At 39.9% G+C, this 552,155-nt stretch overlaps 8 protein-coding genes, 1 long non-coding RNA gene and 1 pseudogene across 34 annotated transcripts; 5 read left to right on the forward strand and 5 right to left on the reverse strand.

The window, feature by feature from the left end:
• Positions 1-18,102: 18,102 nt before the first annotated feature.
• Positions 18,103-109,949, forward strand: KPNA3 (karyopherin subunit alpha 3). 2 transcript variants are annotated; one of them, XM_079903263.1, is made up of 18 exons: positions 18,103-18,252; positions 18,610-18,714; positions 69,041-69,085; positions 80,108-80,197; positions 80,391-80,420; positions 80,507-80,559; positions 80,699-80,794; positions 84,043-84,128; positions 86,140-86,226; positions 86,592-86,761; positions 88,155-88,199; positions 100,894-101,025; positions 101,954-102,082; positions 104,302-104,406; positions 104,501-104,572; positions 104,732-104,894; positions 106,928-107,022; positions 107,427-109,949. In XM_079903263.1, the coding sequence occupies exons 2-18, from the start codon at positions 18,646-18,648 to the stop codon at positions 107,523-107,525; spliced, it is 1,566 nt and encodes a 521-aa protein (XP_079759389.1). In that variant the 5' UTR covers positions 18,103-18,252; positions 18,610-18,645; the 3' UTR covers positions 107,526-109,949. The 2 variants fall into 2 exon arrangements, with proteins under 2 accessions (XP_079759389.1, XP_079759390.1); XM_079903264.1 differs by lacking the exons at positions 18,103-18,252; positions 18,610-18,714 and adding an exon at positions 60,902-61,277.
• Positions 109,950-116,845: 6,896 nt separating this feature from the next.
• EBPL (EBP like) lies at positions 116,846-159,799 on the forward strand. Its single transcript, XM_079903190.1, has 4 exons — positions 116,846-117,222; positions 150,197-150,266; positions 157,868-158,006; positions 159,294-159,799. The coding sequence occupies exons 1-4, from the start codon at positions 117,052-117,054 to the stop codon at positions 159,532-159,534; spliced, it is 621 nt and encodes a 206-aa protein (XP_079759316.1). The 5' UTR covers positions 116,846-117,051; the 3' UTR covers positions 159,535-159,799.
• On the forward strand, positions 117,119-266,218 carry RCBTB1 (RCC1 and BTB domain containing protein 1). 15 transcript variants are annotated; one of them, XM_079903181.1, is made up of 20 exons: positions 117,119-117,222; positions 157,868-158,006; positions 168,058-168,201; positions 168,350-168,493; positions 186,700-186,800; positions 193,567-196,661; positions 197,176-197,328; positions 198,340-198,467; positions 229,820-229,895; positions 230,011-230,180; positions 230,936-231,086; positions 239,995-240,161; positions 242,832-242,990; positions 245,941-246,048; positions 246,541-246,683; positions 247,701-247,891; positions 251,495-251,621; positions 253,731-253,882; positions 254,665-254,795; positions 262,115-266,218. In XM_079903181.1, exons 10-20 carry the CDS (start codon positions 230,055-230,057, stop codon positions 262,253-262,255), a joined length of 1,596 nt encoding a protein of 531 aa, XP_079759307.1. In that variant the 5' UTR covers positions 117,119-117,222; positions 157,868-158,006; positions 168,058-168,201; positions 168,350-168,493; positions 186,700-186,800; positions 193,567-196,661; positions 197,176-197,328; positions 198,340-198,467; positions 229,820-229,895; positions 230,011-230,054; the 3' UTR covers positions 262,256-266,218. The 15 variants fall into 15 exon arrangements, with proteins under 15 accessions (XP_079759307.1, XP_079759305.1, XP_079759310.1 ...); XM_079903179.1 differs by having other exon boundaries at positions 193,567-197,328; XM_079903184.1 differs by having other exon boundaries at positions 193,567-197,328; positions 230,034-230,180.
• On the reverse strand, positions 184,627-187,691 carry ARL11 (ARF like GTPase 11). The gene is made up of 2 exons (XM_079903189.1): positions 187,014-187,691; positions 184,627-186,225 (listed from the first exon to the last, which is right to left on the reverse strand). The coding sequence occupies exons 1-2, from the start codon at positions 187,299-187,301 to the stop codon at positions 185,620-185,622; spliced, it is 894 nt and encodes a 297-aa protein (XP_079759315.1). The 5' UTR covers positions 187,302-187,691; the 3' UTR covers positions 184,627-185,619.
• Positions 266,219-271,020: 4,802 nt separating the features above from the next.
• Positions 271,021-352,072, reverse strand: LOC307176897 (histone-lysine N-methyltransferase SETDB2-like). 5 transcript variants are annotated; one of them, XM_079903415.1, is made up of 23 exons: positions 351,421-352,072; positions 349,292-349,434; positions 345,458-345,823; positions 339,372-339,497; positions 338,285-338,350; positions 335,178-335,274; positions 323,958-324,521; positions 319,580-319,696; positions 318,661-318,830; positions 316,923-317,142; positions 316,280-316,379; positions 314,821-314,914; positions 295,756-295,877; positions 286,728-286,835; positions 282,503-282,636; positions 279,323-279,357; positions 279,058-279,129; positions 277,675-277,730; positions 276,729-276,911; positions 276,237-276,288; positions 275,383-275,514; positions 273,767-273,838; positions 271,021-271,844 (listed from the first exon to the last, which is right to left on the reverse strand). In XM_079903415.1, exons 3-23 carry the CDS (start codon positions 345,471-345,473, stop codon positions 271,705-271,707), a joined length of 2,676 nt encoding a protein of 891 aa, XP_079759541.1. In that variant the 5' UTR covers positions 345,474-345,823; positions 349,292-349,434; positions 351,421-352,072; the 3' UTR covers positions 271,021-271,704. The 5 variants fall into 5 exon arrangements, with proteins under 5 accessions (XP_079759541.1, XP_079759540.1, XP_079759537.1 ...); XM_079903414.1 differs by lacking the exons at positions 271,021-271,844; positions 273,767-273,838; positions 275,383-275,514; ... (6 more) ...; positions 286,728-286,835; positions 295,756-295,877 and adding exons at positions 304,025-304,247; positions 307,551-307,633; positions 308,223-308,311; positions 312,004-312,329; XM_079903411.1 differs by lacking the exons at positions 271,021-271,844; positions 273,767-273,838; positions 275,383-275,514; ... (6 more) ...; positions 286,728-286,835; positions 295,756-295,877 and adding exons at positions 304,025-307,633; positions 308,223-308,311; positions 312,004-312,329.
• Positions 352,073-352,187: 115 nt separating this feature from the next.
• Positions 352,188-453,233, forward strand: CAB39L (calcium binding protein 39 like). Of its 5 annotated transcripts, none has more exons than XM_079903196.1 (12): positions 352,188-352,230; positions 366,261-366,408; positions 367,026-367,101; positions 402,062-402,168; positions 403,855-403,996; positions 408,645-408,809; positions 414,312-414,430; positions 427,716-427,884; positions 431,829-431,888; positions 435,467-435,532; positions 442,367-442,510; positions 450,996-453,233. In XM_079903196.1, exons 5-12 carry the CDS (start codon positions 403,886-403,888, stop codon positions 451,173-451,175), a joined length of 1,014 nt encoding a protein of 337 aa, XP_079759322.1. In that variant the 5' UTR covers positions 352,188-352,230; positions 366,261-366,408; positions 367,026-367,101; positions 402,062-402,168; positions 403,855-403,885; the 3' UTR covers positions 451,176-453,233. The 5 variants fall into 5 exon arrangements, with proteins under 5 accessions (XP_079759322.1, XP_079759323.1, XP_079759321.1 ...); XM_079903197.1 differs by having other exon boundaries at positions 367,029-367,101; XM_079903195.1 differs by lacking the exon at positions 402,062-402,168.
• Positions 374,547-375,287, reverse strand: LOC307176803 (protein ILRUN-like; annotated as a pseudogene). The gene has a single exon. The product of its transcript is annotated as a protein ILRUN-like (transcript).
• A 16,177-nt stretch (positions 453,234-469,410) lies between the features above and the next one.
• On the reverse strand, positions 469,411-514,861 carry CDADC1 (cytidine and dCMP deaminase domain containing 1). Of its 2 annotated transcripts, XM_079902887.1 has the most exons (10): positions 514,161-514,861; positions 513,330-513,427; positions 506,903-506,977; positions 503,088-503,265; positions 497,169-497,738; positions 491,216-491,265; positions 487,828-487,997; positions 485,944-486,133; positions 481,706-481,766; positions 469,411-475,612 (listed from the first exon to the last, which is right to left on the reverse strand). In XM_079902887.1, exons 1-10 carry the CDS (start codon positions 514,240-514,242, stop codon positions 475,539-475,541), a joined length of 1,548 nt encoding a protein of 515 aa, XP_079759013.1. In that variant the 5' UTR covers positions 514,243-514,861; the 3' UTR covers positions 469,411-475,538. The 2 variants fall into 2 exon arrangements, with proteins under 2 accessions (XP_079759013.1, XP_079759014.1); XM_079902888.1 differs by lacking the exon at positions 506,903-506,977.
• Positions 514,862-532,431: 17,570 nt separating this feature from the next.
• LOC307176579 lies at positions 532,432-536,624 on the forward strand. The gene is made up of 3 exons (XR_013824839.1): positions 532,432-532,786; positions 533,043-533,135; positions 536,285-536,624. It is a non-coding gene; the product is annotated as an uncharacterized lncRNA (long non-coding RNA).
• A 6,908-nt stretch (positions 536,625-543,532) lies between these two features.
• On the reverse strand, positions 543,533-545,778 carry MLNR (motilin receptor). The gene is given in 5 exon segments (XM_079902982.1): positions 543,533-543,797; positions 543,799-543,910; positions 544,703-545,017; positions 545,020-545,239; positions 545,244-545,778. Coding segments are annotated over 5 exon segments (1,248 nt in total). The 5' UTR covers positions 545,589-545,778; the 3' UTR covers positions 543,533-543,541.
• Between the last annotated feature and the right edge of the window lie 6,377 nt (positions 545,779-552,155).

Here is a 552,155-nt window from a genome sequence, read left to right on the forward strand (position 1 = left end):
TTTTGTTGATTTTCTACTGAAGTGTAAGCACGGGATACCTATTCTCTATTTGGATACAGTTTACTAACCTAAAACTAACTTTCCCACGAAATAATGTGTTTTTTGAGAATGAATTTCCTAGATGGCATCTTGGTCGTGTGACAGGAAAGGTCAGAATCTGGCTCTGCCAATTAGGAACTGAGAGACTTTGGACAAATTGCTTAACCTCTCTGATCCTTAGTTTCTGCACCTAAAAGAATAAGTGAGGAGGGGAATTAAAAAATTAAAAAGAACATTTTTTAAGTGGGAAAATGGGACTATCTACCTCACAGGATTATTGTAAGCTTTAAAACAAGATAATATACTCAAATTACTTACTACATTACATGAAGTAAGTACATAAGCCACGTGAAGTGTTCCATAAACTGAGCTTCAAAACAAACAAAACCCTGAAATTTACATTTAGAATTGCTAAAATGTTTTCTTGTAAACCATTTTGGAAGGAAATCTTTCCAAAACATTTCTCACCCCCTACCTTGTGTACAGTGTATTCTGAATCTAATATAGCTCTTTCCTCATGACTCAGGGTCCTTGTTGTGGACATGAGTGACTGCACTGTCCTGGAACACAGGCATGACCTCAGTCAGGGCGATGATGATCTTGGTCTTTCTAACATCCACCCTCCTGCCCCTTCCCCGACTAGCACTCCCTCAGCCCTCTGTTCATACTTCCACAATAACTCTTACCACACAGAGGCCAAAATTATGTTTACCCAGTTTTTTGGCCTCAGACCCCCTTTCTTGGGGCAGAGGCCAGGTCCTCAGTAAATGCTATTGAATGAAGATCTCCCCAGTCTCCACTTAAAGGGTTGGGTGTCAGGAACTCAGAAGCACGGCTTGTGTTCATTCATTCAGACACTTTAAAACGCCTCCATGTTCTCAGCAAAGTGCTAAAAGCACTGCTCTATTTTATCTTTTAAAGATAGCCAAAGACAGAAATTACATTCCTCCTTAGAATCTTGTAATGGTTTTTAATTATTGCAGGGCCAAGAAGTTATTTATCCTTCTGGTAAATTTTAAACCCATTCTTTTTTTGTTCTTTGTTCTTCTTTCACTGGCAGTAAGGTCATTGAAGCCAGGCAGCCCTGCATTCAAACATGGATCTACAATGTGATAGTTGTTTGACTCTGGGCAAGTCACTTCAAGACTCTGCTGCTCAGTTTCTAAATCTGTACAACGGGGTAATAACAGTCTGCAGAATTGCTGTGTATATGGAGATGGTAGTAAAGGTATTTCCAGAAGTCCTCTTGGGGAGGCATTTTAACATCCTCTGCTTTGATAATCCCACTAGGGTTAAGGGTAGGGGTGGGTCTCTAAAGGTCCTCCCTGAGTAATACTAGATGGCTATGAACTAGACTTCCAGGGAGCATGGCCTGTTAACAGTCAGGCATTTTACTTTGCAGAGCACAGAAGTGAGCAGGATACCAAGCTGCTTTGTATGGCCAAGACTAGTGGATCACTTCTCAACAACCATTCTCTCCCCATACTTTGTCCTTGTTGCCAGAACCCACTTTCCAACTCTGGAGGCTAAAAGCACCAATTAGTTACTACAAGCCTGTAACCCCACCCTAGTGGATGAGTTTAAAGATAAATCTTCTGAGATATTTCTGGGAAACACTTTCCTTTCTGATTTAGGGTGGGAGGTAGGGGACACGAAGAGAAATGCTCCTCTTTCTATCTTTAGATGTAGTTATCTGCAGATATAATTCCTGGAGCTATGGCAGCCATCTTGTGACCATGAGGGACAACTCAGAGGATTAAAAATCTACCTGCTGTGGATGGCAAAGGGAAAAGGCAGAAAGCACCTGGGTTGGGTGGTTGATGACATTGTTGTGCCTCTGAATTAACCAAACCTGGAAATGATACCTCCAGCAATAATGAACCTTATTGTTTAAGTGATATTTAAGCTATATTTATATTACATATTCTGTTACCTGTTACTTTATTAATATATTACTATATATATTATATTACTTTATTATACTTTACTATATATATTATATTACTTTAATATACTTTACTATATATAATATTACTTTAATATACTTTATTATACTTTATTATATTTATTATTTTTATTATATATTATATTATATTATATTTTTTATTTTATATTTTTTATATTTTATTTATTTTTTATTTTATTATATTTATATACTTTATTATATTTATTTATTATACTTTACTATATATATATTACTTTATTATACTTTATTAATATATTACTATATATATTATATTACTTTATTAATATATATTTTATATATATTAAATTGAGGCGGCTGAGCCTTAGAAGTGGGAGAAAAAGGAGACCTGCTGGTAGCACAGCAGAAGAGGTGGTCAGAGAAAAGCCAGTTCTGTTGAGGATTTTGACTTCTATTGGATGTGCAGTGTAGAACTCTGTTCCACTCCTTTAGGGACACATCAGTAAATTTCACATTGCTTGCGAATACTTTTGGTGCTAATGGATTGTATGAGGGACTTGAAGAAGGGTTGAAATCTACATCAAGAATGGTGCTTGATGGGGAATTCCCTGACAGTCCAGGGGTTAAGACTTGGCACTTTCATTGCCGGGGCACTGGGTTTGAGGGAACTAGGATCCTGCAGGCCCAGCGGCACAGCCAAAAAAAAAAAAAATGTGCCTGATGAAAACAGAGACACACCTGGAAATAGCAATACTTCTAGGTTATGTAAGGATTAGAGATCCTATCTGTCAGACATCTAGAATGATGCCTAGAATTTAGGACATATGCAATAAGTTATAGATGCTATTATTACCTTGTATTACCAGTAATTTTTATTTTTTTGGTCTCGCCTTGCGGCTTGTGGGATCTTAGTTCCCTGACCAGGGATTGAACCCAGGCCCTTGACAGTGAAAGCGGGAGTCCTAACCACTGGACCACCAGGGAATTCCCACCAGTATTATTATCTCAGCTCCTGATTTGCATCCAGAAAGGAGGAAGAAATTAGATGCTCATGGGTGGGGCTGTACTTGGGGGCAGACCCAGCAGTAGGCTTTGAGAAGAAGCTCTGTGACAAAGACTGCATGAAGACAAAAAGGAGCCAAGCATGGCTGGCAGGAGCCCTGGCAGGTGAGCAGGGAAGTCCAGCTGAGCTACTGTGACCCTACAGATGGGGCAAAAGGCTGGATCCAGAGGCTGGAGGGAGAGGGAAATGGGGAGTTATTGCTCAAAGGGTATAAAGTTTCAGTTATGCAAGATGAAGAAGTTTGGGAGACCTGTTCACAGCAAGGGCATATAACACTACCGTACTGTAAACTTAAAAATGGTTAAGATGATAAATTTCGTGTTTCTTACTACAGTTAAAAAAATAGGGAGGATCCCAGTTACTAGAACTAAGGCCTACAGTCAGAACAGCCTCAACAGAAGCCTGAGAATTGTTTGGACAGAGGCTTCCTGAATTTCCCCTGATTAGAAAATTACTGGAGATAGCCTCATCCACCAGAGGGCAGACAGCAGAAGGAAGAAGAACTACAATTCTGCGGCCTGTGGAAGGAAAACCACATTCACAAAAAGAGAGACAAAATGAAAAGGCAGAGAACTTTGTACCAGATGAAGGAACAAGATAAAACACCAGAAAAAACAACTAAATGAAGTGGAGATAGGCAACCTTCCAGAAAAAGGATTCAGAATAATGATAGTGAAGATGATCCAGGACCTCAGAAAAAGAATGGAGGTAAAGATCGAGAAGATGCAAGAAATGTTTAACAGAGACCTAGAAGAATAAAAGAACAAACAGAGATGAACAATACAATAACTGAAATGAAAAATATGCTAGAAGGAATCAATAGCAGAATAACTGAGGCAGAAGAATGGGTAAGTGACCTGGAAGACAGAATGGTGGAATTCACTGCCATGGAACAGAATTTTAAAAAAATGAAAAGAAATGAAGACAGCCTAAGAGACCTCTGGGACAACATTAAACACACCAACATTCACATTATAGGGGTCCCAGAAGGAGAAGAGAGAGAGAAAGGACCCAAGAAAATATTTGAAGAGCTTATAGTCAAAAACTTCCCTAACATGGGGAAGGAAATATCCACCCAAGTCCAGGAAGTGCAGAGAGTCCCAGGCAGGATAAACCCAAGGAGAAACATGCCAAGACAAATGGTAATCAAATTGACAAAAGTTAAAGACAAAGAAAAATTATTGAAAGCAGCAAGGGAAAAAAGACAAATAACATACAAGGGAACTCCCATAAGGTTAACAGCTGACTTCTCAGCAGAAACTCTACAAGCCAGAAGGGAGTGGCATGATATATTTAAAGTGATGAAAGAGAAGAACCTACAACCAAGATTACTCTACCTGGCAAGGATCTCATTCAGATTTGACGGAGAAATCAAAAGCTTTACAGACAAGCAAAAACTAAGAGAATTCAGCACCACCAAACCAGCTCTACAACAAATGCTAAAGGAACTTCTCTAAGTGAGAAACACAAAAGAAGAAAAGGGCCTACAAAAACAAACCCATAACAATTAAGAAAATGGTAATACGAACATGCATATCAATAATTACCTTAAACGTGAATGGATTAAATGCTCCAACCAAAAGACACAGGCTCGCTGAATGGATACAAAAACAAGATCCATCTCTATGCTATCTACAAGAGACGCACTTCAGACCTAGGGACACATACAGACTGAAAGTGAGGGGATGGAAAAAGATATTCCATGCAAATAGAAATCAAAAGAAAGCTGGAGTAGCAATACTCATATCAGATAAAATAGACTTTAAAATAAAGAATGTTACAAGAGACAAGGAAGGACACTACATAATGTTCAAGGGATCAATCCAAGAAGAAGATATAACAATTATAAATATATATGCACCCAACATAGGAGCACCTCAATACATAAGGCAACTGCTAACAATTGTAAAAGAGGAAATCGACAGTAACACAATAATAGTGGGGGACTTTAACACCTCACTTACACCAATGGACAGATCATCCAGACATAAAATTAATAAGGCAACACAAGCTTTAAATGACAGCACAGACCAGATAGATTTAATTGATATTTATAGGACATTCCATCCAAAAACAGCAGATTACACTTTCCTCTCAAGTGCACATGGAACATTCTCCAGGATAGATCACATCTTGGGTCACAAATCAAGCCTCAGTAAATTTAAGAAAATTGAAAGCATATCAAGGATCTTTTCCGACCACAATGCTGTGAGATTAGATATCAATTACAGGGGAAAAAATGTAAAAAACACAAACACATGGAGGCTAAACAATATGTTACTAAATAACCAAGAGATCACTGAAGAAATCAAAGTGGAAATAAAAACATACCTAGAGACAAATTACAATGAAAACACGATGATCCGAAAGCTATGGGATGCAGCAAAAGCAGTTCTAAGAGGGAGTTTATAGCAATACAAGCCTACCTCAAGAAACAAGAAAAATCTCAAACAATCTAAACTTACACCTAAAAGAACTAGAGAAAGAAGAACAAACAAAACCCAAAGTTAGTAGAAGGAAGAAGTCATAAAGATCAGAGCAGAAATAAATGAAATAGAAACAAAGAAAACAGTAGCAAAGATCAATAAAACTAAAAGCTAGTTCTTTGAGAAGATGAACAAAATTGATAAACCATTAGCCAGACTCATCAAGAAAAAGAGGGAGAGGACTCAAATTAATAAAATTAGAAATGAAAAAGGAGAAGTTACAACGGACACCACAGAAATACAAAGCATCATTAGAGACTACTACAAGCAACTCTATGCCAATAAAATGGACAACCTGGAAGAAATGGACAAATTCTTAGAAAAGTATAACCTTCCAAGACTGAACCAGGAAGAAATAGAAAATATGAACAGACCAATCACAAGTAATGAAATCGAAACGGTGATTAAAAATCTTCCAACAAACAAAAGTTCAGGACCAGATGGCTTCACAGGTGAATTCTATCAAACATTTAAAGAAGAGCTAACACCTATCCTTCTCAAACTCTTCCAAAAAATTGCAGAGGAAGGAGCGCTCCCAAACTCATTCTATGAGGCCACCATCACCCTGATACCAAAACCAGACAAAGATACTACAAAAATAGAAAATTACAGACCAGTATCACTGATGAATATAGATGCAAAAATTCTCAACAAAATACTATCAAACAGAATCCAGCAACACATTAAAAGGATCATACACCATGATCAAGTGGGATTTATCCCAGGGATGTAAGGATTCTTCAGTATATGCAAATCAATCAATGTGATGTACCATATAAACAAACTGAAGAATAAAAACCATATGATCATCTCAATAGATGCAGAAAAAGCTTTTGACAAAATTCAACACCCATTTAGGATAAAAACTCTCCAGAAAGTGGGCATAGAGGGAACCTACCTCAACACAGTAAAGGCCGTATATGACAAACCCACAGCAAACATCATTCTCAATGGTGAAAAACTGAAAGCATTTCCTCTAAGATCAGGGACAAGACAAGGATGTCCACTCTCGCCACTATTATTCAACATAGTATTGGAAGTCCTAGCCACGGCAATCAGAGAAGAAAATGAAACAAAAGGAATACAAATAGGAAAAGAAGAAGTAAAACTGTCACTGTTTGCAGATGACATGATACTATACACAGAGAATCCTAAAGATGTCACCAGAAAACTACTAGAGCTAATCAATGAATGTGGTAAAATTTCAGGATACAAAATTAACGCACAGAAATCTCTTGCATTTCTATACACTAACAATGAAAGGTCAGAAAGAGAAATTAAGGAAACAAACCCATTCACCATTGCAACAAAAAGAATAAAATACCTAGCAATAAACCTTCCTAAGGAGGTAAAAGACCTGTATGCAGAAAACTATAAGACACTGATGAAAGAAATCAAAGATGACAAAAACAGATGGAGAGATATACAGTGTTTGTGGATTGGAAGGATCAATACTGTGAAAATGACTATACTACCCAAAGCAATCTACAGATTCAGTGCAATCCCTATCAAATTACCAGTGGCATTTTTTACAGAACTAGAACAAAAAAATCTTACAATTTGTGTGGAGACAGAAAAGACTCCGAATAGCCAAAGCAGTCCTGAGGGAAAAAAAAAGGAGCTGGAGGAATCAGACTCCCTGACTTCAGATTATGCTACAAAGCTACAGTAATCAAGATAGTATGGTACTGGCACAAAAGGAGAAATATAGATCAATGGAACAGTATAGAAATCCCAGAAATAAACCCACACATCTATGGTCAGTTAATCTATGACAAAGGAGGCAAGGATATACAATGGAGAAAACACAGTCTCTTCAATAAGTGGTGCTGGGAAAACTGGACAGCTACATGTAAAAGAATGAAATTAGAAGACTCCCTAACACCACACACAAAAATAAACTCAAGAAGGATTAGAGACCTAAATGTAAGACTGGACACTATAAAACTCTTAGAGGAAAACATAGGAAGAACACTCTTTGACATAAATCACAGCAAGATCTTTTTTGATCCACCTCCTAGAGTAATGGAAATAAAAACAAAAATAAACAAATGGGACCTAATGAAAATTAAAAGCTTTTGCACAGCAAAGGAAACTACAAACAAGACAAAAAGACAACCCTCAAATGGGAGAAAATATTTGCAGACGAATCAGTGGACAAAGGATTAATCTCCAAAATATATAAACAACTCATCCAGCTCAATATTAAAAAAACAAACAACCCAATCCAAAAATGGGTAGAAGACATAAATAGACATTTCTCCAAAGAAGACATATGGATGGCCAGGAAGCACATGAAAAGCTGCTCAACGTCACTAATTATTAGAAATATGCAAATCAAAACTACAGTGAGGTATCACCTCACACTGGTTAGAATGGGCATCATCAGAAAATCTACAAATAACAAATGCTGGAGAGGGTGTGGAGTAAAGGGAACCCTCTTGCACTGTTGGTGGGAATGTCAATTGATACAGCCACTATGGAGAACAGTATGGAGGTTCCTTAAAAAACTAAAAATAGAATTACCATATGACCCAGCAATCCCACTATTGGGCATATACCCAGAGAAAACCATAATTCAGAAAGACATATGCACCCCAATGTTCATTGCAGCACTATTTACAATAGCCACGTCATGGAAGCATCCTAAATGCCCGTTGACATATGAATGGATAAAGATGTGCTACATACATACAGTGGAATATTACTCAGCCATAAAAAGGAACAAAATTGGGTCATTTGTAGAGATGTGGATGGACCTAGAGACCGTCATAGAGTGTGAAGTAAGTCAGAAAGAGAAAAACAAATGTCATATATTAACACATATATGTGGAACCTAGAAAAATGGTATAGATGAACCAGTTTGCAGGGCAGAAATAGAGACACAGATGTAGAGAACAAACGTATGGACACCAAGGGGGGAAAGTGGTGGGGCAGGGGTGGTGGTGGTGTGATGAATTGGGAGATTGGGATTGACATATATACACGGATATGTATAAAATAGATAACTAATAAGAACCTGATGTATAAAAAATAAATAAAATTCAAAAATTCAAAAAAAAATAAAGAAAATTACTGGTTCCAGAGCTCAAGTTGAGGCTTACCCTCAACCTGCCATGTAGAAGTCAAGTTGCTTCAAGAGTGGTATAATACTTTAAGATTCCGTGCTTCCACTGTAGGGGATGTGGGTTCCATTGCTGGTCGAGGAGCTAAGTTCCCACGTGCTGCGTGATGAGGCCAAAAAAATAAAAAAGAAAGAGTGGTATAATACTATGTGTGTGTGTGTGTGTGTGTGTGTGTGTGTATACATATAAAATTTCCTCCTCTCTGTGCTTGTATGTGTGCAAGTATGTATCTCCTTACCTTACTTAACCTCTCAGAAGGGCCTTGGGTGTCAACCTAATTTATCCTGACGGCTATGAGGAGCCTTCAAAGCAAGGCACTTGCTTTGGTCAATGGGGTGTGAAAGGACATAGCACAGACACCATTTGAACTGAGGCTTTAAAGGCTATTGTGTATGTTTCCACCTATTTTCTTGCTCTTTGCTGTTCTGGCACAGGAATGGCATGTCTCAAATAAGAGCTACTCCTGCAGCTTTGGTCCCAGAATGTGAAAACACACGGAGCAGAAGCACAGCCTTCACCAATATGGCGGCAGACATGATAGCAGAATAAGGAGCACTGGTTGTTGCGAGCCCCTGGGAGTCAGGGAGTCATTTGTTAGTTTGCTAAAGCTAATACATCTGGAGAATCAGCTATTGCCAACACACAGAAGCAGGAAAAATAATAAATCGTTTTCAGCCACTGCATTTTAGGATCCTTGTAAGGCAAAAATAGATAACTGAAGCATCCTGTAAAGAAGTGATGCCAGCTTAATCCCAGGCAGGGTAGAAAGAGAGAAGATAAATTTGAGAAATATTAAAAGGGTGTATTTGAACTCTTTCAATCACTAATGATAGAATTCAAGCAAAAAATGGAATCTATTGGCTAAAGGCATTGAAAATGATTGAGGACTCAAATGATGTCCTTGTTGTTTCTCTCCATCTCTTGACTCTACCTTCCCTTGGTTGGGTTGGTACCCTGGACTCAGAACAGTGGATTCCAGCAACCTTGAGTACAGCATCTCCAGGCTCATGTCTTTCAAGGTTCAAGTTCAGTTTTCTACTGAGCTTCTTTTCTGGTCCTGCCCACAAAAGCCTGAGATCCACTCTGAATAGACTGGCTGAGGTCATAGCCCACCCCTGAGACAACCCCTACGGCGAGGGGGAGATGGCAGTGGCTGCAGAAGAGGATATGTATTGGTTATTGGATCTTTCTTTTTTTTCTTCTTTTGGCCGCATTGCAAGGCTTGTGGGATCTTAGTTTCCTGACCAGGGATTGAACCCGGGCTCTCAGCAGTGAGAGCACAGAGTCCTAACCACTGGACCACCAGGGAATTCCCAGTTATGGGTCTTTCTGTTGAAACTCAACCAGGTTTTTTGAAAGGAAAATTTATTCAGTTATATAACTTTAAAAAAAATAGAAATTTTCATGAACTATTCCAACTTCAGGTGTAGTTTGATTTAGAACCAAAACAATGTGACTAGGATTCACCTCTTGACTTTTAAAAATTACTGCCAGCTGACATACTCTTCCTACTGAGGATTTTGAAAACCAAGGAGAATTGCGTTTGGTGAATAGACTACAATCAAGCGTTTGGGGTTTGGGGCTTCCCTGGTGGCACAGTGGTTAAGAATCTGCCTGCCAGTGCAGGGGGCACAGGTTCGAGCCCTGGTCTGGGAAGATCCCACATGCTGTGGAATAACTAAGCCCAGTGCACCACAACTACCGAGCCTGTGCTCTAGAGCCCGCAAGCCACAACTACTGAGCCCACGTGCCACAACTACTGAAGTCCGTGTGCTCTAGGGCCCGTGCTCCGCAACAAGAGAAGCCACGGCAATGAGAAGCCCACACACTGCAATGAAGAGTAGCCCCTGCTCGCCGCAACTAGAGAAAGCCCATGTGCAGCAACAAAGACCCAACGCAGCCAAAAAAAAAAAAATGTTTTGGGTTCTTCTTTTTAACTGGTTTCTGCAAACATCCATAGCTATAAGATATCAGTTTTTTGTTTGTTTGTTTGTTTTTGCAGTACACGGGCCTCTCACTGTTGTGGCCTCTCCCATTGCGGAGCACAGGCTCTGGACGCGCAGGCTCAGCGGACATGGCTCATGGGCCTAGCCGCTCCGCGGCATGTGGGATCTTCCTGGACGGGGACACGAACCCGTGTCCTCTGCGTCGGCAGGCGGACTCTCAACCACTGCGCCACCAGGGAAGCCCCAAGATATCAGTCTTGATGTATGATCATAGGTTTGTGAGTAGTAAGGAATTGTTCTTTGTTTAAGTTCATTATTGTTCCAGCTGCCCACAGAGGTAAGAGTGTGAAATGAATCCAGATCACCCAAGCTTAGATCCTGGCTCTCACACTGATTAACTGTGTGACCTAGGGCAAGTCATTTTAACTACTCTGTGCCTCAGTGGATCCATCTGTAAAATAGGAAATGGTATTATCTACCTACCTTGTAGGGTTGTTGTTAATAAGTGTGAATCACTTAGAACAGTGCTTAGAACATGTTAAGTAATTAATTATTCTCATTTCTACAGTAAACAAATGGCTACTAATGAAGACAGGTTTTCAGAATTATGGCTATTTCAAATGGCAGGGCGTGGCTTGGTTCAGATTTTGCTTTGGCAGTTAGTGACTGGAACTGTATTTGCTCATACTGTGGGTCAGAAAACATTCTTATGGTATTTTTCTATGTATTTTCAATGTATTCATTTGTCCCAGCCATGTTCCCATCAGTCACTGGGCTATAATCTTCTAAGAGAGATGACTCCCTTTATTGGGCTTCTTTGATATGAAAGAAAACCTGAGCAAAGCTCAACTAAATTCTAAGGAGAAACAAACTAAAGTTTTCTTTAATTAGAATATTTTGCAATCCAGCTTTGAATAGTAAGGACAGAGTATTGTCCTCTATCTTTTTATCATCTCATTGCATAATCTTGCTTCTCATTTTATTTTTCTTTGAGAAGCTTAGAAAAACCAAAATTTCCAAATGAGTGTGACGTTAGCAGTTCATATCATGATGAGTTGTAAGTTACCCATAGCTTCTCCTGGTTATTTTTGTTTGGGTTGTTTTGTGATTCATTGAACAATTGTCCTATGAGTCTGGAATCTGGCTGATTGCATTCCTAACTGTAATGTGTCCCTCTGTGAGAGTGGCAGGGATTAAGCTCTGTGGGCACATTATCCACAGCTCACTCTTTCAGTTTGGGATGCTGTTATACAAGGCTCCAGATTGATCTGAAAGTGGGGAGAGTGGGAGGGGCTGGAGAGATGCTTAGATAAGTTGAAGTACTTTCAAAAGTACTGAAGTGGGGCTTCCCTGGTGGCCCAGTGGTTGAGAGTCCGCCTGCCGATGCAGGGAACACGGGTTCGTGCCCTGGTCTGGGAAGATCCCACATGCCGCGGAGCGGCTGGGCACATGAGACATGGCCGCTGAGCCTGCGCGTCCGGAGCCTGTGCTCCGCAACGGGAGAGGCCACAACAGTGAGAGGCCCATGTATCACACACACACACACACAAAAAGTCCTGGAGTGTGCAACTAGCATGGGTTTTATCTCCAAGCTAAAGGGTGGTGGGGAGGGAGGAGTGTGAATTTTGCCTCACTGCTCTGCAAGCCAGACTTAGATCACCAACAGACATCCTGTTCAAATGCAGACATTTGCTGGACATGTTCCTGAATTAAATTTTAGGGATGGTTTGGGAATCAGAAATCTCCTGGGTCAATTTATGGGTTTAAACAGCTACCCACACCTTAGGTTTCTCCAGGGCAATTCAACTTGTTGTTTTCCTATAGAAGTTTGATGTCATAAATGAAGAAACAAACATATGTGTATCCGGGGACTTCCATGGCAGTCCAGTGGTTAAGACTCCACGCTTCCAGTGTAGGGGACGCCGCAGGTTCCATTCCTGGTCTGGGAACTAAGATCTGGCATGCCGTGTGGCACAGCCAAAAATTTAAAAAAAAAACAGACAAATAAACAAAAGTATCCTATGATGTTTTTAATTTTTTAAATCTTTTTGAGTGTCCAGCAAGATTTATTGAGTACTCATGGTATGAAGAAAATATTGGTGTCGAATATTTGAGTCTCAAAAGCTTGAATTTTTGATACCTAAGCATTAATAATAATAATAGCTTTATTAAGCAATTAAAATGTGCTGGGCATTAACTGACTACTTTACAGGTGTAGGTATTTCTAGCTGTACTTCATAATGTAAATAACTGAAGCTTTGAAAGTTTAAGAACTTCCTGTGGTCACAAATCTAGTAAAAGATGGGAATTAAACACAGGCCTGTCAGTTGCTAAATCTGTGTTCTTTCTAAGGCAGTGCTGTCTCATGGAACTTTCTGTGATAATGTTCTATATCTCTGTGGTCCAATATGGTAGACGCAGTATTGGTGGCTAATGAACACTTGAAATGACACTGTGTGACTGAGGAAATCAGTTTTAAATTTTATTTAATTTTAATTAAATTTAATAGCCGCATGTGGCTAATGGTTGCACAGCTGTAGGACATCACATTGCCTAGTCTATAAACACTCAGGCTACCGTGATTTCATGCATGGTGGATCTGGATATCGAAGAGAGCAAATGTGAACAAGTAGTTGGAGAAAAAGATAACCTTTTATCCGAATCAAAGTCATTTAAATTACAGATTTTAAAGGAAGGTAGACCTCAAAAGGCTCACAAAATTTAGGTAGGGAGAACTTCTTTTGGCAAGCTTCTATTGTATATTTTACTTAGGGATTATTAATATATCGACAATGTTGATTATAAGGGACATAGCAACTTGAAAACAGGAAAAAAGTTGTGCCTAGAACTGTAGTCTTACTGCAAGATTCAGTTCTTTAGGCGTTTTCCAATCTAGGAAATCACGAATAACCCAAATAGTAAGGACAGAGGAGTGTGTTTACAATCAAACTAATTAACCAAGCTTTTTTGATTTCTATTTTCAGGAGTCTCCTGCCTCCAGTTATCCTGTTTTCCGTGAATGGTTTAGAGCTGAATATTTACAAACTGGAGCCTTTACTGCTCAATATTAATAAACAGACTAGGTCTCCTACGAAGGGTGATATGCAAATGAAACATAGGTGCCTACTTAATAGAAGTCTACATGATAGCCCCTTTTTTGTCTGACCTCTGGATTTACGGTTTGTCTGGATAGGTTCCAGCTCTGCTGACTTGATTGTAAAATCTCTTTTCACTAGAGACTAACTTTTCACACTTCTTTAATTCTTTCCTTGGTAACCAGTCTACCTAGACTTTTTTTTTTTTTCTAACAATTGACTATAACTTCTGTGTCCTGTGGAAACCCTTTCATTTATACTCGATGAAGGCAGTGTCTCCATGTGTTGTGGGCCAGAACAAGGCACATGGCTCTCAGAGGCAAGGGTCCTGCAGGAGACGGGTAAGCTGGCCAGACCCTGCAGATGCCCCAGCTCCAGGCTGTGGAACTACTCCTGTCCCCATCTCTCTGTGCATCTACACTCAGAAAAACAAATTACCAATATGGGCCCTGGAATCAAATTGCCTAGACCCTGTTTCCTCGTGACCATGAAAGAGTTACTTGACATTTTTTGATCTGACCATGGGGAAGGAGTCCATTCATTCACTTGTTAATTCATTTATTCATTCAGAAAATGCATGAGATCCAGTTATTCTCGGCTGGGGAACACAAATATGTACAAGCCATTTTAAGGGTTTCCAGGTGAGTGAGAGAGACAAGACTCAACACAAGTTGCAGCAATATGGAACAGTAGGTAAGCTCTTCTGAGGATCAGAGAAAGATATGGGTCCTGGCTGGAAAGAGAAATAACTAGGATGAACATAGCAATTTCAAAGCACTTCTGCATGCATTTGAGAACTTCTTAGGAAAACCGACGATTCAGAATCCTCATTTGTAGATGAGAAGATGATTCAGGGAAGGTAAAGTGACTTGCCTGGCTTGCTCTGGTAGGTAGTCCGCCCTACGGTCTGATTTTTCAGATTCTGAAGTTCTCTCCACTGTACCATGCTGGGAAAGCTTCAGGGAGAAGTGACCTCTTAGGCTGAGTCTTTAAAGAGGGACCAAATTTGACACGCAGAGATAGGCCAGGGCCTTCTAGGTAAGTGAAAAAGCAAAAATGTGAAAGCTTGAAAGATTAAGACATACTTGGGAAAGGGTGAGTAGAACATGTTAGCTGAAGCATAAGCTATGTGTACGGGAGTCAGAAGAGAGAAAAGTATACTGCAGTATGACTGCATCACACGTGGTCTTAACCACTAGACTGAGGAGTTGAGCAATGATTTGACAGTCACAGAGGGAGTGGACTGTACTGAATACTGGGAGAAGAGGTAAAATCAGGAAGATCCGGGAAGTGAGTCAGACTGTTGTGGAGAGGATGGGGGAGGCAGGGGAACCTGTTAGGAGGTATTGGGGGAGGAAGAGCTGGATTCAAGAAGTATTGAATGGTGAACTGACATGGTGACTAGGTGAGGGAGTTGAAAAAGGCAGGGAGTAAAGACGGTTAGCTTTGAGTGGAGTCCCTGAAAGAATGTTTATGCCATGAGCAGAGTTGGTGGATTTGCAGAAGGAGTTGCCTTAGGGGGAGAATCTTGAGCTCCTTCTTGGATCTGTTGTGTTTGTGTTGCCTTCTGTGGATTGTCACCTGACTGTCCACTGGGAAGGTGGGTAGTGAGTCAGAGGAAGAAGAAAAGTTTGACTGACTACCCAGGCAGAGGGGCCTTCCTTCCTGTCTCTGCTCTGCTCCCCACCCCCCTGCTCTTTAATGTAAGTGCCTGATGAATACAATGTTTGGTAGATGGTGGACACTCAAAGTATGTTTGGAAAAGAAATCCATTTGAAAGAAGAGTTGTCAGAAGTTTTGGGACAAAGGCAAAGACTAGAGTGAGGGAAAAGAGGAGACGGTGGCTAACGGTGACAAGCCCCAAATTTGAGTCACTGGAGACAGTCATTTCCAAGAGATGAAGGACTTCGGAAGGCCTGGTGGGGTTTCAAGTGGTAGAAACCTGGTCTAGTTAAGAATGTGGAGGGACTCTGGGGTCAGGGTACTAAATGTGTGGATGTTGAAGTCACCAGGAATAATGGCAAAGAGTAAAACTGACTAAGTTAGACTTGGGCAAGAAGGGACCCTGCTCTGGACCCTGCCCTTTCTTTTTTTTTCCTGTGCTGCACAGCTTGTGGGATCTAGTTCCCCAACCAGGGATTGAACGCAGGCCCTTGGCAATGAAAGCTTGGAGTCCTAACCATTGGACCGCCAAGGAATTCACGACCCTGCCCTTTAGAGGACCTGACTCTGGCTCTCTTCTGCTGCACTCCTCCCCATGGGAAGTCCATGGAGCCAAGGGGTCATGCTCACTGGAACCTGTGCTCCTAGGCCCAGCTCTGGGTACCAGGGCTCTGGGATTCCCTGTTCAAATGGCCAAGCCTGCTTCCAGGGCTTCTTCCCAGGCTTCTTTTCTGGGTCTGTTTTCCTGGGGGCACATGACGCCACAGTTTTGCACACTTTAGGCCTGAGCAATGGCCAAAGGGCATCTCTTGCGGAGGGTAGGGGGATGTGAATAGAGCTTTGGAGGTGAGTGGGTTGGTGCCAGGACAGGGAAGAGAAGGGGAACAAAAAGTGGGCTGGGGGCTGGCTTCAATCCTTCTTTGCACGGTCACATTCTGAAGCAGAAGTCCAAGAAGTCAAGAAATTTAAATTCAAACCCAGACTTCCAGGTTGTAAAGGAAGCGCATTTGTCAATATCAAAGGTTAGAAGATATTTTGAGTTTGTAAGCTTGATTTATAACTTTTAAATTTTAGATATGTGACATGTAGAACTCTATTTGGAATCTTGCCCTCACACATTAGGAATCAGCAGGTTATAAGGATCTTCATGCTGTGAGCCTTGACACCCATAACACATTTGGGGTGATAACTTGTTTTATTGTCTGTCTACTCTGATAGATATGAAGTTGTGTGGAGGCAGGATACCAGGCTGCCTTGTTTACAAATATATCCCAGTGTTAGTACGACTAGCCCATGGTTAAGTGCTCACTAAATATGTCTAAAATTCTAAAATGGTAACTTACATGATTGGTGATAGCAAGTGGGTGAAGAGAAGAGGTACAAAGGGGTAAAATAATCTGAAAAGAGAAGTTCTTGTTAAATTGTAATGGAGATTGAGCAACAGTCTGGAAGTTTCTCTTCAGTCAATCAGGAGGAGTGGCAAACATGCAACTTCTATCGCCTTAAGAACTAGAGTTGAAGTAATCTATTTATTCATTCTAACCTTTAGGTGTTTTTTCTCCCCATCAACTGAGTGTTTGGACCAGGATCACACAATGTGAGGGCCTGGAGTTCTTAAGTGACTGATTCCCTAAAGTCCACTAAAAAATATAAATCGACATTTTTAAATGAAGAAAAAAGAACCCAGCTTTTTGGTTTCCCTTGAAAAATGGGACCTTTGTCAAGACCGGCCCACGGTCCAATATGGCAACAATGGTCTGAAGCCTTTAAATGAGCCTGTGTTTATCAACAAGCCACCACCCATCACTCACAAAAGTGGCCCAGACATAGCCAGGCCAGCAAAGGCCTCTTAATTCATGACCCCTGGACCTCGGGCTCTCTAAGTCCCCTTTGCTTTGAAAGAATATCTTCTTCAATCTCTTCATGGTTATATTTCTCCCAACCTTTGAATGACCTCAGTGTCATTTGAACTGTACTATAAGATCACTTGTATCTGCCAGAGATTCTGAAACTAAATTATTTCACATACATTCAGAGAAGCCCACCTGCTCCAGAAAGCAACTATTAGCGTTATGGATCCAAATTTCCAGTGATCATTCCTACGATGACCCTAAAAGGAGATGCTAGACTGGAGAGTCTGCGGATCAGGGCTTGACTACTTCCTGAAGGCTGAGAAGATTATGTGTGGTGGCAGAACGGAGGTATTGAGGGTACATAAATGCAGGAACTGCCAGAGTGGAGGCTGCAGAACGGGGCTTGGGAGGATGATGAAGAAACAGACCCTAGAGCGCTAATCTGTTCAGGTAGTTATTGATTATTCACGATGTGCCAGGCACTGTATTAACAGAGGGTTTCAGCAATAGACCTACCAATGTCCCTACTTTGAGCTAATTCCGATGCAGTAAGCCAGGTAACACACACACATAAACACATATATCACATACATGCATATGTACATGTCAGGTGGAAATAAATGCTAATTATAAAACCAAAGCAGAGCAAGGGAACAGCGAATGAGGGTGGATGCTATTTCAGGAGACTCCCCCCACCCCACCACCCCCACCCCCACCTCGACCCAAAGAAGCAAGGGAACAAAGCACGAACCATGGATTCGTTTCTAATTTTCTAGGCTACGGGGAGAGAGGTGCGCCTCCCAGGAAGCCCCGCCCCCTCCCTGTCAATGGGGCGCAAAGTACCAACTCCGGGGAAGCCCCTCCCACCCCACCCCGCCCAGAGGCGGCCTTGGGGGCGGAGTCTCGCGCCCAGGCGCTCAAAGCGCAGCGCGCAGAAAGCCGCGCGCTTAGGGTTCCCGACATTCTCCTGGTTCGGGAGAGTTATCCCCGCCGAAGAATGGCATGCTGGGAACTGTAGTTTCCTGCCGCAGCTCCGCGTCTCGGGGGCAGTAAAAGCGGGTAAGTCTGGCTCCATTGCTGGCACATGACTTGCAGCTCCGAGGGGTTGTGGGGAGTCCTTGCTGGGGGGGGCGGGCGTTGGCGGGGGTCATCCCGAGAACCATCGGGCACATCCAGCCGGCTAGCATCCAGGCCGGAGGCCGCCTGCGTCACGTGACTCAAGGCTCTGCAGGCGCCCGCGGTTCCTCAGCGCTGTTCCCGCCCCGCCCCTCCCGTCTGTCCGCCTGAGCCTCCCCCTGCGCTGCTGCCACCTCGCGCTCGGAGGCGTCACGGAACGTGCTCTCCTCTCCCCCTCCCCCTCCCTTCCCTCCGGCCCTCCCCCACCTCCCCCTCCCGCGCCGAGACTCGCCGCCGCAGCCGCCGGAGTAGCCGCCGCCGGAGCAGCGCGCAGCCATGGCCGAGAACCCCGGCTTAGAGAACCACCGCATCAAGAGCTTTAAGAATAAGGGCCGAGATGTAGAGGTGAGTGTGCTTCCGCGGCTGGGGCCCGCCCGGCTCGCCCGCCTGGCCGCGCCGGCCCCGAGGCGGCAGGGAGGGGCGGGGGGCCGGCGCCGGGCTGGTTCTTGCCGGCTCGCGGTGGGTCGGAGTTGGCCGCCGCCTCTCGTCATCGCGGCTAGGGGCTGGGCGGAGCGGGCGGCGGGACGCGGGCCGGGCTGCAGCCGCCCCCCGGAGCTGCCGGCGCAGAGACCTGGAAATACCGGGGTTTTCGGCCCCGTCACGCGGGCGCGGCCTGCTGTCGGCGAGGAAGAGGTGTGGAGCTGAGGCGGGGTCCGCGGGCCGGGGCCTCGCGGGCCGGGGATGCTGCCGCCCGGATCTGTCGACCGCCCCACCGAGGGGGCGGCCGCGGCTCACGCCCGCTCCCCATGCAGCCTTCCGCCCGGCGCAGCCCCCTCAGTGCCTCCCGCGCTGCCGCACATGGAGCCTCGACTCTGCCGGTCCCCGCGCCTACCTTCTGCGAGCCGGGCCCAGGCGGGCGGTGGCGGCCCGCAGAGGGGGGTGGGGACCAGCCGGGTAACTGACTTGTCGGAGGGTGGTGGATGGGGGAGGGTAGGATGCGCCAGGACCGTTTTCTAATATTCCGGTGCGGTTCTCTGGAGCAGTCGTGCTGAGCTTTTCCAGCTCATACTCTCCTTACTGCTGGCATTTGGAGCAAGCTGAAGGTGGACAATAGTTTACCATCTATTGTGTGGAGGCTTTGGAAGAGACGTTGTTCCGACCTCCGCGCACAGGACCTGTTTTCTGAGCCTTTTCTTGTAGTGGGGGTGTGCATAGGGTGATCATTTCTTTGACACGTTTTACTGAAATAAAATTGGATACGTACGTTCATACGGCCTTGTATATATTTCTTGCTCCAAACTGGTAGAATTTCCAAATGATTGCAAAACTGTAAACATTCATCGTGGTCACTCTGTTGCTACTCAGCATGTTGCCATTGTCTCATTAAGGTGACATTAGCAGGTACTATTTGCAAACTCGGCTTATCCAGGCAGCGCTAGAGGTCTCTGCAGCTACCAAAAGCAGTGTAGTTTAATGCACAAACTTCACTGGGACTCTCACCTCTGGATATGTTAGGGGGAAAGTGTTTCAAGTCCACAGCCTCCTTTTCTAATACTAGGTGACATGATTTGCAGTTTTGTCATTCTTGCTAAGGGGCCATTGTGACTAAGAAGTGTGCATTTTATCCTGTCCTAAAGAGAGAAGGTGGTGAGGGAAAATAATGCCAGTCAGCGTTCTGTTTTGTAGAAAAATAGAGAAAACACAGGCCATTTTTTGGAGCTATAAAATTACATACCAATTAGGAAATACTATGGAATTCCCATTTGATTGAGACAAATAAAGTTCATCTATCTCTGTCCTGGTCATGGCTAAATTTCTTTTGTGAGAAATATTGATACTTACAAGCAAAAGTGAAACCTAGGAATAGCAACAAGAAATTTTGTAACTGCCTCTTGTTTTTGGTCCACTTGATGATAGGAGTTAAGTTTGAATTTTGCCCATCAGTATTTGTTCTTGAAGCTAACTCCTATTATAAAACAAAAGTTAATGTAGTTTGAAAAAATACGTGTATTGTTTGTACAGAAAAACTAATTAACAGTCTTTCCTCTCTTGGATACTGGTACAAGTTTTTGTCTTATTTTTTCCCCCTATTGTTTCTGGCAGCTCAGTGATACATAGTAAGGACTTCTGCACATAATAGGCACACAGTAAATATCTGCTGATAATCAGAATGTAACCAGTGACTTCTGGATGCATGCTTGCTAAGCCTTTCAGCCTGAAAATATTGGTGACATTACAATTCCCAGGATTCAGGAGGGTAACTAAGGCATGAAATAGCAGACATTCAAATGGTAGTTCCATGTGTCAGACACTATACTAAGAGCTTCATGATACCTTTTTTAATCCTGTGACAACTTTATGAGCTAGGTGTAGCATTATCCACACTTTACAGGAGGAAAGTACTTTAGATGAGGAAACTCAAGACTGTGTGTACAGCGTGCACAAGGTCATGGAGTGGGTATGAGCATTCATTCATTAATTGTCTATTGGGTATCTAACATTGTTCAGTCTGTACCTCAAGGAGTTTACCTTTACAGTTCTGTAGGAGTGTAGGAGAGTAAACTGATAATTACAATGCAATACATCAGTAAGTGTATTCTGAGAATGTGTGAGAAAATCCTGACTTGGAGCTGAGCAGTCAGGGGAGATGTTCTGGTTGATTCCTAGTGGATGAATGGGAGTGAGCTGATCCTGGATGAAAGAAAGTTGGCCTGGGAGAGGGAGAGAGCAAGGAAGGGGCATTCCAGACATCAGGGAGTGGTAATTGAAGAGTCCTGAGAATGTAGGACTCTTCAGTTACTGCTGTAGTAGGACTGCTGAGAGAGAGGGATGCTAGAAATGTGACTAAAGGATGAACTGGGGTCAAATCTGATCAAGTGACTTTATTGTAGAATTTGGTATAACTGAGACTAGACACCATATCTAGTTTAGTCTTAGCCATTTTAGAAACTATATTACACTAGAAACTTATGTTGCAGCTTAGCTCTGTGACTAAATAGCAGTGATTATCAGGCTATTTCAAAAACAGTGAGATGTACTTTGATGAGATAGCATTCCTACTTTTTCACACATAGGATAGATAAAAGATATAAATTATACAGCCAGCTGATACACAAATAAGATGCTAGGCGCAAGAATAAAATACATATTTTCTAAAAATAAAAGTGTGGGGTTATGCTAGGGAATTGTGAGTAGGGAGAGGGTTCAGGAAGAAAGTAGTTTCATAGTCATTCAGTTGGGAATAGCTTCATAGGAGAAAGGTTGGTGAATTTTATAGAAAGTATGGACTAAACTTGAACAGGGCACCTGAGAAATTAGTGAATAAAGATCCAGGTGAAAAAGAAGAGATTAGATTAAGGAGTGAAGAGATGAGACTTCCAGGTGGCTTGTGGTGGTCTGAGAATATTTTTGTGGCAAAGAGTTGCTTGGAAACTTCTTGATATAGAGATCTGAAGGAATTTATTCTAGAGTAGAGTTAGGAGGTATAGCATGATTACAGGAATGGAAAAAAGGTGACTGGCAGTAATATGTAGAATTAATTCTGGAGGAATGGTACTGTTATCCCATATGTAGGAGGAATTTTCCCAAAAATTGAGATCGGGGATGGTCCTAACATGGAATGAGGATTTGAACCTCCTCCTCTTCCCTTGTTCTCTTCCTCTTCTGTGTGAAGCTCACAGGAGAGAAAAGGGATAACGCTTATCCTGAGGTTTATAGATGGAGGTAGGGGAGGGAGTAATTATCATGGACAGCAGTTCAAGGCTTGGGTAGGGTGAATGGATTTTGTAGCTACAACTAGGAAATACATAGTTCCATTTAGTAAATACTTAAAAATCAAACATGCAGGTAACTGCCATCCAGGTCAAGTTTTTCTTGCTCCTGTACACTTCAAAGATATGACATTTTCATCAGTGACAACTAATAATTATTTGAAAATTCTTAACACTTACTGAATGTTTACAGTCAACCTGTACCAAGTACTTTATATGGATTATTTATCTAGTCTTCACAGTCCTATAAAGTATGTATGTATTATTATCCACATTTACTTCCAAGGAAACTTGAAGCCTGCGGTTCTGAACTTACTAGCCCCAAGTCCTAGGTGGTTTAAGTGGCAGAGGCGAGACTTAAAGTGCAGCAGCATGACACTGAAGCCAGAACTCGTGCTCACTGTGCTTTACTGTCTCTTCACTGAGTGGAGCCTAAGACTTGGCTTGTATGGATGCACATCTGAAGGTTAATTAATGGGGAAAATATTTAATAAATCTTGACTATATCAGGGAAATTCCTATTTTGATATTTTAAAACCTTGCAAATAAAAACTTTTGTCATCCTATTTATCATTTGATTTATTTACCTTCTACTTTTTCACTTTTGCAAAGTTTCCTTATTAGTAAGAAGCCAGTTCATTGGTTTCACTGAAAAATAAGAACCCATATCTTTGGCCTTAACACTTAAACTTTAGGCTTCAATTTCTAATACTAGGGATAAATAAATATCTTCTCATTTGTAAATTCATCTAGCACTACCAAACTTGCTTCTCTCTTTGGAACCTTTGTTGGTAAGAAATACTACCTAACTGTTCAAGCTTCAAACCTTATCCTTGACTTTGACTCCCTTCCTCCCTTCGTTCACTTTTCTGTGTTAGTCATCTGATGAGCCCTCATATTTTTACCTTTGTTACCAACCTTACCACCCTGCCCTAGTTTAGGCCCCTATCACTGTCTCCTATACAGGTGTGATAGTGCACCTGGTTTCCCTGTATCTTCCCTCCCCAGTGAACTTATGGATTGATCTTTCTGAAACCTTTTTGTGTTACTTCCCTGGCAAATCATCCCATTGCATTCAGGATAAAATTAAAGGTCCTTAGCATGCCTCACATAATTTCATAAAAAAGTCTGCCTTGGGCTTCCCTTGTGGCGCAGTGGTTGAGAGTCCGCCTGCTGATGCAGGAGACATGGGTTCGTGCCCCGGTCCAGGAGGATCCCACATGTCTTGGAGCGGGTGGACCCGTGCGTCATGGCCGCTGAGCCTGCATGTCCGGAGCCTGTGCTCCGCAACGGGAGAGGCCACAACAGTGAGAGGCCCACGTACAGCCAAAAAAAAAAGAAAAAGAAAAAAAAAGGTCTGCCTTTTCTACCTCACCTACTGCTTTTCTTATATTTCCTATATATTTTGTATTGCTATCCATGATAAAGTACTTGAGATGGGGCTGTAACCAATACGTTTCCTTCCCATGCCTTTATATATGCTGTTCTCCTGAATGCCTTCTTTTGCTATCTGTTTGGTGGGGCTCACTCTGGCAAACTCTTTCTTCACTCATACTCCTTCATATATCTCTGGAACACCAAGATTGCAGTTCTGCCATACCATGTCATTATAGTTCCAAAAAACCTTCAGAGGCTTACCTGGTGGCGCAGTGGTTGAGAGTCCGCCTGCCGATGCAGGGGACACGGGTTCGTGCCCCGGTCTGGGAAGATCCCACATGCCGCGGAGCGGCTGTGCCCGTGAGCCATGGCCGCTGAGCCTGTGCACCCGGAGCCTGTGCTCTGCAACGGGAGGGGCCACAGCAGTGAGAGGCCCGCGTACCGCAAAAAAAAAAAAAAAAACCTTCAGAAATTCTCCACAGGGCCTTTCCTGACGAATAACATACTACAATCAGTCCCTATTTTTTCCCTTCTCTCTGTTTTTTTCTAAGTGAGTTTTCCTTTACCTCTTTGGGATAGGTTGCTGTGATGTACAACAAATTCTGTGTGTGTATTGCAGCTGTTAAAGTATGTGGTCTGTCAAGAAGCCCACTCATGGTAGGGACGTTGGGTCATTTAGACCAGTATATAAAATTTAATAAATACTCTTTAAAAGAGACTAGATAATGTACTTGGAGTGAAAGGTACAGTATTATTCTAAAATATTAATAATTTCTTTTGTTATTGACTTTATGGCATTGATACCGTTGCCTACAACCCTCCTTTGACAATCTCTTCTGCTATAATGTATTTATGTAACATAAACTAATTCTTGTTTGAATGATAAAGAGGAATGATGTTAGTTCATGCAGAATTCATGTTGGTTGATGTTTGATTTTTACCAGCACATTAACTATTTAGCCCTCCCAACTAGCAGTAGTTGAACACAAGTAGTTGAAGTACAGAAACAGTTGAAAATAGCAAGCCCAGGAGTATGCCTCTTGGCTCCAATTAACCATATGTTCTGTCTTAAAGGTGCTGATTGCTCCAACCGTCTTGATATGTTTCCCTCTTTCTTCCTAATTTTGCAGAACATGAAGTTTTTCAGGAATCTATACGTCATATAGCAGGTACACTTATAATTATCTTTTCTCAAATTCACTATCTGGACATATAATCTTTCCTGGTCCTTCTGCCTCATTGATTACTCTTCTTTGGTTGGCTTTGCTGGTTCTTCTTTCTTCCCATTGATGATAGGCATGCCTTGGGATTCTGTCCACAACTCACTTCTCTATTGGCTTTTTCTTACCCACATTAGCAGTTCCCTTAGTTTTAACGGTCACTTCAGTGTGGGGAACATAAATCTGTTTTAATCATCTGCTGGAAATTAATCACATGAGCATCACATCAGCTTCTCAAGCTCAAAGTGTTTAAAGCCTTTGTTTTTTCTTTTTTCTGTTTATGGCATCATCACTCTCACTGTGACCTGAACTTGAAATTTGAGAGGTTTCTTGGACTCCTTCCTCATCTTCCGCATTCAGTCAGATGCCAGTCATGTAGCTTGAATCTCTGTGCTGTCTCTGGATTTGGGCCCTGCCTCTCTATTCCACTGCCTCCAGCCTACTTTCAGCCTTATTACTTATCATCTGGCAGTTTAAAAGTTGCCTCCAAAGTGGTGTTCTTCCTCCAGTTCATGAGATGTTTTAGTGAGCCTGATACCTGGTTATTTTTCAAGGTTCTGTGTCCGTCCCCCAGCCCCCATCCCCACACCTTTAAGCTCTAGCAACACTGAACTTCTTATATGCTTATACATAATCTGGAATCCGGCCCTCCCCTGCTTGCCAATTCTGTTTCTATTCTCAGGGTTATCCTGCTGACTGGAATATCCTTCCCTCCCTCCTGTTGCCTGGTTAATTCCTACCCCTCTTAAATACTCACCTCTGGATTTAGCTCTTCTGAGAAATCTTTCTGAATCTCCCTGCACCCCCCCAGGTTGTTAGGAAACTTTCTTCCCTCACTGTGGTTAGATAATATATTTTTATTATGTTTTATCTGTTTCTCCTATATGTACCTCCATTACCTAGTTCTTAGTACAGTGGCAGAGCAAAATAAGCACTAAAATATTTCTTAAATAAGTACCTTCATTGTAAGTACCACCAGCACAATAATTTTCCTAAAATATGCTTTTTAACTGAAACTTCTACTCTTTCAGTGCCTTTTTTTTTTTTACTGCTTCCCAAATGAAGTCCAAACTTTTTATTATGATAGGTAAAATATTGGGAGATTAAGACACATTTATAGAGAAATAATTTTTAAAATTTTCTTATATGTCAGTCATGACAATTTACTCCTGAAGACTTACATACTTCTCTAAAAAATAAGAGTGCATTCTTAAATAAATACCACATCACCCTGACACAATTAATCATTTCCTAATAACAGCTAATGTAATCTACATTTAAATTTCCCCAGTTGTCCTTTAACTTTTTTTTTTTTTAACTTTTGGTTGTTAGAACCATGATTACACAAGATCTGATCACATTTGGTTATGTTTCTTAAATCTCCTTTAAGAGACTCCTCCCACCATGGTTTTTTTTTTAACATCTTTATTGGAGAATAATTGCTTTACATTGTTGTGTTAGTTTCTGCTGTATAACAAAGTGAATCAGCTGTATGTATACATATATCCCCATATCCCCTCCCTCTTGCGTCTCCCTCCCACCCTCTCTATCACACCCCTCCAGGTGGTCACAAAGCACCGAGCTGATCTCTGTGTGCTATGCAGCTGCTTCCCACTAGCTATCTATTTTACCTTTGGTAGTATTTATAAGTCCATGCCACTCTCTCACTTCGTCCCAGCTTACACTTGCCCCTCCCTGTGTCCTCAAGTCCATTTTCTACGTCGGTGTCTTTATTCCTGTCCTGCCCCTAGGTTCATGAGAACCTTTTTTTTTTTTTTTTTTTTTTTAGATTCCATATGTATGTGTTAGCATACAGTATTTTTCTCTTTTCTGACTTTCTTCACTCTGTATGACAGACTCTAGGTCCATCCACCTCACTACAAGTAACTCAATTTCGTTTCTTTTTAAGGCTGAGTAATATTCCATTGTATATATGTGCCACATCTTCTTTATCCATTCATCTGTCGATGGGCACCTAGGTTGCTTCCATGTCCTAGCTATTGTAAATAGTGCTGCAGTGAACATTGTGGTACATGACTCTTTTTGAATTATGGTTTTCTCAGGATACATGCCCAGTAGTGGGATTGCTGGGTCATATGGTAGTTGTTTTTAGTTTTTTAAGGAACCTCCCTACTGTTCTCCATAGTGGCTGTATCAGTTTACATTCCCACCAAAAGTGCAACAGGGTTCCCTTTTTTCCACATCCTCTTCAGCATTTATTGTTTGTAGATTTTTTTTTGAATTTTATTTTATTTATTTTTTTATACAGCAGGTTTTTATTAGTTATCTGTTTTATACATATTAGTGCATACATGGCAATCCCAATCTCCCAGTTCATCCCACCACCACCACCACCCCAATCCCTGCCACTTTCCCCCCTTGGTGTCCATACGTTTGTTCTCTACATCTTTGTCTCTATTTCTGCCCTGCAAACTGGTTCATCTGTACCATTTTCTAGGTGGTTTGTAGATTTTTTGATGATCGCCATTCTGACCGGTGTGGGGTGATTGTAGTTTTGATTTGCATTTCTCTGATGATAAGTGATGTTGAGCATCCTTTCATGTGTTTGTTGGCCATCTGTATATCTTCTTTGGAGAAATGTCTATTTAGATTTTCTGCCCATTTTTGTATTGGGTTGTTTGTTTTTTTGATATTGAGCTGCATGAGCTGCTTGTATGTTTTGCAGATTAATCCTTTGTCGGTTGCTTTGTTTGCAAATATTTTCTCCCATTCTGAGGGTTGTCTTTTCATCTTGTTTATGGTTTCCTTTGCTGTACAAAAGCTTTTAAGTTTCATTAGGTTCCATTTGTTTATTTTTGTTTTTATCTCCATTTCTCTAGGACCACCATGTTTTTTATTGTGGTAAAGTATACATAATATAAAATGTACCATTTTAACCTTTTAAGTGTACCATTCTGTGGCATTAAATACATGCACATCACTGTGTAACCATTCCCACTATCTGTCTCCAGAACTTTTTCATCTTCCCCAACTGAAACTCTGTCCCCATTAAACTAACTACATTTCCACTCTCCCCAGCCCCTGGCAACCTCTTTTCTTTCTGTCCTTATGAATTTGACTCTTCTAGGAACATCACGTAAGTAGAATCATACAGTGTTTCTCCTTTTGTGACTGACTTATTTCACTTAGCATAATATCTTCAAGGTTCATCCATGTTGCAGTGTGTGTCAAATTTTCCTTCCTTTTTATGACTGAATAATATTCCATTGTATGGATATACCACATTTTGCTTATCCATTTATCCACTGATGGATCCTTGGGTTGCTTCCACCTTTCTGCTGTTTTTTCCCCACCATTTAAAAAATGCTGTTAATTTGGCGAAGAAGAAATCAGGTCAGTTTCGTGTGTGTGTGTGTGTGTGTGTGTGTGTGTGTGTGTGTGTATTTATTTATTTATTTATTTATTTATTTTTCTGCACGCTGGCCTCTCACTGTTGTGGCCTCTCCCTTTGCGGAGCAGAGGCTCCGGACACGCAGGCTCAGCGGCCATGGTTCACGGGCCCAGCTGCTCCGCGGCATGTGGGGTCTTCCCGGACCGGGGCACGAACCCATGTCCCCTGCATTGGCAGGTGGACTCTCAACCACTGCGCCACCAGGGAAGCCCCAGTTTCCTTATATTAAGTCAAGCCACATGAAATTGCCATTTTTGAGGTTCAAAACAGCCAAATATCAGCAGTTTCATATGGTTCAACCTATCAGACTGTCCTAATTACTGGATATGTCTTTCTCTTTGTGGTGTTGCTTAACTTGTTCCTCCTATTTCTTACGACTCTCTGAATTTTCTGTAAACTGGAGGTTAGTTTGAAAGGCTTAATTATCTTTAGTTTAAGTATTTTTGATTTAAATAAACCTTCAATTGGTGATGCTGTGTGCTTCAGAATATATCCCAATATTGATGTTTGACTGATCAGGCGGTTCAGATGATAAAGAGTAGTTTAATGTCATGATGTCAGAGTTACCATGTTTGGTGAAATGAATTTTAGTTGTTTGGGTGAAATATGATAAAGACTTGAATAACATTTGAAGTGAAAAAGTCACCTGACTTCTTGGGATCCAGTAAAGGAGTTAGAAAGTGTATCTAGAAAATCTTTAACTTCAAAGTCAGTGATATTCTCTTTCCATGACTGATAGCATTCCTAAGTTGACTTTGTTTTCTTAGCATAAGGTTTGGCTATATTCTCATTTCCAAGTCTCTATTCCTTTACCTTCAAAGTAGAGCAGTATTAAATATGTAAGGAGGATGTAGCTATACTTCGTCATTTTGCCATTAAGAAAAAATTTGCCACAGCTTAGGATACGAACATTAACAATTAAAACATGGTAAAATGAATCATGACTATATTAACTTGGAATTAATCATTCTGAACTGTTGAGTTTTCTGGGTTATAAGTTTATTTGTTTACATACCAAGTTTTATTTTGAAATGCCAGTGTTTCTAAAAATGTCCTATGCATGTCTCTGCCTTCTTAAGTAGAATATAATTTAGTTATTTTCTTGGTTCTTGAGAATCATCGTTATGCATATGGCTATTACTTTTTGCTTTTATGTAAGTGATGCCTTCGAGTTCTTAGATTTGTCAGAATTTTGGCCTTGATTTCTGTGCTTATGGAGTTTTTGCTCTTCATAATTTTTTTTGCCTGTCATTCCCTTGCTCTTAGTCTGTCAGCTTTTTCTTTGATATTGTCAGCATGTTTACCTGTAGTAGCTTCTTTCTTTCCTTTTAATTTGTTGCTTCATATAGTTTTTATCCTAGTGACTTAGATAACAGATTTATTAAACACTTATGTGTTTGTGCCAGGGAGGCATTGTTAATTCCGAAGACTGTAAATACGAATAATGCTGTCCTTGCTCTAGGGAAGTTCAGTTTGGTGGGAGAGACCGATATCTAAACATATGCTTAATGTGCAGTATGATCGTTCTGTGATATAGGTACATAATTTGCAAAGTACTATGAGAGCATGTAGAAAGGGAGTGACTATATCTGGGGGAATTGAGTAAGGTTACGCAGAAGATCACCCTTGAGCTAGGTCTTGAAGGAGGAGTTTGCCAAGACAGAAAGAAAAATAACATGAATAACGGTGACCAAGTCATGGAGTGTTGAAAGCATAGCATGTTCAAGCAACAGTTGATATGGTGATCTTTAATCTGTTCCCCTTTCTTTTGGAAACAGCATTCTCATTTCGCCTTTGGAAGCTACTCTTCTTCCATTGGATACCTCTTGGTGGAATTTTTCATCCAAATGCTCCTGCTTTTTTTGGTTAATTAAAGTGCTTCACTTTTTCTGGATAGTACAAAATAGGCCCATCAGATGCTGTCCTCTGGCATTTAAATCTTGAGTGAGCTGATACTGGGACCTAAGTGATTCATCCTGGCAGAAGTACTGTGAAGAAATCTTCCATTAATTTCTGCCACCTAGATCTTTGGAGTTGCTTTCATCCTGATTTTTTCATAGATCTGATTCTTTAGCTTTTCCTTTGGTTCTTTGAATTGTGCTGTATTTTTCCAGTAATTCTCCTGTCTCCCTGCTTCCCCTTGTATCTTAAATTAACTCAAATCTGTTTTTTATTGTTTGCAACATCTCTCTAATTTAAGGTGAAGACTGTCCTGGTTTGGTTAGGACTGAGGGAATTCTCAGGACACAGGACTTTTCAGTGTTCAGACCAGGAAAGTCCTGGGCAAACCTTAACAGATTGGGTACTCTAACTGAAACAGTTCGGAGTAAGGATAACAAGTTTTGGGAGCCAAACGTTGTTCAAATGGAAATATTCAGTATGCAGCTGAAAATAATGTGTGCAGAAATAGCTTGCTCCAGTTATTTTACTCAGAAGTTATCTGAATTCTGAACTAAGTGTGGGGGATAAAACAATGAAAATAATGATAATCAATGATTATCGATATCAATAATCAATGACTGTTGAGCACTTACTATGTACAAGGTACTGTGCTTATAAGAATAATCTTAAATAATCCTTACAAAATTGTCATTACACAGATGAAGAAAATGAGTTAAGTAATTTGCTTAACAATTTATTGACTGGAGATGTATTAACACGTCTTTTGTTATCCTAACTTTATCAACTGGAGATATACCAATACCTTTTTAGAGAGTGATACAATTAACATCACCATGCAAAGTTTTTAGAACTTAAAATTGATCAAGGCGTTCATTATACAACTTAATGATTGTTGTTATTCACATTTTGCTCCGTTAGGTTTTTGTTCCAACCTTGTGTATGTTATAAATGCAATTTTCAAAAATGATGCATCGCGAAATTTTGAGTGAAGAAGAATTTTTCAGGTGAATTTTATGCAGGTACTTTCTCTGATTGTCTGAGCAACATATATACTGGTGTCTCAGAAGATGATAGTTCTTCAGAATATAGTTCTGATTCAGACAATGTGAATATTAGATGAAAAAAAGACAAAAAAACCTTAGTGATTGATTCTGATACGGAAAGTGAAAATGAAACTCATGGTGCTGGAGAATGCTCCTTTGTTTCTACAGAAGAGTGGATTGAAGATGACATTTCACAAAAATTAGAAGACTTTAATAGGTGTGTCAGGTATAGCTTTTTTTTTTTTTTTTTGCGGTACGTGGGCCTCTCACTGTTGTGGCCTCTCCCGTTGCGGAGCACAGGCTCCGGACACGCAGGCTCAGTGGCCATGGCTCACGGGCCCAGGCGCTCCGCGGCATGTGGGATCTTCCCGGACCGGGGCACGAACCTGTGTCCCCTGCATCGGCAGGCGGACTCTCAACCACTGCGCCACCTGGGAAGCCCCTAGGTATAGCTATTGAATGTGATAACCCTCAAAGTGTTAGTCAAATAGCAGAATTAATTTTTGGTAATGACTTCGTTGAGTTGGTCACTTCCCAAACAAATGTGTATCACCAACAGAATGAAAAATCATATAAAAAGTATGATAAGGCTTTACAATGAACTGATGTAACCAATAGTGAAATGAAGAAGTTTCTTGGATTAATAATTTTGATGGGACAGATAAAGTCACACTGGAAAGAATATCCCGACTGATCCCTTACTTGAAACACCTATCTTTCCAAAGATTATGACAAGAAGAAGGTTCAAACAAATAATGACATTTCTTCACTTTAATGATAACTCGGAAACTCCACTTCTGCAGGCAGAATTTCAAAAGTTAAGCCTCTTCTGGATTATTTTCTACCAAAATTTCAATCGATTTATATACCCAAACAAGAGCTATCACTTGAGGAGGCAATGATAAAGTGGAGAGGATGACTCAGATTCAAAGCCTGTGATATGGGATAACTTACAAAATGTGGAATTTTGGTCAGGATGGTTAGCAAAAGTGAAACTGGATATATATGCAACCTTGAGATTTACACAATTGAAGGAAAGAAACTGCAAGAAACAGTATTATCGGTCCTACAATCTTATCTTGGTTCGTGGCACCATATTTACCAAGACAGTTATTACAATAGTATGTCCACATCTGAAATATTGTTGAAAAATAAAATCAGTGTTTGTAGACTATAAAAGAGAATTGTGGTCTACTAAACCAGTTAAAGGAGAAGTCTAAAAATCTACAGAGGGGAGAGATGACATTCTTACGGAAGGGAGAAGTGATTCTTCTTATATGGAAAGATGAGGCTAGTCCGCATGGTGACAACTATTCCTGAAGCCTCCGTAGCCTCTACAGGAAAGGAAAACAGGAGGACTGGCCATCAGATAACTAAGCCCACTTCTGTATTAGGGTATAATAAATGTATGAAAGGAGTTGATCAATCTGATCAATATCTGGCAAACTTCAATATCCTCCAGAAAACTCGAAAATGGTATAAGAAAGTGGGTTTCTATCTGAGCAATTGTGGTTTATTCAATGCGTTTAAAATTTATTGTAGCCTTAATGCACAGAATAAAGTGACTTACAAGCAATTTTTGTTAGCAATAGCTAGAGAATGGGTAACTGACTGTTCTGGTGAATGTAGTGGTAGTCCCGCACCTGGTCCTTCTTGTGGCATTTCTAAAAGAACCCCCCACTGGGACTTCCCTGATGGTGCAGTGGATGGGACTCCTGCTCCCAATGCAGGGGACCTGGGTTCGATCTCTGGTCAGAGAACTAGATCCCACATGCATGGTGCAACTAAGTTCGCATGCCGCAACTAAGGAGCCCTGGAGCCACAACTAAGGAGCCCACGTGCTGCGACTAAGGAGCCAGCGCAACCAAATAAATACATAAGTAAATATTTAAAAATAAATAAAGAAATAAATACAAAAGAGCCCCCTACAAAGATCCACCTTGTCGACTATCAGGTAAAATAAAAGAACATATTTTAGAGGAAATAATATCCACAGGACTAAAAAAAAAGTGCTGTCAGAAAGTGTAGAGTCTGTTATTCCAGGGGAAAGTGCAGTGAAACATGGTATGTTGTAATAGATGTTCTGTTCCCCTGCACAGAGGTGCCTGCTATCACACTCTAACGAAGTATTAGAATGCTTTAGTAAGACATGGACAAAGTTGTTGCAAAAAGTTGTTTGCAGAGTTGCAGAAAAAGTTGTTGATATTTACACAAACATGGGTGTTTCAGTATTCACTTACAGAACAAATCGCTGGGCGCAGGAGTTAGTTTCTGCAAAAATACCCTGGTCAATAATTTGTTAAGAACGTATAGGCGAAACTGGCATTCAGTCCTAGATTTCGTACTTTAAAATCCTGTGCCCTGAATAACCATTCTCCTACTTTGCCTCAGGGTCCCTGCTCAAGGAAGACTAGTCTGGAAATGATGTAAAAGCAAACAAATAATTACTATAATGGAATTACGTAGAGAGTACAGTGGGCACATAGGGAAAGAGCGTGGGTGAGTCAGAAAAGGCTTCATGGAGATGATTGTGCCTAAGCTGAAGCTAGAAAAATGTGTAGTTATTTCTTTGGTAGTAAACCTTGGGTGGGCCTGGAAGTAAGAGACAGCATCATATGCTCTGGGGAACTAAATTCATTCAGTATTTCTTACAGGTGGAGTGATTAGAAAGTTGGAAAAGATAGGCTGGGGCCAGATTGTGAACAAGCTTTACTGTGGGGAAAATTTTAAATTGGTAAGTGGGTTTTGTGCATTGAGAACTATTGCTTTGGTTGTACTGTAGGAGATAGACTGGTGAGGGTGGGAAGAGAGCTTGGGAGGAACAGTTAGAAAACTCTCAGGGGCCTTAGAGATGGATGGTCTGACTAATAGCACTGGCATTGGGAGCCAAAGGCAGGAAGTTATCAGAACTATTTACTTGGTATGTTTTACCTTTTAGAACAGAGGTTAGCAAACTTCCTCTGTAAAGAGACATAATATTTTAGGCCTTGAGGACTGTACAGTTTATGTTACAACTGTTCAACTCTGCTGTGAGCATGAAAGCAGCAAACACAATAGGGAAACAAAGCTTATTTAAAAAATCAGGTGGAGGGCTGGATTTGGCTCACAGGCCCTATTTTGCCTACCCCTGTTCTAGGATGATGTGACCAATGGTGAAGGTTTGGAAAATAGTTTAAACAGAGATTAGAGCGTTTAAGAGAATATAGATAAGGGCTCGTAGGGGTAAGAAGAAAAGAGGACTAGGAGGAAAGAACCCCAGGAACCACATCATTTTAGAGGACTAGTGAGTGCCACTGAAGAATGAGTCTGTAGGAAGCTTACAGCAAAGAGTCGCATCAGAACTTTAGGGGAGGAACTTCCCTGGTGGTGCCGTGGTTGGGAGTCCGCCTGCCAATGCAGTGGACACGGGTTCGATCCCTGGTCCGGGAAGATCCCACATGCTGTGGAGCATCTAAGCCCGGCACCACGACGACTGAGCCAGCGCGCCTAGAGCCTGTGCTCCGCAACAAGAGAAGCCATCACAGTGAGAAGCCTCCGCACCACAACGAAGAGTAGCCCCCCACTCGCGGCAACTAGAGAAAGCCCGTGTGCAGCAATGAAGACCCAATGCAGCCAAAAAATAATAATAATAATTAAATTAAATTAAAAAAAGAACTTTAGGGGAGAAGAGTTTCCTGAAAAAGGGTTAACAGTTGCAGCATTAAATGCTGCAGGGGAGAGGTGAGAGGTATGATGAGGACCTGAAATAAGCCGTTCATTGTGGTTGGGGGCTGGTGATTAAATGGAAAACTCAGAGAGTGGTGGAGGCTGGGAGCTAGGTTATAATAGGGTGAGGAGTGAGTCAGAGTTGAGGTAGTAGATGGAACCAGTCAGTAGAAACTCAGTTTAAAAATTTGGTACTCATGGGAAGGAGGGACCACAGGTTAGCTTGAGGAGGAAGTATGCTTAAAAGAATTATTTTTGTTGTTTCTCGGTCGTTGAGAAGTATGGGATTGACTGCTGTTTGTGAAGAAACTGGAGCAAAACAGACTTACGGACCTGGCTAGAAAAGGAATAAATAATTGAGCCTGGAATACTGGGGAGCTGTTACAGATGTGAAGTAAGAGATATATGTTGTGGTTAGGTTTTGAAGGGGCCTCAGTTGGAAAGGACTTGGAAGAAATAGAGATAGAAGTAAGGATGGGCTGCAGTAGGGTATGGAAACTGGAACAGATTATGCCTGATGGCTTCTGTTTTCTCTGACAAAGTTATCTCCAGAGAATAAAGAGTCTAAGAGAGGTAATACTTGAAGAAAAGGTGTTTGGGGGAATGCAAAATATCTAGGAATGAAGGCCAAGCTGAGATAAGTACAGTCATCCCTTGGTATTGGTTGGGAATTGGTTCCAGGAGCCCCCTTGGATACCAAAATCTGTGGATGCTGAAGTCCCTTTAAAAATGGTGTACGGGGCTTCCCTGGTGGCGCAGTGGTTGAGAGTCCGCCTGCCGATGCAGGGGACACGGGTTCGTGCCCCGGTCCGGGAAGATCCCACGTGCCGCGGAGCGGCTGGGCCCGTGAGCCATGGCCACTGAGCCTGTGTGTCTGGAGCCTGTGCTCCGCAATGGGAAAGGCCACAACAGTGAGAGGCCCACGTACCGCAAAAAAAAAAAAAAAAAGGTGTATGTAATACAGTGAATACAGTTGGCCCTTAGAATCCAAGCAGACTGACAGTACTATAGTGTTATTTTGGTAATGGCTTTGAACAGTTTTCAGTTCATTGCATCAAATTTAGCTATGAAAGCATCATGGATTATAGTTAGAATTGTTAAGCCAAATATAAAGTGTAGAAATCATACTCACTTGAATCATTAAAAGATTGAGCTAGCAAGATGCAGAACTTTAGTCCAAACCCTTTTTCTCACAGATGGTGGAAACTGAAGGCGTAGAGAAATAATGAATATTGTCCACTCACCTAGTTGATAACCAGGTTTTCTGATTCTAGTACTTGGGTAACACAGCACACTTAAAAAGAAAAGCAATATTTTAGAAAACTTTGAAACATACAGTGGTAGAATAATACATGGAACTTCTGTATACCATTTTAAAATAGTTATAATTTTTGGCCAGTCTTGTTTCATTTCTTTTCCTACCCACTATTACCCTTCCCTGGAATATTTGAAGCAAATTCCAGATATCCTGTTTTATATATCAATATTTTAACATGTATGTCTAAAAGGTAAGTCTGATTCTGACAACAACTCCAGTGTGTGGATTTTTTCCCCCATACCAAGCAGTTCTCCGACACCAGCTGGGTTTCCTACAGTTCAGCTAAATTCTGATGCCACCTACCTGGAGATAGCGTCAGATTCCATGGGTTAAGGGTTCAGTCCTACAAGACTGCTCCCCACCCCCACCCCTGCTTGCCTTTGATCAACTGGCCATAAACCTCCTTGTGTTGGGTTACTTTGGCTCACAGACCCCGGGGAAACATTTTGCTTACTAGATTATCAGTTTATTATGAAAAGATACAACTCAGAAACAGCCAAATGGAAGAGGTGCATAGGGCAAGGTATGGGGGAAAGGAGCAGACCTTTCATGTTCTCTCAGAGTGCACCAGTCTCCAGCATCTCAGCGTGTTCACCAACCTGGAAGCTGTCCAGACCCTCACCTTCCGAGTTTTTATGGAGGCATGATTGATTAAATCGTGGGCCATTGGTGGTGGAACTCAATCTCTAGCCTCTCTACCCTCCCCCGAGTTTGGGGGGTGGGGCTAAAAGTTCCAACCCTCTCATCACAGGTCTGGCATCCACCCCCAACCTTAGGTTACCCGAGGTGATCCCAAAGTTGCCTCATTAACATAACAAAAGACACCTTCACTGTGCTCTACACTTAGGAAATCCCAAGAGTTTTAGGAGCTCTGTACCGGGAACAGTGGACAAACACCAACTGTATATTTCATATTATAAATCACAATATTGAGGTCAGACATATGATATTATTATACTTAAACAAAAACTGAGACCAGTAATTGTCATGTCATTAAATACCCAGTTAAAAACACACTTTTGATATGAAATTTCAAAGTAAAAATACCCACTATTATACTGCACATTTATAGACCAAAAGGAACCTTCTCGGTCAGTTGTTTGGGGTTGGGATGTGACATAGGAAATTAATATTTTAAATAATTTTTTCCTCTCCCCAACTAAGAAGAGAAGTAAAAGAATAATCCTGTCTCTCTCAAAATAGTTGATGATAACAGGTAGTTAATTTGTAACTTCCAAAGATGGTATACAAATTATTATAGAATGAGGAGACTTTATGAAACTAAAGCCTTTTTGAAATGAAGATGACTCTAATAAATGCTATACTTTGTAAGAAAGATGTTAAAACACTTTGTGTCTCTGAAACAGCTTGATGTATTCCAGTTTATTATACCTTGACTAAAAAAACACACAACAAAAAGTTTTCTTATTAAATGTAGAAGCGTTAAATTACAGAGAGACAAAGTGGGACACCAGTGAATTTGTGTTATAGACGCTTCCTTTGTTGAAATAGTGTATACTCTTTCTTTGCATTCCCTATCTTAGAATTGCGAAGGTAAATATCCAGTTTTCCAAACATCTTTGTGATGTTTTCAGAGGGTATTCAGGTAGACACTGTAGTCATTTTTCTTTATTTAAGATAACAGTAGAGAGACAGAGGTAGAAAGCTGAACAGAGAGAGTATGGAGGAAGGTAGCTGGACAGACATGGAAATAATTACATTGTGTAGTACATCTACATGTTCCTCTCAAAATTCAAATGTGCAAGAAAAAAGTAGGTAGCATGAAAAGGATGATCATGTTAACTAAGTATTGGGCTATATATATAGACGATAGAGATGCATACATAGATGATAAACAACCTAGCAGCTAGATGTTACACGATATTAATCTGTGTAGCAGAGTATCTTTGTAAATTTGAACTAATTTTGTTAATTTGAATCTAGTTCCATGAATATCATATATATGTATCTTGGTTTTGGAATAATGTATAATTAGGGACATTTATTGAGGCTTTTTTTCTTTTTAAACTTTGTGAAAATTTTTCATAACTTTAGCAACTGGTGTTTTAAACAAAAACATAGGCAGTAGATAGAATATTTGGGGAATGGTGCTGCATGACATTAATTTGTATACTAATTCATATTAGTTAATTATTCACTTCTTAGTTACACTTCTATTTATTCTACTTACTATTAAAAATTAAATATTTTAAGGGGGAAGAGAAGATGAAAATACAAATCATGATTCTAAATAAGAAAATTTTAACATTCAGATATATTCACAAATTTGGGGGAGAAAGATTATAAACTGGTAATTCCAGTTAAGGCCCTCATACTGTTTAATGATAAAATGCAGATTTATTCTTGTATGAGAATAAATTCTCGTTGCCTAAAATCCTTCGGTAGGGGTGACAGTGATTTAAAATGCTTCCTTAATCCCCTTGGACAATTTAAAGTTACTGTTATGGACTGTGGCTGGTAGCAGCAGTGTTTTCAGTTTTGTGCTGAATTCTGGGAACATTGTTTTTGATTGGAATAAAGGAATTGATACTTGGATGTTAGAGTTCTATAATGGCTGGACATTTTCTTTTGTTTTCTAAGTTTTGTGAACGTGGGGCTAATGCAAACTAACATTTTTGTGTATCCTTTGAAACATTGGGAAAGTGGAATATTTGAGAGTGTTGAGCTAAATCAAATTTTGGAATAGAGAGGGAGAAAGTACATGGTCTGTACAATGATTATGGTAAAGTTCAAACAGCATTGTCGGTGAACATGACAACGCAACTTTAAATTTAACATTAGCTGTTCAAACTACCATTTTTTTGTTATTGTGGAGTAGAGGGAAATAAAAATGAATGAAACAAGATCTCTGCCTTCAAGGGGTATTTAATCTAACAAATAAATACAGCTATAGGTAACTATAAGAGAGATTGTGATTGTTTAATAAAAGTAAAGGTGGTTTGGGAACATAGAGGAGGGACTGGCCTTAAAGATTTGACAGAGCTTTATAGTGGAGATTACATGAACTGGGAATGTTTCATGGTTTGAACAAGAATTGTAGGTTTGATATATGTATAGCTGAAACAATTTTTTTATTAAGCTCATTTCTTGATGACAGTGTATCGATGACCTTCCCTCTGGTTTGCTGCAGTGACCCAGAGCATTAGCACGAGGGTCTGTTAGATCAGTGTTTCTCATCTCATGTGTTGCCCTAGGGGTGGCCAGCCAGGGATCTGAGTGGTGGAGCCCTTGCGGTCTTGTCCCTTAATCTCAGTCTGCTGTACAAATATTTGTGTGTGTGTGTGTTTGTGTGTGTGTGTGTGTGTGTGTGTGTGTGTATGTGCATGCGCTATGATGTGAAAGAGGCTGGGAAGCGCTATTTCAGATTACTTCACACTTCTCTTCTGGTAATAAGTTCTTTAGTATATTGTTTAGCTTTTGTGAAAAACAGCTAGAATATTTTCATAATAAGAACACATTCTGGATAAATTGTATTAGGTACCAGTGCAGACAGAATCTTCTAGTAAACTAGACATTAGCTCCATGCAGTGATTAGGGGGCCCTACCAGGTTTTTTAATTCTCAGATTTGTATTTGTGAACATGATGGCATTAAGTGAGGATATGATGTTTGTGGTCATGACTACACTTTAAATATAATGTGACCAAAATATTCCTCTGTATGCTTTTCTTCTGGTAAACATAGTAGGTACTGGACCTATTTCTGAGAAAACTATACTCCTCTCAGCAGAACAGGTACTTGGGAGGAAGGGAAGTTGGGCAAATTTGCTTACAGTAGGAACAGCCTTGAAAGGAAGTCCAAAGGCCCCTCCCAGCAAGAGGCAGAAAAGGGAGAAGCAGAAGACAAACTTAGTTTATAAGTTCTGAGTTTATAACGCAGAAGAAACCAGGCATCTGGACACCCAGGCCTAGGTGTTACAGGAGTGCCCTAGTTGTGAATGCTGCCAACTGTTGAATTCAGGATATAGCTGTAGATTTGGGGGGCTAGTATGGCTTGAAATACCCTCCTCCCACCTCCCCCCCACCCCCGTTGTACTGAAGAGGAGAAATAGGAATCCCAGCTTTCTTCTTAGTGAAGGGGACTAAGATGGTGGTAGCAAAGGGATAGTTTTGGTGCTACAGACTTTCGGAATATGGTTACTTTTTGTTTGTTTGTTGTGGTTTTTGTTAGTGAAGTAGAAGATATCTGGTGTCTTGGTATTATAGGATCTGAAGAAGGACTCAGCACCTTCCTACACTTCTTTTTCAGTTCCTCTGCCTAGTAAACTTCAATAATGTCATTTTGGCTATATAACAGTACTGTAAATAAAATCACTTTATATAAAATAAATAAGCATAGCATTAAGTGTCATATAAACATTAGTGTATGTTTTATTTATTTATAACACTGTTGTGGGTTAGTTATTGACGGCTTATAAATTTTTTGAATTACAGGTAATATTTATCAACTGCTACAGTGGTGATAAGAAACAGATCCAGTGCACAATATAGTATTACTAGGAGAAAAAAATTAGACTGTTATTGGTAATTATATATTATAGAAAAGTAAATCTTTGAGGCAATTTAATTTAGGAAGGGTTTTAAATAATTTGAGTACTTCTCAGTAATGAACTGATTTTAAATTACAGGGGTAATACACATATTGATAATATAAATTAAAAGGAGAAAATGACACATGTCACCCACACCTGCCACCTCTCTTCCTGCAAGTAACAACTGCTTTTAATAAACTTTGCTTAGGTATATTTATCCATTTTAAGTGTTTAGCTTGATGAGTTTTGACAAATAATTACTCCCTTGTAAGCACCATCACAATCAAGATGCAGAATATTTCTGTCCCCCTCAAAAGTTCCCCCATGTCCCTTTTTTAAAAAAAATCAGTTAATTAATTTTTGGCTGTTTTGGGTCTTCATTGCTGCACGCCGGCTTTCTCTAGTTGCGTCGAGCAGGGGCCATCCTTCGTTCTGGTGCTCAGGCTTCTCATCGCGGTAGCTTGTTGCAGAGCATGGGCTGTAGGCGTGCGGGCTTCAGTAGTTGTGGCGCACGAGCTCAGTTGCCCTGCGGCATGTGGGATCTTCCCAGACCAGGGCTTGAACCCGTGTCTCCTGCATTGGCAGGTGGATTCCTAAACCACTGTGCCACCAGGGAAGCCCCCCACCATGTCCCTTTGCAGTCAGTCCTCCTTTTCCCCCAGCTGCAGGCAAATACTAGTGTGCTTTCTGACATTATAGACTAGTTTGCCTTTGCAACAGTTTCATATAATGTAATCACAATACATACTCCTTTGTGTCTGGCTTTTTTGTTTGTTTAATATAACATTAATATCATTTTGTAAATCAAACTTCTTCTCAAGTGTGACTTAATACTGAGATATTGGGCTGGCCAAAAAGTTCGTTCGTTTTTTCCTGTCCACTGTTACAGAAAAACCTGAACGAACTTTTTGGCCAACCCAACATATTTATATTCCAAAATGCTAAAGGATGGTTTTCCTTCATTTCACACAACACTCCCCAATTCTTCTCTTAACGTCTCTGCCAGATGATCATCAAGTTTCTCCCATTAATGAGGGTCTCACAACCACAAGAGGCACTCATTTTGACAGTTCCAAATGATTTATAGTCCCTTTATGGATAAAACTGATACACAGTCTATTTGACATAAAATTCCTTCCCCACAACTTCCTCCTGGCATTTCCAAATACTGTACTCTGGATTTTCACATCATGAATCGGTTTTAATATCTACAAGGCAATTCCAAAAGCACCTTTAAAAAATAAAAATAAATCAAGCGGTTAATTTAAAAAAAACAAAAAAACCCCAGAACTAACAAACAAACAAAAAAATATTGGTTTGTTTACTTGGAGTTAATTCTTTTAAATTGCCGACCCATATTCCATTGTATGAATATATCACAATTTGTTTATCCATTCACTTGTTATTGGATATTTGGGTTCTTTCCAGTTTTGCACACGTATGAGTAAAACTGCTATGATATTTGTTTACAAGCCTGTGTGTGTGTGTTTTCTTTGGATAAAGACCTGGGAGTAAAATGGCTTGGTTATATGGTAAGTATGTCTTTAAATTTATAGGAAACTTTGAAACTCATTTCCAAAGTGGTTGTAGTATTTTACATTCATATCAGCAGTATATGAGTTCCAGTTGCTCCACATCCTCACCAGTATTGGCAGTCCTTTAAATTGTTGTCATTTTAGTGAGTGTATAGTGGTGTCTTGTTATGGTTTTAATTTACATTTTTCTCCTGTGTTTCCTTCTGAAATTTGTTAGTTTCACCTGTTACATTTAGGTTTATAATTCATTTTGAATTAATATTTGATATACTCTTAGATAGGGGTTGATGTTTTTCCAGCACTCATTGAATAACTTTGGTACTTTTGTTGAAAATCAGTTGATCGTATAGGTATGGATCTATTTCTGAACTCCATTCAGTTTTATTGATCTGTGTGTCTATCCTTATGCCATTACCTCACTGTCTATTACTGGAACTTTATAGTAAGTCTTGAAATCAGCTGATGTAAATCTTCAAACTTTGTTCCTCCTTTCAGGATTGTTTTGGCTACATAACAGACATCTGTATATCATTCATGCAACAGCAGCAGAATACACATTCTTCTCAAGTTCACATGGAATATTCTACAGGATAGATCATGTTACATTAGGCCATAAAAGAAGTCTCAATAAATTAAAAAAATATATTAAAATCATACTAAATATGTTCTCTGACCACAGTGGAATACAATTAGAAATCAATAACAAAGAAACTTGGAAAGTTCACAAATAATGTGGAAATTGAATAACACATTCTGAGTAACCAGTGGGTCAAATAAATCTCAAGGGAATTAGAAAACACTTTGAGATGAATGAAAATGAAAACACAACATATCAAAATTTACTGGATGAAGCTAAAACAGTACTCAGGAAAATTTATAGCTGTAAATACTTACATTAAAATAAAAAGTATAGGGACTTTCCTCGTGGCACAGTGGTTAAGAATCTGCCTGCCAATGCAGGGGACCACGGGTTCGATCCCTGGTTTGGGAAGATCCCATACATGCCGCGGAGCAACTAAACCCGTGTGCCACAACTACTGAGCCTGTGCGCCTAGAGCCTGTGCTCCACAACAAGCCACTGCAATGAGAAGCCCACACACAGCAGCGAAGAGTAGCCCCCACTCGCCGCAACTAGAGAAAGCCCGTGCACAGAGACGCAGACCCAACGCAGCCAAACATAAATAATAAATGAATAAATAAAAATAATAAATAAAAAAGTATAACTGAAATGAAATAGAAGAGAAAAACAATAGAGAAAATCAATGAAACCAAAAGTTGTTTCTTTGAAAGTATCAACAAAATTCACAAACCTTTAGCTAGACTGATGAAAAAATTACCTTACAGAAATAAAACAGATACTAAGAGAATACTGTGAACAATTATAAGCCAGCAAATTACATAACCTAGATGAAATGGAAAAATATCTAGAAAGACACGTACTACCAAACTGACTCGAGGAAATAGAAAATCGGAATAGACTTTGTAGCAAGTAAAGAGATTCCATTCATAATCATAAAACTTCCCACAAAGAAAAGCCCAAGACCAGAAGGCTTCACTGGTGAATTCTACTAAATGTGGTATAGCCATTCAATGGAATATTATTCAGCAGCAAAAACAAGTACTGACATATGCTACAACATGGATGAATCTCAAAATCATTATGCTAAGTAAAGAAGCCAAACCAACAGAAGGCCCACATATTATGATTCCATTTATATGAAATGGCCAGGCAGTCAGATTCATAGATACAGAAAGTAGATTTGTGATTGCCAAGGGATATAGAGTAGGTGTATGGGGAATGAATGATAAAGGGTATGTGGGTTTTTTTGTGGGAGGAAAATGTTGATGGTTGCACAACTCTAAATATATTGAAACCCACTGAACTTACATTTCAAAGGTGAATTTTATGATATGTGAATTATATCTGAATAAAGCTATTACTAAAGAAAAAGGCAAATTATGCCTAATACTAGCACAAATTACCTTGCTTAATGAAGGCATTCAGAATGGAAAACTGCATGTAATAAGAGTAACATGGCGTTCTGTCTTCCAGTAATGCTGCAGTACCTTAGAGTTATTGAACAACTATAAACTCTGGACAAAATATATATATATATATATATATATATATATATATATATATATATATATATATATATATATATATATTTTTTTTTTTTTTTTTTTGCGGTACACAGTTCTCTCACTGTTGTGGCCTCTCCCATTGCGGAGCACAGGCTCTGGATGCACAGGCTCAGCGGCCATGGCTCACGGGCCCAGCCGCTCCGCGGCATGTGGGATCTTTCCGGACTGGGGTACGAACCCACGTCCCCTGCATTGGCAGGCGGACTCTCAACCACTGTGCCACCAGGGAAGCCCCCGGACAAAATATATTAAAATTTTCACTTAAAGGTACTGGAGAGTGATCAAAAGCAGGCAGAAACTGGAGGCGAGCCGATTCTTAAAACATAACCATCTGATGAAATTTGTGAGTTTGTGGGTTTTAGTAAGAGGGTCACTCTATAATCGTCCCACTTCTTGGTGCAGAATACTACAGCCTTATTGGCTCAAAGTATAAGAGTACAGAGTTCCAGGCTGACAAAACAGCCAGAAATCCTGGAAGATCAGGAGCTATAAAGAGAGTGAGTCCTAAAATTTGATTGTAAGATCTGCCCAAATGCTTGGCAATCTGCTGTATTATGCATGCACGTGTGGTGTGCACACGTGCACGCACGCACACACACATGCACAAATGCTGGGCCATTTAGTTTAAGTTGAGTAGTAGAACATTAATTCTATATAGATTGTTTAAAGTTAAAGATTCAAATTGTAATCCCTAGTGAGAAAACTAATAAAAAAATAAAAAGGCAAACCTAAAAGGCTAGTAGAGCAATCAAACAGAATACTAAAAAAAATTGATTAACCTAAAAGAAGGCAGGCAAGTGGGAATAGAGAAACAGACAAAAAATAGATGAGACAATAGAAAACAAAAATAGGACAACAAATGCCTAATTTCAGCCCCATCAATAATTACATTAAATATAAATGAACTAAAGTACTCTAATTAAAAGGCAGAAATTGTCAGACTGGATTAAGAAGCAAGACCCAACTATATACTGCCCACAATAGCTGCATTTTATTTTTATTTATTTTTTGGCTGTGTTAAGTCTTCGTTGCTGTGTGTGGGCTTTCTTTAGTTGCAGTGAGCGAGGGCTACTATTTGTTGCGTGCACAGGCTTCTCATTGTGGTGGCTTCTCTTGTTGTGGAGCAGGGCTCTAGGCGCGCGGGCTTCAGTAGTTGTGGCTTGTGGGCTCTAGAGCACAGGTTCAGTAATTGTGGCTTGCGGGCTTAGTTGCTCTGTGGCGTGTGGGATCTTCCCGGACCAGGGCTCGACCTCATGTCCCCTGCATTGGCAGGTGGATTCTTAACCACTGTGCCACCAGGGAAGTCCCAATAGCTGCATTTTAAATATAAAGATACAAGTAGCTTGAAAGTAGAAAGATGAAAAATGATAATAGCGGTATGTACATTTTGGACTTTGATTTAGGTTATATATAAGGTAAATATGTTTGCTTTTAGTACTCACATTGATATTTGATGAGTTACTAAAGCATAAGTTTGAATGAATGGCTTATATATGTACACCTACTTTGTAGAGTACATAACAAATCGTATTTCGTAGACATCATGAAGGACCATTTACTGCAAATACTTTCACTGTACTGTCCCAGGGAGATAGGTCATGGTATCTTCATTTCTTAAATAAGGAATCTGGAGTTCAGAGAGGTTAAGTAATGTGCTCAAGATCACATAACTAGTGGCATAACCATTCAGGTACTCTTTCCATTGCATCACTCTTGTAGCTTTAATACCTTAAATAGGTACATAGAAATATGGTTTTTTAATAGTTTGAGTCATATTCACTAAGGCTTATTTTTTTAAAAGCAGCTCTTTGAGGTATAATTAACATACAATAAACCGCACATATTTAAAGTACACGTTTGATAAGCTTTGACATGTATATTCTCATGAACCCATCACCACAGTTAAGATATTGAATATATTCATAATGTGTAACAATTCTCCTTTCTCTGTTTTGGGTAGCATTCTTGCATTAAATTATTTCCTGGTATTGCTCTAAAATATAAAACTCTTTGAAACATAAAGACCTATTGTCTAGTCCTATCTTTCCAGCCCTCTTGTGTTAATCAGGAGAACTTACGTTTTAAAGGAATCCCATTGCAAAGTTATCTGTAAAGTGAAAAATTTGCTCAGTTTTTTAAAATGCTAACTGAGTACTGGCACAAAAACAGAAATGTAGATCAGTGGAACAAGATAGAAAGTCCAGAGATAAACCCACGCATATATGGTCACCTTATACTTTGATAAAGGAGGCAAGAATATACAATGGAGAAAAGACAGCCTCTTCAATAAGTGGTGCACAGCTACATGTAAAAGAATGAAATTAGAACACTCCCTAACACCATACACAAAAATAAACTCAAAATGGATTAAAGACCTAAATGTAAAGATAGACACTATAAAACTCTTAGAGATAAACATAGAATACTCTATGACATAAATCACAGCAAGATCCTTTTTGACCCACCTCCTAGAGAAATGGAAATAAAAACAAAAATAAACAAATGGGACCTAATGAAAATTAAAAGCTTTTGCACAGCAAAGGAAGCCATAAACAAGACAGAAAGACAACACTCAGAATGGGAGAAAATATTTTCAAACAAAGCAACTGACAAAGGATTAATCTCCAAAATTTACAAGCAGCTCATGCAGCTCAATATCAAAAAAACAAACAACCCAATCCGAAAATGGGCAGAAGACCTAAATAGACATTTCTCCAAAGAAGATATACAGACTGCCAACAAACACATGAAAGGATGCTCAACATCACTAATCATTAGAGAAATGCAAATCAAAACTACAATGAGGTATCACCTCACAGTGGTCAGAATGGCCGTCATCAAAAAATCTACAAACAGGGGCTTCCCTGGTGGCGCAGTGGTTGAGAGTCCGCCTGCTGATGCAGGGGACACGGGTTTGTGCCCCAGTCCGGGAAGATCCCACACGCCACGGAGCGGCTGGGCCCGTGAGCCATGGCCGCTGAACCTGCGTGTCCGGAGCCTGTGCTCTGCAACGGGAAAGGCCCCAACAGTGAGAGGCCCGCGTACCACAAAAAAACAAAACAAAACAAAAAACCCAAAAACTCTATTATAGGTAATGTGCAGATACCAAAAATATAGTCTTAAGTCTCCTAAGAAATTCAGTAATAGAGATATCAGAGAGTGACTATAAAATAAATACTTAATTTAATTTAATTTATTTAAAAAAATAAATTTGTTTTATTTATTTTTGGCTGTGTTGGATCTTTGTTGTGCACAGGCTTTCTCTAGTTGCGGCAAGCAGGGGCTACTCTTCGCTGCACGGGCTTCTTATTGTGGTGGCTTCTCTCGTTGTGGAGCGCGGGCTCTAGGCACGTGGGCTTCAGTAGTTGCAGCACACGGGCTCAGTAGTTGTGGCTCATGGACTCTAGAGCCCAGGCTCAGTAGTTGTGGCGCCCAGGCTTAGTTGCTCCGCGGATATGGGATCTTCCCGGACCAGGGATTGAACCTGTGTCCCCTGCATTGGCAGGCAGATTCTCAACCACTGTGCCACCAGGGAAGCCCTAAAATAAATATTGTAAAATGATTGAATCATTGAAGGAGGAATCAGAAGCATTAAGGAAAAAACAAGATACTACCAAAGTAGATTAGGAGTATTTGAAAAGGAATTTCAGCTAGAAATGAGAAATAAATCATTGACATTAAATACTCAGTGGACAGGAGAAGTGGTAGGATTAAAATTGGAAATGCTGATTACAACCTGTAGAAAAGGGAAATGAACATAGATGACTATACTTTGTGATACAAACTGTGCCAAGTTCTTTTGTAAGTATTCATTTTATCTAATTCTCAGAACCACTTTTTGAGTTTGTTTAATATCCCACTTTAAAAGAGTACTTTTGTCTACAGGTAGGGTAAAAACAGTAGGTGAAGCAAGATCAGTGAGGAAAATGATGAACTCAGTTTTGAATATGTTAAGGAACTTGTGGGATGTTTTGGGAAGTGATCCAGAAGACACTGCAGCTCAGGAGAGAGCTGGGCTTAAAGTTTTAAGGTGCTTAAATTCTGAAAGTTGTTGGACTAGCAGAATATACCAAAATTTGTGTATTTACAAATACAGTGGTTTATTTAAAGGATGCTGGCTAAAGGGAACTACAGTTGAAGGGATGATTCAAGCCTGACATCTGGAATTTACTGTCCATGTTGGCTGCCTTTTCATCTCAGAAATTAAGCCTCCTTACAGATAGTCCCTCCCTGTCCTCATCACACATTTTATTCATTTCTCATGAGTAGTGGCTTAAAAAAAATTTAGTTTTAATATAAACTATCATAAACTGGTAGGGATAATTCCTTTAACTTCATTTTAAACTAATTTGATATTTTCTTGGGGGATTATCCTTGAATGAGGTCTTCACATATGATTAGTAGTACTGTTTTAACAGTTTATCAGTCAAAAGTAATGGTTCGTTAATCAAGACTGTGTGGCACTGGTGTAAGGAAAGGCGTATAAATCAATGGAATATAATTAAGAATCCAACAATGAACTTACATTTACAGTAAATTGATTTTTCAACAAGGGTGCCAGAGCAGTTCACCAGGGGGAAAAAAATAGTCTTTTCAACAAAAGGTGTTGGGACAACTGAGCTGGACATCCTCATGTAAAGGAATGAAGTTAGGCCTCTACCTCACACTGTTAACTCAAATGGATCAAAGACCTAAATGTAAGATCTAACATATTAAAAACTGTAGAAGAAAAAAAGTAGGTGTAAATCTTTGTGACCTTGGACCAGGCATTAGTTTCTTAGGGACAACATCAAAAGCACAGGCAATCACATAAAAAATAGATAAACTGTATTTCATTAAAGTAAATATTTGTGCTTCAAGGGAAGTCATCAAGAAAGGGAAAGAGATCATCAAGAAAAGAAACCCACAGGGCTTCCCTGGTGGCGCGGTGGTTGAGAGTCCGCCTGCCGATTCAGGGGACACGGGTTTGTGCCCCGGTCCAGGAAGATCCCACATGCTGCGGAGCGGCTGGGCCCGTGAGCCATAGCCGCTGAGCCTGCGCGTCTGGAGCCTGTGCTCCGCAACAAGAGAGGCCACAGCGTGAGAGGCCCGCGTACCGCAAAAAAAAGAAAAGAAAAGAAAAGAAACCCACAGAACGCAGGAAAGTATTTGCAAATTATGTCTGATAAGGGATTTGTATCTAAAGTATATAAAGGACTCTTAAAACTCAATAGTAAAAGGCCAACCCAATTCAGAAATGGGCAATAGACTTGGATAGACATTTCTCCAAAAAAAATATACAGATGGCCAATAAGCTCATGAAAAGATGGTAAATATCATTGGTCACAATGAGATGCCACTTCACGAAACCCACTAGGATGGCTAGAATAATAACAGATAATTACAGATGTTGGTGAGAATGTGGCAAAACGAAAACCCTCATCATTGTTGGTGGGATTGTAAAAATGGTATAACCTCTTTGGAAAACAGTTTGGCAGCTTCAGAAGGTTAAACATTGAGTTACAATATGATGCAGCAATTCCATTCCCAGTTGTGTACCCCAAAGAAATAAAAACATTTCTCCACAAAACTTATTCATAATAGTAAAAAAGTAGAAATAATCCAGATGTCTGTCAGCTAACGAGTGGATAAATGTGGTATATGCTTACAATGGAGTATTATTCAGCAACAAAAGGAATGTAGTACTGATAAAAGGTAACAACATGAATGAACCTTGAAAACGTTATGCTAAGTGGAGAAACCAGTTACAAAAAATATATAATGTATGATTCTATTTATATGACTGTCCAGAAGAGGCAAATCTTTAGAGACAAAAAGTAGATAAATGTTGCATAGGACTGAGGTGGGAGTTGGGTAGAATGGGGAAGTGACTGCTAAAGGAAATGAGGTTTCTTTTTGTAGTGATGAAAATACTCTAGGGACTTGCCTGGTGGTCCAGTGGTTAAGACTCCCCGCTTCCATTGCAGGGGGCAGGTGTTCGATCCCTGGCCTGGGAACTAAGATCTCGCGTGCCGTGCAGAGTGGCCAAAAATTTTTTTTAAAAAAGAAAAGAAAAAGGAAAAATACTCAAATTGATTTTGGTGGTGGTTGCACACTCTGTGAGTATACTAAAAACCATTGAATTTGTCCACTTTAAATGGCGCAGTTGTGTGGTTTGTGAATTTATATCTCAAAGCTGTTGTAACAACAGCAAGCAAAAGGAGCAATGGTTCCACTGTGATGTATTGACTAATTGCAACCTAGACTCTACATAGGTAGGCAGAACACTATACTGTTTTAAACACCAGATAAAAATATTTCCCTATATTTAAAGATTAACTAAATGTTTCCTAATACATATGTTTATAACCTTACTGAAAAGTTGCACATCATTACGTTTCAGAATTCATCAGTAAACAAACCCAGATGATTCAATTATTAGTATGTAGTTGATAAGTGAAGCCATGGAAATATAATATTCTAGACAGAGTTTGTAGAGTGAGTAGATGAATGGCCTACAGGGTTATAGACAGAACATAAGGGAAGAACATCACGCATGGATGAAGAAGAAGGCCAAAGAGGATGGTATTATGGAAGTCAAGGAGGTAAGAATGAATGGTTAACAGTGTTCTAGATGCCACATAAGGACTGTGTTTCATGAATAGAAGATTGCTGATGATGTTAGCAAAAGCAGTGTAAATGGAATTTTATGGGAGCTGGCTAAGTGAATGGAAGCGAAGAAGTGGAAAACAGTGTAGACTATTCTTTAAAGAATTTTGGTTAAGGAAGACAGTAGTCAGAAGAAAATGTAGGTTGAGGAAGAGGTTTTTTTTTTCTTTCTTTTTTAAAAAATATGAAAGAGACTTGAGTTGACTCATGATGATGAGAAATAGAGGTTGAAAAATGGGAGAAGGGATATTTGATGAAGAAAGACCCTGTCGGGCTTCCCTGGTGGCGCAGTGGTTGAGAGTCCGCCTGCTGATGCAGGGGACACGGGTTCGCGCCCCGGTCCGGGAAGATCCCACATGCTGCGGAGCGCCTGGGCCCGTGAGCCATGGCCACTGAGCCTGCGCGTCCGGAGCCTGTACTCCGCAACGGGAGAGGCCACAACAGTGAGAGGCCCCGTGTACCGCAAAAAAAAAAAAAGAAAGATAGACCCTGTCACTGTGTTAGAATGAAAGGAAAGAAGGATGTTTGAAGATGCAGTTCATTGGGGATGGGATTGAGGAGGAAATGTGGAGGTGCAGTGCATGAAATGAAGTTGAGGGAATTGCTACTATCTAATGGTTTCTTTTTTCTTAATAAATAGAAGGCCTGACAAAAACAGAAATATTGATTAATAGAATAGGATGGAAAGCCCAGAGATAAACCCACACACCTTTGGTCAACTAGGAGGCAAGGATATACAATGGAGAAAAGACAGTCTGTTCAATAAGTGGTGCTGGGAAAACTGGACAGCTACACGTAAAAGAATGAAATCAGAACAGTCCCTAACACCATACATGAAAATAAACTCAAAATGGATTAAAGACCTAAATGTAAGACCAGACACTATAAAACTCTTAGAGGAAAACAGGAAGAACGCACTTCCACATAAATCACAGCAAGATCTTTTTTGACCAACCTCCTAGAGTAATGGAAATAAATAAAATAATAAGTAAACAACTGGGACCTAATGAAACTTAAAAGCTTTTGCACAGCAAAGGAAACTATAAACAAAGCCAAAAGACAACTGTCAGAATGGGAGAAAATATTTGCAAACGAATCAATGGACAAAGGATTAATATCCGAAATATATAAACAGCTCATACAGCTCAATATTAAAAAAACAAACAATCCAATCAAAAAATAGGCAGAAGACCTAAATGGACATTTCTCCAAAGAGGACATACAGATGGCCAAGAGGCACATGAAAAGCTGCTCAACATCACTAATTATCGGAGAAATGCAAATGAAAACTACAGTGAGGTATCACCTCACACCGGTCAGAATGGCCATCATCATAAAATCTACAAACAATAAATTCTGGAGAAGGTGTGGAGAAAAGGGAACCCTCTTACACTGTTGGTGGGAATGTAGACTGATACAGCCACTATAGAGAACAGTATGGAGGTTCCTTAACAAACTAATAGAACTACTGTGTATGACCCAGCAATCCCACCACTGGGCATATACCCTGAGAAAACTATAGTTCAAAATGGCACATGTACCCCAGTGTTCATTTGCAGCACTATTTACAATAGCCAGGACATGGAAACAACCTAAATGTCCAACAACAGGTGAATGGATAAAGATGTGGTACATATATACAGTGGAATATCACTCAGCCATAAAAAGGAACGAAATTGGGGAATATCACTCAGCCATAAAAAGGAACAAAAATGGGTCATTTGTAGAGCTGTGGATAGACCTAGAGTCTGTTATACAGAGTGAAGTAAGTCAGAAAGAGAAAAACAAATATCGTATATTAACGCATATATATGTGGAATCTAGAAAAATGGTACAGATGAACCTATTTCTAGGGCAGGAATAGAGACGCAGACATAGAAAACAGACATGTGGATGCCAGGGGTGGTGGGGGAGGGAACGAATTGGGAGATTAGGATTGACATATATACACTGCCAAGTGTAAAATAGCTAGTTAGAACCTGCTGTATAGTATCGGGAGCTCAGCTTGGTGCTCTGTGATGACCTAGATGGGTGGGATTGGGGGGTGGGTGGGAGGGAGGGGGGTATGTGTGTACATATAGCTGATTCACTTAATTGTACAGCAGAAACTAACACAACATTGTAAAGCAGTTATACTCCAATAAAAATAAATAAACAGAAGGCCTGGTTTTCTGCAGAGAGGAAGGAGGGTATGGAAAAGGGGGCTTGAGAGCAGTAGCTTTTTGTAGAAAACCTACCTAGGGAAGGCTGGAAAGATTTCCAAACAGCAAGCATTGACAGTTTAATAGAGATTGGAGACCTATAGTTGATAATACCCATATTGGAGGTTGAGGTTTGTTTTTGTTTTCTCTTGCAACATTTAGCAGCCCAGCTTTTGCAGTGAGACTTGAAGTGACCCAAGGTTAGCTTTTTGCCAGGGCAACAAGATTGAAATACAAGGGGCAAAGGTGTTGAAGTATGAGGACTATGTGAGAATGAAGCAAAAACAGGAAGGGGTTAATAAATTGGGAGAAAGTCAAGGAGCTAAGAGACTAAAGTAATCTTTGTGGATCTAGATCAGTCTGTCAAATGGCTAATTAATGGGAAATTGTTTAATGCCTTAATTGGATGTAGGGAGAGTTTTGCCACTAGGGTCAGAGATTCTTCAAATTAGAGAACATTGTACATAGTGTTTAAGGGAAAGTCTACCCATTTCATATTAAAATGTTGACCGTTCCAGAGTTTTTGAATGAAATGTAAAACATCCAAAATTTATCCTGATTGGCCTGGCAGATCTCTGGCTGGTTCTTGATGAAAGGATTGCTGGAAACTTAGAAAAAAAGAACCTGTACCTGGCCAGCCTGTTGAACTGGGCTGTTTGAAGTGTTGTTGAAGACACCAGGGATGTGGTCAGAACTTGGTTTGGAGAGGAAAACTAAGCCAGCTGCTAGTCGTTAGTGATTATAAGGGCACTGGTGACAGAAATGAGAATGGGCACAAGGTGATATGGTTAAATGGTATAAACCTTTTCCACAGCTGGGTAGAAGCAGTGGTCTTGAAGTGGTATGGAGATAGATGCAACATTGATGCTGACACATGAGGAATATGGAAGCATCATTAATGATGATGAAGATAGCTAATATTCTTTGAGGCTTTCTATGCCACGCACTGTTCCCATTATAAACATTTAACATGAATTTGACTCATTTGTTGCAATAATCCTATGAGGCACTGTTATTATTTCATAGAGAAAGAAGCTGAGGTAGAGAGACCAGTAACATTCCCAGAGTGTCATCAGCTTTGCGTGTGGGAGAGCCAGAATTTAACCCTAGACCGCTGACTCCAGAGCAAACGTTTCTAACCACTGTATTGTGCCATTGTAGGATAGTGCACTCATGTAATTTGTACAATATGTATTCAGTGTGTGTTGAAAAATTTACATTAAACCTTAGAGGAAAATTGTTCAGTATAATTTTGGGTACTTTCTAATTTAATGATAATTTTGTTGGATATTTTATGGAAGAAAATAAAACCTAGAGCAGTGATTAAGAGTGTGGTTCCTTGGACCAGCAGCATCAACATCAGCATCGTCTGGGATCATTTTTATTTATTGATTGATTGATTGATTTTTGGCTGCGTTGGGTCTTCATTGCTATGCGCGGGCTTTCTCTAGTTGAGGCGAGCGGGGGCTACTCTTCGTTGCGGTACGCGGGCTTCTCATTGTGGTGGCTTCTCTTGTTGCGAAACACAGGCTCTAGTCACGTGGGCTTCAGTAGTTGTGGCACACGGGCTCAGTAGTTGTGGTGCACGAGCTTAGTTGCTCCACAGCATGTGGGATCTTCCCAGACAAGGGCTCGAGCCCGAATCCCCTGCATTGGCAGGTGGATTCTTAACCACTGCACCACCAGGGAAGTCCTCATCTGGGATCTTGTTTGAAACAAATTCTGAACCCTTACCCCAGACCTGTTGCTGAGAAATCTGGGAATGGAGCCCAGCAGTGTGTGTTTTAACAAAGCCAGTTTATTCTGATGCAGGCTAAAAATTTGAGAAGTACTAACCCAGAGCAAAGTGTAGTATGAGAAGGTGAATGAGAGTTTGAATTAGACTGGAGTGATACTGAGATTGTCAGTGTTTTCTGGATCACATTCTTAGGACTGAAATCTGATGGGGAATTATTAGTATTAGTTTACACTCTGCATGACTCCAGTTTGGTGTGTTGATGCTACTGGTCACAAGTGAGATGGGAGGCAAAATGTCAATGGATCACAACTATTGACAACTCAAACGCATGGTTGTATATCAGTAGTGCTATTTTCTTTCCTTTAAACATTAAAAAAATTTTGTAACATTTGATATACAAAAATAGATAATGTAGATATAAGTTTTGAAGCAATAATAAAAGAGATATCCATGAATCCAGTACTCAATTTAAGAACTAGAACAAAAGCTATTTCTCTGATTCCCATCCCTAGCTTCCTACCAGAAGTAATCCACGCCTAAGTAGTGACATTCTTGTTCAATTCTCCTGTCGCTGTACTGGCCATGGCAGGGCTGGGGGACTTGTACCCTGGGGGTTGGGCCTCTGTGTTGTAGTGAAATTGCATGTGTGACTCCAGAGCCAGAGCATGTGTGATTTAATTCCACATATAAAAGAAAAAAAAAAAAGTAAGCCACTGTCATAAATATGTGTAAATCATTACTTTGCTTTTCCAGATTTACCATATATGTCTGTATCCTGAAATAACATAGCATTTAATTTTGCTTGCTTGTTTTTTTATATGAAATATTCATACTGTATTTGTAACAGGAAAAGATAAAAAAATTTTTTTAACATTTCTGGATTCATTTGTGTAGCTGTAGTTCATTCATCCTCATTGCTGAGTAATTATTGTCTCACAATTCCATTTGTTTTCTTTTTAATGAACATTTGAGTTGTTTTCAAAATTTTTTGCCATTACAAACCAATGATGCCAGAAACCACTTATATATATCACATGATGGGTATATGTAAGAATTTCTGTAGGATTTATATACCTTGGAGTAGAATTGTTGTGTACTTGGGTATTTTTCATCTTTACTATATTTTGCCAAATTTTCTCCCCAAAATGGTTGTACCAACTGACATCTCACCAGTTGCTCTACATCTTCATGAACACTCGGTGATGTTATACCTACTAATGTTTTGGCGATCTTGAGTGCAAAATGGTGTCTCACTGTGGTCTTAATTTGTATCTTCCTGAGTAATGAGGTTGACCACCTTTTCATGTTGGCATTATTGTTTTATCTTCTTTGAAATGCCTTTTCTTGTCTTTCTCCTGTCTTCCCAGTGATGTATGAGTACTTTGTATATTCTGGATATTTATTAATTATTGTTCATGCTTCAAGTATTCTTCTGGTTTGGTTTCTTTTTTCACTTTCTGTGTGGCATCTTTCAAAGAACAGAAATTCTAAATTTTAATGAAGTTATTCTTCTGGTTTTAGCATTTTTGTATTCTGCTTTTAAGAAATCTTTCTCCACTTAGGGATCGTAAAGATATTTTTCTTCAAAAACTCACTGTTGCTTTTATAAATTTTCAAACCATCTGGAGTTGACTTTTCTGTATGGTGGTATAGTAGGTATCTAGTTTCTTTTTTTCCCCCACATGGATAATTATTTGGCTCAGGACCATTTATTGAATGGCCTGTCTTTTTCCCAGTTGTCTGCAATGCCATCTCTATCATATCGAGTGTCCATGTATGTTTGGGTTTATTTGAGGGATATCTTCTATTGGTGAATTTATTTTCTACTCTAATCTGTATATACTTTATAATATATCTTTAAAAGTTAGTAATTTTTAAAATTACAGCTAAACATAATTAATAGTAGTAACTTAGTATTAAATATCCAGTGTTCAGATTTCCCCAGCTGTCTTTTATATATAACACACATGAACACGTGCTAATGTATGTATAAATCACATTATAGTTTGTTTGGATCAGTATCCAGATAAGGTCCATGTATTGTGATTGGTTGATATGTCTTTTAAATCTCTGTCAATCTATAGGTTCCTACTCCATTTCCCAAGCCACTCCCCCTTCCCCTTTTGCCTTGTTGCTTGTTGTTGTTAGAGAAATGGGGTTGTTTATCCTGAATTTTGCTGATTGCAACCTCTTGATGTTTAGTATGTCCTGTTCTTTTTATTTCCGGTAAATTGGTTGTTAAATTTAAAGGCTTTGTACCCTTCCTTCCTTCTTTCTTTCTTTCTTTTTCTTTCCTTCCTTCCTCCCTCCCTCCCTCCTTCCCTCCCTTCCTTCCTTCCTTCCTTTCTTCCTCGCTCCCTCCCTTCCCCAAGTCTGATTTGTATGTGGTATTATATACTATAAAAAAAACAAACATTTTGAGATATAATTCACATACATTTTCATATCTGCTCAGTATGCTTATTTTTAGCATATTCATACTAAATATGAGTTGTGCAACCATCACCATATCCAATTTTAGAATATTTTCATTACCACAAAAAGGAATGTTGCGTCCTTTAGGATTCATTCCCCATTCCCTCTTCCCCCCCCAACTAATCTTCCTCCCTTCCTTCCTCACTCCCTTCCTTTCCGTGCAACTAGGCATGTGGAATCAGGGATCAATACCTGTGCCCCCTGCAGTGGAAGCGTGGAGCCCTAACCACTGGACCACCAGGGAATTCCTTAATCTACTTTCTATCTCTATAGATTTGTCTATTCAGGACATTTTATATAAATGGAATCATATAATATGTAGCCTTTTGTGACTGACTTCTTTCATTTAGCATAATGTTTTCAAGGTTCTTGCATGTTATTAGTATACGTTAGTACTTCATTCCTTTGTATTGCCGAATGAGTTTCCATTGTATGGATATACCACATTATATGTATGTATTCATTAGTTGATGGACATTTATTTCCACTTTTTGGCTATTGTGGATAGAGTTGCTATGAGCATTCATGTACAAGTTTTTGTACAGGCATGTTTTCATGTCTCTTGGGTATATACTAGGAGTAGAGTTGCTAAATCATGTCATGACTCAATGTTTTTAACCTTTTGAGGAACACCCAGACTGTTTTTCAGTGGCTACACCATTTTGCAATCCCACCAGCAGTGTATGAGAGTTTCCAGTTTCTCCACATTCTCACCAGTACTTAGCTGTCTTCTTTATTTTATCCATTTTAATGTGTGTCTCGTGATTTTGATTTCTGTTTCTCTGATTGCTAATTATGTTGAACATCTTTTCATGTGCTTATTGACCATTTGTTTATCTTCTTTGGAGAACTGTCTATTCAGATCCTTTGTTCATTTTAAAATTGTATTGTCTTATTATTGAATGGTAAGGGTCCATTTATGTCGTCTAGATACAAGTCCCTTATCAGATATATGATTTGCAAATCTTTTCTCATTCCATGGGTTGGCTTTTCACTTTCATGGGTAACATATAATTTTTATTAGGTGGTACATAATGTTGGGTTCTTTCTTTTTGTGGTATTAGCAACCATTGATGAACATTGCCTAGATCCATTAATTTGTTAACTGTTGTAAAGTGGTGGTATTTAAATTCTACAACTCCTTCTTTATAAGAATTCTGAGTTTAAAGTTAATGTTCCTTCAGCACATTGAAGACTATCATTTCACTGCCCTGGGGCTTCCATTGCTTTTCAGAAGTCAGCTTTGGCATGAATACCTTGAAACATGAATGAACCAGTTGGTGGCAAATTTAGTTTTTATTGTCCCAGAGCTATTGTTTTCTAACAGTATCACCACTTGACAGGCCAATTTTATATCCTTATATAGCCTTCTACCTCCTTCTCCGCAAGTAAAATTTTTACATTTGCTTCAATTAGTGTATTTAGAAAAACAGACTGGGTAGCCCAAGGAACAAGTATATAAATATCTGTATTGTAGAGAATTTTAAAAACAGGGTTATTTAGGTATAGTTTATATATAGTATAATTTGCTCATTGTTAGTATAAAGTTTGAATTTTAGTAAATTTTTCAGTTGTGCAACCATCACCAAAATCCAGTTTTAGAATACTTACATCACCCCAAAAAGTTCCTTCCTGTCCTTTTGTGAAATTATTTATTTATTTTTGTTATAGAGAGTCTTAACCTGGAGTTGATAGAGGCTTTCTGATGGCTCTAAAACCACATGAAATTATATGTAAACAATATGTTCTATAGGGCCTGTGTTTTTTGTTTTTTGTTGTGTTTTTTTTTTGCGGTACGCGGGCCTCTCACTGTTGTGGCCTCTCCCGTTGCGGAGCACAGGCTCCGGACGCGCAGGCTCAGCAGCCATGGCTCATGGGCCCAGCCGCTCCGTGGCATGTGGGATCTTCCTGGACCGGGGCACGAACCCACTTCCCCTGCATCGGCAGGCGGACTCTCAACCACTGCGCCACCAGGGAAACCCAGGGCCTGTGTTTTGAAAAGGGCAAAATTTTAATAAAGTGTCAATTATACAAATGCAGGCTTCTCTGGTCTTTAGGGTTGACTGGGGATATACAGATTACTGTGTTGAAAAGTTACATAGGATAGTATGACTATGCTACCAACTGGATGCACATTTAGGTTCATAAATTTTTAAAAATTTTTATGGATTGCTTTTTCTTAAAGTTTAATTTTGTCATACACATATATAATTCATTTTCGTACAGTTCTAAAGTCAAATGTAGCCTAGTTTCCTTGAGCTCTCTACCTTATTTCCTCCCTATTCCCATATATTTATGTGTAAAATAGTTCTATGCAATCTATTTTATGTATTTCTTTCAGGTTTTTTTTTTTTTTTTTTAGAGACGGCTTTGAGTCTTTTTTTTTTCCCCTTAATTTATTTTTGGCTGCATTGGGTCTTTGTTGCCCCACGCGGGCTTTCTCTAGTTGTGGCAAGTGGAGGCTACTCTTCGTTGTGGCACATGGCCTTCTCATTGCGGTGGCTTCTCTTGTTGTGGAGCATGCGCTCTAGGTGCGTGGGCTTCAGTACTTGTGGCACGTGGGCTCAGTAGTTGTGGCTCGTGGGCTCTAGAGCACAGGCTCAGTAGTTGTGGCACATGGGCTTAGTTGCTCTACCACATGTGGAATCTTCCCAGGCTAGGGCTTGAACCCGTGTCCCCTGCATTGGCAGGCGGATTCTAAACCTCTCCGCCACCAGGGAAGCCCTTTCAGTATGTTTTTTGATATTTTAGAAGGTTTATATTTTTGTTATGGTGGTTAGTTAGCTTTATTTAGTCCCTTCTCTTTTAGTTATTATCTACTGCTTCCCTATTTTGTGCATTTTGGAAATTGGTAGTGACCTCTTCTTCCCCTCCTCAGCATCTGATGTAAAATATACCCTTTTTTTAGAAAGGTATTTTTTAAAAAAAGGTTTGCTTGTTTATTTATTTATTTTTGTGGCTGTGCTGTGCAGCTTGTGGGACCAGGGATTGAACCGTGCCCTCGGCAGTGAAAGCACTGAGTCCTAAACCACTGGACCAGCAGGGAGTTCCCTTTAAAAGTTTCTAAAAATTGACCTTTATTTTGAGATAATTGAAGAATCACCTGCAATTGTAGAACACAATACAGAGAGACCCTTTACTTAGTTCCCCCAATGGTAACGTCTTGCAGCTTTATAGTAAAATATTGATATTTACACAGTCAAGATATAAAACATTTCCATCACCACAGGGATCTCTCATGTTGCCATTTTGTAGCCATGCTCACTTCCTCCCATCCTGCCCCCTCCTCAGCCCCTGGCAACCACTAATCTCTTCTTCATTTCTATAATTTTGTTACTCGAAGAATGTTATATAAATGTAATCATATGGTATATAACCTTTTGGCATTGGTTTGTTTTCTCTTAGCATAATTCCCTGGAGATTCATCCAAGCTGTCGCTTGTATCAATAGTTTATTCCTTTTTATTGTTGGATAGCATTCCGTGGTATGGATGTACCAAAGTTTCTTTAAACTGCGAAGAATGTCTGGGTTCCAGGTTTGGGTTATTATGAATAAAGCTTCTATAAACACTTGTGTACAGGTTTCTTGTGAACCTAAGTTTTCATTTCTCTGGAATAAATGTTCAGTAGTTGCTAAGTCCAATGTATTTGCATGTTTAGTTTTTTTTTTTTCTTTTTTTTGCATGTTTAGTTTTTTAAGAAATGATTTTCCGGGGGCTTCCCTGGTGGTGCAGTGGTTGGGAGTCCGCCTGCCGATGCAGGGGACACGGGTTCGTGCCCCAGTCTGGGAGGATCCCACATGCCGCGGAGCAGCTGGGCCCGTGAGCCATGGCCGCTGAGCCTGCGCGTCTGGAGCCTGTGCTCCGCAACGGGAGAGGCCACAGCTGTGAGAGACCCGCGTACCGCAAAAAAAAAAAATGATTTTCCAGGTATCGTTTTACATTCCCACCAGCAATGTAGGAGTTTCTCCACATCTTTCCCAGCATTTGTGTTGTCTCAGTTATTTAATTTAGCTGTTCTGATAGGTGTGTAGTAATAACTCATTTTGGTTTTAATTTGCATTTCCCTAATGGCTAATAACATTGAACATCTTTTCATATACTTATTTGCCATCTGTATATCCTCTGATGAAATGTCTCTTCATTTCTTTGGCCTGTTTTCTAATTTAATTGATTGTGTATTCTAATTTTGAGTAAGAGTTCTCTGTATATTCCAGATACCAGTCCTTTATCATATATATGTGGTTTGCAGATTTTTTTTTCTGTCTCTAGCTTGTGTTTTCATCCTCGCCACATGGAAGCTTTCTCAGAGCAAAATGTTAACATTTTGATGAGGTCCAGTTTACCAGTTATTCCTTTTGTGGATCATGCTTTTAGGGTCAAGTCTGAGAACTCTTTGCCTAGTTGTAGATCCTAAAGTTCCTTTCTTAATTTTCTTCTAAAAAATTAGTTTATAGTTTTACTTTTAAGCATGATTCATTTTGTTTTATTTTCTGTGTAAGGTATGAGTCTTAAGTTGAGGTTCATATATTTGTCTATCAATATCTACCTGAACAGCATCATTTGTTGAAGAGTCTAACTTTCCTCCATTGAATTGCTTTCATACCTTTGTCAAAAGTCAGCTGAGCATACTTATGTAGGTCTGTTTTGTGTTCTCTGTTCTATTCCATTGATCAGTGTATGTATGTCTTCACCAATATCACACAAGTGTTTATTACTACAGCTATATAATAAATCTTGAAGTTAGATAGACTGATTCCTCCCACTTTTTTTTTCCTCAAAATTATTTTAGCTATTCTAATTACTTTGGCTTTCTGTATAAACTTTAGTATTACTGGGATTTGAAAGCAGTTATGCTAAGTCTATATATCATTGTGAGGAGAATTGACATCAAATTGAGTCTACCAGTCCATGAACACAGTGAGTCTCTCTATTTTTTTTTAGATTCTTGAATTCCTTCATCAGTGTTGTATCATTTTCAACATCTATATCTTGTACATGTATTGTTAGGTTCGTACCTAAGTATTTATTTTTTTGAGAGATTATTAATGATATTGTTTGTATTTTTAATTTTGATGCCCATGTGTTCATTGCTAGTATATTGCTGGAGGAATCAGACTCTCTGCCTTCAGACTATACTACAAAGCTAAAGTAATCAAAATGGTATGGTACTGGCACAAAAATAGAAATATAGATCAATGAACAGGATAGAAAGCCCAGAAATGAACCCACACACCTATGGTCAATTAATCTATGACAAAGGAGGCAAAAATATACAATGGAGTAAAGACAGTCTCTTCAATAAGTGATGCTAGGACTTCCCTGGTGGTCCTGTGGGTAAGTCTCCGCTCTCCCAATGCAGAGGGCCCGGTTTTGATCCCTGGTCAGGAACTAGATCCCTCATGCATGCCGCAACTAAGAGTCTGCATGCCGCAACTAAGAAGTCCGCATGCCACAACTAAAGATTCTGCACGCCACAACGAAGATGCTGTGTGCTGCAGCTAAGACTCAGCACAGCCAAAATAAATAAATAAATATTAAAAAAAAAAGTGGTGCTGGGAAAACTGGACAGCTACATATAAAAGAATGAAATTAGAATATTCTCTGTATTTTTAATTTTGATGCCCATGTGTTCATTGCTAGTATATAGACATACAAATAGATTTTTATATTTTTATCTTGTATCCTGTGACCTTGTTGGACTCACTTATCAGATCTGCCATATGTGTGTGTGTATACATATCTGACATCCAGAGGCATCTGTCTTGTCTTTTCTCTTCTCTTTTCTTTCTTTTTTTCTTTTTCTTTTTTTTGAAATCCATTAGTTTTTCTAATATATTATGGTATTGGTTTTTCTGGGTTGATTTCCCAGGTACATTGTGTGCTTTTTCAGCATTTTATTTCAAGTCTTTTAGTTTCAGGATATTTTTCCCTTTAATTATTATCTTTATTGTCACTTTAATTCTAATAATTTTCACCTTCATTTCTTTTTTATTAAAATTTTAGTTCTTTGCACATTCTATATCTCTTAAGCATTACCTGTTGTGTTATTGTTCTTGGTTAGGTTTCCTTTCTGAAATATTTTTTTCTTTTATTTCAGATTCTTTCCTGATTTCTAGTACCTCATTACTGAGTGTTTCTAATTCTGATTATAATGTTCTTTCACATCTTCTATCATTCTCTAGGATATAATTTTTACATGTTTTGTTGGTACAGCTTTTTGGTAGTCTTTTATTGCATCATTCTGCTCCTTGTGTCTTATGGCATAGAATTTGACCCCAACCCTTTTATATTGTATACTTTATAATAGGTTTTCCTGAACTCTTTGGAGTGAGTGGGGGGTCAGAATAGCTTTTCTAGCTTTACCGCTCTAGACCCCCTTCTGTTTTTTTTAAGTGATTAAATAAAATATATATATATTTATTTATTTATATATCTTCCTATTTTCTGAGAACTGGCTCTTGTTTCACTAACCCACTTTGATCTGGATCCTCTCTTTACTTTGCCCCAATTGAGCATGTCTTGATCACTTGGAATTCTTTTTTTGTTTGTTTGTTTATAAATTTATTTATTCATTTATTTAATTTTTGGCTGCATTGGGTCTTCGCTGCTGCACGCGGGTTTTCTCTAGTTGCTGAGAGCGGGGGCTACTCTTTGTTGCGGTGAGCGGGCTTTTCTTTGCGGCGGCTTCTCTTGTTGCGGAGCACGGGCTCTAGGTGCGCAGGCTTCAGTAGTTGTGGCTCGTGGGTGCTACAGCGCAGGCTCAGTAGTTGTGGCGCACGGGCTTACTTGCTCCGCGGCATGTGGGATCTTCCAGGACCAGGGCTCGAACCCATGTGCCCTGCATTGGCAGGCAGATTCTTAACCCCTGCACCACCAGGGAAGCCCAGATCACTTGGAATTCTTTTCCCGGAAATTTATTTTCAGTTATAGGGCTTTTTCCAGGTAGGGGGACTTCAGCCCCTTGTTTTTGAGTCTACTCTCGTCATATTTTACAACGTTAGCATGTGCAGAAGATCCCTTCCATTTGCAGCTATTCTCAAATTGCCTTTCTAAACTCTAACGATTCATGATTTGGGGTTCGCCTCCCCTCAAGTCCTTCAGTTACCCAGTAACTTCTGCTCTTGTGTTTCCTTCTGCAGATATGCTGAGCCCATGTGAGTCCTATAGTTGGTGATTTAACCAGATCTTTCTTGTATTTGAGAATTCGTGGGGTTACCTTGTCACCAATCTTGTAGATTTTATCCATGGGGTTTTGGTTTGGCTGTCTTGGTAACTTTTTTCGGCCGTGTGGCATGTGGGATCTTATTTCCCCTACCAGGGATTGAACCTGCACTCCCTGCATTGGAAGCACAGAGTCTTAACCGCTAGACCGCCAGGGAAGTCCCATCGAGAGGTTTTATTCAAGAGAATGGCAACACAGGTTTGCATTAAAAAAAAGAATGATCTGGCTGCATTGTGGAAAACTGATTCAGTGCGTAGAAGGAGACTAGGAGACTAGTAGTGATCCGGGTGACATGTGACATGATGGTGGCTTAGTCTAGGATAGTGGCAATAAAGCTAGAAGGTTTGAATCCTATTTTGGTGACTCCATTGGATGTCAGAGAATGAGAGAGTGAGTAGACATGGATGATCTCCCAGGATGGGGGTTCGTGCAACGGTTTGGATGATTGCACTGTTTCCTAATATTGGGAATATTCATGGAATCGTAGGGGGTGTTTTTTTGGGAGGGGAAGATGGGGGAGCAGGTGTGATATTTAAGCAGCTGAGTTTGAGGCCTTAAAATTATCTGTCCTCTAATCCTAAACATACACACATGCACACATATTTTAATTCTTCAGCGAGCCTTTTCCTGACCCTCTGATCATGTCTCCTTCTGGTATAGAACTTTATTATTTACTTTCCTATCTTAACATTTAACAGACTCGTGTTACTGCTTATTACTACCATCTTTTTCCCTAGAACAGCTGCTGGCAAACTTTTTCTTAAAAGGAGAGATAGTAAATATTGTAGGCTTTGTGGGCCAAGAGACAAAAATTAAGTTAATGTAGACACAATATCATTTATAATGTAACCACTTAAAAATATACGAACTATTCCTGTGGGATCCTGCAAAAATAGACAGCTTGCCAGAATTGGCCCATAGGCTGCAGTTTGCTCACCACTGTACTAGACTGTAATTGCTATACTTGCCTCCTAGTTGCAGGCATATTGCCCTGGAGCATTTTGGTTGAATTTAGTAAATTTTTATCAAATGAGTGAATATTATACTTACAGATTTGAAGCCCAGGCAAGAGAGCTGAATAAAGGTAGATATTTGGGAGTGGTCTTCAAACAGTAATCGAAGACTTAAGAGTAGATGAGCTCACTTGGGAAGAATGTAAGGGAGGAGAGGCCCTAAGAAGAAGCCTTTTTCTGTAACTTAAACAGAGAGGAGAATGAGTGATGACTAACTCAAAGGTACTTGTATCATAGATAGTAGTCAGTACCTGTTGTTAACTGACCTAAGCCATTTGGCCATTTACACTCATAGGTTCTGTTAGATGAATAGGAGGCCTTTATATAGATAGGTGAGGGCAATAGGTGGTTTTCCTTAGAAATTTTACTATCAGTGAGTTACGTTATTTTTCTTCTTTTTTCTTTTTTTTCTTTCTTTTTGGCCGCTCTGTGCGGCTTGTGGGATCTCAATTCCCCAACCAGGGATTGAATCCAGGCCCTTGGTAGTGAAAGTGCTGAGTCCTAACCACTGGACCGCCAGGGAATTCCCAGTGAGTTATATATAATAAAATAATAAAACAAGCCTTAGACAGAATTTGCTACCCATACAAACATGCATTAGCAAGCAGTCACAAAAAGTCATATAGCTTGTTTTATGGGTTTAGCTCTTTTAGACTCTACTACCTTGTAATAAAACTTCAACCCTCAGCAGATACCAGAAAGATCTGACTAGGATTAGCAGACAGAATCCTCGAAGATGGGGTGGGACACAGGATCAAAAGGAAACTTAGACTCAGAAACTTCTCTGAAGACAGATTGCAGGGCTTGTCAGATTCTTAAACCGCAAACAGGTAAGAATCAAGACACTTGTACAGTGTTTCTAGTTAATCCGTATATCTTGAAGAATTCCAGTTCAGCAATATAAAATTATTTCCAACATCTTTTATGCTAATTAACAAACACATGTCTAAATTCAGATGTTGATATTCAAAACACTTACTAATTGGGAGCTAACCTCTGATTTGGGCACTTCACATGCTAACTAACCCCCTGTGAAGTGTGGATTCCTAATTTAGAGTACTTCAGAAGTTAACTCATCACTTCTATCCAAGCTGAAGTAGCACTTTAATGGAAATTACAGTGTAGCAGTAACTTGATCATATTTTGGAGGAGATAGGCTGCCTGGGTCTTTTTGTTGTGTACTATCTTATAACAATTTGTAAACAATTAAATGTAATAGTTATTGCAGTGAAAATACTTTTTCTTCTCAGCTCTAGTAACAATTGGATTAGATGTTTATACAGGCAAATTTTGACAATTGGTGCAATTCTAATCTTCAAGTGAATAAAGACAGCTTTCTTTACAGAATGATCAAATAACACTTCATTAATATTGGTATTTGATTGCTCAGTATTTATTACAGTTTGTATGATTGATTTATACATAAAGCATTCTCTGTATTGATAGTGTTGAAGCCTAAATGCAGAAACATATTAAATATAGAATTAGATTCAGGGCTCTTTCTTTGTACTTTTGAACCCTATTAGTGATAATAGTTTTATCAGTGCATCATTCCATCACATTAAATAAATGTTACTAATTTGAATTTTGTTTGGTAGTTTTGTTTATATTTAATATATATCTATATTTAAGCACGAGTTTATATCTAGGTTAATATTTCAATATATTTAACAAAGTTTGTAATTTGGGTTCCATGGGATATTTTTTCCCTGCAAAGAGATTAATTTATCACTGCAGTTTAAGAAAACTTGACAGAGGTACCATAACAAAAGAATCATTAAATAAAATAATAACATACTGAATCTAGCAGTATATTAAAATAATAATATACCATAACATGTAGCCTTTATTCTGAAAATGTAACCATTTATCATATTTGTATGTGTAATAAAGTAATGCATTATATCACTATGTCAAGGGGAGAAGGGATATCTAGTCATTTCACTAATTCCTGTTAAGACATTCCTGATAGAGCCTCTTAGTAAATTGTAGAAGGATACTTCTTTATCTTTTGATACAAAATATCTATCCCAAATTTATTTTCATTTTTATGTGATTTTAAGGCCATGACAATGAGGCATTTACTTTTTTTAAACATGAATCGTTTGCAATAGAATACATTAGTTGCAAGCATCAAAAATCAGCTCTGGCTGCCTTAAGAGCAAAACCATAATTTATTAGAAGAATATGAGGTGGGGGTTCCGGGCAGACCCTGCCGACTCAGAGAAAGAAGAAGCCTCTAGAGACGGTGCACCTGCAGATGGAGCAAGGTGGTGCCTGCCCACAGGGCCCTGGGGCTCCATCCCCAGGAGAGGCCAGGAGCCGCTCCTTAAAGTCGGGGGACCACTACAGGCTTTCTTACCTGAGGACCAGGGACGATGAGGACGACCCAGCAGGGCTGCTGTGAGAAGGGCCTGCCATGATGCTTGAGAAGTGCTCAAAAGGTGTCCTGGACTGCTGTGCCCCCGAGGACCCTGCTTCCTCACCAGTGTGGACTCTGAGGTTCCCAAACTGCTGGTCTGCAGCAAGACTCCTTGAAATCAAGGATTGCCAGTACTCAGCGTCTCTGTTACCTTTGCTGGGTGCTTTTTAGAAACTATGGCGGCCTTCCCACCAGGGTTCCACCCAAGCACTTGTCAGGGTTTCTGGAGGCTTCCTTGTGGCTCGTCCGCCCGTCGCCACCTGGCCTCTGGGACACGCCTTCTTCGGGTCTCCTGTGCTCCACCCCCAGCCCGGCTGCCTCTTCCACCTCCTCTGGCTCTGTCCTGGGGCCCTGCCCCTGTGCACTCACCACTTGGGGTCCCATTGTTTGAATTACTCTCTGGGTGTTCTCTGTGCCCACTACTCTTCAACTTTTCTATTTCCATAATAAAAAGATGAAAAAAGTAGAAAAGTAAAATAAAAGAATATGAGGTGGTTCAAAGAATGAGTTACGGAAACCAGGTAACTAGGAACACAGCAAGTTCAGGATATAGGCATGGTTCACTACCTTGTCCAAATGCTTCCTTTGGAAATTAATGTGCTTTTTTTTTTCTTTCCATTTTGCTCTAGGTTTAGAGTTATAGGGGAGAGTTCTGCTGGCTGAGTTTAAGCTCATGCCCTGTTTTTGCTAGGAGAAAGTGAGATGCTTTAATAGATGGTTCCATCAAGACTGTACACAACGGAGAGTATATAATTCCCCATAGAAACCTGGGTGCAGTTAGGAAACGGGGATGGCTCCTAGGCAGCCAAGCTCTACCTCCCACTCCCCACAAAACTAACCAACAGACATCCAGTAAAATAGACAGGAGTTTTGGCTTTTTAACCTCCTGTAGTTCATCATTTAAAGTCTAAACTGATTAATCCTTAAAAATAGAATCTTAAACAAATTTAAATCTTAAATGCCAGAGACCTTAATTTATGTACTAGCAGTATCAATATTTAGATACTTATGAAATTTTTGTTTTTCTTTTTAGACAATGCGAAGACACAGAAATGAAGTGACAGTTGAACTGCGAAAGGTAAGAGTGATTTGTGTTTAATAAAAAATAATTAGACTTTTTCTGATGTTAAAATTTTTTATAACTTGAATAATGAAAATACTATGGCAAATTAGTAGGCATCCCTAAAACTACACAGCATAAAAATATATCATTAAATAATTTATAATGGTATACATTTATAGAAACTTCCATTTATTGAGTTACCAGGCACTGTGTGAAGTACTTTACCACTGTCATTGAAATTCTCACAACATCTGATGAAGTTACCATTGTTTTTTCTTAATAACCTCTTTCTATGTGGGCTATGTGCTAGACAGAATTCCTCCACCTTCCTCATGTAAAAGTTAAATGTGGGAAAAAAAAAAAAAGTTAAATGTGCTTGTTAAAGACACTTTAGAAAAATAAAGTAGAATAATCTTATATCTTACCAATTGAATGCAACTACTGTTAAAATTTCTTTTCTTCCATTATTTTTGAATTACCTTCATTAGATTGTATTTTCATGCAATCAGATTTTATTTTAAGCAAATTTTAATTACCAGTTAACAAAGTACACATAATAAATTCTGTCTATATACATGTACATTTAAAAAAATAGATTTGAAACTTATTTCTAAATCTTTGTGTTTGTCTTAGATTAGATTTTCTTGATCTAATTCACTCCTAAAACTCATATATTAAATTATCATCTTGAAACTTTTCAGTTTTAGAGAGAAAGAAGGTCTTGATTCTGAGAGTACACACTCTCTCAGTGAGTCACTAGAATCAAATGGACCTGTGCATTTATTTACTCAATAAGTATTATCATACCCACTTTGTGTTATTAATTTTTACTCAGCATCGATGTTATGCTCCTTGGTATAGTATATAGTTCCTGAGATCCATTCTCCTGTACCCCCTCTGCTCCATTTTTTATTAAATTCGAAAAATACTTGCTAATCCCATGTTCTTTCAACTCCTTAACTTCATGGATACTTACAGATTAACATCAGTGCAAATTTTTTCAGCTCCCTGGGTCATTTGGACCACAGAAGTGAACTAAACCTTAGCTTAATAAAGTAAGGTGAGCTCCTTGCCAGTCGTAACACTTTGGACTTACCTTCTTTTTCTTTTCTTTTTAACTTTTTATTAACATATAACACACCTACAGAAAAGTCAACACAACTTAAGTGTACAGCTTGATGAATTTTCAAAAAGTGAACACATTTGTGTAACCAGCTCCTAGATCAAGAAAGAAACACTACCTGTATCCCAAGGCCCCTTCACAGTTTCTGCTTTCCCCCAAAGGCAACCATTATCCTGATTTCTAATGTTATAGATTATTTTACATATTTTGCATATTTTGAACTTTATATAAATAGAATGGTGTGTATCCTTTTGTATCTGGTTTTTCATTCATCATGTAAAGATCATTCTCTGTAATAGAGCTGATAGGAATAAAATTGGAATTAAGTAATTATTCATTTGTTGTTATCTCTTCACATTACACCAGCTCTCCCCAGATGTGAACCTTCACTTTCCCTTAACTTTCCATGCTTGGAATACAATTCTGAAACTTCTGTATTGGTCTTAGTATTACTCAGAATCCTCTCCTGTTTTAAGCTTTTTTGCCCTTCTGATATGCTTATAAATCTAAGCTATTCACTTATATTTATATTTGGTGATTTGTTCCTTTTATACTTGTGCTGCCCTCTGTATTTAATTTATAGAATTAAAATTTCTTGCTTATCAGAGTACATCTCTTTTTTTTTTTTTTTTTTTTTTTGCGGTACGCGGGCCTCTCACCGTTGTGGCCTCTCCCACTGTGGAGCACAGGCTCCGGATGTGCAGACTCAGCGGCTACGGCTCACGGGCCCAGCCGCTCTGCGGCATGTGGGATCTTCCCGGACCGGGGCACGAACCCGTGTCACCTGCATCGGCAGGCGGACTCTCAACCACTGTGCCACCAGGGAAGCCCCCAGAGTACATCTTTTTAAATATTCACCCTGGTTTCTTTAGAGACCGCTTTCTTATCTCTTTTTTTTCCTTCTGGATAACATTATTTCCTTTCCAATTACTATGATTAATTCCTGAAAAATCCTTGTAGGAGGATCAAAATAAAATTAACTGAAGAAATCTCAAGCAGTTCCTTATTTCACATTTCAGAATTCCCTAAGTAAGCAGCAGAAAGTGACCCTTTCCTGAAACAAAGCCTATACTTCAAAGCTTAATTGATTTTGATATAATTCTCCAGAGGTGTGTAGAGCCCTTCAAAAGAAGATTCCTCCACTCTTTATGGTCAGAGTGTCTGCCTCTGATTTCAGCCTTGCTGTCTCTATTGCTCCATTGAGGAGACAGTCACAGCATTGTTATCACTGACATTGAGATTCTTGAAAATACAAGAAAGAGAGCTAGTTCCCAGTTTCTTAGATGAGCTCTACACACTTCTGTTAGATGGTAAGCTTCTAAAGTGAAGGTAGTAACCACACTCCCTGACCCAGCCCCGACCCCCAACCCCAGTACTCCCAGGTCTCTCTCTTGGCCCATCCCAAAATGCCCAGTCAAATTCTGGACATGTAGTTGGTACTCATTACATGCTCATGTTCAAGAATTTAATTGAATTATGATATCTTAAATTTTTACTTAAATTTAAATCATTTATTGAAGCTTTAAGAAAAACACTTTAGATATAGAACAGTGCTCAGAAGCACTGATCTGTGACAAGTCAGGGAGCTTGTGTCAAAATGTTAAACAAGACACTGCTTCCTTTACCACCAAAGTCTTCTGCCTAAATAAATGAATAATGGAACTAAATGGTGTGTTTATTTTCACAGTTGATTACTAACACAAGTTCCTTATCTTGTAGCAAACCTACAACAAATAATTTGTTCAAGGACATTTAGCCAGTGACCATACTTTGAATAACACTGATACTGATCTATAAAAATTGAGGGTGAAATCTAGTTATTAATATGTAGTGCTTTACTGGCCTCAGACTCTTTTTGTTTGAACTCTTTTCTTTTGTCTCCTTGATCTCTTGCTTTCTTATTTAATTAGGCCCTTATGCATCAACATATACACAGAAGTCTGTATTTCTGTTTTATATCATTTTGAAAACAGAATTACATAGGAATTAAATAACTTGCATAAAGTCACACAGCTGAAAAATGGCAGAGCTGAGCTTTTAACCGTTATGCTATAATGCCTCTCAGTGTAAATGTTTAATATTCACTTAAATGTTTAAGTGAATAATGCCTTATAAATTGAAAATTGATCCAAAACCTGTCACTGGCATTTATAACTTTGGCACATTGTATTAAACTTGATATAATCTTCTCTTGGTGATGGATCAGTCAGATATGCCATAGTACTTTACTGTCATTAGATCTGGGATTGGGGCAGGTTGAGTTCTTACATAAAGAAAAACACCACCAAAATGCCCATTGGACTGATCAGATCCAGTACTTGTTTTAGCTGTCTGACTTAAGTAAAATATCTCTTTTTAAAAATAGCCTAAAAACAAAAAAAGCCTAAATTCCCCATATTAACAAGCTAAAGAAGCATCATCATATGATCATATCAATTGATGCTGAAAAAGCACTTGACACCCCATTCCTGATAAAACTCAACAAATTAGACAAATTAGACAACAAAATAGAAGGGGATTACCTGGACTTGATAAACAGCATCTACAAAAAACCTCATAGCTAACATCATACTTAATGGTGAAAGACTAAATGCTTTCCCCCTAAGATCTGGGAACAAGACATGGATGTCCATTCTCACCACTCTTATTTATTGTAGTGCTGGAAGTTCTAGCCAGTGCTGTAAGTCAAGAAAAAGAAATAAAAGACGTAATTTGGAACAGAAGAAATAAAACTCTCCCTATTTCTAGATGACATGATTATCTATGTAAAAAATGCTGAAGAAGCTCGGTGCTTTGTGACCGCCTGGAGGGGTGGGATAGGGAGGGTGGGAGGGAAGGAGACGCAAGAGGGAAGAGATATGGGAACATAAGAATATGTATAACTGATTCACTTTGTTATAGAGCAGAAACTAACACACCATTGTAAAGCAATTATACCCCAATAAAGATGTTAAAAAAAATGCTGAAGAATCTAGAAAAAAGTTTCTAGAACTAATAAGTGAGTTTTGCAAGGTCACAGAAAACAAGATCACACATAAAAGTTAATCACTTATATATGCTAACAGTGAGCTTGCAGAAACCAAAATTAAAAGCACAGCGCCATTTATAAGCACTCCAAAGAACATAAAATACCTTGATATACATTAAGAAAACATGTATAGGATCTGTATGCTGAATATTATAAAATGCTGAGGAAAGAAATCAGATAAGACTTAAGTAAATGGAGAGGCATATACTGTGGTCATTGACTTAGTAAAGATGCCTGTTCTCAAGTTTATCTGTTTTCAGACTCTCTCCAGGGTTTTTTTGTAGACATAGACAAGCTTATCCTAAAACGTACATGGAAAGGCACAAGCTCTAGAAGAGCTAAAATAATCCTGATAAAGAGTAAAATAGGAGCAGTTGCTCTACGCAATATTAAGGCTGCTAGAATAGCTACAGTGATGAACACTGTGTGGTACTGGCAGAAGGATAGACAGCAGTGGAACAGAGATAGAACCCAGAGATCAGCCCATACAAAAACACCCAACTAATTTAATGGACGAAGGATAGCGTTTTAAACAAATGGTGCAGTACTAGAACAATTGGACATCCATAGGCAAAAAGAAAAGAAAAAGAACCTCAACCTAAATCTCACACCTTATACAAAAACACAAAATGGATCCTAGATGTAAAAGTAAAGCATAAGGCTTTTAGAAACAAAAAATTGGAGGAAAATCATCAGGATCTAGAACCAGGCAAAGAGTTCTTATACTTCACCACAAAATCATAATCCATAAAAGGAAAATCGGATGTTAACAAATTTAAAAATTTTGCTCTGTGAAAGCCCATGTGAATAGGATGAAAATACAAGCTAGAGACTGGAAGAAAACCACATATCCATTACAGGACTGGTATCTAGCATATGTAAGGAACTCTTAAAGCTCAGTAGTAAAAAAAAAAAAACCCAAACAATCCAATTAGAAAATGGGTAAAAGATATGAAGAGACATTTCATTAAAGGAGATATACCAACAGCAGTCATGCTGCTGCTGCTGCTGCTGATTAATGCATCATTAGCCATCAGGGAAATACGGACTAAGACAAGCTAAAAGCATGTATCAGAGTGGCCAAAGCAAAAAAACAGTGGTAATACCAGATGCTGGTGGGGATACAGAGAAACTGGATCACTCATACATTGCTGGTGGGAATGTAAAATGGTACAGACACTCTGGAAAACACGCAAACTACTGATAGAAGCAGCAGCTTGCATGAATTTCCAGAGAATTATGCTGGGCAAAAAAAGCCCATCACAAAAAGATTATATACTGTACGATTACATTCATAGAATATTTTTCAAATGATAAAATTTTGGAAATGGAGGACAGATTAGTGGTTACTGGGGGTTGGTAGGGGCTGGGAGGTGAGAGGGCATTTTCTGGTTTTGGAACTGTTCAGTATCTTGACTATAATGGTGGATACAAGAACATATACAGGTGATAAAATTGTATAGAACTAAATACACATAAACACACATACAGTGAATGCAAGTAAGACAGAAAATCTGAATAAAATCAGTGGATTGTATCAATGTCAGTGTCCTGGTTGTGACGTTTTACTATAGTTTTGCAAAGTGTTACTATTGGGGAAACCTGGGCAAAGTGTACGAGGGATTTCTGCATTATTTCTTACAACTGCATGCAGATTTACAATTATCTCAATAGAAGTTTTAATTAAAAAACCCTGAATTAGTAAATTAGACTCCATTTGAAAAGAAGAAAAGCAGCCATTTGTTAAGATCAGTTAAGTGATTCTTCAGGAACAATAATCTGTGTTAGGTTGTCAGATTTTTACCTGATTGATGAACAAGTAATGTTTTTTTCCCTCCAATTTTCAGTTGAGGTATAACACATTGAGCAGAGTGCCCAAAATGTAAAGATAATATATAAAACTCCTGGGTGAATATTCATGTAACCACCCAGCAGTAGTATCACTTCATAAATGTTTATATTGAGGGGAAAATCTGTCTTGTGAGCATTTTTTTTCTACCTCTTTAGAAGCATTTAGATGCAACCAGAGTTGGACTACATCTTAAAGAAAGCAAGCAGTAGAATATATTTAAGAAACAGTCTCTGTAGCCACCATAGTCTCAGCTCTGCAGTCTCTGGGTTCAAATCTTAACTGATATTTCCCAGGTATATAATTTAGTTTAGCCAGGTTCTCTGTGTCCCCATTTATTCATCTGTAAAATAAAGATTTAAGTTTTACAGGACTAGCACTAGATAAAGATTTAAAGCAATGAGGGTATTGCTGGATAAAAACAAATTTAATTACTTATTTAAGTTTGAAGTGTGGCTGGTAAATAATTATCTGTCCTTCATCACATATGTAAGAAGTGACTGCTGACTTGTTCCACATATTTAGGTATGGGATTGCAAGCCACTTTTTCAAGATGGAATGAAAAAGAAGAACTTTATATAGAGATTAATAACAGAATTTGTTAAGTCAAAAAATATTAGGTCAAGTCATAAGAAATTGCCTGTAATTAAGCTTTTTGATCTACGAAGTGGCAATTCCATGTGGTTCAACCAAATGTCAGAAAACAGAAGATCTAAAAAGTATTAAATACATACATGGGATAATAGATTAATAATGGATTTCTAAAAGAACTTTAAAATGGATGTAATGTGTGTGTATGTGTTTGGAGATAAGGTAGGTGTTGAAACTAAGCCAGTTTCCATATCCTCTGAGCTCCCCTCCCACTTGACAAAAGAAAAAGATACCTATTATAGGTGCTGAATTTATAGTACAATCTCAAAGAGGGTAAAAATCTCTAGGTGACAAGCAGAAGGACAGTTTAAGTTCCTGGTTTTGGTGACGCCTCCGTTAATGGTTAATCACATCACCAGAAACTTGCCCAGAGACTGATTATCTTAACTTGGGTTGTACATATTTTTTTGCTGAGAGTGAAGTATGATTTTCGTGCCCTAGGGTGCCCCAAATGGACTATGTTAGGATGTTTTCAGTTCAAATATGAAGGTTGTTACTTAATTTTTGATAAAAGAAACAACTTACTAAGAAGGTATAATAATACTAAACTTGTGTATGCCCAAATATATGTAAGCCAAAATCGACAAAATTACAAGGAGAAATTTGTCAAAGACATAATCATTGTGGGAGAACTTTTGTCAACAATAAACACACTAGTTAACAGGAGATAGAAAGGTGTAAATAGCTTAATATGTGAATATTATCTAATAAACCCCATGCATATTTGAAAATTGGTTTTGTGATAGTATAAAGCCATAGTTGCTACCCTGTACAGTGAGGTACCATGGGGCTCCATAGTGAATCAAAGGAATACCTTGGGATATTCTAAATTTTTGTGAGAAACACAGTGACACTTAACATTTCAGATACCACAGAATCATTAGATCTTGAAATAGTTCACAATTTAAACATTAGATTGCACTTTTTTTCAATCACATATTTTGTCTGAGTGAAATAAAATTATTTTCTTTTAACTTCTGTGTTTTTCCCCCCAAATTACTATTAAGTTGTTTAGACCTAACCACCTGATAAAGGAAACTGTGGGGTACTTCCTTTGGCCTACACTTAGGCCTATAGACTGAGGAACTTCGGGAAACTCTGGTATAAAGTAAATGTCAGCTAATTTCAGTGTTGTTCAGACTTCGTTCTCTGATCACAAAACAATTAAATGAGAAGTCAGTGAATGAGATAGTTACAAAAACCTCATAATTGTGGGGAAAAAGTAAGCACTTCTAAATACCTTGGGCATCAAGAAATCCTAATGGAAATTAGTTAATACCAAGATATGAACAATAGGAAGATGCTACATGTCAGAACCTGTGCAATACATTTGAAGTGTTAACTTTACAAGAGAAGTTTATAGCAAGTAGAGAATAAAAAAATAGGAATTTAAGGGACTTCCCTGGTGGTGCAGTGGTTAAGAATCTGCCTGCCAGTGCAGGGGATACGGGTTCGAGCCCTGGTCTGGGAAGATCCCACGTGCCACGGAGCAACTAAGCCCGTGCACCACAGCTATTGAGCCTGTGTGCTACAGCTGCTGAAGCCCGTGCGCCTAGAGCCTGTGCTCCACAACAAGAGAAGCCACTGCAATGAGAAGCCCACCCACTGCAATGAAGAGTAGCCTCCGCTTGACACAACTAGAGAAAGCCCGCACACAGCAACAAAGACCCAACGCAGCCAAAAATAAATAAATAATTTTTTTAAAAAAGTACACCTGTCACTCAGCACCCAGCTTCCTTGATTCTTAGCATTTTCCGATATTTGCCTTATTCTCACTTTCTCTCTGATCTGTGTGTGTGTGTGTGTATGTGTATATATATGTATTTATATGTATATATGTATATATAGTGGTGTGGTGCCCCCTTACACCCTTAATACATCATTAATACATCAGTTCATACACCTTTCAACGTAACCACAGTGTGTTTGTCAAGTTCACATAGATAAATTTCTACTATCCAGTCCTTAGGCCCCCACTCATAGTTTGCTAGTTTTTCCCAATAATGTCCTTTATAAAAAGATCCAGTCCAGGATTAGACATTGCAGTTAGTTGTCATGTTTCTTAAGTCTCGTTCGATCCAGTTCTTCAGTCTTTATCTTTTTTTTTTTTTTTTTTGCGGTATGCGGGCCTCTCACTGTTGTGGCTGCTCCCGTTGCGGAGCGCAGGCTCAACGGCCATGGCTCACAGGCCCAGCTGCTCCGCGGCATGTGGGATCTTCCCAGACTGGGGCATGAACCCGTGTCCCCTGCATCAGCACGCGGACTCTCAACCACTGCGCCACCAGGGAAGCCCCAGTCTTCATCTTTTATGACTGTGTATTTGAAGAGTACAGACTGGCTTTTTAATAGAATGGCAGATTTGGGTTTGTTCGACTTTTCTCAGGTGGTCGTTATTACTGCTACTACCACAACTATTATTGTCATTATTTTGGTCAGGAGTACCACCAAGATGATATTGTTTTCTTGGTATATCAGACCAGAACGCATACCATGTTGATTTTTCCTTTACTCTTTTTTTTTAATGTATTTGAAAATTTTTTTCTTTTTAATTTTTATTGGACTGTAGTTGATTTACAATGTTGTGTTAGTTTCAGGTGTACAGCAAAGTGAATCAGCTATACATATACATACACATATATCCACTCTTTTAGATTCTTTCCCATATAGGCCATTACAGGGTATTGAGTAGAGTTCCCTGTGTTATACAGATTCTTCCTTTACTCTTTTATTTTGTCACCTTTAAAAAATATATTTATTTATTTATTTATTGTTTGGCTGCATTGGGTCTTTGTTGCGGTGCGCGGGCTTCTCGTTGCAGTGGCTTCTCTTGTTGTGGAACACGGGCTTTAGGTGCATGGGCTTCAGTAGTTGTAGAACGCGGGCTTAGCAGTTGTAGCTCACAGGCTCTAGAGTGCAGGCTCGGTAGTTGTGGCACATGGGCTTAGTTGCTCCGCGGCATGTGGGATCTTCCCGGACCAGGGCTTGAACCCATGTCCCCTGCATTGGCAGGCGGATTCTTAACCACTGCGCCACCAGGGAAGACCTCTTCCTTTTCTCTTGATGATAACCTTTGCCACTTGGTCAAGATGCTGTCTGCCAAGTTTTTCCTCTATAAATTAATAAGTATTTTGTGGGGAGCCACTTGGGACTATAAAATGTGAGTTCATGGATTTTCATATTTGAGTTGCATTAATTTTTAAATAATGTAGAATTAATTATTTGAGTAGTTACTAAATAAGTATGCTGTGATATAATTTGAAGTTGGTAATCTCTTAAGGATTAACATATACATAAGCATCTGTTTAAACATGCTTACTTGTACATAGCACACAAGTAGATGTCATGCAGATAAGCCAGTAAGCTTCAGATGTCTATTTCTAGTTTTAATTTTCCTATTTGATCTGAATTTTAACCTCAATATCTCATCAGTATCTTTCTATTGTAATCAAACACTTCTGTAAATATTGTTTTGAAGACTAGAAGGTCTTGAAATTTTAAATTGAAAAGAATCTTAGATATCATTTAGTCTTTTATCTGATTTATTTTGACTTAATCCTGTAGACAAACTAAAATCTTAGAGGAAATTTTGGTTTAATCTATATATTATGTAACATGGCACAGGTTGCCATTACAAACAGTTGAAATCCCATAAAATGTAGAAGTATCATGCTGTTGCAAAAGCCAGATAGGGGACTTCCCTGGCGGTCCAATGGTTAACACTGCGCTTCCACGGCAGGGGGCACAGGTTCAATCCCTGACTGGGGAACTAAGATCCCACATGCTGTGCTGTGCAGCCCGAAAAAAAAAAAGAAAAAGAAAAGGTTAAGATGATTAAAAAAACAAAAAAGAAAAGCCAGATAACAAGAGTTAAAATCTGATATTATAGCAAATAGATAGCATTTATGCTAATGAATTCCCATTCCCCCCACTCCCAACAAACATACAAACCTTAACATTTGAGAAGTAAACTCTTTTTCATTAAGCTGACTTCTGAATAAATTGCTTCAGGCAACCATTAGCAGGAAGTTGAAGAAAGCTTGCATACTTAGTTGAAATATATTTGCTAGACTTTTATAATAATAATTTAAATTAAAAAATTTAAATCTTCATTACAGATTAGGAGGCACAGTATTGGTCAAAAGAGTTGGTGCTTAATAAATTTGGTGTCTGTGTATGAATGCTGGCCTTTAAAGCAGTTAATTTTGTTATCAAATCCAGAATGTGGCCTGTCATGGGTTTGCAGTATACACATTTAATTCATATTATCCTTATGTAGAGATTTTGTGTTTGTTTCATAGTTGCCTGATAAAGTTGAAATAATTTTAGTGGATTTTTCATTAACAGCAGCCTTCACGACTTCTTAGCTATTTATTGGTTGTCTTTCAGAACAAAAGAGATGAACACTTACTGAAAAAAAGAAATGTTCCCCAAGAAGAAAGTTTAGAAGATTCAGATGTTGATGCTGATTTTAAAGCAGTAAGTTACCTTGTTCTTATAAGGTGTTTTAAAAATAATTTTTATAATAACCAGAGAACTTCATTCTCAATCTAAGACCAGTTTTACAATGATAATTAAGGTATATTAACTCTTATCTTTAGTAAGTAGATTATTCAATAAATGTAATTTTGCTATTAAACTCTTTGCTGAACTATCTTTTTTTCTTTTTAAGCAAAATGTAACACTAGAAGCTATATTGCAGGTATGTTATTAATTTAATATCTTCATTTTGAAGTATTTTGAAATTGATTTTTTTTTAATTTCTGAAATTTACATTTGGTGTTGTAGAATGCCACAAGTGATAACCCAGTGGTCCAGTTGAGTGCTGTCCAGGCTGCAAGGTAAGTACTGATTTGTCCAGAGAGAGAATTAGGTGTCATGCCTAGGGTGTCTTAGCTCATAGTCTAGAAGTAGTAGATTGTTATTTCTGTTCATAGTTTGAAAATTATAGCAGTTAATTTCTTATATTTCTTTTTCTAGAAAACTATTATCCAGTGACAGAAATCCACCAATTGATGACCTAATAAAATCTGGAATTTTACCAATTCTAGTGAAATGTCTAGAAAGGGATGATAAGTAAGTATGGATTTAACTCCCTATTCACTTTTTTCAGCTAACTGAAAATTTGTGATTATTATTTAACCAGTGGTTCCATTTGGTTTTGCATTTATCATATTTGTCATTTGTCATGTATTTTAATGTAATTTTCTTATTCTGTGATCATACTCAGTAGACCTAAAGTTCTTCTCTTTTTAGTTCATGAAGTGTGTGTATATTTTCTAGGAAAATTTTAGCATCTGTTTATTGTCTATTCTAACTTATCTCAAATATTTAGTCTTTATTTGTTAGTTGGTTTTTTTTAAGTAATATTTTAAAACAACCCAAATAGTGTTTGAGTCACTCTTTCCTTATGAGTCTATATATAGATTAACCTCATGACTTGAGTCAACATGAATGGCTTCCAGAACTGAGTAGCTCTTTCTTACCCTGGGAATATTCCAGCTGATCTGCTGATACTCTGAGAAGTCTTTAACAGAACTCCAACCATGAATAGTTGTCTATCATCATGGTTTTTATTTGTGGTAAATTAAAAATAAAAGGGCAGATTATAATTTTCCAGAATAGAAAGGGAAAAACACCACTTGGTATCTTTTGAGGTACTGGTCCCATTTCTGTTAGTGTTTAGAGAGATCTCGGTGTGCTATATCTTAAACTTCATCAGTTTGAGGTAAGTGGGGAGAATGTAAGTTTCAACTCCAAAATACATTAAAACAAAGGCTAATTTTGCATTTAAGGGGCGTTTAGACTTGAGATATTTTGTTAAGTGTTGTCTGTGAGATTTTCAGGTGACTAGATAAAATGGTGATATATAAATGTTTCTACTAAGGGTTTGCATTATTTAAAAATACTTCCTTCTGCTTTGATTATGTGCCACAACCATCCTTCCAAAAGCCCTTAACACTTTTTTAATACTATCATGTATATTTTCTATAACAAGATTTATTTAAGTAAAAATAAGTTTTATTTCAATTGTTAAACAAAAATTGTATTTACCTCTACTTTTAAGGCCCTCTTTTTGATCTTGATTTGCTTTTCTTTCTTCTTCTTCTTCTCCTTCTCCTTCCTTTCCTTTTTTTTTATTTTTCGGTCTTTGGCATGGGCTCATTTGTGTGGGTGTATCTGTGAAATACAGCATATATACAGAAGAATATGCTAAAATGTATGCAGACCTGTGTAACTACCACCCAAAGTAAAAATAGAAAACTACCACTAGTCGGTGGTCTCGATCTGACTTGATGAATTTGTCATGGGAAATTGTGTCATAATCTAAAAGCCCCATAGACTTTGGAGCCAAACAGACCTTGGTTTAAATCCAGAGTTTGTTGCTGACCAAAACCCAAGTAGCATTTGAGCCTCAGATACCTCATCAATAAAATTTAGGTGGTTGTAAGGAATGAAAATAATATAAACAAAACACTATACAATATCAAGCATATAATACGTTTTCATTTATTATTTACTTATTGCACTCATTATTTATTTTTTCTGTCTTCTCTTTTTTTCAAATGACATCTTAGAAGACTTTCTCTAGCTTTGTATTTTTTACGTCTTTATGTTTTCTCATTTAAGGCCCTCATTGTCAGTATTTTGCCAAACCACCTAGCCTAGTTTAATAACCCTTTCTTCTTCTAGTCTGAGACAACATAAACTGTCTCATCATCTTTGATCTTATCATCCCTTTATTTCTCCTCAGCCTCGATACCGTCTTATTTCTTGCCTTTTGCCAAAGTTCGTCATGTAGTTCTTGTCTGCTCCTTCATTTTCTCATCTGTTCCATCTTTTTAACCTCACCACTTTCTATATCGCTGACATTTATTCTCCTTAAAACCTTTTCCTTCTTGGATCTCTCTATCCTTTTGATATTAACAACCTCACTCTCTTTCTTTGATATTTACAGAGTTTCTCCTAAGTCCCTAACCTTTGGCTCCCCTTGGTTTTTGCTCACTACCACCCCCTCCTACCTTGGTATTCTATTTAAAAGAATGTGTGTTTTTCAGCTATCTATCCTAACTTAATGTAGATAATTTCTTACCAGATTTTTCCTACATTGGCCTTGAACCTTTTTTATCTATTCTGCATGGACTCCAACAGTGTTTTTTTTACTTCACTTTTCAGTAACACTCTATACTTAGTATGTCTGTAGAATAAATTTCAAGTTCTGAAGCCTGAGATTTGAGTCCTACTCCCCATACCACACACACAAACTTAGGTAACCTACCCTTCCAGTTTCATCCCATGTTATATTTTTTCATACCTTCTTGGCTTTAGCTCTCTTGATCCCTTCATAGTTATCTGTACACATCATGATCATCCCACCCATGATACTTTTATTTGTATTTCCAGCTGTCATTGCCTTTCTTTCTTTATCCCTCTTTGAAAATCTAGTTCAGTTTTCCCTTTCTTTGTGAGGTCTTCATCACCATTCCAAATTATAATGATCTCATCCTTTCAGCAAAATTATGTAGCCTTGTAATATCTCTGGTATGTAAAGCAGATGGTGTAGTGGAATAAGAGCTTTAAGACCTGTCTAGAGGTTGTGGCAGTGATTCAACTGAGATGATGAGGGCTTCAGCTAACACAGTGATATTAGGGATGGTGCTATAAATATAAGAAATATTTAAGAGGTAAAATTGACATGACCCTATTGATTAGATGTCTGTGGGAGAGGAAGGAGTCAAGGAAAATAATGACTGGCTAAAAGTTGCAACTATCGGACTTCCCTGGTGGTGCAGTGGTTAAGAATCCGCCTGCCAATGCAGGGGACACGGGTTCGAGCCCTGGAAGATCCCACATGCTGCGGAGCAACTAAGCCCATGCACCACAACTACTGAGCCTGCGCTCTAGAGCCTGCGAGCCACAACTACTGAGCCTGAGTGCCACAACAGCTGAAGCCCAAGCACCTAGAGCCTTTGCTCCATAACAAGAGAAGCCACAACAATGAGAAGCCTCTGCACCACAGCAAAGAGCAGCCCCCGCTCACTGCAACTAGAGAGAGCCCATGCACTTCACAACAACGAAGACCCAACACAGCCAAAAATAAATAAATTAAAAAAAAAATGTTGCAACTACCAATGGACGTAAAGAAGTAAGTTTATATTGACTGACTTTGAGAGCAAATGAGACATTCAGGTGGAGATAGCCAACAGGCAGTTGGACATAATAAGACAAAATTCAAGGACAAGGTAAAGGATAACCATATAATCTGCAGGTCATAAATGTAAATAGTAGTTATGTGTCTAAAGATTTTTTATTGTTTTTTACAGTCCTTCATTACAGTTTGAAGCTGCGTGGGCATTAACCAATATAGCATCAGGAACTTCTGCACAGACTCAAGCTGTTGTACAGTCTAGTAAGTAAATTAGTTAATTTAATTCCTTACTTGCTGGACCCTTTTTTTTTTTTTAAAGGGAAGGAAGTGGTGTTTTATTGTAAAGACAGTTTTATTTAAAAATTGTGAATATTATAAGTTACTTATGATAGTTGATATCTTTACTATAGCTGTCATTAATCTATCATTGAATAATTTTAATTGTGGTTACTAAAAAGTGAATAAGAGTTTTATCTTTTTGGGTCAAGACCATCTCCTAATAATAGGGTTTAAATTTTCTATTCCTAATGTCTCCAAGGTGCTGAGTAACTTATGTCTTTTAGCTTGTAACATATATTTTTTAAATTTTGCTTACCTCAAGATGGGCTAACTGTTATTAGCATGTTGACCCAAACTGTCAAAAGCTCTTTGAAAAAAACTGGATGTCACCAGGTAGTCTTAAAGTGTGGCACACTTAACTGACTTCAGGTGGTACTTAAGGTGATTCTAAGTAGTAAATGATACAGCAATAAGTTACATTGAATCAAGTAGTGAGAATACTATTTTCTTTCACTTTTGTCTTAGATATTTCAGTAATGTCAAAGAGAAGATTTCTAGGTAGATGTTAGATGTAACAAAAAGAGAACAGCAGATTTTAGACTAGGGCTTTCAATAGAGACTAGTAGGTACAATTAAATAACAGTGTTTTGTTTTCATTTTTAATTTTTTGGTTATCTTCTATGTGTGGTGATTGATACTGGTATTCTATTTACAGAAGTGATGAATAAAATTAGTTAAAATACAAATGTGAGTCAGTTCAAACCCTCATACATTGCTGATGAGAATGTAAAATAGTGCAGCCTCTTTGGAAAGCAGTTTATTAAAAGGTTAATCATAGAGTTACCATATGGCCCAGCAGTTCCCCCTACTACATGGAACCAAGAGATATGAAACCATGTGCATAGAAAGACTTGTACAGAAATGTTTGCAGCAGCATTACTCATATTATTCATAATAGCCCCCAAATGGAAATAACCCCAGTATCCATTAGCTGATGAGTAGATAAACAAAATGTGGTATACCATTGAATACTATTCAGCAATAAGAAAAAATGAAGTACTTATACATGCTATAACATGGACAAACCTCAAAAACATTATTCTAAATGAAAGAATCCAAACAAAAAAACTACATATTATACAAGTTCATTTATGTGACATGTCCAGAAAAGGAAAGTCTGTAGAGACAGAAAACAGTAAATGGTTGCTTAGGGCTTGGGGAGAGGGTAGTAGGACTTCTCTGGGTATGGGATTTGGGGGTGATAGAAATGTTGTAAAATTAGATTGTGGTGATGACAACACAACTCTGTATAAATACTAAAACCATTGAATTGTACACTTAAACAGATAAATTATATTGCATATAAATTATATCTCAATAAAGCTATTAAAAGTGTGAGTCAGTTTTAATTTAAATGTTAAATAAATAATACAGGTAGTACAGAGATACAGCTAAAAATCCTAGAGGTAGTGCACAATTGACTGAAATTTAAGAAAAAGTGATCTAGCTTATGCTTAGTTTCTACAGGTAATGAATATGATACCAGTGTTTTGGAATTTGAGTTAACACATAAGTTATGTAAAGAGTAAGGATTATAATGATAAATTATCTTGAAATATAGGGTAGGCCTGATATGGGGATAATCATTTCTTTAGTTAATCCCATGTCAGCAATTGGATCATATTGACTAAAGTATTATATTCTAAGGTTACATGTTCAGGGTAGAAATTTTTTTAATGAATTATAGGAAAAATTTTATGCTGTTGTTTTTTTTTAATTAATAATATAATAGCAACTTCAATAGGTCTGTCACTTGAATACTACTAGGGGAAAACACTAAAATTTATTATATTTAGGGTAAAGGTATTTGCCATATTTATTCATTCAGTGAATTATCACTGGGCAACTATAGTGTGCTAAACTCTGTATACAGGCTGAAATCTATGACTCTTCAACATTTTGCAGTGTAAATATTAGTTTTTCTTTATTATAGATGCCGTACCTCTTTTTCTAAGACTTCTCCATTCACCACATCAGAATGTTTGTGAACAAGCAGTATGGGCTTTGGGAAACATTATAGGTAAGTTGAATTTAGGTTTGAAAAGGCTCCAATTAAGTATCTTAATTAACTTTTCTCCTACATTGGCATAGCCATTACACACTATGTTTCCTCTAATTTTAATGTGGGTTGACTACCTTCTTGTTTTGTAAATACCAACTTAAGATTGTACCTCTTTGAAATGGATATGCAATTTGCTATGAGGATTGGTAGGTTAAATTTGTGTTCCCCAATCAAAATCTGGAGAGATAGCAACACTTGATGCCCTTGACTAATGGTGAGGAAACATAGAACATCAGTGTCCCAACATAAGCCATTGCATACATTTCAGACTTTCTCATCCTGAATGTAATTTTTTTTTTTAAATACAATTTTCATTTCTGTAGGTGATGGTCCTCAATGTAGAGATTATGTCATATCACTGGGAGTTGTCAAACCTCTTCTGTCCTTCATCAATCCCTCCATTCCCATCACCTTCCTTCGGAACGTCACATGGGTCATTGTCAATCTCTGCAGGAATAAGGATCCCCCACCGCCTATGGAGACAGTTCAGGAGGTAAATGAAGAAATGCAAAGGCCAGATGGTATATTTTCCCTATGTTTATGCCTTAGATTTTCATGCACAGGGAATGAAATAATGTATATACTGATTTCATTGCAGGTATGAGATATTTAAGTAACGTATCATACTTAATTTTGACTCCTGTGAAATAAAAGTTGAGACTCTATGGCAGCTGAGTGAATGTCAGTCCTCCCTAATTCAAGCAGAAAAATACAAAAGAAGAAAAAATCTCAGTTTTATTACTACATTGCATTGTTGGTTAACACTAAAAAAATAAGGGATTGCTACAGATAAAACTGGTCTACTTATATGCAGATGTTCTTGAGTGAATTTGCATTAAGTCCAATTGAAATTACCCTTGATTCCTGACAAAATAATACTCTTAATATGTGGCATGCTTTGTGTTAAATCTGCTAATTAAAGCAAAGTAAAATCTTTGCTATTTACATATAATTTGTAAATGGATCTGAGTATTTTAAGTTTTAAAAAATCCTATGTAACCTTTAATCACTTGACTGTGCAGAGAAATGTTGACTGTGAATCTTTAATCTTCATAATTGATATCCTTCACAATCTTCTGCCACCTCTTGCCCTTATGGAAGGGGTACTTAGTGATTCTCCCTGCTACTGCCCCCTCCCTCTCAGGTTTAAAAGAAGATCTATAATGCCTGAATTCAACAAACTTTATACTTTATACTGGTCATAATTTTCTTGACTAAATCTGAGGTTGAAAACTTTAATTTGACTCAAGTAGCTAAATAAAATCTTATTTTTACTTTAAGCAGGTAAGTGAGACAATGACAGCAGTTTTAAGAATAGCTTTTTAATTTTTTTAAATAATGCACTAGTTTTTCTTTTTAATATTTTATTTATTTATGGCTGTGTCAGGTCTCAGTTGTGGCATGCGGGCTCTTCGTTGCAGCACATGGGCTCTGTAGTTGTGGCACACGGGCTCAGTAGTTGCAGCGTGCGGGCTTAGTTGCCCTGTGGCATGTGGGATCTTAGTTCCTTGACCAAGGATCGAACCCACGTCCCCTGCATTGGAAGGTGGATTCTTAAAATAGCTATACTACATACTTGCATCTCCATTCTTTCCAGTTGACATATGTCATGAAGAAGGTTATTGAAAACAAATGTTTTTCCTTTAAGGTACATTAATCTCTGCCAGACTTAATTGAATATTTCAGTTAGACATCTGAAATATTTTTTTGGTTTTTCAGATTGAATTTATCATTTTTATTTTCCTAATAGAGATTCAAACAAACTTAATGTTGTTTTTCTTGCCCTGCAAATAGTATTTACTGCTTTTTTTAATCACAGTTATTCATTTTTACAAAGACGTCTTCATCAAGTCTAGTATTATTTATTGTTTGTCTTCTTTCCTCAGATTTTGCCAGCATTATGTGTCCTCATATACCATACGGACATAAACGTAAGTAAAGCAGAAGCTTAGATTTGGGATTTTGCTCTGGATGGGACTGAAAGCGTTTTTATTATTATTCTTTAAAGGGTTATTTATTCTTATGCTTTTAATAAGTGTCAGCATATATCTTATTAACTTGTCAAGCTTTCACAATGTATGTGGTTTTCAGAAACAGGATTAAAGTTAAATTAAGTTTGTATCTTATATCATTCAGATAGCAAAAATGCTAACTTTAGAGAAATGATCACATATGTAGTTAATTTAGTTATTTGTATCATAATAGTGTTTTAAAGTATTAATATTTATAAAGTGGTAAAAGCTTTATAAAGCTTCTTCATATTTTTTTAAAATCTCATTTGATTCTTAAAATAGGTAGGCTAGATGCTGTTGTCCCCATTTTACAGAGTAAGAAACTGGGCCTCAGGGAAACATTAAATGACTTATCCAAAGTTGCAGAGCTTGTAAGGGTCACAGTCGGTATTTAAAACTGAGATCTTCTGATGACAGATCGTGTTTACTTTCTATGAAACCACACGAACGCCCATGCTACAACCTTTTGAGATACAGTATTGAAGGATATCAAGTATACTTTTATTTTTATTTTTATTTTTTTAACATCTTTATTGGAGTATAATTGCTTTACAGTGGTGTGTTAATTTCTGCTTTGTAACAAAGTGAATCAGCTGTACATATGTCCCCATATCTCCTCCCTCTTGCGTCTCCCTCCCACCATCCCTATCCCACCCCTCTAGGTGGTCACAAAGCACCAAGCTGATCTCCCTGTGCTATGTGGCTGCTTCCCACTCGCTATCTGTTTTACATTTGGTATTGTATATATGTCTATGCCACTCTCTCACTTCGTAAAAATATGGAATGCTTCACGAATTTGCATGTCACCCTTGTGCAGGGGCCATGCTAATCTTCTCTGTATCGTTCCAATTTTAGTATATGTGCTGCTGAAGCGAGCACTCAAGTATAGTTTTAAATGCAAAGGCATCTTTACATGATTTGTCCATTACATGAGATTTAGTTAAGCAATTACTATATATATGCTGGCAAATTTTTTATCAGGCAGTCTGAAAATTCTCCTGAATGTAGCAAGGCTAAAAGTTAAATTCTTCCACAGAGTAAAACAATGGATAGGGCTTCCCTGGTGGCGCAGTGGTTGAGGGTCCGCCTGCCAATGCAGGGGACACGAGTTCGTGCCCCGGTCCGGGAAGATTCCACATGCCGCGGAGCCGCTGGGCCCGTGAGCCATGACCGCTGAGCCTGTGCGTCCGGAGCCTGTGCTCCGCAACGGGAGAGGCCACAACAGTGTGAGGCCCGCGTACCGCCAAAAAAAAAAAAATAAATAAATTTCAGTGAATTTAGAACTGATTCTAGCATTGATCTAGCATTAATTTGGCTTCTGATGTTCCAACTAAGATCTCTTTCTGATTTGTTGTATGTTTGTTTTTATAATCCTATCTTTGTTTATACACACACACATAATATGTATGTATGTGGGTGTCAGAATTATGTGTGATTTATCATTGGGATGAAGAAAATGCATCTTTGCTAACATTTCTCAAGAGGCAATGTATAATTCCTGTATAAATATTGAACTACACGTTTTGCTAGTTAATTTTAGGACTTTAAGTTCTTAGGAGGGTATCTTTTAAAGGCAACTAAAGTAACTTTTTATTTGTGAAGTGTTAGCCTGAACTGTCATAAAAATTAAGTGAAAACTGTTTAGTTATATACTGTCCTGTTTTCCAAATGGATGTAAAAGTGACTTAGCAACAGACATAAGATAATAAATATCTTAAAAGAAAGGGGGAGGAGGTAAAATTCTTTTTATAAATGTATTTGTTGTTATTGAATGCTAAATTTAGTCCTAAGCTTTCTGAAAGCCAAAATTAAAAGGCAAATAAGCAAAATATCTGATATTTCCATCAAGTCATTTCCCCTAGGACATTATGGAATTGATTATAGACAAATAAAAGCTTCCATCACCTATTGGTCTTGTTTATTTGAAAGCTAGAGGTATTAAAGTGATGAAGTACTGTAGTTATAAGTATATTTATTGAGTTTAACAAACACAGGTTGTTCCACTTAAGCCAGAATTGCACAGAGAATTATAGGCACAGAGATGAAGAAGACATAGAGGCCCTGCTCTCTAAGACCTCAACATTAGTAGCAGGTAAAAAGAGTGAATGGAATGAACTTTTGTCAGTTACTTGCTATACTAAATCTGTTTCTATAATCTCCTTTTATCTTACCAGCACCCTTATGAGATAAGTTTTGTTCTCTTATTTTACAAGTAAGGAGACTGAAACTTAGTCAAGTAAAATAACCTAACTAAGATCATACAGTGAATAAAAGCCATGGCTGAGAATTGAAGCCAAGTCCAAAGCCTATGCTCTTTCATACCATGATCACATAAGCACACAATATGTGTGCAAACAAACAAGAAAAGTAAAACAGAGGCATGACCAAAATGCTAGAATTATGAAAGCACATATTCTCTCTGGCAACCAGAAAGCTTCATTGAGGAAGTAACATTTGAAATAAGCATTATAAGGAGATGGTGGTGGAAGTGGTGATAGAAGTGAAGAAGATGATTATGTTAATAGTTGGCATTTATTAAGGGTTTTAAAGTGTGCCAGGCACTGTTTTAAGTACTTTTCATGTTAACTCATTTATTCCTTATAAAAAATCCTATGTGATTGGTTACTGTAATTATCTCCATCTTACAAACAAGGTAAAAAGAAAACAGATAGTTAAGTAATTTGTCTAAAGTCATACAACTAGGATAAGAAGGATTTTGTCAAGTTGAAAAGGTCATTTCAGGTACATGAGGAGCAATAATAAGGAATCAAGAGAACACATGGAGGGTGTGGAGAATACAGGTGGTTAATAAACCAACACGTTTGCTGGGGAGTTAAGTTTCAGGGTTTTGAATGCTGTTTTAAGGAATTTGGGCTTATCTTGTAATCAGTGCAGAGTCATTGAAGATTTTCAAATAGAGGAGTGATATGCTCATGTCCGTTATAGTCAGATAACTTGGAAAAGGCAAGGAGGGTCTGGAGTGGGGAAAGTTTGAGTGTAGCCTGGCCTATTTTACTATCATAATAGGTTTAAGGAAGTTGATGAAGGTATGAGCCCGAAGCTAATGGTTAGGAGAGAGAAAGTGAGTTAGAACTTCAACAGGAAAGGATCAAAGAGAAGGAGAAGTAAAAATTACTTTGGTTTCTAATTTGGCAATCTAAATGGATAATAATGCCATGGACCATCAGGAGTCAAGCAAACGGATGAGACTGGTAGAGGGAGATGATGGGTTTATTGTAGGACAGACACATTCATTCTGATTTATTTGTTGTTCCTCTGTAGTAATGTTTCCAGGAAGGAAAAGGCCATACATCTTTGAGATTTATCAGTACTTAAGAAATTCATGAAAATATGGACATGGAGTAAGATTCAGAAAAAGGGCTAAAAATTGAATTCTGAGGAATTCTCTGCATTTGAGCAGTGGTAGCAAGGGAAAAGGAACCAGCCAAGGAGTTTTTTAAAGTAGAGAGACGGAAATATAAATTGTGAAGCAAAGAGTGGGGAAAAAAATAAGGCAGAGATTCAGCAGGTTCTAGATCATACAGAGTCTTGTGTACCACCTTAGGATTCATGTATCCTCTTTATGTAGCTGAGAGGGAGCTACATTATGGATTGATAATTTATACCAATTATGAGTGGAGTGTAGATTTTAGAGGAAAGTGGAGTTGAGAAGACAGATCGGTGTTGATTTTGTGGTGTGAATGAGAGAAAATGAGGACCAGAACCAGAGCTTAGACATTAGCAATAAAAAGACAAGGGAGGACTGTAGAAATGTTTAGGTGATAAATTTGCTGGTTTTGCTATGGGTGGTGAGAGAAGAGAGGAGTCAGGGATAGTACCTAAATTTCTAACTTGGGTCTTAGGGTAGGACACAACAGAAAAGAAGTATAGCAGCAAGGAGAGGTATAAAACAGCAGGACATGGGCTTCCCTGGTGGTGCAGTGGTTGAGAGTCCGCCTGTCGATGCAGGGGACATGGATTCGTGGCCCGGTTCGGGAAGATCCCACATGCCACGGAGCGGCTGGGCCCGTGAGCCATGGCCGCTGAGCCTGTGCGTCCGGAGCCTGTGCTCCGCAACGGAAGAGGCCACGGCAGTGAGAGGCCTGTGTACCGCAAAAAAAAAAAAAAAACAGGACAGACTTCATTTATGAGACAGTCACTAGTGAGACTGCTGGAGAAGCTGCGTTAGGGTGTGGAGAGAATTAGGTGGTTTATGGACATTCGTATGCCTTTGTGACATTAGAAGAATCACTAAATATTGACCCCCGAGGACTAGAGAAGAAATCTGGACTGATTCAGGTCAGTCTGTGTTCATTTGCTTTCTAGTTATTGTGCTTAGAAAAGTTAAGGTGCAATTGCAGTGATTCTGTAGCATTTGGTTTTCCTGTCCTTTTTGAAGTTGTTCATCCATGGCTTGACATGCACAGATAATTTTGAGTATTATCTAACTTTTGATACAAATCTACTGCTGTTACAAATGAAGTTAATCAGTTGTAGCAGATTGGTTACGTGCTGAGACTTGATGGTTAGTGACACTTGATGATATGTCAGGGGTCCCCGAGACCACCTTCAGGTTCAGTAATTGGCTAGAAGGAATCACTGAGAAGCTTTTACACTCATGCTTGTAATTTATAGCAAAAGGATACTGATTTGTCTAGGGAAAACTCAGTCTTTTCCTTCCTGTATAGGGAAAAACCCAGTTCTTCCCTACGGTGCATATCTCTCCTATGTGTCTCCTTCACTACTTGTACAGAACACTTCACTGCTCATACTTCTTGTCACCAAATGTGTTGAGCAGGGCTGGGCGGGAGGGTTCCCCACAACAACAAGCAAGTCTCTGTGACCCACTAGGTGTCCTACAATTTAATTCAGTTCCAACACTACCCAGAAATAGTGTCAGATCCCACAGGTTAAGGACTCAGTCCCATGTGATGGCCACCTCTTCCCCCAGCCCACAGGCACACTTCAGATGCCAGTCACAAAGTCACAAGCCCTGTGCTTCTGACCACCCAGCTATAGATTAGAGGTTTCAAAGACCCCCTCCTTGGGTTCTATTAATTTGCTAGAGCAGCTCAAAGAACTCAGAGAAATAGTTACATTTACTAGTTCGTTAAAGGATATGATAAAAGATACAGATGAACAGCCAGATGAAGAGATACATAGGGCGGGATCTGGGAGGGTCCTATCCCCGTGAAGTTGGGGTATGTCAGCCTCCTGGTGTGGGTGTGTTCGCCAGCCAGGAAGCTTTTCAAACCCCCTACTGTTGGGATTTTATGGAGGTTTCCAAAGGTAGGCATGATCAGTTGTTAACTCTGCTTCTAGCCCCTCTCCACTCTCTGGAGAGTGAGGAGCAGGGCTGAAATTTCCAGGCTTCTAGTCATGACTCGGTCTTTCCGGTGACCAGCCTTCATCCAGGAGCCCTCCAGGAGGCCGTCCAGAGTTACCTCATTAGAGCAAGAGATGCTCCTAGTGCTCATATTGCTTAGGACATTACAGGGGTGTCAAGGATGGGGTCAAAGACCAGATATTGGAACAAGAGATGCTCTTAATGTTCTTATCACTTAGGAATTTATAAGGTTTTAGAGCCCTGTGCTAGAAACTGGGGGCAGAGACTAGTACATTTCTTACCATTTCACAAGATTAAAATCAACAAAGGCTAAAGGTACATAGGGCAGAGTTTAGGAGGACCCAGGTGCAAGTTTCCAGTTGTCCTTTCCCAGTAGATTGGTAAGGACAATGCTTTATTCTCCCATCAACCATGTGTGGCGACACATATCAAGTATTACCAACCAGGAAGCTCCTGAACTTTGATGTGTCCAGGGTTTTTTCTGGGGAGTCAGTCACATAGGCTGACTGACCTTAACTACTCAGTCTCTATCCCCTCCCAGGAGTCAGACTGATACAGTGTGGCCCAGGGTCTCAGGAATGCAATGTTATTAAGCAGGATAATCCCAGGGTTCAGAGGTTATCTTGAAGGAGCTGATCAAGGACCAGTCCTTTCTTCGGAATGTATAGGATTTGAGTACCCTGAGCTTTACTCAGTTACCCTTTACTGCATATAAGGATAAGTATACAGTTTTAACTTGGTTCAGCTCTAGTTGTCTCTAAAGCATGTGTGATGTTAACATTCCATAGACATTCTACAGACACCTACTAGGAAATGGTGTACATGTTAATAGCAGTTTTTGGTAAGGGTGCCTGCCTAACAGGACATTATTTGTTAGCATATTTACTGGAGGTGGTAAAAATTGGTAAAGCTCTTTGAGCTGAGTATATTATTCTTTGGAGACTTCGGATTGCTAGAGATTTTCCTTTGGTTCATAAGATACCAGTTTTCAAGAAGTTTGTTCAATACATTGACCCTTTGAGTTGCCTATCTTTTCCGTGTATATATGTGTCTCATACTGTGTGTCTAGAGATCAGCTTTCTAGCAGTCTTCAAGTACATGAAATATTGCTGAAGTAAAAAATTTTAAATGTTTCCAGCCCAGAAAAACAGACATAGTGAAAAATAAAGTAGCTCAGGATTGCCAAAGACTTCATTGGCACATGATTAATCTGACTATTAGCTGGAAGGAAAAGAGTACACTCATTGACTATTAGTGACTGTAAAAGCCAGGCATTTTACCATAGAAATCCAGAAAAAGGGAAAAACCAAGAAAAAAGAATATTGGAGGAGGTGTAAAATAGCAGAAGCAGCTCAGATGGGAAAAGGCAGCAAAAGGTAAAATTACAAATGTCAGAGACATTGAGCAGCTGTTAGCCTGATTATGGAGATGAGGAAAGCAAACTGATGAAAATAGAAAAAACTAGAATAGCCTGATAATCTTGTGCTGTGAATTTCAAAGTTTTAAAGCATTTTTAAAACGAGATTTTCGATGAAGGCCCAATATATTATAAAACAAAATTAAAGAGAGACTAGAAGAGTCTTTACAGCTTCAGGGGGCCTGAGACCTAGCTATAGCTTACTTTCCCCCACCAGCCTTTGAGGTGGTGTCATGAAGATCTAACCAAAAACCATTAATTGATCTGAGCTTAGAAATCTTAAATATTTCATTTTTCTAGGTTACTGTATATTAGAAAAGAACGGTTTTCTGCTAATAGTAGGGAGCTATAATGGAAAAATGTTACCTTTCATTTAGCAGCTTCCTAAAACATCACAGGCCAAGGCAACCAAGTATTGTTCTGCGCAGTATTCCATTTTGTGGCTATGGTTTATTCAAACACACTATTTTGGGTAGGCATTTAGACCATTTCTTGAATTTTGCAAATATGAATAATGTAGCGGGCAGTAATCCTGTGTGTTTTCATATTACTGGAGATAATATTTCAGGGTAAATTCCTAGAAGCAGATTGCTAGGTCAAAGAGTGAATGCATTATAATTTTTGTTATACACTGCCAAATTCCCTGCCTTAGGGGCTGTGCCATTTGCATTCCCAGCAGCAACATACAAAAGTGACTTTCTTCATGGCCTTGTCCATGTGTTGTCATTTAAAAATTTTTGCCACTCTATGAGAAACTGTATCTCTTTTTGTTTTGCGGTACGTGGGCCTCTCTCACTGTTGTGGCCTCTCCCGTTGCGGAGCACAGGCTCCGGATGTGCAGGCTCAGCGGCCATGGCTCACGGGCCCAGCCGCTCCACGGCATGTGGGATCTTCCCGGACCGGGGCACAAACCCGTGTCCCCTGCATCGGCAGGCGGACTCTCAACCACTGCGCCACCAGGGAAGCCCTGTATCTCATTTTTAGTATGTGTTTCACTTGTTGTGAGTGAAGTTGACCTTGATTTCATATGTTGAAGAACCATTTTTACATCTTTGCAAATAGCCTATTCATCTTTATTGCTCATTTTCCATCAGATTTTTGATCTCTTTTCCTAGGCTTTTAAGAGCTCTTTGTGTATTAAGGACATTAACTCTTTATTTATGATATATATATATATATATAGTCAAATATTTTCCTAATTTGTCCTTTGGCTTTGATATATTTTGCCATGCAGTTTTCTCCTTTTTATGTAATCAGATTTATCAGTCATTCCTTTTGTTGAATCTAGATTTTTTTCCTGAGTTATAGATGGTTTGTTTTTGTTTTTTGCGATACACGGGCCTCTCACTGCTGTGGCCTCTTCCGCTTCGGAGCACAGGCTCCGGACGCGCAGGCCCAGCGGCCATGGCTCACGGGCCCAGCCGCTCTGCGGCATGTGGGATCCTCCTGGACCGGGGCATGAACCCGCGTCCCCTGCATTGGCAGGCAAACTCTCAACCACTGCGCCACCAGGGAAGCCCTATAGATGTTTTATTATGTTAAGGAAATATCCGTAAAATCCCATTTTGAGTGTTGACATCAAGAATGCGTGTTGGAATTTTTCAGTGTCTATGGAGAGGATTATATGATTTTCTCCGTAAGTCTATTAATATGACATACATTGATATTCCTAAAATTGAAACATCCTTGCATTCCTTGAGAAATCTCACTTGATTATCATATATTATTTTCTTAATGTAGTATGGGATCCTTTTCACTAATATTTTATTCAGAATTTTTACATCTCTATTCACATAAGAGATACTGGTCTACAGTTTTTTTATGCTATCTTTATTCAGTATTAATACTGTATTTTTATTGCATTTTAAAAGTTTAGGTATTAACATTATGCTTCATTCGTTTTCTATGCTCTGGAACAATTTATATAGCCTGAGGTCTATCTGATCTTTGAAGATTTGGTAGTTTCCCTCTTGAAACCTTTTGGGTCTTGATACTTGTGTGATTAGTTCCCTGATAATTTTCTCTATTTTTGCTATTGAAATTGGCTTGTTTAAGCTCTCAATTTCTAGTGAGGTTAGTTTTTTGTAAACTACTGTCCTAGGAAATTATTCATTTCATCTAGGTTTTCAATTTTGCTTGCATTTAAGTATGCAAAGTAATCTCTTTATGATTTTTTTGTTTTAATTTACTGTTTCAAGAGTTATTTTCTTCATTATTTCTTATTTTGTACATTTGTGCTCCTCCTACCACTTCTCTAATTAAGTTAACTAGGACTTTTTTTCAATTTTTTCAAAGAACTAGGATTCTGATTTTTAATTAGATCTGTGGTTTTTCTGTTCTTTACTTCATTACTTTCTACTTTTGTACTTACTGTTTCTTTTTGCTTTCTTTTGGTTTGCTCTGTTCTTTTTTTTTAATTTATTTATTTTTGGCTGCGTTGGGTCTTCATTGCTGCGCATGGGCTTTCTCTAGTTGCAGTGAGGGGGGCTACTCTTCCTTGTGGTGCGTGGGCTTCTCATTGCAGTGAATTCTCTTGTTGTGGAGCACGGTCTCTAGGCACACGGGCCTCAGTAGTTGTGGCTTGCAGGCTCAGTAGCTGTGGCTCGGGGGCTGTAGGGCTCAGTCTCAGTCGTTGTGGCGCACGGGCTTAGTTGTTCTGTGGCATGTGGGATCTTTCCGGCCCAGGGCTTGAACCCGTGTCCCCTGCACTGTGCCACCAGGGAAGTCCCTGCTCTGTTCTTTCTCTAGCTTTTTATTTGTGATCTATTTTCATTCTTTTAAGTTCTGTTGTATACATTTTTAAGGCTATGAACTTGCCTTTGAACACTGCTTTAGGTAAATCCCATAGATTCTGATACGTGGTGTTTTCATTATAATTTTCTAGAAATTTTTTTTCTGTTTTGTTTTTTTTTTTTTTTAATCCAAGAGTTGTTTAATATAAGGCTCTTAAATTTCCATGTGGTATTTTGGTATTTATTAATATCTAATTTTATTGCCTTGTAATAGTTTTATAATATTTCTGCTTTATGTAATTGATGTTTTCTTTGGACCTGATAATATTTTTGTGCTCCATTTGCAAGTTTATTATCTGTTACCAGGTTTAAATTTCGATGTATATTTATAAAATCTGTATCCTCACTTTTTATCTACTTGACTTCTCATACTGACAACAGTGTATGAAAAATCTTTTTTCAGTATATTTTTATTTTTTTCTTGCATCTTTTTATTTTCTCCTTTGTAGTGGTATTTACAGGGTTACTTGGTGAATAGATGTTTTTAACAGTTACATATTCATTATAAATTGTGAGATATAGCTTTACAAAGTAGCCTTCTTTATTCTTTGTAATACTTTGTAGAATGAATTCTACTGGTCTGCTAACAGGATTGTAGTCTCTGCTTTGTTATCATTTACTTGGTGTACCTTTGCTTGTCCTTTTACTTTTAGCCTTTTTAAATGACTGTTTTAGGTGTGTCTCTTGTATACAACATAGAATTGGGTTTTGTTTTAGGAGCCAATTTGAAAATCTTTTTATTGTTACAGGTGAGTTAAGCCTGTTTCATATTGTTTGATATGTTTGGTTTCAATTCTGTCCTGTTATTTTGTGTTATAATTTCTGTGTGTTTTATTTTCTACTTAGTGTTCTTTCTTCTCTCTTTTAAAAATTTCTTTTGGTATTTAGGAATGTTTGTTTTTGTTCTAATGTTACCTTTATACTTATACCTTTTATAATGCCTTTTGTTTTTTTATTGTCTGGTTTGATAGGTTTAAATGGTATTTTTTGACTCCTGTCTTTACCCATACAGCAAGTGATGAGCTTATTTCTATTTTCTCTTTTCTCTCACCTCATTCTCCCATTTTTGAATCTAGGTTTGTGTCTTTTGCCCATTTTGGGAAGTTTTCCATCATTATTTCTTCAGATATTTTTTTCAGCTTCACCTCTCTTTCTGGGACTCTACTGACATAAATGGTATTATATCTTTTGTTATCATCCTACAATTCCCTAAAGCTCTGTTCATTCTTTGCAGTCTTTTTTTTTCTCACCCAATTGGATGATTTGTATTGATCTGTCTTTGAGTTAGTTGATTTTGTTTTTTCTTTCCCTTCTACTATTGAGTCCTTCCAGTGAGTTTTAAATTTTGGTTACTGAGTTTATTAGTTTTAAAATCCATTTGGTTCTTCTTTATTTTTCCTATTTCTTTGCTGAGACTTACTATATTTCATTTGTTTCAAATGTGTTCATAATTGTGTGCTGAAGTATTTTAATGACAGTTACTTTAAAATCCTGTCAGATAATTCCAGTATCTGCGTCATCTCAGTGTTGGCATCTGTTGACTTTCTTTTCGTTTCTCAGTTGAGGTGATCCTGGTTCTTGATATTATGAGTTATTTTCAGCTGTAGCCTGCATTTTGAGTGTTATGTTATGAGACTCTGATTTCTGTTTAAATCTTGCTACCTGTTACTGCCAGACTTGGTAGTAGACAAGCTTCACTCACACACACAGCATCTGTAGACACCTTCCAGCAAGGAGGCTTTCCTTGTGGGGGTAGGATGGTACATGGATGGAGTTCTCAGGCATACCTTCTGTCCTCCCATTTGTCAAGTGCAATATTTCAATTTTTCTGGAACATATAACATTTAAATTATTCTTCCACTCTTATCCTCACATTTGTGTTAGTTTTTGATCTACAGTGAAATATTTCTTCGGTTATCTCTTAGTTGAATGAAGCTTATCCTCTGGTAAAGGTGTCAGCAGATTAACTGTAGAAGACAGATAGTAAATCTTGTAGGCTTTTTGAGCCACATGGTCTCTGCCCCACTAAAGTGGAGTCGTTTTACTAGGATATGTTACCTTTAAGCTCTTCACTACTCTTCTCTGAAGTCTCACATAGCCTTAGGGCAGGAGGTCCAGACAAAAGGTAGAATTTAGTTTTTTCTCTTCTTACAGGTAATTTGAAATTTGTAGCATTCTCAGACTCCTAGTAATGTTGAAGGTGCAGGCTATGTGTGGTTTTATTTGCTCTTGTTAATCCATATACTTTTCTGAAGGTTACATGGAGAGATTTGAATTCAGGTGGCTGCTGTTATTTTAGAGCAACAAATGTCTTTAATTTGAATATTCTAATAGGAAACATCTCTGGATTTCACATGAGATCAGGCCTGTGCTTACATTCCTCTGTGAAGACACCAAGGAAAACTACATATAAGCTCTTTGACTTTGAATGAGTCAACAAACCTGAGCCTGATTTTTGTTTTTTTATTATTTGCAAAATTAGATGGGTGTAAGGCAAGGTTGATACTGTATGCTCTTCAATTGGGACATTTTTCAAGAGATTTACAAATAATTATTTTTTTCCCCAAAGTTAAAATGCCAAGTCATTTCTTTTATGTTTACTTTAATAGTCTGAAAAATTACGTTGCTAAACATGTTTAAAAACTACTAATATGGATAAATGATCTCTTTGGGCTCTTCTAAACTGGAAGCAGCGTGATATATTGGTCTCATTCTATGTATAAAGTGTTTCCTTGTGATTATTGGGTATTTAGTTTGTGGGGGCAGGGAGAATTACTTTTCTGCCTATTTTTAAATTTATCTACCTAATAGATAGATATGGAAGTTGGGGTAGAAGTTGTCCCGGACTTCTTTGTCTCACTTTTGTGAAGAGTGGCCTGAGGTAGCCATTGAGAGAGTTTTATCTACTACGTAGTAGATGTATCAGCTTAGCAGATATTTTTGCTACCAAGCTAAAAAAATTCAGTTACTTTTTATGTCACCATTCCATAAGTGTATTATGTATCTCAAACATTCAAACAAATACATTAAATGGTAATTCTTTTTTATTTCCTGAAGATTCTTGTGGATACTGTTTGGGCACTGTCATACCTGACAGATGGAGGTAATGAGCAGATACAGATGGTTATTGATTCAGGGGTTGTGCCATTTCTTGTGCCCCTTCTGAGCCACCAGGAAGTGAAAGTTCAAGTAAGTACTTAAACATTTTTTCTTACTTGTGTAAAGTTTGTATTTGCTATAACCAGTTAACTTGTACAACCAGGCTTCAGTTCTGTCTATATGCACATTTCTTCAGTATTTCTTGTGCTATTTTACTGAATCTGCTTTTGTTGATTTCTAAATCTTCATCTCAACCGGATTCTTTGCTGAGTTGCAGACTCATGTAGCCAATTGTCCTTGCGTCCTTAGACATATCCTCTAAGAACTCCATTGTCATTTCAACCAGACAGAAGTGAACATACCATCTTCTCCCACAAACCTGTTCCTCTTTCTATATCCCCTTTCAGTGGACAGCATAGTCCAAGCTAGAAACCTTGATATTCCTCCTCTAGTCTCCCTTCCATTACAAAACCCTGTCAATCCTTATTATATAGCTTTCAAATCTGTTTTCTCCTTGTATCTAGAGCCACTGATTTAGTTCAAGATTTATTTTCTTTCCTCTGGATAATTGCAAAAGCTTCCAAACTGCATTTTCTCCTCTCCCTCTCGTTTCTCCTCACTCTAATTAGGGGTACATGGCTGATAGATCTTATTCATCCCACTTCTGCCAAAGTGACTTTCTAGATACAAATGTGTGCCCGTTGGAGGCCTTTATTAAAATCTGTGGTACCAATTTACTAATAGGTAAAAATAGCTGTTAAAGAAGGACCTTTATAATTTTTATTTTAATATTTTTCCAACTATTTTCCACACAATTTTTCTATATAGTTCCAGTTTTCATAAAACTATTGTTTAAAGTTCAAAACTACTTTCCAGTTCAGTGAAATGATTTGTGTAAGAGTGCAGTAAATTTTAATCATTCACCCTTCGCATTTTTACATTTTCTCAGGATTATAAAAAGCATATTATCAGTTTCATCATAAACAAATTTATAGAAAACATTTTATCCCCACCCCAGACAGCAGCACTCAGAGCGGTTGGCAACATAGTGACAGGTACCGACGAGCAGACCCAGGTTGTTCTCAACTGCGATGTCCTGTCACACTTCCCAAATCTCTTATCACACCCAAAAGAGAAGATAAATAAGGTAAGGCATATAACAGCCTTGTAAGTGCATTTCTTTCTTTTTGTATATCTCAGTTTTGACTGCCTTCTTGTTTCTGTTTCTATTCCTGTTTGCTTGTGATTCTCTTCAAAACCACTCTAGTTAAAGATGAGAATTATTTCAAATCACCTCTGCAGTTGTTTTGTTTCATTTGTTAATTGCTTGCTATTAAGTGCTGTCATGATCATCACAGAATAAAATTATTTGTATATTAACCAATGTTTTTATTTCAGTAGATTGAGCAGTAGCAAATTAGTAGCCACTAGGTGAGAGTACATATGAAATTTTCCATTGGGTGGCCGGTTTTTTTTGTTTTTTTTTTTTTTCTTTTTGCTGATGTGTTTTATAAACAAATAGATCATAGTTTAATCTCCCTATGAAATGAGATTGAACGAAAAACTGCAGTGCCTAAATTAAAGGATCATTAAAATTGGTTTTTTTTTAAAAAAGATTTTAAGCTTAAGATACAATCTTACTGATAAATATGTGCTTAAGTACTTCAGTCTTCATGTCTGGCTTATTTCATATTGCATGTTTTCAAGGTTCATCCATGTTGGAGCATGTATCAAAACTTCATTCCTTTTTATGGCTGAATAAATATTCCATTGTGCCTATATACCATATTTTGTTTATTCGTCCATTTGTTGATGGATACTTGGATTGTTTCTACCTTTTGGCTACTATGAATAGTAATGCTGCTAGGAACATTGGTTTGAGTCCCTGCTTTTAGTTCCTTTGGGTATATATCTATGAGTAGAATTGTCAAGTCATAGGGTAATTGCATGTTCAAGTTTTTGAGGAACCACCACGCTCTTTTCCATAGGAGCTGCACCATTTTACATTCCTACAAGCAATGTTATAAGGGATCCAGTTCCTTTTTTTAATTATTATTATAGCCACCCAGTACTGTGAAGTGGGGTCTCGTGATTTTGATTTGCATTTAATTTAATACAGTTTTATCTGCCTGAAATGCCACTATCCCTCAAACTAACAAAACTGATTTCTTCTTTGTCATAATTATATTTATATAGTTGCATGACTATAATTTGACAGTTGGATTCTTTTTTAATATTTATTTATTCATTCATTCATTCATTCATTCATTCATTTTGTCTGCTCCGGGTCCCAGTTGTGGTATGTGGAATCTGAGTTTCCTGACCAGGGATTGAACCCAGGCCACGGCAGTGAAAGCACTGAATCCTAATCACTAGACCACCAGGGTACTCTCCTACAATCTTTTCATTGTAGAGGAGGAAGAAGATACACATTTGACACTAAACTTATAATAAACCTATTTGTTCGTGACATAAATCATTTAAGGTTACAATAAAATTTGTTATATAGACCATCCTAGACTAGTTAGAAGCTTAAGTTGTAAATATATCTTGCAAGTAAAATTTTTTTAAATTATTTTCTTTATATTTTTGGCTGCACTGGGTCTTAGTTGTGGCACGTGAGATCTTTGTTGAGGCATGCGGGATCTTCCGTTGGGGCGCTCTGGCTTCTCTCTAGTTGTGGCGTGTGGGTTTTCTCTGTCTAGTTGTGGCGCGCGAACTCCAGAGCATGTGGGCTCTATAGTTTTGTGGCACGCGTGCTCTCTCGTTGAGGCGCGCAAGCTCAGTAGTTGTGGCGTGTGGGCTTAGTTACTGCCCCATGGCATTTGGGATCTTCCCAGACCAGGGATCGGACCCACGTCCCCTGCATTGGAAGGCAGATTCTTTACCACTGGACCACCAGGGAAGTCCCTGCAAGTAAATATTTTTACAATAAAATAATTCACCTTTCTTAGAAGTAGTTTTAACACAAAGTATTAGGAAAGTCCGTCTTCTATTTATTTCTATCATCTGTCTTTTAGAGGGAGCTCATGCACAAAAAATACAAGGTCCGCGAGTAAAGTCTTTTGTCTGTTTTTTTCACCGCCGTATCACCATTGTCTAAAATAGTGCCTCCGGTATAGTCCTAGGTATCTATATTATTGAAGGTTATGCTAGGTTAATGGGTCCAGATATTATGGATAGAAGTTTCCTTATATGTTTAAAAATGGGAGATTCTATATAACCTAATCACTCTTAGGTGTGTTTCCCTTAATGCAGCTGAGGTGACTTGTTACTGTATATATAAACTACATTAAAATAAAAATATAAACACATTAAAGATACAATTTTGCAAATAAAGTTGCCCTTTATTTTGTTCAATTATAGGAAGCAGTGTGGTTCCTTTCCAACATTACAGCAGGCAACCAGCAACAAGTTCAAGCTGTAATAGATGCTGGATTAATCCCTATGATTATTCATCAACTTGCCAAGGTCAGTCATTGTTATGAGTTCATCGTGTCTGTTAATATATTATAACCAAGACTGACCAAAAAATTCATTTTAACATTTCTTTTTTAACCTTCAGGGGGACTTTGGAACACAAAAAGAAGCTGCTTGGGCAATTAGCAACTTAACGATAAGTGGCAGAAAAGATCAAGTGAGTTTGGGAAAAAACTGTTAATAGTTGTTAATACTGGAAAGCATACTACTCTCTTAGGTTTAGGAGTTGTTGATTGTTTATTAGCCCCGTACTGTGTTCTTTTGGGGGAAAAGATAATTATATAAATAAGAGTATCTCTTCTCTTCTGTTGTCTAGGTTGAGTACCTTGTACAGCAGAATGTAATACCACCATTCTGTAATTTACTGTCAGTAAAAGATTCTCAAGTTGTTCAGGTGGTTCTAGATGGTCTGAAAAACATTCTGATAATGGCTGGTGATGAAGCAAGCACAATAGCTGAAATAATAGAAGAATGCGGAGGTAAGAGGGTTGATTAAAGAAAAATAGTTGAGCACTGGAACTCTGAAGCATTAGTTCCTTTACAGACAGCTAATTAGAAAGAAAACTTAGAATATATTGCTATTAATATTAACATCATCCGAGGATGTTGCTATTCTTTGTTTGCTATATTAGTAGTCCAAGAAGATGTTCCAGAAAACAACTGGTTGTGAAAGTCACGCCATAACATTCCTAGAGATTGACAATGCTTTTCAGGAAACACAAATACTCCTCCTGAAGTCACATTGCATAAGAGCAAATTAAAAGCTCTGAAAAACACTATAATAGAGAAACTTACAGGCTTTGTTTAATTTGGCATTTCTCAAACTCCTTGACAGTAAAACACTTGTTTTCATGTTATACCTATTATCATGTGATTCTGTGGACCTCACTTTGTGAAATACTGTTCCATATATTGGAATAGGTCATGGAAAAGGTCAGTGATTTCACAGTCATCTAGATATTTTGTTTCAGTCTTATGATTGCTAGAACTCCATGCTAGGGTTACTACTACAGAAATTACTTTGAAAGTTTAATAAGAAAGAACTGTGATTTGAAATACTATATCATTATTTTCTCTGGTAATGACATATGAAGCATATATTTTAAAATTCTGTTTTTAAAGGTGCCTGTTCAATGTGTACTAAATTGCTCAAATCTTAAATTAACTTATCTTAATGTCATGTTTTATTTTATACGTTTTGTTGACTAATTTGTTCGATTATACTACCGAGTTTATTTTTTTAAGAGAAAACAAATGTGATAGCATCATAGAATGTTCAGACTGGAAGTATTTTCTTAATAACAAGAAGAAAATATTCTGGAGATGTTAAGGAGTTTTGTCCATGGTCAGGGAAGTAGTTAGTGATAGGAGCATAATTAAAAGCCAGATTTTCTTACTGTACTACTGTTAATTCACTGTTTATTTTGTTTTAAGATGTTTTACTTTTTAAATAATTTGAAATGAACATTGTAGTCTGGTTCAGAACAACTTAACCCAGAGAGTTTGAGCTTGTTACTCCAGCTTTTTATCAAGATAGTTGCTTCTGTCTATGAGATAAATACTTATAATTAGGATACATATTTACTTAGCATTTTATGATTTTATAAGGTACTCTACATCCATTAGCTTTGACACCTATTTTCCCATTTTTCTGGTTTGAATATTACTATATAAAAACTGAAACTATTTCAAAATAACTTAGCTAAAAAGACATTTCAAGGAAGAATATTTATTACTAAGGATTTAATAGACTTATGTACATGATACATGGAGTAAATATATTGGGAATATAAATAAAGGCATTCTATAGTTACTTTTCTGAAAAAATATTTCCCAGATTCACTGTAGCTATAGGACGTAAGCACCCTGTTCAAATTTTTTTTTTTTTTTTAAGAAATTATTTCAGGGATTTCCCTGGTGGTCCAGTGGTTAAGACACTGTGCTTCCACTGCAGGGGTCATGGGTTCGATCCCTGATTGGGGAAGTTCCACATGCCCCATGATGCAGCCAAAAAAAAAAAAAAGAAATTTACTTCAAAATTTAAAGCTTTATCTTATATTTATATCAATCATTAAGTAACATTTGGAAAACAAAGAGAAGGACAAAAATTACCGTATGCAACAGTATGTTTATATTAAAGGAGTCCTGGGGCAGGGTGGTGGCAGAGATCTTGATTCTAGTTCTGTCACTAACTTGCCATGTAACCTGAAATAAATCCCTTTACATCTCTGTGCCACAGCTTCCTCATCTGTCAAATGGAATATTTAGGTGTTTTTTAAGCTGCCTGCCTCAGGGACCAGGATACCTCTAGGGCTTCTAAAGAGGAAGAAATTAGTGGGATGCTGGCCCTCTAACCAGAGCAGCTCAGGGTTTTATCTGTATTTTAGATGAACTGTCATCTTTGGAGGGTGGTGGGAGGGTGTTCTGAGTTCTTCAGGATTTTCCATGATTACAATGAGCACAGTTTTTATTAGTATGTACCTAATTATTTTGACTATTTTATTTTTATCAGGTTTGGAGAAAATTGAAGTTTTACAGCAGCATGAAAATGAAGACATATATAAATTAGCATTTGAAATCATAGATCAGTATTTCTCTGGTGATGATGTAAGTATGTATTAAAGTATGATATGTCTACGTGTACATTAAAATCTATACATAAAGTAAGTTTTCTAAGAGTTTTCCATGACTAAATTTATACTGTATTTCTGTCACCTTGTTGCTTTTGTGGTTTGTTAAATGGGAAGAAATGGTAATTATAGAAATGATGTATGTTCAGATAGGTAGAGTAAATCTACAGATACAGGAACTAAAGCATGGGGCAATTTTTAAATGTGTGTTCGATTTTTAATTGTTAGATTTCTTAATAACATTGTTGATTTACTTAAAATATTTTTTAGGTGACAAAAACATTCATATGGAATTCTCTCCTAAGAAGTAAATCAATTCCACTTACACTGTAATGTGTAGTATCTTAACATAATAAAGATTCTTTTTCTTGTTTATTATAGATTGATGAAGATCCTAGCCTCATTCCTGAAGCAACACAAGGAGGTACTTACAACTTTGACCCAACAGCCAACCTTCAAACAAAAGAATTTAATTTTTAAGTTCAATTGAGTGCAGCATCTTTCCCACATTCAATATGAAGCACCACCAGATGGCTACCAAATGACAAGAACAACAAGTACAAAAGGCTCCAAAACATACATGCCTCTTTGTTTTGATGCTTCTAAAGCAAGCCATGTCTCAGTCACTTTGCAGTTGCCAAAAGTCACTATCCACATGGACTGTAAATGCATATGCATGATTTCCTAAACTGTTTTAGAATTCTCCTTAACAATCTCAACTACCCTATTTTTCCCTGTTCCCTGGTGCCACACGCTGACAACCGCAGTCTCCAGTTTAGAATATTCTGTAGTGGTGGCATGTCAGCTGCCCACTTGATATTCCTTTGGAAAATGGTGCGCTATGGATCAAGACACTTTGGTATGACACATACACATGTTGGAAGACTTTAAAGAGGTGCAGTCTGATCTGAGCCTCCATCATTGTCCTCCACAAACATATTTTCATACTCTTTATGTGGAAGAATAGATTTTAAAGTACAAGCCAAATGATTTTCATTGGTGGAACTGACACAAACAAAAAGTAACTTAAAAAAAAGAAACTTGGTTATTGATTAAACAGATAAGTTTTAAAAAACTGTACTTCATCTACCAGTAATTGATGTGTTTATTATCTGCCTCAGAAGCCAGGGTTGGAGGAAGAACTTTAGCTATGGATGGTAATGCTTTCGCCATTATACCTAATTTTTGAGAACAGCAAGCCCTATTTGACCACTCACTTCAGCCTGTGTGTTCCTGCTGTTTTGAAGTAATCAAATGCTGTGCATGGTATTTTACCTGAGCTGCAACCTGTTACGGACTTGAACTTCTGTTTAAGTTGAAAGCAAGAGTCCCTGACTATAAAGAAAAAAATAAATAAAAACAAAAACACAAAATTCTAAAGTACCCATTGGTGATATTAAAAAAGAAAATCTTGCTTTCAGCTTTCAGGAGTTAATATTTTTCGTTTTAAATTGATAATTGGGTATGGTTGATTTATATTGGGTTTAAACTGTGGAGCTTTCATGTTTACTGTAATTTAGTCTTAAAATATTTTTTCTTAGTAACCAGTGCTTTTGATAATGTGGTTGGCAACAAAACAACAACTATTTAGAAGTATCATAAAACTTCATTCGTTGATTATTGGAAAGTTCATTCAGATCCTACTCTAAAAGCATATTCACATATAAAAAGATTCAGACAAGGATCTGCATAGAGGAATAATCTGCAGTTATTTAACATAAACCTGATTTGCAGTGATCTTTAAGTAATTCTGCAAAATCTGGTATTACTGTGTAAAGTCATTGCTTTTGGTAAATTGTCTGACCCAGCTATTCATGAAAGAATTTGAAATTTTTTAAACTGAATAATTTGTGCTGTCACAGGAATGGTTTTATTGCTATTGTTTACTGGGTATAATTTCCCAATGAATTGATGTGAAGGGATAGAAAATCTAAACTAATTTAGTTATCCGATGGGGGGGGTGTGTATTTACTGTGATGAAGATGAGACAGATGCCATCAGAGCTTTGTGAATCAGCGGGGGTGTTTTCACTGATAAACAACACATAGCAGGTGTGCATTCATTACAAATATATGTATCTGCCAAGGTGGAGCCACTTTAAAGAGTGAGTTTTGTCTTGTATCTAAAGTGGATACAAGAGTATGTTTAAACTGCAAGATTTTTACTTGCTAGAGAATCTGTTTTAATATAGTGGTTTGGCCTCTGATTATTTATAGGTTTTATAAATTTTAGAATCAATTTCTCTTTAAGGTGGCTCAGATTTTTCAACTCTTGTGCACATAAAATTGAGTTGAAGTTCATTGTGCCTTTTTTTCTTTATCCAAATTTTGAGTTAAAGCTTCATATGGTAACTGCATCCTGTTCAGTAGTCTAAATTTTTGAAACTGTGTGGTGTTCACTAAAAGTAGGAATAACAAAGTCAAAGCTAATTAAGGTCACAAACTTCGGTGAAACCCTTGAAGTCCAAATCTTCTCAATATTGTGAATTGTACCCCTTCCAGTTTACTTTCTTCTGGACTCTCCATACTTACTGACAGTTACCTTTTAAATTTTGCACACATTAAGATTAAATTGGGCCTCTACTGTGCCGATTCCTATTTCCTCTTGTGTTTTAAGTGCAAACTAACATAAGTGAACATTAGCATCAAGTAGTGCAGACTTACGTATGCATTGGCTTGATCCAATTTGTTGTGACCTTATCAGTTTGGAAATGGAGATGCAAAATTTCGTAGGTAAAGGAAACTAAGTATATTGCTGCACTTTTAAGTTTTCAAAACAGTGTTGAAAAATTGCATTGTTTTTATTTTTTTTTAACTCGGTTAAAAAAGACTAAAACATTCTTTCAAAAGAGGCATCTAAATGTGTTCCTAATTTTGTATATGGGCTTAGGTTTTGTAACCAATAAAAAAGCTGCTATCAAATATGGTAAAACATTGAAGAACTTATCTTTGAAAGTATCTTAATTTCCTTCTGCCTTCATTCATCACATGGTGTTCTCTCTATGTATCTCAGGTTTAAATACCACAACTCATAGAAAGGCCATTTGAGATGATAGTGTAATTATGACTTTCATAAAACAAAAATTCAAGCTTTACTTAAGGCCTGTCTAATCCTTGAAAACAAAAACTTTGGAAGATAGTTATTGAAGTAAGGTTGAGGCTCTAAATGAAATCTTGGATTAATTGAAAGAACAAAGGAGCAGCCAAACTTTTTAGTATACAGGTATTTTTACTTTCATATAATGACACTTCAAAGTATTTTTGAAAGAACTCAGTATATAAGTAAATAAGTTACAATACTCCTATTTAATCTTTTCATAATTTACTTCAGAAGTGTTGTCCTTCTGAGGAGATTAATTTGTGAATGTCAGTTGTCTTACAGTGATGGTTATGAATTTTCTTAACCCTAGTTGAACTGGGGGTTTTAATTAAATCTGTTTGGAGAAAGGGAGTATAATTTCTGTACATTAAGCTGTAAGTCTTAAGGCATATAGGCCAAGGAGTTCTCTCTTTTACCCACCAGTCATTTGTCTAAAGTGTAAAAGGAACTCTTCATATAAATGTTGTACTTAGTTAAATGACTGAAAAACAGTGGTAGAATGCTTCTCAAAAGCACAGTATATAGATGAGGTTCTATCTGTACATACCTATACACAGTTGACCCTGGAGCAACATGGGTTTGAACTGCATGGGTCCACATATGTGTGGATTTTTTTCAATAGTAAATACTGTAGTCCTACACGATCGGCAGTTGGTTGAATCCTCGGATGTGGAACCACTTACACAAAGGAACTGCTGTATGGAGAAACTGCGTATATGGAGCGCTGACTATAACTTACAGGCGGGATTTTCGAATATGTAGAGGGTCAGCACCTCTAACCCCTGCGATGTTCAAAGGTCAACTGTATAGGTGGGCTCAGTACTCTATAAAGAGAAAGTGTTTAGGAAAAGGGATGTGGGAATGCAGCCTGTTCACATCCTTAGCCTCTTCATTTGCCCATGAAATTCCTCAACTAACTTTAACGTAAGTTGGGGTTTTTCAAACCCTTCAATATTGACATTTTAGGGAACTCCCTGGAAGTCCAGTGGTTAGGACTCCGCATTTTCACTGCTCTGGGCCCAGGTTTGATCCCTGGTCAGTGAACTGAGATACCGCAGTTGCACAGTGCAGCCAAAAAAAAAAATTGACATTTTAGGCTGGATAATTCTTTGTTGTGGGAGGCTGTCCTGTGTATTGTAGGGTGTTTAGTGGCATCCTTAGGCTCTGCCCACTAGCTGTGGGTAGTACGTCTCCACTCTCCAAGGCAGGACAACCAAAAATGTCTCAAGACACTGCCAGATGTTTCCTGGGGGCCAGAACTGCCCCAAGGTGTGAACCGTTGGCCTAAATCAATTCAGGTAGAAAACTTCTCCAAAGGAGAGAGCCTAAATCATGCCTTTTTGTTCTATGAATAGTGCTAGGCTTTTTTTCAGATACATAAGATTAAAAAATGAGACAAAAATGTGCCTTTTCTTCATTCTCAGTTTTAGGAGAAAGCAGAGCTATACCTAACCACATTTCCCAAATCCCCTGTGGGCAGTGCTGAGCCCATCTTTTGCAAAGGACTTGGATGGGAATGGGAATATGGACAAGTTACCCTCTTAAATGTATCCTGTGGCTAAAAGAAGTGTGAAACAACCAAATGTGTTGATTGCCCTTTGTCTTCTCAGCACTGCCCTGTAGCAGTGTTTTTCAAACATTTTTAGTTGAAGATCTTGAAGTTCTCTGAGAAAGCTGGGGTTGGAGCAGAAAAATCACAGCATAGTTTGAAAAACACCTCTTTGAAGCATTATGAGAGAATGGCCTCATCAGGAGACTTACAAGTTTATAAAAAATGATTAAAAGCAGGGGATCAATGGCTGAGCAGAGCTATAAAGGATGTGTTCCCTGCAGGGAATTTCTTCTACAACATCCCTCTTCCCAACTCTGAAGAACTGCCTGCCATCCACCTTCTTGAGTAATTCCCTTTTTTAAAACTGTGGTCCCCGGAAGAAAAATGGGACCTTGTGCCAAGTAATGTGTGAAGCCGCAAGAGAAACCGGCCATCTTCACAGGACAGCCATTTTACTTGATGGTAAGGAAGACAGTTTTATGATACTGTAAGCCTAAGTGTTAGAGAGTAAAGGACACATTTTGCATAATGTCTTAAAGATAAAATCAGATTTTTTTTGAGGCAGGCCATTTTTATGGACACATTCCTACAGGACTAGGAGTCAGAAGAGTTTGAGAAGTAAATGGTGAGGCACTCACTCCAAGTGGGCCAGTTCTACTTGTGGAATAGCTTCAGTTGTGACCAGGTCTTTTCTTAATATTGAATAGAAGTCACCACTCTTTTTTTTTTTTTTTTTTTTGCGGTACGCAGGCCTCTCACTGCTGTGGCCTCTCCCGTTGCGGAGCACAGGCTCCGGACGCACAGGCTCGGCGGCCATGGCTCATGGGCCCAGCCGCTCCGCGACATGTGGGATCTTCCCGGACCAGGGCACGAACCCGTGTCCCCTGCATCGGCAGGTGGACTGTCAACCACTGCGCCACCAGGGAAGCCCAACCACTCTTAAATGACCATCATTATAAATGAACTGTTCTCGATTCTGAGTAGACTTCTAGTTATTCCCAAATAGCAGAAGACACAGATCTGTTTTTATCAGCTTCCTTCCTCAACCTGAACACTCCATGCATTTTAGCCAACCTGCTTATAAAGTCCTTCCTGGACCTGGTTCCTGTCGGCTTCGCGACTTCCAAGGACCCCACGAATAGAGTGTGGTGTGGCTAGTTTCTGGGTACAATGGAACGGAAACATTCCATTATCTGGCCATTTAATATTGTTAATGTGGAGGAGATTGTTTCAATTATTTTACAAGCTTCATCACAATTAGATTTGTGATCAAGTAACAGCCTCAGTTCCCTTTGTCTTCAGCTCTCTTCTTCCCAGTAGTTAGGCATTTACATTTTTCAAACCTAAATAGAAGAATTTATAAATTTCATTTTATTGATTTCAGCCCAGTTTTCTTCATAATAAGAAAAGATTCCATATCTATATGTATCCTTTCCATGTCTTCAGTCTTTTATAAGTAAGAATTTTGACTAAGCCTTTAGGAACATTCAAATATTTCTTGAGCATCCTATCTCCAGCCAGGTACTGTGCTAGGGCGCAGGGTCCGCACACATGAATAATAGTAAAAAAGTTATGACAAATGTTAGAAAAAAGAGATACACAATGATACATAATAGAGGGAATCAGCCTCGTTAGGAAGGTGATAATCAGGCTGGCAGTGAGTTCTTACTACGTGCCAGCCACTGGCTTGAGTGCCTGAGAAGTACCAACTCGGCCCTCAACAACTCTGTGATGAAGGTTCTATTATCAGGCAGAGGAAAGTTAAGTTTGCCAAAAATTACATAGCTTATAGTGGTGAAGGAAAAGCAGAGTTAATAGAGCAGATTCACTGGAAACTTTTCTGGCAGAAGAAACAGTACATACAAAGTAGGAAGCAGCATGGGAGTCCAGGGAGGGAAAGGAAGTACAGCTGGAGCCAAGATGATAGTGGGGAGGAGGACTACCGGGGCAGGGGAGGGGCTGAAGAGAGAGGCAGGTGCTAGACCACACGCCTGTAAGTCATGGAAAGAAACTTTGGTGTTCTAAGAGCAATGGTAAATCATTATTAGGCAAGAGTGATGATAGGAGAATTGTGTTCGGTAACAATCATTGGCTGGTAAGGTAAGGACAGGAAATGTACTTTGGGTTTAGTGATGTGTCAGGTCGAAGTAGTGTGAAGCCCTGAAGTAAGAGATGGTGAACAGTGGGTAGGATCAAGAGATACTTGGCAGCTAAAACAGACAGGAGTAGGTGATTCTTAGATCTGGAGTTTGGGGAGAGGGAAGTATCAAGGATGATTTCTGTGTTTCTGGGTTGCTGTAACTGATGAATGTAAATAGAGTAAGATAAGCAACACTGAGGGGGAGTTCCCTGGTGGTCCAGTGGTTAGGACTTGGTGCTTTCACTGCCATGGCCTGGGTTCAATCCCTGGTCGGGGAACTAAGACCCTGCAAGCCTTGAGGCGAAGCCAAAATACAAAAAGAAAAAGGAAAAAGATAAGCAACACTGAGAGAGACTCAGACATAGGGAGTAGAGGGTGATGAATTCAGTTTGGATTGTGTTGAGTGGAGACGTCCAAATGATGGTCAAGGAGGGCAGCTGGAAATACTGGTCTGGGGCTCAGAGGAGGGGGCCGGGCTAGAGATTTGAATCCCCTATTTTGCTGATTAGTAAAGCAGGAAGTGAGGGTGAGACTGCCTGGGTTCAGCATTTGGAGTGAGAACAGGGCTTAGGACTGAAGTTCTAGCATTCAAGGGGCATGTAGAGGAGGATGAGCTTGCAAAGGAAACAGAAGGTATGGTTAGGAAGGGGGGAAGAAAAGCTGTGTGTTTTCTCAGAAAACTGAGGGAAAAGAGATTTCAGTGCCTAGTGATGCTGTTGAGAGGTCAAGTAAGGTAAGGACAAGAAATGTCCTTTGGTTAGTGATGCGGAGGTCACTGGTCACCTTAGTGAGAGCTGTTATCACTGCAGTAATGAGGGTGGAAACTAGAGTAGGCAGGACTGAGGAAAGGGCAGAATATGAAGACAGTGAATCTAATCAGTTTCTTAGGCTTTTATTTTGCTCAGAAGGGGAACAGGGCAGGATAGTCGCTAAAGAGTGGTGTGGGGAAATTGATGGGGGAAATCCAGTTGAGAAAGACATTGAATATACAAGAGAAGAGCAGTCATCAATTTTCCAAGTTACAGGAGAGAATCCAAGGCATAGGTGGCAGGATTGGCCATACTCCTTCAGTCAGCAGTTATTTAATTGAGCAGCTAGTATATGTCACACTCTGTAATAGGTGCCAGAGATACAGCAGTAACCAAGCCAGACACCTGGCCTTGTGGAGCTTATACTCTAGTGGCAAGAGACTAACAATACATGTATAAATAAATAATTTCATCTAGTGTTAACTGCTATGTAAAAAATGATACGGAGTAACTAAGGGGGAAAGTTTTTGAATTTGTGTTCAATGCCAGAAATCATTTTTTAAATTGTGTAAAATACACATAAAATTTCCCATCTTAAACATTTGCAAGTGTGTACAGTTCAGTAGTGTTAAGTGTATTTATATTGTTGTGCAACCACACTCCAGAACTTTTTCATCTTACAAAACTGAAACTCTATAGCCATTAAACAAGTCACCTTTTTTCCCTCCCCCAGCCCCTGGCAAATACCATTCTATATTTCTGTCTCTAGGAATATGCCTACTTTAGGTGCTTCATATAAGGGGAATCATGCAGTATTTGTCTTTTTGTGACTGGTTTATTTCACATAGCATAATGTCCTCAAGGTTCATCCATGTTGTAGCATATCAGGATTCCCTTTTTATGGCTGAATAATATTCTATTATATGTACAAACCACATTTTAAAACAACAAATGACTTTTTAGCATAAGTACCCTAGTTATATGCTGGTATAAGTATATACTTAAAATTTCGTTTTTTTAAAAAATCTGAAATTCAAATTTATCTGGGCATTCTATATTTTACCTGGCTACCCCAAATTGAAAACACAGGCTTGATCAATAAGGGTTACAATCTTTTTAAACTCTGACTTCTTTGAGCACTTGAGAAAAATGTGTATTCTGTTGTTTTTGGATGGAAAAGGTTAAACATGGTGATCGGAACAAAGGGGCACGTCACTGAAGGAGAGCTATACAGTCGTCCCTCGGTATCCACAGGACATTGGTTCCAGAAGACCCCGTGTGTACCAAAATCCGTGCACGTTCAAGTCCCATTAGTTGTCCCTTCCTATCCACAGATGCGAATCCTGCGAATATAGAGGGCCGACTGTAGTTGTCAATATATATTAAGTATCTACTCACACTGCAGGGTCAAAAAGCAAAGGCCTTGGGGACACCCATTCATGGGCTCTGGCCTCGGCCCAGCCACTGAGCGTCCTTAGACAAATTATTTAATGTCTGAGCCTCTTTTCACATTTGTAAAATAAGAAAACACTGAACTCCTAGGGTTGTTGTGAAGATAAGATGCCACAGGTAAAAGCATCTAGTACCAAGCTGATGTGGCCTATTGCTCCTCTCCCTCATACTCTTGCTGCTTTTTGGATTTTTTAAAAAAAATTTTTTCGCTGCGTTGGATCTTCGTTGCTGTGCGTGGGCTTTCTCTAGTTGCGTCGAGCAGGGGCTACCCTTTGTTGCGGTGTGCAGGCTTCTCATTGCAGTGGCGTCTCTTGTTGCGGAGCACTGGCTCTAGGTGCCCGGGCTTCAATAGTTGTGGCACATGGGCTCAGTAGTTGTGGCTCGTGGGCTCTAGAGCACAGGCTCAGTAGTTGTGGTGCACGGGCTTAGTTGCTCTGTGGCATGTGGGATCTTCCCAGACCAGGGATACAACCCGTGTTCTCTGCATTGGCAGGCGGATTCTTAACCACTGCGCCACCAGGGAAGTCCCTGCTTTTTGGATTTTTAAGATATAGGGTCAGAGTAAGCCACAAGGGCTTTAAAATGCCTAGTGGTGGTTGCTTGCAAGAGCCTAATTAGAACCTTTTGTCCCTAAAATTCTCCCCCCTCTATTGGCAAAATTTCCACCATCTGGATTTCACTTTGTGGTGTAAGGCTTTGAACCTTGTTAAAAATCACACTGCGTCAAATGGTGTGGCCCTATTACCAGCCCTTCGGGCGTGGTCTGGTAATAGGTTTGGTTCCGGCAGTAAAGCGAGGAGGTGAGCACGTTCCTGGCTTAAGAAAACCTCCGGGCTCTGGTAGCCAGCGACTCGGCGGGGCGGCTGGGCGGCCGGGCGGAAGGGTAAGCCTCCGTCCGCTCCGCTCCGCCCCGTCCCGGCCGAGTAGCCCCGCCCCCTCGCCGCCCCGCTTCTCCCGCCGCACCGGGCAATCCTGGTTGTTGGTGCCCCGCGGTCGGTGCCGGGAGCGGGAAGCATGCGCGGCGACTGGGAACTGGGCGCCGCGGCTGGAGGCCCGCTGCTGCTGTGCGCCGCGCTGCTGGCCGTGGGCTGCGCACTGGGTCTGCGCCTGGGCCGCGGGCTGGGGGCTGCGGACCGCGGGGCGCTAGCCTGGCTCTGCTTCGACGCCCTGGTGCACTTCGCGCTGGTAAGTGTGGTCGCCTCGGCATCGAAAACGCGGGCGGACGCCGCCTCTCTTGGGACCCTTCCCTCCCTCGTCCCAGAGAGTTTCCAGAAAACGACATGGACGACTCGGCGGCCCCGTCCCCTGTGGCGGGAGACCCGGGAAACCTGTGGAGGCCGCGGTGCCCGTGGCCTTTGGCCAGATACTACACCTCTCCGAGGTCCCAAGTCTGTAAAAAGAGAGCGCAGCCTCCCTATGTTGCCAATTCCTCTACCAAAGAAAAAACAAAAAATCAGAAAACCGTGAAAATTGTTATTCGTGTACGGTGTTGTTAGTCGGTTGGTAAACTACAGAAAGGCCTGGCTTACTTAACATCTTATCCTGCACATAAATGTTGAACGTAATTGAGAGAGTTTTTGAATGCCCCAGAGGGAGCGGGGAGAGGTGATGAGGCGTGCTGGGCCCTGGACCAAAACCAGCCCCCCGCCCCGCAATAGTAATCACCATTTGTTGGGTGACGACTGTATGCAGGCACAGTACTGTGTTTAAAATTTCTGACCTATGAACACCCCGTAAGGTACTTGTTATTGTCCCCACTTTACAGAGGAGAAAACGGGCCCTGCAAAGTTAGGTGACTTTATAGTGCCACACAACTGGCATGATTCAGAGTCAGGTTTAGTCTGGCTCCAAAGCTTGCACTTTCTTTCACGCCAGGCTTTAGGAAACATATCCTTAAAAGTTCAACTCACTTTATAAATGGCCAGGACGGTTGTATTTAAGGGATTCTATTGAAAATGCCCCCATCCCTGTGCACGCACTTCTTATTTTAAAGCTTTGTTTAAAACTATGCCACAATATCTTTTTTTGCAAATTTGACCTTGCTTAAATCTAGGCAAACCTATAGCTAATGTGAAGCCAGAGTCTATACAATCCATCCTCCTCGGCAGCTGTGGATTCAACCAGTGGAGAATAGAAAATACCAGAAAGAAAAAAAAAATCCAGAAATTTCCAAAAAGCAAAACTTGCATTTGCCACCCTCACAACCTACTTCCCCGCAGCTATTTACATAGCGTTTCCATTGTGTGAGGCATTAAAGGTAAGCTAGAGAGGAGTTAAAATATAAGGGAGGATGTCAGGTTCTATGCAAATACTACTTCATTTTTACCTAAGGGACTGGAGCATTTGCGGATTTTGGTATCCCCAGGGGTCCTGGAAGCAATCCACCTGAGGATACTGAGGGAGAGATGGAGTATTGAGAAAGAAAGAGAAAGCAAAGTTTTGGATAATCATCTAGGGCTATAGATGTTTATCCGTTGGATATGTGCACATACCAGATGTTGCTGGAATGATGAAATTCCTTCTTTCCTAATAGTCAACTTGTGGAGACAACAGACAGTAAATACTTCCCTTAACTCCTTTATTTATAGAATTGATTTTTAAGCTGTCAGTGAACACAAGGTGTCCCAAAGAACAGGGGCAGTAAAACAGGTTGCTAGGCCCACTTAAGAGAGTATTATATTTTAGACACACAAAAAAGTTATAAAAACACTAAAACATATACATATATGTCTTCCACCTGGTTTAAAATTAATTATACTTTTCACTCACAGACTGTGACAGGTAGCACTACACACATCTCCATTTGTGGCAACTTAAGGTGTAGCCCCACGGGTGGAATCATTGCTCCACTCTCCCCCGTCCTTGTTCTAAAGGAAATGCCTCCCTGCCCCCACCCACGGCCCCATCTTGTGCCGTTTACCTGTCCCAGCTGCAAAACATCCCACTGTTTGCACCATATCTTAGTTCTTTAATTCTAAAATGTACATTTTTTCGCATGTTGCAACAATGAATGACATAACCACTGTGGCTTCTTTTGTTGATATTTTATGTCTCTGGGATTGGGATATATCTTACAATTGATGAAGAAATATGATAAATAAAAACAGGCCCGTTAATATTGGCTGGTTAAATTTACTATTTACACACTATTTCAACCAGCATCTTGGTACACAAGTCTTAGAGATTGGTGAGAAGGCACTTGACTAAGTGGTTGAGGCCTGCAAGACAAATGCATGTCCGTATTATCTTTGGGATAATTGGGCGTTCGTTGCAAGAATACCTAGAAATGTGGCAGGAGCTAAGATTGGAATGTAGAGGCTGGAGGAGATCTGAAACCACAACTCACTTGTTCCCACTAGAACCTAAGCTGCTTCTCCTCACCCCTTTTGCCTTTACTTCTCAAATAGAGGAGATGTTTGGGTTTGTTGGCCGCCATCAAATGCAGAGCTCCCCTATTGGACAGAGTTTCAGGCCAAGCATTCCCAGAGGTAGTTCACCTCCCAGATGTCCAGCCAGACTGTGGTTATTCGGGGCTGCAGAACTGACCTTCAGGTTAGTCAGCTATGGCCAAGATGAAGGTCTGGTTCGTTTCTCATCTGGTAGGAGCCATGGTGACATACGTGAGGAAATCAATGGCGTGACTCACCATCCCTCAAAAGTTGGCAATAGGCATTTCTTGCACTGGTGCTTCATGGGTTTTCCCTCATCTGCGATCTAAGTATAGCATTCTAGGCATGGCCAGAGCCTGGAAGCAGGATGTGTACTCCTATGTTTGGGAAACATCTGGAAGTCCAGATTGATTAGAGCACAAGATTTACATAGGGTAAGATTCCAGCAACATCTCTCCAACTGACAAACATCTACAGACCTAGATGATTATTGAAAACTTTGCTTTCTCTTTCTTTCTCAATACTATAATCCTCCTTTGGTATGCATGGTAGGTTGCTTCCATGACCCCTGAGGATACAAAAATCCTCAAATTCTCAAGTCCCTTATATAAAGTGGGAGGACAGGCAGGAAAGGGAACTTGAATGACAGGTAAGACTTGGAGTTTTATTCTGTGGTAGGAAGCCATTGAAGGGTTTCAAGCAAGGAAGTATGGCCAAAGTAGATCTTGCAAAAGATAGTTTGGTGGTGGTATAAGTCAAACTGTAAGGGGTCTGAGATTTTACCCTTCTTACAAGTTAAACAAGTTAGCCTGTTTGATTCCCCAAGCTCCACAGGGCAATACAGTGAGGGCCAGATGATACCTGCGCATGCTGGGGGTGCATTACAGGAGAAAACCCCCAAATTAGGCTCCTTTCTTATATGGAGCTGCTGGTGACCTGCTCGTACTTCTCTCTGGGGAGAGACTGTATCTTTACTCAGGCATGAAAACAAATCTTCTCTGGGGAAGAGGAGGCAAGGTCTTTTTCTCAGGAGGGAGATGTCTCTAAGCTCTACTTCCCTGGAATGTCTCCTTACATAAATATTCTTAAATTATGTGTAAATGCCTGTGCTCAGACATCCCAGACAGTGCAGGACTAGGAGATAGTCAAGGAGAATTGTCTCCCAACAGGTGCAGGGTGGATTGGAAAGGACAGTTCAGGGGCAAGAAGATCAGCTAAAAGCAATTGCAGTATTTTAGGAGTGAGAAGAAAGAGCTGAGCTAAGGTGATGGTGGAAGTTAAAACGGGGAGGAAAGATAAATACAAGAGACTTTGCAGGGGAGAATTTTGTAAGTCAAATTGACCCCTTTTACATTGTGGGTGGAGATGATCTTGGAGTTTAGAACCTGGCCGACATGGATAATGTTGATAACGTTAACAAAGACAGGAAAGTCGGATTTTAGAACTGTGAATCTGGGGCTGGGGGTGTGGTTGAGGGGAAATGGCCAGAGGCATTGAAAATGTAAGACCTGTTGGGAAAACAGGGCAGAATAGAGAGTTGGAAGTTCTTCATTGCCTTGGAGGAGACAACAGGAAGCCCTGGGGATGAGTGACTTCTGAGTAAGAGAAAACAGAAAGGTGAAAAGGCTGAGGGATGACAGCAGAGTCTTTTAAAATGTCTGCATTGAACAATCAGGGAGAGGAAGATCAGGAAGTGGAGAAAGTGGGAAAGACCAAGAACAGGATAGTGCTGGGTCCTGGGACCCAAGGGAGGGAATTTCAAGATCCTTGTTAAATGTGCAGCACCATTTAAAAAATTAAAATTTAACATTTAAAAAAAGGTGAAGACTGAGCCAGGGCCTCTGGGACCAGCCATCAGGAAGTCAGTGGTAGAGTAGTATTGCTTAAATGGAGGAACCAGGAGCCAGAGGCAGGGGCTTAGCAGGTAGGATAGAGAAGAAGTGGAGGCTGCATATGCAAGACCTTCAGGAGATTTGGTGATGGGAGCAAGGAGAGTGTAGGAAGGCACCGGCTTAAAGAAAAATGGACAATCTAAGGGTTTTGAGTTTTATCCAGGGACCTTACTGAAGACTATGGGCCAGGAGACAACCTCTTGGGAGCTCTGAGGAAACTACTCCCAAAAGATGGGGGAGAAACCAGCTTGTTTATGGTTTTTGGCTCGGGAATACGTGCAGTCAGCCTACATCTTGGTAAAAGATCACTGCTAGTCGCAAAGAGCAGATATCTCCAGTTAATGATATCAGTGCTTTTCCATGTACAGGAAGATGCAAGGATCTGGCTCTTAAAAATTCTTCCTGAGATATGCGTCTAACTACCTATGGGGCCTGTTTTTCTGAAGCACAGAGTGTCTCACCCTGTCTTTCATCCCAAGTTCCTCTCAGGGTGCGTCAGCGACTGCAGTGGCTATTGACTTAATTCTTGTAGGGCTGGGAGCTCAGCAACACCCTTTGTTCTTCTTTGTTTACAAAGGAAAGCTCAAAAGCCAGGCAGGGGCAGGCAAGAGACTCTGGGTTTAAGATGGGAAAGTCTGAGCCTGTTTGTGAGCAGGAGCCTGGTCAAGGGGAGAGTGAAGGGCAGAGGCGTGTGCGCACAGACACCGTGTGCTGCCTGGCCCCGTGAACTGACCTCCAGCAGAGCTGCGTCTGCCTGAGTCTACCACTTGTCCTCTGCTCAAGCCCCTTGACTAGTCATTCCCACCTTTTCATCACTGTGGAGCACAACTTGGGCTTGTCCGTCAGGGTGCAGGGCAGTTGTCACAGCAAATCTGGGCTGGGTAGTCTCTCCATTCATTCTGCCTTAACACCCACGGGCAGTCTTTCTTCAAGAAATCCTGAGGCTGCTTAAGTCCCTATTGATTTGTGTATTTTGGACATTACCCTTTTCCATTTAACATCACCATCTGTTCTTCGCCTTCCACCACAATAACTTCAGCCTCCGACCTTGGGACTTTCTAAAAATGTCTTCCTCCTCCTACTTTACCATGAGGTCTGAAGTTGCCTTTTAATTCACCGTCTGTTACTGGCTCCTGTTTTCCTTTCCTTTTTTGGCATCGTCATCTTCATCAGTTCTACTCTAAGCTAGATATCCTCTCTGGTAAATGAATTTATAGTCCTTGTGCTCTTTGGTGAGCCTGGTGAATCACAGTTAGTTTAGGTGTGTATTAATGGTAAATGTTTATTATGGTTAATTTTATGTGTCAGCTTGACTGGGCCATGGGGTATCAAAAAAGATTTTTTTTAACATCTTTATTGGAGTAGAGTTGCTTTACAATGGTGTGTTAGTTTCTGGTTTATAGCAAAGTGAATCAGTTATACATATATCCCCATATCTCTTCCCTCTTGTTTCTCCCTCCCTCCCACCCTCCCTATCCCACCCCTGGGATAGAGATCTGCACCGAGCAGATCTCCCTGTGCTATGCAACTGCTTCCCACTAGCTATCTATTTTACATTTGGTAGTGTATATATATCCATGCCACTCTCTCACTTTGTGCCAACTTACCCTTCCCCCTCCCTGTATCCTCCAGTCCATTCTCTAGTAGGTCTGTGTCTTTATTCCCGTCTTGCCCCTAGGTTCTTCATGACCATTTTCTTTTTCTTTTTCTTTTTTTTTTTTTTTTTTTTGCGGTACGCGGGCCTCTCACTGTTGTGGCCTCTCCCGTTGCGGAGCACAGGCTCCGGACGCGTAGGCTCAGCGGCCATGGCTCACGGGCCCAGCCGCTCCGCGGCATGTGGGATCTTCCCGGACCAGGGCACGAACCCGTGTCCCCTACATCGGCAGGCGGACTCTCAACCACTGCGCCACCAGGGAAGCCCGTCATTGTAGTTTTGATTTGCATTTTTCTAATGATTAATGATGTTGAGCATTCTTTCATGTGTTTGTTGGCCGTCTGTATATCTTCTTTGGAGAAATGTCTATTAAGATCTTTTGCCCATTTTTGGATTGGGTTGTTTGTTTTTTTGATATTGAGCTGCATGAGCCGCTTGTAAATTTTGGAGATTAATCCTTTGTCAGTTGCTTCATTTGAAAATATTTTCTCCCATTCTGAGGGTTGTCTTTTTGTCTTGTTTATCGTTTCCTTTGCTGTGCAAAAGCTTTTAAGTTTCATTAGGTCCCATTTGTTTATTTTTATTTCCCTTTCTCTAGGAGGTGGGTCAAAAAGGATCTTGCTGTGATTTATGTCAAAGAGTGTTCTACCTGTGTTTTCCTCTAAGAGTTTTATAGTGTCTGGCCTTACATTTAGGTCTTAAATCCATTTTGAATTTATTTTAGTGTATGGTGTTAGGGGGTGTTCTAATTTCATTCTTTTACATGTAGCTGTCCAGTTTTCCCAGCATCACTTATTGAAGAGGATGTCTTTTCTCCACTGTATATTCTTGCCTCCTTTATCAAAGATAAGTTGACCGTTGACCATATGTGCGTGGGTTTATCTCTGGGATTTCTATCCTGTTCCATTGATCTATATTTCAGTTTTTGTGCCAGTGCCATACTATCTTGATTACTGTAGCTTTGTAGTATAGTCTGAAGTTAGGGAGCCTGATTCCTCCAGCTCCGTTTTTCTTTCTCAAGATTGCTTTGGCTATTCAGGGTCTTTTGTGTTTCCATACAAATTGTGAAACTTTTTGTTCTAGTTCTGTGAAAAATGCCAGTGGTAGCTTGATAGAGATTGTATTGAATCTGTAGATTGCTTTGCATAGTAGAGTCATTTTCACACTGTTAATCCTTCCAGTCCAAGAACATGGTATATCTCTCCGTTTGTATCATCTTTAATTTCTTTCACCAGTGTCTTATAATTTTCTGCATACAGGTCTTTTGTCTCCTTAGTTAGGTTTATTTCTAGATATTTTATTCTTTTTGTTGCAATGGTAAATGGTAGTGTTTTCTTAATTTCACTTTCAGATTTTTCATCATTAGTGTATAGGAATTGAAGAGATTTCTGTGCATTAATTTTGTATCCTGCTACTTTACCAAATTCATTGATTAGCTGTAGTAGTTTTCTGGTAGCATCTCTAGGATTCTCTATGTATAGTATCATGTCATCTGCAAACAGTGACAGCTTTATTTCTTCTTTTCCGATTTGGATTCCTTTTATTTCTCTTTCTTCTCTGATTGCTGTGGCTAAAACTTCTAAAACTATGTTGAATAATAGTGGTGAGAGTGGGCAACCTTGTCTTGTTCCTGATCTTAGTGGAAATGATTTCATTTTTTCACCATTGAGGACGATGTTGGCTGTGGGTTTGTCATATATGGCCTTTATTATGTTGCGGTAAGTTCCCTCTGTGCCTACTTTCTGGAGGGTTTTTATCATAAATGGGTGTTGAATTTTGTCGAAAGCTTTCTCTGCATCTATTGAGATGATCATATGGTTTTTCTCCTTCAATTTGTTAATATGGTGTATCACATTTATTGATTTGCGTATATTGAAGAATCCTTGCATTCCTGGGATAAACCCCACTTGATCATGGTGTGTGATCCTTTTAATGTGCGGTTGGATTCTGTTTGCTAGTATTTTGTTGAGGATTTTTGCATCTATGTTCATCAGTGATATTGGCCTATAGTTTTCTTTTTTTGTGACATCTTTGTCTGGTTTTGGTATCAGGGTGATGGTGGCCTCATAGAGTGAGTTTGGGAGTGTTCCTCCCTCTGCTATATTTTGGAAGAGTTTGAGGATAGGTGTTAGCTCTTCTCTAAATGTTTGATAGAATTTGCCTATGAAGCCATCTGGTCCTGGGCTTTTATTTGTTGGAAAATTTTGTTGTTGTTCTTGGAAGATTTTTAATCACAGTTTCAATTTCAGTGCTTGTGACTGGTCTGTTCATATTTTCTATTTCTTCCTGGTTCAGTCTTGGAAGGTTGTGCATTTCTAAGAATTTGTCCATTTCTTCCAGGTTGTCCATTTTATTGGCATAGAGTTACTTGTAGTAATCTCTCATGATCCTTTGTATTTCTGCAGTGTCAGTTGTTACTTCTCCTTTTTCATTTCTAATTCTATTGAGTTGAGTCGTCTCCCTTTTTTTCCTGATGAGTCTGGCTAATGGTTTATCAATTTTGTTTTTCTTCTCAAAGAACCGGCTTTTAGTTTTATTGAGCTTTGCTCTCGTTTCCTTCATTTCTTTTTCATTTATTTCTGATCTGATCTTTATGATTTCTTTCCTTCTGCTAACTTTGGGGGGTTTTTGTTCTTCTTTCTCTAATTGCTTGAGGTGTAAGTTTAGGTTGTTTATTTGAGATGTTTCTTGTTTCTTAAGGTAGGATTGTATTTCTATAAACTTCCCTCTTAGAACTGCTTTTGCTGCATCCCATAGGTTTTGGGTCGTCGTGTTTTCATTGTCATTCGTTTCTAGGTATTTTTTGATTTCCTCTTTGATTTCTTCAGTGATCTCTTGGTTATTAACTAGTGTATTGTTTATCCTCCATGTGTTTGTATTTTTTACAGATTTTTTCCTGTAATTGATAGCTAGTCTCATAGCGTTGCGGTTGGAAAAGATATTTGATACGATTTCAATTTTCTTAAATTTACCAAGGCTTGATTTGTGACCCAAGATATGATCTATCTTAGAGAATGTTCCATGAGCACTTGAGAGGAAAGTGTATTCTGTTGTTTTCGGATGGAATGTCTTATAAATATCAATTAAGTCCATCTTGTTTAATGTATCATTTAAAGCTTGTGTTTCCTTATTTATTTTCATCTTTGATGATCTGTCCATTGGTGAAAGTGGGGTGGTTAAAGTCCCCTACTATGATTATGTTACTGTTGATTTCCCCTTTTATTGTTAGTATTTGCCTTATGTATTGAGGTGCTCCTATATTGGGTGCATAAATATTTCCAATTGTTATGTCTTCTTCTTGGATTCATCCCTTGATCATTATGTAGTGTCCTTCTTTGTCTCTTGTAATAGTCTTTGTTTTAAAGTCTGTTTTATCTGATATGAGTATTGCTACTCCAGCTTTCTTTTGATTTCCATTTGTGTGGAATATCTTTTTCCATTGCCTCACTTTCAGTCTGTATGTGTCCCTAGGTCTGAAGTTGGTCTCTTGTAGACAGCATATATATGGGTCTTGTTTTTTTATTCGTTCAGCCAGTCTATGTCTTTTGGTAGGAACATTTAATCCATTTACATTTAAGGTAATTATCGATATGTGTGTTCCTATTACCATTTTCTTAATTGTTTTGGGTTTGTTATTGTAGGTCTTTTCCTTCTCTTGTGTTTCCTGCCTAGAGAAGTTCCTTTAGCATTTGTTGTAAAGCTGGTTTGGTGATGCTGAATTCTCTTAGCTTTTGCTTGTCTGTAAATGTTTTAATTTCTCCGTCAAATCTGAATGAGATCCTTGCTGGGTAGAGTAATCTTGGTTGTAGGTTTTTCCCCTTCATCACTTTAATTATGTCCTGCCACTCCCTTCTCGCAGAGTTTCTGCTGAAAGATCAGCTGTTAACCTTATGGGGATTCCCTTGTGTGTTATTTGTTGTTTTTCCCTTGCTGCTTTTAACATGTTTTCTTTGTATTAAATTTTTGATAGTTTGATTAATATGTATCTTGATGTGTTTCTCCTTGGATTTATGCTGTATGGGACTCTCTATGCTTCCTGGACTTGATTAACTATTTCGTTTCCCATATTAGGGAAGTTTTCAACTATAATCTCCTCAAATATTTTCTCAGTCCCTTTCTTTTTCTCTTCTTCTTCTGGGACCCACATAATTCAAATGTTGGTGTGTTTAATATTGTCCCAGAGGTCTCTGAGACTGTCCTCAGTTCTTTTCATTCTTCTTTCTTTATTCTGCTCTGCAATAGTTATTTCCACTATTTTATCTTCCAGGTCACTTATCCGTTCTTCTGCCTTAGTTATTCTGCTATTGACTCCTTCTGGAGAATTTTTTTTTTTTTTTTTTTTGCAGTACGCGGGCCTCTTACTGTTGTGGCCTCTTCCGTTGCGGAGCACAGGCTCTGGATGCACAGGCTCAGTGGCCATGGCTCACGAGCCCAGCTGCTCCATGGCATGTGGGATCTTCCTGGACCGGGGCACGAACACGTGTCCCCTGTATCGGCAGGTGGACTCTCAACCACTGCGCCACCAGGGAAGCCCCTTCTAGAGAATTTTTAATTTCCTTTATTGTGTTGCTCATCACTGTTTGTTTGCTCTTTAGTTCTTCTAGGTCCTTGTTAAACGTTTCTTGTATTTTCTCCATTCTCTTTCCAAGATTTTGGATCATCTGTACTATCATTATTCTGAATTCTTTTTCAGGTAGACTGCCTATTTCCTCTTCATTTGTTAGGTCTGGTGGGTTTTTACCTTGTTCCTTCATCTGCTGTGTGTTTCTCTGTCTCCTCATTTTGCTTAACTTACTGTGTTTGGGGTCTCCTTTTTGCAGGCTGCAGGTTCATAGTTCCTGTTGTTTTTGGTGTCTGTCCCCAGTGGCTAAGGTTTGTTCAGTGGGTTGTGTAGGCTTCCTGGTGGAGGGGACTAGTGCCTGTGTTCTGATGGATGAGGCTGGATCTTGTCTTTCTGGTGGGCAGGACCACATCTGGTGGTGTGTTTTGGGGTGTCTGTGGCCTTGTTATGATTTTAGGCAGCCTCTCTGCTAATAGGTGTGGTTGTGTTCCTGTCTTGCTGGTTGTTTGGCATCGGGTGTCCAGCACTGTAGCTTGTTGGTCATTGAGTGGAGCTGGGTCTTAGCATTGAGATGGAGATCTCTGGGAGGTTTTCACCGTTTGATATTACGTGGAGCCGGGAGGTCACTTGTGGACCAATGTCCTGAACTTGGCTCTCCCACCTCAGAGGCACAGCCCTGACGCCTGGCTGGAGCCCCAAGAGCCTGTCATACACATGGCTCAGAATAAAAGGGAGAGAAAAAAAAAAAGAACGAAAGAAAGAAGAAAATAAAATAAAATAGTTATTAAAAAAAAATTATTAAAATTTTTTTTAAAGTAATAAAAAAAAAAAAAAGAGGGCTTCCCTGGTGGCGCAGTGGTTGAGAGTCCGCCATCTGATGTAGGGGATGCGGGTTCATGCCCCAGTCTAGGAGGATCCCACATGCTGCAGAGCAGCTGGGCCCATGAGCCATGGCTGCTGAGCCTGCATGTCCAGAGCCTGTGGTCCGCGGCGGGAGAGACCACAGCAGTGAGAGGCCCGCATACCGCAAAAAAAAAAAGAAAAAAGAAGGAGAAGGAAAGAAAGAAAGAAAGAAGAGAGCCATCAACCAAAAAACAAATCCACCAATGATAATAAGCGCTAAAAACTATACTAAAAAAACAGACAAACAAAAAAATAATGGACAGAACCCTAGGTAAAAGCAGAGCTATACAGACAAAATCACACACAGAAGCATACGCATACACACTCACAAAAAGAGAAAAAGGGAAATATATATGTATGTATATATATACACACATATATATATCTCGTTGCTCCCAAAGTCCACCTCCTCAATTTGGGATGATTCGTTGTCTATTCAGGTATTCCACAGATGCAGGTACATCACGCTGATTGTGGAGATTTAATCTGCTGCTTCTGAGGCTGCTGGGAGGGATTTCCCTTTCTCTGTTCGCACAGCTCCTGGGGTTCAGCTTTGGATTTGGCCCCACCTCTGCGTGTAGGTCGCCGGAGGGCGTCTGTTCTTCGCTCAGACAGGACGGGGTTAAAGGAGCAGCTGATTCGGGGGCTCTGGCTCACTCAGGCCTGGGGGAGGGAGGGGTACGGATGCGGGGCGAGCATGCGGCGGCAGAGGCAACATGACATTGCACCAGCCTGAGGCGCGCCGTGCGTTCTCCCGCGGAAGTTGTCCCTGGATCCCAGGACCCTGGCAGTGGCGGGCTGCACAGGCTCCCAGGAGGGGAGATGTGGATAGTGACCTGTGCTCGCACACAGGCTTCTTGGTGGTGGCAGGAGCCACCTTAGCGTCTCATGCCCGTCTCTGGGGTCCGCGCTGATAGCTGTGGCTCGCGCACGTCTCTGGAGCTCCTTTACGCGGCGTTCTTAATCCTCTCTCCTCGTGCTCCAGGAAACAAAGAGGGAAGAAAAAGTCTCTTGTCTCTTCGGCAGCTCCAGACTTTTTCCCGGACTCCCTCTCAGCCAGCCGTGGTGCACTAACCCCCTGCGGGCTGTGCTTACGCCGCCAACCCCAGTCCTCTCCCTGCGTCTGACCGAAGCCCGAGCCTCAGCTCCCAGCCTCCACCCGCCCTGGCGGGTGAGCAGACAAGCCTCTCGGGCTGGTGAGTGCTGGTTGGCACCGATCCTCTGTGCGGGAATCTCTCCGCCTTGCCCTCCGCACCCCTGTTGCTGCGCTGTCCTCCATGGCTCCGAAGCTTCCCCCCTGGCCCCCCCACCATCTCCCCCAGTGAAGGGCCTTCCTAGTGTGTGGAAACCTTTCCTCCTTCACAGCTCCCTCCCAGAGGTGCAGGACCTGTCCCTATTCTTTGGTCTCTGTTTTTTCTTTTTTCTTTTGCCCTACCCAGGTACGTGGGGAGTTTCTTGCCTTTGGGGAGGTCTGAGGTCTTCTGCCAGCGTTCAGTAAGTGTTCTGTAGGAGTTGTTCCACATGTAGATGTGTTTCTGATGTATTTGTGGGGAGGAAGGTGATCTCCACGTCTTACTCGTCTGCCATCTTCAAGCTCCTCGGTACCCAGATATTATGACAAACGTTTTTCTGGGTGTTTCTGTGAGGGTGTTTTTGGATGAGGTTAGTATTTAAATTGGTAGAGTAAAGCAGAGTGCCCTCCCTAACATGGGTGGGCTTCATCCCATCAACTGAAGGCCTGACTAGAACAAAAATCTGGCCTTTCTTCAAGTCAGCAAGAAATCCTTCTGCCTGACTATCTTCAAACTGGGACCTTGGCTTTGTACTGCCCTTGGACTTGAACTGAAAAAATGGCTTTTCGTAGGTCTCAAGCCTGCTGGCCTTCAGACTAGATCGCCACCATTGGTTCTCCCTGTTCTCAGGCCTCTGGACTTAGAACTACATTAGCTTTCTTGGGTCTCTAGCTTGTTGACGACTCACCCTGCAGATGGTGGGACTTGTCAGCCTTCATAATTGCATAAGCCAGTCCCTTATGATAAATCTCTTTAGATAGATAGATAGATCTAGGTAGATAGATAGACCTATATATACATACAGATTTAGATATAGATATAATCTCCCAGTGGTTCTGTTTCTCTGGAGAACCTTAGTATAAACTTAGAAATGGTGCCTAATTAAAAGCCTAGGGAATGGCACCCATAATGACCCACTGTCCATTATTTAGGGTGTGGGTAGACAGCCCTTGTACTTCTGCAGACCAAAATTCAGTCTGTTTTCTAACATCATGAAGAAGGATGTTCCTTAGCAATAGGGATAGCTGTCTGTGTAGCCACATCTCAGAAATGATGTATTTTTCCGTTGTTCCTCATTTCCACAAAATTTGAGTGCCTGCTGGGGTACTTGCGTCTTGCTGTGCTAGATGTAAACAAAATGGATGGCCCTTGTCCTCTCAGAGCTTATGGAATAGCAGAGTTTTTCTCCTATTGTTTCATTTGGAGAATAATAGTTACTAATATCACTCTCAATGTGAAACCCATATGAGAAATTTCTTTCACAGATAAGTGCTAGGAGAAGCTTAATTTCTCCTAAAAAACAATTGGTCTATTTCTCTCTGAAGCAAGAGCAATATAAATGTTTCTCCTTTTCACTTTGGCTGCTTGGAAGCTCAGAATCACATTAAGCTCTATAATAACAACAAAAGATGGTCTGCATATAGACATTCTTATTGACCCTGATCCAAATTCAGGGTAAATTATGTATATTTTACCATTTAATGAATTTTTTTTGTTGTAATTGACCTAAAATCTTTTGTATAAGGAAGAAGTATGTAAATACTTCAAAAAATTTTAATGCAAGTAAAATTTATTTCCTTTGAAATGGAAAAGATACTCTAGGGAAATACCTTTTTTCCTTTATAACACTGAGCACAGTTTGTAGCTATTTTGTCTTCCTCTGTCTCTAGTACCTGGCATGTTTGCCTGGTTTGTAGGAGCTATTATGGAATAATTGTTAATATTGAATGAATGGAAGAATGATTCTATCCTTTCAATTTATAGCAGTATCAGTCATTTACATTTTAAGCCTCAAATTGCTCAGATATCTAAAATGTCAGTTCTTTTTCTATGTCAGACAGTCTTTTAAAACAAAATTTATTTAAATCGTATATTCCCACAATCATTGCAAAACATAACATTTATATATCTAAAAGGAGGAAAAAGATAAAATTGCCTAGAGATAATTATTGTTAGTATTCTTAATAGTCTTCCAGGGACTTCCCTGGTGGTCCAGTGGGTAAGACTCCGTGCTCCCAATGCAGGGGACCCAGGTTTGATCCCTGGTTGGGGGAACTAGATCCCGTGTGCATGCCGCAACTAAGAGTTTGCATGCCACGACTAAAAAACAAACAAACAAAAAGCTCCCACATGCCACGACAAAGATACCATGTGCAGCAAGTAAGACCCAGCACAGCCTAGATAAATAGATAGATAAATAAATAATCTTCCAGAATTTATATGAAAACATATATCCAGATAAATATATTTTTCAGAATTCTGTTTACAAAAATGGGATCATATTATTCATTCTTTGTTACTTTTTTCATTTAACTATGTCCAGTGACCATACAGATCAGTCTATTGAACTACCTCATAATTTTAAACACCTGCATAGGATTCCATTATACTTTATGTGTAATCTGTTTAACCGATCCCTAATTGTTGGACTTACAGGCTCTTCCCAGTTGCTGGCAATTATACAGAATGCTCTCTGTACATTTTCATTCACTTGTCTTAAGTATTTACACAGGATGGATCCTGGAAGTAGAATTACTGACCCTAAGGGAAGCCAGTTTTTAAAGATTTCAGAAAGATGGTACCCATTTATATTCCCATCAGCTACTTTCTCACACTCATCCAGTAGGAGGTATCCATATTGTATCAGATACCTCTTTTGCATCCTCTCGGATCTTCTTGGCTTCATCGGACCCTTGACAATATGCTCTAGTCCTGCCACCGTGACAGCGACCAACTCCAGCTTCGTTGGGGCCCAGCCAGGCAGCACCTGCTCCCACCTCCTGCCCCAGGCCCCTTGGATGCCACTCGGGTGTGAGATCCTGGGGACCCACTCAGCTCCCACACACCTACCCACAGGCTGAAACCTTTGACGGTGGTCTTTGGGAACTACAGGATAAATTCTTCTTCCGTCCTCCCCCAAGATGAACTCCCCAAAGGAGCAGTAGTTCATAAAATCTCTAGAAAAATGTAAGGTTGAGACATCAGTTAGCTTGTTACTAAGCAGCCTTACTGAGTTACTAATCCCTGTAATGCACCCTCATAACTGATTCATCCTTCTCCTTTGTCCCATTTCCCATTTCCCCTCCTCTGCCTCCTTGGGATAGCAATCCCCATAATAGTAGTAGAACATAGCATGATACTTTCTGGGGGACCCGGGTCAAAATATCCTTTTCCCATAGAATGGATATACCATAATTGAACCAACCGTGCAACCTTCAGTTTTGGTTTTGTTTTTTTTTTAATAACTTTATTTATTTATTTATTTTTGGCTGCATTGGGTCTTCATTGCTGTGTGCGGGCTTTCTCTAGTTCTGGGCTTCTCGTTGCGGTGGCTTCTCTTGTTGCAGAGCACAGGCTTCAGGCACAGAGGCTCAGTAGTTGGGGCTTGTGGGCTCTAGAGTGCAGGCTCAGTAGTTGTGGCGCACAAGCTTAGCTGCTCCATGGCATGTGGGATCTTCCTGGACCAGGGCTCGAACCCGTGTTCCCTGCATTGGCAGGCGGATTCTTAACCACTCCACCAACAAGGAAGCCCAGGGTTTCTTTTTGGTTTTGTTTTTTGCTCCTAAAAACAAACAAGAAACTACAATAAACACTCTTGAACAGATGTCTTTTCTTCTGTAGGACAAATTTCGAACCTGAGATTCAAGTCAAGAAGTATGTCTAAGGAGATATAAGTTTTTCTACCACAAAATGTGTCATGTAAGAAATAGCTCATCTTTCTTTTATCAAAAATTTTAAAAGGTAAATATGTGAAGTGATGGGCGTGTTAACTAACTCGATTATGGGAATCCTTTTACAATTATATCAAACATTCACATTATAGACTTTAAATATCTTACAATTTTATTTGTCAATTATACCTTAATAAAGCTGGAAAAAAAAGAAAATAAATTGAATTGGCAACCTCCTGTCCTGCCTGGGAGTGGGAAATAAATTTGACCTCAGTTATTAGGGGTCTTCTCTCTTTTGCAGAGTCTCATGAGAACGCAGGAGACTTACATGATTCCCAGAAAAAAGGAGTACCTAGTCTTTGCTCCATCCTCATCACAGCTGATACCCTCAGTGCCTGAGCCTCATGTTTTCTTGAGGGAGGGCAGCTCTGCTGTTCTGTACCAGGCTTTGGGACAGGAATCTGGGGCTGAGTCCTGGGTCCACCTCCTATACCCTGTTTTTCTTTTTCTTTTTCTTGTGGCCATGCTGTGCAGCTTGTGGGATCTTAGCTCCCTGACCAGGAATCGAACCCTGGCCCTTCGGCTGTGAAAGCATGGAGTCCTAACCACTGGACTGCCAGGGAGTTCCCTATAGCCTGTTTTCCTATGAGGCTGTTCATCTTTTCCTTATTGATCTGAAAGAGATAGACATATGTTAGTGCAAATAATTTTACGTTTAAATTATAAATGTATAATTTTACATTTTATTATACACTTTTCTTGGGGGGGAGCAAGAAAGTATCTCAACTTCATTTATTGAATAATCCATTCTTTCTCCACTTACTTGAAATTCCATTTTTATCATATGCTGAAATCTTTTATATGCATAGATATGTTGGGATTTTTTAAATTTAGTTTTATTTTATGAATCTTTTGGCTTCAGTTCTGTTTCTTACCATTTTAGCATTATAGTCGTTTTTATTTTTTTTTTAATTTATTTATTTTATTTATTTTTATTTTTGGCTGCCTTGGGTCTTCATTGCTGCACGCAGGCTTTCTCTAGTTGCAGCGAGCTGGGGCTACTCTTTGTTGCAGTGTGTGAGCTTCTCATTGCGGTAGCTTCTCTTATTGTGGAGCACGGGCTCTAAGCGTGAGGGCTTCCGTAGTTGTGGCTCGCAGGCTCTAGAGCTCAGGCTCAGTAGTTGTGGCGCATGGGTTCAGTAGTTATGATACACGGGCTTAGTTGCTCCGCGGCAGGTGGGATCTTCTCGGACCAAGGCTCAAACCCGTGTCCCCTGCATTGGCAGGCGGATTCTTAACCAGTGCACCACCAGGGAAGCCCCTATAGTGCTTTTGAATAGCCAACGAAGCGAACTCATCACCCTTTTTCAAACACGTTACTATATATCCTTCGAACTCATCACCATTTTTCAAGCATGTTACTATATATCCTTCCAGATGAACTTTAGATTCATTTTTCCAAGTTCTAAAATTAGGTATTTTGATTTGGGATTTTCTTTTTTTTTTTCTTTTTTTTTTTTTGCTGTACGCGGGCCTCTCACTGCTGTGGCCCCTCCCGTTGCAGAGCACAGGCTCTGGACGCGCAGGCCCAGCGGCCATGGCTCACGGGCCCAGCCGCTCCGCGGCATGTGGGATCTTACCGAACTGGGGCACGAACCCGTGTCCCTTGCATCGGCAGGCGGACTCTCAACCACTGCACCACCAGGGAAGCCCTGGGATTTTCTTAAATGTATAGATTAATTTGAGATTAAATGATATCTTTGCAATACTGAGTCTCTTCTAAGAATTGAGTGGATCTCAATTTGTTTAAATAAATCTTCTGTGATAGTCTCTTAAAATTTACTTCTAAATATTTTATATTTTTATTGCTATTATGAGATTTTTCTCCTTTGTATTCTAACAGACTATTGTTGTGATAAGTGAAAATTACTGGGTTATATCTATATCTATATAGTAACCAGCCACTTTTCTAAATTCTCTTTTTCCCCCTCCAGCTTTATTGAGTTATAATTTATATACAATAAGATTCACCCATTTTGTATACGGTCTGATGAATTTTGGTGATTGTATAGAGTTATGCAACCAACCACCATCACAGTAACAGTATAGAACATTTTCATCACTTTTTGAAAGTCTTCTTATGCCCCTTTGTAGATGATCCCAGCCCTGACCTCTGGCCCCAGGAAACACTAATCTGATTTATTGTCACTAAAGTTTTGCCATTTCTAGAATTTCATACAAATGAAATCATACAGTATGTAGTCTTTCATTTAGCATGATCTGCTGCTGACTAGTATCCCAGCTATATCCCAATTTATTTATCCATTTACCAGTTAACATTTGGGTTGTTTCTAGTTTGGGGGCTGTTATAAATAATGCATCTGTGGGTATCTACTTCTAAGTCTTTGTGTGGGCATATATATTATTATTTTTTTTTTTTTTTTTTTTTTTTTTTGGGCATATATATTATTTCTCCTGTGTAAATGCCTACGAGTGGGATTCTTTAACTAGAGTAGAAGCTGCCAAACTCTTTTCCAAAGTGGCTGTACCATGTTCCATTCCCACCAGCAATACTTGAGCATTCCAGTTGCTCCACATTCTCACCAGCATTTAGTGTCTTAGTCTGCTAGGGTTGATATAACAAAAATATCACCGACTGGGTGGCTTAAACAACAGACATTTATTTCTCATGTTCTTGAGGCTGGGAAGTCCAGCCTCTACCCATATCCATGTGGGTTGAATATGGGTTGAATTGTGTCCCTACCAAAAAGACCCATGTTGGGGTCCTAACCCCCATGACTTCAGAATGTGGCCCTGTTGAGAGATCTGGTCTTTACAGGTGTAATTAACTTAAAGTGAAGTCATTAGAAAAAAAATGAGGTCATTAGCATGGTTCCTCACCTAATAACGACTGGTGTCTTTATAAAAGGGGGGAATTTGGAGGTAGGGACATATACACGGGGGGAACACTATGTGAACATGAAGGCATAGATCAGAGTGATGCTCCTACAAGCCAAGGAATGCCAGAGTTTGCCATCAAGCCCCTAGAAGGTGTAGAAGGAGGAGCATGGAACAGAGTCTCCCTTGCAGCCCTTGGAAGAAACCAACCCTGCTGACACCTTCATCCTGGACATCCAGCCTCCGGAACTGTGAGACAATAAGTATTTGTGGTTTTAAGCCACCCAGTTTGTGGTACTTTTCGGTGGCAGCCCAACCAAACGAATACACCATGTTTCCTAGTAACTTGAGTTCATTCATAATGTTGATTTGTTCTTGGCCTCTCCTGGCCTCTCCTGACCTCTCCTACATATTAATTTTCAGAGTCTGATTGGATTCATTCCCTGTTTCTGAATCTGTGTTCCAGAGAGTAAGAGTTTCAGGAGCCCAGCTCCTCTGTGTCTGAGTGTGGCATTTTGGATAGGCTTCTTTGAAGGCCAGGCCCCAGCCTATGCGTTGTCTTCCTCCTCGTCCCTCCTGATCCTCTCATCCAATCACCTACAGCCAAAGGAGTGGCGGTCACAGTGTAGAACACGGTCCAGCCCATGGGAACTGGGGGCGGAGTCATGCTGGGCACAGCATGCATCGGGACCCACACACCTAAAGGAGCACCCAGGGACTTCCTGGCGGTCCAGTGGTTAAGACTCTGCACTTGCAATGCAGGGGATGCGGGTTCAATCCCCGATCAAGGAACTAAGATCCCACATGTCCCGTGGCCAAAATATATTAAGAAAATAAAATAAAATAAAGGAATGCCCAGTACTGTGTGTGGAAGGGGAGAAAGCCGCCATAGTTGAGGCCTTTAGGAGCCAAGTAGGCCAGCCTCCCCCTTGTATAGGGATTTTACTGATAGTCCAGACAGATGTTGGGTCATTCACCCTTTGCTTGAAAACTTTGTCAGTGCCGTCTTTCCAAAATAGAATAGCTCTAGTTACAAGAAAATGTTTCCTTATGTTGAGCTAAAATTAGCCTCCTTGTGACTTCGACTTCTAGGGTCCTACTTGTGCCCTCTTGTGTAACCCAAGGGGAAGTTGAATCCCGGGTCTATGAAACAGCTCCACTGCTTCTCACGACATGTTTTCCTGGTGCTTCTCTGTCCTGTCACTCACCCTCACACACTCCACAGGCTGCCTTTCAAGGGCAGTGCTGGTTACGCTGGGCTGTTACAGAGGAGGTCTGACTGTTATTCAAGAAGCCTGGGGCAGAGTGGACAGGTGGGAAGAGTATGGCCTTTGGGGTCCAACGGTGCAGCTGGCCCAGCCATTTCCCACCTGTGAAACCTTGGGCAGCACCCCTTTCCCTGCTGAAAACCCTTTCTGTCATGCGGAGGGGAAGGAAGGACTATATGTGCATTATGGAATATATGTGCATTAAACGTGTGTGAGAAGTACAGGCTGAGGAGTCTGCAGAGCATGTACAGAAAAGTCAAGATTCTCACTACAGTGAGAATAGTAAAAATGTACAACTATTTATTTCATAGTTTGCTAAGACTCGTATTTTGCATTAAACCCTTTAGGCAGCAAAGAGAAATGAAAAGCGAAATGTATGTTTAAAAAAAAAGGAAGAAAGGACTTTTTTTTTTCTGTCTTGGTTTCCTTATTGTGTTAATCCTTTCAGGCTGCTGTAACAAAATACCACAGACTGGGTGGCTTATAAACAACAGAAATTTATTTCTCACAGTTCTGGAGGCTGGAAGTCCGAGATCAGGACACCAGCATGGTCAGCTGAGAACCTGCTTCCTGGTTCATAGCTGGCACCTGGGTGGATGGGACTAGGGGTCTCTCAGGAGCCTCTTTTATAAGGCATTGATCCCATTCATGATGGTTCCACCCTCAAGGCTTAAGCACCTCCTAATACCATCATCTTTTGGGGGAAAGATTTCAACATGAATTTGGGGGCCATGTCTATAAAGTATGGAAATAATATTTTCTTCAAATGGTTATTATAGGATTAAATAAAGCTTTGTAATTTAGGGCCGTGCTTCTCAAACTTGACTGTGCATAGTAATCACCTGGGGATCATTTTATAATGTAGACTCTGACTCCATAGGTCTGGGATAGGGTCTGGGATCCTGCATTTGTCACAAGCTCCCAGGAGGTGCTCATGCTGTGGTTTGTGGACCACATTTGAATAGCAAGGATGTAGGGCACCGGCACAGTGCCTGGCGTTTAGCAGAGTTCAGTAAATGTTAATTCTTCCTCTGTCCCTTTTGTGACCCCTCCTCGCCATACCCTTTAGTTGGATTAACTTTTAATTTTCATCCCATCCCTATGTAATAATGTGGTAATACACATGTCCAATTAAGATGAGCCTTGGAAGGTTTCAAATCTCTAAGAAGTAACAACTGCCTCAGCAGAGAAGGGTATATTCTTAAAACGGGAGAAATATTCTTTAAGTCCTAAATCAAACACTAAGCTGCTATGTTGTAGGAACAATAGGACTTGTGTGGCTGTATGATTCCTGAAGTACACAAAAGGGCCAGCATGGTCCATTGTTAATGTCAGGCGACAGCCCATCTGCTAGGACAGGTTCCGTCAAATGGAAGTCGTCATCTCATTAAGTGGATGACAGCTGGGCAGCATATATTTATGAAGTCACTAAAGCCTTGTCATTGAGGTACTGTAGGAGGCTGAAGCAGCTGATCCTTCCAGAAACAATGATGTATGCTGTTGCCATGATATGGAAAAATCAAGTCTGATTAGACGGAGGTTTTGTGAGTCAGATCAGAAAATGCTAATAAATTTTGACAGGATTTATGTACTGATTCTATTCTTATTCCACTTTTTTCTCCCACTCTTAATTCATGTTGCACTGTTTTTCTGGTTCTTCATCCAAATGCACTTTAAAAAAAAAAAACTTACAAATATATTTAAGTATAAGTTCAGCCTTTACAAATACAAACACAAATTACAAAACAGAAAATGTATGTTCTCTTTTATTTCTATAAAGCCTTTTTGCTGCTAAATTTTTCTTTAAGGGTGAAATGAGTAAACTGAGCATTCTCTACAAAGTGGTCGTTGAATTATAGATAGTAGAAGCTTGCCCAGCTCAAGCACCCTTTTTTTTTTAATCTGAGCTTTGACTTGTAGCTGTCTTAAAGTCTATAAAATCCTTTGTTAGAATTACATGTCTGGAATACCTTAAGTGAAAAATAGACTGACCTCTGTTACTTAATTTATTTGCCATGATACATTTTAGCTTTTAAGCTGATTTTGTTGGCAACTCAATTAGATAGGTATAGTTCGGTCACAATTTAGAGCATCTAGTATGAACTTTCCTATGTTTTTTAAACCAAAATTCCTGATACACAGAACTTAAAAAATTTTTAAGTCAATAAACATTGTGGAATTTTCCTCATCACCCTCTAGGTTAACAGTAGAAAAACTGATGGCAGGGAGAAAGTATTTTAAGTATTTGTAGCTACATAATAACATATACATGAAAAATTTCTTGAAGGCTACTGTGGAGCTCAACAATGGTATCTCATGAGGATGAGATTGGGGGTCAGGAGAGAGACTTTTACCTTTCACTTTATAGGCTTTTGTAATTTTTTTTTAACTTTCAGCATGTATCCCTTTAATAATTTTTACTAGTTAAAATAGTAAATGTACACCACTAGAAGGGATGTCAGAGAGTAAAGAAAGATCTGTTGGAAAGTTAGCATGCCGTGGGTGTTGGGAGCACCGACATTGCGTAGGACAGGTGAGCTGTGACAGGAAAAGGCCCTTATCGGCGTGATTTGCAAAAGCCCACTCTGCACAGCTTCTCTGCAGACTTAACTGGACAACAAGAGAGAATTCTCTCAGCGTGTCACCCAGAGCCGGACACCAGGGCTGGCATTTTGATGGCTGGTCGTTCACCGGAAGGGCATAGGTAATTTGAAAACGGAGTGTGAATAATGAGAGCTTTTTTCCCTTTCTTTTTTTGGTCATGACCATTGGCTCTCCTTACTTTTTATCCCTTTTGTGCAAGTGTCCGTGTGTCCGTGTACGTGTGTCTGTGTGTGTGTAGGACACTGTGGGGCTGGCAGAAGGTGAGCAGGTTTGCCCTGTGGTTTATTGAGGCTGGAGTAATCTGGAGACTCATAGCAGTGACTGTTGAAACACCGGTTTGTTTGATATTAAAGTGCATCCGAAGGGGAAAAGGATAGCAAACGGCTTACTGCTGTGCTGTGCTCGCTCTGCATGCAGTGTGCTGCACCCCTCATCTGGTTTCACCTCAGCTGTGCCAGCCCCGGTTGATCCAGACCCAACACCCAGGCTGCTTGGGGTCTAGAGGGGATCCTGGGAGAGCTGAAGCTCAGGCTGTGGAGTCCCAGGTGCTCCTGACCGTGGTCCGGGGGCCCCACTTGTGTGTTAGAAGCGTGAAGGCCAAGGGCCTCTGGGACCACGGGGTCCTGAGTCAGGAATCCAGAAACGCGAGGGGCAACAGTTCTTTTCTGACAAGGTGCTATATATCTTTTTAAAATTAAGTTTTACTGTGAAAAATTTCAAACATTCACAAATGTAGAGATAATAGTATAATGAATAGGTTTGGCGTTTTCAAATTTTGATGCACTTGCTTTTTCTTCTTCTCCCTCCCTCCCCCTTTTTCTTTTGTTATTGCTCAAGTCCTTTAACGGGAATCCAGACCGCCTATCATTTTGCTCCTACGTCCTGAGTAAGCCTATCTCTGAAAAGTCACGTTGTGCTTCTTAGGGGACAGGTGTCTGCCTCTCAGACGATGGTAGGAATTACTACAATAATAGCACAGGAATTCTTGAAGACATCCTCATGCCCAGCCAGTCATTCAGGGAATCTACCCTGGAGGTCGACACGAGCTTGCTCTTCCCAGGGCTGATGAGCACCGGCAGGTGTAGGACGCACAGCCCGTTCCCACTGGAGAGGCTGGGGCTTAAACAGGCTCTGACCCCACCATCCTCCATGGGGCCCCTCCCTCCACACCTGACCCTCTCCTGACAGGCACCCACACAGGCCGCTGCTCATCGACCTCACCAGTGAGGTCAGTGGAGCAAGTGCTGCACTCCGGGCTTCCAGTCAGTAAGAGGCACTCTGAAAAGGTGAAGATGGGGATCTAGTCTAACACTGCTCACCACTCTTTCATTCATACATCAAACATCTGTTGCGAGCTTTACTCTGTTCCTTTATGTTGATTAGGGAATTGAAGCTCAGCGAGGTCAAGGTAGCAGGGACTGTAAGAAATAAAATCTACTGTCCCTGTTTTTGCTCAAGCTCACCCAGCTCTCCAGCGCGCAGCACGGGGCTCTCACCCGTACACCGGTTCAAGCCCTACTTCCCAGTTATAGCAACACCCTCCCGACGGCCTTTGCTGCTTGCCAGGCTCCTTTCATCTGATCCTTAAAATCTCCAGGTAGCGGTTGAGCTCAAACATGAATTTTAGTTCCGGTTGGCTAGTTCTTCACCATACACTATGATTAAAGACTTTTGGAGCTGATAACCTTCCAAGCTTATTCTGCAAGTTAATATAAACTTCGTGTTCCAGAGCCTAGAAATAATTTTAAGGGGGAAGAAAGAGTGCTTTATGGCTCATTTGATATAAAATGTGAATTCATGGGAGGAACTAAGTCTGTTTCCATTCTCTACAGATAATTTTGGCCCTTGGCAAATAGCAACTAATGTTTCCAGGGACTTCCATCTCAGGCCTGTTTGGTTAGAACAGATCTGGTTCAGAAGCCCCCAAAGAATCTTTAGGCTCATAAGAGCTGGTCTCATTCTGAAGCTGGACCACTGCCTTGTGGCCCTGATTTGCTCAGTTTTGCATTGAGTCTACTACTGGTGGAGATTCAGCAGCAGATAGTAGTGGGCCTGTGTTTGTCAATTTACGTTTCTCATGGTGAGTTCCTTACAGGATAAGATCAGACCAAGCCTAGAATCACAGAACCTTCCAGAGATGGAACATCAGTTCCCTGGAACCCTGATGTTGACACCTTACCCCTTTTCACTTCGTTCTTTTCCTGGCTTTAAATTCAATGTCCTTCCTGTGGTGCGACATACCAGGACTTGATGGTGTAGGGAAGGGTTAGAAGCCCTTAGAGTTGTTTTGGGGGAAGAATCAGGTAGTTGCTAATGCTAACGTTACATGGCCTATGTCATGAAGGAAAGCCACGTGTGTGTGCCTCTGTTCGGCGCCCTTTTTACATAAAGCACGAGGGCAGGGTTCCTGTGAAGGCCCATCACACCATCCAGGTCTACACTGACCCACCAGACCTGCCCCAAGTCTGCGGCCATCCTATTTCTCCTTTCACACAAGAGCATTTTCTCCATATAGAGAATGTTTTACCCAAAGACCTTTGAACACCATGTGTCTGGATCCATTTCATCTCTGTTATCGCTAAGAAAAAACTGCAGACAGAGAAATTAGGAGACTCGGCCAATTCTACATGATTCAAGGATAGCTGTACAAAGTTTGCAGATTCAGCCTAGGATTGTCTGTTAAAGCTCACCATCCATGTATTCCAGGTAAATTACATTAATCAACACCTGGTCCTGCCATTGAGCTTTGCTAGAAGGAGAAACGGACAGAAAAAATAAACCATTATTGTGCAGTCTGGTAAGTGAGTGGTAAAATTGTGTCCAGGTCAAGAGGTAGCACAGTGGAAAGAAGTCACTGGGGTTTTAAAGACTGCAGAGGTGGGCTTCCCTGGTGGCGCAGTGGTTAAGAATCCGCCTGCCAATGCAGGGGACACGGCTTCAAGCCCTGGTCTGGGAAGATTCTACATGCCACAGAGCAGCTAAGCCCGTGAGCCACAACTACTGAGCCTGCGCTCTAGAGCCCACGAGCCACAACTACTGAGCCCACGTACCACAACTACTGAAGCCCACGCGCCTAGAGCCCGTGCTCCACAACAAGAGAAGCCACCGCGATGAGAAGCCCGTGCACCGCAACAAAGAGTAGCCCCCGCTCGGCGCAACTAGAGAAAAGGCCGCGCACAGCAACAAAGACCCAGTGCAGCCAAAAATAAATGAATGAATGAATTAATTAAAAATAAATAAATAAAGACTGCAGAGGAGTTTATCAGGTGACAAGAGAGTAAAGGCACTCAAGATTCGCTGCAGACCCCTTGCTCCCCATGATGGACTGGCAGATCTTGCCCTTTGATAGTGGCCCCTACTCTGCGCTGCCAAATGCTTTGACTTTAGCAGAATAATTGGTTAATCATGCCCATGGGGCAGTCTGCCCATCAAGTTCAAGTACCAAGTGGTGATCTCTCCACTGAAAAATATTTATATTCTCAACAACAGATAAACAGTTAAAAAATGGGCAAAAGATTTGAACAGACATTTCTCCAAAGAAGATAATACAAATGGCCAATAAGCCATCAGATCAGTAGTCATTAGGGAAATGCAAATCAAAACCACAATGAGATACCACTTTACACCCATTAGGATGTCTATTGTGAAAAACAGCAACAGCAAAGGATAATAACGAGTGTTGGCAAGGATGTGGAGAAATTTGCAACTCTGGTGTACTGCTGTTGGGAATGCAAAACGGTACAGCCACTGTGGAAGATAGCATGAGGGTTCCTCAAAAAGTAAAACAGGAACTTCCCTGGCAGTCCAGTGGTTAAGACTCCACGCTTCCGATGCAGGGGGCATGGGTTCGATCCCTGGTCGGGGAAATAAGATCCCAAATGCCGCGTGGCCAAAAAATAAATAAAATACATAAAAAATTAAAAAAAATTTTTTAAAGGTCAAATTAAAAAAAAAAAGGTAAAACATAGAATTACCATATAATCCAGCAATTCCACTTCTACCTAAATACCCAAAGGAACTGAAATTAGGGACTCAGACAGATACTTGCACACCAGTATTCATAGCAGCTTATTCATGGTAGCCGAAAGGTAGAAACAACCTACCTAGATGTTCATCAGCCGATGAATAGATAAACAACCTACCTAGATGTTCATCAGCCGATGAATAGGTAGAAACAACCTACCTAGATGTACATCAGCCGGTGTATACATACAATAGAATATTATTCAGTCTGAAAAAGACATGAAGTTGTGACACATACTACAACATGGATGTACCTCGAGGATATTATCCTAAGTCAAATGTCAGACACAAAAGATAAATGAGGTACCTAGAGTAGTCAGAGTCCTAGAGGCAGAGATAGAATGGTGGCCACCAGCGGCTGGGGGGAAGACGGAGTGGGAAGTTATTGTTTAATGGGGACAGGGTTTCAGTTTGGGAAGATGAAAAAGTTCTGGAGATGGATGACGGTGACGGTTGCACAACAGTGTGAATGTACTTAATATCACTGAATTGAATACTTAAAATGGGTAAAGTGGTAAATTTTATGTTATGTATATTTTACCGTGATTTTTAAAATCCATAATATTTACGTACTTTTTTGGGGGGGGGGAAGCCAGGCACGTGTACTCTAGGTGGAAGAGCAGCTTGTACACAGGCCTAGAGGCCCGCTTCCTCCTGGAAGTCTTCCCTTACTGTCCCAGCCACTGCTCCCTCCTCTTTCTCCAATCGTTATTGAGCAGAATGTCAGTGTAACACAACTAGATAACAAGCTGTCTGAGGCCAGGACCCAGCTTACTCTAAAAAAAAAAGTCCTGACGATTTTGTTTAATGTTATTAATTAGTAATGTTACTCTTTCTTCCATGTCTCTCTACCTGTCTGGGTTTTTTTAATAATTTTTTTTAGAAATAATTGACTTTATGGTCAATTTAGAGATTGATGTACAGTTGTTAAAAAATAACAGAGATCCCTTGTGCACTTTGTCCAGTTTCCTCCAATGGTAATGTTTTTCAAAACTATAGTATAATATCACAGCCAGGACACTGACATTGACAATCCACTGACCTTAATCAGATTTCCTTAGTTTTGCTTGCACTTATGTGTGTGTGTGTGTGTGTGTGTGTGTGTGTGTATGTGTTAAGTTCTACACCATTGTACCAGGTAGGCTGGTGTATTCAACCACAGCAGTCAGATACCGAACAGTTCCAACACCATGAAGATCCCTAGTGGGTTTTTTTTGTAACTACCTGCACTTCCCCTCCCTCCACCCCTTAACCCTGGAAACCACTAATATGTCCTCCGTTTCTAAAATTTATCATTCCAAAAAGTGTTATATAAATGGAATTATAGAGTATGTAACCTTTCGGGGTTGACTTTTTCACTCAGCATGATTCCCTGGAGATCCATCCAAGGTACTGAGTGTGTCAGTAGCTGGTTCTTTCTTATTGCTGGGGAGTAGTCCAAGGTATAAATGTACCATGGTCTATTTAACCATATACCTTTTGAAGTACATTTGGTTTTTAGCTATTACCAAAAAAGCTGCTATCAACATTTGTGTACATGTTTTTGTGTGAACATAAGTTTTTATTTTTCTGGGATAAATGCCCGAGTGCAATTGCTAGATCATATGGTAATTGCATGTTAGTTTTAAGAACCTGCCAAACTCAGGTTTTCCAGGGAGGCTGTTCCGTTTTCATCCCACCAGAAATGTATGAGTGATCCATTTTCTCCACATCCTCATCAGCATTTGGTACTGCCACTATTTTTTATTTTAGACATTCTGACAGATAGATAGTAATATCTCATTGTGGCTTATTTATTTATTTTTGGCTGTTTTGGGTCTGTGTTGCTGTGTGCGGGCTTTTTCTAGTTGCGGCGAGTGGGGGCTACTCTTCGTTGTGGTTGCTTCTCTTGTCGTGGAGCACGGGCTCTAGGCATGTGGGCTTCAGTAGTTGTGGCATGCGGGCTCTGTAGATGTGGCTTGCGGGCTCTAGAGCGCAGCTCAGTACTTGTGGCGCATAGGCTTAGTTGCTCCGCGGCATGTGGGATCTTCCCAGACCAGGGCTCGAACCCATGTCCCCTGCATTGGCAGGCAGATTCTTAACCACTGCGCCACCAGGGAAGTACTCTCATTGTGTTTTTAATTGGCATTTCCCTGATGGCTAGCAATGTTGAACATCTTTTCATATGTTTGTTACCTGTATATTCTCTTTGGTGAAATGTCTCTTCATTTCTTTTGCCCATTTTCTAATTAAATTGGGTTTGTGTTTTGTTTTTTCTTTTAACTCATTCCCTCCACCCTTCCTTTTATTTCTTATTCTTTTAGTAAGCATTTTTTAGCATGTCCCATCTATCAGGCATCTGGAATACAGAGACAAAGGCAAAGACTTACCCTAAAGAACTGATGGTTTTGAGGAGGAGACAAATAAGCAGGATTCTGTTCAGGAAAGACATCTACCTCCTATCAAGAGAATTAGTGAAGGCTTGTTTCCTGGAGGAGGTAACATCTGATCAGCATTTGGAGGGTGGATATGTTCATTATACTTTATATGCTATACTGCCTTTACACTTAGAGTAGTAATACAGTAAGAAATATATAGTGCCTTCTAAAAGCCCCACAGGGCACCTTTCTTTCTAAGTAATTCATTACGTGGACTTGTCATTAAATCAAGGTTAGCAGACACAAAATACCACCCTGGGTTCTTGAGGATTCTAAGACAGAGAAGACAACATCCCAGGCCCCCAAGATGTATGATCTAATGGGCACTGGAGATCCACCACCAGCAGACAGTTGATTACAGAAACACAAATTTAGTAACAAGGGAGAGGGAGAAATTAATTTTTACCAGGAAGTTTGGGAAGGTTTCTTGGAAAAAGGAGGGTTTGAGCTGGGATTTGAAAAAGGAGTAGAACTCCAACAGGTAGATATAAAAGGGAACAAATTTGGTATACACTCCTGGGTCCCTGCATGTTATAGATTCCAGGTTTCCATGCTGCTCTTACCCAGGGAATTGCTTCTGAGGAAAGATTCTAGACTGGACGTCTGTGTCCATGTTTGCTGATGGCCCCAGTTGAAGAGGCTGCTAGTGGAAGTCACATCTAGTTTTAGGATGAGATCAACAATCTAATTTTGGGAAGTCCTTCATCTCACAGATAGATGTACTGAGGCCTAGAGAGGATCAAATTCAGCTCAGTCTTGTGGCCCCTACTGGCCAGTCAGTGGATGTGTTTTGTCTAGAAAGTTCCCAGGTCACGCCAGGGAAGTGGTGTGGATTTCCTATGGCTCTGCTAAAAATAAAAAGATCATGGGCTTCCCTGGTGGCGCAGTGGTTGAGAGTCCGCCTGCTGATGCAGGGGACGCGGGTTCGTGCCCCGCTCCGGGAGGGTCCCACATGCCGCGGAGCGGCTGGGCCCGTGAGCCATGGCCGCTGAGCCTCTGTGTCCAGAGCCTGTGCTCCGCAACGAGAGAGGCCACAGCAGTGAGAGGCCGGCGTACTGCAAAAAAAAAAAAAAAAAGATCAATTGGTGAAAATAAGGAGTTGCAGAGTGGATGGGGAGTACTTCTTGTTTAAAAACATTGTTTATCTCACATGTAATTTTTTAAAATCTCCTTTAAGGAATATAATTTTTACATATGCTCTGAAATAAACCACACTTACCAATTAAGTAACTTACAGAATGTCAAGAAAAGAGAAAATAAACCAGTTTCAAAGCCTCTGTTCAGCAAAGATTGGAATGGATAAATAGCTGGAAGATGTATTAATGAGATGGGGAGAAAGTCAGGTTTCTTCTCTCAATTAGAGAAAAAGAAAGGCAATTACAAACTGTAGCATAAACAAAAATATCTATAACAAAGTCATGGCCCAGATATGAAGCAAACTAAACTGTAGCATGAAACGAATAAAATAAAATGTAGCCTGATTTTGAGAAATGTATGAGTGTAAGAAAAAATATTCCATTTGCCACATTCTTCTTAAGTGACAAAAATACTGGGTTTGTAGAGGAAGAAGTTGTGGCCCATTGCAGTGAACACTATTTACATAATCACCATATTGTAAATGCTGTTGATTGAATGGAAATGCAGTCAATTTCAACAACATACAAGCAAAGTGGACAGAGGTTGAGAGTTGGAAATGGGGAGGAGAGGGAGAGAGGATGGTGGGTGTTCTCATGCTTGTCTGATATCGTAAGAAGTCCAAATACTGCACAATATTGATGAGTGGGTAAGCTGAGGCTTTAAGTTTACTTTTTTTTTGTTTTTTGGCCACACGAAGCGCCTTGCAGGATCTTAGTTCCCTGACCAGGGACTGAACCCACATCCTCGGCAGTGAAAGCGAGGAGTCCTAAGCACTGGACGGCCAGGGAATTCCCCAAAGTTTACTACATAAGTTACACATTTGGATAACTAATAGAAGAATTAAAGAGAATTCATATAGGGACTTCCCTGGTGGTCCAGTGGGTAAGACTCCAAGCTCCCAATGCAGGGGGCCCGGGTTCAGTCCCTGGTCAGGGAACTAGATCCCTCATGCCACAACTAAGAGTTCGCATGCCACAACTAAAGATCCTGCATGCCACAACTAAGACCCGGCACAGCCAAAATAAATAAATAAATAATTTTTTTTTAAAAAAAAGAGAATTCATATAGCTATTAAAGGGATTCAGAATATGCTACTCCAAAATATACCCCTTTGGCATATTGATTATTTTGAACTGAAGGCAATTGAGAAACTGTAGATGCAGGAAGGGCTCTCTGACCTCCCTCTTTCTACCTAAAATCAGGTCTTTGAACTTCCCATGAGAAAGGTGCCCTCCCTTTACCAGGAAGAAAAGAACATTCTTATCACTGGGGACTGGGTGTCAGTGCTGAAGTGGTCCTGTACAAATAAACCTACCAAAATAACCCTTGTCTTCCATTACTTTCTCCCCATGTATCTCCTAGTCACTTTCTCACAATTTGCTGTCCTCAGCTCAAGCCCCTTGGTCTTGTCACATCCCTGCAGTTTATTGTTCTTTGTGTAAAAAGACATATAAGTTTTGGGGCCTAACAGCTTATTCAGGTCTTCATTTTCCCTTCAAAGACTCCCATGTACATGTAAAAATATTAAATATGATATGTATGCTTTTCTTTTTAATCTGTTTATGTCGGTTAATTCTTAGGCCAGCTACAGAACCTAAGAGGGTAGAAGGAAGTTTTTCCTCCCCTAGTATCAAAAATTGGAAGAAGGGAAGGGGAAGGGGAACAGCATAAATTATACTGTAATTTCAGGATGATTTTCAGTTGATAATGTCTAAAGAAATAGTAATATAAGTATATTACATGTTATGAAAATGGTTGCCAGAACTACAGACAGAAGTGGTTAAATGTGGTTGCCTCTGGGAAGTTGTACTAGAAGTGACCTCGGGGATTAGGCGGAGACACAATTTTGATGTCACATAAGTGATTGTTTTGGTAAAAAGAAATGAGAAGGGTTGTATTGACCAGGAACAAAATTTGTTCAAAGTATAATTGCAGCTTTTTCATTACCTTAAATTTTAAATATAGCCTGTAAGCATTTCTAATTTTCCTAAATTTGCCCTTGTGCAGGAAAAACAACTAGTTCAGCTCTGATATAGATATTTGAATGCCACTTTTGTTAAGAGAGATCTTGGATTTTTTTGAGGTGAGACAAAATGAAGTACTGTGAGGTGCTTCTCAACAGTGTAAAATCCCTGGATTAATCCAGAGTCTAGCTTATTTAATATACCATTTAAGCTCTTTTCTTGTGCAAAATCTTCAACTTATATTTTCCCCATCAGGGCACACCTCTGATTTTATAATGCCAATCATTGAAAACTGACATTTATTATATATAAACATTCCCTTTGGACATATCCATTTCCAAGTTCAGGGAGCCAGGCTCCAGGAACCCACGCACGCACACCGGGACTGTGTGGTGTGGGGCAGGGCAGGGGACGCTGGCCACACTGTGGTACCATCCTGTGGTTGTGATGCTAAATTAGAGCATGTTTTCGTTTTCTTCTCTCTAGGAAGGCCCTTTTGTCTACTTGTCTTTGGTAGGAAACATCACAGATTCTGATGCCTTGATCGCTTCGTTGTGTAAGTAATTTAAAACGTTTGCATTTGCCATGTTTGAGGGATTAATTGCAAGTATGGCTGTCAATTAAATGAGTACCTGTACCCATGCTGTATGATTCTATTTACATGAAATGTCCAGGTTAGGCAAATCTATAGAGAAAAATTATAGATTAGTGGTTGCCTGGGTGTGTGGGGAGGGGGCGGGATCATAGGCCAGAAATGGGGAGTGACTGATAATGGGTACAGGTTTCTTTTTTGGGGTAGAAACATTATAAAATTACACGATTTGTGGTGATTCAAATCTGAGAATATACTAAAACTTGTTGAATTATACACTTTAAACAGATTTAAAAACACAGGTCTGGCATGTGAATTATATCTCAATAAAGCTATAATTTCAAATTTTTGTTTTTATTTATTTAATTTATTTATTTTTGGCTGCACTGGGTCTTCGTTGCTGTGCATGGGCTTTCTCTAGTTGTGGCAAGCAGATGCCACTCTTCATTGCAGTGTGCCGGCTTCTAATGGCAGTGGCTTCTCTTGTCGCAGAGCACGGACTCTAGGTGTGCGGGCTTCAGTAGTTGTGGCTCGCGGGCTCAGTAGTTGTGGCTCACAGGCTCTAAAGCACAGGCTCAGTAGTTGTGGTGCACAGGCTTAGTTGCTCCACGGCATGTGGGATATTCCCCGACCAGGGCTCGAACCCGTGTACCCCTGCATTGGCAGGCGGATTCTTAACCACTGCACCACCAGGGAAGCCCTATAATTTCAAATGTTTATAGTGAGTGCAGATTGAGGAGTTTGCAGTATTTAAACTGGGTGTTTTCCATATTTTTATTATTAACTTTCATATATATACATATATATATATATATACACATATATATGTATATATATATGGTCTTGTAGATAATTTCCAGAAATCTTCCTGCTCTGCAGAGATATTAACTAGTTTTCCCTATCTTCGTCATGTTGCTGTAAATCAATCAACATTCAGTCAGTCAGTATCAACTACCTCCAATGTGCTGTGTCAGTACTGACAAATAAATGAGCTGTGCAGCAACTGGGTTCTTTGCCACTATTATAGAGCTGCCTTGTGCAGGATAACTTCTTTCAGATTTTGCATCTGAAAATCTGCATTGTTTATCTCATTTCTCCCACAATTCTGAAATCGTGTCCTCCAGCCAGGATCTGGACTCCTGTTCACCACTAGTGTTGTAAAACTCTTCTAGAGAATTGAGTCAGCCACAATTAGTGCTTCCCAAAGCAAAACACATGTTATCTTTGATGTCCGTCAGGTCCTAGCCATGGTAGCTCAGGGCGCCTGAGTCCCACAACTTTTTTTTTTTTTTTTTCGGTACACGGGCCTCTCTCACTGTTGTGGCCTCTCCCGTTGTGGAGCACAGGCTCCGGACGCACAGGCTCAGCGGCCATGGCTCACCGGCCCAGCCACTTCGTGGCATGTGGGATCTTCCCGGACCGGGGCACGAACCCGCGTCCCCTGCATCGTCAGGCAGACTCTCAACCACTGCGCCACCAGGGAAGCCCTGAGTCCCACATCTTGAGGCCACCCGCTCAGTTCCACGGGCTAAGGAATATGCAGCTGTGCAGCTTTCTGGCGAGTCTGCCAGATTAAACTGTGCTTGAGAACTGCTAGGGAAGTCTGGGGTTGAGAATTCCAGCTCAAGTCACTGTCCTCCTACCCCGGCTGCCCTGCTCAGCCTCAGAGAAAGCAAACAGCCCAGATTTGGCTCAGTCCCATGAAATGCAAATATCTAATTCGATCTTTATCAGTCATCTTCAGTCTACATTTTCACCTTCAAAAAATGAAAACTCGGGCTTCCCTGGTGGCGCAGTGGTTAAGAATCCTCCTGCCAATGCAGGGGACACGGGTTCGAGCCCTAGTCCGGGAGGATCCCACATGCCTCGGAGCAACTAAGCCTGTGCGCCACAACTACTCAGCCTGCACTCTACAGCTCACGAGCCACAACTACTGAGCCCATGTGCCACAACTACTGAAGCCCGCACACCGAGAGCCCGTGCTCCACAACAAGAGAAGCCACCTTAATGAGAGGCCTGTGCACCGCAACGAAGGGTAGCTCCCACTCGCTGCAACTAAAAAGAAAGCCTGCGTGCAGCAATGAAGACCCAACGCAGCCAAAAATTAATTAATTAATTAATTAATTAATTTTTTTAAAAAAAGTGAAAATTCATTTAATGGAGGTACCCTTTATTAGTGTGAAAGTGAAAATCTAGTAGATAATGTCAAGTAGTGCTTCTTGGACTTTAAAGTACACAGATTGCCTGGGGTTCTTGTTAAAATGCAGATTCTTATTCAGAGGGTCTGGGGTAGGGCCTCCCATATATTGATCTGTGGACTGTCCTTTGATTCAGCAGGTTGTAGAACTTGTTAAAGATGGTAAGGAAGACTTTGTTCAAGAGGGACTATGGCAATGGGAGAGAGATTGGGCTCAACTCTAAAGACAAGGACAGGTGGAGATTCATAGGCAAGGAGCAGGGTTGGGGTCAGAGGATGGAAAATTACTGAGAAGAAACATCAAGGCTGTGGGACTCTTGATAGACTGACTCAACAGGATCCTTGCTGAAGGCAGGCCAGGGTATTAAGATACAGAGGGTGGGAGATGAGGAATTTGATCAGATATCAAGATTATCTACACTCCCATGTTCGTAGCAGCAGTATCTACAATAGCCAAGACATGGAAACAGCCTAAGTGTCCATTGACAGAGGAGTGGATAAATAAGTTGTGGTGTATATATACAGTGGAATATTATTCAGCCATAAAAAGAAGGAAATCCTGCCATTTGTGACAGCATGGATGGGCCTTGCAGACATTATGCTAAGTGAAATAAGCTAGACAGAAAAAAACAAAAACTGTAATATCTCATATGTGGAATCTAAAAAACAAACAACCCAAACTCATAGAAAAAGAGATCAGATTTGTGGTTACCAGAGGCAAGGACTGTGGAGTGGGGGAATTGGATGAAGATGTTCAAAAGGTACAAAATTCTGGACTTCCCTGCTGGTACAGTGGTTAAGAATCCGCCTGCCAGTGCAGGGGACACAGGTTCGAGCCCTGGTCTGGGAAGATCCCACATGCTGCGGAGCAACTAAGCCCGCGAGCCACAACTAGTGAGGCCCGCGTGCCACAACTAGTGAGGCCCGCGTGCCTAGAGCCTGTGCTCCACAACAAGAGAAGCCACCGCAATGAGAAGCCCATGTACCACAACGGAGAGTAGCCCCCACTCGCCGCAACTAGAGAAAGCCTGCACGCAGCAACGAAGACCCAACGCAGCCAAAAATAAATAGAAAAATAAATAAATTTATTTTTTAAAAAAAGGTACACACTTCTAGTTCTATGATAAATAAGTACTAGGGATGTAATGTACCACATAATTAACACTACTGTATGGCATATTTGAAAGTTGTTAAGAGAATAAATCCTAAGAGTTCTCACCACAAGGAAAAAAACATTTTTTCTTTTTCTTTTTTTTTGTATCTATATGACATGATGGATGTCATTAAACTTATTGTGGTAATCATTTCACAATATATGTAAGTCAATTCATTATGCCGTATACCTTAAACTTACACAGTGCTGTATGTCAGTAATATCTCAATAAAACTGGGGGTTGGGGGGAGTGATCAGATACCAAGAGTGAAGGATTTTCACTAAACTTACGCAGCAGGATTCTTGTTGAAACTGGACTAAGTGGGCCAAGCACAGAGCCCAAGGTCGAGACCTTTTGGAGAAGAGGGCTTGGAGGAGGCTGCCTTGAGTTTGGTCAAGAAGAGTTGTGCCCCTAATCTCCACTCTGTGGCAAAGGGCACAGCCGTGGCTTGGCTACTGGAAACCTCCAGCCCTTCGTGTGCATCTTTCCCTCTAAACCTCTTCCTGAGCCTGGCAGTCAGTCCCAAGATAAAGGATGAGGATCACATCATTAGGTTTATTAATGCTCTGTTTGCCCTTTCGCTGTTGTAGGTGTTTAACCTGCAAAGAGTTGGTCAAGGTTAAGCAGTAGATGAGGAGATGCCAGAGGCTTGATCCACTGGGGCCAGCAGATAGCAGGGCCTGCTTCCAGTGCCTGTCCCCACCCCCCTTCCCCCCACTTTCACTTACACACACGCTGTCTCCTTCAGCTTTGCTGAATTTCCTGCAGTTTCAGACACACCGAGCGCTCTCAGCCCCAGGCCTTTGCTCAAACTCCTCCCCGAGATACCCTCTCCCTCCCCCAGTTCAAGGCTCGCCTCTTGTGATGTAAGCCCTGAGATTTTTTTTTTCGTGCAAATGTGCTTTATTTCTGTAATTTAGAAGAGACCTTTTGGTTTAGGGGATGGGAGCTGTGTTTCAGTTCATACATATCGTCACACACTTCCCCAAGGGGGAGGAATTGACAGGCCACACGGGGGTCCTGTTATATGACACCCTCATCCAACTGGCCCTTGAGACTGGACCAGGTGCCCTTCAGGACAGAAATCAGGATGGGCTGCCCGCTGATCTTGCCTGCTGGTCATCCTCACCTTCATCCCAATCCAAAGCCTTGATTTCTGACACTGTGGAAGGTACGGGACTAAGAGAAAGGCCTGAGATTAAGATCCCAGATTATGTGTGCCTTGACGTCTGGTAAAATCCAGAGGGCCTCAGATGTCGTAAGTGCCAGGCCCCTCTGCACCCTGCTTCCTCATATAAGGTCCCTAGACAAGCAGCCCTCCTGGTCTCCGGAACCAGCACGGTGCCTGCGTACCCCTGAGGAGCCGGCTTCAGTTCCCTGCCAGCCCTCAGAATTACTCAAACAATCCTATCACATCCTGCCGCGGGGACCGGGGGTCACCCCCCTGGTGTTACTGCAGAGCCCACCTCCCACAGTCCCTCCTCGTTCACTCCAGTTCCTAGGGCAGCCCCACGCGGCACAGTGTGCTTCTCCCCGAGCCTGCGAGTGTTCTGTGACTAAGGAAGGGCCATCAACCTCATCTGCCCAGTGTCACCTGTGGGGTGTTAAGCCACCGCATAAGCCCAGGGCGGGAACCCTTCCCTCGCGTGTAGGGTGAAGAGGAAGCGATCAGAACACCTCATCTCCTAGCTTGTGCAGTGCCTTTTCTCCATGTCCCTATTCTCTGTCCCCGTCACTTATTACATGGTTTGAGCTCGCTACAGTATGAACCACCAGCAGCAGACTTTGTGTCCTGGTCGCTGCTGCATTCTTGAGACCTAGCATAGAGGCGTCTATACGCTACAAAATAATTGTTGAATTAAAGAATGAATGAAGGGGACTTCCCTGGAGGTCCAGTGGTTAGACCCTGTACTTCTAATGCAGGGGGCATGGGTTCGATCCCTGGTCAGGGAACTAAGATCTCACATGCCACGTGGCCAAAACATAAATAAATCAAAATTTTTTTTAAAAAAGAATGAATGAATGGGGTTATTTTTGTGAATGTCTAAACACCCACTAATCTCTTAGCTCCTAAAGCATTGACCTTTTACTTGTGATATTTTCTTAGATTTTGGCTACACTAGATAGTATATTTCACCTATTGTATCTATGTGTTTTTTTTAATTAATTTAATTTATTTTATTTATTTATTTTTGACTGCATTGGGTCTTTGTTGCTGCGCCCGGGCTTTCTCTGGTTGCAGCGAGTGGGGGCTACTCTTCGCTGCGGTGCGTGGGCTTCTCATTGCGGTGGCTTCTCTTGTTGCGGAGTCTCCATGGACTCTAGGCACGTGGACTTCAGTAGTTGTGGCGTGCAGGCTCAGTAGTTGTGGCTTGCAGGGTCTAGAGCGCAGGCTCAGTAGTTGTGGCACACGGGCTTAGTTGCTCCCCAGCATGTGGGATCTTCCCAGACCAGGGCTCGAGCCTGTGTCCCCTGCATTGGCAGACAGATTCTTAACCACTGAGCCACGAGGGAAGCCCTGTATCTATGTTTAAATTTATAGGGAAAACTTTTACTTTCACTATGATGTTTTCCAGTTAGGTCATGGCAGGCAGTCGGCTAAGGACAGGCTGGACGGCTCTGCCTTGTCTGCCAGTTGCGTCTGGCCTTTCACAGAATCTCTGCTCAGCGTGTGTCTGTGTGTTATCTCATTAAATAGCTAATCGTGTTTACTGGCGTGTCCTTTCTCTGGGGACAGCCTTTCATGGGAACCCTTTGTCCCTGGCCCTGGAGGGATCCTAACTCTAACCATTAAGAGACTATTGCTTCTTTTTATGGCTGAGTAATATTCCATTGTATATATGTGCCACATCTTCTTTATCCGTTCATCCGATGATGGACACTTAAGTTGGAGGGGGAAGGGTAAGCTGGGACAAAGTGAGAGAGTGGCATGGACGTATATACACTACCAAACGTAAAATAGATAGCTAGTGGGAAGCAGCTGCATAGCACAGGCAGATCAGCTCGGTGCTTTGTGACCACCTAGCGGGTGGGATAGGGAGGGTGGGAGGGAGGGAGATGCAAGAGGGAAGAGTTATGGGAACATATGTATATGTATAACTGATTCACTTTGTTATAAAGCAGAAACTAACACACCATTGTAAAGCAATTACACTCCAATAAAGATGTAAAAAAAAAGAGACTATTGCTTTGTGCTGCTCAGACCAATCAGATCACGCAGCTAATTTTTGACCATTCATACCTTTTCTAAGTAATGTGAGAACAGTAGTTAAAGGGAGAGAAGAGGGTTTTGGGTTTTTTTTTCCTCTGGTTATTTGAGATCTTAGGACCAGCACGTATTACTTTGTTAAAGTAAAAAGGAAAGAGAGACAGAGAGAAAGAGGTGGGGGGGGGGGAGGTGGGGAGGAAGGAAAGAGAGAAAGAAAGAAGGAAGGAAAGAAGAGAGAAGGAGGGAGGGAGGGAGGGGAATATGACTTCATCTAGTGCATGGCCCTTGGTCCTTCACTAAAAAGACTATCTGACCTCATGGTGCTTCCTAGAAGTAAGCATCCTGATAACGGGGCCTGGAAAGATTTCTTAGGGCACACCTGCTCCCTGGTCAGCACAGTTTCGTGGTAGCTGTGTTAGTGAATTCTGTCCCTGTAGCAGACCGAAATGCTCCTTTGCCCATTTAGGATTCATTCTGTAGTCCAGGCTGTGTTACTGTCCTCCCCTCCCCTCCCTGCTGCCTCCCCAGCACTCAATTCCTCTTCAATCCCTAATAAACGTGTCTTTTTATAAACATTTCCTTAATAATAATTTTCCCACATCTAACTAATACAGACTTCATGTTGAAATTTTGACGTAAGGAATTATAATGCATTTACCAAGATAACTATTAAAGATTATCTTTGCAAAGTCTGACTGTGTCAAACTGATGTAGAATTCTGCTGCTTACGATGAAAAGGGAGAGGGTGAAGAGGGCACACGTGTGAAAGCACTTTGGAAAATGCAAATCATTTTACAAATATAACATGATATTGTTGTTATTACTTGTGTCCGGTGGCAAATGCGTTTTCATCATAGGGCCTCTCTTGCCTTCCACTAAGGCATAATGAAGACTACAGAGAGAGTGGTAGTTACTCTTTTATCTCCTCCTAACGGGGAAAAGAAGGTCATTTCCTCTGTCATAAAAATGATTGCCAGATGAGTAACAAAATGTATTTTGTTTTCAGGGAAAGAATATGGCAAAGCTGACGCGAGATGGCTTTATTTGGATCCAACCATTGTGTCTTTGGAAATTCTGACTGTCGTCCTGGGAGGGTTTCTGGCATTGGTTCTCATTTATGCCATCGTCAAAGGGAAACATTATCGGTAAGTGCTCTTCTCCTGTCCTACGGAAAAGAGGAGGAACATTAGCTGTCCCAACGCCAGTGTGACATTTGGAGGGGATAATGACCAGAGTTCTTTGTTAGACAAAAAGTAGACTAGAAACAAAAATTGTTAGATATTAGTTAAGGATCATGGTGCCACCAGGATAATTTCAGACCATTCAAAATAAAAAAAATATGAGAAATATGATTGTATTGACAACCTAGGTGCTGTATAGACAAGCACAGTGGTGAGTGACAGCATTGGATGATTTGCCACCAATATTTTGGAGAATCAAAAGGTAATATTTGCATCCTTTCCCTCCAACTCATTCTAGAAAACTCCCATTCCGCTTGACACAAAGAAAAATCTCTCATGTAATTCTGAGGTAGACATGCAAGATAAATAAGAAATCTTTCCAGAAGCAGGCTGTGGAGGGTATGAGGAAAGCAGAAGAGTGAGGAGACGAAACAGAAAGATGGCAGATTAACCGTCCATCAGTCAGACCCTGGAACTTTAAACTCCGCTTCCTCCCTCCCTTTCCTTCCTCTCCATCTTAGGGACGGGGTGACCTGGGACAAACAGATTGCTATCCTGGGGATGATTCCCTAAAACAGTGTCAAGTAGGCACAACGGCATTCCATTTTCCACCATCTTGGATCAAAGAAGAAGTCTTATGTAAAGCTTCATCATAAAATTTCAGATTTGAAAGAGACCTCAAAGGTCATTTAATCCAATTTCCCCCACCCAGTTTTACATAGAGCGTTGGCAGGAAGAATTAAATTTCTCCTGGGTGCCTTCCATGTCTTTGACTCCATGCTCGTGGTTGTAGATTTACTACATGCACCCATTTGTTTATTATTTCAAACATTTAACACATATGCATTGTTGAATATGTGCCGGGCACAGTGCTTTATCTACATATCTCATTTAATCTCCACAATATTATTCGAGGAAGGGACTATTATTCTCCCTTTTACAACAGGTGAAATTGCAGCTCATAGAGAGATTCACATCCAGGTCTCTCTTTACCGGGTCAGTTGTGACCTCACCAAATCTTCCGAAGAATAGGACAGGATACCCAAGAGACCTTCTTTAACTCTGAGGATAATCTTCTAGGAAAGGCACTATTGCTTCTCCAAGGAAAGCATGGGTCTTCATTAATTATCAATTTGCCCCATCAAAGGAGCTCTACGTAAAACCTGAGGTCCAACTTCAGGGAGGTTTTCTGCCGTGGAAGACTGTTGATGCTGCTGGCGGTTTCATCCCTTGTCTCTTTCTCTCTAACAGGCATTTCATACAGATCACCCTGTGTGTGTGTGAACTGTATGGCGGGTGGATGACCTTCTGCCCAGACTGGCTTATGGGAAGCCCCAACCTCAACACCAACAATTGGCTCTACTTTTGGGTCTACCTGGTATTTTTCAATGGTGTTTGGGTTCTGATCCCAGGACTGTTACTGTGGCAGTCATGGGTAGAACTCAAGAAAATGCATCACAGAGGATTCAATTCAGGCAAAAAGTTTCAGTGAATTTTCAAAATCATAAACACCATCAGCGTGCTTTATGAGCCAGAATGAATCAAACCTGTTTGTTGGGCCAGAATGTAATACATTCCAGTGTATACTTTTCTTTTATATTGTCATTCTTGAACAAGCTAATTGCTTTCAGTTGAATCAATTTCAAATGGACTGTAAGGTTGACAAGTTTTGTCTGTTGTTTTTTCCAGTTAAATGGCAATACAGGGAACAGAGAATAAATTTTAACTTGTAATAATAACACATGTAATGATATACTTTTATGGCTAGCATTAATTGTTCTACGTTAATAAAGCCAATTATCATGAAATGCTGTAGAGCATGTTATATTAATTTTTTATTTCAAAGAGCATGTTGTTGCCTCAACCTTTGATCTTCCCTTCAGTCTTCTGGTTACCAGAGTGAAACCAGGAATGAAATGAGTGCTTCTGTTTTGTACTTTATCAAATTTGTGAAGCCAACAAAAATGATAGTGGAAGGAATCTGTGAGTGGGGTAACTCCTCATGGGTGAACATTGGGGTTTCACACAGATGATTGATTTATATCTGTCCTTTTTTAAGGAGGAAGATTTAAGATACCTTACAAAAATACGATAAAAAGTAAATCGGGGGGCTTCCCTGATGGCGCAGTGGTTGAGAGTCCACCTGGCGATGCAGGGGACGCGGGTTCATGCCCCGGTCCGGGAAGATCCCACATGCCGCAGAGCGGCTGGGCCCGTGAGCCATGGCCGCTGAGCCTGCGCGTCCAGAGCCTGTGCTCCACAACGGGAGAGACCACAGCGGTGAGAGGCCCGCGTACCGGGAAAAAAAAAAAAAAAAAAAAGTAAATCAGGAAATAGGAACATAGGGAAAATGAGTGAGAAACAATAAGATGAAGGTAAAATTAATATGCAGAATGCATGCCGTGACGTCGTATGTAACTGATAGAAGTGAAGCATAAGTGTAACGCTTACCTTCAGTACCAAGAGGGAGACATGATCACCCTATGTTTCAGAAAACACTCGTTTTGGCAGATGGCTATAGCACTTCCGTCAGAGGTGGGGAGCGGGTACTTACATTAACTTGTTCAACACCTGGCTTTCTTACTAGCCTGTTGGCTCACAGATGTGTTCTCTGCCTAGAAGGGTGCCCGGCCTATACACCAAGCACTTGGTTGGTTGTGGTGGATGCTGTCACTTAGCTCAGTCTTAGCTCAGTCTGCATTCCCCCTCCTTCTAGGTGTCCTCTTATCCTGCAGAGAGCTGCAGGTTGTGGTCCTGGATGCAAAATTGCTGTCACCTTTCAGAGGTGCTTGTGAGCGGTTTGGAGGGTGAAAGCATGGAGACCGTTTTCAGCTGTTCCTTTTTTACTTTTGCTGTTTTGTGGCGACAGGTAATGTCTATGACTATGGAAACGTGAGGGTTTGGAGCGTTAGCACATCGAGCGTTCAACCTCGTGGGTACTGAGAGGCAGTTGTGGTTGGGGCAGTAGGAGTAAAGGGTTTGCGGGCTGAGGAGCTCCAGTGGTGGCCTCGCTGGCAGTGCCTGCCTTGGGAGGGTCCATCTTGTGGACATTTGGGAGCCATTCCTAGAAGCTGAGCCAAGCACCCACTCTTGGAGTCCTCCAGTGATTTTTATAAGCATCCTCTATTAAATCCTCCTGCTTAAAACACCTAGAGCAATTGCTGTTTTCTATGCTTTTATCCTGAATGATACCTGACTATGATATTCATTGAATATTGAGTAAGTCTGGCCAAGTAAGTTTGAGGAATATTACGTTAGCACATTAAAGACTTTAGAAGTCCTGCAGTGAAGAAACTAGATTAACTTGTTTAACTCAGCTTTTCCCAACATATTTAGCAGACCACTTTAACAAGTAGGACGGTGTTTCATGGAACATCAGATAGGGAAGCACTGAGTAACAGAGTTCCGTTTTCATGAGATTAAAAACAAACCAGTTGCCAATAAACAATTAAAATAGAATTTTTAAAAATACCATTTACGGGCTTCCCTGGTGGCACAGCAGTTGGGAGTCCGCCTGCCAATTCAGGGGACGCAGGTTCGTGCCCCGGTCCGGGAAGATCCCACATGCCACGGAGTGGCTGGGCCCGTGAGCCATGGCTGCTGAGCCTGAGCGTCCGGAGCCTGTGCTCCGCAATGGGAGAGGCCACGTTGGTGAGAGGCCCGCATACCGCAAAAAAAATAAATAAATAAATAAAGGGAAAAAAATACCATTTACTATAGCATCAAAACATTCTAATATTTAGGGGAAAATTGAAAGATATTAAGGCTTACACAGAAAACAAAAACAACTATAAAACATTGAGAGAAGTTAAATAAGACCTAAATAAGTAGAGAGATATGTCATGTTCATGGATTGGAAGGCTCAATATTGCAAAGAAGTCAGTTCTCCCCAAACTGAGCTATAGATTCAATGTAATCCCAATCAAAACCCCAACAGATTTACCTATTTGTCATTTTTTAAATGGTAACAAGTTGATTTTAAGATATTTTATGGCAATGCAAAGGGCCAAGAGGGCGAAGACAATGTTGTAGAAGCATAAAGCTGGAGGACTTGCTCTACCATACATCAAGTCTTCATATAAAGCCACAGTAATTAAGGCAATGTGGTATTGGCACCAGAAAGCCAACAGACGGGTAGACCAACGGAACAGACTAGAAAGTCCAGAAACAGACCTTCCTGTATGTGGACACTGGATTTAGGAAAAACATGCCACTGCAGAACAATGGGGAAAGGATGGTCTTTTCAATAAATGGTGCTGGCTCAGTTGCATGTCCATGTGGTAAAAATGAATTTTGATCCTTACCTCACATCATGCACAATATCAACTCCAGGTGAATTGTTGATTTTAGTTTTTTTAATTAATTTATTTATTCATTTTTGGCTGCGTTGGGTCTTTGTTGCTGCGTGTGGGCTTTCTCTAGTTCCGGCGAGTGGGGGCTACTCTTCGTTGTGGTGCGTGGGCTTCTCGTTGCAGTGCCTTCTCTTTGTTGCGGAGCACAGGCTCTAGGTGCACGGGCTTATTGATTTTAATGTGAAAGGCAAACAATAAATCTTCAAGAAGAAAAAAAAGTGGAAGAATATATTCTTAAAAAGGATATAGAAAGCTGCAATCATTTTGACTGCATTAAAATCAAGTACTTCTGCTCATCAGAATTCACCATTAAGAGAATAAAAAAGGAAGTCAGAGACTTCCCTGGTGGTGCAGTGGTTAAGAATCCACCTGCCAGTGCAGGGGACACGGGTTCGATCCCTGGTCTGGGAGGATCCCACGTGCCGCAGAGCAGCTGAGCCCGTGTGCCACAACTACTGAGCCTGTGCTCTAGAGCCCGCGAGCCACGACTACTGAGCCTGCGTGCCAAAACTACTGAAGCCCACACACCGAGAGCCTGTGCTCCACGACAAGAGAAGCCACCGCAATGAGAAGCCCGCACACCGCAACTAGAGAAAGCCCACATGCAGTAAGGAAAACCCAACGCAGCCAAAAATAAATTAAGAAAAAAAAAAAAAAGCCAGAAGGTAGAAGATATTTGTAGTACATATAATTGACAAAAGACCTATCCCAATGGGTAAATCAATTAGAGAAAGACAATCTAATAGAAAAGTTGACAAGATATTTGAATAAATACTTCACAAAAGAGAAGGCAATTCAGGAAATGATAATTAAGGCCACAATAAGATGTTGCTATACACCTATAAAAATGGCTAAAACTAAAAGGACTGACCATTATGAGGGTTGGTGAAGATGTGGAACCACTGGAATTCTCATACACTGCTGGTGGAATGTAAAGTGGAAAACTACTTTGAAATTAAACTGAACGTGTGCAAGCCCTGAAACCCAGCAATCTGACTCTTAGGTATACTTCGCAGAAGTGCTTTACTATGTGTACCAGAATGGTAGCATTATAACCCCAAGCCGGAAAAAACCTAAATGAGTAGATTGTGGTATATACATACAATGGACTACTGTACAGTGAAAATTATAGGAATGAAAATTAACAACCTACTTCTCATAGCAACATGGATGAATTAGTGATAAGTGAAAGAAATAGTGATAAGTGAAAGAAGCCAGACTAAAAGGATACATATTGTATGATTCTATTTTTGTAATGTAAGGTTCAAAAACAGATAAAACTGTGATGTTAAAGATCACGACAGAGATTGCCTCTGGGGAAGAGGGTGGGTATAGTGATGGGGAGAAGCCATGAAGGGGCTTCTGAGGTGCTGGTAATGTTTTATTTTTTTCCTTTGAGCGGTTGTTACAATTTGCGATAATGCATTCAGCTGTACCTTTATGAATGGTGTGCTTTTGTCGATATATGTTATACTTCAATTTAAACATTTTATTTTTAAAGATTCCTGGTATGAAGCCCTGAAATATGTCTCCAGTGGGTCCTCACGAAGAGGACGCTATGTCCTTGACGACAGAATTTAGTACAACTCGGGCTGTTTGTAACAGTGTCCCCCACGTGGGCTGAAGGCAGGACGCCAGAGAGAGAGTCTGTAAAAACCTTTCTATGAGGGATTACCCAGTTGTTTCCAGTACTTTGCTCTCTGCTGATCTGGCTCAATCTGAGGGTAAACAGAGTAGAGAAAAATGGATGGGCTGCCTATCCTGCAGACAGTCCTGAAAACACGATTTTTTTCTCAACTGAGTTTTTGCTGAGTATTGGATGGGAGAGAAATGGAGATTATAGACTCTGACAGGAACTTGGAGGACAGATACATTCTACTGCCAAGTAAGGACAGATCTAAATGTTTTAACCCTTAAGTGAGTTGGAAGGTAGATTGATGTCCGCATATGAAGTCTAACAGGTCACTGAGAATAGAAGCCCATCTCCCTGTGACAGGAAGGTAGGGGCAAGGTGACATAGGTAATACTGTATTTCATTAACTCTAAGATAGATATTTTCCACCCACATTTTAACATTTTAAAAATTAGAATGTATTCTACAGTTGATGTGTCATAATTGAGTTGGCAGTGTTTTTTCCTTACAAAACTATAATCCATCTTATAATCTGATGGCATCTTAGATTCAATTAAATAAGTCACTGCCTTCAATATTGTTCCTCTTCTCAAGCCTCGATATCTCCAGCTACTTGGAGGTGATAGTTCAAATATATTTTAAGTCTAAATTTTGCTTGGGACCTTAGGAATCATTGACTTCCCTATCCGCCCCCCCGCACACCCCGCTTCTATCACATTCGTTTCCTAGGAGCCAGCCATAGAAGGAATATTTGGATGAACGTATCACATGATTTGCAATAAGTTATGAATTGCTTATGTGGATGGTAACTGGATTCCTTCAGACTGTCCATCACTCCCCAGTATTGTTTACACTAGAAATTTCCTCTGCATGCTCTGCCTTTCCAGATAATGTTGAGGCAACTGTCGGCATAACCCATCTAAAATCAGAGTCTAAATGATGACGTTTTCTTGTATTTAATTATGTCAGCTTTACAACTCCTGAAGTGCTAGCACGGAGGCTCCAGGAAGAATCTGCAGACTGCAGTATGAAATAGTAAAATAAAACTTTGTCCAAACAAGGCTTGGTGGAAACCAAAATGCACAGAGTTTGGAGAAGAATCCTTTGTTTTCTTTTTTTTTCTCAAATTATTCTTAAAATCCATGAGCACTTTTTTCTTTGTTTGGTTGGAAAGCTGGAGTTTGGATCTAAAAATAAATAATTTATAATGAGAATAATTGGGCAAAACCATGAATGAGAAAGGTTAACTGTTGCTGTTCTTACTTTTAATAAAATGCCCTTGAGGTAATAGGGAGGGGCCTGGCAGGCCTCCTCCACCCACTGTGCTTTTGGAAACTCTACATCCTCTGTCCCTTTCCAGTGGCAGACCCGACCTAACAAAATCCATATCCCACTGCCACTTCACTGCAGGAAGCAAATCATATCCATTAATTCACATTAAGATGCTAATAACTGATAGTGGTTTGAGGTATTATCTGTCCGGAATATATTTGCATTAAAAAAAATATGCAATTGATTCATGTCCGTTGCTGAAAAATGGAAAATCCAGATAAGCAAAAAGAAAAAAATAATCATTACCCCCAGTATCATCAGACAGAACCACTGTTACAAATTTAGTTTCCATTTCTCAAGCTCTTGTCTGTGCTTGTATTAACATTTGGGGGAGGCTTTTAACATTTGAAGAAGGACTTTAACCTCCCCCCTTCTTTCCTCTCTGTCCCTTGTCCCAGATTTATCATCTAAGAAGTAGCAGTTGTACATGTACACACAAAACCAACCGGATAGTATTACAGAACATGCTCCCATTCTTGAGAAATTCATGCGCTTATAGAGGTTGATAGGTAGCAGTTATCGTTTATTTTGTTTATGTCCACACAGATCAAGTTGACATCTTAAAATATTGGATTGGCCACCTCCCAACTCTTCAAGGGAGGGATCCAGTATGCTGAGCGTGCTGCAGTGTTACTTTTTAGGTGTTTAATCCCTTCCCCTCCAGAAGCCTTCCCTCAGTCCCCCAGGAGTCAGAAGGGGGAGGACTCTGAATTCCCGTAGCCCTTGTCTGTGTCACTTAAGTGGCCCTGTATTGTTTTGTTATTTTTGACATCCACCTTCCCAGCTACACAGGGGCCCCTCAAGGCCACGCTTAGAATCCTAGAATCATATATTGTTTAAAGGGGCCTTGGACAGGTCCAGTTCATATACGAGGAGACTGAGGCTCAGAGGGGTTAGATAACCTGCCCAAGGCCACAGAGCTTTTCAGTGAACTAGAACCTAGTTCACTTAAAAGTACTCTTTCTAGCCCAACAGTGTTAGACATGTTCCCAGAAGCCTGCAAGCTATGAAAATTATTCAATTTTATGGAAACAAAAATTTAACCTCAGCACATTTCTGATCATCTAGGTCTATTCATTATACTTGAGTAGGCTCTCAATTTCATTGTTTTGATTTTGTGTTTTGTATTGTCCTGTAAGTATTTGTCACTGGTTGGACCAAGTGGTCAGGTAGCAGCAGTTAACTTTAATGCTTTGGTTTTTCTAGGGGGAGGGGTGACAAAGTGGAGGACGCGCTCTCAGGGTCCCCACTTTTTCAAATTTGAGCAACACTCCAGACAGCACATGACTTCTTGTTCCCCACAAATGTGTTTGCTGATGATGCATTTTAGTTTAAAAATAAATTAAATATTCTGTCTTGGCCTCTCATTTCTGATTCACTGTATTGTGCTGGAAGTAACTGTGAACAGGTTTTTGGCATTTCTTGGTTGCATTTTGGGCATCGGACTGATTTTGGTCCCGGGGGTGGGGATGGGAGGGCGGGATCGAATCACTAAGAACTGGAAGCAGGAAATGGATCTCACTGGTGTGCCCCGAGTGCCCACAGTTTGAACTGTCTCCATAAAGCCAGTGCTTGTCCGGAGATGGGACCACAAATATTCATGCCCCCTGCAACAGTGACATCTGGTGGCCCTGGGGTAATAGGACAGCAGTCGAGTGGCTGATCTGTGGATTTTGATGAGATGACCTTATCCTATATATACTTGTCGCCGTAGGAGCCACTGCCCGTTCCTAGGGAGCCCCGTTTCCTCCTGTGACACACCCACCTCCAATCACCCTACACCCAGGAAGCACCTGCAGCAGTGCCTCTGCTTCCTGGGGGCACTCTCCTCCCAGGCCCCCTGGCCGCCGGGCTGGGAAGAAGTGGACTTGCCCCATCTGGCGCGTGTCAGCCGCCAGCAGCCACGTCAGGCCAGGCCTGGCCTGGATTCTGGTGTTCGAGGGCCAGTGATTTACTGCCTGCCTGGGCAGCAGGTGGCTGGGGTATTTTTAGTGTGTGGAGCCTTTAGGAGTGGGATTGGGTGTGGGCAGGAGGCAGCGGTGAGGTCTGGGGGAGTTAGCTCTTCCAAAGTTCAAGTTGAAAGCCTCCTAATTGGGGGGGGGGGGGCTGTCTGTTTCCTAACCTCCTGTAGGCTTTCAGGTTCTTGGTACGTCTTCTTGAATCTGTCTGCCTTTTTCCTTTGCTTGGTCAGTTTGTAAGCATGAACTAGAGAAAGTGGAAACCTTTGGGATGCCAAGTTGTTTGGTATCTAGGAAAACACTGGGTCCTATTAACGCCCTGCACCTGTATTCATTCCACTTCAAAGCTCTTTTCTGTTCGTTGTATTATCTGATCCTCACGATAATCCCTCACGCTCTGTGGACGGGGATTATCATCTTCCTTCTACAGAAGAAGAACTGGCCACGAAAGGTGAGCATCTGTCCCGCGCCACAGGGAGCACACGGGACAGAACCCGGAGCCGAGCTGTGCCGGTTTTGCCGCTAAGCGGTGCTGAGTTCGAACCCACTGCCCCGGCTCACATGCCGTGGGATTTGGGGCCCAGCTGCTTGGCTCCTGAGTCTCCTTATCCAGAAACGGAGTCGTGGTACCTGGCACACACTCCTGTGAGGATGAGCACATATCAAACACTCCACCCGCTGTTCTGATCCAAGTAAACGCTTCCACGTTTATTTAGCTTTTGACTGGGTCTGTTGTCCAGGTTCTGAACATACGACATCGCCGCTGCTCCGTGTGAGAGACAATCTCAGAATCAGCAATTAAACGTGCCAGGCGCCCAGGCCTGGAGCAGAGCAACCGGCCGAAACCTGGGGCTTCTGAGCAGGCACATCACAGAGAATAAAAGGTAAAAATTAAGCAGCCTGTGGGCCGGGAGGCTTTGTCAGTCTGACCATCTGAGACCGAGTTTGAGTTACTTTCCCGCTGCTGTTACTTGGTGGCATCGGGGCTTTTGTGATTCCTTGTCCTCGGAATCTTTTTGTTTCCTTTCTAAGGAAACATTCTGCTTGTGCTTCAGAGAAGAGGGATTTTCGTCAGCACCTGGATGGAACGTTGTCAGCACCCGGAGAGACCAGAGGAAACTGGGAAAACAGGTGACAGAGCCTCCTGCGGTGCGGGAGCTGGAAACAGCTACGACTGTGAGTTGCCGACTCCTGCATTTCACCCAGACCAGCTGAGCTGGACCCCTGGGGTGTCCTCTCCGCGGCTGCCCCTCCCATGTCCAGAGCCAAGCCTGAGAAGGCCTGAGCCTCGAGGTCTATCCCCAGTTGGGGGATAGGGCCGCTGCCAGGCTGATCTTAGTTTTGGGTGGGGCTGCCATGGGTCTGTGGGCCCACTGGGCCCCAGCCTCCCAGCTGGGTGCCTGGGTACCTTAGAGCTGGACCTCTGCCTCCGTGGCTTTGTGTAGGTAGCACTTCAGTTTGCCATGGGGATAGAATCTGTCGTGAACCTCAGTTTATTTGCCTGTTGGCCCTGAAACTCTAAGTAGACCTCACTGGTGGAGAGGGGCTTGGCGGTGGTGGTGGAGGTGACACGTGGGAACCAGGTCTTTTTCCTGTTGGTTCCGGCTTCAGTAGTTCAGTAAGAAAGCGTCGTCAGTAGTTCACTAGTCTGAAGTCACGTTCTGTGTTGAAAGGGTTCCGTGGTCATGATCAAAAGTGCTATACCATACCCCCGCCTGCCTTGCTTTAGAGATCGCCTATTCCCATCATCATATTCAGGGCTCTGAGATGTCCTACAGTGGAGAAACCTGTGTAATTCCATTAAGCCCACGTTTCTCAAGCTTGTTGGACCATGGAACCCTCTTTTCAGGCCAGTAGCCCTTCGCAACCTTCAGAGCTAGTGTTTCACAGATCCTACCTTGGGAAGCACGGGCACAAACCATGCCACGGCCATGAGAGCTGAGAGCCGTGAGAGCTGTCAGCTGCCTTAACTCGTGGCTGCATCCACCCCCGATGACACCTCCTCGGACACTGATCCCTCCTGAAAGCGAACCTGAGCTCATCCCATCATGAGTCAGCCCCGCCTGGCCCATCTCCCCACTGCTAATCCCACTCAGCCCTGGCTTTCTACCACCTCCCAGTTGGCCTGGTAGCTGAGCCGTCATGCGGCAGCAGGTGGGGGAGGATTCCCCTGTGTCTCCAAATCCTCCCAGAGATGCCACAGCCATCTCCCCCGTCCCTGCCCCCATCCACACCCAGAGGTGCCGCTCACCTCGAGGCCAGGAGCCCCTTGGGCGGCGATCTTCTTGCTTTTCCCTCCTTTCCTCCCTTCTGGTTCCTCAGCCTGTGCTTCCCCACATCTGCTTAGAGCGCCCTGGGCCTGGGAGGAGCCTTTTATTAAGTGAACCCGTCCCACACACAGCCTCAGTCCTGATTTGGAAGACTTCAGCCCTGGCTACCCTGGCTATTCTGAGAATGTATTACCCTATTTTTTATCTTAAATCCAAGCAAGATGTCAACCAGAGTCCTTGAATCTACCTGTCCTTCATCCCTGGTTTCCCTCCTCTTCACATCCCCAGACCCCCGAGTTTCGGTTGAGTCTCTCCCAGCTGGCAGCCCCATTCCAAGCAGAGGAGACACTGCAGTCAGGACGAGGGTGGTTTGTTACAGGACTGGGTGAGATTAAATCCCAGGGGGTCCTGCCCAGCTAAGGTGCATTTCCCCCTGTGCGTTATGATGTTTTCCTCCTCTCTGCTTTGGTCAACGTCCTACAGGAGTCACTGCTTTGAATCCATTCTGGGATCTCTGGCTTTTAGAACCCATTGCCTGCTCCTCATTCTTTACTGAAACCTGCTCTCAGCATAGCATTGATCAGTACATTCCCATTAAGTTAGAATCAGCTAAACACCCCCAAGATGGGAGAGAGTTCTGTGGGCAGGGACTCCTCCTGGGAGCATGTGAAATTGGGAAACTAAGGAATCTAAGAAGTCTAATATGCAATTTCACACAACTTATAACTGAGAAGTAGCCGTTGTCACCGCACGCTCACCCTCAACATCTAGGGGTGCATATCCCCCCGGCGTGGCCACATTTATGTTAGACTGTCTTCAGTAAAAAGTGTCAAAGCATATGCTAAGTAAGTAGGACATCTCTGTCATCCGCCACACCTGTCTGAGGTTAAAAGTTCTTTTCCTTAACTCGTAAATGATTAAAGACTCAAGCTCTTTTTATGATTTGACCTTGGGATACCACCCCTGAGCATTATTTTATAAACCTGTGAAATCTTGGTATAAAACTGTAGATAGGTGGTTTCCAACATTTAGTGCCTGTGTTAGTCACCCAGCACTGAGGGGGAAAAAAACCACAGAAATCTTCTCAGTGGCATATGCAGCAATAAGCGTTTGTCTCCAGAGCTCTGTGGGTCATCCGGGATTTGACTGATCCAGGCTGGGCTCAGCTGGTCGACTCTGCTAAGGCTGCAGTGGCTCAGTGGCTCTGCTACTCACTTCAGGTCTCTGGACCACTCGGTGGTTTTGCGCTACATGCCTCTCATCCTATCCTCCTTAGACAGCAGGTTAGCTGAAGCTTGTTCTTCTGATGGCAGAGGCAGAAGAGGGTAAACCCCAGTGTGCAAGCACTTTTCAAACCCCTGCTTGTGTCTGTCTACTGACATCCCATTGGCAAAGAAAGTCATATGACCAACCCCAGTATCGACAAAGAAGGACATTCCATCCATGATGAAGCCATAGCAAGTGTGTGGATGGAGAAAGGAGTGAAGAATTGGGGCCAATAATACCACCATGCTCACCTGTGGCACACAGGGACGAGATGAAGGGTTTCTTCTGCCAATTGCTGCTAGCAGAGTTCTGTTGCAACAAAGATGCTACAGGGAGCCTAGCAGTTGGGGGAAACTTCTGAAGGTTAAACAGCCCACAGGCTCCCTGTGACCAGAGAACCAGGTGACCATCCTGATCAGTCCAACTCAGGTTCTGGTGGGGGTGGGTAGCCCAGGAGCCCAAATGAGGAGAGAGTAGGCAACGGAAGTGCAGAGAGTGGTGCGGCCACCAAAGTGCCCTTCCACGGCTAAGGGTGCGAACCGTTATGCTCTGACAGACAGATGCCAAGGAAAGCACTGAGGAGGTCAGAACTGGGGCCAGCCAGGGGAAGACCAGCTTTACCCAAAATCAGAGCAGGAAGGAATACCAAATAGGCAAGGTTGAGACCCTGACTCGAGCCTACAGTTAGTTGGGTTTATACGCTTAAATTAACCATTGGGTAAGCAAGGTTACCCGTGATGTCCTGGTTGCTCATGCCTTATTTATTTATTATTTAAAATGTAGTTTTTATTTATTTTATTTTTTAAAATTTATTTGTTTTTGGCTGCGTTGGGTCTTCGTTGCTGCGCACAGGCTTTCTCTAGTTGTGGCGAGCGGGGGCTACTCTCGTTGTGGTGCGTGGGCTTCTCATTGCGGTGGCTTCTCTGGTTGCAGAGCACAGGCCCTAGGCGCGCGAGCTTCAGTAGTTGTGGCTCGTGGGCTTTAGAGCGCAGGCTCAGTAGTTGTGGCGCACGGGCTTAGTTGCTCTGCGGCATGTGGGATCCTCCTGGGCCAGGGATCAAACCTGTGTCCCCTGCACTGGCAGGCAGATTCTTAGCCACTGCGCCACCAGGTAAGTCCCTAGTTTTTATTTTTATAAAAATAACCAGGTATCTAGTTTAAGAAGTGAAATAAAAACAGAGGCTTATAATGGAAAACAACAGTCTTCTGCTCATCCCTACTAAGCCCTGACTGCTTCTCCCCAGAAACAACTGTTTTAGCTGTGCCTTCTTATCTTTTCCCTACATTTTTTTTTCCAAATTTGTGTCGCTGTTTCTTGATTTTTCAACCTTAGACATAATCTTTTTCTCTTCCTACCTTGGAAAATGAGAATTTAACTCTCTTACATTCTCCCCCATGCTCTACCCACACACATATATTTCCCTTCCCCGCATCTTCCCAATATAGATATTTTGGTTAAATGAATATTTTAGTATTTACATTATTATGACTTATGTAAAAAATTTTCACAACTGAGCCATTTAGTATACTGTGATTACAAAAAGTGCAACTTTCGTTTCCCTAGGAGCTTTTTTCTTTTTTTTTTTTTTGTCTGTTTGCTTGGTTTTCTACATACTTATCAATAATACAACCCTAGAGGGACTTCCCTGGTGGCACAGTGGTTAAGAATCCGCCTGCCAGTGCAGGGGACACAGGTTCGAGCCCTAGTCCGGGAAGATCCCACATGCTGTGGAGGAACTAAGCCCACGAGCCACAACTACTGAGCCCATGTGCCACAACTACTGAAGCCGGCACGCCTAAAGCCCGTGCTCCGCAACAAGAGAAGCCACTGCAATAAGAAACCAGTGCACCGCAACGAAGAGTAGCCCCCGCTCACCACAACTAGAGAAAGCCCGCACGCAGCAATGAAGACCCAACGCAGCCAAAAATAAATAATAAATAAAAAATACAACCCTAGACTGTCAAAACTGAAAATTTCACTGATACAATCAAACAGATAAGATAAACTATTGGGTTTTTTGGTTCGTTTGAGACATCCTTCTGGGAATGTTGTTCTGAAAACTCCTTTGCTTCCCTCTGGTGGCGAATTCCACATTGCCTGCATCCCAGGTGTCCATTTTGGTTTATTCTCTTGAGGGAGCATGACTACCAATAGCCTTCTGATAAAAGAAGCATGTGTTCTTGTTTGTCTGAAAATGTCATTATTCTATCTTCATGATTGATAGCTAGATTAGGTGTAAAATTCTGTGTTGGAAATAATTTTCCCTCGGAATGTTTTAGCTTTTCCTTTTTATTTTGTTTTGCGGTACGCAGGCCCCTCACTGTTGTGGCCTCTCCCGTTGTGGAGCACAGTCTCCGGACGTGCAGGCTCAGCGGCCATGGCTCACGGGCCCAGTCGCTCCGCGGCATGTGGGATCCTCCCAGACCAGGGCACGAACCCGTGTCCCCTGCATCGGCAGGCGGACTCTCAACCACTGCGCCACCAGGGAAGCCCTAACTTTTCATTTGGAAATAATTCTAGGCTTACAGAAAAGTCCAAAAACATTACAGAGCTCTATCTAGTGCCTTTACCCAGCTTCCCCTAATGGTAACATCTTACATAGCTATAGTACAGTGATCAAAATTAAGAAATTAACTAAAAAAAAGGAAAGAAAAGAAGTTAACTCTGATGTACTTCTCAGGGTACAACATCAAAAAAAAAAAAAAAAGCAAGTAAGTAATTAACGTTGCCACACTACTGTTAACAAAGTGACAGACTTTGGATCTCACCAGTTTTTCCAGTAGTGTCGTTTTACTTTTCCAAGATCCAATCCAGGATCTCACATTATATTTAGCTGCTGAATCTTCTTCATCTCCTACATCTAGAACACATCCTCAGTCTGTCTTTAACAATTTCGAAGAATACTGGTCAATTATTTTGTAGAATGTCCCTCAGTTTGGATTTGTCTGATATTTTCTCATGATTAAATTGAGGTTATGGATTTGGGGCAAGAATACCACAGAGATGATGTGTCCATCTGAGTGCATCCTATCAGGGGTACATGATGGTGCTGTGTACTACTCAGGGTATTCATCTTGATCACTTGGCTAAGTAGTTGAGGCCAGGCTTCTCACTGTCAAGTTACCATTTTTCCTTTTATAATGAGTAAATATATTGGTAGACATAATTTAAGACTATGCAAATATCTTGTTTATCCTCAAACTTTCACCTACAGATTTTAGCATCCATTGGTGAATCTTGCCTACAATTATTACTGTAATGTTCTTAATGATAATTTTCTATTTCTCTCATTTCTTTTACATTTATTAATGAAATTCTTTTGTAAGATAGAGCTGTCCCTTCTCCTCCAGGTACTTAGTCATTCATTTATTTACTTGTATCAAAATGGACTCATAGATATTTATTTTATTCTAGAGGTTATAGTACAATTTTATTGTTCAAATTGCCTTCTGAATTTTGAAGGCTTTGCTCTGTTATCCTTTGGATTTCAGTATTACTATTAAGAAGTTTAATAGTAGCCTGATTCTTGACCTTTCATAGTGACCCATTTTTCTTTTTTAGGATGTTCTGAAATTTTACAGTATTGTGCTTTTTTGTTTATCTTTATAACATGCATTTGTATTGGGCACTCCATAGACCCTTTCAAGCTGGAAACTCATGTGTTTTGGGGAAATGTTCATATTTTATTTATTTGTCTGATAATTCACCCCCTCTACTTTTCCCTTCTCTTTTTTTTTTTTTTTTGTGGGATACCCATTATTCTGATGCAAAACTTTTGGACTAATCCTCTAGTTTTCTTATGTTTTAATTTCCAATTTTTCATCCTTAATCTTTTTATTCTACTTTTTAGGAGACTTTTGTTTCTACTTTATCTTCCAACTTTGTACTGGCTTTTTCAGTGGAGATTTCCAAGAGCTCTTTCTTGCTTTCTAAATATTTTTTATAGCCATCTAGCTTCATGGCTGTGATATTTTCCCTTATTTCTAAGGAGATTTGCCATTTGGGGGAAGTTTTCTTTTGCTTCCTGCAGTGATCACTCTTCCCTCTGAGTTGTTTTTTTCCTGCTTGTTTTTGTCTCTCTCTCTTATGTTGGAGACTTTTTCTCAGATGTCCTGTCATCCTTTATTGTCTGTTCCTGCAAGGCGTTGAGCAGGATATTCACACTGTGTCAGGTATTACCCAAGGTCCCTTCACGTTGGAGTGATCCAGCAGCCACTGCCTTTACCAAGAGGTGGAGCTTTGCTTCCCCACTAGTGAGATAAGCAGAAGTTGTCTCCTGATGAGATGCAGCATGAAGTAGAGAATGTCACCTATGTGTCTTACCAAAAACATCTGATCTGAATCTAATCGCACCTTTAGATCTAACTTCCACTTGACAGGATTTACAAGAGATGTGGGGACAAGTTCAAAGACAGAAGACCCAATCAGACAAATCAGCTGTGAGACACTTCTTCAGTTAATGGCCTGGTCCCTTCAAAAAGTCAACATTGTGGGGCAAACAAAAGGAAAGAGGACTGTTCTAGGAAGGAGAATAAAGAGACGTAATAACCAAATGCAATGAGATTCTAGGGACAGTGGGGGAAATTTGAATGGATTGAATGGATTTTGAATTTTAAATGGATTAATATTAGAATATATTTGGAAGCTTTTTTTTTTTTTTTTTTTTTTTTTTGCGGTACGTGGGCCTCTCACTGTTGTGGCCTCTCCCGTTGTGGAGCACAGGCCCCGGACGCACAGGCTCAGTGGCCATGGCTCACGGGCCCAGCCGCTCTGCGGCATGTGGGATCTTCCCTGACTGGGGCACCCGTGTCCCCTGCATCGGCAGGCGTCACCAGGGAAGCCCTGGAAGCTATTTTAAATTTTCTTAGGTGTGATGCATTTGGGTTATATAAGATCCTTATTCTTTGAATAGAGATACTGAAATATGTAGAGGTGAAATATCATAATGTCTGCAGTCATTTTCAAATGGTTCAGAAAATACCGTACGTACACCTATATCTAAAGATAAAGCATATATGTTAAAATATCAACAATTGTAGAACTTAAGAGGTGGGTATATGGGTGTTCATTATAGTATTTTTAAAATTTTTCTATATGTTTACATTTTTTCGTGATAAAAATGTAGGTGGAGGAAGGAGGGAGATACCAAAAAGTTGCTAGAAGTTTGTGTGAGTCCTGGTACATGGGCAGGAAGGGCTCCTCAACTGGTGAGGCAACTGTTTCATCCAGAGACCTTCACATGTCAGTGTTGTGTGTCTTCTCTCCAGCCAGTCAGTTCCCGGAGAGGGGCTCCCAGTGCCTGCCTCAGTGTGTAAACCTCACGGCCAGCCCCTGCGAGCTGAATGGAGAAGGGGTCCAGGCAGCCTCTCCAGTCAGTTCACAGACTTTGACGGAACTTTTTCATGGATGTCTCACCCCATCCCCAACTGGGCAATGCCTCCAGAGAATAAACTGAAGGTATCCTACCAGGGAGCAGAGGGGCAGTCGCCTGGGCTGAGTAAAATAGGGGAAGGAGCCTGAGAGTATGTCTCTTCATACAGACTTTCCACCAGTTCTGTTTCCTGCCCCACTTTGTTGCTGCTTGATATCCCAAGTCCTGAGATCCCCTGGGGTTTGGGTCAGAAGGGCTTGCTAATCACGGTGAGGCTGTGCAGAGCATGGTTTGTGGGCCACACCCCTGCAGAGGTTCACATTCTGCCGTGTGACCTGGGACAAGTTATTTAACTTCTCTATGCCTCACCTGCAAAATCAGGTTACAAACTTTCACATTGTTGGGGGATTACGTAAGCTAACACACCTTCAACATTTAGACCAGTGCCCGATACAGAGTTAAGTCCTTTGACTAAACACACACACACACACACACACACACACACACACACACACACCCCTCCCAGCCCCCACCAACTTGGGTTTCTACTTTCTCTGATCTGTGAGGTCTCTTTGTATCTTCTGCAATTTTAGTGCTATCTCAAGCCTGCTATATGCACTTCGGCTTTCTCTTTCCTTGTGGGGTTTGGCCTTTTTTTAAAAAATCCCTTTACTGTCCCTGCAGTCAGGTTTGGGGAGTTAGCAGAGTTACATGTATGTGTGCATTTCACAACGTTAAACCACAAGTCTCAACAGCTTGCTTTCTTTCTTTGTCTCTCCTAAAGCCCCCCTTCCGTACATTCATCATATTCTAGCCTGAACTCACAGAGTGTTGCAGGCAGAGCCAGGGGAGTGAACGCCAGGCTTCTTAGATTGGAACCAGCTCCTAATGTTCTATCTAGAAAATGCTGAGAAGCACCTCAGGATAAACCTGCTGGTTGAGTGTTCCATGAGCTCCTTTCCGGAATCTCCTGAGTCACCGTCACTGGCAGAGGGGAAGGAAGGGTTTGTGGTGGAGCCACCCTGAAGCTTGTGTAAGAAGCTGTGGCCCATGGCTGTGTCAGCACCAAACAGCCAGCAGGCTTCTCGCCCCCCCACCCAGAGCTCCTGATTCCTAGGGGTCACCCGATCGACCTAGAGAACTTGATCCTGTCTTCACAGTGGTAGAAGGGGGCACCTTTGCGAATGACTTGCTTGAAGAGTTTGGAATGCTGGTTTAAAAGAAAGAATTCCTCCCCAGGTAGGATTAGGCCCACGGAGTTTTGTGATCCTGTTCTGCCTGGGTCATGACGTTGCCCTTTTAAACTCAGAAGCCCCACTTGAAGTGTAGGATACATTTGAGGGAGAGTGGCTTCTCCAGTTACATCTGAAGCCGCCTTCTGGCTGGTCGTCCCTTGGACTTTAGCGCTTTCTACTGAACGGTAATAAAGAGCTTGGGCCGCTTATTTCCATTTTCCATTCCCCTCCCGACCCCAGATCCATTCTGCAGACCTGCCTGCTCTATTCCGTGCCCTGGGAAGGCAACTGCTGATAGAGACACTGGACTGAGATGACAGGGTGGGAGGAAGAAGAGGCCAGATGATTCTCTGCCCACTCTCAGCCTAAAGGGGTGCTCCTGACCCAGCCCCCTAGTTCTGCACTCCCTGGCTCGAGGCCACCTTTTCCAAGTGCCTGAGAAGATGGTGGTCCACACACCTAGACCCTCCCTTCTGGACCTTCTTTCTGCATACAGTAGGTCCTTGCTGTGTGTACAGTGAGGGGGGCGGGCACGTTCATCCCAGCCTCAGGCAATCTGTGAAGTCTGGTTCATTCCTTTTTGGCAGCCCCCGGCTCCGCGACCACACTTTTTTTTCTTTTAGCTGCATCACAAGGCATGTGGGATCTCCTTTCCCTCATCAGGGATGGAACCCATGCCCCCTGCATTGGGAGCGCAGAGTCTTAACAACTGGACCTCTAGGGAAGTTCCCCCACCTCCTATACTTCTTTCAGCCGTTCTCAACATTTAGCTTTGCTTCCTTTACACAACCTCTTCTGAAAAGACCCTGACAATTCATTCACATTACAATGCCAATAACTATCCCTGCTACCTTTCTTCTAGGGATATTTTCTTTGAAAAACCGAAGTCCAAGGGATGAATCTGTAACTGTTGAATTTCAGAGAGGAATAGAATTGAGGGTGGGATTCAACCCCCCATCTTCTCAAATCATTCGTCTGTCTATTCAGTCCACCAGGCTTTGCAACGGGAGGGGGCATTTAAAGTGCGTGGAAGAGATACTAATTCTGGGCTTTGGCTACTCGAATTAAACGTGCTCTGGCGTGGGAAGGCCAGGGGAGAAGCTCTAGAATGGGGATGTTAAATAGAAGTGGTAGGGAAGAGGGTAGAGGCTAAGTGTCCAGAGTTCAGACATCAGAAGAGCAGTCTAGGGCTCTGCACCCCTAACCCCTGTACCCTTCCACCAGCCTTGGCCCCCTCTTCACCCCAGAACAAGTCTGAGTCTGGAGAATTCTGAGGGTGGGAGAGGGATCTGCAAGAAAAGCCTGGGCCCCCAGAGCTCGGCTTCATTTGCATTTGTAGCGTGCTTCAGTGTGGCGATATTAACCGCTGTCCCTTATTGAAAGCTAGACTGTATGTCGAGGGCAGGGACAGTGCCTGTATCTCCTCCATCCTTGTAGCCCTTGCACGTTGCTCAGTGTTTTGCACATAGTAGGTGCTCAAGAGATACAAGCTGCCTTGATGAACACATTATCTCGCTGAATTCTCATAAGAACTTTGCGAGGTGCCCCCTAGTATCACTCCCATTCTGTAGATGAGGTGGCTGGGGTGTAGTTGGGTTAAATAATTTGCCCAGTTGGTGAGTTATAGAGTTCCTGTTCCAGTCCGTTCTGACTGACTTCAAGGCCAGGCTCGAAGCCTGTGGGCACAGGCCAAGCGCGTTTAGACGGCACCAGCTTGAGCAGAGGATGGGGTTGCGTCTCCATCTTGGTAGCAATTCTCTCATGGAAGAATTTTCATAACCCTGAAAATCCTTATATATGTTTCTCTGAATCCTTTATATTTCTCCTCCAGGCTAAGCCAACGCTTAGTGCCATATGAAATTGAAGTTTGTGGAATATGAAAAAAGGTAGAACAAACATTGCAAAATGATACGGTGTCATGTTCATAATCCGGAGATAATTTTTAATAATGTTGCCTCCTTTTTTGGGAAGAATTGGAAGTGCTTTGATGAGAATTAATTAGTTTAGGTTTGTAATTTCATGCTTGAAGTAAGCTGCAAAAATGCCCATGGGTCCCAGGTTGCTGGAGGGGACCAGGGTGAGGGAGAAGGATTCATTATTAGGTTTTTAGCTTGAAATCTGAGGCAGAACAATACCATTTCTCATGGAAAAATTTTAAATACTTTTCCATAGCCAAATTTCCTTGGGGGTGAATATATCAGAGGAGTGGAAATCAAGACAATGAGGTAAAAATAAAAGACTCCTTTTTTCCTTTCTAAAATTATTTTGTTTTTCCTGAGCCACTGCTTTTACGAGACGTGTGGGAAGGGAATACAGGGGTAACACTTCAGTGCACCGAGAAATGCTTCTCTCGGTGAGTTCAGAGGCAATCACAGGATTCTGATCACAGGTTTCCATAATCCTGTGGGAGAGGAGTGCCACATGTATCATTCCTAATTAAGTGCCCTCCAAAACCTTCTAGGAGGCATTCGGGGTGATTACTCTTCACCAATGTCTTGTTACTAATCATGGGTGCGATCAGGAGCTCACAGAGCCAGGCCAATGGGATCTGTTAGGAAAAGAGAATTAAAAACAAATCTGCCAACCCAGCAAACCTTCTCCACAAAGGTAGGAGAGAAAGAAAACAGTTTTGTTATTGAATAAGCATCAAACCAGAATGCAATGTGCAGCACAGGCAATCAGCTAAGAGACTGCAGAGACAGACAGGAATCTCAGCCTTTTGTACAGGCAGGCAGACACAGGCCCTTACCTACACAATAACAACCAGTCCTCACACCAAGTTCATCCTGGATTTGCCTGGTAATTGGGGTCACCATCTGTGTTACCTAATTGGCTTTAACCTAAAGAAAAACCAGCTTCTCCTATCTTTATGACAGGAGGTAGTTTTGCAACAAGGAGCAAGGCTCCCACCCTCCCACAGAGATGGGAGAGGGGCCCTATCTCCCTTGATGATGGCATTTCAAAGGGATGGCTCCCTGGTCCTTGAGAAAGACAGTCCTAAAGCTGGCAGGAGTCTGAGTTAGCTTTTTAAAAACTTTACATACCTTTCAAAGAGACAGAGAAAAGAACTTAGAGTTACCAGTTTTCTCAAGTGAATGCTCTAAAAAGAGGGAGGAAGGAGAAGCATCTTCCCTTATTTTCAACAGGGAGAGCTAAGCCTCTTATTTTTCATCTGTATTTGCCCTTTCAGGCCCAAGAAATGGCAGGAATGGGATCCCCACCTCCCGCTCACTCAGGGACTCTCCCACCTTGACCCAGGCTCTGCGGCAAGAGGCACAGCCTGGACAATCTCATTGCTTGACTGCCTTGCCTCTGTCCATCTTTGGGGCTGGGGCTTCTGGAAGGGAGCAGTACCCCGCTGGTGTTGAGTTGCATCAGGTGGGTTCTGGGGAAAGTACGAGTCTTTTGTGAGGTGACCTCACCGTACCACCTGAGGTTGCAGCCAGGACACTTGAGGTGTCGTGCATTCTAAAATCTGCCTGGAGGACGGACACTTCCCTGGTGGTGCAGTGGTTAAGAATCCGCCTGCCAGTGCTGGGGACATGGGTTTGATCCCTGGTCCGGGAAGATCCCACATGCCGCGGAGGAACTAAGGCCGTGCGCCACAACTACTGAGCCTGTGCTCTAGAGCCTGGGAGCCACAGCTACTGCGCCCATGTGCCACAACTACTGAAGCCCGTGCACGCCTAGAGCCCGTGCTCCGCGACAAGAGAAGCCACCGCAATGAGAAGCCCACGCTCTGCAATGAAGAGCAGTCCCCCGCTCGCCGCAACTAGAGAAAGCCCGCACGCAGCAATGAAGACCCAATGCAGCCAAAAATAATTAATTAGTTAAAAAAAAAAAAAACCTGGAGAGCGAGAAGGAAGGCAAGGTCCCAGCTCACCACGTGCTGAGGATGGGGGCCTAGCCCACTTTAAAGAACACAGCTTCCCCCAGCCCCAGTGGGAGGAGATGAGTGTGGAAATCTGTGAGGATGGACAGCTGAAACCCAAAACTCAGCAGGACCAAACTAAACCCCAACTCCTGCAGTTCTTACTTTCACCAAAGGATTGCTTCTATCCAAGAGGGGAAGGAGAAACATCTTCAGAATCAATGAGTCAGAAAGGGAGGAACTCAACCCATATTCAAAGGGGTAATCAGCTCTCCAACGTGGAACAAATCTCACTCTATACAGTGTTTGTGGAGAAGAAAACCAGATTCCTTTATATATAAGGAGGAAACAGATTCGTGCTTTTCAGCCACATCTGCTCACGCACCTCCTCACTCCCGCTCGTGGGTTAACGGGAGGCTGATGGACCTGAAAGGTGTGGGTGAATTGGAACACGCAAAATACCCCTCTCATAAGGAGAGCACCTTTTAAAAAACAAAACAGAAGGCATGATTTGTTTCTTGCTAAGCTTCCCTGTGCTGTAGCTCTGTGATATAAGTACCTGTATACGTACATATGTGTATGTTTCTCTCTGAGCAGAAGAGCAGGAGGGAAGCCCCTCTGTCTGCCCCCACCATGTCCCTGGCGGGCTCTGGCTTGCCTTGGGTGGGGAGGCAAGGGCTGAGGCTACCCTACTGGCCCCTGACTGCCCTCCTCTTCAGTTGGCAGTGGCCATGGGAGTGGAATTCCCAGTCCTACGGGCCAGCTTTGTCCCGTTGCTACTCTTGCTCCCGGCAGGCAAGGCCAGCTACCCCATGGTCTTCAGGGAAGTTTCTGAAAGAGGATGGGATTTCACCCTCCTTCCAGAGCCAACATTACTGGAATGGGAGAAGGAAGGATGAAAGAACTGGAGAGGGCAAAGCCAGGCCACTGCCTGTGTGCCATGGAGCATCCTCACCTCCTCCCTGGCACTGGCTCTGGGCCCTGTGTCTGCTCTCTCTGGCCACCTCTGTGGGCTCAGCCTTTCCCAGGGACCCTGGCAGATGCCTAGTGACATGGCAGATGGACCCTTTTCCACTGTGGAGTCATAAGTGTTGGGTAAACTATAATCAAAAATAATTGTTTTAATGTAGGCTGCCCTTGAGCAAAAAAAAAAAAAAAAAAAAAGGAAATCCTCAAGTGGCAGAAACCAGTTGAAGAGGGAAACCACAGCTGAAGCAGTTGAGTGAAGCCTGGAGTCCAGGGGGATCTTAGAGGAGCCCAATTTAGGCTCGAGGGACCAGGCTGTAGTCATAGCACCTGTACAGGAGATGTGGCCTCACTCTTGCTTGGAGGAGAGAAAATTTTGATCTGAGCTCAGCAAAAAAGCAAGAGCATTGAAGTGGCACCCCTTTCTTAAAAGGGGATTGGAAAATTCTGCCCGCCAGCTCAGCCAGCCATGCCAAAGCAAACGGTCTATCTTGGGAGTGCAAAGAAAAACAGTTGCCTGTCAGAAACCGAATCCCTGGGGCCTGTGCCATGAATGAGCACAGAGTTCAAATTCCTACTACCTGTGAGGTCCGTGAGCCCCAAACAGAGAAAATAACATAATATTTGGTCTAAAACAATTGAAACCTCCAGGATCCTGGTAGACGCTAATGTGAAACCACTGTGTAAAAACTGTCATAACCCAGAGCACACGGGAGTCACACAGGAAAAACAAATCCTACTGAAGATGAGCTCACAATAAAAAATGACAAGTCATGTGAGGAAATGAGTCTCCATGAGCAGAAACCAGCAGATGCCTCCAGAGGGTCCTCAGTGCCTCAAACTCTGCAGATAACGGAACAGTCTGAAAAGAGCTATAAACACATTCGGACCCAGCATTCCAAAAGCAGGGTTCAGGGTTCTAGCCCCTTCCCAACCTGCCCCTCCTGTGTCCACCTTCCCAGTTCATTCCAATCCCACCTGCCACACAGACTCAAAATCTTGAGCACCTTCAAGTTCTTCCTTTCTCAGCCTTTTGTCTTAAAAATGGCTCTCAATGTCCTTGCCTCCCTCTCCTCTCCTCTGTGACCATGATGGGCATCTAGCTGGGCTGTCCACTTTTCCGTCCCCAGCGTCCCCCCTTCTCTTTATTTCACCTCCACACTGCCACTAAATTAGCCTCTTAAATGGAAGCCAGATGGTTTCACTTCTCTGCGACAAACTCCTGATTATGAAAGTCTAAGCCTTCCTTAATTTGGAGCTAAACTTTCTTTCCAGTTTTGTTTCCTGTTATAATATATCCTACCCCTCACCCCAACCTCGTGTTTCAGCCTTTCTGGTTTGTTTGTCCTTCCTATACTCTCCCTCATGCCTCCAAGCTGTCTCTTCCCTCTGACTAGGCTGCTCTCCCATCTCATCTGCCTACTGAAGGTCAACCTTGGCTTCAACCTTCTAGAAGCATGATGTCGTGGGAAAATGCAGGCATCATCAGGGCTAGAATATCTGGTTTCGAATTCCAGAAATGTCACTTAAGAGCAGTGCCTCAGGCAAGTCACAACCTCTCTGAGCCTCAGTGTCTAATTATATAAAATGGGAATGATCCCTACTTTGCAGAGTTGGGAGAATTAGAGATAATCTCTGTAGAGCACTGAGCACGGAACCAGCCCCAGTACGTGATCAGTAAACAGTAAACTCTCAACCTCTCCTTTTTTTAATTTTTTTATTTTTTTGCGGTACGCGGGCCTCTCACTGTTGTGGCCCCTCCCGTTGCGGAGCATAGGCTCCGGACGCGCAGGCTCAGCGGCCATGGCTCACAGGCCCAGCCGCTCCGCGGCATGTGGGATCTTCCTGGACCGGGGCATGAACCCGCATACCCTGCATCGGCAGGCGGACTCTCAACCACTGCGCCACCAGGGAAGCCCAACCTCTCCTTTTTTATGGGAGTCATGTCCTCCTGCTTCCCCATCTAGAGGACCATGAGGCTGGAGTCTCCTTTGTCTTTGCATCTTTGCCCTTTTCTGTGTCTAACATAGGAAGTCTTGAAACACATTGATTGACACGTGGTGGAAAGAACTAGGCACACCTAACTTGATGTTAGAAGGGGAGACTTTGGGTAGAGGGACCTCTCAGATGTTGGAGTGATTGTGTCACTCCAGAGAGGGCAGAACCACCATCAGGAGTTCTAAGGAGGCTGATGGTAGCCCAGGATGGGAAGGAATATCCAAATTTAGAGCTGTTTAACACGAGAATAGGTACCAAATGGAAGTTACTTGCCATTAAAAAGTATAGAAAGTATTCCTGGGTGGAATGAGGTATAAGACCAGATCCGTGATTCTTATCTTAGGGAGTCACAGGTACCTTTGAAAATCTGACAAAAGTTATGGATCTTCTTCCCTAGAAAAATGGCCCAAAGCATAACATTTTGCACATAATTTCAGGAGCTTCATGGATCTTAGGTAACGTCACCTGAAAACGCTTCGGCTTTCCCTTTCACTATTAATAGTGAGAGGTGCATTGCTGTTATACATATCTTCAAAATTCACACCTGCCATCTGGAGGTCCAGCTTCATATCTAAAGCTCATTGCCTTTTGCCACAGATTCAATACTCGGCATATTTTTTGATAAAGTGGATAAATAAATGAATGAAATCATTGATTAATCTGATCTTCAAGGAAACCTGTGTGCTTGAAGGAGAGAGAAAGAGAAGGAAAACAGAAAGAAAACAATGAAGGGTTTTAGAGAAAGACCAGTACAGGATAACAAAAAGTTGGAGATGGGTTAATCAGGGTCAAAGAAGAGGATCAATTTTGGAAGGCCTGAACTCCTGGCCTCTGCCCAGGGCTGAGCGCCCCGTTGAACTTCTAAACCCAAGATCCTGCAGAAGCAGACTCCATCCTGCTGGCCCTGACTCCTTGCCCTCAGAGTGATGGTGACACATACCCAGGGGCTCCCAGGGAAAATCACTCATAAGATCATGCCCACGTCCAGGTGATATTCTGATTTGATTTTGAAATCTCTTTCCCTCTGTGAATTTAGGTCTTAATTATTCTGCAACCACTTTTTCTGTTATTACAATTGCTTAGTTCAGACGTGGTAATGAGTTACTAAATGAAGTATGCTGAGGTTTGCTTTTTCCCTCAGAGTATCATTATTCAAAGAATAGTTGATTTTCAACACAAACACCGGTGACAATAAGTCCCAAGAGGAAAATATGCTGTCCGAGCGCAGGGGGATTCCTTGTTTGAGAAACTGAATTTGAGATTCTCCAGGATTAGCTGGTCTTCCGATCCACATGAGCGAAGAAGACAGGCTGCTCTGCCCCGGTCAAGGCCTCTGGCTCTCCCCACAGCCTGCCCCCTGCGCGCACCTGGAGTTACAGTGGTTGTGGGATTTCAGGAGGCGCCTCAGGCTCTCCAGGGCCTCGGGCAGCCCCTCTCCAGTGAGGGCGCTGCAGCCCTGCAGCTCCCAGCAGTGCCCCTGGAACCTGTGCAAGCCCAGCCTGTCTCTGATCTCAGGCAGCGGCAGGGCGTGGGCTGCCTCCTGCTTGTTGGCCAGCACCAGGAGGGGCACGCTGGCCAGGTGGGGGTCAGCCAGGGCCTCGGTGAGCTCAGCCGCTGCCTCGGGCAAGCGGGCTTCGTCTGTGCTGTCCAGCACGAAAATGAGGATGTCCGTGCCCTCCAGGTAGTCCTTCCAGCTGGCCCTGAGCTGGCTCTGCCCCCCGACATCCCAGAGGGTCAGAGACACGTGCCCAGGGGCTTCAAGAGGCTCCACGTTGAAACCCACGGTGGGCAGGGTCTCCACCAGCTGGTCGCCCTTCAGTTTGTACAGGAGCGTGGTCTTGCCGGCCAAGTCCAGGCCTATCATCACCACCCGGGCTTCTGCCTTGTGGCCTCGGGAGTTCACAGACCCCATGGGGGCCACTGCCAGACCCTAGGGGAGAAAGGCCGGGTGCACACATCAGCCATTCTTTTCAGAAGAAACACAAATCCTTGCGGGCACATGGGAGAAGAGCTTCTACGCCCGAGTAGGAAAGTATCTTTACAGTGTCATATTTCAAACAAAGGCCTGGGCTTCGAAAGGGCAGGGAAGTAGGGGTGTGTGAGTCAGCATCCGCTGACCTATCTCTGGGGGGTGCCCGCTGCAGAGAAGAGGGCAGGGCCTCCCCCTAAAAGACACGGAATGTGGGCTCACATTCCTTGGGAGTTAAAGCAGGGAGGCACAACGAAGTTCCAGTTAGACAAACTGAAAGATGTTTCAGTTCTTGCAGGTCTGTGGCTTCTAGCCTCTGTTTTCCTCCTGTAAGCCTAAACCCCGAAGGGGAAGCTATCTTGGGGTCAGTGCACTGATGGAGGAGGGCAGTCGGCTCATGGTAACTTCTGCTTCCTTTGCCCCCCCCCCCCACAGGACCAGGCCGCATCCTGTAAACAGTGCTATTTATAAATACTGTTGACCTTGGACACATGTACGGCTGGGAGCAAAGTGCTTTCCTCCAGTGTCTTACTAAGGTAAATTCCCTCCAGGACATTACACAGGTTTTTCAAGAATCTCAAATTTTAAGACTAAGACCTGTTCCCACCTTAGTCCAGGGAAAACTTGGCTGGAACAGGGGGAGGGACATCTCACACCCAGGGGAGTATATTTCAGCTGCCCCTGGAGGAAAATAAGATAGCCTCTGTTCATTCCTCATGCCAGGGGTAGAAGAGTGAAATTAAAGTTACCTCAGTGTTATTAGGCTGCGGCCGAAAGCTCCCCCTCTGTGGTGGTCTTGCACCTGCAGCTGCGCTCAGTCCTGAGAGCGAGATGGGAAACGAGTACAGTGACTGTGGCCGGTTCTCCCTTTTTGTGCTTCCTTTTCCCAGATGCTTGGGGGCGGGGCACAGGCTCCGCAGCCCCGCCCTCACCCCTGGGGCTCCCTGAGCAGAGCAGTCCTGCTGAGGATGTGCCACAAAGATGCCCCCAGCCAGGCCCAGAGCCGACTCCCCGGTTCTTGGCCGTTCAGACTCCATATGCAGGAGGGAGGGCACCCAGCTCAGCACCGTGCCGTGGTCCGCTGATCTCCTGCTGTTCCTCTCACAATCCTGGGATCCCCTCGGTGGAGAAATCTGAGAATCAGACCTCTTCCTTCAGCTCATGCCTCAGTGTGTTTCTGGTGCCTGGAGATTCTTTCATTTGCTTGGAACTATATGTGCTTAAAAACTGCCTAAGTAGGATTAAAACATTCTTAAAAAATAGGTTTAAATGTTGAAGGTAAACCAAAATAGGTATATATATATATACTGAAGGTAAACCATAAAAATCAAAAAGTTGTGTTAATGGGTAGAACTATGCGTGATTAAGCTCATTGCTTAAATTTTTTTCTTGAACAGTGCAATTATGTTTCTCCCAGTAAAAATGATGCCTTCAGAAAATAGAATTTTGAAAAAGTTGGCCAGTCAGAAGCCCTTGTTTCTGTAGCAGATTCTGATTTGCATCTGGAGCTCCAGTGATTTGGCTCTCGTAACCAATGACAGTTCTCCTTTCTGGCACATTCTTTCATTACAATGTCAAGAACCAGGTTGGGGCGTGTGAGTCTCTCATCTTACCAACGAAGAAACAGGCTCAGACAGGATACATTATTTGCTCATGGTCTTGCTAAGATTTATAATTCGTCTCTTTCTCTTTCACCATGTCGTGTTACTCATGGAGAAAGTGCTTTGCAAATGGCAAACACCTTATTGTAACGGTTGTCATTAGGCTGCTATATTTTAATAGGAGGAAGCGATTGGGAAAAATCAGAAACCCGGGCGCCACTGTGTCCTGTTGATTTATAGCCAAGGAGCCTAGGGCTGTGGTGTCAGTGGATGGAAAATTAGTAAGAGACATCATCGGAAAGGGGGGTTCTGGCTAAACTGACCTAACAGAGTCGTCACTAAAGACAGGCCAGGGTGATCAGACATCACCTGGGGGTTGGTGGAGAATGAGGAACCTGGTCAGATATCGAGGGTGGAAATTCTCATTAAACAGACTTCGCAGGGTTCTTGCTAAAACTGGATTTTATAAGGAAGTGCACAGTCTCAAAGCGGTAAAGGACTGTCTGGAGGGGGGCTTGTCCATCTCACGCATGTGCTGGGCAGTTAGATGAAGCCGTGACCCAGCCCTGTCCAGGCCTGGCTGACAAATCAGTGGGAATCCTGCAAGGAATCTGCCAGGACTTTGTAGGAGGATTGGGGCCGGCAGAGGATAAGGATATAGCGGGCTAAGGATAAGGTGTGCATGGGGGCTGAGGGGCCAGGGATGATACTCTGGCCCTGGTTCCCCTTGTCTGAGCCCAGGGGAGAAGGGAGTCTGGCAGACTGAAGAAGCCATTGACTTGAGGGGCTCAGAGGCACCATACCAGGCTGCTTGGGTGCTAAGTGCCCCCAGGTGACACAGTGAAGGGAGAGGCACTCCCCCTGCCTCCTGCCCTGAGGATTCCAGGGAAGCCTGGGGCCCCAGGGCCAGCATGCACGCCATCTGGAAGCCCAGCTTTGGTACTGACAGTCAGGCTCTTAGAGAAACATCGCCCTCTAGGGTCTAGACAGGCATTCAGGGGGAGGACCCCTGAGCACTGACCAGTCTCTCCTGGAAATAAAGGAGCCTTTCCTGAGGGCTAAGGTCCCTATAATCTGGAGAAGGTGAGAAGCAAGGAAACAGCGATTACGTTGAATGGGGCTCTAGTTCTACCCGGAGGCCGTGTGGCCCGAATTATCCCTGTACATTCCAACCCCATCCCTTTGGCTCAGCAAGCAGGAAAGCTTTTCATTGGACGCCCTCGTGTGGGGAGCTATAGAAGGGCTGCTGATAGAAGGGCCGCTGACCTGGGAGGCAATGAAGAGCAGAAGGTAACAGAGTGGGTTTTGGTTTGGGACCATCTGGGGGCACACTTGGTCTCCACTACTTATTTGCTGTGTCACCTCATGCATGTTCCTGAATTTCTCTGTGCCTCCGTTTCTTTATCTGTAAAATGGAGATGATGATAATACTATGGTACCTAACTTGAAGGGTTATTGGGAGGATTGCATAAATTAAGGCACATCACTAATTACTCACATCAGGGACCTAGTCCCAGGTTAGTACTGTGAAATAAGGGAAGGGGAGCCATCAAAAGCAGAGGTGTGGTTGGAGAGGGACATGCAGCTCTGTAAGCCTGTGACTGCAGCTTCTAGAACTATAATAAAGACGGGTGTCTCTTCTGGGCTCACTGATACCAGGAGAGACAAGGGTCATGGGCCCCCACCTCTACTGTCCCTAGAACTTAGGACTTCCCATGATGGCCACTGGATAGCGCCCCATGGTTCAGAGAACGAGTTTAGAAATCTATTTTTTGCCAATTCTTGGGCAGATATTCAGGCCCGGAGGATCAAGGCATACTCTCTGCACTCACAAAGAAATGATTTATAGGCCAGAATGCTATTTCTTACATTTCCAATGGGATCTATTCGGCCCAAGATCAGGGACCAGTTTTCCATGCAGCACACCTGGAGAAGGTGTGGGAGGAGGGGAGACGTGGCGGATGCACAGGTGAGTACATCAACCGTGGAAGCTGCGTCCCAACAGGCTGTTTGGAAACAATGGAAAGTTGGTGGATTTTAAGGGACTGTTTATCATGGAACAGAGCCTGGTGACGGCTTTCTTTTCTCCTCTCTACAGTTAGGTTCAAAGGGAGAAAGTGCTAGAATCAGAGCTTTGTTCCCCTGGAAAGTGCTGGAGAAACACTGACAAATTCCTCCTTCCAGCCGTCCTTTTCCTGGGCTGCATGGGGGACCCTGGCTTTCTGTCTGTCTGTTACAGCCTCATCTTTCTCTAGTCTCTCACTTTCTCAACTTGGCAATACCCAAGTAAGTAAGTGGTTTCCAAGGACTGCATCTTTCGAAGATCAGGTGGGGGTTTTTTGGTTTTTTGTGTGTGTTTTTTTTGCGGTACGCGGGCCTCTCACTGCTGTGGCCTCTTCCGTTGCGGAGCACAGGCTCCGGACGCGCAGGCTCAGCGGCCATGGCTCACGGGCCCAGCTGCTCCATGGCATGTGGGATCCTCCCGGACCGGGGCACGAACCCATGTCCCGTGCATCGGCAGGCGGACTCCCAACCACTGCGCCACCAGGGAAGCCCCGAAGATCAGGTTTTATTCATTTATATTTTCAAGCTCTCCATACAAAATTCAAAAGGTACAAAAGGGTCAAGTGTCAAGGAAGTTTCCCTCTCACCCCTGTCCTCCTGCCATGCGGGTGCTTTCCTGGGAAAAGAAACCCACATCATCGGCTTCTTAGATATTTTCCCAGAGACAGCCTGTGCACATGTAAGCAAGTATGATACATTAGTTTTTCATGGTTTTTCTTTCTTTCTTTCCCCAAATGGTAACATACTCTGAGGCATTTAATCTCTTGAGTAAATCTTCTCTTAATCACTTTCTTAGGCATCGGCTCTGTCAAGGGTCAGTGGGAGAGGCAGGGAGGGGTTGCAGCCAGCAGCCCCACCCCCAGTGGGTGATGTGAGGGGCATGTGAAATACCCCAGTGGGGTATTGTGGTGGGAATCAACACTCCAACCATGCTAAAAGTGGAAATTCTCTCAGACATTTAACTCCATCTGTGACTATCCTTTATTAGGCACTCCCGTGGAGCCCTAAGCAGTGTATCTGAATTTGGGGTGGTTACCACAGGTGCAGTGTGTTTATGGGAACCTGGTTACAGGTAGGTATGGCCATGGGTAGGCTTTCCCCAGGCTTGGAGAAAGTGGGCAGAGAGCACAAGGTCGACGGATAAACTGAGACCAGTGACTCCCAGTGGCAGCACTTGGAAAGTTTGGTGAGTGCACACTGCTGGCATTCAGTGCGTGGGGACCAGAGATGCTAGACTTGCTACAGTGCCCAGGATAATTCTGCACAAGAAAGAATGTTTCTTGAATTTGAATTCAGCTTTCGAATGCCCCAGACATTTCTGTCGTTTTAAAAGCCCACTATTTGTAAAAATTATCTGATCCTAGAACCTAATTTTGTTTTATATGTAAACCCAGACAATTTTCTGCATCGTTTCACATACATGACGTTTTCCAGAAATGTCACTACTCTGTGAATTGAGGAAAGCTTTGTTTTGTTTGGAGTTTTAGCGTGAGCTGTTCACCATTTTAAAAAATCACATCTCTGACAGCAGCAATGCCTGCGGCATTTAAGTTGCTGATGAGACACAGGAAAATGCTGTATCAGGTGCCAGTGAGGCCACAGTATTTCTTTTTAAAAATTTTTTTTATTTTTAATTTATTTATTTTTGGCTGCATTGGTTCTTCGTTGCTGCCTGCGGCCTTTCTCTAATCGTGGCGAACGGGGTGCACAGGCTTCTCATTGCGGTGGCTTCTCTTGTTGCAGAGCACGGGCTCTAGGCACGCGGGCTTCAGTAGTTGTGGCTCGCGGGCTCTAGAGTTCAGGCTCAGTAGTTGTGGCGCACGTGCTTAGTTGCTCCGCGGCATGTGGGATCTTCCCGGAACAGGGCTTGAACCCATGTCCCCTGCACTAGCAGGAGGATTCTTAACCACTGCGCCACCAGGCAAGGAGGCCACATTATTTCTGTGTTTAGGTGCTGTGATTGTGCCTGAGCACTTATGATGGAAACAGAGATTCTCTTACTACATTTACCTTCCTTTTATTTATTCCTTATCTTTTAGTTAAAGCATTATATTGATTTTCTTTCAAGACCATGTGGACAGGTAGATTCTATCATTTCTGATTTTCATTTCTTGATTTTAAAATATTGGACATTGTAAAATATGTGTTATGTAAAACAAAAGGTGAGTTGCTGTTTGGGGCCCCTCCCATAGGAGGAGATAGTTGGATAGAGGAAAGGATGAGTGAGGACCAGTCATGGGGGAGCCAGGTGGAATGACAATGGGGGACCCCACATCGGAAGTCATAGATGGTGACAGCCAGAGGGTACAGCTTCTTGCTGTCTAATCAGTGAAGTCTGTTCCTTCAAGGCAGTGTGCAGTCTCACCCTCATGGATTCTGGCTTCTAGTGTCCTATGGGCCCCCTTGGAGCAGAACAGTGTCCCACCATATGCTCAGTATTGCACAGGGGCCAGGTGCAGGAGCAAGTCAACCACCCTAAAACTCCACATTCATCGTGGGTGGGAATTTTTGTGTATGAAGATCTAAATCAGGCATAAGGTACAGTAGATACTAATTGCAAAGATATTTATAATATATAAATATTTTTATTTTATTTTTTCATATACCTTTTAAAGAGATATATCTGTGATAGCTCTGTGCCTTTCCATGCTTTTCCTAGGCAATTGGTTTCATGGAATATTGCTGATATATTGCCCTCCACAGATCTTCCCAGAACACAGAACTCTGTCTGCCTATGCTTTTCTAGTACTTTCACTACACATGAGGCTCTCCTAACAGAGGGTGAATCAATAGGAAACATTCTACAAGAAATATTGATTCTGCAAATGGCCTGTGGAAGCTGCTTCCCTGTGTTCCCTAAATCCTGGGTTTGGGATGCTCTGTGCCTGCCTCACAGCGTCTGAAGAGCTGGGCTGACTTCCCGGTACATCTTCCCCAGTGCCTACGTGGAGTGTCCTAGGCCTGGGACTCCTGATGGGAGGCCTTCCCAGAGCACAGCTGTGGGCCCACATCTGCATCTCTGCTGCCCGCGCCTTCAGCTCTGGGCTCAGCCGCCTGGATTATTTTGAAATCCGTCTAATGGCCTTAGTGGAGAGAAGACAAATGCCCTTTGTGTGCCCCACTACTATCACTCATATTTTCTCATCTTTCCTCCCTTTTTTGGCCAGAGTTTCTTCAACAATCCACAGCCCCCTTATTTCTTGTGTTCCGTTGCACTTAATAATCGGTTTGCCAGTTACAGTCCGGCCTAATTATAGCTGTTCCACGTGGGTGTAACCAGAGTGTACATACCCGTCTGTATTCTGATTTATTTCATTTAAGTCTATATAGAAAATTACACAGCCTTACCCCTACATAGTCTCCACTAAAAACTTTTGTGTTGGCTTCATAACTATATTACATCAAGGAGAAATACTATGATTCTAAAATAATGCTGAATTAAAGATTTTGTGAATAAAATTTTTCTCTTCATTTGGATTATTTCCATTGGCTGAATTGCCAGAGTTGGTATTTCTAGGACGGAAGAAATGAACGCTTTACGGCTTGCTCAGATCTGACAATATGTCATCATGTTGCACTACGAGTTACGCCTTGATTTTACAAGTTGGATTTTTCTTTTTCTTTTTTTCTTTTACAGACTGTCCAGCCCTCCAGTTCCCAGGCTCAAAGCACCCATGCTTTGAGTTCCTCAGCCCTCAGAGAGGAGGTGGTAGCTGGATGTACCGTCCCCAGACACTGTTGTGGGGAAAAGCTTCCAGGTGCCGCAGAGATTGGGGAATAGAGGAAGCGTTCCCACTGTTGAGGATTTTGATGTAATGATGAGAATGGTAACGGTACTGGTAGGCACCATTTACTGGGTTCTTTATGTTAGGCGTTTAATGATCTCATTTCCTCCTCTTGACCACTGTGCCAGGTAGGTATCGTTATCACCATTTTATTAAGAAAAAGCTGAGGTTCAGAGAGGCAAAGTAACTCTGCTTTCAGCTGCAAGTGGCTGAGCTAGGTTTTCTTATGATCTCACTCGACCGTAGGTAAGGAGGGAGGAGGTCCCAGGTTGGTTCAGCAGCTCAGCAGTGTCATCCGGGAGCCAGTCTCTCTCCACATTTCTGCGTTGGCATCAACTTCTGGGTGATGTTTCCTTTCCTCGGTGCAGCAACACCAAGCTTCTCATCCTCACACAACCAAATTCAAAAGCAGGAAGAAGGGAAAGGTGGCAGTCTTCTCATGTGTTTGTGTGCATGTGTGTGTGTGTATTTATTTTATCAGGAAGGAAATATTCCCCCAGAGCTTCCCAGTCAATTTTATCTGATATCTCATTGTCCAAGAGAATGAAATGACTTGATTTGACCAGGCAGGGTTCACCTCTGAGCGTACTGTCTCTGTCTCTTGATAGCTGAATACAATTGCACTATTCTTAGTGAGAAGAAAGTGGGAATAGTGTTGGGTGGGCAACAGTGTCGACTGCATTTCCCCAGCATTCCATGGTAGAGGGTTGTCTTCTTACATACATGCTTTCTTCCAAGATCTCTTTAACATGAGCTAACAGTGTGTGTGTGTGTGCACACACGTGTGTGTGCCAGCAGGCACGTCCCAGGTGCTCACACTTGGTTGCTTGTGTAGCCTGGTCATTGAGTCCAAAGATAAGAAATCAGTGGAAATGCTGCAGTAATTCTTGCTTGCTATCTTGCAAATGAGAGACAGGGCAGGATAGCGAGGCTGGGTTAGTGAGGCACCATCATGTATTAAGGAAGAAGGCAGGTTGAAGAACGAGGAGATCTGGATTCTAGCCCCAGATCTGCTACTTTCTATCTGTGTTACCTTGGGTAGGTTATTTAATCTTTCTGAACCTCAGTTTTCTCATCTGTAAAGCAAGAAGGTTGGACTAGGTCATCTCTAAATTTTGTTCAGCTCTAATATTCTATAGTTACAGTGCAGTTTTTACTGAGCAGCTATGAGCAGTGCTCTGTACAGTCTATCACATTATTTTTTTTACATTATCTTTTTAAAAACCTTTCAAAATGCATCTGCATGCCATATGAATGGAAGAAGTCAACATTATTCATGTACATGGAGACTAGGACATCATGTAACAGAATTACATATAGAATATAGTATTCCAGACTCTTTTTAAATGTCTTTAGTTTGCATTACAAATTGTACTTTGAGGTATTATCACTTTAACTGGCTTGTGTTTTACATTTACAGCACAGCTCATCTTCCAGAACTTTTCACTGTTTCGAGTTTCCATTTTATTGGAAACACCATCTCTTTATAACTGAGTAAAGAACATGGCAGAGTCGGGGGAAAGCTTTGCGCCTGTCTCTTTTTACTCTCTCTCTCTCTCTCACTCTGAACATAAATAGTATCTTGACAGCTGATCTTTGTCGTTTCAAAAAAACACATGAAAAGGAAACAGCAGTGGGTGATCTGCTTTCTGAAACAGTGTAAGAAAGATCTGAAGAGTGTTAGCTCTGCACTGAAGCTCCTTCAGCTTCTGCTTTTACAATATTTGCAGGAAGTTTCCTGACACTAAGGGGGAAAAGAAACAGTGGCCAGAGACTGTCTCCTGAAAATATGCAGGAAGGATAATATGGAGGCCAAGACGGACGTGTGTGATGAGCTCCAGCCGTGCCTCAAAACAGGAAAGGAACTGATGACAGGGAGGTTTTGCTATTTATCTTCCAGGGTTGTTTTAATATGCAAAGTAGGTCCTCAGCGGCAGCTGCTATTCCGTCAGCCACATTTCCTGAACTGGATAGTGTATTTTTAGTTGACAGGAAAAAAAAACCACCTGGTTAGGAAGGAGCTCGGATGGTCACGTCTCAGAAACTCAGATCAGCACTTGAGACTTTACTACATTTCCCAGATGAGTTACTGTCACTCTGGGCAGCAAGCAACAGAGTGTTTACTTCAATTCTCTTCCTTATATTAAAAATCATTATATAAGGTATGATGAATATATTTTTCTGTATAAGCGTCAAACAACATAAAAGTCTACAAGGTGAAATTCCTAAGCTCACCGCCAAATCACTACTCCCCTCCTTAGAGATAACCCACAGTTTGATGTACATTTTTACAGTGGTATTTCTATAATATACTCACATATTTTGGAGCAGACAGATATTTTATTTTGTTTTGTTTGATTAGGTCTTTTTTTAATGTAATTGTGATATCTGTAACATTTCATTTAACAATATTGCAGCGATTTCTCCATGTTAGTACATATAAGTCTACCTTGGTTATCTTTTGTTACTATTTTTAAAAATAATTTATTAAATATTGAGAAGGCCATAAGAAGTATAATACTAAAACAGGTGAAATTATGTGACCCTAGAGATTTTCAGAATCTGCAGGAGACCTTTCTAGAACAGGGAGTGCTGCAGCTTCCCCAGGCCAATCTTATGTGGCTGCACAGGTATCGATAAGATGGGAGATCAATGGCTGCTCTGGAGGGAAGGCAGAGCATTCCCCAAAGAATGGGTGTTTACACAACATAGGATTGTTCAGATACTTTTGGCCCCTAGCAAACATTGCCTAAGTGGTGTTCTTGAGGTTGGTACATACCTATGCTTGGGAAAGATGTGGAGGCTGGAGGAGGTGAGGAGATGGGGAGAAATCTGGAGTGTAGAGAAGCTTGGATTTCCGTTGACACACTTTTTTTTTTCTCCTAGAGAGATACTGACACACAGTCACTGGATTAAATTGATGCTCCCATCTCAATTAACTCATTAGGTAGGAATAACAAATTTACATACCATTGTGTGGGCTTATTCTCATGAACCCTCCATCCAAAAAAGTAAAAAAAGAAAAGAAAAAGGGAAGATGTGGGGTTTTTTAAACCCTCAAACACTGAAAACTTTTCTTCCCTTTAACTGCTTTCCCCAGTCACATCAGGTGAGTTATATGTGAAAATGATATTTCAGAGTTTGCTGTGGTAGAAAAAGAAAGAAGTAGGAATAAGACTTTAAGAAAGGAAAGAGGGACATGTAAAAACTATATCAGGATATGAATACCAATGCCCCACCCCTAATCATTTGAAATAAGTTTTAGAGACAGCAGCAATACCGGATTTCCATTTAGTCACCCGCTAGATCTGTTGCCTTTTAAACAACTTTAGATACCATTTTTATTTTGATAAATTCAGGGAGACGGCAGGAAAATGTCTGCCTGGCGTGTTACAACATACTAAACTAAAACTCTAGGAAATGGTGACTCCTGTATAAATTCTGATTCTCCTTCTTCCTAGGGGTGTTTTATCCATACCTGAAGACTCCTTGGAGATCCCTATTGTAAGATTGGGAACTCTGCCTTCTAATCTGGCTCATTGATTCACTTCTGAGTGGACTGAGACAAATCCTACTAATTGTTGAATTTGTTTCCTTGTTTGTGAAGCACTGAAGTAAGTAATCCTCTTGTGGAAGTGCCTGGGCCACCTTTTAAAAGTTGGTCACCCCTGTAGCGGGATCGGAAATATTGCAGTTATTTTTGGAGTTGGATGAAGAAATGTATCTTGAAATTAAAAAGTAGTTAAACCTATAGCATTTACCATAGCTGGGTTTGAATTTCGTATCAAAGACAGTGTCACATCTAGGTTGGTTAATAAATAAACTAGAAGCAAACACAATAAATGGGAATAAAACATTTAACAGATGTTAAGTTTGGCTCACGCCACACGGTGGCAGGCTTACTCTGTGTTGTGCTTCCTTTTCAAGCAGCAAATCTAAATGCTTGCATTTAACTACGTTAAATCTTTTTAGAAAGTTAACTTTTAGAAAGTATGACATAAGTTATTAATTTGTCAAGATTATATTTTCTTATAAAGTGTACTTTACGTTGTATGATACCTGAACAGCAGTGATTTGAGCCTTCAACAGGACATTCTACCTCTAGATCTCAATTACTTCATCACTAAAATGATGGGCTTGGGTTACTTACAGTTCTAAAATTGTCATACCTCTCCTATAACTAAAAAAAGCCTAAACATTCTTCTTCAGTAACAAGAATTTCAGTCATATTGCAGTTAACTTGATAAGGAATATAGTTTTTTAGTTAGATTGCCTAGATTTGAATTTGAGTTCTGTCATTTATTAACCGTGAGGTAAGGAACTTCACAAATTCCAGTTTCCTCACCTGTAAAGTGCTATAAATTATACTACATATCCAACGGGGTTGTTAGGATTAAACGCGGAAAAATGTATGTGTGGCAGAGACTCGCAAACTGTTCACCAAATCATCTCTTTTTTTTCCTGGATAATCAGCTAAACCACATTTCACATCGTCACCTGCAGTTAATTGTGGTCATAAGACTGAATTCTGACCGATGGAATGTAAGAGAAAGAAATTCATGTCACTCCTAGGCTCAGCTCTCAAAAATCTCCCATTGTGATCTTTGTTCTTTGAACTTCTGCAGTTTCCCCGGAAGCTACTTGTTAAAGATGTCAGGACAACGATCTTCAGGAAATGGAAGGAAACTTGGTCCCGAAGCACGGTGTGGAGGAGAGCTTTATGCCTGTTAGAAACACTCGTTTTGGACTTTACGTAAGTGAGAAATAAACTTCGATTTTGTTAAGCCACTGAGATTCTGGGATTTATCTGTTATGGCAGCTAGCATTAACTAAAATAGCATGTAAAGCACTTAGCACAGTACCTGTTTAATAAATATTAGATGTTATCAATATCATGACTCTTAATAATACAGACCAAGAGCCTAAAACACAAGCAATAGTATGGAAATCTCTTCTGCAGTATACAAGACTTGGGCCCCCCCTTTTTTAAAAAAAAAACTAGAGAAATAAAGTTGAATGTAGAAGTAGGAAAAATCTGAACAGTTCACCTATGTAACTTGCAGAAAGTCAGTATTTTGTATTTATATTTGCTACATACACTTTGGGGAAAAAATTAACAATATAAAAGAAGAAAAATTGAATTAAAAATTTAAGTTGGTGCTATCTTTAAAATAATACATTTTAAAAATTGAAGTATAGTTGATGTACTATATCATGTAAGTTTTAGGTGTCCACCATAGTGATTCACAATTTTTAAAGACTGTATTTCATTTAGAGCTATTATAAAATATTGGCTGTATTCCCTGTGTTGTACTATATATCCCTGTAGGTTATGTATTATATACACAGTATATTTTATACATAGTTTGTACCTCTTAATCCCTTACCCCTATTTTGCCCCACCCCCTTTCCCTCTCCCCACTGGTAACTACTAGTTTGTTCTTTATATCTGTGTGAAATAATATTTTAAATTGTTTCTTCCTTCTGATGACTTCAGTGTTATGATTCATTCAATGATTTCTCTTAGTACTTCACACAACGCTTATCTTTCTTTCTTGAAAATGTCTTTTCTTGGCTCCAACACTTTCCGATATTTTAACACTTTTGCTCATGCCTATTCCCAGTTCTCTTAAAGCCCAGATCAAATTTCGCATATTCAAAGACTTCCAAGACATCCTGGTTGGAAAGGATCCTACTTACACTGAACTGTAACATTTATACAATCCAAGGCTCTTAACCATTTGCTCTCTTCTATAGTAGGGTTTATTTTCAGGTGGGTTTATAGAGCTTGCTTCTCCTGAACAGACTGTAAACTACTTGATGAGAGAGACTGTGTTTTTTGTTTTGTTTTGTTTTGTTCTAACATCTTTATTGGAGTATAATTGCTTTACAATGGTGTGTTAGTTTCTGCTTTATAACAAAGTGAATCAGCTATACATATACATATATCTCCATATCGCCTTCCTCTTGCGTCTCCCTCCCATCCTCCCTATCCCACCCCCTCTAGGTGGACACAAAGCACCGAGCTGATCTCCCTGTGCTGTGCGGCTGCTTCCCTCTAGCTATCTATTTTACATTTGGTAGTGTATATAAGTCCATGCCTCTCTCTCACTTCGTCCCAGCTTACCCTTCCCCCTCCCCATGTCCTCAAGTCCATTCTCTACATCTGAGTCTTTATTCCAGTCCTGCCCCTAGGTTCTTCAGAACCATATTTTTTTAAAATTCCATATATATGTGTTAGCATACGGTATTTGTTTTTCTCTTTCTGACTTACTTCACTCTGTATGACAGACTCTAGGTCCATCCACTTCACTACAAATAAGTCAATTTCGTTTCTTTTTATGGCTGAGTAATATTCCATTGTATACATGTGCCACATCTTCTTTATCCATTCATCTGTCAATGGACACTTACGTTGCTTCCATGTCCTGGCTATTGTAAATAGAGCTGCAATGAACATTGTGGTACATGACTCTTTCTGAATTATGGTTTTCTCAGGGTATATGCCCAGTAGTGGGATTGCTGGGTCATATGGTAGTTCTAGTTTTAGATTTTTAAGGAACCTCCATACTGTTCTCCATAGTGGCTGTATCAATTTATGTTCCCACCAACAGTGCAAGAGGGTTCCCTTTTTTCCAACCCTCTCCAACGTTTATTGTTTGTAGATTTTTTGATGATGGCCATTCTGACTGGTGTGAGGTAGTTTTGATTTGCATGTCTCTAATGATTAATGATGTTGAGCATTCTTTCATGTGTTTGTTGGCAGTCTGTATATCTTCTTTGGAGAAATGTCTATTTAGGTCTTCTGCCCATTTTTGGATTGGGTTGTTTGTTTTTTTGATATTGAGTTGCATGAGCTGCTTGTAAATTTTGGAGATCAGTCCTTTGTCAGTTGCTTCATTTGAAAATATTTTCTCCCATTCTGAGGGTTGCCTTTTCATCTTGTTTATGGTTTCCTTTGCTGTGCAAAAGCTTTTAAGTTTCATTAGGTCCCATTTGTTTATTTTTATTTCCCTTTCTCTAGGAGGTGGGTCAAAAAGGATCTTGCTGTGATTAATGTCAAAGAGTGTTCTGCCTATGTTTTCCTCTAAGAGTTTTATAGTGTCTGGACTTACATTTAGGTCTTTAATCCATTTTGAGTTTATTTTTGTGTACGTTGTTAGAGAGTGTTCTAATTTCATTCTTTTACATGTAGCTGTCCAGTTTTCCCAGCACCACTTATTGAAGAGGCTGCCTTTCTCCATTGTATATTCTTGCCTCCTTTATCAAAAATAAGGTGACCATATGTGCGTGGGTTTATCTCTGGGCTTTCTATCCTGTTCCATTGATCTATATTTCTGTTTTTGTGCCAGTACCATACTCTCTTGATTACTGTAGCTTCATAGTATGGTCTGAAATCCGGGAGCCTGATTCCTCCAGCTCCATTTTTCTTTCTCAAGATTGCTTTGGCTATTCAGGGTCTTTTGTGTTTCCATACAAACTGTGAAATTTTTTGTTCTAGGTCTGTGAAAAATGCCATTGGTAGTTTGATAGGGATTGCATTGAATCTGTAGATTGCTTTGGGTAGTTAGTCATTTTCACAACATTGATTCTCCCAATCCAAGAACATGGTATATCTCTCTATCTCTTGGTATCATCTTTAATTTCTTTCATCAGTGTCTTATCGTTTTCTGCATACAGGTCTTTTGTCTCCTTAGGTAGATTTATTCCTAGGTATTGTATTCTTTTTGTTGCAGTGGTAAATGGGAGTGTTTCCTTAATTTCTCTTTCATATTTTTCATCATTAGTGTATAGGAATGCAGGTAATATCTGTGCATTAATTTTGTATCCTGCTAACTTTACCAAATTCATTGATTAGCTCTAGTAGTTTTCTGGTGGCATCTTTAGGATTCTCTATGTATAGTATCATGTCATCTGCAAACAGTGACAGCTTTACTTCTTCTTTTCCAATTTAGATTCCTTTTATTTCTTTTCCTTCTCTGATTGCTGTGGCTAAAACTTCCAAAACTATGTTGAATAATAGTGGTGAGAGTGAACAACCTTGTCTTGTTCCTGATCTTAGTGGAAATGATTTCATTTTTTCACCATTGAGGACGATGTTGGCTGTGGGTTTGTCATATATGGCCTTTATTATGTTGATGTAAGTTCCCTCTATGCCTACTTTCTGGAGGTTTTTTTTTTTTATCATAAATGGGTGTTGAATTTTGTCAAAAGATTTTTCTGCATCTACTGAGATGATCATATGGTTTTTCTCCTTCAATTTGTTAATATGGTGTATCACATTGATTGATGTGCGTATATTGAAGAATCCTTGCATTCCTGGGATAAACCCCACTTGATCATGGCGTATGATCCTTTTAATGTGCTGTTGGGTTCTGTTTGCTAGTATTTTATTGAGGATTTTTGCATCTATGTTCATCAGTGATATTGGCCTATAGTTTTCTTTTTTTGTGACATCTTTGTCTGGTTTTGATATCAGGGTGATGGTGGCCTCGTAGAATGAGTTTGGGAGTGTTCCTCCCTCTGCTATATTTTAGAAGAGTTTGAGAAGGATAGGTGTTAGCTCTTCTCTAAATGTTTGATAGAATTCTCCTGTGAAGCCATCTGGTCCTGGGTGTTGTTTGTTGGAAGATTTTTAATCACAGTCTCAATTTCAGTGCTTGTGATTGATCTGTTCATATTTTCTATTTTGTCCTGGTTCAGTCTTGGAAGGTTGTGCATTTCTAAGAATTTGTCCATTTCTTCCAGGTTGTCCATTTTATTGGCATATAGTTGCTTGTAGTAATCTCTCATGATCCTTTATGTTTCTGCAGTGTCAGTTGTTACTTCTCCTTTTTCATTTCTAATTCTATTGATTTGAGTCTTCTCCCTTTTTTATTTCTGATGAGTCTGGCTAATGGTTTATCAATTTTGTTTATCTTCTCAAAGAACCAGCTTTTAGCTTTACTGATATTTGCTATTGTTTCCTTCATTTCTTTTTCATTTATTTCTGATCTGATCTTTATGATTTCTTTCCTTCTGCTAACTTTGGGGGTTTTTTGGTTCTTCTTTCTCTAATTGCTTTAAGGTTGTTTATCTGAGATGTTTCTTGTTTCTTGAGGTAGGATTGTATTCTATAAACTTCCCTCTTAGAACTGCTTTTGCTGCATCCCATAGGTTTTGGGTCATCATGTTTTCACTGTCACTTGTTTCTAGGTATTTTTTTTATTTCCTCCTTGATTTCTTCAGTGATCTCTTGGTTGTTAACTAGTGTAGTGTTAAGCCTCCATGTGTTTGCATTTTTTTACACACTTTTCCCTGTAATTGATCTAGTCTCATAGCATTGTGATCGGAAAATATACTTGATAATCATATCAATTTTCAATTTTCTTAAATTTACCAAGGCTTGATTTGTGACCCAAGATAAGATCTATCCTGGAGAATGTTCCATGAGCACTTGAGAAGAAAGTGTATTCTGTTGTTTTGGGATGGGATGTCCTATAACTATCAATTAAGTCCATCTTGTTTAATGTATCATTTAAAGCTTTTGTTTCCTTATTTATTTTCATTTTGGATGGTCTGTCCATTGGTGAAAGTGGGGTGTTAAAGTCCCCTACTATGATTGTGTTACTGTCCATTTCCCCTTTTATGGCTGTTAGCATTTGCCTTATGTATTGAGGCGCTCCTATGTTGGGTCCATAAATATTTACAATTGTTATATCTTCTTCTTGGATTCATCCCTTGCTTATTTTGTAGTGTCCTTCTTTGTCTCTTGTAATAGTCTTTATTTTAAAGTCTATTTTGTCTGATATGAGAATTGCTACTCCAGCTTTCTTTTGATTTCCATTTGCATGGAATATCTTTTTCCATCCCCTCACTTTTAGTCTGTATGTGTCCCTAGGTCTGAAGTGGGTTTCTAGTAGACAGCATATATAAGGGTCTTGTTTTTGTATCCATTCAGCCAGTCTATGTCTTTTGGTGGGAGCATTTAATCCATTTACATTTAAGGTAATTATTGATATGTATGTACCTATTACCATTTTCTTAATTGTTTTGGGTTTGTTATTGTAGGTCTTTTCCTTCTCTTGTGTTTCCTGCCTAGAGAAGTTCCTTTAGCATTTGTTGTAAAGCTGGTTTGGTGGTGCTGAATTCTCTTAGTTCTGCTTGTCTGTAAATGTTTTAATTTCTCCGTCGAATCTGAATGAGGTCCTTGCTGGGTAGAGTAATCTTGGTTGTAGGTTTTTCCCTTTCATCACTTTAAATATGTCCTACCACTCCCTTCTGGCTTGCAGAGTTGCTGCTGAAAGATTAGCTGTTAACCTTATGGGGATTCCCTTGCATGTTATTTGTTGTTTTTCCCTTGCTGCTTTTAATATTTTTTCTTTGTATTTAATTTTTGATAGTTTTAGTAATATGTGTCTTGACGTGTTTCTCCTTGGATTTATCCTGTATGTGACTCTCTGTGCTTCCTGGACTTGATTAACTATTTCGTTTCCCATATTAGGGAAGTTTTCAACTATAATCTCTTCAAATATTTTCTCAGTCCCTTTCTTTTTCTCTTCTTCTTCTCGGATCCATATGATTCAAATGTTGGTGCGTTTAATGTTGTTCCAGAGGTCTCTAAGATTGTCCTCAATTCTTTTCAATTTTTTTTCTTTGTTCTGCTCTGCAGTAGTTATTTCCACTATTTTATCTTCCAGGTCACTTATCTGTTCTTCTGCCTCAGTTATTCTGCTATTGATTCCTTCTAGAGAATTTTTAATTTCATTTACTGTGTTGTTCATCATTGTTTGTTTGCTCTTTAGTTCTTCTAGGTCCTTGTTAAACATTTCTTGTATTTTCTCCATTCTATTTCCAAGATTTTGGATATCTTTACTATCATTACTCTGAATTCTTTCTCAGGTAGAGTGCCTATTTCCTCTTCATTTGTTTGGACTGGTGAGTTTTTACCTTGCTCCTTCATCTGCTGTGTGTTTCTCTGTCTTCTCATTTTGCTTAACTTACTGTGTTTGGGGTCTCCTCGCAGGCTGCGTTTCATAGTTGCCATTGTTTTTGGTGTCTGCCCCCAGTGGCTAAGGTGGTTCATGGGCTGGGTAGGCTACCTGGTGGAGGGGACTAGAGCCTGTGTTCTGGTGGATGAGGCTGGATCTTGTCTTTCTGGTGGGCAGGTCCACGTCTGGTGGTGTGTTTTGGGGTGTCTGTGACGTTATTATGATATTAGGCAGGCTCTCTGCTAATGGGTGGGTTTGTGTTCCTGTCTTGCTAGTTGTTTGGCATAGGGTGTCCAGCACTGTAGCTTGCTGGTCATTGAGTGGAGCTGGGTCTTAGCATTGAGATGGAGATCTCTGGGAGAGCTTTTGCTGTTTGATATTACGTGGAGCCAGGAGGTCTCTAGTGGACCAGTGTCCTGAACTCGGTTCTCCCACCTCAGAGGCACAGGTCTGACACCCGGCCAGAGCACCAAGAGCCTATCAGCCACATGCCTCAGAAGAAAAGGGAGAAAAAAAGAAATAAAGACAGAAAAAAATAAAATAAAGTTATTAAAATAAAAATAATTATTAAAAATAAAAAAATTAAAAAGTAATAAAAAAAGAAAAAAAAAAGAAAGAAAGAAGAGAGCAACCAAACCAAAAAACAAATCCACCAATGATACCAAGTGCTGAAAACAGTAATTAAAAAAAAAAAAAGGACAGACAGAACTCTGGGACAAATGGTAAAAGCAAAGCTATACAGAGAAAATCACACAAAGAAGCATACACATACACACTCACAAAAAGAGAAAAAGGAAATATATATATATATATATATATATATATATATAAAGGAGGAAGAGAGCAACCAAATCAATAAACAAATCTACCAATGATAATAAATTCTAAATACTAAACTAAGATAAACATAAAACCAGAAACAAATTAGATGCAGAAAGCAAACCCCAAGTCTACAGTTGCTCCCAAAGTCCACCGCCTCAATCTGGGATGATTTGTTGTTTGTTCAGGTATTCCACAGATGCAGGGTACATCAAGTTGATCGTGGAGATTTAATCTGCTTCTCCTGAGGCTTCTGGGAGAGATCTCCCTTTCTCTTCTTTGTTCGCACAGCTCCTGGGGTTCAGCTTTGCATTTGGCCCCGACGCTGCATGTAGGTCATGTAGGTCGCCTGAGGGCATCTGTTCCTGCTCTTACAGGACGGGGTTAAAGGAGCAGCTGATTAGGGGGCTCTGGCTCACTCAGGCCGGGGGGAGGGAGGGGTATGGATGAGGGGCGAACCTGCGGCGGCAGAGGCCGGAGTGACATTGCACCAGCCTGAGGTGCACCATGTGTTCTCCCAGGGAAGTTGTCCCTGGATCATGGGACCCTGGCCGTGGTGGGCTGCACAGGCTCCCGGGAGGGGAGGTGTGGATGGTGGCCTGTGCTTGCACACAGGATTATTGGTGGCTGCAGCAGCAGCGTTAGCATTTCATGCCCGTCTCTGGGGTCTGAGCTGTTAGCCGCAGCTTGCGCCAGTCTCTGGAGCTCGTTTAGGCGGTGCTCTGAATCTCCTCTTCTCATGCACCCCGAAACAATAATTTCTTGTCTCTTAGGCAGCTCCAGACTTTTTCCTGGACTCCCTCCCAGCTAGTTGTGGCGCACTAGCCCCCTTCAGGCTGTGTTCACGCCACCAACCCCAGTCCTCTCCCTGGGATCCGACCTCCGAAGCCCGAGCCTCAGCCCCCATCCCCCGCCCAGCCCGGCGGGTGAGCAGACAAGCCTCTTGGGCTGGTGAGTGCCAGTCGGCCCTGATCCTCTGTGCGGGAATCTCTCCACTTTGCCCTCCGCACCCCTGCTGTGGCTGTGCTCTCCTCTGCGGCTCCGAAGCTTTCCCCCTCAGCCACCCACAGTCTCCACCCGCGAAGGGGCTTCCTAGTGTGTGGAAACCTTTCCTCCTTCACAGCTCCCTCCCATTGGTGCAGGTCCCGTCCCTATTCTTTTGTCTCTGTTTTTTCTTTTTTCTTTTGCCCTACCCAGGTACGTGGGGGAGTTTCTTGCCTTTTGGGAAGTCTGAGGTCTTCTGTTCAGTAGGTGTTGTGTAGGAGCTGTTCCACATGTAGATGTATTTCTGATGTGTTTGTGGGGAGAAAGGTGATCTCCACATCTTACTCCTCTGCTGTCTTGAAGGTCTCCTCGAGATCTTCTGTGGTATTGCCCACAGAAGAGTGTAGAGTTTTGTGCAAATAGTTATTTTTTTTTTTTGGGGGGGTTTTTTTTGCGGTACGCGGGCCTCTCACTGTTGTGGCCTCTCCCGCTGCGGAGCACAGGCTCCGGACGCGCAGGCTCAGCGGCCATGGCTCACGGGCCCAGCCGCTCCGCAGCATGTGGGATCTTCCCAGACTGGGGCACGAACCCATGTCCCCTGCATCGGCAGGCGGACTCTCAACCACTGCGCCACCAGGGAAGCCCCCGCAAATAGTTATTGATACTAGACTCACTGGTATAAAAGCCCCAAGTATATGAGATTCCCCCTAACGTTTTAGTATCTATCTTCCATGGAGTTTTATAAGAATGAAGAGCAACAGCTGAACAATACTTTATAATTGGGGAACAATAGTGGCAGAGATGGTATTTTATGGTCAATGGTTTCGGTTAGAGGAAGTTTACAAAGAATACATTGGTGCCTGGTTTTCCATTTTGAAATGAGGATGATTTTATATGTACTACTGGTTAAACTTATTTTGCTTTTTTCAGTCCATCCTAACTATTCATTTTTTCCCTTCTTTTTTGCATATTTGCTTAAGATGTTTTCCTTAAAAATATTAAAAGTAATAGATAAATTTTTTAACATTGTATATGCAACATCATAAGGACCTTAGAATGTTAAACTCTGAATCTTGCCTTTCGTCTTCAATGTGATTGCTGTGTAATATCCTAGTTTCACCCTGTGTTTACCCTCTAAAAATTAGTAATTTTTTATAGTCAGTGTTTACTTAGATTTACCAATGTATCTACTGATTTCTTTGCTCATTATTGATTCTTGCATTCTAATCCTTCCTCCTTGGTTTATTTTTCTTCTTTCTGCAAGGGTCTGTGAGTGGGAAATTCTCTTAGTCTTGGTTTGAAAATGTCTTTATTTTATCCTCACCTTTGAATGTTAGCTTAACTGGATAGAAAGTTCTAGATTAACAGATATTTTCCCCCATCATTTTGAAGATATTATTTCATTATCTTTGGCATCTATTGTTTGTAATAAGAAGCCAGCTTTGTATGTGTATTGTTTCTTTGTAGGTGAATGTGACTTTTAGGCCCATCCTTAACATTTGTAGAACCCAGTGCAAAATTACAAATGGAGGCTCACATATCATATGTCTAAAAATTTATGAGTTAAAAATCAAGCCAACAACTTGAATAAAATATATTCTGTTGTGTCTTGACAAATACAGCTTTTAAAAACCTGGATGGCCAAGCCTTGAATTTAGTATTCTTGGAATCTTTGGGGTTCCATATTGGAACTTGGCACAGCAGGGAGGGAGTACCATCCTGGTCCCTGTCCCAGAGTTCACCTCCCATCTTTTCCAATCCTGGCTTCATCTCACACTGCAAGGAGCTTTACACATATGCTTGGGGACACTCAACTTCCAAGCCCTACAACAGTCCCTCCCTGAGCACCCCATGGCCCTAAGGGTGTGCAGTCTGTCTTAGGGGGGATGGATATACGGAAGAGGTCCATGCAGATCCTAGAAGTGGACTGGGAATTCCAGGGTCTTGGGCACCTGGAACATGGTTTGGAGGGAAGGGGCAAACTTTGGGTGGGCATGTTTCTTGATGTTGCAGTGACCTCCTTAATGGTTTCTTCCCATCCCGTCTTTTTCCTCACTATCAGAGAGAATTTTTTAAAAGCACAAATCACAGCATTTTACACTCTTGCTTAAAAACCCTTTAAAGGCCTCCCATTGCATTTGAAAAAAAATCCTTTAAAAGGACTACAGATCTCTGGGTGGTACTTCAACAGGCTAAGCTCTTTGGGAAGAGCCTTTATCCAAGATGTTTCTCTTCCTAAGACACGCTCTCCTACCTGCTCTTCCCATGACTTCTATCGTATAATTTTTGGCTTAAATGTCACCTCCTCTCCAAGTACACCTTCCCTGTGTTTGCTATTACTGCATCTTGCTCATCTCCTTCAGAGTACAAGTCATGAATTTATTTTACTTGTTTAGTGTCTTCTCCTTCAAACAACAATCTACACTAAAGAGACTGTCAAAGATAAGATATCCTGGGAAGTCGACTCTGAGATGATTAGCACATAGAAAGTTTATTAGGAGGGACTCTAATTAACACCTATTGAACAAAAGAAAGTAAGACTGAGCAGCAATCATTCAGGGGAGGCTGGCTTCCCAGAAGGGGGCTGACTTTCAGCAAACCAGTTCTCTTCAGCTGAAGCGATTCCTAAGAGGGCTGCAGCTGTGTTCTGGGCAGGGCGGTATCACATGCAGGACGGTCCATGCCTTGCGCCACTCAGATCCACTTCCTTCACACGAATCTAAGGAGCAGTTCCTTCAGGACACTGGGGTGCCATTTTTCCTTGGGAAACTTATAAAGAGGAAGGTTAGTAAGATGAACTACAACCCCCCCCTGCTGCTGCAGTTGGTCTTGAGGCTGTGACCAGTAGCCATCCTCTCCCTCCTCACTGTCAGTTAGCACCTCTGAAGGTTTAGGTGATTTACCCAGTGGAGTGACTCAGACTCTCTAAACCCATGTGTTCCAGTTACTGTTTACCATGCCCTTCTCAGGCTGCACCTGCCGCTCTTGTCCATTTGTCATCAAAATTGCACAAGGCAGTACTAAAAGATGTCTAAGTTGATTATCTGGGTGCCCCAAACACATGCTTCCCTGCCTCCACTGTGTAACAGTAGCCCTACTGCCTCTTGATGGTAAGAGTCAATTACGCCCACCAGGATCTTACTCTTGCCTGCTGGTCCTTGAAACGAGGGGCCCAAAGTGCCTGGGTGGTGGTGTAGCCTAAAGTTCAATGGATATTCCTGCTGTGTTCCCTGGTAGAAATGTTCCCCCTCTGAGAACCAAGACCTTTAAACCTGTGGTTACAGTTGTGAGGATGAAAAAGCAGAAATTCCCCAAGTGGGTCACTGGAATTGATGGTAAACAGGGACACTCCTGCTTCCACACCTGGATCTCATTCCCAGGTATTCTGGGGATACAGCACCATATAATGGTGATTGATTTAGAGCATTACTACATCCTTGAGGGTAGCACTTTATCCTCATAGGGTATCATCCCCAAGATGACAATTCAGCCAAGCTTTCAACAGGCTGCTCTATTGCTTATTAGGCCAGTAGCTTCTGGGTGTTTTGCCAAGGGATAGGTCCAGTGGATTCCACAGCCATGTGCCCACTGCTACCTCTCCTTTGTTATAAAGTGGATTCCTTGGTTGAATTCCATATTTAAGAAGCTCTTTCATCTGACAAAGGGCAAGGAAGCAATTCTAAACGGAGTGTATTGGATCACTTTTACACATAAAGGTGATCTTATGTGGGAGTGATATTGATACTATGAGAGGAGCAATCTCATGCCTGGTCCAGGGAGCAAAGTAGGTTTATCTTTTTATTGTTTATTTATTTTTTTAACATCTTTATAGAAGTATAATTGCTTTACAATGGTGTGTTAGTTTCTGCTTTATAAAAAAGTGAATCAGCTATACATATACATATATCCCCATATCTCCTCCCTCTTGCGTCTCCCTCCCACCCTCCCTATCCCACCCCAGGTTTATCTTTTTATGCCACCTGTTCAGCATAGCGTCTGCCTCAGTGCAGGTGAAGATATGAATCAGCAGAGTGGTCTACTTTAGCCAGGGCTAAGATGCTTGTTTGTTTATTTAATGTGTTTTCATGGTGAGCAAAGGGAATTCATCTGGTTCTTGGGGTGAGGGAAAAAAGGAATTAGAATTAAAATTCTTTTCCTAGTCTCCATTATCACTTCTCTCAAGCTTCCCCCTGCCCTGCCCTGTTTTATGCCATGTTTATTTATCCCAACTATAAGAGCAGAAATTATTCCCAAAGTAGTTTGATCAATAAGGATTGAGGTTGTAAAACTCATTGTGACTGATCATGTTTACCTGTTTGGTTACGCTAATTGAAAATCACGGTGGAATCTCCCTCTAGATAGAGTCTATATTTTATTACATTTGCAAAACCCTAAAAGTTATGTCATTCTCAATTCTCAGAAATAATGATGTTTTTGAGAATGTCAGACAGATTTCCTGACTATGAATTATATACACAGGTAAACAATCTTATATAGTGACCTAAATATTCCCTATTTAGCCTTTGTAAGAGTTGGTGGTCCTCTGGCTTATCTCTCTCAATCTTGACCAGCCATGAGAAGAGGGAGGGGCAGAGAAGAAAAGGTGGAGATAATCTGAGTGCTCCCAGCTGTTTTCATTCTCTCAGGAGAAATAACATTCAAGTCTTTGAGGAAGTAACTGAAATCCCTTTTATTTTTGCTTGCTGACTGTCAAGAACTTTCTAGTGACGCATGAAAAACAAGTGTCCGCCTAGGGGGACCTTCAGAAGATTTTCTTGGCAAAGAAAATTGTGTAAGAGGTGCACTCAATCAAGTCCAGCTGAAGGAAGTGGGGCTGGATTGGCTGACCCACACCTGCCCCAAATGACACCTACAGGAGAAGAGCACAGTGGAAGAAAAGGGAGCAAACAAAAGATGATGTTCTAATTTTCCATTTACTGAGAGATTACCTTTTGAAATGAACTTCTGAAGCCTCTAAGAGTGATTAGAATTGTTCTGTGTCCCACCCACCTTAACCCTTATGTTAACTGTGTTTCCCTAGGTTCTTGACAGATGCTTTTTACCAGCATGGTCCTGTATTAGCGTGAACGCCAGGAGGAAGAGTCCTCGTCCTTGCGCATCTTGGAGATAGAGCCCAGTTTCTTCTTAAAGTACTACTTGTAAATTGACAGCCTTTTGCCCTGTAGAAAAAGGTTAGAGAGCTCTAAAATAATCTTCTTTGGAACAACTAATTTTGCTGTTTTCAGATAACAATTATAGAGAGCTTCTGGAGCTGGAAAAAAAAAAAGTAAAAAAAAAAAAGAAATCACCCAGCACTAGTGCACAGGTCAATTTTAGGTGAAGAGCCTAGGATTTGTCTAATGGAAAGTTACTCAATCCAATAAATGATACTAATAAATGGCTAATTCTTTCAAGTACATTAACGTTAACCTAATTAGGTTTCCTTTGTTCCAGATGTAAATGAGGTAATCAAGTCCAGCCAGTCAGGTGTTACTTGCTTTTCTTAAATAACACTGTTTCAGGCTTCCGTATCTTTGAACACACTGCTCTCTCTTCTGGAGGAGCCTTCACTCCCTTTTTCATCTAACTACCACTTGTCCACGAAGTTCACCTTCCCAGGAAGTTTTTTTCCTAACCCCCTGTATAATTCGTGGTCCCCCATATGTGTTCACTTAAGCATTCTGTATCACACTTTTCACCCTGGACTGGAATAACCAGACTACACCTTCCCTGAGATCAGCAACCATGTCTTATTCAACTTTTCATCCTCCAAGATGCTGCAAATACAGCATCAGGCACACGATAAGCAGTGAGTGCTCAGGGATGACGCAAACCCCCATTTTTTCTCAAACATGTTTTATTGAAGTAATTTTGATCAGGTTGATACCTAAAGAAACTGACTTCAGTGTTTTGAGAAAAGTAGGCCTCTTTTAGTAAATTCACTGAACCGCTACCTTGGTCAAGCCACTTCGTTCAGTGGATATTAAGGGTCTATCACGTGGACCTTCACTCAGTGGATGTTGAGGGCCTACCACATGGACCCTCCTCATTCAGTGGCTACTGAGGGCACAGAAATAAGCCCAGAAGTCTTGTTTTAAAGAGTTTATAATCTAGGGAAGAAGATAGGGATAGATAATTTACTTCTTAGAGGAAGTGAACAGTACATTTTTGAGCAATGTGAGATTTATGTATCAGAATATGTACAAGGTCCTGGAAATCAGGGAAGGAGTTACATCTGACACCATCTGAATGAACTTCAGTTGCCGATGCTGTTGAATCAGGAGGATGCAGGGTAGGAAGACAAGAGTAGGTGGTATTTGACCTGGATTTTGAAAGATGAGTAGGAGACTGATGTGTACCTTGGCGTGTTGTTAAAGATAACAAGGGCTCAACAGTGGTTAAAGCAGTAAGAACAGAGTTTATTCAGGAACTATTGCAATAGGGGAAAAGAAACCTCAGTATACAACTGGGCTCAGTTCCCCTATTGCAATAGTTTTTGATTAAAATCTGTTTTTACTGCCTTAACTACTGTCTGGTTCTGGTTTTCTTTATGGGAGGAGAGGGTGCTGACTCAAGGCATTTCAGGCTGAGGCAAAAGAATGAACAAACATAAAGAGGAGTAAAGCAACTGAGGGAAAAAGTAAGTAATCTAAAGAAAATTGAGCAGTCAAGGAAAACAGGAATTCTCTGCAGCCAGAGCCTCCAGTAGTACTGCACAAGCGCTGGAAGATGAGGAAAAGTAGGCTTCTTTTAGCTTAGAAAATGCTGTGTTTTCCTATTTAAATGGGGAAAGTTTAAACAAAATTGCTTGAAAAGTTATGCCAAGAAGTTGGGACTTTATACTGTAGAGCCAGGGAGTTTCCAGAAAGCTGTGCAGTACTTTATAAAGATGACTGTGGTCTCAATAGATGTTAGGCTGCATGAAGCACCAGGAAGCATCTCCACTCCCAGCCTCGCTTTACTCATTTATAACAAGAAAAAAATATGGGTCTTTTGCTGTCTTAGGTCCCTTCCAATCTTGACAGCCTGCTTCCCCGAGGTACCGCTTCCTTCCTTCCATTACCTGGGCCCTGTGCCTCACTCCCTCCTTCCTTCTGATCTTGGTTTAGTTTCTCTATTCCCGGGCCTTAGGGGCTTTTCGACCGGTAGATAAATGGGGGGATGGTGGGGGCGTTTCTGGAGTAAAACGAGTCTCTCCTCCGAGGCCCTTTGTTCCCTGCAAGCACCACCTCAGTAATGCCCACGTGTAGGGCGCGCTATGGAGCAGGGAGAGGAGTTTCCAATTGCATGTCCGTCCTAGGTCCCTTTGGGGTGGCTGGACGGCCCTCCCCACGGCCAATCAATCATCCAGGGAGGGCGGCAGGAGCCCGCCCCTCGCGCGTCCCTGGTTCCCAGAGAGACAAAAGCCTTTGAGTCTCGGCAGCCAACGAGCGCGACCGCGACTCTCCGCAGAGCCTGGGGGCGGATTCGGACGGCCAATCGGCTTCTTGAGGAGTCCCGTGCCCGCCGGCCCAGGGCCGAGAGACTACAGGATCCCAGCCTGCCCGGCGAGCGGATTTGCCCGGGGCTGGCCGAGCGAGCTGGGAGGCGGTATCACGTGAGGCGGCCCGGACCACGTGACCCGGCAGCCCGGCCCCCGGCCCACTCGCCAGCTCCGCCTTTAAGCCCGCCACTCGCTGGGTCCCGCAACGCTTGCGAGGTCCTCCCGGCGCTCCCGGCTGCTGGGCCTACATGGACGGCGCGCGGCCGCGGCTGGCCTCCCAGGTAGCCGTGGGGAAGGGGGGGCGCGGGCCCGAGCTCGCGGAGACCCCTTTCGCCCCTGCCTTCTCCTTGCTCCCCCTTCCCCGCGGGCCTGGCCGGCGCGCCCTGTTACTCCTGCGCCCTCCCTCCCGCCCTCCGGCACGGGTCCCCCGGCCCCCCGTCCGCTGGGCGCTGCATCCGGGCGGGTGATGGGGCGGCCGGCACCGCACCGTTAGCGCCTTTGCTAGCGTTTCTTCCGAGGAGGAGGGGGGACGGGGTTGGGAGAAGGTCGGGAAAGTTTTCCCTACTCCCTCTCTTTTTTGAGCTTCAGGGACGCGGTTTTGCTCGTAGCTGAAGTCTGTCTTTGCTCTCGACGCTGTTTGCGTGAGAGGAGACCTCCCCTCCGACTCTCCCGGTCCTCCCTCGGCCCTTAGCATCTCTTCCTCGCCTCCGAATGTCACAAACTATACTCTACGCTGTTTCCCTTTCCCCCACACCACGGAGTCCACCAAGGGGTTTCACTTAATAGGGACTTTTATCCAGGAGTGCGATGAACCGAATGAAAAGACATTTCTTGTCCTGCCTCGGGTAGACTACCTATTCTATTATATTTGAGATGAACATCTAGGCACGCTCTGGTCTGCTCTCGTAAGTAAGCTTTTTGTTTATATTTATTTGTATGTGAGACTCTCCGAAGTCATCTGCTGCAGAACTCTGCACCTGGGGATCACAATTTTATAAAGCAATATTATAACACTTAACCCCCCCCCCCCCCCAGATTCATAGTCTTATTTGTCTTTGGCCTTTTCTTTTTGGGGGAAGATTATAGCCCTTGGAGGCAAATACTATGAGTTGCTGAAGCTGGTGTGCGTTGTGAGCTAGTAACATGAAAATACCAAGGTATGTAATGCTGAAAGTAATGGAAAAATGATTTAACCCTGACAACAGTTTATAGTGTGCTTTAGATTTTAGAAAGTATCCATTTGAAGTGGGCGCTGGTGAATTTCACCTTTTTAAGCTGCTTTCAGGGTTGAATATGTAACTGTATATTTAGATTCTATTAATATAGCAGTTGATCTGTGGAATGGGTATCTTTTAATCCATTGTGAAAGTACCAGTCCATTTATTAATACTTCTAGACAGGTCCTTTTTTTCTACCCTCCAGCGTTTCTCTTGAAGAGGGGATATTAATCTCTTAAGAGATTTCTTCCACGGTGGCTTTTATGTGTGATCCAAATGATCAAGTTCTGAGAACTTCGGAAATCAAATAGCCATAAAAACCAATGCAATCAAGTTTGTAGCTTTAAAAAAATTCTTTTAAAATTTTTAAAGCGTTGCCTCTGTGGTCCAACAAGAGCTTGGCTACATCTTAATAATCAGCAGTTCAAGCTGAGGAGTCTGAGACAGTGTCCTCCTTTATCTGAAAGAGTGGGAAAGATGAAACTGAAGGGAAGTCAAAGACCTTTATTATTATTTTTTTGGGGGGAGAAAGCATCGCTCTTTATTTTTTAAAATTTTTTTGAATTTTATTTATTTAATTTTTAAGATCTTTATTATTATTATTATGCTGTTCCTTCTGTGTGTACTACATTAAAGAGTAAGACAGGCATGGGAAACAAGGTTTGGACCCTCAAGGAATCTAGAATCCAAGCAGAAGCATGAAGAAGAATGTACATTACATGTAATTTATATCATCTAAAGATAACAAGTTAATATTTTGGGGTGTAAGCCCTTTTTTTAAATTTATTTATTTTTGTCTGTGTTGGGTCTTTGTTGCTGTGCGCGGGCTTTCTCTAGTTGCGGTGAGCGGGGGCTCCTCTTTGTTGCGGTGCGCGGGCTTCTCATTGCGGTGGCTTCTCATTGCGGTGGCTTCTCGTTGCAGAGCACGGGCTCTAAAGCCCAGGCTCAGTAGTTGTGGCGTACAGACATAGTTGCTCCGCGGCATGTGGGATCTTCCTGGACCAGGGCTCGAACCTGTGTCCCCTGCATTGGCAGGCGGATTCTTAACCACTGCGCCACCAGGGAAGCCCTGGGGTGTAAGTCCTTTTTATGAGACAGATTTACTGGGTTGCTGTGTTCAGATAGTGAGATTCCAGATTGTAAGAGATACTGTGATATCCAAATCTAGTTCATTCCTGAGCCTAGGAGAGCCAGTTACAAAAGTTTGAGTATTGAAGAATTTATCCAAATCTATTTGCTTCTTGAGTTATAGAGTTTGGATAGCAAGAATTCAAATAGTTGGGGAGACCTCTATGTTTTCTAGTATTAGATATACTTTAAAAAATGATATCATACTCATGCATACATAATATATTGTAAAGTGTGAAATGACTTCAGAAAATGATGAGTCTCATCTGGGGAAGATTATACTCAGACCGTTCCTGAAGGATGGTCTCTATTTATCCCACAACCCCAGAAAAGATTCCATGGCTTTTCTAAGCTTAGCATTCCGTGGGGGAAAAAGAATATTTTGCCCAGGTATTCTTTTTCATGCTTAAGAAAAAGTTCTAGTTTGGGAAATAGACAAAGTCTATCCCCTCTCTAGTGCTTCAATCCTGAACTCAAGTGGTATTGTGTAAAACATTCAGTAATACTGTTTGCAGCTGTGGTAGAGGTGTTTTCCAAAGATGACTGCCAGCAATTCCTCCCATCCCTCCACTACTGCTTCTCCTCCCATCAAGAGATGCCGTCTGTTTCTGCTCCCTCTGAATCTAGGCTGGCCTTGTGACTGCTTTGACCAGTAGAATGTGGTGGAAGTGATGTGTGCCAGTTCTGGACCTAGTCCTTAAGAGGCCTGGCAGCTCCAGCATTTACCCTCTTGGAGGCCAACAGCGTGTACAGAGGCTTGGAATAGACTAGGTGGAGAAAGAGAGCCCACCTGAGAGAGATATGCGAGCAAGGCCTGTTTCAGCCCTAGTTAGTCAAGTTCCCACTGCCTGTGACCCCAGCTGAGCCCAATCAAAACACAGAATTGAGAGAAATAGCAAATTGCCGTTGTTTTAAGCCACTGAGTTTCAGGAATGACATATTACTCAGCAAACGGTAACAAACCCTGGGTATAAATGTGGTTCACATGTAAGTCAGTTCCAAGATGGGATCCCCGAGCACAAAATTGTGGCCAGCATATGCAGTGGCATGCTTTAAAGATAAATCTCTAAATGAATTAAATCTTTACTTCATATTAACATAGGGATGTGCTTACTGAATTGATTAAACTGAAGACTGGCTATGTCGACTACTAGGTAACTGGTTAAGTCAAAAGTCATTTTCTTTTGTGTAGTTGGTTATTATTTGTATATATGATTGTTACTATCAGTCTTAACACTTGGTGATAGGAGTATCTGACATATTTTAAAGGAATTGCCAATTGTTGAGATGACAGATGTGTGGTGTTCCTTGCAGTTTGCCATTTGCTCAATTTAGCACCATGCTTGTAGTCGTAAGTCTTGACAGTACAGACGTAAGATCTGCAGTGAACGCATGTCTTGAGAGGTGCTTTGCTCTCAAGGGTCAAGGAGAGTGAATCTTATGCACACTGTCGTTTCTAATGGATATGTTGCAGGACTTTAAAAAATAACTGATGGATTTTTCAGGGGCACTTCTTCCTGCCTTTAAATGAAAAAGTTCTCTGAGCAACTTTCCATTCCAATTCTGGTTAGTTCGGTTTAAAAAAAACCCAGAAAACCAAAAAAACCTCTTTTGTTGGAGAAGAAAAGCTCACAGGAGATCAAATGGATGCCTTTATAGACTTATGGTCTCCAACTCCCCCCGGGCTCTGTCTTAGCATCTTTTTAGGTTTCCCTGGTCAGTGTTCTTTCCCATCCTCCCTGGTGGCTGCTTCAGACTTGAGACCCTTGTTTTTATTGCTTCACCCCATTTTCTGTTGCTACCTCCCCTCTTGTTCTCAACAGTAAGCTTTCCATCTTCCTTCACTGGGAGAATTGGTGACCTCAGGAGAGAATGCCCTCAAATGCAAATCAAACCCACAATGACCTACCACCTCACACCCACTAGGATGATTATAACGATAAAGACAGACAATAATTAGGTGAGGATATGGAGAAATTGGAGCCCTCATAAATTGCTGGTGGAACTGAAAAATACAGCCTCTTTTAGCAGAGTCTCAATAGCAGAGAGAATGCTAAAGAAAGAAATTACCTCCAACCTCTGGTTCCCCAACCTTTAAACTCCCTTTCATCGTATCTGTCCTTCTCTTGTGTTGTGTGGAAGATTCCCCAGCTTTCTATAGCTTATGTGCACCTCTGCTTCAGATCCCATTCCCTAGTCTTTCTCAGAAACCTCATTTAGTTATGTCCTCTCCTCTGTCTTTCTACTGACTCCTTCCCAATAACATTTAAACATTTTCAGGTCTCTAACATGTTTGGAATAAAAAGATCATCCAAAATATGTCCTTCAGCTCCAGCCCATTTTACAGTTACTACCCTCGTTCTCCTTTTTCCCTCATAGTCAAATTTCTTTTTCTTTTTTTAAATAAATTTATTTATTTTTGGCTGTGTTGGGTCCCCGCTGCTGTGCGCTGGCCCCCTCCAGTTGCGGCTAGCAGGGGCCATTCCCCGCCGCGGTGCATGGGCCTCTCATTGCGGTGGCCTCTTCCGCTGCGGGGCACGGGCCGTAGGCACGTAGGCTCAGTAGTAGTGGCATGCGGGCTCAGTAGTTGTGGCTCGTGGGCTCAGTAGCTGTGGCTCGTGGGTTCTAGAGCGCAGGCTCAGTAGTTGTGGCGCACGGGCTTAGTTGCTCCACAGCATGTGGGATCTTCCCGGACCAGGGCTCAAACCTGTGTCCCCTGCATTGGCAGGCGGACTCCCAACCACTGCGCCCCCAGGGAGGCCCCTCTTCACAGTCAAATTTCTTGAACAAGTTCTTTCCATTCACTGTTTCTTCCTCTTCACCTTTCGCACGCTCTCAACTTGCCGCAGCCTGGCCTTGTCCATCCACAGCCTCACTGAAACTCTTCTTAAGGTCAGCAACAATTTTTGTTAAATCCTGTGGACCTTTATCCGTCCTTACCTTGTTTGGCCTCTCAGCCGCGTCCGACACTGACACTGCCTCCTCTGTGTGATGCTCACGCCCCTGGGCTTCTGTGTCACTGTTCTCCTGTATCTTCCTATTCTGCCTGTTCCTTCCGTCTCTGTTATGGAGCACCCATTGTCCCTTTGCTGTCAGAGTTCCTTTGAGTTCTGTCCGATATCATCTTCTCTTCTTACTCTACACACTTTTTACTGAGTGATCTCATGCCAAATTGCCAAATCTCCAATCCAGATCTCTTTCTTTTTAAAATTATTCTTTTTATTGAAGTATAGTTGATTTACAAATATTGTGTTAGTTTCAGGTGTACAGCAAAGTGGTTATACATATATGTATATATCTATACAGATCGTTCTTGATCTTCAGATTTATAAATATCTATTGGACATACCTACTTTTTTTTTTTTTTGCTGTACGCGGGCCTGTTGCTTTTGTGGCCTCTCCTGCTGCGGAGCACAGGCTCCGGACACGCAGGCTCAGCGGCCATGGCTCACGGGCCCAGCCGCTCCGCGGCACGTGGGATCTTCCCGGACCAGGGCACGAACCCGTGTCCCCTGCATCGGCAGGCGGACTCTCAACCACTGCGCCACTAGGGAAGCCCTGGACATGCCTACTTTGATATCCCACAGGTAGCTAAAGGTAAAATGTCCAGGGTAGAATTCCTCATCTCCTCCTGAAACTAGCTGTGTTCTCTCTACCATAGTAAGTGGCATTACAGATCGCTCTCTGCCTAAGCTGAGCATCTGAGTGTAAGCCTTGGCTCTGCCTTTTTCCTTATCCCGCTCCCTCCTCTCATTCAGTCAGGTACAGAATGCTTTTGAGTCTGCCTGTTTTCCCCACTTACATTTCCCTGGCATAGGCTTCCATTCTTTCTTTCCTGGTTCCTGCAGCCGCCTTAGGCTCTGAGTATGTCTCCCCCATCACCCCCATCTAGTCTGTACATTCTGCCAAAGTATCTTTCACAGACATACATACCTGATCACGCCACTTCCCTGTTTAAGATCCTTCAGTGGTTATGTGTTGCTCTTTGGATAGTCTTAAGTTTTTTGGCTACAACTGTGCTGAATTTCTTTCAGTTCCTCCACCAGACTTTTACCTGGCATATATGTTCACTGTTCCAGGTGCTTGCCTTCTCTTCAGGTACTTGACACTTCCTGATTCGGGTGATTCAGTAGCATCCAAACCTCCCGGTCAGAGCATGGCCACACTGTGGTGAGCATCTGTTTATGTGCCTAGACCCCCCGATCACATGGAAGTTCTGCTGGGGGTGAGAGGGTGATGTTGGCTGTGTGTCATGTTTACCTAGAGGACTTTCAGTAAACATTTACGGAGTGAATATAGTGTGGTTCTGCCTGTCTATTGCTGGAATTTTAGTTTGGCTTTAGGCCATTACAGGGCACAGTTGATACTTTTCATGCAGCAGAGACTAGTAGATGAAATCACTTCAAAGATGTCCCCGTAGGAGAGGTTCATGATACCATAAATAGGTTTGAACTTGGGCCCCTCCACTCCAGCCTTGGACTTATTAGGAAAATAAAATGAACTATTATTGTGTTCTATCCATTTCTTTAATTGTTGACCCATCTATTTTTATGTAGTCTATTTTGCAAAGTCTGTATGTTTGGTGCAAAAAAAACACAAAACCATAGAAGAAAATTATTTGTAATCATGGAGGTTTTTTTTTTCTGGTTTCCTTTTGAAAATAAAAGTGTTTTGTAAAAGCAACATAGTCAGCTTCACAACCCTGAATGTTATTCTTTTTTGTTGCTAATGCTTTTGCCACTTGGGTTGTTTGCTTTGCTAACCCGAACACTTGGCTTCAGTAAAATTTTTTTTGTCACTTACAATGAGTGGTCAGATTCCCGACTTCCTAGAATTGCCTAAAGCTTCTGTGCAATGAAATGAAAGCAGCCTCTTGGATGATGGGGCTTAAGAATTGCTTCCTGAAGCCATTGCTGCAAATTGTGCTTCGAGTTAAGTAACGTGGTTGGTGGTTGGGAGGTGACAGTAGTCTTCTTAAATGAATGATGAATTTGAAGGAAACTGATGAGGCAAAGGGGAATCACAGTGAGTGTTAGGAAATTCTAAGACAGCAGCATGTGGTCTTTATTTTATTTTATTTTCCGGTACGCGGGCCTCTCACTGTTGTGGCCTCTCCCGTTGCGAAGCACAGGCTCCGGACGCGCAGGCTCAGCGGCCATGGCTCACGGGCCCAGCCGCTCCGCGGCATGTGGGATCTTCCCAGACCAGGGCACGAACCCGTGTCCCCTGCATCGGCAGGCGGACTCTCAACCACTGTGCCACCAGGGAAGCCCAGCATGTGGTCTTTAAATGAAGCTAGGAGGGTTACCTTGTCACCTGTACAGCTGCATCTTTATGAAGGACGGCAGAAACTCCTCTGGAGAATGCTACATTCTTAGAGTCCCTTAGTCTTTGTGGAATATGTCAAGTATTCAGGACATTCTTTCGTTTTCATTCTTGCAGTACAGTAATATTGCAGAAAAGAGAAGTGGATGACAGCTGTTCTACCTGTAACAGCATCAGTGTCTCAGCAAATCTCTGAAACTTTGCTCCTTTGATGTAGTTATACCAGAGAATAGGTGAAATAGTTTTAAAGTGTATTTTTATTTAAAAGACTTCTAGGCCGATTCTTTCAGAGGCTTGTCTGGACCTGGGAAATACATTTGGTGTCCAAATCAGAATTGTAGCATCTGCTCAGTCTCAAAAAGCTCATCAGAATAAGTATGGAGGAAAATGCTATGAGTAACATGTGGCTCTTCTGTAACTTGAGAGGTTTTTTGAATTGCTTTTGCTGTAGCGTGGATATATGACATAATGAGTTGTAAAGTTGTGCCCCAGAAGTTTACCCCAAACCCTATTCCTGTTTCCTCTGTTTGAAAGTTTTCTTAGAATTGAAATATAATGTACTCAAAAATAGGGAAAGATGGCCACACCCTTAAATCTTTTGTCTTCAAATGGGAACTTCTGTTGGTGAAAAAGGAAGAAGGCTATGAAAAAGCACTTGTTCCTGCAGGAAACCCAGATGATCTTCACTGAGGAAATGCTTACATTTTGTCATATGCTTACAATACTGAGAATTTGAGTTCTGGGATTTCATGTAACAGTTTTCTGGGAGACATAATTTTTATATAGTAATTGTTGTGCACATATTTTTTTTCCATTCGCATGTATCACGTGGGCTATATGTTTGCATGTTGCATCTCATTGCTTGCTTAGTTGTTTCACTTGCATTTGCATTCTAGGTTTCTACTTACTAGGATTGACTTCCTGTTAGTCCTGAAGTTCCTCAGAGGCAGGGGCCATGATTGTATTGCTTTATGATTTCCCCCAGCATTATTGTATATGGGGTCATTGTCAGAAGAATTAATATATACTATCATTTTGTTCACATTATCATAATGGTAGAGGTTTTTTTTGGCAAGGCATCTTAGACTTTATCGGTAGCTCATTAACTATAAATTCCTATTGTAAGGTGGGTTAGCAACTAAACTGGTAAGTAAAATCATCACCCATCCAGTTTATGAAAATAGAGAAACCTCTATTAGGAATCTTCAGTTTATGTGTAAGTGCTTTAATTAAAGTTCTTTTGCAATTAAAAAATCATTTTTCATATTTCACATTGCTGTTTCAAGTAGTCTAAACCTGGCTATGGCTTATATGCTGAGGAACGTACAGGCCATTTTCAATGGATTGTCCCAACATTCAGAGTCCTTCCTGTTTCCTGTGAGGATATCAGCTTCCAAGATAAAGAATGATACAAGTTCACTTCATGCCCGAAGGATGACACCAGAAAAGCAGTCAGAATCTCGGGGCTAACCAGTTCTGGGTTGCTCACTCTGTTTTGACCTCTTTTCCTTAGCAAGCTCTTAGGTCAGCAGAACATGGGTTAGGAGGTGTAAAGTCTCATCAGTAACATCAGTCTCCTTTGCGCCAAATACACCTGGTTAGAATTTGGGCGTCGAGGTCTCTGTGAAGCCACGTGCTGGCTTACGAGGCAACCCTAAATTTCTGGTATTGTTTAGTATTGAGACCATTATTTCATCAAAAACAAAGTTTTCCTATATTATTTTCTTTATTTCATGTTGTTTTTTAAACTCTCTAGACATATTCAAATATATTTTTGCTGGATCAGTAAAACAAAGCCTTCCCCTCACCCTCTCTTAACACTTGGTTCTTAGGGGAAGGGAAAACAAATGTGCTCTTAGAGGGTTCAAAAGATTGGCTGCTACATTGCTCCTTCAGTCTTCCAGTTCTAGATGTAGATTTCTAAAGTTGGAAGGTCTGTGTTTGTCCTCTTGATTGAATTTGCTTTCAGAGTGTAAAATGAAATAACCTTTTCTTCCCCATGCCACCAGCTCTCTGAGGGACAGTGCCAGTCGCTAGGAAAAGCCATCCCAGGGAATGGGATATAGATCTGTAGTACTAATGGACACAGAGTCAGTCTGTGGGAACACAGGATGTATTTTCAAGTGCCAAAGAAAATATGGAGATCCAAGTGGGTTGGCATATTATCCTTTGAGAGCATTAAACTCTTTTCCAATCTCTGCTTCCATTTTTCTTTTCTGTTCTTCTGTCCTTGCTTTATCTCCATAGAGCAAAAAAATCATTGATTCACCTGTTAATGCATGAGTGATAATTCAGTCTGAACGTGTCAGTGCTATTTATGAGAAAGTATTTCCTAAATAAAATAATGAATAAAAATAATGCAAAAAAGTCACTATCTCATTGAACTTCACAAGTTAACTACTTAACATAACTGACATGCTAATTACAACTCATTTTTATGGTTACCAATCAAGCCCTGGAAGGACCTGTTCATCGAGGCAATTCGTTTGGTCTTGTTTGAATTGCTGTAAGTTCTAAGAAGGTGATATTTCTTTTAGAAATGTTCCATTCAGAATTTCCCTAATCTGAGCTTGCCTTCCGAAGACAGAATTATGATTATACTTTCCCAGAATTATTTTTTAGGTCTGAAACTTCTACATTTAATTTTTAAAAATGCATCTTTGAGTTTATTAATACAGGCTTGATAAAAGCCCATGGGATCACTATTTGATTTTTAAAAGTTGTGGTAAAATATACATAACATTAAATTTATCATTTTAACCGTTTCTGAGTATACGGTTTAATGACATTAAGTTATGCCAGTGTCATCGTTCTCAGTCTCCAGAACTTTCTCATCATCCTGACTGAAATTCTGTATCTATTAAATAATAACTCCCCAAACCCATACCACCTAGGCCCTGGCAACCTCATTCTACTCTGTCTCCGTGAATTTAACTACTCTAGGTACCTTGTGTAAGTGGACTCATACAGTATTTATTCTTTTGTGTCTGGCGTATTTCGCTTAGCATAATGTCTTGAAGGTTCATTCCTATTGTACTGTGTGTCAGTATTTCATTTCAAGGCTGAGTAACATTCCGTTGTAGGTAGATACCACATTTTGTTTATCCATTTATCTGTTGATAGATATTTGGGTTTTCCATCTTCTGGCTGTTGTGAATAATGTTGCTTTGAACATTGGTGTACAACTATCTGGAGTCCCTGCTTTAAAATCTTTACACTAGGAGTGGAGTTGCTAGATCAAATGGTAATTCTATGTTTAATTTTTGAGGAGCTTCCATAATGTTTTCCATGTTGGCTGTACCCTTTTACATTCATACCTTCTACATTTAAGTTTATATTAAAAACTCATTTTACAGATTTGCCTGAAACATTCTGCCACCCTAGGTTGTGAATTGAAAGCAAGAATACCTCTTAAAACTTTTAACAGCTTAGGGGGTAAGCATAATTAAAATAACTAAGCTTTAGTTTCATTTAAAATACTTAGGACAGGAATAAAGATGCAGACGTAGAGAATGGACTTGAGGACACGGGGAGGGGGAAGGGTAAGCTGGGACGAAGTGAGAGTGGCATGGACGTATATACACTACCAAACGTAAAATAGGTAGCTAGTGGGAAGCAGCCGCATAGCACAGGGAGATCAGCTCCGTGCTTTGTGACCACCTAGAGGGGTGGGATAGGGAGGGTGGGAGGGAGACGCAAGAGGGAGGAGATATGGGGATATGTGTATAGGTATAGCTGATTCACTCTGTTATGCAGCAGAAACTAACACACCATTGTAAAGCGATTATACTCCAATAAAGATGTTAAATAAAATAAAATATTTTTGATCACAAAGTGTATGTTACAGAAATTTGGAATATATTTAAACAGAAGAAAATATCACCTCTAATCTCTCCAATGAAGTACATTTTGGTGTGTGTATATCCTTTTTCTTTATACGTTATACTTAAAAAAATTGTATTCACGTAGTACACATTGTTTTTTTATATAAATTTATTTATTTTATTTTATTTTATTCTATTTTTGGCTGCGTTGGGTCTTCGTTGCTGCACGCAGGCTTTCTCTAGTTGCGGCAAATGGGGGCTACTCTTCATTGTGGTGCGCGGGCTTCTCATTGCTGTGGCTTCTCTTGTTGCAGAGCACTGGCTCTAGGCGCATGGGCTTCAGTAGTTGTGGCACGCGGGCTCTAGAGCACAGGCTCAGTAGTTCTGGTGCATGGGCTTAGTTGCTCCACCGGCATGTGGGATCTTCCCGGACCAGGGCTTGAACCTGTGTCCCCTGCATTGGCAGGCGGATTCTTAACACTGTGCCACCCAGGAAGTCCCAGTACATATTGTTTTATAACATACTTCAGTCTTACAGAGTACTTTTGGTTTTTGTGGGGTTTTTGGTTTGTTTTTGTTTTTTACTTGAGAATAAGCACATAGTTTAGCTTTTTGTTAGCATCTTCCCTTTTGATGCACAGTAACATGGGAAGGGAAAACATTGGATTATCTTTCTTTAGGCACTTGGTTAATTACTGCTGAATCCTACTAACTTCTTGAGTTGCTAGCAGTAAATTTGTTGCTTGGCCAGTGTTACTGCCTTTGTTGTTCTCATGCATTCATAAATCCACATAACTTCTTCCTTACATGTTTAACATAAAATTGTAGATTTTTATAGAACAGCTTTTTGGGAAACTCAGGCTCAGGAAGGTTATCATGGTTACTTTTGATTAAAAGTAAACCTGGGGGGCTTCCCTGGTGGCGCAGTGGTTGAGAGTCCGCCTGCCGATGCAGGGGACACGGGTTCGTGCCCCGGTCTGGGAGGATCCCACGTGCCGCGGAAAGGCTGGGCCCGTGAGCCATGGCTGCTGAGCCTGCGCGTCCAGAGCCTGTGCTCCGCAACGGGAGAGGCCACAACAGTGAGAGGCCCACGTACCGCAAAAAAGAAAAAAGTAAACCTGGGACTAAAACCCAGTCCTCAGCAATCTCTGTCCTTTCTACCAGGCCAGGGGTACTGGTGATGCTTTCTGATTTTATGAAGGGTGTGGACATGGAAGATATATGACTTGGCTTTTATATTGACTCTCAAGTTACAAGTGTTTGGAGAAATGTCTTGTTAAATAATGCTTCAAGTAATTTAGCAATGGGTAGACTCAGTTTGTATAATAAGCCATCATTATGCAAGTTAGCTTGATTATTTTTCAGCAGATTACCAAACCCTTAGGGCAGAGTTGCCTGTATAGTGATTAATGACTTCAGAATGATTATAGTGCTGTCAGGAAGTTGTATAACTTTGAATGGTAACATCCTTTTGTGTTATAATGTTAAAGGTGGTGAATCATATTTTTGGCCAATGTAATTATTCCCCCCATCTAAAATGTAATTGTATATTACCATAAAATATTAAATTTTGATACACTTTGATACAGGCTTTGATACAGTTCATATTCTAGGAAAATAGGCATCTGGATTTTCTTGGAATTTATCTACCTGCTTATAGATATCCACATTGTTTCATTTCTTATGTTTTCCCCCTCTGTTGTTTTTTTTTATGAATTTATTTTATTTATTTATTTTCGGCTGCATTGGGTCTTCATTGCTGCGCGCGGGCTTTCATTAGTTGCGGAGAGTGGGGGCTACTCTTCGTTGTGGTGTGTGGGCTTCTCATTGCAGTGGCTTCTCTTGTTGGGGAGCATGGGCTCTAGGCGCGCGGGCTTCAGTAGTTGTGGCTCGTGGGCTCTAGAGCGCAGGCTCAGTAGTTGTGGTGCATGGGCTTCGTTGCTCTGCAGCATGTGGGATCTTCTCAGACCAGGGCTCGAACCCATGTCCGCTGTATTGGCAGGCAGATTCTTAATCACTGTGCCACCAGGGAAGCCCTTGGGGGGCATCTTTTCTATTACTTCTAAAAGCATTTAAGACAATCTTCTTACCATACAAAGAACATTTATAAATCAAGAACAAAGAAAAGAATGGCAGTCCAGTAGGAAAAATAGGGACTTTATGTAAAAGAATGGCACCTGGACTCTTAATCACATGAGACCGAGAGGTGAAGGGTACACATGCTGGCTCCGGGTGGCGTGGCTTCAGGTCCCGAATCTGCCACTTACTAGTTTGAGCAAACTCTTAAAGTCTCTTTACCTCCATTTCCTTGTCTATAAAGTGAGGATTAAATGAATTAATAAATGTAAAGTACTTGGAACAGTGCTTGGCACATAATACTGAAGAAGTGTTAGTTGTTATTGTTGCTATGACTGTGATTGTTTTTAAAAAATTATCCCAACCTCACTCATCATAAGAGAAATTAAAGTTTAAACAAAACTGAGACACCGTGATAACACACTGTGAGCAAGGCTGCAGGTGAAAGGGGCTGCCAGCATGGATGGTTCTTTTATGTATTGGTACTGCTTTAGTAGAGGACAATTTGAAATAGCTATTAAAGGTGAAACAGCTATTAGACTTGGACCCTGCTATTCCAGTTTTAGGAATTTATGTTAGAAACATATATTAAAAAGACATGTATATAATGTATGCAAACAGTAGTTTCAGTATTGTTCATGTTAGCAACAGACTGGAAGTGACTTAAATGTCTCCCAGTAGAAACAGGTAAGCTGTTAAATCGATGTCATGGAATGCTCTGTAGAACCATTGAAAAGAAATGAAGTAATTCTGATATGTGCTAATAGGAATGATTTCAAAGATGTACTGTTAAGTGGCAGCGGGGGAAGCTTCCACACACTCACACATATAATGCTATGTAAGTCTACACTGTGGAAGGAATTAGAATCAACTGTTTCAGTGGTTTCCTTTGAGGAGTGGGTTGGGGAGGGATGGTAGAGAGACTTACTTTCCTCTATCCTTTTGTACCATTTGAAACAAAAATTTTTTAACATGTTTATGTATTAGTTTTTACCCTCCCCGAAATCCTTTATCTCTTCCCACCAACACACACACACACACGCACGCACGCACATACATACACATTCATGCACACTTTTCAGAACATTCAAATGTTAGTCCAGGAGTCTGGCTATGCAGTGAGAGGGACCAGCCTGTCCTGATGGTGTTTAATGCTTATTGAATATGCGCTGTGATCCTTGGGGTATTGCAAGCATCTGGTCCTTGTCATCCAAGCTGGTGCTGATGGATAAAACCTCCCTCGGCGGTGGAAACTGAGGCCCTGGCTAAGTAAGCCCAAGCCCCAGGGATCTCTTCTGTAGGTACTGTTGGAGGTTCTGAGGCCAGAAAGACCTTGGCTCGCTTGGCTAATTTTAGAGGTCTGAAAAGAGGGTGGGCGGGAAGGAACTTCCCGAGTTATTATGAGTTGTGTAGCCCATTAGGAAACCCTGGTTGTGTTTATCAACTGCTTGGTTCTGTTTCAGTTTCCAGAGGTGAGAGCCAGAATGGAAACTCACTTGGCATGATAGGTTTTGTGCTTTGTGCAGCCCCCTGGACTTTCTAGAAATACTTTTTAACTCTCGAAGAATTGGAACTATGACCAGGATTCTTTGTGTAAAACTTCTTAAACAGTTCAAATTTAGAGTTTTGTGGAAATTTATACATATCTCTACATTTTATAGGGTGCTCTTTAAGCTAATTGCTACTTGCATGAAATCTGTAGTCATCAGCTCTGACACCAAGATGAGAGTGAATTCTCTTACCCTTGTTCATGTAACTTTTCTCCGTGTGAAATGAAATGTCCATGTATATATGTGGTCATATAAATTAGGAATAGAACATAATACTTTCTTTTATGTTTTCATCCAGTAAATCTTAGGCTACTGCTTCTTAATGTTTTTGCCGCTCCAGGCTATCTGAGGGATGTCCCATTTCTATCATTAAACAGTGGCTCAGTGTGGCAGTGATTTTCTACAAGGGATGAGGGTCTTTCAGGGCATCCTGTGGGTGGTAGTGGGAGAGTAGGGAGGTAGAAATAATGATTCTGATTTTTATAACACACACACACTCCTAGTTGAGAATTAACTACCTTAGACAAATGAGTATTGTAACCTTTAACTTTATCTCAGTACCCTGGAGGGGAAAATACCTGACAAGACCTTGGTTTCATCTAGTTGGCATGTCTTCTCTCCATTGTCTGCTGTCGGGTTGCACATAAACATGTATGTGACAGATGAGCACTGACTTGTAAGTGGGCAAGACAGACAGTTGGTTCCAGCACGTTGTTCCTCCCGTTACAGGAAAAGGCACAGGTTTGAAGGTAGAGGAAGGATTGGACACGTTGCTGGGGCAAGTGAGCGATCCATTTAACCAAAAGTAGGTGGTTTATTCTGAAATTAGCTTTTGTTTCCTTGTATTAACATTGTCTTTTTTTGTTCTAGTTTAGTGGTTATTTAATTTTTTATTTTGGAATTTTGTTTGTTTGTTACAGCAGAGATGTCGGCTTATTTTTAGGAATTACTTGAAACCAGAGTCATGGTGGATGTAGGAAAGTGGCCAATCTTCACTCTGCTCTCACCTCAAGAAATTGCATCTATTCGGAAAGCTTGTGTCTTCGGCACCTCAGCCAACGAAGCACTGTATGTTACTGACAATGACGAGGTAAGCATCTCTCAAAACCCAGGGCTTAATTTTAGGGCTTATTTGGGGTTGAGCTTTAAAGTGTGCATTGTGAAGACTGAGAAAAAGTGGGGCATGAAGAGAGCCTAAAATCCAAAAAGATGGTTGTCTTTGATAGAATTTGTCTTTTCTTTCAGTTTCTTGATTTAATACCCCTCATCCCTACTACTGTTTGAGTTTCATAGTATAGCCAAATATTCTAAAACTTTAGTCAGCAGACGTTGAATGTTTCTTTTTTCTTTTAATAGATTTTATTGATTGATTGATTGGCTGCATTGAGTCTTCCGTTGCTGTGCGTGGGCTTTGTCTACTTGCCGCGAGCGGGGGCTACTCTTCGTTGCGGTGCGAGGGCTTCTCATCGCGGTGGCTTCTCTTGTTGTCGAGCACGGGCTCTAGGCGTGCAGGCTTCAGTAGTTGTGGCACATGGGCTTCAGTAGTTGTGGCTCGTGGGCTCTAGAGCGCAGGTTCAGTAGTTGTGGCGCACAGGCTTAGTTGCTCTGTAGCATGTGGGATCTTCCCGAACCAGAGATCGAACCCGTGTCCCCTGCATTGGCAGGCGGATTCTTAACCACTGCGCCACCAGTGAAGCCCTGAATGTTTCTTAACAACCATGTCAGTCTCTTCCTAGCTACTGAGCTGTCAAACTGAGTTTTAGTGTGTCTTATATTCAGAGTGGAGAAGGGACCTTTTGTGTAAATGTAGGCCAAGTGACTCAGACAGAACTATTTGTTTCCCAGGTCTTTGTATTTGGACTGAACTACAGTAACTGTCTAGGAACTGGAGATAACCAGAGTACACTTGTGCCCAAAAAGCTGGAAGCCTTATGTGGAAAGAAGATTAAGAGCCTTAGTTATGGGAGTGGACCGCATGTTCTTCTCAGCACCGAAGGTAAAGTGGGAATAAGTCCAGCTTCTGTTTGTGGGAAATCGAGCAGTTAATTCTAAGCTAAGGGGTGGTGGGTTTGTATCAGATATTGGATTTTGAATGATCTGTGTCTTAATTTCTGAGCGGAAGTACACAAAACAGGTAAAAGTTAAACACTTCAGGCTCCCTCTGGAACAGCCATAGGATGACTTGCAATTTAAGCAAACTTTTGAGGCTTTCGACAACTTATGTAAAGTTGTGGAAGATGAACTATAGCAGATGAAGTGGTCCTTCAGCCTAATTTTTCAGTGAATTGTTGTAGCAAGGCAACGTCCAGGTTTTACTCGGTACTTTTTTTTTTTTTTTTTTTTGGCTGCGTTGGATCTTTGTTGCTGTGTGTGGGCTTTCTCTAGTTGCGGCGAGAGGGGTCTCCTCTTCGTTGCGGTGCATGGGCTTGTCATTGCAGTAGCTTCTCTTGTTGGGGACCACGGGCTCTAGGCACGCGCGCGGGCTTTAGTAGTTGTGGCTCACAGGCTCTAGAGCGCAGGCTTAGTAGTTGCGGCGCACAAGGTTAGTTGCTCTGTGGCATGTGGGATCCTCCCGGACCAGGGCTCAAACCCGTGTCCCATGCATTGGCAGGCGGATTCTTAACCACTGTGCCACTAGGGAAGCCCACTTGGTACATTTTTAAAAACACAGTTAGTACTGGTTTTCCTTGTGTGAATCTTGAATTCAAGAAATCTCAGTTCTTTCCTTGGCATTCGTGTGGGTGCCATATGGAAAGAATGTGGGGTGGATTCTTCTTTTCCTCTCTGCCTCCCCAAGATCACCAGAGGGGCCTGCGCATTCTTCCTTGGTGATTTATCTGTACTGTGGGCACCCAGAGCTCTCTGAAAATCTGTCGTATATAACCCAGCTTCTTCCCTTTATGTTTTAGGCACATTAGTTCTTGCTCTCAAGCCTTTTGTTGGGTAAACTGTAGGGCGCACGTGGGAGCATTTGCTTCTCCGCCTTTCTGTCTCTAGCCTGGGGAATCACAGCTTCCTTGGATGTTGCCGTGGGTCTTGGTATTGAGCTTTTTAACAGCCTTTAACTTACATCTGAATCCACTCCCAAGTTCTCCACATCTTTCTCAGGCTGTGAGATCCAGATGTGAGCATGATTGTCTGGTAAGAGTGGAACTGGTGTGGAGTATAATGAGGTGATTATCTTGCCTCTGCATTGTGTCATCATGCCTTCCAGCATCACACGGGGTCTTTCAAGCAGTTGCTTCTTTGCAGACTGGTTCAGCTTGTCATCCATTGTGACCTGATGATTTAATGTTTTCCTAACACATGTTAATTTTAATGAGGCATTGATTTCTGACCATAAAATACTGAAGCAGTTTTTTCTGGAGCAAACATACAGAAACACATGCATTCGGATTCTTGGTTTTCTTCAAAGTAATGACCTTGGGCAACTATAACTTTTCTTCTGGAATTATTTTCAGAGTCCAGATCCTACAGTTTTAACTGTCTTGAATGTTACAATTAAGATATAAATAAACATAAAACACAAATATAAATAACTGTTGTTGTTTTTTTTTTTTTTTGCGGTACGCGGGCCTCTCACTGCTGTGGCCCCTCCCGTTTTGGAGCACAGGCTCCGGACGCGCAGGCCCAGCGGCCATGGCTCACGAACCCAGCCGCTCTGCGGCATGTGGGATCTTCCCGGACCGGGGCACGAACCCGCGTCCCCTGCATCAGCAGGTGGACTCTCAACCACTGCGTCACCAGGGAAGCCCAAATAACTGGTTTTCTTGTGGGAATAGTCTTCTTTTTGTTTTTAATTCAGTTTTGATTGTTATAATACATTTAATACAACATACATATGATACATGATATATAGGATGTTTAATGTATGTATGGTACATATATTTGTGTGTATTTTATAAGTATTACAAATAGTCACATAGTTTAAAAACAGTTTAACACTTTAAACCATCAAATAGTATATGGGTTTTAGTAGAAAACAGGACTCTGTCTCACTCCTCCTTACTCTTAGAAACTGCTATTCAGGTGGAATTACTTTTTAACTCCTTCAGGTGTTTTTTTCTGGTATTTACTCTCATATTTTTAAATTAACATGCTTATACTGCTATTTCTGAATTTTTTTACTTTAGATATTATCCTTTGACTTTTTGTAACAGCAGATAGAATTTAGCTCTCTTTCTCCTACCTTCCTTCACCTTATTGCGTCACTATAGGGATATCACCACTTTGGTTAAATCAGTATTCAGTGTTCACATTACTAGGAGTCGATAAGTATTATTTATAGCTGAGCCATCTCCTTTCTTATACAACTGTTTGTTTTCCTGGGCTTACTTGTTTTTCATAAATGTATGCTGGAACTCTTCTATAGCGCAGTATTTTTTTTTTTTTTTTTTAGCATCTTTATTGGAGTATAATTGCTTTACAATGTGTATTAGTTTCTGCTTTATAACAAAGTGAATCAGCTATACATATACATACATCCCCATATCTCCTCCGTCTTGTGTCTCCCTCCCACCCTCCCTATCCCACCCCTCTAGGTGGTCACAGAGCACCGAGCTGATCTCCCTTTGCTATGCGGCTGCTTCCCACTAGCTGTCTATTTTACATTTGGTAGTGTATGTATGTTCATGCCACTCTCTCACTTTGTCCCGGCTTACCCTTTCCCCTCCCCGTGTCCTCGAGTCCATTCTCTAGTAGGTCTGCATCTTTATTCCCGTCCTGCCCCTAGGTTCTTCGTAACATTTTTTTTTTTAATTCCACGTATATGTGTTAGCATACGGTATTTGTTTTTCTCTTCTGACTTACTTCACTCTGTATGACAGACTCTAGGTCCATCCACCTCACTACAAAAATATGGAATGCTTCACAAATTTGCGTGTCATCCTTGCGCAGGGGACATACTAATCTTCTCTGTATCGTTCCAATTTTAGTATATGTGCTGCCGAAGCGAGCACCAGTATTTTTTTTTTAATTTTTAATTTTATTTTATTTTTGGCTGTGTTGAGTCTTCGTTGCTGTGTGCGGGGTTTCTCTGGTTGCAGCGAGTGGGGGCTACTCTTCGTTGCAGTGCCTGGGCTTCTCATCGTGGTGGCTTCTCTTGTTGCAGAACATAGGCTCTAGGCGCGCAGGCTTCAGTAGTTGTGACGCGCAGGCTCTAGAGTGCAGGCTCAGTAGTTGTGGCGCAAGGGCTTTGTTGCTCTGCGGCATGTGGGATCTTCCCAGACCAGGGCTCGAACCCGTGTACCCTGGGTTAGCAGGCAGATTCTTAACCACTGCGCCACCAGGGAAGTCCCTATAGCACAGTGTTGCTTCTGGGCACCTCTGAGCATATCAGTACATCTCCGGAGTGTTCTATCGCCCTACTCTAGCCTGGACTGGTCACTCTAGGCTGTTGCACAGCCGTCGGCCTAAAACTTCATTTCACCGTCATCCTCGGATGTCCCTTCTTTGTTCTTTCTGGATCCTTTGTCCTTTCTGGATCCTTTGTCCTTTCTGGATCCCCTATTTTTTGTGTCCTGTGTCTTCCTCCTTGGATTATACCCTCATTTGGGTGAAACACATCCCTAGTAGCTTCTCAAGGAAGCAGGTGTGAGAGAAATCTTTGAGACACTGTTTTAAAATGCCTTTATTTTACCCATGCCATTAATCAGTGATTTGTCTGAGCAAAAAGAAAAAAAAGGTACAGTATTTTCTGTTCCAGTCCTTTATACTATTTTGAGTATTTGCCTCTACTACCTGGTATGCAAGGCTCAGTCCAGAGTAAAGGATCTCTTCCTGTTAGGACCCCATTTATAGCCCCTGAGGCTACTGGCATTGCTCCAGTGTAATCCCCTTGCTAACTGTGCGGGAGGCCTTCCCCCTGGGGAGTTTTCCCCATAGCCATCTGCAGTCCCTGGCTCTCTTGTTGACAGAATGGTTCTTGTTGGCATTTTGTGCCTCTCAAAGTGCAAGAGAAATATGTCTAGATTCAACCCACCTCTGCATTGCTGCAGCCCCACCGTGCCCATTCATTCCATGGACCCAGGTGGCCGCGTCAAGGGAGTGCACCAAATGGTCCACTTGGTGGTTCCAGTCAGCTTCTTGTGATGGGCATCAACATGTCCTACTTTAATGTGCCTCTGAAATTCCCAGAGTGATTTCATAGGGCCATGCCCCATGTGGGCATCCCTTTAACAGTCTAGTTTCCATTGCTCATCTACCTGACCGTACAGCCAGGCTATTGCCTATAGCCCATGAGTTGGTAAAGACCCAAACATACGGGTTTTTACCATTGCTTAATTCTTCCATCACTGCTCGGAAAACAGCCTGCGGTTCAGCCCACTGCACTGATTTATTCTTGACTCCTTCAGTCAGTCTTGCCATCCACTGGTCTTAATGTGGGCGCTCTCCAAATGGGATATTGTCCATTCACCTTGGAACTGTGTCTGTAAAGCAAGCGGCTCTTTGGTGTTCAGTTAGAGCTTCACAGGGCATGTCCACAAGGCAGTGGGTTCCAGCAGCTCCTCAGGCAGCTCCAAAGTCGGTCCTAGATGAAAAGAGGCTCCCTGCTCACGCCTGTCTGCATCCCCCCAGCAGCACGCTCCCCTGTAAACCATTTCTGTTTTATTATGAAACTCTTCGGGTCACCGCCTTTCTTATTAGAGGGCTTCTCCGACACCACCCAGGATGTTATGGGCATCTGAGGTCTCATGATTATTTTGTATCCTTCAATCACTGAGGCAGTCTCAATTAATGCCCAGGCTACTAATTTTCTCTCAAATGGTGTGTACCAGACAGCGGCATCTGGGAATTTTCTGGTCTAAAATCCCAGTGGTCACTGCTGGGAGGTGCTCCCGGGTTTGCCATGAGCTCCTCTTGCGGAGTGCAGGTGGCAGATACCCTCAGAATCATATCTGATGGGGCCGTAAAGCCGCGTAAGCCCTGGGAGAGCTGCCGCCCTCTGCTAATTCAGACACGGGCTGCTCTTGCGCAGGTCCCCACTCAGATACAGCTGTCTTCCGGGTAATCTTATAGATGGGAGCTAGCATGGTTTCCAGATGTGGAAGATGTATTCTCCAAATGCCAGGTAAACCACCCAAATGCTGGCTTGCTGCTGCTGCTTTGGTCCTAGGGGTGGGTGGCGACAGCAGTTTAGTTTAGCCTCTGGCGGAATGTTCTTCGTGGCTTCGGCAGGTTATTCCTAAGAATTTTACTGTTGGGGAGGCCCTGGGACCTCTGTGGGATTTATTAACCAGCCCCAGTGGGTCATGTGTGTCACCAAGGCATTCACATCACTCCTTGCCTGCTCTTCAGTTTCCAACATGGTCATAATGTCATCAGTATAGTGTATGATTGCACTTGAGACCTGTGTCAAGTCCAGATCCCTTCTGACCAAATTGTGATCGTAAGCTTGTGAGTTCAGATAAACCTGTGATGACACAGTAAAAGTAAACTGGGATCCTCCCCACATGAAGGCAAACTGCTGCTGGCTTTTTTCTGAGATCGAGAAGGAAGCACGTGCAAGGTCAGCCCCTGGGTTCCGGCTTCTGCTGGCCTGCTGCATCTTCTTTGGGGCTGAAGCCACGACCGGAACTGCTGAGGCTGTAGGCGGCACAACTTTATTTACGCCTCCACAGCCTACCGTTAGCCCCTAGGAGCCACCTGCCTGTTCCCCAGGCCTCACAGGGCTACTGTACGGTGAGTGCATTGGTACCAGTGTTCCAGCTTTAATTAAAATGGTGAGCTCTTCCTGTCCACAAGGTGTTCTATATTTAAGTTCAGCACCTGTGCGGGCTCAGGCAGTTCTAGTGGTTCCCATCTAGCGCCCAGTAAAACCGGCCTGAGGGCAGATTTACACGCCTTCTGTTTTACAATGTTAGGTTGGGGAAGCAGTCCCCAGTCTGATGTAATATCCATCCCAAGACTCCGTTCAGGTAAGGGGGATGCGTCCACATCACACAGAATCTGTTCCAAAACCCCAGTTTTCATTCAGATTTTCACTTGAGTCCCATCAACTGTTACCCATCTGTATCCCCCATTCTAACCTTAGCTGTTAAGACTTCACCAACAGGTTTTGGAATCACAGTGCATTGGGGTCCTGTATCAGAAAAGTTTCCTCTCCTCCCCAGGGCTGTTTCACCCACACATGTGCTTATGCCCTTGGGTGCCTTGCTGGGGGTCGGGCCAGAAGATCCTGGCCTTTAGGTCAATCTTTATCTTGATTAATCTTCCTTACCATTGCCCCAGGGCATTCCTGGTCAATTTTCTTATCTTAATCTTTACCTTCTGGCTTTTTAATGCCTTCCAAGCTGGGATAAATAGAGCGGACTTGTTTGGGGCCCTTTAATTTTAGAGACCAACATGGGGTCCCATTGGTTCACCAGTCTCTGGTCGTGCTGCAGCCACACCTTGGTTTCAACTGCATCAGCATCCGATTTATTCATCCCACTTTGTAACAACCGTTTGAAGACTTTCGCTCTGCTGGGGTGAGTCCCTTGATTCTCCCCTCTTTGTCTTTCCCTATTTTCATAATTAATGTTCTTAGTAAGGCCCCTATGGGGAAGTTGAGATAGCAAATTAGATAAGGTGTCTCAAACTGTTTGATTTTGTAGCAGTAAAGTTACATGAGGTGCCCATGTAACAGGGACCCCCTTAATTCACAGCATTTACCGTAATCTGGGTAATGGGCGTATTCAGTGGGTGACTATCCCAGTCATCGTAAAGCCAGTCCCACATGGCTTGCATACGAAGCATCTCAGCTGCTTCATCTGGGGTGTTCCCTCTGGCATCAATAGGGGGAGCTGGGAAATCCCTCTCATCAGGGATAAACAGACTTCACAGTGGCTTTCATCCAGTCCACCAACCTGGCCGTCCGCTCGGGAATAACCCCCTGAGTGTCTGGATCATGTACAGCCGCCTGTGATTGTTCAGTAGAGAGCAGTGGGTCCTGCATCAACGCAGACGTGCTCTTCCACCCTGCAGCCTTCAACGTCAACGACACAGCCCTTGAATTAGTTCCTCTCACAATCCGGTTCAGTAAAGGTTCCTCAGGAAGCTGCTGCTGCTGCTCCTCAAAGCAGGCCGGTTCCTTCACACTTATATCCCTTGCTTTCAGTTGTTTCTTGTTTTTGCCCTTCTCCTATGGGAACTATTTTCTTGGCGACCCAGAGGTACTCGAGGTACTTTCTGTTGCATAACATTTCCCTTTCTAGGCAGCTTCGAGGCTAATGGCTGGAGCTCAGATTGACCCAGATCTGAGCTTGAATCAGCATCAAGGCCAAGCCCTTTGTTTTGTTTTGGCTCTTGCATATGAAATAAGCGGGGAATTGTTTATTTACTGATTTAAAAGTATTCATTTATTTATTTGGCTGTGCTGGGTCTTAGTTGTGGCACGCAGGAGCTCCGTTGCTGCATGTGGGATCTTTGTTGCAGCACATGGGATCTAGTTCCCTGACCAGGGATTCAACCCGGACCCCCTGCATTGGGAGCGTGGAGTCTTGGCTACTGGACCACCAGGGAAGTCCCAGGGATTGTTTATTTAGTGTGCTTCTTATTTTGCATTTCCTTATATATCCATTGAGCCAACTCCTTGGGAGTTGCGTCTGCTCCCATTTCTAAACGGCATTGGTAACTTTCACCTTTAGTAACTGATTGCACCACAGCTGCAGTTTTCATACCATGGTGACTAGGTAGCCATCTGGGAATCAAAGGTTCCTCATTCTTGCCCTTTTATCCTTTGTCTTCAAAAACCACGTGTCTGTGAGCCAGGGCTGTTCTTGCAAGTCCTGTTTCTGACATCAATTGAATAGAGAGTTCCTGGACCCAGTTCTGTGTGTGTGTGTGTGTGTGTGTGTGTGTGTGTGTGTGCATGTGTGCGTGCGTGTGCGCGCGTGCGCGCATGTGTGTGTGTGCGCGCACGTGCACGCATCCCCCAACAAGAAGTAATTCTCGGGTACCAGCACAGTGTCCAGGAATCCAACACAATTCTGATACCACCTATCCGGAGATAGAATCAGATTCCATTGGTAAAGGGCTCAGTCCCACAAGACCACCCTCCACTTCAGATGTTGGTCACAAGCCCAGGTTGTTACCTGTGCTTCTGATTAACCACCTGCAAATCAGAGGTTCCCGCGACCCTCTCCTTGGGTTTTCCTTTGTTTTGGGCCCCGCCATGTGGCACGTGGGATCTTAGTTCCCCGACCAGGGATCGAACCCGGGCCCTCAGCAGTGGAAGCACAGAGTCCTAACCACTGGACCGACAGGGAGTTCCTTCCTTGGGCTTGATTAATCTGCTAGAATGGCTCCCGGCACTCCAGAAAATCCATTTACTCACTAGATTACTGATTATTATAAAAGGATATTAAAGGATATGAGTTAACAGCCCGAAGAAAGGACCTTCTGTCCTCGTAGAGCCTGGTGCCTGGCACAGTGGCACATGTAAGTGTTCTGGTTCCCCGACATGGCAGCTCTCTGAACAGGGGCCAGAATTAGCTGTCCTCTTGGGTTTTTATGGAGGCTTCATTACATAGTCATGATTGTCTAAGTCATTGGCAGTCGCAGTTAATTCCGCCTCCAGCCCCTCTCCCCTCCAACCCTCTCATCTTGTGGTTGGCTTTTCTGGCAACAGACCCATCGTCCTTAGGTGCTTCCAAAAGTCACCTCAGTCACATAACAAAAGATACCCTTATCGTTCTCAACACTTAGGATATTCCACCGGTTTTGGGAGCTGTGAGACAGGAACTGTGGGTGAAGACTAAATATACAAGATAAGTGTATTTTTGTAATCTGGATGACCAGATACGTATTTCTTATAAATCACAATGTCACAAAAAGAAATTAAGCTTGGAAGATGAGTTGAGCAAAGTACAGGGGTTACTGTTTCTTCTTTGAGCTGATTCTTTGTGTGCGGCCATCCTGTATAGATGGAGTTGTTTATGCCTGGGGCCACAATGGATATAGCCAGCTTGGGAATGGGACGACCAACCAAGGCATTGCTCCCATCCAAGTCTGCACCAACCTCTTGATCAAGCAAGTGGTTGAAGTAGCTTGTGGCTCACATCATTCAATGGCTCTGGCAGCTGATGGAGAGGTAAGTGCCCTGCCTTTATTCTTTATTTTTAAATTGTGGTAAAATACATGTAACATAAAATTTACCATCTTAACCATTTTTAAGTGTACAGTTTAGTGACAAGTATATTCACATTGTTACGCTACCCTCGCCACCATCCATCCACAGAACTCTTTTCGTCTTGCAAAACTGAAACTCTGTACCAGTTAAACATTAACTCTCTCTCCTTTCTCTTACTCCCAGCCCCTGGCAAGCACTATTCTACTATCTACTACTACTACTACTACCACCATTCTACTATTCTACTACTCTAGGTACCTCACACGAGTGGAATCATACAGTATTTGTCCACTGTGACCACCTTTATTTCACTCAGCATAATATCCTCCAGGTTCATCCATGTGGCAGCCTGCAGCAGAATTTCATTCCTTTTTAAAGCTGAATAATGTTTCATTGTCTATTTCGTTTATCCATTTATCTGTCGATGAATATTTGGGTCATTTCTACCTTTGGCTATTGTGAAAGTGCCTTGCTTTTCAAAAAAATTACCATATTTGTACTTGGATATGGTGTGAACATAGCAGCCCCGTGTGCGTCGCTAAGAACAGTATGGGAATGAACCCTTTTCCTAATACAACTTATATTGTGTGATCAGGACCACTCTTTTGAAGACAGTAGAGTTAATTCTTAAGGCAGTTGAGTCTCCTGCTTTTTGCTAAGATTACAAATCAGATGTGTATGACAGTGTTCTATACTTTTGTGTTTTTAATGACCCCCATCCCCTAAGGTCTATTTTGTTTTTCAGTAAATGTAATGATGTCATAGAAAATAACTTTACCAACATTCCAGTAGGTTCTGAACAACCTGTTCACCCCCCAAGTTCCATGCTTATCTTAAATGTTACTCATCCTGTTGGTTCTACCTTCCAGTCTTTTGTATCGTCTTGTTCCTCTCCATCTCCATAACCTTAGGTCAGGCCTTGTCATCTCCTGGACTGTTGCCGTGGTCTCTTTTATTCTATAGCTTTTTAGTTGGTCTGCCTGTGCAGTGTTACTTCTCTGCCCCCTGTGATTTATGAAATGCAGATCGGATCAGATCGTTCCCTGTTTAAAGTCCTTCAGTGCTGTTCCCGTGATTTTACTAAGTAGGGTAGGTTATGGGTGAACAAACCAAAGCACCTTAGGGAGATCCAGGTTTCATGGCTGGGATGTGCTGGAGCCAGGCCTAGCAGGCTTTATGTGCAGAACCTGCTGTTCCTAGTCTGTTTCTTGGTTAGTGGAACCCTCGTCCCCATTTTTAAAATAAAAGGCAACTGCATTGGAAGGGAACTTGGGCTATTTGAAAAGAAGTGCAGAAGAATGATGGTTGAAATTAGAACTTGCTAATTTGTGCAGCCTGGATTCCTGGTTTATTTTAACCTGAAGCATATGCTACTTTGGATAAATATTTGCATTATTACACTAGCTAGTCCTGTGAATCCACTTTCAGGAAGTATGGCAGGTTATTTCTTTTGTGCCTGTGAAATGAACCTGTAGCACATATTCTTTTTAAGACATCAGCCGTGGGTTTTAAGACATCACGTGGGCAGCCTCAGACACGTGAACTTAGGTAGAAAGTGCTGGCAGAGGAAAAGAGAATTGTGGAAGCCGGAACTCAGGATGTGTGAGGACCACTTCCCACAGGCAAGTGAAGGGGGTGAGAGGGGTCCTTACAAATTCTCCTAGTGATGGAGGAAGTTATCTCCTCTGCTACCAGCATCCCCCGTCCTCTGTAATTCTTCTCTCTGGTCACACTCTTGTTTGATAGGCTCAGTTAATAATTAACTTAAAGTGATTTGTAGTTTTGTTTTTCTTCTTTAACTTTGCGTAGAGCTCTATTTGTGTCTCCCTCCCTTAGAAATCTGGTTTTCAGGTTACGGCCGATCACAGGCCAAAAGGAAGCAGGATGCAGTTGAGGAGGGGAGCTGCTTGGAGCTGACAGACAGCAAATGAGAACTCAGAAAATGTCATCAAGAATAGCCTAACAACCCCATGTCATTCCTGTAGGGACAGCATCTCCTTAGTACTTGTGAGCATGACTGTGTTAGGACGTGGAACTATGATTGATAATTACAATGATGGTAGGCTTGTGTCATCAGGAAAATTTATATAATGTCTCCTTTTGGTGATTAGTGAGAGAGGGAAAAGCATAGTGTGGTTTCAAAAGTTTCGATGAAAAAAAATGACTATTTGTGCCCAGAGAGTTAGGCTGATTTTTTCATATCACTGTGGCATACTGATGTGGCATATACCCCATTTCCTATTGATGCCGGATTAAAAATCCTATATAGCTGCCGTAATTATAGTGGCAGTATAACGTAGTGGTTAAGAGCGCTGCTAGACTGACTGGGTTCAGATTAGTAGTAAATTCTGCTTGCTAGCTGTGGAGTCTCAAGCAAGTCACTCAACCTCTCTGTGTTTCTATTTTACATGTATAAAATGGGGATGATACTAGTACCTATCCCAGGGTCATCTTACAGGATTACTATGAGGATTAGATGGGTTAATGCATGTAAAGCACTTAGGACCATTTAGCACATTGTAAGTACTCATTAAGTGGGTTTATTTTTATTTTATGATTGTTACTGTGTGTTCGAGGTAGAATTTTCACCCTTACTCTTCTTTCTTTTTCTTTTCCCCTTCTGTTGTGTAGGTGTTTGCTTGGGGCTATAACAACTGTGGCCAGGTGGGATCAGGATCTACAGCAAATCAACCAACTCCTCGCAAAGTTACAAACTGTTTACATATTAAGAGGGTGGTTGGCATTGCCTGCGGTCAGACCTCGTCCATGGCTGTTCTGGACAATGGTGAGGTGAGCGATGTCTGCATCCCCCTTTCTCCTCCTACCTCCTCCTTCAGTGAAATGTCCTTTTCTTTCCAGGTAGATTCTGGAAGGAAGAGTGCTTTGTTTTCATAGCTCCTTAGACAGTTAACTGATTGAGGTTGTAACCACAGGATCTTTGCTCCTCATTATGAATTTTTAAATTCCAAGATTTATCTGCAAGTAAAGGTTCTAATGTGTTTTTGTCAGATCCAGATAGCCCAATGCTTATAGGTATTTGTTTGTGGTTTAATGTAGTAGATAAAAGAATTTAATACTACCTTTTTCTTCCAATGAAAAAGTGAACTATGCACTCTTTTTTTTTTTTTTTTTTTTTAAGTGAAAGCAGGTTTATTTAGAGAGATACTCATTGCATAGAGAGAATGCGGTCCATCTCAGAAAGTGAGAGCGGCCCTGGGAGAAACACACTCCACTGACAGAGTGTGCGGGCCATCTCAGAAGGCAAGAGGCAATGTGCACTCTTTAAAGTTAGCTGGTGATGTTTATAAGCAGTAACTCTAATGGGCGTGAAGGCTCTGTACCTACCTACATCTGGAATGTTTGTCCACAGGAAGAAGCAACTTGCAAAAGGAGAATTTTTGGTCCTGATTGTTATTGGCTACTTTAAAAAACCCACCTTTCAGTGACCTTCTACCATAGTCACCTTTGAGCTGATCGTTATTTCTATAAAATAATTCTGGTTGAAGCTTCTATGTCAGTGGACTTGTTACCACCTGTGCCTGTTTCAGTGCACAAAAATTATTCAAAGATGCTTCTTTGGACACAGATGTACGGCGTCCTGCATTGGGGTGCGAGGGTGGCTTAGAGTTTACTGAATGCTCGGCTTTGTTAGCTCACTTTTTTTTTTTTTTTTTTTTTGCCGTACGCGGGCCTCTCACTGCTGTGGCCTCTCCCGTTGCGGAGCACAGCCTCCAGACGCGCAGGCCCAGCGGCCATGGCTCACGGGCCCAGCCGCTCCGCAGCATGTGGGATCTTCCCGGACCGGGGCACGAACCCGTGTCCCCTGCATCGGCAGGCGGACTCCCAACCACTGCGCCACCAGGGAAGCCCTAGCTCACTTTTTGAATCAATCCTGATATCACGCCAGAGGGCTTCCGAATTCCTTGGGATAGTCATCTAACATCCTCCATTCCAGTATTTTCCACTTCTTTATTTTAAAAAATAAATTTAATTTTAAAATTATTATGTGATGATTTCAACAAAGGAAAACAAATGAAAGATACAAAGTAAAAAGTGAATACCTTTCCTTCAGTTTTGTTAATAGTTTGATGTATATCCTTTTGGACTTTTCTCTATAGTTAGTTATGTACGGTTGAGTATAAGTACCTTCTTTAAACAATGGGATTGTTATATCTACTGCTTTTTTCGGCCAGTCTGCAGCTTTTCTGCTTAACAACGTATGTTTTACCTGAATCTATTATCAGACCATTGATAGTTGCTTCCATTATAATAGTTGCTTAGTTTTCTTTGTATGGGTGTTGGTTTTCCTTGTGCATATGACCCGCACCCAGAGCTCTCCTGATGGGCCTTTCAATTGTTTTTTATATTTGTTTATAAACCTTGTTGCACTGCTTTTCTGTGTTCCTGTTTGTGAGTGTGTATATCTTTGCACACTCATGCAAGTATGTCTATAGAATAATTTCCCAGAAATAGGATTTCTGGGTCAGGGAGTATGTCATTAGAATTTTTGATAGCTACTGCCAAATTTCTCCCCAGAAAGTTCAAACGTATTAGACTTCTGGCATTGAAAGTACTTGTAACCATCTCTTGTCAGTACCCTAAACTCCACGTCCCCTTTTTCCCTCTGTCACCCTGACTGGAAAGGCCCTCGCCGATGCCCGTTTGCCCTGTGTTGCCATGGGGCTTGTTGCCACCCATATCTCGTGTTTCTGATTTGAGCCAGGCCTCTTGTCTGTTCCTGACCAGTACTTTACCCATGTCCCATGCTGGTCATTCTAAACCTTTAACACTCGCTGTCAAACCTATGCCCAGCTCTGCTGCTTTCAGCTGATGACCCCCTCTTGCTTAGGGCGTCTAAGGGATCGCCACATTCCCTTATGTCTCCTTCTTTAACCTCTTTCCTGGTCCCTCTTGTGGTGCCGCTGTCACCGCCTTCATTGGACCCTCATCAGAGCTCACCTGTTGGCTGATGAGAGATGAGGTTATATGTCGAGGTCTCCCTGCCTCTGGTCTTACACGCCGCAGTCACCCTTCATGTTGCCGCCAGCGTGATCTTTCCAGAATACAAATGTAGTCATATTGATCTCAGTTTTGGAATATTTCAGTGGGAGATGCACAGATGCATTGCACTTTCCTCGGTTTGTGTGTTGGCCCTTTGGGCCCTTACCTTTCCTTCTGTTCTCTCCCCAGCCGCCACCCCAGCTATCTCTAGCACATTCTGTGCCCTCCCCCTAAAATGCCTTCAGCCCTGCTCAGACCTCTGCTTTCTGGAAAGTCTTGCCTAAACTTTCTTCTGTGGCTAAATCCTTTCTCCTCTCTACCTGTAGTGCCTTGATTATCTCTCTATTATAGCACTTGCCGCCTGGCTGCAAAAAAATTGCATGTGTCCGTCTCTCCTGTTAAACTGTTTCCAAAGGCTTATTCCTAGTACCTTTCACAAGGTCCTGAGATACAGTAGGTACTTAGTAATTGTTAATGAGCCTCAGCTTCCTCATGCCTAAAACAAGAGTTCATGACTTGCCCAAGGCTATCCAACTAGTAAGCTATGGAGTCTGCTAGATTCTGTCATCCCTACCCCTAAAGCATCTTCTGTTTGGAGATCAGTTGTAGGATCACATTTAGTGGAATATGAGTGTTGGAAGTGAAAAAAGTATCTGATTTGTTTAGATGGATGGCATTTTTAGCTCTTCCCTCTTACCAGCAGTTTTAAAAGCCTGTTCTCCCCCTTTCTCTATCTAAGGTATACGGCTGGGGCTACAACGGCAATGGTCAGCTAGGCTTGGGAAACAACGGCAATCAGCTGACCCCCGTGAGAGTGGCAGCTTTGCACAGCGTTTGTGTGAACCAGGTATGTATGGTGGACCCTTAGGTGCTCGTCCCCGTCTATCTTCCCTGCTCTGACTTGGCGGAATATTTGCAGGCTCTTAGTTCCCCTACCAGGGATCGAACCCATGCCTCCTGCAGTGGAAGTGTGGGGTCCTAACCACTGGACCGCCAGGGAATTCCCAGAGATTTACTCTTTAGTAAGTCTTTTTGAAGAGTACCCTGGGCCTTCATCTTCCACATTTAATATTATATCTTTCCTAAATTCCCATGATGGGAAGCAAGACCATGGTGCTGGCACACTGGTCTTGATAAGTAAAAAAAAAAAAAGAATGGAAAAATATCGAGTAGTCTCGGGCATAGGCTTTTCTAATGCTTTTTTAATGTTCCAGAGAATGTCAGCCCACACCTGATGATGAATTGGCATTCTGCAGAAGCTGGCCCTAATCTTTAAGTAGATGTTTTCCCTGCCCTTCCTGTTCTCCTGTTGATGGTAACCATTTAAATTTACTTGCAGATTGTCTGCGGCTATGCACATACTCTAGCACTAACTGATGAGGGCTTGCTCTATGCCTGGGGAGCTAACACATATGGGCAGCTGGGAACTGGCAATAAAAATAACCTGCTAAGCCCAGCACACATCATGGTGGAGAAAGAAAGGTAACTTGTCAGTACCGTGTCTTGGAATTGTGTGTGCATTGGGACTTGGGACTGTGTGTGCTGGAGCTGTGGTCTTTGGCTTTGTAGCTCTTCTGTTTATTAACATTCTCATTTTGAACAAAGGAGTGTTGTACCAGTCAGAATGAACGTGAAGTTGACGTGATCCTTACACAGCTTTTAACCACCTGAGATTGGTAGGCAGGCATTAATGCATCTGGGTATAATCCCTGCAGCTTCTTGTTGCCTGTTTAGTAGGGAAGAAAAGTAAGGTCTGTCACCATGTTGAAATTTAAAGCGTAGTATAAACTCTTCTTTTTGAGCCAACTAAAACAACTTTTAAACAAATAAAATCTGCCCTTGAAAGGGCATTATCTGTTTAAATATTGATTTGATTTAATGTGTGTTACTAGAATAGATGCTTAATGTTTGTTCAGCCATATTGTAAGGTCTTACCCACTCAGTGTTAGAATGTTGACTTCTGATTCTGGGACCCTGCCTAAGAAGCATACGGAGAATGTAGTAAGTTTGGCTTGATGTCCATTTGGATTGGGACATTCAGAGTCCATGACCCCCGGACCAGTGCCTATCAGCCTACTGAGTGTTCTGAGCACTGGTAGGGGGTGAGAGATAAAGTTGTATTTGTAAGGAAATGGTATATTGAATACAGTATTTTTTGCTACTGTCTAAGCCTCCAGAACTGTCAGGACATTTTTTTCCAGTGTCCACTTCCCTCATTTACTTTGGTTTATATTCCCTTTATCCAGGTTTTCTTCAACAGTATGCATTATTTATCCTAACTCAGAATGAGGGTAGCGTGAGAAGTGGGGCAGCCAGGAAGGGAGACACACAGTACTCTTGCTCTAGTCTTTTGCTTTTGTCAGTATGACGTGGTAGCTAAAGTCCCTGGATCTTGGGCTTTTTGAGGTGTTCTGAGCATGAACTTTTTATTTACCTTGTGTGGCACGCTTAGGCTTCTGTGAAAAAGAAGTGACGTGCATTTTTCTGAAAACTTCCCAGGGTAATAGAGATTGCTGCCTGCCACTCTGCCCACACGTCTGCAGCCAAGACGCAGGGAGGGCACGTGTACATGTGGGGCCAGTGCCGGGGCCAGTCGGTGACCCTGCCTCACCTCACCCACTTCTCCTCCACCGACGACGTGTTCGCCTGCTTCGCCACGCCCGCCGTCACCTGGCGCCTCCTGTCTATAGGTAAGGAAGCTCAGGGCTGCTCCCCCCAGCGAGGGGTGTCATCAGCTGACGGGTGTTCCTGCACATTTGCTGGCTGTGGGCTTTTTTTTAGGTTCAAGATGTTTTATCCTCCGTTAGCTTTAATACCTTTCCCCAAATGAGATTTGCATAATACAATTTGTTAAAACGTTATGGAATGTTATATGGATTTATTATTTTCTCCCCTTCAGTGTTTTCATTTTAATTGAAGTGAAATTCACGTACATAAAATTAGCCATTTTTAAAGTGTACGATTCAGAGGCGTTTAGTACCTTCACCATGTTGTGCAACCATCATTTATATCAAGTTCTAAAACACTTTCCTCACCCGAAAAGAACACCCATTCTTTCTTTCCCCAACCACTGGCAACTACCAATTTGCTTTCTGTTTCTATGGATTTACCTGTTCTGGGTGTTTCATGTAAGTGGAATCATACAGTGTACAACCTTTTATGTCTGGCTTTTACTCGATGCTTTTGAGACCCATCCAGGTTGTAGTACGTATCAGTACTTCTTTTCTTTTTATGGCTGAGTGGTATTCTGTTGTATACGTAGACCACATTTTGTTTATCCATTTATTTGTTGATGGACATTTGGATGGTTTCCACCTTTTGGCTATTGTGAATAGTGCTGTTATGAACGTTCATGTACAAATTATTTGTTTGAGGAACCTGTTCTTAAGTGCTTTTGTTATATTAAATTTATTACATAATCTCATATAGCATGAACCAAAAATGAACTTAAAAAAAAATGAAAAACTTGTGGTTTTGTTAACTTTGTGGAGTTGTTAATTCCAATTTCTTTCCCTATTTTTCTTTCAATAAATCTCAAATACTTTTTTGGGGAGGAGGGGATCAAAACAGAGGTATTATAAAGGATAGTGGGGGACTTCCCCTGGTTGTCCAGTGGTTAAGACTCTGAGCTTCCACTGCAGGGGACCCAGGTTTGATCCTTGGTCAGGGAACTAAGATGCCACATGCCGCATGGCCTGGCCTTAAAAAAAAAAAAAAGGGATAGTGGATTCAGGTTGATGTTTGGTTATATAATCTGTCCCTTTTCTGAATATTGTCTTCTTCAAGGGTCCATTGTTGATTGAAAATGTTAAAATGTAATCAAGCTGAGTAGCCATTAACATGATGATTTTAGTCTCTTTTTCTTTTATTTCTTGTTTATTTCTACCTTTTTGCTAATGTATTTCTTCTAAATCATTCTTTTGCTTGTGATGCAGAGGAAATAAGTGTCATGATACCCTGTGCTTGAAAATTAATATAGCTGTTGACAACATGGGGTTTGGGTTGCTCAGCAATTGATATTGAAGGTCTTGTAATAACATGTCATGCTCAGGTGTGTCAGGTAGCTGGAGCTGTCCTGTCATCAGGTGACCAGTCTATATGGTCATGGGGGCAAGAGTATGTTTAGGAAAAGTGAAACTGCTGCTCAACTTAAAGTGAAACAAATGGAACTTTTTCAGGTTCTTTATAATACAGTATTTTTTTTGCAGTGAATATTGTGATCAAAGAAAATTTAGTTCATGGAATGGGACTCTTTGGCCGTAATCACACCTATGTATAGACCCTGTACACATCTCAGAGTCCCATATACTGCTTAACCTGGACCTGTTTATAAAAGGCTTTCCTTATCCCTGGTGGCGCAGTGGTTGGGAGTCTGCCTGCCGATGCAGGGGACACGGGTTCATGCCCCAGTCCGGGAAGATCCCACATGCCACAGAGCGGCTGTGCCCGTGAGCCATGGCTGCTGAGCCTGCGCGTCTGGAGCCTGTGCTCCGCAACGGGAGAGGCTACAACAGTGAGAGGCCCGCGTACCGCAAAAAAAAAAAAAAAAAGGCTTCCCTCAGGTTCTTGCATTTTAAAATCTTAATCCTGAAAAGACATTCCTTTCAGACCAAACATCCTAATACTTTCTGTTATTAAGTTTGGAAAAAGTATGGTCCCTGAATATATCTCCCAGGTGACTTCTTTCTCTTGCACCCGCCAAAAGTCAGAAGTGTTTGTTTCCTCTCAGTTTCTGATCTCAGCTGTGTGTCGGGAAGAAAGTCAGAGGATGAATTCACACCTATGAAGAACATTTCTTCTCTGAAGGGAGGTACTATACTTGTTGCCAGAAACCAAGATGGTCCAACTCTTAGGACTAGATGCAGGAGTTAGGCACTGATAAGAAGCTGTTTTTTCTGTGGGGAGGTTGGTAGCAATCTAGACTCTTGGACTCTGCCCATCTTAGTTATTTCCTTTCTTTTCATTCACTGGGGATTCAGGTTACAGGGTCAGGGAAAGCCTGGTTTTTGAGAGCTTGTCCACCTCTCCTCCACAGCCAAGAAAGCTCTGCATTATCAGGGAAGGGGGAGGATGTACGTTAAGGGAATAGGGCTTAGGCAAATGGTATTTCCTTGGGAGATTCTGATAAGCTCGTGGAAAGCTCCTTTGTTAAGCTTCAGCCTAGTTTTCAGCAGTTGTCCCTCCTCTAAGATGTGCCCTGGTAACAGCAGCTGCTGAGAATCACCTTCTCACCTCGGGGGACGTGGAAATCTGTCTCCTACATCGATGGTACCTTCATTCAGTGCCAGCGGTGGGTCTCTGGACTTTAAAAATTTCCCCGTTAGCCTTCTTCTACCTCTTGCCCTTTGTTCACACATGGAAAGCACAGGAAAGTGTTGCATGAGTTTGTACAAGTGCCTTTACTTTTCTTCATGATAGCACAGTTCTACTTAAATATAAGAATTACATGTACTTACACCTTCCCGTCAGGCAGTGTGATCATGGTTTTGTAAAGCTGTTCTTTCTAAGTATACATTCCTACTAAGTAAATTTGCTCTGCTTTTAGATAGTGTGTAGAGATTATTGCTTGTACTGCATTAAGTTTTAGCGTTAAGAAGGACGTTTAGATTCCAGATATCGAGGGAAAAGGGTCACCCTGTGAAAGAACACACACACTCTTAGCCTAAGTGGTGAGTTTGTTTCTTAGGACTCCTTGAGTCAAATTTCTTAGGACTCCTTGAGTCAAATTTACCAACTCCTTGAAGCAGAGCAAAGGTGTCCTTAGAGTTTCTGTCAAAGAAAATTGATAAATTCTTAGCCTTAGAAGAGCACCACTCAGTTTTTGAGAGAAGTAGTTACCTAATCATGATGATCTATAACTTTCTCTTTTTTAAAAAAAAATACACGTTTTTAATGTCTAACTTAGCATGTCAGACTGGTATTTGGCCTTTCCAAATATGTATTTTTTTCTGAAGTTTATACACTTAGGACACTTAGGTAACAGCAGCTGCTGAAAATCACCTTCTCATCTCAGGGGACGACAGAAACTGTCTCCTGCATCTATAGTACCTTCATTCAGTGCCAATGAGGATCCCTGAGATTTTGTTTCCCCATTAGCCTGTGAAATTTAATTTAATTTCTGTGACATTGATTTTAATTTAATACTGTGAAATTGATTTGTTGAGTAAGGTCTGAACTCTTCTGAAAAAAATCTGATGGAATTATCCATCATGCTAATCATTATCTTTCTGAAGTCTTTCAAAGCTTGAACATGTGTCCTGAGCTTCCTGTATTAATGTGCTCGTTTCCTTCAGAGCATGAAGACTTTTTAACAGTTGCAGAGTCACTGAAGAAAGAATTTGACAGTCCGGAAACTGCCGATCTGAAGTTTCGAATTGATGGGAAATATATTCATGTCCATAAAGCTGTTTTGAAAATCAGGTATTTTCGCATGAGTTTAAAGTCATCAGTAACCTTACTTTCTTCTGCAATCTCCATTTCTTTGTTATTCCACAAAATGGGGACTAATAAGAAATAATCTTGGTAGTAGAAAGAAATGGCACAACTCAATCCATTTATTATGAAGAGTTTTGCGTGTTATGTGTGTGTGTGTGTGCACTCATGTGCCTTTTAGAAAAAGTGTAATGTAGTATTTTTCTGTATTGTTTTTCAAATGAAGGAGATCGTGAATACTTATTTTGATCAAAAATTTGTATATAAGGTTTAAGAAAATATAAAAGATTATCAGTGAAAAGCCTATATATCTTTTCTTACTCTTAATTAAAGATTCGTTTTCCATAAGCAGAAAACTCTTAGGAATACTGGACTTCCTAGCCCTGAGAGACGTCTAATTCCCAACTAAAGAAATGTTTTTAAATATAGTAAATGGCAGGAGTTCTTTGTATAAATGTGAGGGAACTTTGTATTAGTACCTGGACCATTGCTCACTGAGGCTGCCATTACAGAGAAAGAGGCACATAAAATCAGACCATCGAGAGTTAAACTAGCCACTTACAAGTCTTTTTTGAAAATGTAGTTAAATATTTATTTACAAAAATAACAAGTTTTAAGGAACCGAAAAGCTATGTCATTCATTACTTTAAGGGAGTAAGTATCTGCGCCAAAGTATTAACTGAAAAGGTGAACGGGAAATGTTTCTATCTGTGAACCTGTGGCCATCCAGTCTGTTCCTTTCCTGTATAGTTTTCTGACCGATTGCATCTATTAGTTCTTGCTTAGACAACTGCATCTTTTTACTTCCCAGATGAGGTAAGTTCCTTTGTAAGTGGAGCCATTCTTTTAGTATTCTGAGTGGATATTGAAAGTATTTTTGTGTTTATAGTGTGACTCATTTTAAAAGGATTTGAAAAGGTGATTTTTAAAAAAATTATAAAGTATGTTATACTTGAAGAAAATTGAATATTCAGAAATCAGTTCCTCATAGGGACTTCCCTAGTGACGCAGTAGTTAAGAATCCGCCTGCTAATGCAGGGGACACGGGTTCGATACCTGGTCTGGGAAGATCCCACATGCTGCAGAGCAACTAAGCCCATGCGCTACAACTACTGAGCCTGTGCTCTAGAGCTTGTGAGCCACAGCTGCTGAGCCCGTGCTCTGAAACGAGAAGCCACCACAATGAGAGGCCAGCGCACCTCAACGAAGAGTAGCCCCCGCTCACTGCAACTAGACAAAGCCCACGTGCAGCAATGAAGACCCAGTGCAGCCAAAATTATAAATAAACAAATAGAAAGAAATCAGTTCCTCATATAGGTGGATTTGTGTATGAAATACAGTACCAAAAGACCTATTTAGGTTTTCTTGAAATATGTGACTATTCTAGTGAATGTGTTTTATAAATAAATTGGTAACCGGCTTGGGAGGAGAGGGAGGGGAGCAGGTCAGAGCAAAGGAACAAAATAGGGGTGGTGGCTGTTTTGAAGATGAGTCAGAAAAGAAGGAAAATTGTCATGTAAGGTAATGGAAAAAAAATCCTCTTAAATGTAATTCAGTTAACATTTAAAACAGTTTTAAGAATATGCTGATTACATGACACACAAAATGAATCATTTGAATGACATGAACATATATCAAAAGTTTGAACACTCATTTCTGAATTTCTTTTAATTTCATTGTTTAAAATGCCCTTCTCTACAACATTTTTTAAAAACAGCGAGCAAGCAGAAAGACTTGATCTGACTGGGGTCTATCAGATGCAAACAGTGGTACTGTTGAAGTGGTAGGTACTTCCAGGCTCCATGTATAATTCTTACTATTAATAGGCAGTATAGAAAATGAAAGTGAGTGGACGTAAAAGGTGAATGTAAAAGCCCTTGCCTGCGGAATATGTTTGGGTTCTTGTACATGGAATGAATGTATCGGGTTGGCCAAAAAGTTCATTTGGGTTTTTCTGTAACATCTTACGGAAAAACCCGAACAAACTTTTTGGCCAACGCAATACTACTCAAATATTAGTAGTTAAGCATACTTGTAATATTTGTTTATCCCTGATTTCATCAACTTAATTAGGTAACTTTTGCTGTTCCGTTTTAGGTGTGAGCACTTTCGATCCATGTTCCAGTCTTACTGGAATGAGGACATGAAGGAGGTGATAGAAATAGACCAGTTTTCCTACCCAGTGTACCGTGCCTTTCTCCAGTACCTCTACACAGATACAGTGGATCTGCCGCCTGAAGATGCCATAGGTACCAGCCACATTGGGACTGGCCAGGGCACAGGGTCAAAAATATAACTCCCTGTATTCTTACAGTATTGAAATGTAAAAAGTTTCAGGTTTATTGGTTTTTACATGGTTTTTAAGAAAGATTTGAAGTAAATGCCTTTAAAAAATAGTACTGTGTTTGGGAGAGGGATGGACTCAGAGTTTGGGATTAGTAGATGCAAACTATTATATATAGGATGGATAAACAACAAGGTCCTACTGTATAGCACAGGGAGCTATATTCAATATCCTGGGATAAACCATAATGGAAAAGAATATAAAAAAGAATGTATACCTGTGTATAACCGAGTCACTTTGCCATACGGCAGAAATTAACACAACATTGTAAATCAACTGTACTTCAATAAAAATTGTTTTAAAGATAGTATTGTATCGACATGGTTAATAATTATGGACACTATACGACTGTGGTCTTATTTTACTTTTTTAATACTGAAGTATAAGTTGCTAATGGATTTAGCGTATCATTTTGGAAACAAAATGAGGGGGGAAATTCAATTTTTTCCCCTTCCTTTGTACTACAGAAGAAATTGTATAAAGTGAGTATAGGAGAGGTATGTTTGGGAGGTGGGGAAGGGATGGACTGAAAAAGAGAACTTATTTAATAAAATTCAGAGTGTTATTCCCTAAGAAGCTTCTGCTGATTTATCTACATAACTCTTCACCAAAGTGAAATATATATATATTTATAAATGATTGGAAATTACTGTAACCTCAGTTAAGCTTTCCACATTTTACTTTCAGGTCTTTTGGATTTGGCGACATCGTACTGTGAAAACAGACTGAAGAAACTTTGTCAGCACATTATCAAGCGAGGAATCACCGTGGAGAATGCCTTTTCATTGTTCTCTGCCGCGGTCAGATATGATGCAGAGGTAACATAAAATAATAAGCAGAAACACAAACCGCCCTTAACACCCCGTGAGCACGTTTCTCCTTTCTTGTGTGAGACAAGAAGCGTGATGAGTAACTTCACTTCTATGTAGGGAATCATTGAACTGACTGACCCCTAAAAAATGAAATCTGGCTTGCTTTATTCTCTGTTCATAGTTTCAAACACGGTTGTTTCTCTACTTATATTTTTACCTAAGCTAGGAAGCTAACTGAAGTCCCAGCAGCTATACTGCAGGTTGGAATATAAAGTGCCATACCTAGTGGGACTAACAAACAGCATATTTTAGTTTCAAGTATTTCTCCAGGTCAGCTTAATATATTTTTCTCAAGATCCACTTTGCCGTCTCCCCAGCTCTCCCCTGTCGTAAACCAAGGCTGCCCTGTGATTTATAGCTAGCTGTGTGTGCTCTGAAAATTCTATCATCGTCTAATTATCACAGTTATTCATGGGTGAAGAGCTTGCTCTGGACTCCTTTTTGTTTGTTTGCTTTTTATATTGGATTGATTGATGGATCTCTAGGGAGTCTCTGAATGAATGAGCTTTTGGGAGTCTTGTGTTTCAGACATTTATGTACATTTTCTTTAAGTTAAGAGCCACGATATCATCAGATTGTAAGCTCCCTCTGAGCAGGAACTGTATCTTATTCATCTGTGTGCCTTGTGCCTGGCACATGATAAATGTTTGTTGAACTGAATGAAGATTGTACCACGTGAAGGATACATGAAGGATAATTAGTGAACTCAAGGCTGGTATGGTTGGTTTTACATATTCATGAAGAATAAAAGTCAAAGAGCAAGAGTTTTGGAGTTACAGATGTCTAGCTAAGGTGTGCACCCTAAATGGAACAATTAGTCTTTCTTATAGGTATTTTGTCATCATATGATGAGGCAGATTACCTGGTATCAGGGAATCTACCAGACACCTGCAAAGATCTGCAGCTGTGGCTTTGGAGATGTGGTGGATAGACTTCATCTTTGTCACATTTGGGGATCAAAATGGACCATTATGTCTTGCATTTTCAAAATGTACCCTATCTTTATTTCAGATTATGTTATGATTATAAATATTTGGTAAGGTCAGATATAGCTGATTTTCTCTGTGACCTTTTCAACAGATGGAATGATGATCAAAGTCAATCATTTCTAATGGGAAATGGAAATATAGTTTTTTCCCTACCCTTTCTTTGTCATCGTGAACATCTTTATTAGAAATGCTGTTTCTTTAGATTTTATTTCTGCCCAATGATGTAATTTTAAATTGGTCCATGGCTTTTCTGTCCATTTGGTGATTGACTTTAGAATCCTCTGTGTCTCACCATACTCCTCCTCAGTGCTGATGAGTTCCATATTCTTGGGATTAGCATCTTGCTGACCAAAACCAGTCAGAACCACATGGGCAGAGGCAGATATCTCGGCTTGAGTTGCTGGAAATGTCTTCTGCACTTTCAGCTTTTCTACCCCAGAACGTTTATAGAAAATGCCTTATTCCACTTCTACCCAAGCCGGTTGATCATTTCCTTCAGTAGTTTTTACTTTTCTGATATCAAGTATAGATACATTAAAAGCTGTCCCTTGTTTGAGACCACAAACGCATGTGCTTCCACAGAGTCTGTCACAGTGCGGGCATATAGTTGGCACTCAGAAATGTATGTTGAGTTAAATGAACGAATGAATGTGTAATATTTGAAACACCTCACCATGAAGTTCTGCTTTTCTAAAAAAATGTAAAAACAAACAAACCACAACTCACAACCCCACAAATATTATACATTCACTGTAGAAAAATTAGAAAATAGAAGGCAAAAAGCCTTCTTTCTAGGTTGTTTGTTTTTGATTGTGTTGGGAGTTATGTAATCGACTAATGTAGCTTTACGTTACATTTCCTTAATACTGTAGAATGTAGAAAGTAAATAAATGAAGTCTCTAGAATATAAAAATAAAACCCACTTACTATATCTATTAGTTGATGGGAAGCTGCTCCTAAGACAGATTGGAAATTAGCTGCAAAATCCGTTGTTTTCAGACGTTGAACTTGGGGACCCTACTTGACTTTCCCTTCACTCTGTTGGTTGAAATGCTGGGAGGATGGAGACTACTACCTGCCTCTCATGTTTCTTCTCTTTGCTATAAAAATTACTGTGGTTCCTCCATGCCTCCTTTTTTTTTTTTTTTTTTGTGGTACGCGGGCCTCTCACTGTTGTGGCCTCTCCCGTTGCGGAGCACAGGCTCTGGACGCGCAGGCTCAGCGGCCATGGCTCACGGGCCCAGCTGCTCTGCGGCATGTGGGATCTTCCCAGACCAGGGCACGAACCTGCGTCCCCTGCATCAGCAGGCGGACTCTCAACCACTGCGCCACCAGGGAAGCCCCATGCCTCCTTTTTTTTTTTTTTTTTTTTTTTTTGCGGTATGCGGGCCTCTCACTGTTGTGGCCTCTCCCGTTGCAGAGCACAGGCTCTGGACGTGCAGGCTCAGCGGCCATGGCTCACGGGCCCAGCCGCTCCGCGGCATGTGGGATCTTCCCGGACCGGGGCACGAACCCGTGTCCCCTGCATCGGCAGGCGGACTCTCAACCACTGCGCCACCAGGGAAGCCCCATGCCTCCTTTTAACAAGAGAATTTTGAAGCAAATGGACATACATAAAAAGAGCGAAAATGTATTGACTCAGTAGTTGTGGAGATTTTGAAAAGTAAGCTAATTGTTGTGGAACCCTTGCATTAATGAATGCATTGTCAAACTTTCTGCATGTCTTTATAAAGTAAAGAAGGACTTGGAGAAGGAGCACTTAAATATTCCTCTAGTACAAACCTGAATAAGTATCGGCATCAAGGGAGAAAATGCATATAAAACATTGTCTCGTGATAGTTCTGATCACATTATAAACTTTTTTTTTTTTTTAGTATTTTGAAATGCTTCTATTTATACTGTTTCTTTTCAGGAGATTTTTGTTTTCTGTGTCTATTTGAACATTAGAAGAAACAGTTGGGGATTTTTTTTCTGTTTAACCAGAATAGAGAACTTTCCAGAAAATCCTACTTTCTGAGCAGCTATGTCTTAAAATTTTGCTTTTGGTGGGAGAAGCAATAAATATGAGCCAGGAATCTAATTCCAAAATTGATTTGGGATATGAGTATTGGAAAGCTTCGCGCTAAAGCCAGATGGTCAGCATTTATTTCTTTTTTCAAGGGGTTGAATTAAAAGTTTTTTGTGATCAGTGGACTGTAAAATACTTTTTGGGTAGTGAGAGAAGGCACCTTTAAAATTTTTTTCCAGTACAGTGAGACACTTAAATACATTCTAAAAAACAAAATCAAAACCTACTTTGATGTGGAATATTTTGTACTTGATATGCAGTTGACCCTTGAACAATGCAGGGATTAATCGCGTATAACTTACAGTCAGCCCTCCATATCCCTGGTTCATCCGCATCTGCGGATTCAACCAAACTTAGATCCTGTAGGACTGTAGTATGTACTATTGAAAAATATCCTGGGTAAGTGGACCCGTGCAATTCAAACCTGCGTTGTTCAAGGGTCAACTATACTATCAAGTGAATTAGAGACTATAGTGTTTGGGTTTTGTTATCTAATTATTTTAACAACACGTTTGGACAGTTAGGTGTGGTTCTCGGTATCTGCCGTCTGAAATGTGTCTCAAGGGTGGCCTGTGACACAGAGGTCTCACCCTGGCCAAGTGTCCTCCCACAGGAAGTCTTAGCACTCTCATGTATTTTAGATTTTAAGACTGGATAAGAACTCCGTTGAAGGCTGCATTAGCATTTTTAAAATGTGGATATTAAGACCATCAGTTCTCTGTGTTTTGTTTCTAAAGAAAATCTGTGGAAAGGAAAAACAACTTATTTTCAGAGTGTGTATAGTTATTGGAATAATTTAATTTAAATGCTTAAAGATTTGGAGCAAATTTGTAAATTTAGAATAGCAATATTTTATTTTGATCTTCCTTATTAATTATAACAAATCTGATATCTGATTTGCCCCAGAACCACTTACAATAATTTCACCACAGAATGTCATAAACATGGACTTTGGTTTCTAAACACCAAGAATACCATGTTAGACTCCTTGATTTTACACCCTTCCCCACTTTCTTATTCCATGGCCTTGAGAAGACTCTTAGGAACTTTTTTCATCTACTGGTCAAGTGGTCCTTCTCATCCTTCTTAGAAATTTTTTTTTTTTTAAGCCCAGCAGTCCTGTTATAGTTGACTTATTAGTTGGGTAAGAGTTGCATTTTCTTCTGGGTAATTGAAGATCTGATCGTTTGCAGCATGAGGTGAACAGATCATGTAGGTTTTTATAGTATTTAAGAATTATCAGAAGGGTGTTTATCTAATCCACACGTCAACATCAATGGCACACTGGCTCAGGTTGCGAAGTGAATGTGCTTGGCTGTGCCACTCTCTGGTTCAGGCAAATGAACATGCAAATTCCAGTTTCTCTCTTCAAGTGTGTTCAATGCTTCCTTTTCCCAAGTTCTGCCTTATCCAACGTGTAATTAGTTATTTAAACAACCCAGATTTAGATTATTTTCAGTATTCTTGAAACTGTTAAACATTTGTTGAATACAGTTGACCCTTGATCCACACAGGTTTGAATTGCACAGATCCACTTACATGTGGGTATTTTTCAGTAGTAAACACTACAGTACTACATGATCCACGGTTGGTTGAACCTGCGATTGTGCAGGGCCAACTATTAATTGTACTTGGATTAACCCCTGTGTTTTTCAAGTATCAACTGTACTGAGAAATCTTTCCAAACTAATTGGAGGGGAAGGGAAGGCAGTTTGATAAAACTATTTTCATAGGTATATGAACTGATTTGTAATTAGAAGCACCATTTGTATACCTGTACCATATAAAAAAGTTCTTAAAGTTTATATTCAAGGTAATCTATACAGTAGGTAAACTGAATTAACTCACTTTTTCATTATACTACCAAGGTCTTTAATTCCAAATAAACAGATATAGAAGTGGTAAGGTTTTGCAGTGTCAGAATTTAGTGTCCTCTCTTTCTCCTTTGAATTTGAAATTATATAATTAAAACTTAATATTTAAAGATCCTTATCTGATACATTACATGGTTTGAAGAACTTTTTGTGCTATGACTGGCTCCTTCTTCCTAAGTTATATGTAGATAAACTAGTTTTCTATTTTTGATAAACAAGATTAAAATATGACTTTCATCTTTCCGTGGGATATAATTTAGTCCCTAGAGCTATTTATTAACCATTGGGTTATGATACCAGGAGTAGTGCTTTTTCTTTAATAATAATGTGAGAGAGAAAATGTTTTCTATTGTTTAACAGTTTATTGTAATACACCCGAGCATTCAGCTGTCCATTCACCCCACTGGGAATCTCTTATTAAAAAACATGGATTCAGGTATTGTGCTAACATTTTAAATGCATTTTCAATTATCTGGAGAATAAAACTCTGACAGTAGCTGGCTGAGAGACGTTAAATGTGGTTTATCTCTTACTGGTTATATGCCTGGAGGGGAGGGACCAGAGACTCTTAGAATAAGGAAGTATTCGTTTGCAGGGGTCTGAAAGGGGTGTTTCTGTATGCGGATGCGGCCCTTCCCCACCCTGCCTAAAATTCTCATTTGGTGGTGGCTGGGAAACACGAAGCCAAGACCCTACAGTTTAACAGTTGTTGAGATCCTAGTTTGACAGAACCCTGAGTACTGACCTTCAGTATTGTTGGCCACGTTACAGAAACTGAGCTCTTAGACTTCATCTTTGTGTATATTCCAGGTACCTAATTGATTTAGTAAATATGTTCCACTTTTTTTTTTTAATTTATTTTATTTTTGGCTGTGTTGCGTCTTCGTTGCTGCGCACGGGCTTTCTCTAGTTGCAGTGAGCGGGGGCTACTCTTCATCGCAGTGCACGGGCTTCTCATTGCGGTGGTTTCTCCTGTTGTGGAGCACGGGCTCTAGGCACGCGGGCTTCAGTAGTTGTGGCTTGCGGGCTCTAGAGTGCAGGCTCAGTAGTTGTGGCGCACGGGCTTAGTTGCTCCGCGGCATGTGGGATCTTCCCAGACCAGGGCTCGAACCTGTGTCCCCTGCATTGGCAGGCAGATTCTTAACCACTGCGCCACCAGGGAAGCCCCTGTTCCAATGCTTGAAGGGACAAACAACAATATAGTAGAGTTTTGCTGGAGATGAAAGCATGTCTTAGCATAGGTAGAAATAGATCTTTTTTTAAAAATTTATTTATTTCTGGCTGTGTTGGGTCTTCGCTGTGTGCGCGGGCTTTCTCTAGTTGCAGCAAGCAGGGGCTACTCTTCGTTGTGGTGCGTGGGCTTCTCATTGTGATGGCTTCTCTTATTGCGGAGCACGGGCTCTAGGTGCGCAGGCTTCAGTAATTGTGGCACACGGGCTCAGTAGTTGTGGCTCGTGGCCTCTAGGCACACGGGCTCAGTAATTGTGGTGCATGGGCTTAGTTGCTGCGCAGCATGTGGGATCTTCCCGGACCAGGGCTTGAACCCGTGTCCCCTGCATTGACAGGCAGATTCTTAACCACTGCGCCACCAGGGAAGCCCAGAAATAGATTTTTAAATTGTTCTGGTTTGCCACTTGTGTATGTTACTCTCCCTCTGAATGTTGGTAGTTGGTAACTTCCATTTGTCTAACTGAAAAGTCAAGTCTCTGTGACTATTCTTTTGTGGATTGACTATCCGAGAAATTAGCGTGGTGGAAGTTGTAGTATATTATTCTTTGTGGCTTTAAAAATGAAGGCATTTTTATATAAGAGAGCATGAAAGTGAATTTAAGGTCTTTGGAAGTTTTATTTTTAATGTGTCACTTCAGGTTGACCATTTCTCTTCATCACTTTTCTGTTTCTTAAAGTCTTCGCTTCCTTGGACCAAATGACCCACATCTTAATTCTTTTCTCTGACTTCTTGAATGTGGTAAAACATATGATATGGACAAAAGTTGTTTCAGCTTTCTAAAACCATGTCTTTGAGTGACTAGACTATGTGATAACCATGAGGAAATCACCCCCCACCGTGTGTGTGTGTGTTTGTGTGTGTGTGTGTGTTTGTGTGTGTGTGTGTTGAAGAGTCAGACTTGAGTAGGGGAACCATTGCTTTTACTGTGTGGTGAGTAAATAGTTTGTATTTTTCTGACATGTACCTGTGGTCACTTGTTTGCCTAGTTTGAGGTTTCTGGCCTCAAATCTCTTCTGGGGGAGGGTGAGGGAGCTGGAGAGAAGTAATTCAAAGTTAATTAAAAAAGGCCTCTTCTTGTTTTTATTTTTGTTGTGTGTGTCCAGGATTTAGAAGAATTCTGCTTTAAGTTTTGCATCAATCATTTGACAGAAGTTACACAGACTGCAGCATTTTGGCAAATGGATGGCCCTCTGCTAAAGGAATTCATTGCTAAAGCCAGTAAATGTGGAGCCTTTAAGAACTGAAGCCCAAGACTGCTGGGTTTTGTGTGAGTGCTCTGGGGCTGCTGGTGATGGTGTGTCGTTTGTGCTCTATGGGTGATGTAATTCTGCAGGTAAAAGAGCCCATCAGGTTGATTTGCTCACATGGAGATACAGTTCTCTGTGTAAGGATACAGGAAGGGTGTACGGCTTTTCCTGAACCCATTTTAAACAACCCTTATTTCCAGATGTGTATATTTTAAATGTGACCTTAACGTTTGGCTGGGACATTGTACAAGGGTGAAAGTCTAGCTGGTTGTTTGTTTTTTGTTTGGTTTGGTTTTGATTAGAGGAACTCCTGAAGTTGGAAAGGGGGCTTTGCGGCAAGTCTCCTGGCTTGCATATCGACAACCCTTTTGACGCCAGGGGTTGGGATAGGGTGCCAACTGTGAGAGGTGTAGAGGCCCCACTGGGAATGACAGATGCTGACTTGGGGGCTTGTTGAAGGGCTGCATTAGTTGCTAGTTCAGTAGCTTCACTGTGAAGGAATAGTTAAGATTGTCTGAGGCTTTTGTTTGTGTATTTGCATTATTGATGACTTTTTTAACTTCAAAATAATATTCAATTTAATATAAGCCTATTGAAATGATAATTATGTGAAGATGAATTTCTAGGTTAGTCGGGGTTTCTCTTAAGACTTAAGTACGTAAAGAGTCGTAATGTAGAACTACCTGTGAAAACTTGATAATGAAAGAAACTTCATTTGGGTGAAAGTGGATATTTTATAACTCAGAGTCTCCACTACTAACAGCGTTTTCTTAAGGTTAAATTTGAGAACCCAAATTTAAATCCCCCCACCTTTTCTCCTATAAATGCTAATCATATAAGAGGAAAATAGTGATATATTCAATGTACTCTTGCCTTCCTGAATTGTGGTTGCTGAATCATCAGATCTGCTACGTCCGACTCAAATAAGTGGTTCTTAAAACCAAGTTTCTTACAGGACTTAATAGAATTTGTTTTTAATCGATTTTTATCTATGCCAAATGCTGTCACACATTTTGCTTATTTGAAATGTCACCAGCTTTCACGTTTGATTTTCCTTTCCTTTTAATTGTGTTAGGTAACTTTGAAAAAGGATCTAAATTATGAGGGTGTTTTTTTGGTCTGGTTATGAAATGTGACTTTGGGAAGTAAGAGTGTTCAACTCTGGGTTTTATCACGTGTGCCCATTGAGCTTGCTTCAAGGACAAAGCTTTGTTCTGCTCTCTGGCCCACGGACTCATTTCCATTTGTGGGGGCTCCTTTAGTGAACTGTGTCATGTTTGGAAGGTCCTCCATCTGAATTTAGAGACCGAATCCATTTTCAGACCCCAATTAAAAAAAGGGTGAAGAGATGCTGCAGCTACTGTTTTTAGCAATGTTTCTAAGTATATTGGGGGGTGAGGGCCCAAAGATGGAAATTCATTGATAGATGAAATAAACCCGGAAGTCTCAGCCCCCTTTTCTTTACCATGTTGCAAGTGATTGAAGCCCAATGAGTTATTAGATTAGAATTAGCTCTGCAACATAATAGAATTTTCTTACTAGGTTGATAAATGTACATTAATTTGATTATTAGCTATGATGGGTAGTGTTTCTAACAGTCACTGTCTATAGGCTTATGATCTGGACAAAACAAGAACTTCAGTAAGTTTACTATTGCTCTTACTTGAAAAAAAACTTTAAAAAAGCACAAATTAACATAGATCCATTTCCATAGATAGTTCATTCACTAAACAAATATTTACTGAGTTCCCAATAGGTGAAGAACCACTTCTCATATTAGATTACTGAGTAATTTGTATGACTATATTTTCAGTGAAGAGAACAGAAAAAAGTCTCTCAGAAAGTACTTGAGTATCTTGTGTTGGTTTTTTTTTAAAAATAGGCTCTCTTATTTTTCTACTTGGTTTTGTTGTTAATCATAGCAGGAGATGAAAACTATTCTTTGAATTGTTTTTTTCATCTGATATAATAGTGAAAGCCAAAGTATTGGTATTTCTTCACATAGCCCTAAAATGTACTCTTGAACTTCCTACTGGAACAAGGTTTGATACGCTAGTTATATAGGTTGTATATATGTAATGTTTAGAGTGACATATTAATAAATAAAGCAATCTGTTAAAATAGGCATGTAGAGTTATTTTTTCCCTCTCAAAAATCAATAATCTGGCAGCCTTAAAAGGGAAGGAAATTCTGACACATGCTGCAGCTTGGATGAACCTTGAGGACATTATGCTAAGTGAAATAAGCCAGTCCCAAAAGGACAAGTACTGTATGATTCCATTTACATGAGGTCCCTGGAGTAGTCAGATTCATAGGAAGTAGAATGGTGGTTGGCAGGGGCTGGGAGAAAGGGTATAAGGGGTTATTGTTTAATAGGTACAGAGTTTCAGTTTTGCAAGATGGAAAGAGTTCTACGCGTGGACGATACACAACAATGTGAATGGACTTAACGCCACTGAACTGTACACTTTAGCATGGTTAACATGGTAATGTGTATTTTGCCACAGTTTAAAAAAAAAAACCAGTACTGTGATTCTTGGGTATCAGACTAAAAACAGGTACCACCATGAACATGCTGTTTCTCAATTATCCTTCCCACCCCAGAAGATATGCTTTGGTTTTGTTCCTGCTGAAAGATACTACAATTGAACTGTCACAGTAGAAAAACGTATCTGGATCCTTTTGGGGACTTACAAATGAAGGGAGAGACATGGTCCCTATCGTCAAGGAATGTAAAAATTATTGGGAGAGAGGTTTGGGAATTAACAACATAATAACATTTATAAACAGCTTTTCGTAAGTCATTGAGAGGAAACCCAGTAGGGTTAGTATGAGAAGCAATTGTTCTGAAGGTCATGTTTGTGCAGCATAGGGGGCAACACAAATGTCCTTTTAGCTCATTTCCAAAACAACGGTCAGTGGCCCAAGCAAGGGCTTAGAGGTGGTTCGGAATAATGAGCCTTCCAGAACTTTACCATAAGCAAGTTTGTTTGGTTAGAATGGGAAAATAAACCAGGGCCCCTCAGGTGGAAATGTTGGCAAGGGGAGGGCATGTGTTTGTGCGTGTGGTGTGGATGAGAACATTTATTTCCCACAATGCCAGGCATTTTAATGCCCTGTGCTTCACACGCATTTTCTTTTTTAGTGCCCATATTTTGTACCGTAAAGTAGGCAGAATTAGTCTCATATTAAATAATTGTTTCAGCAGTGACACAGCTAAAGTAAAAATCCAGGTCTGTTTTAATTTGCCCGATATTTGCCACTTGATGACAAATACATGTTGCTCCCTTGTGCTGAGTTACCACCATGAATGGTGAAATTTCAAAGTAAAGTGGTGGACAGAGGGTTTTTTTAAGAAATAAACATCATGACATCAGAACTGTTACTCAGATAAGCTTTGCTATAGGATGTATCATCAGGGAGGGAAGCTGAAGTTACAGCATCATCTAGACCAGGGGAAATCTTTATTCAGTGGGTCTGGGATGGAGTCTTGGTTTTTTTTTTTTTAATTGAGGTATAGTCGATTTACAATATTATCTTAGTTTTAGATATACAACATAGTGATTCAAAATTTTTATAGATTATACTCCATTTATAGTTATTATAAAATATTGGCTGTATTCCCTGTGCAATACAGTATATCCTTATAGTTTATTTATTTTATACATACTAGTTTACCTCTTAATTCCCTACCCCCACCTTGCCCCTCCCCCCTTCCCATACCCCACTTGTAACCACTAGTTCTCTGTATCTGTGAGCCTGTTTCTTTTTTGTTATACTCAATATTTTTATTTTTAAATTCCATTTTTATTTTTAAATTTTTGGTTTTATTTTTTTTGGTTTTATTTTTAAATTCCATATATAAGTGATAACATACAGCATTTGTCTTTCTCTGACTTATTTCACTAAGTATAATACTGTCCAGGTACATCCATGTTGCTGCAAATGTCAGAATTTCATTCTTTTTGATGACTGACTAGTACACACACACACACACACACACACACACACACACACACACACACACACACACACACACACACACACACACACCCATCATCTTTATCCATTCATCTGTTGATGGACACATGGTTGCTTCCATATCATGGTTATTGTAAATAATGCTGCTGTGAACATTGGGTTGCACATATCTTTTCGAATTAGTGTTTTCATGTTCTTTGGAGATATACCCAGGAGTGGGATTGCTGGATCATATGATAGTTCTATTTTTAGTTTTTTGAGGAACCTCCATACTGTTTTCCACAGTGACTGCACCAATTTCCATTCCTACCATTAGGGTACAAGGGTTCCCTTTTCTCCACATCTTTGCCAACATTTGGTGGTATTTATGGTCTTTTTATTTATTTATTTTGCCACTTTGTGCAAGTTGTGGGATCTCAGTTCCCCAACCAGGGATTGAATCCGGGCCACAGCAGTGACGGCAGTGAATCCTAATCACTAGACTACCAGGAAGCTCCCCTATTTGTGGTCTTTTTATGATGGCCATTCTGACAGGTGTAAGGTGATATCTCATTGTAGTTTTGATTTGCATTTCCCTAGTGTTAGCAGCGTTGAGCATCTTTGTGTGTGCCTCTTGGCCATCTATTTGTATGTCCTGTTTGGAGAAATGTCCATTCGGGTCTTCTGCCCATTTTTTAATTTCGTTTGTATTTTTGATGTTGAGTTGTATGAGCTGTTTATATATTTTGGATATTAACCCTTTATCAGTCGTATCATTTGCATATATTTTCTACCATTAAGTAGGTTGTCTTCCTGTTTTGTCAATGGTTAATGTGTCATTTAAGGCCAGTGTTTCCTTATTGATTTTCTGTCTGGACGATCTGTCCATTGATGTAATTGAGGTGTTAAAGTCCCCTACTATTATTGTGTTACTGTCAGTTTCTCCCTTTATGTCTGATAATATTTGCATTATGTATTTAGGTGGTCCTATGTTGAGTGCATATATATTTACAATTGTTACATCTTCTTGGATTGATCCCTTGATCATTATGTAATGTCCTTCTTTACAGTCTTTTTTTTTTTAATAGTTCTTTATTGGAGTATAATTGCTTCACAATACTGTGTTAGTTTCTGTTGCACAACAAAGCGAATCAGCCATATGCGTACACATGTCCCCATATCCCCTCCCTCTTGAGCCTCCCGTCCATCCTCCCTCTCCCACCTCAAAGTCTATTTTGTCTGGTACAATATTGCTACCCCCGCTTTCTTTTAATTTCTATTTGCATGGAATGCCCTTTTCCATCCCTTCATTTTCAGTCTGCATGTGTCTTTAGATCTGAAGTGAGTCTCTTGTAGGAAGCATGTGTACAGGTCTTGTTTTTGTGTCCATTCAGCCAGTCTATATGTCTTTTGATTGGAGCATTTAATCCATTTACATTTAAAGTAATTATTGATATGTATGTAGTTACTGCCATTTGTTAATTGTTTTGGGGTTGTTTTTATAGTTCTTTTTTGTTCTTTTCTTCTTCTTTGTTCTTTTTCCTTGTGATTTGATGACTATCTTTAGTGTTATGTTTGAATTCCTTTCTCTTTTTTGTCTGTGTATCTATTATACATTTTTGGTTTGCAGTTACCATGAGGTTTTTATATAGCAATCTGTATATATATATGTGATTATTTTAAGTTGCTGATCTCTTAATTTCAAATGCATTTTAACAGCCCTACATTTGTACTTTCTTCCCCTCATGATTACTGTTTTTGGCATCATATTTTAAATCTATTTATTTTTTGTATCCCTTAACTGCTTATTGTGGATATAGACAATTTTACTACTTTGTCTTTTAACCTTCCTGCTAGCTTTGTTCATGGCTGATTTCCTATCTTTACTGTATGTTTGCCTTCACCAATGAGCTTTTTCTTTTCATAATTTCCATGTTTCTAGTTGTGGCCTTTTCTTTTTCACTAAAAAATTTCCTTTAACATTTCTTGTAAAGCTGGTTTGGTGGTGGCACTGAACTTTTTTAGCTTTCGCTTGTCTGTAAAACTTTTGATCTCCATCAGATCTGAACGAGAGCCTTGTCAAGTAAAGTATTCTTGGTTGTAGGTTTTTCCCTGTCATCACTTTAAATATATTGTGCCACTCCCTTCTGGTCTGTAGAGTTTCTGCTGAAAAGTCAGCTGATATCCTTAATGGAGTTTCCTTATAAGTATTGATAACTTGTTGCTTTTCCCTTGTTGCTTTTAATATTCTCTCTTTATCTTTAATTTTTGCCATTTTAATTATAATATGTCTGGGTGTGGTCCTCTTTGGGTTGATCCTGTTTGGGACTCTGTGCTTCCTGGATTTGGGTGACTGTTTCCTTTTCCAGGTTAGGGAAGTCTTTAGCTACTGTGTCTTCAAATATGTTCTCAGGCCCTTTCTCTCTCTCTCTTCTCTTTCTGGGATCCCTGTAATGTGAATGTTAGTATGCTTGTTGTTGTCTCAGGTCTCTTAAACTGTCCTTATTTCTTTCTATTCTTTTTTCTGTTCAGCATCAGTGATTTCCACTACTCTGTCTTCCAGCTCACTGATCTGTTCATCTGTGTCACTTAGTCTACTTTTGATTCCTTCTCGTGTATTTTTCATTTTGGTTATTGTATTCTTCATCTGTTTGGTTGTTATGTTTTCTAACTCTTCTTTAAAAACTTCTAACTTCTTGTTCTGTTTATTCATTTTTATTCTGAATTCTTTGATCAAGTTTATGATCATTACCTTGAACTGTGTCTCCACTTCACTTATTTCTTCTTCTGGGGTTTTATCTTGTTCTTTCGTTTGGAACATATTCCTCTGTCCCTTCATTTTGCCTAACTTACTGTATTTATTTCTGGGTATCAGGTAGGTTGGTTATGATTCCTGACTTTGGAAAAGTGGCCCTTTGTAGGGGATGTCTTATGTGTCCCAGCAATGCACTCCCCTCTCGTCACCGGAGCTATATGCTATAGGGGCACCCTCCATGTGGGCTGTGTGGGTCCTTCTGCTGTGGTGGGCTGACTACTGTGGGCAGCCTGGTGGGTGTGGCTGGCCTCTGGTCTGATTGGTTGCCAGGCCCTGCCTTGTATGGAGGAGCCAGTCACTGGTTGGCAGCGTGGATCATGAGGTGGCCAGCTGTGGAACCCCGGGAGGCTGGCCCTGGGGCTCGTGCTGGCTCACTGGAGCCAGGAGTCAGGTCCATGAGATCTGGGGCTGGTTCCCACCCACTGGTGGGTGAAGCCAGGTCCTGGGGTCTCACTGCAGGGCCCAGGGGTTCCAGAGCTGGTGTCAGACAGCTGGCAGGTGGGGTCATTTCCTGACACAGCTGGCTGCAGGGCCTGGGGTGTCTTGAAACTTGAGTTTACCTCCTGGTGGGCGGGGCTTGGGCTCAGGTGGTCCCACGACTGGTGCTGGCCTGCTGGTGGGTGGGGCTGGGGCCCAGGGGATTCTAGGGCTGATGCCTGCCCACTGGTGCACAGAGCTGGATCCCAGGGTGTCTGGGTCTGTTGCCTGTGCACTGGTATGTGGAGTTGGGTCCTGGGCCCTCTGGTGGGCAGGGCTGTGTCCTGGGACGGCTGTGGGCTCAGGGGGGTCTTAAGGGGGCGTGTATGCTCCACCCCAGTTGTTCTGCCTGAAGTATCCCGGTACTGGTACCTATAGGCTAGTGAGCAGGGGCACAGCTGGATCCTGAGACTAATAAGCTAGAGGGAGGATTCCAGAATGGCGCTTGCAGGCGCCAGTGTCTCCATGGTGGAATGTGCTCCCAGAAATGGCTGCTGCCAGTGTCTTTGTCCCCAGGGTGAGCTCCAGTTGCCTCCTCCTTCTCTGGGAGACTCGCCACGATCAGTAGGTAGGTCTGTCCCAGGCTCCTTTCAAATTACTTCTTCTGCCCTGGGTGCTGGAGCATGAGTTTTTGGGTGCACCTTTTAAGAATGGAGTCTCTATTTCCCCCTGCCCTCTGGGACTCCCAAAGGTAAGCTCCACTGGCCTTCAAAGCCAAATGTTAATAGGGCTTGTCTTCCTGGCACAAGACCCTTGGGTTTGGGGATCCAGATGTGGGGCTCAGACCCATTGTTTGCTGGGAAGAACCTCTGCAGTTGTGATTATTCTCCCATTTGTGGGTCGCCCACCCAGTGGTGTGGGTCTCGACTGTATTGTGTTTCTGCACCCCACCCCACCCCCTGTCTGGTTGTGGTTTTCTTGGTATCTTTAGTTGTAGAAGATCTTTTCTGTTTGCTTCGGTCTTTTTGATCCATAGTTCTATAAATAGTTGTAATTTTGGTGTGCCTGTCAGATGAGGTGAGCTCAGAGTCTGTCTCCTCTGCCATCTTTCAAAATCTTTTTTTGGCTTCCGTAGTTTTTTAAGTGCCTCAGGTGATCCTGATGTGTAGCCAAATTTGAAAACCACTGAGATTTTGCCCCTCAGTTATTAATGACTTGGGCTGGGGTTGCCATTACAACAGGAATGGACATGTTCTTTCGTTTATATCATATTCTTCAGCAGATATTGAGCATATTATGTGCCAGATACCATGTTGGAGACTCAGATCAAACTCATGTTGAAATATGTAGCACTACTGTGGATCAAAGTAGTGTAGTAGAAAAGTAGAAATGTGAAGTTTTCAGAGGTCAGACATGGTAGTAGGGCATACAAATCTTAATTGTATATTGTTAGGTTGAGAAAAACCTTCAGAGAGACCATCCAGTTTTAAATGTTTGTTTTGAAGATGATGTTATGCCCATGTGCTGTGGCTGAAGAGAAATTTTAAACACACACAGGTATGTTGGGTACAGGTATAACATTCAGATTTATTATATCAAAGAAACATTAAAGGGCTGGAACTAGTCTCAAAAGATAAAAACAGTTTATGCATTTTTTCAACATTTTTTGAGCATGCTAGCTGCTGGGAATGTGATAGGGAGGAAAACACAGGAATAGTGAGTTTCTGCCCTCAGACTGCTTATACTCCAGTGGTTTGATGTATGATAGAGTGGCTTACACCGAGAAAGGGATATGAAGAGAAAGTACTCTCAGATGGAATAGGTATGAGGACATCAGCAGGAGGAGCAGTGAAGACTTCACAGCAGGATGTGCAAAGGCCCTGGGGGCAGGAGCACCTGGAATCCACTTAGCTCACTGTAGTGGGGGTGGGGGAGGGGGGAACTAAAAATCTAAAAATCCACCAAAGGATTTTTAGAGCGATGGGAGGCATGGCCCAATTTACTCAAGTAGAATCAGAAATATTTTACTGGGGGGGAGGGGTAGAAGTGAGATGATGATGAGGAAGAGGAGGCAATAAAAAGGAATAAGATGCCAAATCAGCAAGAACAGTTGAGGGCTGGTGAGGATCAGAGTTTGAGGGCCAGAGAGACTCCAGGGCCCTAGTGCTAAAGATGTGTGGCTTTCACAGGCCCGTCTCCAGCTTTCAGCCTGTTTGCAACTGTGCTTGATTCGTGGCTTACGAAATGGTCATTCTTAAGAAGACAGAGAAGAATCTGAAGTAGAACTTGACTGAAGCTCAGAGCACAAGGTTTGTTTTAAGCCCTGAAGTAGCTCAATCTCGTCCTTCAGCTGCTGCTGCCTTTGTTCAGATAGATGAATTTTGTTCTCTATTGCTATAATAAGAAAATTATTTCAGGTTATTCAGTAGTTTTATACACAATGCACTATTTCTAGCCTCTTCTGAAAGTGCATAGTACACAATGCGGTGCCCCAAATGAAAAGGATCTAGGGTCTTGTGAGCAGGAATTGATGCTTTTATGCTTTTGATTCCTCTTCTAGTTCAGGATACAATTCTAGTATTTATCACACATAAAGCTGGTCTGTAAATCTTTAAAATTTTGTATACATTTATAGCAGAAAAGGCACTTCTGTATACTTTTGAGGATTTGAAAGCAGCAACTAAATAACCTTCATGCTACACAATATCCATGTTGACAGGATGCCATTAGACTATCAAGAGTTAAGGGCAAATCTTTCAGAGAAATGCATCCAATTTTTAATGTTACATAAAAGCTTTCGGTTTTATTTAGAAATAGGAATGCTTTCATTGTGGAAACTTAGAAGCTACTTTAGTTAGGCGTTATAAACTATAATATTACTCAGTGGCAATTTTTTAAACACCTCAAGAATATCTGTATACCTGCAGTTAACTTTCTGGAACACTGAAAAAGATGAATTAAGCAAAAGAGTCTTTATCAGTTGGGGTGTGAGAAGTTAAGTCTTTTAAGTTGGTTCTCATGCGATTCCAAATAGTGTCACCCCCGGGAGCTCACACCCCCCAAATACTACACTATACTGTATGTACTCCCAACTAACTTAACCTAGGTAGTGACATGTTCCAAACATGTTACTTTTATATGAAAGAAAAATAAACATACATGAAAGTCACCTACAAAATAAAGCTTTTTAGAAAAAAAATTTAAAGGCCTCTTAAAAAAAAAAAAAGGATATTCCCATAAGACGTATGCAGACATTCTCAAGAGACTGGTAAAAAAACACACTATTGTTGACTTTTTCTGCTGATTATAAATGTAATACAAAATTCAAATAGAAATGTGTAATATGAAAACAAAAATGAGAAAGGCTTGTGTATACTGAGACAGGAATATGAACTAATATTTTATCCACAGGGAAAATCTATTTTCCTAATATACTTGCTGGAAGGACAAATACATCTCTGGAAAAGAACAGAGTTTAGGGCACTGTTTGTGTACAACTTCAGGGGGAGCCATCTGCCTTAAACTCTGTGTCAACCTGTGCCCTCCACTCCCACCGGGATGTGCAGTGCACAGCCTGCCCAGCTGTGTGGGGCAGCCTTGATGGAGAAGTCAGGTCAGACTCATCAATGTGGAAACTTAGCCTGTTTTGAAGGCATCTGAAATAGTGGTGAAAGGACCACTGTTTGATGTTTTATGGAAAGGTTAACTCTCTGTTTCCACTAGGTTTTCTTTTTCAAAAGTTTCTTGGCTATTCTTTTTTTTTTTTTTTTTTTGATGATGAACTTTAGAATCAATCACAACCCTTCCTCTCCCATTAGATTTGAAGATTAATGTTGAAAGAACTGAAATTTATACACATCATACCAAGTGAGAGGGAGACAGTGCAGCATGGTTTATCACAGCCTCACCAGTTCCTGCTGATTTCCAAACATGGTGCCCAAATACTTCCATTTTGCAATTAATTTTTTGTTTCCACTTTTTTAGATGAGTTCTTTTTCTGATTACAAAAGCATTGTGTGTATGTATAAAATGTGGAAAATACAATGAGCACTAAGACAAAAGAAATTACTATAATCCAGTCACCTACAGATAACTACTGTTTCCATTTATGTGCAGTTTTTCTGTGTGCATGTGTGACCCTGTGTATATATATTTTTTCTTCTGTGTGTGAGGGCTCATATTGTTTTTTAATGGGCTTTTTCATTTAATGCAAGGGTGAACATTCTTCTAAAATAGGATTTTTATCACCTGAATAGTGTTATTTTAATATATATGATAAATGTTTATAAACTTTGCTGCTCAGTTATAACTCTTACCTGCTTGAATATTTACAAATGCATCTTCAAACAATCTGCAGTCAAAAAGTGAAGTCCCAATTTCTTCATAGTCTGGAGGAAGAAGAACATTTTCAGTTTTAATTTAAATAACTTACATAGGCAGAAACACCTCACAGAATAACCCTCAAAAAGGAAAAGCACACAGAGCAGGCATCCCCTGTGGACTGCAGTGGCAGCAGCCTCACCAGGGAGCTCGTTAGAAATCCAGATTCTTAGCACCTTTACTGGATCAGAACCTCCAGGGATGGGGCCCAGCCATCTGTTTTAACAAACCCCCCTGGTGGTTCTGAGGGGCATGCTCAAGTTCGAGATGTGCTTGGTCTAGAGACAAGAGTAAACGAACAAAAGAATGTCAAATGTCTGTTTGCTCTTAACTACACTTCTTGGTTTTGTCCTGTAGAAAAAAATCCCTTTCAAATAATCATATATTTTACATTGTTACCCAAAATACAGACTGTCGAGGTTTTTCCTTCTAAGACAGCTATACAGTCGACCCTTGAACAATGTGGGGTTGGTTAGGGGTGCTGACCCCCGTGCAGTCACAAATCCAAGCATAACTAACTTCACAGTCAGCCTCCCAAATATGTGGTTCCTCTGTATCTGTGGTTCTGTATCCACGGATTGTATAGTATTTTATTGCGTAGTATTTATTGAAAAAAACTCAGGTATAAGTGGACCCGTACAGTACAAACTCATGTTATGTGTCGACTGTATTTATAATAAAGTTTTTAAGCTCCTAACACAGGTTATGAGAAGGCTAAGTGGCTGTATACCTGCGTGTACAAATGGAACTTCAGCGTCCCGAAGAGCTCTTTCTGAAAGGCCACATTTAACTAAACCAAACATCAACCAAAACATTAAAATTACTTCTTTCTTCTATACTTTACAGTATCAAAAAAGGCACTTGCTTGTTTAAGGAACAGAATTAGAGTCAAATCAAAACTAGCATAATGAATGCCACTCTCAGATCTTAGCAGCAAGCGTGCTCAGCCGCAGGGAGCGGGGGGAGCGCAGGTGTGTGACTGAACCTGGTTCTGAACTTGCCCATTCTCTTGATGGTCACTGAGTTATGAACCTCTGGAAAAGACATTAAAACTTTCAGGGAATCAGGGTATTTTTTACTAAAGTAATGATTTTGTCAATTACCTACCTCCTGTTGATTTATAAAAAGACAAGAGATCTGGAACAATAAATTGTATTAAAGAATGAGATAAAGGATGTGAAGGCGATCTGGCTGCGACATGTGTCACCCCACTGATCGCCAGGGTTGATGCGGCTGATCTGGCTGGCTAGGCGGGTGTCCCCTTCCTCCCTCACCGCTCCACGTGCGTCCCTCCCGAAGCTGCGCGCTCGGTTGAAGAGGATGACCTTCCCCGATAGAAGAGGACCGTTCTTCGGTCAAGGGTATACAAGTAGCTGCACTCCCCTGCTAGAACCTCCAAACAGGCTCTCAAGAATGAGATAAAGAAGGAAAAGAAAAAAGAAACAGCGCAGAAAGAAAATGTTTACTTTTTTGGGGGGGGGGGGTGTTGGTTTTGTTTAACATGTAGGTCTGTGAGAAGTCTCTATATGTAGAAATTTTGTTATTTCAATACCTGATTCTGAAGTGGTGTCATCCCTGAGTCTTTCGTGAATCAAATGAAGTTTGTCTACTATTTCTTCAAATAAAGCATTAAGAAGACCCGCTTCTTTACATTTCTTAAGAAAAGGAACTTTCACAATTGCATCTAAGAATAAAAAAAACATTTCAGAAGGAAATCGTCTGTCTCAGGACAGCAATCATACATCACTTTATGGTCACTTCTTCAGACTTTGCCTAGTGGTGGATGAGCATTATTAGGTAATACGTACAGCACCTTTATCTTTTCTATTAATTGTAATTTCATCATACCTCATTTTTTTCAAGCTGAAACAATGAAATGTTATAAAAAGTGAAAATAAAAACTTCTCTGCTTAGAATAATTATATGAATAAAGAGAATTTTCTAAAATTTAGCTTCAAATCTTTGAGATAACAGCCTCCCTCATTTTTTTCTGTCACAGTTGACTGTTATTATGGAACGTCTGTTTCCTTAAGAGAAAGTTACAATTACTGGCTTAAGCTTCTTGGCGGGGGGCGGGGGGGGGGGTCACAGTGTGAGGGGTGGCATGTCATTGGATTCTGAACTCAGGCAACTCTGGCTTCTATATCAAGAGCTGTATCCTTTCTTAATACTGAAGAGCAGTTGGACCATCCCAACCTGTTATAAGTTATTTTGATCCGTTGGGGTTATGATGGAGTGAATAATTATGATAAAAGATTTCTATTCTTATAATTCATTACTACAAGTCTAGAATAATAAAGTGGGATACCAACTCTGAAATTCTAAATAATAAAGTGGGATACCAGCTCTGAAATGGTACTAAGTACTGTAAGTCATATTCGTTAACAGACAAAACTTATAGCAAACCTGTGTGTCTGCCATCCTTTTCCTTCCTATCCAATTCCATTCTTTCCGGTGGCTAAAAGGAGAGAAAGATCAAGATTACTTTACACTAATTTTTTACTGTTGACATTTAATACAGTGAGTCCTCTACATATGAATGAGTTCCATTCTGAGAGCACATTTGTAAGTCCAATTTGTTCGTAAGTCTAACAAAGTTAGCCTAGGTACCCAACTAACACAATCAGCTATATAGTAAGTACTGTACTGTAATAGGTTTATAATACTCTTCACACAAATAATACATAAAAAACAAACAGAAAACAAAACATTTTTAATCTTACAGTACAGTACCTTGAAAGGTACAGTAGTACAGTACAACAACTGGCACACAGGGGCTGGCATCGAATGAACAGGCAAGAAGAGTTACTGACTGGAGGAGGGAGAGGAGGTGGGAGATGGTAGAGCTGAAGGATCGTCAGCAATAGGAGATGGAGGGCAAGGTGCAATTTCACTCACGCCTGACGGTGATGGCACAGGTTCTGGTTCCTTGCTGGATTCAGTTCTCTTTACCCTCTTGACAAAACGATCCCTTGATGTCTGGGTAGTAGCTCTTCTTTTCCTGTCATAGATGACATGGGAGCACTGGGTTGCATTCTTAACAGCTGCTGCAGTCTTCGTGTACTGTTCTACGTTCGGGTCCTGTGCTTGAAATAAAGTTACTGTACTGCTGTATACAGTACTGTAGAGTACACAAAAGCACAACCACTTGTAGAGGATGCAGACGTGTGACAATGTACTCCAGACACATGAATGTGATTAGACGTGTGAATGCACGTTTGCATCTTTGAAAGTTCGCAACTTGAAGGTTCGTGTGTAGGGGACTTACTGTATTGCATAAAGTGAAAACCAAATTCAGTGATATACTTATGGTGAAAATCATGTTCCATGTTCATATGTAGATGTAAACATCAAATGTAGTTTTGTTTTTGTCTAACAAAACATTAACAGGTGTAACAAGCACCTCTTGTATAAATAGGGTGAGAAGTTGCTGGCTCATATTAATTAAAGCTTACACGAGCTGTTGCAAATCCCCAAAACATTTTCATATGCTTTACACAGAATAGGAATCCAGAAAATTATGAATCACAAATTAGGTCAAATGTGGATCCTACAGCCGGGAAATACTTGGCTAGGTAAGGATGTTCCACTGCACCTATGCCTGTTTTAAGACCATAAACACCCTGTGGGCTCAGATCCTCTCACTGATTTGGTACCCAGGGATGTGTTACAGGAGCCAGGGGACAGTCATCTCCTGGAGGTTATGTGCTTGGATACCCAAGACACATCCAACTTCTCTTTAATATTCATCATCATCTATCATTGTGTCACCTGAAATTCAGAAGGTTAAAAAAAGACATTGTATGGAGAAACTTAAAGCTATAATGAAATTAATTCAGATTACCTGTACAGGATTGCCTGTTGAGAGATGTTTTTTCCTCCCCCTTTTACTTTTCACTCCTGAAAAGTAAGCAGAAAAGTATAAATTATGTAGATAGTGGAATCCATAAAGGAAAAGACTGATGCTGGACTACAGAAAATGTACAACTCTTATATACCAAAGGTTATAACAAAGTCAAAAGATATGTCAAACTTAGATTAAATGTTTGCAAAAAAAAATGACAAAAGGCCAATTTTTAAAATATAAAAGGACCTTATAAATCAATACAAAAAAGGCAATTGGGTGGAAAAATGGGCAAATGGGTAACTCTGGAGAGAGGGTTCATTAAACAGAAAAATAAATTGGATCACAGGGAAACAATATAATTGATCAAAAGATAGGGGAGTATACTCAGTTTCACCCGTAAGTAAAGATATGCAAAGTAAAACAGAATTTTTCATTGATCAGATTAAGATGTATAATATATAATGTCTGCAAGGATTTGGGTCAGTGTGTACTGCTGGTGCGGCCTCTTTAGAAGATAATTAGCCAACAGTTACCCAGAGTTTCATTGTTTATACTCTTTGACCCAGCAATCTACTTACAGGAAGTCTTTCTAATAGTATTGTTACATAAAGGCACAAAGATGAGTGGAGAAAAATGTTAGTTACAGTATTAAATGTGATAGAAAAAAGCTGGAAATAACTTACATGTCAGTCACGCAGAGACTAGTTCAACTGTGGTTCAGCTATACAACTGAATAATATACATAGTGGAATACTATGAAGCCTTTTAAAAATGAGGCAAGATCTACTTATACCCACTGATAGAGAAGAATTTCTAAGATATACTAAGTGAAAAAGCAAAATATAGTAGTAGGTATGTTTCTATACACAGAACATTTTTGGAAGAATTCGAAAGAAACAATGATGGTTTCCTCTGGGGAGAGGATTCGTTACAGTGTTATAATATGCTTTTTAAAACGAATACATTATTGTCATCTTTCCCTGTCAGTGAACACTGACTGACAGCAATGTTTTTGATAGTATTTGATAAGTTGCAAGGGGAATGGCTGAAGGGCAACGCTATTGTTTAGAGAGCGTTGCTTACACCACAAAATGCAGCTGGCATGACAGGGAACTAATAAGCCTTTCCCAAAGAGGGCCGACTCCTGTCCACAGAGATCATTCCACATCTTGTGTTGGCAAGACTGCTCTTCCGGCAGTACACAAAGGTCAGGTAACCCCAGGTAGCCAGGACCCAATTTTCCTCAGAACGGAAAGGCTAATCATGCATTCTTAGGAGAATTGCATTCAGGGAACATACAGCACTTTATCAGTTTTATCTACTGAAGATTCTGATAGTCTTCTCAGAAGACAAGTAGTCACAAAAGTCAAAGCTTCTTACCATGTTTTGGTCTGGTCAGCTGACTGGAGTGAGAATGGAGGACACCAGACAAAGGCTTCACTGAGAGTAGGTCTAGTTCACGAAGAAGAAAAGTTTAGTTCATTATACTGCACACTGCACAGGGACTGACAATTTTAAAAGTATGTAACATTTTGACTCAAAAATTTGTATTTTAACTTAGTGAGGCCAGTAAATCAGATTATTCCATGTCTTACCGAAGGTTTACCTTTCTTTAAACCCACACCACTAAATTTTATAGACTTACCATTTTGAAGGTCAGCATGTTGTTGGCACAATACTCTGAAAACATGAAATTTCAAAGAGTCAAATAATTGTATTTACACTTTTCAAATATTATGCCTATTGCACTGTAATTTAAAAGGGAACTAATCTGTTTTTCATGCGGGCTTAACCTTAAATATTTATTTGTTAAAAACAAAATTGCTGTTCAAGCCTGTGTAGTTACTGACAGACATCAAGTGTAGATGGACCCTGTGCCAGCGTCCCCTGTGCCCTTGAACAGGTCAGCGTGCTCTCTGCAGGGGTGAGTGCTGACTACGTATTTTGAACAATACTTGTTCATATACAGTGGTCAGTAAGATTTTACTGTATAAAGAAAATACTTAAGAGATCCAACAGCTAAGACACAAGTTTTCATCTGACTACACAAAGTTCTGCTGACTTTCAACAATAAGCACAAAATTGCATGCATTATGTGACGGGAAAGTAGTTTTCTAACTCAACAGGCATCTCCCCCAGATCTTAGATTTGAACTGCATGAGCTTAGAACTAATCAGTGCCCTAGAAGAGAAGGAAGAAGCAGAGCAGCTAGAGCAAAGAAGTGCAGTGAGTAAACCTGAAGGAGCTGCTCAGGCCCTGTTTTCTCTCCAGCCTTTCTTCCTCCGCAGCCCCCAGTTCCCTTCCTTACGGTGCTGACCCTCATGATGCAGGGTCCCCCTCACCTAGGGGAATGTATGAACTCTTCCTGTCGTACATCAGTTCCTGCCTCCTCCATGCAGTCCTCCCAGCACCCCACCCACCCACCCCCAATCGATATTAATCTCCTCGCCCTTCAGATTCTGGTTTCTCAGCACTTTTGTTTGCCAGGTACTTAATTTTTTTTTTCAACCATATATAAAAGTGGAGATGTGATGAACTCCCATGCCCCCAACCCATCACCCGTTTTCAACAATTATCAACTGAAGTCCAAGCCAGTTTCATGTAAATCCCCTCCTGCTCCCATCAGGCCACGTGCTCCTACTAGGTTTGACCTTCTGGTCCTCCTGTGAGGTGATAGTTTTAGTTCACATCTTGTTTCTCTTTATATTCTCACTATACCTAACAAGGGGTCTTGTGCGTGACAGCCACTCCAAATGCTTAAATTCAATTTAAAAATGAAAAAGTTCACCTGATACCTGATAAAACTATGACGAAGAAGATTATTTTATGAGTCTCTATTCATTGGTTCTACTAATATATGATCAGTATTTTTTCAGACTTTAAGGTATAGCAGGAACTTGACTCCTTTTTGTTTGACCTTATAGCTCTGCTAACAGTCTTTTTAGTGGGTGTTTTAGGTCTTTGGAGAAGTCATAATAAAATAAGCTCTTTGGGAAGGTAAATAATAAAAGTGAAACAGAATATTTCAATTCATGAGTTTCTCAGCAAATCAAATATAAAAAGAATATAAAATTAACATATTTACACATTTCCTGTCTAGTCTCAAGCAAGAAAATACCTGTGTAAAATCAGATTTTAAATTATTTAACAAACTTCTTTGAATGTTAGGCTTGCCCACATTTTAGGATATATGGCTGCTAAGCTTAAAGAGGATATGGTGTCAAAGAGCAAAGACTCTGGAGCCCTGAAGCCCAGCTCTGCCTCTTACCAAATGTGTGGCCTGGATACAAATTACTGTCGGGCCTCAGTTTCCTCATCTTTAAAATGGGGATAGTAGTACCTACCTTACTGGGCTATTAGAGTATTAAACGAAATAACATTTGTAAAGTACTTTGAAGTATTCCTGGCATAAAGTAAGTGGTTAAAAGATAAAGTAATAAAATAAAATAGTTCTGGAACACACTGATAAAATTGGAGATATATGCCCACAGGGGGAAAAAAATCTACCCTCCATATGGAATTTTAAAGTATCATTTAGGAATGTAACAGATCTTACAAAAATCATATTAAAAATAATCCTCTGCAAGGGATAAATTCGGAGTTTGGGATTAACATATACATACTACTATATATATCAGTAAAATAGGTAACCAACAAGGACCTACTGTATAGCACAGGAAACTATACCCAATATTTTGTAATAACCTATAAAGGGAAAAGAATATATATATATATGGGTATAACTGAATCTCTTTGCTGTACACCTGAAACTAACACAACACTGTAAATCAACTACTTCAATTAAAAAAATAAAAAAATAAAAATAATTCTCTCATAACACTAATCCTATTATTCAGATACTATGCCTGAAAAAAAATGTATATGTTTCACTGAAATTTAAAATGTCCAGTTCAATCAGAATCTATTCATATGCCCCAAAGAAGTGAGAAGTGTCTGCCTGGCTCGTCAACATTAGACCATCATTCTCTGTTTTATTCCATCTCATAATTTTAAAAAGGTCAAACCTAACCTTTTGACTGTTATTTCCTTCACCTTTATATGACATATTCTAGACTGCATCTATGTACAAAAAAGAGTTCGCTGAACATGACCTGAATCAATTAAAAACTGGGTTACTGATTTCTTCTGACTAAACTGTATAATGACTTAACTGAACTGACTTCTTTCATCAGAAGGAAGATCACGTTTCTTCCTGGATAAAACAAATATACTTGTTTTGGACTTGAAATATGCCTTACTGGATCAAAGTTAACATTAAAGAATTATTGAAAAACAAGGAGCAAGATTTCAAAGCCAAAGGCAACACAAACAAGGTGTAAATTTCTTCAAGGACTTAATGACTGATAACTGTATTTGCTGCATAGTTTCTTTATCATTTTTAGAGGCTATTTATAGTTAAGAGGGTGGTGAGAGTGATGGGAAAATACATTCATTTGGAGACAAGATGGGTAAAGCATGGACCTAGAACTAACAAGTCAGGCTCCTTTCCTGTTTACAGAAAAGAGCGAGTGTGAACTGGTTCCCAGCCTCGTGGCCACCGTTAGGTTACTTGTGCTACCATGTCAACCAGTGCTTTCTATGAGGAAAGAAAGGATGCAGGGAGAGTAAAACCCAAAACAAAACCAACCCTGCTTCTTTTCTTCCTATGACACTTAGGGAAGGTACTTTCAAGTTAGGTTCCCAGCTGGGCATCTCCCAAACCACATTCTTACTTGGAAATCATTTGCATAAAATTAGCTTTAAAAAGTCTCCTTGTCCTTATTCCATCCCCCAAACGTGGCTTTAAAACTGTTTTATTAGATACCTGTAAGTTCCTTTAGATGCATCAGCTTGTAGAACTGCATGGTCACTCTTGGCACAGAAAAAGTGGTAATTCTTGAGACAGGATTTTAAATCACATCCCACGGTGGCTCCTGCTTTCCCACAAAATGTGCATTTCTACAGAAGAACAGATTTTACTGAGTAAGCACCTGATCTTTCAGAATCTTTGTTAAAATTTAAAGTTAAAGATGTCATCAAATATTATTTTTAAGTTGGCAGTCCTAATGTCCTCAGCTACAAACACCTGGTCCTGACATTCAGCTGCTCTTTTTGAAATTTCAGCAAAACCTCAACTAACTGGAATGTTTTGTAATGATCTGATTAAAAGCAGAAAACCCTTTTTGCTTCCAAAAAAACCCCCTCTCCTCTCTTTTTAAAAGAGATTTCTAAAAAGCAGGGTTGGCAACACTGTCCAGCTCTAGGCAAGAGGTTCTGTTGGGGACACTGAGCCTGTGACCAAGGTCAGCTCCTGGCAGTGCCACTAACAGCTGTGTGATCTCAAGCCAGTCCCTTCCCCTCTCTTAGACCCGAATTCCTCCCTGAGGATCACAGTGCCTGTCTTACAGAGGCACTACTGAGGAGACGTGAGAGAAAGGAAGTGAAATCTCTTTGGCATCTATGTAGAAAGGCCAAAAATGTAAAAAAACAAAAACAAAAACAAAAACAAAAAAGCCCCTGAGGAATAAGTTCTTTTCTTAGCTCAATTCATTTGATCTCTTGCTTTTATATATCAGTCTATTGGTCTGCTAGGAAGGTGGCGTAGAGATGGCTAGGAGGAGAGTACGTGGCCACAGAAACCTGTTTGGAGGAATCTGAGCCATGACCACAGCTGGTTTATATCATGCTCTGGCTGAATGACGGCGCACAATGAAACCACCTAGCAAAACAGGAGGTGACAGCTCACACAGTATCCCAAGGTCAGCACAAGCAACTATATAAATAAAGGAAATTTAATTGTGGGTGAGAAATTAGATTGTGCAAAAGGCAGAATTTGAAGTCAGAGCACAAAGAATGATTTAATGTTGGGGGGCCATCTGACTATATGTATAGGAAAAAAAGTTAGATCCCTACCTCACAATATATTCCCAAATTCCACATGGATTAAAGCTTTAACTATATAAAAAATAAGTATTTTTAAAAAGCTACAAAAAATTAGAAAATATAAGAGAAAGAAGAAAAGGACAGTACTGAGGCTTTCTAAGCAAGGCAGGAGACACCTTGAAAAAGAAAAAGACTGACAGATTTGACTATATAAAAAATTTAAGCTCGACTTTTAAGGTGATAGATACCATTTAAAAAAAGGGAAAAGACTGTTTGCTGCATAGTAGATAAAGGGTAAGACGCTGATAGCCCACAGAAAAATGGGAAGAGAATACAAACGGGGATGATGGCGGACAAATGATGTGCTGTTTACTGAGGAGAAGTGAGCAGGTTTGGATGGATCGTGTGTATGAGTGTATAGGGGATGGAACTATTCTTTTCCGGCCAGTTTAACATGAGAGGCTATTACCTATCCAGGTAGGTATGTCAGGTTGGTCATCGGGGCTGGAGATAAGAGTCTCGGCATAAGAATGGTATTGAAGCCATGGGAACTGGATGAGGTCATGTAGGAAGGATGTTCGGATTGAGGAAGGAGCCCAGGAAAGAGCCTTGGGCACTCCAAACTGTAGAGGTTGAGCAGAGGAGGAAAAACAGCCAAGGCACCTGAGAAGCAGCAGCCAGAAAGGTAAAAGACATACTAGCAGTGTATGTCCAGGAAGTCAAAAGAAGGAACTACTTCAAGATGCAGGGCAGGGACCACTGTGTGATGATACTGCTGACAGGTTAACTAAGGTCAGACAAGTGACACTGTAAATGACCAGTTCTTTGTGTATAAGGGAGAGTTTTGGTTTTTTTTTTAAAGATGACATGATCAGTTGATCATGTTTATATGCTGACAAGAATAATCAATTAGAAAGAAGGGATACTGATGTGAGCGGGTAGAGGAAAATGCAAGAACCTAGTCCTTAAGGAGGGAAGGAGGACGGCTCCAAAGCCCATGTGCAGGGTTGGCTTTGACAGGACGGAAGTCTGAGAGTCTGGGGACAGGCTGGTGGGCAGTGGTTTGGACAGTAGGGGTTCCTGTCTAGTCACTTCCATTTTCTCAGTAAGAATCTGGCAAAGAAATGTACAACACCAGGAGTGAACCCTAATGTAAACTATGGCCTTTGGGTGTTTCTGATGTGTCAATGTGGTTCATCAGTTGTAACATATGTCCCCTCTAGTGGAGGGTATTGATAAAGGGGAGACTGTGAACGTGTAGGGGCAGGGGGAATACAGGAACTCTCTGTACCATCCCCTCAGTTTTCCTGTGAACCTAAAACTGCTCTAAAAAAGAAAGTCTATCCAAAAAAAAAAAAAAAAAAAAAAAATCAGGGATAGTCCTCAACTTGGCAAGGAGAAGTAGGGGTGGAGCAAGGTTTTAAAGAGAGATGATAGGATGTGGAAGAGTAAATGTGGAGGGTGGAGGATGAAGTGCTGGTTGTCTGTTTGAGGTTTATGGTCATGAATCTAAGATCAGTCAAAACATCTGTGGGTTTTTCTCCAGTTAACTGCTCAACTACCAGCGCTACTCAGCTCCTGCAGACATCAGACAGACACACTTCCCCAGGCTGGGGCTCTGCTCAGTGAGTGAGGAGGGTGTCCAGGGGGTTTGCAAGGGAGTGACTGCTGTGCTGGACCGTGGCCAGGGATCACTGAAGAGCTGCTGGAGCTGGGTGAACTGGGAGGATTGGGATGATTACTAAAGAGGGGTAACGTGCAACCTCTCCAGTGATCAGGGAAACGCAAGGGAAAACTTTCTGAGACCGGCAAAAATTAACGAGGTTTGAGATGTTCATTTTCGTCACAGGCTGGGAGAAGTGCTCTTTCATCCACTATGTACAGAAGCATAAAGTGGTACAGTCTTTCTGGGGGATAGTTTGTCAGCATGTTTCAAAGATTTTAAAGGGAATTCTCTTTGACTCAGCTGTTCCACTTCTAGGAATGTGCTGTATAGCACCAATCAAACCAACACACGAGGATAATGCACAAAGATGTTTTCTGCAGCATTCACTATCACAGTGAAAAACTGTCAATTCATTATCTAAGGGCAGGGAATGGCTTCACGCCTTCCAGTACATCCTGTGGAATTCCATGAGGTCAGTGAAGAGAATGCCAGGGACAGTCCTATGCTTATGGTTTCATGAATGTGCCACATCTTCTTTCTTGCCTTCCACGCTTTTGCACACCCTGTTCCCTCTCTCTGAATTTCCCCCGTCCCCATCCTCATTCCCCCCTACATTCCCAACTAGGAAGGCTTCCTGAGCCCCAGCTGTGCTGATCTGCCTGCTCACTGAGCGGCCCAAGCTGACGTTTCTCAAAGCACATCAGGCGATGTGGAAATTGCCCATGTATATGCTGACATCCTGCAAGGACTAAAAAAATGTTTGTTCCAGGTCACTAACCTGACTGTGGATTGTGGTGGTGGGTAGGGTGTTAGCGCTCACGCTTGCTGTACCACTGATTAAGCTGTGAAGGGCCTGTCACGGAGGGAGTCTACTACAGCAGACCCAGTAGAGCAACTACTCAGCATTCTTCCTTCCCAGGGGGAGCTGACCCCAGCTCCGAGGGTAGATCCTGATTAGTTATGGTCGCCTCTAGCAATCGGTGCAGAAAGAGGGGTGTGGCCTAATTAAACTTTCAGAAGGGCTCTTAATCCATGCTTGGGGATGAACTTTCTCTTGTGATAAGAGCAAGAAAGCCTGATGCTTCAGCCGCTGCCTGTGGCCACCCTATGATCACAAAGGGACCAGCTGATGTTGTGGACAGGAGGGCAGAAAGGATGATGGGCATGATCCATCATTGAGCCACTGAATCAACCAACTGCGAAGTCAATTTTTCCTCTAAGTTAAGAAAATAAGCATCACTTTTTTTTTTTTAAAGCCAGTTTGTTCCTTCCACTTATAGCCAAAGCATTCTAACTCATATCTACTTTGCCGATGAAGCATATTGCAGTTTATTTTAAAATATTAAAATATTCAACTGAATCTAAGTTTCCAATATAGGTCCTACTTCTTTCAGCTCTCCACGTTGCATCTCTATCCCCTGGTTTATCAATCAAATAGACTTTCTTTTGAAAGCATCACCAAGGGTCTGTTCACCTGAGTAATAGAATCATTTATACTTACCAACTTCCTTCCTCTCTTGACTTCTTTCTTTACCGATTCCACATCAAAATTTCTATCATGATTGAACGGATCATGATCCTCACATTCCACAAGCGCCGAGGAATACAGCTGCAGATTGGGAAAAGAAAAAGCCAGAGTATGCGCAAAGTAATGTTGAAAGCTGCAAGTCAGAAAATGGTACCAAAAAGTACTCACCAGGAGTGGAAGATGGCTTGCGCGTAGAACAGTGACCACCTTTTGGCGTGTGTGAGCAGATCTCAAGTCACCCTGCTTTTCTTTGGGAGTTGTCCTGATCCCCAGACATGTTTTATACTGCATAACCCTGACCCCCAGTGGCTAACTGGACCTGGTCGGGGCCCTGACCCCAAGCTGGGCCAGTCAAAGTCCCTATCCTAGGGGACTAAAACAGGCTCTGAGCCACATGGTCAGAGCAAGTCAGTCAACAAAGAGAGGAAAACAAAAATGAGGGCTAGAGAGGAAATCCTGGGTTCCTGATGGCTTCCCAGCTCCTGTTTCTTATACCCACCTGTGTGCCTGTCTTCAGGAGCCAAAAATTGCCCCTGCAACTTATTGCAAAGCCCCTTTTATATTTAGGTTGGCTCGCGCTTCTAAAAGCTTCTTGAAACCAAAAGAATCCAAACTACCTCTGAATGAAAGATCAACATTACACATACACTTAAATAATAAAGGGCGTGAAAAACATAAGATAAAAAATTTTTCACACTGGCACAGGCAAAGATTTCTTATAAAAAGCAGAAACTATAAAGAAAAAGTTATTAAGTTGGAATTCACCAAAATTAAAACGTTTTGCTCTTTGAAAGACATTGCTAAGAAAACAAAAAGGCAAGCCAGAAATTGGGAGAAAATATTCACAATTCATATATCTGACAAAAAAATTATATCGAGAATATAGGGAAAACTCTTGCCACTCAGTAAGACAAATAATTCAGTTAAAAATGGGCAAAAAACCTGGACAGACTCTTCAGAGAAGGAGAGTTACAAATGGTGGATAAGCACGTGAAAAGATGCTCAAAATCATTAACCCTCAGACAAATCAAAGCCACAATGAGATACCAATACACACTCACTAGACTGGTTAGAATTAAAAAGACTGAAAATACCAAGTATCAATGAGGGTGTGGAGCAAATGAAACTCTTACACATTGTTGTAGAAGTGTAAAATGATGCAATTACCTTTACTTTTACATTTACTTTTTGACCCAGCATTCCTCTTATAGGTGTTCACTCAAGAAATAAAAGCATTACTGTCCACATTTAAAGAAGGCAACAGTATACAATGGAGAAAAGACAGTCTCTTCAATAAGTAGTGCTGGGAAAACTGGAGAGCTACATGTTAAAAAATGAAAATAGAACATCTTCTCACATCATATACCAAAATAAACTCAAAATGGATTGAAGACCTAAGTGTAAGACAGGACACCATAAAACTCCTAGAAGAAAACATAGGCAGAACACTGACATAAATCGTAGCAATTTTTTTTTTTGGATTTATCTCCAAAGGCAAGGAAAACATAAGCAAAAATAAACAACTGGGACCTAATTAAACTTAAAAGCTTCTGCATCAACAAACCATTGAAAAAACAAAAAGACAACCTACTGAATGGGAGAAAATATTTGCAAACGATATGACCGGTAAGGGGTTAATATCCAAAATATACAAACAGCTCATACAACATCAAATATACAAACAGCTCATACAACACCAAATATACAAACAGCTCATACAACATCAAAAAACAACCTGATTAAAAAATGGGCAGAAGACCTGAATGGACATTTTTCCAAAGAAGATATAAGATGGCCAACAGGCACATGAAAATATGCCCAACATCACTAATCATCAGAGAAATGCAAATGAAAACCATAAAGAGATATCACCTCATACCTGTCAGAATGGCCATCGTCAAAAAAGACACAAACAAATGTTGTTGAGAGTGTGGAGAGAAGGGAACCCTCCTGCACTGATGTTGGGAACGTAAACTGGTGCAGCCACTGTGGAGAACAGTATGGAGTTCCTCAAAAAACTAAAAATAGAGCTACCGTGTGATCCAGCGATTCCACTGCTGGGTATACATAAAAGAAAATGAAAACACGAATTCAAAAAGATATATGCACCTCAGTGTTCATAGTAGCATTATTTACAGTAGCCAAGGTATGGAAGCAACCTAAGTGTTCATCAACAGATGAATGGATAAAGAAGATGAAGTGTGTGTGTGTGTGTGTGTGTGTGTGTGTGTGTGTGTGTGTGTATATATGTATACATACACACACATACACATACATACAATGGAATACTATTCAGCCATAAAAAAGAATGAAAGTTTGCCATTTGCAACAACATGGATGGATGTGGAGGGTATTATGCTTGGCGAAATAAGTCAGACAGAGAAAGACAGATACTGCATGTTATCCCTTATATGTGGAATCTAAAAAAATTAGTGACTATAACACAAAAAAAGTGTATGTCCACATGAAGACACATATTCAGATCTTCAGATTTATCCTAGTGTCTTCAAACTGGAATTAATGTCTATCAACAGGCAAGTGGATAAACAAATTGTGATAGAGCCATACAATGAAATACTGTGCAGAAATAAAAAGGAACAAAATACACATACAAGAAACAACATGGATGAATCTCCAAATACTGTAATGAGCAAAAGAAGCCAGACACACAGAATACATACTGTAGGATTCCTTTCATGTGAGATGAGAAAGACAGGCTCAAGCTATAGAAGCTGGGGTGGGGAGGAAGTGGCTGCAAGGAGGCATGAGGGAACCTTCTGGGGTAATGGAAATGTTCTACATCTTGATGGTGGTGGTGGTTACGTTGGTAAATACATGACTTAATACTCTCTGAACTGTACACGTAAAGTGGGTGCTTTTTTTTTTTTTTGCGGTACGCGGGCCTCTCATTGCTGTGGCCTCTCCCGTTTTGGAGCACAGGCTCCGGACGCGCAGGCTCAGCGGCCATGGCTCACGGGCCCAGCCGCTCCGTGGCATGTGGGATCTTCCCGGACCGGGGCACGAACCTGTGTCCCCTGCGTCGTCAGGCGGACTCTCAACCACTGCGCCACCAGGGAAGCCCAAAATGGGTGATTTTTAAATGTAAATTATACTGACAACGTTAACTAAAAATAGCAAATTAACATTAACAGTATATTGGAATAAAACATCACAATCAAATAGTGTTAATCTCCGAATGGTTTAACAGCAGAAAATAAACAAGCACATAATTTATCACTAACAGATTAAAAGGAGAAAATTTGAGACATGAAAACCAAATGTAACCTGTGAATCGGAATCTTTTGTTATAAAGTTATTAGGACACTTGAACCTGAAACCTGGGTGGTTTGAGGATTAGATCGTAGTAATATATTAAACTCCTGATTTTGATGGTTACATTGTGATTATGTGAATGTCCTTTGTATAAAATACATACTGAAGTATTCAGGAAAGATAACGCATCATGTCTCAAATTAATTTCAAATGGTTCTGTAAACAAAAATAATCACTAAACAGTCTATAATAAGAATAGAAAAGAGTTTTATTTGAGCCAAACTGAGGACTACCCTAGAAGCCCACTTCCCAGATTACTCTGAGAAACTGCTCTGGAGAAGCACTGTTTCCAGCACAGTTTTATATCTTGTCAGAACAAAGAGCAATAAACGAGTCAGGGTTACATTTCTTCAACATTAAAAAAAAAAAAAAAGAACAGACTAGCATGTACACAGTGACTCAGTATGGCCTTGGAACCTGGGAAGGGAGTTTTATCATCAAAGGAGTACCAGCATTGGCATCCCAGGAGGAGGGGCATATAATCTTTATTTTTAACATGGGCATTCTTTACTTCTGGTCAATGTGTCCTTTTCTCTAATAATTAAAGCAAATGTACAGTGTATATTCGATAGGCCACAAACAGGCTATTTTAGTTAGCATAAAATTCAAGTTAACTCATGTATAAGCCAGAATGACTTCCCTATATCTAAATATGTGAATATTTCTTTCATCAGTTCCAACAAAAAAGGTACTTTGTACTGTATGTGCAACTTTTCTGTAAGTTTGAGATTAAAAAAAGTTGTGTATATAAAAAATAAAGCATCGGACTTCCCTGGTGGCGCAGTGGTTAAGAATCCGCCTGTCAATGCAGGGGACACATGTTCAAGCCCTGGTCCGGGGATCCCACATGCTGCGAGCAACTAAGCCCGAGAGCCACAACTACTGAAGCCCGCACGTCTAGAGCCTGTGCTCTGCAACAAGAGAAGCCACAGCAATGAGAAGCCTGCACACCGCAACGAAGAGTAGCCCCCGCTCGCTGCAACTACAGAAAGCCCGAACGCAGCAACGAAGACCCACCACAGCCCAAAATAAATAAATTAATAAATTAAAAAAAAAAATAAAGCATCTAGCATTGTGCATGGCCAGAGAAAGAGAGTGAAAGAAGCCAGAAGAGCATTACAATAGATGCAGAAAAAAGCATTTCATAATATTCAATACTTTAACTTGTAGCAAGCTAGAAATAAGAGGAAACTTCCTAATTTTAATAAAGTAAAAGTATTAAAAAGTATGCACAAATTTAATGATAAAACCTAGAAGCATCCCAGTAATATAAAAAACAAGACAAGGCTCACTAAAATGCTTTTAATCACCACTATAACACAATGTTCTAGAAAAATGCAGTAAAATAAGAAAAAGAAATTAAGAGGCCCAAAAATTTAAAGGAAGAAAAGTCATCTTTATTTAAAGATGAGGATCGTCCAAATAAAATATCCAGGTGAATCTGACTTTTAGATTTGAGAGTTTGGCAAGATCGTTGGATGAGATAAAAAATAAATAAAAATTGACAGTTTTTGTGTATACCAATAATAGCTCACTTTAAAAATGTATTAACAGGGACTTCCCTGGTGGCGCAGTGGTTGGGAGTCCGCCTGCCAATGCAGGGGACACGGGTTCGAGCCCTGGTCCGGGAGGATCCTACATGCCACAGAGCAACTAAGCCTGTGCGCCACAGCTACTGAGCCTGCGCTCTGGAGCCCAAGAGCCACAACTGCTGAGCCCATGTGCCACAACTACTGAAGCCTGTGCGCCTAGAGCCGCAACTAGAGAAAGTCCACGTGCAGCAACGAAGACCCAACGCAGCCAAAAATAAATAAATTTTTTTAAAAAAATGTATTAACAAAACAAACAAAAAAACAAACCCAGGAATAGGCCTAACCCAAAGTTCTAGACCTCTATAGAAAAAAAATTGTTGGACATTTTTGAAATTCATAAAAGAAGACCTGGGCTTCCCTGGTGGTGCAGTGGTTGAGAGTCTGCCTGCCGATGCATGGGACACGGGTTCATGCCCCAGTCCGGGAGGATCCCACATGCCGCGGAGCAGCTGGGCCCGTGAGCCATGGCCACTAAGCCTGCGCGTCCAGAGCCTGTGCTCCGCAGTGGGAGAGGCCACAACAGTGAGAGACCCGCGTACCGCAAAAAAAAAAAAAAAGCCAGGGTTTATCATAAAATCATGGTAATTAAGGGTGTTGTACCAGCTCATTAGTCACTGATAATCTGCCTGTTTAGATGGCCTGTTTGAACTCTCATGCTTTGGAGACCTAACTATTCTTCCAAAAGATAGCATTGAGAGTACCATGTTACACTCTGTGTGATCTCTGCTAATGGCACTTTGGAATCGTATTAGTTAAGTCATTTTAGACATAACATCACTGTGGATCCAACTGTCAGGTATTGAGTTATCAGCAATTTGAAGAAATAAATTTTGAGGAGGTATCGGAGGAAGGAATACGTTTCATAAAACATTACAATGAAGCTCATGACTGACTTTTGAATAGTAGGAGTTTTAAGTATGCTGTTAAAAATCTGTAAGGGACAGTTAAGAAAATTATCAGATTGTAAGAGAAACGTGTGAGCTCGCCAAACAAGGATTTCAGTGTAGATTCTATCTTTATCAAATGAAGTTAAAGGAACAAGTTATAGTTAAAGTTTGAATGGAAGAGCCTGCCATTGTTGTTCCACATCTGGTTCTTGCTGTTTACATTCCTTTACTGAGCCTACATCTTCATAAGCTTTTTGGCAGGTATACATTGAACACTTCTGTTTCATGGTCAAGACAGGATCAGAGGCCATGGATACTGACAACTGATTTGTCTGTTTTCTTCTTTTTCCATGACTGTATCTACTGCCTCATCTTGATTTACAAGCAAAACCTAGAAAACCTACAAAAATAAGTGTTTTGTGGTTTATCTAGGAATAATACAGAAAATATTCCTTGTTATTTTTGGTGAAGAAAATCAATTTCGTATAGTTTATTTCAACCTAAATAAAATGCGAGTTTTGTTTAAAAGAAAAAAAAAAGAGTGTTGTACCAGCTCAGGAATACACAAGTGACCAATGGAAGAGAATGGAGAGCCAGAAAGAGATCTGTGCACGTATGACAATACTGTTAGAGCAACAGATTAGCATGAGGGTTTGAAACTAGATAGCTGGGTGAGAGTCCTGGCTCAGTCACTTACAGCCCTGTGACCTTGGGCAAGTGATTTAATTTCTCTGTGCCTCAGTTGTTCCACCTTTAGTTTGGGCATAATTATAATACCTACCTCTTAGGGTAGTTGTGAGGATTAACAGTTAATCCTGTTAATCTCCCAGAGCTCCTAGGTTAAGCTCCCAGAACATTACCTTACACAGTGAACACCAAATAATAACAACAGTTATCATTATTATCACTACAAATCAGTGAGGAAAGGATAGATTTTTCAATCATAGTGCTGGGGAAGGTGGTTAATCGCATAAAAAAAAAAACTAAAAGTAGGTCTGTACTTTACACTATAATCCAAATAAATCCCAGTTGGATCAAGAAGCTAAATGAGAAAAGCAAAATTTTTAAACGTTTTGGAATAAAGACAGAACCTTAGTTCAGAAAAGAATTTCTTAGGGGAAAAATCCTACAAATTATAAAGGAAAATAATGATGAATGTTAATTACATCACAAGCTTCTGTATGACAGAAAGCACCATAAATAAAATTAAAAGCAAACATATATAATAAAGCATTAGAATTTATTTATATGTGAATAAATACATATAAGCAAAACTAAGATCTCAAAGATAAAGTGTAGTCTATGAACACAAGTCACAGAATCGAAAAAAGAACCACACAGGAGCACAGCAAACGAGGTGCAAGCTCACTAAGTAATCTAGGAACTGCAAATGCAAATAACAACGAGAGACCATCTCACACCCATCAGAGAGGAAAACATGAAAATCTCATAGTATCATAACAGACACCAAACCACAGATCCAGGGAGGCACTGTAAAGAGAATGAAACGAAAAGCCACAGATTAGGAGAAAATATTGGTAAAATATATCTGATAAAGGACTTGTATCCAAGATATAGAGAGCTCCTAAAAGTTAATTATAAGACAACCCAATAAACCCAATTAAACAATAACAACCCAATTAAAAATTGGACAAACGATCTGGACAGACAACACCAAAGAAGATATACAAATGGCAAATAAGTATATGAAAAGATGCTCAACACCACATGTCATATGTCATCAGGGAATTACAAATTAAAATATGAACATCATATATACACTAACATGTATAAAATAGATAACTAATAAGAACATGCTGTATAAAAATAAATAAATAAAATAAAATTAAAAAAAATACGAACAACATGAACTCTCATTCATTGCAGGTGGGAATATAAAATGGTACAGCCACAGTGGAGGACAGTTCAGCAATTTCTTTCAAAATTAAACATACTTTTACCATACCAAAAAATAAAATAAATCTCATAGAATCAAGTGTTGACAAGGAAGAAGAGAAGCAAACTCCAAAATAGTGGAAGTCAAACTTGGTACGATCCCTTTGGAGAGCAATCTGGCACATTTAGTGAGGTGCAAAATGTTCCCTTCCTGTGTCCAGCAGTTCTAAGTGCCCTAGACCAGAGAAATTCTCCCGTGAATTAGGAGACCTATACAAGGATATTTATGACAGCTGGTCAGTAACATAAAAAACTGGAAAACCATAAATGGTCATTCACAGAATACTTTAATGGTGATTATAGTCATAAAATGGAATAATATAACATTTAAAATGAAAGATTAGAACTACATTTATCAACATGGATATATATCAATAATCTACAGAATCTGATAGAAATTCTATAAAGTCCAAGAACATGTAAAACAATATATTTGTTTATAAATACTTAAACGTGGTGGGAGCATAAAATTAAAAACACAAGATAATAAGAAACACCGAATTTGTGATGGCAATTACCTCTGGGGAGGGGTGGAGAGAAGGGAACAGAGAGAAGAGAGAGTCCTTAACTATCTATGTTTTTTTTTTTCTTAAAAAAAAAATCAAGCTGAGGCAAGTATCATATACTATCATGATTTTATAAATCTGGGTGAAGTGTCTATGGGTATCTGTTATATTTGAAATAATTAAAGTATCTTTAAAGGAACTTCATCATAATTCTTTGTGTGTTTGATCAGTTATAAATAAAACTGAAAGTAATCATAAGGTGTTAAGATCTGAAACTTTAAAAAGGGAAAAATATGCTCCCCAAATCCCCACTTAAAATCCCTGGTGGCGCAGTGGTTGAGAGTCTGCCTGCCGATGCAGGGGACACGGGTTCGAGCCCTGGTCTGGGAGGATCCCACATGCTGCAGAGCAACTGGGCCCGTGAGCCACAACTACTGAGCCTGTGCATCTGGAGCCTGTGCTCCACAACAAGAGAGGCTGCAATAGTGAGGAGCCCACGCACCGCGATGAAGAGTGGCCCCCGCTCGCCGCAACTAGAGAAAACCCTCACACAGAAACGAAGACCCAACACAGCCAAAAAATAAAGAAAGAAATAAAGAAGCTTTCATTAAAAAAAAAGCCCAAGCCATGGGCAGCCAACGTGTTACTCTTTGTTGTATCCAGAGTACATTTATCTATTTTGGTATGTCCTTCCCTAAAAGGACTCATGTGTTTTCAAGTAACTTACCAAACAGTTTTCATGAGCAGCTATATTCTCTGACTGTGCAAAGTACAGGACACTACACTCGAGGTCTTTGGGGCAAAGTGCGCATATCCTTTTTTGCAACCTTTCTGCAACCTGAAAGACACCTATAAAGTAACATCCCTGATGAGAAATGGAAAAGTGGAATTTCTTGGTGTCTGCAACTCCTCCACCCATCTTAAAGTAGAGGGCAGGGAACTTGTTTTATGAGAGAGTCTCAACTCCCAGGGAGAAAAAAAATTGGGACCCAAGCAGAAAAGTAACTTTGTATTTTCTTAATGGCTTAATGAAAGAAAAGAAAAAAATGTTTCATTTAAAATGTCTAAACATGAGGAAAACCTTTACTTAAGAAACATAAGCAGGAATTTAAATACAAAGCTCTCAAAGCATTGCCTTGCCCATAGTAAGCTCTCAATAATGATTACTGACATTATAAATCAACAAGAAAACAATGGTGTATTCAAGAAATAATGCTCTGATTAACTACCTGTAAAAAATAATTTAGATCCCTATATCATACTATATTCAAAAATAAATTTGGGAAAATAAATAAATAAATTTGGGGTGAATTAAAGAAGTAAATGAGCAATATACTTTAAATGTGCTGTAATCTAGCATTATAATAAATTAGGAGAGAAAGATACACGAAGGCAGGAGTTTTTTTTTTTTAAGAGCGGAATAAAGAAAGGAAAGAAGTTTAAGAGAAGGAGAGCTAGGAAGAACAGGGAAGAGACAGGGGGAAAAAAGCCAGCTGTTCCCAATATCCACTGGGTGCATGGGTGAGAGGCAATCTTCTCTAACCTATTAGTTTGCTATTAATTTGGCCACAAGCATCCATTTAACATTTCTTTGCCTTTTCCAATGCTCATCCTGTTATTCATTTAGTTTTCTGTGGCAGAAAGCACTTTCAATTTTACCTTCAAATTTTAGTTTTGAAACAAAAATTCATTTAACCATTTAATGGCGAAAGGTTTAAATTTAAATGAGGTTAACCGCTTAAGCGCTTCCTAAAAGTCCTTTTTGTTACTTAAAAGTGTAAGGTCTCTTGATGTCTCTCTTAAACTACATCTTGCATCTCACAATGTCAGAAGACCTCACTTTGGAGCTAGCATTTCTTTCACATTCAGATGAGTTTCTTCCTTAATTAACGTCTGTCTCCTGGATTTGGGTCCTGCTTATTAGTAGGGCTACAAATTAGTAGTCCTCTTGCTCCACATCAACCAAGAAAAAGGGGGGAGACTGAGACAAAACTCCTCAGATGAAATGAAATGGGAGAACTGCTGCTTTTCATTCATCTCAAACCACCACCGAGTTGGGAGCTCCTCTTGTACGAGAGTCACCGCGCTGAGAGCTCTAGACCAGCGCTGTCCGCAGAAACATAGTGTGAGCCACAGGTGCAGATAAAGAATTTCTAGGAGCCTCATTTAAAACAGTCAAAGGAAATGGGTGAAGTTAATTTTAATATGCTTTATTCAACTAAACATATCCAAAATACTACCCTCTCAACATTTAATTAAGGAAACAATTAATTCATTCTTTTGTACTGAGTCTTTGAAGCCCAGTGTATTTTGTGCTTACAGCACCTCTCGACTGGACGAGCCACATTTTCAATGCTCAAGAGCCATATGTGGAGAGTGGCTACTGTACGGAAGGGCACAGCAGAGCATATAAAAAAAACATGAGACAGAACTGTTGCCTGCAAGAAGCTTACAAAATAAACAAGGAGACCAAATAGTATTCTGGAAAATAACAGAATACGTGGCACAAGTAACTGCTGAGTAGGAAATACAATATACGCTATGGACAGAGGAGGAAGTGCTCCTTGTGGGACGGAGTTCTGTCAAGGACACTTCCTTGAGCTGGTACAACCTTGAGATGGAGAGGAAGCGGGGTCGGGGTGGGAGGGACATTGCAGACAGAAGCAGAGATATATAAGAGACCAAGAGGTCTGACTGGGAGACAGAAAACCAGCCAGGCTGAAGAGGAGAGTTCATGCAAAGGAAGCTGGAAAAGAATTTGAGAAACAGATGGTGAAAGGCTGCCAGGAAGGATTTTTTGAGCAGGGGGATAACATGATGAAAGAGTTGTTTTAAGCTCCATTTCAACATGGAGAGAAATACGGTGCACCTGGATAGGAAGGCTGGACATTATAATGCTGTCAACTCTATCTCAGATAAGTGCGGACAAAAAAATGTTGCCCGACAACAAGCCATCAGCCACTGCAGCAAACCCTGTCCCCCCAACAATGTGTGTCCTGAGGGGAATTCAGGATCGAGAAAAAACAGGATACTGGCCCTAGACAGTTACCACACATTTCTAAGGAATAATTTCAACGAGCCCAGACTCTTGCATCTTCCCATACTTAGAAAAGCACTAAAATCATTAACTTAAGAGGTCTGTTTTTTGTTATTAGCAGTAATTGTTTGATGTCTAACTACATGTTTGTTTTCAGCAAAAACTCCTATATATCCTGGCTCATTCCTTACCTCTTCCGATCAGTTCCTCAGAGCGGAGAGCCTGTCTCCCAGGCCACAGTCTTCAGTAAGCTCCCCAAATAAAACATCTCGCAATTTTTAGGTTGTGTTTTTCTTCAGTCAACATAAGTTTTAGATTTAATGCCATTTCAACTTAAATCCCAAGAAGGTTATTTTAAAGAACTTGAAAAAAAATATTATTTGGAAGAACAAATGAGCAAGGGCAGTAAAGAACACTTTCAAAAAAAAAATGAAAGGGTGTCTACCTGATTTAAAAACATACTATAAAGGTACAGCTGGGACAGAAGGTTAGATGACCATGTCAAAAGAAAGAACACAAAGTGCAGAGAGAAGTGGATCATAATCTCTAATTATGAATTTAAGTTACCATAAGGTGGCATTTGCATTTCTTCTCTGGCACTGATGTCCTTAGCCCATTTTTCTATTGGTTTATTCACTACTTCCTTACTGATTTATAAGAGCTTGTAGTGTATCCAGGATACTCACTCTTTGTTAGTCAAATATGTGGCCTTTTAACTTTGTTTATAATGTTCTCTGATATACAGAATGTTTAAAGGTTTTGTTTGATGAAATTATATCAATCCTTTATCACTTCTCACTCTTGGGTAGGGGGAACATAACTTAGAAGACACCTCTTCTTTTCCTCTAGAATTTTATTTCTTACATTATAATATTAACGTGGAATTTATTTTATTGTAAAGTATGAGATGGAGATCTAACTTATATTCATAATGGCTAGCCACTAATTTAAAATCTTTTTTCATATATTTAATTATTACATATATTTAGATTTGTTCTACATACTTCTATTTGTTCCACTGATCTGTCACTTCCCCCACCAATACAACACTTTACAATTTTCAATGTTTTAGAATATATTTTAATATTTGACCACACAAAGCCTCCATCCTAGGATGAAAATGGGAAAAAAAATCCCCAAATTTTATTCACCTTGGGCCCAAAATCTACTTCGACTAAATACCGTGCTCTTATTTAAAAGAACACTCAAACTGGACATTAAAATTTGTAAAGCATAGGCTAAAAAAAGTTTCAGGCAGTTAAATTACTAGTGCTAAAATTCCCTAATAAAAAAATATGATAATGTTTGATAGGCTATGCAGCACTCCTTGTGTAAGAGCTAGGTATTTTTGCCTTGTCACCCTTTCCTGTGCAGAGCTGCACCTGCAGACCGGTGAACTGCATTGGGCTGAGCTATCAGGCCGCTGATACCTGAGTGTGGTCCCCTGTGCTTGCTCTGGGGACTCTGCCTGTCTGAGCTACACTCCCAAGTCTGCAGGGTCTTGGCACTTGGGAACACAGAGGTGGTGGCAACGTTGCTGTCCTCTGATCTGGAGTTTCCAGTGCTGATGGACAGAAACGCAAGGTGGACACACAGGCTCCACCTAAGAGTTTTTTCCTGCTAAAACACCCCCTCATCACAATTTCCTAAAAGAGCTTGGCTATTTTAACTTGTTTATTCTTCTAGACTGGGGGATCACAGAACTCTCTGTAGTTGGGAGAGTAACATTATAGGCTTTTACACAGACAGGCATCCCTCACATCTGATCGTTTGCTACACATTATCTGAAACTCATGGACCAAATACATTTGGATAACTTGATATTCCTCACTATCTGAACTCAGGAACTGTATAGATTCAGACAGTGAGGGACAGGTGTATCATGGGGGCTGGGAAGAGTCCATTGGTCTCCATCAGTAGTTGAGACCAAGAACAATGAAGATATGTAGGTCTCCCCAAGGTCTTTCTACTGGGTCTAGCAGGCCTAAGGACTCACAGAGACTGACTCAACGAGAATTCTCAAAAATGAAACTGGTAACCAGGAAAGGTTCTATAGAATGAAGACGAAGAAAAATTATAAGCCAAGAATACGTGAACTACAACTAACTCAAACCAACAGTGGCAGTCTCGCCAGCAATCTCCAGGCTCAGCTCCACCTGAGAAGGGATTATTAAGGCCACAGCCTCTGCAGGGGTGTCTTCCCAATGCTTCTCTTCCAAGAGACGGTCTTAAAGCTCACCAGACAAGGGCAATCCACCCAGAGGATTGAATCTGGGGTAGTCGGATAGGATGGCCAAGGAACATGTTCCACCACTAAAGAAATGAGTGAAACTGATAGAATGAGATTCACTAACCCTATACTTCCATTTACAATCCCCTTCCAATAGGGTATGGTCTATGCTCTGGACTGGCAACCAATTTATGGTGCTGGCTTGGAAATTCTTTCCTCTTTTCTCCTTTGATCAATAGTTTTCATTGCAGTTTACTATTTTAGTTCTGCCACTGTATATCAGATGTGTAGACGTTATTACTGAGTCCAGTGACTGCATACCTGAACTGACCAAAACAGAAGGGGAGTAGATATTACCTAGAGGCTTGGTAATGGACTTGGAAAATGAATGGCTTTATCACATTGTCTCTGGATGGTGTGACTGGACATAACTTTTGGAGAAGTTTGGCAGGAAGTATATTTGGGATAGCCAGAAGGCATTACTGGGGACAGCTTCAGAATGTGAAAAGAGGAATAAGGATGTCTGTGTTGTAAGGGAGGGGTGGCAGGCAGCCAGGGAATAGGATGTTCAGTGGACTTCCTTAGGGTATCCATTTGACTCACAATCATACACAGGGATAAGCCCCAGCAGGTATGTTTATACTACGTGACTCTCTTTCCCTAGGCACAGCTGACAGTCCCAGAGGACCAACCTGCCCATCTCCCACATATACAGAATTCAGAATAGAAGATTTTAGTTCAGATTGGGCTGGTTTCTTGAAGATGTAAAAACTGAGAAGCTGTGAGGGTAGCCATCTTCTATCCCATTATCAGGAAAACTGGACCAAAGAAAGAGAACAAAGCAGATATTCTGAGTGCTGTCAAAGTTTATGAGAGCTTCTCAGGCCCTATTTCCTGGCTCTTTCTGATAAATGCTATAGCATCCATGTTCCTGGGGTCTGTGAGTGTGGTCTCCCTGCTTTCCAGAACAAACATCCCTTTTGCTTAAATGACATCAAGTTGATTTTGTACTATTTGTAGCCAACAAGTCCTAATTAACACAGGAAGTACCATGACCTGATCTGTGTGTAGGCACGTGTGAACGTATGTGCGTGCGCACATGTGCACTTGAGAGTGAGTTTCAGCAGCAGCGTGGACAGTGGACTGCCCTGCCTTCACTGTTTTCTACCTGGTTCATTCTGATAATCTCATTTCCCTCCTTCTGCTTTCCCTGTCATGACACCACTTCATTCTTCACGTTGCTGCCAGAGTGATCTATCTAAAATGTACATTTGCCCATGTTTCTCTCCTGCTTAAAAACCCTTCTCTATCACCTAAAGATCAGAAGCCAAGCTCTTTAGTGCTACATACAACCCCGTTCATTCCTTCAACATATACTTAATGTAGAGTTTTAGGCACTAGAAATAAAGCAGGGAATAAGATGTGAATTTCAACTCTCATGGAACTTACATTTTAGTAGTACAGAGACATCAAACAAGTATTATTTCAGGATGTGGTTAAGTGCTATGAAGAAAGAGCAGGGGAAGGAGGTAGAGATTAATGAGGGTGGGGGAGGGCTCTTCTAAACAGGATGGGCAGGCAAGGCTGTGGAGGGTACATTTGAGCAGGTATTTGAATATGGTGGGGGGCTTAGAGGACTCACAGTGCAGTGAGGGGTAGCAGAGTCATCAAGATGGGTAGGGGCTGGATCAGATCAGGACATGGGGTACACTGTAGCCACAGTAAGATTATTCTGAAAGTAATGAGAGACTATTGGAGGGCTTTGAGTAGGAGAATCACACTTACTTTTTGTTTTTTAAAGATCATTTTGGCTACTGTGCAGGCTTGTCTGTATGAGAGGCTGGAGTGGAAGCCAGGGGACCAATAGTCTAGGCCTGAGATGATGGTGGCTTGGATGGCAGTGATGGAAGCGGTGAGAAGAGGCCAGGCTTGAGATATATTCTGAAGAAAGAACTGACTGGTCTGACTAATGCATTAGTTGGGAGGTAAGGAGGAAAGAGAGGCACCAAGAGTGGCACTGGGGTTTTGGTCTGAGCAACCAGGTGAATGGAATGGGGAAGGCTGGTAGTGGCTGAGCAGGTTTGGAGTGTGTGGGTGTGTGCAGGCAAACAGGAGTCTTCTTTGGGACATATTCAGTTTGAGATCGTTCCTGGCATTAATGAAGTTGGTTACACAAGTCTGGAGTTTGGGGAAAAGGTCAGGATGTAACCTCACCTCCGGTAACTCCTCATCTTCCATTCTGTATACACACTAGCTAAATGAAATAGTCAACTGCTTGGCTTGTGGTTGCCACATCTGATGTTTTATGGCTGGTGCCTTTTTTCGAGTCTTCACCTCTTTCTGGACCACCTTTTCAAGCTTTGTATCTCTGGGTGACTCTTTCTCTTTAAAACTAAGGATGTTCCTTGAACACCAGGCTGAGTTGGAGGAGCTCCTCATTTGTGATTCTGTGGTTCTTAGCAGGTCACACAGGAGTTGCCTATTAGACTCTCTAGGGCAAGGTCTGCCTAACTCGTCTCTGCATCCCCGGCACCTGGTGCTGAGCCTGCACAGGGTAAGCGCTCTACATCTGCTGAAACGCAGGGAAGGAGCCCAGCCAGAAGGCTGTTGCCTCACTTAATGGGGAGGGCCACAGACTTGAACTACTCATGGAAAGGAGGGGATGGTTCCAAAACGTTACATTCTCTGTGGAAACTTCTCAAACTGCTTCCTGAGGCCTAGCTGACCACTTCTCTTCAAGAGGGGTCCCCCTCCAGCCTTCCTCCCTAGAGCATTTCTCCGACTGCATTGTTTTAGGGGTGGGTGAAACCGCGCTGGGAGAGTAAACTCCCAGGCATTTCCTTCGGTTTTCCTTGCTGGCTGTATTCCTAGAGTTGTAGGACTGTAGCAATGGGCTGTTCCATTAGCAGTGGGTGAGGTAAACGGTAAATAAACGGTAAACGGAAGGCAAACCCTCTCCTTACGAGAGGCCCTGGGCAGCGGTCTGGGAGCAGGGCCGCCGGCGGTGGACGCCCAGAGGCCGAGGGGCTGCTGAGCCAAGACCTCAGCGCTGTCTCGGGAGGCGGGTTCGCGGGCCCCCAAGCGGCGGCGGCCGAGGGGCTGCTGAGCCAAGACCTCAGCGCTGTCTCGGGAAGCGGGTTCGCGGGCCCCCAGGCGGCGGCGGCGACCAGAGAGCTGCCCTGGGCCCCGACTGCCCCTGCCGCCCCCCGCCCCCCGAGCAGTACTCACCGGTTGGGTGGGGGACCCCGTCCCGCCCAGCCCGGGCCTCGGACCAGCTGGCGCCGCAGCTCGACTCGGGCTCGGGAGGTCCCGCCGGCTCCATATCTGCGCACTGCGCCCGCGCAGCCGGAAGTCCGTTTCGGCGAAATCATGATGATTGATCTCCCCTACCCGCGGGAAAAGTCCCGAGCAGGAAGAGACCCGTCGGCTTTGTAGATGCAGTTCTCAAACAGAAATTCGCAACTTCTCCAGATCTGAGTCTGAATTTGAATTGCTTTTTTTTAAAAAAAAAAATCATGCCAGGAGCTCCCCACCCTGCGCCCACTTAAGCGATAGTCGGAGTAAAGGTGGCCGAAGCCCCTGGACTCAGCTGGAGAAATGATTGTTCTTCTGAGGGTTTATCCATTATTTTCTAAAAACTGTATCACACCAAGTCTGGCCTAAACAGGTCTATCATAAACGGACGCAGAATTAACTGACAGTAATTCCAGTTGCAGTCGCAAGCCTTTATTTAGCACCCATTGGGTACACAGCACCATACAAGACAAGGTTTTTGGTGCATGGAATACACATGTTGAGAACACAAACGCATAGAATTAAATTACAGTTAAAAAATAAGTTGCTCTGTAAAAGCAGCATGTAATAGCTGGTGGTTTGCTGAGGAACTAATCAAAGGAAAACTCCTGGAGGTCTTGCTTTTTGAGCAGATTTTAAAGAGAGGAAAGGAGGCAAACTGGGGACAGAAAAGAGAACAATATTAAAAAGGATAACTTGGATAGTCTTGACAAACACAAATGGATTACAGAAGCAAGAGTGTGGAGATGCAAAACGGGAGAAAAGAGCACGCTCTGGCAGCAAAGTTTTTTTTTCTTTCAAGCAGTAAGATGGAAGAGTACACCTTGCCAGGCCAGAAAGAAAGTCCTAAAGAGACTGGATAAGAAACTGAAGAGCTCAGCTAGGTCAGGTGAAGCAGTTGAAGAGCCCCTTACCCCGCTCTCAGTTTATAATCTCAGCTTTTCAGTGTTCCACTCTTAAGAATGAGCAGACTTAACACACATATATGGAATCTAAAAAAAAATGATTCTGAAGAACCTAGGGGCAGGACAGGAATAAAGATGCTGTCCTCTATGCAGACATGGAGAATGGACTTGAGGACACAGGGAGGGGAAGGGTAAGCTGGGACGAAGTGAGAGTAGCATGAACATACATACACTACCAAATGTAAAACAGATAACTAGTGCGAAGCAGCCGCATAGCACAGGGAGAGATCAGCTCGGTGCTTTGCGTCCACCTAGAGTGGTGGGATAGGGAGGGTGGGAGGGAGACACAAGAGGGAGGAGATATGGGGATGTATGTATATGTATAGCTGATTCACTTTGTTATACAGCAGAAATTAACACACCATTGTAAAGCAATTATACTCCAATAAAGATGTTAAAAAAAATCCCTTATTTAAAAAAAAAAAAAAGAAAGAGCAGACTGCCAAGATCTAACTAACTAACTGAGGAAAGCCTAAAACATGAACGACAAAGACCAAAGGACACATACAGGGAAAACACAGAAACAAACCTTGCAGGTCACAGAATATTCAGGAAAAAGATAATATAGATATGAATGCCTGTATGTATGTTACACTATATAAATAGTATTTTCAAAGAGATAAGATACTGCAACCATGAACCAAAAATAGGATATTGAAGAAAAAAAACATTCAGAGAAGAGAGCTCTAGAAATTTAAAATGAGACCAAAAAAAAAAAACCTAACCAGAACAAAACAAAACCCAATCCCCACCCCGCAAAAACCCCCCAAACAAAAACCCAACACAATAGGCAAATTGTAAGATTAAGTTGAGGAAATCTCCCAGAAAGTAGAGCAAGAAGACAAAGCTGGAAATTAAGAGAAAAGATAAGAAAATGAGAGAACCAATCCTGGAGGTCTAATGTCTAGATAAATAGGAAGAGACAACAGATAACAGACAACAGAACTATTTCATTAAAGAAATATAGTTCAAGAAAATTTCTCTGAAGAACAAAGTTTTCAGATTGAAAGATCCCTCCCACCAAGCACCTGGTATGAGGTATGAAAACTAACTCTTACTGGGAACAGAACATTGGGACAAAGAGAATGCTATAAGCTTGAAAAAAACTGGCCACGTATACAAAAGATAAAGAACGGCTTTATCTGACTTCCAACAGTCACCCTGAAGGCCAGAGGTGAGAACATTTTCAGACTTCAAAGCAGCAACACTGGAATGTAGCAGATGTGTTCAAAATTGGGTATGGAAGCTACTCACGAACTGAGTACCCATACCCTGCCAAAATAGCAATCAAATGTAAGGGTAAAATAACATGTTCAAACATACAAGGGCTCAAAATATTCACCTCTCATTTCTCCCTTTCAAAAGCTACTGGAGGATGTGCTTCACCAATATGTGGGAGTAAATCCAGGAAAGGGGAAATAACGGGATTTAACTGGCAACAGACCTGACATAGGGAAGACAAAGGGAATCTCTAGGATGCTGACGGAAGATGACAGCTGTGAACCAGTACAGAATGAAGCAGATCAAGAAGTTGATTTCTGCACAAAAACATTTTCCATACTTATCAAGTGTCTTCACTTTATTTTAGTGCATTGCCTAAAATTCCTGCATCTTTACTGTGAATAAATGGACTTCTCAACTTTCCTCATCTGTCTACAGGCTGTTTGGGTTATAATATTTTGCTCCCTTTCCTAGCTCTTTGGTTTCCCACTCTCTAAACCAATTTCAAGTTAAATTTTTATTTAGTTCAATATTTTAAAGAAATTAATCGGGTCCAAACTTAGAAGAGATTTTTGTTTGAAAGGTAACCAAACTAAACCCAGAATCAAGATCAAAAAAAAAAAAAAGAAAAAAACCCCTCAAAAACCAGAACTACTTTTAATTACTCCTTTTTGAGCTAGTATTCCCATCCTGGTTCCTAGTGGGAAGTTCCTGGCAGCCAAATGTATATCTTTGTTATAGATAAAATTAGTTTTAACTCTTGGAGATTCTCATCCTCTTTCCACTAGACAATCATGGTCAGGTAACCTAGAGCAAAGTAACTTTCTCTAGGAAAATAATTTGCACATCATGCCTAGGAGAGTCCAAGGGTCTGTTTCAGACTTTGCAGTTCAGTAGAATTGTTTTGTTAAGTGAAATTCTTGCCCAGCACAATCTCTTCTGGCTTAAATAAGCCATGTCTGACTATTTTCTAAGTTTCCTTTTCATAAGGCTCTATCCAGAACAAAAATATTCTAATTCCTCCAAGTTTCTACTCCCTCCTTTCCTGTCCGTGTTTATGTGGAAGGAGTGAAGAGAATCTGTGGAAAAGAAATTGAATCGCAAAGAGTGTGCCAAAACCTTCCCCACAGGAGAGCTTCTACCCCTTCTCATTCAAACGGACTGATGGGACACTTTCACTGAGCCAGATACAGCTTCTCCAACTAGCACTAAAATACTTGGAAGTAATATGCATGAAGTGAATTTCGACAGATGCTTCAGGCTCTGTTGCCCACCTTATGGTTCACAATGGTAAATTATTTGCCAGGAATTAAACATAAATAAATTTTGTAGGTAAAGATGTGAGCTTTGGCCCTTTGGGGCCATGAAAGTCAAAGATAATTCCAAAAGCAATAAGAAGTGCTGAAATCAACTGTGACATTTGTCTTTCTTAATATATAATTTACAAATAAGTTACAAATTATATAGCAGTATTTCATATAAAATATACACTTCCATCCTACTCATGTACAGTTGAACAGCAGTAAGAATAAAGAGATACCCTATGCATATGAAAATGTCCTTATTTTGTTCCTAGTGTTTCTAAGTAATGCAAATGGACCCCCCAACAAGGGTAAACTGAGAGGAATTCTCTTGATGGATCATAACCTAAATTAATGCCACTGACCACTGGGGTTTCTTTTGCATGACTCTAATTTCAGCTTGATAAGCTAATTTCATGAACAGGCACTAGCTACAGATTTATAATATTTTTTTCCTACACTTATTAAACCCACATTGGCAGAATATTTCTTTTTCAGGCATAGTCCCAGCTTCATAACCATAATCCCACGTTAGTTCTGTTCTTGCTTTCACATACCTAGAAAGTAGAAATTTTAAAAATAATCATAAATTACCCTGAATAACTACCAAATGAACCAAGTTTGATTATATCAATTTTCATATTAACATCATTAACCATCCTCAAAAATATGGTTTTCTCTCTCTCTCCAACAACAACCAATTAGGAATGCTCTTTTATTAAGAATAATCACTTAAGTTTTATTTCAAATCTACTAAAATCATAAGTAAGAAGAAACTTGTCAATATCCACAAGGAAGGAAGTGTGTTTTGCAAACAGTGGAACCCAGTAATGTGATGAGGCATGTGGTGTGGTAGTTGGGGGCAGTTTGGACTCAAAGATGTAGCATTCTGCATCATTTATCCTCTGAACTGAACTGGCTGAGGCCTGCCATCCTTAGCCTTTTCAGGCATTAACTCTAAGAGGAAATAAGAATGAAAATTTCAGCTATTTAAAATTTTATTGACCACAAACAGTTTGGGATAACTGAATATTCTAGGGTGCCAGATATGTGGGGCTATAGCATATATCTTCTCTTAATATTTTTCTATTGTTATTTTTAAAGTCACAATTTCAAAATGAAATCATATAAAAAAAATTTTCAAACCTGTTGGTGAAGAACGCCACCAATGGAAAATTTCTGTCATGTGTTTCTACAAAAACATTCTGTACCAAAAGATTTGGGCAACAACTATGCTGTTAAAAAAAATAAACACAGAGGTTACACATAGCATCAAGTTTGATACCTTGTTCTTTGCAGCATTAGAATACCATTCTGTTTCCAACACATCTAACTTATTTTTGTTTATATCTTTTTTTTCCTGACTAGTATATAGAATATCATAGCTCATTACAATTTTGTTGATGGTAGGAATCCATTCAGAAAAGCCCTGTTTTGACACTCTTACATCTTTCCAGTAGAAAGGCAAAATGGTGCAAACCCCTATAGAAGATAATCTGTCAGTATTTATCGCTATTATAGATGCATATCTTTTGATTCAGCAATCCAGTATCTGGAAATGTATCCGACAGATATATCTGCACATGTATCCATGTGTAAGATTATTCACTGAACATTGTTTTTAACAGTAGAAGTTTGGAAACAATCCAAATATCTATCTAAAGAGGATTGGTTACATGAACTTTAGGATATCCACACATTGGAATTCTATGCAGCTATTAATATAAACAAAAAGAACGAGGAGCTCTGTGTACTGATTAGAAAGATCTCCAGGGCACGTTGCTAATTAAAAAAAAACAAGGTGTAGGATAGTAAATATAATATGCTATCCTTTATGTAATGGGTAGGAATAAGAACATATATTTATATTTACTTGTATTTGCATAAAGAAACTATAAGAATACACAAAAAAGTAGTAAAAATGATTTAACTATAGAGGGTGGAGTGGGGGCCGGGTGAATGTGGGCACAGTACATTTTTTTTAAACAAAACAAAAAGTTTAATATGAAGAATGTATATGACCTGAGTTTTACAACACAGTCAAACAGACCTGTTGGAAAGGGTACCTGTATACGTAACTGATTTCTCTGCTGAACATGACCTTCTCCTTTCTCCAAGGCTTCTAACATGATGATACTATTTCCTCCTATTACCACCATTCCAATATTGTTCTGTTGCCCACTAGCTGCCACCTCTACACATTCATCTATCACCAGATTCATAAAGGGATCAAATCCCAGCAATTTTCCTCAGACATATTTGCCACCATTAAATTTCAATGATAACTTCCTGTCCACACAGTTTTTTCAATTTGGGCCTGGTAAGCTTTACTCATGGTGCCTACTTGGCAGGGTCAGAGCTACCTTGATACAGAATTCTGTTTGGCTGTATGTATGTATGTAGGTATTCTCTAAGGCTTTTTATTTTATTTAAACTTTGAAATCTTGTGAATGTATTATCTAAGTAGAAAATTAAATTTAAAAAGAAAGAAAAGCCCGTTTTTTTCCTCCTATAAAGAAGGGATGGACCCAGCTGGTGAAACCAACCATATAGTTCTCGTGCAGCCACCATTCAACACAACCTACCAGAAAGGAAGCCACAACAGTCCTTTGCTAGAGATCATTCTTTTTTTTTTTTTTTTTTTTGGTACGTGGGCCTCTCACTGTTGTGGCCTCTCCTGTCGTGGAACACAGGCTCCGGACGCGCAGGCTCAGCGGCTGTGGCTCACGGACCCAGCCGCTCTGCGGCATGTGGGATCTTCCCAGACCGGGGCATGAACCCGCGTCCCCTGCATCGGCAGGCAGACTCTCAACCACTGCGCCACCAGGGAAGTCCTAGAGATCATTCTTTAATGATCTTCTGGCTCTCCTGGCATGTTTAATAGCTCCTAGCATGTTTGGCAATAGTGTAGAAGTAGTGAAAGTGGAATAGAGAAAAGCAGTTGTAGGAAAGAGGAAGGGAGGAGAGGATTCTGTTCCCTGTTAACCAAGTATCCTCCTAACTAGGACAGAGAAAAAGAAAAAAGCCAAATAAAGATTTATCTAGCAAGGACAAAAGCTCTTTGGTTTTAAAGATTTTCCGACTTAAGAGTATTTTCTCTTCTGATGGCACCTGAATTACATGTAAAATTATCACTGAGGGCTTCCCTGGTGGCATAGTGCTTAAGAACCCACCTTCCAATGCAGAGGACACGGGTTCGAGCCCTGGTCCGGGAAGATCCCGCGTGCCACGGAGCAACTAAGCCCGTGCGCCACAACTACTGAGCCTGTGCTCTAGAGCCCACGAGCCACAACTACTGAAGCCCGCATGCCTAGAGCCCATGCTCCGCAACAAGAGAAGCCACCGCAATGAGAAAGCCCACGCACCACAACAAAGAGTAGCCCCTGCTTGCCCCAACTAAAGAAAGCCCGCGCGCAGCAACGAAGACCCAACGTAGCCAAAAATAAATTAATTAAAATAAAATAAAATAAAAATAATCACTGAACGTCAACTTCAAACTACTCAAAAGTCATTTTAAAGAGGTGTTGAGGAAATTCCCTGGTGGTCCGGTGGTTAGGACTCCACTTTCACTGCTGAGAGCACAGGTTCGATCCCTGGTCAGGGAGCTAAGATCCCGCCAGCTGTGCGGCGTGGCCGGGGGGCGGGGGGGAAGGGAGTGTTGAGCTTCGCAAAGGGAATGCATAAAAGAATCATGGGCCATGCATGCTTCCCATTACTTTAAGGGAAAAAGCAAAGCTGCCCATCCCACTAATTCAACCCCAGAGAGGAAGAAGAGCTCTGATACAGATCAAAGAGAAAAATTAAGGCCATATCCAGGGATCAGAGTACTAGAGTGGACCTTTCCAAAGATGTGTGGAGGGTATCAAAGTTCCCATCCTCCTTCCACGACTCCTCTTCACTCTCCTGGATAGGATAAGCAAGGACAAAGTGGAGCCCAGAGAGTACGGGGCATACAGGTGGCTTCCACATGGTCCAGTTGGCCAAAGAGAGTCTATATACACACTGGGACTAGAGGTTGAAGCGGATTTTTTTTCCTGTAGGATTCCTGAGACCATACATTCTTTGATAAACATGTATGACGGTAGGAGGCAGGATAGAATAGCAGTATGATGGGAAAGCTACAAGGTAACTCCACACTACTCAGTAGTTATGGCCAATAATACAAGTTATCCCTCTTACCATGAAGATGCCAGGAGTCTTAAGTCTTGAACCTTAAAATCAGAGAAATCATAAATATTTCTCTGTATAAACAAAAATAAATCTCATTACATATATCCCAAACATACACAGAAACAGAAAACGACTATGGTTTAGGAATAAAAAAGGAGTAAGATAGTAAAATGCAATATTCTGATAAATGTACTGGTTTTCTGTACTAAGCCACTAAACCACTCAAAACTTAGTGAGAGTAAGCAAAACATAAGTACTCCCAACTGATTTTTTTGAATAGATAGAGGCATTTCACTGTATTATATAAGACACAAAAGAGAAGCTTATTCTATGAGTCCCATTGTGATATTTTTTTGAAGTAATGAATCTTGAAAACCTTTCAATAAACATATATGATTTTCTTACTATTTCTTATAGCTTTCTCAAGCAAATGTTTACTGTGTGCCAGGTACCTTTTAAGCACTTTATATATAATACATTTAATCTTCATAACGTCCTAGACAGTTATTATTATCTCCATATTATAGGGGTGGGAAATACAGCATAGAGAGGTCAGGTAACATGCCCCAGGTCATGTGTGGAGGACTGGCATTTTTAAAAAAATTTTTTAATTGAAGTATATTTGGTTAGGACTGGCATTCTAATCTAGGTAGTCTGGCTTTGGAGTCTTTTAATCATATTTTCCTCATGATTTTGTTAAGAAGCCTAGGAAAAAAAAAATGTGTTTAGACATAGGAACCTCAGCCCATATACTCACATTAAGGAAGCGGCCCACATTTCCTTCTTTTGTGGCATCCAATAAAAACACACTCCCTTTATTGAATTTCTTTAGAGAATCAGATGAAGCATTCTTGGTTTCACTTGGTAACTCTTTATCACAAAAGACCTGCTGGTTTTGACATGCTGGAGATTTTTCCTCTTGGGGCTTTTGTATTTGAATCTCATTCTGATCATCCAGTGTGACTGTTTGGTGACATCTGCCCCCTGGTGGAGTTTCTTCTCTACATTTAGTTATATCTATCACATCTGATTCAATCACAGGGTTGTCTTCAGAATCTTCAGCTTGGTTTGAGCTTGAGTCCTCTAATAAACGTTGTGGAAGGAATTGTCAGGAAATGTAATTGGCTGAGCAACAGTGGTGAGAGTAACAATTCTAATTAAATGCAAGCTGTGCTAATTATTGCTAATCCTTACAATGTATTAAGGTAGACAGTACTCCAATTTTACAAATGAAAACTTCAAGCCTCTGAAGGCTTAAGGGATTCACCTAACTAGCAATAGTAATGAGAAGTGGGGTAAGAAACCCAGAAATATCTGACCCCAAAGCCTGCCTTCTTTCTACTACATAACAATGCCTTTTTATGAATCTGTATACATGTTGCTTCCTGTTACTGTATTTAATCTCTACTCCTTAGAAACTGACTTACCTCTCTTCAACTTTGGAATCTGCATTTAAGTGTATTCTAAACAGCTGTAACAGAGAGGGTATTTAGGGAGCACTTTAGGCCTTTAATATACCAATGAAAGGCCTGAGGAGACCCTGATGGAGTCACCCTCTATAAGTCCCAATAGTAATAACTATTGCTCTGGGTTTTGTATACATTAATGTTTGGAGTTTTTACTAGATGATCATTCAATAATTACACTTTTACAAACAACAGTACTTTAGAAGAAGATGAACTACTTATTTTTCTTATCGAATAATGGAAATAATTTTTTGAAAATATTCAAAAGTATGAATGCATGTCAAATGGAATAAAATGATTTATTTTTAAAAAGTCATTTGTGTCACCTAATTCAGTGGCACGAAGAAATTATACTTCTCTAAAATTAATGTTTTTGATGTAATCATCACTGTTGCTGGCTGCTACTCCTACATGTACTCATATTTTAATCATGGGTTACTTGTGAGCTATAATAGTACATAACTAATTTTTGTGGTGCCTGCTATATACATTGTAGTAGTCAATGGAAATGACAAAAGAACCAAAAGTAACAGTAGTCGTATGGCTCACATGCATTAAATGGTGATATATCAGAATGTCATCCCAAAATATGCATCTCTGACATAAGGACTATTTTGAGCTAAGGGCAATTAAGTAGCAATACAGGAAAAGCTCAGCCCTCCCCCCATGTGTCTAAAAGCAGGATATAAATCTACAAAGGTGTCCCTCCATCTATAATACTAGGAAGGACAAAAGTTAATTACCAGAGATAACTATAGACCTTTGTCAGCTTGGAGACTGAACCAAAGCAATCTACATAGCATACTTGACTAACTAGCCTTTATCTACCATTGGTTTCACATATATCTGAGTTCCCACAATTTCCACCACGAGATATTCAAGGCCCTTTTCCTTTGTCTTGTTATATTCCTCTAAAAATTTATTGTTCTTTGACTAAGATACTAGATAAGCCAGAGTTCTAAGCCACCTCTCTGAGTTACTCATCTCTGAGTACTCATGTGTTATGTGTATAACATGCATACTAATAAACTTTTGTTTTTCTCTTGTCAATCTGTCTTTTGTCAGTCTAATTTACAGGGCTCTGGCTAGACAGCTTAAGATGGGTAGAAAGAGATTTTCCTCCTCTACAGGTGAAATTATTATAAGTGCCCTTTCTTGATAGACCTTTTCTGTCAAGGAGCTGCCTTGCCTCCCCCAGTCTCCATCCTTTAAGACCAGGTGGGGAGTTGGGGGTGCAGATGCAAGGAAGCCCAAAGGCAGAAGAGGCAATGGTTGGTCAGTTCTTCACAAAGGGTCATGTCTCAGCAATGCCTCTCCACTGAGGGATATATTGAAATGCAAATGAACAAAATCCAAGTTTGTCAGGTTGTAATATTAACCATGGCAGGTCCGGTAACACTGAAAGATAAGCACTCAGGGTAGCAATATTTACACTTTTTGCTAAGCATCCCCTGCAGCAGCACTGGCTGGAATACTGCAGGAGAATGATGTGTCTTTATTTTTAAGGAGCCTAAACGAAGGGTTAGGAAATAGCTGCATTGGACAATGCTTCCAAAGCCATACATGGACTATGCAGACTTGGAGCTGACCACCCCATTCTCCTGCCACGCATCAAGTCATGGTTGGCATCTGGACCAGGGGTCAGCAAACTTCTTCTGTAAGGGGCCAAACGGTAAATACTGTAAGCTTTGTGGGCCACATGGTCTCTGTTGTGACTATTCAGTCTGCTGCTCTAGTGTGAAAGTAGACAGAGACAACATGTAAACGAAAGAGTGTGGCTCTGTTCCAATACAACTTTATTTAGGAACACTGAAATTATAATTTCCTATAATTTTCAAGTGTCACAAAGTATTACTTATCTTCCCATTTTTTCTCAGTTATTATTTAAAAGGTAAAAATTATCTTAGCTCATAGGCTATACATAAACAGGTAGTGGGCTGGATTTGGCCCACCAATTATAGTTTGCCAACCTCTGATCTAAACAAGTAGAAACTCTTGTGATGAATGCCACATTTTTGTTATGGAGTCTGAGAAAATGAGCCACAAGTACTGAGCAAGAGAGACAAAAAGGCAGAAGAGGCAGGCAATCAGACTGAAACAAAGCCTACCTCTCATTTCCTTGGCTTTAGAGTTCAGATGTACTTGAGTTGGTTTAAATCCACCATTATCTTCTGAGGTGACAGACTCTGAGGAAGTAAATCCCTTAAAAGAAAACAAGGAAGATGTCTTTACTTCCTAGGTCAGGAAAAAAAATTTAATTTAGCAGTAAGGGCTCTTTCATCAAGTGTCAATCTTCACAGGCTATAGCTACTAGATTAGTTTTGAAAGCCTCTCTGAAGTGATGGAGCCCTTATGGCTGTATTTTACTCCTAGGCACTTTAGTGAGCAACAGCTATGAAAATTATAAGGACTGTCAAGACACTCTTTAGGCACTATAAATTCAAAATAAAATTCAAATACACCTGTCTGTATCCCTCAATTCTGATGCCAGATTATAAATTTGGCTTCAACTATAAGATGTGCAAAGATTAAAAACACTCTTTGGCTAGTTACTTCAAAGAAAAGGTTAAAGGAATTGCCTGTCTCCATGAGTTGCAGACACTGCAGTCACTTTAAATGGTAATGATAACTTTCAAAAAGGGGTATATGCTGAGCACAATGCTTGGTACTCAACTAAGTGCTCCATACATGTTGACCATTATTATTATTATTTATGTACTTCAATGGTCAACATGTGTGGAGCACTTAGTTGGGTGTCAAGCATTGTGCTACACAAAGTTTCTGATGTTTATCTCATTTAATCCTCTTAACTCTGAGACAGATACTATTATTCTCATTCTACAGATAAAGAAATGTAGACAGAGAGATGTCAAGCAGCTAGTAAGCTGCAGTGCTGGAGGGCAAACCCAAGCCTATGTGATCCCCCGGCCCAATCTTTTCATAATCATGTGGTACTGAGGAGGTACCTACTGAATGTTACTAGGCAGAGGGCAAATATTTGCACACCACCTAGGGCAGAGTTTTTATTTTTCATCAACAAGCCTTACCGTGAACTACCATTATGTCTGCCTGTTCTTTTCTTCCTGCATCATTCTGTTTCGAAGTTACAGTCTGACTATTCTTCTCAGTACAGACTGAAAAGTGTACCTTCAGAGGCTATCATGTAAAATGTTGCTTTCTTGATGATTCTTTCATTAGGCTGCTTCTCTTCTTTCTCCTACATCTCACACCATCTCTCCTTAACTTAAATTACTCCATCCTTTTTTTCTTATTATGTAATACTATCAACTCTTGAACACTTTAGCTTCTTCTACAAATTCTTAGACTGGATAGGTCTCAGTAGAATACACTGTCAGATCATGACCAACATTCTCCTTATATATCTAAGTTGGGAACATGCCAACCACCATGGAAGATACTAAGTAAATAAAACATAGTCCTAACACTTTAACAGCACCACATTACAAAATAATAAAAGAAATCCTACACATTATTAAGTAACACAATTTGAACTAAGTAATAGTTAATGTTCTCAGAAGGGCACCATCTACATTTTGCAGTTTTTACCATCTTTTCCCCATTGTGTTGAATACTGGCCGTCTTGGTTTTAGGACTTCTAATGACTGAATGATACTGAATTCTTGAAATATTGTTACATTTCATTTCTCTGAAAAGGAAAAAAAAGTTATTCTGTATATCACTAAAAATGCTCTTTATTGTGCCCTGAAATATAGATAGCTTCACTGTTACATAAATATCCATTAGAAATTAATCTAAGTTATAACATCTATGCCTACCCCTCACTAGAAGAAAAAAGTATAATCATATTTTAAAGTCAATCATTTTTGAAGTATATTAAAAAACTGAAGAAAACCTAAGAAAAGCTTTGCAAATAAAACAGTAATAGAAAATAAAAAGAACTGCAAAAGTTACAACATCCATAAAGAACCTGATTAAAGTCAAAGTTTTTAAAGGTAAAACTCCACAAATGGAAACTGAGGAAATAAAGTATGTTGGCTAGATTTTTAAATCTAAGTGCCCTAGATTTCTCACAGTGTTAAACTTACAACTGTGAAGCAAGTTGACATACAGGAGATACATAGGAGTGGAAGTGGAAAGTAAGAAAGAAAGATGAAAGAGAAAGAACTACTCTTGATCAATAGTATACAGCATAGATCAATCTTGATTGGGTTCATAAGATCTCACTCACATAATGGGCTCTTTGGGATTATTATGGAGCTTAGGTGGACACTCCTCAGTCACAGCACTTCTAGGATATGTCTCCAGTTCTAATGGGATAACTTCAACCTCACAATCTGCAACTTCTATTTTCCTCTTTTTTGAAAACATATTTTTCATAATATTCTCTTCTTTTCCATTTTCATCAATAGCATCAGAATTCTCAGTGTTAGATCTGCTTAGTAATCTTCCTAAAAGAAAAAGGTAAAAGAGCTTAACACAACAAAAAATAACACAATTACTAGCAACAAAAGGGCATCTCTTCTGCTCCATTACTAAAGAACCCTATAGGGTATACCTTATTTCTAGAATGAAGATAAACACTAACTCATCCTAGAAAGCTATTGTAAGAAATAATATATAAAAGACCAAGAAGAGATTTCGTATCTCCCAGTACATGAAAAAATACAGGGCATCTAAAAGAAGTATTTGTCTGTTGTGGTATAACATGAAAGAGAAGAGATTTAGCTACAATAATATAAAACAAAAATACAGATCAGAAAGCATTCTAGAAAATTAGAGAGGTGAACTCTAGTCTTAAAATTTCAGCTTTTGTGTCTAGTTATAAATGCTTTATCATTTAAAACCTTTACTCTTTTTATAAAGTGACCTATTTAAATCTGTAGTGATATGTGCCTATTCTCATATTAAGCCCTAGTGTAATTAAAATCTTCACCTGAAGCTTACGCATTTTCTTTCAAGGAACTCAAAATTATAGTTAACAAGTCAAAATTAGCAACTAGATCAGAGAGATAATTTAGGTGCATTTTCTAGCAATGGAGATAAAGCCAATGAATGATACTTTCTGGACACGATTTGGCATTTTACGGGCAGCATCAAAGAGTTATTTTGAGAAATACGAGAGATGAATTGTCTAGGTAAGTTGTGTAGTATGTGTGTCTGTAAGTGGTATGTGGTAGGGATCCAGGTGTGACTATTCTGAACTCTGATAATTCTTGCCCTCACTGAAGTGAACCTGGAATTTCAGATGAGGAGGGTTGCTCTAGTCCCTGCTGCCTAGCACATTTCCTTTAGATGGCGTTGAGAGTCGTGTTTCTCCAACCTTTCTCATTTCATGGTACGCACAGAAAGTGAGGATTTTTGCCTGACACTCTGGGGTAAAAGGAAGAGACAACTAGAGACCAACGTGTCTGGCCTGTGGGATATGGCCTGAAAGAATCAGTAATTGCACAACTGTAACACACTGGTTGGAAACTTTCACTCAGAACATGGGCAACTCTCTTGAGTACCTGAAATGGAGTGAACTGCTTTGCCTGAATCATCATCTGAAGGTATTTATTACAATGTTAACCTATTAAATTCTAATAGCTCAAGACACTGAACAAGACAGTCTTTGATTAATAATCTTTATCTTAGCAAATCAGTCATTTAGATTTCCTATTTAAATAGGAAGCTTTCTTACCTTACCCCAAAGCATCTGCAGCCACAGAGACCAAAAAATGTGCCTCACACAATAACCCAAGTTTTATCCCTTAGCCTTTCTTTTCTGGAACACCTGATACCTCCTCCTAAGGCATTTCATCCCTTCAGTGCTCAATTTCCCAGTCACCTGTCTTCCTCTGATGCTCCTCCTATATATTGTTGCTCTTGTCCTTGCTATAAGATCTCAGTGGCCCTGACTAGTAAAATGGAGATTCAGAAATGTAGATCTTACTATAGAGTAATGTGAAAGTAAACCTTTGCTTTACCTGAATAGATGCAAACAAACGTCCCTCTGTCAATGTCATCTAGGCAGCGTACTCCCCATCCCTTCTTCTCAGTTTTGAATACTTGTAGCCTCACTTGAGGTCCATGTTGGACAACTCGGTTTTGACACATTCGTCGATTACATTTGCACAACAGGCTGCATTCATAAATGCTGTCAATAAAACATACAAGAGAAAAATCAATCAAACATCTTAAATTAAAAGCATAAGCACTTTATATTGCTACGTCACTAATAATTACCAAGAGAGACAGACTAAGTGTGAAGGCTCCTAGAGCTAGACTGCCTGGTTTCCAACATAGCTCCAGCATTTACTAGCTGCGTGACCTTGAATTTAACCTCTCTGTACTTCAATTTTCCATTTTTAAAATGGGGATTATATGATACTACCTACTTCTTGGGGTTGTTTTGTGAAGATTAAATGAGTTGGTATCTACAAAGTGCTTGAGACAATGCCTGGCACATAGTAAAGGTTAGCTCTTTAAAAATGTCTAGCAATGTCTACGAAGGAAATGTCTAGGAAGGGAAAGTCTAGGAAGAAAATTTTCTGTTTATTTTTATTAATAACAGCCATGAGAAGTTGAAAATTCCCAATTCTCAGACAAGCTTTGCACAGTATACATCTTAATGGGGAACCGTCTACCCAAAGTAAGCTAACCCTAGCAGGGAAAGAGTCAGACTCAAAGCAGATGAGTGTTAGAAACAGTCTGCATGTTACATGTGTGCTCTCTGACTTCCATTTCCAAGAACAATATACAAGTTTGTTTTTTTAATTCCTTAATTTAGATTTTTGGTATAAGAAATTAAGATTTAACAACATTTATAAGACTACAGGCCACAATGATAAAGTACCCTTCTTCAAAGATATAAACACCCTGCAACGGATCCTCAAGGTATCTTACCCAGTAGGTATCTGTCTCTGTAGTCTTTTATATTTATATCCAGTGGTTATTTTACTACTTAACAAGGGGCAAGTCTTGGCATTCCTTGCTGTCAGTTGAAGACATGCACATTTTGTTCTAAAAGGCAACGGATGGAGAAGTCAGAATAAAAAAGCACCAAGTTAAGAGACTATCTTGACAAAAGTGTAAAGGATGTAATTGTATTTAGAATAGTTGTTTGGTTCATGGACTGTTAGACTTCTTCCCTAAATAAAAAAGACCTCTTTGAAAGACAACATCTACCAAAAATTTATAAATAATTATAAACTGCCCTGTACCTCTATTTGCTCATGAAATACTTAACTTTATGAGTTTTCTCTAACTTTTCAAAATGAATTCCTTTCATTTCCTATTCTGCAAAACCTTCTTTGTAAAAATTCTCCTATGTCTGCTCTCTTACAATGGATAAACTTATATGTGTCAAACTCAAAGGGCATATTGCATATGTCTTGTATTATCTCTCCCTCCAGTGACATGAAAATAAATTGGGGAGATTGATGCTGGGTATCTGGCTACTACAATCTGTTTTTCATAACATTGCTAAGCAGTAAACATGCAACCATAAAAAAATTTTCCCGGGCTTCCCTGGTGGCACAGTGGTTGAAAGTCTGCCTGCCGATGCAGGGGACACGGGTTCGTGCCCCAGTCCGGGAAGATCCCACATGCCACAGAGCGGCTAGGCCCGTGAGCCATGGCCGCTGAGCCTGCGCGTCCGGAGCCTGTGCTCCGCAACGGGAGAGGCCACAACAGTGAGAGGCCCGCATACTGCAAAAAAAAAAAAAAAAAAAATTTCCCTCTAACTATTTAGATAACTATCTAACATGACAGGGACTTGTAAATCGATAGGGAGTAAAGAACCTGGTTATCTCGGCTATAAACTAGGTATGTAACCACTGGTAAGCTGGTTAAAATCTCTGAATCCTGTCTCGTATGTTGAATGGTAAGTGACTTTAAGGTCTTTTCCTCTATGATTTGCTTCTGCATTTCTCTGTTTATACACAATACATGTCAGAGTGGTAACTACTGTTTGCAACAGAAAAAAACAAGCAATAAATTCATTAATTTGGATTCTATTTACAGACGTAGAAATCTACTGTTGCTTTTTTTAGTATGACTTTGCAAAGTTTAAAAAGTACAGAAAAACACAAACAATAATACAATAAACACTCATATTTTGACCATATAGAATTAGCTGTCATCATTTTATCTAGTCCTTTTAGTTGACCCTTGAACAATGAGTTTGAACTGCATGGGTCAACTTATACATGGATTTTTTTCAAGAGTAAATACCACAGTACTACACGATTCACGGTTGGTTGAATGCTCGGATGTGGAACTACAGATGTGGAACCCCTTATATGGAGGGCCAACTATGTTATATGTTATATTTTCTATTGCATGGAGGGTCAGCAGCTCTAACCCCTGCATTGTTCAAGGGCCAACTGTAATTTAAAACATATATACTGTATATATGATCTTCCTTAAAAAAAAAAAAAAAGGCATTACAGATAAAACTAAACTCTCAAGAGGTTTGGTGAGGCATCCTTTATACTTTTTACATACATATTTATCTACAAACAATATATTGTATTTTTTTAAAAAGTACTATAGTTATTATCCTACAACTTTTTTCATTCAATATGTTTTTGAGACCCATCTGTGTTATATACAAATCTAGTTATTTCCTTTTAACTTTTCCACAGCATTTAGATTACAATTAAGTTGCTTGGTATACAATTAAGTTGCTTCTAGTTTTCAATACACCAAAAATGCTACAACATCCTTATTCTTATGCACATGTGTAAGCATCTCTAGGGTAGTAGCTTTCAAATATTTTTGACTATGACTCACAGTAAGAAATATATTTTCTTCACAATCCTACAGAGGCATGCATATTTATATGTGTATGCATACAAGCAGAAATAACAGTGGCATGAAGTACCTTATCATGTGTGATGCACATGGGTACCTTCTATATGATTTAATTTTTAAAATGCTAGTTACAAGTGATTTTACATCCTACTAAACCTGTAGCTTGAAAAACAATGCTCTAGATAGACTTAAAAGTACTATTGCTAGAAAGCAGTTATGCATGTCTTCAACTGCTGTGTAATTGTGTAAGAACCCTCCTCCCTCCCCACAAATGACCATCTGGGTTGGTACAGAATTCTAGTTTTACCTTTATTTTCCGTCAGCATTTTAAGCTAATATGCCTCCTTTTTGTCTTCTTTCTGATGAAAAGTGTGTTGTCAATCTATTCTTCCTCTTTTCTATCTGATAGTGTGAGATTTACTCTTTGCCCTAGATACTTTTTAAGTTGCATCATGATATATTTACATATAGTTATCTTATTTTCCATTTCTAGTATACAGTGGGCTTTTTCACTCTGAAGACTCCTGTCTTTCTTCAATTCTGGAAAATTCTCAGCTATTATCTCTGAACAATGCTCTTTTCTTCTCAGATGTATGTTAGAATTTTTCATTTATCCTCCATATTTTTTAACCTGTAAATTTATTTTCCCCATATCTTTATCTCTTTGCATTCTGAGGGAATCTCTTTAGTTTTGCCTTGCAATTCACTAATTCTTTCTCCAGCTCTACCAATGCTTACCATTTAGTCCATCTATTTAGTTTTTATTTCAATGACCATATATTTTATTTCCCATATTTCCAAATGGTTCTTTTACATATACAGTATACTTAAAAAATAATCTCCTTTTCTTGTTTCATGGATGCTAATATTTTATCTCTTTGGACATTTTAAACATACCTATTTTAAAGTCTCTTTCAGTCAGATTCTACATTTACCTCTGATTCTTCAGGTGTGAATGCTGCCAGTTGTTGGGACTTATGCTGCCTTCATGGTCCTAAATGTCTTCGTGTGTTCTGACTGTTTGAAATCATACTTTTCGTGGAATTTACTCCTGGGTGCTCCTCTACACTGGCTGCTTTCCTCATTGCTCTGGCTCTGACCTATGGGTTTCACAGCTCTAAACCCAGTTGTTATTAACACAATTCCAGGCCCTGTGAGTTATTAGCCTGCTTCCCAGCATTGTGCAGGTCCCTGTTTCTGTCCCCCAAAAGAGCTCAGCGCCCACTCTCTGCCATGCATGGGACATGTTTAATTCCCATCCTGTCAGGATTAGAATCCCTGGCCCCAGTGCTCATGTCCAATTCCAGATCCCAGTGGGCTTCAGCTTTTGCTTATTTTGTGACTTCTCTTGTAATTTCTGACCAATAGATGAAAATATATATGCTGGTGGTGCATGTTACATGGGGGTTACTTTCTACAGTCTAAGGCAAAAATCACAAACAGTCAAAATTATTCTTTAAAAAACCCCACTAAACTGACCATAAAGTATAGTAAACACTGTCCAACAGTTAGTTTTTTTCCTCCATCACTGAAAGAGATTGGGCTTGGCCAGATGTAGATGGGTTACGTTTAGAGGCAATGCTGAAGAAACAACAACTTATATTTAAACAGAATAAAACCTGGCACAGTGAGAGGTTTCCTCTATGACAGATCTAAAGGAACCGAGCCAAACTGAGGTAACAGCAGATTGATATCTCACACTCCTTCTGAGAGGATGGTGAGAACTATGTATATAATTTTAATTATTTCTCTTTATCTCTCTCATGCTTTTTCTTTTTCCTAGTAAAGGCAGCTAAATTTGCATTAAATTAAATGTACATATAATGCAAGTCCGCTCTACATATGCAAATCTACAAATACCAATAAATTACACACCCTGAAAAAAAATGTTTTTCACAGTCTTAATATATTAGAACATGTTTTCATTTTTTTTTATGGAATGTCAATTTTATGATCAGGAGAGGCACCATTAACTTTCTAAAAAAAGTAGCAAGGAAATGATTTGCAAAAGTAAAATACAACATATAACATAATGGTTAAGAGCACGGGTTCAAATTCTGGTTCTTAAATTTGTTGACCTTACACTTGGCTTCTCAACTTCCTCATTTGTAACATGGAAATAATATTACCTACCCCATGGGGTTTTGTCAGAACTAAACAAGAAAATATATGTAAAGCACTTGTCACAGTGTTTGGCACAGTTCCATGGCATTAGCTGTAATTGCTGCTATTAGGAGTATGGTACTAGATTAAAGGGAATACTTATCCTTGGAAGAAATAATTCCCAAATTACTGAAATAACTGGCAAAGAGTTTTCTTTCCTATTGCTAATGAGATGCATCTTTCTATTTTAGATTCTCGATGAACTGGTTTTAGATAGACAGACAAACTGATACACAGCAGGACTTCTTGACAAGTACCCCTACATTCAGAAGATTTTTTTGAAATGCCATGTTTTTCTACTCACATGTCTATGCAGCCCTCAGAACAGTCACAAGAATCAGTAAACATGTTGGAAAAGCTGTTTAAATAATATGCTCGTGGCCACATAGTCTTTCTGTACTTAAACTGTGGAAGCTTTCTATTGTCAATTTCATTACAGAAAGAAATGGGCACTGATTCCACTCCATTGCTAATATCCGTATCAGAAACAATTTCTTCTTGCCTTGGGTAATTCCGAGTCAACTGAACATAGGTATTGAAAGAAAAGTTATCTGTAAATAGAAAGTTACACTCTGTCTCAAGCAGGTAACGAAAAACTTCCTCCATGTTTCGTAGACTCCTTCCACAAGGGGTTTTATAACTCACGTGGAGTGCTGAAGAATGAGAGTTTGTCTTTGCATGTCGTCTTTGGAAGTGGCATTTGATTGGTAGCTGCAGAGGGTTTTCTCCCTTGAAGGTAAGTGGCATTTTCATCAGACAGGCACTAGAGCAGTCATGCTTTTGGTAAGATAAATTTGAAGATGATTCTTTTTCTCTAAAGTCTGCAACTTTATTTTCCAGAGGGGGAATTTCCTTATTTTCTGTAGATCTGTTTAAAATTAATTATTTATTAGTATCTCAAATGTATAGCACAATCCCCATTTTTTAAAAAACACTGCACACTAAGGTGGTATTTAACTCCTATTAGCTTCTTCTTAGACAACACTAAAATAAGCCAGACTCTGAAATCAACATCTTACTATGTTCTGCAGCCACATAAAGTTACACCTGAAGGGTTGTTTTTTTTCTGGACATCAAATATGTGGTGTTTTTTCCAGCACCACTTCTTCAACTGGGTGTCCAATAATTCAGTTCAATTCTGACACTATCGACCTAGAGTCAGCAACAGATTCCACAAGTTAAAGGGCTCAGTCCCATAAGACTGCCCCCATGCCAGATGCCAAATGCAGTTTCCAGGTCACCCACACTCTTGACAACCCCTTTCTCTCGGATAATGTGCTGGAAAGATTCAGAACTCAGGAAAGCATTTTAATTACTATTACCAGTTTATAATAAAAGATACACTCAGGAACAGCCAAATGGAAGAGATGCATGGGGCAAGGTAGGTAAGAAGGGGCATGGAGTTTCCATGCCCTCTCCAAATGCACCACCCTTCCAGCACCTCAAACTGTCCATCAACCAGGAAGCTCCAGGAGCCCTGTTGTTTAAAGTTTTTTATGGAGGGTTAACTGCTTAAGCATGAATGATTAAATCATTGGCCACTGGTGATTATCTCCACCTGCAGCCCTTCTCCCTGCCCTGGAGGTTGGGAGGTAGGGCTGAAAGTTTTAGGCTTCTAACCAAGGTTGTCTTTCTGGCGTCCAAACCCCATCCTTAAGTTAACTAGGAGCGCCTCACCAAGTCATCTCATTTGCATGCCAAAGACATTCCTACCACTCAGGAGATTCCAAAGGTTTTAGAAGCTGTGTGCTGGGGACCCAGACAAAGCAAGTATCTTTATTATATCACAGTCTAATTTCAGAGTATTCCAGAAAGCTGTGATTACAGTGGTAACTTTTTGCTACATCTACACCAATAGCACCTAGCAAATTTAGAGTTCATGTAGGACATGAGTTCAATAAAGACCTGAGGAAGGTTATGTCTTCAGACAAACTTGGTTCAAGCAAAAAACAGTAAAGGCTAGGTAAAAAAATAATTAATTAAGAATCCTTTATGCTGTTTTTTCTTTTTACCTTCAACAACTGTACCAAGTGAACTTTCCCCATAATATGTAACCCACCTGGTCTCATACACATCTGAAAATGGTAAACTACAGGAGAAAATGGAGAGGTTATTGACTTTAAGAAAAAAACTCTGTGAAGATTCCATGTGTTCCAAACTCAGGTTTTAAACTTTCACACACACAAAAAAACCTGTTTTGTGTTACCTAATATTTTCAATCTATCTCTAGGTATCTGTTATTTATTATAAAAGTAATATAGGTATTTTAGAAAAATTTTTATACTCACTATATAAAGCAGCACTGTCCAACAGAACTTTCTGCATTGATGGAAATGTTCTATATCTGTGCTGTCCAGTGGCATAGCCACTAGCCACATGCGGCTACTGAACACCTTTAAATGTGGCTACTGTGACCAAAGAACTGAATTTTAAATTTCATTTTAAGTAATTCAAATTTAACTAACCACATGTAGCTAGTTGGTACCATACTGAATGCACAGATATGAGGTGCCCCATCCTTTTTTCAGCTGTATAGTAATCCTCTACATAAATTCCACAATTTATATAACTAGTCTTCTATTGTTTTCAATCTTTTGCTATTACAAATCATGATGTAATAAAAAACCTCATATATAATAATTTCATACATGTGAAGATATCCCAGAAACCGGAATGCTAGGTCACAGGGTAAATGGATTAGTAATTTTGTTAAGATTGCCTAATTGCTCTCCATGGGGTCAGCCTCTCCAGCAATTTATGTGAGCGCCTGCTTTCACAGAGGCTCTTGATGCTTCCGGATTTCTGATAATCTAGTAGGTGAAAGGATGTCCTATAATTTATAAATCTTTTAATGTTGGAAATATTTGTTTCCTATTTTTCTGTGTTACTACTTTGATGAATATCCTCATACATAAGTCCTTGACCAAATTTCTTTCTTTCTTTTTTTTTTTGCAGTAAGCGGGCCTCTCACTGTTGTGGCCTCTCCTGCTGCGGAGCCTGTGCTCCGGACGTGCAGGCTCAGCGGCCATGGCTCACGGGCCCAGCCTCTCTGCGGCATGTGGGATCTTCCCGGCCCGGGGCATGAACCCGTGTCCCTGCATCGGCAGGCGGACTCTCAACCACTGTGCCACAAGGGAAGCCCTGCAAATTTCTGATTACTACCTTAAGATACATTCCTTTAAGAGGAATTACTTGGTCAAGGGGAATATACATTAAGAATAACTTCTTATTAAAAAACTTTCAAACATACACTTAAGAGTATTCTTTTCTCATAAAGACTGATATACTGGAACCTCATGTACTTGTAAGAACTCCAGAACTCCCAGCACATAATGACTCTGTCCAACCCTCTGCGCTGATAACCAAACTCTAGCAAGGCTTCTAGCAGCATAAGGACATGCATGTCCCTAGGATAACCCCAGCCTCTCAAAAAAATGCCTCCTTGAGAAAGCTCAAGGCTGTTTCTTCTAGCCAACACCTAAAGACAAGCCCCTGACCTTTCTTAGAACATTTACTAAGAAGGTCTTAAAATTATGAATCTTTTCTGGGTCTCTCTGAGATGTATATGTTTCTATAACTCAGGAATATTTTTCTCAAAAACCTGAAAGCCATTCTTTTGAAAGGTAATCATCAGGAAGGACAGGGTCTCTGTCCTCCAGTCTCTGTGGGAGGACAGAATCCTAACTTGATGACTGCCAGCCAGACACAGCTGGCCTCATGGGCATTCACAGTGATTAACCTTCAGTAAGTTTTCACTTGAGCCCCAGCTTGTACTCCCTTCCTTACTCCCGCATTGCCCTTTAAAACGCCAGTCACCTCAGCACAAATCGCGATGGAGCTCAGCTCGTATTCCTACTGTCAGTAGTTAGTGAATAAAACCTGTTTTCACCACTACAGCTAATGTCTGGCTTTATGTTTGACACTTATTACCAGGTTTTAATAATTATCAATATTTTGCCTATTTTATTTAATCTATTCTCCACCCCTCTTGCCCCACCCTGAAACACTGGAGTATTTTAAAGCAAACACTTATCTGAAATAATTCAGTATGTATTTCTAACAAATAAGTCTTTTTAAAAATACATAATCTCAATGGCTCATCTTCACATTTCCCCGATTGTCTTAAAATCTGTTTGAATCAGAATCAAACAACCCCTACACTCTGTATTTGATTCAGGTGTCTTTTATGTCTCTAACCTTATGTAGTGCTCCCTCCCTCTTCATTAATGACATTTATTGGTTAAAGTTAAATAAATTGTGTCACTTGTCCTATAGTAGTTCCCACATTCTGGAATCTGGCTGATGCCTTCCATGTGGTGTTGTCATTTAACTCACCCCTTCCATTCCTGGCAAAGCAGTAGTCAGTTCTAGAAGCCTGATTTGATTCAGGTTCAATTTTGGTGGGGGGTCAGGGGAGATAATTCACATGTGGTGCTATGAATTTCCTATTGCATCACATAAGGAGACAAACAATGTCTGATTGTTCACATTTAGCGATGCTTAGATTTATAAGTGGGTTTGGGTGTTTCCATCCATTTTAAAGCTCCTCACTTTCAGTTAACAGTTTTGGCATTCACTCATGATCGTTGCCTAGACCAGTGCTACGTTCAGGTGTGGTGATGCCAGTTCCCAGTGGTTTTTTAACAATTCATGGTAAGTACAAAAATTCAAAGTGCAAAAGTTTAGAAACTTTTACAGCAATTTAACATTGCTGCAACATTTTATGCATTTTACAAGACCATCACTCCTCAATAAGTTAGAAGTTTAAAACAAAACACCTGTTCTGACCACAATTCATTTGAGACCACTGGGCTAAGGCCACTGTTTCTTTGGGGTGTGGTGGGGTGGGGGTAGTAGTTGTAAAAATAACAATTTTCTAATTCTATCATTCCTACTGCATTTTCCGGCTAGAGTGCTTTCATAAAGAAATTCATCAATTCTTGGGTTATCCTAAAATACAGTTAGTATAAGCAGGCGGATAAATGCTTGATTCTTTTCTTTAATTACTAATATTCAGAATGATGAGTTGTATCCTAGCAACTACCAAAGTGACAGATTTTTTTTTGCTTTACAATGGTGTGTTAGTTTCTGCTGTATAACAAAGTGAATCAGCTATACATATACATATATCCCCATATCCCCTCCCTCTTGCGTCTCCCTCCCAACCTCCCTATCCCACCCCTCTAGGTGGTCACAAAGCAGCAGCTGATCTCCCTGTGCTATGCAGCTGCTTCCCACTAGCTATCTATTTTACATTTTGTAGTGTATGTATGTCCATGCCACTCTCTCACTTCGTCCCAGCTTACCCTTCTCCCTCCCCCTGTCTTCAGGTCCATTCTCTATGGCTGTGTCTTTATTCCTGTCCTGCCCCTAGGTTCATCAGAATCTTTTTTTTTTTTAATTCCATATATATGTGTTGGCATACAGTTTTTTTTTTTTTTTGATAGCTTTTTTGCTTTCTGTCACAAGATATCTCAGGTCTGGAATCAGCCATTTCTCTAAGGGACTACGGTTCCATTTAATGAGAAATGGCATTTACAGACTACGATCATGGTACTAGGAGGTACACATATTTTAATCAATAAAAGATGCCAAACTGCTTTCCAAAAAGGCTGGACCAATTTATACTCTCATAGCACGGATGAATGCTCATCTACCTGAATATTATTTTAAAATTTTTCATCAATTGGATAGGTGAAAAATATTTTATTACCTTAATTTTTTTTCTCTAAATAATAAGGAGTTTGAACATAATTTCATGTTTATTGATTTTTTTTTTTTTTCCTTTTGGCTAACTGTCTATTCATATGCTTTGTCCATTTTCCTATTGGGGGCTTGTTCATTCGTTCGTTCATTCATTCATTCATTCTTCCATCAACGATTTCTTGAGTGCCTGCTATGTGCCAGGTGCTACGGAAAAAAAGATGAGAGCTCTGTGATCTCAAGGAGCTTACATTCTAGGCAGTGAACTAAGTATTTATAATAAAGTATAAACAATATTATGAATAATGCCATGACACATAATGTTATAGAAAGATATCTAATATTTATTATTTTTCTGTTTTTTAGGGTTCTAATTTTATAATTAATTTTTCTATGGTTTGAGAGTCCAGTTTCATCTGGAATTTATTTTGACGTAACACGAAGATCTAACTTAAATTCTCCAAATGATATCCAATTGTTCCAGAGTCTTTTACTGAATACCTCCTTCTTTCACCTTCTGACTTTTGACTTACTAGCTTAATCATATCTCAAGTTCTTAGAAATACATAAAAATGTCCTCTTATTTTCTAGACTTATTCTGCCTTTTGATCGAACTGTTAATTCTTATACCAATATAACATTGTTTTCCATACTATGATGGAACATTTTGATATTTCTCAGGGCAAGTCCTTCCTCACTATTTTGCCTTTTAAACATGTTCTAGGTGTTTTCTGATTTTTTTATCTTTTGAGATTAAATTTATAATGGCTCGCCAAGTTAAAAAAAATCCAAATGCTTGGATTTCATATGAAATTAAATCTATAAATTAATTTGGGAAGAATTACCATTTTTACAATATGCAGTTTTCCCATCCAGGCACATAGTAAGTTTATCCATTCATTAAAATCTTTAGAATTAATTTTCCTCAGGTATATACTTCTTGTAATTAGTCTCATTTATTTTACTTTCTGGTGTTGTGAATGGGGACTTAATTTCATATTTTCTAAAGGTATAGAGTTTCATATTTTTATTTTATGTGACTATGTCACTAAACCCTCGTTTTAGCTTAATAATTTTACACTTGCATCTTAGATTTTCTAGAAGGATAAGACTATCTACAAATAATTTTACTTTGTGCATTTCAATAATCGTATTTTCTTTTACATTATATTATACTGGCTAGAATTTCCATAAAAATACTGAATAACAATTATGATAGCAGGCACTTCTGTCTTAATCTTTATTTAAAGGAAATGTCTCTAAGTTTCACCAGTATATAGGACAGGGATGCTGGTTTAAGAAACATATTCTCTCCCACATTAAGAAAAAATTCTTCAAAATGGTACAGATGAACCGGTTTGCAGGGCAGAAATAGACACACAGATGTAGAGAACAAACGTATGGACACCAAGGGGGGAAGCTGTGGGGGTGGGATGAATTGGGAGATTGGGATTGACATATATACACTAATATGTATAAAACAGATAAATAATAAGAACATAATGTATTAAAAAATTAATAAAATTCAAAAATTAAAAAAAAAGTTCTATTTCTAATGGTTCATATTACTTTTAAAAGTCTTTTGGCATCTTAAGATAAGCTTTTTTTCCTGTGGTTTACTTCTGTAAAATAATATATTTCCTAATACTAAATCATTCTTGCTTGACTAGTGTAAATTCTAAGTCATCTCATTAATATTTCTCTGGATTAGAATTGCTAAAATTTTATTTAGAAGCTCCATATCCACAATAGTGATATTTTAAACTTTTTAGGGCCATAAACCCTTTGACAATCCGATGAAAGCTATGAACCCTCTCTAGAAATACACTATAAACATAAAACTTTGCATACCATGCAGGGCCTCCATTGTCTCTAGTTTAAGGACTCATCTTTATTATAGTTAACTCTATATTTAGATGGTTTCTATGCCACTGCCATTTCTTAAATACTATATCTTATACATTCTGACTCCTCTTTTGGTCAGCAAGAGGATTTTCGAGAAAATTTCCCAGAAGGTTATGTATATAGATGTTTTCTGAGCTTTTGCAAAGGTGCTAGCCTGATTTTTGCTGTTTTGTTGGCTTTTTTTGTTTGTTTGGATACTTGTAAGATATTTATACTTTAAGACTGATATTAAAACTTTTTAAAAATCAATACTTATCTATTAGTAATTTTCATTTCTGTGGTATTTGGTAAAACCTTTTGCCTCCAGACTTGATATTTCCTTATACTCAGAAGTTACCTTCTTTGACCATTGCTTCTGCTTCACTTATTCTAGCTTCTTGTGTTTTTGTTCATTTGTTTGTTCTAGTTCAGAAAAAACAGGGCAGATTTTTCCAAAAGCAATGATTCTGTTAGGCAAGTTTACATTATTTTTTAATATATTGAGAACATCTACATTTCATATTTATTTAAGTACCAAATTTTTTAATGGAAAATATATGTATTTTCATTTTCTAGCTACTGGAACAATTCTGAATCCTAGTTTAGACATTGAGATTTCCTGCACTGCCTTTGTAAGCAGCAGCACATTGGTCCTAACTCTGTCGCCTTAGCTTGAAATTCTTAACATTTTGTAAAGAGCATTATAACATATGGATGATCCTGAAAATACTTTACAGTGTTCACTAAAATTGTTGGTTTTCTGCTAATAGTTTCTTTTTTGAGAACATTATTCATCATTCTCTTCTTTTTCTCACTCATTTGCCCTTTTCTTCTACATTTTGGGTAATCTTTTTTTTTAAAAATAAATTTATTTATTTATGGCTGCATTGGCTCTTCGTTGCTGCGCAGTCTTTCTCTCACTGCAACGAGCGGGGGCTACTCTTCGTTGAGGTGTGAGGACTTCTCAGGCTCAGTAGCTATGGCGCACGGGCTTAGTTGTTCCGCAGCATGTGGGAACTTCCCGGATCAGGGCTCGAACCTGGGTACCCTGCATTGGCAGGCGGATTCCTAACCACTGCGCCACCAGGGAAGTCCTGATTTGGGGTAATCTTAAAGATCCCAGACTATACCTTTAATTTCCTTAATTGACTTTCACAATGAATACTTTCTTAAAAGAAAGGCTGGGATAAAACTGATCACTGCACTACTATTTGTAACAGTAAATATTTGGAACAATCTAATTATCCATCCTTAAAGGAATGGAATTAATAAAATGTATTCTCACATGATGGAAATCCAAACAAGGAGATGAAATAGATCTATAACACAGAAGCAACATGATTAGATCTCAAAACTAATGCTGAGTAGGGACTTCCCTGGTGGCACAGTGGTTAGGAATCTGCCTGCCAGTACAGGGGACACAGGTTCGAGCCCTGGCCTGGGAAGATCCCACATGCCGCGGAGCAACTAAGCCCGTGCGCCACAACTACTGAGCCTGTGCTCTAGAGCCTGCGAGTCACAACTACTGAGCCCATGTGCTGCAACTACTGAAGCCTGCATGCCTAGAGCCTGTGCTCTGCAACAAGAGAGGCCACCGCAATCAGAAGCCCACGCACCGCAACGAAGAATAGCCCCCACTTGCGCCGCAACTAGAGAAAGCCCGCCCACAGCAATGAAGACCCAATGCAGACAAAAAAATTAAAATAAATAAATTAAATTTAAAAAAAAACTTTCAAAAAACTAATGCTGAGTAAAACAAGTAAGAAGGTACATATATGAATATTTATGTAAAATTTAAAAACTATAATAGCACTATATATTATTTATGGCTATATAAATATTAAAAAATGAACTAGAAAAATAACTGATGATAGTGACTGCTCCTAGAGAAGCAGAGAGGGCAACGGAACTTTGTCATGGTGAGAAGTTAGGTATGGCTCAAAGAGATTATAGTGTTTTGTTTTCTTTTTAAAAAAGAGACTGGAAGCAAATACAATGAAAGGTTAATAGCTGTTAATTCTGGATGGTGTGAGTATGGGTTTCTGCCATATCCCTCTTTATGTTTTCAATCTTTAAGATTTCTCAAAAAGGTAGCAAAAAATAGTGGATGAGAATGCAGCTAAAAGATCAATGCAAATCCATCACCACCCATGGACTATAATGCAGTAGCAACTAATACATTAAAAATGAGGGGGGGAAAAAAGCAGAAAAAATGAGGTAAGCTTATGTTTTCCCTTAAATAACTTCAGTCTGTTTTAGTATTTTTGAAACATGCTGGGGGTACATCCCATAGTAAGAAATATATTCTATAATGTACTTTTTGTTTTGTTCTTCCATTTAACTTCTATCTTCTTTAGCCTAGTCTACTATAATACGTTTCTGTTTTTATTTATTTATTTATTTAGGTATCCAATATTTCCTTGTTTTTTGAAGCCTGTGCCTGGAATTGCTTTTCCCCTATTATTAAGTGCCAAGTTCCTTTCTACCACTTTTTCATTATAATGTATTCTGAACTATAAGCAGTACTATTTACTTGTCTACCTAAGATATAGATCCCTTTGTTTGGTTTCACTCAGTATTCACTGTAATAAATTCTCTTAGGCTCTCACAGCTTTGTTCTTTGTTTTGATATAGGCTAATTTACTCTCAAGTAATTTATATAGCTACAGTGTTGTACAACCAGTAAACTGAATGTTTCATTTCCCTTTTCAGCTTGACTTAACCAACTAAATTATGTTCCAAACTGGGTTCTGTGGCATTCTTTTCTACAAATGTCATCATTTGATTTCCCCTATTTTGGGGGAAGGGGACTATGAAATACAATTTGAAGATTCAAAAAGTTCTTCTCTGAATATGAAGGGATTAACTTAGGGTATATGCAAGAGAGAAAATTGTATATAAGCTATCATTAGTTCTTAAATAAAAACTAAAATTTGTACAGTAATTTACAGTTTACAATGTATTTTTATGTAATTTCCTCATGTGACACTTAATAAGTACAGCTCTGTTAGTCATTACTGGAACAATAGACAATTAGAACTACTTACGACTAAAATGTAAGAGTAAACATGCTGGTAAAATCTGTAATTTGGAATTTAGGGTTTCAAGAAAGTTAGCTAAGCTGGCTTACAAGTACTCTTCTGGTGACTAATTTAATAAAAATCAAGAGGTGTAAGGCTCAAGTTATCAGGCAATTAACAAAGGAAAAAATCTTTTTATATTTATAAAGAAAAGTTAGAAAAACATGGAAATGAAATACTGATATGAACCTCAGAAGTGATTCTTTTCCTAAAAATTAATTTAAAAAAAAAAGAAATGATTCTTTTCTTATCTAAGCTTCATTTCATAAAACAAATGAAAGAAAACCAACCTACTACAAATCTCAGGAGTTAAGTAACCTAATTTCAATCCAATTTTGTGGGGAGGAAGATCAACTTTCTTACATGTATGAAGATACTTTACTGGAAAAAAAACAAAAATAAAGAAAACCAATCCTATGCACAGTGCTGTAGATCTAGTTACTGACCCTGCAAAAACACAAAAATGCTGTAAGTAAACAACGGATACGTAGGTAAAGCAGGGCTATCTGGTATTGTCTGCATCTTTCTGCCAGTCTCCGGGTAGGGGTAAACTGATGATAGTGACTACTTCTATCAGTCACTATAGGGGCTTCTCTGTTTTTATCTGGCTTGAGAACTGTTTTGTCATTAGACACCTTGAACTACAAGGCAGAACATGGCTTCACAGAATGCCAACTGATTTCCCAGCTCTTGACAAGTCTGATGTACATAAAATACACAACTTTTAAAACTTTTGATGGGAAAGCATCCTTTTTTATATATTTTATCTACTCTTACGTCAAATGATTAGCAACAGTAAATCCCTTTTTGGGAGCAAAAGCATTAATGACATAAATAAATTTAACTTATATACATACAGAGAGGTATAGTCTTCTGGAAAGGAGTCTTCATGTGATGTAGAGGGCAATGAACTTGATTTGTTTTCCTGTGCATTCTGGGTCACAGACGTATGATCTACATGAAAAAATTACAAACTTAACAAGAATGCCAAGTTAAAAATCACTCACTGTAAAATCTAAATAGTATCTTTATTGACTAGATATATATATATAGCCCTTAAATCTGAAAACATATTACGATTTCAAGATTGAGCCACAAAATTAGGTGTCAACATTTTCAAAAACATTAAGAAAATAAGATAGGATAAAATAAAAGACTTAGGATAGAAGAGATTTCTACTGCAGAAATTGTAGTTTGGCCGACCTTTATCTGAATTTTAATCAACCTTTAAAGTGAAACATCAAGTATCCCTATTTCTGCTTGTATTTTACAAAAAAACATAACTCTTAAAGGCTCTATTAAGGTCACAAAATTGAAAGTTTATGTATCTTTTGTTTTCTCATTATTCTATTACTATCTACTTTTGGGGGAGAGAGGGAGGTATTTGGGTATCTCTTTTTGTCTTTCCATTTGTATTTTCATATTTCTCTTAGTTTCTCCTATATCTTTCCACACTTAATTTCATCTCATTTGTTGTCTCTTCTTTTTCAAGTTCATCTATTCTTTCTAACATGACTTCACTATAGAAATAAGCTATGTATTTAATGAAAAAGTTATAGATTTCCTGCTCCTATTTTGAAAAAAATGGATACGTAGAATAGTCTATGTTTGGCTTTAAAAAATTGTTTTTAATTGTGCTTCTTCCTATGTAGTAGTGGACCTTAAGAAAAAAAAGTGATTCTCATCCTGCCTTAGATTATTAACTTGCATTGGTCCTTTAGTGCACACCACTCTTATTAAAAAGAAAAAAAAAGTTTAAGTAAATAAAAGAATAGTTTAAGTTATAATCCAAGGTCATCCTTGGCTAATTAGCATAAAAAACCCTCTTTAGTTGTACAGGTGAAAAAAGAAGATTTAAAATCTGATAGTGGAAGAGAGCTGAGTAAATAATATAATAACTGATTAAAAATTAAATAAGTTTAACAAGTTAAGAATTTCCCAGCTAATTTCTTTGAATGAGCCATATAAAGCCATATTAACAAATAGGAACAAAACAAATAAATATAAGCATAGTTAGAAATAAGATTTACTAAAAAACATGGAGATTTTAAATTAACTATTAGATAAGGGGAGAAAGGAGAAATAATAATTTCTTTCAAGAAAACAGTATCCAAGTCTTTGTATGGGGATACAGCAGATATTTACAGAATTATACACAATCAAAGAAAATTAAAGGTAATTAGTGGTTTGGAGAATTCAGGCTGGATCTGGGATGGCTTGTTTTGACCTCAACACCAAGTCCTTTTGTTTCCCCCAGTCTCAGTATTCCTTTTAATATAAATACTAACATGAATCTTTATTACTAGAAAGTGTTTAATCCGTACATATGCTAGCAATGTCAATTACGTAACTCCCCAATTACTTTTAAAACATTGCTCTACCACTAGCAAACATACACTTTTATTTTGATAAATTTGTTACACTTCAGATGAACTATATATAAAAATATGAAACTATAGTACTCAGTATTTCTATTGATGAAATCTTTAAAAGAACCAAAACAGGGCTTTCCTGGTGGCGCAGTGGTTGAGGGTCCGCCTGCCGGTGCAGGGGACGCGTGCTCGTGCCCCGGCCCGGAGGATCCCACATGCCGCGGAGCGGCTGGGCCCGTGAGCCACGGCTGCTGAGCCTGTGCGTCCGGAGCCTGTGCTCCGCAACGGGAGAGGCCGCGGCGGTGAGAGGCCCGCGTACCGCAGGAGAAAAAAAAAAAAGAATCAAAACAAAACCCAACCTATATTCTTTTAGTGGGAAAGATTGTTTCAGAAAGGAAAAAAAAAAAAAGTTGCTTAGAATTAATTCCTCTTAGCACCTCCTGCATTTAAAAGCTTCTCTTGCAAAGCAAATGTAATCCCTTAAGGATGTGTTGATTCCAAGTGCTATTGAAGGATACTGAAAGACTGTTTTCTTAAAGAATCTACTCTTCTAAAACTGTACATTAGCTACTGAAATTGAAAATACTTTTGAATAACAAAAGCTTTCTTTAAAATAAACTTGGGACTTCCCTGGCGGTCCAGTGGTTAAGACTCCTCTTTTCCACTGCTGTGGCATGGGTTCAATCCCTGGTCAGGGAACGAAGATCCCGCATGCCTCGGCACAGCAATCAATAATCAATCAATCAATAAAACTAAACTGATGATGTTAAGCCATTTTTCAGAGATTTAAAACCTTATGGCTCCAAATTATGAGTTAAAATAATTATTTACCAATATTAATTAAAATTTAGTAAATGTACCTCCTCAACACTTTAGCAAATTAATGATAGTCTAAGATTTATAGGACAGTGATTCTGATAAAATAACTTGCTTTTTAATTAAAAAAAATTTTAATCGACATATAGTTGATCTATAATGTTGTGTTAGTTTCTGGTGTACAGCAAAATGATTCAGATATATATATATATATATAAATATATACACACACACATATTTTTTCATATTCTTCTCCATTATGGTTTATTATAGGATATTGAATATAGTTCCCTGTGCTATACAGGACTTGTTGTTTATCTAAAATAACTTTTCAATTTTTCTTTTTATAATCCTGGTACATTATCTTTGTTCAATTACTTCTAAAATAAATTTGTTAGACTGATGGTCTAATAATAATCTAGAAATGAAAAAAATTTCCATCAATTTATCTATACCAGAATGTGCCTTTTAGTATTGTTCTTTACACAAAGTATCAATAGGTTTATAGTGGTTTGGAGTCTTGGAATTCTATTTGCCCTTCTTATAGTAGAAGCGATTTTGAAAAAGAGATACAATTCTTCCCGGAGAGGTTTAGTAGAGTATGCATTTCCTATGGGGTGGACTTTTCGTTTACTAGGGAAACTGATTTCCATATATGAATCTTACAGTTTTATTTTTAAACTGTCTTCAGTTAACTTGACATAATTAAGGCTGGCTTGCTTCAAAGCAAGAAAACAGCAGAGAATATTCTAGATTGGGATTAGAAATGTACATACCCCTTATCAAAGTTGAATTATTATTTATAGTTGCTTCCTTCACTAGAATCATTGCTTGGATGTATTCTGTTAAGGAAAGGAAAAAAGAATGAAAACAATCAGCAGCAGTATCACCTTCACTCAAGATGTCAGCTACTGTACTAGGCAATTTACATATTTTATCTCATTCAATCTTCACAACTCCTCTAAGAGGTTCTTATGATTATCTACTAAATACATTAAAGACAAAGAAATTAAGGCCTAGTGGTTAAGCTGTTTATTCCAGGTCAATAAGCTAGGAAGTGGCAGAACTGGATTCAAACCTAGATATATCTGATTCATGAAGGAATGAGAAGGAATATTAAAATGAAAAATACTATTAATTTAGTGGACAAGCACATCATAGATTAATGTCATAAGAACATCCATAAAGTATTAAGAATATCCTGGGGAAAAATAAAGGATAGTCAGGGGAGATTTTGCTTGAAAATCATATGTTCTGATGGAATGAAGGAAATTTCCATATAAACGTCTATGTTCTACAACCACTTAGGTTGAAGACAAAGAAGCAGAAAAAATACTGGGATGACTGAACTGACTGCCTATGTAGAACGCAAGGTTTGCTTTCTGAAGACTACTAAGGCAAGTTCTGTTTAAAGCAGGCAAAATATATTTATATATTTACTTTTATATTAAAGAAAATAAGTTATCTCTGAATGATTGGGTAATACATAATTTCTGTTATATTCTTCTATATGTACCAAATGTTCTACAATGAGTTTTGCAATACACTCCCCAAAAAAAAGATAAAATGAGGGAGAAGAAGGTAGCCTGAGATAAATAGAGATAAATTCAGCAGCTATTATTCAAAGTAACCAGCTTCATCCAGTTTTACAAAATGTCCACAGTATGGTAAAAACAAGTTTTTATAGAAGCAGGACACACACACACACACAAAAAGCAGGTAGAACTGATGTTAGGTTCTTAAAAAACAAAAGAAGTTATTTGACTTTTAAAACGAACAGCAATACTGGAAACAGAATTATATTATATTATCAGTGGGTAATATTCAGCATTAAATGTACTGAACGTTTTTATTGCTTCATACCTTTATTTGTGGCAGATCCATCTTTGATCTTTCGTTTCAGTGACTGCAGCACATTTTGCACTTGTTCAAATATGAAATCCACTTTCCCATCATCTTCTAGCTCCATCCAGAAAGTTTTTGCATCACCTAAAGAAAAAATAATAGCCTAAGAGCTCAGTAGACATAATTTTCCTAAGGCACATGTTATTAAAAATATACTTGGTTTCTAAATAAAAATCAAAATTTAACTGGCCTATTACTTTCCTTGAAGAAAAAGATTTTGGTCACTGTTTCTTTACAACGACCTACAAGCAAAAAATATGACCTGGGTATCTCACTTATTTCTGATAATTAAAAAAAAAATGTGTTGAAAACTTCAGTGACACTTTTTTTTTTTAACTTTAAATGCCTAAACAATTTATTTTTCTTTCTGTGTAGTGACACTATTTCTTGACTGGAAAACAGCAGGAATGACTTCATTCTAGGGGTGGGAGTGGGTGTATTTATAGACACATTCATTTTAAAAGTTTCAAGGACATAACCTCCATTGAGTATGGAAGTGGAGGGTTCCAGAAGGAAACATCTCAACAATTGTTGAAATAACTAAATGTCTAACAATAATGCTTTAAAAACTATCTTTGATAGTAACTTTTTAATAATTATGTTGACTGAAAGAAAAACACACAAACAAGTTGCACATTATGTTTTATTTGGCAAACTACTGAGGACCACAGCCTGGGAAACAGCCTCTCAGACAGCTCTGAGGAACTTCTCTGAAGAGGTAAGGGAGGAGCCAGGATATACAGAAGTTTTTTGCTGGGGGGAGTGGGGGCTGGGGGGTGGTGGTAATAAAACATGTAGTCAAACATCAAAAGATTACTGCTAATCACAAAAGACAGACATCTCAGTTTAATGATTTTAGTGCTTTTCTGTGTCTGGGGAGATGCAAGAGTTTGGGCTCATTGAAGTTATTCCTCAGACATGCATCTTAACTATCTAGGACTAGTATCCGGTTTTTCTACACTCTGAATTCCCCTCAGGGCGTGCTGCTGGGGGCAGATGCAGTGGATGATGGCTTGATGGCAGGCAATATTCACTGTTTACTGAAATGGCAGGTAACATTTTTTGTTCACACTTACAGGAGGCAAAATATGTTTAAAGCTTTTATAGATAAAGTTATATAGGTAAGCCAACATTTCAGATGCCCAGCAAGCTAACACCTTAAAAATTTTCTAGCGAAATCATCCTTTCAAAGCTGAAAACAGAAATACGAGAAATGCAATTAAAATAAATTGGCGAAAGTCAAATCTTACACCATGTTTAAAAGTAACAGGGGCTTCCCTGGTGGCACAGTGGTTGAGAGTCCGCCTTCCGATGTAGGGGACACGGGTTCGTGCCCCAGTCCGGGAAGATCCCACATGCCGCGGAGCGGCTGGGCCCATGAGCCATGGCCGCTGAGCCTGTGCATCCGGAGCCTGTGCTCCACAACGGGAGAGGGGCCACAACAGTGAGAGGCCCTCATACCGCAAAAATAAATAAACAAATAAAAATAAAAGTAACAAAAAATACCTAAAATGTTAAACACAAATTATTTATAAAATATATAAAATTAATGTATAAAATGTTTAAAATGAATAGGGCCTTAAGCAAAGGAGAAACATAACAGTAACTGCACTGTAGAAAGGTCACTTGAGAAGCCATTGGGAGGATTAATGAGCAGACAGTGTAGTAAGTTTACAAAAAATACATTTTCCTTAATATTAAAAATTAAACCCAGAACCTCCAAGTTGGTAATGGAGTGAGATTCTTCAAAAGAGGCTTAGGACTCAGAGTCCCAACTCTCCCTGGCAGTCATCTAACCAAAGGGGGACCTCTGGCTAATTAGGGCTGCTGCTACCATAGAAGCCTCAGGAGGGGTGCTGTTTCCCTGTTAACTCTCTGGCCTGATGTGTACTACACAAGACTAAGCCTACTTTTCCTTTTTCCCCATAGCACAGTTCAGACAAAGGTTTCAACATTTGAAAAAAATGCAATGTGAAAGGACAAAAGGAATGAGAAATTATGTTTTAGAGACAGATAGGGGCTGACATAGCCTTGAGTGCCATGCTAAGCAACTTTATTTTTATATGGAAGTCTATAGGGAGCCACTCAAGAGGTTTAAGCATCTTACTATGTTACTAATTTTGCTTCTAAAAAATCACTAAAGTGGCAGTGGGAAGAGGGACGAGACAAAAATGATTTCTGTATTTCTGACTCAGGCAACCATATGTATAATAATGGTATCCACTGCGATAGGGAATAAAGGTAGAGAGACAAGTGAGAAATTCAAGTAGGGTGAGTAAACTGGATGCACAGGCTCCAGGGTAAGATCTGATCCAGATACACAAATTTTGGAGTCAATAGTACACAAATTCTTGCTAAAGCCACAAAATAGATGTGATTAGAGAGAATCTGTAGAATGAGAAGAGGGTCTTCTGTAGAACATCAACATGGAGTGCTTACTAAATACATCGATAATGACCTAGGTATGTGTACATGTATATATCTATATTTCTCCATCCATCACTTGAAGAGCTTCAGGACATTGGTACAGAGAATCTCTGGACACCTTTGAGCCTGTTATCAGCAAACTGTAGTCTATGAACTCCTGGGAGTTCCCAAATCCTTTCAGACAATACGCTAGGTCAAACTATTTTAATAGTAATATCAAGACATTATTTGCCCTTTTCTTCCCTATATTGACATTAACTGATGGTTCAAAAGCACTGGTGAGTAAAAATGTTGGAGCCTTAGTGTGAATCAAGGCAGTTGCACCGAACTACTAGTAAGTCATTATTATTATTTACCACCAATTTCACTTAAGAAGGTCTTTGATAAAGCAACATAAATAATTACCAAAAAAAATAATAATTACCACAGTACAATGGCTGTTTCAAGGAAAAGCGCTAGGGAGATTGTTTGAGTTGTAAGCTAAACTAGCTGGGTTTTTTTTTTTTTCATAGAAAACCATTTTTCCTTAAAAGAACCACTAATAAAAATTGTTTTTTTCCAACTTGGGTGTTTGGTACACATTTTCTCAAACATGAATAAAGGGAGCCTATCACTTGAAGGACAAAAGTAACAGCATTTGTTGCGAATGAAAAATTCAAGCTATCAAGTTGAAACTGAAAATTTAGAAAACTTGCATCTGCCATGGTAAGCTTGAGAGCTTCTCAATAACTAATCACTTTTTGATGAGATTGGTAGCAATATTAACAAATGTAATTTTTAAATACTGTATGATTAAATGTGTCAACATTTGGAAAAATCTGCATAATTCATTGAACCAATGTTTTCCAAGTGGCCAATGCATGATGTTATAAAATCATACATGTGTAAAAGGCCCATCAAAGTGCAAGACAAACCAATGGATTTTTAATGTAACAGTGTAAAAAAAAGCTCACTGATAAGAATTCAGATTCCACACTATAACTAACCTTGAAGGAATGACTACTTGTTGAGTTTTGTAGTTGTATCAAAGAAAAATATCCATAATTATCTGAGAGGCTATTAAAATATTCTTCCTTTTTCCAACTTCTTGTCTGTGTGAAGCTTCATTTTCTTTATACATTTACACCAAAGCAACATATCACAACAGACTGAATGCAGAAGGAGACCTGAGAATCTCTCTTCTATTAAGCCAACTATTAAAGAGATTTGTAAAAATATAAAACAATGGTTTTCTCACTAATTATTTTCATTTCAGAAAATAGTTATGTCTCACAAAAATGTAATTTGTTAACATGTTGGGTTTATTATTTAAAAAAAAATAAGCCAATTACCATTTTTGAAGCTTCTCAGTTTTCTAATATAGTAAATATGAATAGATATTATCCACATAAACAAAAGCTGTTAGGGGTTTTAAACACTTTTAAGAGTATAAAGTAGTCCTGAGACCAAAAGAAAGTTTGAAACCGCTGGCCTAGATAACTGTCCAGTGAAATTAGTACTACAATCTGTAAACAATCCGCATATTACAAGTATGTTAAAGGGTGGTGAAACTATTCTGTATGATACTGTAGTGGTGTATACATGACATTATGCATTCGTCAAAACCTATAGAACTTGAAAGCACAAAGAGTGAAGCTTAATGTATGCAAAGTTTAAAATATCATTTAAGAGATCAGGGATCCCAGGAAGGAATGTATACACAACCTCTCTGAAGGGCTGAGTGGAAAAGGTGCTGACCTAAATAACTTTGGAAATAAATGGACTCTGTAAAACTATAGGCAAAAGGAAGTTGCACAAGCACTGAGGTGTCACACCTGGGAATAAGTTTACAGTACTTCTGATACTGCTATACACATATACTAGAATCGAGCAATTAAATAAATGGATAACAGATAATGGGAATTTATAGATAAGCAAGGAGAGTAAGCTAGAATAATCCATGTGGTAATGGATTAGAGCCAGAAACATCAGTATAAACTCATGTTTAGCTCAATACAGATACAGATGGTTACATATAGAAATATTTATAGATATGTGTATATACAATTATATTTATATATACTTTGCTCTGTCAGCTGAGAGGGCCAGAAGCAAGACAACCCAATAACAAATGAATACACCTACTGCCCAGATCTTAGTTTGTAATACCATTCTCCAATAAAAGGAACCAGGAAGGCTCATTCAAGAAATGGCTCATTCTAGGACTATGCCAATATACAAGATGAGCGTGGAGCATCATATAGTACCAGAAAATAAGGAAGTGCTAAAAACCAAAAACACAAAACAAAAACCACCTACATTGATGGGGGTATGTCAAAGAGACAGGAAGCTGACCGAAAGGGCTCCAAATGCCTAATCCTGGGACAATTTGAAGAACAAAATGAAACAGTACTGGCTTATAACCCAAAGTACACAGTAAGTATCCATGAATCCATACTGATGTAAATAAATGATTGAATAAAACATATACTGGGGAAAGGAAACAAATCTCCCTTGCAGAAGAATTCTGAAAAATTAATGTAAATATTCTGTTCTCAAAGAGGAGGAGCATAAATTCATGTTCCTTAAGTATGGGCTACACACAGTGAATTCCTGTCAAAGAGTATAGTAGAGAAAGGGAGAAAAAAAGAGAGTAGTAATTTACAGTGGAGAAGCCACTTAACACTATGTCAGCCAGGTGATCTAGCTCAACAACAGCAGGTGAGAAATCATGTTGGTAACATGCGCCCTTGATATCATTTCATAAAACTGACACTTTACCTCTATGGTCTTCCTCCCCAGAATCCACTACCCCAGTCTAATCGCGAGAAAAACAAAAATCAGTCAAAAAAGTCCAATGAAGGGGCATCTTACAAACACTTGGATACAAAATCTTACAAAAACAAGGGAAGTCTGAGAAACTGTCATATGCAAAAGGACCCTAAGGAGACATAAGTAAATGTAATGTATCCTGGATGGGATCCTGGAATAGAAAAAGACATAAAGTAAGGAAATAAGAATAAACTATGGACTTCAGTTAATTATAATGGGTCAATAATGGTTCATTAATTGTAACAAATGTACCAGCCAAATGTAAGATTTTAATCACAGGCAGAACTGGGTGCAGAGAATATGAGAACTCTCTGTACTATCAATTTTTCTGTAAATCTGTAAGTTTTCTAAAAAGAAGAAAGTGTATTTTTTTTTTTTTCGGTACACGGGCCTCTCACTGTTGTGGCCTCTCCCGTTGCGGAGCACAGGCTCCGGATGCACAGGCTCAGCGGCCATGGCTCATGGGCCCAGCGGCTCCGTGGCATGTGGGATCCTTCTGGACCGGGGCATGAACCCGTGTCCCCTGCATCGGCAGGCGGACTCTCAACCATTGCGCCACCAGGGAAGCCCAAAGTATATTTTTTAAAAGTACATTAAGGTACTGACTTAGTATTAGAGATACACAACTAATTATAAAGACAATCAAAATTGTTGCTACATGAGAGTAAGTCCTATAAATCCTATTAATTCTTTCTAATTCAGAAAAGTTACTTGCACAGAAAAACCTTGAAAATTCCACAATTCAGCTTCATTAAGTAGTCTATATACTTTTAAACATAAAGTTTAACAATGGTTTTTCAACCTACCATTTTTTTCTCCCATCTTTTGGTGTTGTTTACAAACATAAAATTCTTCGAAATTAACTTTATCAAAGAACTGAATCACTTTGATTGTAGAATATAACTGGAATCCAACTGTGGTCTCTATGAAATTTGCAGTACTCAGAGAAAATACATCATTATACCACTCTAAACCAAATATTCTTTGATACTTGAATTTTCAAGTAGAAATTGTGGTTGAAGAAACTTTCAGAAATGATCACTAGTCCAACTTAATGACAAGTCCATGCATCTTCATCAAGTGAATACATATAGTCGTATCAGATCATTGACAATATTATTTTAAAAATAAAAACCAACTCCATCTTTCGGTCCATGAATGCATGAAACATTCTGTAAGGAAAACAATAAGGAATGGTGCATATTGGTAAATAATAAAATATATAAGAAAAAAGAGATTGTTATAACAATAGCGCTATCTTTTAAAACAGCATGAACTATTATGAAAAAAGAATACATATTAACTGGAAAAACATGTAAAATATCAATATTAGGAAAATTACGGAAAAATTAAGAATCATCTACTTAATATGTTAATTAACAGAAAAATTAAGAACTATCTACTTAATATATGTTAATTAATATAAATTAACTCCATTTTATAAAACTTTAAAAAACTTTTTAAATGGGGATAATAATGCTAACTACCTCAAAAGATTGTTGTGAGGTTAAGACTTAATCACCTAGAATACCTGGCACATTACAAAGGACTCAATAAATGCTAGCAATTATTATTCTTTCACTATATATACTTTTAAAACAAAATTTGAATTTTAGTATGTATAATTTTTTATAATCTTTCATTGATAATATATCCTGTACTTTCTCTCGTCATTAATGTTTTCCTGTAATATGACTTTTAAGTGGCTGTATAATGTACTTTGGTCAATAATCCATATATTAAATTACACTAAAGAACAACTATTATGTTCTTTAGTGTAATATGAACAATTATAAACAATAATTATGCAATTATTAAAATTTAATAAGTTAATAATTGGTACTATAAACCTGTATAGTGTACATTTAGATTATTTCTATTTTTCCAGTATAATAAATAAGGCTGGAATATATCTTATGCATATCTGATTATTTCCTGAAGATATACACCTAGAGGTAGAACTAAAAGGTCAAAAAGAGATCAGCAATTTTAGTCTCAAGGTGTTAGTCAACATATACATTCTTCTCCCACTGCCACACCAAATCTGCAGAAATGGTAATTTTTTTTGTAATTAAAAATATAAAGTCATGTTGAAAACAAAAAGGGAATTCTCTATAGATTTGAGTCTGTGCGACCTCTCTGGGGAAAGGAAACAGATGGGAAGTTGCAGAGATAATGCCAACCACAAACACCACCATGGCAAAAGGAAGAGTAAATCCTCTCAGAGGAGATGAATACACAACCAAGAACCATCAAACATATGAAGAAAGCTACACCATGAAAAAGACTTAACAAGCCTACCAAACTGATGAACTTATATTAAGGAGGAGAATTAATAGAGCATCCTGAAAATAATTTTAAAGCAAATACTGTATTTAATATCAAAGAGCTAAAGAAGGAAACCTCATCTATGAAAAAACATACAATTTTTTAAAATAACCAATTGGCTATCTTGGATATAAAAACAGTTATTGAATAAACTCAACAGATAGATATAATAGCATAGACTCAGATGAAGAGCCAGTTAGTAAACTGAGAGACTGAGTTGAGTAATTCACTCAGAACACAGAGCAAAGAAAAAAAAGGAGGGATAACTAGAATGAAGAGGCAATAATGACCAAAAAATTCTCAGAACTGGAAAACACATTAGCCTACTAATGTGGCTAGTGTGGGTAAGGGTCCATTGAGTATCAAGCAAGATAAACTTTTTAATACATACCACTAGACAAACCATGGATAAACTTCAGAATATCAAGAAGACAAAGTCTCAGAAACTTTCAGAAAATCTAGATTATCTAAAAGGAATGTTTATTAGACTGGTACTCAGACTTCTCATCAGAAATGCCAGATGCAAAGTGTTAAGGGAAAATAAGTCTGAATCCAGAATACTATTTCAGCCAAGGTATCTTTCAACGTGGGGGTTGGGGGGAAGGCTTTTACAGACACTCAAAGACTTTGAAAGAAATAAAGAAGTACTTCATGAATAAAAACTAACGTAGAAGGAAGTACTGAGGTAAAAGAAGCAAAAGTGAGCAAATAAATGAGTAAAACACATTAATGCTAGATAATTACAGATTAAAAATGGGTTTTAATGACGAAACCAAATTGCTGGAAGATATAACCATAGGAAATTTACATTCTTTTCTGAAGGAGGGATGGAAGAGGATTCTTGCAATGTCTGAGAAAATAAAGTAGAAGCATACTAAGTTCTTCGTAGGGAGGATATCAATACAAACGAAATGCAGACTTTGTTAGGAAAATATAAATTTAATAATTGTGTTAAAAATGTAAAAGTAGGGACTTCCCTGGTGGTCCAGTGGTAAAGAATCCGCCTTACAATACAGGGGACGTGGGTTCGATCCCTGGTCATAAAACTAAGATCCCACATGCTGCAGGGCAATTAAGCCCTCTCCCCGCAGCTACTCAGCTCAACTAGAGCCCGCGCACCCTCGAGCGTGCAAGCCACAGCTAAAGAAGCCCGCGCAAGACAACGAAGGGCCCGTGCGCCGCAACTAAGACCGACGCAGCCCAAAATAAATAAAATTTAAAAATAATAAATAAATCTTTAAAAAAAATGTAAAAGTAATCTATGAAAAAGAAAACAGAACAAAGAAAACCTCAATTAAAACCTTGGGGCAAACCTCAATTAAAATGAGAAATGGAAAAATATAAGATATAAAGGATACAATGGGAAGCAAGGTAAATAAGAGGACAAGAAAAAGGCCAATTATGTTAATAATCACAAAAAAGGTTAATGTGTTCAGTCTTACTTATTAAAGGACAGACTCTCAGATTAAATTGCAAGCAAAACCTAGCTATATTTTAAAATAAGGGACCCACTTAAATCTCACAAAATGTCATCAAAAGGTTGAAATGAAGGGATGTGAAAAAGAGACATACCAGCAAATACAAGAAGAAACATTCATATCAAACAAAATAGAAGTTAATATGAAAACCAATAAAAGAGACAAATATTTTACACTGACAGAACAATTCACCATGAATATCTAATTGAACTTATTGACTACCAACTAGGCTCAAGAAAAAAAGAAAAAAAAAATTAGAGGGATAAGTACGAAAAGGAAATTAAAACAATTAAAGATCTTACCAGAGCTGCATGCCACACATCCCCATCTCTCACTCCCAGTATACCAGGTCCAAAAAGTTTTATAGAAGAATTCTACAAAACTTTCAAGGAATGGATAATTTCCATAGTATACAAACTGTTCAAGAGCAGAAAAAATATGGGCGGCTACTCAACATTTTTTTGAGGTTACTGTAACCTTGACGCATAAGAAAAGAAACTCAAGGCCAAACGCACTTCTTGGTATAGAAGCAAATATAGTAAGTAAAAACATGCAGCAGTAGAGTAAAAGTATGTTACCAAAGTATGGTTTATACCAGGAATACCCAAAAAGTTTAGCATTGTAAAGTTACTCAATGTAAATTTCTACATTAACAGATAAATAGAGGAAAACTATCATCTTAAATACAGAAAGACACACAAAAGAATTTCAATAAAAGTCAACAACTATTCTGGGGTGGGCCGGGGGCCGTGGGGGGGGGGCGGTGGGGAAGACAAGGACTCTTGCAAACTAGGAATAAAAGAGAATTTCTTTAACCCAATAAAGACTACCTACCAAAACAAAGAAGTAAATATCATATTCAATGAGGAAACATCAGAAGCATTTTCGTTACAGTCAGGCACCAGATGGGGACACTTGCCACCAATGGAAGTTTGGTACTGGAAGTCTTAGAGAAATACAGTAAAATAAAAAGAGACCTAAAGATTGTAAAGAAGAGAAAAATCTATCTGTAGAATAAATAATTGAAAACTAACAAACTTAAAATTTTAACTTAAAGTTAAAAGCCAACCAAAGAGTTGGGAGAAAATGTCTGTAACATTTTTTAACAATGGTAACAAAAAGTGGACAGAGCCACAGACTCTAAAGAAATTTTTAAAAACTATACAGGATACACAGTAACCAGGACGCAAAAAGAACTCCTCAAATCATTAGGAAAAAGATAATTCAATAGAAAAATGGGCAATTTAAAAAAAGAAATTACAGAAACATATATATTACAGGTCAATAAACATATGAATAGATACTGCAGTTTTACTGGTAATCAGAGAATGAAAAAAATTTTTAAATGAGTATAATTTTCATCCATCAGATGGACAAAAAGTACAAAGATAGTATCTCATGTTGATCTAGATTGTAGGGAAATTGAACTGTCATACTTTGTAGGATGTGTAAATTAGTAGAAGTATTTTGGAGGCAAATTTGGCAATGCCTATTAAAAATGTTCATAACTTAAAACCAAGCAATTCCACTTTTAGGTATATATTCTTGAGAAACAGCACATGTGCACAGCAAAACAAATAAAAGGATATCCCTGCAGCACTGTTTGAAAGGTGAAAAACTGAACAACCTAATGTCCATCAAGAGGAGAATGGTAAATAAAATGCGCTACATAGTACATATCAAACAAAATATAATTTAACATGAAAATGAGACAAAGATAAATATTTTACATTAACAGAACAATTCAGTCATACATTGGAACACTATCGAGCAGGTGAAAGAAACGAGCTGTAAATAACATAACAAGCTATAAAATAACACGTTTACACTGCAAAAACACTGTCAAGTGAATAAAATTACAAAATTATATAGTATGATACCACTTCGATTTTTAAGAATTACAAATGCATATATGCACCTACAGAGAATATGTAAGTGTAAAAAAGGACTTGAAGGCTCTGCATCAAAGTCTTGAGTGTGGAATGGGAGAAGGGGGTAGGTAATGGATTGTGGATTGTGCTCTGTATCTGTAAGGTTCTAATTTCATAAAAGGAGAATGTAAAAATGCACTAATTTAAAAATTAAGTATATAACTTTCAAAAAGGGACTGTCCATTTTAAAGCCTTCTGGAACATATTGCCAAACTGCCTTCCAGAAATGTTCTACCAATTTATACTTCCACCTGTAGCATATAAGCACACTAATAGCTTCGTTTTAAAGAAAGCTCTCACCAGTGTTGTTCATACCTTCTGAAAATTTAAAAGTAACTGAACTTACAAAATTAAAACATGTTTACTGAAGAAAATTTGCAAAATATAGTAAAGCACAAAGAAAATTTAAATCACTCATAATCTCATCATCCAGAGACAACCGGTGTTATTTGAGAGTGTAACAGGATTTTAAAATTTGCTCATATTTTTCCCGTTCTTTTTCATTTTGGCAGAAAAATAGTCTGTTTCGCTTCATTTTATGGTTCCTTTTCGTTTTTACAAATAGGCTCTTAGGAAACTGTGACCATTTTCTGTTATGTTTTAATTGTGATGACAGTAATGAACATTTATTGCATATAAAACATGTGACAGGCAGGCTTCTAAATACTTCACGTGTTCGTATTAATGTGCCTAACAATCATGTGGGATAAATTAGCATGCCCGTTTTTCTCACAAGGAAGCTAAAGCCGCCACACTGTAAGTGGCAGAGAGCAACTAAGGAACCAAGCAGTCTGGTTTTTGAGCCCGTTTTTTGATTATTTCAATCTACCGCCTCATTAATACATGCAGAGCTCACTGCAGGTTTCCACGTGCCGAAGAGCACAATTACGTACTGTTCCTTATTTAACTACCTGTTGGGGATAATTTCTTATTGGATTGTGGTTAACGAGAGTCAGGAGCTCTTAGGATCTGACCTCAAGTCCGTGATCTTGGGTAGATGATTTTACTTATTTAGGGTTTGTGTGGTCTTACCTGTGAAATGGGTCAGTGGTTAAACCATCAAATTCTGCTTCTGGATTTTGGACTGCAGTCCACTCCCCGCAGCCCTTTTTACAGCCTCAGGTTCCCCAGCTGCTTAGGAATCACCTCACATGAAGATGTGCACCGGGTGACAAGAGACTGGAATGCGGGCTGAGAACTCAGAGCGCCCGCAGTCCCTTCTCCAGCCCGGGACTGCACGTGGGTGAAAGAAGGGAGGTGACAAGGGCTGGGATCCACGCGGCCGAGAGCTCCGCCGCGTTCCCGGGTGCTGGGCCGAAAGAGCCGTCGGGAGGGCCAACCACGACCGTGCCTCGGTTACACCGGCTCGACTGCGGTTTCCACGCCTCCCGCTCCGTTGGCGAGGCTGGGTTCCCCCGCGGGTCGGACTCCTCTCCCACTGCACGCCACCGAGACCCCACGGACCCAGGTACCCTCTGGCCGGGAAGTACTTCACCATTTACTAGACCTCACCTCAACAAAAACAGTCCCGCCTCGCTTCAGCAGGGACGGAGGACCGCCCAAACCCTAACGGCCAGGCCTAACGCGAACCCAAAATGCGAGGAGTCGGACACTGAAGGTTCCCACCACCTGGCCCGGAGCCCATTGGCTGCACACCCACTGGGTCCACGCCTCAGAACTTCCGCGCGCGTACCGTCGGCAACGCGGGAGCGCCGGAGCGCGCCGTCTCCCGATTGGCTGTCAGAACTCTCGGGTTGTCTCGCGCTCTCTGGCTGGACCAATGGGGATATCCGCAGTCGAGAGGACGGCATCGCTGGAGTGGTGGCTCAGCTGTTTCCTCTGGTAGGTGGTTGGAGCCATCTTGGGTGTGTCTGGGACGGGGCTGCTTGGCGGTTGAAAGCGTACTTAGCAGCTCAAGATGTAGAGGTGTTCTGAGGGAGCAGTGGAGGAGAGGAAGGGCCTGAGGAAACAGACCTGGCGCCTTCTTACTTCCCTGAAAGGGAAAGGTTTTCCTGGTCTGAGTCTCAGCCCTGGCTAGGAAGAGCGATAAATGGTGGCGGTGATGGGGAGCGCAGGCTTTGGTTGGTTGGTTATTGTCGGGGCTTGGCGAGGACTCTGATGCCTTAACAGTGATACCTTGGGTTCCAGGGAACTATTCCAATAATCTTTGTCTCGAAAAGATTCTGACCATCAACCCTCTTTACTGACAAAGGAGGTTGGCTGATGGACTGCCTGATTCAGAAAGGAACAAGGCTGGTAATGGAAGGGGACAGGGGGAGATACCTCACGACTGTCCTCAGATTCGAAAGAGACGTCTTCATTTTCTGTCGTTTGCAAGGGAGTGACTGCTAAAGTGTTTGCCCTACTCGGTAGTTAACCTCTGACTAAGGCCCTCTTTTGGTAGTAGTGAGCGTCAGGTTCTGCGTTAGGGCAGTTTTATTCATTAAGTGTACAGCCAGCATTCCTGCAGTGGTCTTTTTTTAAAAGCAAGAAAGTAGTTGATCTTTGCAGAAACAGTGGAAATGAAGGAAGAATTTTGTCAAATTTTGGTTTTCCTTGTTACAATCTGCTAAAGATTTAGGAATCTCCGGGTTTGCCTTGGCATCCTTGGTTGCTTCGTCATGGGTAGGGAGAGGTTTTTGTAAGAAAAAGCATCTTAACTTCTCAGCTCTTTGGGGATGGGAGGAGGGAGACAGGAATTACCTCCTTTTCCTCCTTATTATTTTAAAAAATCGAAGTAGAATGCACGCATGGTCATTCATTTGAGGGGAAATTTTATCGGATCTGAAAACCTAGCTAAAAGGTTAATATTTTGTGATTAACTTCAGCAGTTTTGACACTCATGAGAAGAAAGCAAAGACACTTATTGCCTTGAGTTTAGTTTTCATTTATCCAAGGTTAACTGGTAACCCAACTCAAAAGTACCATGGCAGGAATACCAAAGAGAACAGCAGTAAAATAATAATTGAAAATTAATTTTCTTTTACAATTTTACTTTTTATTCATGAGTCTTAAAAACTTAAGTTGCAATAGTTCAGTATCAGTAATTTAGTGGTGAGTTGATGGCTAGGTACTATGTACATAAGGAATGTTGGTGTCTGCGGAGAGTTTTGGAACCAACCCTGGGCGGATTTCCAGGGAGGACTGTATAGGCTATCAAAGTAAAGTTGGTGAGAATTCCCTGGCGGTCCAGTGGTTAGGACTCTGTGCTTCCACTGCAGGGGGCACGGGTTCAGTCCCTGTTTGGGGAACTAAGATCCCGCAAGCTGTGCAGTGCAGCCAAAAAAAAAAAGCAAGCGATTGGTGGCTAACAAACAGCGATAACACAAAGGAGCTGCTCAGTAAATGTTTGCAAAAACTTTTGGATAGCGTTCACATATCATAGTTACTGGCATACATTCAAAAGTGTAATTGTTGATTGAATACATTTAAAACATACAGTAATTGGGAGGTATGATATATACATTTTTTTAGCCTAACTGAAACATAATTTTTTAACCTGCTTTCTGGAAAACTTGACCTTCAATTTGTTTGAACTAAATTTATTTGTTGCTTCCACTTTATACATGTGAGTAATAATGAGGACAGGTTCATAAATCTTTTGTGAGGTCTGTTTATGAGATCCTACTATAAGGAAATTTAGATAATGAAAATGAACCCTTAAGTAATAATGCTGTAGTTGCATTTTTTCTTGAAAGCGTACAATCTCAGTAAATGATACCAAACATTAGTGCCTTCGATCTCTTCTGCTGAAGAAAATTTATTGCTTTTCTATTTTCTTTTTTTGTTTTATTTTATTTTTTTATACAGCAGGTTCTTATTAGTTATCCATTTTATACATTTAGTGTATATATATCAATCCCAAACTATTTTCTTTTTAACACAACTTAAAGTCAAAATACTACATTTACTATATTGCGTAAATATGTTCTGTATGTAATTTTAAAATAACAAATTAGGTAACTGTCTTCAGATTTTTCTTTGAAGAATACAGTTCTCTAGATTTCATAATATATAATCTGAAGATCTGTAGAAATTTTTTAAAATATCACTTTTGCATGAACAATGTTAAGTAACTAAGTAAAAGTCATTTAACTTAGATTGATATGTTAGAGATTATTTTTTTTTGCAATCTCATATATACAAATTTAGATTTTTTCCCCATTATCAAGTGACGCACCGTTTAATTATAAAAGAAAAAATTTGATGATACCTTTTAAATGAATATGTTTTGTGACAGAATGTTTATTAGAATCTCTTTATCTAATAGAGCATAAAAAAGTCAATAAAAACTGCTCTCAGAACCTGTTTGGAATTCTTGTGTTTGGTACTTAAAAAATTCAAAAGATTTTATGAGTGAAGGTTTTAGAGTGATTATAAGCACTTCTTTTTTATTATTATTAAAGTATAGTTGACTTATATTATTTTCAGGTGTAAACCACAGTAATTCAATATTTTTATAGATTACACATCATACGAAGTTATTATAAAATATTGACTGTATTTGTTATTGAACCAAACTTGAGTCTGGTCACCTGCCATGCAGCAAAGCCTATTTATTGACACTGGGTATGGTGAAGGAAAGTACACCATTTATTGTAGGGCCCAGGAAGGAGTATGGGCAGCTCATGCTCAAAAGACCCAAACTCCTGGATGGTTTTCAGGGGATCAGTTTTAAAAGCAACATTTGGGGGTGAGAGCTGCAAGATTCATGACTTTCTTCTGATTGCTTGGTGGTGAGGTAGCAGGATGACATTTCAGGAATCTCAATCATCAATCTTCTGGTTCCAACCAGTCTGGGGTCTAGTGCTTGAGAATGTAGTCACTGTCCTCCACCTGGGTGAGTGGGGGGCCTTAGTTCCTGACAAAGATATCTGTCAGATTGTTATATATATCCCTTGAGGAGGAACTAGGATTCTGCTTTATTGCCAAATTACTGCCATTATTTTTCTTGTTTAACTGCTTTTCCTTTGTTTCTGCATTCTCTCATTTCCCTAATTAGTAACTGCCTGTGCCTGCTCTTTGGAACTCAGGGAAAGCCTGGAAGACTAGAGACATTTTTTACAAACAAAAAATGGGGGAAATGGAGGGGCTTTTGTACACAGGAGGACCCCCCCCCAGGACCTGTTTGATTTCAGTACCCCCTTTAGTTTGATATTCTTCTATCTTGAGAGGAACAGGTGTGGGACAAGAAATGGAATAAAGTTTTGGATAGAGAGGTTAATAATAAACTCAGCAGAGGAACTCAGTTTTAGGGGGACTCAGTTGCATATTCCCTGTGCTGTATATTACATTCTTGTAACTTTTTAATTTTATACCTAGTAGCTTGTACCTCTTAATCCCCTTCACCTACTTTGCCCCTTCCCCTACGCCCCTCCCCTTTGGTAGCCACTAGTTTGTTCTTTGTATCTTTGAGTCTGTTTCTGCTTTGTTATATTTGTTCCTTTGTTTTATTTTTTAGATTCCACATATAAGTAACAATACAAGCACCTCTTTATTTAAAAAAAAAATTAAAATGTGATAGGTTTTCCCCTCGTACTAAATTGCATATAATAATCATTCCTCTTTTTAAATTTATTTTTGAAGTACCAGAAATACCTTGCTGGGCCTCGTAAATAATTTTGACCATACAAATGTCACTTTGGGGGAACATTTTGAGATTTTCAGAAATATTTCTATATTCCTCCTTAATTTGGTGTGTTTCACCATTATTTTTCTGGTATTCAACCAATAAGGTCCATTATGGGAATAAATTAAATGATGTGACTAAAAATAAAAAATGACTTAAAACTATATAAAGATCATCCTACTGCATAGCACAGGGAACTATAGTCAATATCCTGAGATAAACTGTAATGGAAAAGAATATAATAAATGTATATATGTATAACTGAATCACTTTGTGGTACTGTAGAAATTAACCCAACATTGTAAATCAACTATACTTCATTTTTATTTTTTAAGATGATTTATTATTTATTTATTTAATTTATTTTTGGCTGCATTGGGTCTTAGTTGCGGTACACGGGATCTTCTTTGAGGTATGCGGGATCTTTCCTTGCAGTGTGCAGGCTTCTTTCTAGTTGTAGCACACAGGCTCCAGGGCATGTGGTCTCTGTAGTTTGCGGCACGTGGGCTTAGTTGCCCCACAGCCTGTGGGATCTTAGTTCCCTGACCAGTGATTGAACCTGCATCCCCTGCATTGTAAGATGGATTCTTTACCACTGGACCACCAGGGAAGTCCCTATACTTCAATTTAAAAAAAAAAGAAAAACAAAAAAAACCTATATAAAGATCAAAATGACTACTGCAGTTTGTGGTGTTCAGCTAATCAATGAAATTGATTGGATGCCTGAATCATGAGAATGTCCATTAACTACTGAAAATGATTGTGAGGTAAACACATGGGACATTCATATTTCACTTAAAGGAGTAAACTTTAAATTATTATATATATATATTTTTATTTTTTTTTGCGGTATGCGGGCCTCTCACTGTTGTGGCCTCTCCCGTTGTGGAGCACAGGCTCCGGTCGCGCAGGCTTAGCCATGGGCCCAGCTGCTCCGCGGCATGTGGGATCTTCCCTGACCGGGGCACGAACATGTGTCCCCTGCATTGGCAGGCAGACTCTCAACCACTGCGCCACCAGGGAAGCCCTATTTTGTTTTTTTTAAAGGATAGGGGAACTGAAACACTAAAGTTTTGCCTTTACTGTGACTTCTCCCTTTGAAATCTCATTTGTTCCTGCTGTTTAAACCATCATTTTTGTGCAAATGAGCCCTAATTCTAAAGTCAAGTTCTGCTCTCTTAAGCACTTAACACACATTTCTCACAGCCTTTTGGACAATTCGATCTACTCAATTTATATACTACTCTTCCTCTTTCATGTTTCCTATCTTGATTAATGGGATAAGCATCTTCTGAGTGGCTCAGATGTAAAACTTCAAATTCTTACCTCTCCTTTTGCCCAATTGTATAATCTGTAGCTTTAGCCTCCAAAATGGCTTTCTTCATTTTCTGCTCTCACTGCCACTGCCCTAATTTAGGCCTTCCTTTTCTTTTTCTTAACAACATTTTATATGCCATTGTATGATTGACAAAGCCCATACTCCTTAACTTGAAATTTGTATTAGTTAAGATACAGGTTTGGCTTCTGTGATGGAGAAACTGAAAAATAATTGTGGTCTAAAATAATATTTTTTTAATAAAATAAAAAATTTATTTCTTTCCTGTGTAAAAGTATGAGCTGACCAGGTAGCTTTGCTAGAAAAAGTTGTCAGGGGCCCAAGCTCTTTCTAACCTGTTGCTCTGCTATCCTCATACAGCTCCATCTTGTGGACCAAGATGGCTGCTTCACTTCCTGCCATTATATGCCACAGGCTTTTAACTTAAAGGCTAAAATATATGGGGGCGGGGAGTGGGCAGAATATTTGCAAGTGGTAGTAGGAGTAGGATTTTATTTTCAACCTTGGGTTTTAGAAAGTTATTTTTAATATCTTTACAAAATAAAGTAACAATTTCAACATTTCTGTTATGATTTCATGAACTTTTGATGATTCTGTTAGGTTCCTTCAGTTACATTTGGGAGAAGTAAGGTGGGTTGCTGTGACCCTCAAATATTGTGCTCATGGCCTATCACTTGCAGACCTAGGGACTGGTACTTTCCTTTTCTCTGTGTGTAAAAATGATTTACATTGTCCAAAATTACTTTCTTTTGAAAGTAATCAATGCCTAGCTCAACTTCCTCTTAAAGTATAAATAGGTTTCATTCAATCACAATCTCTTCTAATCATGCTGTATTCAAATTGTGCATTTTATACAATGGTACTTGCTTCTTACAAGCTTGTGAGAAACAAAATAACTCCCTGGAAGGCAAGACTACTTCCTGAGTCTGATGAACACATGTTTGTATGTAGTTGATATTCGATAAATGTTTGTTCATTTGAAGTATATTTCATTTTTCAAATAGAATAAAGAATTGAGTGGGGAGGTCAAAGGTAGGCCTATATTGCTTTACATGTGAAGTGTGGTCTATACTTTTGGCGAGTGTATTCATTTCTTACAAATCAACATATAAAAACATCAGTACCCGACAGAAAATGAGCAAAGGACATGGACTCATGGTGACAAAAGTACAAGTACAAACGGCTTCCATGAAAAGTATTTAACTTGTAATTAAAGAAATAAATACTTAAAGCAATTTGTTGGAATGCATCAGAGACATAAATATGTATACTCTTTGACCCTTTCTAGGAAGCTTCTGTGAAAATGGAGATGGAGTCAAAACTTTTTGATCACAATGTAATTTTGTACTTGTGAAAAATTGGAAATAAAAATTACCTAATGGTGGAAGAATGGTTTTATAAATTACGGCACACCCATCACAATAGGCTATATTTCAACCTTTTAAAAGGATTGTTTTCAAAGGGTATTTAGTGATACAGGCTATTTAATGACATAGAAAAATGATCATTATTTTTGTTACATGAGAAAAGTATAGAATAGTAATTGAGGAAATGCAGTGAGATTCCACTATACAACCTCTTAGAATGGCAAAAAACAAAACAAAAAGAAAAAGAAGAGAACACAGTGATGGCAAGGATACAAAGCAACAGGACTCAAATCTTGCCAGTGGGACTGCAAATACTGTAGCCATTTGGAAGACTGACAGTTTCTTATAAAATCCAACATACCTTTATTATATGACCTAGCAATCCCACTCCTAGATTGAAATTTTCCAGCAAGATATGAGAGCTCCATTAGCTTCTCTCTCTTGCCAGCATTTGGAATTATCAGTTTTTTTTTAATTTTAGCCATTATAATGAGATATGAAGTGACATCTTATTATGATTTTAATTTGCATTTCCCCCACAACTGCTGTATGCTTTTCTTATGAAAAGTGAAATGAAAACCTGTAGTCTCCCCTCTGCAAATATTTATAGCAGTTGTATTTGTAATCACCAAAAACTGGAAACAACCCAGATATCTCAACTGGGGAATGGATTTTTAAAAACCGAAGTATGTCCGTACAATGTGACACAGGAACGAACCTCTTAGTCTAGGATAACATATAAGTATATTGGAAAAGGGACTATGAGATAATTACATACTAAGTTATCATAAGAAAAAAAACCAAATGAGCCATGGAGCATTGCATCATATAATCAAAACACACCAGAAAAAAAGTGGCCAAAGAGCAGATGAAAATGGTAATTAAATATTTCAAAATAAAGCAAAGAGAAATTAAGGGAAAGATGAAACCTTTGAAGGAACCACACAAATCAGAAATAAAAGGAGCTCAGAGATGAGGTGAATAAGCTATATAGAAGGATGTGAAATGAGAGCTGGCAGAACTCCAGAAAGAATTAGAAAAAAGGATATTTCTAATGATGATTAAATTAGAAAAAACACAAGAGTGAATATACATCATAGAAAGCACAATAAGAGAAATAAAGAGTAGATAAGAGAAAATTGAAGAAAATCAAACAGATAAAGTTTTTTTAAAAGGGGCCAAAAGAAAGTGACAAGACAGGGACTTCCCTGGTGGTCCAGTGGTTAAGACTCCACACTCCCAATGCAGAGGGCCTGGGTTCGATCCCTGGTCAGGGAGCTAGATCTTGCATGCCTCAACTAAAGATCCCGCATGGCACAACAAAGATCCCATGAAGATCCAATGTGCTGTGCCTAAGAGCTGGCGCAGCCAAATAAATAAATAAATATTTTTTTAAAGAAAAGAAAGTGACAAGACAAAGAGAGCCAAAATAAGTGTATTAGGAATGTATTTGGTTTTGTTAAACCAAAGCATAGAGGTGATGATTATGTAACATTAACAAGTATATTGTGAATATACTTAATGCCACTGGATTGTATACTTAAAAATGGTACGTTTTATATTGTTTATTTTGTTGTTTATTTTACCATGATAAAAAAATTGTAAACCAATGCAGTGGAACAGAACAACTATTAGAACTATAATTCAGGAAAACTTTAAAGAAGGTTTAAGTCTATATACATTGAAAGACACACTGTGCATCTGGGGAATTCAACCCAGACCAGTCAGTTAACACAGAAGGATTCTTGTAGAACTGTTGGATTTTAAAAATAAAGAAAAAAAATCTTTCTGCACCCATGGAAAAAAGACCAAGTAAACCTGGAAAGAAAATTAGACTGGATTAGATTTTTTTCATATAAAAATTTATTTATTTTTATTTATTTATTATTTTTGGCTGTGTTGGGTCTTCATTGCTGTGCGCAGGCTTTCTCTAGTTGCAGTGAACGGGGGCTACTCTTCGTTGCGGTGTGCGGGCTTCTCATTGTGGTGGCTTCTCTTGTTGCGGAGCAGAGGCTCTAAGTGCACAGGCTTCAGTAGACGCAGCACATGGACTCAGTAGTTGTGGCTTACGGGCTTAGTTGCTCCGCGGCATGTGGGATCTTCCTGGACCCGGGCTCAAACCTGTGTCCCCTGCATTGGCAGGCAGATTCTTAACCACTGCGCCACCAGGGAAGCCCTGGATTAGATTTTTTTAGCAGCAACATTTCATGCCAGATAATAACAAAGCAACATTTTTTAAATATTCAAGGAAATAAATATTCCATATCTCACCAAATTATACTTCAAGAATTCAGGCCATTAACAAGCATATATGAACATGAAACAACTCAAAGAATATTGTTCCTATGAATCTTTCTTGAAGAATATACTAGAGAACAAATTTCAGACAACCAGGAAATGACTGGAGAATCTTTGACATGAGGTCAGGTGGTAAGCACTGAGTATATCTTGTGTAGCACTAAGATTGTAAGATGGGAATAATTGTGGTAGAATGGTATGTAAATGTTGTATAATCTGATGATGTAGAAATAGCATAGCCCACAGAAAAAGGGAGGGGGGAAGGGGAGTATAAGTGAAAAGTAGAATTAAGTGGTTGTTTGCCTCATAGGAATTAGCTGTAAGGAAAAGGATAGCACTTGAAGCTGACTGATGGACATAAAATACTATAAATAAGTATGTATACTTAGATGTGTAAGATAAAACGCTAATAAAAGTAATACCCGTGATCAAAACTAGATGGTGGGGGAGAAGAGGAAGTTACTAATTTTGTTACTGCTAATTGCAGGGAACAGTATCTTAAAAAGAGGGGAGGGGAATGAAGAGTATTGTATAAAGATATTACTATAGAGTTAACCCCAATAACAAAAACTTTCCTAAATAACAGTATCTTAAAAAGAGGGGAGGGGAATGAAGAGTATTGTATAAAAATATTACTATAGAGTTAACCCCAATAACAAAAACTTTCCTAAATACTAAAAGAAATACCTACCCTAAAAAGAGCAAAGAGAACTATGTAATGATATGCACACATTTTCTATATGTATTTATTTTCTATACGTACTTATCTGTACACACACACAAAATGAATAGAACATGAATCATTATCACAACACTAAATATATCAGGTGTATTAATAAATGTATATGGGCTCAACTTAATGATCGCTGTATGCAAAAGATACAGTTGTAAAAAGTATGAATAATAAAAGGAGTTCATAAGAAATGAAGGATAATTTTAAAATAACAATAATAGAGGGAAGAGTGAAAACATATCAGAAAAATGCAAATTTTAAAAAAAGCAAGGTTCATCATCTTGGTATCAGACAAGCAGAGTTTAGTTCAAAAAGCATTAAGATGAAGGATACTATAAAATAGCCCATATAAAGCTAACGGTTATATTTACAATGAAGATTTTTTAAAATATCTATTTACCAAATGACACATCAATAGTTTTCATAAAGTAAAAACTACTAGATGTAAAAAGGAATAGAAACCTGCTAATAATAGACGACTTTAACACACCTCTCTCAAAATGTCAGGTTAAGTGGACCAAGAAAATTAGTCATTATTATACATAATCAGTAAGGTAGATCTTACAGATTTGTATCAAAGTCTGAATCCATTAATAGAGAATATGTCTTCTCAAATGCACATAGGACAGTTATAAAAATCTATTATGTATTAGACCACAAAGAATATATCAGTTCCAAAATATAAAAAGTCAAAATTTTGACCACATGTAATAAGACTAGAAAATAATTTAAAAATTTTAAAATTAAACCTGGGTCAAGTTTTCTGTAGGATGGTGGCAACTGTCTAAATCCAAATCTCTCCATACATCCTTTTAAAAAACCATACAGGGCTTCCCCGCTGGTGCAGTGGTTAAGAATCCACCTGCCAATGCTGGGGACACGGGTTCGAGCCCTGGTCCAGGAAGATCCCACATGCCGAGGAGCAACTAAGACCATGTGCCACAACCACTGAGCCTGCGCCCTAGAGCCTGTGAGCCACAACTACTGAAGCCCTTACGCCTAGAGCCCGTGCTCTACAACAAGAGAAGCCACCGCAGTGAGAAGCCCACACACCGCAACGAAGAGTAGCCCCCACTTGCTGCAACTAGAGAAAGCGCACGCAGCAACGAAGACCCAATGCAGCCAAAAATAAATAAATAAATAAATTTATTTGAAAAAAAACCATACAGATCTGTAAGGAGAGCAAAGTATATCACCACCACCCTTGCCTAACTAATGTAATTTCAAATTATGGTTATGTAGACAGATAAACTGAAATGAGCAGACTCAGCTCTGGACCCCATGCTGAGGTGACAAGTGAGGTTGAGACTTCAGAACAGAGAAAAAGGAAGCAGGAACTGGCGTCAGTAGAATGCAAGTAAAATAACTCCAAAAAGAGAAAACCCCACCCTAAGGAGGGAAATACTAAGGTTTAAGACTCCTTAGACAAAAGGGACTTGAAAGTACACAGGATCAAAGAGACCATCTCAGAAAGGTATTGCTTCTGGCAACAGAATGACTTGGAAGGGTCACCATTTACCTGGAGGCTCGGTGGTAAAGAGAATGAAGAGGTAGTAGAAATTAAGGATCTTGGTGAAACAGAGTAGAAGATAGATGAACCCTTTTTCACCCAAAAAGGAGTTACTGATTTTTAAAAGTCTGTACTTTATTAAACCAACAGAAGGTGCTGTTGAACTAAAAAAATCCAGTATTTCTTCCAAATCCCTCACTCCTGTCTATGTACCGTTGTTAATTAGTTTAAGAAAATTGAAACCCTTCAAAATGAACAGAAAATGGCAGGCAACACCCATATAAGGTTACTATAAGTAGAAAAAATAAAATGAGAATCAAAATATTTCAGCTGATGGAAAGTCTCCCCCAAAGCTTACTCAACTAAAGAGCTAAAGAAAACTACCTGAATTAAGTACTCCTAACTGAAATACCCTTAAACAAGCATTTGCAGAGATAAAGTTTCAAATTCAGAACCCCAAGACAAAAAAAGAAGGGAAGAAATGGAAGGTGAATTTACTGAACTCAGGAAACAAAATGAAGACAAAAAATAATCATCTTTTAAAATGAAGCTGAAGTCCAAGATACCTAATGGAAAGAATATAAGGGGCATTGAGAAAAAATATGAAGACAGCCAAAAGAATGAAAATTAAATGAAGAAAGGTAAAAAGTCAGAAAATGATTTATATAGATTATATGTAAAATTAGAGTTCCTAAGAAGAAAAAAACAGTAGCTGAGGCAATATTTAAACTTAAATCCATGAAAACATTCTGGAAGTAACAGAAGATTTAAATCTATGTATTGAAAATGCTCCTTGTGTACTGGGAAAATTGATCCCAAGTAGTCAACACTAAGTCATGTCCTAATAAAACTATTGGACTTTGAAGATAATGAAAAGTACCTCTGGGCTTCCAGGCAGAAAGAAGAGTTTAGCAACAAACTTCTCAATGGCAACATACAAAGCAAAATAGGCATGGAACAAATTTAAAGTCTATGAAATTGTAAGCCAAGGATTTTATAACTATGACTCAATCTCAGAAGAAAATTAAAACTATGATAAATTCCACTATATTAAAAAAATATTTACATGGTGAAAAATGCCATGAACAAAGTCAAATGACAAGTGACAAACTGGGAAGAAATATTTGAATATACAGCACAAAGAGCTCATTTCCTTAATGAAAATAACCTCCAAAAATCAAGGCAAATTACCATCAACCTGGTAGAAAAACAGGCCAAAGATATGAAAATAGATTTCATGGAAAAAAATGCAGATGACAAAACATATAAAAGATGTTCAACTTCAGTCATACAAAGAGAAATACAAATGAAACCTATTCTAAAAACCACAACTACACTAAAGCCTTTCTCACCAAAATCTGTAGTTATATAAAATATTCTATGGACTGTGGGGAAACAGGCACTTTGATGCATTTCTGGTGGGGATACAAAAGCACAAAGCCCAGGAGGGAATTAAGTAGTATCTGGCAGAATCACATATGCGTGTGTCTTTTGACCCAAACATAGGAATCTGTTCTAAGGACACACAGGCATAAAATATAAACTGGCATTTGTATCAATTTAGTCACAACAGAATTACTTGTATTAGCGAAAGATTGGAAATAACCAAAATGCCCATTAATAGGGAACTGATTAAAGTACATGCAACAATGGAATAATCTTCAGGTTGATGGTGTCCCTTCCAAGTCACCCTTTTCACTAGAAGGCATAAGGAGGATGTAGAAAGTCTCCATGTACCAATATCGGGTGATCTGCAGAATATATTACAAAGTGGAAAAAACAAAGACACTGAAGAGTAATCTATTAAATATGTAGAAGAAAGGAATGGGAAAGGTGCCAATGATAGAGTTCTCTAATTATAACTTGTTTACATGGTTTCAATCTTAGAATCATGTATGTTTACATATTCAAAAATTAAATTAAGTAAAAAGGTAGAAAGAGAAGAAAAATCTACAAAGAAAATAAATTTACATAACTATATAGAAGTTTGGTGACATAGCCACACAAGAAAAGCAACAATTTTAGTGACTTTAGAACATAGATTTTGGACTGTACATTGGCCCTCTGTATCTTCAGATTCTCCATCTGCAGAGTCAACCAACCATGGATCGAGAATATTCAGGGAAAAAAATTCCAGAAAGTCCCAAAAAGCAGAACTTGAATTTACCCCTTACTGGCAACTATATATCATGTACATTGTATTAGGTATTACAAGTAATCTAGAGATGATTTAAAGTATATGTGCAATGTGCATAGGATATATGCAAACCCTATGCCATTTTATATAAGGAACTTAAGCATCCGTGGATTTTGGTATCCATGGGGGGATGGAGCTGGAACCAATCCCCCATGGATAGCAAGGGATAACTGTATCTTCTTAGCGGGGTATATTCAGTAGTATAATTGTTGTATTGCTTTTTTTTTTATTTTTTTTTTTTGCGGTACGCGGACCTCTCACTGTTGTGGCCTCTCCAGTTGCGGAGCACAGGCTCCGGACGCGCAGGCTCAGCAGCCATGGCTCACGGGCCTAAGACGCTCCGCGGCATGTGGGATCTTCCCAGACCCGGGCACGAACCCGTGTCCCCTGTGTCGGCAGGGGGACGCTCAACCACTGCACCACCAGGGAAGCCGATGTATTGCTATTTTTAAAGTATTTTATGTCTATTGTTGGGTAAAATAAGTGTTGCAAAATGTTAATTGTTGAACAAAACCACAGTAGTTTATCAGGGCTATGACTTAGAAAATTTAGTCTGGAAAGTCCTTTGATAGATTGAGCAAAGTGGAAATGAAGTACAAAATTACACAGAAGGACAGCTAACATAACAGAGTACAGGTTACGTAGCAGGCTTTGTGCTGGGCACTATATATATGCTATATAATTTGGCTCGTGCAGCTACCCGTTGAGACTTGTGATATTATTTTCCTAAGAGGGATGTTGAGATTTAAACCCAGATCTATGTGATTCCAAAGCCTGTGTTTTTTCTACTACATTATTGCAGGATATACATCAAATATTGAGAAGAAAGAACATCCAGAGCTAAATGTTCTGTTTAAACCAGTAGTTGCTGCTCAGAAAATAAAGATGCAGACCCAAAGTCAGTTGTTTATACGTTCTTCATGCAAGAGCATTGTATTAAAGGAGAGAGTGTAAGTTTTCTCTTATTTCTAATGGGAAAATGTAAGCATACACACATGCACACATACACGCCCTCATACTGATGTTGGAGATAGAAATTTTATAAAAGTTGCCATTGATGACTGAAATTAGTGACAGATGTGAACTAAAATTATGGCAAAGCAGAAAAGAAAAAATCTAGCAGGCATGGGTTTTCATGATGCTGTTAAAAGCAAAAAACCTTTCAAAGCTTCCCTTCGTGACACTTTAAAGCTCTTCTAAGCTTTGCACAACCTTTTTGTATTGGCCTTTAAGATACTAGTTTAGATAAGGTGGTTTCCTCCTGTGGAAGGTTAGGGCTGATGGAGATTTCAGTGGTGCTAGAGTTCCCCTCATCTAAGCCACCCCTTCACATTTATACTGGTTTTCCCTAATGATGAAATATTTTTATTTGGTTCAGTACTAATTTTTAAAAAGTCTGCCACTTGAACTAATTGGGGTAGGGAGATATTCATATTTTAATTTGATTCATTTTTATATGATTCTGATGGAAATTCAATTTATAATTCTATGTACATGATAATAAGGAAAACGTTGAAATTTCTATAAAGATTTTTTAAATTAATTTTTAAGCTTTTCTTTTTGTCAGAAGCTGTGTTGATCAGTGACTTTGGTGAAGGCTGAGAAAGTTGAAGAAAATTTGCAGATGATACACAACTTCTAAGGTAAGCTAATATAATAACTCAGTCAAGATTATAAGTATCCTTGACAGACTTATAGACTACAGTTAACACACTAAAATAAAATTTACAGGAGTAATTATTATATCCTGATTTAAATTTTACAAAGCAATTGTAGGAGTATTAAATAGACTTCCATTTCTGGTAGTATGATAGACAAGACATCCACCAAATATGTAAAATACTAGATTCAGTATTTTAAAAATCCTTTAAAATGAATGGATGAACCTATAAGAAAATAAGGGAAACTTTCTGGGGCTAGAAACCAAGCAAGTATATTCTGTGAGGTAAACGAGTGCTGAAATCACTGAATACTTTGGGGGCATCCATCAGTTTCTTTTGGCATAGAAACTTGTGCATGGAGAAGAATGGAGACGGAGGAAAATTCCCTGCGTTCTGCAAAGTGAAGGGGGCCTATCAGAGACCATCCTGGAGAGTCATACAGCTCTGGGTGGAGTTAAAATCCCCCTGAATAATTCCTGCTTACATTCACTTGGATTTGATGCCTTATTTTATACTATTTTCATGATCCTTAAACTCTACAAATTGAGAGTTTTAATTTAAAATAGACTTGGGTCTGTAACACTCTTCAGTACCTGCCAGAAACAATCACAAATCCTCCATGGAAGGAATTATCAACCTAGTTATCAAATAATCATAGTTAAAATTCTAACAAATATACTCATTTTTTAAAAAAAAAACACAAAACATACAAGGGGAAAAAATCAAAACACTATGAGCAAGAGTCAGCAGAAATCACAACTGAAACAGATCTACAGATATTTCAGCTATTAGAAATATCCAATACATAAGATAAATATATTTAATAAATAAAAGAGGGATTCTAACCAAATGTAAAATAGATAGCTAGTGGGAAGCAGCCACATAGCACAGGGAGATCAGCTCGGTGCTTTTTTTTTTTTTTAAATAAATTTATTCATTTATTTATTGGCTGCATTGGGTCTCCGTTGCTGTGCGCGGGCTTTCCCTAGTTGCAGTGAGTGGGGGCTACTCTTTGTTGCAGTGTGCAGGCTTCTCATTGCAGTGACTTCTCTCGTTGTGGAGCACGGGCTCTAGGCGTGCAGGCTTCAGTAGTTGTGGCACACAGGCTTAGTTGCTCTGCGGCATGTGGGATCCTCCTGGACCAGAGCTCAAACCCGTGTACCCTGCATTGGCAGGCAGATTCTTAATCACTGCGCCACCAGGGAAGTCCCCAGCTCGGTGCTTTGTGACCACCTAGAGGAGTGGGATAGAGAGGGTGGGAGGGAGACACAAGAGGGAGGAGATATGGGGATATATGTATATGTATAGCTGATTCACTTTGTTATACAGCCTAAACTAACACACCATTGTAAAGCAATTATACTCCAATAAAGATGTTTAAAAAAAGAGGGATTCTAAAACATAAATAAAGAGTAATAGACTATAAAAATGACAAGGCACATTAAAATAAGAATGAATTAGAATATCAGAAATGAAAAATCCCATAATAGAACTTAAAAATTAAATAATATGTTAAACCAGCATATAAGGCACAGTTAAAAAGAGTAAGAAACTATAGTTGACCCTTGAGCAACACAGGTTTGAACTGCACGTGTCCACTTATGTGTGAATTTTTTTCAGTAAATACGTACTTGAGTACTACATGATCTGCAATTGGTTGAATCCACAGATGTGGTTACCGCAGTTATAGAAAGCTGATTGTAAAGTTAAACATAGATTTTTGACTGTTGGTGGTTGGTACCCCTAAACCTCAAGTTGTTCAAGGGTCAACTGTGCATGGAAGGCCATACACAGAGAAAAAAGATATAGGAAAAATAAAAGAGATGGCGAGATGATTTAATCAGAGTAGCAGGATACAATTTATGAAGAAAGTTAGTACTAAAGTAGAACACTTCAGAGTAACCTAAGATGAGCTTCTCTAGAGAGAAAGCATCATCCCCTTTGTACGGGCAGGAATGAAAAAACAAAACCAGAACTAATTTGTTTTTAATGGGTTCCCCAACTCATCACTTAAAAGTCAGCACTTCCTCTTTGTCTTACTTTTTTTTTTTTTTTTTTTTTTTTTGCGGTACGCGGGCCTCTCACTGTTGTAGCCTCTCCCGTTGCAGAGCACAGGCTCCGGACGCACAGGCTCAGTGGCCATGGCTCACGGGCCCAGCCGCTCCGCGGCATGTGGGATCTTCCCGGACCGGGGCATGAACCCGTGTCGCCTGCATCGGCAGGCGGACTCCCAACCACTGCGCCACCAGGGAAGCCCTTACTTTTTTATTCAAGACAAAGAATATAGTAGAACAGGAATGTGATTCATAATTTTAAAAAATCAATTGGAGATTTATTCACAAATATTTGCTGAGGATAAAGCAGTAAACAAAACACAAAAGTTCCCTTCCTTCACATTAGTTTATGTTCTAGTGTCATTAAAGTTGTCAGTTACGAACTAAAAATCAGGACAACAGCAAACTTATTCCTTTCCTTTTCACTCATAACTTTCCTCAACATGGGGTTATAATGGAAACTCAGGGGTATGCAGAGTTCACCATAGTCATAGAATACAACAGTGTAGAGTGTATACATTATATATATCAGAGCCTACATTTTTAAAAAAATGCCTATTTCTTGTGTCAAAAAAATTAAAAATGCCTGTTTATAGAGAAACGTAGCTGCTGCTTTTAAAAAAAAAGAAACATTTTTTTCCACTTATGAATGCTATGGTTGAAAACTTGATTTTTTTCTTTTTAAACATTTGTTGAGTGACTAATTATTGAAACCCTTAAGGATGAATTGGATGCTACAACAGCTGCTCTTTTGGGATTAGGTGATGTTCTTCAGGGAATTCATGCCTGAATCTACTGTATACAATTTCTAGGTGCTTTATTCAACCAGTGCCAGTGGCATTTCATCTTTTAACCTTGGCACTCCAGTTATACTTTCTCTTGCACTTGGGAGGGTAGCTACATTTGCCACAGATCGACTTATGTCGGTGGTAGGCCTTAGAGCCACAATAGTGGCACAGCGTGTGTGTCTTATTGCTATGCTTTGCAAATGACGACATTCCCTTCCTCATCTCGCTTCTGATCATTACAGAAAAGAATAAAAGAAGAAAAAGTAATCAATCCTAACACCCAAAGAAAATTACTTCTAAAATTTCATTGTACTTCCTTCTAATTTTATCTATGTAAAATTATATGTGTGTATGTACACACAAATAGTTGTGTGTATATATATAATTTAAAAGTGAATTTGAGGGACTTCCCTGGTGGTCCAGTGGGTAGGACTCCACCCTCCCACTGCAGGGGACACGGGTTCGAGCCCTGGTCCAGGAAGATCCCACATGCCATGGAGCAACTAAGCCCATGTGCCACAACTACTGAGGCTGCTCTCTAGAGCCCACGTGCCACAATTACTGAACCCACATGCCACAGCTACTGAAGCCCTCACGCCTAAAGCCCGTGCTCCGCAACAAGAGAAGCCACTGAAATGAGAAGCCTGCACACCGCCAGAAGAGTAGCCCCCACTCGCCACAACTAGAGAAAGCCCGTGTGCAGCAACGAAGACCCAACGCAGCCAAAAAAAATAATTAATTAAAAAAAGAAAAGAACGAGCACAGCCAAAATAAATTAAAAAAACAAAAAAAAAACCAAGGGGGTAATCAGCTGTGTCAGATGAGTGAATCAAAGGGATGGATAGTGTTTCAAAGCAACACTAATAAACTGCTCACATTTAAAAAATAAAAGTGAATTTGAAATACTCATATTTATTCTATTTTTTATTTAACATATTTTTCTTATATGAATATATGACACTTTAAAATATTATTTTGACACCTCTATTAAATTTATTATAAGATGGTAGCATAGCATAATTTATTCAGCAATTTCTTTTTGTAAACATTCCAGGCTTTCCTATTATAAATAACATTACGATAACATCGTTGACTATCTGGCCATATCTCTGATTATTTTCTCAGGATAGCTTTCTGTTAGTAGAAATAGTCTGTTAAAGAGCATGAATATTCTGATAAATTGTTTTCTAGATATATTCTTAGTGATTTTATTCTACACAGCAGCATATGAGAGTTTGTCTCACCACATTCTTGCCAATGATAGTTTATATTTTAAAAATCTTTCTTCTATTTCTTAGGAAGATTGGTTCTGTTTCTTATAACAGTTATGCTTATTTTACTAAGGTGAAAACTTTTCATCTGTATTTTTGATTTTGTATTGAGATGGAGAAATTGTCGGTCTTTTAGTAGTTGGCACAAGAATTTTTTTTTTTGCAGAAAATGCTGAATTTGTTTGGAAGAAATGCCTTGATAATTCATTTGTGATGAATATTGAGTCTACAAGGGGCTTGTTCAAGTGTGAGAAGATGATTGTTAAATTGGTTTTTTTTTTTTTTTTTTTGCGGTACGCGGGCCTCTCACTGCTGTGGCCTCTCCCGCTGCAGAGCACAGGCTCCGGACGCACAGGCCCAGCGGCCATGGCCCACGGGCCCAGCCGCTCCGCAGCACGTGGGATCCTCCCGGACCGGGGCACGAACCCGTGTCCCCTGCATCGGCAGGCGGACTCCCAACCACTGCGCCACCAGGGAAGCCCCTTAAATAGACTTTCCAAGTGAAATGCTGTATATTGTGTAATGTGACTCTCACTGTGACCCCACAAATAAAAACGTATGGAAATTAGGAAATCCTTGGTGTACCTGGATTTCTTGCAGAAGCCAGTGAAGGGGCTGAATGCTAAATGTTGGTTGATATGCGACTAAAACATTTGGCCAAGTGTTTAGGGAGCAGCTACCATTTGGGTTACTTCTTCCCTCTAGGAGATATCTCTGTGTCTCACTGTTCTCTTCACTCTTTCCTTTACCACTGACTTCTTTTCCCACTAGGATCTTTTAGTTTTACCTCTCCCCAGGCTTCTTCCTCTGACAGTAAATATATGTGCCTAAGCAACAAACAACCCTCCCTGCCCACCACTCCATCTCAGAAACTTTTTCCTGTATGCTTCTGTCTTAACCATGATTTTCTTTTCTCCCTTTTTCCTAGTTCGCTTTCTTTCCCCTTTCCTACTGTTTCCCCTTTCTTTTTTCATGCCAGTCTTCAAGATTTTCCTAAAACATTTTCCCTTGCCGGGAGTATCTTCCCCCCTTTTCTATCTCCCTATTCAGATCCTAGTACTTTTCCAAAGTGCATCTAAATTCCCATTTCTTCCATTAGTTCTTTATCTTTTCTCTCCTCACTAGGTAATCTCTATATTGTACCTTATAATACTTGGTCCTTTGGTTATTTTTTCTTCCCTTTACATTTTCTCCAGTCTTTATATTCTGGTGTAATTGTTTCATATACGTAAATAAGTTTTTTTCCCCAAAAGTTGTAAGCTCCCTGAAGGCAAGTCCTTTGTGAAAGACTTATTTTTAATTCCTTAGACAACGCCGTACTACAGTAGGCTTGTAGAAACACCAATAAAGAGTTGTTACATGTAATTGAGTGATAGTGGAGAATTAGGCTATAATGTGTAGTTAATTTGAAAATCAGTTATATTTGAAAATTTTCAGAGTTATTGATAACACTGCATGGAAAACAGTGACAACTTTTGTATGTGATTATCAGTGATGAAAGGCCAAAATCTTTATTTAAAGTAAAAAAAAGTTTATTACTATTAGATGACCACATTACAGCTTCTTTCAAAGGAGAACTGGCATCATAATTTTAAATCCTAATTTATACTTGTATTATCAGTGAATAAGTTAAAAATAGATTATAAGATAGAAGGGGCGGGGGAGCAGCAGCTACTGTAATATCTACATGTAGAGAAGTGGTTAACAAAATTGGTACACCAATATTAAGGAACACTATGCAGCTCTTTAAAAAGAATGAAGTTTTGGGGCTTCCCTGGTGGCGCAGTGGTTGAGAGTCTGCCTGCCGATGCAGGGGACACGGGTTCGTGTCCCGGTCAGGGAGGATCCCACATGCCGCGGAGCGGCTGGGCCTGTGAGCCATGGCCACTGAGCCTGTGCATCCGGAGCCTGTGCTCTGCAACAGGAGAGGCCACAACGGTGAGAGGCCCAAAGAATGAAGTTTATCTATCAAATCTGGCATGTAAAGAAATCCAGGATCTACTATTAAGAAAAACAAATAACTTATAAAACAGTATGTGTGGTATGATCCCATGTTTTAAAAGTTGTATGTATACTCGAACAACATGTATGTCTGTCTGTGTTTGCCTGGAAACAAATGTCAGGAAGAATAAAACTAAACTATTATTAGTAGTTAACCTTGGGGAGTGTAATTAGAGAAGAGGAAGGGAGGGGATTTTCAAACAATAGAGAAGCATATAAAATTAAAAGTTCATTTTTTTTTTTTTTTACAGTGAGCATTTATTTTGAAATCAAAAGGCTAAAAGATATAATGTATATATAAATTTTTTTTTTTTTTTTTTTGCGGTACGCGGGCCTCTCACTATTGTGGCCTCTCCCTCCCGTTGCGGAGCACAGGCTCCAGACGTGCAGGCTTAGCGGCCATGGCTCACGGGCCCAGCCGCTCCGTGGCATGTGGGATCCTCTCAGACCAGGGCACGAACCCGTGTCCCCTGCATCTGCAGGCGGACTCTCAACCACTGCGCCACCAGGGAAGCCCTAAAAGATATATTTTTAAAGAATTAATATAGCAAGAAAAGTACACTAGTTCATATTTTATTTGTAAAACGAGATACCATTCTGTGTTTGCATTTATTAAGGGTATTTTTCTGTGGTCAGTATTTATTAATAGATTATAATCATTTCTCCTATTCTAGATCATGTTTTATAAGTCTTCAGAGTTATGGTAAAATGTGTTTTATAAAGATAATGAAATCCAACTGTAGTTACTGAACTAATTCCATAGAGATTTTTCCATTCAGTGAATATGTTTTATTATAATTCTATGTGTTGTTTGCTGTCAATGTCTTTGAGTCTGAAAATTAAATATCTTGTCAAAAAGTACTTTCCATTATCAACAATCTTCAAACTGTAGAAAGAGATACTTTGAGACTAGTTTCCCGTGACATTTTATTTTATTATTATTTTTTTGTGAATGAAAACATATTATTTAAAGTCCTACAATGAGATGAAGGATGTTGGTTGAGTTTGACTTTCCTTTCATTAAAGACTTCAGAAAAGGCTATTCGCTATTTGAAATTCTAGCCCCCAAGATCTCATGTAATAGCAAGTGTGCTAGAATCCAGGTGAGATGCTGGCAGACAGAGCTCTCTCATGGCCATCTCCTAGGGTAGAGGAGATTCCTTACTGTAAGTCACTACTGATAAGTTGTTTGTGTGACTGCTGGGGGAGAGATTTACAGAGTTCTGTGAGAGTCTATTCTCATCTTGCTCGGTTTGGTCAGGAGCGGGAGACCATGTGTTTTTGCTGATTGAGTCGAACCTGGAACCCCCAGGGTCTTTTAAGTTGTTTTCATCTGATTGTTGGTTCTTTTGGGGAGAGGCAAACGGGTTGAAGTTTCTTCTACCCTGTGATGTGGCTGTGTGTTGAACTCCGTTTCAAAAGATGACAGCTGCTGTGTTACTCCTAAAAGTCCACCCACCTCCACACTGAGAATGACCCAGATGACATCTACATAGTAGAGTCCTGTAGCAGTGCACATCTGTCACTGTTCCTGATACATTCCTGCTCTGCTGGGGTTGCACATCTGGACGCTGACATCTGCAATCACTTGGGGCTCTAGCGATCTCACCATTACCATGTTCACATGTCCAAATTGGTCTTCCAGGGGTTTTTTTAAGACAAACCCCTGGAGGCCAGGCCTCTGCCCCAGAATTTTGGATCTGCCATGTTTTTATAAATTGAGTATCAGGAGGTATCAACTCCCCTTCTCCTATGGTGACATCTTCAACAAAGGACATAGAGGGCTCACTGATGTTTGGGCTCTCAAAGTCATAATAGGCGCCAGTTGCTGCTTGTAGGTTCCAGTTGGTCATGTCCAGGAAGAGGGCGCAGACGGCCGAGTTGAGCTGGAAGCCGAGCAACCGCTGGAACTCAGAGATGAGCACGTCCTTGACGGTGGTGCCCAGGCAGCTGAACTTCTGCATCAGCTCGGGGTCCAGGTTCACGTCCATGCCCTCCATGACTGGGGCCGGACACTCGCTTCCCCTCCTCCTCACAACTGAGCCGACGCCGGGCCGGGGCCCGGGAGGTGCCCGTTGCTAGCTGGCTCTGCGACCCCGCTCCTCGGAGGTAGGCCCCGGGCCTCTCACCAACCATAGGGATAAACTCACTCAGCTGCTCACTCACTCTCGCACCCCACCCCCGCGCCCCCCTAGTGCCGCCGCCAACGCCTCCTCTCGCTTCTCCCTCCCAGGACATTTTAAACTGAATAATTTATAACTCAAGGTCTTCTGTCCCTTTATTCAACCTAATTCTCTCTTTGTCCTTTCTGTGTTCTTTTTAGATCCTGTTTTCCTTCCTGGTTCTAAAGCACCAGCTTACAAATTGTACTTTTAAAGAGTTATAACAGAAATAATATGATTTTCCAACATAAAATGTTTTGTATAGCTCTGATTTCAATAATTTGTAGCAAAGTGAAAGTTTGTAAAAACTCAGAAAATTGGAAGATGACGTACTTTATAAAAAGAGAACGAACATGTGTCAGTTCTTGATAGGATGAGAGTTGTTCTTTCATTAAAAGCTATGTTGTGTTCTTAATTGATTCAAGGAAGAACTTTTCATACAAGTATCAACTGTGGAAAAAAACAGAAAATAGATCCATCAAAGAAGGGCAGGGAAATAAGAGAGTCATTACCATCTGACTATGGTTATAGCACTAAGCCCATTTTTGTTGGTTATGATGATATTGTATTGATATATTGTATCTGAGGATTCCATGATTTCTTTCTTACCTCATTCTTTGTTTTTCCTTGAATTGGGAAGTTGGAGGAATACCATAGCATGTATTTCACCTGGTTATTGTTTGTGCTGCAATTGTAAGTGGAATTGTAACTATTGAGCTTAGAATTTGATGTATGCAAGTTATAGCCTTTAGCTTTTCTTCTTACTACATTTATATGATTTTTTAAAATTATTATTTATTTATTTATTTTGGTACCCCTTCATTTCTTTTTTTTTTAAATTAACTTATTATTTATTTATTCATTTTTGTCTCTGTTGGGTCTTCATTGCTGTGCAGGCTTTCTCTAGTTGCAGCGAGCGGGAGCTACTCTTCATTTGCGGTGCGCAGGCTTCTCATTGTGGTGGCTTCTCTTGTTGTGGTTCCGGAGCATGGGCTCTAGGTGCTCGGGCTTCAGTAGTTGTGGCTCACAGGCTCTAGAGCGCAGGCTCAGTAGTTGTGGTGCACAGGCTTAGTTGCTCAGCAGCATGTGGGATCTTCCCGACCAGGGATTGAACCCGTGTCCCCTGCATTGGCAGGCGGATTCTTTTTATTTCCTTTTTCTTTATTTATTTATTTAATTTATTTTGTTTTTGGCTGTGTTGAGTCTTCGTTGCTGTGCTCAGGCTTTCTCTAGTTGCGGCGAGTGGGGGCTACTCTTCATTGTGGTGTGCAGGCTTCTCACTGCAGTGGCTTCTCTTGTTGCAGAACACGGGCTCTAGGTGCGCGGGCTTCAGTAGTTGTGGCTCTTGGGCTCTAGAGCACAGGCTCAGTGTCTGTGGCACATGGGTTTAGTTGTTCCGTGACATGTGGCATCTTCCCAACCAGGGACTGAACCCATGTCCCCTGCATTGGCAGGCGGATTCTTAACCACTGTGCCACCAGGGAAGTCCCTATATGATTTTTGATAACATCAATTTTCACTCTGCTCAAATGCACATTCTATTACTCCACTCTCATTCTCTTCAGATGATCTTGAGTTCTTCTTTTCTGAGAAAATGGAAACAATCATGTGCTTTCTAACTTTATTTCTCTTTACCTGGACAGTTTATTTTACTCATACTTTCTCTTCCTTTTTCATTTTAGAAATATATATATCATTCTTCTTGGGGTTAAACTTTCCACTTATGTTCTTGATCCCATATTCCGTTGTGGGCTTAAGACTCTTGCCTCACTAATTATCCTCTTATCTTGCATCTTTCTGATATCTGTTCCACCCAATCTACTGAGAGTTTAAAAAAAAAAAAGCAAGCAAGCAAGCAACAAAAATACCTTTCATTAGTCCTTCAAGCTCTCCTTCTGTTCCTTATCAAAACACTTGGAAACAGTAATATATGCTCATGCCTCCGTTACCTCATTCCTAACCTCTTACAATCCTAATTTTGCCCTGGAATATTTGTTGTGTGTCAGGGACTACTACTCCAACCTCTCATCCAGTGTTCAAGGCAAGTCAGTTGAGCCATGCTACCTGGATCAGAACGAATATTACCAATTTCCCAGGAGGACTGGCTTGGAGTCCTCTGCCTGCTTTATGCTTTGCTGTAGTACCGTATTCTCTGGTGATCCCAGCCTGGCTTTGGCCTCTCTATCAGCCTATGTCTTTAGGATTTTAGGGGAATATGAATTCTTAAAGGTCCTTTTCCTTGTCCTAAGTGGTTCTCTGAATATACCTATTTCCCCTGATACCTTTGGTTTGTAAGAATTGAAAGAGGGCCTTAGAAATTAGATTACAGGTTTAGGCAGGATGCTCATCACTGCTCTACAGTATTCCATATTGTTGCACCCTTCATATTCTTGATGTTCTCCTTTTTGTTCATAGTGATAGTATACTTTTCTGGTTCTCCTGTCCTTCTCTAACTACTGTTTCTTTAGTCAGTTTTTTCTATCACAACTTATAGACGTTCCTTAAAGGTTTGTTCTTGGCTTTCTTTTTGGTCTCTCATATTGCACTGGCAGAATGAGTGACCCCCAATATATCTCTGGCTCTGTTTTCTCTCCAAGTTCTATGCTATGTGTTCAACTGCCTCTGTAGGCATCTATATCCAGAAGTCTTGCTGGCACCTCAAACTTGTTACATATCAAGCAACTGGTTATTTTGCAAAAATTTGTTTTTCCTTCGTTGGTCCTTATTTATTTTGAAAATATTACCCATCTACTCTTTCACACAGGCATGGAAACTCATCATATTGTCTCTTCTCTCAATTACCATCTACATTTATTCAGTTGCCAAACCTATTGTCTCTGATAGGTAGACTGCCTAGTTACTTTCATTGCCATCCTAGACTAGTGCAATTGCCTTTAATTTCATCTCCTCCTGTCTCTCTGCCTTCTTGATTCTTCTTACACACTGCCACATTCATATTCATGAAAGAGAGTTTGATTACATCATGGCTCCCTTTTGCCCACAAATTAACAGTTAAACTCATTAACCTAGTATTAAAGCTCTTCATAATCTGATCCCAACCTGTTTTTTTTTCAGTTTTTTTTAGTGTCATTCACATAGCATTTGCTTCTGATAAGCTAAATTATTGCTTGTTATTTATATCTTGTACTTCCTAATACTGTGTTCTTATCTCCATGTGACCAAATCATACCCATCATTCAAAATTGAGTTCAGTGCACCTTTTCTATGAAACCTGTGATTCCTCAAGGTATGTTTTTTTGGCTCTTCTGAATATTTTGGTATTTCATTAGTCTTTTCATTGGTAATTCATAACTTTTTGCCTTATACTCTATTTATTTTTAGTACATGTCTTATATCCCCTAATAAAATATGAATTTCTTATTTTACTCTGTACCCCCAAAGAGCAGATTTCCCTCAGATGGTTGGATGAATGAATCCTATACATTGAAGTGATAAGAAAGTTGTAACAGAGCCTTGCCATTGTCAAGTGTTCAGGGCCATTGCATTTAGTTGTATGGCTTGTCCACTGCCCAAAGCCTCCTGGCCAGGGAAGTGAGTGGGGCCTGAAATCCAGCTCACATCCCCACTTCTGTCACATCAAACTATGTGCCAGGCTGGTGCAGGGCTGCATCTGCCTGTGAAAAGGGTACTTGTTCTTTGTATGAAGGTGCTATCTGCTGGTTAATCTATGCGCCTGCTTGACTGCACCTGTCTCTTTTTCTGACTTTTACCAAAGTACCATATAAGCTAGTAGCAACCCTGAAAGTATGGACAGTATTAACTGAAGTTCATTATGAAAACTACTTTGTGTCACATAGAAAATACCCTCAAAATGTTTGTTAGAATGAAAGATGTGGATTAATCGAGTGTAAAATAAAGCATTGTTATAGAGCATCTCCTTGATAATTCGCTATTAATCTCAAATTCACAAATATTCTGGAATCCCTGCACCGCTTCTGGAACCTCTGAGACTTCTTGTAATTTTCTTACTTAGATCAAATGGTTAAGGGTCCCGTTTCCCTTGCCCCCACCCCAACTCTGTCTTTTGCTTAGAGTAAATTAGACTAAACTCCAGGGTTTCTGTACTCCTATGCTTTTTAAAAATGCTGCATTCAGGGAATTCCCTGACGGTCCAGTGGTCAGGACTCTGTGATTTCACTGCCGAGGGCCCGGGTTCAGTCCCTGCTCAGGGAACTAAGATCCCACAGGCCTCGTGGTGTGGCCAAAAAAAAAAAAAAAAGGCTGCACTCAAAATTCTTTTAACGGAATTCTTTTGGTCTAGTTGGTATATAAGACAAATTTAAAAGTCCTTAAACACATAGTTAATGACTTGTTGGTGTGTGGGTTATGAGTATCTCTGGAGCACCTACTATAGCACTTTGCATCTACTAAGTGTTTCGTAAATGAGGTTGACTACAAACTGCTTGTGACTCCTCCAGTGGATCTGCCCCATTCAGGAGTAGTGATAGAGCAACTGCAAGTTGGATGATGTACTTTTAATATATGCTAGAGTTTTTTTGTTGTTGTTGTTTGTTTTTTATGAGTGGAGCAGTGTCTAACATTTAACAGTTAACTGAGTCAGGCATGTATGTATATTATTTCACTTGATGCTCACAACTAGTCCTGGAGTATATACTGTTATCTCCAATTTAAAGATATGTTACTTACGTACAATCTGTTTTCATTCAAATCTGGGTCTGCCTAATTTCAAAGATTTTATGGACTGTGAAACTAGGCACTTGATATGAGAAGAGTGTTCAGAATAGTTTATCACATAAAGGCCTTCAGAGACTATATGTCTATATTTATTTATTACTAAATAGATATATGTAGAGATATATTTTATCTTGGCATTAGGGAAACAAGGCAGTCATTCCTTGGACTGGCATAGTAGATGTTACTGCTGAGGGCCAAATATTGCAGCTGCCACTGCAGTGCAGTACCAGTAGGGGGCCAGAGTAGTGCTAGAAAGTGAGAAAAAGATTGATGGTCTCAGCTTTGAGAGATTGCTCTGACATTTTGGAAATACAGCCAATGGGCAGGGGTGTCACCTAAATTTTGTAATTCAAGCTTCCTCCTTCCTAAAAAAAGCAGAAGGTGGAGATGGAAGCAGAGTTAGTATAAGAGAGAAAACAGACTAATGAAGAAGCTTTGTTATCTTGCTGAAGTTAAGAACTTTTAAAGATTTCCAAATTTGGCCAAGGATTAGCAATTAATGGACAATTGGAAACGTGTTTTCATTCTATCAATTAACCCCTATTTCAGTGCAACTTGGACACCTCTAAAGCATTTGTCCTCTGGCATTTCTTCTGTATTCTGCTTTTATGAAAGCAATTTGAGTATCTTTAAGCAAGTTCCAGGGCCACGATGTTAATTCTGTCTGAAATGGGAATTATGAGAAGAACTAGAGCTATCTATGGTACATGGATAGCGTGACAAACTCCTAAGATAATAAATAGATTCTTTGCTTTGGGTCTCCCTTTTTGGCATAAGACTATTGAAGAAAAGTCAAATGTTATTCCTGGGCTACCTGAAGTTGTAGCTGTGGTATTTTGTACCTATACTGTAATCTTTAGGAAGAGAGAAAAATAGAGAAACAAAAGCATAGATGAGAAGCGAGGAGAAAAAAACAGTGAATGGAAGCAACCTAAGTGTCCATCGACAGATGAATGGCTAAAGAAGATGTGGCACATATATACAATGGAATATTACTCAGCCATAAAAAGAAACAAAATTGAGTTATTTGTAGTGAGGTGGATGGACCTAGAGTCTGTAATACAGAGTGAAGTAAGTCAGAAAGAGAAAAACAAATACCGTATGCTAACACATATATATGGAATCTAAAAAAAAAAAAAAAAAAAAGGTTCTCGTGAACCTAGGGGCAGGACAGGAATAAAGAACAGACATAGAGAATGGACTTGAGGACATGGGGAGGGGAAGGGTAAGCTGGGACGAAGTAAGAGTGTAACATTGACATATATACACTGCCAGATGTAAAATAGATAGCTAGTGGAAAGCAGCTGCATGGCACAGGGAGATCAGCTTGGTGCTTTGCGACTACCTAGAGGGGTGGGATAAGGAGGGTGGGAGGGAGACGAAAGAGGGAGAGGATATGGGGATATACATATGCATATAGCTGATTCACTTTGTTATACAGCAGAAACTAAAACAACACTGTAAAGCAATTATACTCCAATAAAGATGTTTAAAAAAACAAAACAAAACAGCGAGAGTAAGAGGTAAATACCACTTAAAAAAAAAAAATCTGTAGTTACCCAAATTAGCAAAATTACAACAATAGGTTCACAGTACTTGTTAGCATACTCAACATATACATATATTTTACAGTGGTAAAAGAGTCATTTCTGCTTTTAACACTTGTTTTGAAAACACAAATTTGTTCCAATATGATTGATATATTAGGAAACATTTGAGCATAATGCAGATTTCTCATTTGCTTTTGTACAGTTTTACGAATGCAGAAAACCACCGAGCTGAACCAAGCCATGGAGAAATGCACAAAACATAAACCATGGAGAAATGCGCAAAACATAGACATGCACACACCTCAAGCATGTACCAGCTGTCTCTGTGTACCACATGTTATATGAGTCACATTCATCCATGTTTGGTGTTACAACTCTCCAGCTGATTTCAGATAATCCTATTTCCACTATTTTGAAATAATTCACAAGCTATAAGTCTCCTAACATCCACCGCCATAAGCAAAATGTCAGGTCTTTTTCAAGAAAAAGTACCATATTTATTGTGGTATTTATGTATTTTTTTAAACCATTTAACGTGTAAAAGTGTGCTACTATTTTTATTAGGTTCCTACTTTAAGAGAAAAAATATGTCTCTGATGAAATTTTTGAGTATTGAGCTCCAACCCGGTTTTCCCCAGAATTCCTGTGATTCTTATTGCATGATATTGCATAGCATGGAGATTTTTAGGAACACTTACCTCATTTTGTAGCAAAACTGACTGTACATGTTAATTTTAGAACATTTGGAAAACACAAGAATGTATGAATGTAACCACTGGTGTTCCAACTAATGTTAACCTTTGGTATTGTTTCCATGTCCAAATAGAAGGAAATATTTATTTAAAAAATAGAACAAAAATTCGGGGCTCATATTCTTTACTAAGTTTAGCATCTTGGAATTTTTAAACTTGATATTATGCAATAAATATATCCCCATTTCTTTAAATGTTCTTAAACAACTTGACCGTGTTATTCTGTATTAATGAATGAACCCTGCTCAATATTCAGTAGGCATGCGGAATGGCCTGCAACTATGCTGGTTGTTTGGACATCTGCTTTGGTTGGCCAATGCCCATGCCACGTGGACCCCAATGATTATAATCAATCACATACTTTGGACTTTAGTTTTGGGGTTTTTTTGCTATAAGTAGTGTAATAAATATCCCTGTATATTCTTCCTTGCATACTTATTCTTAGAATAAATTTGTAGACATTGAATTACTAAATAAAAAGGAATATGAATATTTTAAGCCTTTTGCAACTTATTGTTAATATCCCTACAGGAAAAAGTTATGTTAATTTACACTCTGTGTTAAAGTACTAGAGTTCTTGTTTTATTTTACCCTCACCAATCTTAGAAGTATAATTAAAGCAAACACAAAAACAAACTTTATTATCTATTTAGGTAACTACAGTGTTATTGATCAGGAGAGAAGAATGTGGGGGAAATAGAGGCTGACCCCTTTCTATAGGGAGTTAAATATTGAAGTGGACCATGGGAAGTGGAGTGATGGATAGAACTGATAAATAGGAATTTATTTAAGTAATAAATGAGTGTACTAGGCTAAGAGGTCTTTAAGAAAATGCACGCAAGGTAAGGGTAAAAGGAGGCTATAAAATTTCTGCCTTCTTGCAATAAAAAATGCTGAATGAAAAAAAAAATGTTGAATGACCCAATGATATGAGTAAAGTAGAAAAAAAAGGCGGGGTGAGGGGGAGAAAGTCTATTTAAGACCTTCCAGACATCACTTCCAGTTGCCAGATTTTAAGCCACCCTCTTCATGATAATGATATTGTAAATAAGCAAAGTCACAGGTTAATGAAATGAATCATAATCATTCAAGTGGAGCAACATGTGATTTTGCAGAGCTCCACCTGGGTAGAATTTGAGTCAAAGGATTCTGAGTAAGAGATAATGAGCTCATATGGAAAAGGATAACTAAAAAGGCATATACAGAACCTGAGAGCCTAAGAACTTCCTAAGCATTATGCCTGCGTATTTGTCTCTCCAGTGTGATCACAGCCATGAGCTAAATTAGTTTGAGCAAAAGTAGGGAGGCACAAAGTGTGAGAAAGATATGATTAGAATCTAGGAGAAGCCTGAAAACCCAAGCATCTTTTTCTACTTCTGCCTTGTGGGGCAGTCAACCCCGGAATACAGAGCAATCTAATAGGATGCAGCCTGGGTGTAAGGGGAAGTTCTCCCATTTTTTTGGAAGAAGAGACCAAGAAGGAAGCATTTTAACCTGGGGGCTTGAGTAATGGGCAGACCAAGGAAGCTGGTTAGAGACAAAAATCACAACAGATTCAACAGTTTTTGGCTTTGATGAGTAGAAGACAAAAGGCAAAGTGATTAAAAGCCAAATGATAATCCAAGACCGTTGTATTGTCAAAGAAATTCAAGCCTGAGAAATAAAGTTCTGTCATCCCTTGGCAACTCCCAGACCCCTAAATCTGGCCCCCAAACAGGTAGACTGGCTTCAGCAGGAAAGTTGTCAGTCATGAACCATCCACAATGACCCTCTCAAATGTGACGTTGGAGGACAATTGATAGGGAGGATTCTCCCAGGGATTAGAGAGATTAGAACCAGGGGCAACCAGTTTGGTAGCTAAGGAACTCATCCCCAGGCAGGGAAGCTTGCTCTTCCTGTCCAGCAAAATATCATACATATTATAGATTAATGTTTCCTCACTTACCCTTTTTCATGTGGGAGTATTTATTCCTGGTATCCTGTGTTCCTTTTGCCTTGTTTATTAGATGTCCTGGGTGGGTGGGGGAGTAAATTTATAATTGAGCCATAGAATGCTAGACCATAAGGAGCTACTTCAAATTTGATTAAAAAGCATAAAACCAACAGAGATCTTGGAGCTGGATGCAGTAAGTAAACACTTTTGAGCAAGGGTAAGTGCACTGTTCCTCACATTTGGAAAACTTCTCTCTGGAGAAATGGCCCAAATCGGGGAGAAAGTAAATACAAGGTGAGCCTGCACCATTGTGTTGAACAAGAAAGCATTGAAAGTTCAAGGATTATTGAAACTGTATCAGAAGGTTGTATGAGCTATCTTGAAAGGACTCCCGCTGGCCTAATTTGTGGAAGTTTTAGCAATTGTTTTAGATACCTCTTATATACCATTGCAGATCCTCTAGGACTCACTTGTCTCATTTCACCTCTATGCAAACCCTCATGCAGGCATAACTATAGCTTCATCTCCTGTCATTCTGCAAGCCCTTTGCTACGTGTCGCAGGGCTTCCATGTGGCCACTGCTCTGGGGTCCACTCAGTGCCCAGACCCACACATGTGCAACCGGGAAGAATAGAGGAGTTAAACTCAAGTGTAGGGGAGTTAGTTCCCTTTGGGGAAAGACTTTGATCAATCCAAGATGAGAACCAGTAGATAAATTCTTCCTCTTCCTTTCCCACCCTCCCACCCCCGAACCCTAGGGGTGATCCTGAAATGCAGTTCATATAGCTTCTAAGAGTTTCAGTCTGATAGATTTAACAAGTGGCCAGCTTGATGATGCATTGTCATATTGGCTGACATATTCCTTCTTTGTTTTATTCCCCTATTTCCTCATTCCTGCTCATTGTGATTGGATTTCTTATTAAAATAATATTACATGAGGCTTTTGCTTCAGACCCTGCTTTTGGGGGACAACCCAGGCTACAAGGACAGCACCAAAAAGAATAATGCCTGTAATTGATTGAAACATTGAATTTCTAAAATTTGTGAACCTATAGTGATATTCAAGAGAAGAGAAAGACTTCCCCCACCAAAAAAACGTATCTCTCTTTGCCACCATTGGAAGTGAATATTACTAGCTTCCTACTCTCAAAATTGGTAATTAAATAAAGAGAATTAAACAATTAGAAGTATAGTTGAGGAGAAGCTCTTCTCTACAAAACAGTGCCAGCCAATATACATAGAAAGAATAGAATTTTTAAAATTACCGGTTTGCAACCCTGGTGAAGTAATTGATTTAGGGAAGGATCACCAATGAATACTAAAATCATTGGAGGAAGCACTGAGAGAGAATTGCATATTTGCAGGTTGAAAAAAATATCAGTCTATACCCTACTAGCTAGTCAAAAAGGGAAATGTCTTTTCAATAAAGAAATGTGCTATTATTACCCTAACTCAGTCATCAAACATAGATCACTAATAGTGGGACAATGAGACTGTTGCCTCTTGGTGTGATTCATTATGAACTTATCTTGTAAAAAATGTTTATGTTTTATTATGCTTTCAGAGCTAACTTCCTTTTTATAGGAAATACAGGGGATAGAAGAACAAGTTAAATGGCACCACAAAACACATTCTCAAAAGTTTCTGTAACAGAATTCTCTTGGTCTTTTGAAAAGTCCAGAATCAGTTTTTAAAAAGGAAGAGGAGGGAGGGCTTAACAAATTAAAACATTATTCTTAAATAGATCTGGTCTGAAAAAACTATCTTACCCAGAGATCAAATAAATATCAGCATTTTCTCATAGCTTTTTTATGGTTTAATGTTTCATTCCTGATAGTGATATTTTTGTCTTTTTTTCTTTGTCAGTCTTGTAAGATGTTGAGCAATTTTATTGATCTTTTCAAATAATCGGGTTCTGTTTCATTGATTTTTTTCATTGTTTTTCTGTTTCTAACTTTATTGATTTCTGCTCTTTATTATTTTCTTGGTTCTGCTTGCTTTGGGCTTAACGCCTCTAGTTTCTTCAGGTGGAAGCTGAGGTCATTAGCTTGAGGCATGCTTTCTTTTCTAATATAAGTGCTTAATGTTAAACACATCTCTCTAAATACTTCTTTACCTGCATCCCACAGATTTTGTTGTTAGGTTTTCCTTTTCATTCAGTTAAAAGTAATTTCTTTTCTTTTCCTTTTTAATTTTTGGCCATGCTGCATGGATTGCAGGATCTTAGTTCCCTGACCAGGGATCGAACTTGGGTCTATGGCAATGAAAGTGCCCAGTCCTAATCACTGGACTGCCAGGGAATTCCCCCAAATAATTTCTAATTTCTGCTTTTATTTCTTCTTTGACCAATAGATTACTTAGTAGTGTGCTATTTAGTTTCCAAATGTTTGGGAATTTCTCATATCTTTTATTATTGATTTCTAAGTTAATGTGATCAGAGAACATATTTTCTATGTTTGTATGTTTGATATATATCAGATCAAATTGGTTTTAGTGCTGTTCAAGTCTTTTATATACTTACTGATTTTCTACTTTTTCTATGAATTATTGAAAGAAGAGTATTTATATCTTGGACTATAGTAGTAGATTTGTATTTTTCTTCTTTCATTTCTCTCAGTTTAGTTTTCATTAAATTAGAAAATTTTTGGTCATTATTTCTTCAAACATTGTTTTCTGTTTCCCCTTTTCTCTGCTCTCCTTTTAGGACTCAAACAATGCATACATTAGGCTGCTTGAAGTTTTCCCATAGTTAGGAATGCTCGTTAATTTTTTTTTTTTTGGTCTTTTTTTTCCCTCAGTGTTTCTTTTTTTTTTTTTTTTTTTGCAGTACGCGGACCTCTCACTGTTGTGGCCTCTCCCGTTGCGGAGCACAGGCTCTCGACGCGCAGGCCCAGCGGCCATTGCCCACGGGCCCAGCCGCTCCGTGGCATGCGGGATCCTCCCATACCAGGGCACGAACCCATGTCCCCTGCATTGGCAGGCGGACTCCCAACCACTGCGCCACCAGGGAAGCCCTCAGTGTTTCATTTTGATAACTTCTGTTTTGTCTTCAAGTTTACTAATTATTTCTTCTGCAGTGTCTAATCTGTTCATCCTATTTGGTGTAATTTTTATCTCAGAATTGTAGTTTTAATATTTAGAAATTTGATTTGTGTCTTTTTAATATATTCCAGGGCTCTCCTTAACAATACTTATGCTTTTTTATACTTTCTTAAACTTATGGAGTATATTTGTAATAGCTGTTTTAATGTCTTTTTGTACTAATGCTGTTACTTGTGTCATTTCTGAGCTATTTTCTATTAAGTTTTTCTCCTTATTATGCATGTGTTTTCCTGCTTTTGGCATGCCTGGTACTTTTTGACTGGATGCTAAACATGTGGATTCTATGTTGTAGTGTGCTAGATTTCTAAAAATTTTTAATTCTTCTCTAGGATACACTTAAGTTATTTGGAAACAATTTGATCCTTTCAAGCTCTCTTGTAACCTCTATTGGGGGGGACCAGAACAACATTTAGGACTAATTTGGTCCTGCTACTGAGGCAATATTTTTCTGAGTACTCAACCCAATCTCCCATTTATTATGAGATTTCTTTATTCTGACTGTTGGGAACATGACCTATTTATTCTCAGCCTGTGTGTGTAGTGGGAATTCTTCAGCCTGCTTCTTTCCAGTGGTTCTTTCCTTGGCCTTGGAGAGTTTTCTCATGGACGTGCACTGATCAGTTCTCAGTGAAGATTTGAGGGGAACTTTTTGCAGATCTCTGGGGCTCTCTTTGTAGCTCTCCCTCTCTGGTATTTTGCCCTGTGAATTTTAGCCACATTGGCCTTCTTGAATTATCAACTCTGTCTTTTGAACTCAGGGAGACTGCCATGCTCTGCTTGGGTTCCCCTTCCTGCTCTGCAAACTGGGACAATTGTGAAGCTTACCTTTGTTTGTTTCCTTTCTCTTAGGGATTACTGGGCTGAGCTGCCTGGTGTCCAGTGTCTGAAAACCATTGTTTTATTAATTCTGTCCAGTTTTTAAATTATGTAAGATAGAAGAGTAAATCTAGTCCCTGTTACTCCATCATAGTCTGAAACAGAAGTCCCTATAATTGTACTTTTAATTCTCTGTCCAAATAATTTTTGAAAGAATGTTCTTTTTTAATTTTCACGTATTAATAGGGTATTTTTAAAGAACAGTTTGCTTATCTTCTGAAAAATTTAAAAATAACTTCTAGTTTTATTGTGTTGTATTTACAGAATGAAGTTTGCACTATTTCTCCTTTGAAAATTTACTGATGTCTTTGTGGCCTAATATAAGGTCACTTTTTGTGATTTCTTTGTATGCATCTTAAAAAATGGTATTTAGTAGGAATCAAATGTAAACATACATTCATATGCAGACAATCTGTTTAATTATGTATTAAATGCCTTTTCTTTATTTTGTGCCTTAGACTCCATCACAGATTGATATAAAGTCTAATTTTAAAGTGACTTTTAAAAAATCAGCCTTATAGTTATTCTAAGTTCTACCCTTACAAATTCTGAACTTCTTCAGTTATACCAGAACTCTTTGAGTATAATCTTAAGAAGATAGTAGGCTCTTAATACCCTTTAGGGTTTTGGGATAATTTCTATTTATTGTTTCTTTAAAAATAGGAAATAAGATTCCAGATTTACAGAACTACTAATTTGAAGTAACAAACAGCAGACTAATCTCTAGGCTTCTTTTATTTATTTACTTATTTATTTTTGGCTGTGTTGGGTCTTCGTTGCTGCACACGGGCTTTCTCTACTTGCGGTGAGCAGGGGCTGCTCTTCGTTGTGGTGCACAGGCTTCTTACTGTGGTGGCTTTTCTTGGTGCGGAGCATGGGCTCTAGGTGCATGGGCTTCAGTAGTTGCAGCATGCAGGCTCAGTAGTTGTGACTCACGGGCTCTAGAGCACAGGCTCAGTAGTTGTGGCTCACGGGCTTAGTTGCTCTGTGGCATGTGGGATCTTCCTGGACCAAGGATCAAACCTGTGTCCCCTGCATTGGCAGGTGGATTCTCAACCACTGCACCACCAGGGAAGCCCTAGTCTTCTTGATGCCTAATTTTTAGGTGTTAAAATTTCCTTGTAACATATTTAAATTTCTAAACTGTACTTTAAATAAGCCAGATAAAGAAATAATTTTAAAATAAGTATATATGTTAAGAAATATATATTTAATATATATGATATATAGATTAAGTAATAAAGCCAAGATTTATTCACTTATTTTTCATAAGGATAAACAACTAAGTACAAATAATTACCTTTCAATTTATTTAAGCTCATATTCTTAAGCTCATATTTTAGTTCTGCAGAGAGTAAGATTAAAGTAATAATAGGTCTAACAACTATTTCTGTCAGCTCTATAATTGGGAGATCTGTTAGAAGAGCACAAGACTTTTGAGTGGAAACATAGTGGGAGACAGAGAACCTAAAAGTCTTTGGCACTAAAGAACTGGAACAGAGGACTTCCCTGGTGGCTCAGTGGTTAAGAATCCACCTGCTGATGCAGGGGACACGGGTTCGATCTTTGGTCCGGGAAGATCCCACGTGCCGTGGAGCAACTAAGCCCGTGCACCGCAACTACTGAGCCTGCGCTCTAGAGCCCATTGAGCCACAACTACTGAGCCCGCGTGCCACAACTACTGAAGCCGCACGCCTAGAGCTGGTGCAGCAGGAGAAGCTACGGCAATGAGAATCCCACGCACCACAGCGAAGAGTAGCCCCTGCTCGCCGCAACTAGAGAAAGCCCGCGCACAGCAACAAAGAGCCAACACCAAAAATAAGTTAATTAATTAATTAATTAAAAAAAGAAAACCCCAAAGCAGGCTCTGACTAGCATCCTCACAGAGCTAGCATGTATTCCAAGCTTACCTTTTAACTCCAAAGAATCTAATAAAGGCCATCTAAGCCTGTCACTAGCCATCCCACTCAGCCTTCTACCTAATTCCTCATCCTCAAACCTTGCAGAAAGATCCATAATTTTAAGAAATTTTACTCTATAATTATACATGTATATTAATGAAAAAATGTTTTTTGAAACCTTTAGCTTTTAAAATTCTCATTGAAGAGGTATTACGTATCCTGACAAATAGTGCTTTTGTGTGATGGGGTGGGGAGGGAGGGGGAGACATTCTACACCAAATAGTTACATTTGGTTTGCACATAAATGGTGTAAGCTGCTCCATTTAATAGTTTTGGTGTTAATATTTCTCTATGTTCTTTATAATTTCCTTTTTATAACTAAATTGATTCTAAGTTTCAAAATATACCGTATTTTTTAATAAATTAAGTTTTCACAAAATTACACTGAAATTAAATTATGAATACTCATTCTAACACCTCCCTTGCTTTTTAGAATCTTCTGATCCGTAGTCAGAGGCGTTATCCATTGTGCCAACGCCCCCTCCCCCCCACCTCCCTTGCTTTTTAAAATCTCAAGATTAAATTAATAATACTGTGTATTTACTTGCTACACTTTCTTATTATGATTGGGAATAGCATCTTCCCTGGGAATCTAACATATTAGCAAATGAATCTGTTATTATCACTACCAACATGCCTTTGTTATTTAAATTTTTAAACAAGATGGTCAGGCCAATTTAATTTGTTGACAAAACCATGCATGAACAAGTATAGGACTTAAAAGGAAAAAATGTGATGAGAAAAAAATTTTGTTTATACCTAGACTCTTTTGTTTTCCTTTGGCCAAGAATTAAATTTGCCTCAACTTAATTGCTTTACACACATTCTTGTGACATTGCATGATTGGGAAGGAGGAAGAAAAAGAGGGAGCTGTGACTGTGTGGTATGTATCTAAAAGAGTGCATTAGAGGAGGAGAGGAGAACGCATAAGCAAGCTGGTTTGACCAGAAACAGAACTGCCTGTGACAGATTAAGAGACAAGCAAGGCTTGGAATCTGAGAGCAAGCAAAGAGAGTGGAAATTTACAGCTGCCCTGTGTGAGTGTTCAGTGATCATTTTCTGCTAACTTTTTCCGGTGGTAACTTACTCTTCAAAGAGGGAGACAGAAAGTCAAGACAGGATTGTGGAAACTCTTCTCTGCCACGCTTTGGTAATAGGAGGCACCCTCTATTAAATGGAAGATAAAGGCTACTTCATCTAAAGTGCTTTGAGCCCCAGAGAGAGCTGTCTTCAGCACCTCACCACGTGTCTACTTTTCGTTGCTTAGGCGAGCCTGGGCTTTTCTGTAACATTTGGTGAGTATCAACCAGGTTACCTATAATGGTTCACAGAGATGGAATTAATATGATAACCTTTAGTTTAGCTGAGGTTTTACAGTTATTGCTTATATTTTCATTTTAAACTGTGCTGTTACCTTGTTTCTTTGTGCATGATAAACTGCTGTTACTAGGAGAGGTTTTAAAAAACAACTACAAAACAATACTTCTCTGTTGCCTAAGGCACTTGAATCATTACCAACTATTCCGTGTCCATGGAATATCTTATTTTGGAAATGGGTTTTTATTTACAAAGAGTTTCCAAAAATAAAATAGTGGCAGGATACCATTTTTCATGTTTCTCTTTCAACTGAATAAAAATTCAAAAGTTACCTCGTTCCGTCTATTTTCAGTAAATTTAAAATAATCATTGTGATGTTTGATATTATCAATTACAGCATTCCCTCATAATTCAATTAGAAATGTTAATGATGCCATTAAATAAAGGGATATGTAATTTGAATGTTGAATGCTTCTGTTAGAGCCAATAAGTGACACATGATTTTTTTCAAAGTTCTGGAGTGAAAATAAAAATTAGACAATTTACATATCAAACTTACCATTTGATACAAAATGAATGCACATTTCAAATTAAGGAATAAGGCAGTTATTTTGTTCTTATAGCTGGCACCAAACTCTTATATAATATTGTTGTTCTGCTGAAGAACTATTTTAACCAGATGCATATATATATGTAAACAATAGAGAAGAGAAAAAAGAAAAAACTCTTAAAATATATATTCACAGTCCAATAAAAACTTCATTTGTACAATCTTAACTTGGGAGATTGTATGCTAATTTTATATGTTTTTTTAAAGGCATCGATGGAAGGCATGTAATCATTCTTCTGTGTAAGAAGGAAGTATATATTGTTAGCTGCAGAAGTGAGTCATTGCTTAAAGATGCATCATTCTAAGCAATGTTTCTAGTTTGCCAGCCTCAAAAAAGATGTCCTTAGTTATTGATTCAAGTGAGTCCTTTAAGGCAGAACAACTTAGCAGAAATGAAAACTTAAGCAAGGTGTCAATGAACCTATTAAAAGGGTTTGTACTCTAGATATAATGTAAAACTACTGTACTTTCTCTAATATTTCCTGTATGTGTGCAGAAGCCTGTAGAACAGGTTTTGTTTTGTGGAGTTTTTTTAACCTATTGACCAGTGTATAAAAAGAAACTCAGCTTGTCTGTGAAAACCTTTTTAGGACTAGTATCTTATACTTGAAGTCAAAAGTAAATACAATAGAGATTATATCACAAACCAAATTTTACTTCTTTACAGAATTTCCCACACTCAGTCCTTAGACTGATGGAAGATTTACACATAGCTTCACAATCTTCCAAATAATTTTTTATTTTAAACTAGTAATTCATTGGTATTATCTTAGTAGTGGCACCATTTCTTAAGCCTATAGGATTGTAAATATAGAAATAAAAAATAAGCCATCCCCAATTTCCAAGTGTTTTGTACCTTAGAAGTTTATTTGTGAGTGGGTTGTTGGGAATTTGGGAACCATCTTCTCTGGGAAACAATTTAACAAATAATGATTGCTTGGTGTTTATTATAGCCTAAGTTTATATTTCACTTACACAATAGAAAAACCATCACCACCCTGAAAAATATTAGAAAATCAATTACAGTGATGAAACTAAATATAAAAACAATTACAAGTTGAATAAGACATTATTTTTCCTAAATATTAATACTTGAAGAAAAGCAGTATGTTTATAAACAGCATTTCTAGGTACTTTTATGAGCTTCCAAGATAAATTGCACTGTTTATGAGATCTAATCTTATATTAAAATCAGTGATTTTTCTTTTCCTTGCTACAGGAATATTTCTAGCCATTGCTTTTATGCTTATCAGCCATTTCTGAGATCTAGCCCAGTGTCTGGCATATAAGTAGGTACCTAATAAATAGTTACCAGATAGGGACTGAACTCTTTCTTTGGTATACAAAAATGGAACTGAGTAGTTTTTCCAAGGTACCCCAAAAAGGAAAGGGGTTTAGGGGCACACAGTTTTCATTACGAGAAAGAGAGAGCCAAGAATTGAATTTTAAGAAGCAAACAAAGCAATACTAGTACAGAATAGGCCTAACTGTTAAGAGAAAAAGAGAAGACTGTGGTGTAACTTGGGGGTAATCTTGAATGAGTAGGGATGATGATGAGGGGAGGCAATTTATAAGCTTGGTGTCTTGAGTACATGGGACATTCTGAAGTAAGGTGTCAACTTTAACTCAGAAGAATTATGTATTTGCATATGTGTACTAGGACCCATATGAAGAAATGTGGCCTATTCGGAAAACTCAAATTAGGTCTATCCAAATTAAGTTTAGTTACGCTGGCCCTAAAAGTTTCTCTACAATAATGGATAATAATCTGGAAAATGTATATATATAGATATAACTGAATCACTTTGCTGTATACCTGAAACAAACACAATATTGTAAATCAACTATACTTCAATTTTTTAAAAAAAGTTTCTCTAAAAGGCCAAGATATAAAATGTTAAAGTTAGTACTGCAGTAAACATATGTAATGAAATAAACAATACAATGAATGCAGATTATACTTAGATGATTTTTAGTGGCAGAAAAACCTTTCCATCTGATCAAAAAATACTTTCTATGTTCTATTTCAAATCATATTTTAAAAGTAATGATTTTGAGTAGTTCCAAGTGGCATATAATAGGTGCTTAATAAATATTTGTTGAATGATTGAATGAAATAATGTGGAATAGTTTGGACAATTTTCCATTTCTGAGGTATGGATGTCTGTGTACATGCATGTATAGATTTATAATGCAGCTTAAAGATAATATTTAGCTGAGATTCCCTTAAGAAGGAAAAAATCTCTGTTAGCATGCTTTTTAATTATGGACATACTTAGTGTTCCACTGGTAATTAAAATAGTTGGTTTAAGATGAAATCTTTGCTGTTTCTAAATGAAATAATAAATATTTAATTTTATGACTTATATGTCTTAAATTTCCAGCAGAAACTCATCTAGTCTCTTCCAGCTGTGGAAGGATGAGAGGTCATATTAACTTACCCATCCAGAAGAACTTTACAATCCTGGAAGTCTATAGGATGAGAGATAATTTCAGCTAAATCACATGCATCTTTACTCTCCCATGTTAATGTTTTATAGATTGAGAGTTCATAGATAGGCACAGGGCTTACTGAAGCTATGAAATGGTTGTATTTCACACTGTAACTATAAACTTTGCCTTAATACCAGTAACAGTATCTAACCAAAATTTGATGATTATTTTGTATATGTATGTGCTTAAAAGAAAGACACGCCCCCCCAAAAAAAAGAATTACAAGTTTCCCTTGATAATTCTGTTGTGAAAAATAGCCATTTGTGAATTTCAGTGAGAACTGATGCTTTGATTACACTTCCTAGTCTTTGAGAATACTGACCTAGCTTCAGATCTCTGCTATAAATTGAGATTATGAAATTCAAATGTAAAATGATTATCCAGTGACAATCTTTATTAGCTAATAGATGTAGAAAATTTTAACTCCAACAAATGACTGGAGCTGTCAACAGAAACATTACTGTGAATGAAGTTTCTGGTTGTTTTTCCTGGAACAGTAGTCTAGTAGGTTAATATTTATAATAATAAATTGGTAGTTGTATGTCTTCCTAATTTCATAAGCTAATTCTATTTTTAAATTGTTTCAGTGGTTACAATACATTAGAATTAAGGAGCAATTCCCAAGGACATGGGTTTTTTTCTTGTAAAAGAGTTTTTATTCTGATGTAAGTCTGATCAAGGCTTCCAAATGAGTAAGGGTACATAAAACACTTCTTACAAGTTTTTCATTTCTATGTAAATTGTTCATTTTTGAAAATGGTGCTCCCTCAAACTCTGTTAACAAAACTTATAAAAACAGATCCATTCTTAGTCATTTTGAACTGAGAAAAAGGATGATCAGTGAAAGTTCTTATTTATACTTTGTCCACTGATTTTCACTTGTTTCTATAGGTCTTCAAGTACAAAATGCAATTGTGGTATCTTCTAATTACATCTAGGAAGTATATTTTAAAATGGAATGGTTGAGGGATAGCGGGCATTGATTGGAAGGTACTTTGACATATGTAATATGTTTTATAATGGATTTGATATCATAACATATATAACAATAATGATATGCTTTGTAGTTTATTATATCTGTGAAGGTAATCAATGATTTTGTGGTGGGAAGAGGCCTATTTGGGATGCAACAAATACAGTAGAACATTTAGGTGTACTTTTTTTTATTTTAAAATTTACATTCAATGAAATGTACCCAGTTTAAGAGAACAGTTCACTGAATATTGACAAATACATATACTCATGTAATCTCCATCCCATTGATTTTTAAAAATGAATCTTATTGGCCCAATTATTTGCCATAGGTGTACTTTTTGATTGCATTATTTCTGTCTGTGAGTCCTATTTGGAATAAAACATAAAAGAATGGTAATTTCTGAACTTTCTTGAAATTTATTTTAATGTGATGGTTTAATTTTCTTAGTTTGAGCGAAGGTACCTGTGACTAAGTTTAAATTAGCAAGCTCTGTGAAAGGCTTTTGGAAATCTTCCTTTCTTACTTATTGTTCATTGTAAAATAACCTATGTGAAGGAAAACAAGGCTCATTTTTGAGTTGACTTTCTTACAATGAGTTAGCAGTTTGGTTATGTTTTTTATGGTTTTACCTATGGAAATCTTGAGACTTCTCTTGTCTTCAATGATAAATTTCCCACTCCATTAAGCTTTCGTGGAAAATCTTTGAACTGAAAACTATTATTGAACAGCACATTTGGAGGTTAGACATAAAGGCCTAGAGATACTCATTAGCCACCTACAGATAGACATTTATTCCCCTTTAAAATACTTTAAGGGATAACAGTGAGGGTATTTAATGCCCCAAATGACCTCTTCTCCTAGCTTCCCTTTCCCTGGCCCCCTTCAAACACACTCCTCTCCACTTACGTCACTGAACATGTTCAGATGAGGTATTTGAGGGATTGACTTTGGGTCATCTTTAGAGGCGCTCACACATAAGTTAGGAATATGAAATATTCTACTGTGCCTTAGGAAAGGGAATGCTGCCAAGCTGGCAAAGTCTACTAAAAATCTACAGGGCCTGAGTTCCCTGGGAGTAGAGCTGAAGAATTTTTTTTGGCTTTCTCTCCAGAATCTGAGCCAAGTGCTACTCTTAATGAAATTTCATAGCCAAGTAACAGAAATCATATTTGTTTGACTAGTGCTTTGAAAAGACATGATGATCAGATATTCCACAGTTTGAACTTTAAAAAATGGTGATTTAGTCATTAAAAGTATCATTTATGAGAAGGTGTTTCCATTGTAAAAACATTTGCATGATCTATTTAACAAAGTTTGGGGACAAAAGAAAAACCTTGAAGGAAGAAGAAAACTAAGTATTTATAAGCCAGCTACCCAGAGGCAATCACTGTTAACTTTTTTAAATGATTTTTTTCTATGCATAGGTTTTGTGTATTTGTGGTTTTGTTTGCTTTTACATAGTTGTAGTTATGCTCTATATTATGGGATGGTGTTTTTTTAACATGTACATTTCACATTCTTTGTAAACATTTTCATAGCCATATACTATATTTCATCAAATCTAAGAAGCCATTGGTTGTAAGGCATATACTCTTGTACCACTAAGAAAGAAAAAAAACAAAAACAAAAACAAACCCTGCCAGTTAGTATAAGGTCCCATCAATTGTAAGACACATGCACATTTTAGAGATGTTAAAATATGGAAAAAAAAGTTATAAAGATAACCTTTATTAGTTTATTTTCTTAGGACAGATTGATAGAAGCAGAATTACTAAAGTCAGAGGTTGTGAATATTTAAAGGCTCTAGATCCATATTGCCAAATTATTATCCAATTTATACTTCCACCAGTAAGAAAAGAGAGGGCCTGTTGCATCTCACCATCAATAGAATTGAATTTTCTCAAAACAACAACAAAAAACTTTGTTATATGATGGGCAAAATAGTCCTTCACTTTAAGTTTGCATTTTTCCATTATAGAGAATAAACATTTACTATGTGTTTAACTGTATTTCCTCCTTTGCGGTTTTCTAATATCTATGCATTATTTCTTAATGATTTTCTTATTTGTCTTAGATCTCTTTTTATAATGATATTAGCCCTCTGTCTTTCATATTCATGTCACAGAATTCTCTTATTTGTTGTTTGCCTACAATGTTTTTATTATTTTATCCATAAAAATTCAAAACAATTTATTAGATTTGTAACATATTTATATTAACTGATTTGTCAGTCTTTTTTTTTTTTGAGATTTATTTCATCACTTCTAAAATTAGAGAAATTATTTTACATCCAGAAGTTTGAAAGTCACTTATAGTAACATCTATATCTGGCCTCTTTTGTTCCATTGGTCTGTTTTTCTTGTGTCACTTTCACTTATAGCACTTGATAGCACGTTTAATTTCATTCCCTCGTAAGAAATCTTCCTTTTTAAAACTCGTTATCCTTGTGAGTTTTTTTTGGTATTCTTGGCTTAATTTAGTTACTAAAAACTTTTTTGGACTTGTGACTGGAATTGTATCAAATTATGGACTTTAGGATTATTGACATTTTAATGATATTCAGTTTTTCTATTCAAAAACAAAATAGGTTTTTCTATTCGGTTCTTTTCTTAGTTACATGGGTTTATTCCCCACTATTATAGATAATACAGAAAAATATCAAGATGAAGAAATTTTAGATGTATCACAAATCTCATTCAGATAATACCATTAACATTAGCTGAGCCACATTCCAGAAATAGTTCTGTGGCTGTATACAATTAAAAGGGTGGCTTGCTGAAGGATTGAGTAGACAAATAGACACATCTTGTACATCTTTAAGTACGTCTTTCATTTGTTAGTTTTCTACTTCAGGAACAGTAATTATCCTTATGTTGGATTATCACTGTCCATTTTCCATAGTGATGGATTCTTTATTTTTAACTTTTTATTTTGAGATAACTAAAGATTCACATGCAGTTATAAGAAACAATACAGAGAGATCCTGTATACCCTTCATCTAGCTTCCCCCTGTAATGACATCTTGCATACTAATTAGCAGGTAGTGAATTAATGGATAATGATCAGCACTTTTTAAAAAAATAATGTAGGATAGAACAGATAGAACAGAATGGAATCTATCCAGAGGGCAAGTATTGTTTCATGAAGCAATTATACAATCATTTATACATTCCTTTGCTCTGGATCACAATATAAAATGCATTTCTTACTACAAGTCACTATTTAAAAAGTTGAAACCACTGCCCTAGAGAAATTCTCATACAAATGTATAAGTAGACTGGCAAAAGAATCTGTGTTATGATCATGCGTGTAATAATAAACAATTGAAAACAATTAGAACTCGGAGAACTGATAAATAAATTGTGGTATAGTCATACAGTGAGATGCTATACAGCACGTAAGATAAACGTGAGATTTGTGTATTAACACAAATAAATCTCATAAACACAGTGTTGAGGGAGAAAAAAAGAAACTGGCCATGTAATACCATTTCTATAATGCTTTAAAGCATACACAACAATATCACATATTGTCTGTAATATTAGTAGAAGTGTGAAAGCATATATAGGTAAGGGTAATGATAAATAGGTACAGTATGAGCCAGAGGGAAATGGGATCAGAAAATTGTACCAAGAGCATTGCTTTAGTTGTTTTATTTTTTAAGCTGGGTGGTAAATATACAGGAACTTGTTACATTGTTCTCTATTTCTTCTTCTAGATGCCCTAAATATTTTATTTAAACTAAATTAAATTAAAATACCTAGGGGAAAAGGTCCTGTTGAAGCATTTTGATTAGCTTGATGGTGTCACAATCCATTTGTGAGCCAATTGCTGTAGCCAGGGCAGTGGAAGGAATACTCTGGCCCCGCCTGGGTCATGTTCCCACCCTTTTGGTAGGGTGGGGTGGGAAGGAGAGCAGACAGGTCTAGCACCAGAAAAAACATGCACCAAAAAGTACCAGAGATTTTCTTTTTCTTTTACTTTTCTGATTCAGTTATTTCTAATTCTATTGTTATTTCCATCATTCTTTTCTTGAGATTTTTGAGGCAGTTTCCTTTTTAACTTATTTAGTTGAATCCTTATTTATTTTTATTCCCACATGAATGCATTGTAGATTTGCACCCTCCCAAATGTTCTGCCAGCACTATCAAGGCTCCCTTTCAAGAACTATTTCTGGTTTTTAGCATTTATTTTCTTGAACTCTTGTGGGTTTGACTCCATCTCATCTTTTTGTAAGAATTTTAGTAGGTGTACATGGTCTATTCACACATAAATATGTTGGCTAGAGACTTAATTGTGAGGTTATAGACTTTCCCTTTCAGAACTCTGTAGATTCTCTCCATGGTTTTATGACATGTAGTTTTATGGAAGTCCAAAGACAGCTTAATTTTTATCCTTTTTGTTGTTAACAGTCATTTTGTAGGAATGAGCTTTAAGAGAAGAATGTTGGTTTCTTCTAAAAGCCACAAGGCACTGAATTTGGGGTCTCATCATTAATCTCAACTAGAAAAATTCTGTAAATGACCACATTTAGATCTTTTTTTCTGCTTAGGCTGTTTTATCTTTGTTGTTTCTCTCCATTTTTTAGTTCCTTTTGCATTTGTTGTCTTCCTCCACCTCTTTTCATTGTTGTAATACCCGTTTTTATAGATAGAACACTGTATCTTCTCCATATTTCCATAATATATACTATACACACATACACACGAACACACACCAAGTACCTTTTCTCCATCATTTAAGTTTGTTTAACCTTTTCTGGCATTCTGGCAAAACCCTTTGTGTGGCTGTGTCTCCCACTACATTGTGCACCCTCTGAAGCTTATTTTGCATTTACTAGTGCAACGCCTCACACCTTACAGGTGCTCAGTAAATATTTTCTGAATGAATAAATATAGACTAACTAATTGTGTACCTTTTGGTTGTCCTCAATCAATTTTCTGTGGGGTCATTTCTGCTGTATGCAGATTTGGATTGCCATGCTGCATTTTGGGGTGTTTCTGTATATGTGTGTATATTATGTGTTTTTGATCTTTTATCTTGACCAACTCTCTTTTTGTCTAAGTTCTTCTCTTCCTTTTTATAATTTTTATTTTACCAATTATATCTATTCTATCTCCTACAGGGAATTAATTTTGGAAGTAACCTTTCCTGTCGAAGTCCACAGGGCATTTCTCCCCTTTGCTTGTGCTTTTTTTTTTTTTTTTTAGTAGAAACTATTTATTTGTTGTTTATTCTGTTCACTTACTTTGGAAAGTGGAAAAGTACAATAGGGCCCATGTCAGTCCTCTGATATTTGTGTGCTGCATGGCCTGCTGTCAGCACTAACGCCGGAGGGCAGGCTGATGTGTGCAACCCCACCACAGCTTTCAGTGCCCAGGAGGCATTCACCTGGTGTCAGTCCGTTGGACTTAGCATGGCATCTTCTCCTGTTCCTGCTTCTTGTGTTGTTGAAATATAATGTGTGTTCTATAACTCTGACATAGAATTTATTACTATTACCACTTTATCCCAAGGAAGCACCATTTTCAGGACTCCATCTTACATACTTTATCTTTGGCCTTGATGGAGTTAGAATGGGTGTGGACCAGTGATGAATATGCTAGAGCTCACTATATTTGGCCTATCTAATTCAAAATATCATGCTCTATCTTTCTTTAAGAATCCCCCTTGCAGTATAAAGTTTCCTCAAAAAATTAAAAATAGAACTACCATATGATATAGCAATTCCACTTCTGGGTACTTATCTGAGGAACATGAAAATGCTAATTCATAAAGAAATATGCACCCTCATGTTTACTGCAGCATTATTTACAATAGCCAAGATATGGAAACAACCTAAGTGCCCATTAATGGATGAACAGATAAAGCATATGTTCTGTGTGTGTGTGTGTGTGTGTGTGTGTGTGTGTGTGTATAATGGAATATTATTCAGCCATAAAAAGAATGAAATCTTGCCATTTGTGGCAACATGGATGGGCCTTTGAGGGCATTAAGCTAAGTGAAATAATCAGAAAAAGACATATATCATATGATCTCACTTATATGTGGAATCTAAAAACACCAAAAACCAAGCTCATAAGTACACAGAACAAATTGGTTGTTGCCAGAGGTGGAGGGTGGGGTGTGGATGAAACGGGTGAAGGGGGTCAAAAGGTAGAAACTTCTGGTTACAAAATAAGTGAGTCATGGGGATGTATTAAAAAATAAAATAAGGTAACTAAACTGGTACTAACAAATAAATATAATGTATCTGGGCTTTCCCAAAACATTTGGCAAAATTTTTCTTGATATCTTGGTGAATGAGATGAAAAAAAATATGAGTTAAATGATATGACTAGGTGAATTCACAGTTAAAGAACAGAACACTCATTTTACAGATAGAGCAAATGACATGCAGACAAGGATGATAACTTCGGAATCATAGCGGATGAATTACCAACTCAGAACAATTTGGGGGTTTAAGTACCTCCTGTTTGTTTAGCAGGTATGTTGAGTGCCACTTAGCATTATTCTTGATCACAAACAACAAATACTGAAGAAAGTTTTTGAAAGCGTATAAGGTAACTCAGAGATTTGACAGAAGTCCTAGGGAACCAGATTTGGGAAGTAGGAGTCTAGGGAGATGAAGTAAATATTTAGAACCATAGCCAAGGATATGCCAGAGGAATAACTGTTTAGAGTATTGCTATCGACTGCTGTGTACATTTGTGTGTAATATTCTTTATTGATTAATTGCATCATTGTTAATAAGAAAAATATGAGGAAAAATGGAATTAACCCAAAAGTCTATCAATAAAGGTATTGGTAAAAAAAAAAAAATAAAGGTATTGGTAAAATAAATTATATAATAATTTAATAAGAAATTACCAAATACTAGAAGTAATTACATAATATGTCTGTATAATGGATATTGCTATAAAAATATTGTAGTGCATCTAAATATATACTCATAGAATGATATTCAAGATATAAAAAGTGGGGAAAAGTTGAAAAATACTATATTTAGTATTTATTCTATTTTGGTTTTAAAAAATATATTTTTATATACATAGGAAAAATTCAGGAGGAATGTGTATCAAAACTGATAATAGTTGTTGCCTCTGGATGACTGGTTAATGGGAGCCTTTGATTTATCACATCATATTTCTGTAATGTTTGAAATATTTTTGCTAATAAATGTAAAGTAAATGAATATGCCTCTACTAACTGGAGCCTTTAATTTTAGATTTTTTTCTAAAAAAAAATAACACATTTTTAGTGTAAATAGGGCAATGACAGCTATATTTGGCTTTCTCTGCTCTATGTAAATAGATGTTCTCAAAAAGAAGAACTGATTTTCCTGTTCCCCTCCCACCTCACCCCCCATCATGGTAGTCCTCATTTCATCAGTGAGTATGCCAGCTGAATGTTTGAAGAGTAAATAAAAAACGGATTCTAAACAATTTTACATTGTAATTTTGTGATTGCTGTGGAGTGGCATGTTTTTAAACATTGCTTTACCAAAGTATGTGGATCCTAATCCCACTTTTGTTTTACATGTTTTATTTTATCTATGATTATTATTATCACCATCATCATCATCACTCTCTTTAGTCAAAATATCTAGTTTTAAATATCAGGTTATTCTCTAAAAATACTCCTTTTCCCCTTCTTGCATAAATCTTGAATTTCTATTTTAGGAAAGATTTTAAACTTTGAGTAAAAACTTTTAGGTAAACTTTAAAAAATATCTTTCTTAAAATATTTTATATTAATTTAAATTTGGCACAAAACTTGGTGAAACTTGTTTTATTTTTTTAATATTTATGTATTTATTTATTTGGCTTCGCTGGGTCTTAGTTGCTGTACGCAGGATCTTTAGTTGCAGCATGCAGATTCTTTAGATGATATGTGGGATCTTTAGTTGTGGCATGGGGGACCTTTAGTTGCGGCATGTGGGATCTAGTTCCCTGACCAGGGATCGAACCTGGGCCCCCTGCATTGGGAGCACAGAGTCTTAAATGCTGGACCACGAGGGAAGTCCCAATGAAACTTGTTTTAGTTTGACTGATTTTAATGTTTCATATTACTGAATTGGTTATTGAAAACTTATAAGACATTTTGGTATAAAAATTTAATCATGTTAAGAATTATAATTATAATTTTTGTTTATTTGTTTGTTTGTTTTTAGCATTCCACATTGGAAGAAGAGATTTCTATAGATGAAAAAAATGCCTTTGTTTAGTAAATCGCACAAAAATCCAGCAGAAATCGTGAAAATTCTGAAAGACAACATGGCCGTTTTGGAAAAGCAAGACAGAAAGACAGATAAGGTATGAGGTAAAATAATAACATTTTTATTAAAATACATGAATAGACCAAAAAAGCTAATGTAAAATCTTCATGAAGCATCCTAAACATGGTCTGTGATGCACTCGTAGGCTCTTTGTAAGTACGTTTAAATTGATTCCGGGTTTTATGCAACTGATAATTGTTGAGTCTGTTGTCTTGAACTCTTCGTTCACTTTCTAGAGCCTCTGACCAACCTTGGATCCCTCTAGACTTAAACTAAGGGGTGACACCCCACCCTCTACCTCTGGCAACCACCAATCCATTTCAGTTATAAAAAAGAATGATATCTTGCCATTTGCAGCAACATGGATGGACCTAGAGGTCCATTATGCTAAGAGAAATAAGTCAGAGAAAGGCAAATACTGTGTGGTTTCACTTATATGTGGAATCTAAAAAACAAAACAAAACAAATGAACAAATATAAAGTAGAAACAGAGTTATAGATACAGAGAACAAACAGGTGGTTGCCAGAGGGGAGGTGGGTTGGCGTTGGAGGGGGAAGAAATTGCTGAGGGAGATTGAGGTACAAACTTCCAGTTGGGTGTGAAAGGTACAGTGTAGAGAATATAGTTAATAACTATGTAATACCTTTGTATGGTGACATATCATAACTAGACTTATTGTGGTGATCATTTTGGGTTTTTTAATATATATATTTTAAATATTTATTTATTTATTTGGCTGCGCCAGGTCTTAGTTGCGGCGCACGGGATCTTCACTGCGGTGTGCAGGATCTTTTAGTTGCAGCATGCAGGCTCTTAGTTGCGGCATGTGGGATCCAGTTCCCTGACCAGGGATCCAACCCGGGCCTTCTGCATTCAGAGCTCAGAGTCTTAACCGCTGGACACCAGGGAAGTCCTGTGGTGATCATTTTGAAATGTATAGAAATGTTGAATCACTGTGTTGTAAAACAGAAACTAACAGTGTTGTAGGTCAATTATACTTCAAAAACAAACAAAGAAACTCAGAAAAAGAGATCAGATTTGTGGTTACCAGAGGCAGGGGTACTGTGGAGAGGGAACTGGATGTAGACAGTCAAAAGATACAAACTTCCAAGTGTACGATAAGTAGGTACTAGAGGTGTAAGGTACAACATGATAAATGTAAGTAACACTGCTGTATGTTATGTATGGAAGTTATTAAGAGAATAAATCCTGAGTTCTCATCACAAGGAAAAATATATTCTTTTCTTCTCTGTTTCTTTAATTTTGTATCTATATGCAATGATGGATGTTCAATAAACTTATTGTGATAATCATTTCATGATGTATGTAAGTTGAATCATTATGCTGTACACCTGAAATTTATACAGTGCTGAATGTCAATTATATTTTAATAAAACTGGAAGGAAAAAAACTCAGAATGAAGAAAAAATCTAAGGGGTTATACTGGTATATAATATTATACTGACATAGAGGGTAAAATGTTTATATTTAAAGATCAACTGATAGTTTCTACTACAGTGCAGCCTCTTTTTTTTTTTTTTTTTTGGCACACCACGCAGCATGTGGGATCTTAGTTCTCTGACTAGGGATTGAACCCGCGCCCCCTGCAGTGGAAATGCGGAGTCCTAACCACTGGACTGCCAGGGAATTCCCAGTGCAGCCTCATTTTAACATTGTTTTAAAGTCCTACCAAGAAGGGCTTCCTCAGAGGAAGGGGTTTTTAGTAATTCAGTTATTCCTTCAAAGGGACATTGAATCCTACATATATAATTTTTCTCTAAAGGGACTAGTTTATGGCAAGATTCAAGATATCTGTAAAATAAATACCCTTGAGTAAATGGTATCTTTCTGTCCCAGTGAATGATACAATATTGTATTCTTGTGATGATGTAGAAATATATTTTTTATCCTACATCTTGTAAGGAATGTAGAAATATATTTTTATTTCTAGTGTACTTTGTAATATTGAGCAAAATATTGGCTCAATAGAATGAAGAAATGACCTTCATATAAGAGTGAATCTAAATAACAAAAGAGAGGAAAAAGGAAAAGGCATAAAAAGACACTAATTTTCATTAGTGATCAGATAAAGTCCAATTAGAACAACAGTAAATTCGTATTACATTCCTACTATCTTGTCAAAAATGAAAAATGTCTGATGCTATTAAATGTTGACAAGTGTGGAGAGCAATAAGAACTTTCATTCACTATGAGTGATAAAGTATAAATTGGTGTTTGGAAATGAGTTAATTATATTATCTGTTAAATATGAAGATATACATGTTCTAAGACCCTGCAGTTCCCCTCCTAGTATAAACTCTAGAGATGTTCTTGCAAATATGCACCAGGATGCATGTCAAGAATGTTCGTAGCATTGCTGTTCATAGTAACCCCTCAGTGGAAACAACCCTGATGTCCATCAACAGTAGAAGTGAGAAGTTGTGGTCCAGCCATTGATGGAATACTACAGAGCAATGAATGTTAAAGAACTGCTGCTACATGCGGCGGCAAGAATGAACCTCCCAAATATAGTGTTGAGTGAAAGAAGCAAATCATAAGAGGGTACAGGTACTATTCCAAATCAGCAGAACTAAACTATGTTGTTTTGGGATACAAACATAGGTGAGAAAACTATAAAGAAAAGTAAATAAATGATTGTCATCAAAAACATAAAAGTATTTACTTCCGGCTGAAAAGGCGGCATTCAAGTGACTTCTGGGATGCTAAAAATGTTCTATTTCTTGACCTCTCTTATGGTCACACTGGTGTTTGCTTTATAATTATTCTTAACTCTATATATGTTTAAAGTAATCTTCTGTGGATATATGTCACAATTTAAGGAACTTCCAACCTTTAATAAATTAAGGATTGCTTTAGCAATATCATAAAATGTATCTGGAAACTAATTTTTTAAGTAGTGTCGTGCTACTATGAGTTACTTTTATTATTTTGCCTTATTCTCCTCATTTCCTTCTTCAATTATAATGATTAGAATACAATACTTGAAAGTAATAAAACTATATTTCTTTAAAAACAGTCAGCAAATTGTTAACTAATTGGCCTGTTTTTTTTTTTTTTTTTTGGTATCCCATGCTTGCTTGCTTGCTTTATTTATTTATTTTGCGGTACGCGGGCCTCTCACTGTCGCGGCCTCTCCCCTTGCGGGGCACAGGCTTCAGACGCACAGGCCCAGCGGCCATGGCTCAGGGGCCCAGCCGCTCCGCAGCATGTGGAATCTTCCCGGACTGGGGCACGAACCCGCATCCCCTGCATCGGCAGACGGACTCTCAACCACTGTGCCACCAGGGCAGCCCTTGCTTTATTTATTTATTTATTTATTTATTTATTTATTTATTTATTTATTTATCTTCACCTGTTTTTAAAAAAATTTTCTATTGAGTGTAATTAAGATACCATATAATCCACCATTTTAAAGTGTACAATTCAGTGGTTATTAGTTTATTCACAAGGTTGTGTGACCATCACCACTATCTAATTTCAGAACATTTTCAGCACCTCCTTCTCCCTTACCCAAGCCCTAATACTCACTAATGTACTTTCTACCTCTATGTATTCTCCTATTATTCTTTAAAATGCAATGAGGGCTTCCCTGGTGGCACAGTGACTAAGAATCTGCCTGCCAATGCAGGGGACATGGGTTCGAGCCCTGGTCTGGGAAGATCCCACATGCCTCAGAGCAACTGAGCCCGTGCGCCACAACTACTGAGCCTGCACTCTAGAGCCCGAGAGCCACAACTACTGAAGCCTGCGCGCCTGGAGCCCATGCTCCGCAAAAAGAGAAGCTACCACAATGAGAAGCCCGTGCACCACAGCGAAGAGTAGCCCCCGCTCACCGCAACTAGAGAAAAGCCCGCGCACAGCAACAAAGAGCCAACACAGCCTAAAATAAAATAAATTAATTATAATTTTTTTAAGAATTAATAAAAGCAAAATTATATGTTTTTAATAAAAACATATAAAATATGAGGCCATTTAAAAAAATGTGAGATCTTTTGCTTCTTTAAGTTTCATAGATAAGAAAAAGATAATGGTTATGTGTGAGGGATCAGTGGATTGACAAAGGTTATGGGTTTTGACAATGTATGATTTTGTACCTACTCCATTAAAAAAAACAGAATAATAGGGATTTGTTGAAAAACATTAACAAATGATTTAAATAAAGACTACTAGCTACTGATAAGTCTTCAAAATGGACTGAATTTAATTTATAAATTAAATTTGTAATTAATTACTAGTAAAGTTCAGTATGAGTATGATTTAAGGAAGTTCTTGGGGGCTTGCCTAGCAGTCCAGTGGTTAAGACTGCACACTTCCACTGCAGGGGGTGTGGGTTCGATCCCTGGTCAGGGAACTAAGATCCCACGTGCTGCACAGTGCAGCCAAAAAGTAAAAACACTTTTTTAATTAAAAAAAATTTTTTTTAAATAAAGGAAGATCATTTCAATTATTCTAACTAAGTAGAAATACTGAAGATCTCTCTTTTATAAATTAACTTTAGTAACATTTTCTGAAATAAAAAACGCAGTGCCTACTGAATGGTTTTTGTTTGTAACTGTACACAGTTCTTTAATCATAAATAAGCAGGGCTCAATAAGTGGTTTTTGTTTGTTTATAACTTGAAATTTTTTATTACTCAACTATTAGCATACTTTTTGGTCACTAGGCTTCAGAAGAAGTGTCGAAATCACTGCAAGCAATGAAAGAAATTCTGTGTGGGACAAGTGACAAGGAACCCCCAACAGAAGCTGTGGCTCAGCTAGCACAAGAACTCTACAATAGTGGGCTGCTGGTGACACTGATAGCCGACCTGCAGCTGATAGACTTTGAGGTAAACTATCTGCAAAAGGATGACAATTCTGCTTTTCAATTTTTATATACATACCAATATTTGACTGTAATTTTTTATTATTACTGTTTATATATTATTTAAAATCCCATTTTCCCCTGAAAGTTCTAAAATCATCTTAATCGTTTTTTTAAAAAAGCAAAAGGTATACTGGAATTAAGTTTTATGCAGCTAAGTAAGAAACTTACTGGTCAATAATAATAATAATAATAGATAACATTTGTGGAGTGCTTACTGCATGTTGTACAGTTTCCAAGCACTCATCTCATTTAATTCTGAAAGCAACCTATATATGATTGGTACTATATTATTAGTCTTGTTTTACAGGTAAAGACCCTAAAGTTCAAAGATATTAAGTAATTTCCCCTAAGTCACTCAGTTACTAAGAGCCTAAGCTGAGATTCAAACTTATTTTCTCCAGACCTGTTTCTTTAATTGAAATATTTATACCAATGATTTAAGAAGTTTGTTAAATGCTACTAATATAGGATATTTATCTCATTTTGAAAGCAATTATACCTAATTGCCTAAATAATAAATAAAACAACACCTAGAAACATAAGTGGTGAATATGTGTAAGCATTTTATCATCAGTGGTTTTTCAATGAAATATATATACGTAAGGCACATTTCAATGATGGAAGTCTTGGTTTTGATTTGTTTGCTGTTTTGTTACCACTATCAGGCTTTTGATACTCTCAGGTAAGGGCTTGGATCTCCATTAATTCTCAAAGATAGAAGAGAATGGAGATTTCTGAAGTAAATTGCTTTGTGTTTTGTCACCAAGGAAGTTAAAAGAAACTCATTACAGTGATTAGACCAAGATAAGGTCAGGGCTCTGGGGATCTGTGGAAATACTAGCCCACAGCTCTCTGGATGGCTTAGATAGGGGAAGATTTTGGCCGACTGGAGCAGAGGAGGAGGAATGCAGGGCAAGACTGCTCTGGACAGTGAAGTCAAGTGTGTTGACTAGAAACTACACTGACTGAGGGCCTCTCAGGGCCCAGACTTCAACTCAGCCTTCCTTTCAGAAACACCTGTTTTTTTCTTTCCTTCCCTCTCTTACCTGTTTCTCTAACCTTGACATTTTCTGCTCAATAATCTCCTACTTTTTCCTCTTGCCTGGCTTGTCACTCTCCCTCCCCATCTTACTCCCTATTTCCTTTTTAAACCTGGCATATATGGAATTAAAGTGTAGTTTTATCATTGTGTTTATATACTTTCATGTTTTTTAAATTTAGTTTAAAATGAGGTATTATGGACATTTGTAGGAGCTGTGCATAGTGGAAAAACACTTGACTTGGATTTAGGAATGTTTATAGAGTCCCTGCTCTGCCATTTGATAGTTAGTATCATAACCTCTTTGAGACTAAACCTTCTCATCTATAAAATAGGAATAATATGAACTTATATCATTGTTTTTAAATATTAAACAAAGTAAAATATATATACATATACATGTTATGGAAGAACACTAAATACATGTGCAGATATATACAGATGTCAGATAGTATATTTTCATCTTCTCTCTTTCTCAAACTTAAGTTAAATGTAAGCTGGTTTATTTTTGTTATAACCTTTGATGTTTGTTTCTGTGTTTATTATTTTAGTTTTAAATTTAGTTGGTGAGTGACCATAACTGGGAAACTCCCTGCTCTTGGAATACAGTATTATATTTCTATAAATCTCCCCTTGTTTTGCACATTTCCCTGAAAGCAGCAATGTATTAAGCTATTATCATCACTAATTAATATGTTAGCTTGAGTTAGTTTATGAGATTAGCTTAATTTGCAATGGGATGCTGGAAGGAATATGACCAAGGTTGGTTACGTTTTTTTTTTTTTTTTTTTTTTAACATCTTTATTGGAGTATAATTGCTTTACAATGGTATGTTAGTTTCAGCTTCACAACAAAATGAATCAGTTATATATATACATATATTCCCATATCTCTTCCCTCTTGCGTCTCCCTCCCTCCCACCCTCCCTATCCCACCCCTCCAGGCGGTCACAAAGCACGGAGCTGATCTCCCTGTGCTATGCGGCTGCTTCCCACTAGCTATCTACCTTACGTTTGGTAGTGTATATATGTCCATGCCTCTTGAGTCAGGGATGAGATGTCGTCAGGTCCAGTGACCTGGAGAAGCCTTGAGCGACCACAGAATAGCATAGGTTCAAAGTGCTCTCCAAGAATTGGGGAGGTGGGAGTAGACCAGAGAAAAACTTAGGGTGCCTCACAATTTTGTGCAGCTTTGGCTTAGAAAACAAAAGAGGAACAGTAAGAAACACTTATGCAAATTTCCCTTATTTTACATGGTATACTAGAAATAAATATAGAGAAGTTTACTTAAAAATTATTTGGGGATTAAGACATTCAATTGCCTAAAAATTGACTTATACATTATCAAGTAGAGTAAACTTTTATTCTCTGGAATGCTTGGGGAAAAAATTATCTTTCTGAATATGTGCATTTTCCATGTAGCTAAAGATTAACTCTTCAAATGAAGAAAGTTAAGTAGATTACTTTTGTGGATTACTTTACATTTTCTTTATAACATGCATTGTATACTTGCCTCTCCTCCAAAATTATATACTAGATGTAATCATTTTTTACTGATGACTCAACACTATCATTATGAAGGTCTATTATCATGATAATTGCAGACAGTTCTTTTTTTCAGCTTTATTGAGGAATAATTGACCAGATGGTTCTTGACTTTGTTCATTTAGTTGATGCCTAGAACATAGTTATAAATGAATGTGATATTCAGTAGGTGAAGCTGTCCTCCTCAATCAAACCCATAGCAAATAAATACTTATAAATACTCTTGGTTGAATGAATGAATGAAAAACAGTTAAAATTGAAAATGGTTCAGTTTTAAGCATTCCACCAACTATATACTCATAGTATTTTCAGGAAGGATGCACCATTACTAGCATTATGAGCCCACTTGCAGAAATGTTTTGTGTATTTCTATGGACTGGAAGCATGAATGATCAGCCCACAGGCAGCAACTTTCCTTCTCAAGCTTAAAGTATCCATATAAACTAGTGACCATTTGATAAAACTCCGTCTAATCACACAGAACCCCACCCTCCTCATCTCTTGGTTCTTAGGTAGCCCTGGTACAGCTCGTTCTGGATTGAGAGTATCTTGAGTACTAGGACTGCATTTCCCATGCCTAGTTCCATATCCATTGGTTGGATGAATGAATCAATGTAGGTATGAGAGTGAGAAATAGAAGCAGAGGTAAGGGAATTGGAGCAAAGGAAGATGTCCTGAAGCACAGCAGTAAGCCACTTTTCTTAAAGAATTAGTAAATGTGTAGAGCATAATTCAGGAATAATGATAATACTTCAGTAAGTGAATAGCCTCTCCTGGGGCTTCTTTGAAGAGTATAACAGTCATTTGACTGTAAAATCTTTGTTATATTTTTATAACAGGAAAGGAAAATTATTACTTTATGGAAGGGCTGCAGCTTTTGCCAGATAACCTAAAAGGATGGAGCATTCCTTACAGAAAAAAAAAAAGAACTTTTGTTTAGAAGACACCTACATGGGCTTTTTTGTTAGTTGTGAAAGGTGAGGTCTCTAGGCAATGTTTGGAAGGAAAAAGACTGAAAGAAAAGAGCTTAGATTCCCTTTGCAGAGTAAAATAACAGAAATTTGAGAAATGCTGTCTCTTTGGCTAAATTTGATAGGAGTAGGAAATAGAAGAGAGATAGGAGAAGGGTCTGGAGTAAGGGAGAGAGAAGGCTCCAGAGCCATGACAGAGGAAGGGGCTTAAGGAAAAAGATGATCAGGAATGCTGAGGAATCTTTAATAATCTTTAATTATGATGTATAGGATTCAATTTGAAGTTGTTTCTGCACTGTACTATAATTACCCTTTGTTACCCTTAAACCCTTGATAAAAGAACTATGTACTAATAGTATATGTCAAATGAAGGAGAAGAGGTGGTTTTCTATACTTGGATAAACAGTATATAAAATAACTAGCTGAGAAAATAACTAGTTGTAGAAGGCAAGACAATGAACAAGGGCTGAGAGGAGCTAGGAGCAGGGATTTGAAATCCAGAGCTGATAACAGTGATGGTGGCCCAAGGCCTTGGTTTAGATTGGGTAGCAGAGACTGACTCAGGAATCTGTGTGGCAAACCCATTTTCTTCTTCAGGAATCAAGAGGAAAGTGGTCCATTGGGGTGAGGAAAGTATTGGAGGATCCTGCTGTTACGTGAATAACGGCTAGTTAGAAGACAGACCTTTGGGTTAAAATTGTTTGAAAGAAAATCTCATTACTTTATAGCCATAAATTTTTGTCTAATCCTTTAAGCCTTAAAATTGCTGACGAAAAAAAATACTTCAGCATATTCTAATGAGGTAAAAAAAAAAAAGAGTTATGGCTGAGATTGCAAAGTTTCTGATTTGTGGGCTCAGGATCAAACTCAGAGCTGTGTTTTTTGATGTTTGGGCACTATTCAAGACACAGCTTTAGACTCTTTGATGTTTTTAAACACAATGTGATAAGAGATCAAAGGATGAAAATGTATTGCATGTAAGAGTTGATGCATTCATTTTAAAGGTAGGTGTGCCTTGTGAAAATAGGCTGGATGCAAAGTCAACTGTTCAGTTTGAATTAGAAAACAGCTCAAAGAAGCAGAAAACTTCCTAGGGAGGGTGGTAGGGAGATGCAAGAGGGAGGGGATATGGGGGTATATGTATACGTATAGCTGATTCATCTTGTTATACAGCAGAAACTAACACAACATTGAAAAGCAATTATACTCCAATAAAGATGTTTAAAAAAAAAAAAAGGCAGAAAACTTCCTACTGTGATAATTTAATCTCTAGGCTTGGGGATAGCAGACTATCTTTTGTCTCCCCTTCTCTATCTTTCTACTTTACCATCTTGAATCTAGCATGCTCTTCTAGTCCATCTCTAATTTAATCTCTAATGATTATTAGAGATTGCTACGTTTAAAAAAAATAAGCTACGTTTTTTAAAAAATAAGCAAAATAAGCACTCCAGGATCAGCTTCTCAATAAGCCATTTTATGGTCCTAAGTTTTTGAAAATTTCCATTCCCTAAATATCCTTTTCTGTTCCCTGGCCCTCATTAAAAAGTGGTCCTTAACCTTTGGTTTTATTACTATAAAAATGAGAAATCAGAAAGCCTTGAGACACAAGCTTTGACTGTACTTCATGCATTTAACAGTTTGAAATGCTTACTATATGTGTAGGGCATTGATTTTATTTGATCTTGATTTTTTTGGTTGTTTATATATTTTGTACCTATCATTAGACAAATTAAGTCAAAGAATTCACAATCTCAGGTGGGAAAATACTATGTCATATTAAATGGAATGTGTGTGTGTGTGTGTGTGTGTGTGTGTGTGTGTGTGTATAAACAGCTTTTGAAATAATTCACATGCCATGCAATTCACCCATTTAAAGTATACAACTTAATGGTTGGTTGTTTCTTTAACAGGGAAAAAAAGATGTGACCCAGATATTTAACAACATCCTGAGACGACAGATAGGCACTCGGAGTCCTACTGTGGAGTACATTAGTGCTCATCCTCATATCCTATTTATGCTCCTCAAAGGGTAGGTGCGTGCTTTCCTTTAAAGTAGGTTTGAGTTTAGAAAAGTTGTTAAAAGTAATATATAGCATTAGCCTCATTTGAGAAAACGATCCCTTTTGGATTCATATTTGCCATGCTTGAAGTTAGCCCTCCAAATCTATGTCTCTGGGATTACTCAGGCTGCAGCAAAATCCTTTTTAAATAAATTCCCTTCCACTTACTGCCTCTCTTTCCTCCACTTTCCTGTTATCTCTTCCTATTACATTATTGCTTGTGCTTTCCAATCTGCCCTTTTTCTAGCTGCCCACTTAGCCTCTTTGCATAAGACTGAATCCCCTCATTACACAAATACACACACACACACACACACACACACACACACACGATATCCTTTCAATGGCTAGCATCTACTATGGTGACATGCTTCACGTGAGGATAGAATAAATATCACTGTATGTATATGGGACCACAGGGCAGCCAAAAAACTAAAGTTGGGTCAGGTAATAGAATTCCTGATTATTACTTTTTATGTATACTCATTTACAAATGTTTCTTGGGCATTCTGAGGCTGCTCCAACTCCTAAAACCAGAAATATGGATGTAGAAAGGCTTGGGGATAGCAGACTATCTTTTGTCTCCCCTTCTCTATCTTTCTACTTTACCATCTTGAATCTAGCATGCTCTTCTAGTCCATCTCGTCTGTGTTCAATTCCCGAATCCTTTCTTGTACATTTTAAAACATTTTATTGTATCAAAATAATACATACCACATAGTTTAAAAATCAGAAATATCAACAAACATCAGCTCTTTGTCTCTTCCTTCTCTATTCCTCAGTCCCATTGCCCAAAGACAACCACTTTCATCTTTTTTATTTGTTCATCTGGTATTTACCTCTATATTATCAATAATGGGCTTTTACTAACTTCTGATTTACCAATTTTAAAAAATATCTTTTAACTTTCTCATAGACTAGATGACAATTTAGTATTTCCACCACCACTGTTACTCCATTTTCCTTCTCTTAACCCTCCCAATATACTTTATCACAATTTTTAATTTTATTAGTCACATTTATATTATTATAGCTATGTAATTATTATTCATTGTTGAACAAAGTAGTGTACTATAATTACTTTGTTTTTTAGTACAAAATATTGTTTTTACTGGAGAATTAAGTCTTTCAGTTCTGGAAAGGGAAATATACTTGTATCATGTATTAGTTAGGGTAGGCTAAACTTATAACAAACCTTAAGCTTTATAACAAATGGACCCCAAAATAGAGTGGCCAACTACAAGATAAATTTATTTCTCACATAATAGAGAAGAACAGATGTTCTAGGTCAGCAGGGTTTCCTTCAACATGTGGTTCCTAAGATCACTTTGTTGATTGCCATTTCAGCCCACAAGAAGGCAAAAGTACTTGGGAGAATTTATGAGCCAGGCCTGGAAATGGCTTGCATTACTCGCACTCACATTCCATTTGAGAGCACTTAGTCACTTGACCTCTTAATTCTTAAGGAAACCTGAGAAATGTAGTTAGTGCCCAGGAAGAAGAGGAGAAAGGATTTCTGTGGACAGTTAACATTCTCTGCCACATACTGTTTCTTTGAAAATTTATTCCCTTCTATATTCTCTGTTCTCACTTTCTCGTTCTCCTGTTAGTCAAAGTTAAATCTCTGGGGTTGATTTCATATCTCTTCTATTTTCTGTTTCTTTGTCTTTTTGTTTTACTTGTCAGAAGATGTTCTTTTTTTTTAACATCTTTATTAGAGTATAATTGCTTTACAATGGTGTGTTAGTTTCTGCTTTATAACAAAGTGAATCAGCTATACGTATATATATCCCCATATCTCCTCCCTCTTTCGTCTCCCTCCCACCCTCCCTATCCCACCCCTCTAGGTGGTCACGAAGCACCGAGCTGATCTCCCTGTACTATGTGGCTGCTTCTCACTAGCTATCTATTTTACATTTGGTAGTATATGTAAGTCCATGCCACTCTCTCACTTCGTCCCAGCTTACCCAGGAGATGTTCTTAATTGTATCTTCCATTGAAGATAAACTCTACTGAATTCTCCTTTCAGCGACCCTATTTTTAATTTATAAGAGCTCTTTTTTTGCTCTCTGATTTTTCCTGTTTCTTGTCTCTTCCACTTCTTAGCTCTGTGACTTTGGGCAAGTCACTGCACTTTTCCAAGCCTCAGTTTTCTTATCTATAAAATTTGTAATATTACCTTTGCGCTAAAATAATTTTGCATTATATGCCTTAGACTATGCATTGTCAGACCGACCTGTGTGTTCAGTCAGGGTTCTGCTATTAAGACCTTGGGTAAGTTACCTAGCTTCCTTAAGTCTTGATTTCCTCATTGTAATATGAAGACAATAATAAAACCTACTTCAGTATGTCATTTTGAGTCTTTACTGAGGTAGTTCTTGCAGAGCATAGCACCAAGCACATGGTACTCAGTACTCAGTAACTACTAGTCTAAAAAATTATTATCCCTATCCCTCTTAAGAGCTGCAGTTCACATTGAGATATATGTGCAATTTTAAACAAATACAATTAAGACCATACCCAAGTGTCAGAATAATATTATAAAGGGAAGTGTTTGTTTCTAGCTCAGATAAGATCTACAAAATGTAATGGGTTATGATCTGCCCAGCTGGTCATTGGTGGATAAGGCTGGAATGATCAATTTGTACCCCCTTCTGGAGATTCTAAAATGTTAAGCTAAAGCATTTGACATTATCCTGTAGGAAATGTCACTGGAGAGTTTGGGAAGAAGAATATCAGATTTGTGTTTCAGGAAGTGAAGATAAATTAATAATCATTTAAAGTTAGTTTGTAAATAAATGATCCCTTGAGAATGCTAAAATGTGTTGTCCTAAAAATATATTGGAGAGCCTGTCAGCTGATGTGGAAGAGAAGTTGTGTGGATGTTCTAAAACAGTATCTTCCACCATGGGGTCGTTATGTGAAAGATACACGCAACTCCACGGACTTCATTCCTGGAGTGGGAATTATTTGTTTGGAGGATCTCCTTCATGTAGCTGCTGTCACTGAATAGCAGTCAGGGGATGGCAACTGCCTTGTATTTATTTTGTCAAAGAGCTGCACCAGATACAAGTGGCTCTGCTAAAGATATGAATTTAGTGTCTTCTTACCAAGGAAATTATAAACACATGAAAATTATTACTGTTAAGCTTTAAGAATTCAGATAAAAGCAATCCAATAAATTATAAAGTATGGTTGTAGGGTAATTTTTTCATTCCTTTTATATATGATAGAATATATATACATTTTATACATTGACACATTATATATGCTTTGTGGAAGGTGTGAAAATTTAGCGTAATGGGATATTTATTTTTTAAATTAAGTTGGTGAAGAATTACAACTTATATTGGAGAATATAACTTTATTTTCCCTTTCTAGAAATAATGAGACAAGATAAACAACTAATTCTAATTGTTATTCATTAATAATTTATCTGCTGGAATATATTACAGATCTGTAGTGAGCCTTTATTATTTGTGATGTGCACAGGATTCATTAATGTGTAATTGTCCCCTATATTTCTCCCACCCCTTCCCCTTTTTCAGTAGAGAGAGTTGAGAAAAAAACCTAGTGATAGGAAGCCAGGCAGGGGAATTAGACTAAGCTAGAAGGTTATGTCCACTGGCACAAACAAGACTTAGAGATGAGGAGGAAGGAATCAGAGGGAGAAAACCCACTAATATCAGGAGAGGGTTTTGGAGGTTTACTAGTGGGAGGCTCCAAAGTAGCTGCAGAGTAAATTAGAGGAGGGAAGGGAGTTTGAGAAGTGGTGCTGTAAGTTATAAATCAATAATTTTGAGAGACAAATGATAAAGGTTGGAATCTCTTTTAATAACTTTTTCCTACTAGATTATATTTATTTATATGTGATTCTATAAAACATGTGGGGCATTGGCACTTTTGCAGTTATGATTACATATAAAATTTACTGAGTATGAATAATCAGTATATCTTTATTTTATCTTTAATTATTTGAAAATGTGTCTCTGTCCTATTTGGTGGTGAACTTTATGATGAATTCAAATGACTACTATTCTTTTACAAATTAGTTGTTGCAAAAGATCACTCAGTTTCTGAACAAACTATTAAATTGATGTAAGTAGAAATTTTCCTTATATTTCAAATATGAACTCTTCTATTCATTAATCACCTGTATTTACCAGGAATCCTATTATAATGGATAATTTATAATAATTATATGTCATTTTTTCTGTATTTAAGAAAAAACTTAGCTTTCATTTATTTTCTAATATGTGGAAAAAGTAATTTTGAGTCATTTAATTTAAAAAACACTTTCTCAATATACAGATTTCTAAGACTCCATTTTCATGTAATTATAGCACACAATAGAAAAATAGGAATTGTTTATTTTAAGCATAATTCCCTCAAATCTGATTCATCAGGAAAGTTTTATAAACCGTCTTTCCATATCTTCTGAAAAGTTAATAATTAGATTAGGTTGTCAGGCTAAAACTGCTTATTAGTTCATTTATTAGGGGTCTACAATAATAATAGCACTAATAATAGTAAGTATAGTAATTGTAGTAGTTAACATAGTACTTAATATATGTCAGGCCCTGCTTTGTATTTATATAATAGTCCTGTGGATAGTTATTGTTGTTTTTGTTGTTGTTATTTTTATTATACCTATTTTATAGAAGAGGATACTGCAGCCCAGAGAGGTTAAGTAACTTGTCCAAAGTCACATAGCCGGTATACTTTAAACTCTAGTAGTCTGACTCCAGAATCTGTGCTCTCAGAACAATATCCAGCTTTCCAGTCTTCAAGCAGTTATAGTCTACAGTGAGCAGAGATAACTCATTACAACTCATTGTTGTTTCTTTACCAGTATATTCTGTGGGTGCACAGATGAAGAAGTCATCACCTCTGCTTGAGATGTCAAAAATGAAGCAGGTCTTAAAGTAGAAAATTTCCAAATAGACACAGAGAGTAGAAGGATTAGGTACCTCCCATGCAAAGCCAGAGAGGCATCAAATTGCACAATGTGTTTGGAGGATGACAAGAATTCTGATGCAGCTGGAACCTAGTGTGAATGGAAAGTAGGGATGAGGGTAAAGCTGGAAGGGCTAAGACCAAGTTATGAAGAGTCCTTCATAAGTCTTTCAGTCCTACCAAGGAGTCTAAATGTTATTCTAAAGGCAGCATGGAGCCATCCAGGGACTAGATGTGATGAGTTCTGGTGGCAGTATAGAAAATGGCTTGGAGAATTGGGGGTCTGAGATTCCAGCTTGGAAGAGTCCAAGCAAGGGATAATTGGGCCAGAACTTTAGTGGTGATATTGGGGATGAAGAGGAGTAGATATTTTTATTTATTTACTTTTATTTTCTTTTTTATATCTTTATTGGAGTATAATTGCTTTACAATGTTGTGTAAGAGTAGATATTTTTAAAACATTTTATTTTTTCTGATTCAAAGTAATACATGTTTATTATTTAAAAATTCAGACATTTTAACACAATATTGTAATTCAACTATACTTCAATACAAATAAATTTTAAAAATTCAAACATTTTAGAAATCTATAATATAGAAAGGGAGTGCATACCATAATCCTTCCCAAAGAAACCATTATCAACAATTTGGTGATGACTTCTCTGGTTTTTATCCTATATTATAATGATTCTTCTTTTATTTTTTAACCCAAACTTTAAACTCATTGCCTCACTTCCTGTTTTATAGATACCATTTATTGAGTGTTTGCTGTGTGCCAGGTATTACATTCAACGTCTTATGTTATTTCATTTAATCCTTCTAACAATACTATGAGGACTAGGTATTATCCTTACCATTTTACAGATGAGGAAATTGAAACTTAGAGTAAGACTATTGCTCAAGGTTATAAATACAGCTAATAAGTAACAGAGCCAATTTTTCAATCCAGATCTGATTCTAAATCCCATCTTCTTAACCATTAATACGTCCTTAATAAGATTTGAAGCCCTTGAGATAAGAAGGGAGAGGTAATTATAGAAGACCCTGAGGACAGAGTAGACAAGAAGCCCTGAATGAACCAGCTTTACCCATTACCATTTTCTAGGTTAGCTTGAAATGCTAGAGGTTTAGCTCTTTGTTAAAAATCAACATTTTTACTGAATTATCTCTTGTAAAGTTGCTTGAAAACTGGGGACATAATTTGATTGGTGCATTCAGATATCAAACAGTGATGTCATTTAGGTAAACAAATGGGACCTAATTAAACTTAAAAGCTTTTGCACAGCAAAGGAAACCATAAACAAGACAAAAGACAACCTTCAGAATGGGAGAAAATATTTGCAAACAAAGCAACTGGCGAAGGATTAATCTCCAAAATATACAAACAGCTCATGCAGTTCAATACCAAAAAAACAAACAACCCAGTCAAAAAATGGGCAGAAGAGCTAAATAGACATTTCTCCAAAGAAGACATACAGATGGCCAACAAACACATGAAAAGATGCTCAATATCACTAATTATTAGAGAAATGCAAATCAAAACTACAATGAAGTATCACCTCACACCAGTCAGAATGGCATCATCAAAAAATCTACAAACAATAATTGCTGCTGAGGGTGTGGAGAAAAGGGAACCCTCTTGCACTGTTGGTGGGAATGTAAATCGATAACAGCCACTGTGGAGAATAGTACGGAGTTTCCTTAAAAAATTAAAAATAGAACTATCATGTGATGCAGCAATTCTACTACTGGGTATATACCCAGAGAAAACCATAATTCAAAAAGACACATGCACCCCAGTGTTCATTGCAGCACTGTTTACAATAGCCAGGTCATGGAAACAACCTAAATGTCCATCCACAGAGGAATGGATAAAGAAGATGTGGTACATACATACAATGGAATATTACTCAGCCATAAAAAGGAATGAAATTGGGTCATCTGTAGGGATGTGGATGGACCTAGAATCTGTCATACAGAGTGAAGTAAGTCAGAAAGAGGAAAACAAATATTGTATATTAACGCATGTATGTAGAATATGAAAAGATTGGTATAGACGATCTTATTTACAAAGCAGAAATAGAGACACAGGCGTAGAGAACAAACATATGGATACCAAGAGGGCAAAGGGGGTGTGGATGAATTGGGAGATTGGGATTGACATATATACACTATTGATACTATGTATAAAATAGATAACTAATGAGAACCTACTGTGTAGCACAGGGAAGTCTACTCAATGCTCTCTGGTGACCTAAATGGGAAGGAAATCCAAAAAAGAGAGGATATATGTATATGTATAGCTGATTCACTTTGCTGTACAGTAGAAAGTAACACAACATTGTAAAGCAACTATACTCCAATAAAAATCTAAAAAATAGGGGCTTACCTGGTGGCGCAGTGGTTGAGAGTCCGCCTGCCAATGCAGGGGACGCAGGTTCGTGCCCTGGTCTGGGAGGATCCCACATGCCGCGGAGCGGCTGGGCCCGTGAACCAGGGCTGCTGGGCCTGCGCGTCCGGAGCCTGTTGCTCCGCAACGAGAGAGGCCACAGCAGTGAGAGGCCCACGTACCGTAAAAAAAAAAAAAAAAAAAAAAAAAAAAAATCTAAAAAATAAAAAAAAAGAAAAGAAATGCAAAAAAAAAGAAGATTAGACAGTGGAGTCAGATGATGAATATGGCTCAAGATGGAGGTCAGCATTATTCTGTTAGTTGAATTGCTCTTTGAAATTATCTCAATTCTTTAAACATGTTAGTAAGAACATGTCTCAACAGAACTAAGTGCTTTGCCACTACTATATATTAAATGATAACTAAAAAGAAACTCCTGTGCAGCACAGGGAACTTTACTCAATACTCTGTAATGACCTATGTGGGAAGAGAATCTAAAAAGGAGTGGTTATATGTGTATGTATAACTGATTCACTTTGCTGTACCACAGAAACTAACAACACTGTAAATCAACTATACTCCAATAAAAATAATAATAAAAAAGAAAAAGAAAAAAAGACAGAAATCATAAAAAAAATAATGTCATTTAGGGATATGATAGTAACATGCTATACTGGACCTAAGTCTAACCATAAAGAATGTAAGACAGAAATTGATTCTTGTCTATCAAGGAGAATCATTTGGATATGGGATACAAAACACAGTAAAAGGATTTGGAACCCAAATTTTATGAAAAGATCATTAAAAAGGACTTTCTCACTTCAAACGAACTTTTCTCCTGGCCCACGCAAATGACATTTCAGGGTACTGAGAGAACTTGAGAGTGAGGTCACTAAACTGCTCTCAGTGATCCATAAAGAACCATTGCCCGTGGAAGATTTTCCAGAAGTCCAATATTAAAATAATAAATTTCTCCTAATAATCTTATTTGTAAAAATTTTATTGCAAAAATTTTCAACCATATACAAAACAAGACAGTGCAAAGAAATCCCATGTACTCATCTCCTAGCCTTAACAACTGTCAGTGTTTTGCTGTGTTTATTTCATCTGTCTTCCCAACACCTCTTCCCTTGTTTTTTCTTCTTTTTTTTCTTTGACTGGAGTATTTTAAAGCAAATCTCAAATCTCATGTAATATCATCATATCAACCCTAAACGCATCAATACGCATCTCAAAAATAAGATAATTTTTACATAACTACAATGTAATTTTGCACTTAAAAATTAATAATAATTCATTAATAACTAATACCCAGTCCATACTCAAATTTCCTTGATTGCCCCCCCCAAATTTTAGTTGGTTTGTTCAAACAAGAATTCTAATAAGGTCCACTTATTGTATTTGCTTATAATGTCACTTAAGTCTTTTTTAAGTCCCTTTTCATTTAAAACAGCACCTTCTCCCATGTTTATGCCATTGACTTGTTGAAAAACTGCATGAGTTATCCTACATAATTTCCTTTATTCTAGGTTTGTCAGATTGCTTCACTGGAGGTTATATTTAAAGGCTTGATTAGATTCAGATTCAGTTTTATTATGGCAGTCATATTTTGTAAGTGGTGCTGTGTAGTTTGTGTTTCATCACATCAGGAGACATACATTTAGTAATGCTAAGACTGAGCAATGAGTTCAGATGGTGGCAGCCTAATCCATTATAAAGTTCCCCATCAACTACACTTAATTGTTTTATCATCCACTGATGAACATTGCCTGATTCAGTCATTTCCTTAGGGGTTACAAAAAGGTGATTTTCTAACTTTATTATTCCTTATGTATTTATTGACTGGACTAGTTTTATAAAGAATAACTTTCCCTCTTCCACCACAATTTAACTAGTCTGAAGTACAGTCCATACTGGAGAGGAAGAATAAATGCCTAATTCTTTTCCTTCAATTATCAGTTTAGAAAGTAATAAATTGTTAACCTAGGAACTTCATTGGTGTCCATTTATTTATCTCTCTCTTTCCCCCTGTCTTTCTCCCTCTCCCCCTTGTTCCTCTCTTCTTCTCTCCTCCTCCTCCTCACCCCTGTATCCCTGTAGTATCATTATGAACTAGTGGACTTAGTGTTTTTTCATACATCTTATATAGTCGTACTTAAAAATTTTTTTTTTTTTTTTTTTTTTTTTTTTGCGGTACGCGGGCCTCTCGCTGTTGTGACCTCTCCCGTTGCGGAGCACAGGCTCCGGACGCGCAGGCTCAGCGGCCATGGCTCACGGGCCCAGCCGCTCCGCGGCATGTGGAATCTTCCCGGACCGGGGCAAGAACCCGGTCCCGTGCATCGGCAGGTGGACTCTCAACCACTGCATCACCAGGGAAGCCCCTAAAAACTTTTTTTGATGCTTGATTATCTGTCTGTGGCCTCTTCAAGTTGACCCATGTCCTTTTGATATCACTCCCATTAGTTTGTGAGAGTTTCCTTGCTTTCTGGCCCATCTTGTACATTTTCTAACACAGACCTGGAATTAGCCATCTCTACCAAGGACTCTTTCTCGTTTTAGTTAGAAATGGTTCTTAGGGACTATAAATCTGGATGCTAGGGATGCTCATTGACATTGGATTGTTATTGCTTCTAGACCTTTTCAGTGGACAGAGTTAGCTCACTATTTTTAAAGTAAGCAAATGTTTCTAGGTTAGAAGCAAAACTTCTTGATTATATTGAGGAGGCCAAGTGTTTGCTGAATGGCATTTTACAAAACTTTTCCTAGTGCTGGCTGACGTTGTTTCTTCCATCAGTAACAACAAAAGTCATTTTTCTCCTTACATAATATAATCTGTGTTCTTAAATTGAGATATTCTTGCACAAGATCTTTCTTCTAACCATTTTTTGTGTAATGTTTACTGTAGCTCACTGCTAGATGAGATCATTTCTCTTACACTTTGGCTTTTATTAAATTTGAAACAGATCTTACACAGTGTTATTATTTGAATAAGCATGCATAAAAGTAGTGTGCATTCTGCACAATGGCACAGTTAATTATATAGTCTGGACTATATGATCCAAACTGCAAATCAGTAGGAAGATATGATTCAATTCTATAAAATAGTGATTCAACATTCATTGGATTAACCTTTATCAGCAACCTGCCATTAAGTTAATTGTTATGGAGAACATAGTGATTTGTCGTGGTCTTTTGTCCTTGAGACACTTATCCACAAGTAGAATAAAATAGATGAGGTAAATATTGATTCTTTTTTTTTTTTTTTTTTTTTTGCGGTACACGGGCCTCTCACTGTTGTGGCCTCTCCCGTTGCGGAGCACAGCCTCCGGACGCGCAGGCTCAGCGGCCATGGCTCTCGGGCCCAGCCGCTCTGCGGCACGTGGGATCTTCCCGGACCAGGGCACGAACCCGTGTCCCCTGCATCGGCAGGCGGACTCTCAACCACTGCGCCACCAGGGAAGCCCAAATATTGATTCTTTACCAAACCTAAGTATATTAATGTTCTTGGGATTTGAAACTTAAGGTAGGCTTAACTTATGGAGCACTTCTTTATATAGTAGGCAATAAACTATCAAAAGTCAATATCCTAGAGGGTAGTCAGGTTGAAATGATGTATGTGAATTATAAATTCCTTAAAGGTACTGAGGAAAATTAGGACTTTCCTTATATATCCCAATATATTCCTAACTTTAAGAAGTTGTCATCTCAGAGAAATGACAGTTCCACTCTTGGGCACAAACTACTAGGATGGGATGACAAGTGTTCTGACCTAGAGTAGCATCTTTTAAAATATTCTCTTGGTCCTCAAGAATAGTCAGTGCATCACAGATGGTTCCAATAAACTTCACCAAATGAAAGAAAAAAGAGAACTAATTATACACAAAAGTTGGAGTAGAAACTTTTTTTATAGATAGTTTCAGTTTGACAATTGAATTAAGAAATGAGAAAACATTGGCTAGAGATCATACAGCTTTTTCTCTAAGCCAAAGTTTGTGTCTCATTAGAGTCCTCTAGTATTAAGAATTTTAATCAGAGTTTGAAGTTTATTAAATTCATTATATGCCTTTGTGAAAAGCATTATCCTAGGCACTCTTCGGAGACTGGGGTAGGGATGGGGGAAGGTAACAGTAAATAAGACATAGGCACCATATGGAGGAGAGGAGAAGGTAACAGGATAAGTAAAACATATCCTTAGCAATTAAGTTGTTTGTAATGAGGTAAAGAAAACAGATTTATAACAATTAATTGCAATGTACTATAGTGTAGAATGAGAAAAGTGCTGAAGTAGAATTACAGACAAGCTGTTGTAGGAGTATGAAGGAAGGGGAGAGTGATTCTGAATGGTAGGTGATTGGAAACACTTCAAGGAGGAGGTGGCATTTGAACTAAGTCTTGAAAGACGAGAGAGAATCTTAGAGGTGGAAACTTAAGGAGAAGGGCATTCTAGGTTGAGAGAATGGCATACCCCAAGGAATTAAGGAATGTGATGAGAGATGAAATTGAAAAGTTAAGTTTAAAGCAAAATTATGAAAGTCCATAAATATCTTACTAATAAGTCTGGATTTTAATTGTCTGCCCCTTAGGTTCTTTCTCTAGGTCAACAGTCTTCATTTTATATTCTCCTAAGTACTCTACTAATAAATGATAGTGTTTTTCTCCTTCACATTTCAGAAAACGTACCCATCTTTATAACATCTTTAATAAAAACCCACCTTATAACTCTTCCATGCATGCCAATAGGCTGATTTTCAAATTCTTCTGATAAGAGAAATTGCTAACACTATAAATTGGCATTTTTTAATATTCTGCAAAGAATAGTGCCTATCTGAATATATTAACATTTAATGTCAATATGAGTTTTTCAGGGAATATTCAGATGATATTTGTGAATATTATTCCACATAAAAATGGGGAAAAAAATGAATAAGTACCACACTGGTTTAATGAATTCTCTCAAATACCTTTCTTTGCTATTTTCCCTACTGTATTTATAAATTTGATGTTACAAAGTAGCCTGTTTCCTAAATTGTGGGAAAGAGATTTTATTCTTGATTCTGAATTTCATGTAAATATTATTTTATTATTCTTGAATCCTCAATTTCCCTCACCCCAAATTTATTCCTCACCCTACCCAAACTACAACATGTACAAGTTTTGTTGACTCTTCCCCTGAATAATATGCATGACCTGCCCACAGTCCTCTATTCTACTACTGCCACCCCAATCCAAGTCCCCATCATCTCTAGCTGGGCTTCTGTTCCTCCTAATAGCTAGTCTCCCTGCTTCCACTCTAGCTCCCCAGCTCATTCTTCCCTGTTTTACAAGATTCTCCACAGGTAGCCAGAGTGATCTTTTTTAAAGCATATGACAGACTGTGTTAATTGCTTTCTTTAAACTATCCAAAGGCTTCCTATCACACTTAAAAATGAAACTCCTTACCTTGGTTTACAAAGCTGCTGGTTCTTTCCTTGGAGCCTTTGCAGTTAGTTCCCTTTGCCTGAATGCTTTGCCTCTTCCCTGACCACTCAGTCTAAAGTAAAGCAAATTAAGTATACTCTATAGTATACCTATTTTATTGTCTTCAGTTTCACAGCACTGAAGTATATGAAATTATCTTTTCATTGTTTATAGTCTGTCTCCTCCCCCACCAGAAACATTTGCACTAAACTGTGAATGCTAGGAAGGCAGTGACCTTGTCTGCTTACTATTCTGTCCCCAACATCTGGAATAGTGCCAGGCACATTGTGGATATTTAGTGGGTATTGAAAGAATGGTGTTTGAATGAACTGTGACAAATGGTATCTATGCTTCCATTAACAGTAGTATTGAAATGGTCCTTTTGATACCATTAATATTATTTTGTTAATAAAACAACATAGTTCTCTGTTTCTCTTTTGTTTATGCTTTAGATATGAAACCCCACAGATCGCCTTACGTTGTGGGATTATGCTGAGAGAATGTATTCGACATGAACCGCTTGCGAAAATCATCCTCTTTTCTAATCAATTCAGAGATTTCTTTAAGTATGTGGAGTTGTCAACATTTGATATTGCTTCAGACGCCTTTGCTACTTTTAAGGTAACTTTTTCTGAATCAGCTGGGTTATTTAACTTCAGCATTTAGTCATTTGGCCTCTAAGAGGCAGTTTAACTTTTAAAAGCAGAAAGTTGTATTCCTTAGGTCAGAGCATAGCCAACTGTGTATGATGTGGATCATAAGAGGATTCAGTAAATAGAATGCAATTAGACCCGTCTGTCACACTGTGGAAAAAGCAACTCAAAATGCTTGTCATAAGCTCATAGGGGCTTATGAAGAAGACAAAGACACAGAGTAAGGAAGAAGAAAACCAGTGAGAAGAGCAAAGAGTGAGGGAAGGAAGGAAAAGAGGAGGAAAGGACAGGGGACAGACTCTAAGGAGAGTTGGCGGTGGGTGGAGAGAAGAGGAGCAGCGAGGGCAAGAAACATGGACTTGTGCTCAGGGTGTTGAGAAACCCCAGTAGCCTTCTCTGTTTCATAGGCGACAAGTCTCACCCGGCAAAACAACAGTTGTACAGTGGCTATAGATGAAGCCCCCAAGAGTATATCTAGAACACATGGTAGGAGGGGCCTTGGTGCATCAAATAGGAAGAAGGACATTTAACACAAAGGATGGTTCCATTTCTTTCTAGCAAATATCTGTTCCTAAACAACTGAGGAGATGTTCTCTATTAGTAGCTACTGTAGTGCCATTTTTTTCCTTTTCAAATCTGATGACTCTTTGCTGTCATGGAAGCAAGTTAGTTCCTTTTTTAAAAATCCTTAAATAAGACTTCACAAATAACTGTAAACATAGAACAACTCAATGGAGGGGGAAGATCAAATTCAATTGAGCATTTATTTTTGAAAATTTCCCCAAAGATTTTTCAACATTTAATAGAATAAACTATACTTGATAATAGTGTCTTGCATCATATGTTCAGCTCAGTTTAATTTTCAGCACAATATTGAATCACAAAAATAAACTATGGTGATTTGTACATGAGCATATTTTCCGTTGAACTTAAGTCCTTGAAAATCTAAATAACCTTAAAAACTTTCCTAGTATGCTACTGATATTGAAAATGCCTATTATCTATATTTTACCAAAATGCTGTGGTTAATATAATGTAATGACCATAAGTCACTTTTTTTTAAGTAGCTGGTTTCAAGGGGATTTGTTTACTTGGTTGGCTGGTTGGTTTGGGCTTTTGTTTTTAACTTCTTAGGCTTAACCTTTTTTGTTTTGAACTGCAGGATAACTACTGCCCAGTTAGTCATTGGTGTTTTCACATTGTTGGCTTATGTTTTTGTCATGGTATTTACAAATTGTCCTTTCCCAAAAAAGATTCCTTACAACCACAATCTCTTTCACCTCTCCCTCTAAGAATCAACATGATAAGAAGTGGTATGAATTCCATCTCTCTCTGCACCTGACTTGCTATATGTCCTTCATCTGTGAGATGAGGAAAATAATCTCTGTTTTTGCGGAGTTGTGAAGATTAGAAATAACGTATGTAAGGTGCTCGGCACACTCTCCAGCACGTAGTAAAAACTCAATAAATGCAGCTGCTGCTGGCTGATGTAGTATCGTGTCCCTGCCATTGCATGTCTGCCTCTGTCATTGCACCCTGAGTTCTCCCAAGCTGTGAAGAATTCACTAAAATATCAATATCAACATTTTTTTAGCATTATACTTAGACTATGCAGAACCTAGCCCTGTCAAAACAATTGTTAGGAGGTGGGATGAAAGAGTACACTATTTCAAATACTTTTTTTTAACTTTGAATTCTTTAAAATTTGAACTTTATTTTTCTTGGCAATTTTCTGCTTTTTCATTTTGGGGTAGGATCTTAGCAATTTTTCTCCCACTCAGTTATTTGATCTATAATAATGCAACATCTGTATTTGTCTATGTATTATGCTATATATGTGTGTATATATATATTGTATAATCCCTCCAGTTTTGTGCATACATTTATTATGTATATAAATTGGAGGGTATATCTATGTATATATAATGTATACACACTCAAGTGTAAGAGTGTATGTGCACGAATCACTTATTGGCTGTATCCATCATACACGTGTGCTGGAGGAATTCTACCCTACCATATTATATTTTCTATTATTGGATTTTAAAGTTATTTTTTTCCCTTAGAATTTGAAGGAGCTGCTACTAACAGAACCCCCTCCTTATTCCTCTTTCTTTGGTGTAACACTAATGTATAGTGAATGGAAAACCTTTCCAAGCAGCACTCATCTGCAAAGTACTCTTTCCGTTGCCACCATCAGGGTATGTGCAGGGCCTGAGGCCATGGGAGATCATGGTCCTCATACCTGAGGCTGATGACTGTCATAATAGATGCAGAACCCCATGGGTGCAGCCATCCACAGTGTCTGCTGCAGCCCATGGAGAGAACTTTCTAACCTGGGTCAGCTTAGAAAATCACTGATACTGCTCAGGAGATTGGGGAAGAGAGTATCTGAAAACTAGGCGTCCCGAATATCCACTTAGAAAAAGATTAGGGACCCCAAAGGATGCTGTGGAACTACCTTACTCTCTGAGGTGTCCCCTGACATAGGAACTGGTTTGAATTTTGACCTGGGATGGACCAGGAATGAATTCCTTAGAGGATTTTCCCATTTTAAAATTGTGATTCCAGAACAGTATTACATGTTCCCCTGAGGAAAAAAGTACATTTCTCCACTGATAGGCCCAATGGTCAATCAAGTTGTGATGAAAGGTAATATGAAATGAAATTAATAGCCAGTCTCATTATTTTTGAACTTGAAAATTGTAGTGCAAACTAATGAGGACCTACTGTATAGCACAGGGAACTCTATTCAAATAATCTGTAATGACCTATATGGGAAAAGAATCTAAAAAAGAGTGGATATATGTATATGTATAACTGATTTGCTTTGCTGTACAGCAGAGACTAACACAACATTGTAAATCAATTATACTGCAATAAAAATTTTAAAAAATAAAAATAAAACTGAAAAAAAAGAAAATTGTAGTGCAAAGTGCTTTAAATATTTAACTTTTTATTGAAATAGAAATAAGTGAGTTTTACCATTGCTGCTGCCTTCTTTTTCTCTGTGAGGTTATGTTGTGTATCTTGTATATGCTTTTAAGAAGCTTTAATTAAATATGTATTAAAGTATAAGAATTTATTTTTGAAAACTTGAAAATTCTTGTTAGGTTTTTAATTAAATTCTGCATAGTACCTAGACAGGGTATTTAGCCCTTAAGCATGTTAAACGGATTAGCTGACGCTTGTTTTCTTCCAACATTAAGGTGAATTAAGGATATAATTTAGGTGTGAATTTTCAGTCAAACATTCCTTTATGCTTTTGTTCAATTTTCCGAGAGTTATGTCTGTAGTTAGATCAGGCTACTTGTCTTCAACTTTGAAAGGGTGCATTGTGCTACTTAGTAACTGAACAACACTTCCCAGCCCATTAACCCAAGAGCAGGATGATGCTGAGATGGCCCTGTTAAATGTCATTCTTGTGCTTCCCAGCATCCTAGGCACTTACGTTTCAAAAGTGGTTAAGAAAAATTAAAGATTAATCATTGAAAATCTGTTAACTTGTGAGATATGGTTTTAGTACATTCAGAGTTCTTTTTTTAATAAATGGTTATTAACGACATTTTAAAAAGATAGTCATAGACTTTATTTGAATATTTATTATATCATTTTCACAATGTAGAGTTATGGCTTGAAGAAATATACTGTACACTTGTCTGTTAGGTGACATTTGTTTCACTAGTTGAATTATTTCTATGGTATGAATTTAAAGCACTCTGCTGTTTTTAGCATGAAACAAATTGTATTTCACATCTTAAACTAAGAATGGAAGTAATTTAATGATGTAAATGAAAATATTCTGAAACTTTTATGTTTCAAATTAATGGACTTGGAAAATCTTAGAAGAAAAAGATTTATAAAATTTGTTACCTATAATAATTTTATTTCACTTGACTGTTCTTTTTCTAGGATTTACTGACCAGACATAAAGTGCTGGTAGCAGACTTCTTAGAACAAAATTATGACACTGTAAGTAGAAGTCATTTTTAAGTATTTACCTCATTCACTCTTCCTCTCTCTCTCTCCTTCTTAGATCTGTTAGCACTTACTCCTATTTATGATACACAGTTGAAACCAACGATACACCCGATTGGTTTATTACCTAGAAGTCAGGTCATCAAGAAACTATGGAAAATAGAGGATGGCAGGAGATCAGGGCTTTCTCGTTTTTCACATCTCTTCCTGTTGTGCTCTGGAGCTCCAGGAAACAACTAGTACCTGCTCACTTTGATCTTGACTTAAGAGCATCCATGTTGCCCTTAAGAGGCAGTAGGAAACTCCAAATGGAAGAGCACCCCATCTTACTAATATAAATATTTTACTTGGTTTGATAACTAGTTTTACTTACTAGTAGAAATACCAAAATACATATATGTCTTCCAACTCCCTTCTCTAAGGGTGAATCCATCTCAACCTTTTGATAATTAGCTATAATTGTTACTGAACCAAACTCACCCAACATGCAGCAAAGCCAGTCTACTGACACCGGGTTGTGATGAAGGAAAATTCAACATTTATTGCAAGGCTGAGCAAGGAATGTGGGGCGGCTAATGCTCAAAAGACCCCAATCCCAAATGGTTTTCAGGGAAGGGGTGAGGGTTGCAGGGTGCCTCATTGTCTCATGGACAGTCTTCTGACTGGTTGGTGGTAAGGTGACAGGGTGGTATTTCAGGGGTTAACATCATCAACCTTTTGGTTCCAACCAGTATGAGGTCTACATGCCTGTGGACAGTATGCAGTTAACTTCTTCCACCTGGTGAGGGTTTCAGTATTTGCAAAACAACTCAAGGATATGGCTCAGGATATTATCTGTAGACCTTGAGGAGGAACAAAAGATCCTTGACTTTGTTTTATGGCTAAACTATTATTATTTTGTCTTGCTTGGCTGTTTTCCTTTGTTTCTGCATTTTCTCACTTCTCTGATTAAATTTGCTCTTTGAAACTCGGGGAAGACCTAGGAGGCTGAAGCTTTTTTACAAACAAGAAGTGGGGGACTCAGGAGGGTGTTCCTGGGAAGGCCCCTCAGGGTCCTGCCTGGTTGCATAATGTGACTCTTCTAGGAAGCTTTCTGTAATCCCCCCACCCCCAAACACACACACACACACACACACACACACACACACACACACACACACACTCTCTCTCTCTCTCTCTCTCTCTCTCTCTCTCTCTCTTTCTCTGTCTCTTTCTCTCCCCCTCTCCCTCCCTCCCTCCCTCCCTTTCTCCCTCTCTCCTTCTCTCTCACACGTTTTTCACATTGTATTATTATGGTGTGTCTTTATATCTTCCTGACTAGTTCTTAAGCTCCCTGGGAGGCAGGAACCTTATCTGTCAAACATGGTGGTTCAGAATACAGTATAGACTTTAGTGTCCACTTGCTTTGCTTCAGGATCCTGCTCTACCTCTTACTAATTGTATGATCCCGGACAAGTTACTGCACTTACCAAAAAATGAAGATATTAATAATACCTGCTTCATAGGATTGCTGTAGGAATTTGACAAGATTTAAAGTTTTTAGGATAGTACCATGTATTAATTTTTATCATTATTACTTACATCCCTAATACCTAACTCAGTGCCATACATTTGGTGGTGTTAAATGAATATTGAATGAACAGACCCATCCAAGAGCTGCTTTGCTTTTGCTAAGTGTATCAGCAATAGAAATAGCATAATTAAAGTGAAACGTAGCACAAACCTAGAAGCAAAACTTTATAAGGTTTATTCCAGTATTAGTTTAGCTGCTTTAGACCAGTACTGTCCAATTGAAATACAATGCAACCCACTATGTAAATTAAAATTTTCTAGTTAGCCACACAAAAATGTAAAAGGAAACAGATGACTCTGGGAAGATATGAAATACTCTATCAGTATCCTATGTCTTCATACATCCAAGTCACAGAAATTAAACTATGGATTTTTTATTCATAAGTTGTTTGCTGATCTTCCTTTGGTTTGAGATTAAGAATTATCAATATAATCATGAAATCAAAAGTGATTTTCACATCCTAAAATTATCAAGAGAATACCCGTGGGATCAACTGGAGAACTTTGCTCAAAGTGTAAAACATGAAGGGAGAAAAAGATTATTGCCAGAGATATCCAAAAGCTTAAAGATTAAAAGAAAATCACATATTTTTGAAGTTAGGAAATGAATTGTTATTATAGTTTAGTTGTTCAGTAACTATAGATGCTGGATGGAATGTTAAAGACTCATTAGATGTTACATTTATAATAAATGAAAATAAAGAGGGCAAAGATAGTTTATGACAAAACCTGTAGTGTTAACTACTAATCTTTTCTATAGGATGAGTGAGATAAATGTGTTGTGCAGTTTGCATTCAAGGATAATAAGCAATAATCTGAGAGACCATAAACTCATTCTCTTTGACTCTTATTTACCTAAATTTGTCTCTGTATCTATAGTCACTTCATGTGTAATTTAGTAGTTTCACAGATGCTGAGCCTGCTACACTGACCTGAACATTAGCTCTGAGAACTCATACTCCCTAAACATTTCATACTTCTTGAGTTTCATATTTCTTTAGCAGTAAACCTGAAGCTGGAGAACATGATATATGACCTAAAATAATGAAACTGGTAGCTTGGGGAGTCAACAATACCTTATCTGCGTGTATTTGCATTTTATAGTTACAATTAAAATTTACCACGACATTCGTGTGACAGATTTAGTGAAAAATCCTCCTTGTGTTCCATGACAATTAGAATAAACAAGTCCTTTATGTAAAAGAGTATAATTACTGTGACTTTAATGTGAGCTACATGATTTTGTTTTTACTTTTCACTTTCTTAATTCTCTATCAGGAATTATCCTCAGTGTGCACAGCTTCCCCTCATCACGCACACGCACACACACCTGGCACTTACTCCTCTGAGGACCAGGACCCTTTTCTACCCTCCTCAGCCCCTGAGCTCTCTTGCCTTCAGTTCTCTGCCAGGCTTGCTCCTCCCACCTGAGTGGTCTCCGAGTGTGTCTATGTGTGATGGGAGGTTGACACTGAGCTTTGCCAGCCGCTGGCACTCTGTGTTCAACCAAAGGGACTGGGCAGTGATTGACGACCAATCACATTAGGAAACGGACCCCAATCACCAGCGTCCCCTAGCTTCTGGGGAGAGTGGAAGTGCCCCAGAGAGGCCACTTGGGATTAACATGGCCATTATGTGGCAGAAGTAGCCCTATTCCTCTACCCGTTCATGCTATGAATTTGACAGTTTGATTCTTTATGAGTTGCTAAGTGTATTTAATCTTTTCTCAAATTATTCACAGACTAATAGCTATCAGCAAGACTACATAAACAGATTTCTTTAAAATGTCTTTAAAATGTCATAAAATGAGTTATCCTGTAGCTCATTAGATGAGTTAACAGATGTTTTATTCAAAGTGATTTATTGGGAGGACTCAATTACTTCATTTTCTACTCAATTTCTAATTTACAGAACTAAAATAAAACAAAGAGAAGTAACAAACTTAATGCAGAGAAATCACTGCTGGGTTTACACTCTAATATTTCTTTTCTTTTCATTAGATTTTTGGAGACTATGAGAAATTGCTCCAGTCTGAGAATTATGTGACTAAGAGACAATCTTTAAAGGTAATATCAAATTTCTTTAAGTTAGAGTCTCCAGAAGTTGATATTCTTGTTAGTAGATGACTAAGGTTTAATAGTGGACAAATAAATAGAGAAAAATTATTCTCTTTTTTTGTAACTTGAGAAGTACATTCAACGTTATGACTGTACTTTGTAGCAAAACGAGGTAAGTGCCCTGCTTCAAATACTTTTTGGAAGTAACAATATAAGTAATGAGTACAGAATAAATACAGGATGAGGGGTATGTTTTTATTTGTATGTAACCAAACGGCATTTCTGATTTGAGATTCTATCTCCTATGAAATGCCTGTTGAAATGCCTCTCTCCCTCATCAGACAGGGACCCAGCAGAATTGGGCCACATCCATCTGTGAGTGGCCTTCCCTCCCTCAGTGAAAAGGTGCCTGGAAGTAGCCATTTGGTCAAGAGGAGGTGGGACAGCTCCTGAGGGAGTAGGACATTGGCTAGAGCTGCATCTCTGCCCTTCAGATCCTACTCAGATATCCAAAAGAATGTTTTTGGCAGATAATAATTGGCTGTTTTTAGTCAAGCAATTTGTATGATGCTTGAGCTTACTAAATATTATTTTATATTATTATATAATCATATTATTTTATATATTAATTATAAAAATATAGTATTATTTTTTAAATGTTGGAATGATGACATTGTAGAACAATGCATTTGTTTCTAAATATTTGATAGTTTTAAGCTAAAGCAATAAATTAAATCTATTTTGTACCGCATATTTGTGAATTCACTTTCCCCATGATTATGTGTCAGCCTTGACCACTCTCCCCTGTACTTGTGCCCTTGCTGCTCCAGCTTTACCTGTTGATGGAGAGGTCAGTGTACTATTTTCAGCCAGTCATTCAGCACTCTTGATTGAGTTTCTCCTTGTGCAGAAACCCATACAGAGTAATCCACATAGAAGAAAAATATCATGGGTGTGCTGCTGTCTGTGCTGGAGCCTGAATTAATGAGATGGAGCTCCAGGCAAAGGCAGAGACATCAATGCTGTGCTCTCCCATGTCCAGAAAGCTTCTTAAAAGCAGTTGAAGATAAGGATACATCCTGTTGGGACAGCCGTGTACTTAAAGAATAGACACAAGGACAGTCAAACCAGGAAAGCTTGTCTGTGTTACAGAGGTAGTCATCCTGGCGGGGACTGGAAATTGGAACAGTAAACAGAGGTAACGATGCTCTGAAGGGCCAATATATAGCTAACTGCTCATAAATTTTCCAAGTCCTTCCTATTTTCAGTGGAACCTGTCAGATACTGGGCCAAAGTAGAGGGGTTGATATGAACTAAGGTGACTGAACCAAACTGGGATCAAGAAAGCTGAGGGTCATGGACTTTAGAATTTATCCTTGTACCATTTTCCACAGTGATAAGAACTTGTGACAAATTTTTCTGTGATTGACTGTCTCTAGGGCCTTAGGCAAAGTTATAAAGCTTACAATTTTTTACCCAGACATTTCCCTTCTTGGCCTTCTTCCTGCTTTTCTTTCCTGCTGTCCTGTCATCCCCTCCTACCCACGTGCCCATTGCCCTCATTCTCTTCTCAGGATGCCTTCAACCCCACCTTGTCCTGTTCCCTTGTTAATATTTGTAAAATGGTTAGAGCAGAACCTACCACATGGTAAGACCTGCATATATTTGCTAAAGAAAATTGAAATAAATTTCATTAATAAATATTCCTCGTCACTGTCCCCAGAGTTCAGTCTCTGGACTGAAGGCACCGATCTATTCTAAATAAATAATTGGGACTAGGGTCTGAGTTAGACTTTTTCCTACCAGGATGCATTTGCATTTAAAAATCGAAGGCTGTTAACCCAGTAGATGTATGATTAGTACAACATGTAATACAAATTTAGCGGGTAGCAAAGGGGAGCAAGAAAGACTCATTTCTCACCTCTGTCTGCTGCCACCTGGCTGTCCACCATCCAGCCTCTCTTCCCTTTTCACATAGTTCTCCAGCTGAAGACCTCAGCGCTATTCCAGTGACATGGCAAAGAGCATCTGACTTTGTACCGCATGTGGTATAGAAAGTCTCCTTTAAACTCTCCCTTTTCAAGCTGATTGTTTTCTACTTATTTACAGATGCCCCAGCCCACTTCATAAGGCCTCTTTCTTTATTAATGCACCCACACATACTACATGAGCTGCTATTCCCACTTAAAATCCTTTACAGTTGACTGTCTCACAAATATTTGATTTACAATGTGGTAAAACCAAGCACTGGTTAGACAGTGAAAAGCACTAGTAAAAGGTAGATAAAGTATATCAAGAATGTAAAAATTGCTAAAATCGTTACTGAAGAGTTGGCCTTTTTTGAATGTTGGATTTAGGCAGAGATATTGCTAAGATGGTCTTGTATCAGTCTATTCAAGGAAAGAGCTCCTTAAGTATTGTTTGCTCTTTTCTTCATCAGAACATTGTCTGCAGAGCTCCACTGTGTGCTGTTGGGTTTTCCTTTGGGTAATTAGATCTGTGGTAGCAGTATCTTCTATTCTGATTTTACTATGGTTATATCTCTGGATTCTGTAATATTTTGCACATAGATGTTTCATGATTTTAGAAAACAAGAGAGGTTAGATTATTGTAACAGTGTATTTACTAGGCTATTTTCTGATTCCAAAGTAGTTGCTACCTCCTGCCTTTTGTTAATCAAATTCTAAATTTTTCTGAACTATCTTGGGGTGCTTAGGTTCCTGGTGTCAATAAAAAATAATTAACAGAGAAATTCCTTTCACTATGTGACATAGCTTAGGAATTTATTTCTTATCTTCTTCAGAGGCCTGGTGTTTGATCACTAGAAAGATTATAATTCAAAAGAAGCTTGGTGGAATTCTGGATTTGGGGAGAGCTCTGGTTAATATCATTAAAACACAGAGTTTTTAAAAAACTCATTATTGTGCGTGGTTTCACTGTATACTATGAAGCCTATAACATGAAAGTTAAAGAAGTAAAAAATATGAATTTTTTTCCTTTTACTTAGTATAGTATTGCTGTATAATGCTTTGTATTACTATGAAATGCAGCATTTTTCACTGTCAGTATTAATTAATAGATTAATATTTAATGGCTAAAAGATTCAGTGTTTTTGGCCAAATGATTTAACATAATTGATTGTTTCCAAAAAGTAGTGAAATTATATAAACAGAGCATAGATTGGGTAGAATTTATATATAGGCATCCCCATGTAATAAGAATTGAAGTGACTTAATCTGAACTTAACTCATAAATGTCACTTCAACAAATATTTATTGAATGTGTGTATGTATACAGATTTAAAATTTTTTAAATGAAATTGCTCTGTTGCTATAAGACCTTTTGATATGTGTATGTGTGTATGCTTTGTATGTATTTTTGGCCATGCCACACAGCATGCGGGATCTTAGTTCCCCAACCAGGGATCGAACCCATGCCCTCTGCAGTGAAAGCATGGAGTCTTAACCACTGGACCACCAGAGTTATATTATAATTATATTTTATTATAACATGTAAAATATGTTATATTTTAAATAAATATATATCTACATAGAATCTATATTTACATAGATGCTACATATATACACATATGTGTGTATATATATAAAGATATATATGTGTGTGTGTGTGTGTATATATATATATATATATATATATACACACACACACACACACATATATATCTTTAGAAGCTTCTTGTCAGCTTTACAACCCAGAATGTTTTTTGGTTTGTTTTTTTTTTTGAGAATCCGGGAGCCATCCCCCTGGAGTGTAAACATCTAGGAAGATAGCTCTCCTTCCTCTCTATCACAGGAAAATTTAACCTTGATGCTCCTCTCCAAGCTGTAACCATTTGCTTGTCAGAGAGATAAGAGAAGTTTTATTATTCTCTACATTAGTTGGATAAAAGCAATGAGGTAAAACAAATGGCTACTTCAATGGCCAGGTGAATTCAGGGTGAACTATGAAAGGGTGCACAGCAAATGGCGCTGTCTGGTCCTCTTATAGGGGACCAGTTATCTTTCATCTTGAGAGTATATATATGTACTGGATTGTAGCTGCTTGGTTGTATAAATAAGGTAGAATTTTATGTCTTCGTAATGCCTTTTTTGTAGATTACCTGCAGTGTTGTGCTCTGAATACGCGTATTCGATAATAAAACTGCTTTCTTTCTTTTCTACACTTTGTAGAGAGGATTCTGTGTTGCTTGGACTTTATTTCCCCAACAATATCCATACACCTCACACAGTTAGGTTATAAGGGATACAAACACTAGTAGCAATTGACACATGCCCTTATGGAGCTTATATTCTAAATAAGCTCATGAGTAACTCTGCACTGCAAGGCAAAGTGAGTACAACTAGGAGAAAATAAAGAGCACAGAGGCAAGAGAGGAAATTCAGCTGAGGAGAAGAGTTGAACTATAGAAACAGAAGGTAGAACGGTGGTTATGGGTGGGGGGCAGGGGGATGGGAGATGCTGGTCAAAAGGTACAAGCTTTCAGTTATAAGATGAATAAATTCTGAAGATCTAACATACAGCATGGTGACTATAGTTAATAATACTGTATTGTATACTTGAAAGTTGCTGAGAGTAGATCTTAAGCATTCTCACCACAAAAAGGAAAAGGGTAACTATGTGAGGCTATAGATGTGTTAATTAAATTGCATGTGGTAAATATTTCACAATGTATACACATATGAAATCTTCATGACGTACAATTTAAATGTACACAGTTTTGTCAGTTATACTTCAGTAAAGCTGGGAAAAATTTGGAGCAAGGGTAGTGAAGCCACAGAAGCAGAAGAATGAGAAAGAATAAGTGAGGGGGCAGAGGAAAGGATGCAGTAGAAATGACTCCAGTCACAGTGGGTTTTGAATGCCAGACTAAGGACTTCAATTTTTATCCCCAGTTCAAAGGAATCTAGATACTTGTTTGTTTATTCATTCATGTTATAAGTGGCATTAGTAACATGAATAAGGCTGATCATCAGGAAGATTCATTTGACATAATGTGCAGAATGGGTTGGATTGGGTGAAGACTGAAAAAGAGACCATTGTGTGTGCTGTTGCAGTAGTCCAGATGGAAGGTAGGAGGGTCTGAGTGAGTAAAAATGGAACGAAGGATGTTCAAGACATTTAAAAACAGAAGATTGGCAGATCTTAGATATAGATTTGGTATGAGGAGTAAAGGAAGGAAAAGAGCTGAGAAAGATTTCAACTCTCTTCCCCAGGGGACTAGCAGATCATGATGTTATTAACAAGGAGAAGAAAGGGAATTGGTTGTAGAGATGTTGAGTGTGATAGGCCAGCTAAGTGTTCAACCAGGGCTTGGGGTGGGGGGCGGGGAGTTAAAAATGTGGGTATAGAGTTTAGGAAGGAAATTAAAACATAGATGTATAATAGATTTGGGAGACATCTCCCTGGATGTCATAGTTGAAGCCACGGGCATAGATGAGATTGTTGGGAGATAAAGAGATAAAATACAGCTTGGAAAATCCCTGCATGTATAGTGCCTAAAGGGAAGGGGAATCAGTAACAGGCAGCATAGGAACTCGCTTCAAGCGGTAAGAAAAGAGAAGAAAGCGGTGGCCTTGAAACCAGGAACAAAGAAAGTTTCCAGGAGAGTATCCAGTTAGCTTTAGTTGCTGAGGAGAGATTAAGAAAGATGAAGACTACAAATTTACACAATTGCTATTGCATATGTTTGAGACTAACTGGTGACCATCTAACATCCAACACTGGTCATCATTAAGTATATCATATATAAAATTATGTTAAGGGTACATTTCAGCCACCTGGTTGCTGAAGCTTTAGGAATTGCTACCACTACAGTGAGAATAAAAGTTCAGCCATATGCTGCTAGGGGGTCTTCAACTATTCTCACTCTTGGTATTTTTATTTTGTTTTGAAGTGTATTAGCCTGTTTGGGCTGCTATAACAAAAATACCATAGACTGGATGGCTTAAACAACAAACATTTATTTCTCACAGTTCCGGGTGCTGGCAAGTCTGAGATCAAGGTGCCAGCAGCACTCCGGGATCTCTTTTATAAGAGCACCAAACCCACTCATGATGGCTCCACCCTCATGTCCTAGTCCCCTTCCAAAGGCCCCACCTCCTAATACCATCGCACTGTGGATTAGGATTTCAACATATAGATTTAGAGGGACGTAAACATCCAGTTCATAACATGGAGTAATGCTGCATTTTAGGAATTAATAATTTGTCACCAGAAAATGTTTTGCTTTACTTTTTTATAAAAACTTGCTGCACATATTAAATTTCATATGAATTCAGGGTCAGAGTTTTTTTCTGGCTCTATATCAGGTTTTGCAATAAAATTTAGGGAGAAGGTAAGAGTCACTTAATATAACCTGTTTTTCCAGCAAGCTACTAGAGTATATTTATTCAGATAAGGAAGGTATAATTGTTAAGTCAATTTTTTTATTCTTATCCTACCTCAACGCCTAAGGAGCAGTACATTACTGGGAAGCACATTAAAATAAGGGATGAAAATAATAAATTTATTTATGGCTAGCTCTTGATGAGGGCAGTAGAGAAAGCTTTTTTAAGCAGTTGCAATGACTGGCTTAAAAAAAAAGATTCAGAAATGCATTAAGCACTGACTTTAGCAAAACTGTATGAAAAGTTTAAAAATAACTTAATAATAACTACAGCTTCCATGCCTATGCTTTAAGATGTACTTAAGGACTCTGAATTTTTTTCATATCAACATTCATAACTCACATTTATATTTTGTTTTCCGGTGTGAAGAAGTGGGATATATTTTGAATAAGATGACTCTCGGACAGATTCTACTTTGATTCTGTGTTTTTTGTAGCTGCTAGGTGAACTGATCCTGGACCGGCACAACTTTGCCATCATGACAAAGTACATCAGCAAGCCAGAGAACCTCAAACTGATGATGAACCTCCTCCGGGATAAAAGTCCCAACATCCAGTTTGAAGCCTTTCATGTCTTTAAGGTAAAGTGCAAGCTGCAGAAATAATGTGGGCATTTGTTTTCCAGTCGCAAATGGCAAACTCCCTACTGTGTACCCTCCTTTATACTTGAGAGAAAATTAAATAGGCAGTCTTTCTGTTTTGCATGACTTAGGTGAAATTTTAGAGTTATTTTAATGAATGCCCATTTGTTTCTAAAAGATTTGCTAACTAATCCATATCTCGACATATTTTCATTTTTTTCACTGAGAAAATACGGGAATACTGTTTCCCAAAAGTTACTAAAATAATCAGTGATTGAGTTGAAGCCGAAAACCTGTGTCAGAATTTGAATGCTTTGCTTCTGCCTGAAGTGTTTCTTTGAACTTTAAGTGAAACCTAAAGAAACACTGAGTACTACTTGCTTTGTTACTTGCTTAGAAATATTTTAATTCGTTTTGAAAGAAAAGTAGTCCATATAACACCTGCTTTTTCTTTCTAATATCTTTTCTTTGATGTAAGAGTAATAAAATCATCTCCTAGAAACTTTAAACAATAGATTTGTTTAAAGTAGGGTAGGTGGAAGAAATCTAATCTATAATCCCATACCCCTGACTTAACTATTGTAAAGATTTTAGTAAATTTTATTTTCCTGTGCACATATTTGAAGGTTTTTTCTGCACCTGTATTTACATTGTACACACAATTGATACACTAATTTTATCACTCAATGCTATACCGTAAGTGAACATTAATTCACTGTTGTTATATATAGTGTTTAAAAAGAGCCAGTAGTTTTATTGGCATTATAGTTTTTCATTGGGTATACTTACTCTAGTTTACTTAAATATTCCTGTGTCGTTTATATTTAGGTTATTTTCAATTTGTAGCTACAATGAGCATTTTATGTATTCAGCTAATTTTTTCCATATTTAGGATTATTTTCTTAGGATAGGTATCTAGAGTAGAATTAAGGATTCAGAGAGTTCCAGGCTTTTTTTCTTTTTTTGGCCTTTATAATGTATATTCAGTGATTGAATTTATAAGTCTATAAATGGGAGACATGGCAGTTTATAAGGTATGTAATTGTTGCTTTGAGAGGTAAAAAACAATTTTAGTCCATCTTTCAGCCACCACATCTTTATTGTCCAAAAGACCACTAGAGCAGTTCAAATCCCAAATTAATTTATGAATTCCATTTAATTACAATCAAAATCCCAGCAGAACTTTTCCTGGAACTTGACAAGCTGACTCTAAAATTTGTAAGGTAGAACGATGGCCTGGGATTATCTATGGCAATTTTCAAGGAAAACAAGGTAGGGAAATCCATCCTACCATATATTAAGACTTATTATGGATTTATAGTAAATGGAGACAATATTGTATTGGCATAGAGATAGATAAATAGAACAACAAAACAGAGTAAAAAGCCTAGAAATAAGCCTGTGCAAATATGAAATTTGATATTTCATAGTGGAGGGATTGTAAATCAGTGAAGAAAGGGTTACTGTTAATAAATGGTTCTAGGGTAATAGATTATTCATATAGAAAACCCTACTCTCCACTATATTCAGAAATAAATTCCGGTAAAGATCTACACTTGACAAGCAAAATTTTTTAACTTTTAAAAGAGAAAATAGGAGACTTTCTATGATGTTGGGGAAGGAAGAATTTTTAAAAAGAATTAAAAATCACAAAACATAATAGAAAATAAGTTTGACTACATTAAAATTTAACACTTCTTTTTGAAAAGACATCATAAACAAAGTGAAAAACAGGACAGAATGTGACACATGTAACTGACATATCATTTAGAAAAAGACAATTCAATAGAAAAATAGGCAAAGCATACAAGTTGGTAATTTATAGATGAGGAAACCTGATTGGTCAACAAATAGGTGAAGATGCTCATCTTAGTAGTAATTGTGGAAATGGCCATTAAAATATCAACGAGATATCACTTTACATTTTTCATATTGACAAAAATGTTTAAGTCTGACAACATTAAATTTTGGTAAGGTTGGAGGGCAGTAGGTCATACACTGTAAATTGGTACAAGCACTTGGGAGAGCAATTTAGCAAAATAAAGTACTGAAAGTGTCCATACTCTTCAGTCCTGAAATCTCATTTTCTGGCAATTTCCTAGGGACAATCTTGCTCACATGCATAAGGAATCCTGTACCAAAATGTTTATTGCAACATTGTTTCGCATGTTGTAAAATGGAAAAAAAAATGGGTATCTACAGGAGACTGGGAAAATAAATTGTGACGTATTCATACAATAGCATATAGTAATGGGTTAAAATTAATAGAGTTATATGGATCAGTGTAGATAAGTATCAGAAACACTGAGTGGGATAAGCAAATGTTAAAAGGATGTTATTTATTTAAAGTTTAAAAACATGCAAAACAACGCTATGTATGGATTCAGACATATACAGTTATAGTCTAAAAACCTGCATGGGAATGATAAATACCAAATTCAGGATAGCAGTCACTTCAGGGGAGGAGTAGGAAAGAGAATGATATCATGAAGAAATGTCTAATAGCCTTTAATTATATCTGTAATGTTTTATTTTATTAAAATTCTGAAGGCAAGTTTGGCAAAAATGATAGAGCTCTATGGTGGGAACTTGAAATCTCATATGTTATTGCTGTGCTCTTCTCTGTGTTAGAATTATTTAATAAAGAATAAACACAAATTGGAGGAGACAAAAATAGGCTCTTGTAGGACAGGAAAATGCCTGCAGAGTATAAAATGATAGGCCCTCTTAAGACCCTTGCCTTTTGACTGAGGAAATTATAGAAGGCTGTGTGTCTTGTCTTTCCAGCTCCCACAGAATTTTAATATATCATCCTAGATGAGAACATGCTTCATATAACTTGGTTCCAAAATGCAGTATTATGGAAGTATTCAGTGGGTGGCAAAATAGAAATAACCTACTTCCATCCTCTGAGATCAGAATTTGGATCATCTCATTATTGGACAGAATAGGTGCATTTAAAAATAGTTGACCACTTGTTTACTTGTATGTGTATAAACTGGACTTACTCTGGACCCTAACTATGTTCGTTGCACTGAAGGGCAAACTGAATTGTTTACTTGCCAAAAATATTTTGTTATTTAGAAAAAGTAACAGCTGAGTCCTAGAGTTTTCTCACAGTTCTTTATTAATAGTCTTTTTCCCCAGGTACCTTTCATAAAGTACAGAAAATGTGGAACACATGACTAAAAATGTCTTTGCCAAATTATTAGTGGCCAATTTTCATTAGCTTGCTTGAAAAGTTCAAGGACTTGAATGAGTTGCCATTTCATGTTTTCTCTGCTATTGGAGAACAGGATGGTATGATGGGAAAGGACTAGATGGAAGTCATGGAAGTCAAGAGACCTGGGTCTTTGTTGTGGCTCGGTTGCCACCAGTGACTTTGGGCAAATCCATCTGGATCTGCTTCCTCACTTGCAAAATGTTAAATTAAAGTCAAAAGTCTAATTCTAAGATACTAGGTTCAGGAGACCTTTGTCCCTGTGATCCTGCCTCTTCCAGAGATATGGCCAACGTGAATTTAGGGATCAGCTATGAGCTGATCTTTCTTTCCTTTCCCTGTTAACATCCTTAATAGCAAAGGACGCTGTTGCCACTGTCTTTCGCTAGAGGGTGGGGATGGCCAGTGCCTTTTGGCTCACCTCTCAGAGCTGCTGGAACTCAGGCATGGCCATTGCCGAAAATGGGTCTGAGTGTACTGCTCTGTTGCTCAGATCCTAGCAGTTGGCCACAATAGCCATTTCCATGAAAACAAGAAGCTCCACCCTAGCTTATTCCAAAATCCAAAGGCCAGCTTGACAATTCACCTGAAAAAGTATACAGAACAAGAATGGTTGTCCTCATGAAAGGTTCATCTCAAGCTTTGATTTCAGTGTCCCGGATGCCCCAAAGGAATTGTACATTAGAACATTAGTCACCTCTAATCAGCAACTACATTTAGAGGCAGCAGAGTTCAGAAGCCATAAAAAAATAAAAATAAGGAAAAAATTTAAACTTGAAAACAAATTGAACATTTTTTTAGGTCTGTTGTATAGTGTACAGATTCAGTAGAGTTGATCCAGTGATGCCTTGTCTGCAAATTCCACTACGTTTCACATTTATTTTGGATTCAAACAGAGAAGCTTAGTTTGTTCTATATATTTAATCTTCTAAAAAAATTTTTTGGGAATAAAGACTGTTATGAGTTATTGCTGTCGTTACCACAAATGCCAGACAGTTCCTAGCTAAAACTTCCCAGCAGCTCACTTGTAAACTAATGGTAGCCAGAGGAGCCACACGTTTGGCTCCAGTATGTGATTTCCTAACATACTAGGTGTTCTGTAAACATCAGGCATTTTGTGTAACAATGTAAACGAGCCTGGGGTACTTTTTTTTAATAAGTAACAATTTTAATTTATGTTAGTAAAGTTCATATAACATAAAAATTCACCATTTTGACCATTTTAAAGTGTACAGTTCAGTGGCATTTTGTATTTACAGTGTTATACAACTGTTACTACTCTCTAGTTCCAGAACATTTTCATCCCCCCAAAAGGAAACCCTATACCCATTCAGCAACTACTCCTCGCTTTCTCTTACCCACAGCCCCTGGCAATCACTAACCTGCTTTCAGTCTTTATGTATTCACCTGTTCTGGATATGTGATATAAATGAAATGATATAATGTGTGGCCTTTTGTGTCCAGTTTCTTCTATTAGCATAATGTTTTTAAAGTTCATCCATGTTGTAGCATGGTCAGTAGTACTTCATTCATTTTTATGGCTGAATAATATTCCATTTTAAGGATATATCACAATTTGCTTATCCATTCATCAGCTGATGGACTTCTGGCTATTGTGAATAGTGCTGCTATGAATATTCATGTACAAGTTTTTGTTTGAACAAATGTTTTCAATTCTTTTGGTATATACCTAGGAACAGAATTGCTCAGTCTTATGGTAATCCAGTGTGTAACTTACTGAGGTACTACCAAACTGTTTTCCATAGTGGCTGCTCCATTTTACATTCCCACCAGCAGTGTACAGGGTTCCAATTTCTCCATTCCTCACTTGTTATTGTTAGTTTTTGTTTTTTTTTTAATTGTAGCTGGCCTAGTCTCATTGTGGTTTTGATTTGTGTTTCCCTAATGATCTAATGATGTTGAGGATTTTTTCACATGCTTATTAGCCATTTGTATATCTTCTTTGGAGAAATGTCAGGTCCTTTGCCCCTTTTTATTTTATTTTTTAATATTTATTTGTTTGTTTTGGCTGTGCCAGGTCTTAGTTGCAGCACACGGGATCTTCGTTGTGGCATGCAGGATCTTTAGTTGCGGCCTGTGAACTTCTTAGTTGTGGCATGCAAACTCTTAGTTGCAGCATGCATGCGGGATCTAGTTCCCCAACCAGGGATCGAACCCAGGCCCCCTGCATTGGGAGCGCGGAGACTTACCCACTGGACCACCAAGGAAGTCCCCCTTTGCCCCTTTTTAAAAAAGGTTGTTTGTCTTTTTGTTGTTGTGTTGTATGAGTTCTTTATATATTCTGGATACTAGATGCTGATCATATATATGATTTGCAAATATTTTCTTACATTCTGTATATTGTCTTTTCACGCTCTTGATAGTGTCCTGTGATACACACAATTTTTAAATTTTGATGAAGTTCAGTTTATCCATTTTTTTTGTTGTTGCTCATGCTTTTGATGTTGTAGCTAAGAAACCATTGCCAAATACAAGGTCATGAGGATGTACCCCTATATTTTCCTCTAAAAGTTTTATTAGCTCTTTTTTTTTTTTTTTGCGGTACGCAGGCCTCTCACTGTTGTGGCCTCTCCCGTTGCAGAGCACAGGCTCCGGATGTGCAGGCTCAGCGGCCATGGCTCACGGGCCCAGCCGCTCCGCGGCACATGGGGTCTTCCCGGACCAGGGCACGAACCCGTGTTCCCTGCATCGGCAGGCGGACTCTCAACCACTGCGCCACCAGGGAAGCCCTATTAGCTCTTATATTTAGTTTTTTGATCAATTTTGAGTTAATTTTTGTTTATGGTGCAAGGTAAGGGTCCAACTTTATTTTTTTGCATGTGGATATCTAGTTGTCCCATGTTGAGTGTTTATTATTATTATTATTATTATGAAAAGGTGTTGGATTTTGTCAAATACTTTTTCTGAAAGGATCATATGGTTTTCTTTCAATGTACTAATATGTCATCTTAGTTTCCTAGAGCTGCTATAACAAAGTACCAAAGACTAAGTGTCCTAAAACTACAGAAAGTCACTGTCTCAGAGTTCTGGCAACTAGAAGTCCAAGATCAAGGTGTCAACAGGGTTCGTTCCTCTTGGAGCTTTCAGGGAAAATCTATGCCTCTCTCCTAGCTTCTGGTGGTTGCCAGCAATCCTTGGCATTCCTTGCCTTATAGATGCATAACTCCAATCTCTGTGTCCATCTTCACATGGCATTTTCCTCTGCGTATCTCTGTGTGTTTCTGTGTCCAAAATTCCCTCTTCCTCTAAAGATACTAGTAATTGGATTCAGGCCCAAGCTAACTCAGTATGAACTGATCTTAATTTGATTACATCCTATTTCCAAATAAGGTCATGTTCACAGGTACCAAGGGTTAGGACTTGAACATTCATCTTTTTAGAGGATGCAGTTCAGTCTAGTACATGTGGTGTATTACATCGATTGATTTTATTATGTTGAGCCATGCTTGTATTTCTGGAGTAAGTCCCATTTAGTCATGGCAGGTAATCCTTTTAATATTATTCTGGACTTCGTTTGCTTGTATTTTGTTGAGGATTTTTGCATCTTTATTCATAAAGGACAGTGATCTGTAGTTTTCTTATGATAGCTTTGTCTGGCTTTGGTATCAGGGTAATGCTGACTTCATAGAATGAGTTAGGAAGTATTCCCTTGTCTTTTATTTTTTGGATGAACTTGAAATGGATTGGTGTTAATTTTTCTTTAAAAGTTTGTAGAATTTACCAGTGAAATCATCTGGTTCTGGGCTTTTGTTGAGAGGTTTTTGGTTACTGATTCAACCTCCTTGTAGAAATAAAAAAGATTATAAGAGAATACTACAAATAACTGTACATCAATAAATTAGATAACCTAGATGAAATGGACAAATCCCTAGAAATGCACAAACTACCAAACTGATATTAAAAAAAAAAGAGAAAATCTGATTCATGAACTCTCATTTCACCTACACCATGAGCCCTTCCTATTCCAAACTCAGAAATCTAATGTTATCTCCACCTCCTTTGAACCTCCACAGCTTTTCATTTCCCTCTCATAGGTCCTTTACATCCTGGTGTAGTTTTTCCTTCCTCATGCTTGCTGGATTGGAGGAACCTTGAGGGTTCAACCTTGTAGCTCCCACTGTCTCCATAACCGATCACTGGCCACAGTGTGTTCGGAGTAGAGTTGTGCACTGTTGGAGGTTCAGGAAGAGGAGGCGGTGTGCAGAGGGGGCAGTGTGCAGAGGGGCTGGTGGTGAAGCACTCAGCCCTTCTGAGGAGTGGGGAGCCCAGAACATGAAACCAGAGAGCTATATAGCAGTCAACAGTTTTATGGATATTCTGGTCATGTCATTATATATATAGCATCTAACTAGGAAGTGTGTCCTTTGCAAAATACTGTACCAGTCAGCATTATAGTTTTTCTTTTTTTTAATATGCTTGGTTTTTTCTTTCTTTCTTTCTTTTTTTTTTTTGGCCACACCTCACAGCATGTGGGATCTTAGTTCCCCAACCAGGGATGGAACCCACGCCCCCTGCAGTGAAAGCACAGAGTCTTAACCACTGGACCACCAGGGAAGTCCCAGCATTATAGTTTTGAGTTATTGTGTCCTGTTATTACAGTTGTCACTGTCTTTTATAGTACAGCTGAGTTATTAGCCCAGGATCATGGTTTCAACTAGGAGTACACATAAGAATCTTTGTGGAACTTTATAAAAATACAGAGAGACAGACCTCCCCTCTAGATCTACTGAACTGGAGTCTCTGGGAGGTGGGACCTAGGCAGTTATAAATTTTAAAGCTCCACATACATAAGAAAATAATAACATTGGTGACCTCCAGGGAGAGGAGGTGAGAGGGGGACTTTTCACATTTGTCCTTTTTGAATTTTGAGCCAGATGAATATATTAAGTATATTCAATATATTATATATATTGAATATTTATATATATATGGTTTTATATTTATATATTATCTATTTCATTATATAGAATTATATGTATTTATTTAATTTTATAATCACATATTTAGTTATAATGGTAATTTTAAATATATGATTACATATATAATTTAAATATATTGAATATATTTGTATATTCTCTGTAGAAAATGGATATGAATGGGGAATGACTCATTTTCCTCAATAAGGAAGTATAATCTGGGGCTTTCTGTATTTTACTAACACATGTAACAAATGAGACACAGGTGGGATCCGTGTTTTCCCTGATGTGCATTCCTTGTCCTAGGTATTTGTTTCTCATGTTTCAGGTGTTTGTGGCCAGTCCTCACAAAGCACAGCCTATTGTGGAGATTCTACTAAAAAACCAACCCAAACTCATCGAGTTTCTGAGCAGCTTCCAAAAAGAAAGGACGGACGATGAGCAGTTCACCGATGAGAAGAACTACTTGATTAAACAGATTCGAGACTTGAAGAAAACGGCGCCTTGAAGTCTCACCCAGTTTCCTGCCACCGTCACTGTCTCATTTGTTCAGTTTGTACAAAAAGTGTCATTTCAAAAAGTAGTCATTCTTGGGAAGGCTTTGGAGGTGGCTATTGTTTTCTCAATTCATTGTTCAGGGTAGATGGAATATAAATGTCTGAAAGAAAAAAATTAATTTAGAATAATATATTCATCTTAATTGAGTCTGTGATTATTTATGTGAAATCAGAGCCATTGTTTTAGACATTCATAGAAGCAATTTTAACCCTTTCTTGATGAAGGGCAACAAGGCTGTGGGCTTGCAGACCTGAGCCCTCAGTCACCACGAGCCACCAAGTAGTAGGAGCCCAAAGAATGGGCGTCACTGAGTCCTCGAAGAAGATTAAATTCTTAGAGAACTGGGCATGGGGGCAAGACGTACAAAACTGTTTTGCCCATCTGTACTTGAACAAACAAATTTCTCAAGGTACCAAGAAAATAAGATCCATGTTTTCAGTCATTACGTATTCTGTTCCCTGCCTATATCTTTTAACTGTAATCATTCATTCCTAACTTCCTAGGGAATTGATGCCCACCTTTCTGCTTACTGCCCCACATTCCACCCCAATGGATCTCCTCAGCATGACCAACTCATGGTACACACACAGACACACACACTCCTCCACTCTGACCAGGTTAGCATGGGACCAACTAAGTCCAGACAGGATGGACTAACAAGAGTCATGGGCGTAGAGCACCCACAGGGTAGGACCTGCTAACTTGAGAACTTGGAACAGATGGGTAAGAACCACAGCTCTAGCGAAAATCACTGCTGTTTCCCACAGACTTCTGTCGGGTTAGTGAATGTTTGGAATATTTCATTCATACTTCTCATTATGGGAAAAAAGTTTTGTGGTGAAAGTGTGTTTTAGCGTAGGAATCATTGCATTGAGATGCCTAGCGTGTGCAAAACCATGGGTCCAGAGGGTTGCACAGGCCTTTCTAAATAAGGGAACGTTGCCGTTGGAAGCGCAAATGATTAAATGCATGAAAAAAATCCTCAAAGGACTAAAAATTTTCTCCACTTTATTTTCTAATAAGCTGTCATTCTAATTTCACATCAAAATCCTCAGTGAAAAGGTAGAAAACTTATAAAAATGTTGGTCTCAAATACTCTCTTGCATACTAGGATGGTTAAGGAATTAATTTGTGTTTTTTTAAAAAGGCCATGGTTTGTTTTCAGACATCAAGTGTATAAAACGGAATTTTAAGCGCTATTTACAAGACATTAAAGGTACAATTGTTAATCTGTATTTTTTTCATAATTCTGTTTCCAAATCATGAGTTATGGCTTCAATAGGCATCTTCACTTTTTACAACATTGGGTACTGTGTTCTTCAACCAGATATTTCTCCACCCAGAGAGGGAAAGATCCCTCTCCAGGATCAGTGCCCTTGTAGATGTAGCATCTGAAGAATCACCTGGTGCGGTTTCATCCTTCTTGGCTGTGTCTTTCCGTGTCCAGCGTCAGATCCTGAGGCAGATGCTGCAAGGCCTGCGGGACCTTCTTGCAGCAGCTCTGGTCAGTGCCGGGCCGTCTGATGACCTTCATTCTTCAGTCACTGAGGTCAGATTATTTTTATAACATTCCCTGACAGTCCATAATCTCTTCAAATTTGACTTTTCTGATTTTATTTGTTTAAGAGGGATGAGTGTAAATATTTCTTTAAAAATAGAAGGCGGCGCAATAATGACCATTGGAAATGTATTTCATTGCTTAAATACTGTTCCACACATCATGGGACACATGTTTTCAGTTGGAAAGCAAGGTCTTGTTATAATTCTTTTTTGATAAATAAAACATATTTTATTTCCTCTGAGCTTGAATCAGCTCGTTCCTAGCAATCCCTTATCCTAGCTTAGTACCTCACAAAGAAAACTAGTCTAAAAGGCAGTAAATGAAGTAGCTGGGATTTTGCTGTGATACAAATTTGTAGATTATTAACGTGAAAGAGGGAGCAAGAAGCTCACAGTTAAAATATGTTTGCGTAAAAGTCACTGTAAATATTGTGAGAATTGGGTTTTGAAAAGGTCATATTTAATAAGCTATTTCAAAAGCACACATTTAAATAAAGACTGACTAAATGAAAAGGTGCCACATATTCCTTGGTCGGTTTCATTCCTCTGCATGTCCTGCCTCTCTGTTCTTGTCACTGCTCCAAACAGGGAAAGCCCCAGGCGGAGGGCACCCCAGGGTGCCCAGAGGCCCCACGCCCACTTCCCCTGTCCTTGGCTGTCCCATCCTCCCAGTGAGGCTCACTGCCATTGACCAAGGGCCGCCTGTCAGGCAGTATAGAAACACCTCACGTTATTGATTGATGCTTCACCACAGCCAGAGTCATTCCCATTTTATATTTGAAGAAACTGAGGCTCTGAGCAGTTTATCCCAGACAATGTGGACTAGACTTGGGGTACAAAGCCACGGTGGCCGGAGGCCAAACTCCTGCTCTTATTCATTTTTTCATCCTCAAGTCTGTGAACGAGGGGAGGTCCTGGGAGTGGGGAATTATGTCGTGCCCTCCCCCACTGCTGCCTGGGAGGCTCCCGGGGGTGAAGGTCCTAGAATGAAGCCAGGATGGATTGAAATCATAATGTTCTTGGACGAGGCTCTGCGTAAAGCCAGGCATCTGCCCAAATGTTGGGATTATTACCCTGGGAGAAAAGGCCGAGGGGCACTCAGCCTTTGAGCAAGCGTTCTAACTGCCAGCCCTGTGGGTTCTCGTCCTGGAGGGCTCTGGGGAGCAGTATATGCTGAGGAAGGGCAGCAAGCTTTCCAAAGCCTCTGTTGCCAGCCACACTGGTTGGTCTGTGTGAGACGCAGCTGCTCTGAGCCATAGTGCCGTCTGGAAACTACACAGGACTTGAAAGTGATTGTAATAAAGTGAAGGAAAATGAAATTCAAAAATCACTAGGATTTTTTTTTTTAAATATGAAAAGATAGTTGTTTCAAAATAGGTTTACAGATCTTTCTAGTCTACTATACTAGAGGAAATTAAAATTTATATCTTACTTTTTTTTCTGTTTTATCCAAAAAAGAATATTGTACATATGGCACGTACATCTTTTCCTGCATGTTTTTTCAGGAAGGTTTTGGCTATTTTAATGAGGGCCCATAGTTAGATAAAGGCTGGAAACAAAAAGAGACCTGGAAAAGCTAGACTTAGTCTTTCTAAGAAGATTGAAAAGACAGAAGATGGCTGTGAACAAGGATGTGATTTTGTTTTTGACATACAGAAAGTGCTGTTATGTGACTACCGTAATTAAAGCAAAGTATGACAAAATGATCAGCCTGGCCAGCACTAAGCCTCTTCAGAGACCCTGTCGTATCACTCTTCACTTTATGGAGGAGAGCACTGGATCGCAGAAAGGGTGAGTAACTTATCCAGGTCAAACAGCTGGCAGCAGAGCCAGGATTGAGGGCCAGTCTGAGTCCATGTCTTCGGAAACTAGGCTGCATGTCTGGGCCGCCTCCCGCCAGGCCTGCTCTTTGACTCCACCCCAGGGGCAGACACTTCGTTCATCATGGCGCCCAAGGAAAGGAGGAAATATTGCATTCCACCTAAAGATAACTCAATAGAAAGATTTCAAAAGCTAGTTTCATTTCAGGGGGTAACTTTGCTTCATGTGGTTGTCTGGTGTTGGAAGATCAAATTAGACCTCTGCATGGGATAAGGAATTCGATCTTGAATTTCTGTATCATTTTGAGCAATCTCTTGACTCTACACAGGTGTTAATTCCAAACCACTCTTCTGCATCTGCTTCTGTTTTCCTGACTTACTTCTGCAGTTGGACATAATATCAGCTTAGATTCCTGATAGATTGGTTGCTGCCCAGCCAGCCGTGCCTCCATTTCAGATTCCTCAGCGGCCCAGCACCACGGGGTTACCACAAGGCAGACGTTCTGATGCATGTACAAACGATCCTGTTGAGATCACCAAGTCCCTCATCACTCCCTCCCAGGAGGAAGGTGTACAATTACCAATACCCTGAAAGTCAGAGAACCATACAAAAAGTCCCAGTCCCTTTACCATCAATTAACTCAATATCAATTGTAATTTAATCACTGCCCTGTGAGCCATCTATGTTACGTGAAAGCTGTGATCACAGGGGCCTTTTGGAAGAACATGTTGTTGTAATATACATTAATAATTTATCCATTAGCGAAGGTTGAAAAAATGAGTTCCCCTCATTTTAGTTCTGAAATTTAAAGTCTAGATAAAGCAACCAAAATATTTATTCAACCAGCATTCATTGAACTCACTCTCTGTGCCCGTCAGGGGTTGATCCACAGAGTTACTGTAGGGGGTTACTGTAGGGGTCAGACCTATGTGCTGTGGGGGCTGGGTACGTGGCCTTCGTAAGCCTGTCCCCTGCGTATGGCACTGGGCCTGAGTCAGCAGGGAAGGGAAGATAGATTGAAGTGGGCACCCATGAGGACAGCTGGAATCCATGGATATGATCTGGAACCCACACTGCCTTCCCGGCCTCCCAGCCTCCACCTCCGACGCCGTGGCTGACTGTAAGACCGCACAACTCACTGTACAGCTCCCCCAGCTGAGCCCAGATTTGGAGCAGCTGACGGAGGAGGGGCAGGGAGGCTGGGGCCCCAGCGGCAGGGTGAGCCAGCAGGCCTGCGGCAACGTCCTGAGCTGTGATGGCCCGACCTTCCCGGGGAAAGTGTGGCTGCCACCTCATTTCCACTTGCAGCTGCCAGCTTTTTCTTGACCCCAGCCCTAATTCATCACCATGCAGGAGAGGAGACTGGGAACGTGTTCCAGCTAAACGGACACATCCCAAGCCCACCACTTATGTGTTGCACTGGAGGAGGTGTTTCCACATCCTCTTAATGTCTTTCCCCCCTTGAAGACCTCTGGCCGTTTTTTCCTCTTAAGTGACATGAGAGGTTTGTGCAGTGTCGATGGACCCATGTAGACATTGGGGACAGCCACGCCTGGACTCAATCCCAGCTCCACTACAAGTGTTTGATCTTGAGAATCACTGACCTTCAGTTTCCTACCTGTAAAATGAGGCAAAAAGAGGAGCTGCCTCACAGGGAATCAATGAGGTAAAGTCTGTGATGTGCCGGCCCGGGGGACGCTCCCATGTTGAACTCCCTCAGCTACCCTGCGGGGCTCACAGCCAGTGGGAGAGGGAATTCCACTCCAGTGTGGGATCTGGGCGAAAGGGGCCATGGGCATGAAGCACGTGTGGCCAGAGACAGGTGTGTGCCCTGAGTGTTGGGCGTGTGGACACGTGGAGGGAACCGGGAGGAGAGCCTTCAATGCCACCCAAAGGGTCTCGGGCCATCATGGAGGCAGCTGGCCTTTCAGCAGGAAGTGACATGCATCCTGCCTGTCAGAGCACGGTCGGTCAGGAGGAGAGTGGCCTGGCATGGGGAGCACTGAATGAGGGGATGCAAGACAGTGAGGACCCCCTAAGAACATCTGTGGCCAAGCTGGTGCCTGCTCTGAGAAGGCCCTGTTCTAGGTGCTTCACAAATACTAAACTCAAACCTTAGAACCACCTGTGAGGCACGTGCTCTTATTATCCTGACTTTACAAGTGTGGAAACCGAGGCGCAGAGAGGGTCACCGGCCTGATTGTCCACTGAGCCCATGGTGGGGCAGGATTCAAACCTAGGGCTCAGAGGCAGGAGCTTTAGAATCTGTGAGATACTTAGGACTTAACACTGACTGGGCTTAGTTCCACAATACATGCACCCCAATGTTCATTGCAGCACTAGTTACAATAGCCGGGACACATCACTTTTAAAAGATCAGGGCGAGTGTGGACTCAGGGCCACTGCGCCTAGGCTTCTCTGCTCTCCATCAAAGAACTTCCACCTTCCTTTAGTGGCCCCTCTCACTTTTGCCCCCAGTACTCAGCAAGTTTTCTTGCAACAAATGATTAGTTCTTCTCTTCTGACTTGTGGGGCTCCCTGCCACAGACAGCACAGCTCTTGCCCGGCTGAACCCCACCCCTGCTTCATCTCAGTTCTGCATGGGCTTCGCTCTTCCCACTCGTGGAAGGGAGGCAGCTCAGGGACCACCAGTGGGGGCCCTCTTAAGACACTTCCACTCTGATTCAGAAACACACTCCTACCTCTTTACTGTTAACTCCTACAGATGCAGCCAGCAGTTTCTGGGCGCTTCTCTCAGCAGGTGCCTCATACTGGCTTCTCCGCTAGGGTTTCAGGACAAACTACCACGGAACTGCCTCAGACTCCCCCTTCCCAGTCCTCCCCCCTCCCCCTTTTGTCTAGAAATCACTTTGGTTTATCATCAGGAACTGAGCAGGTCCAAGACCCAGGCTTCCGCTTCTGCCCAGGCCAGTACTCTTTCTTTGAGGTGAAAACCTTAAAATGTAACTCCCTGCCCTTGATGGGAAGCAGTATGGAGTGAATAAGCATGTTTTAATTTAGGCAGGCTAGTTTGGGATACCTTAAAAAAAAAAAACAACAAGACAAAGCCAGATATAAAGGTGTCTGGCAAGATTAGAATCAGAGTAGGTGATTTGCTTCTAAAAATTAGTTTCAGTGAGTCCCAGGGACTAATTAAGGTTTACTTTTAAAAGCGTCCCCTTGGTACGCAGCCGCCTCCTGCATGCTGTGCATGTTATTGGGACTCGCATATAGGAAATGGTATGTGAGGATCCAAACAGGACTCTGCTGCCATTCTCCTTGTCGTCTCTGATCTTCATCACTAGACCCAGCAACCCTCAGCCCTCCCTGCCACCTTCCCTGCACCTCTCGTTTACAGAGGCAAATGGGCCTCCGGCCACAGAATATAAAGTCTTGGGCTGTTAGAGGAGTCCCCTCCTCTTTGCCTGCTCTTTCCTGTCCCTTCCTTGAATACTCTCCCCCATTAGTGCTGCTGGGAAACACATAGGACAAGCAAAGCAACTATTTAAAACCTTGTAACTAGGGACTTTCCCCTCCTCCCCTCACTTCTTCCTTCCATCCTGTTCCTCCTTCTTCCTTCAATGCCCTTCCCACCCACAAGGAATTTTCCTATCACTGTGAACTTTGCTGGTGCAGAGGAACACCTTTTTTTTTTTGGACCGTAGACACCCAGCCATTTCTTAAACCTCCCCAAAATGGAAAAAAAAAAAAAAAAAAAAAAGAGTCCTTATTGACCTGGTTGTTCAAAGGATAAGAATAGCTTTATCCTACTTAGTACCAAACCCACTTCAGTACCCTTACTGAGGCCATGAGAGCCTAGGGGTTTCTGCCCAGGACAGGAGCCATGGCATGTTGGCAGAGACCAAACAGGGACCAGGAAAAGGGGTGATGTTCCCTTCCCACACCGCCTCCAACCTCTGTCAGCAATGAGCTGCCCTGAACAGTGGCAGGAACTCCCCCTCTGCACAGTAGCTGGTCAGGGTTGAGTGCAGTCCTGGGAGCCAGGGGATAGCATGCCCGGTTGTGTCAGCTGAGAGGATCTGTGCACATCTTAGAGCAATGAGAAGCCCACGCTCCGCAACGAAGAGTAGCCCCTGCTCACCACAACTAGAGAAAGCCTGCGCGCAGCAACGAAGACCCAACGCAGCCAAAATCGAAAAAAACAAAAAACAAGTCAGGATTCAGAAAGATGTTACTATTTGCAGCCTGGTTTAGTGCAGTGGTTCTCAAAGTGTGAACCATTTTGTTTTAATTTCTAATACAGTACAGTAAATGTTGATAGATTTAACTCAAACAGATCTTTTGGGTCTTTAATAATTTTTGAGAGTGTAAAGAGTCCCTGAGACCAAAAACCAGAGAACCTCTGGTTTAGCGGAAGGACTGTACATTTTGGAATGAAGTGGTTTTTGTTTTGTCTCCTCTGTCACCCACTAGCTGTGTAACCCAAGCCAAGTTATTTCAACTCTCTGGTCTTCCACTTTCTATGGATTAGGCTAATTGCCCTTATAATTATCTGCTCAAGAATGTGTCCCTGATTATGTCTGTGGGGTTGGTTTCACATCCTCAGAGCCTAGCACAGCACATGGCATGATACACGACGGGGTCTCAATAAATAATTACGAATTGATTGGCGGGCCGGGTGAGAGGATTAAGTAGGATAATACGCGTAAAGTGCTGCTGAGGTGCCTGGCACACGGCAGATGTCACAGGTGCTCAGTAGATGGCAGATCGCTTCCTCACCACCAGTGCTGTTCTCCACTGTACCCCCCAGCAGAGAAAATGCACAGTTTGTCTAAGTGAATCGCTAAGTCGCCGGTTCTCAGCGTGTGGTTCCCAAACCAGCAGCATTAGCATCACCTGAGAAACTGTCAGAGAGACAAATTATTGGGCTCTAATACTAGACCCACCGAATCATAAACTCTGGAGGTGGCGCGCACGGATCTGTGTTAAATATTACTGGAACGTACTGAAAGGGAGGCGGGGTGGGGGAGGGGGGTTAGGAGGTTGAAAGGCTGAGTCCCAGCGCCGCAGGTCCAGCCCGGGGACACCCCGCCCCCCGCACAGCCCTCCCAACCCCCCTCGCTTCCCCGCCGTCGGGAGGAGGGGCGCTGCGACTCCAGCGGGACTCTGGGCCTCCCCCTCCACGATTCCCCCGGGACGCGCAGGGCGGGGGGGCCCCCTCCCCACCTACGCTGGGCCTAGCGAGACGGTGGGAGGGCAGGGGCGAGATGAAGGACTAAATTCCCCAGACTAGGATGCTGCGCAGCTCTTCCTAAACAGGAAGACGAGGCAATTTGGGCCAGAGAGTCAGAAGTGCCCTGTAACCAGCTTCGCCTCTCTGGGCACCTTTTTGGGGTTCCTCCAACCCCATCTCCAACCCCATCTCCCAGCCTTGGAGGTCGGGCCGGGGAGCCGCAGGGGGGGGAATCCTCCGGTGCTCTGGTGCCCTCTAGCGGCCATAGGCTCTAAAGCCACCTCTCAGCCCTTCCTCCTGCCTCTCTCCCCAGCGCGCCGGGGCTGCCCTGGCCTTCGGCACCTGCCAGCCTGATTCCATTCCTCCTCTCCCTCTAAGTGCAATGAAATGCCGTACAGAGGTTTAGGATCTCTCGGAGAAGGTCTTTTAGTCAATACACTTTAACCCTGAGAACGTTGTTTCTAGAATAAACCTGAAATACTGTATTTTTCTCCATGTGTTTCCAAGGAGAAACAGCCCAGTGTGTGCTGGGTCCCTCGCTGAGAGCAGTCTCTGGGCATCCTGTCCTCCCTCTTACGGCGTCCTGCCTTGTTAGGCAGGGAAGGCTCCCAGCGCCGATGCCTGGGCCTCTCTGAGGGACGCTGACATGTGGGATCACGACGGCTCCTGGGAAAGTGGGGAGAGTGAGGGCTGGGCATCTGGTCTGCATCAGACCCCAGCGCTGCCCCTACCAGCTGTGTGACCTGGAAACATTCCCTGACCTCTCTGTGTCTAGCTTTCCGACCGTGACAGAGGATTGCTGTGCTTGGCACACAGGAGGCCCTCGACCAGAGGAGAAAGCCAGTCTCCCCAAAGAACCACTCCTCTTACATGCCCAAAGCAAAAGGCATGTGCCACTCATCGCAGAGCTGCTCCTTGGCCAGCAGGGCAAGGGCAATCCAGCAGCTCCTCCCGTCCCTGCCTGAGGGCTTTCGCTCCTCAGTGAGGGTGACTCGGAGCAGGTCTGGCGTCCCAGGAAGTCTGAACTGAGCTTCTGTGACTTGGGGGAGTTCCCTGTTCCACACAACTTGGTTTCCAGATCGTTCCAACAAGGAACAAGAGCACCTGCTCAGTGTTTCAGCTGCAAGGTCCTCCCTTTAGAAGTTGCCCCATCACTTTGGGGCTGGGAGATGTGAACTCCACAGCGCATGACCATCTGACTGATGACTTCAGGGGAATTGTGCCCGCCCACCGCTGCACTCCGCATGCCGCCTCCTAGAAGAGGGGTTAGTGATCCCCGGCCATGTGCAGTTTTATCAGAACACAGCCCCGGCCACTACTGTAACCACATGTGTGAGAAACAGAGGATCCCGAGTGCTTGGACCCCCGTCACCCAGAAAGCAGAAGTCAGGGCAACAAACTTGTAGATCATATATCTGATAAGGGGTTAACACCCAAAACGTATAAGGAACTCCTACAACTCAACAGCAAAAAAATCAAGTAATCCAATTGAAAAACAGGCAAAGGAACGGAATAGACATTTTTCCCAAGAAGACATACAGATGGTCAACAGGTACATGAAAAGATGCTCAACATCACCCATCATCAGGGAAATGCAAATCAAAACCACAATGAGATACCTCACACCTGTCAGGATGGCTGTCATCAAATAGACAAGAGATAACATAAAATAAAAAGGACTGTCCTTTGTATACGAAGGCAGTAGTCCCAGCCCTTCAGCCTCATTAACGCAGACCCTTTTAGATGTGCGTTTTACTCTGATCCAGCCACGCACATTCACCTGGTTCCTTTCAGGGACACGGGTGTACAATTTGAAAGGGACCAGCTTCTTTACTGGCTTGTGGTCCCAGAAGAGGGAGGGGGACCAGGTGGTGATGAGTGACCCTCATGAAACATTCTAACCCATGTCTTTATCGCCACCAGCAGACCCCTTCCTCCACACTTTTAAGAAGCTGGAACTTCATCCTTTATCTTGGCCCTCACACTTCTGTACACTACTAAATGACACTATTTTTTCTTTTTAACCTTATAAGGATGCATCCTCTTCTGGAATTCCTCAAATCACAAAGTCTCACTCTCAAGTTCTTGAAAATGAGAGCGGTTCCTGAAAGGCAGGTAAAGCAACTGAGGACAAAAGAAAATCGTAAATCGTTTATCATTCAGAAGAACTTTGCTAAAAATGCTAAAGCCATAATTTAAGCCTCATTAGGTGCAAAGCAACCAGAATAAAAGATTCAAATGTGTTTTTAGCTGAATGGAAATTCTAAAGTTAAGGAAAAAGAGATAAATGGTCTGCAAGTCTTAAATAGTAGGATATGTATACAGAACTCAAAAGTTTGTTTTGTTTGTTTGTTTTTTGCCTGAACTTGCCTAAATAGGACTGTGCTGTTGATAGATAACACTTCCTGATATTTCCCTGTGAAACCAGAACCGCTATCTTGCTGACTGAACGAACAGGGGTCACAGGATTTAAGGGTACTAATTGAATCAAAGAAGGTCATGGGATTTAAGGCCGCTGATAGGTCTAACGGTGGTCACGGGATTTTAGGAGGCTGCTTGATCACACAGGGGTCACAGGATTTAAGGGGGCTGTTTTAATCAAAAAGGGTCATGATATAAGGGAACTTAATGAATCAACAAGGGTCACTCGATTTAAGGGGGCTGATAAATCAAAGGGGGTCTCAGGATTTAAGGGGCCTGTTTGATCTACAGGGGTCACGGGATTTAAGGGGGCTGACTGATCGAACGGTTTTGTCAAGAAGAATTGCTCATGCACAGTTTTAGCTTTCTCTTTTAAATGTCACAACTGAATCAATCAAGTCCAGAGGGATTTTATGTGTTTACAGTTCAAGGAATCTGCAGGGGAATCCTTTATTCTGTCTTCAATGAAAAGTCCATTCAAAAAGAATATACTTTCTAAAATGTTGATTTTCCATCTGGCTCACAACATCGTATTTATAACTTTGTATTTCTTTTGACTTAGAAAACTAGAGCTCTCTCTTCTTGGAAACACATGGAGAAAAATACAGTATTTCAGGTTCATTCTAGAAACCACCTTCTCAGGGTCAAGGTGTATTGACTAAAAGAGCTTCTTTCTTCAAGAGATTCGAAACCTCTGTAGGGCACTTCATTGTGCTTAAAGGGAAAGGAGGAACAAAATCAGGCTGGCAGGTGCCCAAGGCCAGTCAGTGCAGCCCCCAGGGCTGGGGAGGGAGGCAGGAGGAAGGGCTAAGAGTTGGCCTTAGAGCGAACGGCCACTAGAGGGCGCCAGAGCACCGGCGGATCCCACCTGTGGCTCCCGCCCAGCCAGCCAGGCTGGGAGACGGGGATGGAGGAACCCCAAGGACGTGCCCAGAGAGGAGGGGTTGGTAACCGGGCGTTTCTGACTTTCTGGCCCAAATTGCCTCGCATCACACAGAGGACAGAGGTCTGCCCCTTCAGCATCCGACGGGGCACTTCCAGCCTGGTCAGGTGGCCCAGTGGCTGGACAGCCTCCACAGGCTGTTTGCGGTGTGACTGCCCTTTGCTTCTCCAGAAGCAAGACTCTGGACCCAGAAATACCCGGCTTGACTCTTGGGCTTGCAGTTTGCAAGCTGCAAGCCTGCGTGGGTGTTGGCATCTGGGAAACGGGGCTGGTGGTCCTGTAAAACGTGGAGCCTGTAAAACCGGTGGTATTTTGGTGGGTGGGCTGTGCTCATACCTGTGCCCTTCCTCTCTGAGAGTTTTCCCCCAACTTCCTTCTTCCCTTTCCATCTGAGCCTCCCCCTCCTGTCCCCACACCCCTTCCCTCAGCAGAAGGTTCTCGCTTATCCATCTGTTGTACAGTCATTGATCCCAGCCTTTACGTCAAAAGTTATGTTAGGTGCTGGGATCAAGGAGAAGTTTCCGACTTTTGAAGTTTCAGGCTCGGGAGGCAGAGTGAGTGGAGCCGGGTCACATGACTAGAAGCCCGTCACCTGCCCTAAATCCGGGGCACCTGACGTTTAGCGCCCGGGGTGGGGCGAGGAAGGGAACGGATAAAAGGCCCTGCAAGTGACTGAGGGCCCAGTGCCCCGCCGCCCGGAATGGAGCCCGAACTCCCTGCACGGCCTCTCTTGGCGTCCATCCGCCCTAGCTGAGTTGCCCGGGAGCCGGAGGGGAGGGCGGCCCGACGCGGACCCAGTCCATGGCCGCTCGGCCGCTGCGCTAAGACGGACCGCGCCCGCTGAGGCCCCGGCCGCCCCTGGGGCCTCGGGCCAGGTAAGCTGGCCCGCACCCTGCACCTCCTGCGGGGGCGGGCGGGGGGTCGCGAGGCCAACTTTCGAGCCGCAGGGATTCGCTCGGAGCTGCGACTGCTCTTTAGGAAGAGCTGCCTCCTTAGTCCGGAGGAATTTGGGTCCCTCATCTCGCCCCAGACCTCCGCCCGGCTTGCTTGGGCCCCGGGGTGGGGGCGGAAACCTGAGCGTCCTGAGGGGAATCAGGGAGGGGGAGGTGCAGAGCCCCTCCTCCTGACGGCGGGGAAGGGGCGGGGGCGTGTCTGTGCGGGGTCCTGGGGCGGGACCCGCTGCGGCGGGACTCCGCCTCCTAACCGCCCCTCCCGGCGCTTACAGTGGGTTCCAATAATGTTTAATTGCCTCTCGAGCTCTCGGGCGTAAAACTCATCCACGCGCTCGCAGGTTTCCTGATTTAGCCACGTGCCTCTGCACTCCTTCCGCTATTAGATAAAGTACCGGGGGGAGGGGACGGGGGATGGGTGCCTCAGCCGACTAAAGAGGTCGGACCCGTGCTGTCACAGACGCCCGGGGACCCTTAGGGTGGTCGAGGACAACAATTACTTGTAAATGGAATTATTTTATTTCTTTCAAATATTTTGTTACTGTTGCATATAATGCAACTGGCTTTTGTATGTTGGTTCTGTGTCCTGCAACTTTATTGAATTTATTTTCACCATATTGGGGGAGAGGAGAGGTCGTATATAAGATCATGCTTTCTGAAAACAGAGGAAGCTTTACTTTTCCCTATCCATTTTGAATGCCTTTTTATTTCTTATTTTTGTGTCATATTGCTCTGCTTAGGACTTCAGTACTGTCTTTAATAAGAGTAGTGAGGGTGGATACCCTTTATCTTGTTCCTGATTAAAAAGGAAAAGCTTTGAATTTTTCACCATTCAGGGTTACAAGGTACAGTACAAGGTTAGTTGTGGATGTGTATTATATGGTCTTATTTTGAGGCATGCTTCTTCTGTTCCCAATTTTTTGAGAGCTTTTGTCATAAAAATGTTTTGAATTTTGTCAATTGCTTTTTCTGCATCTATTGAAAGGATCATATATTCATTCTTTTAGCAATGTGTATCACCCTTATTGATTTATTTAGACTTTTGCTGAGAATTTTTGCATTTATGTTCATCAGGAATATCAGCCTATAGATTTATTTATTTATTTTGCGGTACGCGGGCCTCTCACTGTTGTGACCTCTCCCGTTGCGGAGCACAGGCTCCAGACGCGCAGGCTCAGCGGCCATAGCTCACGGGCCTAGGCGCTCCGCGGCATGTGGGATCTTCCCGGACCAGGGCACGAACCCGTGTCCCCTGCATCGGCAGGCGGACTCTCAACCACTGCGCCACCAGGGAAGCCCCTAGATTTATTTTCTTGTAGTGTTCCTTATCTGGCTTTGGTGTCAGAGTAATGCTGAACTCATAAAATGAGCTTGGGAGTCTTCCCTCAATTTTTTTGGAAGAGTTTGAGAATGATTGGTGAATTGAGAATGATTTTGAGAATGAAATTGAGAAATCATTGAGAATGATTTTGTTTATAAATTTAAATTTTTTATTTTATTTTTTTAAATTTATTTTTAGTTGCATTGGGTCTTCGTTGCTGCACGCAGGCTTTCTCCAGTTGCAGCGAACGGGGGCTACTCGTTGTTGTGGTGCGTGGGCTTCTCACTGCGGTGGCTTCTCTTGTTGTGGAGCACAGGCTCTAGGTGCGCGGGCTTCAGTAGTTGTGGCTCTCCGGCTCTAGAGTTCAGGCTCAGTAGTTGTGGTGCATGGGCTTAGTTGCTCCACGGCTTGTGGGATCTTCCTGGACCACGGCTTGAACCCGTGTCCCCTGCATTGGCAGGCGGACTCTTAACCACTACGCCACTGGAGAAGTCCAGTTTTTTAATGTTTGGTAGAATTCACCAGTGAAACCATCTGGTCTTGGGCTTTTCTTTGTCGGGAGGTTTATGTTTGTTGTTTCAATGTCCTCATTTATTATTGGTCTGTTCAGACTTTCTCTTCATGATTCAGTCTTGGTAGATTCATGCTTTGGGAATTTATTATAATTTATCTAATTTGTTGGTATGTAATTGTTAATAATATACTCTTATGGTCCTTTGTATTTCTTTGATGTCTCCTCTTCCATTTATCAGATTTTTTGACTTCTCTTTTTTCCTTGGTTAGTCTAGCTAAAAGTTTGTCAGTTTGCTTTATTTTTTAAAACCAACTCGTAGCTTGATTTTTTTTTCTAGTCTCTTTATCCATTGTTTATCCTCTAATCTTTGCTCTTTCCTTTCTTCTAATCTTGTGCTTAATTCTTTATTTTCCTACTTTCTTGATGTGCAAAGTTAGGTTGTTTTTGAAAACTTTCATTTTTTAAAATGTAGGCACATGAGAACTACTGTTGATGTATTCCCTAAATTGTGATATTTTGTATTTATATTTTTTCAAGATACTGTCTAATTTCTCTTTCGATTTCTACTTTGACCCACTGGTTATTCAGGAATGTGTTGTTTAATTTCCATGTATTTGTAAAATTTCCAGACTTTTCTCCTATTGATTTCTAGCTCCATATCATTGTGGTTGGAAAGCTTTGAGATAAGATTTTAGTCTTAAATGTGTTAAAGTTGGCTTTTTGGCCCAGGAATGACATATCCCTGGGAATGTTTTATGTGCCCTTGAAAAGACTGTGTTTTCTGGTGCCCTTGGATGGCATGTTCTGTATATTTCCGTTAGGTTTACTTTTCTAAAGTGTTGTGCAGGTCAATGTTTTCTCATGAATTTTCTGCCTGGATGATCTATCCACATTTACAAATGGGGTATTGAAGTACCCTGTTACTTTATTGCTTTTTCTGTATGTAGTTTTGTTAATATTTGCTTTAAATGTCTACATGTTCCAGTGTTGGGTGCATATTTATACTTGTAATATTCTCTTGATAATTTGACTCCTTTATCACTGTATAGTAACATTGTCTCGTGACTGATTTTGATTGAAAATATGTATTATCTAAGTATAGGTACTCCTGCTCTCTTTGGGGTTGCCATTTGCATGGAATATATTTTTACATCCTCTCACTTTAACCTATATACGTCCTTAAAGTTAAATTGAATCTCTTGTAGAGAGCATATTGTAGGTTCTTTTTAAAATTATTTTTTATTTTGGCCACGCCATGCTGCCTGCAGGATCCCTGTTCCCCGACCAGGGATTGAACCCAGGTCCCCGGCAGTGAAACCACTAGACCACCAGGGAATTCCCTGTAGGTTCTTTTTTTAAATTAATTCAACCACTTTGTGTCATTTAATTGGAGAATTTCATCTGTTAATGTTTGTTGATAAGGACTTTCATTATTTTCTGTTATTGTTGTTGTTGTAGTTTCTTTGTATTTTTTTTGATGTGATATGAATTAATTCTTTTTAAAGAAAAAGGATTAATCTTTTGTGTAACTACAATAGATTTTTTTCTCTGTAGTTTCCATGAAACATATATAAAGTATCTTGCATGTAAAATATATTTAAGTTAATAACTAATCTTTTATTTCATAAAATAACTCTATTTTATGTACATTTTATATTCTCATTTTATGTAAATAAATTATCTATCCCCAGAAAAACACTTGTGTGTGTGTGTATATATATGTATACACATACACATATACACACAAATATATACATACACATATGCATATTGGTATATTTTTCTCTATATATGATTTCTTATTATATTTAAGGAAATCGATTTTTCCTTTTCTTCGAATCTGTATTATCTATATAAGGAGTTCATGATAATTTTATTCATGTAGGCTTTTCACGTGTTCTTATTTTTATTTTATACTTTAAAAATTGCAGCCTCCCTTTTAACATACCTGGTAACTGCTTGCGATATGTCTATATGAACTGTGTACTACATGCTTATGTTATAGTTTTTAAAATATTTTATTGTCTTATTTTCTGTAACAAATTTCCAGTTGTTCTTTGGGCTTACTAGATATATATCCATATGCTCTGCAAATGGAGATAATTTTAATCCTTCTTTTCCAGTGGTGTTTTTTTTTTTTTTTACTAATACCTCAAAGTGTTAAGTAAGTTAGGTGTTCATGTCTCCTAGTGATCTCACAATTAGAGGAAATTAATCTATTATTTCTCTATAGGTGAACTAGTGTTGTGGGTATGTGACATTTCTTTGAGTACATATGCATTAATATCTTCTTTATTTCTATAATTTTTACCTGTAATATTCTACCATGCTACTTTATTTGCATCTGTCAAGTTGGTCACATGCCTTTCCTGAATTTGTAAGCTGATTAGTTATATTAATATACTTCCTAACAACCAAAACATTGGAGTCCTGGCATAGGATTCACTTAATCTTGCTATAAAGTTTTTTCCTAAGTTAGGTTTATTAATGTGTTATTCATTTATTTATTTAAGTTTTATTGAGATATAATCGACATACAGCACTGTACCCAAGTTTAAGGTATACAGCATAATGATTTGACATACAGACATCATGAAATGATCATCACAATCAGTTTAGTGAACATTCATCTCATATAGATACAAAATTAAAGAAATAGCAAAAAAGTTTGTGATAACTCTTAGGATGTACTCTCTTAACAACTTTCATATATAACATACAGCAGTGTTAATTAAATTTATCATGTTGTACATTACATCCCTAGTACTTATTTATCTTGTAACTGGAAGTTTGTAACTTTTGGCTGCCTTCGTCCAATTCCTTCTCCACGCGCACACTGCCTCTGGTAAGGACAAATCTCTTTTCCTGTGAGTTTGGTTTTGAACTATAATTGACCTACAACACTGGTAGTTCCAGTTGCCCAACATAGTGATTTGATATTTCTATACATTTCAAAATGATCAACACAGTAAGTCTGTTTATGATATGTCACCATACAAAGACATTACATAGTTACTGACTGTATTTCCCAAATCTCATACCCAAGACTGTTTCTTATTTGCATCTGGAAGTTTGTACCTCTTGATCTCCTTCCCCTATTTCTTTCCTCCTCCCACCCCCCCCTCTCCTCTGGCAACCACCTGTTTTTTCCTCTGTATTTACAAATCTGTTTCTGTTTTGTTATATGTTCATTTGCTTCGTTTTTTAGATTACACAAATAATTGAAATCATACAGTTATTGTGTGTGTGTGTGTGTAACTTCTTTATCCATTAATTGATGGGCAATTGGGTTGGCTATTATAAATAATGCTGCAGTGAATGTAGTGGTGCATATATATTTTCCAATTAGTGTTTTTGCTTAATACCCAGAATTGGAATTGCTGGAACATATGGTAGATCTATTTTTAATTTTTTTTGAGAAATAGCCATACTTTTTTTCCATAGTGGCTGCACCAATTTACTTCCCACCAACAGTGCACAATGGTTACCTTTTCTATACATCGTTGTCAACATTCGTTGCTGTCTTTGTGATAACAGAATATTCTGACAGGTGTGAGATGATATCTCATCGTGGTTCTCATTGGGGTTTCCCTGATGATTGGTGGTGCTGAGCATCTTTTCATGTACCTGTTGGTCATCTGTATGTTTTCTTTGGAAAATTGTCTATTCAGATGTCTGCCCATCTTTTTTAACTGGGTGCTTTGTTCTATTAATGTTGATTTTTATGAGTTCTTTGTATATTTTGGGTATTAACTCTTTATCAGATATATGGTTTGCAAATAAACTTGAGCCTAAAGCCACCTAGTGGACCAATTCCAGCAGAGATGAGAGTTAAACAAGAACCAAAATACATGGTTAGCCTGGTAAAGTGTTTCTATTTTCAAGCCTTTTAAAATATACAATCAGAAATAACAAATAGAAAGATACCCAAATGCTATGATGTTGAACAAGATTTAATTCTTTATCCCCAAAGGTTGTGTCTTAGAAAATCCGTAGTTTTCAGGTATTCCTCATCTGCATCAAGTCTTAAAAATAGCCCTAAGCAGAACACATACTCCTCTGACACAATATCTTTGGGGCTTATCCCCAAGGAAAAGATACATAATGATATTAGGGGGCGGCTATTTATACTAAATATATTAATAAAAATGTTTAAAATGACTGTGGGAAAGGAATTTCATGCTTAAAGCCAGAACATTACAGAAAATACAAAAATGGAAGTGAACAAACATTAATTTACCTCTTTTTTCTCCCCCAAAATCATAAAATGAAAGTAAAGGAGTTGTGTTTTAAACATAAACTTATAGGACAAAGAGAAAAGAGGACTCAATGGTGGCATTTTGGAAGCCGTGCCTGTGACTGTGAGGTCTCGGGAGGCTGCTGTGGTACATGAGGCTGTGCTGTGTTCTACATTGTTCTAAGCATCTGCTGCCAAGTAACCCTTGTGGATTCTTTGTTTATAAATTTATTTATTTTTATTTTTGGCTGCATTGGGTCTTTGTTGCTGCACGCAGGGTTTTCTCTAGTTGCAGCGAGCGGGGGCTACTCTCTGTTGCGGTGCGCAGGCTTCTCATTGCGGTGGCTTCTCTTATTGTGGAGCACGGGCTCTAGGCGCACGGGCTTCCGTAGTTGTGGCTCGCGGGCTCTAGAGCGCAGGCTCAGTAGTTGTGGCGTGGGCTTAGTTGCTCCGCAGAATGTGGGATCTTCCCGGACCAGGGCTCGAACTGTCCCCTGCATTGGCAGGCAGATTCTTAACCACTGCGCCACGAGGGAAGTCCCCCTTCATTGATTCCTGTGAGTCTGATTGACAACCCAAACCTTGAAACTTATTCTAGTAGTGTAACTAGGATCATGAAACAATGCCTTCAAAATTCTGAGGGGAAGTTATTCCCAATCTAGAATTCTACACCCAACAAACTATCAATTAAATTGAGGGTAGAATAAAGACATCTGCAGATACTCATGGCATCGAAAATGTTCCCCAACAGTAGTCTTGTCTGACAGTCATCCCACCACCATGCACCCTTTTCTCAGAGCCCTTCTGAAAGATATGCCCACCAAACTGAGAAAAAGACTGGATCCCAGGAAACAGGTGTTCCAATTCAAGGAGAGGGTGAAGAATGCCCCCCAACTCCCTCCAGCAGACCTGTGGAGGAAGACCCCGGGAAGCCAGCAGTGCAGAAGGTCTAGTGACCAATTAGCCCAGGCTAGAGGTGGTCAGAGGCTCTAGGAGGGATTTCTTCAATAAGAAGAGCTTTTTAGGACACTCAATGTGCTTCAACATACTGAGAGAAGGTCACACAACTGGGAGAAGAGTTGGTCACACCACTGGGAGAAGAGTTTGGCTACAGGTTAGCAATAAAATACAGAAAACCAAGCTCCCCCCCTTCAAAAAAAGTCAAATTTTAAATTCAGAAAAATAAATTTTATAAGGAAAGGGAAAGTAATCACAGTACACAACATGACAAACCTGTGAGTAGCATTTACATAGTCATAATACCAGACAATGAATATTGATGCCACCAAAATAAAAGAATGTGGGGAGGATGGAAAGATGGAAGTGGGTGGAGAGAGTGAGGTGAAAGAAAGCTCTTTCATAATGGTAATTCAAAAGAAAATACCTAAAACTGAAACACTAGTAAGGAACATGTGATTTGGAGATTTGGAAATAAATACAAAATAATTCAGCTAAAATAATTGAGCCTGGTGGCCTCTGGGGTGGGGTGATACAGAGGACAGCGTGAGACTTACTGTTTCAAAATAAGGTTTATAGGACTATTTGCTCATTTAAAATGTGTAGGTGTAATTTTACTAAAAAATAATTTATAGTAATGGAATTCTTTTATTACTGTCATATACATGTTAAAATCAGCCAACATGTCAACATGTACAGGACAAATGTGCACTTACATTAAAAGCAAAACTGAAAATGGACAAAAAAACCCCCTGATACTGATTTAGGCCCTTGTGACATTCTGAACTAGACTTGAAGAAATCATTCACCTTCTGGATGCTTCTGTTTCCAGAACTATAAAGGAGTATTCTAAACAGATGAGATCTGAGTTCCTTTGAAATCTGACTCTATTTGAATGCAATTCATTGAATAAATACATTTTTATGGACAAGGTTCTAAAGGGTATTCCATTTTAAATGGGTCTCATTTTCAACTGATACTGATTAATGGGGCTCTTAACTTTTCTTGTATATCAGAAATGTTATAATTTTAAATGATAGCAAAAAAAAAAACCCTGAAGAATATTACACATGAAATGAAGGTTCTAAACTGTTGCTTAATCCTAAAAAGCAACAGTAATAGCCTCAGCTAAATGCCAAGTGGCCACTATTGGCAATACCAGAACTTCAAAAAACTGCTCTAAAGTGGGTCAAAAGCAGATTGTTGTGGCAGATCTTAAAGCTGAACTGTTCACGCATAAAACGAGGAAGATTTATGAGAGAAGGTATATTCTCAAACTCAATAAGTAACTGAGGAAGAGAAACCCATAGAAAAGCTGAATAAAAGAAAAAGCTTTGGCAGTGATGCAATGAAACAGTACATGTAAACCTGCATGCACTCTACCTGACAGCTGGGTGGCGAGCCAGGCCCACACTCACCCCGCCTCCAGGTGGCAATATTATATTGTCACTTGGCAGTAAACAAATGCAGAGCTCTTTTTTTCAAATTATGAATTCACTATTATCCTCCCCATCTTTGAAATTAAGGATGATGTATTTTTAAGTGTAAATTTTGATTTCTCACACTAAGGGATGAACCCTCTTGACTGTGAATTCCTAGATTTTAGGCAGGGGGCTACCCCAGGGCGCTCTTGGTACAGCTCAGCAATCTTTGTGCGAGTCCCTGACACTTCCCTTTCCTGCTTCCCAGTGTGACCATCTGTCTCCATTACTTTCTCCCAGAAGTTCATCTCACCCCCACTGTTTGCCTGGCAACACCCTGTAGCCCCTTCAGGACCTCCACTTCTACAAGACCCTTTCTCCATGACTCACCAGAGTGTATGCTTGTCCTCTTTTGTGCCACCACTGTTCCTACAGTTACATCCACAGGGCGGTTCTCAACCTTGAGGGTCATCAGAATCACCTGGAGGGAATGCTGGGCCCCGCCCCCAGAGTTTCTGACTCAGTAGATTTGGGTGGGCCTGAGAACTTGCACTTCTAACGAGTCCCCAGGCGAGGCTAATGCTGCTGGTCCAGGGACCCCCTTCTGAGAATCACTCTATTGCTTGATTTCATGCCTGCAACTTCCGCTAGACTGTGAGCTTCCTGAGGTCAGGACGCATTTCTTACACATCTCATCTACAGGGTCCAGCCAGAGTCTAGCAGTCATTCAGTCAATCAACAAATATTTATTGAATGCCTGTTATGTGCCAGACACTGTTGTAGGTACTGGATTCAGCAGTTTAAATACACACGTGCGTGCACGCGCGCGCGCACACACACACACACACACACACACATACATACACACATCCCTACACTCAAAGAGCTTTCCTTCTGGTACTACATGGTAAACTCTCAATAAATGTTGAAATCCGGCCAGTTGTACAGAAGAAGATATGGCATTATCATGACCATTTTAATAGTGCTACAGAAATAACCAGTTTTCCATTTCCTAATCATAGCTCTTCCCATTTGTATGTTTCTCCCTTCTGATATTCCCCACTATGTCCAACACATAAATCCACAAAACTGGCAAAACATTTGCTCATTGATTTACAAAATAGTTGATGTAGCTGACATCAGTTGAAAACAACACATCATATAAGATGAACTTAAGCATAATGTAAGCAAATCTCAATATTTAATATCGATAAATGTTAAAGAATAGCTTAACCACTGGTTTTCAAATTAGCCTTAATTACCTCTAAAGGCATCTTTCCTCCCATCCCTCTCTATTCCATGTCCTACATCTGTGGTGAAATGTTTACAGCAGTTCTCAACTGCCAGGTATGATGACTAAACCCCCGGAGGACCTAAGCACGCTGCTGTCCAAGCAGGGACATCGGTCAACATGTGGACTGTCCTGTGTAAAATTCTGAGAAACTGATAGGAGGCCTTGTGATGATATGTGATGCCCTGGAAAGGGGGCAACAGCAGAGGCGAACCTGATTCCCCACATATAACCAGGGCAGTCATTCCTCAGCATGTCACACCCCAGGCCTGCAGGCCACAGGCCATGCAAATCCCTCTCTGACTCGGGCTAATTTTCTGAAAGTTTCTCAGCAAATAAAAATGAGAGGACTCACGAAGAGCAATTTGGAAAATAACTGAACTGACCATAACGTTTACTTTCAAGACTTTCAGTATTCTTAAGGTTTGCAAGTGTTTTTATAAGGCTTTCCATTCAAAGCCATGAGACATTCTGTGCTAATTATATGGAGGGAATAATGGGCAGCATTTATGAATGGAACTTGAAAAAGGCTAGTTTCAGTATTCCAGACTAAAATATTTCTTCTCTGTTAACATCATAACCAAATTTGAAGTTTGTTGTTAGTGGTTTAAAGAGTCAGTGATATCAAATAGTAATACTGTCTCAGAATTATATTCTCTTCCTTTTGCTACCCAAAATCAGTGATATAAAAACACCCTAGTCCAACAAATGATCGTGATTTCTACATATCGAAAGACTGAAGAAAAATTAATAACCTTGTTAGGAATGTACTTTTATAATGGAGACCAGGTCCACCAACTTCATTTTTATGACTCAATCCTAATTAAGTAAATTCTGATTATTAGAAAGCTTTGAGTATAAATGGGAACTTTTTGTGAGCCACACACTGACTTAAAAATGGCCAGGTTGCCGTTTATTTTCCTGGAGTAGTTTACTAATTATCACCTTCATAATCCAAAAGAATTAATATTTCTGGGCTTCCCTAGTAGCGCAGTGGTTAAGAATCCGCCTGCCAATGCAGGGGACATGGGTTCAAGCCCTGGTTGGGGAAGATCCCACATGCCGCAGAGCAACTAAGCCCGTGTGCCACAACTACTGAGCCTTCGCTCTAGAGCCTGCGAGCCACAAGTACCGAAGCCCGCGTGCCTAGAGCCCCTGCTCCACAACAAGAGAAGCCACCGCAATGAGAAGCCCGCGCACCGCAACGAAAAGTAGCCCCCGCTCGCCACAACTAGAGAGATCCCGTGTGCAGCAACGAAGACCGAATGCAGCCAAAAATAATAAATAAATAAATTTATTTTTAAAAATTAATATTTCTGAAAAGGTATGTAATTCTTTGCTGAGATGTGTGATCCAATAAACCAGCCCCTTTCAAACTGGTTAATGTAAAGCTAAGACAAGGAGAAATCAATCTGTATGGCCGATTGAACTGGGTCTCATTAAATTATTGATACCTCATTCAGTGTAATAAAAAAACACACCACTATACTCTGGAAAACACACAAATCTAAAATAAAAATATTCTCATTAATATCATTCATATGCTAGTAATAAATTAGCTTTCTTTAAAACTTTTTTTCAATTATATCCAAAATCCATTCTTATTTTCTGAGTTAAGAAGGCTGGATTTTAAAAGTGCAATAAAAATTCTTGAGGCCTTCACCCTAGTTTACACAAGACTTCTTAGTGGTTTGCAAGACGCAGCTTCTTGTTTTGGTGCTGTTCTTCATCCCGGGGTATGGGTCCCAACACACCATCTAGCGTTCAAGAATAATGTAACGTCAGAAAAATGTCACTTCAAATAAATGACTATTTGTTAAAGTCACAGAGGTTGTAAGATCAAAATAATGCTTAAGTTAAAAAGGAATACTGATCTTATCTTAAATAATTCTCAACTGTTGAAGAACAGATTCTAGATAACTCACTCAGGTAACACAATATCTGACCTTTTAAAAACTGGATTCATTCAACAGTGTATAGCCAACAATTCATAAAACTGTTCTGGGGGGACAGTTATTCTTATTAGGCTGGAGGAAACAAAATGCACCTGCTTGTTTCTCTCTTTCTGACATACTTCACTCTGGATGACAGTCTCTAGATGCATCCACGTCTCTACAAATGACCCAATTTCGTTCCTTTTTATGGCTGAGTAATATTCCATTTGTACATATGTACCACATCTTCTTTATCCATTCATCTGTCAATGGGCATTTAGTTGCTTCTATGACCTGGCTATTGTAAACAGTGCTGCAATGAACATTGGGGTGCATGTGTCTTTTTGAATTATGGTTTTCTCTGGGTATATGCCCAGTAGTGGGATTGCTGGGTCATATGGTAATTCTATTTTTAGTTTTTTAAGGAACCTCCATACTGTTCTCCATAGTGGCTGTATCAGTTTACATTCCCACCAACAGTGCAAGAGGGTTCCCTTTTCTCCACACCCTCCACAGCATTTCTTGGTTTGTAGGTTTTCTGATGATGCCCATTCTAACCAGTGTGAGGTGATACCTCATTGTAGTTTTGATTTGCATTTCTCTAATAATTAGTGATGTTGAGCATCTTTTCATGTGCTTCTTGGCCATCTGTATGCCTTCTTTGGAGAGATGTCCATTTAGGTCTTCTGCCCGTATTAGGATTGGGTTGTTTGTTTTTTTAATATTGAGCTGCATGAGCTGTTTATATATTTTGGAGATTAATCCTTGGTTCTAAGATTCGTTTGCAAACATTTTCTCCCATTCTGAGGGTTGTCTTTTCGTCTTGTTTATGGTTTCCTTTGCTGTGCAAAAGCTTTGAAATTTCATTAGGTCCCATTTGTTTATTTTTGTTTTTATTTCCATTACCCTAGGAGGTGTATCAAAAAATATCTTGCTATGATTTATGTCAAAGATTGTTCTTCCTGTTTTCCTCTAAGGGTTTTAGAGTGTCCATTCTTACATTTAGGTCTCAAATCCATTTTGAGTTTATTTTTGTGTATGGTGTTAGGGAGTGTTCTAATTTCATTCTTTTACAGGTAGCTGTCCAGTTTTCCCAGCACCACTTATTGAAGAGACTGTCTTTTCTCCATTGTATCTCCTTGCCTCCTTAGTCATAGATTAGTTGACCATAGGTGTGTGGGTTTATCTCTGGGCTTTCTATCCTGTCCCATTGATCTATATTTCTGTTTTTGTGCCAGTACCAATATTGTCTTGATTATTGTAGCTTTGTAGTATAGTCTGAAGTCAGGGAGTCTGATTCCTCCAGCTCCATTTTTTTCCCTCAAGACTGCTTTGGCGATTCGGGGTCTTTTGTGTCTCCATACAAATTTTAAGATTTTTTTTTTCTAGTTCTGTACAAAGTGACATTGGTAATTTGATAGGGATTGCAATGAATCTGTAGATTGCTTTGGGCAGTATAGTCATTTTCACAATATTGATTCTTCCAATCCAAGAACATGGTATATCTCTCTATCTGTTGGTATCATCTTTAATTTCTTTCAACAGTGTCTTATAGTTTTCTGCATACAGGTCTTTTGCCTCCCTAGGTAGGTTTATTCCTAGGTATTTTATTCTTTTTGTTGCAGTGGTAAATGGGAGTGTTTCCTTAATTTCTCTTTCAGATTTTTCATCATTAGTGTATAGGAATGCAAGAGATTTCTGTGCATTAATTTTGTATCCTGCAACTTTACCAAATTCATTGATTAGCTCTAGTAGTTTTCTGGTGGCATCTTTAGGATTCTCTATGTATAGTATCATGTCATCTGCAAACAGTGACAGTTTTACTTCTTCTTTTCCAATTTGTATTCCTTTTCTTTTTCTTCTCTGATTGCCGCGGCTAGGACTTCCAAAACTATGTTGAATAACAGTGGTGAGAGTGGACATCCTGTCTCGTTCCTGATCTTAGAGGAAATGCTTTCAGTTTTTCATCATTGAGAATAATGTTTGCTGTGGGTTTGTAGTATATGGCCTTTATTATGTTGAGGTAGGTTCCCTCTATGCCCACTTTCTGGAGAGTTTTTATCATAAACAGCTGTTGAATTCTGTCAAAAGCTTTTTCTGCATCTATTGAGATGATTATATAGTTTTTATTCTACAATTTATTAATATGGTGTAGCACACTGATTGATTTGCGTATATTGAAGAATCCTTGCACCCCTGGGATAAATCCCACTTGATCATGGTGTATGATCCTTTTTTTTTTTTTTTTTTTTGGCGGTACGCGGGCCTCTCACTGTTGTGGCTTCACCCATTGCGGAGCACAGGCTCCGGACGCACAGGCTCAGCAGCCATGGCTCACGGGCCCAGCCACTCCGCAGCATGTGGGATCTTCCCGGACCGGGGCACAAACCCGTGTCCCCTGTATCGGCAGGTGGACTCTCAACCACTGCGCCACCAGGGAAGCCCGGTGTATGATCCTTTTAATGTGTTGTTGGATTCTGTTTGCTAGTAGTTTTTTGAGGATTTTTGCATCTATATTCATCAGTGATACTGGTCTGTAATTTTCTTTTTTTGTAGTATCTTTGGCTGGTTTTGGTATCAGGGTGATGGTGGCCTCATAGAATGAGTTTGGGAGTGTTCCATCCTCTGCAATTTTTTTGGAAGAGTTTGAGAAGGATGGGTGTTAGCTCTTCTCTAAATGTTTGATAGAATTCACTTGTGAAGCCATCTGGTCCTGAACTTTTGTTTGTTGGAAGATTTTTAATCACAGTTTCAATTTCATTACTTGTGATTGGTCTGTTCATATTTTCTACTTCTTCCTGGTTCAGTCTTGGAAGGTTATACTTTTCTAAGAATTTGTCCATTTCTTTCAGGTTGTCCATTTTATTGGCATAGAGTTGCTTCTAGTAGTCTCTTAGGATGCTTTGTATTTCTGCAGTGTCTGTTGTAACTTCTTTTTCATTTCTAATTTTATTGATTTGAGTCCTCTCCCTCTTTTTCTTGATGAGTCTGGCTAATGGTTTATCAATTTTGTTTATCTTCTCAAAGAACCAGCTTTTAGTTTTATTGATCTTCGTTATTGCTTTCTTTGTTTCTATTTCATTTATTTCTGCTCTGATTTTTATGATTTCTTTCCTTTTGCTAACTTTGGTTTTGTTTGTTCTTCTTTCTCTAGTTCCCTTAGGTGTAAGGTTAGGTTGTTTCTTTGAGATTTTTCTTGTTTCTTGAGGTAGGCTTGTATAGCTATAAACTTCCCTCTTAGAACGGCTTTTGCTGCATCCCATAGGTTTTGAATCGTCGTGTTTTCATTATCATTTTTCTCTAGGTATTTTTTGATTTCCTCTTTGATTTTGTCAGTGATCTCTTGGTTATTTAGTAATGTACTGTTTAGCCTCCATGTGTTTGTTTTTTACATTTTTTTCCCTGTAATTGATTTCTAATCTCATAGCCTTGTGGTCAGAAAAGATGCTTGATATGATTTCAATTTTCTTAAATTTACTGAGGCTTAATTTGTGACCCAAGGTGTGATCTATCCTGGAGAATGTTCTGTGCGCACTTGAGAAGAAAGTGTAATCTGCTGTTTTTGGATGGAATGTCCTATAAATATCAATTAAATCTATCTGGTCTATTGTGTCATTTACAGCTTGTGTTTCCTTATTAATTTTCTGTTTGGATGATCTGTTGATTGGTGTTAAGTGAGGTGTTAAAAGTCCCCCACTATTGTTGTGTTACTGTTGATTTCCTCTTTCATAGCTGTTAGCAGTTGCCTTATGTATTGAGGTGCTCCTATGTTGGGTGCATATATATTTTTAATTGTTATATCTTCTTCTTGGATTGATCCCTTGATTATTATGTAGTGTCCTTCCTTGTCTCTTGTAACATTCTTTATTTTAAAGTCTATTTTATCTGATATGAGTATTGCTACTCCAGCTTTCGTTTGATTTCCATTTGCATGGAATATCTTTTTCCATCCCCTCACTTTCAGTCAGTATGTGTCCCTAGGTCTGAAGTGGGTCTCTTGTAGACAACATATATATGGGTCTTGTTTTTGTATCCATTCAGCAAGCCTGTGTCTTTTAGTTAGAGCATTTAATCCATTCACATTTAAGGTAATTATCGATATGTATGTTCCTATTACCATTTTCTTAATTGTTTTGGGTTTGTTTTTGTAGGTCCTTTTCTTCTCTTGTTTTTCCCACTTAGAGAAGTTCCTTTAGCATTTGCTGTAGAGTTGGTTTGGTGGTGCTGAATTCTCTTAGCTTTTGCTTGTCTGTAAAGCTTTTGATTTCTCCATCAAATCTGAATGAGATCCTTGCCGGGTAGAGTAATCTTGGTTGTAGGTTCTTCCCTTTCATCACTTTAAGTATATCATGCCACTCCCTTCTGGCTTGTAGAGTTTCTGCTGAGAAATCAGCTGTTGACCTTATGGGAGTTCCCTTGTATGTTATTTGTCATTTTTCCCTTGCTGCTTTCAGTAATTTTTCTTTGTGTTTAATTTTTGCCAGTTTGATTACTATGTGTCTCGGCGTGTTTCTCCTTGGGTTTATCCTGTATGGGACTCTCTGTGCTTCCTGGACTTGGGTGGCTATTTCCTTTCCCATGTTAGAGAAGTTTTCGACTATGATCTCTTCAAATATTTTCTCGGGTCCTTTCTCTCTCTCTTCTCCTTCTGGGACCCCTATAATGTGAATGTTGCTGCATTTAATGTTGTCCCAGAGGTCTCTTCGGCTGTCTTCATTTCTTTTCATTCTTTTTTCTTTGTTCTGTTCCGCGGCAGTGAATTCCAGCACTCTGTCTTCCAGGTCACTTATCTGTTCTTCTGCCTCAGTTATTCTGCTATTGATTCCTTCCAGTGTATTTTTCATTTTAGTTATTATATTGTTCATCTCTGTTTTTTGTTCTTTAATTCTTCTAGATCTTTGTTAAACATTTCTTGCATCTTCTCGATCTTTGCCTCCATTCTTTTTCCCAGGTCCTGGATCATTTTCACTGTCATTATTCTGAATTCTTTTTCTGGGAGATTGCCTATCTCCACTTCATTTAGTTGTTTTTCTCAGGTTGTATCTTGTTCCTTCATCTGGTACATAGCCCTCTGCCTTTTCATCTTGTCTGTCTTTCTGTGAATGTGGTTTTTGTTCCACAGGATTGTTCTTCTTGCTTCTGCCCATAAAGGCTTATATTTCCTGATTTTTCAGAGTAGTCAAATCATTGTTATTATCAAGAAAATTTTACTTATTATACTAAACTTCTACTTACCTTGAATTGAATTCAAACAGAAAGATAACATGGCTCATATTTTAACATAATATTGTACAGTTAATAATAATTAATGTTCCAAATTATGTGCCTGAGGAATTGCAAGATATCCCAAAGATTATATTACATTAAAAATATCTGGTTAATATGCAAATAATAAAGCTCTGAGGATTACTAATTCATTTATGGTACCTGTGATGACTCTTAATTAGGTTATTCAAATAACCAGAATATTTCCACTCTCTGACCAATCTGAGCTAATGTGGCTTTACTCTAATAAGAATGTACATATCCTCATAATTTGGCCCTAGATCCATCTGTATTAATTATATGTATTTTTCCTTTCTAACTGCCCAAGAGGCTTTTGTTTTGGTATAGAAGAGCACTGTCATCTACTTTCTCATGTAAATTTAATTTATAAATTCAATTTGTTCATGATTATTTGTATTAAACTGCAGAGCCCATAGGACTAGTCATTAATCAGCAGTTTCCATGACACCTAGCAAATAGTAGATACACAAACGTCTGTGAACAAATTGAATGGCAAAAATGTAACCTGCAAAAAGAATATACTCCATCTCCAACCACATCAATTTCCAACACCTGATCATTATAATTCACTATGTTTCTTTTCTTCTTAGCAGCAAAGTTAACCTCAGTAAAGGACTTGTAAATACTTACTTTCTCTGCTTTCAGGCTCATTTTGCTCAAGAACACAAGTTCTCGATGGATTCATTTGCCACTGTAAAAGGACACAATCATTTTATTTATATGTTTAATAAATAGCATTTCAGGGCTTCCCTGGTGGTGCAGTGGTTGAAAGTCTGCCTGCCGATGCAGGGGACACAGGTTCGTGCCCCGGTCTGGGAAGATCCCACATGCCGCAGAGCGGCTGGGCCCGTGAGCCATGGCCGCTGAGCCTGCGCGTCCGAAGCCTGTGCTCTGCAACGGGAGAGGCCACAACAGTGAGAGGCCCAAGTACCGCAAAAAAAAAAAAAAAAAAAAAAGTAGCATTTCAGCACTGTGCTTTCAAATATCAAAACAGCTTAAAACAATGTAAGAAAAAAGAGTTAGTGTGCCGTACCAACCAAGCCCTAATAATGACTCTGAATGACCCTGAATGATATGACTTCTGGAATGAGAATCAATATTCTTAGAGAAGGAAGTATAAAAATCCTCCTTTACCTTCGTTTTACAGGTAAGGAAGTGGAAGACCAGAGAAGCATAGTGACTTGCCCAAGGTTACATACTGACTAAAGACAGCAGTAGCACCAGAACCTGGGTCTGCCCATGCCCAATACTATAGAATTTCTACCACTTCATATTCTAGCTCCAGGTCCTACAGAATCTTATAATAGCTAGAGAAGGCCTACATAGAAAGAATGAAAATAAGACAAAGACTATCTTGCCTTTTAATATAGTAATATAATATATACTATTATTTTTATCATAGCATATCATTTATTGTATCATATCATATCATATCACATCTCCTCTGATTATAGTTTTCCATCTCAATCATTCAGAAAGAAATACAGAAGCATGAAGATTCTCAGATATTACAGGGAAGACTGGAGCAGCAGATAAGAAAAACTGAGTGTAATCAATATCTCAAAGCACACCCTTCCTTTCCTATTTGCCTAGAAATCCCCATCATCAGAAACACTAATGACTTAACCAAAAAGGCCCCACTAGGGCACTCTCTCCAGAAAGACACAATTAAGTGGATAGTTCCTGTGGGCCTCTTCCAGAAGCATCAGTTAGTTCATCAGATGAAGTCATTAATATCATGGGCCTTGAGGGAGAATGAGATATAAGACAGACATTTTACCATGTATAAAAAAGTCCTTGGAAGGGGAAGACATCTAGAACTGGTTGGTCACCTATAGAAATGGGATGGTTAGGATTAGCACCAGGAAAAAGGAGGATTTCCAAGCAATGGGAAGATATATGTGAAATTAAAAAAAAAAAAGTCATGTTCAAAACATGTCAAACCATTAAAATCTATTATTTTGGGCAAAGTAAAAACTAATAACCTTGAATTTACATTTAAGGATCATCATAAAAAGACTATGTCTAACTGTGAAAACTTAGAAGCAATCTAGGTGTCCAACAAAAAGGGAATGGTTAAATAAGTTATGTCCATAGGTTGCAATACTGTGTAATCATTAAAAATTATTTCTGAAGAATTTTCAATGACACAGAAAATACAGCAACATGTTAACAGTGGTATCTATGAACTGTGGGATAATATCTGTTCTTTTTTTATTTTCATCTATATATCTGTTCTTTTTTCTATTTCCTCTATAATGAGCATACATTACTTTCACAATTAAAAAAAAAGTAATATAACCTAAAAAAGAAAAATTTACATGTATTAAACAGAAAAAAAAATAGTTTCTCAGTAAATGGACTTGGGTTTACACAGGTAAAATATATTCTTGGAAATACTGTTGCCCAGCCCTAGCCTAGTCTGCAACAACCCCACAGAACAGAACCTTTTATCTCAAGGCATATGGTAACACCTCAAAGAGAAAAGAAAAAAATTTTCAAACAAAATTAATTTTAATTGGTTTAATGTTTAAAAAAATGAAATTTACTGGTACTCATGCTACTTTTGACAGTCTAAAAGCAATATAATCATTATAAAAATTCCAATGTCGAACAAATACTAGTTCGTGTTAGTTACTGGTATTTACAAAACTAGGCATTTAGCTATAACCAAGTAGTTTAAATCATTGACATAATATTGCAAGCCAGCCCAGATGAGAGAAAGGATGAGAGGGTGGAGAGCTAATCTTCACTGGAAGGAGTACAGAGAGACCAGGTGTACCTGAATGAGGGCACTCCTGGGTGGGTCTTGGCCCAACAGGTATTTCTGAATCCCATCTCTGCCCAAGGGGCCTTCACTCCCTTTGTCTTCCTGTCTCTTCCTGCTTCTCTTGCCCTGTCTTACATTCTTCTGATCTCTTCATTCTCTTTACGGTGGAAAAGCTACTAAAATCCACCAGTAAGCAAGATATTTCAGAATTCGCTTAACCCAGCACTCACAGTCCTGAAGAGCTAGGTCACTTACACTTTATAAAGAGAATTATTTCCTCCCAATCTTCAGGAGGAATGAAGGAACAGAAAACAAAAATACAGAACTGGTGATTTCCCTTTTGATTAGATGGATACAAACTTGTTTAGTTTTACAAAAGAGGCATCTGTCCCATCTCTCCCTTCTTTCAGTGCCTCCCTTTTCTTTTTAAAATCATGTCTTTTAAATAAGACAACTGGAAATAAAAAACAAAAATATATGACAAAAATAAAAAGGATAAAAATATATGATTCTTCACACACAAACTAGAAAACTAAATAATGTGTTGCTATATTAATTTTTAAATAAATTTTTAAATATATATATGGTTTAGTAAGTAATTTTTAGGTGCCTTGTATGTTCCAGGCACCCTGGATTCAAACAGAAAAGTAAAGTTGAAATTTATAAACAGTTCTATCATATGCCTTTTGTACCCACTGCAAACTACAGTATATAAATGTTATATTAAATGCCAGAATTATGGGACTTCCCTGGTGGCGCAGTGGATAAGACTCCGTGCTCCTAATGCCGGGGGCCCAGGTTCGATCCCTGGTCAGGGAACTAGATTCCGCATGCATGCCACAACTGAGTTCACATGCCACAACTAAGGAGCTGGCAAGCCGCAACTAAGGAGCCCACCTGCCGTAACTAAGGAGCCCATGTGCTGCAACTAAGGAGCCAGCAAGCTGCAACTAAGACCCGGTGCAACCAAATAAATAAATATTAAAAAAAAAAAGCCAGAATTATCAAAGCAACATATGATTCTGGACAGGATCCTTTTGCTGTATAGAACTTTATTGGGACAACTGGTAAACCCTGACTGGACTCTGGATTAAATGGTAGCAACATATCAATGATAATTTCCTGAGTTTTGTGGTGGTTATGTAGGATAATATACTGTTTGAGGAAATATACAAGAAAGTATCTGAGAGTGATCTGGCATCATAGCAACAACTTAACTCTCAAATGTTCTGGAAAAAAAAATTATTTGTAGTATTTTTGTAACTTCTGTATGCTTGAGATTATTTCTAAAAAGAAAAAGGTTTTTTTGTGTTTTTTTCCGGTACGCGGGCCTCTCACTGTTGTGGCCTCTCCCGTTGCGGAGCGCAGGCTCAGCAGCCATGGCTCACGGGCCCAGCTGCTCCGCGGCATGTGGGATCTTCCCAGACCGGGGCAGCAATCGATGTCCCTTGCATCAGCAGGTGGACTCCCAACCACTGCGCCACCAGGGAAGCCCAAGAAAAAGTTTTTTATAAACCATTCTTTGTAACTTTTCTATATGCTTGAGATTATTTCTAAAAACAAAAAGGTTTTTAGAAACCAAAGTAGTAAAAAAGCATAAAGAATTAAAGTTCTGAGTTTTCCACAAACCACCCCAGCACTTTTTTGGAAATGTCAAATATTAAATTCTTCTTATTTTTTCCTGGTTTTTCTCATGAGAAATGCACACGTGTGTGTGTGTGTGTGTGTGTGTGTGTGTGTGTGTGTGTGTCCCCTTCTTTTGGGTAATCTTAAACTACTTTCACCTCTGTCTACCACTTCAATCCAGAAAGAAGGGTGAGGGAAGAGGTGGGTCAAGGATTTTCTTTTGTTAGCCACCAGATGGCACCAAAGGACTAACTAATTCAAGATCTGTAAGGTCAATGCACAACTCTTGATAGAGATCTATATTCATAAGGCAGATCCTAAGCTGAACATTTGTAGTTAAGCAAGTGCTTGCACATAAACATAAACTCAATGATAACTCTTTAAAAGGGTAAGAATCACTAATTTAAAATATGCAGCAGAGTACCTAACAATATAATAAAAAGTATATTTGAAAAAATGTGTATCTACTTACTGTAAATTTGCTAACACCTTCAAGTTCCCCAAATCTCATGTAAGAGATGTCTGCCTTCTTTTTTCCAACATCTGCATCCCCTGAATAGATTTGTTTTATGCCCGCACCTTTAATTAAAGGTACACATTCATCACATGGGCACTTTGTCACAAAAATCATACTTCTTTCTTCTGGTTTTATCTCTTGACACCTACAAAAAATATACATAAAATATCAGGAAGATAGTTTCTAAAAGGGTAAGTTATGTTTTAGAAAAATCTTTAAACATTAAAATTGAGCTGCTTTAGGAACAGATTTACAACATTATACACAATAATGATCAAGCCTTATTCTTGCTGAATTAGTCAATGGCAAGATTTTCAGTATTACATTACAAAGGAAATGAAACTAGAAAGAGAGAGAGAGAAAACAATGCTTTCTAAGTAAGTAACTCTTTATAATGCCAGAATTAGGGGCTAGAACTAACACCCTCCCTAAGAATGTACCATGTGTGATTAGACATTAAGTCATCATGGTAGCCAAAAGGTCTACCTCTTATCTGGTAACTAACAGATATTTAATAATGCTTACTAAATTGATAAATTAATATTAGAGTTCTGTTTTGAGTTACAGTTCCCTTACTCCCTTCCCTAACACAGGATAATTTTATTTAACAAGCATTTGGATTTGACAAAACGAAGCAAGTAATCTGTAATGAAGAGCACAAGGAAAAAAAACAGAGGAGTTTGGTGAAATTTTACATGCCGGGGGTAGTTTAGGACTAAGGAATGCTTCATCTGAGGATACAGGAGTTGTACTTCTAGGTTCTATGGTTTACACTGCTCTCAGTCTTACATTCCCCACCACCAGCCTTCTGCACCCATGTCCTTAGTTCAGATTCTCATTCTGTTCCCCTGTACTAGGGCAGCAGAATTGTATGCATCTAGTCTGTTCAAACAATATGCCTGCAACCTAAGTAATCATTAGTGTGGCTCTGTCAATGTCATTCAATTTCTCCACTACCTACCAAATGAAGTCTAAACTCAAAGTCCTCTCTTGTCAGTCCCAACCGATCCCATGTGCTCCATGGTGCAGCCTAAGTGGAACATCTGTGTTCCTAAACACACAAGCATTTTCCTACTTCTAGCCCACTGCTATGCCTGAAGCAAGAATGGTTTCCCTTCAAGTAAGTATCTCCAATGGCATAATCCTACCAAACCTTTAAAGCACAGCTCAAATGCCAGTTTCTCCATAAAGCTTTTCCCTCTCACTCCCCCTCCATCCGTAGCAGCCCCTGAATTTCCACCCACTTTGTGTTGGCCTTTCCCACACAACTGACCATGTTAGGTTGAATACAGTCTTATATCCCATACTGTGTTATAAGCTCCTCAAGGACAGAAACCATGACTTATGCAGATTTAAATCCCCTAAGATCACCCACTTAATGGTAAATGCTGAGAAATGTTTGTGGAAATGATCTAAATTAACATTAGAAGGAGGTAATGCCAGTTATAATCTCTAACAAAAACTATGTTAAAGCAATTTGATTCATAATAAAATCTATATATTCATAAATATAAATATATGGGCTCTACATTTAGAAAACAAAACTGATTATATAATGCAGAAATATGCAAGACCCTAAGGACAAACTTCAAGCAGTTTTATACTGGACAGAGAAGGAAGAAAGGAAAAAAGACTTGCTCAATAAATTTGAAAGCCTGCAGGATCCCTGACAATGGCTTCAGGTCAGGTAGCAAAGACCAAGTAGGACCAAAGTTATACTTCTGAAAAGAATATTTCTTGGAATTTTTTAAAAAGGCAATAAATTACAGCTAAAAGAAAACTAATTTTAACTAATCCTTGCTACATTTTATAGAAAATACATGCGAACAAATTTCATACCTAAATGTCAAGGCATTCTGTTCTGCGTGTACAATGTATCTGAATTTCCTTATTTCTCTGTCTTTCTGTTTGTCGTCCATGTGCGGGAAGTCAGCATACTCAGATCCAACAGGAAAAGCATTATAACCACATCCTATGAAGTACATTGCTCCTGTTCCATCACAATTTCTCTATGAAAAGTAAGCAAACCAACAAAGCTGTTTTCAACATTCTGAAAAGGCATCTTACATTGTATCTTTAAAGCCTAGTATCATACTTATAATGAATTCACTTTTCCATGATTAACTGAGCCATCAGAAAAATACAATATTAGATTTTCCTGCCACAGTGTGGTCTTGTCAAAGTTAAATTTCAGGCAGCCTGATCATCTCTAGTATATAATCTCAAGGCAGTCCTTTGTTTTAGCAGTTAATTAAATAGTAGCTTAATTCACAAACTGTTTCACTTGATTCAGACACCTCTCCCTGAATAGGTTATAAGATCCTAGAGAACAGAAACCATGTTTTATACCTCCTTTCTGCCACTTAAAGTAGACCTATTACAGTGTTCCATACACAGCAGGTACACAATAAATTATTGTTAATTCCTTATATGCTCTGTGTTGTGCTACTGGTTAGCAAGTCAGAAATCCTAAAAATATTTTGAACAGACAATTTCTGTTTTGGGCTAAAAATGTGCTAGTGTATATAGTTGGAAAATAAATAATGCACTTTCCTTTAATTTTCATGTTTACTGAGCCTCTACTGTGTTTTTGTGTGTGTGTGTGTGTGTGTGTGTGTGTGTGTGTGTCATAGAACTTCCTACTTAAGTGGTTTTTTTTTAAGTGGTTTTTTTATTTCTCCTGGTCAGTGGCATATTAGGTGTCAATATGAATGTTTTATCAACTATAAAAGTAAAATATTTTATAAATCAGAACTGTTTATAATAGTTTGGAATATGCCATAAACCTCACTAAATTTCAATATATTATACATAGTTACTCATGTGATAGTTTCAACAGACTCAGTACTATAGCAGCTTGGTAAAAATCATTGTTATGATGAGCCGACAGAAGCTTACAAATAATATGTTATCTCATTGATAATAAATTATCCTTGAGCATTCACTAAAGGTTAAACATCATGCTCACTTTTATATGCGTTACTTCATTTAATTAATCCTCACAACATCCTAGACAGTAGTACTATTACTATTCCTATTGTATAGATAAGGAAACTGAGGCCAAAAGAGATTAAATAACTTGTCCAAAGTCACAAAGCTGGTAAGTAACATAGCCAGAATTCAAGGATGGGTTGCTTGACTCCAAACCCATGTCCTTCCACTTTACCATGCTGCCTACACTCTAGATAATATAACTGGAAACCTAAATTCTCCAAAAAGTAGTTGAGAACCAGGTGTTAACCCAAAAGGCTGCTGAGCATTTATATAAATCCAAGGGAGAGTTCCAACCATAGGCCAGGCCCTGTGCTAGGTTCTGGGAATACATTGGTAAATGTGACAGAGAATCCCAGCCCTCATGAACCTTCTGATCTGGAGACGATAAGAAACTGGACATGTAAATTTAACTGTGATGAGCGTCACCATGGAGTTGTACAGAATACTATGCGAGTTTCTGGCAGAGGAACCTATTCTAATAGGTGCTAACAATTTGGGAAGAAATAAGAGTCAAGAGATAGTCTGAAGGTGGAATTCACAGCATTTGGTGATCGATTGTTTAAGTGGAATGGGGAATGGGATGGTGACCACTAGTGAAGGAATAGGTTAGCCAGGAAGATACTGAATGTATTGGCTAGGTTGAACTTGAGGGGCTCATGACATATCCAGCCAAATAGTAAAATTACTTGCTATAAAGTCTGTTGAAGGACACTTAGGCCCCCCTACTCATCTTTTAGTCATCCTCATAGTTACGAAGTATCTCTTGGTTCCATGCCCTCCCAACCCATCCACAGAATTCCAAGTCCTCATCATCTCTTTTTATTAACCTCCCTAGTTCCTGTCTAGCCCCACTTCATTTTTTACATGCAAATCTAATCAGATCATTTTCCCACTTAAAATATTCTTGGATTGCTCTGTCCAGTATAGTAGCCAATAGCACCATGTGGTCAGTGCAAACTGAGAGGTGCTATAAGTATAAAATACATACAGGATTGTGAAGAATCAATACTCCCCCCAAATGCAAAATATTTTATTAAAAACATTAACAAATATTTTTATATTGGTTACATGTTGAAATGATAATATTTCTGGACAGACGATTAAGTAAAATACATACATATATATTTTTTGGCCACACTGCGTGACACGTGGGATCTTAGTTCCCCAACCAGGGATCGAACCCGTGCCCCCTACAGTTGAAACGCGGTGTCTTCACCACTGGACCGCCAGGGAAGTCCCAAGTAAAATATATTCTTAAAATTAATTCACCTGTTTCTTTTTATTTTATTTATTTATTTATTTTTTGCGGTACACGGTCCCCTCACTGTTGTGGCCTCTCCCGCTGCGGAGCACAGGCTCCAGACGCGCAGGCTCAGCGGCCATGGCTCACGGGCCCAGCTGCTCCGCGACATGTGGGATCTTCCCGGACCGGGGCACGAACCCGTGTCCCCTGCATCGGCAGGCGGACTCTCAACCACTGCGCCACCAGGGAAGCCCTCTTTTTATTTTTTTAATGTGGCTCCTAAAAAAATTTAAATCACGTATGTGGCTTGCCTTTTATTTCTGTTGGTTAGCACTGTGCTAGTGTATCCCACTGTCTGATGGATAAAGTCTAAACTCTCCATGTGGTATACAGAGTTCTTTATGGTGCAGCCCAATTTTTTGCTACTCTGCTAGACACAGGACCCTGGACTTCAATGTGCCAAATTACTTGCCTTTCCCCACATTCTCACGCCCTACCTCTGCATGTTACCCTTCTAGTCCCACTAACTTGCTCTGCCTGATGAACTCCTACTCATTCTTCAAGACTAATAGCACCTGACCTCCCCTAATAGTATTTTACTCATTTCTCCAAGCAGAGTAAAGGTGCCTCCTCTGTGCTCTCACGGTATCAGGTTATAATTACAGTTATACACCAGTCTCTTTTTCACCTCTGTCTCCATCACTAGACTATATAAGGCTATGAAGGGTGGACTATGTGATCCTTAACTCCCCATTGTTCACTGTGGCACAGAGCCAACCCTGTGGCAGGTGTTTAATAAATGTTCACTAAATGAATAAATCTATATAAAAAAACTGTTGAGAGAATATGCAAATGTTTATAAAACTTAATAAATACACCAATAAGAAATATTAATCCCCAGGGGTCAACAAAATGTCATGTACTTAACATGGAAATATGTTTAAACAAAATCAAGTTTAAATGTTTATAAAGAATTATTTTCATACTCACAGATTTTCCTTCTGCCCAGATGACTGCTCCAACTCCTATTTTATGATCCTCTGAAAGATACATGGCATGTAACTCAGTAAAAATCAATGATTTGTTAGTTTCAGAAATACATTTTTTCCAAAAATAATAAACATGTATTTATTGAAATATACTTCATAAAGGTAGCAGCAATCCTTGACAACCTCACTAATTACGGAAAAAGTATGAAAATAAATATTGTCAAGCATAGACTATATGGGAGCTAGGTACGAACTAACTATAGACAGTATCACTACCAACCCAATCTCACGTGATCTATGTGCAGAGATAACACAGTGGCAGTGCCCGCACTCAGGTGACTTCAAAGCTGTAACCAGAACTGAGGGTAACTTTATTGAATCTCCACCAACAAGTCAGTTTTTAAATGACTATTTCTAATAGACGATGAAATCAATTAAGAAAGAAGTTTCTGAACTAATGGATTTAGTGTAATAACCATTCACAACAATCAAATCTGTTTTCTAGCATTTTTTGCACTCTAATCATGGAAAATACATTTCATGAAAGTGTTCTTGCTATGAAAAAAGTTCAAACTCATAATACAAACATAAATCTTTATGGGCTTTCATATATATATATATATATATATATACACACACACACATATATTTTTTTTTTGCTGGAAGGTACATGAAAGGAATTTTGATTTAAATAAAATGATGTCCTTTCCCTGACCTTCACAGTTTACCTTGAGGGGAAAAGAATGCCAAGTTAGTGACATGATGCCCATTTCTAAATCAAGTGGCAGAAGTCACAAATATAACGTTATAATTTCCCTGCAGAACCAACCTATTTACTTTGCAACAAGAAAGGCTGTATTTCTTCAAACTATTAACCTTCAACAGAAAATACAAAACCAAAATAGAAATTCTAAATATTAAGAACTGACTTTTTCTTTCTACTACTACTAAGGGTGAGTTAAAAATTTCTAGGACAATTGTACACAAATTATAAAAACCATAGTATTTATCAAAATCTTAATAAGAGACCAATATAGTTAAGTAGGTACATTTACACAGAGAAAGTGAAAATTATCTGTGAACTTGCCCTCAGGCATTTTCATATTGATGAGGATTAAACAAAACTGTGGCTTCACCCCACAATTTCCTAAAAGATAATCCTTCCAATAATAACATATTTAAATACTTTTCTAGTAAATGTACAAAGAAACATTATTCTACCTATGCATGAAAAACTAGGATGCCTGATAAAGTTAATTTTTAAAGAAAGTTATGATACTATAATGAAATTCCCCATCTTCAGGTCAAGCAAGCTTGGGTTTTCAAAATTATACCACAAAGCATTTTTATAATTTATTTTAAGCACTTGTTATCCATTATCTCATTTTTATCCTAAAGGTAAAGCAGACAAAATTTCCTTTTCTAGATGAGAAAACAGGCAAAGAAATTGACTAAAATTTAGCCCTCCACACCCAACCGGCTTGCCTCCCTCCGATGTGAAGAATTTTGTAACAAAGGTTCCCCTTTACTGAATACCTGAGTGCCTATACTCATGAAGCTTATGGTCCAATGGAGAAGGAAGATGGTAACAAGGAAACATCTAAGAACCTAGGTGCTGTGCTGGGCTATGAAGGAAAGGAGCAGGATACTGAGGAACACTGTATGGGAGAAACATACTTTATAGAGTGGAGACTGTCAGGAAAGGAATTTGGGGGTAAAAGTTTTGTTCCTTCCAAGATTGTCAGAATACAACATGAAGGGAAAAGAATATAATTATGGCTTTATGCTCCTTTCTAAGGTAAGCAGTATAGAAGTTAAAAACCTAAGATTATATTTCATTTATATTATAAATGAAAACCTTTAAGTAAAATTGTACTTAATACATGTATAAATCTGAAACAGAAAATGAAAAACTCAAATAGAAACTCTTCATATCAAGAGTCTACTTTTCCTACCATTGATACGAAGTATTTTTCATATTATTATTTTTTAGTCCAGGAGCCACTTTTTCTGTTTCAATCTAGGGACAGCCTAAATCTTGTCAGGAGGAAAAAAACTGTGATTTTTTAAACTAAGCTCAGGGACTTCCTTGGTGGCACAGTGGTTAAGAATCTACCTACCAATGCAGGGGATAGGGGTTTGAGCCCTGGTCTGGGAAGATCCCACATGGCGCAGAGCAACTAAACCCGTGCGCCACAACTACTGAGCCCTCATGCCACAACTACTGAAGCCCACGCACCTAGAGCCCGTGCTCCGCAACAAGAGAAGCCACGGCCACGAGAAGCCCGCGCACCGCAACGAAGAGTAACCCCACTCACCGCAACTAGAGAAAGCCTGCGCGCAGCAACAAAGACCCAACGCAGCCAAAAATAAAGCTCTACTGCTTAGCTAAGGCTAGTTTCACCAAGAAAATATTCTTTACTACATGTCTTTTGAAATCAGAATAAAATTTCATCCATATACGATGAGTAGATTTCACCCAGCCCCCAAGGTTGGATGACAGATGAGGTAATTTCTCAAAAATCTTTTCACATCAGTAATTTTTATGTAAAGTTTCTCAAAAAGCTTTCATGTCTGTAAATTGCTCCCCAGGATCTGGTCATTCACAGGATTTTCTCTGTATACCCTTGAAGGAAAGGTCAACTTAAAATCACTGAGCCAAATTCCTGAGACTCTTCGGTCACTGAAAGTCAGAGGACTCTTCATCCTATGGTTCTGGAACACAGGCATGGTTATTTTAGCTCCCAATACTGTGGTCATGTCAGGGTAGGTCCAAGTGTGGTTCACAAACCAACTGCATCCGAATGACTGGACGCTTGTTACAAAGGCAGACTCCTGGCTCCCATGGAAATTCCATGAATCAACCTCTCCAAGGGAGGCGGCAGACTCAGGAATCTGTACTTCTCATGAGCATCACCTCTGATTCGTAGGCAACTAAAAGTTGAGAACCGCTGAGTTATGATTTGAAACAGTTAACTTTCTTGGCTACTCCAACCTACTTTCATCATTAGCGTTGTGGTTCAGAAGGAAGGCATAATCGTCAGCTTTGGAAAACGCCTAGTCTAATGGGAAACAGGACATAAAAAGAAATCAAAACTCACACTTAAACCAGGTAGGTAAGATGTGATGCCCTCCTATCTCTGTTTTTTTCCCCTAGAGTCTAAACAAATTTTGTCACTTTTTTGCTACCCTCAAAGTAGCTTAGAAACATTTTTTTTTTTTTTTTTTTTCCGTACGCGGGCCTCTCACTGTTGTGGCCTCTCCCGCTTCGGAGCACAGGCTCTGGACGCGCAGGCTCAGCGGCCATGGCTCAAAGGCCCACCCGCTCCGCGGCATGTGGGATCTTCCCAGACCGGGGCACGAACCCGTGTCCCCTGCATCGGCAGGCAGACTCCCAACCACTGCGCCACCAGGGAAGCCCTAGAAACATATTTTTAATGACACCTCTGTGGATCCTATTTACTCATCATTCAAAAATCAATTATTAATTACCTACTTTCAATTAGTTTCAGAACTCTGTTAGAAGTTTTGGCATTCTTTTTAATCATATGTATATTTTTAAATGAAATGGTTTAACGGAATGATTTCTTCACCTATTAGAGTGAAATAAAGTTATGTGAGCTGAACAGCATAAAATTTAGAGTTATTAGAAACACACTAAGTCAAGGGGATATCTACCTTGCTGGATTGTCCTCAATGTTAAGTGAGGTACATATATAAATCACCTAGCTCTGTGCCTGACACACAGTAGGTGCTCAATAAATTTTTTATTATCATCAATGAGGAGTATCAGTCCAGAATTCCTTATCTGCAATCCCTTATATCAAGTTTTTTTAAAACACCTTGACACACATACATATAGCATGTACCTATTATTTTTCTAAAATCTGAAAAATTCTGAATTCCTTTTCATCTGGCTTCAAGAGCTTTGGGTAGGGGACTGTGGACCATTTATCTTTGTATATAAAAATATTTCTTTTGTGCTAAGGAAAAAACAATGATGAGGACATGGTCTCTCCCCTGGAAGAGCTCACAGTGGAAAGGAGCACATGACATAAGAGTCGCATTCTATTCAGGATTTGGGTTCCAGGCAAGAAAGTCATACATAGACAAAAAATTAACCTTGAAAAACCTAAATCACCCATCAAGCGCATAAGTACAAAACTCTGCATAGTAACAGCAGATAAATTTACAATACTATAACTATACTAGTAGAGTATCTAATAAAGAATATATATGCAAATTTATATCTATACATTACTGCATAGTGAAGCCATACACGGTATTGTTAGGTATTAGGAGAGGAGCTCCTGAGATGAAGTAAAAAAACAGACTCACACCTCCCATCTTACGCTCACTCTGGAATCTGCTGAATTCTAATTAGCAAATGAGAATTAGTGAAGTATAGCTGTAACAGCTGTTTCCATTTATGTTTCTGTCCTTCCAGAATGGTTGGGAGAAAAATTCTTTATAAAGCTGGAGTTGGCAGAGACTAACATAGAGCCCACGATACAAGATACTTACATTAAGTCAGACCTTTACAGAATACAGTTGTTTGGCATCATGTAGTTTGTGCCTATAGTAGAATCAAATTCTTTAATAAGAATCAAGTGATTATTAACCCTGCTGAATGTTGGAATCCCTTACAGAAAGTTAAAAATTCACAGACCTAGGACATACCCTTAGGGACCAGGTTTAGTAGGTCTGGGTTAGAATTTGAGCATTCTTACTTTTAATAAAAGTTTCTAGGGTGATTCTAACATGCTGCCATTTGAAAACCTCCATTTTACTGAAATTACTTCAACCTGTGGTCTTTGTTGAGCATATACTGCAGACCAGTGGCATTTGTATGGACTTTTTCTGAAGATTTTCTCTCTTCTTTCTTGGGATAAGTTTAAAAATTCCTACTATAGCCTACTCACCAAATCTTACTCTACTGTTCCTCCTGCCTGCATTTTCTTTTCCTTATTTCAAAGTTGCATTTTAAAAAGTGATCATGTGGGGAGGGGGAAGGGTAAGCTGTGACAAAGCGAGCGAGAGGCACGGACATATATACACTACAAAACATAAGGTAGATAGCTAGTGGGAAGCAGCCGCATAGCACAGGGAGATCAGCTCGGTGCTTTGTGACCGCCTGGAGGGGTGGGATAGGGAGGGTGGGAGGGAGGGAGACACAAGAGGGAAGAGATATGGAACATATGTATAACTGATTCACTTTGTTATAAAGCAGAAACACACCATTGTAAAGCAATTATACTCCAATAAAGATGTAAAAAAAAAAGTGACCATGATTCTACTTTGAAAAATGTTATGTCTGCTGAGATGTAAAAACACTGTTCTATAATTGGAAATACAGATACCGCCTTTTATCATGATAGAGAAAATTCCCAAGTAATATTTTCCTTTTTCACATACTTACTCAGGTACAACTTAATATAATAAAGTACAAATGTTTGATTTCTCCACTTGCTGATTGAAGACATACCAGAAATTGGAAGAATATGAAAAAATCTCCTTTACTTTGATTCTATGTTATTTTGAATTCATATTTTTAGTTTAAAGATTTTTTAAGTTTTTACTAAATACTGAATACCTACAGAATATTGAAGAGTTAAGAAAAAAAAAAAGAATAATTCTGGTTCTCTCTCCCCTCTCTTTTTGTCCTATCTAGCGGAGGGCTCATTCAACTGTGAAATGATAAAAGCAAGAAGCAGAAAGGGCCTAATCAGATCCTGATTTATAAATGTAGCACCTGATATAGGCCACAAGAAATCCTAAAACTACTCTAAGAGTTGTCTCTCAAGGGTCTCACTAACTTCTCTTTATTTGTATGACCAACAAAACCTTAGTATCTAAGAGTCAATAAACGCTACCATAGATGAAATGAATACTTTACTTCTGAGACAAATACGACCCAAGCAGCCCCGATTTATGAACTAAGTGTATAAACTCACCAGTTCGATATGCCAATAACCTTGCCTGAACCATGCAGTGCCTTGCAATTTCTTGCGGCAAACTCTGATTGTGAATTTCGTTAATCTGTTCGGTATTGCTACAATAAAATCCGTAGTGTTTAAAGTTGGGCACACTGGAAGCTACTGTGGCCAAAAGTAGGATAAGGTCTTTCATGTTCTGTCTTAGATTGCTAAAGTACGGATTTTCACACAGGTTCTCCAAACCTATAGTCATCAGTATTTGCTTATGCATTTCTTCTCCGGAAACCAAAAATATCATTTCATATTCTTTTATTCTTTCTTGTTTACATTCAGAATAAAAGTCAATGGTAGTGTCCGGCAATGTTTTTGAAATTTTTTGAATAAAGTCACATTTGTAAGAGGTCTCCTCTACAAACTGCATCATGTAACACACCAAAGGCTGAAGTAAGACACACACATGGGCCCGACTGTTTGACTTCAATCTTTCCACTGCTTTGGCATCTAACTTTGCATCTTCAGAACTAGAAGCCTCAGTAAGCAAGCTTATTTCTGGATCAGCAGGCCAATAGGAAATTCGGTTAACTCCAGCTGAAACACAAAATATGAACGGTAGTTATCAGATGCATGCTGAAATTAAGGGTTTTCTTGATAAATCCACCATATCACTGCAGTAGGTCCAAAGGTCCCAATATAATAAAAGTCTATTACCAAGTCACCAATAATAGAGCCCAAGTGCTGGCAAACTACGGCCACAGGCCAAATCTGTCCTGTTGCCTATTTTATACAGCTTGCAGGTCCAACAATGGATTTCGCAGTTTTAAATAGTTGGAAAATCAAAAGAAAACTATTTTGTGACATGAAAATCATATAAAACCCAAATTTCAGTGCCTATAAAGATTTGTGGAAACACAGACAAACCTAATCTTTGACATTGTCTCTGGCTGTTTCTGTACTACAATGGAGTAGCTGAGTTGAGAGCTGAATGGCTGTATGGATACCCTACGGCTTGCAAAGCCTAAAATACTTACTATCTGGCCCTTTATAGGAAAAGTTTGCCGACAACAAAACCCATGGAAGGTATCTGTGGAATCACTACCTCTGCTAAGTGTGGTCCCAAAGCCCAGAGATAGGACTATATACCAGAGTCCTCCAAGTAATCAAATGGCAGCTTTTAGAAATACCATAACATAACTGATACTGGCTAGAGTTTTGTACCTGAAACAAACAATTCATCCACACATGAAAAATGTACCTGTACTCTAAACTCTTCCTCTGGCAAGCTCTTCTAAGAAAATATTTGAAATAAAGACAAAAGAAAATTCATGCATGCATATGTTTAGTGCAGCATTGTTTAAAACAGTAAAAACATAGAAAAAATCTAAATGGCCAAAATAGAGGAATGGTTTAACACATTACAGTTTTCCTCATAATAAAATATGCAGTTATCCAAAACGTGCACAAAGAATTTGTAATGTGAGGGCAGCAGGGAAGCGCAGGGAGAGGAAGCAATATTAATTGTTTTTAAGTCCACAAAATTGAAGACAAAACAACAAACTAGAAGGAACATTTTTCAATAAATGTAACAGAGAAAAGGTTAGTAATCTTTGATATACAGAGATTTTAATCCACTAAGAGCACATATGAATTGACAAGAATAAAGCCTCCAAGAGAGGCAAAATATATGAACAATTTACAAAAGAGAAAACAAAACTGGGTAACAAATATGAAAAAAGTTTTTAATTTGTGTTTGAGAATGAACGATGAGGTGCCTTATACAAAACTAAGCACATAAATGTTTATCAATTAGTTACTATTTTACAACAAAGAAACGCCTTTGCTAGTGTCTCATGTAACTTCTGCTAGGAGAGGCATTTATGTTTTTGATAATTGTGCCCAGAAGTGAACAGGCAGATGGCCCACACGTTCTCTTCATTCAAAGATATAGATGAACTAAAAAATTCGAGTTAAACAAACACACATTTCTATCTACTCCCTCCTACTACTGACCCTTACTGTGCCTTGGGCTGTAAAGTAATCTTGAAGGCCTCAAAGCTATCAGAATGTTTCCTCTGGCTGTTTCTTTTTCCCTCTGTTGGAGTTCTCATAATTCATTTCCTAACCAGCAGTAATGATCAATCTTTCATCTAAGCATTCTGGTTGCTTCTAGTAATCTTGATTCAAGAAGAGGGGATGACCAATGTTTAAACGTATTTTCATGTACTAGTAGCAGAAGCTACAGCAAAGGTTCTCAAATTTTTGGTTTCAGACTCTGTTACACTCTTAAAAATCGCTGAGGACCCCAAAGAGTTTTTGTTTATGTGGACTATATCTACTGATACTTACTGCATTAGAAAATTTAAACAAAATTTTAAAATATTAATTAATTCATTAAAAATAGCAATAAGAACCATCATAAATTAATATAAATAACATAGTTCAATAAAAAATAACAATTTTCCAAAACAAACACCAGTTGAGAAGAATGGCATTAAACTTTATACAAATCTCTTTATTATCCGGCTGAATAGAAGATAGTTGGGTTCTCAAGTCTGCTTCTGCTTTCAACCTCTTGCCTTAGCTTTTCATTGAAGTATATATAAAAAGTGTCCGGCCTCACATGATACACAGTTAAAAAAGGAGTATTTTAACAGCCATTTCAAATAATTATGAATATTCTTCACACTACATAAAATTTTGAGAAGGGATAGTTTCTTAGAGGTGAGTAACAGTGTGGAATCTGAAGTCACACAACAAACTTTTTGTACTGTTAAAGTCCTCTGGTCTCTCTTACACTTAGAATGGCTCTTTCACTCACGCATGATTTTCTAGCGTCATGCACTGGTCATTTGGAAAACAAGAGTTTACTGATTTCACAATACTTAAAAAAAAAAAATCATTAATATAACCACCAGTCTCATCAGAAGAGTCTTTAAGCAGTGGGAAGCTGTAAGCTTATGACGATGGCAGACAGGAGTTTTTCAATTCTAATGTTCACTTGAAGGCTCAAATTTTATCAGTGGCAATAAATGCTGTCAGTTGTTTTCCTGGAAGTGACGGTTTCACTTCATTCAGTTTTGAGAAAATGTCTGCCAAATAGCCAAGTCTAAGTTAACTATGGTTTGTTAGTTCATGGTGTTCCATGAAAAAAATCGGATAATTCAGTTTGTGACTCAAACAATTGCATAAGCGGTTTTCCTTAAGGCAAACTTCATACTTAGGTTTATAGCAAAAGTGCTCTATGTCCACTTCCTATTTTCTCATACAGAATCTTAAAAAGATGCGTACTAAGGGTTGGGTTTAATAAAATTGATTTTTTTTTAACTGTTTCATCAATGACATTCTTACATGAAACTCCACACCCTCCACCTTTTTTTTAAACTCCAAATAGGTGGCTATGTAAGAGTACAATGACTACTACTATTGCCATGATTCATACAACTGCAACAGTAGTCTTACTCAACATTTTTTTAGTACTATTAGCATAAATGTAGTATTATTATGAAAATAGTTTTGACCTTGTGGACCATGAGGAGGTCACAGACCACACTTTGAGAACCACTATGCTTTAGAAATGTTTGCTTTGTAACTGAGGTAACAGTAATTATAACTGAAATAAGTTAGCTAGAGCATGGGGTTAAACCATGCCCCTTTCCAAGATAAGTAAATAACGTATAAGCCTAATCAAACATAACAATTTTATTTATATATGGCTCTAATACCAGCATAAAAGCATTTCCATTGCATGTCCTTCCTTATTTTCCACATTTCATTATCTCTCTTGCAAGGTTTAAGTGTCTGAACTCAAAGACACAAGCAATGGTGAATTACTCGTACTCCTCCATTTTTCTAATTCTTGGCTTCTGAGGCTATTAAGAGTGCTTTAAGTGTAGTCAACTCAGCGCAAAACACGACTTTTATTCATTCTTCTCTCTTGACTCTAGAAGAGATCAGTCGACAAATGTCTGGTTCTTTCACATTCTTTCCTTTCTAGATCAATGCCGCCACCTGAACCCTATTTTACACCTTATCTAATGCAAGTCTACTAACCAAGCTCTCAAGCTCTTTATCTTTCCATGTTCTAATTCAATAACAACAACAAATAATCATCTTAATCATGTTACATCCTGCTCAAAACTCTTCAATGGGAAAAGGAGAAAAAAATGCCACCACCACTATCACACTTACCTTCTCTATTTGTAATTGCAGGGGAAAGACTACAGAATCTAATAACTTATCATAGGTACCTACTTACCAGCTTGAAATACTCGATGCAGGCCAGGAGACTCTAGCCACATGACCATTTCTTCTGGAAGTGCTTCCACTTGTAGCTTAAGGGAACTGCCCTGATCACCGATCTGATCATTACTCTTAAGACTTTGATATAAACAAAAACAGCTCTTCCTCAAAGCAAATTTAGCAACTCTGTTCTATAAGATAAAGCCCAAAGGCCAGACAGTTTTTCAAAGTTCTCCATTAAGGCCCCAACCTATTATTATAATCCTTCTGCCACTATTCTCTTCAAGAATAATTTTCCACCCCGAACACTGACCCCCAGAACCCTGCTTCTCACAACTTGATGACCCCGCATGCATTGTCCTCCTGACTAGGAATGTGTTCCTCCTCCTCTACATCTGACCCATGAAGGTCCAGCTTAAGCCCCAGCTATTTATAACATGCCAGCCTGCAGGGATCACTTGTCTCTCCTCTGAGCTCATATATCATTTACAGCTGTTATTACTCATTTGGTATTACATGATGTATTACATTAAATTGGTTTTTGCCCCTTTTTGCCCCCAAATAACAGCTTGAGGGAAAGGATTAGGAACTACATTAGCCTTTTTTTCCCCAGAAGCTCTCTGAACCGTGTCCTTTTGGGTTTTAAGGAAGCTTCATTACATAGGCATGATTGATTAGATCACTGGCCATTGGTGTTTGAACTCAAACTATAGCCCGGCTCTCCTCCCCAGAGGTCTGGTGGGGGTTAGGCTGCAAGTTCCAACCCTCTAGTCACCTGGCTGGTTCCCCTGGCAACCAGGCCCCATCCATAGGGGATTCCCAAAAGTTACTTCATTAACATAAACTCAGTAATGGTGGAAAGGGACTTGTTATGAATAACAAAAGATACCTTTCTCATTCTTAACACTCAGGAAATTCAAAAGATTTTAGTTGCTCTGTGTCCAGAATGGAATGAAGACTAAGTATATAATTCATATTATAAATCACAATCATCACAGTGCCTATGTAAAAGATATACTATTTTTTAAATAGGAAAGTGGTCTGAATACTTACCTGGGTGCAAAATAGAATCATAAGCACAAGGAGGATTAGTGAGTAGCCCAGAGTGGCAGAGATAGATAGCTATATGTTAATACTTTGTTCTCCTCCTTCCAAAGGGTAAAGTAGTCATTGGGAGGCAGCCGCCCAGCCAGAAACTACAGTTCCCACAATGGATGTGAACAGAAATGATGTCTGTGACTTCCAGGCCAGGGTTTTTAAGAAGCAGGTATGCCTTCTCTACTCTCTGTCTCTAGATGCAGAGGAGGCCAGAAGGATGACAGTAGCAACAAGATAGAAGATGCCTAGAACCACGGATCAACCACATGGAGAATAGCTGTCTGCTGTTCAGCAACACTTGCACTGGACTATTACATGGGTGGTAAGTATCTAGTGTATTAAGCCACTGAAATGTTGATGTTTATTTGTTATAGCAGCTAGTATTAAATCTACCAATACACTGAGGGTCATCTAACTAGTTAGTGACAGAGCTGAGACCAGAATCCATGTTTTCCGACTCTTCTTCTTACAGTACATCAAACTGTCTTCAGATATATATTTATATTTTTAAATTATCTCTGTGGTATTTAGGCAATTTGTTCCCACTTGATTTGTTCTCAGAAAAATGCTATTAATCTCCAACAAAGCCTTATCTGCACTTACCATTTACAATCATTTTCAAACAAGCAGAACATGGTTTTCTGGAAAAATAAAGATCACAGTTTTTCAACCTTGACCCATGTTTTATCAGAGCGATTTTCCCAGCATGTAAATCTTCACTTGAACAGTGGAGACCAACAATTTTCATGTTTTTCACCACCACAAGACCAGTTCTCTTCACCTACATTAAGATACAAAATAATAATTTATTTTATAATTTATGTGATTAGTTATAATATCTAATGATCGTATCATGGATTATACTTGATTTATTAATAAAATGAAAGTTTTGTTTAATTCTTCATCTGAACACAGTTTGAACAAAAGCACATTTCTCATTAGGTCCAAAAATTTTTCTGAAAGTTTAATGTTGACTTTCTACCAGAAATTTTCTAAATCTAGACTTTATTAACCAAACAATTATGCATTTAATTATCATAAATTTACCCTAGTAAAAAATGAATACATTTTAACCTAGTAAAGAGCAATAATGAAGTCGATTTGACTTGTTTCTTAATCTAGTCTAAGACTACTTAGTATTAAGCTTCTACATAATAAGGAAAAACTTGGAAAACCCTGTGATTTTACACATGAATAAGTGAAGCCCAGAGTTTACATGATTTTCTGAAAGACCCATAGATGGTAAAAGGCAGAACTAAATCAGAGGTCATATTAATTTTTCAAAAAAATTTTTTTTATTGAAGTATAGTTGATTTACAATGTTGTGTTAATTACTGCTGTAAAGCAAAGTGATTCAGCTATACATATATATACATTCTTTTTTTTTAAATATTCTTTTCCATTATGGTTTATGATAGGATATTGAATATAGTTCTCTGTGCTATACAGGGACCTTGTTGTTTATCCATCCTATATACGATAGCTTACATCTACTAAATTTTTAAATATTTTAAATACTGACTAAAATAAAGATAATTCTCAACTTCTTTCTAAAAATTGACTCTAACAATCTTTAGGACTATGGCAGTCTAGCCTAATGTGGTAGGACCCACCTCCTACAAATATATAGATTATTTATAATTTTAAAAATGTTTTAAAATGCATCGTCAAGCTCAAAAGAAAGGAAGACATAACCCTCAGGTGTTAGAAAGGAAGACAGAACTCAAAGCATAAGCAGTGAAGTGCAGCTACCTCAGCAGTTTCCCACCCACAGTAAGGGACTGGGCCGACTTTGCTTTAAGCCCCAGAGGCTGAGCACTGGCTGGAGTTCTGAAGAGTGGTTACTTTAAACCTAAAGTGTCCTAACTTACACAGATACTAATCAAATAAGCTGCTATAACAATATTAATATCAGATAGAATAGACTAAGGTTAAAAATCAGTTCTACAGGGCTTCCCTGGTGTTGCAGTGGTTGAGAGTCCGCCTGCCGACGCAGGGGTCACAGGTTAGTGCCCCGGTCCGGGAGGATCCCACATGCCGCGGAGCGGCTGGGCCCGTGAGCCATGGCCGCTGGGCCTGCGCGTCCGGAGCCTGTGCTCCGCAACGGGAGAGGCCGCAGCAGTGAGAGGCCCGCGTACCGCCAAAAAAAAAAAAAAAAAAAAAAAAAAAAATCAGTTCTACATAAGCCACAAAACAGTCTACACTGTTTTCACAGCAAAAGATCCTGAAGTAAGGAATGTAAACCTAATCCTTGGGTTCATAAGGGATTTTACAATATGAGGGGGACTTGGGCTGAGAACAGTGTCCATTATTCCCTACTCCCTTTCAAAGGGATTTTACTCTACAGTTATTCCCAATAGGACACATTTGAAATCACTTTAAAGATCAGACCAAAGCTGTATTTACTAAAATAGTCAAGTTTCGGTTTCAATTATGAGTATAAATTTTTGAAACTATGGAGAATGATACTTTGTGAAATGTGAAGGAACAGAGAAGATTTCATAGAATTCCCTTTCAGAGGTAATCAACCATCTCCTAAACATTCTGGACATTTAAAAGGAATATAAAAATCCTTCCCTTACAAAATATATGTCCAAAAACATAGATTAAATATGAAAGACCTGCCTATACTGGCTTTTAAAATAAGCCTTAAATTTACCTTGACTCCTTCCCCCCCTCCCTATCCCAAAATTTCTTAAGAGCTTTATGTTCCTCAAACATAAAGTATATGTTAGTATCTACTTCTAAATACTTCCAGCAAGCTTTTAAAAAAATTGCCACTGATGAGGCCTTATCAGAAGATCTCAGTAGACTAGAGCTCCTTTTATTTAAATGAACCAATTGTGACCAATGGAAATGGCTGCAATTAAATGATTTTAGCTTTAGATTTTCTAAGTAGTTATGCAGACAGAAATAAAGCCAGAAACCCTGACCACAAAAGACTTAAAAAAAAATTATTCCTAAAAAATGGGAAACATACTCAACAATTTATTTTTTTATTGGAACAATCTTTGCCAAGTTTATCACTTTTTTGTCTAGAGTCCTTTTCACTTCAGAAAATATCTTTTTTTTTTCCATTTTGTTTCTAGTTAAGGCCAAAATACCAAGTTTGAGACCAAGATTTTTCCATCCCAAACTGAAAACAAAACAAAACCAATAAAAGCCTAAGTTGCATTCCATTTCGATACTTCCACTTACTCCAACTCCCAGAAGACTGAATCTTCGCAGTGAATCACTGTTCTGGATCCTGATTTTGCTTCACTTCACTAACATCTTGGCAAGTGTCTATGTAATCCTAGTCACAGAGTTTTACATTAAAACATAGGCAAGAGAGGACAGTCTGGTTTGTACATGAAGTAGTACATTTACTTAAATGGCAATTCACGACTCTTCCCTTTTGCCTTTCTTATAATTAAAAACATCTAACTATTCTAAAATAAATTATTTCTATATTCTTTTGGGCATTTGAGAGACTCACTCTCAGAAATAGTCAGGAAATCTCCAGGAATGTACATCAGAATCATCAAGGTAACTTTTTTCAAAATATACATGTCTCCACTTCACACCCAATGAATCAGAATCTGTCTGGAAAACTCAAAAGATTAAAATAGCAAGGAAATACTATGCAATATTAAAAAGAACAAGGCTCATCTTGCCAGGTTTGGGCTTTGATTTTACCGTACTTACAAGCTAGTAAGTTAGCCTGTTACTGTTTCATGGATGCTAGCAGAAGACATGAAACTCCTGGGTCAGAAACAAAGGACTTTATGGTTCACAGCACAGCAAGCCATGTGACATCATGTTTGTGATGGTTCCCTTGCCCCCAAGTCCCACAAGGGGTCATGCAGATGGGTCCATATGGATTCCTGGACATGAAGCGGGTTGTGTTACAGGAGAGGAACACTGAGCTCGGGAATCTGTTATGTTTTATTGCAAATAGTGAGCAAACCTGCTCTATGTCCCAGAGGGAGACATTATCTCAACCCTCAAGGTTGCTTGCGGCAAACACAACTCTTGGGAAATGGCCTAGGTAAAGAACAGTTAGGGCCTTGCATTCTTGGCAAGACCAGCAGGATGTGTTGGAGTTTGAAAGAACATGAAGAGTGTTTCTCAACACATCTATGTAAACTAATATGGGAAGGTGAGAAGAGTTAAATTTGAAAAATTTTAAGAAAGAGCAAGATGTAGGAACATATTACAGAATACATAATCCCATCTGTTCTCCCTCACCACCCCCAACCTTTGGAGAGACATGTATAGTCTTGTAAATGTATGATTTTTAGAAGAGGATACAAAAACTCTCTTGGAAGTGGGAATGGGGAACTTGAGTATAAAAGAGACTTTTATTCTACTTTATACCATTCCTTTTGCTTTGTTATTATGAGCCTATGCTTTTTTTTTAAATCATAAAAATTCACCTGTTTTTTGTCAGTAGATACTCTGGCCATCTCTTCATTACCTCCTAAGGGTCCATGCTTTCCTTCCTCCCTTTCCTAATTAAACGCAGATTAAGGGGGGGAAAAAAGATTAGTACATAAGATGTGATTAATTCAATATTTCCTATTTAAAAACTGGTTTCTTTGGCTGTGGCCATTTATTTTTTTCCTCGATGAAACTCTGTATCGACTTCCTGCTTTGTTCAGGTTCAAGTTCAGGCTACTCAACCTAGTAAATAAGGCTTTTATAATCTGACCCCTGAATACTTTTCCAAAATACAGAAGAACTGAAAATAAAATTCTGTAGTTTAAGGTTTCAGAGTTGGGGCAGTTTTGAGCAATGGAAAAGTCCTAATGTGGCCATGGCTAAGAAGGACAAAAGGGGAATAGAGGTAAATTACCTGGCACTGGGAAGGTGAAGAACTATGTACCAAGGATGTGAACTATGGATTGTGGTAAACAGAATAACAGTCCCCCAAAGACCTCCCAGTCCCAATCCCTGGAGCCTGTGGCTATGTTATATTACATGGCAAGGTTGCATACGGAATTAAAGTTGTGAATCATCTTGAGATGGGGAGGTTGTCCTGGATTATCTGGGCAATGTAATCACATTACCAATGTAATCACAAGGGTCCTAAAAGTGAAAGAGGGAGGCAGGAGAGTCAGTGCTAGAGGGATGCAACATGAAAAAGCCTCATCCCGCCATCGCTGGCATTGAAGGTGGAAGAAGAGGTTCACAAGCTAAGGAATGTGGGCAGCTTCTAGAAGCAGGAAAAGGCAAGGAAACAGATTCTCCCTGAGAGTCTATAGAAGGAATGCAGCCCTGGCAACATTTTGATTTTAGTCTAGTGAGACCCATTTTGGACTTCTGATCTATAGAACTGTAAAAATATACATTTGTGTTGTTTTAAGCCATGAGCTTTGTTGACACTAATATAGGAATGTCCATAAGTCTCCTCTAAAAGTAAAACTTGAAGTAGAAAGTTTTGAACCAGGGGATAATTTTGTTCATCCATCCATCCATCCATGCAACCAGTTTTTGAACACAAATTTTCTTAGATTTATTTTTCATTTATTAATTCAACAAATATTTATTGAACCCTTTCTATGTGCCAGCCATAAAGCCAGTTGCTCAGGATGCAGCTCTTACAGAGCTTATGATTTAAGAACACAGGAAAGTGATTATGAGGTAAGTAGATGACAGAATGAAATAGCAGAATCCTGTGAGCCCCAAAGTAGGTGTGATATGCAATAAATTGAAGAAAGTTTGAAAGTGGGAATGACAAATTCGGTGTATGCTGACCTCTTGGTTTTCTGAAACAAGGGCTGGATGCTAGAAAAGGAGTAACCTCTAAGAAATTTACAAGAAAAGCCATGTCCTGGGAATGAGGTTTCTGTTCAAGTAGAACAGGAAGTGGAGGAAGTAATTATGTTGGTAACGTAATTATGGGGGTGTGGATGGTAGTAGTGGTGATGCTGATTATATGTATGATAATAATAATAATACCTAACATTTACTGAGTGTTGGCCATGTATCAGGCCCTAAATTACCTCATGTAATCTTTACAAAAGTAGCTATGATTATTCCCATTTTGCAGATGAAGAAACTGTGGACAGAGATTCAATATCTCAAACATGGTTACATAACTAATAAATGGGTAAGCAAGGATCTGAGCCCCAAATCCATTGTCTTCACTGTTATCCTATATTACTTCTGTTCTGGAAAAGTATGTGAGGTCTTTCAGCATAAAGATAAGGTACAACACCAGAGGACACAATGGGAAGAGCTGGGAGAGAAAGACAAATATGTGATGTGCAGAGAAATATGAGGGAACAATGCAGTTATTCTAATTCTTACTAAAGTAACATTCAGGCAATTTAGGTAAGTCTTACTTAACTGAAATTTAAAACTATAAACCAGTAGGAGAGAGAACTATTTTTAAATGACAGCCATGTTCAACAGTACTCGATTTGTACTTCAAAACTTTTAAGTACTTACTTAAAAGTAAGTACTCAGAAGTCTCATAAATAGTTTCTCTCCTACTCATTTATCTAGTTTTAGACTGGATTATTAAAAATTCTTTTTCTTTATACTCAATATATAACTTGCTGAACAATCCTCAAGGCACACTCATACACTGTGAATATTTGACAACATAGAAAACTCAGATAGTAGTTATATTCTGAAGTGGTTGAAGTTAATAATTCCATAAGACTGGTAAAAATGACAGACAATTTAAATGTTCAATAATAAGGGAATAAACATGTTACATTGCTACAATGGACTGTTATGCAATCATTAAGAGGACAATAAAATGATAATAAAAACCATACAATTCCTAGAAGAAAACAGGTGGTAAGCTCCTTGACATAGATTTTGGCAATTTTTTGAATCTGACACCAAGAGCAAAAGCAACAAAAGCAAAAATAAACAACTGGGAATACAACAAACTAAAAAGCTTCTGCACAGCAAAAGAAGCCATCAAGAAAACGAAAAGGCAACCTACTGAATGGGAGAAAATATTTGCGAATCACATATCTGACAAAAGGCTAATATCCCAAATATATAAAGAACTCATACAACTCAATAGCAAAAACCCAACAAATCCAATTACAAAACGGGCAGAAGATCTGAATACACATTTTTCCAAAGAAGATATACAGATGGCCAACAGGTACACAAAAGGATACTCTACATCATTAATCATCAGGGAAATGCAAATCAGAACCACAGTGAGATACCACCTCACACCTGTCAGAATGGCTATTATCAAAAAGACTAGAAAAGTGTTGGGGTTAGGGTGTGCTGAAAAGGGAGCTGTCAGGCACTGTTGGTGAGAGTGTAAGTTGGTGCAGCCACTATGGAGAACAGTACGGAGGGTCCTCTAAAAATTAAAAATAGAACTACAATATGATCCAGCAATTTCACTTCTGGGTATTTATCCAAAGAAGATGAAAACACTGACTTGAAGAGATATATGCACTCCCAATGTTCACTGAAGCATCATTTACTTACAAAAGCCAAAATATGAAAACAACCTAAGTGTCCATCAACAGATGGATGGATAAAGAAATTGTGGCATATATATACATACACACACAGTGGAATATTATCTAGCCATAAAACAATGAAATCTTGCCATCTGGAACAACACACAGGGATCTCAAGAGCATTATGCTAAGTGAAGTAAGTCAGACAGAGAAAGACAAATACCATATGATCTCTCTTATATGTGGGATCTAAAAACAAACAAACAAAAACCCCCAAGTTCACAGACACAGAGAACAGAATGGTGGTTGACAAAGATAAGGGTGGGGGTGGGAGAAATTGGTGAACTTTAAAAAAAAATTTAGTTTAAATAAACTGAATTTAAAAATAAAAATAACAAGTACATAAAGTACATAGTATATGCCAAGCACCATCTAAGACCTTTACAAATATCAAGTCATTCATTTTTCAATAGAAGTTCCATGTAGTATGTACCAGTAACACTCCATTTTACAGATGAGGAAGATGACACAGAAAAAGGTAAAGTAATTCACGCAAGGTTACACAACTAGTAAGAGATGGAGCCAGGATTTGAACCCAGGCAAGCTAATTGCGAAACCACTGGCTACTCCCAAAGCATTACACTAAGTTGCCACTCCAGTGTTTATGACAGTATTACAGCATGAGGATTTTCCTATGTTAAGTGAAAAGGGCAGGATCCAGAATTGAATGATATCAAATGAGTAAAGAAAATAGAGAAAAAAGATTGAGAAACAACACAAAAATGTTAGTAGTCTCTAGGTGGTGGAATTATGAGGGATTTTTTTTTCTTCTGTCAATTTTATAAGTAATAAACATGGGGCTTCCCTGGTGGCGCAGTGGTTGAGAGTCCGCCTGCCGATGCAGGGGACACGGGTTCGTGCCCCGGTCCGGGAAGATCCCACATGCCGTGGAGCGGCCGGGCCCGTGAACCATGGCCACTGAGTCTGCGCATCTGGAGCCTGTGCTCCGCAACGGGAGAGGCCACAACAATGAAAGGCCCACGTACCGCAAAAAATAATAATAATAATAATAAACATGTATTACTTTCATAACACATAAAAATATTTTATTTTTAAAAAGACAAAGGTTTGTAAAGTGTCAGAAGCAATGTTTCCAATACAAGTACTTGTGAAATTGCATCTTAGAGTTTCTGTGACTTAATTTGTATAGCAAAAGCAGGATAAATAATTTAAGTGAAACAAATTTATTACTTTAGCTTAAAGAACATTTTTCTTCTCTTAATAGGAAAAAGATCTTAATCAACTTTATGAACATCATGTGCAATTAATAGTGGACTTATTTATTTAATTTAATGTGCCTCTGCTGAAAAAGAACAGGATGTATTCTTGGTGTGTGTGTGTGCGTGTGCGTGTGCGTGTGCGTGTGCGTGTGTGTGTGTGAATGAATTAAAATGAGACCAAATCTTGATACTACAAAAGGTTCTTCAAAATTATTACTCAATTTGTAAAAAGCCCAGCTTTTAATTAATTAATTTATTTATTTTTGCTGTACGCGGGCCTCTCACTGTTGTGGCCTCTCCCGTTGCGGAGCACAGGCTCCGGACCCGCAGGCTCAGCGGCCATGACTCACGGGCCCAGCCGCTCCACGGCATGTGAGATCCTCCCGGACCGGGGCACGAACCCGTGTCCCCTGCATCGGCAGGCGGACTCTCAACCACTGTGCCACCAGGGAAGCCCTAATTAATTTATTTTTAACTGAAATATACTTGACATATAACATTGTGCAAAATTAAGGTGTATAATACATTCATTTGATACATTTATATATTGTAATATGATTGCCATTGTAGCAATAATTAGCACCTCTAGGGACTTCGCTGGTGGTCCAGTGGGTAAGACTCCACGCTCTCAATGCAGGGGACCCAGGCTCAATCCCTGGTCAGGGAACTAGATCCCACATGCCGCAACTAGGAGCTTGCATGCCACAACCAGCAAGTCCACATGCCGCAACTAAGATCCAGTGCAGCAAAAAAAATAAAAAATAAAATAATAACAATAATAATAATTAGCACCTCTATCTCTTAGCATATTTGATGATTATAATACAATATTGTTTTCTACATTCACTGCACTGTGCATTAGATCTCCAGGGCTTACTTATTACTCATAAGTTTGTACCCTTAAACAACATCTGTCCCCCCGCCCCAGCTCATGGTAACCACCATTTTACTCTCTCTGAGTTTGGCTTTTCTAGATTCTACATATAAGTGAGATCATACAGTACTTGTCTTTCTCTGTCTGACTTATCTCATTTGGCATAATGTGCTCAAGGTCCATTTACAGTGCTGCAAATGGCAGGATGTCTTTCCTTCCCGTGGTTGAATAACACTCCATTGCAAAGCCCAGCTTTTTAAATGCACTTTTAAAAGGCTTAAATCTCTAAACATTTGCTTCTAATCTGTCTCTTCAAGAGAAATTTCATCAGCAAAAACCAAAACAAACCAAAAAAAAGAAACCCAACAGCTTAGAAGTCTTCTACTTTCATAAAATAATACTAAGCTGTTAATAACTAGGAAGAATAAAGGACTTCAAAATCCATGAAGAAAATGAAGAACTTTCTCAAAGCCATTAATAATATGTGGAGCCAGGGTGGGGGTTAAGGGAGTGGTTGAAAAATAGGGAATAAAAATGCATAACATTTTAAATAATGTTTTATTATTTATAAAACATTTTACATAGGTATTGGGAGAAAACTACTCCAAGAGATATCATTGTATCATGAAAAGTGAATTCCTTATCTACACACAGACCTTACACCCTTCACAAAAACTAACTCAAAATGCGTCATAGACCTAAATGTAAAATACAAAACTATAACACTCCTAGAAGATAACCATAGGAGAAAACCTAGGTGATCTTGAGTATGGCGATGACTTTTTAATTACAACACCAAAGGCATGATGCATGAAAGAAATCAATGATAAGCTGGACTTCATTAAAATTAAAAACTTCTCTGAAAAGGACAATGTCAGGAGAATGAGAAGACAAGTCACAGACTAGGAGAAAATATCATAAAAGACACATCTGATAAAAGACTGTTCTCCAAAATATATAAAGAACTCTTAAAACTCAACAGTAAGAAAACAAACAACCTGATTAAAAAATGGGCCAAAGACCTTAACAGACACCTGACCAAAGAAAATACAGATGGCAGTCTGAGAGGGTAACTACATATTCTACTTTTAGACTGGAAAAACTATCACAGCTATGAATTACAAGTATCACACTAAACCATGAAGGTATTTTGCAAATTTGAAGCCTTGTTGAGTTTAAGTGTGACCGAAACTAGAGCAATAAAATCAAATTTTAGACCACCGCTTGTCTAAGGGGAAAAACTGTCCAAGGAAACAAATTATACCTGAGACTTTTGTCTTTGACTTTTGACTGATGGGAAGAGCTCCATCCAGAGACTGAGCAGAGTGAAAAGGTTGACTTTAGAAAGCCTTGGTATTTCACCTGCAAAATAGAGGGCAAACACTTTAACATTTTACTAATGATGAAAATAAGAACTAAGATCAATGCCACTTGGGTGCTGCAGCCTTAGCTCAGCTGTTTTAGCAGGAGGCAGAGAAAAAGGATTCGTGTGCAAGAGAATCAAAGCACTTTCTTATCAGGAGACTGATTTCAACCTCCTTGCCGGCAACGTCTTCCAGCACTTTCCAAAGTTGGGCCCTCTTTCACCCAGCAGAAAAAAATAGTACAGCTGATACACGTAGCTATGGGAACACTCCAAAAAAAGTTATGAAAAGTCCTTGCATCTGAGATCATCGTGGAGCAACCTTTACTTTGGACTGTGATGAAGCGTTACAACAAGGGCAGTGGTTAGGACCCAGACCTAAAAATACGGTGACCTTAGAAGGAAAAGCAGTTGAAATATAGGAAAGCGTCGCGTGCGGTTAATTTTGAAATCTAATAAAAAACACAGTTTGGGTAATTTTCAGGCTCGTCGATCCCAGCTCCAGGTCCTGGGAGGAAAAGTAAAGGGGAGTAGTGAGCGCAACTTCAAAAGCCAGTGCAGCCGGGCCAAGGGATTCCAGTGACCGAGGTGGGGACGCGCCCAGGGCGGGGATGGGACACCCAGGAGCAGAAACGCAGGCGAAGACGGCCAGGCAGGGAACCCAGAGTGAAACGGCGGGAGACGCACAGAGGAGAGCGAAAGGCGAGTGGCGGGAGGATTCGGGGCACTCACCGGTCATGCTGCCAGTCTGGGTGCTGACTGACCGTCCGGCCCCCTCGCTCTCCAGATTTTGCATCTGCCCTGCTTCTTTCATCGCCAGCCCAGTGGCCTCTGCTGCCCAGGAAACCTCTCGCTGTCCTGCATGATCTTTGCCCCTGCTACCCTACTTGTCGCCTCCTCCCAGCAACTGTATAGCAACAGCCAACTCTGCGCGACCGAATGACGTAGGAGCCCGGCGGCCATTTCCCGGCGCCCTGTGTGACGTCACGGCGAGGCGTGGATGAGGCGACACAAGGCTGCTCCTCCGGCGGCGGCCGTGTGGGTAGGAAACACAACACAATAAATCATTTGACACTTGTATTTGACTCTGTTCGTAGGTTTTGCTGAAATCTGGTCGCTTGAGGATGTCTTGGCTCGGAGTCCCAAGTTGCGCAGACTCTCAGAGGGTGATGAGGGTTTCGCATACGTCAGAGTTTTGGTCAGAGAGCGAAGGAGAATTGAAATGGAAACCTGCCCAATCTGTCGTGGTCAAGGTCTTGGAGAATTTGGGAGACAAACGGGGTGGGAGCTGGGCGGTCCAGATTGTTATTATCCTCAAAGATTGGCCAGTCCTGGGGAACTTAGTGCCAGGGACCACCACAGGAACGTTCTGCTTCTTATTAAACACATGAAGACATTAAAAGGTAGAACTGTAGTTGTTGGAAAATTGAAGATAGGAGGAAGTGGCCCCTGGAAAATCTGAGAAGTACCTGGCATTGTGGACTTGTGCCCAGTGCAATTTATTATTTTATAAGTGTCCTAGGCATGACTCAAAATGAAACCACTCCCTCCACCAGTGACTCAGAGCCTGTTTTCCATCACCAACTTGCGCTATCACAACTTGAAATACTTAAAAATGGTGAGACACAAAAACTTCTCCGAGACTCTGAAAGCAAAAGCCAACATTATGAAAGTACATTATTTTGTAAAGGATTAAAGAGAGAATTTTCAGTGTTGATGGGTATGACTGTGGTTCATTAATTGTCACTGCTGTATAGTATTTCATTGTAGCCATATACCACAATTTATTTATCCGTATTTGAGCCAAAAGACATTTGCACTATCTCCAGCTTTTTGCTATTGCAAGCAATGCTGCTTTAAACATTTTTATATATGTTCCTTATGTTCATATGGAAGAGTTTCTTTAGGGACTACACTTAGGAGTAGAATTCTTGAGTTGTTGTTGTCAAGTTTCCCCGATAATGCTGAAAATTTTCCCAGAGAGATTGGGCCAATTTACATAGCTGTATATCCCCACTAATTCTTGGTATTGTCAAACTTTTAATGTTTACCAATCTGGTTGGCATAAAATGATATCTTGTGGTTGTGATTCCCCCTGATTTCTACTTAGATAGATTGGCTATACATGTGTCCTCTCTATGAAATACCTGTTAACCATTTTCTATTTGGTAGTTATTTCTTATTCATTTGTAAGCATTTTTTATACATCCTGGATATTCATTCTCAGTTGGGTATGTGTACGGTAAATATCTTCTCCCCATTTGTCACTTGCTTTTTCACTTAATGATGTTTTTCAGTGCATAGTTCTTTAATGTGCTAAATATACAAATAATTTTCTTAAATGGGTTTTGTATCTTTTTAAAAAGCATTTTCTACCCAAGGTTATAAATTTTTTTTAATTTTTCTATGTCAGTTATACCTCCATTTTTTAAAAATAACTTATATTTCCTCTAAAAGCCATACATTTTTCCTTTTATATTTGTATCCTCATTCATCTAGCATTTATTTTTGTGTATGATGTAAGGTAGGGATCCAGTTTTTTTTCCACGTGGATAATCAGTTATCCCAGCACTATTTTCTCATTGATTGACAGTGTCACCTCTGTCATGTATCAGATATCCATATACACATGAGTCTGTTTCTGGGTTCTATATTGTATATCATTGGTTGATTACACCTCTGCCCCCTTACCACCCGCCCCAAACACCTTATTTTCTTCAGGAATATCTTGGTTATTCTTTCTCTTTTTTTTAATGTTTTAAAAAATATTTATTTATTTATTTAGGCTGTGCCGGGTCTTAGTTGCGGCGTGCAGGATCTTCGTTACAGAATGTGAGATCTTTAGTTGTGGCATGCAGGCTTCTTAGTTGCGGCATGTGGGCTTCTTAGTTGCGGCATGTGGACTTCTTAGCTGTGGTGTGTGGACTCTTAGTTGCAGCATGCATGCAGGATCTAGTTCCCCAACCAGGGATTAAACCCAGGCCCCCTGCATTGGGAGTGTGGAGTCTTAACCACTGGACCACCAGGGAAGTCCCTCTTGGTTATTCTTGACCCTTTAATCTGCCATGTAAGTTTTAGAATCATAGTGTCACATTCCTCAAAAAGTTCCTCTGACATGTTGATTGGAAGGGCATTGAATTTATAGATCAGTTTGAGATATAGAGGCTTCCCATCCCTGAACATGGTGTATCTGTGTTAACTTTGTGTATTGGGTTTTTCAAAAGGTTTTAAAATTTTTCTCCACAAAGATTCTGCATATATTTTATGATTTAATCTTATGTTTTGTTGCTATTATAAATAACATCTTTTTAAAAGTTGTATTTGTATGTATTTGTGCCTAATATATAGAAATGCAAGTGATTTTTATATATTAATCTTATATTAAGCAATCTTGCTAAATTTTATTAATTCTAATACTATTTATTTTTAGTTTCTTTTGTTTTCTAGACTGAACCTATATTACCTATAAATAATGAAAATTTTATTTGTATCTTTGGAATCTTCAAACCTTTTATATCATTTTCTTGTCTTACTGCACTTTAGAATCGCTAGGGAAGTGTTGAGTAGAGATAAAGGCACAGGCATCTTTTCTTGTTCCTGATTTTAGAGGAAACTATTTTAATGTTAAACTTTAAAGTATGGTTTTTGCTGTAAGCTTTTGATAGCTGTCCTTTATCATATTATGCAAATTCACTTCTATTTATTTTTTTTTAATCAGATGTTGAACTTTATTAAATGCTCACGGTAGATGCCTCTAATCAGCTTAAGAAAGGTCCTTTCTCTACTGTCTTGCTGAGAATTATTATCATGAATGGATGTTGAGTTTTATCAAATGCATTCTCTGCATCTAATAATATGATCCTATACTTTTTCTCCCTTAATCAATTGATGTGGCGAATTATACTAAAAGATTGCTTAATGTTAAACCAGCCTTGTGTTCCTTTGGTAGACCCATCCTGGTCATTATAGGTTATTATTTTATTCATTGCTGGATTAAAACTTCTAATATCCTATTAAGATTTTTGAATCTGTGTTCATGAGTGAGCTTAGTGTGTAATTTACCATGGTCTCTGGTTTTGTTATCTTGATTAGGGCAACCTCTTAAATGAGTTGGGTAGTGTTTCCTATTTTTCTTTTCTCAGGAAGAAGTTGTGTAAGATTGGAATTATTTGTTCCTTGAACGTTTATTAAAATTCTCTTGGAAAAGCCATTTGAGCCTAGTGTCTTCTAAATGGAAAAATATTTCACTACTAATTCAATTTCTTTTTTGGTTAAAGGACTACTCAGACTGTCTATTTCTTCTTGGTCAGTTTTTGGTACGTTATATTTTTCTCAAAATTTGTACATATTACTAAATTACCCACCAATCATGGCTCCTTTGCCTGTTACTTCACCTCTTGTCAGTACAAAGAGCTCCCATATCTTCTCCCCCCTCAAATTTTCAGTTTTCAACATTTTACCACATTTATACTATCTTTTGTAATCCTTTCTCTCTCTCTTACCTTTGCACACCACTCCCCCTCATTCTTTTTTATGAATCATTTGAGAGCAGGTTAAAGACAGTATACTCAATTCCACCCTGCCCCCAAATAAGGACTCTAACTCATGCTAATTCATCCATCCAAAACAAGAAATCACCATGGATTGGACACTACTGTTCAACCCACAGGCCCTTTCAAATTTCAAAGTGTTTCAACGTGTCATTTTCCTTTCTGGTTCAGCATCCCATCCAGAATCACTGAGTTTTGCATCTTGTTAGTTTCCTTCAACCTGGAACATTTTCCTCAGTCTTTCCCTCTGTTTCACAACATTAACAGTTTTAAAGGGTACAAGCTTTTCATTCTGTAAGATTTCTGTCAACGAGGGCCATTCTGAGGTTTCCTCACAACCAGACGCAGATGGGAATGCTGCAGAAGATGCTGTGCTGTTTTCCATGGATGACTTCAGGAAGCAACTCTGTGTTAACTCATCCTACCCCTGGTGATGCCAACCTCAATCATTTGGCAAGTTAGTGCCTGTCAGTTTTCTACACCATAAAGTCATTATTTTTCGCTTTGTAATTTATAAGTATTTTGTGGGGAGATACTCCCAAAACTATACCAATACCCTATATGTTAAACCCACATGCACCAACTTTTACATCTATTGGTGATTCCCACATGAATTAACTACCATCGTGACGGTTGTCTGATTGTGATTTTCTGTTTCCATCATTTCTTCTACATGTAGTAGTTGTCATTCTACTATAAGGAAGAGCTTTTCCCTCCTCCTCATTCATTCGTTTATTCATGTATGTCAGTATGGATTTGTGAATTCCTATTTCATTCAGTGGCTTGTAATCTGTTATTTATTTTAATCCTCCAATTGTCCCACATTTGGCTGATAAAATCCCCTACAAGTTGACTCCTTTACCCTTTTGATGTGACCCTATCATTCTTTGAGCATTTTCTTACATTCTGGTGTAAGAAGATGCTCCAGGCTCATCACGTTCCTTCCTTGCCCCAGACCTGGAATCAACCATTCCCCCAAGTAGCCCTGGTTCCTCTTAGTGTTTTTTTTTTTTAATTTTTATTGAAATATAGTTGATTTGCAATGTTGTGTTAGTTTCAGGTGTACAGTAAAGTGATTCAGTTATATATTCTTCTGTTTTTTTTAACATTCTCTTCCATTATAGGTTTTTACAAGATATCGAGTATAGTTCCCTGTGCTAAACAGTAGGTCCTTGTTGGTTATCTATTTCATTTATAGTAGTATGTATATGTTAATCCCAAACTCCTAATTTATCCCTCCCCCTCCTCTTTCCCCTTTGGTAACCAAAAGTTTGTTTTCTATGTCTGTGGGTCTGTTTCTGTTTTGTATATAAATTCATTTGTATCATTTTTTTTTAGGTTCCACATATAAGCCATATCATATGATACTTGTTTTTCTCTGTCTGGCTTACTTCATTTAGTATGAAGTGAATCTCTAGGTCCATACATGTTGCAGCAAATGACATTATTTCATTCTTTTTTCTATGGCTGAGTAATATTCCCTTTTATATATATATATATATATATATATATATATATATATATATACACATACACACCACACCTTCTTTATTCATTCATCTGTCGATGGACATTTAGGTTGCTTCCATGTCTTGTAAACAGTGCTGCTGTGAACACTGGGGTGCAAATATCTTTTCAAATTATGGTTTTCTCCGAGTATATGCCCAGGAGTGGGATTGCAGGATCACGTGGTAGCTCTATTTTTAGTTTTTTGAAGAACATCCATACTGCTCTCCATAGTGGCTGTACCAATTTACATTCCCACCAACAGTGTAGGAGAGTTCCTTTTTCTCCACACCCTCTCCAGCATTTATTATCTGTAGACTTTTTGAAGATGGCCATTCTGCCCGGTGATACCTAATTGTAGTTTTGATTTTCATTTCTCTAATAGTTAGCGATGTTGAACATCTTTTCATGTGCCTTTTGGCCATCTGTATGTCTTTTTTGGAACTGTCTATTTAGATCTTCTGCCCATTTTTTGATTGGGTTGTTTGTTTGTTTGTTTTTGATATTGATCTGTATGAGCTGTTTGTATATTTTCGAGATTAATCCCTTGTTGGTTGCATCGTTTCCAAATATTTTCTCCCATTCTGTAGGTTGTCTTTTTGTTTTGTTTATGGTTTCCTTTGCTATGCAAAAGCTTTTAAGTTTAATTAGGTCCTATTGGTTTATTTTTGTTCTTATTTCCATTACTCCAGGAGATGGATCCAAAAAGATATTGCTGTGATTTATGTCAAAGAGTGTTCTGCCTATGTTTTCTTCTAGGAGTTTTTTTTTAATTAATTACTTTATTTGTTTTTATTTTTGGCTGTGTTGGGTCTTCATTGCTGTGTGCAGGTTTTCTCTATTTGTGGCAAGCAGGGGCTACTCTTCATTGCAGTGTGCAGGCTTCTCATTGTCATGGCTTCTCTTGTTGCATAGCATAGGCTATAGGTGCGTGGGCTTCAGTAGTTGTGACATGCGGACTCAGTAGTTGTGGCTCATGGGCTCTAGAGCGCAGGCTCAGTAGTTGTGGCGCACGGGCTTAGTTGCTCCGTGGCATGTGGGATCCTCCCGGGCCAGGGATCGAACCCATGTTCCCTGCATTGGCAGGCGAATTCTTAACCACTGCACCACCAGGGAAGCCCCTCTTCTAGGAGTTTTATAATATCTTGTTTTACAGTCAGGTCTTTAATCCATTTTGAGTTTGTTTTTGTGTATGGTATTGGAGAATGTTCTAATTTCATTCTTTTACATGTAGCTGTCCAGTTTTCCCATTACCACTTACTGAAGAGACTGTCTTTTCTCCATTGTATATTCTTGTCCCGTTTGTTGTAGATTCGTTGACCATAGGTGTGTGGGTTTATTTCTGGGCTTTCTATCCTGTACCATTGATCTATATTCCTGTTTTTGTGCCAGTACCATACTGTTTTGATTATCGTAGCTTTGTAATATAGTGTGAAGTCAGGGAACCTGATTCCTCCAGCTCCATTTTTCTCTCTCAAGATTGCTGTGGCTATTCAGGGTCTTTTGTGTTTCCATACAAATTTTAAAAATTTTTTTGTTCTAGTTCTATGAAAAGTGCCATTGGTAATTTGATAAGGATTGCATTGAATCTGCAGATAGCCTTGGGTAGTATAGTCATTTTGACAATATTGATTTTTCCAATCCAAGAACATGGTATATCTTTCCGTTTGTGTCATCTTCAATTTCTTTCATCAGCATCTTATAGTTTTTGGAGTACAGGTCTTTTGCCTCCTTAAATAGGTTTATTCCTAGGTATTTTGTTCTTTTTGATGCAGTGGTACATGGGATTGTTTTGTTAATTTCTCTTTCTAATCTGTTGTTGCTAATGTATTGAAATGCAACAGATTTGTATATTAATCTTGTATCTTGCAACTTTATCGAATTCATTGTTGAGCTCTAGTTTTCTGGTAATGTGTTTAGGTTTTCTATGTGTAGTATCATGTCATCTGCAAACTGTGACAGTTTTACTTCTTCTTTTCCAATCTGGATTCCTCTTATTTCTTTTTCTTCTCTGATTGCTGTGGCTAGGACTTCCAAAACTATGTTAAATAAAAGTGGCAAGAGTGGACATCCTTGTCTTGTTTCTGATTTTTGAGAGAATGGTTTCAGCTTTTCACCATTGAGTATGATGTTAGCTGTGAGTTTGTCATATATGGCCTTTATTGTGTTGAGGTAGGTTCCATCTTTGCCCACTTTCTGGAGAGTTTTTATCATAAATGGATATTGAACTTTATAAGAAGCTTTTTCTGCATCTATTAAGATGATCATATGACTTTTATTCTTCAATTTGTTAATGTGATATATCACACTGATTGATTTGCAGATATTGAAAAATCTTTGCATCTCTGGGATAAATGCCACTTGATCATGGTATACGATCCTTTCAATGTATCATTGGATTTGGTTTGGTAGTATTTTGTTGAGGTTTTTTGTTTCTATGTTCATCAGTGATATTGGCCTGTAATTTTCTTTTTTTGTGGTATCTTTGTCTGGCTTTGGTATAAGGGTGATCGTGGCCTCATAGAGTGAGTTTAGAAGTGTTCCTTCCTCTGCAATTTTTTGAAATACTTTCAGAAGGATGGGTGTTAACTCTTCTCTAAATGTTTGATAGAATTCGCCTGTGAAGCCATCTGGCCTTGGACTTTCGTTTGTTGAGAGTTTTTCAATCACAGATTCAATTTTAGTACTTGTAATTGGTCTGTTCATATTTTCTCTTTCTTCCTGGTTCAGTCTTGGGTGATTGTACGTTTCTAAGAATTTGTCCATTTCTCCAGGTTATCCATTTTCTTGGCATATAGTTGCCTGTAGTAATCTCTTATGGTCCTTTTTATTTCTGTGGTGTTGGTTGTAACTTCTCCTTTTTCATTTCTAGTTTTATTGATTTGGGCCCCCCTCCCTTTTTTTTCTTGATTAGTCTGACTAAAAGTTTATGAATTTTGTTTATCTTATCGAAGAATCAGCTTTTAGTTTCTTTTTTTTAACATCTTTATTGGAGTATAATTGCTTTACAATGGTGTGTTAGTTTCTGCTTTATAACAAGGTGAATCAGTTATACATATACATATGTCCCCATATCTCTTCCCTCTTGCGTCTCCCTCCCTCCCACCCTCCCTATCCCACCCCTCTAGGTGGTCACAAAGCACCGAGCTGATCTCCCTCTGCTATGCGGCTGCTTCCCACTAGCTATCTGTTTTACGTTTGGTAGTGTATATATGTCCATGACACTCTCTTACTTTGTCCCAGCTTACCCTTCCCCCTCCCCGTATCCTCAAGTCCATTCTCTAGTAGGTCTGTGTCTTTATTCCCATCTTGCCCCTAGGTTCTCCATGACCATTTTTTTAGATTCCATATATATGTGTTAGCATACGGTATTTATTCTTCTCTTTCTGACTTACTTCACTCTGTTTGACAGTCTCTAGGTCCATCCACCTCACTACAGCTTTTAGTTTCATTGATCTTTGCTATTGTTTTCTTCATTTCTATTTCATTTATTTCTGCTCTGATCTTTATGATTTCCTTCCTTCTATTAACTTTAGGTTTTGTTTGTTCCTCTTTATCTAGTTGCTTTAGGTTTAAGGTTAGGTTGTTTATTTGAGATTTTTCTTGTTTCCTGAGGTAAGTTTTTGTCGTTATAAACTTCCCTTGTGGAACTGCTTTTGCTGCATCCCATAGGTTTTGGATTGTCATGTTTTCATTTTTATTTGTCTCTAGATATTTTTCTGTTTCTCCTTTGACTTCTTCAGCGATCCATTGGTTGTTTAGTAGCATGTTGTTTAGCCTCCACGTGTTGGTGTTTTTTGCAGTTTTTTTCTGTAGTTGATTTTTGTGTGTGTGTGTGTGTGGTATGCAGGCCTCTCACTGTTGTGGCCTCTCCGTTGCAGAGCACAGGCTCCAGACGTGCAGGCTCAGCGGCCATGGCTCACGGGCCTAGCCGCTCTGCGGCATGTAGGATCTTCCCGGACCGGGGCACGAACCCGTGTCCCCTGCATCAGCAGGCAGACTCTCAACCACTGCGCCACCAGAGAAGCCCCTCTGTAGTTGATTTTTTAAAAAATATTTATTTATTTGGTTGCACTAGGTCTTAGTTGCAGCTCGCGGGCTCCTTAGTTGCGGCATGTGAACTCTGAGTTGCGGCATGCATGTGGGATCTAGTTCCCTGACCAGGGATCAAACCCAGCCTCCCCCTGGAGTGTGGAGTTCTATCCACTGCGCCACCAGGGAAGTCCCTTGTAATTGATTTCTAATCTCATAATGTTGTATTTGGAAGAGATGCTTGATTTCAGTTTTCTTAAATTTACCAATGCTTGCTTTGTGGCGCAGCATGTGATCTATACTGGAGAATGTTCCATGTGCACTTGAAAAGAATGTGTATTCTGCTGCTGTTGGATGGAGTGCTCTATAACTATCAATTAAGTCCATCTGGTCTAATGTGTCATTTAAGGCCTGTGTTTCCTTATTGATTTTCTGTCTGGATAATATGTCCACTGATGTAAGTGGGGTGTTAAATTCCCCACTGTTATTGTGTTACTGTCAATTTCTCCTTTTATGTCTGTTAACATTTGCCTTATATATTGAGGTGCTCCTATGTTGGGTGCACATATATTTCCAATTGTTGTTATCTTCTTCTTGATTTGATCCCCCTTTGATCCCCAAATCAAATCTTCTTGATTTGATCCCCCTTTATCATTATGCAGTGTCCTTCTTTGACTCTTGTAATAGTTTTTATTTTAAAGTCTATTTTGTCTGATATGAGTATTGCTACTCCAGCTTTCTTTTGATTTCCATTTGCATGGAATACCTTTTCCCATACCCTCACTTTCAGTTTCTGTGGGTCTCTAGATCTGAAGCAGGTCTCTTGTAGAGAGCATATATACAGGTCTTGTTCTTGTATCCATTCATCCAGTCTATGTCTTTTGGAAATAGAGCATTTAATCTGTCTACATTTAAGGTAATTATCAATATGTATGTTCTTATTGCCATTTTGTTAATTGTTTTGGATTTGTTTTTGTAAGTCTTTTTTCTTCCTTTCCTCTTTTGTTCTCTTCTCTTGTGATTCGATGTCTATCTTTAGTGCTGTGTTTAGGTTCCTTTTTCTTTTTTATATGTATATCTATTATAGCCTTTTGGTTTGTGGCTACCATGAGGTTTTGATATAGCAGTCTATATATACATAATTGTTTTAAGTTGCTGATCTCTCAATTTCAAATGCATTTCAGATATCCTGCATTTGTACTTTTCTTCTCTCAGGATTACTGGTTTATATATCACTTTTGTGTGTGGATGATTTCCTACCTTTACTGTATGTTTGCCTTTACTGGTAGTTTTCCCATTTAATAGTTTTCTCTTTTTTTATTTTATTATATCTTTATTGGAGTATAATTGCTTTACAATGTTGTGTTAGTTTCTGTTGTGCAGCAAAGTGAATCAGCTATATGTATACATATATCCTCATATCCCCTCTGTCTTGAGCCTCCCTCCCACCTCTCTAGGTCGTCACAAAGCATTGAGCTGATCTCCCTGTGCTATGCAGCAGCTTCCCACTAGCCATCCATTTCACATTTGGTAGTGTATGTATATCAATGCTACTTTCTCACTTCATCCCAGTTTCCCCTTCCCCTGCTGTCCTCAAGTCTGTTCTCTACGTCTGCATCTTTATTCCTGCCCTGCCACTAGGTTCATCAGTACCGTTTTTTTTTTTAGTTTCCATATATGTGTGTTAGCATACAGTATTTGTTCTTCTCTTTCTGACTTACTTCACTCTGTATCACAGACTCTAGGTCCATCCACCTCATTACAAATAACTCAATTTCGTTCCTTTTTATGGGTGAGTAATATTCCATTGTATATATGTGCCACATCTTCTTTAGCCATTCATCTGTCGATGGACATTTAGGTTGCTTCAGTGTCCTGGCTATTGTAAATAGTGCTGCAATGAACATTGTGGTATCTTTTTGAATTATGGTTTTCTCAGGGTATATGCCCAGTAGTGGGATTGCTGGGTCATATGGTAATTCTATTTTTAGTTTTTTAAGGAACCTCCATACTGTTCTCCATAGTGGCTTTATCAATTTGCATTCCCATCAACAGTGCAAGAGGGTTCCCTTTTCTCCACACCCTCTCCAGCATTTATTGTTTCTAGAGTTTGATGATGGCCATTCTGACTGGTGTGAGGTGATACCTCATTATGGTTTTGATTTGCATTTCTCTAAGGATTAGTGATGTTGAGCATCTTTTCATGTGTTTGTTGGCAATCTTTATGTCTACTTTGGAGAAGTGTCTATTTAGGTCTTCTCATAGTTTTCTTGTTTCTAGTTGCAGCCTTTTCCACCTAGAGAAGTTCCTTTAGCATTTGTTGTAAAGCTGGTTTGGTGGTGCTGAATTCTTTTAGCTTTAGCTTGTCTGTAAAACTTTTGATTTCTCCATCAAATCTGAATGATAGTCTTACTTGGGTAGAGTATTCTTAGTTATAGGTTTTCCCCTTTCATCACTTTAAATATATGATGTCACTCCCTTCTGGCCTGCAGACTTTCTGCTGAAAAATCAGCTGGTAACCTTATGGGTTTCCCTTGTATTTTATTTGTTGCTTTTCCTTGTTGCCTTTAATGTTTTCTCTTTATCTTTAATTTTTTTTCAATTTGATTACTGTGTCTCAGTGTATTGCTCCTTGAGTTTATCCTGCCTGGGACTCTCTGTGCTTCCTGGACTTGGGTGACTGTTTCCTTTCCCATGTTAGGGAAGTTTTCAGCTATTATCTCTTCCAGCATTTTCTCAGGCTCTTTCTTTCTCTCTTCTGCGTCTGAGACCCCTATAATGTGAATGTTGGTGTGTTTATCATTGTCGCAGAGGTCTCTTAGATTGTCCTCATTTCTTTTCATTCTTTTTTCTTTATTCTGTTCCATGGCTGATTTCCACCACTCTGTCTTCCAGATGACTTACCCATTCTTCTGCCTCATTTATTCTGCTATTGATTCCTTCTAGTGTATTTTTCATTTCAGTTATTGTATTCTTCAACTCGGTTTGGTTGCTCTCTATATTTTCTAACTCTTTGTTCAAAACTTCTTGTAACTTCTCCCTCTGTGCATCCATTCTTTTCCCAAGTTCTTGGATCATCTTCACAGTCATTACTCTGAACTCTTTCTTGGGTAGATTGTCTAGCTCCATGTCACTTAGTTGTTCTTCTGGGGTTTTATCTTGTTCCTTCATCTGAAACATATTCCTCTGCCATGTCATTTTGTCTCAATTTCTATTTGTATTTTTATGTATGTGGAATGTTATGGTTTTCGACCTTGGAAAAGTGGCCGTCTGTAGGGGATGTCCTATATGTCCCAGCAGTGCACTCCCCTCTTGTCATCTAAGGGCCAATGACCAGCTGGTCCCAGGGTAGGTTCTGACTTGCCTTTGCAGACTCGGTTCCACAGGCTGCTGGATTGTAGTTTTCTTGCTTCTGGTGGCTGCCCTCTGGTGGTTGAGGCTGGTCTAGAGGCTTGTGCAGGCTTCCTGGTGGGAGGGGTCAGTGCCTGCCCACTGGTGGATGGAGCTGGTTCTTGGCTTTCCGATGGGCATGGCCATGTCTCAGGGCATGTCTAAATGTGGCTGTGGGCTCAGGAAGTCTTTAGGGAGACTGTCTGCTGATGGATAGGTTGTGTTCCTGCCCTGTTGGTTGTTTGGCCTGAGGCACTGGAGCCTACAGGCTCTGGATGGAGCCAGATCTTGGTGCTAATTACCCAAGCAAGATGTTTGCCTCCAACAAGAGTTCAAGTAGATGAACACTCTCTGATATTTCTGCCACTGGCTTTTATGACTCCAGAGAGAGCCATGGCCACCCTCCCCCCAACCCCCTCTGAGACCAGCATGTAGGTCTGGCCCAGACTCCTATGAAGTCACTGCTTTTGCCCTGGGTCACAGTGTATATGAGACCTTGTGTGCACCCTCCAAGAGTAGAGTCTCTGTTTCCCCCAGTCCTGTGGAGCTCCTGTGATCAAGCCCCACTGACCTTCAAAGCCAAATGCTCCGGGGGTTCATCCTCCCCATGCCAGGCCCTCAGGCTGGGGAGCCTGACATGGGGCTCAGAACTCTTCCTCTTGTGGGAAGACTTCTGTGATATAATTATTCTTCAGTTTGTAGGTTGCTCATCCGGAAGGTATAGCATTTGATTAGATCACACGTGCGCCCCTCCTACTGTCTCATTTGGTTTCTTTTTTATGTCTTTGGATGTAGAATATTTTTTTTAGTAGGTTCCAGTCTCTTTTATTGATGGCTGTTCAGCAGTTAGTTGTGTTCTTGATGTTGTCATGAGACCTTGAGGTGAGCTCAAGGGCCTTCTACTCCACCATCTTGTTTCCAATCCCCCGCTCCTTAGTGTTTAAAAACTTAAGATCTAGGCAGTAAGTGTGCGCATTGCTACTGGTATGTCATTACCACTAGACCCTCTGAGAGGCTAGATCTACAAAACATTTATATCTATATATGTGTGTATAAATACATGTACACACACTCATATAACTGGATCTCTCTCAATAGCTAGCTAGCTAACTGTCTAAAAGAGTTCACACCAATACCTTCAATTCCAGTCTAGCACACCAGGGTTTTTTCTAGCCTTCCCCCTTGCCATACTTGCAAATCTCTTCTCCAAACAGCAGGAAACCTGGCTCCCATTATTCTCAATATAGTTTTTTTTTCCCCCACTCAATTCCCACTATGTGACCAATCTCCCTAGCACAGTGGCTACCTCCTTGGCTTCCCAGCCCCTGTGCTGCTGCCTCTACAGCCCCTTCTGCCTTCAAGGGAAGGGAAGGGAGGGGAAAAGGAGGGGCGGAGAGGTTGTCAAATGGCTTTGTTTTTTTTTTTTTTTGGCCACACTGTGCAGCATGTGGAACTTCCCTAACAGGGATTGAACCCACACCCCCTGCAGTGGAAGTGCAGAGTCTTAACCACTGGACCACCAGGGAAGTCCTGTCAAATGGTTTTTTTGACTGAATTATTCAGAGAGGGAGAAAAGAAGGAAGGAGGGACGGATAGAGGGGATGGAGGAAGGGAGGGAGGGATATATGTTTATCACAAATTTTCTTGAAAACTAAATGATTCCAAGTAGCACAGCTCCTGCAAAGAATAGGTGCTCAGCATCATTAATTAGTATCCCTCCCCACTTTGTGTTTCATTTGCTTATTCTCTATAGATAACCCAGATCTTTTCCTTTTATTCTAGGTCCTGTTGGTTGGGAATCTTGGTCCTAGCAGTGTGTTTATTTGGACAGAATCCTCTCACAGCAAAACAAGCTGAGGTCCCATGGAGCTCATCATCCATACATAGAATCTATACTGGATTTGTTGATACTGGTGATGTTTGGCAGAGACTGAATACCTGGCTTGTAGAAGAAAATGTACCTCACACTCGGTCTTGCTCTCGTACGTGGAAGGCACACATGACCGGTGACCATGTCTTCTGCATGCCTGGAGATAAGGCGGCCACAGGACCAATAGGGACTCCTGGTGGCCAGTGCACCCTTGTACAAAGGATTGGCCCTAATTTGGTCATTTCAGGCAAAGATGTAACTATAAACACCACCCTGAATCCAGAAATTAAGGTTTCCCAAGCAGTTCTTGGAAGGCAGTTCCTGGCAGCACTAAAACCCCAAAGAAGCAAAGAGAAGCCAAAACAAAATTCAGATACCCTTCATGGAACGTTTGCTTTGTTATGGAGGGCAGTGCTGCCAAAGAGAAATGACTTCTCGGGTTTTCCATATATTGTCCCTAATGGTGTCCCCAGAAAAGTAAACTTGGTGCCACATAGATTAATGTGCTACAAAGTAAGACTGTCCAGGAACCCTGAGAACGTCTGTGCCCCATGAGATGGGAAGGACAGGCAAGCCCACTTCCTATGTTACCCTGGGTCACTCTACCATAGGCAGCCTGGGAGTGGGCAGGCACTGGGCCTGATACCACGGTCCAAATGGGGTCAGGGTCCCCATTAATGTGGCATGCTCTGGACTGGGTTTGGGCATTTCTGAATCAGCAGCCTGAAGAGGTTCTCTAATTAGACATGTCAGAAATCAGCAGAATTTGGAGGGAGGGGTAGGGATGAGAGGACAGGTAAGAGGAAATAGAGAGGAAACTAATGCTGATGGAATAGCTGCTTGCATCAGTCAGCTTATGTAACAATGATGATAGTAATAATAATGGTATCTTACATTACTCAGCATTTACTATGTTCCAGGCTCCGTTCTAGCTACTTTACATATATTATCTCATTTACTCCTTTCCGCAACCTTATTATGAAGTGGGTATTTTTATTATTATCCCTGCTTATAAGAACCAAGACACTGAGTACCTTGATCAAGCAGACACAGCTTGAGAGGGGTGGGAGCAGGATATATATGTTCATCACTTCATTTAATACTCACAACAACCCGATGATATAGATTTTCATCATCTCCAATTTACAGGCAAGAAACTAAGGCCCTTGGACCAGCAACATCAGCATCACTCAGGAGCTTGTTAGAAATGCAAAATCTTTGGCCCCACTTCAAACCTACTGAGGCAGAATCTGGACAGAACCACCGGTCTAGACCAGAGGGCCCAGCGAGTCCCAAACTTGCACGTGCATGTGAGTCGCCCAGAGACCGTGTTAAAACCTGGATTCCTGGGCCCCACCCACCCTTGGAGATGCTGAGTCCCTGGTATTTAGCAGCAGTATTTTGGCCCTCTGTAGAGTTGCTTCCATAAGTTGTTTTTGGCATCACATCATCTACCAACATTAGCTGATATTGAAAAGCAAAATTTTCATACCAGTTTAGGAACAGGAGTCAAAGTTCCATTTTAATTCAGGGGTTGACAGACTTTTTCTGTAAAGGCCCAAACTGTAGATATTTTACTCTGTGTGGGCCACTGGGTCTCTGTCATGTCACAGAAGCAGCCATGGTCAGTACGTAAACAAATCAGTGTGTTTGTTTTCCAGTAAAACTCAATCAACTCCCCCTCCTTTAACTCAGAACCAAGGGAACCTCTGGTGATGGCAGCATGCCCTAGTGCAGAGCGGATTTGAAGAATGGGGATCTTAACATTTGGAAAGGAGAGGACTAAGTAAAATAGCTCATACTGTAGGGGAGGAAAAACAGTTTCCCCTCTACTCTTCTAGGTTCTTGGCTGAGACGCCCTTGTAGCAAAATACAGATTAACAAAAGAAAAACCATTTTAATTACTATGTAAGGGAGAGCCGCAAAGATAGGAGACTCAAAAGGCAGCCAGGCAACTGAGGCTTATATACCACCCTGAGCTGAGAAAAGGGACAAGGGTCTGGGCCTTCAAATGGAGGAGGGCCATTCATGGGAAGAGGAGAAGAGCAGATGTTTGGTGAACAGATGTTTGCCGGAGGTGCAGATAAGTCTCTCAGAAGAAAAAGTGATATTGGGTAATAGCTCTCTTCCTCATACAGGGCCCCTTTCTAATTTCTTTTAGGCAGTTAAGAGGGAGGTAAAAAGCTTTTTCTGAGTCTGCTGGGCCTTGACTGCTTTCAGTTCAAAATAATCCACATGTGAAAGTGGTACTTTTTAGGGCAGCCTGTTCTGAACCCCCTCCATACCATATGCCTAGTTAACTTTCTTCAGGCTGATTAAACCATAACACCTTTGGGGTAACTTTTCTACCAGGCTATAAAATCCTAATACTTTATCAGTTTCTGCAAACCTCTCATCTCACAGGCTATAAATTGTCACTGTTTTTTATCATTTGTGTTATTAATTTTAAAAAAAAAAGGCGTGCCAACAAATTTGCCTTCCCCGAGAATATCAAGTGAGAGTTCCATTTGACAAGGTCCTGCTTTTACTCAAGCAGCCATATTATTTTCTAATAACAGAAAAGGCATTTAAAAAAATCAAGTAATCACCTTCTATCATTTTCCAAGTGTGGGATAACTTTTCTCATTGGCCTGATGAGAAAAAGCCCCATGGTACTCAGTGCTGATTGCTGTAAGGATTACTGTTGGTTATTATTATGCTGTAAAGATTATTACGGTTTTCTAGCTTATAGGATGTCATCTTGGAGTCCCCACAGGATAAACTCTCCTGTCTCCTGTGAATCATGTGACCTTCCTAACCAGACACCAAGGCATGAGTTTCGTGTCCTCACTTTCTCTCTGGTGTTATAATCTTATGTTACCTACACTAGTTTTTACTTAGTTTCTACTTTCTCCATTTCCTTAATGTTTGTCTTATTTGGGGGCATTTTTGTAAATTGTCTCCTGTCCTTTTTGGAATACAAATTCATTTAAATCAAAACGAATGTTCAGGACTTCCCTGGTGGCGCAGTGGTTAAGAATCCACCTGCCGATGCAGGGACACAGGTTCGATTCCTGGTCTGGGAAGATCCCACATGCCACGGAGCAACTAAGCCCGTTTGCCACACTACTGAGCCCACGTGCCACAACTACTGAACCTGTGCTCTAGGGCCTGTGAGCCGCAACTAATGAGCCCATGAGCCACAACTACTGAGCCCATGTGCCACAACTAATGAAGCCCATGCACCTAGAGCCTGTGCTCCGCAACAAGAGAAGCCACCGCAATGAGAAGCCCGCGCACCGCGACGAAGAGCAGCCCCCACTCGCCGCAACTAGAGAAAGCCCGTGTACAGCAACGAAGACCCAATGCAGCCAAAAATAAATAAATTAATTAATTCACTAAAAAAAAAAAGAGAATGTTGAAATTTGAGGATTCTTTAGTTCAATGTGCCTTGAGGATGAAGGGGAAGTGAAGCTGGTATCTGCATATTTAGAAAACAACACATGTGATATCTTAACACACCAACTTAAACATAAGGTACTCACATTTAGATGGTCACTTGTATGACCAAAGGTGAATGTTCTTGGCTGACATGTGCATCCCACCTATCTCACCGCATCCCGCCTAAGAACTCTAGACAGTTACTCTATAGTGCTACTTTTTTGTTTTGTTTTTGAAACAAAATCCACATTTTATTAGATTGAAATAAACCGCAAAATTGTTCATCTTCACCAATAAGAAAGCAATATTTTCTGTATTCTTCCTAGGTAAACCACAAAACTCCTGTTTTTGCAAGAAGACCAGTTTTCCTGGTTATGCATATAAATCAAGATGAGGAAGCAGATATGTTCATGGAAAAACACCCAAAGGAAAACAGGCAAAACCAGACAAATCAGTCATCAATGTCTCCGAACTCAGATTCTGTCTTGCCTGTGAAACAGTGTTCATGGTACATCTGCTAAAAAGCTGATGTCCAGTTCGGTGGACTTACATTCCCTTGAGGACAAAGCCTACACTGAAATCCTCTTCAGGTGAGCACATGGCTTCTGTCACTTTCTGGTAACTTCCACAACCAGCCATTACAGATTTTTAACAACATACTCCAAACATAATGTACTTAAGTCAGAAGCACCATTGCGCTTTTTAAATGTGTTCTCCTCCCTTTTCACTCCCTACCTCCTCAACATTTATTTCTTCAAAGAACTGATAACTCAAATCCTGGTCATTAGATCAATGATAATAAACATCATGTCCCAAATGACTTCAGCCCTGCCATTATGCCACCAGGGGGGAGTCTCAAAGCAGCACTTTCCATACCGTCTTCTGGGAGAACACAGAAGTCTTCAAAGTCTGCAAGTTCAGATTGTGGCTGTTCAACAGGTGAGTGGTCAGTGGCTGATGGATTTGGTGAGAGGCCTGTTGGCAAATTTACCTTCAATGACTAAGTGGCCTGCATGTACCTTACAACTTTGCCTCCTAATAAACCAATAAAAGGCACCTTTAAAAATTCTCTTGGATATTTTCAGTGATTTCTGAATTACTTTAGGAAGCTCTGACACATTGTGTAGAGTTTTCTGTGTGTATCTCATGAAATCCAGATCATGTTTTGTATTAAGAGTTACGTTCACAAAGCCCCGTGACTTGACCTCTGTTGAGTCAGTGTTTGGGAGTGTGTTTTGTGATGCTTGCATTCGTGCTTCCTCTCCATCTTCATCCTGGGAAGAATCCACAGGACCTTAAGCAATACGGAAGCATTAGGAAAAATACATAAATATCAGGCAGCTGTAGAGCATCATAAATTGTGGACAGAAGCACTTTATCTTTTCCTCTTTTTCCACTTGAGCCTCTGGGAATGAATCTCCACAGTGTCAGGATTGGTAAGTCACTCTATACGTGTTGGCACAGTGCTCCTCTGACATGTTGAGCTGGAGATGATCCGTGTCTTAATGTGAGGGCTTTGAGGTGCTGATCTGGGAATCTTTCTCCAACTTGCTGAATAATGTCCTCCACTGTTGGAACATTGTTTATAATAACCTCAAAGGTTAGTTGAGATTCTAGGTTACCTTGGCAAGCCCTGCAGAACTTCCCACAAAGTTTCATTTGAATATCGTGTTTAGTGACCAAATCTGTGGCTTCCTCAAACCAGAAATCATAATAAAACTCCCTGTTTTCCATCACTTCATTTTTGAATGTGACACAGTAGTTGAGCAGCTGGCTGCCAAGAAGATGCCAGAAGTTTGTCGCTGGATTTTTTTTCCCCAACAGCTCTTGTTAAGATGGGACATTTTTAAGAAGGACAAATGAAACCAATGAAATAGAAATCTGTTAACATACTACAGAGCACAAATGCTTGACCAGCTATAAAGCTATTCCCTCCAGCCTGTGTCATTCTTTATACTGTCTTTATATAAAACAAAGGCTTACAAGAGCTCCACTTACATTTCAAAAGCGCAATATCCTCCTGCCTATTGAAGAAGGCCCATTTCCTTCAGTTAGTATACCTTTTTCCACGCTCTAAAAATGGCAGCTATTACATTGTCAAATCCTATAAGCAGCTGCAGCGACTGTTGAAAAAGAGAACGGTCTTCCTCAGGTGTTCTCAATGCAATAACAATAACAAGCCCTGACTTTCCATGAAGAGCAGAGTGTATAGATACCCTGGGAATATTTCTGTAAAAGCTGAGTGGGCAGGACTTTCATTTTGGAAAGCAGTTCACTGGACACAATATATACCTGACCACATCACTACTCCACCATCAGGCTCCACTGTGTGTATGGAGGACATTCTGGACAGGGAGAAAGAGTGATTCTTTCTAACGAGGGAAAGTTAGTAGCATATGAACTGAGGACAATAATGCTAGCTCACACTGAGGATTACCGCATGCTGAACGGTGTGCCAAGTACATTTTATTATTATAAATACATTGCAATAATTATGTAATTAAACATTCAATTATAATATTGCAATGCACTAACTTTTTAAGAAATCAGTCTTTCTCCCTGCTCAAAATGTGTAGTATCCTCTATACACATACAAGTACTTTTATTAAGTCCTTACTACGTGCTGGGCATGGTGCCAGATTCTATACATACAGTTAAATATTACTTCATTATCTGTGGTCTCAATTGTCACACAGAGATACATTTTTCCAGAATGAGAATCCCCCCCTTCAACCTTGTGAATTAATCGGTCACTTAACAAAATTTTATTTTACTCCACACCTTTGCAGAAAGAAAAATAAATAAGGCCTTTCAAAGTTGCCAGGAATGGATTATATATAAATTAAATGCGTTCAGTTCAACACATTTTGATTACATACTCTGTTTCAGGTGGTTCTGAATCAGACACATTTCTTCAGTTTTGTGACTTAAGAACATCAGTGCGAGTTGCAAATACTCAGCACACAAGTGCCCCGTGCTCCCAGGAGCTTGGGCACAAGCCACAGCAAGAGAGACTGGCTCTTGGCCTGGGGTACAGTTAGGGCAGAACCAGCAGCAAAGCCCTTTACTCAGCTGCTGGGATCCCTTTTCATGGAAGCCCCAAGGCAGGACCACCTCAGCCCTGTTCCACAGCCATTTCCTCTGTAACTTAGCAGCTTCTGGCTCCTGCCCTCAACACTCCATTGAAAGGTTCTCCAAGTTCCTTCCTTTTGCCAAATCCTGGGGCCTTTCCATTACCCTTCCTTTAGGGATACCAGATTTAACAAATAAAAATACAATGTCCAGTTAAATTTGAATTTCAGATAAATAACGAATGATATTTTTAGTACAGATGTTCCCTGACTTGTGATGGGGTTACGTCCTGATAAACCCATCATAAATTTAAAACATCATAAGTCAAAAATGCATTTAACACACCTAACCTACTGAACATCATGGCCCGGCCTAGCCTACCTTAAATGTGCTCAGAACACTTATATTAGCCTATAGTTGGGCAAAATCATCTAACACAAAGCCAATCTTATAATAAGTTATTGAATATCTCGCGTAATTTATTGAATACTGTACTGAAAGGGAAAAACAATAGCTTTCTGGGTACAGAATTGTTGTAAGTGTACAGGTTGTTTACTGTCGTGATCACGGTCTGACTGGGAGCTATGGCTTGCTGTCCAGCATCACGAGAGAGGATCATACTGCACATAGGTAGCCCGGGAAAAGATCAAATTCAAAATTCAAAGTATGGCTTCTATACAACACGTACCACTTTCACACCATCATTAAGTCAAAAAATCATAAGTCGAGTCATGTAAATTGGGATTAAGTACATCATTTGTATACTTATTAAACATACTAAAAAAATCATTTGTTGTTCATCCAAATTGAACTAGTAATCTTGTATTTTATCTAATAATCCTACTTCATTCTCTTTGTATCCTCTGGGTACTTGATCCCTGAAACTCTCTTCCTTTGGGTAGTATCAATTCATCACTTTCCCTTTTTCTGCTCCTCCTGCCTGGTTCAGTTGAGTTCTCCAGCCTGTGCTGTAACATCAGCATGTAACCCTAAGCCTCTTCTTTTCTCTCTCTCAGCTTTCTCCTTGGAGAGGTCATCTATTCCTGTCACTTACATCAGTGGCTCTCCAAGTGTGGTCCTGGACTAGCAGCTGCAGTATCACCTGGAAACCAGACAGAAATGCACATTCTCAGGCCCGGACCCAGGCATACAGAATCAGGTCTTCTGGGGTGGGGCCCAGCAATCTGTGTTTTAAGAAGCCCCTCAGTTGTTCTGATGCACGCTAAAGTTTGAAAACCACTTGTTTAAATGATCACTTCTAAGCTGTTGACTCCCCAATCTTTATCATTAGCCCTGATTTTATACCCACACTTCCCTCTGGTATTTCAAACTGGAGTGTTTTGTGGAATGTTACAAAATGGGAGGAAAAAAAAACATAGCTCTATGGTCAAAAAGGATTTCCATGGGGGAATTCCCTGCCCTCCCCCCACCCCCCCCCCCCAAAAAAAAACCCAGTTTCCATGGTATTGCAGCATTTCTTAAGATTTGACTATTGGGACCTATTTCCCAGGGGTTGTGGGAGGATGCAACAACAGGACGGCGTCACTGGAAAAGAGATGCATTGAAATGGAATTCAAACAATATTGTAAATCAACTATACTTCAATTTAAAAAAAAAAAAGGAATTCATTATTGTCCCCTGCTAAACCACCTCTACAGCCTATTTCTTTTTAATTTTTTTAAGTTGAATATTTTATTATTAAACTTTCTTATTTTCCTGCAAGGCTGTAGCTTCACTGTATAAAAATAGCACCAGCAAACACAGTATGTTGCAAAATTAAGATAGTATTTTTCTTCATCTGACACTGTACAACTAACAAAAACTTTTCTCCACCTCCAGTTATTTCCAATGGGAAGATCAGTAAGTTTTGGGGGGTTTTTTGGTTTTTTTTTTTTGCAGTACGCGGGCCTCTCACCGCTGCGGCCTCTCCCGTTACGGAGCACAGGCTCCGGACGTGCAGGCTCAGCGGCCATGGCTCACGGGCCCAGCTGCTCCGCGGCATGTGGGATCTTCCGGAACCGGGTCACGAACCCGTGTGCCCTGCATCGGCAGGCGGACTTTCAACCACTGCGCCACCAGGGAAGCCCTCATCAAGTATTTTGACCCAATCCAGGGATGACTGTAAACTGTTATAAGGCTTAATATAACAATGTTATCTTTGAATTACATAATTTTTATAACTAGTTTTACTACAGATAATTTCAGGAATTCTGAGTATTGTAAACTGGAGCCTAGCCTAAAAATCATAGGGTGCTGTGGAAAAGATGCATAGTGTTTATCTGCAGTCATTAGGAAGTTAGGGGGTATTCTGGTAACATGTTGCAAGTAGTTTCCTTTGCTACAAGTTGCTTTTTAAAAAATCTATCCACAACTAATTTAAGACAACTATGCTAGATTGTTTCATACTAGTTTATTTAGGGGTTCCATTTTCACTCAATAGATTTTATGTGTTTCTCATACGCTTCTTCACTCATTAGTTCATCTAGTTCTGAAGGGTTACTGAGTGTCACATTGATCCGCCAATCATCTTCATAACAAGATTTTTTGGACACGTCCTGGATTTTCTGCCAGAGCTTCATTAATTTCAGTTACTTCTGATGGAGGAAGAAGAGCAGACAAGCAGCTTTCAAACTTTCTAAAGCACCAAACTCCTCTTGTTTGTTCAATTTTGTCCCAACTTCAGGCAGATTACAGTATGCAACATCTCTCAAAGCTCCCTGTGCAAAATTGCTGATTCCCGCTGCTGCAACACCGTTTTCTGTTGTGATCTGTCCACGTCCGCCTGTGAATTGACGCGCGGAGAGCGGAGCTGGGACTGGGCGCGGCTCCCCGCAGGGCCAGCGCCCCCAAGGCCCGGGCCGCCGCAGAGATTGCGCGCGCAGGCGCAGACGGCAGACCTCGGCGCGCACGCCCCGCGCCGCTCGTTGCGCCAAGCACCCGGGCTTCTGGCCTCCCTTTCCTTTCAAACAGACCTCAAATGTTGGAGTTCTGACTTCCTCTTCTCCCTATGCAGTCAGCCTCTGAGTTTTAGGGACTCAGTTACGATAACGTTGAAAGGTTGGAGACCTGACGTGACTTTGGAGCGTGAAGCAAAGCTCTTGTTGAGACTTCGCAGAGTCAAGGCCCGCTCCCTGGGACCCGCAGCCCGGCCCGTCCGCCCGGCTGACCTCAGTAACCAGCACCAGGCACAAGTCCTGGGGCTGCCCCCCAGGGCCACAGGTGACATGGGGTTTCACCTCTGAGAAGGCCCCAGGAAGAGCTGAGAAGGCCTTTTCTGGAGGAATGGAGGAAGAGCGCAAGGAGCCAGTCAGGACTTGAGGGAAAGGAAGAATAGAAGATGTCTAGAAGAGCAGGAAACGGGGTGGAGGCCTGGTGACAGAAGGGAGCAGTCGAGGAGGCGTGGGCGCAGCCTGGCCCGTGCGTGGAAGGACCTCGGCGTGGGCGGGAGACGTTAAGGGGACCGGGGGGGCTGAGGAGTCAGGGACCCATCGCCGGACCACAGTCATTCCACAGTTTCTGCTGGAATATAAATGACTTTCCCATGGATCCACCGCCCAAAGCCACCTGCAGTATCTTTGTTTACTGGCTTCGTATCTTTTCCTTTATCCTGAGGTAAATACGGGGAAAGGGAGGAAAGGGGTGGGGCGGGGGAAGAGGGTGGAGCGAGAATGGAAGAGATTTCGATGAGGGAGAGCCTACTGATGGTTCGCAGTCTTGTCTGCACATTGGAATCGCCTGAGGAGCTGTAAAAACCACGTCTGGGTTCAACCCCCAGAGATTCTGATGCCGTCGGTCTAGCCTCTCGACTGGTGCTTCTCAAACTTTAATGTGCGTCGGAGGCGCCTGGGGCTCTTGTTAAAATTCAGGTTCTGACTCAGAAGGCTCCGGGGTGGGGCCTGAAAGTCTGCATGTTAACAAGACGCCAGGTAATGCGCATGCCACTGCTCTGTGGCTCACATTTTCTGTAGCAACCATCTACGTAGAGGCTCCCAGAGGGTGGTCCTCAGACCATCAGAATCAGCATCACCCGGGAACTTGAGAGAAAGGCACGTTCTCGGGTCCCAGCCCAGACCCGCGGAATCTGGAATTCTGGGGATGAGGCCCAGCAAGCTGTGTTTTAACTCTCCCTCCAGGTGATTCTCACGCGTGCCAAAGTTTGGGAGCCACTGCTGTAGAGAATTACAGAGGGGAATAAAAAGCCTGAGGGAAGGGCGCTAATAATCACTGTAATGACAAAGTAATGAATTATTGTGGAAGTAAGACAGAAAGAGAGATCACGTGGAGCCCTATGTATGTTCCAGTTATGAACAGATATAACCATTACAGTAAAATTAAGACACCACGACTTTGAAAACTGCAGGTTTTCAAAAAAAATTTTTTTAAGTTTTTTTTTTTATCTCTGTATCATCATAAGTCATAGGAATTATTGGAACATTTTCGAGACCTGCACACTCACTGCAAAGATGAGGGAAAGGAGATGTCATTACTGGACCCGTCATGCTGTGGGCCTGCCTGAGCTGGGGTGGGGCGCAAAGGCACAGATGCAGGAAAATAAGGTGGGGATGCCTGGCACTGGGGATTGAGGATGGGGAAAGGGATGCTCCCTGTTCTGAGGCCACGAGGTTGCCGGCGTCTTGGTGATGGGAGGTGCTGAACCTGGTTGTGTTACTGATCCAGTGTCACCACTCTACCCCACGAGTGCCCTGTGCCTGGATTACAGTACCTAACTGGTCCCAGCTGGCCTCCCAGGCTCAGCCTTCCCAGACCCTGCTTCATTTGCTTTGGAGGCTCCAACTCCTGATTACACCAGTGCCCTTGCCTCTCTCCTCTTCCTCAGAGCCCTGTCCTCTCCTCCCTTCAGCACCCACGCCCCCTGTGTGCCATTTTCGCCCCTGTCCTGTGCTTTCCCTCTGGCTGACGGATGGCTCAGAATGGAGGTCCCAGTCATCTGCTTACTCAGCCTCCATCTCTGTCCACCCACTGGGGTGAAGATCCCTGTCCACTTGAGTTCAACACATATCTACCTGTGGGCAAGAGATGCCAAGGGGGATAAAGCACAGTCTGTCCTTAGGGAGCAAGTTACAAACTCTGGGAACCAGTCCCCAAGACGTGACGGACCAAGTGCCGTGAAAAAGATTCACGTAGAGCATTGCCTGACTGTCTGCCCACACTCAGCTCTCCTGGTCCGGATGGCACGTTTTGGCCCCTTATGACACAAGCGTCTGCTAATCTTTCGAAAGTGCGTGTGTTGTTTTCCTAAGAAGGTGGCCAGTAGAGTCTACCTCTGTCACCTCCTTGTAGCTTACACAGAGTGAGGGACATGCTGAGTGACTGCCACAAAGCATGCCACCCACAGAGCACACGCCTCTCAATGACAAAGGTTCCTGTGCTCCTAGGAGCAGGGATGCTGATTTTGGATGGCTGCTCAGAGCTGACTAGGTTCTTTGTAATATTTAGAGTTCTGAATCTTTAGAACGTTGGCTCACAATAGAAAATGGCCCCACAGTTTATGAAAAGCCTTTTATTAAAGCTCCACTTAAAACACTTGTACAATCACTAATACTTATATGTGAATGGTTCCACATACTAGCAAATGTTACTGTTACTTGGGTAGAAATTGTAGGAGAGGCCATGTTCAGACTTTCAAACATCATCAACACATTGCTCTCATGTCCCCTGGACTCCTGGGTCCTCGGAGGTGCTGTGCAATTGCTTCAGAAGTGGGAAAGTCTCCTATAGAAAGGTGGAGGGAAGTCGTGTAGATGACACTAACCTGAAATTCTGCAGGTCCGTCCGATGTGAGTGCTTTTATTGGCCTGTGAGCTGAATCTGAGGTTAGTCTAGATGAACAATCACACATTTCAAGGCAAAAAAGACCATTAAAAATTTGATTGATTTCAACACCATGACATGTACTAATGTTTCTAGAGTATTTTGACATACATGTCTAGCACTTAGCAGTTGCTTGGTGAATATTTGTGGAGTGAATGAATGAAACACAAACCCTTCCCCAAGGTTGGTGCCTCACCTAAAAAAAGCGACTTGGCCTACAGAAAGAGCCCTGCAGGGACCCAGCACACATCTTCGTCCGAGGGCAGAGAGAGGTCCCAGACACAGCATCCAGGATACCATCCCCAGGGTGGAGGGAGGCCCACAGCCCAGCCATCCCTCTCCAGTGATCCCTGACTTGGCCACCCCGAGTCTTCCCAGGATGCCCCTCCCCTTTATAGCCAGTTGTCAACACCAGAGGACACTTTCTTCTGTGGTAGAGAACAATTTTAGACCTTAGAACAGCTTTTCAAATATTTTTGACCATGACCCACAATAAGAATATATTTTATTTTACGAACCATGAAAGATACCAACCAATATATAATTGAAACAAAAGTTTCACAACACAACAGTTAGCCTTACTACACATGATGCACTGATTCTCTATTCTATTTGCAATCCAATAAAGAAACATGTGACACACTCCACTCATCTCACAATCCACTAATGGGTAAGGTCGGCATTTTGAAAACAGGTGCACAGCAATCCACAGGAGGGATGGAATTCAGATACTCCATCTCAGGGACCCAGTGGCAAGAAAGGATGATCCTTCTCTGCCCACACCTGGGAACACACCTAGGTCACAGGAAAGGGTGATGCAAATCCCTCTTTTCTAGAATCTGAACAAGAAAACTCAAAGGAGAGGTCTTTGCTTCTATATCTAAAATATTATACTACATATAACATATCAGTAAGTTTCTTAGCCATGATTTTCTACAGGGAAGAAGCCGCTTCTGACTGTCCCAGAGAGGAACTCCCGAGAGAAGAAAGACTGTGTGGTTGCATCTCCAGGACGTCCCCACTTAGTGCCACCAAGCAGGGGAGTGGCTGTGGCACAAGGCTGGCACCTGCACCGTGAGACCCTCCATCAGTGTCCCCAGCAACAACTTCTCAGAGCCTCTGATGGGATATTTTGTGTTGTGACTCTTGGGAAGGTGGGTACAGCATGCACTGTTCTTCTGCCATATTTGACCACAGAATCCTTTTTTCAAATACTCCCTGAAAATCTGCAGAACACAGTTTAGGGACCACTGCCCCAAGTTGGAAGAAACAGTGTAGACGGGGGACTTCTTCACTGCCACACCAGTTGAGGGCAGGCCCAGGGTGTTAGGACACTTCAAGGGGACTTGAAGGTATCACTGTACATAGTCAATCACATGAAAAAGCAAAGGACCTTGTCAGGTGTGGAGCGGACCCTTGTTTATGGAGTCACCATTTGTAGTTTACAGCTGACCTAGTTGTATCCTGCCTACCTCCAGGGGGCGCCATTCATAAGACCCTGGGTTGACTGAGGCCCTTTGGAGTCCAGCGAGGCAGTAGGAGCCCTCCAAAAACAGGTTTATGTTTTAAACTGTAAAAACTAAAACAGAGTTACAGAGTTGTTGGCCAGAATGTCCAGCACAGTCTCTCTCACCCTTGAGTACATCCATTGACTCTCGTTTTTTCTGTTAGTGCAGCTTCTCGGGGTGGGAGTGGGTAAGGCTCTTAAGTTTTCAGACTCAGACCCCAGACTTGGTTCCATCATTGCTTATCCCACCAAGCTGAGGCGAATAAGGCATATTAAAGCTCTTATCAATGTGATCAACAGTCGCTTTGTGGAAGCTACATCCTGCTGCAGCTCCCTGCCCTCAGACTTCGGTACCCAGGTTCTGAAAGAGGGTACTGTGCCTAAACTTAACGATTTGCTCTGAGCCTGAGAGAGGCGGGACCCCTGAACACTGCACTCTACCCAGAATTCCTTTCACTTGTTTCTAAACATTTTTTGCCGTCATATATAAGCATTAAGTAATTTCTTGGAATAAAACTCTCATCATCCTGGATTCCTTGTAGATGCACCATCACATTTATATCCAAAACATAAAACAAAATACACCTCTGACCTCACAGGTGACAATTTTTACGGGAGCATCTCTCTGGATCACTTGTTAACTGGAAAATGAGTGGTCATGTTTCCCCAGAGTAGAAGAATGAGGACTTACAAAACCTCCCCAGAGAACATTTTGTGATGTGGGATATCAGGAGGATAAAATGAACGTCCCCAGGGGGGTACATGAAAGGAAAACCAGAGAGACTGGTACAGTTACATTTCATACCTTTGTTTAAAAAAAAAATCATGCTAAGTTGCTGACCAACTTGCAAAATGTCAACCACTCTTTCTAATTCTCCCTAACAGCTTCGGTTCCCCCCTCGCAGTTCTTTTCTTCCTGCAGACCTGTTTTCCCTTAAGTCCCAGAGCTGTGGGATGAGGCGCTGTGTTTGGCCATGCTGGTTGCTGGTGTCTGTACATTAGCGCTGGTCTCGGTGCAGCCAGCCATGTCTCCTCCAGGGTCCCCTCCAGCCTCCCTGCTTCTGCAGAAACCTCTCTGTCTGGACCGCCTGGCTAGCAGCAGTTTCCAGGCCGCTGCTCTATACTTCTTTGAAATGAGGTTGTAGAGGATGGGGTTGATGGATGCGCTCAGATAGAAAAGTTGCAGGGCACAGTGTTAAAGTACTATAGAAGTACATCATCCCGGAATCTTTGGTATTTATGTAAATGATTCTGCCAACGTGGAAAGGCTGCCAGCAAACTATAAACGCCAGAACCACCACCACTGCAAAACAAGACATAGGCGCCAGAATTAGCCAAAGCATCCGAAAACAAATAAGCATCCCCAGGAAACCATCTGAAATAATAAGTAAAAGCAAAATAAATAAAACTCTTGCCTAGCCAAATCCCCACCCCCGAAAAACTACCAGGTTGCAGACAGCATCGATATTAGCTTTAAAGCTGAGTATTCGGCTCATACATTTACTATCAAGGCCTGACATAAACCAGAAGGAGTGATTTCTACTAACAAGCTGTTCTGGCAGGCTTCCTTCCACAAACCCACTTCGTTGACATGTTCTCTGTTTTCGGTTGAAAAGAACTCTGCAACAAGTCTGCACAATCTTTATTTTTTTGATATGGGCATGATTCACTTTAGTCTTCAGGATAACATAACATTAAGTAAAGAAACTTTATCTTAACGTGAGCTATCCCGTCTTCTCCAGGGTTCTGTAATTCCATAACTGCAGCATCAAACAGAGACGGGCAGTTGGCTTAAGAGCCTGCAATTATCCATCTTGGATCAGCCCAGCTCGCTGATCACAGAGGCTTTGGGAAATAATTGCTGTTTACAGGACCCGGATATCCCACTCTCAAGGGACGCCTGGGGTGACCCAGAGCCCTTGGAGGACGGGAGATGGTTTTCTCTGGAGACTAGAAGGAGAAGCAGGTGGAGGCTGGGGTAGAACGACAGAATGAAACGTGGCCAGAAGAGGCGCCGAGGGCTGGGAGACCAGGGGAAGGCGACACAGCCTGGACCGTGGGTTGGGGTGTTTGGAACAGAGGCGGCGCCACTCACGCAGGACGCGGACCATCTGCTGGTGTCCCTTCTCCCGAGCGGAGGTGGCCGGGCCTCGCAGCGGCCCGCGGCTCCTCCACAGCTCCCGCCCGATGAGCCCGTAGAGGACGCTGAGGCACAGGAAGGGCAGGAAGAAGTAGGCGGTGGTGACCCACAGCATGACGCACAGCGCGCCCCGCTGCGCCGGGCTCGGCCGGCACTCCTGGATGAACAGCGCCGCGGCCGCCGCCGCCTCGGGCCCCGACGGCGGGGACAGCGGTGGCGCCCGCGAGGACCCGAGGAGTGGCGGTGGCGGCGGGGCGAGGGGGTGAGCTAAGCGGTGCCGTTAAGGTCCTGGACCGCGTAGCGGCCGGGGTCCTGCTCGACGCCCAGAAAGAAGAAGGGCCCGGCGGAGAGCAGCGCCACGGCCCAGAGCGCGGCGATGACCATAAGGACGCGGCGGCGGGTGACGAGGACGCGGGCCCGGAGCGGGCGACAGATGGCGAGGTAGCGCTCGAGGCTGAGCGCCGTCATGTGCAGCAGCGTGGCGTAGGTGCACGTAGAGCGAGAGGCGGCAGAGCAGCGTACCGAACACCCAGGGCCGGGAGCGCCAGAGGCGGTACAGGTCGAAGGGGAGCCCGAGCAGGATGAGCAGGTCAGACACGGCCATGCTGCCCAGGTACAAGCTGGTGGTGGTCCGCATGTCCCGGTAGCGCCCGATCAGCAGCACCGTCATCACGTTGCCGCTCACCCCGACGGCGAACAGGCCCAGGCACACGGCGGTCACTGGCACCAGCGCCCCCAGGGGGAAGGGCGAGCAACGGCGCTCGTCGCAAGGCAGCACCTCTGCCCACGGCGGCTCCCCCGCGTCCTCCGAGCCGTCGCTGCGGTTCTCGGCGCTGCCCATGGGCGCGCCGCGCCCCCGGGCCGGGCCAGGAGCCTAGCGCCTGGTCCCAAGGCAAAAGCGCTTCCTTTGGCGGCCGGTGCGCGCTGGGCGCGCCAAACCCCTGCCGCTTGCACAGCCCGAGTCCAGCGGCACCGCGCGCGGGAACGTGGCTCCGCAGGGTCCGCCTTGAGGGCTGTCAACCGGGCGAAGCGCAGTCCCCACCCCCAGTCACCGCCCAGTCTGCCTCGGCCCCGCTTCCGCTCCCAGGCCCGTGGTATTCCACGTATTCCAGGCGCTTCCCTCCCCACCAACTGAACGCGGGAGGCGGTCGCCGCGGACGAGCCCCACCCAGACGCGGGAAGCGATTCCTGAACCCCAGCGAGGTTGGTTACTGGACCCAGCGGAGCGTGGGCTCTTTTGTAGGTTGGGTTCAGAGGGGAACCTTCTGAGGGACCTCGGCTGGTGGCTCCGTCTTGACGGTTCGGGAAGGTGCCGCAATACCAATAATAGGAGAGGAGACTAGACCAGAATCTAGAGCCCCTCCCGGGTTCTGGTCGCGGCTCAACAACCGAATCATCTCGGATCAGTCCCAGCCTTGCTTGCCCAGCCAGTTCTCCTCTTCTGTAAATTTTCAAGCGGTGATGGAGTTGACCGAGTAATTTCAACGATGTCTATGACTCTGAAATCTATGGATATGACCACGTCTATTCATTTTAAAGAACAAGGCTTAAGTATTTACGTTTACCTCTGCGTACTTAAACGTGTGCTGTTTTGTTCCTGTGTACAAAATATGCTATAAATGTAATAAAGCAGAGTATTGGCCAACACCAGAAAGAACTAAAATTCTGGGGAAAAGACTAAAAACTGGTTTATGAGTCAATTCATTGTGGTCCTAATGACAATAGCTGACACTGAGAGCTCAGGATGTATTTGGTGCTGTGCTTTCCATTTAATCTTCAAGTCCTTAGAACAGAGGTTTTTTTTAAATCTCTTCATGGATAGACGCTCCTCTAGTGGTTTTTCCATCCATCCGACTGTGGTTTAAATCGTCAACTTCTTTTCCCAAGGTTCCCTTCCTCTTTCTGGAACTGAAACCAGGCTTTGCTCTAGTGCCTCGCATCCCCGCCCCGTTCCCCGTGGTCCTCTTTCACAAGCAGAGCCATGGGCTGCGAGGAGGGGTACCTGTCACCTTCCTCATCATTGCTCTTCCCAGCCATCCTAAAACCTACCTTTGAATCTAACTTCCTCACACTCTGCCCTCTGCAGCCCCCTCCCCCACCGCTCACCCTCATTCTTGAGAATTTGGGTGCCTTACCTTCACTCTCTCAAGCACTCCTCCTAAAATTCACACCCCTGCACAATTCCTCGGCCTCTCCTTTCTATCAATGGTCTTGTCCTCCCCCCCATCTCAGGCAGCGGTTCCTGTGTACATCCCTTACACCTTATCATTACCAGTACCTGGGAGCTCGCCTTCATCTCAATTTCAGCCCTCCCAGATTCTGACCTTCACCCTCTGTCTTTCTAGCTCACTTTCTCTAATACCTCAACTCCTACAATCCTTCAACCGCGCTGGGACCTCCATTCGGCTTCTCCTCCTACCTTTTCCTTGTCCCTCACCTGCCTCAAGTCCACGCTTCCCCACTTTAATGGATTTAAACTCCGAGAGCAATACTAATCGCCCCAAGGAAAACACCCTCAATTCCCGTGCTCTTTTCTCTGTTGTCATACTTGTCTCCTTACGAGAGCACAACCATAACCCTGGTTAAGTGGAACCCTCTGCTTACTCTGTGCAGTCTCCCAAGCACCTAGAGTTGTTTCACTTGAAATTCACAACCTCTAGCTGGATGCTTAGTTTTCTCCCACCATCCTCATACTTATTCTATTTAATTCGCTCTCTCGCCCTCCAAACCACTCTTTTGTACCTCCTCCTCTCTCCTTAATCCCCAAGACCTCGTCCCCATCCTCGCTCTCAGGTGATGATCTTGCATTCCAATTCCTGGAAAGAATAGAAACAGCTGGAAGAGGACTACATGCTCCCATCACCACCACCCCCCTCGTCCACCCCCTGGACAGATGAATGAGTGGATGGTACTTGTGCCTGAAGTGAACTCTGCCCCTCAGCACTTCATTCGCCTCCTCGAAATTCTAGAAATCACTTTAGAAAGTCTCTCTCTCTCTTGCATCATCAAGTTTTCTCCCTCTTCTGGATCATTTCCATGTTTTCAGCAAAACTCAAAAGAGTTTCTGCATTCACTCTCTCCACTTTTCCTCCCTCCCTCCTTCCCTCCTCCTCCTAAGCAGCGGAAATGTAATTTCTCCATCTCTAGTTGATCTCAACTTGCCTTGGACTCTCACCTACTGGGTAGCAAGAAGCAATTATCCAGCCTGAGTAAAGCACTGTCCAGTTGGATGAATTAAACAGCTCCTCTGGGTAGTGTTCAGTCCTCTTGGATAACAACATCCTCTCCTCTCCAGTGGCTTCCTCCCCCTGCCCTGTCTTTCCCTAAGGGGGCCCAGGTGGATGGGGAGGGAAGGTCAGGTGGCTTAAAGGCCCTTAGGAAACTAGGAGGGAGAGGGGTACCTAGCTTTGTACCAGTTCCTGGGGGGACCAGGCTGGCATTTGCTAGACTCCAGTTCAGTGTCCCCTTCCCACTTGGCCACCAGGTGCTTTGCTAACCCAAAGGCAGAGGTCTGTGGCCAATGAATTTGTGGTCTCTTTCTTTGACTCAAGTGATGCTCCTGGGAGCACCTGGTACCTTCCCATTGGCTCTCACAGGCTGCAGCCCCCTGAGTCTCTTTCCTTTTATCCATTCTGCTCCATGGCCTGGTGGCCTGCCCACCTCTGCTGAAGGCTCCCTCACCCCTCTCCACCACCACAGCAGCTCTGAGAAAGGCTAACTGGGGCTCAGACAGTGTCTGCACCATCAGGCTCACGAATGCCAACTCTACCCTCTCTGACTGTTCTGTACTACACACCCTCCATTCAGACACTCCCCTGTTCTGCTGTTTTTTCTCTGTATAGCTTATTACCTACTATTGAATTTACGTAGCTCTTTGTTTGTTATCTGCCCCGCTCCATCTCCCGACATCACATGCTCCAGGAGGCAGGCTTTAATCTTTCCCTAGTGCCTGGTACTAAGTGAGAATTTAACAAATATTTGTTAACTCCGGGAATGAATAAGCTTCTGCAGAACCAGGTACCATTATTTTCTTTACAATTCCCAGCAGCTGAGAACAGTACTCTGATTATAGCGGGTGCTCAGCAAGTGTTCCTTGATAATCTGGTTGGAAATAGAATACTGATATGGAGAATTAGATTCATGGCTGGCTTTTTGTTATGTTTTGGCTCAAGCATGACTTGCCCCCTAGAGCAGATCTGAACCCTATTATAACGGCTTGGCCTTCCATGTTTTAGGAAAAAACGGGATCAGACATCTGAAGAATGACTAAAGCCTTTTGTACTTTGTATTTCTAAGTCATCCACCAGCTCATGACTTCATACTTCGTCTGAGGAGAGGAAGAGGAAGTTCTCAGTAGTCCAAGGTGTGTGGATACCTTTCTCCTCTACCTCCACACTTGGTGATCGTGCGGGGCAAAACTGAGTCTAGGTCTGGCCTTGCTGTCCCCCTGTTAACCTGGAAGCAAAGGGTTGGTGTCCTCAATAGGCACTTGGCCCCTGGCTGGATACCTCACAGGTTGGAATGTTCTGGAGAAAAATAAATCTAACACATGCTGTGCGCAAGGCACTGTTTCAAGTACCTGCATATGGTAACTTGTTGAGTCTTTAACAACAGCCTTTTGAGTGGGTGCTTGTAGTACGTCCATTTTATAGATGAGAAGACCAAGGCACAGAGAAGCTGCCTTAGGTCATGCAGCCAATAAATGGGAGTACTGTCTGCTTCATGAGGCCATGGGCACAGGACCTCTTGCTATGTAGACCATAGCACAACTAACCTCAGGAGTGGTTGGTGTGATCGGCTTCTGCTAGAAAAGTGTTTTTCAGCTCGGATTCCAGAAACCAGATTTTGTGGACAAATGGAAGAAAACGGAAGTTTGGTTTCTTTTTTTTAATTTGAAATATAGTTGATTTACCATGTTGTGTTAGTTTCAGGTGTATAGCAAAATGATTCAGTTATATATATATATATATATATATATACATATATATATATATATATATATTCTTTTTCAGATTCTTTTCCCTTATAGGTTATTAAAAAATATTCAGTATAGTTTCCTGTGCTATACAGTAGGTCCTTGTTGGTTATCTATTTTATATATAGTAGTGTGTATATGTTAATCCCAAACTCCTAATTTTTCCCTCCCCCTGCTTTCCCTCTGGTAACCATAAGTTTGTTTTCTATCTCTGCGGGTCTATTTCTGTTTTGTATATAAGTTCATCTGTATCATTATTTTTTAGATTCCACATATAAGCATATCATTTGTCTTTGTCTGGCTTACTTAATTTAGTATGATAATCTCTAGGTCCATCCATGTTGCTGCAAATGGCAACATTTCATTCTTTGTTTATGGCTGAGTAGTATTCCATTGTATATATGTGCCACATCTTCTTTATCCATTCCTCTGTCGATGGACATTTAGGTTGCTTCCATGTCTTGGCTATTGTACATAGTGCTGCCATGAATACTGGGGTGCATGTATCTTTTTGAAGTATGGTTTTCTTCAGATATATGCCCAGGAGTGGAATGTGGAGAAAAAAAGGAACCCTCCTACACTGTTAGTGGGAATGTAAATTTGTGCAGCCACTATGGAAAACCGTATGGAGGTTCCTTAAAAAACTAAAAATACAGCTATCATATGATCCTGCAATCCCACTCCTGGGTATATATCCAGAGAAAACCATAATTTGAAAAGATATGGAAGGTTTGAAGGGGCGTTAGGAATTGCCTTACATCCATAAATTTCAGTGTACCTGTTGAAACTTGCAAAAACTCCATAGGTTTTATACTCTTTTCTCCATAGAAGAGCAGGATATGAGGCAGAGGTTGAAAAGTGAGTTTGTACAGCGGTTGACCCACATCTCATAACACTCTGAGCCAACCTCCTAGAGTCGGGAAACTTCATGTGGAGTTCCAGATTTCCAGCTTGTCTTGCAAAAGGGGAAGATCTGCTCTGGTCCCACACTGCCCACAGGCCATGGAATCCAGGCTGAGTAGCAGCTGCCCCCGTGGACAGGCCACCTTGTGCCTGCCCCCTGCAGCCCTCCTCGCTTGCACAGAGGTGGTGTGGGCTTCATGCCCAGCCCCTGCTTCCTTGGAATGACCTGCTGACACCCCTAGACTCCAGGTGCTAGCAAGTGGCATCTTATTTAATCCAGTGCTGAGATGGCAAAGCTGGCCTTGGTGGGGGAGCCTCTGACAGAGAAGACCAGGGGCCAGCTGTGGCCAGACCTCACCTCCAGGACCTGACGGATGCATGGAGCTGGGGCCTCAGGCTTTCCCAGGTTTCTCTTTGCACAGCAGGGACACGGCAGGGCAAATTCAAGGCAAGACTTTGGGGGCCTATTGCTCTGCAGCTGTTGCTTTAGCAGTTTCCTCTTGGTCTCCATTTCTCCTAAGAGGGAGACAGGCTCACCACGGCCACGATGATCAAGGTGGGTGGGAGAGAGGGAGCAAGTCCCTGTGAGGGGTGGATGGGAAGAGGGTATAGGACGTGCAAAGACCCAGTCTGTGGTCAAGAATGACCATCCTCCTCCCACAATACAGCAGCTCACCTGAGCCCAGCTTAGGCTCCCCTCACATGCCCTCTCTGCTGTGATGGAGTCAGTGGCATCTTCCACTGACTTCCACAGCCATCAGCCACGGGACACAGCTGTCTCACAGCTGTGGAGCCGCCACTGCTAGAAGTGTGGTGCTGCCCTCCAAATTAAGGAGACGGGGAGATGGAAGCCACAAGTCTCACTGCTCTATAGTAGCAGAGATCCCAACATGTTCAGAAAGATGAAAATAAAAATAAGGAACACTCAAACCATTGTTTATGATGCAACTGACTTGAAGTGCACATCTGGAAACACCTCCAAGTACTCCCCCTGAGTCATCTGCTCCCACCTCCCTCCTTTCGAGTTTAAAAAAACACCATCTGCCCTTCAGACCTCAGTAGAGCCCCATCGGAGCACCACAGTGGCCATGGACATACAGTAAGGAAGAGTTGCGTAAAGTAACAAGGAGAGTTTTCTGGGCAACCCTCACCCCAATATTCATCTCCTAGGTGGACAGAGTTTTTATCGTTGATTATTGTTTTACCTCCTAAGGGGGCCCCATAGGTGTAACTTTCTGTCTCAGGAACTAGGAATATGAGTGTTCTCACTGCATTTCTGGGGAATGGAATGGAGATTGAAGGAAGTTTGTCCTTGGGGAATCCCTGAATCTTCCGTGCAGGGGTCAATGTGGGGATTTTCCTCAGGGAACTCTGAACGGAGAGATGAAGAGTGTGGATGCCGAAGTGCTCCCGGGGGGCACGGTCTACCGCTTAGTATGTGAACTTGGGCAAGTTACTTAATGTCTCTACTCCTCATCTGTAAATAGAGGTGCTAATACCAGGACCCACCTCACTGGATTGTACCTGCAA

The sequence above is a fragment of the Stenella coeruleoalba genome (assembly GCF_951394435.1).
Source record: "Stenella coeruleoalba genome assembly, chromosome: 18".
Taxonomy (NCBI): domain Eukaryota; kingdom Metazoa; phylum Chordata; class Mammalia; order Artiodactyla; family Delphinidae; genus Stenella; species Stenella coeruleoalba.

Excerpts from the sequence above, each read along its gene's own strand:
- LOC307176897 (XM_079903415.1), bottom strand. Across the intron at positions 324,522-335,177 it reads CCAGAAGACTATACCTCTCT|ATCTACAGAAAATAAGGAAA; the intron begins GTATGTATATAA and ends AATTTTAAACAG. Across the intron at positions 317,143-318,660 it reads GTTTGTTTGCATCTATTCAG|GAAGATTACTAAGCAGATCT; the intron begins GTAAAGCAAAGG and ends TTTTTCTTTTAG.
- KPNA3 (XM_079903263.1), top strand. The coding sequence starts at position 18,646 with ATGGCCGAGAACCCCGGCTTAGAGAACCACCGCATCAAGAGCTTTAAG. Across the intron at positions 80,198-80,390 it reads TTGATGCTGATTTTAAAGCA|CAAAATGTAACACTAGAAGC; the intron begins GTAAGTTACCTT and ends TTTCTTTTTAAG. Across the intron at positions 86,227-86,591 it reads GGCTTTGGGAAACATTATAG|GTGATGGTCCTCAATGTAGA; the intron begins GTAAGTTGAATT and ends TCATTTCTGTAG.
- CAB39L (XM_079903196.1), top strand. The coding sequence starts at position 403,886 with ATGAAAAAAATGCCTTTGTTTAGTAAATCGCACAAAAATCCAGCAGAA. Across the intron at positions 431,889-435,466 it reads TAGAACAAAATTATGACACT|ATTTTTGGAGACTATGAGAA; the intron begins GTAAGTAGAAGT and ends TCTTTTCATTAG. Across the intron at positions 435,533-442,366 it reads CTAAGAGACAATCTTTAAAG|CTGCTAGGTGAACTGATCCT; the intron begins GTAATATCAAAT and ends TGTTTTTTGTAG.
- RCBTB1 (XM_079903171.1), top strand. The coding sequence starts at position 214,219 with ATGGACGGCGCGCGGCCGCGGCTGGCCTCCCAG. Across the intron at positions 231,087-239,994 it reads TGTTCTTCTCAGCACCGAAG|ATGGAGTTGTTTATGCCTGG; the intron begins GTAAAGTGGGAA and ends CATCCTGTATAG. Across the intron at positions 242,991-245,940 it reads CTGTTCTGGACAATGGTGAG|GTATACGGCTGGGGCTACAA; the intron begins GTGAGCGATGTC and ends TCTCTATCTAAG.
- CDADC1 (XM_079902887.1), bottom strand. The coding sequence starts at position 514,242 with ATGAAAGAAGCAGGGCAGATGCAAAATCTGGAGAGCGAGGGGGCCGGA. Across the intron at positions 487,998-491,215 it reads TCTGGGCAGAAGGAAAATCT|AGAAATTGTGATGGAACAGG; the intron begins GTGAGTATGAAA and ends TACTTTTCATAG. Across the intron at positions 486,134-487,827 it reads CAGAATGCCTTGACATTTAG|GTGTCAAGAGATAAAACCAG; the intron begins GTATGAAATTTG and ends TATTTTTTGTAG.
- ARL11 (XM_079903189.1), bottom strand. The coding sequence starts at position 187,301 with ATGGAGTCTGAACGGCCAAGAACCGGGGAGTCGGCTCTGGGCCTGGCT. Across the intron at positions 186,226-187,013 it reads CGCAGCCTAATAACACTGAG|GGTCTGGCAGTGGCCCCCAT; the intron begins GTAACTTTAATT and ends TTTCTCCCCTAG.
- EBPL (XM_079903190.1), top strand. The coding sequence starts at position 117,052 with ATGCGCGGCGACTGGGAACTGGGCGCCGCGGCTGGAGGCCCGCTGCTG. Across the intron at positions 150,267-157,867 it reads TGCCTTGATCGCTTCGTTGT|GGAAAGAATATGGCAAAGCT; the intron begins GTAAGTAATTTA and ends TTTTGTTTTCAG. Across the intron at positions 158,007-159,293 it reads GTCAAAGGGAAACATTATCG|GCATTTCATACAGATCACCC; the intron begins GTAAGTGCTCTT and ends TCTCTCTAACAG.